Consider the following 576,716-nt stretch of genomic DNA (forward strand, 5'->3'; position numbering starts at 1 on the left):
CATGTAGCCTGACAGCACGGAGGTATGACACAGCAGTATTTGGTCTACTCACAGAGATTCCACCAAGTCTAAAGTCAAGGCCCCATCCCCACCCGCCCCCAAATTGTAAATAACTCTGTGTACCTTCATCAACATAGGTAGGGGCTAATGAGGGTTAAATTATTCTAATTTAGACGTACATATGCCAACTTGGTGTTTGGGCCTTGTGACAGGTGTCAGGCACGCAGGCTTCACCCAAAAGGCCCGCACAATGGCCTCCCCATCCCTGGCATCATTTTTGTATCAGCTAATGCCATATGGTAGAAAAGCCTTTCACCTGATGGAAGAGACCAGACCTTCTTTCTTTTTCTACCTTTTTTTTTTTTTTCCTGTCACTTTTCCTCTAGTCAGGAAAACAATGGGATATGATGGTTCTGAGGTTATCAGTAGTAGTGTGATAATCAGACATTACATCTTTGCCCCCCAAAGTTTAGTGCTTTGATTTTCTAGGAAAAACATTTTGATACATCCATTTCCCCTTGGAAACCATTCCATCTTTTCCTTGATTTGTGGAGTGATTATGGCTCCCTTGTTAGTTCATTAACTTTTCTTTTCCATAAGCGGTCTGTCTTTTTTGACATTACCTTCTGGCAGCTCAAATGCTAAATGCAAAATAATTTGGGATTAAGAGGAGTCTTGTGCAGTAGTGAACAACAATAGCAAAGTAAACGTCTCTCTTTAGGATGGAATTTGAAAAGTATTTCCATATTGTTATTACATTTTTGAGAAAGTTCCTCAAATGTATTAGGGCTCATAATTTTCTAGAGAGATTATTCCAAGAAGGAAATAGAGAAAATAGTTGCCAGGGGAGAATTAGACATTGGTTACCCTTTTTCCAGTAAATGAAATTACTAATGTTTCTGTTATTTACTGTACCTCTAAGCTAGTTCTCAAATTCTCTTGCATGTGCCAAACATTTTTATAGCCCTGCCTTAGCCTCTGGGTACTTTTGATATGTTTATATAATAGGAAAACTGTTGAAAGTCGATATGATAGACAGCAGTATACCTGTATCCTACATCCATGTTGGGTGGATTTTACGTTCAATATTTTAAGGAGGTGCATAGTGTTTAGGGAAGAAAGGTTTTAATTTTGTTCTATTTTCAACACCTGTTGGACAAGCATGAGTCTTTCAAGTTGGATATTGCCTTGCAGTATATGTAGATCAGCAAATTGAAACCAAAAATACACCATTTTATTCTATTTTTGTAACTCTGTTCATATACTAGTGCCTGGGGGCTCCATCATTTCTGACCATTTCCTCCTAAGCTGCAAATCGCAGATTCAATTGAGTGGCATTTTTAAATTTAATGGGTATTTACAGCAATCTTCATCTTCAGTGTGCGGTGTAAACTTGTTCACTCCTGTGGACACCATTGTAATACTGAAGCTTTTGTTTTTGATTTTGGGGTTTCTGAATATTTGGGAAAAATACTTTATTTATATAATTTATTTGAGAGAGAGTGAGCATGAGCAAGAGGAGCAGCAGAGGGTGAGAGAGAAGCAGACCCCCCTCTCCCCCACTGAACAGGGAGCCTGACTCAGGGCTCGATCAGGACCCTGAGATCATGACCTGCGCCGAAGGCAGATGCTTAACTGATTGAGCCATCCAGGCACCCCAATATATTCATATTTTTACAGTTATATGAACCCATACGAGTAAAGCTACTTGAACCTGGATATGTATGTATATGTGTGTGTGTGTGTGTGTGTGTATTTCACACATCAAAGTATATATCAATAAAATATACTACTAGGAATATTTCCTAACAATATTTAAAATAATGTATTCTAAACATATTCAGCTGATGGAAAGTTAGTCGCCCTCAGTTCCCATTTGTCACATTTGGAAGCTGTTATGGTCCCCTCAGGACCCTTACCACATATCTGTTCCATTCTGGAACTTAAAGATCTCTGGACTTCCTAACAAAAGGACCTGCTTTTAGATGCAATCAGTTGCCTTGTGTTAGAGAGGTGTCCCTTCCTGGCTCTTCTATGAGAACCTGAGGGATTCTGCAGAGGAAAGTCTTCCATTGGGTTATGTGGAGTATCTGTGTTAGTGCGCTGGCACTGCCATAGTAAAATGCCACGGACTGAGTAGCTTAATCACCCACAACTTATTTTCTCACAGTTCTGGAGACTAGAAGCCCAAGATTGGGGTATCAGCAAGTTTGGTTTCTTCTACAGCGTCTTTCTTGGGCTTGTAAGTGGGTTCCTTCTTCCTGTGTCGCCACATGGTCCTTCCTCCATGCATGCAACCCTGGTGTCTGTGTGTTCAAATTTCTTCTTTTAAGGAAACCAGCCAGTTTGGGTTACAACTCTCTGCAAGAGCCTCATTTTCACATCATGACCTCTTTAAAGACTGTCTCCAATGACAGCCACATTCTAAGGTATGGAGGGGAGGGCTTCAGCATACGAATTTGGATCTGGGGGCACAGTTCAGCCCATGACAATCTCTAAGTCCACTTCTCATCTCCTAGCGTTCTTCTTGAGGAGAAAAGGAGAAATTCAGACTATATAAACACCTGCTCCTTGGAAGAGGGAAAGAACCTCAACCAGATGAAGGATTGAGTAACTCTGTAAGCACCCTTCTCTAAATTAATTCTTACCACCAGAGAGGTTTCTTGTCATCTGTGCACAAATGTAGGTTTAGCCATAAACTGTGCTCTTTGGCTTCTGGTTGAATGTGGAGAAGATTAAATTCATTATAATATTAAAGAGATCAGGTGGAATTAGTTCTCAGCGGAGAGCAGCTGCCGGCTCCAGCAGTGTTGTGACAGGCTCCGCCAATTATGCAATGCAAATATAACCGTCTGACTTCCACCAGGCCCTGACAAGTCCCACAAGTTTCTTGGGCAATTTCTTCTGATGGGGTCCCACACATGTTTGCTCGGCAGTGACCCTCTTCAAGCACTATGTCTTTGATGGTCATTCAAGACTAAAGCTAAAATTAGAGAGCTTTGGACATGGAGTGATTGAAAGAGAAATATCCAGGGACATGTGTTCATTTTGCTCTTATTAATAGAGTTGATATTGATTTAGCCACTAGTGCTGTTGCCTGCTTTTTACTGAGAGCAGCAAAATGAAGTTGGGCCGGAGATACCTTAGCATCCACTCTATTATGAAGGGGGTATAATTTTGCTGAGTGGGTGCATGTATGCTTTCATAACAATATATTCGTTTAAGAGACTGTGCTGCATTGTTATATGGCAGAAAGTACTGGAAAAATGAATCTTTGGTTTTATTGGATTAGATAGATCTAGTTGGGTTGAAATGACTTAATTGGGAGCTAAAATGAAGCCGGACCAAAGTGAGCCGCTGAAAGTGGACCCTCACCTAAGGTTTTAGAACAAATTGGGATGTTAATGAGTATATGAGAGGAATTCTTTCATCTGGAGAAGAAAGTTTAGATGCTCGGTCTGCTTGTAAACTTGACCATTTAGAGAGATGAGGTACAAGACAGGAAGAAGATTGTGTTTACTGACATTACCAGTAAATGCAACTAAAAGAACCTGTTATCCACATTCCTTTGTCACTGAATCCCTAGGCTGCAGAGATTACATACTTCTGTAATAAGGGATGCATTCAGTGGAAATTGATCGTAATATCAGTCCAAAGTAATACCATTAGAGAACCTTTCTTCTTAGATGAAAATGAGTTTGTTTCTTTTCGTGTGTGTGCATATGCCTGTATGCGCTTTTCCTAGGGTTAGATTTCTTCCAGGAAGGTTATCTTCTACTATCATATTAGTATCTCAGGAGACAATTAGAAAAATAAAAATAAAGCCAGATGGTGTGTGCAAAGTTTGAATCTTCGATTCAAAGTAAGTTTGTAGGCAGCCTCGGAAGTGGGAGGCAACATGTTCTCTAGTACCCTCATGTTGAAAAGAATCTGGTCTACTCTAACCACCTGACAAGTTAGCATTCCGATGAAGATAAAGATGGTACACTCCGCTAATGTATTAATGAGAAAAATGTATTGCTTCAATATTTACATTCTCCCAAGTAAAATATGTACATTTTGTAAAAGACCTTTTGATGACACAGTTTTCTCCTCCCTCCAAGCCACTGTACACACACACACACACACACACACACACACACACACACACACTCAAAACGTTGTTTCAAATGCGGAACAATTGTGATCAGCACTTCCAAGAGGGAAGAACTTGCTAGAGCTAGTCATCTAGGTTTAGGATCCTCCAGCCTACCCCATGGAGGTGAACGTTTGTTTGTGCTTGAAAGCCCTCTGTACTGATGGATATTTGACCATGAGCAGTGCGGGTTGCATTCTAAAGCTCCTCTTGTAAACTTGTCACTTGGAATTTGAAATAAATTCTCACATAAACACTGTTTTTCTTTCACTCGGCGTTTCACTTAACCGTAGTAACACAAATTCAAAATTCATCCAAGTCTTCGTACTAGACCAGTTCTTGAGCCTCACTGGGTTTTTTTTTTTTTTTTGCCCCACTCTCGCCAAGAATTGTGTTTCCTTCACAATCCATAGTAGTGCTTATAAAGGAATTTCTTTGTATCCATTCTTTTATTTGTGCTAGAATGTATTTACGGAGCATCTCTTATATACCAGATACTTAAGGAGGGGCTAGGAATATAGAGATGAACATGACTTGATTCCATTTTGAGGGGAGATCCAGGCAAACCAACACTTATGCTAGAATGTGACATGTATTTTGATGGGGCATTGGCAGGTTCTAGAGACTCAGAAAACACAGATCTTTCTGTACAACAGTCTGTTCATTTCATAGGAATAGGACATATTTACAAATATGTTCTCTTTTGTTGTAACAATTTCCAAAAAGCAAACCTGCTTTCTTTCCCTCTGTAGTGGTTGTCACCTGGCACTACCCCTTCAGGATTATGTAAAAACCCCTTACAACAATCCCCATTTGTCACCCCTGGCTTCAGAGGGGGATGAATTCTCCTTAGCACCACTTCCTTGCCTGGCCCTTGGAAGGATTTCACCGCCAATATCTGTCAGAAAACAGACAAAATCCTGGAGGTGATAACGAGTCCCATAAACTCGTGAAAGTTGTCATAGGTAAATGGAGATAAAGGAGTCCCAGGAAGGTGATGTCCTAGGCAGAGGAAAGAGAGAAGGGACATGGAAGGGTAGAGATGAGAGAGAAGATAGTGTTTTTTCTGGACTATAGGACCATTAAGAGCATAGAGTGCACCTCTTCAACAAGAAGGCTGTGCTTCTGAGATTTCCAGTTTACCAGCACATTTGCAAGTATATGTTCCTCTTATTTGAAGATGTTCTGTTGATATCCTGGAAGTAAATTTAGAACTTGGCACTTTCCCCTCTCCCTTTAAAAAAATTAAAACAAGTAAAAAAAAAAAAAAAGTCTTCCTATATATTATCTCCTATATAACCCTTTCTCCCCCAACCCCCACCTTTCTCTCAAGTCAGTCTTAAACACTCAATCTCAAAACTTTCAGGGGAAGATAATTGGGAACCAGAAGCCAATGGCATATTTTTACTAGTCTGTGTTGAAGATAAATTTGACCTACATTTTAATGAAAGACCTAAGCTGAAGAATCTTTTAGAACGTCATCCATGGAACTAGGGTAAAGGACATAGGTTGAGCAGAGAGAAGCATATGGGAGGAGAAGAAACACACAAATGGCCGAGAGGCTTGGAGGTAGTTTGTCTATCAAGTTTTGGGGTGCAGGTTGGTCCTGTCATGCCAGCCTTATAGGCACGATGCCCACAAAGGACTCATCTTGGAGTGAGACTCAAAGCAGGAGCAATGTGATAGTGATGGGACAGGTATCTTATTCAGGCATTCAGCTGGCATTTGTTTATGGCCTATGCTGGGAAGGCAGTGTGAAAAAAATATACCTAGCTCTCTAAATGGCTTTATTATATTTCCATCTTTAATAAAATAAAAGCCATTGCAAAGAAGCTTCCAAGGCAATAGTATATACAAATGGTGGCAAAGTACAGGCATTGGAGCAAACCAGATCCATATTTAAACCCCATCTGTATCTTTGGCAGATTACTTAATATCTCTGAGTCTCAGACTTTGGTGATTAAATGGTGCTCGTAATACTTACTTCATAGCATCTGTGTAAGGATTAGCTACTGCTTGATAGAAAGAGGCATCCAAAATGGTACAGGTCATTTTGTGTGCTGTACAACATTGTGGCATAACAGCGCAAAGTTTCTTGAGGTATGATGTTATGACATGTTGTTATGACACGTGTGCACGCACGTATAGTTTCTGTCCTTGGCGGAATCGCAGTTTTGATCTAAGTATACTATTTTGCAATCCATATATCATCTTCATTCTTACTTAACAGACATAAAGCCATTCAGGCCTGGTGGTGGGTTTTGTGAGTAAATATGAACACACTGTGTGCATATATGTGTACATAGGTCATGACCTCAAACTCAAGAGACTGTCCTATTATGACAGAAAGAAGACGTATGGGGCTTTGTTGCACCATAAGCCTACAAGGTTTTATGACTGTTTCAATGAAAGCGTCCCCTTTCATTAGGATTTATCTTGAAGAACTCCTAGATATTACATGGTTTATCAAATCTGGGTGCATTTTATTATTTTCTTCATGGTGAACTGCCATCAGGATTGAACAAACTCGTGATATGCTGCAAAACAAACCTATAAAATTGTACCTTATGAAAATCATAAGAAAAAAGATGGAGGCGGAGAAAAGAAACAAAAAAAAAATTAGAGCTATGAATTGCCAGGGAGAGTATGACAGTGAAAACCAGAGCTGCAATTTTATTGTTTTTTTTCCCCTTTTCCTTGACCCCTAGAGAATACACAAATAAAATCAATTAATGGGCCTTGAAGAAGAATCACTTTAAACTGTTCAATTAAACCCCGCAATGCAGAGAACAGAGGGAGGAAAAAAAAAAAAAAACAATAAATACGTCTTAAAAAATGGACTTGTCAGAGGCGCCAGGGTCCCGACATGCACCATTACTGACGGATCGAATCGCACTTCCATTAACACCATAATCTCATAGACTCCACAGGCTGTAAAAAAGGGATTTACTTTAATCAGGTTTGGTTAGGACTGAATTTGAAAAGGGCTACAAGTGAAATAAAACATGACCTCCACCTCTTTGATTTTTCTCCAGCATTGGTTCCCCAGTATGTAATTTGCTGTCCACTGATGGGTCATTTTTAATGACTGTGATCTGCTGGCACGTTTCTCTCTCTTTTAGTGGCGGAAATCATTAATTCAAACCTGCAGTGTTCCTTCTTAACTATTTTTCTTCATCTAATCATTTGGTTTAATGATCATTACCAAGTTTCAAATTCCAAAATAGTTCTCCTGGATGAGATCTTCTCCTAGGGCAGTGCCTAGACTATGCTTTCTAAAGTTTTCAAAGAATGATCATCAGTTTTACTTAAAGTAAGACTGCCATGGACTCTGGTGAAATGCTGAGTGAGACAAAGCTGAACAGCTTGCTTTCTGGTAGGACTCTCAGCGCTTTTACTATGCTCGTGGGCTCTGCAGCGATGTTAGGGCATGTAGCATTGACCACGCTTAGGGTCTGCAGGACATTTTTAGAGCTTCTCCTGAGACTTATGTTCCAGAGAAAGCACTGCGAGAAACACTGACTGAGGCAGCTTTTATTTATCTCACTCTGTAAATTCCCTACAATAATTTCATTGCTGCCTTGTAGGTAATAAGCACTCACCCAGACGGTGGCTGGAGTGACTCTGGCAGGCCAGGTGAGATGAATGGCCATTAACAGTCTGGGAAGTCTATAAATCTGAAAGGTGTCAGAGTAATCTTTTCTCACTGCTTTTTGCTTCTTACTTCGGCCTTCCCAATTTATCAAAAGATACCAGCTCAGTATTGAGTTGGATTTCTCCTCCCTTTCTTCATACAGCAGAGGCTCTAAGAAGAGATGCCATACTAGTGTCGGTTGTTACTTGAGCGTGTATGGTTTTCAATAATAAGATGAACTGTGTCTTATTCAGTACAGATTTCTAATTTGTAAGACTGATAAAGGCCATGGAGCCATACTGTGTTATCGGGCCACATCATGCTGCAGGCACTTGCTCGAGTCGTTCTGAGTACTGATGACACAAGGGTGAGGCTGTGATTTTGGATCACTTATTCTTATTGTAAACCCTGACCCTTCATTATAATGCTATGCTTTCTATGTTTATATTTCCCATGTCTTCCCTTCGGGATTTGATTAAGGTTCTTTACCAAATGAAGTCAAATTTCTTCGTCATCTTATGTTCTTTTCTTATCAACTAGAAAGAGCCACAGCCATAAGAGAGGAGGAGGCTTATAAGAAAGGGATGGATGGGGTTCTGTTGTGCCTTGAAAAATTCTGCTAAGGAGGAGGATTGTGGCTCCATCCCACCAACTGGAACGGTCTGAGTCATCTGCATGGTTGTCTAGTTAGGATTATCTGTGTCCGAGTTACAAAGAGACCAAAGGGTATCTTAGAAGAGAGGGAACTAAAAGTATATTTGATAAAGAAAAAAAGAAAAGGAAGAAAGAAAGACCAAAGAGGAAATACTGGCAGAAAGATAAAGAGGTTGGGGCAGGAAACACATTGAGTATGGAAAGCACTGAGGAAACAAGTTGAGCAAATATGACAATACTTGCATAACAAAGACCTAAATTAATGGATCTAATGGAAGATTTGGCCATAGAATTTCAAGGTTGATTCTAGAAACACTTTTAAAAGCCCCAAAAAGCATAAAATTCACTTTAAAAAAAAGCCCCAATTTTAAAAGCTCCCTAGAGGCACTGTAATAGAAAAAGGCTTTTAAATGCTATTTCTATTTTTTCCCTGTTTTCCTTAGGGGCTGTCTCAGAGGGATGATTTATTGTCTATTATATTTAAAGTGACAGGGCCAATTTTGAAGGCCTGCTGCAGTGGTGCTAGCATCAAAGTACATGGGGTTGCAGAATGTACCTCGTACAACGGCCAATCAGTACCTGACTTCTGTTTGGTTTTGGGCAGTGTGACTGACGGAAATGGAATGAGAGGCACACGGGCCTCTGTTATTGTGAACAGAAGTATATCCTGTTGTTCACATGCTAGTGAGGTAATTATTAGAGAACAATAAAATTTTTTTTAATGAAGGAAAGTTTTGACTGGATTTTTTTTTCCTGAAAAGGTAAATGAACACAGCTTTTTCGTAAAGGAAACCCAGAGTCCTGTTTTTTCAAGCCAATATGAAAAGTCTCACTTTTATTAATTAACAAATACAGTATGTACTGTGGATTCCAGGCACTAATCTAACTGCTTTGTGGAGAAGTAAATAGTATCACACTGTGCGGAAGAGAGAGGGTTGGGGATAGGGGTGGAGAGGGAAAGAGAAAAAGACAAAAGACGTCAGAAGACAGTGAATCTCCCGTTCCATGATTTTCCTAGTGTTTCAATCTGAAGACATGAGTTCGTGTGAGTTAGAGTCCAGATTCCACACATGACAGCTCTAAGTGAGCTTACGTGAGTCATGCAACCTCTTTGAGTAAGAAAAGCATTAATATACAATCCGCTTACCATGGAGAGTGCCGCAGAAATCAATTCAAATCAAGACAATTTGTGCCAACACATTGAAACCTCCATAGTGATTGTCAAATTTGCTGTCAGCTATTTTTCCATAATTTTTAGTGATTTGTGGAAATGGGGTGTTTAGGATAACATGCATTATATCAGAACTCAGAATCATCTGAAATACACTGATCTCAGGTTGTGATAAAGTGGAGTGGTGAATTCCATTGCCTACACATGTTCTCTAATAGGACTTTCTTAATTGGACTAATATCAATGTTAACTTATGTTTTCTCCCTTCATCTCTGATTTTCCCCCCATATTTTCGTTTTTTTCTGACTAATGTGATATTCATTATACAAAATTAGTAAACAAAGAACAATCAAAAGCAAAAGAAGGGCCACTGGTAATCCTATTGCCATGATTTCAGTAATATTTAACATTATGGGGGCACCTGGCACAGTAGGTTAAGCGTCTGAGTCTTGGTTTGGGCTCAGGTTGTGATCTCACAGTCATGAGATCAAATCCCAGGTTGGGCTCTGCACTCAGCATGGAGTCTGCTTGAGTTTCTCTCTCTGCTCCTCCGCCTTCCTCTCTCTGTCTCTCTTTAAAATGAATAGATAAATATTTAAAATAAATATTAACATTATGATGTATTTCTTCCAGTCTTTTAAAATGTTATATCTGTATGTCTAAGTCTGATTTTTCAGTGTAATTTTAAGTAGAATTTACTTCTTGTTGCTTTTTTCCACAGTGCATTATTCTTTTAAGTAAAATACTACTTCCCTTAAATATATGACAAGTCAGAGTTCTATGCATTGCCTTAGTTCATGATTTCCTTTGGTTGGAGATACTTCCATAAAATATCTTTACAATTTTATGCTGCAGTGATTATATTTATATACAAATTTTTATCTTTATTTATGTTTGTTTCCTTAGAAATAATAGCTTTCTACAAACAAAATTGCTTTTTCAATTAGCTTTACCTATTTATGGGCACTTATAAAGATTTGCCAAATTCTTTAGTGGATCTTTTCACCAACACCAGGCCGCATTCTGGACTGCTTTTTTTCCACACCAGTAACAACAGTGAGCGTCCTTTGTTTATCGTCTTTGAAAGTATATCAGTATAAATAATTTTAGTGTATATTTAACATAAGATATACAATATTTTTAATTTTTGTGACGTAGGATAAATTAGAATCACATTGTACTTTTGAAAATAATCTGTTCTTTGGATCAGATATTTCAATCAGCTTATTAACATGCTATTTATGCAATAATTATAGAAAAAGGTATTCAAAAAAGTATGGAGCAAAGATAAATAAATATAATCTGAGTTTCCTAGCAGCCAAAAAAAAACCAAAAAAAACAAAAACAAAAAAACGAAGTCTATTTTTTCATTAACTGATAGAAGAAAAAAAAAATACCAGTTCTCCAAGAAAGACAAACATTTTTTTTGGGTTAACACATCCTAAAATATATTTATTTTATGGAATCTTTTTTTTTTTTTTAAGATTTTATTTATTTATTTGACAAAGAGAGACAGCCAGCGGGAGAGGGAACACAAGCAGGGGGAGTAGGAGAGGAAGAAACAGGCTCCCAGCCGAAGAGCCTGATGTGGGGCTTGATCCCAGGATGCTGGGATCACGCCCTGAGCCAAAGGCAGATGCTTAACGACTGAGCCACCCAGGCGCCCCTATTTTATGGAATCTTAAAAGAAGTTACTTAATATCATATTGGACAATGTCTCTAACCATGTTATAGCAAATCTCCAAAACATGCTTTGTTGTGAAGTTTCTTATTTCTATCCTCAGTAAATTCTTTTTTATTATATATTTTTAATTTAAATTCAATTAATTAACATACAGTGTATTATTAGTTTCAGAGGTAGATATCAGTGATCCACCAGTCTTATATAACACCCAGTGCTCATTATATCATGTGCCCTCCTTAATGTCCATCACCCAGTTACCCCATCCCCTTGCCCCCAATCCTCAGTAAATTATTAAATGATAGACCATGAAGTTAGTTCTGTGGAAGATTATGCTATGTTTGTCCAACATTAGTAACTTTCCATTGACTGACCTGTTTTGATATAAAGACAATTTAGAATACTTGTGTGGTTATGGTAAGCCCTTAATGTGTACGTGTATTCTTCATAACTTGATGAGGTACGGGTGCCTGGGTGGCCCAGTTGGTTGGGTGTCTGCCTTTGGCTCAGGTCATGATCCTGGAGTCCCAGGACTGAGTCCAGCATCAGGCTCCCTGCTTCTCCCTCTGCCCTTCATCCCACTCTTTCTTGCTCTCTTTCAAATAAAGAAACAAAATCTTAAAAACAAAAACAAAAAACAACTTGATGGGGTATGTGCTAATGTCTCCCATTTTACAGATGAGAATACTGAGGTGTAGAGCAGATAAGAAATTTTCTCAAGGCCATTCAGCTAGATTATATTTGAACTAGAACATTAACCAAAGGTCACATTCTCAATGTCAATAGGCAATACTACTTCCTAATTTCCAGAAGCAGAATTGTTTACTGAAATGATATTATTAGCATTTCCATTAAAGGTAATGAGAAAAAAAAGGAGAAATCAATGAGTGACTTTGCTTTTTTTTTTTTTTTTTTAAATCAGGCCTTTTTTTTAATCAGACAGTTTTTTCTGAAGGGCAAAAGAAAAATAAAATCTTTGATCTGTTGTCTGAAGAAAGTGCAGGATTTTTTTCCTGTGAAATTTATGTAAGTGTGTCATCTTTTCTCATATCTCTTATTTGCTATTGACTATACTTCAGTTTGGACCGAAAAAAAAGGACATCTTGGTTTCGAATCAAGAAAATATTTGTTAGAATTCCCTTATTGTGGACAACTGTGAGATACTCTTGTCAATTTCTGCCATATTACCTAGTAATTTAATGAATTGATGCTGCATGTTTCATAATGTGCGTTGTTGATGTTGTTCATTTAAATATTTTGACTTTCACAGCTTATTTTCATCTCATCAAATCACTCAGTTTGAATGTTGTTATTTTAAAAATACACTTATCCATTTTTAGTTAACCTGTAATTTATACATATAATCAACTCCCATTTATGCAGGAGTCAATTATACAATTTAATAATTAGATGAGCTGCCTTGTGACTCTCCATCTTTTGGCCATTCATTGACACCACTACCTTAGGGTACAGTTAAGGGGAGAAAAAGAGGCATGAATGAATCCTACTGCAAGTTGTTAGATTTCAGCTTCTGCAAAAGTTAGGTAATAGCTAAAATTAGTGAACTTAAATTTTCTGTGCTATAACTTCCTTCAACAGTAATGACAATGACAACAACAGGTCGAAAATCACTTTTTAGCACATGCCCATCCCAGAAGGCTAATACCAAATACATACATTCAATAGTGAAATCAAATATTGATCTGTATTGTTTGTTTAATGCACAGCAATTTTGAAAGCATATCCACCTTCACTTTAAATACCTCTTGGTTTTCTGAAAAATTTTTAAACAGTTGTTATAATAGCTAACACTCATATAGCCCTTACCGTGTTTCAGAAACTATTCTAAAATCTCTGTATACATCAACTCATTTAATTCTGCAGTAACCCTTTGAGGTCAGTATATTAATCTTCTTATTTTGCAGATGAAGAATCTGTGGAGAAATGACATGCTCAAGGTTATGTACACAGCGAGTGACAGAACCGGATTTGAATGAGAGCACCCAATCTGGAACTTGTTCTCTTGAACATCACTCTCTGCAACTCTTATCACATAAAATACGTTCATAGTAGTCAGGATTTATTCTTCTTTTATAGATGGTTCATTCTCTCAAGAAAGACTCTACAGTGGGCTATTCTTCGATTTTATTCCTGCGACCATGTACTCATCAAATCTATTTCCATTTAATTCTATTCTATTTCCCATCATTATTGTTAACTGAGGGATTTATGTATCTCAGGACTTAGCATGTTTCCTCTAGATATGCAATAAATAGTTGTAGAATTCTCCTATTGTGATAGAATCAAGGAGTTGTACAGTTGGAAGTAATCTCATAAGTCATGAAGTCCAGATGCTTAATTGACTCATGAATCTCTTTTACAGTGTGGTTTTTTTGTGTAGTTTCTTTTGAGCCCCTTCTGTCAGAAGACTCACTATTTATTAGGAAAATTCTACTTCTAAAAAGATCTCTTCATTGGAGTCAGAGTCTATGTCTTTGAAATGTCTATCCATTGATTTTACCTGTGGACCCATTGAGAATAAGTCTAAATCTTTTCCCCATAAAAAACCTTTTCCCCATATAAAAGCCCCATTATCTCGTCATTGTTTCCCTCAAACACACTCTCCTTTGAATCACTTCAATTTTTCTTTGACAGGGTTCCAACTCTTCTCTCCCATCCTAGGTACTCTTGACTTACCTAAATGTGTCAACATTTTTAAGTGTGGTGACCAGAAGTACAGTAAATGTTTGATCTATACAATGACAGTCATGGAATACAGCAGATCTGTGCCCATCCTTGCTCAAACCACTGTACTTACGTTAAGCCTAAGAACTCATGGGCATTCTTGGCAGCATCAACACATTGTTGAATCATAAATGAGACATGTAGTCAGTTACAGTGACTAAGGTGTAATACTGTCTAATTGTACTCACTGGTTGGTGGTTGTGGTGAAGTGGTGGGCCAACGTGAAGAAGTTTATACTTGTCCATGTTGGATTTTTCTTTTGTTGACTCATTCACAATAACCTAGAGTTCATTTTGTACCTTGCTTCTATTATGCCTTAGCTTTACTTCTTAAATTTTGGGAACTGAATTCATAATCTTGCCAAAGACAAGACATAGATAAAGCTTTATTTTAGCCAAGTCGTAATAAACATGTTGAATAGGATAGCAACTACAGTACAGTCTTTGCTAGGCTCAGTCTTTCCGTCGGAGTGCTAGAAATCTCTGTATTAGTACTCTTAGATGGTTATTCCAACAATTAAGAGCGTTCCTAACTAGTTTGGATCCAGTCTATGTTTTTTCATTATTTTTAACAACTGAAACGTTTGCTGTGTTACTCTTTCAATCATAAGCATTTGTTGTTCAAATATCAGTTCTTTCCCTTTCAGGGTTTAGGTAAATTACTAGCAACTAATGCTAAATCAGATCTTTTCATAGTGGAAAACAGAAGGATTAATATTCTATGGCATTGTAAGTCTGTGACCACATCCTGGAAATCATAGCCACTTCTTGACATAATGTTACTTTAAAATGAGCTTGTTGTCTGCTATGATGATTATTATGCATTGATATAGATCTTTCTTTTCCAAGATGGTATGCAATCATTTTTATTAGCTCTTCTTTTCAATAGTTATATGAGGGACTTCAGTATTCATAAAAGATTTGGGGTTGTCATCACTTCAGTCAAAACATTCACTTGAGGTGTTAGGTCAAGTTTGATTTTGTATTTGTCAGACTACAAGGTGTCCCACTGCCTCCATCAGCATCCTTGAAAATGGGGAAGTGACAGGCAAGGAAAGAAGCATCTTGCAGCAAAGTAACCCACAAACCATTAGCAGAGGTAGCTAGAACTCAGAGTTCCTATGTATTTTCTTTACTGCATGGTAATGTGGGCGCTATACTGCTGCTACGTTGTCTTCCTCTAACATACGTGTTTTTCTGTCCCATTTGTTTATTTTAAACAATCTCTTCAAATGTATAAATTGTACTCTCCAAATTAAATACCACTTGATTTCCTGTGTTTAATTTTATGACATGTCATCAAAAGTGGTTTATTAATTGGACAGTCTGGAAGATAAGATCGGAATTGGTTGATAGTGGACTTAATTTCGTGCCAGCCTGATATCCCCTACATAACTCTCCAGAACTTATTTATTGCTCATGGGAAGCTGAGTCTGATGTCCAGTTTGTTTGATTAGTGCTTTGAGAGCTGAGGTTCAGCAGCTCTCCCTTGACTGTCCTGGCGGTCTCGGGCACCACCCTTGCTCAGCCTGGCTCCATTGAAGCCAAACTCAATGGGCTGCTTTGTATGTTCTGAACGCTGTGTGATACTTCCTCCTGTAATCAGGCCGAGCATCAGTGCTTCCCCCAGTCACCCTCTGCACTTAATTGACCAATAGAGCTAGACATATGGAGGATCGAATCACAAACCCAAATCAGCAGTTGTCAGAAGAAATTAATTCAAACAGGAGGCAGCAAAACACTTGTTTTTTTTTCCTCTCACTCTGTGCTCATTTTCGGCGGTCTGATGAGAGAAATGATTATTAATATCTCCAGCTGTGCCCTCAGGCAGATGCCAGAAACTTCAGTGAACTGCTTTCCACTTCCCTAGATCCCTGAAGTCTTTCTTCTGGAGATGCTTTCTGGTCGTTTGGTTAACCAGGTGGCCCAGGGGTGAGTCTGGCAAGACTGGCTTACATCTATGCCTCAAGTTCAATCTGTACAATACTGTTGGGAGAGTCTCCCCTGTGAGCCTTGCTGAGAGCACTTTCCTTTCTCTGGATCCTACTCGAGGCAGAACTGGAAAAGATGAGTGGGGCATTCTTACTGTCTAATTTCCCCTACGTGTAGTTCTCAACCTGTCAAGTTGTTCTGTTAATATGTATTCAATATTTTTAAATGTTTTCAGCCCTTTTCTAGGCACTATGAAAAATAGGGAAATAATATATAATCATTGCTCTTGAAAAATCATATAGGGAAAAATGAAAACTCATATTGATTCAATATCTAATATGTGCAAAATATTGGGTTAAGCACTGGAAACTTAGAGCTTTGTCAGCTGCTGAGTGGCTCACTCATTACATTCTTATATTTTATCAAGTGATAGTAGAGAATTAAAGTTGGCTCACAGTTGCAGGCACAGCTGAATCCAGGGGATCATCAGATGCAGGACCTCTCCATCTCTGACTCACCACCTGGGGAGTCACAGTGGTTGCAAAGTTTCAGCTACATCCTATTCTTTCAGCAGCCCTTGTGGGGAAAAGAAAGAGCTACTCTTTCTTAGTAGTTTCTAGAAGAGTCCTGGACCTAACTATTACTAGCCTGAAAGTGTAGCCTTAGGGTCTGGAAGATACAGATTACTGTCAGTCATAATCTTCCCTAGTAGTTCACCTGAGTCCAAATACAGTTCATAACTTCAGTTTGTAGCCTTGGGCAAGTTACGTAATTTCTCTGTTTCTGTTTTATCACCTGTAAAGAGAGGGAGGGATCTATTAATACCTATACTGAGGATTTCATGGGTTAATTCATGGAAAATTCTAGATATAATGTCTGGAACTTTGTTATTGTTTACATTCAGAATGTGTGACATCCAGTTGGGATGCTATTTTACATGGGAGATTGGACTAAATTGGACCTCAAATACAATCCTATTCAACAACTGTAGGTCTCGTTACCAGTATTAGAGTAGCAAATTTTAGATTTGGGGTGATAACCTAAACTGTTAACTTAAGTCTGAAAATATGCTCCCAGCTGTTTCCATCCGACCCTTTTCTGGACCAGGAACTTCTTTCTCATCACTGAGAACGGCATGCAGTGTACTTCGTATCTCACTGTGACGGCACACTGCCCTCAGTGGGAGAGGTGCTTACTCTGCTGGCTTGTACAGCAAAATGAAGATGAAATCTGGTTGCAGAAATCCCCAGCCAGTGTCATAGCTTTGTCCTCCAGGAGAGTGATAGTTTTGAAAGGCAATCCTGAAACAGATGCCCTGTTGGGCTTGGTCAGTCACCATCCAGTCAGCAGGACTTTATCAGTTTTGTGTTTCATGTGGGCTGGATAGGGCAAGGCAGCAGAACACACAATAGCATAATACAGCAAACTGTGAGGAAGGAGTAGTTGAGGCAAAGACTTTATGTTGGTAGGAAGGAAATAAAAGGGCATTAGTAGTAGAAGAATCTCAAAGAAGGGCATGACCACAATGGAGGATGAGTTGGGTTTGTTGAATGAGTTGTTTCCCACTTAGAATCTCTCCTTTATATTTGAAGGATTTTCCCCCCTGTGGTAGCCAAGAAAGAGCCTTAAATGCTAGACATGGGCAGGAAAGGCTCTGTGTTCCTGCAGTGACTAGTAGTTAATGATTGTGATTCTGTTACCGGGTGCCCGGAATGTAATTAGTACGTGGACAGTGACTAAGGTATACCATTAGAAAAGTGGGATGCAGGGGCTCTGGGGAAGAGTTCTCTTCTTAAAAATTTGATCTATACCATCTATATATGTCACCACCAGCCAATTTGCAGTATTAGAGAAAAGGTAGTGTTAGCAAAGAGGGATTTTATTAGTTACCACTGAAGAAATCATTTCTGACATCACTTTTATTTACCATAGTCTCGTAAAACTGACCTTCAAATTTTACAGTTTAATGGTCAGAGGTTCTTACAGTGCAGGCTTTTCTTGTTTCCTCCCCACACGTGGTAGAATATGGGAAAGGGGGACAGACTTATCTTCACTATTTATCACTGAAAAGATCCTTAAAGCAGGTACATGGACGGCTTCTACCATTGTGCTTCTCTCCCTTCTTTTCTGCCCTCGTATTAGCCTATTTATTGTCCATAAATATCTCCCTAGCGCTCCCTGTGTTTCTTAGCATCGTGTCTCAACTTAGGGTATATCTAAAGTAGTGTTTCTCAAAGCATGCTCCAGTGACCATTTGCCTCAGAAATATCCAGTTTCTTGTTGAAAATGCAAACTCCTTGGCCCTTGGAATCAGAATCACTGAGACCCCAGGCATGTGAATTTTTTTCAAGCTCCTTGGGTGACATGTATAAGCATGGTGTAAGTGTATGCCTAAGAACTATTAAGAACCATTGCTTTAGAGCACACTGCTCAAAAGAAATACAGTAGGAGTCACGTAAAACTTTTTAATTTTCTAGAAGGCGAGTTAGAGCAAGTAAAAAGAAATAAGTGAAATTAATTTCAATAATATGCTTTCTCCAATAGATCCAATATATTACAATTTCAACCTGTGATCAATATAAAATTATTGCTAAGATATTTTACACTCTTTCTTACATATTAAGCCTTCAAAAATTCAGTGTGTGTTATGTACTTATAAAACATTTCAATTTCGAGCAGCTACGTTTCAGTTGTTCAGTAGACACGTGTGGGATAGGGCTACCATATTAGACAGTAGGGATCTAGACATGGGCTATTTTTAGCACAAACATCTGATATAGTCCGAGTTTTATCATGCCACATGGCTTTTATTTATCATAGAACATATAATTCTTCTTGTTTGTGAACTGACTAAAATGAATGATCAAAAAATCTCACATTCTGTTGGCCATATAGCTATGAAATTTCAGCTAGTAGCTTTTTTGGTTACATAACAAATGTGTTATTTGAAGGTTTTTTTTTTTTTTTTTTTCATTCCATTTAGGAGGTATTTCACTTCTGTTATGTCACCGAGAGGATGATTTATTCTGAGAAAATATGTAGCAAGAGCAAATGTTCTTTCAATGACTGTAGTAAAGCCATGAGAAATGGGTTTTCTATGGCAGTAACAACAATACCAATGTTTATCAAGCACTTGATTTGTGCCATGTATTATATGATACTCTTCATGTAATGTATATAATTTGTTTCTTATGACCTCACCAAATCCATATAATTATCCTCATTTAACAAACTAGGAAATGGAAATTCAGAAAAGTTAAATAACTTGCCAAAGGTCACGCGGTTCTTAAGGTTCTTTCTGCCGCGCATCGTATTAAAATTGTGCACTTCTAATGTAATCGGAATTCCCAGAATTATTAAAGAACATTTTATTAAGAGATACTAGATTTTCTGTTTAGTTTTTAGCTCTTCCACTAGCCGCCTATCTTAATCAGAAAATGTTTTGACAAATGATTCCATACATACATAAACTGTGAAGTGTCTCCGTGGCTTTGTGAATTACCATATTCATATCTGAGAGTTGGCAGCAAGGAAAGGGAAGCACCTCTTCTCATTTTCTCCTTTCTGGTCTCTGTATCTCTTAGACCATGGACTCTTCTGATTGACTCTCAGTCTCCAACATTCACCCTTTTGCACAGTAAATGGTGAAGCTTGAGCAATCTGAACGGCACTACGCCTTTTATCTCCTCTGCATTTAAGGGTCATGTAAATGGAGATAAATGAAATCCTAACAAAAGCACGGAACCAGTATGAGAGTCTGACTTTATCCTACCGGGAAGATGGGGCAGTGAGCACACGTAAGGGGAGGATCGAGAAAAGAGGTTGAGGAGATGGAAACAGCTGTCTGGTAAAGCCGCACAGGTGTAGGGGGTACTCGTTAGGTTCCCATAGGCTCTGTCATTAAGGCTGCGGCAGATGTTCTCGAATGTGACTGGCATAGTCACAGGGGAGGCAGTAAACTCGGCTTAATGTTCAGAGCATTGGTGTGGCACCACTGGGCAGAAGGTTGGCACGTTTCCCCTCCTTGCCACAGTGGCAGCTGTTCTTGTCTCCTTAGCTGTGGAGTCTCTGTCGAATTCCTGTTTGGCATTCTTACCATATCTCACAGGCTCAATTCTGCTCCCTTATAACTGGACTTGAGTGATTAGCAGAAGAAAGTCCCACATATATAGGGGCAACATAAACAAAATCCTTGATACTTAGAGGCTATAAAATAGTCCTAGCCCCAGAATTCTGTGAGAGCGTCCCCAGTATCAACCCAGCTTCCAGAATTCTTAAAAAAATTTTGCAGCAGAGAGATAGTTGCATGGGCTGGAGCATAAGGCCCAGAACAATCTTAAAAATTACATTTGAGGCCCTGGAATGTTTTCAACTATACTACATAGGGAATGGTATATCAAAAGTCATTCGTTTTTCCTGAAAGTGGAAAATGGCTATTTAATCCTAAATCTGCACTAGAAATACATCATTTTTGTCTTCGTCTAAAACAACAACAACAACAACAAAAAATTACCTCCTGCATTTCTGAGACCACATTCCAGGAATAGAGATTGTTGCATTCTCTGTTCATAGACAAAGATAAGGGGAAATATTGGTTACTGGACATGCAGCACTGTGGCCCTTTAACAGTGCAAGGTGGGTACTAATTTAGCGGATTGATGGGTTTATTTGAAGCAGGAATTTGGCATGGTTGAGCTAAAAATCACCGACCCCTTTGTGTGTTGTTTTGTGTACATTCATTCAAGTGTTAAGCTCCAGGCATTGCTAAAATCTTTAAGCATTAGACAAGGCAGAGCAAATCTTAGTGATTGATATAGCTTGTTTAAAAGCAACCTTTCTGCTATCTAACTATCTCTGAGATAGGCTTTTCCTTTTTTTTTTTTTTTCCCCTTTCTTCCCATTGGGACATTCCAAACCACTTGGCATCTGGGAAAATCTTGGTTGTCAGTTACTGACATTTTGAAAGAAGATAGATAGAAGTTTTCAGGAGATGACTTTTTAGTCATTTGCCAAAAGACCTTATAGTTAGTATACATTTAGTGAATTTATCAAGCTTCTGGGTCTAGCTTTCAGCCTCAGTGGTCTAAATGTCAATCTTATCAGTGTCTAGAGTTGATTGGATTTAGAGAGCTGACTAATAATATTAACACTCAGAAAACACTGAACTATGAGCGAAAATGCCAAGTTATGAATTTAAAGTGATACAAGGATCAGAATAGTAAAATCAGTCTGCCTAGTGCACACCTTCTTATAGACCAGTTCATGTGGGGCGATGAGTAGCTTAGTTCCCATGAACCTAAAACAGGGATAATTAGTTGCCTGAGTCACACATACATTGACATAAATCCTGTATCTGTTGCCAAGGTGATCATTATAAACATTTTTTGAGGACTAACTATGGACCAGGCACTCTGCCACATGCTTGATCTATATTAACTCAGCTATTTTCGCAACAACCTGGACAGTGGATCCTATCATTATACTCATTTACAGAGGATGAAACTGGGTTACAAAGATGCAAATATATTCCCCGAGGTTAAAAAATGTGAATGAATCAGAACCCAGGCAATCTGGTGTCTGACTCCAGTTTTTCAACACTCTGCTATCATGCACATAAGTGTCATGGAAATTGGGCAAGTTGCAGGCACAGGGTCTCATTCTTTGGCAGTGTTAGATACTCTAGCAACTTTGGGCCTTTTGGTTTCCCTTTTCTACAGCCCAAGCTAATCTTTCTCACTTTGTTCAGCTTTTCTCTGGACAAGATGCACAATAATTGCTTGGAGTCCAACTTATTAAATTTCAATCAAACTGCTGTATTGCGTTCCCTAGTTCACCGTGATGGAAGTTATAGAGAAAGCTCAAACCTCTTTGTTCACATGTTTATAAATATCATGACCTGTTTTTTTTTTTTTTCTTTCTTTCTTTCCTTTTTTTTTTTTTTTTTTTTTTTTGTTGGAAGTGGCCAGTGTACACGCATTATCCCTGGATCCAACTGGTTTTGTTCTCAGAGGTCAACCTCATGTCTTAGTCTTCAGTGGATGCTGTAGGACTTATACCTTGGTACCACCCACGTGGGCGACACCCAAAATTCTTGGAATTTCCTCAAACTCTACTCCTGTTCAACCTGTTAAATAATAACTTCTCCCAAGACTGCTCAAACCCTAGGGCTGACTGTGATCCAGGTAAAACTTTATACTTCCCAGGGAGTTCCTGAAAAGGATCCAATTGAGGGAATCTCTAGCCTAGAGTTCAGGGATGCAAAGTCAAATTTTTTGAATACTGATTATTTATTTATTTATTTATTTGTTTATTTTGCAAACAAAAAAGAGGTGCTGAAACCCTTATTGATGTCTTCTACGATAGTCAGCTGCTTGCTAGGACTATCAAGGAAAGAGCAAATTCTTAACTCAATTTGATTGGTTATACTTCAGGGCAAGTGTCCTTTTAAATGCCCTAGATTTAATTTCCAAAGCAGATAGTTTATCCTTGTCCATTCATCTCTATTCTGGGCATATCACAAATTGCTTATTGTATCTGGAGCGGGTTCTCCTTTTAAGTCAATACAAATGTCATATAATCAAGGGCTTCTTGGAGTAGAGAGGGAATCAGATGCAACCAAATTATTACTAAAAGGACAGTTGTTTTGCTGGGTTTTCCTTTTGGCTAAGAAATCTAAAATTAATATATTTTTTTCAGAGTTTTATGTTCATGTTGTTTTTAAGATTAAATGAACCTGTAAGAAGAGTTGCAACACACAGGCATCTCATGACCCACTTTACAAAAACATTCCCTGTTTTAATTTCTTCTGTCATGAAGAAAATGAAGAAACAGCCCCATTTTCGAGGGACTAGCAGAGTTTTCTTTTCAGTGCCTTAAATCTGATCTGCAAGCATCAGCTCAAATCTGGAGCATGACTTCTCAAAAAGCTCTAAGAGTCAGTGAGGTCAGCAGTCTCTGTGGGAGAATTGGAAGAAACCTATTTGTCATCAGAAAGGTATAAAAACCAAAACCCAAAGCTGGAAGCAAGGTTGTCCATAGTCTCAAAACTGATGTACTTTTAATATACTGAGTCTGTATTTGCCACTTTTCATAGATTCCAGATCACTTTTTCGTATTTAGGATGCATGATGAATTTTTTTTTTTAAGATTTTATTTATTTATTTGACAGAGATAGAGACAGCCAGCGAGAGAGGGAACACAAGCAGGGGGAGTGGGAGAGGAAGAAGCAGGCTCATAGCGGAGGAGCCTGATGTGGGGCTTGATCCCACAACTCCGGGATCACTCCCTGAGCCGAAGGCAGACGCTTAACCGCTGTACCACCCAGGTGCCCCTGCATGATGAATTATGATAACATACGTATCATATCAGATAATCAGCATATTGGTTGCTATAGATCCGTGCAGTCTAGCATATAAATCATAGATTGTGATTGGGCATATGTGGTCATTTAAATTTAAATTTATGCTAATTAGCACCTAATAATTCAGTTCCTCAGTCACACTAGTCACATTTCAAGTGCTTGATAGCCACATGTGACTAATAACTACAAAGTTGGACTCAGCACAGGTTTGGATGTTTTCTCTACTCTTCACCCACTGCTGGAAACTTTTTCATCAGAACTCTTACAGATCTTTTTTCAGATAGTTCTTGAATACAGCCTGATGAGAAATATACTAGTCCTACTAGTCCGTAAGATAGCAATTCCTCAGCTGCAAGCCTTTAAAAAGGGAAAAAAAAAAAAATTCTCCTTTAAATAAAAGAAAAAAAATGTAACTCCCTTTAAAATTTTACCCATTAATCCTAACTAACAGAAAAGAGTCTGATATAATCCGTGGAGTCAAATTATTGGCCTGTTACTGAACCATGACATTAACATCCCTTTACCTGTGCAAACCTGTTTATAGAAGCAAAGGAGAAAAATCAAGCACATTAACAGTCCTTTGACCCTGCATACAACTGTTAAAACAAAATACAACCCAAACTCTCCTCTTTGGTGAAGCTCACAGTTCATACTGATATTGTAATTTGCAAAGAACCATTTTACTGCTGACAACTCTCATGCATGCCTTGAAGGATGCATTTCACAAGCATCTGTGTCAGATTTCCTCATCTCTCCAAACAAGCAAATGGACTATGGAACACTTATGTACTTACGCAGTGCTGGATCCGTAACACAGTGTTTTCCAAATAATGGGTCATAAACCATCCACACGCTGTGAATGGCATTATTATTTAAGTAAAGTAGAACATCACAGGTAGGATAGCATAGAAAATGTAAGACTGTACTGCACATAGAAAAAATATTTTTTGGTTTATTTGTGTGTGAGCACTGGGTCATGATGCTATATATTTCTTGCTGAGGGTTGCAATCAAAGTTTGAAGGCTGCTATAGGAGTATGTCTTTTGGGGGTATTGTCCATAAGATACGACTTCTCCCAGACATGTTTGGTAATGGTTTTGAGGGAAAAAAAACTTAGAAATCTCATCTGAATTCATGTGCTTATTTCCCAGTTTATTCTTGGCCCTGACACTTTGTGAAAGTTAAATCCATTAGGTCATTTTATTTACTAGATAACAGATGGTCATAGTCCATTACATTGCAATTTGGTCGGTATTTGGAAGGATGTTCAGACAAGGGTAGTGATGGGATTTCCGTTTCATCCTGACACCTACAGGATATTCTGCTCTGTGTAAGTCTGTATGGTTAAGAACTATGATGTGCAGGGTAGGGAGCAGTGTTACTAGTTGAATTGCACTTTTGATTGGTCTTAAAATGTGGTTAATATTTTGACAGACTCAAACTCCATGTAGGAAACGATGCCAAGAATAGGAATGTATCTTCTGTTTTTTAGAGAGGAAAAAGGTATTACTAAGATGAATACCTTTATTTGTATAAGTTTTGAAGACACTTAAAATCATTTACTACACACCTTAACCTCATGACTAGTGTTAACCTTTATTAGTGAAGAGAACTGAAACTCTTAAGTGACTTGTCCAGGACCACACATTTAGTTAGTAGACCTAGAACATAGATCTTTTCTGTGGATGCCTTTCTCCAAGCATTCATGGGCATGTGAAGATGGGCCTTGGACAAGGAAAACAAATAGGTTAATAAATAATTCTTAAAAATCATTGCTAAAAATGAACTTTTTAAATTAGTCTTCCGGAGTTTTTACCACCTCCTGTAATTTTACTAATTTAGCCAAAATTCACTAAGAATTATATTCTTATTCCATTCTTGTTACAGTCACCGTATTTTTTTTTCCTTATTACAGAGAAACATTACTGCAGAGAGGCACGGCTTACTGAATTTCTCTTAGCCCTGCCATCTGATATGTTTTAGGCCTTGGGCATATGAGCTCATAGTAATTTGCATGGTAATTAAACTCATTTAGACAATACACTGCTTAATAGGGGATGGGACAGCTTCTCACCTAACACTTCATTAAGCTACCTGTGCTAAGGCCTTCCTAGATGACAGGGTCAAGTCCACATTGCAATATTAAATATGTTGTACATTTGTTAAAAAAAAAAAAAAAGCCAACTAGGTAACACCGATGTTGGATTCAGAAATAAATGTTCTTCAAATATGCCTTTTCTTCTGCATACTTAATTGTGTTTCCCTGATTTTTCACTTGTACCTAGTATCCATTTTTCAAATTAACATATTTGTATTAGAAACCAGTTATGTCCAGTTACTTTCACTGGGACAACTAAAAAGATGAGTAAGACAGCCCTTGCCTTCATGAGCTCACAACCTAGAGTTTAGGACAGTGAAGAGAGGACACAATTTGCAAAAAGCTGCAGACAGTAGAAGACGCAATGTCATCAGGGAATAGCAGAGGTTAGCTTAATTTGCGGGGGGATTTGCCAAAGAGGAAACAATTAGAAGTTATCAGAGAAGGCTTTTTTGGACGTCTGTTTTCTTTTTATCTCATTTGTGTTAAGTACTATTTAATTCTAATCAAGCATCAAATATTCTTCAAACATTAATTGTTACAACAATCTTATAAGGTTGGAATTCTCGTTATTTTCATTTTACGTATGGGGAAACTGCAACACAGAGAGTTAACAATCTTATCCAAGGTTATTCAACTTGATGTGATGCGGCCTGGATTTGAACCCAGTCTGGCTTGGACCCCACATTCTTAACCACTGTGCAATATAGCTCTGCTGACCTGGAAAGATCAAAACTGTTTTGACAGGTGATGAGTGAGGTCCAGGGTAACCGATGGTGGAGAACCACGAATAAGGGCCCAGGCATGGAGTACCTGTGTCTATGTTGCTGAGAGCCACCCAGTTTGTAATCGCTGGTGCATAGGGCTAGTGATAAAATGTTCAGGGAATGAGGCTGCTAGAAGAGGCCTGGGGAGAAGTTGTAGCTTCCTGGGTAAGGATGCAAACAAGAAGGGGCTGAAGACAAAGCCCAGGGGATTGCTGACATTTACCGATCAGATGGCAGATGGTGAAAGTGGTAGATAGAAAAGTGTCTCTTCTATATCTTTCATAGAAAATTAATGGGAAATAATTAGAGAAACAAATACGAACCGTGAAGGATCATGCCTGTCAAATATTTATAGAAGAGCTTCCCTTGACCTAGTGCTCTGCTGTCGCTCTGCAGAACTCATTCACAGCAGATTGATATAGGAGGGAGGTTAAAAAATCTTCTGGAGAAGTATTCCAATAGATCATACCATACCCACTCAGTTTGAGCTTCTAAGATTTTAACACATAATCTGCCCCCCAAACATACACTAGAAATCACGACCATGGTGATATGTGGAAATGTCAGGAATTAAATAAACAAATAGTACTAAAGAGCAATACCAGTATGCATTCACCCCAAAAAGGGAAAAAAAAAATCAAAATTAAAGTAAATTGTTCTTTGGCTATTGTAGAGAAGGAGTGGGAAAGAGTTACTTTGTTTTCACTTACAAGACTTCGAAGTCTTTCATATGCTGATGGACACAATGATACACAAGAAGGAAGTGGCTTATAGTGCACTTGCCAGTGTAGTGGCCCTGGGACCCTTTCTAACGGAGCCCCTTGCAGGATCACTAATGGAACACACTCTGGGAAATGCTGCTCAGTCAACTGGTTTACTAAGCCTTTTGTCCCCTGTGTGGGGTCAATATTTGTCCTAGGAGAGCGAAAGGGACAGGCACCCCTAATGAAAGTACACCCTTGAAAGTAGCATTCCTAAATCGTTTCTCAGTTCGAATGTCATAGTCTTTCTTTCTTCTCAATTTCTGCAGCACTTTGTACCAGTCCTGCAACTTTCATCTCATATTTTCTCCTGTTTTACTAAAACCTCCTTGATCACAAAGATTGCCTCTTCAGCTTTTGAGCAAATCTATTTGCTAAATGAAGTTAAAGAAACTCCTGGATATATGACAGCACTAAAATAGCGTATGGAAAAAGAAACAATGTTTCCGAGAAACCTACTTTCTTGCTAGTTGTGTGTAACTAAACAGAAGGAGGGGCAGGTAAATCACAGAGTCCAAGAAAGGAAGCTGAGTATTGCTGTGTATAAATTCACTTCATTTGCTCATCTGTTACTGTTACATCTTAGAGGTGAGTCAGAGGTTCAAGATGCTTATCTTGGCGTGTTGGCCTGCACTGGGTGAGACTGGGGGCCCCGTCACTGAGAAGGGGAGGGTCGGGATGCACGGCAGGCAGGAGAAACTTTGGTTTACTGATAAAAGCTGAGGAACGTAAGAAATAGGAAGATCGGTAGGAGAAGAAAGGGAAGAAGGAAGGGCAGGGTAAACAGAAGGGGGAATGAACCATGAAAGACTGTGGACTCTGGGAAACAAACTGAGGGCTTCAGAGGGAAGGGGGGTGGGGAATTGGGATAGGCCGGTGATGGGTATTAAGGAGGGCACATATTGCATGGTGCACTGGGTGTTATATGCAAGTAATGAATCATGGAACATTGCATCAAGAACTGGGGATGTACTGTATGGTGACTAATATAGCAAAATAAATATTATTAAAAAAATTAAAAAGAGAAGAAAAAAAAAAGCTGAGGAACTCTGAAAACTGTTTCTGGAGATTGATTAGATGATGAAGAGGACAATGTACCTTGTTCTCTGGGAGTACACTCTAGCAGTGGTCAGCAGCAGTGGCAGGTGCAGATTGGAGCACAGTTCCTAGCCATAGCCACGTGTGAGCCCCTCCTGGGGAGAAAGGCACATAGCGGCTTGCCTGTAGAAGCGATGGTGGCCATCTGTCAGAGGCGCACGTATTAAGAGGCCTAACAAATTGATTTTATTTTTACTTTAAATTGATATTTTATCTTTAGAAGCATTTGGAAGTATGTGTTCATTTACATGCATGCTTTTGTATTGTTTCTTTGACTTACTATTACTTAGGGGGGAGGTGTGTACTGACTGCCTGATGGTTTCTGGAGCTACAAAGAGGAATCTTAGCTGTTATATTGTGGCGTTTAATTAGTCGACAGCGGCATGCAGAATCCTGACCCCCAGACCCTACTTGCTTTAATCAGGCTGTCAAGATTGCTTTGGCAGATATAGTTATATAAAGTGACCCAAGCCACACACTAGAACAAGGTATATTTTTTATACTTCCTATTCACTTGACACGAAAATAGACCAAGGAAGTTACGACAGAGAATGTCTCTAAGCTACCTATGGGACTAGCAGATGTGGGTGAATGTGAGTAGAACCCTACTGGTCCTTCAATCTGAACATCCGTGGATGGCAGTTCACTTACAGAGAGCTTCAGTTTGTACCTTTCCATTTAAACTTCTATCAAACCTCCTCTGGTTACCAAGGGATATGGGGCCCCGCTCTTAGTTCAGAACAGAAATTGCCTTTGAAAGCCATCCAATCTGGAGTGAGGAATACTTCACTGCATCCCACTCATGGAAATTCCTTAGTACAGGAACATCATCCAAGACAGAGTTATTTGTGTCCCCTTCTGTGTTGTTTCTCATTTCTTCCAACTGGCAAGACTCAGTCTTTCTCATTTTCTCTACAAATCTTCTACTTTTGTGTTTTTATTTGCCTTTTTATCCGCCTTTTCTGCCCAAAGCCATTATTGAAGACTTGCTTTTCCTCTTATATTCCCCATTTAGAAGATAATAAACTCAGTTGGTTTTTCTTAGATGATTTTCCTTCATAAAAAAACAAACAAACAAACAAACAAACACCAGAAAAAGAATGACTGTATTTTTTAACATTATTCTGCAACTTCATTAGTCTAGTCTCAACCAGATGGTGAGGACTCTAATTTGTAGAGAAGGTATCCCACAAAACAGTGAGTCTGTACATGGCTGGCAATTTATGAGATTTCTAGTAGAAATGTCTCTGATCTGTTCCTATCCCCTGGGTTGGTGATTTGCTAATTGTAATATGTAAAGTGTAACATTTTCCTTTAATTCGGGAAACCTCTAGGAAATGAATGTAGTTTCTAAGCAATGGGAGAAGCGTGAGGAAAAGATCATTGTAGAGAACATTGTCTGGGTGGCTGGGGAGGATTCTGGTGGACTCTAAGTATAAAATAATCTGGTAGTCTGTCCTTTATCCGAATTAAATCCATTCTGTCTCCCACTGAAGAAGAATATAGGGAGGAGCTTGGTGGGGGAGGGGCGGAGAAAAGAGAACAGGAAGGAAGAGAAGAAGAGGATGAGGGGAAGAAGGGGTAGAGGAAAAGAAAAAGGAGAAAGAACATAGGAAGACTGACTAATGTACTGCGGGAAAATGAGAGAGAATGAGAGAGGGAGACTACGGAACTGTGATTACACTTCCTGAGGCTTCCCTGAACCTTGAAGATTTACATTCAGCTTCAGAGACTATGTGTCTAGGCTCATGGGCCCAGCTCCAGTCACCATCAGCATCCTCACTACTGTCTCATCTCATTCCATAGCAGCCCCCAGGGACTTCCTGTGGCCCAACATTCAGGCACATTCCCATGGAAGAGGAGAAGGAATGTAAAAAGTAAAATTAGAGAAACCTAGTGAGAACTGCTGGGGTTGAGTGTGAGGAAGAGGAGGCCAGCTCTCCTTTGAGGGCCTAACAAGCACCCCCCACCTCTGCAGTTTCTTTCTCAGTCCCTGTGGCAGCTCACTCTCTGACTCGGTGTTGCTGTGTTCTACTCCGGCCCTGATGCCTTGTACCAAGATCTCAAGGGAAAAAGGAAAGGAAGCTACTTAGCGCCTATTATATGCCAGATGCTTCCTAATACATTGTCATTTAATCCTCACGACAATGTGCCATAAGCATTCTTTATCTTTAAATTAGGCTTGTAGAAAATAAGACTCTAATTGCTATAAGCTTTCCAAGTTTGCACACAAGTAAGGGGCAGGTCAGAGACTGGTCCCAGGTCATTATGGCTCTGAAGGGCATGCTCTTTATAAGATGTCCAACCGGCAACCATGCTGTGCTTCCATGGTGGGGTTTTTTTCATTCTAATTAGGACTGCTAAAGGGGGGTGTCTGGGTGGCTCAATCAGTTGAAAGTCTGCCTTCAGCTCAGGTCATGATCTCAGGGTCCCCTGAACAGGGAGCCTGCTTCTCCCTCTCCCTCTGCCTGCTGCTCCCCCTGCTTGTGCTTCTGTTCTCTCTCTCTCTGTCTAATAAATAAATAAAATCTTTAAAAAAAAAATTTAGAACTGCTAAATGAAGGTAGACTTTTGCTTTGGGTATTTCCCTCTCCAGCTATGTAAAACTTTATGCTTCTGTAGAGCCAGGTACTTCAGCAGGGAGAACGAAACTTCTGTTGTGGCTTCTTTCTAGACTAAATTCTAAAGAATTTTGTTTTTAGCATATATTTTTTTCATAAATAATATATACTTATCATAGAAATATTAGAAAATGCAAGAGGAACCAACAAAGAGTCTGATTCTACTACCCAGAGATAACTAGTATGAGAACTATGGTGTGTATTCTTTTATGTTTTGTGGTTATTCATAAATTATGATAAATTACCATGTACATAATTTTGCAAATGACATTTCCTATTTAATATTATATCATCAAAATAGCATAATTGTATGTGAATGGATATACTTCTGTTGTACTATTCTGAGTGGCTGCCAAGTACCCCATTGTAAGGATTTCTGTAACATTTATTTCATAAACCCCCTATTGTTTGATATTTAGGTTGGCTTTTTCTCCCCACATTATAAACAAAAATCAAATGAACATTTCTACCACGAATTATTTGTGAACAATCTGAGTTGCTTCTTTAGTTATTCATAATTAAATAATTTAACTAATTATAAATTCTTAAAAAAATAGAAATTGCTCTTTCAAATTATTACACCTATATTTTAAAAAAGATTTGTTAAATATTGCCGTATTTGCCCCAGCAAGTTTGTACCAGTTAAAAATTCCAGCAACACCCTCACCAACATCAGGGAAACCATTTGCTTTTATTTTTTATTAATTTAATGGGCAAATGGTCGTTTTATTCTAATTTATATTTCTTGACAATTTCCTTTGGTAATATATATTTTTCTTAAAAATAGTCTATCCATGCAACTGTTTTTTCAACTGTATTTTACTTTTATGAGAGCTTACATATTTTGTATTTAAATCTATTACTATTTCCCATTTTTCCTTCATGTTTTATGACCTTGGTATGATTCTCAGGAAAGTCATGCTCATATTAGAATTATGCAAGTGCATAACTATGTATTCTTACTAGTAGATCCCTCTGAAGACATCCTGGCCGAGTCAAGTTGCAAACCATAGACTACAGATTGAGTCTCTGTGACTCTCTTAAATAGGCTGCTATCAGAAAGGACATAGAGGAAACCATTCCATCACCCATTTAAAACTACACAGAGCATGGCAGAGGGTACATGCCTTCCTCTGGTGATGGTTAGCTTCACAGCTTCATGGGAATAACAGAAAAGAGCGGCAGGGCCTATTGCTTTCCACCTAAGGTACTGGACCAAAAAATGAAACTCCCTTTTAGCCCATGGAACTTTGAGTCCTGGGCTTGCTTTCTCATAGGCCCTGGGGTGTGGCTTGCACATCATTGCATCAAGCTTCCTAAGGTCCTGCCCAGGCTGACCTCTAGCGGTTCTGCAGGACCCAGAAATTGTGGTCAGCCCGGAGAATTCCTCTACCACAGCCTGGCGAAGCCAAGCGGGGCTTGGACTCCTTGTAGGTGGATGTCAGAATAGTTCCAGTAGAAGGAAAATTTGCATTCATCCTGGGTTCTAGATGATGATGAATCACCTTCATGTGTGCACTAGGCTGAAAGAAAGTTCCCTTAAAAAAAAATCCCAATGCTCCATTTTCATATTTTATGAGGCCTGTTCAAATTGTTTATTTTCCTTCAACAAGAACAACTTTTTGTCACTCTTGACTTATTACTGCATACATCAGCAAATATTGAACCCCTAATGTTGACATGATGTTCTGCCTTAGGGGGAAAAAAAAAAAACCCACCAAACCTGGTCACGTCTCTGATGATAGTTCCCACTTCAGGCTAACTCACTAGTAACAGTCATGACCTCATCATACCAGAGAAAATGTGAGTCAACTGGGCAGTGCCTAGATTTTTCACACATCTACTGAATATGTTGAATACCTGGCTAATGTTTTAGGATACCATGCAGTGGCTTCCAAGCCACGAAAATAGGAAAAGAGAGTAGATTTTGGAAATGAATGGAGATGAATCCGGAATAACTGATTTCCAAGATTAACCTCAATTTCCCCATTTGTAAAAGTGGAAATAATATCATTTCTGTCATATAGCCTTTGAAAGGATTAAGTGATATAACACAAATGAGAGCATCTGGCATCACAGAGCCTCAACTATACTAGGAGTTGTATAATGAATTTAATTAATCATTTTTGTTTATTTCTAGAAGTTGTGCTTGGCAGGTGTCCTTTTCATGAGCGGGTGTCTCAGTCAGAGACCACATTTTTCCCCAAGGCAGCTCTCCTGTACTCTCTCTTTGTTGTAGAATCCTCAGTATTTAATCCTTTCTACACCCAACCCTCTTTAACCCAACCCTCTTTCTAAACTCTCAAAGCTCCTTAAGAAAAAGAATTTTTTTTTCTAACTTGTTCCAGTCCTGCCATTTGTCAAACAGCTGTTCTTGCTAGTCCCCACACAAAAACAGACAAAGCTTGGCAAAAGCAGGGGAGGGGTTGCAATATCTCAAAGAAATGTAGGATAGTGTGGTTTTTTGTTGTTTTTTGTTGTTCGTTTTCTTAATGATTTGGTTGGAACTGTCCCTCTCTTTTGAAAAGGTGAATTGGGCCACAACTTCCTCTTTCATGGTTTTGTCCTTCCTGAACTCCTATTCTTGGATTAGACCTTGGAGCGCCTGGAACTCATTCTAAGAATTCAATGACGTTTTATGAAATGTGAGCTCTTTGAAAGCAAGAAATTGTCTTGTCATCTTTGGTCCCTAGTGACTAGCACAAGGCCAGGCATATCGGCCCTAGTAATGCTGTCGAGTGTAGAAGAGAAATGTGGGTTGCTCCACTTATTTAAAGAAAATGAGATCTTTGTGTGTGAACCAGGACATGAAAGCGTGGTAGTTTTTTGTAGAAACAAAATACAAAGGAAAGCTATCTTATCCTCATAGAACACATGTGTATTAAATCCACACATTTTTCTGTAAATATCGTATGTAAGTAGAAGGAATGAGTTTTAGACTCATACCAAATAATAATGTCATAGGCAGGAGCATGTGGGAACCAATGATGAAGGAACCCAGTATGTAGACAAATACTGAAGATTTTAGGATTTCCCCCTGGACCTTAACACCAGTGACTATGGTGTAAATAGAGTCAGATAGCTTGAGTAAAGACTAGGGAAAAAATGTGATTCATAACAGCAGGGTAACTCTTAACCGTTGATTGATCTAAAGCAGTATTAGTCAGAGTTAAAATAAGTGTGAGACATAGCTCCTGCTTCTACTCTTAAAAAAACAAATTATTTTTTATTATTTTTTTAATTTATAAAAGCTACTTGAGTTTTAAGCAAGGATACCAGGCGTCTGGCCTAGTGGAACACCTGAATCCTCTCCTCTCTCTCTCTCTTTTTTTTTTTTTTTTTAAGATTTTATTTATTTATTTGACAGAGAGAGTACAAGCAGGGGGAGCAGCAGGGAGAGGGAGAAGCAGGCTCCTGCTGAGCAGGGAGCCTGATGCAGGTCTCAATCCTGGGACCCCAGGATCATGACCTGAGCCGAAGGCAGATGCCTAACCTGCCAAACCACCCAGGTGCCCCTGAATCCTCTCTTTTGCCATTCATTCTCCTCTGCTTATCAGTTGACAGAAATCCTTACATAGAATCAGGGACATGTATGTAGACAAACCTGGTCTAGTACATTAGTAAGACTCCCACTGAGAAATGTAGAACCTCGGACCTTTAGGTCATAAAGTATTAAATTGCATCTTTACTTGCTCTTTATTCCAGAAATTTTATGACTAATTAGGAACCATGAAACTTAGCATTTTCTGGTATCAATTACAATAGTCATCACCATATATTTCACATTAGAAAATCAGCCCTTTATTACTATTCACTATGCATTAATTGCTTTGTGATTCATCACTGCTTTTCCTCTGTCTTCTTTAGTCCTTGTATCCATGGTCTGCAGATAGAAGTTGGTTTGAGGAGAGAGGGAGGTAAAGAGAGAACCACATGGATACAATCCTACTAGTCAGCTTGGTCTTGTTGGGAAAATTTGTCAGTAACTATCTTGAAAGAATGAATGTGTTTCTCTATGTTCATCTTAAAAATGAAAATCGTCCTAGAACTTGAACAAAGTGCTTTATTTTACCTCTAAATGAAAGCCAAGGAAAGCTCAGGACCAGTCTTTGCCGAAGTTATTTGACCAGGCAGAGGGAGAAAATGAGCAATGGCTTCCTTGAGCTAAGAGTCTCATTGGACCCAGCATGGCCACTCATTCCTCACGTTTGGTACTGAAAGTCTCATCAGGTAAAGGTGCTCACTATATTCTCATCATGTACGTGGACCTCTCTGCAAAGAATCTATTACTATGTGGTGATTCAAAATAAACAATTCAGGCGTACAAATATTATGTATATACCATATTTGAGAAACTATGGTAGGTTCTAGAATTGGCTTTTTGAAAAAGATATAATCTCTGCTGTCAAGGACCTGAAAATGAGAGTGACAGATGGATGTTTATAGAGAAATCTATACCAAGGAGCAAAGTGTGTTAATCAAGGAGATATACATATATGAAATAAAATGGTTGTATCAAAGTGAACAGAAATTCAGATCTCATCAGTGCCTTTCTCAAGCTTACATGCCAATGGGAAAAGATACAAATCAAAAGATGGAAATAAAGAGATACGTCATTAAAAAAAAAAAAAGAAGAAAGAAAGGAAACTTCTATTGACCTTGATGGACACACACATGTTTGCATGAGGTGTGCAATACGTGTGCATGTGTGTGTGCGTGCTATGATATATTAAGAGTGTCTCAATACTAAGCTGCATCTGTGGAAGAGTGGGGCCAATAAAACAAGCTGTTACTTATACCTAAAGGTAGTTGAAACCTTTAGCAGATTTATAAAGGTATGGCCACTGCTTTCCGTTTGAGAATGGGAAGCAGCAGCTATGCTGTTTCCCATTGTATTCCCTTACCCAACGAAGAGGTTATCATGGCAGCTTAATAGCTGTGAGCTGAAGCGATGTTATGGCAGCCTTCTTGGTGTCTAGCCTGCTCCTTCACAGCTATGGAGTGGCTAGTTAGGGGAAAAGGGGTATGATGGGTACACCATTCTCTCATGTAATCACTAGGTCATAATAGGGTACCTTTGTGATTAATTAAAAAAAAACCACATTATTTTAAATACCTTAAAATTTTGTGTAGAGAATGGGAAACATCACTATATAAAAATAAGTACGCATTAACAAACTGCTTCTCAGGGCAACAGTTGAACAGATATATTATTACTATCCAAGTTTAACGAATATGAAAACTGAGACCAATGTGAGTATGGGTGTCTATCCGGGTTACACAAAAAATTAATATATAAAGCTTAACTTTGCTTTCCTTCTATGCCATATTCCCGTCATTCTTGGACTAACTCCGAAAATTTATTTTCCTTTTATGAATAACTTACTATTCTAATGCAGATTTTCCCTGTATGATCCCAGTGACCGTATTTGGCCCTTTTTCCTGTCCATGGAAAGAGACATTTCTGTTAGTAAAAAAATTCTAGGGAAAGTTCATAATTCTATGAACTAAACACAATGTCTCACTTTTATAGAAATGACCTAAAAGTAATTACACAGAAATGTTTTCTTCCTGATATTAAATGTACTAGTACGGCACGCTCAGTGACACTGCGTATCCCCTAAGTGCACCCCGGATCTTAGGAGCAAACAGACCTTGTTCTGCCTGATTGTCCTTCATAACAGCTCTATGTGCGGTAGGGCCCAGCTCCTTTTTGGACCAGGAGAAGTCATCAGTATGCAAGCAGCATTTTACCTCCTAGCTGGGAGCCTTCTTAGATGGGACCTTGAGATGTGACTACCCGAAATTCTTGCTCTTTTTACCGTCAGCAAGGAACTCCTGTGCCACAGGATCTCATTGTCCTTCAGATATAGATGTATTTTAATTCATCATATCTCTGTAACCTGATGTTGGCTCCAGCTCTGAAATGCAAATCTCCTTCCCTGCGCCCCTGTTGCCTCCTCAGAGGTGACTTAAAGGAGCACAGAGACAATACCTTTGACAAGCTCTGCTTTCAAGAGATCTGAAAGGTGAGGGTTTTTGTAACGTATGCTTTCAGTGCTGTTGCCATAGACCGCTCTGACTTTCACAAGACACATATAGGCCAGAGTACATTAAATTTGATTAAAACTGTGGATTTTGTTTACACATAGGAGAGAATTTTGAGCTCACTTAACAGATGCCTTCACAACCCTGATACCAATCAGTGGAAAGTGCAGGGTATGCTGCAAAAAATCAATACACCATTCGCTTTGGACATTTCAAAAGAAAGATAGAGTTTCTGAAGTTAGAAATATGTTTGTCCCCAAATAATTCATTTTAACTCTACTTCCAGAGCTCTCTAACTTTTTCTGTTATTTTTTCTTTGTTTGTTTGTTTTTCCCACCATGTTGATTAAAGCAAGCATTGGCAAAATGAAATCCCTAGATAGTGCACCACGCCTGGACCAGAATATTAAATGAATGAGCTCACCATATTCATCTTCTTCTGTGATATGGGTCATATAACCCAGCAGCGAAGAGAAACACTAATTGCGGATATTTTTTCAGCAACTACTACATTATTTCTATCTAGGAAAGTACGTTTTTTCAGTAACTGTGTCTTCTGATCCATATGCATAAAAATATTTCGGTTGTAAATGGTGTGATCACTGAAGTGTGGAAAGAAGTCTGCTTCAGTATTGAGAACACAAATAAACAGAAAAAACGGTTAGGTAAAAAGCAATAAGATCAAAACAATTGAGTAATACAAGTAACACCTTTTTTGTTAGTGCAAGGTAAATGCATTTTAATATTCAGTAACTCACTGCCATCCATATGTATGTATATATGCCTGTTTTTGTTGTTTCTTAGCTTATACTCCTGTAAAAGCTTTGAAACACAATTGTTTCTACCTTTGGAAAGATTTTATCTTCCAGTTTATTGCAATACCTCCCAAACGAAAATTACTCTGAATTTTTTTCCAGGCACTATGAGTCAGAAATAAACTAAACTCCAAAAACATTTTCATTTAAAAACCACTTCTCAGGGAAAGTTTAATCCATTGCTTTGAGTTGTCCAGATCACCGTACTAATCATAGCTGTTCCGCATTCAGCTCCTGTCCTTTAGCGAAGCACGAGTATCATTTTTGTAAGAACTAAGTACCATTCCACAGTAATTAAAAAATACCTACACATAAAAAGATCCTGAGAATATATTTTAAATAGCATAGAATACATATATGTATTTATAATACCATCTTTTATTTTTGTGAAGAATGCTTGCAGAACCACTTTCAGAATAGAAGCAATTATTACAATGACCGTATCAGCAGTTAATTTGAATAGTAGGACAGCTGCGTGTCTTCAGACTCGTTCTTCCAGTCATATAATATGTGAAATTGCTGATAATTTTAGGCAAAATAAAGACTATTGTGCAAGAGGGAATTTTCAGGCCATAATATTCTGATGGGCTATTTGGTTTGATTTCACCATATGTAATTTGTCAAATCTCCATTTATCTTGCTTGCTTAGATAAATCCAAATGACACGGGTGCCTCCTAGTAGAAATAGGTGTAGATTTAAAAAAAAAAAAAAATCCATCCCCAATCCTCTGGTTGATTAGACAGGGCAAATATTTTCAGTCTTAAATAGGCTTGCGGTGGAAATCCTACTATGACATGAATCCCTCCTTACAGAAATCCCATTCAGCAAGCACTTCGCTGCCTCTGTGTGCACAGTGTGTTGCGTGCTCTGCATGAGACACCCTACAAAGAAATCCAGGACATGAGCACTCTCATTAAACTTCTGAGAATTCGATGGCTGGCAAATATTTCAATTTCTATATTCTAGGTGGGAAAATACAATTTAACTTGTCAAAAATTTTATGTAGTTCAGCAGATGAAATTGCAAGGGGAATGTGCTGTAGATCCAATCGTGCTATTAAAAATAACATTTTGAGGTGCCACCAGCTTTTGATAAATAAGTCCCATGAAAACCTAGTGCCTGAGAAAAATGTTTCCTTGATGTTTCTGTCAGGACCTGTAAATGGGCTAGCATTCGATTAGGCTTACCCAACTTTTAATTAATACATAAGTAAATGCATAAATAAATAAAATAGTCTTCACAGTGATTTTTATTATGTTGTCTATTTCCAGACAAAGACTGACCTAGATATTATTGGGAGGGGTGGGTGATAAATTAAATCTCCTTTTGTACATACTGTATCATAGTCAGCATTGATCCTCGCTACTAGCTGCAAGAAAAGATAAATTTCTTCTTCTACCTAATAGTTAATGTGTATCTATGTCACTGCTGCTTTGCAGGTCCCCCTCAAAGAGCCATTCGTTGGTATTACACATTTATAGAGTAGATTGGACGAGACTCTAGATTATATGAGAAATATATATGTGAATAAATATAAGTTAAAGTGAATTCATAATTCTCATACAAATGAGAATTAAATACACATGTGAGTAAATGAATAAATATATATTTGTGTTTCGGAGAGAATGGAAGAATACGAAGAAAGATGTCCTTTTTTGCTATTTTTTTCTAATGATTATTGACATCTAGAGGCAGGTAAATATGAATGATATATATAATTAGATGATGTTAACACTGACTTTTAATAAGCCGTAGATAGCTGTGGCTAAAAGAATGAGCTTTGGTATCAATCACATAGGCTTGAGTTCAAATTCTATCCCATCACTTATTAATAGCTGATATGGACAAATTCATTAACTTCACTAACTCTTTGTGTCCTTACATGTAAAGTAGGCTAATAAAAGTACTTCATGACAGGTCTGTTGTATTAAATAAATGAATGCAGGTAAAGCGTAGAAAAGTCACCTCTCAACAGTTTAACTTATTAGCAGTAGTCCTGGGTGAACATATTCCAAGTGTTGATGGAAGTGAAGAATTTTATGTTTCCTTTAATAAGAACCCAGTGAAATGCAATGGCTGAAGGGATTCAGAGGAACACAGTGGGGAAAGAAGAGGTGTTCACTACCTCGACAACTCAGGCATCCTGCACCCCTGCATCACTGAGAGTGAATGCTAGTGGTGCATCTCCAGTGTGCCAGGCCGGGCTCATTGCTAGCACGAGGGATGAAAGCGTGAACGTGAGAGTCATGATTCCTGATTTGAGTTTATAGTCTAATTGTGAAGACAGACACATTTTCAACCAACGAATAAATAAAATAGTTAGAAGCCGTGGTAAAAACTGTAAAGAACAAACAGAATTCTGAGGTAGAGAAAAATGTGCTTATGCAGGGGATTCAGGGAAGGCCTCCCTGAGGAGGAGGCCTCAAGCTGAGACCCAGAGGAGGAGGAAGAACCCACCGTTCTCAGGGTAGAGGCACTGAGAATGTGTGTGAGGGCCCCGAGGGGGAACGCATGCGTTTCATCGCCATCCCTAGCCGGAGTAGCAAATTGTCCTGCTGCAAATCACGGGTTGTAATTTTGGTAAGTTCAGGCTTGTTTAGATTTATTTTTACTACCAAACTAATTGGTATTTCAAGAAATTATAAGCCAAATGTTTGCAACAGTTTTGAAAACAGATGCCATTTGTTTACTTTAAAAACAAACAAAATAAGAACAACAAAACTTTTAGGTTTCTTATTTTGAGAGTTCATGTAATAAAGCCAAATGTGTCTCCCACCCTGTGGTCATTACTCCTTGTAAAGGGAGAAGCAGGACCTAAAAATAATAATACTCTAAGTAGATACTAGGTTAGGAAGCTGCAAATAGACATTATGGGCCCCACTGTAATATATTTTCTCCATTTTATGTTATACCATATCTGGGTCATCATAAAATACCTAGAATAAAATTTTTTGTCTTTGGAGAGCCACATGTAGGTCGGCCTCTTTCCACTGGGATGCGAGATTGCTCCTGGGAGCGGACGCACGACGGCAAGATAAAGACCAGAGTGCGTTTGGAAATAGAAGGAGACAAAAGAATTGGTCAGAGATAATACCCTCATCCTCACTTAAAATATGAAAAGTTCAATAACTCCACAGAAACCTCCTCAAACCTAATAGCACTTCTAATAGCTCTTCTGAAATATCCACCCTCCCCTCAGGACCTAGCAATCTTCCCAGAGTTATGTGAAATACGTTTTCAAAAAGCACTGTCTAGACCATTGCTTTTTCTACCTTTTCATTTCCGCACCACACCTGTAAAATTGTTTCAGTTTTATAGCCCGGTCCTCGTAAATACATTCAACTCTCAATTACCTTCACCAATGAAGGGGAGCGTTAGTGCAGATAATTGAAATTGGTGAATAATCTGCTCCATTGGGCTGTAACCAGCTCCTCCTACCCAGGCTGGAAAGCGCGCGCTCCTGCGCGCATGCGTGAGTGTGTGTGCGTGCGTGTGTGTGTGTGTGTGTGTGTGTGTGTGTGTGTGTGATGGGAGAGGGCAGGGCCTGTGCTCTGAGAAAGAGCCTCCACTGAAAAGGAATCCTGACTCCCACCACTCTGACTAGATTATGATCAGGTCTACAGACTTGTGAAGAATAGCTGTGTATCTTTACTGCAAAGACCTTCATCTAGGTTGGAAGCTGGGCATCGAAGGATCTAAAACGTGCTGTGGAAGACCCAGAGATGACTGAGCGAGGGCGTCTACTTGACGCACCCACATCTACATAACGCTTAATAAACCCATGCCTTGGTTGTACTTGCTCAGAGATGGGGGCACAGTCCAGTGTGTCTCCTCATGCCTACCTTTATTATTTCTCTCCCATGGGGTACCACAGGGCAGCTGTTGGTATGTAGGACATTTCTGTCCTTGAGGAATGTTAACAGAGGATGTCCAAGGTTTAATATAGTCTTTAAAAAACTAATTAGCATCACAAAAGTTCTCAAGAGAGAATGGCCTCTTTTGTATGTGGTGATGACTCGTCAGAGTGAACATGGATGTTGGGAGGGATCAGCTCGAGAATCAGGGTTCAGGCACGTGACTTTGCCAGAGTCCTAGTCCTGGAGACCAGAGTTGAGCCCATTGCAAAGATCATCAGGACGCTGAGACGGAGCAGGTGCCCACTATGTGATGGATCCATGCGAGATGTTCTCCTTCCTCCTGTCTGCTCTGTCTCCGCCTCTGGGCGGTCTCTCTCCTTTCCCATCTCCATGCAGCTTCGTCTTGCTACTACATATCATTCCCTGCCCTCCTTCCTTGCTCCTCCTCCTGAGATTTCTCTTCCAGCCACCTCCCTGATTTTCACTCCCTATGCCTACTCTTTCTTTTGAAAAAGTTCTCACCTCCTTAATTCACTTCCCAAATATTTTTAACACCTCCCTTAGCTTCCCACCCCAATATTTTCACTTTTCTCACTCCCCTCTGGCCTAGCCTCCTGCCTTCTGATTAGATGCCATATGTATAACAAGGTAGACAGATGCTTTGCTGTTAAACTAAAGGGCTTTTTAATCTGCCAGAACAGAAACCACAAGCTTTCTTTTTGTTTGGGGACATGAGCAATTCACGGCAAAGGGTTTAGGAATACAAATGAGGGTGTTTTCTTCAAGCAGCATGGAGTCTCAGCATGTCTCTCTTACTCTCTTCTTATTGTACTTGATCTGCAAAGTAAAAACCTGCACATGTGATGGATTCATAAATACCACTAATGACACGGAGTTCTCTGTATGCACAGTGCTTTTCGCCAGTGGGGGCAGCTGGCGTATGCCCGTGACTGTCAATGTATTTTACCTATTTAGTTTCTACATATTTTTAAAAAATCAATTACCATTGACAGTGTTTATTTTGATGGGTTTCTCAAGTTACAATTACTCAAATCTTTATCCAAATTGAAAGTGTTTTTGTTTCTTTCTGGCACTCTCTTTGTAATCGGCATGTCTTTTGAGTAGACAGGGAAGTCACACAGACAGCCTGTCAGACCACATAGCTAGGTAGGTCATGCCCATGGTGCTGTTTCTGACAGCCATGACCCTGTAGGGATCACCCAGTGCCAGCCTTGCCCCAAAAGACAAAAATGCGAGGACAGGAGGCAGCAGTGTGGGGACAAGGTCACCCAGATAAAGAGTGCTCTGAGCCCTGCGTGTGTTTGGAGTAGAACCCTTGCAGTAAGAGTCGGCTTCCATCTCTCTCCGGGGTGGGATGGTTTGTCTGCCCCAGCGTCAGGGCCCTACGCTGCTTGGCTGGCAGTCAACAGCATGGGGTTAAGGATGAGCCTGCTATGGAGGCCAGGTGCTCATGCCACACCCAGAGCCCTTCACAGGCGTATTCATCCCCAGGGCACCAGGAGCTCTCAGGGGGATTCAACTAAGGTAACATTTCAGGGTTTCACACACCTTTCTCTACATACAGTTTCAGTAAAGGTTCTTGATGATTTCATCTTCTCTGACCTACCCTCTCATGATCTTGTCTTCATGGCAAGTTTCTGGTAGGCCCATACTCCCCTCTTTTTTTTTTTTTTTCTCTGCCATGTTAGTGCCTCCTTAGTCTACTAATTCAGAAGTCTCCACTCACTAGCAGTGCCGGAACATCAACTCTCCACCCACTCTGGTTAAGAAGCTGGCATTGAAGACCTTGCCTGCTGGAACGTTACTGACCACAGTGGCTTCTCTTTGCAGATTCCAGTGCTGAGTGTAAGGAAGGCAAGTGTTGTCCACGGTGGTGCTGAGTTTTTCTAACGCATGCAAGATTGCCATCCCATCCAAATACACAGCACTCCAGTACTTCTGACTGCCCGGCAAAACAAGTTATTACCAGATAATTCACAGCCATGGATTTCTTTAAACCTCGTGACATTTTCCTCAATTGTACTTTAGTCTCTGCAGACACTTTGAACCTGACCTTGCAACTTTGTACTTCACATTCACAACGTGAATTTTTGATTTGGGTTTTTGCTACTGCATGGCTTTCCCTAGAAACCCCATGAAGGGAAATAAAACAGTTACCGGTTTCCGTATTTTACAGATGTGGAAACTGAGGATTAGATAACAAAGTAGCCTTTCCCACAGAGAGACTCAAATAGATGATTACAATGGAGCAGTCATAACACCTTTTTTTGTCATTACAGGGAGAAAAGTTTATCTTTTCTGCATGAGTGAGATTTGACACTCTCTCCAGCCACGTGCTGTGGGACTGAGACAGAAAGGGCTTACCTGTTATGGAGGTTACACAGGTCAGGAGATAATTCTCCGCTGTTCAAACAAATAAACTTCAACACCACGGGTCACTTCTTCTCCCTGCTCTTTGTGTTCATAGCACCCTGTCGTGTTGCCAAGCCATTTACCCCGTTTTAATTGAGCAGACCTGGCCTTTTTCTGCCTCTGCCTTTTTTGGCTTGTTCCTGCTACAGTTAATTATTAACACTGTGATAAAAATTAAAATGCCTAATGCAGAAGCCAAAGTCCACCACCAGCAAGGGGGCTTCTGCTTGAACTAACAGGTACCATGGGAAGCCAACACGTGGGGACAAGACCGGCCGGCACTGTACAGAGATGGCAGGGACCGGTGCCCTCACGTAAGTTAGCGGAACGCAGCGCACAGCAGAATTCATAGCCATTGCGTCTCTTACACAGAATCCTGGTCTGTGAGGAGGCCCAGAAAATCACTCCCTCAGTTTTCTTAGAACAGGGGCGTGTGTGACGTGGAAATCCCCAGCTGTCTGGGTCTGGTCCTCTGTGCACAGCAAGAAGTCCAGTAAAGTCCACAAGTAGGACCTGTCTCTGAGCACAGTAAGATGCATTCTCCCTCCTCGGGGAGCCAGCTGTCTCCCCGTGGAGCAGAACCACCAAGTGACAGAACCCTCAGCTCACGAAGCTATTCTGGTCACTTTGAGTTAGCTCGCTCTTCCCTGTTCCTCTCGGAGGAAGCTTTTTCCACCCCCACGCTCTTCAGAACTTCTGTTCACTTTCAAGTTTCTTTTTTGTTCTTTTGTTAAGATCATTTCTCTTCAAGTCATTCAAAGCTTCTTTGAGGATTCTCAGAGACACAAAGCATGTCTTTTGGATTGTATTCCTGGTTATTTCAAGGAGGGGGCTGAGAACAGGATCCACGTGTGTCTGTGTGCACACGGCCCCCTGCATCAGGAGCATGGGAGCGCTGGCCCGCAAGGGTGCAGGGCTGGGGAACTGCACAGCTGATTGAGCGAGGGCGCATAACCTGTGGGGTCTAAGGGAAGGTAGGTTTTCATTCCTACACTGTGCTTGTCTTTCTCCGTAACCTTGTGGGTGCTATACCGCTAATCTTCTCTGTAAGGTCAAGATCATATATTGCTCACCTAGCTTCATTTTTTTCACAGGTGAATGGGTGACATGACTTATTATTTAGATCATTATATTGCCTGATGTTTAAATACTCCACGTGTGGATACAGAGTGTCTAAACACACACTTCTTGGGATCCTCAACACACCCACTTCAGTGTAGAGTTCTGCTACATAGGAAGGCAGCAAGTGCAGTGTTCAGAGCCTGGCTTCTGGAATCCCAGTTCTCTCGCTTCCTAGCTGTGCTCCCTCTTTCCTCCGAGAAAATGGATGACATGGGACTACTCGCTGCATAGGGCTGTTAGGAGATTTAATGAGCAGATGTAGAAATAACCTTTCAAACAGTGTTTGGCCTCTTAGTGCAGAAATGTGAGCGGCGATGTTCCTCTCTACAGACAACATAGATCCAGCCTCATAAGGCTCTTCAGTTCTCATACACCGAGAATTTTCCTGCCTCAAGATACCAACATCCTTTTACTTGCTGTTCCCTCACTCCCCCCTGCCCAAAAGCCACTGCCTGTTTAGCTTTATCTCAATTTCAAGTTCACCCACAGGAAAGCCTTTTGTGACCTTTGACTCTAATGACCTCTCTCCTTGTATGCTCTATCTCATTATCTCATCTGTCACTTATAGTGTTATCAGAGTCTATAATGACTGCTTATTTATCTCCCAGTAGGTTGTGATACTCTTGTGGGTAATAACCATGCCTACCTTACTGACCGTTGAATTCCCTGTGCTATTGCATTCATTCACCTGGTATTTATTAAGGGTTTGCTTTATGCTAGGCACTTTTCTAAACGTTCTAGATATAGCAGTGAAACAAATAAACAAATCCCTGCCTTCATGCAGCTTACAGTTTGGTTGGAAACCTAAAAAGTAAATCGCTGAAATATGTAGTATGGTAGATGTTGATAAGTATTAAGGAAAATAATAAAGCAAGAAAAGGGGATACGGAGTGTTGGGGGGAAGGGTTGCAATTTTCCACAGGATGGCCAGGGCAGGTATCGCTGGGGATGGGTGCAGGGAGAGTTCCTATCTTGGGGCAAGTGAGGGGAGACTAAAAGGAAGTGGGTCCAAGGGTAAAAAACTTGTGCTTTTACTCTGAGTGGACTGAGGAACCTTGGAGGAGAAGAGGAGTTCATGACTTAGATTTTACAAGGATCGTTGTGAATGCTGAGTTCAGAATAGATTGAGGGAGAGCTGGAGCAGAAGCAGAGAGACCAATTAGGAGACTCTTCCATGAATCCAGGGATAATGGAAACTCAATAAGTACTTGCAAATAAATGAATAAATAAAGATGTTTGCGCACACTTTTGGAAGACTGAGTGTCTAGGTGGTTAGTTTCGGTGTTGGCGCACTGAGCTTCTGAGATCGGGCTTCTTGTACACCCCTGTGTTTCTTTGCGTTCAGTTAATGATATCTGCCCCATCCCTATCCACCTCAAAGCTGCAAAAGACGAAATGATGATGACGATGGATAAAGCCAGTGAGATTTATGATGCAGGCTACTAAGCCAGTGTTGCTCTAAAGCAATGCCTTGCTTTTGATCTGTGAAGCAGGCCTTTCTTTCTCCTTCATCACCTACCAGCAAAATGAACATTGTTTTTAATACAGAGGGAAAAATAGGAAGACAAAAACAAGTGGGCATAAAAGAATGAGAAAGTGCTGTCAGCATATGGAGGGCCAGCAAGTTGGTCAGCAGGGTTCTGACTCAGATGAACTTGTCTTTGTACTTTCTTATCCTTGAAACAAAGGAGAAACCTCCTAGGGTTTTCACCCCTTCTGAATGCCATTGTCTACTGTTTTTGCTTTATAATAATTTGCTAAATATTTAACTAACAGCCTAATGACTTTAATCAATAACTGCAGTAGCTTCCAGAATAAATAGGTCTTTGAGATTTCTAGACCATAATCCACTTAAAAATCAGTGTTAGTAAATGGAGAAAAAGACCTGAGACTCTGTTTAGACAAGAATATTTCTGATCATTTGACGTCATGAAAAATGCTCTTTAGAGTTTCATAAAATCCAAGCACTTGATTAGTATAAAATTACTCTCAAAGGAAAAAAATAATAATAAATGATGGGGAAAAGATAACTGAGTGCTATTTTTTAATTTATGACAACAGGTCTGTGGTTACATTAATAAAACATGCCCAGATCATTGTATATAGACTTCATCAGCTTGAGTTTTTCTCCAGATTTAGGAGAAGAATATTCCAGGGAAGTATGTTGGGGAGGTGAGGAAAAAAAGGAGGGGGTGTGCAAAGTTGCTTTCTGCATTGATTGCCAAAGAGCGAGTTGAATCTAATCATGACTCCTGTTTTTCATAGCACAGACATTTCACCTTTGGTTTGGAGTGAGTCTTTCAGAGTCGAGGATCATATTTTTTAAATAAAGAATGAGACCTAAAACAGTTGTTCCTGACAACATTGGGAGGGGAAAAAAAATCAGAAAGGCAAAGTTGAGCTTTTAAGACCTGAATATCAGAAAAGGTTTCCTTCTCTGCGGTACGTTCATATAGTTACAGAATGAGCATTACAAAGGTGATGGTTTGGTGGCATATTGTGACACAAAAATAGCCAATCCTCTCCCAATAATTTTACCATTTTTATTAATTGAGTTCTGACTTGGAAGACTTCTGACAGAAGACTTGGAAAAATTTAGGAAATTTCCTGAGGCTTTCCTTTTCCCATTTGTTTTCCATCAGAGTCACTGCCCGTTTTCTAGAGGACACTGATAGGTTGTAAGAATGTTCTCTGTGAGGATGATTGAGCGCTACTCTGAAGTTGATGATATTTCTGCCAAACCCCCCATATGTCTTAAGTTTCCCAAATGGACATATAAAACATAATATATTGTTGTTTCTTTCAAAAGCCTGAACTTGCAGAATATTTCTGGTAGTAAGCATCACAGGCCGGTATTCAGTCACATCGTGACTACTGTAAGATGTTTAAAGATCTGAAATAGCAGGTAAGTGGAGGGAAATAATGCTTCAGAGGAGGAAGCATAGTGAAGAAGAGAGGAGACTGAAACAGACAGGAATAAAATAGATGAGAATGAGCAGCCAGCGAGAAATAAGAGGAAAGTAATAGAGGTTTTTTTTTTTTTTTTTTTTAAATTTGCTTTTTCATCACTCAGTATCTCTGAAAGCATTAGAATCCAATGCTCATGTCTGAGCTCCTTCTGCCAAAAATCAAAGAGAAAAAATACCAATAAACTATAAAATAAAGGTGAAGGAAAGAAAGGCAGAGACAGAACAAAGTATCAGTTTGTAAGGTAGTAAAATTGAAAGATGCAGGTGATTTAAGGGAGAGAGGGATATATGGTGAGAGGCTGGAAATAAGGAGAAAGAGGGGCTCAGAATGAAGTAACCCACAGAAGAATAAAAGAAGGACAGAGGTACTTCAGACAACTGGCTGCAGCTTGAGAAAGGTCACATACGCCCTCTGGGCTCCCAGCTATCTAAGAGCTGCACCGGACTGTCAGGGCAGATAGACAAGGGAGAATGGGATTGAATACAGTTTACAACTCGCTTGTCATCTGGGAAGGGAGTGGAGATGAATTGCACATCCCTCAGATTGTCAGGACTTCGGGGGGGACACACACACCTTGGCCCATTAACAAACAACAGGTAGAAAAGGACACCCTCATATTCAGCCTTCTGGGAGACTGAGGCACTCGATGTATTGGCTACATTCTGACATGAGGGCATTTCTTCACAGTGGAGTCTGTATGCAGGGTTCTGGTCAACTGTAGTTATGTGGTAATGATATCCTTTGAAAAGTGGGAAGTTTGGGAGCTGAAATGCCTGGTGCTTTGGATTCTGAAAGACAAAACAAAACATTGTTTGACTGCTTGGGGACTTTCTGCAGAGTTAACTCCCTTCAAATGGATTCCTAGGCTATGAAAATATAAATGCAGTGAGCAAGAGAACTTTGATGATGGATTTTCCTCATCAGAAACTAGCACATTTAAATGAAGCCTTGGATAAGGAAAGAACGCACAGATGTGTGGAAATCAACAACAGAGGGTGACATTCAACATAGCTCAATTGTTTTCATTTTATTTCAAATACTCAATGCCTTTCTGATTCCCACACTTTGAAAAAAAAAATAACACAAAACAAAACATAATTCTCATCTTGGGAGTAAACCGTGAATTTCCCAGATAGGAGGGCTGGGTGTGGAAGTAGGAATGCTTCTCCCAGCCTAGACTGTTCTTAAGAGAAATATAATTTAGCACTGTACATTTTAAACTTGGTCCCATTTTTGGCAACATGCCTGGTGCCATAGCTTTAGTTCAGACCACCAGTATTTGATGGGATATCCATATCCTGTTTAAAAGCCTGTGAAATACTGCCCATTGTCCTGAAAAGGGATAATGGACTGGAAATAGACGTTAATTGTTTGTCAAAGCTAATGCTCTTGAATTTCTCAGAATCAGAGTAACAGAATGGCCATCCAACTGTGAGGAAAGATGACAAAATTCTTTTCCACGTTGGTTCTTTGCTTTGTGGAAGGGGGGAGTGGGAGGGGCTGGGGGAGCTGATCTGATTGTGAGACTCAGGATAGACATCAGGGGAAATCTGGAGTCGTGTATTTTATTCCAGTGATGATTTATAGATTTCAGAATCCGTGTGCTATCTACTTTACGCCAAGAAGCAGGAAACTATGTCCACCGGGGCTGCCCTTTTCATCCCTGTGCTCTAGGGACCTCATGAATGCCTGATGTTTCTGGTTTCCCACTCTCCAGACCTCCCTGTTGAGCAGTGGGGGCGACGGGGCAACCAGCACTGTCCGTCTTGTGGAGCTCTGCCATTGTGCTGCTTGTTTGTCATGTTCGCTACTATCTCTGTGCGCTCTTGGTTCATTGATACCACAGTACGCTGGACTCAGAAAAATCAGATCGGTCCCACTTTACACCTTTGGAGTGTGCCAGTGATTCACTAGCACTCTTGTGCTTGGTAACATGTGTAACTCTGCACACGCAGACACACATGCGGATATTCTCTTTTAAGCGTTGGTCATATAAGAGAAAGGAAAAGAAAAACAGCCCCCCTCAAAAAAAAAAAAAAAACACAAAAATAATGTGAGTCCGTTACTTGATTATATGCAGACTGGAAAAAACAAAAAACTAAAAGTATCACACAAGATAGTGCTTATATCAACAGAGCATCTAATATCTTAAGGAAATTGGTTTAAAAAATCTGAAAATGACTCAAACACATGATGCATAGGGTAAGCAATGATCTAAATATGCACTCACTGGATATCTGATTAGCTTCCAGATTTTATCAATAGTGTGTCATTCTTGTGTGTGTGTGTGTGTAAGTATGTATGTGTATGTATGTCATGCACAACTAAAATTGCCCCTTTGTTATTGTTGTTTAGATGTTATTTGTTAATAGTCAAATGGACCTTGTAGGATCCTCTAATTTTCAGTACTGTGAATGAACTGGATAGAATTGGAATGATAATGCTGGAACAACTGCCCACCTATCTGCTGGGGTGAGACAGACTTACCACTAAACTTCATTTCAGAGAGGATGGAAACTGCCTAATTTCCTTATCAAAGGTGTATCTAAGATCACTCCTCACGGGAACACCTCATCCACCATTCAACTCTCTCCTTTAAATGATATACAACCAGGCACCTGGGTGGCTCAGTCGGTTAAGCATCTGCTTTGGGCTCAGATCATGAATGGGATCGAGCCCTGCTTTGGGCTCCTTGCTCAGTGGGGAGTCTGCTTCTCCCTCTACCTCTGCTGCACGTGCTCTCTCTCTCTGTCAAATAAATAATAAAATCACAAAAAAAATAAATCATACAAGAACCAGCACAGCTTTCCTTATAACCTTGCACTTTTTGAACAAGTTCCTTATAATTCCGCAAATATGGAGACACGGTCTCTGCTGAGGCAAGCTTGAGATTTCTGTTTTCCTCTGACTTTGAAACGTGCAAGTTTCATGTTCTTTTTGCTTTTCTAAAAATTTCAAGTTAATGGGAATGGGAAGGATAAACGCAGGAGGCAAAAAAAAAAAAAATTGTAGACAGAGGGAAAGACAAGGGTTTGGTGACAAGAGAAAGCAGCAGCATAGAGAAAATGGGAAACAGCTACAGATTCAAGAAGAAAGAAGAGGAACAAGCCAACAAGACTGCTATAAAAATAGAAATGGATTGAGAGGAGCACAGAGGTGGGAAGACAATGGAGAAATAAAACACAAATTGAGGCAAGTACATGATCCCGGAAGAGAAACACGTTGAGGGGACAGAGGTGAGTGCAGGAGATAAAAGCTGCTCTAAGCAGGGCCCCTAAATAAGGTCCCTTGGAGTTTGCAAATACATCAAAATAGCTACAGATGAAGAGCTGCAGTGTCACAGGAGTGACCTTCTATTGTTCATCCCCGCTCCTTCTGTCTCCCAGGCCCTTCCCACACGTGGAAGGTATCTTCTGGTTTCTTTCTTTTCTTTTGTTTCTTTTTTTTTTTTTTTGTACATTTAAATTTCATTTTTTTTGTGGAAAAGAAAGAAATAGCAATATTTAAAACATCCATCTACCATAGGGAAACACCGATTTCAGCTTCTATTTAAAATACCACAAGTGTAAGCTCTCTTGACAGTTGTTTAACCTATGATGACAGGTTACAAACTTCAAAAAAGAAACAATGGCTGCAGGTTTATTTATGCTACATGCCACATATTCTTCATAAATAAATAAGTATTTATGGAAACTCATTCCTTTGCTATTGTTTACCCGTCACTCAAGCTGGTCTTTCTGTAATAGACTGTAATGGTAAGACGCCATAGCTTTATTAATCTGGCGCTAGTTGATTTCATGGAGGAAGGCTGGAAAGGGAGGAAGTTGTTCTGTACAGCGTCGGGTCTGGAAAGCCTATCCTTCTTACCCTGAGACGTCTTTGGCTCTGTCGGCAGCACCCCTGGCTTTTCTGGGTCTCAGGAGTACACTCTCTGGTTTCTGGTCAGCCCCAGATGGACACTCAGAGGTGACTGGCTTCTTCGCTACTCTGGGGACTGGTAGTTCCAGCTCACTAACCGGACTGAGACATCAGACAGGGAAGAGAGTCCAGCCCTGGATTAGGAACTGTTGCATGGAATAGTGTCTTGCTTCCATTGGTCCTCCAAGCCAGGGTAATGGTAGCTGGGCTCTCTGGAGCTACTCCAATCTTTCTCTTTTTCCTTGAGATGTAACTTAGAGTCTTTGAGGTGAGGTTGGAGGAAGCATGCTTACCCCTGCATGGCTCATTTGCACGTATGGCCACAATTGAATTATAATGAACTATTACAAGCACTGTTGTCTCCAGGAAACATTTTTCTTTGTAACTGAACTATCTCACTAAGAAAATACACAATAATCTGTTGCTGCTCAGAAATACATAGACAAAAGTGTTCTGTGTAGTGTTTTATCTACTCGTGTAGTAGCCATACCCATCCCACCAGAGTATTGCTCTCTGCTGGGAGGTCAAGGGTATGTATGAGTATGTGTGCGTAAATGACAAGAATTGGCTTGTGTATATAATCCTGGATGGAACTGTGACATGTGGACGGTTATGGCTTCTCCAGTTAAATGTGTAAATTTTGCTAGAAGAAAACAGAGCTCTCATCTGTAAATGGGCAGATAATACTTCTTTTGCTATTATAACTCAGAAAAGGGTCTCGCCTTGCTCATGTGATGGCAGCTCTTGATGTTGTTAATAGCTGCACTTGCCTTGTGGAAGAGCTCTGTTTCCCGACCAGATTGAGTATTCTGCCTGAGTCTCACAAATAGTCTAGGGCCCTGGCCTTTTCCAGATCACCCCTGGCTGGTTCTTTCCCTGCTCCACCCCTGCTCAAGCAGCTCCCTCCCATGTAATGTTTTCAGCTTGTCAATGATAGTAAGAGAAGAACACAGGGACCCTGAAACAAGATGCATAGATCCCGCCATCCTCACTGCATTTAAACCTGGCATACATCCAAGAAATAACTTCGGGCATGGGAGGTAAAAGAGGAGGAGAGAAATCATTAGCAAAATTTTAAAAACTGGTGTGCTTTTTTTAGGGATACAGGAATGGGGGTCTATTACCAAATGAAACTTTTGAAGGATATTATGAAACGGAAGAAAGAATGAACAAACAGTAGTGGGAGGGGAAAAGCTTAGATCGGCTGAGGCAAAAATAGGGAAGAAACTTCTGAAGATACTCAAGAAAGGAAACTTGAAGTCACAGAAGGCTATACGGATGCAACAGGCTTGGGTCAGGACTCAAGCCAAAATTTAATGCAAATACACAGGCAGTTCTTAATAGAATTGGATCCAGAATTTTCCTATAACTGAAATTTTATGTGTGTGCATACATATTGTGTACTAACTTTATAAATTGAAAGGTTGGTTTGGGGAGAATATTGGCATATCATGTGTTGTAATAACCCATGGTGTCCCCTACCCACCTACCCAAAGTCACCCAGGGCTCATCCTGAAGGCCACACTGAATGGCTCCTGTGGGATTTGCATAGTCGTCTTTAGCCATTGTACTCACTGTGCGACCTTGTGGAAACCTCAGTTTGTCTCAGCTTCCTTGCTGATAAGAATGTGATTGATGGCAATGTCTGTCATCACACAGTGATAACTTGCGAACTAAATGCATAATAAAGTGGGCTAAATTTGAAGATGTGAAGTGATAATGCAAAGCATATACAGCCTTCAGAGATAGGCATCCTATCAACCTCACATAGGCATGGAAGCTTGTCTTCTCCCTTGTTCCTTGTAATTTATTCTTTACACTCTCCTATATTATAGAAGTCTATAAAGTGTTCGGAGGATATACAATTTGTATGAAAGAGGCCATAGAAAAGAAAGATGATTCATTCTAAACATATATAACCTGGAAACGCTTTTCTCCCCCAGTATGTTGCAAAGGAGGAATGTGCGCTTTACCTGATATACAGTATTGGACTTAAAAGTCAATGGAAATGGTTCATAGGGACGAGCAGTCAATTTATGGTTCATAGTTTGTGTATTAATTTGAAAAATATTTTCGAATGGTTTATGGTGAGCAGTCTCAAATCAATTGCAATACCATTATTATTGGAAAAAAACAAAAGACTTGAACTCTGTCTCTTGTGAAGGTTAAATTGAAGAGATGCCTGCCTGTTTCTTTTTGTAGCCGGGCCTTTTCTAGAATGTTAAAGGGTGAACCTAAAAGGCAGACAGTGGAGAGGAGGCAGTGAGCCGATCTTGCTTCCTCCCCATGGTCACATTCCAGCGTAATGACTCTCGCCTTTAGGTTCCAGTTTGGAGTGCTGGTGTGAAATGGTCTCAGTGTGGTCTGAACTTGGAACTTTTTCTAATTAAATTTCGAAGTGTTTAGTGTGTTTTCATTTTGGTTTTCTAATTTGATAGGTCTCATTTGTGTCATTACTATGGATTTCTTAAACCCTTGCTTTGGTTATTAATTTCTCAATTGTCCCAGGCCAAGTCGTTATGCTTTGATCTACACATAACAGAGCGGAGAACTGGAGAAATTATCCAGAGGATTGAGGTCCAACTAGAATGATTGTCTGAAAAAGCCTCCTTTTGAGATAAAATGTATGGTTTACATAAATTACTTGAGTGATGCCTTGACCCTCCACCTCTCTGAAGGCAGTCATGCCCTTAAGCTTTGGAGAATTGACTCTCATTCTAATGATTTAGGGGAAATCTGGGAGTGGGGGATTTACAACTTCAAGATTGTGACTCATTATTTCAATCTGAAAAAAAGCCTGTCATGTCAGGAAGGTCAGTCATATCTATTGAGCAGTTCCCTAGATAATCCAAAAGAAACTGTCATTAGCCCAGTTCTCATTTAGTAATATCTCAGGATACTACTTTGTGAGGGGAAAGGGGGCAGATGAGTTTCCCTGCTGATGTAAATCTTCAGAGGGCTCCTCTTCATAACTTAGGACAAACAGGATCCTAAATCTATGGGACAGAAAGTTGGACTATTGTTTAAGGAATTCTGTCTGATATGGTAAGTCTTAAATTCATTTTTTTAAATCTAACATTGATTTTATTTTATTTTTTCATTTAATTTTTTTATTATGTTCAATTAGCCAACATATAGTTTGAATTAAATTTCCTGGATAGTTCAAAAAGGTCAGTTGAACAGACATTATAGCAGAGTTTTAACAGAAACCTCGAAAACTGGACCATTCTTTATCTCATGGTGTCTCTGGGTCAGTGTGTTCTTGGTTCCAGTTGAGGGCACCAGGAACAGTCCTTACTGTAGAATCTTTGATAAGGAAACAATATTCCATCTTTCTTTGAGGAAGATCTGGGAATGAGTTCCCCATGCCCACCAATTTGCCCTGCCCCCCATGACCTCTTTTGTAGAATGGATGCTCTGTGAGTTTTTGGAAGAAGGAGTGATAACGGGTCTGGGATAATGAGGCTTCTGGAAGAGTAGTTTTCCTGATTGAGCTGCGTATCTTAAGGAGCTTGAGGAGCTAGGAAAGAGGTCTTTGGAAAGAGCATCTTAAAGTAGCCAGAGGATAGGAGCAAGGATAAGAACTTATGGCTAACAGCCAATGTACGATTGTGTTATTTGATAGAAGATAGTTATCACTGGAGAATCTTGGAATACAGACATGTTAAACATGTCAATTACAGAATACATGTACATTAACTCAATAATGCTCAAGCTGTAGAAGGATCAAAAAATTGTTCATATATTATAAAGAAGGATTCTATAGTAAGAAATATTAAACATATCATTCAGGTTCACCCAGAGAGTTAGAAGAAAATTTCGTATTAAAATATTTTGGAGTACTGATTTCAATAGTGAAGTCATACTCCCTGTAGTTTATTAACTTACATAATTTTTTGAAAGGGGTCAGATCTCCTTTATATAATTTGTATGTTATATAACGTTAATACTTTAAACTGCTACATTACCAATAATCCCCCTACACTCAATGCAGCTGGCATGGGTCAAAAAACAATTAAAATTTGTTGATGGTAAGTTGGCAGAACCCATAACACTCTCTCCTGAGTACTAGAAAGTTAATTGGATTACACCACTGCATTTATCAGAGACTTTCAGCACAAAATACACAGTGCATTTTCAAATGGGGAGCTTTCCTATTTCTCTTCCTCCATTCTGGCTGTAGAAATTTGATCCATAAAGTTGGAGGCTAATAATAGGCAGTAAGTCCCTACAGTTGCCCCCAGGCACTGTGCTGGATATTGGGGATACAAAAATAATGAAAACATGGCATCTAACTTTTGTAGAGAAACAGTCATGAAAAACACTAGGATATGAGTGGTAAATTCCATAATAGAGGAGGGTTCAAGTTACAGTTGGAACCCAGTGTGGGGGGTACACTTCCAAACCTAATATGAGAGGTGGAGGAAGTAGGAGAAATGAGGGAAGTCTTCATAACAGGACAGTCTTTTGAGAGAGGAGTAACAGCTCAACCTACTGTCATGGGTGCAGTAGCAAATGGGAGGCGAAGAAGTGAAATGGGAATAAAAGATATTCAAGTAGCTTTTTCATGAAAGGAAGGAAAGAGAAAGGACAGGAGAAGGTGGAAGCGAGGGTGGGTTCTTTTTCAAGATAGAAGATGTTAAGCATATTTCTAGCCTGAAATGATGAAACCAACAGAGAGGGAGAGTTTGAAGATACAGGAGAGGGAGAAAAGAGGTGGTGCTCATAGACCAACAGGGTGTCAGAGAGGGAAGAGTCAGAGTGTAGGAGGGAAGATCAGCTTTTGACATGACTGACAGCCCCAGCTCCCAAGACCAAACAAGGAAAAATAAGCTACACGCCCGTGTTCATACATACCTGCCAAATACAGTATAGACTGAAAATCCCTTTTGTGATAGTGATTTCATACCACTGTTATTAATGTAACCTAGAAACCAGAGTCTGTAGTGAGGTACCTCCAGTTGTTTCTTGCTCTACAACTGTGTCTAAATTATGTCACTATCTCTGCCAGAATAAAGAAAGTAATCACTGTTAAGCTATGGATTTAGATTTATTGATATTCTTGGATAATATTCATGGTGACACCACAGGCTGCAAGGTTTCACACTGAGGGCTTAAAAATAGGTTACGGGGGGAAATAAAGACTCCCATGTGATATCCATTCCAGCAATCAGAGGCAATTACTATAGACACATATAGAAAAAAGGAAGTTTAACATGAGAAGACAGATATGCACCTTTTAAGGAAGGATCCTGCCACAGTGTTCAGAATGTTATGCCCTAGCTGTGAAATGCATTCTCAGGAAAATATCTGAATTTATTCAAACTCAGAGTGCACAGCTTATTTTATGAAATGCCAGTTTGCTGGATGAGGAGAGGAGATATAATTTCCTTTAAAACAGCAGGTACCATTTGAAAGCTAGATTATATAAGCTGTGTGTTGAAAGCTGTCACTTTTAGGTTTGGAAAATTAACCCTGTGTGGGTGAGTCACAGTGTTAACTCTTGGAAATACAAGGACAGGCACATCCTGCGTCCTCAAGAAACTTCCAGTCTGGGGCAAAGTTTCTCAAACTATATTACATGGAATCATGAAGCATTTCTCTGCTTTAAAATGTTGACAGTCATTTGATCAGAAAAGATATTTTATGGTCCAACACAACAGTCCCTAAGAAATTTATTTAAACAAATTCTTTAATTTGCTATAAGATTTCCTGAAGCCTTTATTACGAAATCTGGTCATAGGGAATCATCAAGAGGAGGATCTCCTTTACAACAACCTCTAAATTTATCAAACCTGGAATTTTATCTCAAAACTACAGGCAATATCTTATAAAACATAGAGATCCTTGCCAATGTGATCCTAGCCCCATATTAGCTACTTCACTATACAGGGGCACGGGCTTAACAATTTTTGTTCTACAAATATGATAATATCTGGTTAAACTGAATAATTCACAAAATGGCCATTGTTCTTTCAACTAAAGGAGATCGATATAATAAAATGGAATACATCACTGCCTAGTGAATTTTTCTAAAATATCTAATCCAAATGATCCAAGCCATTGTTAAGAATTTTATTTCCATGACTGATTTTAAACTGAATCATGCAAATTATAGTCCTAATTTTCAATGACACAGAAAGAGATGATATTTTTCCTTGCCTTTTTGATCAGGGACCACAGATACAAGAGGAATAGTGAAAGTAAATATAGCCAAAAGGAATAGCAAACAAGTGGAATCTCAGGTTGTCAGGCAACTGGTCTACCAGTGTTTGTTCATTCCTTCCTTGTACTGATGTCCTGAAGAGACTGCTACCCTTTATAGAGTCTTGTTCTAACTCAATTCCTCCCTACTCCCCCAGGAAACCCCACTTGACAATGTGGAAATCTGTCTTTAAGTGGGTAAGTGAATTGCTTAAAGGAAAATATTCAGGACCTGGCCTTTTTTTTTTTTTTTTTAATATTCCTGAACATCAAGTTTTCTCATTTAGCAATTAATTTAAAAAATGAAATGGTAAATTCAACACACAATCAGTTAAGTGCTACTCAAAATATTAAAAATTTGTCTCCAATAGTTTTTTTTTTTTTTCTTTTTCCTTCCAAGCAGTGTATGCCTATTAAAACTCAGGAACTGTTCTACCAAAACAAACCAATGACCCACTTATTCTAGAATCTAGCTTCCAACAGCAGTTAATAGCCAGTGCTTCAAAGGAAGATGGGAACATTTGATAATGATCTCTATCTAGTGGAAAAACCTCTTCCTCTTACAGAATGAATACTTACAGATGGCATTGAAATGTGGAATGAATCTGATTTTAAGCAGGTAGCCTCAAGTCTTTAGGCAATGCCCTATTTTATTTTGAAATGTATTTTTGTTCAAGTCAATACAGAACCAGTGGTGCAAACCTGACCCTAAAAAGAACCAAGCTATCTACGCAAAGCTAAGAGATGTGAATTTACTGATTATTTTGCATAAAATTTGTTTCCCTTCAGGACTTAGAGTGACAGTTCTTCTCTCTTACTTGTCTTTGCATTTTTATCTCCTAACACGGTTAGGAGAGCCAAGATGTATTTATAGAATTACATCAAATATGATTTACCTTTAAAAATGAAACTATCCACTGATGTAGGCTTTCATGTCATATATGCATGTGTGAATGTGCGTGTATAAAGTCAGTATATGTATGTAAACATATAGATTTTACATATACATATAAATGCATATACACATTCACGCCCATAGTGTTTTAGTAGTTTCCAAATCAACCTGAAGCTTAAACATAAATTTATTCACATCTTCTATGACCTCATATGAGTTGAGAGGTTCACAGATGGAGGAAAAGAAAAAGAAAAGTTGTTTCTATTCATAAGTGTAGCATTCAGGACATTATAGTTCAGGGCTGTTGTGATACATAGCTCTTTGATTTCCACCATGAAATGTGTTCACATTATTGTACATCGCTGGGACCAGACAGTCCAATTAATTCAAAACCCATGCATTGGGTCTGACAGACCCAATGGTCTTATTTGGGGATAAATGTTGAAAATGCCAACTTCATAATATGGCAAAACCTGATTTCTCTCTCTTAAAGGCGCCACAAACCATTTATTGATTTTTTTTAAAAAAGAGAAATAAGAAGAATCATGTACCAATTGAATAGGAAGTCAGACAATCCAATTACAGTTATGAGACTGAGGCATTGGGTCTGACAGGACCACTGATTGCAAACGACTGCCAGAAAATGCAAGGGAATAGTTGCCCACCTGAATTGCACGTACCCAACGATGTGTCTCCCGGAGCAATGAAGTAGCTAAAACGAATAGTCATGGAAGGCCAAAGGCCACAATTTTATTACCTATTTATGGTAGTCATATTGAACTGTATTATACATTTGAAAGTTCACCAGTGGTCAGTGGCTGCCGAGGGAATTTTGTTTCGATTATGCTCTGCTGTTGAATGATCTTGACCATCTGAAATCTGTACATAAAATGAAATTATTATTTATTGTGCCAGATAAAAACTGACCTCTTTCAGCTCAGCAGCACAGTCTTTACTCTGGCTTAAACTTTGTCCATCATCATCCAATATTTATTGATTGTCCATTTGATTCATAACATTATATAAAGGTGCTGCCAGAAAAGCTTGTTGAAATAAATCACAGAAAGATCTGGTCCCTGGACTCGGAGAGGGGTGGGAGCTTTGTTAAGCAGATAACCTAGAAGTGATCATCTATGAGAGAAAACAGCTTATTTCTGAAATATATATGTGACAAAATTTAACCATTCCCTGTATCTCTATCGCATCCAGCTCAGTTGAATACTAGCCAGTAACCCGCCCCCCACCCCCATTGCAATGGGAACTCTCAGAATGATGCTTTTTCTCTGGATGGTAGGAGAACATGAAGGGTTGGCATCCTCTGGAGCCGTCCTTAGAGGAGGCGAGCTTTGCTTTCTTAAAGCAGCCCACTCCCTCTCCTTGTAAGTCACTGTTGTAGGAGCAGAAGAACCTCCCTTAGATTGCTTATATTTGGGTCGTTTGGGCTCCATTTACACAGTAACAAGTCAAGCCTGTCTCATATCTCTTGTCTCTCTGTGGTGGCAGAAAGTTTGTAAGGACCTCTGATGAGAAACAAATAAATGGAAGTTCAGTTTCTAACCCCATCTGTGTTCAGGTCTCTGTTTTCCCATTAATGCGGAGAAGCTGCTGCTGCCATGGGATGTAGACAGGGAAGAGGACCCGTTCAGAGTTCAGCAAGGTCCTTTAGATCCGGGGCCCAATGTCTCTACATAAAATTAAATGCAATCCCCTGCCACTCCTGGGGTCACTGTAATCATGAGCTATTTCCACATTCCCTATCTGTAGTGTCCAAGGAACTGTGAAGCATTAACTCTTTGACCCTCGTTCCTAACGCTGCCTTGTAGACATCTCAGATACTGTGGGAACCCAGAAAGTAAAAACCATGCTTCCTCAATCTTGTAACCTGGGTTCAGAGATACATTATCCGATTATTCTACCATAGCGTTTCTTTGACCTCTTGTCACCCACGCCAGCTGCCTAGCAGAATTCTACCCTTGGTTGATGCACTGCACTAATCACTGTTAGCTCCATTCCTCCAGTGTGCAATGACGGAAGTCCAAGACACATTTTCTTCCAGAATAGAAAGGCTAAAACTGATCAGTGCCAGAGATTGTCTCCACTGCAAGGAATTCATCCCAAAGGGCTTAGATAATAGAACAGTACATCTACAATTTAGGTATCACTCAAAATACAAAAGAATCAGATATTAGAAATATATATATATATATATATATATATATATATATATATATATATATGCCATAAAGGATTTTTATTAACCCCTGCAATTGCCTAAAGATATGAGTGTGTTCTTCAACTCAAAATTGGGAAATAGGGAGAAGGTATTGAGGAGAGATCTCATTCAACTCCTTATCCAACTCCTTATTCTGGGAGAATCGGTTTCCATAACAACTGGCTCTATTTCTTTATTCATGTTCCCGTGTTCTCTTTTCTTGTCACTCTTACAACATTCCCCGCCATAACAACAAATAACATGCAAAAGGCAGCCAGATCTTGTTGGTAAGTCACAGCATCTTTTGCTTTGCAAGGAAATGTGTTATTCTTTCAAAAGATTTTTTAAAAAGTGAATGACATTTGGCTAGGTAAGATTTCATTAAATATCTGTGGAGATGCTCATTTCTTCATTCATTTAAAATTGATACTTTTAATTGCTTACTCGGAAGTGGTACAAGTAAATAGTACTGCATAAAGTTAGAGATTCATCAGGGAGAAGAGCTCAGTTTATGGTGTTTATGGTCCAGTGCTACATGGCAGCATCTATTATTCTAATGATTGTTGACCCTGCACAGTTTTATCAATCTGTCTCTCATCTTAGTTGAGGCAGGGAGAAAAGAAGCTAGCATGATGATGGGTGATTTACAAAGTCTCCCACCATTCCTTCAAAAATGTGATAATGTCGCCATTTTGCAAAAGAGAATTAACATGCAGAGAGAGTAAGCCACAGCAAAATGCCATTAAAGGGTGGAATCAGATTTTGAATCGAGTTGTTTAGGTTCCAAAGCCTGATTGTTTCTAGACCACCTTGCTGAAAACCGTGTAATTCCCCTTCTCTTGTAACTAACATCCTCCCAGATGTATTGCTTTTTACCACTGGCTTAATTAAGTCATTGAAGTTTATGGTATTTTCACTTGTGAGTATTTGGAAACTATAATTTCTAAGGTGAAAGTTGGTACACAAATATCTCTGTCATCGGTTTCTTTGCTTTGCCACTGAGTCAGGAGAGCTGATGAATCAACAGACAGAGATCAAAGTTACTGTGTAAAGTGACCCCATTTAAGAATGTTACCACATAGATGAAAAAGCTTAGGTTGCAGAAGTAAACACAAAGTGAAAATATTCAGACATGAAAAAGATTTGTTCAGATCGTATGTATTTTGAAGACCAGTTTAACTTATTAGATCATAAACTTCTAAAGGAAATGTGGTATCAAAGTTGATTCCTTAAGCACCGCAAACATGCCTGCCTCTTATTCCGTCTCGCTTAGCATATCACAAAAGAGGACACATGGCCAGGCACAAAGAAATGGGAGACTTCACTCATGGTCATAGGCAATTCATGTACTTGTAAGGCACTTCTGGTTCTGTTTAAGCCATTCATTTAGTTGGCAGTCAGCCATCCAGTCTGTTTGTTGAAACTGGGGAAATGAAATGAAAAGATTTGTTTTTGGTCCTCGAGGAGAATACCCTCTTGTGTGAAGACAGACATATGAACAGCCACAGTATGACTTCATATATACAAATTGCGCGTGCAAACATGCTTAGGTACTCCTAAGGGTTTCACAAAAGAAGTAATCCCTGTACATGGAATGTGCTTAGTATGTGTGTGTAGAATGAATGACTCTAGGAATATGTGGTTTAATCCATATTTTGTCTTTACTCTAATTTACACATGTGTCTAGAATTATCTGAAAGTCTGAAGATGATTGCTGAGTAGAATGCTGTGGTGACAGTAAGGCCCCAGGTGATAATGGCCAGAATTCCAGGTATAAGCATCATGTCATGCTTCTGTTTTGAGGTTTATTTATTTTTTTAACCCAGCCTCTGGAATGATAAACTCTTTAACTGTGGCAAATCTCAAAAGTGGAGTTGTTTTGCTTTTTTTTTTCCTAAGTGGAAATTTTGATAGTATAACTCCTTTCTTTTCTTCATCAGGCCAGTTATACTTTGTATTTTCAGCTGAATATCCTGCTGCAATGTTTTCACAACTTTCCCTGCTCATTTCTTAATTTTACTGCATTTTGTTATGAAATTTTCATTCCTTGCTGGCAAAAATTACCTTGAATTCATGGGGAAAAGAAAAATTTTAATTTTTCTATTTTTTATTGCTTGAAGATTTACCTTATCTTTAGGATACAGACAATCACACTTATACTTTTGGTAAAACAATCCTTATAGTTAAGACCAGATAGTAGATGGTGACTCAGTGGCCAAATCAGTCCTGATATTGATTGGCTTATTGTTGGTTGCTTTCAGAAAGAAGTTGGAGATTGACAAACTATAAAAAAACAACAATAATAACAACTTCATATCTAGGGTTATTCCTCCTTATTTGTATCTGCAGAATTACACAATGGAATGTCAGGAGTTCAGATGAAGCTGTAATAGGAAGGCACATGGATCCGAATTTCATCTTTGTTTTGTTTCAAGCCACAGAATATTTAGAATGTAGATAGCTGCTGAGGAACATGATTTAGAAAAGCAGGAGAGGAATCAGGAAGGATGGTAAAAAGTGGAAATGTTTCCCTGAAAAAGAGAAGCCTAGATCACTTAAACAAGGAAGAGCTATGGAGAGTATGCAGACCAATTGTCCTATGTGTCTGCTGAGAACGTGGTCTGTTAGGCCTATCGCCTCATTGATATAGAAGTGATTATAATAGCAAACAGGCTATCAAGAGAGATATTTGAATCATTATCTTAAAACTTCTTAAAATAAGATGGAAGCTGTAGTCAGCTCAGAACCCCATATTTTTAATCACAAGAAGACGGTTTTCTTTCTTTTTTTTTTAGTTATTGAAGTATAGTTGACGTACAGTGTTACATTAGTTTCAAATGTACAATATAATGATTAGACAAATATACATTATGCTATGCTAACCACAAGTATAGCTACCATCTGTCACCATACAAGACTACTAGAATACCACTGACTATATTCCCTATGCTGGACCTTTTACCCCCATGACTTATTCATTCCGTAACTGGAAGCCTGTATCTCCCATGCCCCTGCACCCATTTTGCCCATCCTCCCATCCCTTTCCTCCTCTGGCCGCCATCAATTTATTCTCTGTATTTATGGATCTGTTTCTGCTTTTTGTCTATTCATTTTTTGGCTTTTTAGATTCCACATGTAAGTAAAATCATATGATTTTTGTCTTTATCTGACTTATTTCATTTAGTGTAATACCTTCTAGGTCCATCCATGTTGTTGCAAATGCCAAGATTTCATTCTTTTTTATGGCTCAGTAATACTCCTTTGTATGTAGATGTATACACACACACACACACACACACATACACCCCTTCTGTATCCATTCATCTATTGATGTGTACTTGGGTTGCTTCCATATCTTGTCTTTGGTAAATAATGCTACATTAAACATATGGATGCATATATTTTTCAAATTAATGTTTTTATTTTCTCTGGGTAATGCTCAGTAGTGGAAATGATCATATGGTCTTTCTATTTTTAATTTTTTGATGAACGTCCCTACTGGTTTCCACAGTGGCTGCACTTGCTTGCATTCCCACCCACAGTACATGAAGGTTCCTTTTCTTCCACATCTCACCAACACTTGTTATTTCTTATCTTTCTGATTCTAGACAATCTGAAATGTGTACAGTGATAGCTCTTTGTGTTTTTGATTTGCATTTCCCTGAGATTAGCGATGTTGACCATCTTATCATATGTCTGTTGGCCATCTGTAGGTCGTCTTTAGAAAACTGTCTATTCAGGTTCTTTGCCCATTTTTAATCGGATTATTTGGTTTCTGGCATTGAGTTATATGAATTCTTTATATTTTCTGGGTATTAACCCTGTATTGGAGATATCATTTGCACATATCTTCTCCCATTCCATAGGTTGCTTTTTTTGTTTTATTGATGGTTTCCTTTGTTGTACAAAAACTTTTTTATTTTGGTGTAGTCCCAATAGTTTATTTTTGCTTTTCTTTCCTTCGCAAAGAAGACATATCTAGGAAAACATTGCCAAGGCTGATGTCAAATTACTACCTATGTTTTCTTCCAGGAATTTTATGGTTTCAGGTCTCACATTTAGATCTTTAATCCATTTGAGTTTGTTTTTGTGTATGGTATAAGAAAGTGGTCCAGTTTCACTCTTTTGCATGTAGCTGTCCAGTTTTCCCAGCACCATTTTTTGAAGAGACTGTCTTTTCCCCATTGTGTATTCTTGCCTCTGTGGTCATTGATCAGTTAACCATAACATTGTGGGATTATTTCTGGGCTCCCTAACCAATTCCATTGTCTATGTGTCTATTTTTATTCCAGTACCACATTGTTTTGATTCCTACAGCTTTGTAGTATAAAATGGTGCTTTCCTTTAAACATTGAGATTTCTAGGTATGGAGTTACCTATTTTATTCTCTGTAGCAAAGATCCTAAAAGAAGTCAGAAAGTGCTGCCACTCCTGCACTTGTGTCCCCAACCCTCAGAAATGCCAGCAGTCTCCCTTGAGTTGAGAAAATTGTGGCAACTAGCTTGAACATTACTAGTATATTCCCACCTACTACTTTCAGCTGTTATTAATCAATATGTACCTGAGTCCCTTGATGCCTCTTCCAGTTGTATATTTCTTCAGTACTGTAACAAAGAAGCATCTGTTTTTTCTCCATTTGAGATAGAAAACTAACATGCTTTTTAAAGAAATTATTTCCAATTGTGGTAGATGTAATAATAAAAACATGAGAGATAATAGGGATATACGAGGATAAGTAGAAAATAAGGAAAAAATGAATTACAAGGTAAATATTTGAAACAGAACTCTGGAAATAAAGAGTAGTCCAGAATTGCCTACAAAAGAAAATAAAATGGCTTTTTAGGAGATATGTTCTGAATAACCTGCCATGAAAATGTCTTGTGCAATCTACATAAATAGTGTTAGAAAAATAGGCAAAGCTATGCTATAAATGTGTCAAGAAGTAGTCATTGTATGGGTAGATTAAATTATGGTACAAAAATAACAATTCTTCCTTCAAGATCCCTAAACTCTGAGTTCCTGAATGAGTTCAGGAATAGGTTGATCTCTGGGAGGAGAGTAGAGGCCCGTGCACAGATGAGGATGTAACAGTCTGAATTGAAGAATTTTGTCCCATATTATTCCAAAATGTGGTCCCAGAAGAAGATAAGGTATGTTGGGAGTGTACCCTGATCCCAGGGCTGTAGTACACCCCAGTAATAGCTTGATGCGTACCATGGGAGTCAGCAGTCATAGGAAAATAGGAAGAGTTAGAGATTTTTTTCAAGAAACCATAGGTTCATTTTGTGACATATTGAATTTTAATATGACAGTGACAAATCTTTATCAATGAACAATTAGGAGACAATAAATGTGTGTGTGTGTGTGTGTGTGTGTGTGTGTGTGTGTGTGGTGTGTTTAGACAGAGGGAAAGAGGAAAGAAAGTATAGGATGAGAGTAATAGAAAGAGACGGGAAAAAAACCAAATTGAAACTGTGGTCATTTGAATATTTTTATGATTAACTTTTATATGAGATTTATTCCTTTGTCCTTTATGTAATGGTAAATGTAAGAGGAAAAGTAACTATTCAAAAAATGATGATTAAATCATAGCTGTTTGATTTGACACGTTAAATGAGAGAATTAAAAATGAGTCTACTTTTCCAGGAATAAAACCTTGAATATTTGAATTTATATTGGGCTTCATCCATCTAATGCCCTTTTCATTTATCTCCAGAGCAACCCCACAGGATAAGATCCTTAGCACAGGACCTGACACACTGTCTAAGCTTTGATACTTCAGATGGCAGCAATGATGGTGTTGGGGAAGCCAGACTGGAAAGGGTCTCATCAATGAAAGAGCTAAAAAAGTGGTACTTTATAGACCCATGGGAGTCACTGAAGCCTATTAAATTAATATCATCAACAAGAAACCTAAATGTAGCTTGTGGAGAGAAGCCAAGGGTAAGATTATTCAGAGATGAAGTATAAGGTACTCTTACCTCCAGAAGTTGAGAATGGAAACTGTTCTCTCCTAGCAGGAATGCCAGTTTCATGGCTAGAACCTGCAGAGTGAAAAGGGGAGATTGATTAAATGTGTTGCTTCCCACCCCAGCCATCCACAATTTATCATTTCTAGCTACTGTGATTATTTTGCATTCAGCACAAAGATGGCAATCTGGCAGGTTTGTGAGCCTTGAGACTCCAACAGATTGAGGCTGAATTCTTACTTGTTTGTCAAGGCAACAGAGCACGCTCCTGTCAGTCAATATGCCTTTTCTTGCCTTGTCGAAACCATTTCTACTCTATGCCAGTGTCTGTTGCATTTTGCGATATGGTTTCAAAATACCGTAACAAAAGTTACTATTTAATTTGAAGTTGTTTTGGCAGGTGAGCTCTGCTGTTGTAAATTGTGATTCTAAATCAATAATTTACAGAGGAACAAGCCCTTGTTGAAATGTGAATGCTATTTAACTTCTAAAAAACATAAAAAGCTCTTCAGTCAGTCATTTAATTAGTCTAATGACATTATTTCTTGAGTACCTACTAGACACTGAAACCATAACTAGTGATTGGGGGAAATACAGAAGAAAAATGTTGGTTCATCCCTCCAAGAAATTTCTCCACTTCAGAATGCAGGATGTATCCAAATAATTAAGGACATTTTCAACATTAACTGATTTTTATAAGACAAGACAAGACAAGACAAGACAGTGAATACAAAATACCAGAATGTGGTGCATCCTTGAATAAAAATAAAACTTAGTGAGTTAAGGCCAAGGACATTGTATGATGACAAGGGTTTCAGTACTAAGTTTCCATGTTATATGACACAACTTACGGGTTTTCCAAATACTAAGATAGAATGAGTATAAATAAATACATCTTCCTCTTACAATTGAATAAAATGGTATGTATTCCAAGTAGTTACTTTCCTTAAGCACCTAAAATTTTCTTTGGATCAGTAAGCATGTGTCAGCTTACCAGTCAGAATACATCAGTCAGCATAGTGAGAAATCAGAGATATGAAAGTTCCCAGCAAAGTAAAGATTCTCTTACTTGGTGGTGCCACTGTGAAGACGTGACAGTTTTCCGCCATGTTTCACATCCCTCCAGAGCACTGACCACCATGGTTGTTGAGGAGAATGTGGGCAGAGTAGATAACAGAGCACCATGTACAGGTTGCTCCCATCAGCCGCCATTGTCCTATGGTAAAGATTAGAGTTAGGGTTCTAGAAAGCAGCCCATATCTGGCGTGAGTATTTCTGTAATGAAGCTTTAGAGTTGGGGAGGCATGAAGACAAGAGAAATAAAAGAACAAAACAGGAAATGGCAGTGTTGTAGCCCCTCTCAGAGTTATGACCAGTAATCTTGACGTCTTGGAATGAATCCTTCCAGTGTGATAGATGTTTCTCAGGCCTGTTCACCATTCTTATTTGTTTTCCAAAAGCGCCTTTCTAACTTGTCCACTTAGATCTTTTTTTCCCAATCTTTCCTGCTTTTCGATACAACTCTTCCTTCTTCCTTTTTTATTCAGTCATTCCCTTTGGTGGAAAGACAGTGAGTTTTTTCAATTTTTTGAGTCTTTTCTGAAGTCAGGATCGAAAATGGATGGTTACTGGAATCAGGTTATCTCAAATGTCAACTGGAGCCAACAGATGGGGACTGTTGGCTGAGAGGGAGCAGATATCTGGGATCCCCTTCCCCCAGGCAAATCAGTCTTACTTGGTCCTGTTTGAAATCGCCAGGGCTTTGGAGAATATTTAACTGTAATGTGATTAGAAGCATTAACCTGATTCACTGATGTTGGGGCCATGAGAGGATGGTATGTGTTGGAGTGCTGTCAAAATTCTAGCGCTTTGTCTTCAGTATTTTCTTTTTGATGCTATGTGATAGGTGATATGTATATTAACATAAGACATTAAACTTACTTCCATTTAGAAAATACCATCAGATATACAATCTGTTTATTTTCATTCCTATCACACTCCAGTATGACAGGCAAGGTAGGCATTAGTATCCTTATATTTTAATCTAGGGTACTAGCTTGAGAGAAGTGAAGTGGCTAGGTGGGTTATATTCAGAATCATATTCAACTGTTATTCACTGAGAATACAATACGTACTAGGACATTTGCTACATGCTGGCGGCTGTATCAGCTTCCTGTTATTGTTCACAACAATCCAGTGGAATTGATGGCATTACTTGCATTGAGCTGATAAGTTTGAGAGCATGGAAGCCACTGTTGGGGATCGCACAGCTTTTAAGGAATAGAGCTGAGATTTAAACTCAGGTAGAGTGAATCCAAGTCCACTACACTTTATACTTATGATGTTAAATGCAACACTCTAAGCTGTCATCGTGGTATAATATTTGGGTCACACTATCAGTCTTTCAAATTATGTCCTATTCATCCTGATTTCCTTTTAGATCCATGTCCTAAAATTATTTTCTCATCATGCCAGCCAGGCAGCAGGAAGCACAGACATGGGCATGATAATTGTGTCAAGAACAAAAGCTAGCACTTACCGGACATCTACCAGGTGCACTATGCTAAATTCTTTATATGCTTCAATAGTCTGCCTGCATTTTTGATGTTTGATTGCCAACAGCTTTCAAGCCCCACCACTCCCCTATACCTCTGTCTCACATCTTGACACGCTGTGATGAAAGCCTTAGGTGCTCCCTCCTTTGACACCAGCAGGATATTCAAACCACGCAAGGCTGAGCCTGTACTAGGGAAGGGAACCCTCACCTCAGCCCCTCTCCCCAACGCTCAGAAAACCCTCTGTTCTCTGAAGCCATTTTTGAACCTGCTTAGGAGCCTGTTCTGTTCTCTCGAGAACGCCACATTATGTGAGGAATAAACATTCCTTGCTGTGTGTGTGGCATCATCTGTCTTACCATCCGCACCAGATTTAGAGTGGGAAGTCCATCCTACTTGCTGGAGCTCCCCACACATACATTACCACTAATCCTGTAACCATATAGTTATTATTATTTACATTTTACAGATGAAGAACTTGGAACACAGATGAAGAACTCTGTGTGTGTGTGTGTGTGTGTGTGTGTGTGTGTGTGTGTGTGTACAAGGTGATAGAAATTGGCTAGATGGCTAAAGAAAGAATGTGGAAAGGAATTTATAAGCTTAATAAAATCCTTATTAGCCTTCTCTGAGAAACGTTGACTTAAAGATTAAAATACCAATTGACTAATAGTTCAGTTAGATAAGGTTTTGTAAAGTTTTATAAGATCCTTGGTAGGTGTTCCAGAGACAGGTGTAATGAAAATTGATATTCCACAAGTTCCTGCATGTTCATAATCAAATTGTGTCCTTAGATATATAAAAGCTCACCCTCAAAAGTTTTTAGGTATGTTCCCTGAAGAAATAGACTGGAAAAATCAAATACTGGCTGAATCTTCTCCCCTTGTTGATATGTAGAAAGCTTAATTAAAATGTGTTAGCTTCTAGAATCCCTCATAAGAGTTTTAATGAAACTAGAATGGGGTTTCCAGAGCCTTTCTTCTCCTCATCTTTTCTGCCCTTCCCTAAACCCAAAACTTTTAACTTTTCCGAACACTATACTGAGCTCCTGTTGTCGCTAGTAGCTCTGATCCCATTGTCTATCTGGAAGAAATATGCATCGACAGTGAGAGCTCCAGGCCTAAGAAAGAGACATGAGTTCCACTTTCTGCCAAGATGAGGACATTCTCTGAGTTTTTTGGCCCCACCAAGTCAGAGGGATCTGCCATGCAGAGCATGGAAGACATCATTTGCAAAATATATTTATGAGAACTCAAGCCAGAGTTCATGAAATGCTACCTACTCTTCAAATTTTTCCACTAAAAATTATTCCACAGGTGTTTTATTAAGATCATGAAACCCCTTTTTAGTGTAAGTTATTCTATTTTATACTGTTTGCAATTGGTATTCTTAAAACGCAGCTTCATTTTCTAGACACCAATTCTACTTCAAAGTATTAAATTCCTTTATTGGTACACATTTCTTTGTAATTGTTTTCTTATACAAACATCATTTGCTACAGTCATAGATATCTTCTCTTGACCTTAACTATAGACAACTTATCTCCTCTAGTTTTTGCATTTGTCTGCACATTTTTATTCTACAATCTCATTTCCAATCTATCTTTTCTTTTTCACATACTCTTAACATGTCAAGTACAAGGGAATCACTCTTGGGCATTGGCCCTTTGTCAGGAAAGAGAAGCTCTTTACAGGAGATTGTTATGATTTAAGGGGAACTCAAAAAACAGGCTGGAGTGGTATACAGTGGATGTTCGACTATTGCTGATAACAGAAGATGGAAGACAAATAGGGCCAGAAAAGCTTCCAAGAAATTTGAAAATAATAGCTTCAGCTTCAAATGAAGTGAAAATGGTGATGTCTGTTAAAAGCTACATTATGCCATTAAATAATGCAGAGAAAACCATTGCACTGTACTTGGGGTTGCCTATCTGTAGTGTCTGCTGGGTAATTCAAGATCTCCATGCACTCCCGGCAGGAAGACAAGCATCGTGACCTGCTTGTATGTGCAGTAAACTAAAGAGGATGTCATGTAGGAAAAGGAATGCAGAGGAGGTAAAAGAAAGAGCACGGTCTTCCAACAGTTTAGGAAGCACTTACTGCGAACTTACTTTTGGAGATCCCTGGGGACTTTAGAGAATCATAACTGATGCTCTGCTAGTGATTCCAGAAAGTTCCTTAAAAAGACTACGAAGCACTGGGTGTTATATGAAAACAATGAATCATGGAACACTGCATCAAAAACTAATGATGTACTGTATGGTGACTAACATAACATAATAATAATAATAATAATAATAATAATAATAATAATAATAATAAAAGAAAAAAAAGACCATGGAACATTGACTGGAGGACAGTCCTAGGTCTTTATATTAAAGCATTTTACATTTTTTTTCTTTTGTTCAAATACAGGTCAGGTAATTTCCAATAATGTACTCTCTAGCTCATTTTGTGTTGGTGGGGGGGAGGGCTGTATCCATTTTCAGAGTTGAAATCAGGGTATTTAGGTTCATATTTTACCTCTTTATTTAGTCTTTGAATAGTTAGGCAAGTCATTTAAAATTCCTCTGAACCACAAATTTCTCAACTTTAAAATGGGTATATTATACTCATAAAAGCACTGTAAAATTTGAGTGAGATAGTGCTTGGAGACTTTGAACTTAACACAAATGTTAATTGTTATTTTTGCCTACCTCCCCAACCGCAGTGTAGACTATTAGAAATGGAATCAACTTTCTATGACTTGGGTGGTCATTTTCTTGCATGCCTGTTTTTATTTCATTTGATGGTGAGGGTGTTGGAAATGATGGTGTTTTGAAGTATGCTTCTTATGAAATTCAGCTAAGCAACTAATTTTTCCATTTTTCAGTTCATTTTCTGAGCTATATTATATTGTGAACTAGAATGGGTCCCAGAGACAAATGCTGTGGACCAGGAAAAAAAACAAAACAAAACAAAACAAAAACCCCACAAATAAATCCTAGGCTGGATGCTTTAATGTAAACCAGAGGGCACCTTCTTTATAATGTTGTGCCAAGATTAATTAAAGCAAAATATAATGAGCTGGAAAAGACTTTGTACCCTGTGGACATAAACACTAAACATCTAGCCTCAAGCTATTAGTATTTAGAATTCCCTCATGATTTCAAAATTGTTATCAAAATTTTGTGAAATTCCAAATGTGCCATAGAGGTACATAGCTTTACAAAATGAGAGCAGAGGGAATGGATTGGATAAAAGAGCTCTCATAGCACAATAAAACCTGAAACACCTCACAAATCAATTTTTGTTTGACATTTGGAATCAAAGTGTTATAGATTCAAATCAGCTTTGCTTTGCAGGAACCAGGCAACCAAAGCAAAATAATAAATTAATTGATCAATTAATTAACTCAAGGGAGTGAGTTGGTATAAATTCACGGAGTGTGCTATAGGAAGGGTCAAAAAGCACACTTCCTACGTGTTAGGTAGGTCACCCTGCAGATGAAGCAACAATGTCTGGAGACGTAAAGTGGTTTTTCCAAGGAGACATAGCTACCAAGTTCTAGAACTAAGTTCTGGAATTCAAGTTTTCCTACTCCTCTCCACATTGGCAGATTTTTAAATAACAGAGACATAGCTGCTTTTATTGACCGATTTCAGCCATGGCTTTTTCAGAAAAATAGGGACACATCCTCTTGGGAGATTCAGGTTAACGTACTCAGGGGATAATGAGACATTTGTCGGTTGATCTGTATCTGTGACCTGACCAGGAATAAATGCGGCTCTCTCGAAGTGAAGGACTTGCCCTCTGCCTGGTGATTTGGCGTTCATGAAATCCACCATGGACTGTCAGGCCCTGCTTTCACAATGCCTGTGACTCAAAGCCCAGCTCATGACCCGCTGTAACAACCAACAGTCCCCGGGGTAAACCAGAGGCACTTTCATGGGTTTATAATCTTTACATAATCTCAGAAGAAACGTCAGAGACATAATTTTAGTACTGTTGTTTCCATGGTTAAACATACTATGCATGCCATAAATGTTTTGAATAAAGGTATTTTTAAACAACTGTGCAACTACGCTTTTTACTGCACCTCAGTCGATCCCACACAAGTATGTATATGTAGGCACTTATGTTAGGTTTTTTCCTCTATTAAAATATATGAGATTTATTTTTCTAATACCCTGTTTTGAGAAACCAAGTGGATCACTCTGAAAGTGAACTGGTATCTTTATTGAAACAGAAAAAAAAAAAGGAGTTATTACTAAAAATCCTATCATAAAAGAGTGTGAAAATCAACAAGAAAAATGACATATAAAATGTTAGGAAAAACAAAAAAGATGTGTGATCTTTAATTAACTGATTGATCAGGCGAGTGGACATAGCCCTGTCCCATATTTGAATCCAATAATAGACTTCTAGACCCAATTTTAGAAGTTCTAAGTTGTTATCTTCTCCTTTGCTCCTCTTCTTTTTTCAGAGTTTGTACTGACCTTCTAGAGAAAGCTGTGGATGATGAATAAGACTAACTGCCCAGTGTTGGGTAAAAATGCACCCTTCACATTTTTTCTCAAGAGGCTGTTAACACAGGGTATGGAAATTAAGGACACAACCACTCACAGTGTAGGCTCTACAGTGCTCTGAGTCTCCGTCATCTATAAGGGAGATAAGCTTAGTGAGGAGTTATTATTATTATTTTTTTTTTTTGTAATTCCAACATCCTGAGCCAGTTTCGTGTGTTGGTTAGGAAGCATTACACAACTAGAAGCCGATAGAAATCGACGCAAAGGCAGATAAGGCCGATGGGGTAGGTGGCATGACAGTGTAGCAGAAGGACAAGCTTCGGGCTTGGATGAACTGTCAAATGGTGACTGCCCCCCTTTCTTGCTGAATAATCTTGAGCTCATGGTACTTAACCTCTCAGAGGCTTAGTCTCCTTCCCTATAAATAGGGCCAATAATGTTATTTTTCTGTGTAATTATGATAGCTAAGTGGTGCTTGACTTATTCATTCAGTACCTATTTCAGTATTACTATTCATGAGTCTGGGACATGGTCTTCCTTACAAAACTGTAACATTGCAAATCAGCTCCAACAGTGACCACAGGAGAGGAAAACACCCATCCATCACTCTTTTGGAATGCAAAAGGACGACTGACAATCTCCTCAAAGTATGAATTTTTCGAGTAAATTGTTCAAATCAAAGTGATGGATACGCTGACATGGTTATTATTTTCTTTTTTCTCATGAAAACAACACCACCCAGTTTTAATTTTTTTCAAACTGCTGTTCTAAAAGCCATTAATTCGCCATCAGGGAAATTCAAATCAAAACCACCTTGAGATACCACCTTACGCCAGTTAGAATGGCAAAAATTGACAAGGCAGGAAACAACAAATGTTGGAGAGGAGGTGGAGAAAGGGGATCCCTCTTACATTTTTGATGGTAATGCAAGTTGGTACAGCCACTTTGGAAAATAGTGTGGAAGTCCCTTAAAAAGTTAAAAATAGAGCTATCCTATGATCCAGCAATTGCACTACTGGGTATTTACCCCAAAGATACAGACGTAGTGAAGAGAAGGGCCATATGCTCCCCAATGTTCATAGCAGCATTATCCACCATTGCTAAATCGTGGAAGGAGCCGAGATGCCCTTCAACAGATGATTGGATTAAGAAGATGTGGTCCCTATGGACAATGGAATATTACTCAGCCATCAAAAAGAATGATTTCACAACATTTGCAGCAACATGGACGGGACTGGAGGAGATAATGCTAAGTGAAATAAGTCAAGCAGAGAAAGACAATTATCACATGGTTTCACTCATCTATGGAACATAAGAACTAGGAAGATCGGTAGGAGAAGAAAGGAATAAAGAAAGGGGGGGTAATCAGAACGGGGAATAAAGCATGAGAGACTATGGACTCTGGGAAACAAACTGAGGGCTTCAGAGGGGTGGGGGTGGAGGAATGGGATAGGCTGGTGATGGGTATTAAGGAGGGCACGTATTGCATGGTGCACTGAGTGTTATACGCAAGTAATGAATCATGGAACTTTACATCAAAAACTAGGGATGTACTGTATGGTGACTAACATAATAAAAAAATATTAAAAAAATAAAAAATAAAAGCCATTAATTCACATGCCAGGTAAACCATGATCAAGTGTTAGTTCCCTCTTGATGTCCTGCGGCACATTGAGCCAAATGCTACAATGTCAAGTTTCAAACACAAAACCCTCATATTTTGAGTTCCCTCTTCCAACTGTCCTAGGAAACATAATCCCAAACCAGAAGCTCCTTTTTCCATTCGAAAATGGCCTGGACAAACCTTCTGTAATAGAGGTCGGACCCCGGCCTCCTGAGAAGGAGCAGACCTGCTTTCTATCCTCCCTCACCTCTCTCTCCCCCTCCTCCCCCTCCCTCACCTCCTTCTCCCTCCTCCCTCTCTCCCACTTCCCTCTCTCCATCACACAGGTACCTCACCAAAACATCCCGCCACTTGGAATTCAGAGCAAAAGTGGTGGCTGCGTAAAGAGGGCAATAAACATAAATGATACCTGTGGGTAATAGGTTTGAAATTGCTGTGTTCCTTGGTAACTGGATATAATTACAAGTACCCTGGATTCCACGGGGCTACGGTGCAATTATCACTCTCATTTCCAGAATAAAAGGGAAGGATTACAACAGTGTTGCCACAATTCAGTAATGTGAGAAAAGGGATCTTACCAGGAAGATATCAGTAGTTCTGCATATTTTTCTCTGTGCTCATTTCACATTGGGAACCTGTGTATTTATAAGTCAAAAAGCACACAAATCTATGTGATTAAACCCATATAAGTTATAATACATCACCATTATAGTAAGGCTACTGCAGGGGTCCTTAGTAAGTTAAAAAAAAAAAAAAGAAGAAGAAGAAGAAGAAGAAGAAGAAGAAGAAGAAGAAGAAGAAGAAGAAGAAGAAGAAGAAGAAGAAGAAGAAGAAGAAGAAGAAGAAGAAGAAGAAGAAGAAGAAGAAGAAGAAGAAGAAGAAGAAGAGTGGGAAAGTAATGAGCGATATGACTGCACTGTAGGCAGTGGGCAGGTTACCATGTATTTTGGAAGTAATTAAAGGCGATTGAGTGATACTTCCCAGCCTAATGAGTGATTCTGCCACAGCCTCGCAGCAGGGAGGCCCCTGTGTGTTACTGCACATTCCCACAGTATTTACTGGGGTAATGAGTGTTATTGCTGTGGTGTGACAGCAGGGTGCACTGCTCGCCGTGTGTCCCTGAGAGCTCTGTCATAATTACAAGGCAGAATGTGATTGCTGTTTTGCTAGACACTACTCATGATCTATTCCTATATTGTTGCATAGTGCTATTTACCAGGGTGTTCACTTTGGACAAACAAGGGAGATGTTTATTTATTTATTTATTTATTTATTTATTTATTTATTTTTTGCTATTGTGGCTTAACACCATTGTTTCTAAATAGGTTATCACATATATGATAGTGAAATTGTTACAGACTTGTAAACACTGATTTGTACACCATGTTTGCCTTCGTTTCTCCTGAGCCTCAGGAGTGGGGTTTCCATTGTAGCTGTGGCGTTGTTCAATCTTACAGGGCAGGCAGCGGGGAGGGTCTGGCAGGAAGGAGAAGGTAGGCCTGTCATGAGGGGTTGTCCTTTACAGTTTAACAGTTAGATTTTTAATCTTCTGCATCCTCATTCCCTTCTTATATTCTAAGAATAGTACCAGTGTATCAATCAAGAGGACATAGAGTCAGCAGAACAAAGACTCCAATCAGTCAATATTTTGATTTGACTTTATATGATGTAGGTACAGAGAACTGTCTTCGCTTCGAGCATTTTGACTTACTGTCCACATCATTGACTAAAATATTCCACTGATTCTTACGTTTTCATTTTGGAATCTGTCACTGTCTCCCCCTTTAATTTTCATTTGAAAAATGTGACCATGTGTAAGACTAGGAAAAGTGCTCTGGGTAGCAGGGTCAGAGTATGCCTTCTGGTCCGGCTCTACCCTTATAGAGATCTCACCTGACCGTCACGCGTGATGGTAAAGGATATGTGTCTTGGTGTTGGACTGCCTGAGGTTATGTCTCAGCTTTACCTCAGGTAAATGTCATAATGTCTCTGAGCCTGTTTCCTCACTTGTGAGAGGGGGGGAATAATAATACCTGCTCATAGGTTTATTACAAGATTTAATGAAAGAAATTATGTCAGATGTTTCCCAAAATGCCTGTACAGAGTACATTGTTATTAAATGTTAGTTTTGATTATTTAACTTGTGGAGTCAATATTATTCGCTCCCTAAGTTTCCTTCTATCTCCCTGAAACTTGGATTCCGTAATGTTTTATATTTGTGGCTATGTCAAAAAAAAAAAAAAAAAAAAAAAAAAAAGGCAGAGAATAGACACGTGCATAGTTAGGCCCACTTCATGACCTACAATATCTTGTTTAGTCAGTTTTCCAGTTTACATATGGGGCTATCAATAAATCTGAATTCTAGCTGGTGGAAATAAGAGAAGAAAGAACCTCAGACTGATCAAATAGGAAGAAAAATCCATCTACCATTACCACTGGCATTTACAGCACTCCATATGGAATTAAAATCAGAAGTATCAGCCAGATGAGAGAAAGCTGTTACGAGGTAAAATCAGTGAGGTTTACAGACTGCTCTTTCTCAGAGTCTGTGTGAAGAGTGTCAAGATTTTAGGTCTCCTCTCAAGAAAGGACTTAAAGGTGAACGACGCCCACCTATCCATCTTTGCCCATGTACTATTTAGTTTCCCTGTAAATTTCTTCAGCTTGAAATTGCTTTATACCATCAGAGATCCTGAGGCTAAAAGTATTTCTCCTGTTGTGACATAACACAGAGAGACTTGGAAGTGAATCTCTCAATAGATAGGCTAGAACTGGAGTCAGTTCCTGGGAATACACTGCAGTAGTTACTGTAGTTGGAAGAGAGAACAGGAGAGTGGAACTTCGGAGTTAGTGCTTTTGTGCAACGCCAGACATTAGGCATTTGATGGAAACTTCACACTTCCATTGAACTAGAACACTTATAGAATGCCTCGGATTTCCCTGCCATTAGTGCCAGAGCTCCCCAAACATGGAAGCCCATGGTGACAGCACATAGCATGAGAACTGAATGTCAGGGGATCCGCCAAAGACACAAATGGGGTAGGGGCGCCTGGGTGGCACAGTGGTTGAGCCTCTGCCTTCGGCTCAGGGCGTGATCCCAGCGTTCTGGGATCGAGCCCCACATCAGGCTCTTCCGCTATGAGCCTGCTTCTTCCTCTCCCACTCCCCCTGCTTGTGTTCCCTCTCTCGCTGGCTGTCTCTATCTCTGTCGAATAAATAAATAAAATCTTAAAAAAAAAAAAAGACACAAATGGGGTAGATCAGAAAGTTAGTAAGACCCAGACATTCTATCCTCAAGCCATGTAGCTATGGGTTTCAGCAGCCCATACTGTATAGTATCACAGTGTGACATATATAATAGCATGTCTATTAATTGTTCAGGAAATCCAATGCATTTATCATTTTAGCTCGTGGATTCTTAACCCTTTTATTGTCTTCATTAGATCCTGGGTAGAGAAGTCAATGGAACACATCAAGATGATAATTGCAGACCAGGTTTCTTAGACGCCAAGATGCCAGGCTTGGTGGCTGTTCTCCCACACATCGTACTTCTGGCGCTCCGCGGCCCCCATGGCCCTGCAAATCTGTTCCCTGCTAATGCTGTGTCCTCCATCATTTCACCGCGGCATGTCCGTCCATCTTTGTGAGCACAGTTTTTTATTCATCAGCGAAACGTTTGGGCCTTTGAAATTGAAATGGATTTCAGTCTTCTTTATATATAAATTATTGATAAATGGAGCCTGGGAGACAAGGAAGAAGCCTGGCATGATTATAGACAGATAGTTTTTAATTTTATGTCTCTTGCAGTGACAGAGAAATTTAGTTTAATAGGAGTAATTTTTCAAAGGAGATGCAATCATGAGGGAGGGGGTGTAGGAAATGGGCTAAGCATACTAAAAAAGAAAGAACTTGTAGGAGACATAGCATGCTTCCATACCGAAAAATTTCCTAGAAGGCCTTCTGTTAAGAAGTACAGGTAGAAATCTTTTGAAAATTGTTTTTATACTTTTGCAGGTATGAACTACAACCCTAAAACCAGATCCTATTATTTTCAAAAAGGCCCACATTACGAACTAAGACAATTTTGTGTCTTTCACATTATTTCAGACTGTCCTAAATTATACAAAGTCTCAAACAGCCTTAATTATGTAGTGTCCCAGACATCATGTAAAAAGGCCATGGGGTGTAGTGGGAAGGTGTCAGGCACGTAGACTGCTGAGTTCCAGCCTAACTGCATCATTTATTAGCTTGCCTTGGGGTGGTCACGTAACCTTCTAGGGTCTCAGTTTCTCCATATGGAAAATGGTGACACTCTTTCTTGCACCAGGCCCATCAGTAGTTTCTGAGGATCAAATGAAGACATTACCATGAATAGTTTCTGATGCTTTTCTTAGCTTAAAAAATCTAAGATTTTCTGAAAAAGAGAAATAATTCTTTCTATAGGTCCATCAGTTACTAATTACTCCATGAGAGCATAGTTAGTTATTATTTTCCCCATATGTGACAAATCCGCTTCGACACCACAAAAATACTTGAGCCCTAGGATGCTTTTCCAGAGTCTATCCTGGGATCTGGAGACTTATGGAGAAAAAAAAGAAAAGAAAAGAAAAAGACCAAGGCTGCATCCCTAAGGACACCTCATTCCTCAGATCTCATTTCTTGTTGAAGGATCTGCATTTTTTATGGGCTCCTATAAAGTTGATAGGACCTCTCTGCCTTGTTGCTGGTTTAGCACGGTGAGCTCTCCCCTGTGTTACTTAGAAGAGTCAAGGATGAAGGGAAGAGCATGCCATTAGGATGGCCAACACAGAAGAAGGAAGGAGAGAGAGGAATGGATTTGCTTTTGTTTAGAAGTGTGAGCACAGCCCTGGGGGGAAGCTCAGCCTGCAGTCCACACGCTTCAGACTTGGCTGTTCGATTGATGGGAAAAAAGTCCCTGCCGATTTTAGTGATCATCACTTAACTGGCGTTCCATATGAATCTTCCTAACACCTTTCATTATGTTCTTACCCTGCTCAAAGCCTTCAATGGCTCTCGCTGGCCTGGCACTAAATCCATCTTTCTGCACTTCTTTCCTCCTTCCGATCTCTTTCCCTCTTCAGTCCATTTTAAGTTTGGATGTGTCTCCTATCAGCTCAATAATATTGCTGGCTTCCGTAGAATGTGAAGCCTGTAACGGAGATAGAGGAGGAAATCCCTGTGTTTCTGGATTGACTGTAACCCTGTAATGTAACACTTGCTTTTGCAATTTTATGCTCTCTTCCGATTTTTGTGAGCATAACTGTGTTCACCATGGATTGTCATTGTTTTTAAATAATAATGTTGTCTTGAACTTCTTGTATACCTGAAGGATCTATCAGCATTAGATTTTGAAGAGGTCTTTGTTGATTGAAACTAAGATGGAAGTTTGGTTGGCAGTGAAGCCATTTTTCTTTCTTTTTTTTTTTTTTAATTTTTTTTATTATATTATGTTAGGCACCATACAGTATATCCCTGGTTTTTGATGTAAAGTTCGATGATTCATTAGTTGCGTATAACACCCAGTGCACCATGCAATACGTGCCCTCCTTACTACCCATCACCAGCCTATCCCATTCTCATTTTTCTGAGTGAAGTTCGCGGAAAGAATTGTCATAGGACATCTTTTCCTGGTCTGCCTACGCCTTCCTTTCCTCTGGCAGCTCAGCATGCATGTGCCCACACGAGGATGCACAAACCTGTGAGGAATGGTTAGTATGAAAGTTCCATTCTGCAGGAGCTGCTACAGCCCATTCCTCTGCTCTGGGCTCCGAGAATCCCTACTGTGATTGACAGAGCCCCACCCAGCACAGGTGTCTGTCTCTAACACCTGACGGCATGCTCTAAGGACTGTAGGACACAACCTAACAACAGTTGAGAAAGACTGAACTTCTGTATGTGACGAGGAGTGCATGGGTTTATCACAAATCACTTAAACATGCTACTAATTACAGACATTGCTTAACACGCATAAAACTGGGCAAAAGATTAATTGCCCCTTGTGTCCATTCTCTATTCTTTTTGTTATTTAGTTTCTGCATATTTTCCTTGGTATAGTCCATTTCTTCTTTTCCCCCTGCTATGTGTGCTGGGATTGGTCAGGACTTTGTGTCGAGGTCTTATTACTATTTTCAGAAAATTCTAATTCTTTATCACAGTTTTACCGAGGAGGCTTTGTTTCCCTCCAATGAGCTCTGTATAATGCTGGCTGTCAGCCTTACTTATTAGGCCAGAAATGACTGTGCTGTGCCCCCGCTCACCCTTTTCCTAATCTGAGGATTCTGGGTTCTAGCCAACAGCATGTAGGCTCTGCTTCCTTTTTTTTTTTTTTTTTTTTTTTTTTTTTCTTATACTAGGTTGGGGTTAGTTGGAATGTGAGCCAAAAACACATGCCTACCACTACATAGATACACACTTCCCCTGTCAAGGTATTAAACAACCCCTCTGCCTCAACTGTGTGGTGGGGGGTGGGCAGGGGTATGGTAGGAATAGGAGGATGCTGTGTAATTACCCCTTGTGGCATTAGATGCACATGTATTGAAAGTAAGTTCCTTGTGAATTGCCAAGGTAAGTTGATTTCCAAGGACTCTCAGACTTTGAATATAGACAAAGCACTTCTCATTACACTGAATACTACTCCTGAGGCTGAATAAAGAAACAGAGACCCAAAGATACTCAAATTTACAAAGAGGAATGTAGGACATTTGGCTCATTGGTAGTTTCAGGTTTAGTTTTAAAATGCAGATGAAAGATACCCCAGGTCCAAATGACACTTTGTAAGCTAAACCAGAGTATAAATTGTGAGCTGTGTCATTTGCTAGCACAGTAACCTATATATAATGCAGCATGTGTATGGAGCCCAGTGAAAGATTGGATCTGACTCAGTAATTTCAAACACAATTGGCCTCTTTCGTTCTTTAATTATCCTCACCAATTTCCAGAACTAACCTTAACTTTAAATTATATAGGCTTCCTCCTTTGGATTTGTGTTACAATTGTAGGCTTATCTAAATGTTAGATGGTGGGGGTTTTTTGTTTTGCTTTGTTTTGTTTTTCTCTTTTTGCTGAATAGAGACATTTGTTCCTGGTTATTATCATCATAATGACCCTGCCAAAAAATAATAATATTAGAGGCCGAGAGGGTCTCCAACCAGGCTATTGTGGGACCCCTGATGCCAGAGCTAGATTGCCTGGCCAAAAATCATATCTCAACATAATTGGCTGCAGTGACAAAAAGAGAGAGTGAGAAATAAAGAAAGAAAAAGTCAGCAGGTCTGATAGGAAGGTTGCAGGCATTTATGTCTAAATGGTCTCCCAATGTACCATTTTGCTCCTAATGACACAGGATTAGGAAGGGAATATAATGAGGTTTTAGAGCCCCCTCTTCTCAGTACCCCCTTTTCTCCCTTATATAGATTTAAGGGTAATAGAGTAAGGATTAAGAAAGGCAAGTTTAAGCAGAAGGCTGAATGTCTTTTTTTTTCCTTTTTTCTTTTTTTTTTTTGGCTTTTTTTTTTTTTTTTTTTTTTTTTACCTTCTCCACTCATATCATAATTAACGTTTTGAATTGTCTCCCTTGAGATGCTGGTTACACCACTCTTCTTCTTCCCATTGCTTACTGCTCCGATATCAGAGCTTGAGGGAGCATCTTGACAAAGAATGAGAGATTTCTAGAAATCGTATGAATTTATCTGGGAATGTCAGTATCCTTTGGAGGCGGGATAGCAATATTTGAGTGTAGCACAAAAGGACACACGGATACTTGCAAAAGGAGATTCAAGGGCTAGGATCTGCGCTCACATGCTTTTCCCCTGCCCTGCTCTTTGCCAGCCAGACTGCTTCTCCCCTTCCTGTATAGCCTTGCTTCCAGCCAAATAATCCATCTGCTGTTCTTCAGCTTACCTTCTCTTTGCTGCGTTTTCCTTTCTCTGCACCCCTCTGGCCCTCTAGGCCTACACTGGTTTTCCCACTCACAGGGCAACAGGACCTGGGCTCACAAGCCCTTCGGGAGGTAGAAGGGCAATTTCTGGGCATTTATTTTAGCATTTGAGGTTAACAAATACTCAATGCCTAAACATAGTATTCTGATTCTTTGGCAACTGAAATACTCTCTTCCTTCATTTTCTCTGTGCACTCTGAACACATGCACACACCCATTATGTATGATATATTCTGTTGGATACCATGGGAATTCGGAAGATGAATTAGATATGTCCCCTTTCCTCACAATTATACTTTAGTAGTTTCTTGCACCATCTGCATAAAAGTGACTGTGAGAGCCATGAAGTGGCTAATGTCCTAGTGAGAGAGTAATATGAAAAAAGCGGAAGGCGGAGGTTGGAGCCACAGGGGTCAGTCCATGCTTAAAATGCAAAATAAGAAGGCAAAGCCAGTGAGAGAGACAGATAAAAACTGGCTAAAATGACAGAAAGGAGATCACAATTATGTACTGCCGGAAAGATCTGAGAACATTGCCAGAAGATGGTGGGCATAACAAAGTGCTGGAGAGGCCAAAGAAAATCACCACCGAGCAAAGGCTGTTGCATTTGGCAATTAGGAAGATCTTTGAAGAAAGGGGTTTTTATAGATAGTGGGAATGCAGCTGTGTTGCACAGGGTTGGAGAGTGTTGAGTGGGGAAATAGACCTGGCCAGTAGATTCTTTGGAGAAGTTTGATGCTGGGGGGAAATAGAGAAGAGGGAATTAATGACAGAGTGAAGCAGTATGCATGCTTTGCTCTGCAGTGTGCTGTGGGTGGGCAGTATGGGAGCTGTGTAAATATGGTCTGGAGGCAGCAGTATAGTGTTACTGTGTGTGTGTAAACAAGGAGGGATGGAGCAGGGAGGGAGGCAGGGAGGGAAAGGAAGAAACAGAATACAAAGGAAGTTGGAGTGGTTGATGGAGCCAGATCCTGGCAGAACTGGAGGGATATGGACTGAAGTAGAAGATATTTATATATTTTGACTATTAGATTTGGAATGAAAAAAATTTTTTTTTCCTTTGAGGAAGAAAAGATCATGAAAGGGCAGTGACGTTTGGAGGGATGGCAAGGCAGCCAGCTAGTGCAAGGCTTTTCCAGACTCCTCAGCTGACAGGTGTGAATCATGCCCTGATCCCCAGGCTTGAGGAGTGCACACTAGGTTTAAAATGCCCATGGTATGGATGCAACAGGCAGTCAGCATGGAAGAATGCCAGGTTAAGGAATGGCTGGAAGGGTCTGTTGAAGTTCTGGAGTACGAATCTTCGAGCAGTTCAGCACAGGGTTAGGCCTCCTTCTCTCATAATAAGTGACCAATAGTTGTGTGTACATGGCCAAGGGATGAGCAAACTCAGAGTCCTGGAGTATTATTCAATAAATGGGTATTCTAAGTACCTGCAGTGTATTCCAGACACTGCAATGGGCTCTGTGATTTTCTTATGCCAGCCACATCAGATAACATTAATCCTGTTTAATCGACAGGAAATTTGACCTGGAGAGTTATAGTAACTTGCCTCAGATTAGACATCTGGTAGATAACTGAGGCAGGGTAGCACAGAATCTTAGACCATGGAGCGTAATTACCGAGGTTTGAATCCCAGTTCTGTTATGTCAACTTGGTCAAATTCCTTAACCTCCCAGAATACTAGTTTCTCTATCTGTAGTATGGAGCTAATAATATTACTTCTTTGCTTTATACAAGATTAAATGTGTCAACACATGTACATCACAGCAGTACTCGACTTATTTTAATATTGGCTTTTAATATTTTAATATTAGCTATTACTATCATCATCATAATTCTGATTTTCCAAAGTTAAAATTCAGTTTTATTGTTTTTTACTTTACCGTAATTCCCAAGCTGTGTCTACAAACCATAAATTAACTAAGGTGTTATCAGGTAAACAAGAACACGATAGCTATAAAAACTCGCAAAATAGATGTAAGATCAAATTTATCAAACTTCTTTACTACAAATGACTTAGAACCTCTAATAGGTTAATACCTACTAGGGACTTCTAATATGGAATATCACAAAACCACTACTTAGCTAAAATCTATACAGAAATTGTTTTTCCTTTCAAAACACCAACATTTTGAGAATTATTATTTTCCTATGGAACATACTGCAAATACATATTTGCAGTATGTTCCATAGGAAAATAATAATTCTCAAAAATATATTATTCTGCACTTCGACCACTAAAGAGAACAGTTTTGAAAGAGCAATCTGTGCTTGGCCCAAGTGGGGCTTACAGGAGAAGCAAAGGGAGAAGGCAAAATCAGAGAAGGACTGGTGACCTTCTGAGGATTGTCAGGGTTTGGGGGAGTCAGGCTCACAATAGGGCAAGGAGTGGATTCAAGGGATAGTAAACAGTAGGAGAGGGAGGTGAGAAGGCGGGAAATGATAAAACAACAATATCAACCTTGGAGGCAGACCCATTGTCCATAATGACAAGTTCCTTATGTGAGTTATTGTATGTCTCTCAATTTTAAAGGAGGTAGAATTCACTGGAGTTGAAAAGGCCAAGAAAGTATGAGATCAGAGTTCCAGATGGTTCATCATATGGATATTGGTGCATTATGTACAGCTATTATTTTATACTTTTATAAAAATAGAAGGAGGGAAAGAGGGGTTTGGCTGTATAAACCTAACTAAAAAAACAGCATTTGAATGTTATTGATTATTATAATGAAGATAAAATAAAACATATTCCTTTTTTTTTTTTGCGACTTTTCCTTTTCTTTAAGCAGTTCTTTCTTTCTTTCTTTCTTTCTTTCTTTCTTTCTTTCTTTTTTTTTTTTTTGATTCTAGGGTAATTTTTTTTTTTAATTGAAGGGCCATATTTGAGAGCATTTGAAATTATATTATTATTTGTATGACACTGTATGATACAAAACAAAGATGTTGGTAGTTATGTGGAGAGTTTGGGATGCAGATATTAGACTATTCTCAATTATCTGAGATTATTTTAATGAATAGAGTAAGGGATGAAACTGAAAGGAGTTACCTTATTTTTAGGTTAATCTCTTATAAACATAAAAAGGGTTTGCGAGCCGGAGACAAACAGGACAACTTTATGTTTTAACCCCTGAAACTAACAATCACCCTAGAAACCTGAAGGAATGTTTGAGAAATTCCAGCTTTGCGTTATTTTGGTAGATGTGCCTATTGACCAGATTTGCTATCAATACATTTAGTAGAAAAGCAAATAAACAAGCATGGGCATAATCTCCAAAAGCTATAGAATTTAGAATTGCCAGGTATTTATTGAAGTATACCAAAAGTGAAAGTTCCATTAGCCATAATGACCGTTCCTTTCCTATCTTCCAATGCTTTACTCATCGTATGCCAACTTTGGGCCAAATCCTGGGCTGGACACTGAAGATTGAAAGATGCATACAATATACCTTCGATGCAAAGATGCATACAATTTTTAAGGAACTCAAAATTCAATGGGGATTTAAGTCTGCCTTAATCCTCTCTCCATTTATCGAATGCTTTCTATGTATCAGGAAAAGTTCTAGGAATCTGAAATGCTCGTTAGTGGTACTTATAAAATATTGTAAAGGTTAAAACTCAGGTGTAAAACACTTAAGGGACAAGAGAACGAATGCCTAAATTAACCTTGGAAAACCAAAAAACTTGACTTTTAGAGTTGCAGAAAGAGTTTAAGTAAAAATACAGAGAGGTCAAAGAGCGAGATATATTTAGGGAACTTCCTGCTGTTGTGTGAACCTGGAGCAAAGGCAGACAGGATAGGAAGTGACGAGAGATGGTGGCGGGTGTGGGGCTAAATGTATTGGGAATTGGCCAAAGCGTGCTATCTTTAGAGAAGAACGGTAAGTAAGAATTGAATTCAAAATAAGTCAAAGGGACGCGGAAAGGCTGAGGGGAAAAGGAAGCACACTGAGAACTACATGAAAAAAGAGGGGCTGCAGAATGGGAGGGTTATATAAGTGTGTACATTAACTGTATATGGAAGGTCGAGAGCAGACACACAGGAGAGACAGATGCATTTCAGGGTCGTAGACAAGGGCAGAGACAGGCCTTGAAATCCAGAGTAGAGGTTTTGCTTCATGAAGTGGGTGGCAAGGAACCATTAGTGTCATGAGAAGAGGTACAGTGGCCCTGAAGTGTGTTCTCAGTGAACTACTAAGATCCTTTCCTTTTGTCCTATGAGTATTTCACGGGAGCACCTAACTGGGCCTGAGGAATTTGACAGATCAGATATCATTCAAGCCATCCCTCGGGAGAATCCAAACAAACCCCAGGGACTGACGCTATTCTTTAAATAACATTAAAATCGGTTTGTGTCAACTAGGGAATTAATGAGCAATTAAGGTGTCCATTCCGACACAATTGCCCTTGTGTAATGGTTAGTATGTTACGCACTGTGATGTACCACAGTATTGAATTTTCAGCACGAAAATGTTCAGGACAGCAGTAGCCAATGAAAGAGATTTTCCTCCATAAAATTATCGGGGGGGGGGAAGTATCCATTTCTCTAATTATTCTTAACAAATGTTTTAACCCAGGCTTGAAAATAAGCCTTTCCTCTACTGGCGTAAGATGAATAGTTATTTATTTACCCTGCATGGAAACGAACTGCTGATATTTTGTTTTTTTGGGTTTTTTTTTTTTTTTGAAAGATTTATTTATTTATTTTAAAGTTTTAGAGAGAGAGAGCACACAGGTGAGAGAAGGGTCAGAGGGAGAGGGAGAGAAAGAATCTCAAGCCGACTCCCCTGCTCAGCATAGAGCCCAATGCAGGACTTGATCTCAGGGTCCTGAGATCATAACCTGAGCCAAAATCAAGAGTTGGACACTCAACCAACTGAGCCACCCAGGTGGTGCTTTTTAAATAATAGATAAGGGAAGAATGATCCTCATCCTCTGCCCCCCCCCAAATAAATATGTGGATCCCCCTCTCTCTATGTGTGTGTGTGTGTGTGTGTGTGTGTGTGTGTGTGTGTATACACATATATGCATGTATTTCAAGGCTAAGATAACATTCAAATAACCATTGCTTTTCAGCTTCAGGCTTATGGAGACACACAGTAAATAAAGTAATTTATTTCTGTGGATGAAAAAGGAAATAGCTACCCATGGTTCTGAGTTAGGCTTCTCCTTATGATCTAGCCATTTCTCAGCAGGTGAGGCCCTTGCTAACCAACAGAAAAACCACATGATGTTGTCAGTAATACAATGGGCTTTCAGTATTTTAGATGAAAGCAAGAGTCATTGGTTAATGGTCTCATAGAGAGAGAATTATGGTAATAGATGTAGAGTAGTGCACCTCCCAGGTACTAACCTGAAGTACTGATACCTAGCACTGGATAAGGTCTATTTCATGAACCAACACAGATTTCTGCAGCCAATCCTTAGAAGGTGGTAAGGGTACCTGAAGGCATGCTGTACGGATTTATCGTAGAACAAGTCAAATGTGACTCACTTTGACCTAAAAAAAACATATCTGTTAAAATGTATGTAGTGGATCAAAAAATTAATGCTGAAATACTTCAGAAAACATTCTTCAAAATTAACATCATAAAAACTACATAAGATTAAAAGAAAGGTACTATGTGCATGTGTGTTCAATCATTAGACGATTAGATATCCAAAGTCCCAGATGCTATCGTAGCCCTGCCTTGCATTGGTTTACACAGTGTATTTTGCTGGGTTCTAAGCTTTTATTATTAATTAGCCATACACATCTTTCTTAAAATTGAAAAAAAAAGGGGGGGGATTTAGTCTTTATGTAGAACTTGCTAGAAGCTAGTTCAGGTAAAAAGGCTCTGTGGGGGAGGGGGGTGGGGAGAAGAATGTGTTAGTAATTTGTTCCAGTTACTATGTTAAATACAAAATGATTTGAGAGGCGAGCATCTCTATGTGTCCTCAGTGCCTAGAAATTTAGGCCAGTTTAAAGAAACAAGGAAAAAGTAGCCTGTAACTATTCTGTCTGCCATTCTAAATCTTCTCTTACCTCTTTGCCCAGTAGAAGAGGGAATAAAGACAAGATAAGTCTCTCTAAAAAGACGGAATGGAAGAGAACATAGAAATTTAATATCTGCCTAGTATTTTGCTAGGCTGCCTCAGTCTCCCTGAAAAAAGATTCGACAAAGTTAGCAACAACTGTGTAATTGGCTAGGAAATTGCGCAAATGCTTTTATTAGTAACACTTGCATAAACTGGCCTTGCATCATATATCTTAAGAGCTAAAAGTTCTTTGTTCTTCTTGCTCCTTCCCTTCACTCTGTAGAAATAAGGTCTGCTCTGAGCAGGTTGGCAGGTGCACGCTTGTCTCCCCTATTTCAGTGGTAGAAGACTGGAGGGACTTGATTTCAGATGCAATAGGAACTCCTACAGTAACTACTCCAAGCTTGCATGGAGCTGATTTCTTTCACTGTCATCTGTATATTGGCTGACTTTTAAAAGCGATTGATAATATTTATGGCTAATGCCCTCTCCATCAGTATTTTTAGGATTTATGAACATATGAGGTCATTTACTTTTTCGATTTCTAGGAGACTAAAGGGTAGCCTTAAAATTAAACTATTAACATTACAAACTCCATGTCTTGCTAAACCTGTTTTGTGCCCACTCTGAAAATCAGTAAAGGGGGTCCCTGGGTTGTTCAGTCGGTTAAGCATCTGCCTTCGGCTTAGGTCATGATCTCAGTGTCCTGGAATCGAGTCCCACATCAAGCTCCCTGCTCAATGGGGCCTCTGCTTTTCCCTCTCATACCCTGCTTGTGTGCACACACACTCTCTCTCTCAAATAAATAAATAAAATCTTTTTAGAAAAGAAAATAGATAATGGGGCAAAACCTATTTTAAATATCAACAAAATGGAAAAGTGCGACAATGCGGAATCCCGATAAGGCCTTCTGAGGGCCATAAATAATCCAGGTCATTTGAACACAGAAAATTCTTTAAGAAAACTGAGTCTGTGCAGGATTCTCTTGCTGAGTCCATTGAAGATACTTAGTTTCTATCACTGTGAATTACGTCTTCCTCTCTTTTCAGTTTCACTGAGGATTGTGCTAATATGGAGACTCTTATACGTATTACATAAAATAAACACCTTATTTCTGTACATTTTCCTCTTGCATTGGATAAAGACACTAACAGCTAAAAGAAATTTATTTTCTCCTTCTCTTCTTTCCTGACTTGTCATCTTGGAGTGTATTAAAAATATGTCTTCACTATTACCCTTTCTTATTTATTGTTTTAATCTCTCTTTTTCTTTTTCTTTCCTCCAGGTAAGTCTGCTGCTTTTTAAATCTTACCAGAATGTCCTTTAGAAGAATGGTGAGTACGTCTCTCCGATAATATGGTTCCATTTTCCAGGGTACAAAGAGATTATCTTTTTTTAAATTTTTTTCTTAAAGCGGCATTTGGTATCAGCCCATTTCTTGGCTTTTATCCGTTAACACTAAAAAACACTTGGTCATGAGTGAGGCGGCAATCGTCTATTTTGATGCTTTGATGGATCCTTGTTACTTTGGGTTTTCAGAGTGTTGTTTTTAAGACTTCCTAGAAAATTGGGAGTGTGCTCGCGTGTGTCATATGTTAGAGAGAGGCTGCCCCACTTCTAGTGGACATTGAATTTTGGGTGGTCAGAGATCACAGATGGTCTGTGTCTGGTTTGGAGAATTAAAGAGAATCAGATTTTAGAACCCAGCAGGTAAATATTGGTCCAGTGGCGTTAAACGACAGAACCTTTTCATGCAACATTCCACACCAAAGGAACGGAAGGAACTGTGACAGTGAAAATGAGAAGCAAGAGTTCACAAAACCTGACTAATTGGTTTAGTGCTTCCGAAGGAAGAATATTGGCACTGCAGTCTTCAGTGCTGGAATTAGCTTCATGGTCCATTAAAAGAAGCACAAATTTAGCTTTGTATATTGCAGCCCTTCGTATTCAGAGATGATGCAAGTAGCAAGGAATTTTGATTCATCTTCCTTAAGATGAGAGTGTGCATAGTATAAGAGACTGAAATTATGACTTCTTACTGTTGTCAGCTATTTTATTTCGTGTCCTTGGTTTCACTGTTGTATTGTACATAATTACACTTATACTAGACTCATATTCTGTGCTTTTCCAGGAGACCATTTCAAAACCTTTTTTCATAAGATTGAACACTTGTTTGATGGCACTAAAATGAAATAACAAGCACATGAAAGGAGATTTAGTCAAGACCATGAGAAACAGAATAAGAGAGTTTCAATTCTCAAGCTTTTAGCCAGAAGTCTCTTTAAAAAAACAAATTAAAAAAAAAAACAAAAACGAAAACCTTAACATTTAAGTGCTAGGACATGGTCTTTATATTACATGTTATTATGCTATCAAGTCACATATATTTGATAATAACTCCTTCCAGTAACTCAATTAAAGAAAAGTCACCAAACAGTGTATAGACTTCTCTGCATGTAACTCTTTAAAATAACTTTGAATAGGAAATGCAAGAATTAACTGGAATATGTGCTCTATTATTTCGGTCTCTTGAATTCTTAAACAATTATTTTGCTGACACCCACCACAAGATCATCTCTTTCACTTAAATTTTTCTTTCAGTATGATTTAGGCCTTTTTCTGTGGCAAGGAATAGAAAATTCAATGCAACTGGTTCAGGCAAAAAGGAAATTTGTGGGATTATGTCACTAAAAAAAAAAAAAAAAAAAAAAAAAAAAAAAAATCTAGGGATAGATCTTGTCAGGCACAGCTCTTAGCAAATGTTTAAAGAACCTCCCCAGGACCTGGTTACTTTGTTTCAGTATCTCAAATGCATTACTTCTGTTGGCTTCTTGGTTTCCATAAACTCAGTTTGAAATCCCATGGAGAAAACAAAGAGAGTAACTCTGTGGGTAGTCACAGCCAGAGACCCACTGCATCTCATTGACTCTGATTTTGGTCTTGAACATGTCTCTGATAGGAATGCAGTGAACAAACTGACATAGGTCTAAGTTATATGCTTTATCCCTGGTTCCCAGGGGTTAGGTGGAACCTCGCCAATCTCAGGGGCAAAATGAAAAAGGGATAGATTCCCAAACTGCTGGTATCATCACTAAGGTGAACAGATGCTGAGAAGCCAGGAAACAAATTAATAAATACCCACTCCATCTTCTTTATTACTGTATTTTTTTTCCTTTGGAAAAAGATTCTCTCTCCTTCTTGAGATGATGTAGTGAACTTGACTAGTCCTGCTCCAGTAAAACTGGCTGCCAGTGAACAGGTATCCATGAGGTAGTGAGATGGGGCTGTGGCAGCTTCTGGGATTTCTTCTGTTTGATCCAAAGTTGAGGGAACAAGCCTGGGACAAGAAATGCTAGGTAAAAGCATTATATTTTAATCAAGTTTACTTCCCTCCTCTACCCTTCTTTGTACGTTTTATTTGTTCACTAAGCACAGTGAGAAAACAGTGTTGAGACTTGGTTGTACTACTGATGTCTTTCTTGTTTTAAAGATAAAGTCATTACATACAAGAGCATTGTGCATGGGATAGAGCATCCAAAGGTTTAATTTATTTCACATATGAAAGCTCACTTAAAAGAATAGCTTTCTTCTGAACACACAGCACTTATTAACTCCTGAATTGTCCACTTTAACGTCCTTAAATAATTATCAGTTTCCTTTCCCTGCTTATATTAACAGTTTAATATGGGTTGATGGAAATAGTTTTTTCAAATGAAGGAGAAATTGAATATCTTAAATTTCTTTGGAATCCTATGGAGGTCACAGATTGTGGCCAGAGACCCTGGAGTTGTACAGCACCAAAATCTTGGAGGCAATGATCCAGACTGCAGATTTTAATCCCAAAGTGCTCAGGATGCCACTAGGAAGAAAGATTGTTTTGTTTAAAATATAAACTATTGCTGCTTAGAGAATTAAGCTGTGAACCAATTCCTGAAAATATTGTAGACCTTAGCGGAGAGCATCTGTCTAGATTTGGGCAGTCTAGTTGATGAAATTAGACATTTTTATATCATTTCTGAACATTGTTCATCTGAATGAAGCCAAACTACTCAGTACAAGGCCTTCGTCAAGTACTTTCTGAAAGACCATTTACTTGCTCAGATGTAGATTATTCAAGTTTTGTTAAATCTTTTTTTCTTTTTTAAAATTTAACATTTATTTTGAATATAGGAAAATAATACCAAGAGTCATAATGTAATTGTTATGTTAATAGGTTTAAACTCATTTACTGCATTAGTATTTCTTCCACTTAAGGTGCTATACAGTGTATTTTCCAAAAGAAAGATAACTTTGTGAAACAAAAGACACATGCTCTACAATTTCTTATTAGCTGTAAGATTATTAAAATACATCAGCAGTAATGATTCTTTTTGAGAACTATTCATCTTTCCATCCCCCAAAGCACCTTAAACCAAGTTTTACACATAGAAGATACTCTGTATTCTTAATTGTTGAGTAAAGTACCAAAAAAATGAATGAATAAATAACTAACTTTTTGCAAGACTTATTTTTCGTACATAAATCTAATATAAAATTTGAGAAAACTTGAAAATATAAAAATAAAATTTTGTGTGTATGTGTGGATTTTCTCATCATAAAATTATGTATTCAAATGATAAGATTCAGTAGCAACTCTTCTTGAAAAAATATAACTTAGGCTATAAGGAGAACAAAGTAATTAGAACAGCTATAAAAATAGCTGATGAAATTAAAAGCAGGCAAGAAAAATCAGAGGTCTGTCTGAACCATTTTAAATGCATATTTTCTGCCTTTTACAGCTCGTATTGGTCATAAGCACCCACCGTTCTCTTGTTTCAAGGGCTCATTTTTCCCTTGCTCACTTCACATTCAATTTCTAAATACATGTGAAAGAGTTGGTAGGAGTGCCACAGTGTTTATAATATGCTTAGAAAGTAACAAAATTTCCTGAGACACAGACTTGAATTTTACATGAATCTCATCTAGTAGCCTTTCAAGGTTACTGGCACATGTTTATTGTTATCTTTTTTCTTTAAGAATAAATGTTTAAGGGGCTTATCAGTAGTCTGTACAGTATATGAATTTACAGAAGTTTTAATAGACATATATCATGATTTTATTTGTCATTTGTGTTGCAAATTCTTTTGCTTGACAGAAGCCCAGCATAGCTCAAGTTCCTGGAGAGTTTAACAGTCCATTTTTGCCTGTGTTCCAGCCTATACAAGGGTTTAGTGTTTAGATGTCGGAGTAAGAATTGATCATACTCAGAAGATGTGGAGAAATATGTCACTAAGTTGATAAATTTTAATGTAATGTCCCTTATTTAAAATGTTAAAAGAAAAAAAATTCTATATCCAGGGAGTTCTATATCTAGTGGAACCTAGAATTCTATATCCAATAAAAATATCCATTAAAAGTGAAGGAGAAATATTTTTCTTTTTCAGACAAACAAAAACTGAGGGAGTTCATCACCAGTGCATCTTTTTGCAAGAACTATTAAAGAACTTTCTTTAGGTAGAAGGAGAATGATGCAGGTCAGAAACTTAGATCTACGTAAAGAAAGGGAGACTATTAGAGAAGGAAGAAATGAAAGGAAAATATAATCTTTTATTTTTCTTACTTATAATTGATCTAAAAAACTATGTGTTTAAAGTCATAATAGTAACAATGCATTGAGTAATTACGGCATATGGATAAGTAAAAAGTCTGATAGCAGTATCACAAACGATAAGAGAGAGGAAATAGGTGTGCAGGTGGAATAGTATTGTTTCAGAGTAGAGTTAGTTAAAAATATGTGTGTCTAGGACACCTGGGTGGCTCAGTCAGTTAATCGTCTGCTTTGGTTCCCGTCATGATCCTGGGATCTAGCCCTGCATTGGGCTCTCTGCTCTGTGGGGAGTCTGCTTCTCTTCCTTGCTCTCTCACTCTTTTAAATAAATAAATAAATAAATAAATAAATAAATAAATAAATAAATAAATCTTAAAAATATATATGTGTAAACTATAGAGAAACCACTAAAATTTTTAGTTTTAAGTATAATTGAAATTAAAACTAGAGAAGGCAGAGGAGAAGGATCCTCTGACAATAAAGAGAAAACCATTAAAATCATGGTTGATATTAATCCAAATACGTCAATAATCACTTTAAATGTGGATGGCCTACATATATCAATTAAAAGACAAAGATTTCCAAAATGGATAAATAAACAAAAGACAACTGCATGTTGTCTGCAAGAAACTCATTATAAAAATAAGGACTCTGATAAGTTAAAAGCAAAGAAAGATACCATGTTAGCACTAATTAAAAAAAAGCCAGACTAGTTACATTAATTTCAGACAAAGTAGACTTCAGATCAAGGAATCTATCAAGGGTAAAGAGAAGCATTAGGAATGATAAAGGGGTCAATTCTCAAAGAAGACATTAACCTTAAATATGTATGCATCCAAAAACTGCACTAAAATATGTGAGGCATAAACTGATAGAACTGAGAAGAAAAATAGACAAATCCACTACACTATTTGGAGAGTTTAGTATCTCCCTGTCAGTAATTGATAAATCAAGCAGTCAGTCAATACAAATATAGTTGACCTACAAGAATATAGTTGATCTGAACAGCATTATAATCAACTTGATCTAAATGATATTTATAGTATATTTCATCCAACAACAGTAGAATTCTTATCTTCCTCATGCTTGCATCCTTATTCCAATCTTACATGAAACATTCACCAAGATAGACCACATTCTGGGTCATAAAAAATACCTTAAATTAAAAAAAAATCATACAAAGTGCATTCTCAGACTATAATGAATTAAACTAAAATTAATTGATTATCTTCGAATATGTGGATATCAAACATTATTCATATAGATAACATGTAGACCAAATAAGAAGTCTCAAGAAAAATTAAATATATTTTTTGAACTAAATTAAAATTAAAATACAAATTGTAGAAATTTATGAGATGCAGCAAGAGAGAAATTTAGAGCTTTAAATGCATATATTAGAAAAGAAGAAAGACATAAAATCAGTAGTCTAAGCTTCCAACATAGGAAAGTAGAAAAAAGAAGAAAAATTTAAGCCTCAAGCAAGCAGAAGAAAACAAAACAAAACAGAAATGATAATTACATTGAAAACAGGAAAATAATAGAGAAAATCAGTAAAACTGAAAGCTGTTTGTTTTAAAAAATATATCGAATGTGAGAAACTACTAACTAAGCTAACCAAGGAGAAAATGTATATTGGTAATCTCAAGATTCAGAGAGGAATCATCACTACTGATCCGATGGTCATCAGAAGGAAAATAAAGGAATACTATGGACAATTCTACGTCCATGAATTTGGTAAGTTAGTTGAATTTGGTAAGTTAGATGAGTGGACCAATTCCTTGGAACAGATAAACTACCAAAAATCATACAAGGAGAAATAAATAACCTGAATAAGTCCCTATTAAATAAATTGAATTAATAAGTAATGACCTTCCAAAAATGAAATCACCAAGGCCAGATGGTTTCACTAGGGAATTTTGCCAGACATTTAAGAAGGAAAAAAATATTTTTTTTAAGATTTTATTTATTTAGTTGAGAGAGAGAGAGAGAGAGAAAGCACCCAGAGGGAGAAGCAGACTCCCCGCTGAACAGAGAGCCTGATGCGGGGCTGGATCCCAGGACCCTGATATCATGACCTGAGCCGAAGGCAGACGCTTAACCAACTAAGCCACCCGGATGCCCCTAAGGAGGAAATTTTACCAATTCTCTACTATCTCTTCCAAAAAATAGAATAAGGAACACTTCTGAACTTTCTATAAGGCCAGCATTACTTTAATACTTAAAATACTTATAAAGACATTACAAGAAAGGTAAACTATAGACCAATTATCTGTCAGTAACAGAGACACAAAATCCTCAATGAAATATTAGCAAATTGAATCCAACAATGTGTAAAAGGAATTGTATACCCTAACTGAATTAGTTTCTTAGGGCTACCATAATAAATTATCACACAGTGGGTGGCTTGAAACAAAAAAAAAAATTGATTCTATTACAGTTCTGGAGTCTAGAAGCCCAAATCATGGTGTAGACAGGGCCATCGATCAATCAACTAATATGTATAATTTATATGTAAAACTTACTGTAGAAAACATAGGGGGAAATATATAAATTACTTTTGGCCTTGTGATAGGTTTTTAAATAGAGCACCACTGATACAATCCAGGAAAGAAAAATGTGATAAATTGAACTTTATTTAAGTTCAAAAAAACATAGGCTCTGAGAAAGACACTGTTAAGAGAATTAAGATGCAAGCCACTCACCAAGGTAAAATATTTGTAAAACATGTTATCTGATAAAGGAATTGTATTCCAAATTAGAAGAAAATTCTTAGCTTTAATGATAAAAAGACAACCCAGTTTTAAAAATGGGCCAAAGATCAGCACAGATACCTAACCAAATATGATGTACAGATGGAAATAATATGAAAAGATGCTCAGTGTCATTTGTCATAAGAGAATTGCAAATTAAAATGACAATGAGATGCCACTATATACCTACAGAATGGCTAAAATCCAAAAATATATAATACCACCTGCTGTCACTATGTGGAGCTACAGGAACTCTTGGTCATTGTTGGTAGAAATTCAAAATGGCACAGCCACTTCGAAAGATAGTTTGGCAGTGTCTTATGAAATGAAAGATGGCCTTATAGTATGATGCAGCAGTCTCTGTTGAGTATTTACTTGAGAAACTTGCGGCCACACAAAACCTACATGTGAATATTTGTGGCAGCTTCATTCACAATTACCAAAAACTGGAAGCAACTGGAATGCATTTTAAAGGTGAATGGAACAACAAACTGTGATACATTCATAGAATGGAATATTATCCAGCTACTAAAAGAAATGAGCTGTCAAGCCACAAAGAGCATGGAAAAATTTTAATGCGAATTGCTAAGTAAAATAAACCAATCTGAAAGGCGCCATACTATATGATCTCGACTTTATGACATTCTGGAAATGGCAAAGCTACTGAGATGGTAAACAGATCAGTGGTTGCTAGGGGCTAGGGTGGTAGGGGAGAGGATGACTGAAGAGGTGAAGCACAAGACTTTTTTTAGAATGAAGCTGTTCCAAATGGTGAATAGAAGACATTAAGCATTTATCAAAACCTATAGAACTTTACAACACAAAAAGTGAAACTTACTTTTTTTTTTAGGGCATAGTGAAATCATTTAGGGGGTTGGGAAATCCCAGGATGGAATTCAGAATGTGATAAAATAATCTAAATATATTATAAATGTATGAAATACCTTGCCGAAGGGGCTGAGAGAATAAGGGGGAGGAGGCTGTAATGATCCATGTAATAATGAATCAGAGGTGGAGACATAGTATGAACTTATGTTTAGCTCAATATAGCTACAGATGGTCTACAAATAAATGAGCAGATGGATTTCAGGGTGGGCAAGAGCATGGCAAAGCAGTAATGTAAGAGGAAAAAAAAAACCCAATCAGAGTTATTCTCCTATCATGGATCTTATTATTATGCAAAACAAATAATAAAAACAGTAACAAACCCAGGTGGGTACCCACACTATCTTTAATGCAAATCCTCTTCAGCAAGAACTCCAACTGAAAGGAATTACATTTATAAATGAGCTTTCATTCAGATGAAATTTCATACGAGGAAATGCTTTAAAACTCGGTACTATTTCTTCTATAAAGATGAATATATTTGAACTGTGTAAAATTTATTAATAATGCTAAATTTGACAGAGAGATATTTATCAAATTCCAGAGTAACATTATTCTTCATGTTTGAGAATAGAATGTTGGGGTCTCAAAACACATGAAATTAATTAGTGGAAATTATGGTAGACAGATGCTAAAAATTCATCGAATGACAGAATTTTAACAGATTAAAGGGTGAAGTTATTTTGAGTGTTTTGTTGTGGAGAAAAATGGTGCTTGTTTTTAAAGATCTTTTTATTTATTTTAGAGAGAGTGAGAGAGTGTGCGCATGTAGGGAGTGGGACAAAGGGAGAGAATCTATAACAGACTCCCTGCTGAGCACTGGGCTCTGTTCAGGGCTGGACACTGGGCTCTCCACATGGACCTTGATTGCACAGCCCTGAGATCATGACCCGAGCCAAAATCAAGACTGGAATGCCTAACCACTTGAGCACCCAGGTACCCCGATGGTGCTCTTGTAGGAAACACCACTTAGCCCTCCTGGAAAAAACAAGCATGACTTACTACACAGTTCCCTATTTCTCAACAGTTTGTTACAGTTGGGGGCTCCATCAGATCAGAGTAAAACAGCTCATCAGCAAAGCTTTGCCTACATATCTGCAGTAGTATAAGTTCCAGTACACCCTTCCATTCTGTCTAGGATTGACTTCTCATATTTAAGGAAGGATAGAGATAGAAGAGGATGGGATAGAAATGAGATAGCTCTGAGAACAGCTAAGTTTTCAGAGGGAGAGATTGTTTAAAGAGATATAAAGACTTGATATGCAACAGTTTCTTGTAATTTCTAAGAAGAAAAGTATACAGAAACCTTTGTATCAAAAAGTAATATTAGTGCCCTAACAATGACATATATTTTTGTTTAGCTTTCCAGCAGTATTCATGGATGTTTACCTCTGGGCACCATTCCACTTAGTTTTTAGGGATTAATCAGCCACATTTACAGGCAGCTAACCATGTAAACTCCGTAATGGAGTAGTCCACAGAAGAGCTTATAACGTGATCTTTGCCTCATTAGTGTGACATTTTAATCCTTTGTAATATGTGCAAAACTTTGCACCTTTTTATCATGCTTACAGCTAATGATCTGCACTTTAATGCATTCCTTAAAAGTGGAGTTAGAGTTGTATCAGTATCTTTAAAGACGTATCTTTGAAATTTCAAGCAGAAAATATTTCTGTTTTATTCTCAAGCCAGTTATGAAATCTTATAGATCTTTTTACAGTGTAGTTTACTCCCCAAAGAGAAGACAAAATCTATACTTTAAAATCCATTAAAAATACACCTTGAAATTTTAAAAGAGTGGGGATAAGTAAATATGCAATTAACCTTGGCTAACTTAGTTACTGTGACTGGATAATGTATTTACCCTAAAATCTCTACAAATAGAGGCCATAAAAGCAAATGCAATGAATTATAAAGTTCATGTTATTAACAAAAGGTAACATGACAGTTCTTCAGGAGAAGCAACAGTTTCTTTTATGCATGCTAAGTATTTGGAAAGAGATTTTTCGTGTTGGTTATTAGAAAACACAGAGACTATTGCCTTTATCAGTGGTTTTGTAGGAAGTGGGGAAATGACTGTTTCGTGCATTGACCCTCGATTAGGCAAAATCCGTAGAAGTAACTCACAAGTGGTATTCTGCATGGGTGTAAGCTACGGAGCTCTGGTTATATCGCTTTATAACTTGTTACAAATTTGAAGAAGATGATGGCTAGCCTACCCTTTAGACCATCTTTGTGGCACAAGGTTTTAAGGTAACTGAGGAGAGTTGGGTCAAGATGCCTCTCTGTTAGCAGAAGGAGGGATGCTTTTCTGTGATGCTGATTATTTTTGGTAGGTTAAGGAATTGTTTAGAAAGCCCAGGAAGCGCAGAGTCCTCTCTCGGAAATAGAGGCTATGTCCTCTCCTTGTGTTCAGTTACTTTTTTTAAAAAAAATCTTTTATAACATATTCATTTTAAACACAATACATATTTTAAGATTCCTGTTTTTTCTTTTGAGAAGGAAGGAATCAATGACAAAAAGAGTTGGTGAGTTTTTTTGCGAAGTTCATTTTTAGGGAATTGCGGCATGTGGTAAGGGTCATTTGACTGGCAGCTCATTAACTTCCGGATTCTTCCATGCTCCTGATGATGAGTACTAACGTGGAACAATAAGTACGACCTCTGACCTCAATTATCTTCACCTATGTGTTCTCTGTCCCCGTATTATTTTTTTAGGAGCTGATTGCTGTCTGAAATGAGTTTGAGTCAGAGGAGTTCCCATTTCAAATGTAAAGTCCTACGTCTTTTGATACAAAGGGGTTTTTTGGGACTTTAAACAATGAGGAGCAGGAAATGGATTTAGTTGTGGCTCCTCTTGTGTCATAGTCTATCTTTCCCAGACTCTCTCATTTCTCTTTTATAGCCCTAATGTCTTTTTGTTAAAATAATTATTTTTTTTTTTCTCTGTGTGAGATTCTGTCATTAGATGAAAGGTCATGGTTATAATATGAATCCTGGATAATAAATACAGTGCAAAATTGATTGAAATGCATAGAACAAAAAGACTTTCCAATTAAAAAACACTTTGCCAAGCCTGCACCAAACAACCATATAGACTCTGCTTTCTCTTCACTTATAATTAGCTGCCACTGAAAGTTAATTACTTTCAGGATCAAAGGAAAGAAAACTAGAAATAAAATGGAAGAATTCCTTTTAGATTTAAAGTTTAAATAAATGTTTGCCTTAGGAGCAGACCATATGCTGAATCCATCCCAGAGGGAAAATGTACTTAAGAATCTTCAATACATATAGACCGACTTTAAAGTTCATTGAAGGTGGGCAAAGAAATAAGGCAGATTTTATTTCCTTTGGGAGTATCAACTGGCAGATTTTATAAGGGAGTAGCAAAGACTCTTTACATATCCTCATTTTTGTTTTATCAGCAGAACAGAAAAAAAGATTGTACCATTTGGAAGATTTATTCTTGAAATGCTTTCTTCGAAGAAGTCTACTGCAAACTCTGATTTGATTTCTGATCTCTCTGAATGACAGGCCTGCCTTATTAAAAAGGCTAATTGATGGGGAGGGTATGAGTGGCTCTAATCATGTGCTTACCTACTTAAAACCAGTATTCGTTGAGTCATGGCAAACATTTTTATTGTTTTACTCTCCTAAACTTAGATCACTGTTTTTCTTCCCCCAGAAATGTTTTAAAAAAGAAAACAAAATGTAGGACACAAATGGGAATTCTGTAATTGTATTTTTGTCCGGTTTGTTTCTAAAAATAGGTTATGATCTTTTGCAAAACACATTTTGGAATAGAATGATCAGGTTCTATGCTGTTGACGGAAAAGTTAAGAGAGTGTATGCCTCCGGGAGTTCAGGATTGTGTATAGAAAAGGGTAGATGAGTTGGGAACAACAATAATGTGGCTATAACTGGTCTTCAAACATTCGCCTACCAATCTCCACCAACATCAGAATTTCCAGGAAACCACCAGTCTCACCCCTAATCCTACAGTGATACTTCCTCTTCCTGACCTGCTGATCATACAGTTATACCACTGTTGATTCAGTGCTGACCCATGACCTAACACTGAGCTCAATATTTCACACTTATCTCAATGTTTCTTATAGTACGTATATGAGGTAGGAATAGTTATTATCCTGAATTTACCTTAGGAAGCCTGCCTGAGAGTTTAAGTAACTTGCTGGGCCCACATGGCGAGTATGAGACTACAGCCAGGCTTAAGCCCAGCTTAGTTGAAATCCAATGCCCGTGCTTGTTAACACTATGTTAATGTTCCCTTTCTATAACATTTTTTTTATCGTGGTAAAAAAATAACATAAAAATTTGCCATTTTAGCTATTTTTGAATATGCCGAATGGTACTGTTAACTGTATGCACATTGTGATGCAGCCGATTTTTAGAACTTTTATCTCACAAAACTGAAAATCTGTACCCATTGAACAACAACACTAGAATTCTCCCTTCTCCCCAGCCTTGCTAACCTCATCCTACTCTCCTTCTCTGTGGATTCAACTACTTAAGATACCTCATATAAGTAGAATAGTGCCGTATTTGTCTTTTTGTGACTAGCATAATGTCCTTAAGATTCATCCATGTTGTAGCATATAACAGGATTTCCTAGTTTTATAAGTTTGAATGATATCCCATTGTATGAATATGCCACACTTTCTTTATCCATTCATCTGTCTATGAGCATTAAGGTTATTTCCATCTCTTGGTTTTTGTGAATAATGCTGCAATGAACATGGGATGCAAATATCCCTTGGAGATCCTACTCTCAATTCTTTTGGATATATACCAAGCAGCGATATTCTTGGATCAAATGATGAATCTATTTTGATTCTTTTGGAAATTTTCCATACAATCCTTTGCCTGTTATTTAATTGGGTTATGTGTTCTTTTGTTGTTCGGTTGTAGGAATTCTTTATATATTCTGGATATTAACCCCTTACCAGACACGTGTTTTGCATATATTTTCTTCCATTTTGTAAGTTGTCTTTTCAGTCTTTTGATTGTTTCTTTTGTTATGCAGAAGATTTAATTTTGCTGTAATCGCATTTATCTCTACTTTTGTTATTTGTGTTTTTAGTGTCCTATCCAAGAAATCATTACCAAATCCATTGTCTTGAAGCTTTTTCCCTGTTTTCTTCCAGGAATTTTATAGTTTCAAGTATTACATTTAGGTTTTTAATACATTTTGAATTAATTTTTGTATACTGTGTAAGGTAAGGATCCAACTTCATTCTTCAAACACCACATGTTGAAAAGACTATCCTTTTCCCCACCGTGTAGCCTTGGTGCCCTTGTTGATGATCATTCGACCATAGAACATGAGGGTTTATTTCTGGGCTCTCTATCCTGTTCCATTGATCTATATGTCTGTCATTATGCTAGTATTGTACTGTTTTGATTGCTGTCTCTTTATAATATGTTTTGTTATCAGGAATTGTAAAGCCACCACCTTTGTTTGTCTTTCTCATAGGATTGTGTGGTCCTTTGTGAATTCATGGAATTTTTAGAATTTTTTTCTATTTTTATAAAAAATTCAATCAGAATTTTGATAGGGATTGCATGGAATCTATAGATTACTTTGGATAGTTTGAGCAGTTTAACAGTATTACGTCTTCCTTTGTATGAGCACAGGTTATCTTTTCATTTATTTGTGTTGTTTCAGTTTCTTTCATCACTTTTATAGTTTTGGTGTCCAAGTCTTTTGCTTCCTTGGTTATGTTTATTCCTAAGTATTTTATTCTTTCTGATGCTATGGTGATTGAGAATGTTTTCTTAATTTTCTTTTTAGCTAGTTCATTGTTATTGTAGAAAAACATACTGATTTTTATGTGATGGTTTTGTGTCTTGCAATTTTGCTGAATTTGTGTATTGGTTCTGAGAGGGCTTACTTTTTTTTTTTTTTAAGAACTTTTCAAGCGTTCTATATTAACATCATGCCATTTGCAAATTTAATTTTATTCCTTCCTTTTGAATTTGGATGCCTTTTATTTATTTTTGTTTGACTTCCAGTACTATGATGAATAGAAGTGGTAAGAATAGTCTTCTTTGCCTTGTTCCTGATCTTAATGGAGAAGATTTCAGTTTTTCCATCAAGTATAATATTAGCCATGGTCTTTCCATGTCCTTTATTTTGTTGAGGTAATTTTCTTCTATTCCTAATTTGTTGAGTGTTTTCTCATAAAAGGTGTTGAATTTTGTCCAGTGCTTTTTCGGAATCAATTGAGATGATAATTTGATTTTTTTTTGGTTTTGTTCTGTTAATGTGATATATCATATTGATTTTTATATGTTAGACCATCCTTGCATTGTAGGGATAAATCACACTTGATCCTGGTACATCAGCCTTTTAATATGCTATTAAATTTGGTTTGCTAGAATTTTGTTGAGGATTTTGCATAAATATTTATCAGAGACACTGGTCTATAGTTTTCTCATAGTATTTTTGTCCAGCTTTTGTGTCAGGTAATATTGGCATAAAATACGTCTGAAAGTGTTTCTTCCTCTTCAGTATTTTGGAACAGTTTGTGAAGGATTGGTGTTATTTATTTTAAAAAAATACTTGGTAGAATATGCCTGTAAAGCCCTCTGGTTCTGGACTTTTCTTTACAGAGAGGCTTTTGATTATTGGTTCAATCTTGGTTACTGATTACCATATGTTCAGATTTTTTATTTCTTCCCGATTCAAGGTTGTATATTTATAGTAGTGCTTCATAATCCTTTTTTATTTTTGTATTATTAGCTGTAATGTTTCCTCTTTCATTTATGACTTTTGTTGAGTCTTCTCTTTTAATTCTTAGTGTAGTTAAATGTTGATTTTAGTCATTATGACAGGTGGGAGGTGATATTTTATTATACTTTTGATTTGCATTTCCCTGATGATGAGTAATGTTGAGCATTTTCATGAGTCTGTTGGCCATCTGTATGTCTTCTTTGGAGAAATGTCTGTTCATGTCTTCTGCCCATTTTTAATTGGATTTTTTTGGGGGGGCAGGGTATTGAGTTGTATCAGTTCTTTATATATTTTAGGTACTAACCCTTATTGGATATGTCATTTGCAAATATCCTTTCCCATTCTGTAGGTTACATTTTAGTTTTGTTGATTGTTTTGTTGATTGTTTACTGTGCATATGGGGCATTTTGGTCTTTATATTGTTGTGAAGTTGGGTTTGTATGAAGGGAACCCGAACAAGAGTTTCCTATTCTGCCATGTTGCTAACATTATACTCCCCTCCCATAGTATTTTTGGTATCACAGCAGGATAGTCTTGTTTTAAAACACAAAATCAGTCTGATATAAATATAGTCCCTTGGGCTCATGGATACATTAAACATGTTACTGAGGTTTTGCCTTAATCCTAGGAGTTTAAAGGCAAAGATAGAGAAGCTTGAGGTTTTTCAGTGACCAAGCAAAGAGTTAGCAAAACATCAGGAGCTCTTGATACAGTAAACAATTAATGTTTTTAAATTCCTTAATGTAATCAAGAAAAACCTAGCATAACTTAATAAGAAATTCATTATTGACAAATATTTAGGTCTGTGAGAGAACATAATCCTTTTGAAATCTCCCAGGTGACTTCTGAATGGCTTATAAGAGAGCTATGAGTTTTACCAACATTTTTTTAATTAAATGTAGTCTATTTCAGTCTTGTTCTGTTCTCAGTTATTCATGAGGATGAAGATGTTATGGGTGTATTATAAAGATAGCAAATGCTTAGTAGATACGGATCCAGGTGTAGCCATAGTGACAACAGCCATGAGGGTATGGTGACCAACACTGCTAAAAATAAGAAGATACAGTAATAGGAATAGGAAAGTTAGCACAGTGAGAAGAGATCATAGTAGTAGTTCATATTTAAATTCTAGACTCAACATTACATTCCAATTTGTCTTCCCTTTGTGTCTCTTCAACTCCTTGGGTACACCTTGACTCAGATAATATTTTTATCTCAGTTTATGAAAAACAAGCTTTGACTCCTCTTGCCCTGACTATGGTGTAACCCAGGGTTATACTGGGTTTGAGGAATTATTTTCAATAGATTTAGCAGTTTCATCTGAGAATAGATTAATGGTCCCCTAGATACCCGGTCACCTTTTATATTCTGCTTACCCTTAATTTGGTCTTTATTGTGTTTTAATCAGGAGCCATCATGGGATTAATCTGAGACAAGGTTAGAATTTTATGTAAAATAATGAGAAAGGGCATGAGAAGAATAGAGACTGATGAAAATAAAGAATTGAAAATAGTAAAATTCAATTTAATAACATTACAATTAAAGTACCTGGATATTCATTCTCCTAAAAATCCACTGGCTTTTTCATACCCAGTCATGTGAGCCAAATGCTAGGTTAATGATAGCCTTACTAATCTGTCATCAGACTATTAAAAGACCATATGGGGCAATGACCTTTGTAATTATGCTAATAGAAGATCTTTCTTTATTTCAAAAAAATACTTGAGGTCTGTGAGAAAAAGCTTCCTTCCTTAGACTGGCTCCATATAAACTCTTCATTTTAAATTAAGTACATGCACAGGAAGAGTTGGATTTCTCCCCACCCATTCCACCTACCAATTTATTATCATCCTATGATATTTCTTTATGCCCACACAGATAGTTATCACTGTTAGGCAGGGAGAGGTCATTTTTCTACCATTACAAAGGTTAACACTTGACCAGAAAGGACATGGATATTAACATTCCTGCAACAGGACCCCAGTGAATTGAGTAAAAAATAATAAAAACTAAGAGTTTGGTAATCTGGGGATGTTTGGGTTCTAGGCTTAACTCTGCCACTTATTGTCTATGTGCTTTGAGGTAGATTATCTAAGATTGCTGTGACGTTCTTTGTTAAGTAATCTCTGCACCCAGTGTGGAGCTCAAACTCATGACCCCGAGATTAAGTGTCACATGCTCTACCAACTGAGCCAGCTAGGCAGCCCAATCACCGTGGCTTTCTATATCTAAAGTATGGACATAGTTTAATGGTATAATGATGAATTTCAGTATATAGCAATAAGAAAAATAGGTAAACAAAAACCAAAAAAAAATATAAGTCATTCTAAATCCCTCCCCCCCAGAGGCAAGAACTATTAATAACATGGTGTATTTCCTTCTGCTTTTGGTATATAGGTACGTACACATGTGTACAGACACATACACACAATAGAATTAAGATATATTTATATTTTTATGAACATCTCTTTTCTCTTAATATCAGATTGTGACTATCTTTCTCTGATTCCATATACATAATCACCATCATTCCTTAATGCATATAAATCATTCCTTTTTAACATTTATCTTCATAATTTATTTAGACAGTCTCCATTTATTGGATGTTTAATTTATTTACCACATTTTTGTTACAAATAGCTTTAATTAATGCCTTTAGGCATAGTATGAAAATTTGTCTCCATATGATAAGTTCTTAGAATTAAAAATGCTGTGCCAAAAGGTATTCATATTTTTAGACATTTGCCATGAATTGCAAACAATCAAAAAGAAAACTGGGTAAAAATACATGAACCAGCATTTCACAAAAGAGGAAACACTATGGCCAATAAATATGTAAAAAAAAAAAAAAGTAATGATTGAAAAAATTCAAATGAAGAAACGGATGATATACCACTTTATACCTATTCAGTTGGTGAACCTTTAAAAGTATTATAGTATCAGGTTCTGAGTATGTTACACTGGATCCTTTTAGATATTGCCATTTGGAGCTTAAAGTCATGTAGCCACTTTGGAAAACAGCTCAATTTCATATTCTAAGATAGAACATTTATATATCTGATAAATCAACAACTCCCCTCCCAAGTACCTATGAGAATTCTTGTACATGTACAACAGGATACCTATACAAAAATGTTCATGTTAGTAGAAATTTGGAAACATCTAAGTACCAATTATCTGGTGAGTTGAAAAAGAAACCATGTTATATCCTCCTGATGAAATATTATACAGCAGGGGCGCCTGGTGGCTCAGATGGTTGGGCGTCTGCCTTCGGCTCAGGTTATGATTTCCAGGTCTTGGGATCAAGCCCCACATCGGGCTCCCAGCTCAGTGGGGAGTCTGCTTCTCCCTCTCTCTCTGCCTCTCCCCCTGCTCCTGCTCCCTCTGTCTCTCTTTCAAATGAATAAATAAAATCTTAAAAATTGTATTACATAGCAGTCAATATGAATGAACAGTATTGATGATTATTAGCAGTAAAATAGTATGTAAACTCCACATCTGTAGAGAACAAAATAACGAAAATTAATGTGTCTTCTCTCTCATGTGTGCTGTTTATACTCTGTATGTATGCATATATGTGTATATGTGTGTATGTACATGTATGTGTGTATGCATACATATGTACACTTGCATGTATGTATAAGCAGTGAGATGATATTTTAAAGGAAACCAATGAATGATTAATATGGAATTCAGATGTGGGAAAAAAGGAGTATGAGATGCAAAACACACACACACACACACACACACACCCCAAATGAAAAACAAACAAAAAACAATCCGTGCCAAAAGAATCCCATCAGCAAGAGTATAAGAATATCTGTTTCACTGAACTATAGAACTCCATAGGGATTATAATTATTTTCCTCATATTTTCCAATCTGATAATTGCAAGGAAATAGTTCCCCGGTATCTTTGTTTGCCCTTGTTTATCACTAGCTAGCTTGTCCATTTTTTCAAGTGTTCATGTGAGTAAGCAAGGGACAGTGACCTGAGCGTTAATATGGGGCAAGGACTGTGCTTGTGCTTTGTGTATATTATTGTTCCAAAAATTGTAGGAGTTGAAGTTGTTCTCATTTTACAAATGCTGCGACTCTGAGAGTGAACTCGCTAAAGGCTGCACCAGGAGTCTTTGTGACTCCAGAATGTGAACGCTAACAAGGGGCTGTGCCACCTCGACATTGCTACAGTTTTATCTCACTTTTGTTATATGAGAGTAATGGAAATTGTTGAATTTGAAATTATTATCATAGGGTTATCATGTCATGAAAGCCTTGGAGGCTAATAGCAGTGTTTCATAAATAAAATAAAGGGAATTAAGGTAGTTAGGAGGGACAGGAGTGGCAGAGAGCAATTTAAGTCAGCATAATTTATTTTCAGTAGGCCGTTATGTACTTTGAAGGATTTAATAGCATGGAATCACAAGGAAATATAAAAGTATGTGAAAACAAGCGTACAATAAGGAGGTAGTGACTTCTATGACAAATGAAAGCATCTGAAAAATGATCTGCAGATACAGAAAAAAAAGCTTTTGGAAATAGCTGCCTGGTAAAATAGTTCAAAAGACACACTGACCTTCTGAGCCACAGCCTTATGGTAAGATTTTTTCCAAGTTGGGGGTTAGGACCCAATAATGATCCATGGATCTGAAAAGTTAGTGGTGCCTGCAAGATAGATTGTGGGTTTTATTGTGTGAGAGAAAGAACCAAAAAAGAACCAGGAGAGGCCGGGAGAATGCTGGGGGTGGTGAGTGGGAGTTATGGGGAAAGTCATGCTCTAACATGTCTCTCAGAGCCTCCATTTCTCCATCTATGAGGAAAAGTTTCTACACAGTCCCCTGCTGGACTTCAAATTCTGTGATCTGCGTGCTTTCTTCTGTCCGGTAGGAAATAACATTTTCTTTTCTTTTCTTCCTTCCTTCCTTCCTTTCTTTCTTTCTTTCTTTCTTTCTTTCTTTCTTTCTTTCTTTCTTTCTTTCTTTCTTTCTTTCTTTCTTTTCTTTTCTTTTCTTTTCTTTTCTTTTCTTTTCTTTCTTTTTTTTTTGCCATTAATAGAAGCAGGGTCCTCTAGCCATTAAAAATAAGCAATTGCCGTAACCACAATTTCAAATAGAAAACTGGGGTTACTTAAGTAGCTACAGCAATGGTCTGAACCTTTGCAGATTTCTTACAAAACAAACACCTTCTTTCACTGATGTGACTCTGCGTGGCAGCACAGATGACCATCGACACTTACCTGTAACCGCCCTGGAATCTATAGCTCCAGAGCAATCATCCATGTCAGTCTTTGTCACCCTCCTCTCTCTATTCCTGACCAACGTGCAATTTAAAACAACTCAGAAAAGCTTGTAGATATGCAGGGAGAGATGAGCATCCATGGACTTGTTTTTTTGTTTGTTTGTTTTTGTTTTTGTTTCGTTGTTGTTTTATGAACAGTTTCAGAAGAAATAATCATGAAGGGGAAAATTCAGCAATTGAGAAGAAAAAAAAAACACACAACAAAACATCAACAAGGATTAAAGTGTCCGCACACCCTACTCTGGTTGCCCAAGTAGCAGCTCTATGGTCAAATCAGGTCTGTAAATGTGCAATTTAAAGGACATTCACTATTCTGAGAAGATAGTGTGCATTTGAGGGCAGAGGGAAAGGGACGGGGAGCAGCTACTGGTTGTGGGGAGGGGAGGAGGTGTATATTAACTCTGTAAGCTATCTTTGGACTTGAGTCTGAGAGGCTGAGGGAATGTAAGGGTGAAGATGAAATGATCCCCGTGCCCTAAAAGGGCTTTCATGCCTTTCATTGGAAGAGGGGCTATCCCAGGTAGTTATAGTCACCCTGATGGCACTGGGGTCATTGGCTGCTTACCATTTAAGCAGTGTTTAGAGAGAAGGAATTTAGCCGTTTGTGTTTGGGGATCTAGATTCTGGAACATATTGGGTATCACTTCACTTGTTTTTCCCCCCAATTGGTGGAAGTAACTCACAGGATCAAAGAGAGGAACCCCTTAGTCACAGTGGAGGGAAGTCTTTGTGTTTCTCCCTTTGTCAAGCTGAGTAGAACCTAGACTGTGTCAGGCATTCATCTTCATATCACAGACGTGACTAGAGCTGTCTGTATCTGGCTGGGTGGTATGAGAGAGACACCCCATCTGTCAGTTCTGAGTGCTTTCCAGTTCAAATTTCTGCTCATCTACCTGGCCTGTTTCTCCCGACCTTTTCTCCCAAAAAGACCCTTAAAAACTAACGATACAGAGAATTATTGACTGGATCCCAGGAGAGATTTTTTGTGTTAGCTGAAGGTCTAATGATAGCAGAGTGAGGTAATGGAAAATCTAATTACTTGGAGGGAAAGCCTTATGACTTCTGTGATTCTGAACCTCAGATGGACCCTGTCATGTCTGGATTCATAGAAAAAGGAAAAAAAAATATCAGCAACAGTAGAGAGATGACTGAAGGATTCATCAACAAGGTATGAACAGATATATTCCATTCGTAGGCAACTAGAACTATGATAGGAGAGGATTCTAAGTTCCTAGACCATGGTAGAGAGCAGTAGTGCGGTGGCGTTATTTCACTGTATGAGATATTGAGTATCCATGCACTTGCAGAACACATGGATGGTATAAAAGGAGGACTCCAAGTGTGTTCAACAAAAGAAATAAATAAAAACTTAAGTGTACACAAAATCCCATACATGTTTGTGTTTTACCAAGGGAGGTAAGATGTGTTGAAAAGGTAAAAGTAGGGAGCAGCTGGAGAGGCAGATGAATTAGATAGGGCAAGATTCCCTTGTTGACCTAAACTTAAATCTCTGTTCTGAACAGGAAGAGGGGCACCGAGCAGCAGAATGGAGAAAACCCTACAAGGGGGTAGAGATGAGCAAGTGCAGAAGCAGAGTGGTGGAGACAAGCAAATAGAAGGAGGCAAAATTAATAATTTTGGGTGTTCCAGAGAAATTATGTTGAATCGTAATGGGAAGTGTGATTGGTAAATAGTATGCATGCGGTTGAGGTTTTAAAAGCTGAGGTAGAGAGTTCTGGAGTCAATATGCAATAGGATATATATATCTGTCCTTTTCTGTCTGATGAGTGTCTTGATTATACAGAGCTGAAGAAGTTTGCTCCAGAAGTTACTTGTTGAAGGAGACTGTAAGATTATAACTGTAGTATGAGGTAGGTTCTAGGAAAAAACACAAAAATGTCTGCAAAAAGTACTGTGTCAAGGAGCTACTCATTGAGGTTTATATTGGCTTTCGCCTATCTGAGCAGTTGACAGAAATTTGTAATAATTTTTATGTTTTGTAGGTAATTTTTGAAAACCTGTATGTTATTACCATACTAAGATCAATAAAACAAAGAAGGGAGACCCAATAACCCTTAAGCCACAATCTGCACTATGATAAGCAGTGACATCATCGAAAATGATTTTGTGAATCTGGCTCCAATCCAGACATCTCAGATAGGAATGTAGGCTTTAACATTTCAACTTTCAAGAAAGTTTCTTTTAAAAGAGACCCTTAAAAAATACCCCGTTTGTCATTATATCCATAATACCTTTCCTATTTGCAGTCTTCCTTTTTCTTTGCATTTCTAACAGTATATAATCCTAGATTGGTCTCAGTAAAATAAATAAAATGAAATTTATCATGACTTATTATTTTCATTTGGCTTTTATTTGTCTTATATATGAGTCTTGAGTATCAAAATTGAATTATATCCCAAGCTGGGTTTACTAAAACTTTACTAAATTAATATCAATTATAATTTCCTTGTCTGACAGCCTGCAAAAGGGATATAAAATGGTAGGCCTAACCTTATGATAAGGATCTTCCCATCTCACTACAGAAGATTTTGTTTGTTTATTTAATTGTGTTCCATTATCATTATTTTTATTTATGGAAAACGATTTCTCAAAGGCTGAGCTTATGTCAGAATATCCCCAAAGAGTCAAACTTCACACACCACTTGCTCTTGTTTTTTTCAATGAGTTCTCTTAAAAATTATTCTTTCGAGCTGAAGTCTCTGGCTACTTTTATAAGGAAAAGAATGTCTGTTTAAACCAACATGTACCAGGGTGTACTCTGCCATTTCTGAAACAGAAATAGCTTTCTTTGTGTCGGGCCTCATATTACATATTTTAACTTGTGACTTATTATCTTAGTCATGTCAGAATGAAAAATAGATCTCTCTAGGGACTTCCATTATGTCAGATTGAAAAATCATCTCTCTTGACTGCTTGGGGCAACTTCATGTTCAAAGCCCTTTTGCCTCATTTCTCATAGTGCTCTGTGTGGCTATGCCATCTTCCTCTTTTCAGACCCATTTCCATTGCTGATGATGAATCTCACACTCAGGGATCGGGCCAGTTCCACATGTACACAATAATTCCCAAACAATTGGCAATGATTTATTCATAAGTTTGCTTTATTTAAAATATTTCCATTACCTAAAGCTGTCCACTCCCTGAAATGTGATATGTGTTTGTATACATATATAGCAGTGAAGTAGAATTATTTCCGACACACACACACACACACACACACACACACACATGCACACACACACACCAAGGTCAGTTGGGGCAAAGGTCATATTGGGAACAATTTTCTTAAAAAAAAAAAAAAAAAAAAAGACGGGCGCCTGGGTGGCACAGCAGTTAAGCGTCTGCCTTCGGCTCAGGGCGTGATCCCAGCATTATGGGATCGAGCCCCACATCAGGCTCCTCTGCTATGAGCCTGCTTCTTCCTCTCCCACTCCCCCTGCTTGTGTTCCCTCTCTCGCTGGCTGTCTCTATCTCTGTCGAATAAATAAATAAAATCTTTAAAAAAAAAAAAAAAGAAAGAAAGAAAAATGATTGCCAGTTTAAAGAAACACTGAGCTTTCTAATCCGTGTGTTACTTAATCTTGACATTAGGAGACCATAAGTCTAAGTGGAGGAGGACTGTAAGTGTTCTTCCTAGTTCAGTCCCTAGGGTCTAGTTCAGATCCTCTTAAAACCATGGGAAGAAGATTTTATGACCTTACTCCCTGGGCCAGTGATCTTACTTCCTCTGCCCCCATCACCTTCTCAACACTCTTCCTTTGACTGCTCATGGTAGACATGAGAGGCAGGAAGACAGGATGTATGGGGGCATCTTTCTCATCTGCTTTTCCATCCCTCCCGTCATACCATCCAAGGCACCATCAACAGAGTGTGTGCTGTAGGTGGCCTCACCTATAGTTATACCTCTTGATATCCTTTCCCTTCCATAGAGGCTTGCCTCACATTTTCCTCTTCTTTCATACCGTTCTTATCAGTCCAGCCAGAAGGGATCTCTTCTCCCCAGCCCTGTAATAGCACTGCCTTTGCATCACTCATGTGGCACTGGAACCATTCTAGGTTGTACGGTAGCTGTTTGCCTGCAGATCCTGTTGGTTTTTCTAGGCCATCACCTCCTTGAGATCTTGTGCATCCACAGTCCCTGGATAATATCTACATTAGAGCTCTGTTGCTGTTTGTTTTCACGTAGCTCTTCACTGAATGAATACATCAGGGGAGGTCAGGAAAGCAGAGATAAATTAATGAGACTCTTAAACAGGAAAATTTAACTACAACGTCCGGTGTGGTAGAATGCTCATCAAAGTGTAATGATTCATTCTTGAATTTGAAATAAAGGAGGCGTATATATTTAAAGGGCATTTTAGCTGGTAAAAAGTCACTGAAGCATTAAACATTATTATAGTGACCATTATTACTGAAAATTGGCATTTCTGTTTAAATGGCACTCTATAAAATTAGATTTTTCAATAACATATTAGGTGAACACACTATTCTGTAAGTTAAATTTGAGATTCTTTAGAAAGGAAAATAGTAGAACAAAGTCTAAAATTCCAAACTAAAAATATAACTATTGATTTGACATTAATGACAAATGAGAAACTGAGTGTTGTGAACAAGGAAATAATAAAATAATTCTGTTTTCTTCTTGAGTTGCTCCTATAGATTTAATTTCATTTTTGATTAATCCTTAGAGTTCATCTAATCTGAATATCTTATTTTATGTTTGGAAAAATATACTTGAGGCTAAGAGCTGTTGAATGGCTAAGATGCTAAGACATGAGAGGCAGGAGCATGGGAAGACGTGTGAGAGGGAGGTTTCCTCTGACATGAATAAAGAACAGAAGATGCAAACCATAAATTTTTTCCGCCTACACTTTTTCCACTTTACTTTTTGTAAAAAATTTATTTATTTATTTGCGGGGGAGAGAGAGAGAGCGTGACTGGGGGGTGGGTGGGGTGGGGAGAGAGAAGCAGGCTCCCCACTGAGCAAGGAGCCCTCAAAGGGCTCAATCCCAGGATCATGACCAGAGCCAAAGTCAGACATTTAGCTGACTGAGCCACCCTAGCGCCCCTCCACCTACACTTTTGACTGAATAAATTTATATTGTGTTCTACATGGCTATTTTATGGGCAAAAGCAAATAAGCAATCAGCAAAGCAAAATAAAATTATACTTCTAAGCACCCTTTTATTAGGACACCACATTTTTATTTATTTTTAATATTTATTTGTTTATTTATTTAGTGCTAGCAGGGGGAAAGGTAGAGGGAGAAGGAGAGAGAAAGAATCTCACGCAGACTCTGTGCCAGCCATGGAGCCTGACATGGAGCTCAATCTCACGACCCTGAGATCATGACCTGAGCTGAAATCAAGAGTCAGGCACTCCACCAACTGAGCCACTGAGGCACCTAGGATGCCTTGTTTTTTAATATAAAACTATGTTGAGGTTTCATTTGCATCAGGATCAGCTGGCCGTGTACAACGAAGCCACCTGTAGAGCACAGGAGAGTGAGGGAACATTGGCCAAAGCATTGAAGATCCGCCTGGGGTATCATGGTGAGTTTGTTTGCTTGGACACAGAAGATGTTCATTGCTGAAGTTTATGTTAGTAATTAGGAGAATTTTTTAATGATGTCCTTATACTTCTCATTTATTTATTTAAAAAAAACCAACATGTTTTTGAGTGGCATTGACCAAAGTAGAGAAAATCCCTGTTCTCATTAAGGTTGCATTCATGGTGGAAAAGGCACAGGAAGCAAGAGGCAATAAACAAAGTATCATGTATGTCAGGAGGGGGAGGTACAGCAACAGGGTCAGGGTGTGCTATTTGAGAAAAGGTGATCAGGGAAGACTTACCTGGTAAGATGAAAGCCACAGTAGTATTTATAGGCATGTTGTTCTACGTCATTCTTGATTAGGAGACATTATTTCTCTTTGGGAAGGAAGGCTCAACTGAAGTGGAAAATTAGGAAATGTAAACCATTAATGATTTGACCAAGGGACCTCAAGGGTAGAGGAGATAGGGCTCCAGGTTCATGGGTTCACTCCCGTCACCAACCCTGCCCTAGGACACCATGTGTCATGCAGCAGATCTTGGAATGGCAGACAAGGTGCATTTGTAGGGTGATATCTCAGTAACCTGTGCAGCTAGTTTCTAGCCAATTTTATCCTTTCCAAGATATGAAGAATCTTATCTATCCAAAGAAAGCAGATTCTAGAATGATACATTGTCTAGAGTTTAAACCTTTTACGATCTTAATTTAGAAACATATTTGGAATGAAAAACAAAACATAATCAGTGGCCTCAACATGTTTATGGCACCAGTGGGGTGAAAAAAACACGCCAAATTTACCCTTTCTCCTTCTCCTCTCTTCTCCTGTATGTTCTTTTCTGAACCATGGCACAGAGCACGTTCTTATATACTTTTTTTAAATTTAATAAAACTCAGAGACAAGCTTTTATGCATATTCATGGACACTTGATTAATAATTGATGAGAAGGCCTGGGGCAGGTGGTTGAGAATAAAAAACATTTAACAGGGAGCAGCGTGAAAGAAGGAGCTCTCACACTAGCCTCAGTTCCAAGGGGAATAGAAGCAGGGAGAAGGACGAGGAGGAGGTAGGGGCAGACCCAGTGTTGAATGTCATCAGTGCAGTGTAATTTCCTTGATTTACATATTTAATTGCTTCCTGTCTTTAGCAGTTGGGCTCTAGGATTCTGACACACTTTCTGAGAAATTCATCTGAGGGCTGGATGTGTTGTGTGGGAGGGGAACCAGTAGTCCTCGGGAACTGGAAAAGGGGCGTTGCCATTCGTTCTTACATTATCAAGGGCTCTACCAACAGACTTCTTCCCAAAATGTGGTTCTCACAGAAAAGCTGTTGTTGGGATAGTAAAGGATAGGCCTGCATTGTGGAGACCATGAATTTCATAACTGACTAAAAAGATATTTACCCTAATGTCTTATTAAGTCATAATTCCTTGCATTTATATGGCCATTTATGGTTTACAGAACGTTTTCACTTAATCCTCCTAACAAGTCTCTGATGCAGACATTATCGTTTCTATTTTTCACATGAGGGAACTCAAATTATAAAGAGGCTAAGTGACTTGTCCAAATCTCCTGTAAGATACAAAACAGGTTTGAGCACAGTCCCTTCGGATTCCTGTCCAGGATAGTTTCTACCATATATAAGGCACACAGTGTCAGGACTCAGGCTGCACTAGACACCTTCACCTCTGTTTGGAAAAATCTAAAGATCTTGGCTTGAATTCCCAGTGACATCACATCACAATTTGAAGTGTTGTGCTTTTATTAAGTCAGGTGAAATATAAAACTCAAAAGTGCTCCAGGAATAGTCACAATTAACAGTGGCCATTATATTAAGACCCCAAATCAAAACCTATGAACTCTTACAGATTAAACAAACAATATAGGGAAGGTAAGCACCTTAGATCTCTGACACCATGAAAAAAATCCAGATTTTCACAAAGTTGTTCAGTAATTCTCTTTCTTCTTCAGAGATGTGTTTGAACAACTGCTAGCGTGGTCAAATTATTGACCAGAACACAGTAAGATAGGGGAGGTATAAATTGACCCTTGTAAAATGTCTGTGCATGAGAAGTGGCAGAAGAATTTGAGGGATCAGGGCATTTATTTTCATTTTTATGATCTTCTCTCAGTCCCAAAGGAACACGCTGCGCTCTGTGTTTTTCCTAAATATGGAAGCTGATTTTTGAAGCTTAGTTCATGTGGAGTGCACAAGTAGGCCAGGCCCGTGTTAATTTATCATCGTGATTTTTCCAACACAGAAGATAATTGTTTATTTATGATTTGGGCAGTCAAAATCAAAGTAATATTTAAAAAACAATGGCAATTCTGGCCACTTGGTCTCATTTTCTGGTATGGAGGCAATGATAAATAATAAACGATCAGTTGATGCATATTTCAACAGGCATGAATCACTGCATAAATGTTAACTACTTATTTATTAATACTTAACTACTGTATATAGTACTTAATGACAAGTACTAAAACAAGTGACTTTTTTTCTTTCTCCCTTTACATGCTCAAAGAAGCAAAGAAAGTTGACCCACATTTCCCAGTTGTTACTACTCTTCATCACTCTTTCAGGCACCATTTCATGAAGCTTTTATTTGACCGTTTTCCATTGGGTAATTAGTTGGATATATTTTTATAATCTGAAGGATGTGTATGGATGTCAAGGTAGCAAAGTCCTGATTTTATATAATCCCTTCCCATTACAAGTTTCATTTTTAAAGTAATTTCATCAAACCCATAGTTTCAGATTTGCTCGATACCCAGGTGTTAGTGGCTCCTCTCAGTGCAGAGGAACTTTGTCCCATTTCAAATGTCTTTTAAACACATTTGTTTCCATACTGCCCTAATCCCACTGTTAAACTGTTTTTTTCAGTAATGGTTTCATTACTGACTTTCTGTTCTTTCCTCATAGCTGTGGAATTTGTTCATATTTGCCATTCTGGTTGGAGCTGGCTCTTCTACTAGTCCTTCTTTTTATTAGGATCTTCAAGGTCTTGGGATTCTTTCTTTTTTCTTTCTTTTTTTATTATGTTCAGTTAGCCAACATATAGTACATCATTAGGTTTTGATGAAGCGTCCTGGGGTTATTTCTTATTTGCTGATACATTATAATTGTGGAATGTGAATGGCGGCTTTGCTTCAAAATCGACAATTTTATCAATGAGGAAATTCCAGTAGGAAACAAATTTTCCTTTGAGGTCAGGCTGTTTCAAGAAGAGTTGCCTGGCCCCAGGGATCTGGTTTGGAGTTATGCTGCAAAGTGTCACTCTAAGCCTTTGGAAAGCATTTCCTCAAGCTTCTGCTACCCAGTGGCTTATGAGTTGATGACAGCAAAGCTCACCATAGCAGCCCTTCTTCCTTCATCCATACTTACTCAGCTTTTCCGGGTATAGCACATGAAGCTCTAATCAGTTATTAATATCTTCAGTTGGAATTTAAGTCTCTATGAGTATCTCCTAACTTTGGTAATATACTCTTAATGTAAGTTGCAAGTTTTCATTGTAAGAAAAAAAAAAATTTCCCCAGGTAAACTGAGCATAACTTTGCTCTCTTCTTGGCCATACCTCTCTTCTCCTTAGACATCAGTTGTTGACAGGTAACCTCCAGCTTTCTGGAGTTTGGCCCTTCCATCAGGGCTGCTGACAAATTACAGAGTCACAAGAATTCTATAAATTAGTGGTTGCTAAACATGAGAATGCATTAGAAGAATGACATTAAATGCCTTAAAAAAGGAAGATTACTTATGAAGTCCCTCTGAATTTCAGATTCAGTGTATCTAAAAGTGAGGTCTCAGCATCTCTAATTTTATATAGCTCCTTAGGTGACTATGAGATAAAAATAAATTTCAGAACCACTGTCCTAAATGGCTATTTTTGTTTTTACACATAATGACTTAGATTCTATTACAAACTTCAATCCTTTGTGATTTAGTTCACAAAATATTTTCAGTTCCCTCCAATTATTAATATATTTTTTTTAATCTATGTTGTGTTGAACAATGGATTTATAGGATTCGGGGCTAACAAATACAAACATTATTGGACCAACCTATGCCTTCAGACCTATACAGAATTTTTACCATCGCTGACAAGGAAGGGAAATCTTTATGTTTTAATTTAATTTAGTTAACAAATATAAACTACCAGGACCAATGTTAATGAAACAGTGGAATAAAAGGAGCCAGTGAAAGACTCCAAGGCCAGGAAGAAAAAGACCTGATTGTCCCTATAACCGTGGCAGGAAAGACATTTGGAAAGGTAATGAAATGGTCAAAGGCACTGGTATGAAAATAATCGTCATGCCCTGGTAGACTTCCCCAAACGAACAGGGGAAATTCTAGTTACGCATTGAAGGTGGGGGTCGGACATGCATCTTCACATAAGCAATAGACCTTCATCTTTCACTTGCTCTGCAACTGTGCCTTCATGCTCTGGTATTAGGACAAAAAATGAATTTCCACGTATACTACAGAAACTGCTAATTTATAAAGTGAAATGAGGAGTGTATCCATTTCATCATAATTATCCTACAAAAAGAAGTTCAGCTTTCCACAATCAATACATGCTAACCAAAGTTTCTAAAGAGAGGGTGTCTTTTTTTGTCTCTGAGTAGGATTGAAGATAAGATTGGAAGCAAACTGTATTGAGCTTACAGAGAGAACAAAACAGGGATACTTATTTGGATATAAGATACATGAGGTGGGGCTAAGTAACGTACTAACATTTCTGAATATGCTGGGTTTGGTATAAAAAAGACCCTCAAGCAGGTCATCTAAGCAGCCAGATAGCAACGTCCCAGAACTGTACGGCACTACGTGTAGTGATTAAACTTGGGCATCACCTACATCTCGGTCTAACTAGTTGAACAGACAGAATATGCACTCTATCAACTGCACGACAGTCTTGCGAATCCTGCGTGGCGTACAGGCTACAGGGTTCCTAACAAATGCTTTCTTGAAATGTCTGTTAGGGGGTCACTGAGTTTGGGGTTAGGAGAGAATAGCAAATGAAAATGCAGTGCAGTGGGGCTAATCCAGGATTGGGGAGTGGACAGGTCATCTAGGATCAGTAGGCCAATACTAGTTGTCTTACACAAGTACTATTTTGCCCTGCTCTGCTTTGGTTTACCCTACATCCTTGCTGTCCTCTCACCTTACCCTTTTGGTGGGGGGTCTACAAATTTCGCCCAGTATTCCATGCTTCTACCATGATACCATTCCCATTTGCCTTATTTCATAAAGTCCTATTATACAGTGAGATGGTGTTTCTTTGGCATTCCCACCTTTGTAAGATGACAAAATATGCCTTTAGCGTGTAAATGTAAACTCGGTAGGTCTCCTTCGTGCCTTAATTTGTTTAAATCTAGTAGTGGTGATATGTTTAACCAAGCTAGCCATACTTTCTTGCCCCAATCCTCTTTTTATTCATTTAACAAACATTTTTTTTTGATTTTCCAAGCTGTTGCACTTGTGAGCAAGAGGCATGTCCAATAACTAGTCTAGTGTGGTCACACATCTGTTTCAGAAGGGAACACCTGAGGACAGTATCTCTTATATTAATAGAAAACAAATGAGTTCTCAGATATTACAAACATGGGGGCAAAAGCAGATCTTTCTGTGGGAGCACTGACAAGCAAAGGAGACATCTAGAATACCACAGCTCATCCCAAAAGGCAGATGCCGACTCCACTTTAGCAAAGATCTACCAGTGGGATAATGAGCCAGGGACAGTGGAACTTATGTAACATATCGATTTCTATTTGTCTTAATTAGCACTCTGTTCTTACTGAGCTAACTAAATTAGCCCACTTTATGAGACCTATAACACAGCATCCCTAGGAACCCTGAACATGTTAATCGGTAATAATATGTGCTCTGGAGCCCTCCTCCCTGGGTCTGCATCCTGTCTCCCAATACTGGCTATATAGGCAACCTTCCTGTATACAGGTTGATTCCTGTCCTGTACCTGTCTACTTCCTCATGGATAGAATTGGAATAATAACAGTACATACCTCATTAAGATTTTGTGAGAATTAAATTCAAGTAAAACATCTTGAACGGTACACGTAAACTAGGGTCATCTTTAATCTGAACTCGGTATGAACTAGACCACTTACTTCATATGAACAACAAGCATGTTTTACTTCTTCATAGTCCCCACAGGTGGTGGTTGCTCCAAAGATGTTAGAGAACTTAGTGGATCCCGGTTCACAGATTTGAAAGACACTGGGTTGTGCCTCCTTCCTTGAAAATCTGTCATATGGTTGAAGCTTTTCATTTCTAACATGACTTAGGACCTTTTCTTCCTGCTCTGCATGCTGAGTAACAAGGCCTATCAGAAGCTATGAGAAAATAAAGTGAAAAGCAAGCATTGCGTGGGTCATGCATGCCACTTCTCCCATTCTTTAATAATGAAGACAATAAATAATACTTGCTTGAGGTTAGGCTTGACGGAGTTCTCTAACTAGTTGTGTATTTGTTATATTGTGTCAAATTAAATATATGAAAGTGTGCCCGTAGCGATGTGTGACATAAAAAGAGTTGTGACCTTTTATAAAAAAGGATAATGAAGGGAGATTAGCATTGGTGGAAGGTGCTAGTTTGACTGCCCTCGAGGCTGAAATTCTTTATCTGGAAAGTAAAAATAGTATGGCAGCCACAGCAGCTGCGGAAACTTTCCCGACAAATTGCCTCCCCGGGAGAGAGGAGTAAGAGATAAATGAATTTTCTGAAAGTTGAAGATTCTGTTCAGATAAACACTCACATATTTCAGACTTATAAATATGTTTGGTATGGATTAGATTTAAGAGAATTTGACTTGACTGTGTCATTTTATGTTTTTAACAAATTACTTGTTATTTTACTATCATCGGAGACATTAAGTGATACTATTTATTGGATACTCATGTTGTCAGAGCTGCACATTAGGAATCACAGATAATTGTCCTCTCCCTATTATAGGAATGCATGAACTAAAGGAAAGACTTATACATATTTTGTTTCACTTATACTGGTGGGGCAGGGGGTTTTATGTTTGTGTTTATATGTACCTTTTATCACAGAGGAGTGTGATTTGTTGTATGTTTGGGATGATAAGGAATCTACAGTTTATTTCTTAACAAGGGAGGTTCAGTGGAGGAGGTAGAATTGGGTACACACTTGGATGAAAAATAATAAAAGCTTAATAGGTTTGACATGTGGCGGGAAATGGCCTCAAAAAGTAACATGCAAAGAGCAGATTATTACTGCTAAAGAAAAAAAAATCAGATGATACAAGTAGGCTTAAGATAGCAGGAGGCTCAGAGAGGGAGGGAGGGAGGGAGGGAGGGAGGGAGGGAGGGAGGGAGGAAAGAACCCGCAAGTATTTTCTGATAGCTCCAGGTACAGCAGTGTAAACTATAATTTCTACCCTTAAGAGACTTAAAGGGTAACGTACATGAGCTATGATAACAATATAGAGCCGCATGTGATAAGTAGATTAAGAATATGACTCTGCAGTGGGTATTCAAGCTGCTGCGGATGGGAGGTATGAGGGTGAATAAACCTGTGATGGCAGATGGAGAGTGGACTTTCGAACTGGTTTTGATAGCACACATTTAAATCGTTTAATCTCATTGTAAGAAGGGACAGTCAGGGTCATGCACTGAAACTTCATTCTATTCGTGAAGTATTATTGGTTCTCATACTCTGACCTGGAGGTGAAGAAGAGGGTAAAATGGCAGGAATATTTGTTATGTTCCCTGTATGCATAATCTGATAGAAAAGGGTGGGACAAGAAGAAGAGGCATGAGGACTGTGAGGAAGATTGAGTCATCTGTGTCTACAAACAAAATGGATAGATATAGGGGACAATCGATGGAGAGAAAGAAAGAAAGGAGACCTGCGGTTTAGACTAGGGAAACTCTTCAGACCAAGAGAGAAAGAGAAGAGGGGTATATTCCATACTGGAACTGAAGCAAATGCCTAAAAAATCAGAAAACTAAAAGGAAGAGACTCATAAGCCTTCATCAACTCCAGCATGATATACCAAGCGAGACCTTAGGGTTTAATTAGTCCAGCTGTATATTGAATGCTACAGTTGCACACTCTGATACATCTTCAGCCTCCTTGAAATACCTTTTGTTCCAAATCACATTCTTATATTGTGCTCAAAATCCTCTTTCCTTTAGCTTCTACATAACTTACTTGGAGCTTTGGGATCAGATGGGGTGTGTCTGTATCAATGTTTAGATCTGGTAAAAACACTAGGAATTACTCTAAAATGTAGGACAGTAACAGCCATTTACAACTATTCTTGAAAATAAGTAAAGAACAAATTAAAGATAGAAAACTTCTTGATATTTAATAGGGTGATTAAGTAATTCTAACTATACACAAATAGCATTATAAATTATTTCATTGGTTGAAAGCCAGCTCACTGAAACACTGAAGACTATCAATATCTAGAGGGGACTCTTCGGTGAGACTGCTGGGAAAGAGATGAGAAAATGTTGGGAAGGAAACTATGATAAAAATTTGGCAAAAACTATGTCAGGTTCATGTATGCCAAGCCCAATATTCTGATTTCAATGTAATATATTGGCATGATTTACAATACATGACAATTACCCTTTGTCTACAAATATTAGGTATTTACCAAGTCTTCCAACTTAATCTTGAAGCAACATAGTTTAGATCTATTATCTATATAGTCCATGTACTTATTTGAGACATTTATATACCTACTTTTATTTTCATCTTTTTACGATATCTTTGGGATTAAGACAGGCAGTGTGAAGAATTAGAAAATCACAGCACTAGGAATCAGAATATTTAAGTTCAGGTCACATTATGGCTACTCACAGCATTTTTTGGTCACCACATATCACTCTTATCTGTAAATGAGAGCACTTGGACTAGATAATACTTAATTTTTTTCTTAGGTCTGAAAGGCTATGATTTTTACATTTATCGTTTATTCTATAAATGATAAGGTTAAAAATATATTCTAAAGCAACAATTCTTATGATACCTAAAGCTAAAGTATAGTAACTATTTCTGTGTTCTTCTTAGTTAGTATCCTCTTTTTCTAAATGGTCCCCCGTACAGGTGCTTAAGCGCCAAGGTATGAGGGCCATATGCCTGCAATAGATCACTGCCAGTGATTGCCTAAGTGTTTTATCAAGGGTGGTCTTTTATTTTTTTAAGATTTTATTTATTTGACACAGAATAGAGAGAGGGAGAGAGCAAGCACAAGCAGGGGGAGCCACAGGCAGGGGAGAAGCAGACTCCCTGCTGAGCAGGGAGCCCGATGTGGGGACTCGATCCCAGGACTCTGGGATTGTTACCTGAGCCAAAGGCAGATGCTTAACCGACTAAGACACCCAGGCACCCCTAGTCTTCTTACACTTAGCTCTGTTCTCTCAAGTGAAAGCCCTTTGCAGAGAAGCCATGACTGCTGTTTGGTATGCAAGCCCCTCTGCCTGTCCGTGTTTGGGAACATTTATGTTATCTCATCTCCTATCTGTTCCTTTCCTTTGTCTGATTTGTGTTCTGGTGATCAAAGTTGTGGATGGCTCCATCGATATAAAAACCAAAATGGATTGAATAGCAAGTACAAATAATGATTTTATTGGCTTTTCTTACTTTAGTCAAAATCACATTGGGCTGATGACTTTAGAAAATAATCTGCAACGTTATTTTTGCCTTTTTCCCTGAGTTATAACCTGGCTTTAGTCCATGCAGTGAACTACTTTTTCTAGATGTGTTACTTACTATGTGCATAAACCACGTTTGACCCTGCATTGTGAGTTCTTCCTACAGTTTGCTGATTTCCCCGTCCAAGGACATACTGAGAGCAGATTGTGCATCAACTATCAAGGCTTATGTATATAGAGAAGTGACTGGAGACCTCCAGAAAGTGTTCAGTGAAGTGATTATATAAAGTCAGATCAGGGGCAAAGAATTCATCTCTCCCTCGGAAGAGCTGGAGATGCATGCTTGTCGCCATTTTAGTTTTATGTGGTCTTACTAATGATTAGTTGCCACCACTACCAAGTTGTTTTTTTTTTCTGTCAATTTCTCTTTTTACAGAGAAATAGATTAACTCCACCAATTACTTTCCTACCGTTAAACTACAGACATTGCTGTCTGTGAAAAGATCCTCAACCGAGTATCAGTTTTCACTATTTCAATACCTTGTGAGAAGAGTAACGTTGATATGCTAGTGTACCATCAGGACCTATTCCTGTACCATCAGGAGCTAATTGTCCAATAGTATGTCCTACTTCAGATTCTCTGTAGACGAGCCCATCTTTACCATTACAAAAGGAGTGTGTGCCCTGTGTGCCCAGGAAGAGCTACTCGTTATTCGAATTTATTAGCAATCATTTATTTTTGTTCCCAACGCTGTTGCATTTTTGATGGGTGACGGTTAACTTGGAATTTTATGCAATTATGTAATTTTGAACTATACAGTGAACAACTCCTATAGTATAGTGCAGCCATTCAAAAAGAACTCTCCCGAAAACCTGAAATTCATTTCTCTTATATTTTTTTTCCAGGACAATTGTTTTTCTTACTCCTCCTATTTTATTCTGACCACATCATATGTCTCCTGGATATTCTCTAAGCCTATAGATGGAAGGAATCTTTAGAGTATGTATTCATAGAGATTTTGTAAATTGCGTTTTGATTTTCCATTGTCAGAATTTTATGCCATCTAGATTTCTTGTTAAATTTCCAGTTTGAGCTCTCACAAAACCTCAGTGTAACACTCAACTTATATCTCTAAGTTTTACCTGGCTTTTATATTAAACCCAAGACAAACTAATTTCCTTTGAAATTGGCAGAAACTTTTATTTTCCAGAAAGTTTTGTGACATTTGAAAGTATTCTACAAAAATGTCAGAGTTTGCCTGGTTATGGTTTTATAAAGAAATTCTGGTCTATTCTAATACGGCCTGACCCCAGGTAGAGAGTATTTCCTAAATGAGTTAGTGTAACATGTAGCATACCCAGACAGAAATAAGGCTTGTTAAAATAGAATTCTGGAAAGGGAGCCACTTTCTTCTTATTGCCTATTCAGGACACTTGAATCTTGACCAGAAAAGGGCAGTCTGTACTCACCCAAGAAGTCTGTGGGTGCGGGTGTAGGCGCATATGAGAAATACTCTGGAAAAATGTATGAAGGCCTTATAAAGATAGCAAAAGAATTTGTTAAAAATGGCTGAGTCCATCCACACTGTCTTTTAAGAATGGTGTGCACTTTATTATATATATTTATACATGTTGAACAACTATTAAAGATATAACTTCTAGTTATTTTTAACCAAAGAATCAGTGATAACCCTTACTTGTAGCTGAGTAGAGTTCTCGTCTTTGGTTCTGAGTTATTGACTCTTTCTGAGTTTTCATTCATAAATGTCTGTAAATGTCTATACTCAGTTTGTGCATATTGTATATAGACACACACACTCTTTATTTTACAAAAAGCAAGTGGTAAAATTTTCTCTTAGTTATACTCTTAAACAACAGTGAAATGAAGCTACCCATATAGTCCATGAACTCTTAAAACCCCCCATCCCTCCCTCCCCATCCTGTCAATTATCATCCCTCAATAGGAGAAAGATTTTGCTAACTTTGTTTTCCAAACTCCCAAGTTTGCGTAGTGGCTTCCTGCTCTATTTTTGAAAGTCATTATTCTTTTAAAGTATAAGCATGAAAAGAAAAAGAAAAAGTGACATCCGATCCAAGACATTTCCTGGTCAAGTTAAACAAGATATAATTAGGATGATCTTGCCACATCTGATTCTTAATTCAGAGCCTCGTCTGTGGGTTTATGAACCTCTAGGGGAGAATGGAGACCAACTGATCTCTAATTGTGCTTTGTTAATGTCATCATTTAAATGTTTCTTTTTCTAACACATTATTTTCAATAGCTATTATATCTTTTTATGATCTGGTATAAATTGTTCTTTTTTTTTTTTCTTTCTGCCTTTGAAAGGGATGTTGAAACTTCGGCATGGCTCATGTAAATGTATTGGTTTAAAGAAATTCTGAATAATGTGGTACATTGTCCACCAAGCTTTAAACCACACATTTGACAGGACCAGTGCTGGACATTTGGGTGGACCACAAATGATGCTGAAGACTGACAGGAAGCCACCTCAGTGACACTGAATGCCACTGCTTGTCTGGAGCTCTTATGGGAAAAAAGGGGGTGGGTAAGAAAGAGATCAAGTATGTCCATTGGGGCAGAGACCCTTTCCTGATTGAATTGGCTTTTCTACTATTCATTTGGATTCAGAAACATGCTCTAGAAAGTGACCTTTAAGTAAATGAAAGGGAAAGTTTCTGCCTTAATATTGTCTCATATTCTCTTCCTCTTCTCTCTCCTTCCTCCTCCATTCCTTTTTTTTGTCCCTTTCCTTGTTCTTCCTTCCTGCCCATTTCTATCTTTCTTAGTCTTCAGTCTCCCCATCACCCCTTTTCTCTTTTTGACCTCCTTTTCTCATCTTCCAGTAAACTCTTCTTTTATATTTGATGGGGGAAGGGAGATACCACTAATAGCAACAAGATTTAGTGACAAATTGGCAAACTGACCAGATATCATCCGGAGCAGCTTACTTTTAAACAACAGTAATGAATTCTACCTGAGCCCTTAGTAGTCATTACGGAATTTTCCCAGACAAGGCAGCTGAAAGAATGCTTTCTGTATATATGGGTATTATATATTTATACATATAATACACTTGCTTCATTTTGATGGGCAGAAGCTCATGAGGCACTTGTTGAGATGTTATCATGACTAATTTGTAACAGTATTAATTATAATGTTTTTAGAAACAAGCTAGTTATCTCTAAAGGAGATACTAATTATCGAGGAATAGATTGACCAGGAGTGGCTCTCCACTCTAGCTGTATATTAGAAAAACTTAGGGAGCTTTTAAAATACTGATGATTGCATCCCAACTCAGGACAATTAAATTAGAATATATGGTGGGGGCTGGCATTATATTTTTAGATAATTCTCAGGTGATTGTAATGTTTAACCAGGGTTTGAATCTCTGGTTTGGAGGAATTCCTTAAGTGGGAAAAGATAAATTCCATTAATTACACAATTTTGAATTAATCCAAATTTATACAGCTTCTATTTCAATAGGGATGAATTTTGTGTAAATGAAATTAAAGGTGCTATCTGGTTCCTGCCATGTGGCCCCCCCTACTGTTCCTTTTGGAGACCTTTGAGTATAGCTTAGAAACTAGAGTATAAATACAGTGAATGAATAAGGTGTTCATCCTCTTTTCACTTTTGGTTGTTTTTGCCTCCCAGTTGGAGGCACACTGACGGAGCCTCAGACAGCAGATTTCTGTGCCAAATATAAGCAGATCCAGGCTTGCCAAAGAAAATCTGCAGAGATAATGACTGTAGCTCCTCAGTTTTACTAAAAAAAAAAAAAAAAAAATAGGGCTTAAAATGAGAGAAGAGGAGGCAGTGTTAGTGTATGCCAGATAAAATAGAGGATGCCCAGTCAATTTCAACGTTAGTTGAACAATAAATAGTTTTTAGTGTAAGTATATCCCATGCATTCTTTGAGATATACTAAAATTGTGTGTGTGTGTATCTGAAATTCACATTTAACTGGTTATCGTGTTTTCATATTTGCTCAATTTGACAACTCGAGGCAGAGTACTGAAAACAAGACGACATGGATTACAAATGCTCAGACTGTGACAGTAATAAAGAATACAAACTGAAAGGCGGAATAAATGCAAGTATTAGACAAGACTGGAAAAGAGGGAATTATGCATTAGTTTGACTTCTTTCTTTGCTAACTCAGTACCTATATTTCCCTGATGGAAAGAGGGGCAGGCTTACATTTTATCTTCTTATTTCAGGGTTATGCTTAACTCAATGAGAGAGATTGTCATCCCTGTGCCTTTCCTCTAGTAATGAAAATTCACAGAGGAAAGTTTCCCAGGAAGGCTATCGTTTTACCGGATTTTGGCCCAGAGGCGATTCCTGCAAGGATGGGTGCTTTTTGTTCAACCTGCCGTAGCAGTCCCCACAAAGTGCTCCATGCTGGGGTCTGTGCTGATATGTACAGCAGATGCAACAAGTAGGAAGAGTCTTTGCCCACAGCAGACCCCTACTATAAGATAACATAAACAATCTCACTACCTTTAGGTCAGAGAAGTATACAGTAATTGAAAACCAGTGTTGGATTTTAAACAGGAAGAATGGGCTGGAATTGTGCTTTTTTATCCACTTTTCCTGTGACTAAGATTGAGCAATTCCCAACATCTTGTTTCTAAATTAGTTAACTAACTGTTTTAATCTATTTTCTGATAGCCCCTAGTGATTTCTAGTCAAATACAGTCCTTGGATGAAATCCATAATGTCAATCACTTGAACATATTTAAGCAGAAATCTATATTATTGTGGTTGCTGCAAGAATCGTGGTAAGGCCAGGACTCTTTCTGAGCACGTTCAAGAAAACTGTTTTCTGTCCCCTTCATGGCATCCTACTATACTGTTTTCCCTTTTAAAGTAATCATTTGCTCTCAAGCCAGAGATAGACCCTGAACGTTTTAGATGGTTTTAGTATTCTATTCTCTAGAATGGACATGTGACTGCAGACTAGGAAAAGTAAGTGTATGAAGAGAATAGGCATTTCCCTTCCCTCTCAGTGTCTCAGGCAATAGATACTTGATACGTGTGTTTGCTAACTTGTATTGATTGCTTTCAGCTACCATTAGGGGCAAATGATCAGAAGTATGGCCATCGGCCACAGGCTGTCTTAGCTAAATCCTGCTTGAGGTGGATTCTAAGAGGAGGTTAGAGCCCTGGCTTGGGTGATCATAGGCAAATCCTCATCTGGGAAATGGGGATGAGAATGTCTCTTCCACAAACTCGGTGAGGGCCCATTGCTGAAAATGATAAATGATAAATTCAAGTGGAAGTTCTTGGTGAATGATGAATTGCTTTCTAATGTAATATATTGATATCAGCTCAGTGGTGAAAAGGAAGGAAAGGAAACAAGGAAATGTGACATCCATACATATTAACGATGACAAAGGCAAAGGCCTAAGTGACATGTCATGGTTTTAGTTCAAGTCTCTAGTTAAATTCCTGATACAGCCAGATGATATATCTTATCTTATACTGCTAGCTGTGATTAATCAGGATCTATGGGTTGTTACAGTCTAACTTTTGCAAAAGCTTATATTCAACATTCAGACCAGAAATTTTGGCAAGCGCAGGAAAGTATTTAGAAATTAAAAATCCCAAAAACACCACCATGACATGATATTAATATTTTTCTACACTTTGATTCAGTCTCTTTATCCTATCATATATGAACACATAAATATATATTTTTATTTAGTTGATATCTATGTCATATCATTCAGTGTGCGTATCCTTTGTTTTTTTAATGGGCAAATGTGTGTGTGTCTGTGTTTATGTTGTCTGGGTTTTATTTCACATTATCAGAAGTTTTATTTTCAAGGTTAGACATTTAATAACATGTTCTTCTATTTCTTTGTTATTCTAATGTTTTACTTTTATGAGTCCATTACAATAGAGTTGATACCTTTTTGACACTTCAGAAAACTAATTTAAATCAAACTTATTTAGAAATTTCTCTATGTTTACACAATACAATATACAAAATGTGACAAGTATTTACTCAGATGTCCCTATTGGAGTCCTTATAAAGCATTGCGTAACTATGTGCTGACTTATTGAATGTTACTTTCACCATCTAAGATGGGACAGGGTTAGTAATAAATAGGCCTTCTTAATATTCTAACAGAGTGTGAAGGACATATATCCATGAAATGTATTGAGTTTCTACTATACCTCCAGGTCACTGAGCCAGAAGAGATCATCAAAGGGAAAGGACACAGTTTGAGTTTGCTACATTCAATGAGATGATTCCTTACAAATAGCTCCTTGGGAAGAGTCATTTGAAATAGGACCCCCCCCCAAAAAAAAAAGATGATGTTAGGAGAGGAAATATCCCTTATTTGATGGGAAACAATCTCTCTGTCTCTTTATGCAATCTAATTCAAAATGCTATCTGAATTTAAAGGAGAATCACTAGATGAAATAGTTAATTATTTCCACTTTTTCACAATATAGATGGGTAACATGAGAGCATAGGATTTTATAATTTAAAAGGGATGTACATTTTGAGCTAAAAACAGGCCTGTCAAGCTACTCAAATGGTGATTGCCAATCTTAAAATACAGAAACAAAATAGAAACCCATATATGTGTGTGTGTGTGTGTGTGTGTGTGTGTATATATATATCCCAAACCTTAAATGATATATTTATTTTTAAACTACCTGCGATATGAGCCAAAAGATACATTTTAAACTAATACCTGTGCTCTATTATAACTGACGTTTCAGCTATTCCATCTGACAACTTTCTCTAAATTTTTGGTCACTGAAAATAAACCCATATAGAATCTGATTACTGAGACAGAAAGTAAAAAAGAATGAGTAATTCAGGGTATAAAAAAAGCTGAGATATAAATTCAAGTTGATTTTAGCTTAACAGAACACACGCGCGCGTGCGCACACACACAGACACGCACGCGCGCTCACACACAGACACGCACGCGCGCACACACATACGCACACCCTGGTCCATGGTTTATTTAAAAATTTTGTAGAAAGACTGACACTTTTAGTATCTGCAGTGAAGAGTAAAACTGACTTACCAGGAAGATAAAATTAGAAAGCAACGATGAGGGTGAGATTCATCCACGCAGTAATAACTAAAATCGAGGTTCTCCTGTGTGCTAAGACAATAGTAATGGACCTTGTTTACGAAAGGCTCCTCACAGCAGTCTTCCTTGAGGAGATAACTTTTATTGAGTGTCAAAGGATGAGAAGAATCAAAGCACTCTCCCATTCTTTACCTGAGTTGCTTGTTTGTTTTCTTTATAGCATTTAACCACAGATTGTGAATATTGTGATTATTTATCTCCACTTTCTCTCTCTCTCTCTCTCTCTCTCTCTCTCTCTCTCTCTCTCTCCACGTAAGAATGTAAGCTCTTGGCAGGTAGGGACCATTGGCCTGAGTATGGTGAGGATAGTAAATGTGTAGGCGATCGAGTGACCCAAGACAAGATAGAAAAGAAAACTCATGCAGGGGCTGGTGACTCTAGGGAGCTAGGTGAGATCATGGTTTTCCAGACTAAGTAGGCAGCACTGGGAACTGAGAGATGTAGACAGATCCAGTATGATATTTTGGAGCTAAAAACCAAAAGAAATTATTGATAAACTGGATGTGACAGATGAGAGAGAAAGGAAGACAAAAGTATCTCCAAGTGTTTTACCTTAAAGAACTCGGTGGGTGATGATGCCTTCTCCTGAGTGTGTAAATTCAGAGGGAGAGACTGGTTTGGCAGTGGAATCAAGAGTTCCGTTTTTGGCATTTTAATTAAATGTATCAGTGAGTCAACCAAATGAAGATGTCAAAAATGCAGTTAGAAATGTTAGCCTTGAGTGCTGAGTTAGAGAGACTTGACCTTGCAGTTCATTTCCACAGATGTTTATTAAGCACCTACTATGTTTCAAAAAAACAATAATTCACCTCGAACATTAAGGACTATAAACAGCAGAGGGGCAAAAGAACATTAGAGACCTGAAGAAAAAGACAAACGATGTGGAATGGATGTTCTGTGGTCCTGGGAATAGATTATAGAGGGGGGATGGCGGTTTTTGGAGGTAAATAAAAGAAATACATGTCTTTTGTGAACTGGTAGACTACTTTTACAGAGATGATGTTGAAGTCGAGCATCACTCCCAGCTGGGTGTCAGTGTAGGATTGGAGAAAAGGAAACAGCATATAAGGATGTTATACGCTGGGGATCTGCCTGCTGGATGATTCCTGTTCTCATCTAGACTTAAAACTGGCCATTATCCCTCCCCGACCTTCCCTCTGATTCTTCAGCCAAATGAAACATGCCCTTTCTGGGCTACCTCACACTTTATAGGGCAGGTAGCACCCAGGACAGACTGTTCTTTCTGTAAAGAGTAGAGGTATCCAAATAAAACTGGTGATCTTTCTGTCCCTCCCTTTTCTCTCTCCAACCAGAGAGCCATCTTGTGTCTATGGGTATGAAGAGCTGGTGTAAACACATTGCTCCATGAGTACGGGGTACTGTTTTTAGACAGATGGTCAGTGACTCCTCACCTTACTCTGTTTCATTGAACCAGAGGAGGAAAGTTAAACGACAAGGCAACAAATTTTTTTTTAATGATTTTTTATTATATTATGTTAGTCACCATACAGTACATCCCCGGTTTCCGATGTAAGACTCGATGATTCATTAGTTGCGTATAACACCCAGAAGGCAACAAATTTTGACTGGACAAAGCTCATGCTATTTTATGTGGGGAATAATTAACCTATGAAAATCACTGATGCTGGGCAATACTAAGCAGGTAATTTAGGAAGACTCTAAAAGGGGATTGAACATTTATATGCATATAATTAACAAAGGCAGTTTTAGAATCTAGAATAACAGCCTGTACATTCCTAAGTCTTGATTTAGAGAGTAAGCACCTTAACTCCCAGAGAAGAGCCAAACCATGTTGCCCATACTCACTGTAGAAAGTAAGCATCTTATATATTAAGCCTTATATATGAAGCCTTCATGAGGAATGACCAGAGATGAGATGTTCTGCTTATAAGAGTATTCCTCCTAACCAGTGAATCGATATTACCATTTATTCACATATTGCCCTCTCTCAAAAATGTGAAGTTGTTATCACATAAACATCTATTAGCCTTTAACAGGATGATGAAGGAAAGACTTAGTAAAATGGGGGATTACAAAATTCTAGATTGATAAACATTATTATAACATGCAGCATGTTGCTAGTGCTGATCACAAACTAGAATGCTCAGCATCCTGAATAAAACATTTTTTTTTTTCTGGAAAGGCAGTTTATGCAGATATCTCTAAAAGAAACTAAAACTCTTACACAGGGATATCATTAAAAGCACAGACACATTGATCTGAAAAAGAAAAAAAATTAACAGCTACGAAATTTATTAAAAGCACATTTTCTTGGAAGATATTTTGCTGTGTGGGGGCAGGACGTATAGTTGAGCTCTCCCTGCCTGACCATATTTAAGCTGAGTCATTAAAGATGCTATTGCCTCATCCAGCTGTTTTAGGACAATTAGCCATGTGACAGCCAGACGGGAGAGTAAGATGGCAACAGCCATTTCAGCTCAGACATATGTCTCTTCTTCGTTACAAAAAAGAAGGGGGAAGAAAAGGCCGAGTGAGTAATGCTGGTAGAATTTATTAAGTTATCTCCCTTCAGAGTGGTTTGTCAGTTTGGCTGGAAACTGAATCATCTTCCATCAGACAAAAGTGTGCAGGCCTTGACTGTTTTAATATTGTTTAAAGGTTGATTAATTGAGTAGCCCAGGTAATTTGAATTTAAATTTAGCAAAAGTAATGATCCTTAATTTTTAAAGTTCCTAATGAATCACAAACTCCCATTAGCTTTAAAATTAGGGCTGAAGGTTAAAGTATTTTAAAAACTGCTAGATAAATATTATTTCCTAAAAAGGAAAGCTAGCATTCAAATGTTATTTATTCTACTTGAAGACATCACAGGGGCAGATATGTGTATTTGTACCTGTTCAGTTTGGGTAAAGATTCAAAGACAGGCACCGCGCGGAGCAAGAGTGTGGTGGGTTTCTTTCTCCTTGCCATTGTTCCAGCTCGTAGAGCTCCACGCTGGTCCTGGATTATGACTCCTTATCCTCTGAGTTTTAGGAACTGTAGGCTACCAAAGCCAAAGCTCTTTTAAAGTTCTCTCTCTAGCCCCACGAGCACTTTATAATGGATGTGGAGAGGCAGCAGCCCATCTCACTACACATCGACAAGGCAGTAAATAAATTTTCCACTCTGGGCCTCTGCCAAAAGCAGTCATCCTTCTGCAGTCCCTGCTCTCCTGGCCAAGAAAGTCACACAGAGCATTAGTCTCAGTCGCCAGATGATTGTACAGGGAGGGTGAAGAAAGTGGAATAAGAAGGGAGTAACCTTGAGCCTGAGACTCATCCCTGCAGGGTGTGGAAGAGAGGTTAAAGAAAAGATAGAAACGATTCTCTACATCTAGCGTCTGTTTGAGAGCCTGTGCGCTTTAGTACCCTCAACACATTATCCCATAACCCCTTTGGATTGTTTTTCAGTCTTGTAAAAACCATACATTTTACTATTTGTCTTTATATGTTTCAGTTTACTCTGCATTTTAAATCTTCACCATGACTTCCATATCTCACTTCTAAATTGTTTCTCAAGCCTTCTGTGAAGGTCTGATTTCCTCTTCCAGCCTGGACCTCTGGTTCTTTTCTTAATTTTTTTCCCCCTGTGTATTTCCCTCGCTATGTAAAGAATCCAGTCCTGCTGGGAGGAGCAGGCTTGTAAAACGTTCGGTCTCAGTGTGTGAAGTGAATGGCATTTTTATCCTCTATTCAAAGTAGCTTCAGTGATCCTGCAATATATAATATGGCGATAGTACGTCTGATGCATGGAGACATTAATGTCACTGATGGCCTCATCAGGCACAGAACAGTCAAAATCCTCTGCCCTGGATGTTGCCTTGCACGCCATGGGTGAAGGGCTTCTCTTGCCTCTGCCGGAGCCAAGTTTTATAGAGGATGGATATGGATCATCAAATGAGATTTTTACAGTACAGTAAAGTGTGAATCTAATTGCAGCCAGAGCCAAAGAACTGTAGCAGAGAGGCAGTTTGAAGCAAGAAATAAAAGAGCCAACCTGGATCTGTTCATGTGAAGTGCTAGCCATGAGACCATTAGGATCAGGGAGCCCCAGGGCATCACAGTTGTACAGAAACACTCAGGTGATGCCACAGGGCATTTAATTACGTTATTCTAATTTGTATTATTAATGACAGTATTAAAGCACAAGCAGACAGTTGGGCGGAAATTTTAGAAGAATCAAAGATGGCATAAATATTCATTTCCCCATCTTATTATTTTACAAAAACACATAGAACCAGCCATTCACTGAGACACAGGCCCATAGCCCAATCTTCATTAAACACAGATAGAGCAGTATGCCCTCAGGAGCAGCGCTCTGTAGATATTTGCATTTTGGCATCACCACTTTCTTCCCCACAGAGCAGTTATTCTACCAAATTGAGAATATTGCCCCTGATGTTTGGTGTCTCTTAAAATCAGGCCTATCCGTGTAAGCTGGGTGAAGGAGAAAGGAGAAGCGTACACCTGTTTTTTGCTGTATCTTCCTTAGTGATCAGGGAGGATCTTGGTATATACTGGAATGAATGAATTTTGAATAAATGCATAAGTGATCTATAAAGTCCTTTGTTGGAGGAATTTTTTTTCTTACCAATCTGCATAACTCTCAGATGGATAAATGTCAGCCAGGATACTCACCAAAAAGTAGAGCTCGGTAGAGCTCGTCCTTTTGAAATGGAATCACTGAATTGGACCAGTAGTCATTAAACCAAAGGTCCAGAGAAATATCAAGTCAAAAAAATTAATTTCTGAGGTGTGATTGGTCAACAGCATATTTTTTTTAATGAGTTATGGATAGAGAGCCTGAAGTTAAAACAAGTATTTTATACTTTCATTTAAAAAAGGATATTTTGGACACCTGGCTGGCTCAGTTGTTTAAGCATCTGGGCTCACATGATGATCCCAGGGTCCTGGGATCCAGCCCTGTGCATAGGGCTTCCTGCTCAGCAGGGAGTCTGCTTCTCCCTTTGCACCCGCCCCCCCCCGCCACTAGCTCGCGCTCACTCTCTCTCACAAAAATTAATAAAATCTTTAAAAAAATAAAAATAAAAAAAGGATATTTCTTGCAAAATTGAAGCAGGGGAGGAGGAAAGATGGGAGATAAGCCTATGGAGGGAGGGAAAGAGTTCTCATCTCTCTGGCTGATTTTCATAATGAGACTGCTCCGTGGTGCCACAACTGGAAAACAGTCTCCGCTTTATTTGAGGATAGAATACTTAATGTTTTCTAATGATCCAAATAAGAATTTGGTATTTATACTTTCCAAAAAAAGAACTGCCATTACAAGACACCATGAAAATTAAAGTCACTATAGTAGTTTAGCTCATTCTTGATTTTTTGCCTAGAAACAAGCTTTAAAGTGACAAAAAGAGGCAGAAAAGAGGAATATTAGAGAGTTAAAAGAACATAAGGGTGTACAAGAAGGGTAAAGATGAAAAGGAAAGTAGCAGAAGGATTAAGAGCAAACCAGAGGGACTGTCTACTATTGCTGTTTAAAAGGGTAAGGCTGGAAAGGTACGGAGGGATGATGTGGAAGAGATAAAGGCTATTATTGTTACAGAACCTGTAAGAGAAGTGAAGACGAATGTGGAAAAGAATGAGCAGATTAATGTGTGGGGGCAGACCGAAGGGGGAAAATAACAACAAAGCAATAATTCTGTCATGCTTATCATGGACCAGGTACCATAGTCTCCATGGATACTTACTCACTGAATACTCAAAGCAAGCAATTCTAATGGTGAGAGGGGTTAGGTGGTCGATCATCCCAATTTTTTTAGATACGGAAACTGAGATAAGCAAAGTTAACCAACTTGCCATCGTCACAAATTGGAGGAAAGGCTAGGTTCAGAGACTTTGGTTTCACAGCTCTGGTTTAGAGCATATGATGTGTACTACAAGGACTCTCACTATATATGGAAGAAGGGGACCCAGAAAAAAGGACAAAACAAGGACAGTCTGAGGACATGATGGTGCTCAATGTTTGGTTTGGGTGGAAAAGTGTTTAAGGCCTGAAATGTGTGCCATCAGCCCTCAGCAGCCTTGCAGCAGAGAGCGGAGGCTGGGTCTGTTATGGGAGTGAGGGGAATGGATAAATAATTGATTAGGCACAGCACGCTTTGTGTGCGCAGATCTATAGGGAGGAGAGCGGTCCAAGAGGCAGAGCCAGATGGCGAGCTGTAATGTGCCCATATTAATAGATGTCTTCATTAGATGACATACTCACAGGAGGCCAGGGCAAGTGCCTTCCAGCCATTGCCAGGGACAGACAAGGTCTGCAGATGAAGGTGACACTTACCTAGAAGACATTGGAAGTGGGGCAGTTTGGTGGCAAGTGGAGCTAGAGAGGCTTCCTCCTTCAGTGCAAGAGAAATAACTTATATTTCGGAAATACTCATTATTCTCTTTGCCAGTCCATCTCCAAATATGTGAAATAACAGGCTGTCCTCTCCACCACTTCCATCAGCATCCCTGATACAATTCTCTTTCTTTACTACATTTCTGTGAACGCTGCTGGCACTGTTTTCCCCAGTTACAGCCTCTCCCTTCTCCCTCCTCTCCTTGATTTCCATCAAACGCCCTTCCCGGGTCTCTTCCTGGACATTTACTCCCTGGCCACAACCTCTTGCACTTTCTTTGCTAATATTATCGCACTCTGTCACAACTGCCAGTAGACTGGTCCTGTACTCATGGACAGTTAATGGTCAACTCAAAACTATTAAGCAAATGTTGAGGCTGAAACTTTTATATTATATGCGAATTAATATTGGTGACATTAAGCTTAAATACCCTTGAAATGTTGGCTGAGCAGATGTTGAATGTTTCAAGGACTTTGGCTGTCTGGACTTTTATATATGCAGAGACACATACACACATATTACTCCTCCAGAGATTAAATATTTTGTCGTAATTGGAATTCTGTATAGGCCAAACCAGAGCTAAATTGTAGTAGAATGATGTCTGATTTGCACAGCTATTATCAGTGACAAATGTACAAATTTGTACATCAGTGACTGATGTACTCAACTACGGCTCTAGATTACCCCACTCCCCCCACCCCACCCACCCAGAAAAAAAAAAAAAAAACGTCATTCAGAGCCGTGTCAAAGTTTTACTATGTTGTTGATGTCACATCATTTACTGAGCACCTACAAAGTAGAGTGTTGGTGCTGGGTGTCATGGAAGTTAGAAAATTAAGTCAAGGAGCCTAAGTTATAGAAGAAAATGTGTTGTATCATAAAAACTACATCATCAAAACGTTGGATCAGCAGCCTACATCTCCCCATAGGGGGATATTTCTGTCACAGGGGAAGTGTAAAAATACTTGCCTAAACTGCAGTGAGTTTCTGATTCTTTTTCCAGCTCAGCCAGAGTTCCCTAGACTCAGATCATAGCCAACATATCCAGAGCTTTCTATTCGGAGGTGGCAGGGAGGTGAGCAGGAACGACACTTAGCTTCTTCAAAGGGGGAGGCCTTAGGTTTGGGTTCAGGATTGTTTGCTCCATGACAGGCCTAGCATTTTCCCTGCCTTTAGGGCAGAGCTCATCACACTCTTGGGTTAGAGGGGAGAGACATTTGTCAACAGAGAGGAGCCTAATATTATTCAACCAAAGTTTTAAATGCATATGAGATTGTGCTTGATTTCTCCTAATTATTCAGAACATAGTTTGGTAAAATCCTTTATCTGGCTGATAATAGATCTCGACATTCTCTAACAAGCTTGACCTAAATAGAAGCAACTGGGAAGAGATTTATGTCTATATTTTATACCTTGCTCAGCCTAAATTTTCAGTGAGTCTCAGAGTGCTAGTTTATTTTATTTGCAGAGTGGTTTGTAAAATATATCTAGATAAGTTTTACAGCCATCAATAATTTTCTAAATTAGGGATGATTTTTGACTATGCGTACAATTTTCATTCTGAATAACTGCTTTCAACATGTCATCTATAAACTGCATTTTCCCCTCAATTTCTCTTTTGAGCCCCCTAAACTATTTATATGCAACCTGTGGCAGTTACTGCCAGGCTCTGCTACTCCTCTCTTCCCTTGAGGGTGTTCATTTCTACTTTTGGATTAAGATACAAGATGCATTTCCTATTCAGAAACCAGTTCTGGCCTGAAAAAAAAGCAAAAAACTAAAAACTAAAAAACAACAACAACAAAAGTTTGAGACATTGATTGGTAAATACCAAGCTTCTGTCTTTCTACAAATTTTGTGCCTATTACTAGACCCTGTGCCCAGATCCTTCCCTCCCCTTCCTCCATTTGCTGGATAGAAGGTGTGGTGGTCATGAGAGGAAGCAAACAGTGTTTGAGAGTGATGCTTTTAGAGTCTAAGAAGCCTAGGTTAAAATATCAGCTCTGCCGCTTTCTAGCTCTGTGACTTAACTAAGTTGGGTGAGCCTCAGTTTCCTTATCTGTAAAGTGGGTTGAATGATACCTCCTCCTCTTATAGTCACTGTGAGGATTAAATATAATATTGCATATAAAATACTTACCTGGTACCCAGAGAGAATTCAGCAAATATTACTTATTATTAGTATTACCGTTTCATCCCAGGCCTTTTCCCCCTGTTGTCTGAATCCCTGTATTCTGACATCCATTGAACAAATGTTTCTTGAATACCTACTATGTGTCTAGCCCACAACCAGCTCCCCACTTGTCTCCTCGATGTGGATATATTTTCATTTTGAATAACTTAAGAATAATAATTGCAGTATTTTCAGTTTCTATTTGATAAAGTTTGGTGTAGAATTACTTTCTTCGCATTCCTGAAAGGTTTCACGGAAGACCTCAACAAATACTTGCGCTAACCTCCTTAGAAATTTATTCTGAGATGCTCTTCGCCAAGGTCATTGTCTTGGTATTTTATAAGAGAACAAGATATTTAGACTAAAAGCTGGTTTCTTTCCTGTTTATTCTAATTAAAAGAGAGTCAAAGAAGGGGCTAATCACTGGACGCTAATGCGCCTCAGAGCAATGAACATGGCTCTGTAGTTATGTTAAGTGAATAAGAAATGATTTCTGTAAACATGCTAATTGGCTGAAATTTTGAGGTCAAAGCCAATTCTCTAAGAAATCGTTGAACTGTGAAATCATTGCCAGGCAAATATTTTAGTGGGATATAAAAAATTCATCTTCAGTAAATATTTTATCAATATGCTATAGTTTGTGTGTGACAATATTATATACAAATATTTACCTGTCAAAATACCTGACAGATAAATATTAACATGTGTGAATATCTGTAAGTGAGAATTGACAAAAAAAGAGAGAGGGAAGAAGAAGAAAAAACAGAAGGAACAGCGTCTTAAAATATCAACATGTAGAATATTTAAAGAAGTTATGAGAAATGGGACAATAATGTAACCCACCTAATAAGTCATTTGAAGACTATGGGGAGTGCTTAAATTAAAAAATGGCAAGTAGGCAAAGGGAGCTATAATAATAAATCCAGGAGACTGGAGAATAAGAAACATGATACCAATTATTAATATCTGGTGAATAAATACTTCTATAGTAGACTCTAATATGAAGAAAGGGGTGATAAAACCATGTATACATTTCTTCTGGATGTGATAAAAATATTGTTAATAAAGCAGAATTCAACTAAGTAAATTTTAAAGATCTTATTGGCTTATTCAACGATTCACGAATCGGACAGCATCCCATCTAGCATACAAAAGAACTCCAAAGGGCTGTACAAAATGAAAGACTTTTATAGGCAGAAGGGAGCAGGACCAGGAAATTACTAGCAGAGAGTAGAGCAAGGTTTACCTTCCTTTAGTGGCTGACAGGGGCCTATCAGGCAGACTACCTCACTAGTGCCGGCCAGGTAATTCCAGGTTCACTTGTTTAAGATTCCACTCCTGGGAGAGGTTGAAACTATAATTAAGTTAGGCATTAAATCTTAGGTCTCAGTTTGATGATGTGGGCTTAACACAAGTGACTCCATTTTGGGCCTGTTGTCTTTTTTTTTTTTTTTTTTTTAAGATTTTTACTTATTTATTTGAGAGAGAGAGAGAGAACAAGTTGGAGAGAGAGGCAGAGAGAGGGGAAGAAACAGACTCACTGCTGAGCAGGGAGCCCAGTATGGGGCTGGATGCGGGGCTCCATCCCAGGACCCTGGGATCATGCCCTGAGCAGAAGGCAGACGCTTAACCATCTGAGCTACCCAGGCGCCCCTCTGTTGTCTCTTTTTTTAACAATATGGATGACATAGGAAACATTTTATGAAAACAATCTAAACATGTATAATTTATTTGTCAAGAAGTTCTTATAGAAATAAAGGCAATATTATGCTTCTCGTCTAGAATTAAATAGTCTATGTCACAATTTTTTAATTTAATTCATTTTTCTTTAAATATTAAGATGGGATTCGAAGCCAATTGAGCCAGAATGGACACAGTTTGAAAGGAGGGCCTGGCAGTGTGACACAGGGTTAGTTGGCAGTGTCGTTAAGATGATTTATCTGTCGATGATTTATGTGATGCAGAAAAAGCAATGCAAGACAGCACAATCCCTGATTTAGAGGTTTTCAATCTAGGTTGGAGAAAAACAACTGCAGCATAAAATTTATCAGCTGATAAGATGTCAGCTCGGAAATGCAAAGCTCATTGGCATTTATGCCTCTGGGTTTTGGGGTTAGAAGTGAAAAACTGGTGCAGGAGAGAAGCCCTTGGGCAGTGGGTCAATGGACCAAGGTGGTGAGGCAGAGGAGGTCAGAGAAGGAGCAGGAAGCAGGGTGAGTGGAGGAAACAAGGTCGGCTCCTAGCACCAAAGCAGCACCTCTTCACCTCCTGCTCGCTGTTTTTCCTGGCTCCGGGGAAAGACGCTGAGAACTTCACACTCAGGAAACAAGGTAACTGAGGACCTGAAAACCATAACAGGAAGTTGGCCCGCCATGGTGAATGATAGGTACACATTAATAAACCTTATGAGAAAGACAAGGAAGGAAGGTTTGTTTACTTTTCAGGAGTGCCACTATGATGTTAGCAAATCAACCTGAAATAATCACCAAAGAGTCAGCCCCGCACAGTAGTAACAGACGATATTTATGGAACATTTGATGCGGGCCAGGAAGGGAATGAAGGAATGCTTTACCACACCTTTCATCTTTGCAACAAACTCTGACAGGGACAAGATTATTGTCACCACTTTGCACATGAAGAAACCGAGGCACAGAAAGGTGGAGTGATTTTCCCTTTTGTGCTGTATTTGAATGCTGGTGGTTTCAGGGCACAGACAAGATTCATCAAAATCATGCTCTGATGTAAAGGTGTGCTAGGACCCGGATGAAAGTCCAAGTTTCTCCTCTTATAATATTTTCTTTCTTTTCCTTTTTTTTTTCTTTTCCTATCAAGCTGCCTTCCAGTTTGAAACTTTTCTTATTCAATGAGAGTAAAATTTTAAATTTAAATGTAAAACAAACAAAGCTGAAACATAAAATGGGCAAATTGAAGCAAATCATCCATGATAGGAATTGCGTCCAATGCCCATTGGTATTTCTAGAGGAAGGTTTTGTTTCTACAGGGCATTCTGGAAACAGCGTTGTTTACCAAAGCCCACTGCAGAGGGATGTTTTTCCACCTAGCAAGGCTGACCCAGGATGTAGGCTGTACCACCCACACCCGATGAAACACTCCTGCTCCTTGTCCTTGGGGTCTATTTGCTTGTTTTCAGTCACAGAGGCAAAGACACATTAACTGAGTCATTCAGAGACATTCATTAAACCAGCATGGAAACAATACAGGTAGAAATAAATGGTGCTTTTAGGGCATAAGCAAACTAAAGGAGGAATTGTACTTGGATGCTCACAAAGGAATTAAGTGATATTCATATTACATTTATGTGGCTTTCTCTCCTAAAGGAATTATCTCTTCTTCACTGCTATATTCCCAGTGTTTAATACCGTGCATGGCGGTGGAGAAATTTGATAGATATTTATTGAGCTAAACCGAAAAGGGTCAGAGAAGAAAGTTGTATACTTAGCGAAAGACATAAGCAATGGAGATACTAAGAAATAGTTGTGGTCTGCAAAAGCCCCCTGGGAATTTTCTGGGGTGGATGTATACATGTGTACCAGAAAATCACAAATAGCCTAAGGACTATGGGGGAGGAAACTTTTTCCTTCTTTTCTTCTAGTTTCTTTGGCTGGCTTAATAATTAAATCGACATAAGACAGATTAATGAGAGAAAAACAAATTTAATTACATATGTACAGAAGCCCCCCAAAGACATGAGAGTCTCCCCAGCAGTCAGGCAACTGAGCTTTTATGCCATCCTGAGTAAGGGATAAGGAGGGAGGGAACTTCAAAGGGGAGGAAGACAATTCTCAGGAAGATGAGAAGAGCTAATTGGTAAGCAATATTTTGCATTGTCGAAGTCCTTACATAAGAGGAAAAAAAAAAAAGGTAGCTTTGGTAATAGCTCTCTTCCTGTTACAGGCTTCCTATCTAAATTCTTTTAGGCTGTTAAGGTGGAGGCAGAAAGCTCCTCCTGAATCCATTGGGCCTAGATCATCTTTAGCTTGAAATAATCCACATGCCAAGGTGGCACAGTCTGGGGCAGCTTACCCTGAACCCTGTCAGGAATTGTATAAAAGAAAACAAGATTTAAAATTAAAAGGACAAATTGGGAATATTGACAAGGAACATTGAAAAATAACCTCTCTTAAGGATCTTTGAACTGATGAGGACTTATCCTGAGATACTGGGGAGACATCTGGAGATATAAGGCTGAAAAAAGGAAAAGATGGCACATTTTTAGTGTGATGTGGTACCCAAAAGGCTAGTGTTATTTTTGGGTGCACTCTATTTAGAGCATTTCATCATGGAATAGAGAGTGACAGTTCCACTCTCAATGACATTCATGAGACCTATTCCAGAAAGCTCCATTCGGTTTGGTTTGTCTGACTACCAAAAATAAGTAGACACATTGGAAGGGATCCAAAGAAGAGTCTCACAATTGATTAGGGGAAAGAAGCTGACTTATGGGAAAAGTTTGAAAGAATTATGTCTGTACAGCTTGGCCAAGGAAGGTATGTATGTACGTGTTTGAAAGCCATAAACACTTAATGGAGGGAGAAATAATTTACTCTGATAAAAAGGATACAGATAGAACTGTATAGTGAAATGGGTTGTGAAAAAAGAGAATCTAGCTAACTTACTGAGTGGAAATTGGGTGGTGGTTAATGACATTTAGTCTGCAGATAGAATAATTTGGAGGTGACATTGACTCGGAAGTGGTGGGTGTCTAGAAGTCAAATGCTGAAACATCCCTTCCAAACGCATTCAAGAGAGCAATGGGAGATAAGGTAAGAGATAGAAGGATTTGATATCCCTCTAGGTGCTTTCAACCTCAAATCACTCATGAGCCACATTGTAGTTGTGTGTATCATAAGCATGTATTGCATTTAATTCAAATTTAGTCTGTTTTAATCCCAGATGTATTAAAATACCTTGCGTTCCCCCCCTCTTTTGAAAAACTTTTGGGAAAAACTAAAGTGATTATAAAACTGTTTACTGTACAGATATTTTTAAATGCTGTGCAAAAATAGTCATTATTGTTAAAATGCATGTGGAAATACTCAGGTAATATATTCAAAGTCATATTGGCTGAGAAGTCAGTAATGTTAAGACATGCATTTGTAGTAAATTCATGTGCAAGTGTTACATAGGTATTTTGCAAGAAAAACTTTGCATGTATTTCTTAGTTATGAATTTGGGGCACCCTATTCCTTTTGTTAGATTGTCCTCTTCAGTGGCTTATATTGGGCCTCCATTTCTCAATACTGAGATCTCTAAGAGAAGTAAATTCAGAATCAGCAAGGGAGGCAAATGACTTAGGGTGTAGGTAAAGGAAGAAACGAAAAGATCAACAAAATGGCAGTAAAACAGGAGCATATGTGCTTGGTTTGTGTGATGAAGTTCACAATAACTTTTATACATTAAAGACAGCAGTGTTCTGGGGCACCTGGGTGGCGCATCTGCCTTCAGCTCAGGTCATGATCCTGGGATCCTGGGATCAAGTCCCACATCAGGCTCCCTGCTCAGTGGAGAGTCTGCTTCTCCCTGTCTCTCTGCTTCTCTCTCCCTCTCTCTCTCTGTCAAAATAATACATAAAATATTTAAAAAAATAGTAGTGTTCTTATAGTCCTTTACACACCCACCTTTGACAGTTATAGACCACATGGAAATCATACTTTATATTCTAGAAAAGTTTCTTGGTATCTTTCTTTAAATTATCTAATGAAAAAAACTCTTAATCTTCTCTGAGAATTGACAGTTGGAATAAAAATGTTTCATTGCTTTGATTCCTCTTTTTGACCATCTTTCTTCCATATTTCCCATTGCCCTTTGCTAACATATGCTTTCTGTGTTTATTAATATTACTAACTTCCATAGGAAAATTAAGAATCCAGAAAAGGTATAAGGTTCTACCAGCAAAGCCTCAGAATGTTCATACTGAGTAAGAAAGGGACATGAGCGGTGAGTATTCAGTTCTGTTGTGGACCCCTGTGGAAATCACAGTAGCTTGGCGGTAGGCTGGAGTGGAGACAGGAGTAACTCTGACTTTACAAGCTATGGTCTGACCTTGAACTTCACATAAAGGTACAAAAATATATCATATTTCAAAGTATTAACCCTAAAAGAATTCTGGGCTGATGTTAGTTTTGTCTACCTCTGTTCAATTATCACTTATTTATCCATTTTTAAATTTCTCTTATGTACTCAGCACTGACTTAGGTGTTATAGAGATACTTTAAGGTAAACTTGCTTTCTGTCTTTCATTAATTACATTTGGGAAGAAAAGTTGGATCAATTAGGGAAGAATGTCAAAGCTTTTTTATTGCAGCAGAAATTGCTAATGAAAGATGGAATATTCAGGAGCATTCCAGTGTCTTCCTGAAAGTCTCTGGGAAAGTATTGTTTATTGGCATCCTTTAAGATGGGAAAGTAGGAATAAAGACAAATACTTGGGGGAATGTAAGAGACAGTGCTGGCCAGAGGAAGGTCCATCTTGGGAAGCAACAACATAGCATCTGACTCTGTAGGAGGACCTCATTATTCTGGATTCTTCACTAAATAGCTCTTGTCTCTTTCTGGACAACAAATATTCTCATCAACTCCCATTGCTTACTTCCCACCTCTAACTTCTTAGTGGAGAAAATGGAAATAGGAAAAAAATTCCCACTGGAACGAAAGCCAATTCATACACCCAAGGCTCAAAATCGTCCGAATGGAGGCGTCAAATGCATCCAGTGGATTGGATAGAGTACTGTAGTCTTATGTTATCTCGTATTCTTACCCTTAGGGATAGTGTCTCCCCATAAAAGCTAGTAACACTAAACTCCTTTCCGCATTGATTTAGGGAGCCACTTGTTTGGTATTGCCATTTAACTGATTTTTTAGTTTCTCTTCTTGATTCAATTGAAAGTTTTGAGGTCTGGAATAAGTCTGACATAAAGCTAAGTACAGAGTAGATACTAGAAAATATGTTGAATTTAATGGAATTAAGGGACTGTAGTTTGTTTTCCTTTTTCCCCTTTTTGGGGGAGGGGGCAAAATTCTCACCTCCAGAGGTAATATGGGTAGGACAGACTTCATCCCATTTCACACATATGCAGTTCATTCAATCAGGCATTGATCTACTTCATGTACCTTTTTGTTAGGATGCCTTTGACTTGGCCCTGACACCCTATTAAACCTGGTCTGTGGAAGCTGGGGATGAGGTTTCTTATGTCCTCTGTAGAAAGTACTAAAAAGTGTTAGCTAGCACACTGCTTTGCATATAAGGGGTGTTCAATAAATGGCAAGAATGATGATAATAATCTCTTCCTATCTCAGGGAAGAAATCAAAGAAAATAAGCCTTTGTTGATTGTGCTATCTTTAATGCTTTTATAGATTTTACTCCTTTCAATCCCTCTGTCATCTTCTGATGCGTTGTTTAGATATACCCTTTGAAGCAGCTTGTTCATGGACATATGGGAAATTACCTTGTGCCTTCAATATTGTTATGATAAATATTTCATTTTTCCCTAGCTTCAAATTCCTTTTGGCATATAAAGGTTTTCCTTTTCCTGAGTCATAATATTGTTATAGATTCAAAAAGCGTTGGTACATACTCTTCTTCATCTCTTCACGTATCTGTAATAAAACCCAGCTTTTATCTCAGCTGCCAGGAGCCCCAGTGACCCTGGATCAGCTTTATACAATATAAAGTTCATCGGGTTTAAAATTGAAGCTTCTCTTCTTTCTCTCCCTACGTATATTCCTTCTGCCACATCTCCCAGAGATTAGGTTAAAATCTTCCTGCCCCTCACAAGAAACAATATTACTTTTGCAACTGGGTATAGAGAGGCCATGTTATACCTCTTGGGTACTGGGAAAATACAATCTCAAGCCTATGAGAGGAATAGAAAACCCTGATAATGCTGATCCCTTGTTTTATTATTACGTGTCCCCGTGTTTCAGGACAGAGCATTCCAGCACTTGTTTCTGTTCCACTGTTGATCCTCTATAATCATACTCAGAAAAGCTAAACAGTCATCTAAAGCAATTCCATATCTAGCTACGACCTCAGGGGCAAACGGTTGTTACATTTGCCCACTGCAATGTAATGACAATGCCAACTTTGACTTCAGTGCTCTTGAACTCAGATAATTTGTGTCAATGAACCATGAGAAGATTTGAATATTTATTACAAAGTACGGTCAACTTAAGAATACACTATGCTACATATAGGAATAGATCAATAAAAGAAAATAATTTGAAAGAAAAGAAAGAAATATCTTTGCACTTGAAGAAAAAGTATATAATTTCAGTGACATTGTTGCTATTCCACCGTTCACCTCATGCCTTGACTGACAGATAAAACAGTCTTGTGTCAATTTGAAGTGACTTCTCATCTCGGAAACTTTCCCTTTGCAGTGAAATTTCTGGCAGGTTCCTTCAGCTCCCTTAGTGGGAAAGAAGCAAGCAAGATTACAGAGAGACAGGAATACCTCCTTTTCCTTCAGCTCTTCGCTTTGGTTGTTTTCCTTTTATTTTCTTTTGTTCTCTTTGGTAGTGTGGATACTTTATTGTTTGTTTGTTTGTTTTTTTTTTTTTTTTTGACTGCTAAGTTTTATTCAGTTTCTGAAAAACAGTTAAAATGAGCCCATTACACAAATATGTTTATATAAATGGAATAATGCTGAAGAGAGGGTTACACACTGAGGGGATATTTTTCTTTAACGTAAATGATGCCCTTCTCATAAATGGAACTTATTTTGAGTATTTGTCTTTATTTTTATGACCATAAAGTGTTGCCATTCTGAATGGTTACTTAGTCAAATGGTGTCCTACAAAATTTTTACATGAGGAACACTTAGGAGTGGTAATGTCATGAAGAGAAAGAAGTGGAGCGTGAAGGGACTGGGCTTAAAGCTGAAATGTGCATGGGACATGAAGGATTTTTTACTTAGATTCCTTTTATAGAGAAATGATTTGGATGTAGGTCTGATAGAGTCATTGTGAAGAGCTTAGAATGACCAGATTCCTTCCATGCTGTTACACGTATATCAAAAATACAAGGGACAGGCAACACTGGCAACTTAAAATAATGAAACTTAGGCTGAACTCACATTTAGGGTAAGTTAGTTACTTTTCAGTTAACAATTTGGCATAGATTAAAAATCCAATGGGAGCTACATGGTCTTATTATACCTACCTGGTTAGAAATAAATGAAAGAAATATAGAATTGTCCTGAACTGATCCAACAGCCTCTGGCATTTGATAGATGCCCCAAACCAGCCAGATAGCTCTTTGTAGCATTGACTGCAAAAATATAGAAATATAGAAATGGCCCAAACTCTTTTTCTAACCAGGAAAATGGTATGAAAAAAAATGTGGGTCTTTTCTAGAATGTCATTAACAGATATTGGTAAATAACAGAGTGCCAGTAAAAGTGCACCTGGTGAGCTTAATTCAATATTGGGAAACTGAATGTGCTCTTTTTGATTCCTTTATCATCATCACAGTACACTCAGCTCATATTTTTCTCCTGAGAACTGCTTGCCGGGCTCATTTGCTCGTACTGCTATGCTGCTTTTTTGATCCCTAACATAGGAACCACTTAATGTACATAATAAAACTTATAGCATCTTCCTGACTATATCTCATTAATCTTCTTAACTAAACAAAGCCAATTTGCCTTCTTGCTTCACCTTTATCCTCCAATTAAGAGCTTGTCTTCTTACCTTCAGCTCTTTTCCCTTAGTCAGCTCCGGTTGAGTCAACTGTCACTTCTCATTTCCCTACACTTTCTTTCTGTCCCTGCCACCCATCCTATTGTTGAAGAACAGACTTCCTACCTTTTCACTGACAAATAAAAGGCTAGCCTCCTGTGTTTTTAATTTGGCAGATGTTGGATTAGAAACATGTCATCAGGGGCACCCGAGTGGCTCAGTCGGTTAAGCATCTGCCTTCAGCTCAGGTCAGGATCCCAGGGTCCAGGGATCACAGTGTTGGACTGCACGCTCCGTGGGGAGTCAGTCTGCTTCTCCCTCTCCCTCTGACCCTCCCCCTGCACATGTGCACTCCAGCTCGCTCTCTTTCTCTCTCTGTCTCTCTCACACACACACTCTCTCTCTCTCTCTCTCAAATAAATAAAATCTTAAAAAAAAGAAGAAAAATGTCATCAGTGCCATGCTAGATTATTAACATTAATGTTAACCCTTATTTAAAAATGCTGGCATTGCTTAATTCTATGCTAGAGAAAGGAATATTACCAAGCAGGACTCCAAAATTCCTGTCATGAGCTGTCCTTGCTTTCAGGCAGTATCGGATTCTGAAGGCAAAAAGATGAAATTGTGAAAATGTCAGAAATCTGGGAGGCAGATATTTGAGAAAAGTCCTGAGAGTGAATAAAGATGAACATTGCTGGTCCCCATTTCAATTCTTCACACCATGCCAGTGGAAAAGCAAAGCACTATGATTTTTCTTGATGATGGCTCATGTTCCATGGTCACATTCGTTTTCAAGGGAAGAGCAGAGAACCACCTCAATTGTTGAAGCCTTCATTTTATCTATTTCATTCCTTCTAACGTTTATTCTCTCCTACCCAACTAAATCATTTTAACCCTTAAAGGATTGTTAGAACAAAATTGAAGACATCCTTAGGAAAATCACAATCATTATATTCCCTATCCACTTGTCTTTTCTCTCCATGTCCTACTCTGGCCATAACTGGTAGAGTGTGACATTTACTTAGAAAATAAAGAAATGAAAAATCATGCTAGAGAGGAAGCTATACCCCATGAAGTGACAAATAAAACTTTGTTAAAAACAAAATAAAGGCAAATGAACCAAGGGTCTGTGGAAAAGACAAAGAGAAGTGGGACTAAAACTTGGGGAAGTCTACCCAAGGAAAATACATTAAGTATGTATGGATTCTTCCTGCATTTCAGCAATAGTGTCCATTCTATTCTCTTTTTTCCCTTCTATTTTTGACTTGTATTTATGTATGTATGTATTTAACTTTTTAAGTTCTTATTTTAATTAGTTAGTTAATGTACAATGTTATATTAGTTTCAGGTGTACAATATAGCGATTCAACAATTCTATATCATCCAGTGCTCATCACAACCAGTGCACTCCTTAATCCCCATGACCTATTTCATGCACCCCCTCCTCACCCACTCACCCCTGGTAACCATCAGTTTGTTCTCTATTGATGAGAGTCTGTTTCTTCATTTGTATCTCTCTTTTTTTCCACTTGTTCATTTGTTTTGTTTCTTAAATTCCACATATGAATGAAATCATATGGTATTTGTCTTTCTCTGAGTGATTCGTTTTGCTTAACATTATACTTTCTAGCTCCATCTATGTCATTGCAAGTGGCAAGATTTTATTCTTTTTTATGGCTGAATACCACAACTTCTTTATCCATTCATCAATTGATGGATGCTTGAGCTGCTTCCATATCTTGGCTGTTTTCTATAATTCTGCTATAAATATAGGGGTGCATGTATCCCTTTGAATTAGTGTTCTTGTGTTCTTTGAGTAAATACCCCGTACTGCAATTGCTGGATCATAGGGTAGTTTTATTGTTAACTTCTTGAGGAACCTCCATACTGTTTTCCGCAGTGACTGCACCAGTTTGCATTCCCAAAAACAGTGCAAGAGGGTTCCTTTTTTTTCCACATCCTCACCAATATCTATTGTTTCTTGTATTGTTGATTTTAGGCATTCTGACAGGTGTGAGGTGATATCTCATTGTAGTTCTGATTTGCATTTACCTGATGGTGAGTCATGATGAACATATTTTCATGTGTCTGTTGAGCAACTGTTTGTCTCCTTTGGAGAAATGTCTGCTTATGTCTTCTGCCCATTTTTTAATTGAATTATTTGGTTTTTGGGTGTTGAGTTGTATCCTTTCTTTATATATTTTGAATACTAACCTTTTATTGGATATATCATTTGCAAATATATTTTCCTATTCCCTGGGTTTCCTTTTAGTTTGGTTGACTGTTTCCTTCGCTGTGCAGAAACTTTTTATTTTGATGTAGTCCCAAGAGTTTATTTTTGCTTTTGTTTCCCTTGCCTTAGGAGACATAGCTAGAAAAAAGTTGCTACAGCCAATATCAAAGAGGTTACTGCAAGTTATTTTCTAGGATTTTTATAGTTTCAGGTCTCAGATTTAGGTCTGTAATCTATTTTGAATGTATTTTTGTGTATGGTGTAAGAAAGTGGTCTAGTTTCATTCTTTTGCATATTGCTGTCCACTTTTCCCAAGACCATTTGTTGAAGAGACTGTCTTTTTTTTTGCATTGGATATTCTTTCCTGCTTTGTTGAAGATGAATTGACCATATAATTGTGGGTTTATTTCTGGGTTTTCTGTTCTGTGTCGTTGATCTATGTGTCTGTTTTTGTGCCAATACCGTACTGTCTTGATCACTACAGCTTTGTCCTATAACTTGAAGTCTGGGATTGTTATACCTCCAGCTTTGCTTTTCTTTTTCAAGATTGCTTTGGCTATTTGGTCTTTTGTGTTTCCATACAAGTTTAAGAATTGTTTGTTCTAATTCTGTGAAAAATCCTGCTGGTATTTTGATAGGGATCGCATTAAATGTGTAGATTGTTTTGGGTAGTATAGACGTTTTAATAATATTTGTTCTTCCAATGCATGAGTATGGAATGTCTTTCCATTTCATAGTGTCATCTTGAATTTCTTTCATCCGTGTTTCAGAGTTTTCAGAGTACAGGTCTTTCACCACCTTAATGGTGTCCATTTTATTCGGAGCACATTTAAAATCTGGAATGCAATGAAAACAGGACAAACATTCCTTTTCTCCATTGTTAGAATTTTTGTGTTCCTTCCATTGGCCTACTGAACTTAATATTTCATTTGTGGTATTTTTCCTTATCCTATGTTTCTAAATTCTTTGCTACACAGAGGTAACACTTATTTGTGATTCTCATTTTTGTTTCCTAATTAGTCCTGCTCAAGTCACTGGTTATCACAACATAAAGTAAACCTCTTTGGGACCTCTACCCGTAGTTAATCACTATTATATCTGCCCTGTTTTGTTACTTTGATAATACTGAAAACAGTTTGAAATTATCATTTTCCCCCTTGAATTAATATTCTCTATTTCCAAATAGAAAATAAGCTTCATAAGGGCATGGAGTTTGATGTTCTGTTTACCCAGTCCCACACTCTGCCACACCAGTGCCAGCATCTAATAGGCATTCTGTGATGGAATGATGAATGAATCCATCATTTAATTAATTAATTAGTATACAGTTAGATCTCCCTGGTCTTTCAGAAAAATGATAATTTGTATAATATTCTGGGAAATTTGCAAGTATAACTGTTGTGTTTCCCAGTCTATTTTCTTTTTATAACTTAAGTAATTTTTTTCAGTTAAGACATAATTGGGTTTTGGGTGGGTTTGGTTTATTTACATAATTACAAGTTATGAATATATGAACTATTAGTCTTGCCCTATTTGCCCAGATGTCCATCTTTACTTATCCCTGCACCATAATGGTATATAGGTTTTGTTTTTTTGTTTTCTTGTGTTTTTTTTTTTTTGGTGTTTTGTTTTTTGTTTGTTTTTGTTTTTGTTTTTTTCTTTTTTACATTTTACCACTCACTGGCTTGGCTTCATTTTGCCTTGATGCTTATATAAGTTTCAGCACTCAATATCATAAAAGCTTTATCTCATTTTATTATCTTTCACTGGAAAACAGTATTTGAAAGATGCTATGTATAAGTGAATTAAATTTAAAACCTTTGATCAAATGTTCCATGACTGTATGGACATCATTTCCCTAACTATAATGCTAAAAAGACATTAATTTGAAAGAACATTTCCTTTGCCCTCAATTTTAAAAAATCTGTGAACTTTTCCTGTTTTAAAAATATTATAGACTACTTAAGAATTCCAATGCTATCTTGATGTGTATTGGCTTTCAAACAGTAAATATTTACTTTTAAAGCTGTTCCTATTGGTCTATGTGCAATTTAACTGAACCAGTTCACCTCGGTTTTGTTAAGTCTTGACGTATGCAGAGACCTTATTTCTATCACTCTATTCTGCTCTTAAGCAATCACATTTTATATCTATATCCATTATTGACAATGGCTGTAGGTATGCACTCCTTTCCCTAACCCCATGGAAAAGTCTTAACACAAAATTTGTCATTTATCCTTAAACCAATTTCATTTCCATATTGTCACAGTGAATGGAGATAGCTTGGGTAAATTTAGTTTACAGAAAGTAAAACAGAAAGGTCATGCTGGCCAATGGTGCACTGTCCTTATTTTTCATACTTTTTCTTTTTTTTAAACCAGAGTAAAAATATCAGTTTTATTTATTTATTTATTTATTTATTTATTTATTTATTTATTTATTCATTTATTCATTCATTCATTCTCCTATATAAACCATGTGGAGAATTTAATAAATAATAAAATACACTTAAATCAAAAAAATTGGAAAAAAATCAGGGAGTGGTAAAGAAAATCAAATGGCCAAGAAAATAAATACACTAAAACCAATCAGTTCATAATTGAAAGTTGTTTGTCTTTTAAATAAGACAGGGATAAACATGCATTGCTTAAAAGGCACTGAATTGTACATGATTCATTGTTGAGAACTTTATGTAAATTTGAAACTGCCTATGAGGAACCTACCATTTAAAGCACTCACATTAAAAAGATAAAATCATTGCCAAGTATTGTATTTAACAGGAGGATGTCACCTAGTCAGAACTCCCCCAACCCCTCAATTTAAAAATATTGGTGCTGGTGTCTACCACTCTACCAGAGATATATTCTACCATGTACCCAGGATATGAAACACATATACATGGCTGGAATGGAAGTCAGGGCCATCTCAACCTCTAAATAATTCAAGAAAATTTGGAGTAGAGAAAACTTGTTACAAGGTCTTCAATAAGTTGTTTTACCTCTTTGCGTATAACTTTCCTCAAATATAAAAAGAAGTGGGTAGACCAGAAGACCTCTAAATTTCTTTCCTGTTCTTATATCCTACATAGGAAGTGGAATGAGCTCATATAGGAGTAACTTGAAGGCAGTGTTGCCAGGCAGTTTGCTTAAGTAATCATTTTTCTTTACTATTTCTAAAAATGGTTGTGAATCAAATAAGGTAAAATGTGGCTTACTTAGCATTCTACTAACCAGACGTTTCTATTAGCTATCATGGAGGGCAAGACCTCTTAGTTGCATATTTTGAACTCGATGTAGAAGAAACAAGTACTGAATAAAGATACTAAATATTGACAATATTAACAAGCAACTTGCAGGCTGTGACCAAAAAAAAAAAAAAAAAAAAAAGATTCAACTTGATTTATTACTCCTTCTATTGACATAATATGGAGATACTGCAAAGTCCTAAAAGGCATTCTAAGTCAAATAAATATTAAAATATTTTTAGTGTACTTGTAATGGTAAACATTTCGAATTCTATTTTCTTGAAATATTTATAAACAGTATATGCAATGTTATAGATACTAATCTAACTATTTGTATGATCTGCCCCTACGAGATAAATCTCTTATTTTTATTTTGGGTTTTAAGATATAGAATCTAAAGCAATAGATACGGAAGTCATGAGATAGAACTCCTGGATCTGGAATTCTTCTCATGTGTACGGTGATCCCTGAAGCCCAAAAACACAATAAGAACTGAACCAGATTTTTTTTTTCTTTTTCAGAGACAGATTTTTACTCCTAGCTCTCTTATCTATTGCTCTACATGTGATTTGATGGGCAAATAATAAAGTTTCTCTAGGCATTAGCTTGCCCATCCAAAAAAATGGAGGTAAACACTGATTGCTTCACAGGGAGGTCAAAATGATTAAATGAAAATAAATGAATTTTAAAAAATTATGTTAAGTGAATAAACGATTAAGTGTCTGTCATTGAAAATGTAAGGAGGCGTTATTTCTAAATGGGCTCATTATACTTAAGGCCCAATTACTGAAGTCACATGTTGACAATTCCTTCCTTTTAAAGACTAATTAAACTTCTTCTTCATCAAAAAATATAAAATGAATTTATGCATCAATACTCAATCCCATATTTGTAGAGAGGAAGCTTTCTGTATAAAGCATTGTGAATATAAAGGTAACTTTAGTGAAAAGCAAGTGCTTTGTTGTTGTTGTTATTGTTTTTGTACTCGAGGATGTGTTTCTAATAGATTGCATGGTTTAGGTCGGAAGGATATCATTCTCATTCCTTTTTGTCTTTTTTTTTTTTTTTTTTTTTTGAGAGAGAGAGCACGCATGTGCTCAGGGGGGAGGAGCAGAGGGAAAGGAAGAGAGAGAATCTTAAACAGACTCCGTGTCTGGCACAAAGCCCGACACATGGCTCAGTCTCACAACCTTGAAATTATGACCTGAGCCAAAATCAAGAATCAGTGGCTTAACCAGCTGAGCCACCCAGGCGCCCCTTATCTGCAGTTCTGAACACAGAGCCAGGTACTCAATAAATGTTTGTTGGTATGGGATTTGGGGGTGAACCGGAGGCAAAAGAAACTGAAAACCCTCACAGCTCAATCAGCACATTTTATATGATGACAGACAAGTCAGTCACATCATCTTGCTATTTTTCAAAATGAGAGAACCATGATTATTTATATCTAACTTCGTGCCACATTCCAGGGTATTACAGTTTTCTGAGAGGTATCTTATTACACTGACACCTTCACTGAAAACAATTCTCAGAAATTTATTTATTTATTTTTATAATAATTTTTATTATATTATATTAGTCACCATACAGTACATCCCTAGTTTTTGATGTAAAGTTCCATGATTCATTACTTGTGTATAACACCCAGTGCACCATGCAATACGTGCCCTCCTTAATACCCATCACCGGCCTATCCCAATCCTCACCCCCCTCCCCTCTGAAGCCCTCAGTTTGTTTCCCAGAGTCCATAGTCTGTCATGGTTCATTCCCCCTTCTGTTTATCTCCCCTTTCTTCTCCCACTGATCTTCCTACTTCTTATGTTCCATAAATGAGTGAAACCATATGATAATTGTCTTTCTCTGCTTGACTTATATTGCTTAGCATAATTTCCTCCAGTCCCGTCCATGTTGCAGCAAATGTTGAGAAATCGTTCTTTTGGATGGCTGAGTAATATTCCATTGTATATATGGACCACATCTTCTTAATCCAGTCATCTGTTGAAGGGCATCTCGGTTCCTTCCACAATTTAGCTATTGTGGACAATGCTGCTATGAACATTGGGGTGCATATGGCCCTTCTCTTCACTACGTCTGTATCTTTGGGGTAAATACCCAGTAGTGCAATTGCTGGATCAGAGGGTAGCTCAATTTTTAACTTTTTAAAGGGACCTCCACACTGTTTTCCAAAGTGGCTGTACCAACTTGCATTCCCACTAACAATGTAAGAGGGATCCCCTTTCTCCACATCCTCTCCGACATTTTTTGTTTCCTGCCTTGTCAATTTTTGCCATTCTAACTGGCGTAAGGTGGTATCTTAGTGTGGTTTTGATTTGAATTTCCCTGATGGCTAATGATTTTGAACATTTTTTCATGTGTTTGTTACCCATTTGTATGTCTTCATTGGAAAAGTGTCTGTTCATATCTTCTGCCCATTTTTTGATTTGATTATTTGTTTCCCATTTATTGAGTTTGAGAAGTTCTTTGTAGATTTTGGATACTAATCTTTTATCTGTAGTGTCATTTGCAAATATCTTCTCCCATTCCGTGGACTGCCTCTTAGTTTTTTTGACTGTTTCCTTGGCTGTGCAGAAGGTTTTTATCTTGATGAAGTCCCACAAGTTCATTTTTTCTTTTGTTTCTCTTGCCTTTGGAGATGTGTCATGAAAAAAGTTGTTGTGGCCGATGTCAAAGAGGTTGCTGCCTATGTTCTCTCCTAGGATTTTGATGGATTCCTGTCTCACATCAAGGTCTTTCCTCTATTTGGAGTTTATCTTTGTGTATGGTGTGAGAGAGTGTTCAAGTTTCATTCTTTTGCATGTAGCTGTCCAATTTTCCCAGCACCATTTATTGAAGAGACTGTCTTTTTTCCACTGGATGTTTTTTCCTGCTTTGACAAAAATTAGTTGCCCATAGAGTCGAGGGTCCATTTCTGGGGTCTCTGTTCTGTTCCATTGGTCTATGTGTCTGGTCTATGTGTCTGTTTTTGTGCCAGTACCATGCTGTCTTTGTGATCACAGCTTTGTAGTATAGCTTGAAATCTGGCAATGTGATGCCCCCAGCTTTGTTTTTCCTTTTCAACAATTCCTTGGCGATTTGGGGCCTTTTCTGGCTCCACACAAATTTAAGGGCTGTTTGTTCCAGTTCTTTGAAAGATGTCATTGGTATTTTGATTAGGATGGCATTGAAAGTGTAGATTGCTCTGGGTAGCATAGACATATTAACTATGTTAATTCTTCCGATCCATGAGCATGGAATATTTTTCCATCTTTTTGTGTCTTCCTCAATGTCTTTCAAGAGTGATTTGTAGTTTCTAGAATATAGATCCTTTATGTCTCTGGTTAAGTTAATTCCGAGATAACGTATGATTTTTGGTGCTATTGTAAATGGAATGGATTCCCTAATTTCTTTTTCTTCAGTCTCATCGTTCATGTATAGAAATGCAACTGATTTCTGAGCATTGATTTTGTATCCTGCTACATTACTGAATTGCTCTATAACTTCTAGTAATTTGGGGGTGGAGTCTTTTGGGTTTTCCATATAGAGTACCATGTCATCTGCGAAGAGAGACAGTTTGACTTCTTCTTTGCCAATTTGAATACCTTTTATCCGTTTTTATTGTCTGATTGCTGTTGCAAGGACTTTTAGTACTATGTTGAATAATAATGGCGAGAGTGGGCATCCTTGTTGTGTTCCCTGATCTTAAGGGAAAGGCTTCCAGCTTTTCCCCATTGAGAATGATATTTTCCGTAGGCTTTTCATAGATGGTTTTTATGAAATTGAGGAATGTACCCTCTATCCCTACACTCTGAAGTGTTTTAATCAGGAAAGGATGCTATATTTTGTCAAATGCTTTTTCTGCATCAATTGAGAGGATCGTATGGTTTGTGACTCTTTTCTTGTTGATGTCATCTATCACACTGATTGATTTGCGAATGTTGAACCACCCTTGCATCCCAGAGATGAATCCCACTTGGTCATGAGGCACAGTAGAGCAGAGCAACAGAACTAGAAGCCGGTTCTTTGAAGGAATAAATAAGATCGATTCTTATTCAAAAGAATAGAGAAAGGACCCAAATTAATAAAATTATGAATGAAAGGGGAGAGGTCACAACCAACACCTATGAAATAGGAAAGATTATTAGAAACTTTTATCAACAGCTTTATGCCAATAAATTAAACAACCTGGAAGAAATGGATGCCTTCCTGGAAACCTATAAACTACCAAGACTGAAACAGGAAGAAATTGATTTTTTAAACAGACCGATTAATTATGAAGAGATTGAAGCAGTGATCAAAAACCTCCCAAAAAACAAGAGTCCAGGGCCTGATGGATTCCCCGGGGAAGTCTACCAAACAAAGAAGAAATAATACCTATTCTCCTGAAGCTGTTTCAAAAAATAGAAACAGAAGGAAAACTACCAAATTCCTTCTATGAGGCCAGTATTACCTTGATCCCCAAACCAGGCAAAGACCCCTTAAAAAGGGAGAATTACAGACCAATATCCCTGATGAATATGGATGCCAAAATTCTCAACAAGATCCTAGCTAATAGGATCCAACAGTACATTAAAGGGATTATCCAGAAATTTATTTTTTATGGTCAATTTGTTTTTCTACATATCAAAATGAAAACAAAGAAACTAACCAAAGGAAGTAAATTTTTAAAAGCTATGCACATACTTTACTATTTAGTCAAAAATAGGAATCGAGTTTTCTACCTCTAGGAAAGTGCCATTAACTGACAGCTGTCCAATATCTGCCTTCACTGTTTGATGCTGATTTTGATGATGCCTTTGGAAAATTCCTTACTGGTAAGGGTATCATTTTCTCTGCTTATGAGTAAGCTTTGTCACCAAATGCACAAAATATGAGTAATTGGTATTTCCCATTAGGAATGTATAATGGGACTGCTTCTATCTGTGACTCTTAACCTCCCTAAAAAATAAAGCAACAAAGGCACTAGGGTGAGCATGTTAAATAGTTCTATAAGGCCAGCAAGATGAATAAGAAAGATAAAAGTGGTTTTACTTCAAAAGTCTATTTTTAATACTTGTGTGTATTTTCATTTATTTCTTCTCTTTGCCTCTTGACTACCTAGACGTGAATTCATTGTTTCATATGCATTAGAATTTCTAGTCTACCTTGGCATGTAGAGTTGATGAATTGGCTTTACTTTAAAATGTTTAGGTCAAACCAACACCTGATGAACTAAAATCATATGCTTCAAGTCATTATACTTTTGTAATGAAGATGTATTCAAAATGTCAAGGCCTCCGAGGCTCACGGACATTAGCATGATTATTCTCGGACAAAATGTGTATGTGTCTATACTAGTTATTCAATAAATGGCAAGTACTATTATTCTGTCATGACTTTTGTAAAGCACTTACACATTATTTTACAGTAAGTCCTTCAAGTATTATTATCCTCCAGTATTAGGTTGACCACTGTGCCCAAGGTCACAAAATTGGTAAGTGACAATTCTAGGATTTGAACTCAGGTCAGGCCCCAAAGTCCATGTTCTTAACCTCTGCACATTTTTTTTTTTACCCTTATACTCCGGAGATTGCTCATGTGGTATGATAATATGGACACTGCAATATCTTCCCACAGCTTTAATATTTTCCTCATCTTTATTAAAAGGTGAATGTTTACCTCAGGAAGACTCTTATTGAATCTAAAGTATCAATCCCATCTACATGCCTACAGTTCCATTTGGGAAGGAATTTGACCTCCATTAAAATGTACATTCATCATATTCTGTTGCATTCAGTTTTTGTGTAGTGGCTTTCACATAAACGTGCTTTTTCTAATTAATTAGCTGGGCATTCATTTACTATTCAATGAGAATATTAGATGGCAAACATTGTAGATATTCTGAGAAGAATAAGATAGGAACCTTATTCCAAAGAACTTGAAATTAGTTACATTGATTCACCTACAATAACCAGTACTAATACAGTGACGAATGGAAAAGTGCAGCAACCCAGAAGCAAGCAGGGAGCCCTGGATTCATGAGCACGGAAGTACTGAAGGCTTCAGAGGTATAAGAGGCGTGGAGGGATGCCCTGGGCTACTTGATGAGAAAGGGAATTCCTAAATGAAGAATTGGGTTATCGTAGCACAGCGTCCTCAATGTGCATAGCCCATATTTGGAGAATGGCAAATGACCCAGTGGACTTGAAGCAGAGTGCTCATGGTCAGTTGTGAGACAAGGCAGGCCAGAGAGAGAGCAGGTCATGGGGGTCTCGACTGCAGCAGGGGGGCATTTGCACTTGTTTCTATGAAATAGAGAGGGGTTTGATGGTGGTAGCAAACATCTAATCTATATTTTAGGAAAATGAAATTCTTTGGAAGGGGATTAGGAGAATGAAAAATGGGAGGTTTTTGCTATGTTCTGAAAAGAACAGCAAGAAAGCTTACAGTGGCAGAAGGAATGAAAAGGAAGGGACAGAAGGGAAATGGTCGAATTAAAACTGTGAATGTGCTTTGATCGTTGTGCCTTCAGAGGAGTGGCCATAGTTAGCGTGTGAAGTGAGTCAAATTAGTCTTTCTACATCTCCCTACTGTGTGTCTCTCACCCCAACACTTGCACATTCTTTTGCACCCTGCCCTCTCTAGTGCCCGTTGGGCAGCCTAGCCTCGCTTGGGCTTTCAAACTGTCAGTGGCAGGTGCTCTAACAAGTAGCGCCATTTGATGGCAGTTGGAATGTATACCCTTCCCAGGGGGAGTGTATAATGGTGAGACTGTACAAAAGGTTTTCTGGATAGGGTGGGATTTGATTGGTTCTTAGATCGGGTTTTCTTCCCTGTTTCCCCTACTTCACATGATTACTGTACTCTTAGTTCAGCATATTTTCTCCTCAGATCAGAGACAAAAAGGAACACAAGGGGCAACAGTCTGGAACCCCTGGTCATATCCATGCGCTCTCCTTGGCTCTTGATAGAAAGAATTTGAAAAACATACTGGGGAGTCTCTTTATCTCTAGAGTTTCTGTGTCACACAACTGCAGGGTCATTGTCCACAAAATGGCCCAACAACGTAATGTAGAGCTTCCCCTCCTGTCTCCTGCTTTTTCCTGGCCTTGATCTTTTCACCAACTCAGGCTCATCCCACTATTTCTGCTCCTCTCCCTCAAGTGTTCATCTTACTCTCCCTTTTCCACACTGCAAACCCTAGTAAAACATGAAATCACTTATAAGTCAAACAAAAATAGTGGTTGTTTTTGATTAAGCATTAGGCATAGTATGATCTCCTTTAAAAGTCCTGACTCTGTTTACCTCCTCAATCTTTGTTTGTTTGTTGTGATCAAAGCATCTGTTTGTCCAGGACTAATTGTAACAGTAATCTTAGTAATGAATGGTTCAGAATAGCCTGTCCCCACCAAAGAGAGAATGGAGCGTGAAATCTTCCAAAAGAAGAAAGATTTAAGTGTAAGGAAAGCAAAGATTGACCATTTTAAGAGCGAATATATGTTTCCACATTGCTTCAATTACCATAAACACATCTTTCCAGAACAGTTGGTTAACATCATGGGCTTCCCCACTAGGATTCAGCTTCACAATTGTAAGCAACAGTCGCAAGGGTGGGGTGGGGTGGGCACTAAACTAGAAGAGAATCCTCAATTTATTGTTAAACAAATGCAATTTTTTTTTCTTTCTCTTCCTTGTACCTCTCTTCCATATTCCAAGACTAGGAAGATAAATAACAGCAGTTTTAATACTATTGACAGAAGCCTTTCTGCTATGTAAACCTGCTTTCTCTGCAAATGCATCATGGCCATAGGGGACAGTGAGAGCAAGATTGAAGATTCATTAATATATCCCCATAAGCAAAGAGCAAATGAATCTCATTCTTGTCTCTCAGAATATGTGGAATGACTCACTCAACCAGCTGTCTAGATCCCTTCTGGCTGGAAATATCAGAACTACAATTGAATAATCTCATATTAAAAGATGAAGAAAAAATACAAATCTACTGTATGTGTTTATATTGTAGACTGTCATTGTATCTAATTGCAGATGTACTGTAAAATATTCACTTTATTTAGATTATTATAGGATTAGGCATAAGTTCTTTGTGGAAATATTTTATTTTGTTTTCCAACTGGATTTTATGGTTATGAAAGTTACAGAAGATTTTGATAAGGGGTGACACTTCTATTGCTTCTTTATTTCTAAATGCAATATTAGTGAAAGAAGGCAGCCATAGAAATGGACTGACTTATTGTTCCCCCAGCTCCTTGCACTTAGACTAAACCCACGTACATTTTTGTGCTGCTTCTCTGTTTCAGTGAGGAAAATCCTCCATATGAAAGGACATAAGAACTGCCATCTGGTCCTGGTGATTTTTCTGCATCTTGTTTATCTATTAGGTGTAGAACGTCTTGTACGTTAGCCACTATTTGATCTAATAATTCTCATCTGTTTCTCTTGCCTATTTCCAAAGACATTTAGCAAATGAGACTCCCCCAAACATTTGTCTTAAAAAAAGAGAAACAAAGAATTCATTGAATGTCTTGGCTTACCATCTTCCCTCCTAAAAGCCGAAGAAGGAATGCATGTTCTTCTGCTCATTCTTTTCACAGCACCTTTTATCCTGTCAGCTGGGTCCCCAATCCTACCCTCTTAGTCCTTCCATTTTTCGCTTGTTTTATTTCTGAGTAAAGAAGTAACCTATATTTTTGTGGTGCAGAATTGTATTTTATTAAATGTAAACAAAAACTGAATAGATGTTTGATGACATTGAGAATAATATTCTTTTCTATTCCTTTTTGTAGTTTTCTAAAACTATCATGTATAATTTTTAATTTTAATACCTTTTATTTATTCTTTTTTTCGTATTAGAAATGGCACTCATTTTGAAATACTTATTTGATTGTTCAACAAATCCTGTGGGATACCAGGCTCTGTGCTGTGCAGTGAGAACACAATGTGAAGGAACTGGCAAAGTTTATCTCACATGCAGAAAATATAATCTAGAGGAAAACTAGAAATAAAAAGCTCACACTTAATCATATAATTGCACCTATGGCAAGTGTTGTGAGGGGGAAGTATCAAATGCTATGGGAAGAGAGTAGAGATAGCATTCTATTGAGAGGAGCAAGAATTCCATTAATGTAAACAAAGTGGTCTATTTGGAATGAATGTGTATGTTGAAAATATTTCTGCCATAAATAAAGTCTGTGCGACCATTGATTAATAGCATGAACTTCCAATTAGGATTCAACTTCAAATTAGGAATAACAGCTAAAAAGAAAAAGAAAATCATAAAAGACCCCTGTTTTTTTTGTTTGTTTTTGTCTTTTTGCTAAGTAATATAAGATCTATAAAAGGGTAGCCACACTAGTCTGGAAGATCAGGAAGAGCTTCCCTGGAGAAGTGACTTCTGATGTTAGATCAAAAGACTGAGTGGAAGAGAATGTTCCAGCATAGGGAAGACCAGTTTGAAGACCCTGAGGCAGAAAAAAAGATCTTGCATTTGTGAAAAATAAAGGAAGGACGATTAGCTGAAACAGAGTGAACAGTGGTGCAAAGCGAATCTAGAAGAGGCAGGAACCAGGTCATGCTGGGCTTTGCATCCCATGGCGAATGTTTTGGTATTTATCTTGAGTGATGTGGTGCCCCAGAAAGGTTTTAAACTGGGCAGTTTCATGCAAACAATGATACCAAACATGCTGGGACAGCATTTTGGGGGTTTAACCCCAAATTTAACTCATGAAGACAGGCTCAGTAGCAGGTGCACTTGTATTCTAGAATAAAGAGGTGTAGCAAGTCCGGATACCAAACTTCAGGAGGAATCCTACCCTTGATCTATGGCACTTTGAAGGTACATGATTAGGGAAGCACTGCGTGACCAAGGGCAGAAGAAGGACAGCAATAGAAGGAGGCAGAAACTTGGTCCCAGCCCTATTCTCCTTCAGTTTGCGGGTGTGGTTTGATCAGGGCACTAGCGTTCCCAGGTAGATAATGTAGCAAGTAAGTAGTAGAATTCTCCACATTACTGTCCACATTTGGGGAAGCACAGACCCTTCCCTTGGTATTAGAGGGGCCTAGAGTTCAAGCCTTGTAATTGGTCACCATTGATTGTCTTTTTTTTAAATATTTTATTTATTTGTCAAAGAGACAGAGAGAGAGAGAGAGCACAAGCAGAGGGAGCAGGAGGCAGAGGGAGAAGCAGTCTCCCCGCTGAGCAAGAAGCCTGATGCGGGACTCAATCCTAGGACCCTGGGATCATGATCTGATCCAAAGGGAGATGCTTAACTGACTGAGCCACTCAGGCATCCCACCGTTGATTGTCCTAAGCTCAAGGTCTTATCCAGTTCCCATGGATCTTTGCAGAAGGCCCAGGGAATCTCTCTGGGACAAGTTAACCCTTGCCTCTCAGCAAATACTCGCTTAATGTTGTATTTTAAAATAATTACTCAGGGTATAGTTTGAAACCAGATTGGAGATGGCAAGAGTGAACAAGGAACACGTGACCATTGTAATAATCAGGCAGGAGATTGGAGCAGTTTAAATTAGTGGTAATGTGAATATATAGGTAAATGAGATTTAGGAGATTGATTTAAAAGTAAAATTGGCTTAATTTTGTGACACATTCATTGTTGGGTATTAGGAAAAGAGAAGCAACGAGATTGACCCCCAGCTTTCTAGCTTGAACTGGATATATAGGGCCTTCTTTCCCTGGCATAGAGAACTACTTTGTGTTCACAGTATCTTTTCAGTGTCTTAGAATTGACTAAAGTAATTGCCTTCAAGGCTGACATTTATCCTCTAAGTTTCAGCCTTGAAGTGTATCAGTATAGAAAGCATCCTATAAATCCATTAGGTTACTCCTGTGTTATGCAAGTGTAGATTTAAAGTAAGACCAGGTGTCACAGTTAGTAGTTTCACTAAAGATGTCATTTTTGTCCAAGCTACTGATCACTTTTCTCTGCCCATCAGCAGGACCCCAGTGAATTTGAGAGCCACAGAAGCGTAGAAGCTGTCATTTGCATCATTCATCCCTGATCTCTCTACTCTTTTCCTGCCACACCCTCCATCACTGCCCACTTACCCCAGGCCTGGAAGTTTAATTGCCTACAAAGAATGAGTGATCGAGTGCAGTGTGTCCCCAACCATGCCTTTGTGGTACTGTCCTATAGTTATAATCTGTTCCCTGGATGAACTGTGTGTGTACAAAACTGTGGTGAATGTATATTAATATAATTTGCTTTCTAAGTGGAAAGATTACTCTTCTGTAATGCAATTCTCAAAATTTTAATATATTGTTTCATTCTTTGATGATAATCCCATCTAAGGCTCTTTAAACCTTAAGAACACTTGAATAGACAGTTTGAGATATTTATTTTCTCTGTACGCTGTTGAAAGACTTGATTGATTGTAGTAAGATGGTTTTTGAAATGGATATTTCAGTAACTCAGTGGTAGATGTCAAAGCACTTATGTATATGTGTATTGTGCAGGTGTCTCCTGAATTTAATGAGAGTTAAAGTTTTTAGTGGAAAATATTTAAATTATCTTGTAATACTGAGTATAGGCTTATAGGCTTATTCTTTTTTAAAAAGTGGTATATGTAATTGTTTAAGCAGTGTTTGAATTAGTTATCTATTTAAAAATATAATGCGGTTTAGTTGTTATCTTTATTAAAAAAAGAGGTCATCAATTCAAAACTTAAATTCATCTTTAAATTATTACTTGTTCCTACATTTAAAAATAAGCTAAACAGACTGTAGCCAAAAAACAAGCAAACAAACAAAAAAACCCAAAAACTTAAATATTATATCTCCTCTATTTCTAGTTTCTTTCCCTTCTGCAGCATAGATTAGTGCCAGAATAAGTTGACAGTCAGACATCATTTTCTCCTCATCTTAACTAATGCATGAAAAGATAAGACTGGGAAGAAAACATTCATTCTTAAATGGTGTGTGGCCACTTGCTTGGTTCAGGTGAACAGGTCTTAATTAGCAGAAATCCTTAAGTACTATCAATAAAGATGCTCTTGCCTCTTCCCCAGTTCAGCAGGAGGCATGTGAAGTTCAAAGGAAAGACAGTTTTAAAACCTCAATTCTTCAATTTTGAAAGAAGATTCAGAGAGAACTCTTAAGCTGACTGATGAAACCCAGCCTTTAAGAAACAAAATAAGGCAGTAAGAAAGTGCAGGTGTCTTCTGCATATAAGATGTTTTTATTTTCTTTTCTATGATTACTCCGAAAGAGAATTAATTTTATTCTTGATATTGGGAATTGTGTAAGTATGTCTTGATGATTAAGACGGCATATATAAAGCCTGGTAATGATTTGCTGTGCAGAAGGTAACTAGGTGCCTATGCATCCTGGATACGTGGAACTTAGACTGGCCTACATGTCCGGGGCTCTCTAATGGCCCACTACACAGACCTTAGACTCTAGGTCCCTGGGGGTGAGAAAACGTATTTGGAGATGTGTCAATGCTCTTAAATCCGCAAAATTGTAGCAGAATAGTGGAGTGGCATTATCTACATTCTCCGAAAAGAAACAAGCTAGCAATTTTCTAATATCACTGAATGTGAAAGAACACTTTAGACTATGGATGGTGAATCTTCTTGAAATTCACAAACCACTTTGATGTATCAAGCATTTAGTTTTCAGGCAGGTCAAATCATATTCCATATATGCATCTTATCACATGGGGTGTCTTTGTCATTATAATGTAGGGGTCATCCTTATTCTAATTAAACCAGCACTAAAATAGGAACCTCTGATCTACATTATGAAGTTGTATGGTCTTTTCATAGGCTTTAAAAAGGTAATAATTACGTTACTTAATTTATGTAGATTTTGTGATCAGGGTCAGATTAAGACCACTGAGGACTGTATATATTTAAAGTGCGATGGTACTCCCTTCCCCATCCCAACTCTAGATAGTAACAGTAGTCAAACTGTTATAAGTACGTTAGGAAGTACAAACAATGTCTTTTTTTATGATATCTGCATTGACACTTTTATATTGAAATTCCAGATACTCTTAAAATGATTATTATTAATAATCAGCATCATTATTTGCTATCTTGTGCTTTGCTGATATTCTAAATAGTCGCTTATGTTATTTTTGAGTTACTCTGGCAGAAGATTTGCCTATTACACTATATGTTTTATTTTGTATCTTTTCCTATCAATTAAGAAAGGAAATCTCTGCAAGTGTGGGGACGAGCCAGCTGCACAGCTGCAGCATCGACGAATCTCCCCGAATCTGCTTCCTTTATTCCCACCCTTATTATTGCTTCAAAGTTAAACCTTAATATTATCTTTTTGCACATGTCTTCCCATAAGTCGTTTTCATACTGATTACTTTTTATTCCATCTTGATTTTTAACTTTCTGTCTTATCAGCATTAATACACCTAGTTGTTCTATAAACGGTCCAAATTGTAAGTGTAGTGTCAATTAATCAAAGTCACAACAGTTTATGCAAAGTTAATTATTGGACCAGAAAGAAATGACAAATTGAAAAAAATCAGTGCCACGGGGAACTTATCCCAAATGATGCTTTGCAGTTTTTTGAACATGAAGTCATCATAATTTCTATTCCTGGGATAAGAATTTGGGATGATCTAAGACACTTCTACATCATTCCAGGACTAAAAATAGAATTAAAAAAAAAAGATATTTTAAAAAATATATTCTTCATTCCTCTCCAGGACTTGAGATTTGGTCAATTCTCTAGATCTAGTGTGTATGGTGTGGCGCAAATGCTACAGTGGAAGTCTGCTCTAAGATTTGAGAAAACTAAGGAAGAATAGGAGTGAAAGGCTGGTTTCTTTGGCCACATGGGTCTAATACTCTTCTCCCCACTGCTGCCCAGTGTCTTCTCCTGCCTTCCCTGTCTTCTTTCCTGGCTGCCCTACCCTCCTCCTCTTTTCCTTCCTTCTTCTTTTCCTCCTCCTCATCTTCCTTCTCCTGCTTCTTCTCTTCCCACCACCCTCCATCTTCTCACGTATACTTTCTCTTACTTTCTTCTTTCTCGTCCCACCCCATTTCCTCTGCTTTCACCACTCACCTAGGTCTGCAGCTCCTCTTTGACAGCTCTGGTCCAAGTATGGATGCCATTCCCTTTTCTTGATTACGGTTGACACAAGATAGTTCATTGTTTTCCAGTACATTTCACTAAACACCAAGGAAACACAGGAGCAAGGAATACTGAGACTTCAAAAATGTTCTGCTTATAAAGTACAAGCTTTGGTTCCTTATAATAGAAAACTTACTCATGGATCCTGTTTTATTTTAAATGTTATTCTAGATGCTACAAGATGCCCAAACTTGATTCCCATGGGGATGACAGAGGTCAACAGGCAGATTGTCTGAATGATTTTCTTCTGAAGTACCCATCTCCACATGAAGGACTTCCTATTGACCAAGAGTTCTCTTTTGTACATTTGGTACTTTTATGGTTTTGTTCTCCAGATATTAACTGAAGTAGTTCTGTTCATTTAAACATAGTTAATTGTCTAGAAACCTCTTTCCAGTGGACATTCCAAAGCCTTCCCCTAATATTCATAAATTCCCGAGAGCTTGTGATTTTAGCCACATCTCACTCCAGCCTTCAGCCTCTACTGAACTAATCCAATGTGTGCTCATCCCATCCTCCAGCATCACTTCTTTTCATCCCACATGTTGAGCTCAGAAATAGAATTTACTCTGAATTCACCCCAAATTTAAAAACACACATGAGAATAAGCAAACAAACAAAAACAACTCACACAAGATATCTGTGCCCTACCTTGTGGAAACAGTGGGATTTAACTCTTAATATGAAAAAACAAAACTTTAAATAGAATAATAACATCTTTGCCTCTAAACATTTCTTCGATTATTTATGCAAATATGATATCTAGTCTCCCAATTTGTACCTCAAAGTTTCTACCTTTATCTCTTTTCACTTCTTTTCCCTTCTATTTAATTCTCTATTCACCCTCTTTCAGATTGAAAACCAAATTAATACCATTTTTAATACAGAAAGCATTCCATTTCTCTAGCCCCTGCCTCCAAACACTCTTCTGGGATGCTCTTGCATACCATTTTTCTTTCTTTGTTTGTTTTCCCCAAAGTGTTGAAATTACCTCTTAGAAAGACCTTCCATAACCTATTACAGGTTTTGTTGTTTTCTTCTGTTGCTTTCTATCTACCCCTTCCCACACAGAATAGTAAAGGTTATTTAAGATCTTTCTAGTGAGATGAGTTCCTTAAACTCCTAGTGTTTCATTTTATCCCTACAGATCTAATATTTTTAACATATCTTAATAGAGCATAATAGCAGTTAATTAATAATTATACATGCACAGTAATTGAGGGCTAACTTGATTTAAGTCCCATTAGTAAGGTCATATACTGACCGCACTTTTGGCATTTGTGAATAAAAAGTTCCTTACCGAGCTTTTTCCCCAGTTTTTATTTCCATAAAATGGAGCCCCAGCCAGACCGTGTGGGCTATCTTTGTTGGATACTTGAAATGAAAGTAATGACTCAAACCACTTCTCCTTCAAAAGAGAACACGGGATTTATCTAATGTTTACAAAATTATAAACAACTGATCTAGCAATCCTGTAGTGATGTTCCCAAATATCCCAGTCTGTACTGTAGTATGGCATGTAGCAAGATTTACTCCGCCATCAGCCCTGAGGAACTGCCCCGGAGTTCTCTCCAATTCTCTCAAAATGTTCTTCTAAGGTCTGGCAACTAACAATCCTTCATCCCAGTGAGAAAACCTGAATTTTCTTTATATGGTTCAGTTTTTATTATTGTTTGAGGAACAGACCATGACAACATTTATTGGTTCCAAGTGCTGCCTCGGACAACAACACAGATTAGGACCATCAAACAAAAGTGGATGGAGGCAGATCTTTAGAGCAAATTCTGATTGGCTGAGTCAGTCAAAGGAAAATGATAAAAGCAAAATCATGAAGGACATTTCTAGACGAAAACATCCCAGGTTAAGCTTTGCCATGGAAATCTTTCTTTATATTTTTGGTACAAAGCCCTGGAGTAAATTTCCTTGGATATGAAGAGGTTCTTCTATTACCAGTATCAACAGTAAATTCAAGTGCAGCAAGCCATATGTGGAGAAAAAAGATGCTTCTTCCAGAAAGGATTAATACAAAATACATTCAAATACACATGTCATTATTTCCCTTAGCATATATCCCATTGGAAAAAGTTTTCTAGCAAATATAAGAGATCATAATAATCCATAGTAATGACCTTATATAATAGTATCCCTATAAGGATGCTCTGACCATCCTCATTTTGCAAATGAGGAAACAAATTCTAAGAGGTATTTGTTTATCTAAAATTATCTATACTATGTGGCAGAACTGGTATTTGAACTAAAATCTGAATAAATTTTTGGCTTTCTCCTCAAAATCACATGTAGACAGATCTAGAGATCAGGTCAAGGAGAGTATAGAAAAAAAAAATTTTTTTTTTTGCACTAACTCACAATAGTTTCTAGTTCCCTTGCAATAATACCTACTTCTAAATGCATAGTTGATTCTAAATCTTTGTTGATTATTTTTCCATGTATTTAGAAAAATCCATCAGTTTCTACCAAATATAAAACCATCTAGTGTTTTATTCGGAGAGGGGGGGGGGAAGGAGAGGAATAAAAAAGATCATGAAAAGTACCCATTTGAGTTTTTAGGGCTTTTGGGGGGGGTTGGATTCACTTTTCTGTTCGGTAATATGGATAATGAGAGAAGGTAGGAGTAGAAAATAAAGAAATAAGGAATGTGAAAAGGAAGAGAAGTGCTCAGGATCAAGACCCTTGGCTGGAACTGAGTGGAAAAAAAAAATACACACAAAAAAACTTAGTTTGTGCTTCATTCTCTCCCTCTCTGTGGTCCGCACCTCTCTGCTAATGAAGAAACCCACAGTTCCAGAACTAATACTCTTGCTCTCCTCCCATGAATCCTAATTGACTCCATGAGGACTCCCACTGCCGTCCTATCTCCAGTGTGGCATTACCATCTGCCCCCTGGGGGACTTGAGGCAATTCTCAGTCTCTGCCTTCGATGCTGGCCATGCATAGAGAGGACAGGGAAGACATTGAGGGGGAGAACTGAGGTAATGATGGAAAAAAATGAAGAATCTGAGCGAGAATCATTTGTGGAGAAACCTGTGCCCTGGAAAGAAAGGTAATATGGGAGAAATTAAGGTAGTCGGGGCGTTACATTTGGTCAGGCAGTGAGGGCTTAGGGTTCTGTGGAAATATTATGGAAGCTTCATTTCCATGGTATTTGTTTAGCAGCTTTCTGTGTGTATTTTCTAGAAGTATGCTTAACGTGTCCCTGGCAAAGCAAGCTGATGTCAGTGACAATCTCAACATTATCACTAAGATATGTATAAAGCCTGGATCAGGGATGAAATTGAGGGCTTACTAATGCAGATGAAGAGCAAGGGACAGATGTGTGCTCCCTGCTAAGAGTGGGTCACCATTCTTGATTTAAGCAGAGAAAGCTAATGAAGAAGGACTTCAAAGTCAGTTCCCAAGTGAAAGAGTGAGATCATTCACATCAACAGTGATAGGGGATTTGTTTGTATGAAGCGACTACCCAGATAGGTTGTGGAGGATGGGCTCCCTAGAGCAGGGAGGGCCAGATCAGAGGACTCATTTGAGACACCTTGAGGCCTGCCCTTGTCTAGAATTCAGCTGCTGTCCTCCTCATCTCTTTCTCCCTTCTTCTTTCTCTAGAGTCATTTATTTCAATAATAGTCTTCTACCTTACATCTTTTCATTGCTTTCCCTTTTGCTGTCAACCATTTGTTGTCCACCCATGACTCTAAGCCAGTCTCACATTTCTGGGTTTGGATTTATCAGTGCTATGATCTGAATGTTTATGTCACCTCAAAATTCCCATTTGAAATCCTCATGCCTAAAGTGATCATACCAACACACATGGGGCCTTTGGGAGGTTCTCGGTCATGAGGGTGGAGTCTTCATGAATTAGATTAGTGCTCTTATAAAAGAGACCCCACAGAGCTCCCTAGCCCCTTCCACCGTGTAAGGATACAGTGAGGTCTGCAACCTTCACCGTACTGGCACCCTGATCTCAGACTTCCCAGTCCCCAGAACTGCAAGACATGCATTTCTATTGTTCACAAGCCATCCAGTGTACATTTGGGTATAGCAGCCTGAATGGACTAAGAATATCAGTGTAGCTCCCACAGCATCCTTTGTAGGATTGTCTCCGAGCCACTGAAAACAGACCCTACAGCATCACAGACACTGGTTTTCCCAGTCAAATCTGCAAGACATGACTCTTTTTCTGCTAATATAGAGTTTGACAACAGACTTGACATGAAAGAGTTAAGAATTGGGTCAACTTTAGTTCATCAATATAAGCTCTTTCACAATTTGCTGGAAAACCGACTTCAGAGCCTTGAGTTGATAATGCATTAGGTGACAGACAAAAGGGAAGGAGAGGAGAGGAGAGGAGAGGAGGGGAGAGGAGAGGAGCGGGGAGGGGAGGGGAGGGGAGGGGAGGGGAGGGGAGGGGAGGGGAGGGAGAAAGGGAAAGGGAAAGGGAAAGGGAAGGGAAGGAAAGAAAAGAAAAAAGAAAAGAAAAGAAAAGAAAAGAAAAGAAAAGAAAAGAAAAGAAAAGAAAATTAAAGAAAAGAAAAGAAAAGAGAAAAAAGAAAAGAAAAGATAAGGGGCAGACAGAATGGCCGTGACAGAGACAGGGAAAGCAGGAGAAAGGCAAATCAAGTGAACATGTTTAGAGTGATCTGAATGATCAGTGTTCCTCTTCTCAGCTTCTCAATGATAGTGAAATTCAGAACAATACTAAAGGGTAAATATGACTCTTACAAAGAAAAGACTGCCTTCCATACCTATCCTTTAACCCTCTCCCCCTGCCCAGCTCTCTCTTATGAGGATGAATCACATAGCATACAGGGAAACCATGAGGTCACTTCACTCCCACTGTCATTAGCAGGACACCACAATGGAAGCAGTTGGGGATAAGTATTATTCCGATGAATAACATTAACTTCTGTATCACGAACCTCACAAGCATGGGGTGGGAGGAGGTGTGGAGAGGGCCAGCACAATTGAGACTTTTATTGGATTGGCAGGCTTTTAGCCAGGCCCTGCTGCTTTGAAAGCAAACAGCATCTCCCTACTTGCAGAGGTAATGGAGCTGTTAGGGCACTATTCAGGACAAAGAAAAGACCAGAACTCATCATACACACAACAATGGGCTACCTCTTAACCTAGTTACAAGGTAAGATAGAGCCCCCTCCCCACCTGCCCTGGTTCCTAATACTGTTTTCCTGTGATGGAGCAGTGAGCCAATGAAGTCAAGCTGCATAAATCTCCAGGGAAGCAGACAAAGAAGAGGCAGACATCAGGGGAAGCAATGGAACTGCAACAAAATAGAAAGAAGAATGACAGGAGTAAATTTAAGAAAATAAAGAAGAGGAAATGCCAAAAGAAAGAAAAAGGACCCAACAGGCAACATTCTTGTGTGAGAGGAATAAGAACAGAAAGGGGTTTTAAAGGAAAGGAGAGGGAAGTCAAGTTGCTCTGAGATCATCACTGCTGAGGACAATGGCCCTGCTTCAGCCTCACTGTTGACTGGCTGTCATGCTTTCCATCTTTGCTCATTGGAACATGGACAGACAGTGGAATCGCCTGTTTCTCAACAAAGCTGACTGTCACACACAGGAATACCTCATAGACCTGGGCTCAATGTATCCCTTTGGAAAGGGTTGAGGGGAGAAAGATGTTGCCTTTTAATGAACAATGATTTAAAAGTATTGGAAACAAAAATGACATCCTTTCTTGGGGTTGGGGACGAAGGGGCTTAACAAGGTTTCAGAGATTCTTTAATAACTCAGGGTGTATTTCGTTACTCTTTTCACCACCCTTTAGGAGCCCTTCGCGAAAAGCAAAATATAAGAACAGAGAGGCGTATTAGGTCAGCCACAGGTGGAGATGGGTGGCTTTGGCCTGGGTTTGGCCTTCAGTATTGTGCAGGATTGCTGACACGTCCCTGCTGGTCATTAGAAGAGCCCAGTGCCGTCCCGACTTCTCCTGCCACACCCGTAATCTACAGTGTGGCCACCCTGTTGAGTTATCGTCCACTGTTGTGCTGTCTTTTGGGGCTAGACATAGAGAAAGGGCAGAGGCCAGGTGGAGGATAGGGAGCAACAAGGAAGAAGAATTGAAGGGGAACATCTCTAAATATTATTCTACACTGGGCACCAGCCACAACTCTGCCATGTCTGTGCAAGCCCCAAATTGACTTTCTCTATCTTGTGGTGCACCCTTTCCTTTGTCTCCAGTTTCTTGTATCTTTCTCATGTTTCTTTCTTTCTTTCTTTCTTTCTTTCTTTCTTTCTTTCTTTCTTTCTTTCTTTCTTTCTTTCTTTCTTTCTCTAGTGTTCCATTTCTGTGGAACTTCAGTGTTTTAGTAGCTTCTGCACAACACACTGTGAAGGATACACAGAAATATCTGGTGGGGCCTCTGACTTCTCGGCACTCATAGGCAGGCTGGTGAAACAAAACTAATAAACATGACCCATTTAACAAACAATAGTCTGATGCTAAGATGGGTGAGGGAAATATGAAGCAAAAAGTGCAATTGTATTGTTCTTCATGCTTCTGGCTATGAATGCAACTGCCAGTGTTCCCAAACTGCTAAGCGGCTCTGGGCCAAGGCTTAAATCCATTTCACTCAGCCTGTGAAGGACCACTCAGAGTTTAATATGTCAGCAGAAAAGAGAAAGCTTGGCACATACCCTCTTGAACATAGCGTCAGGGCCAGGCAGAGCTTTAGAACTCACTTTGAGCCTATAGGCTTGACTAATGGATGATCTAATATTATGAGAAAGGAAAGCGTTTCCATTTCTTATGTATTCCCCCCCCTCTTCTTTTCTATAAATTAAGAAAGGAAAGAGAGAGAAGAGAGGAGGGACACGTTGCAATGAGCAGATGAAGAGGAAGCATTAACACACATGCACACTCACATTCACTCTTGGATGCCCCTTTCTCCCACCTCCTTGTTTAGCAGGTGGATTAGCAAGGGTATTTGTTCTGACACCCTACACCCAGTGTTGTGCTGCCTTCGGAGTCACTGACCAAAGCTAAGACAGGAAATCCATATTCTCCGTAGGTGGCAAGGAAATCAGTTCTATAGTTAAGCCAGAAGAGAAATGAGATCAAGCTGATTCCCATCTTCTTCTTTGGCCATGGTTCTCAAGTATGCCAGAGGGGAGCAAGAGATGCATCTTAGGTCTCTAATGTCTACACTATCCCAGCCTGACTTTTGCCTCATCCCTTTTCCAAACATACCTTGAACCTTGAACAAGAATACCAAATCTGAACAGATGAAAAGGACAAGAGACAGAACGGATCTTGCTGGTGACTACATGCTGGGGTGGAAGGGTGCTAAATCCTAAATCCCTGTGGCAGTCTTAAGGATCCCCTAAAACTGCTACTACTTTTAATGATAAAAATATCATTAGATTAATGACTTTTAGCAAACAGGCTCAAATTGTGGGCATTAAGTATAATCTAGATGTAAAAAGCATAAAACCTAAATATTCTGCCACCCCAACTTTATGAACTCGGATGGTTATTTTCTGGTACAAGTTCATGAGCATTTCACTCGACTGGATATTCATCAGCTGGTGACCTAATTTTGTCATGCTGTGTATTGTACATGTATACCGCAGAATTAGAAGTGGGTTGAAATGGCTCAAAGAAATTCAGTTTTCCCTAATCTTAAAACAGAACTCAACATTATTTTTGGAAGTTGAAAACACTTGAGCAACTGTCTGTCCCCCACTTAATTACGCATAGGTCCTTACACAATTCCTAAATTGGACTCTTCCAAAGAGGGGGGCTCATAAACCCTCTTAAATCAGAACCAGTGTTTTCTTTCTAATACATTTTAAACCAAGACTATCCCTAGGAGGTTTGCTTTCCATAAACCTACAGGATTTTTCCAAATCCGGGGGAGAGCTTTGATAAGAGACTAGAAGTTTGTTCTCAGGAGCTGTACTTACCCATGCATTTTGCAGTTCACCTATCAAATCCAGTAGAGCAATCCTAGCCTAGGAAACTAAGCATCTGCACTGCTCCTCTAAGAAGGGGCCTCACTATGTTCTCTAGAAGGTCCTCGGGTCAAGCAGCTAAGCGAGATCAGAATCAACATAATTGGACCCAAAAGGATGTGAGAAAACAAACGCTTTGCTTTCCCAAGAGTAAGACCAGAAAAAGAGAAAAAGAGAGGTTAAGAGAACTCTAGCAAAAATATGTCAGGAAAAATCACTCTTTTCTCCTTGTCCAAAATATCCACCTTTATCAAAGCCCAGGAGGGAGATTTCACCTCTAGATAATATTGTTAGCCTCCGAGCTAATCTCCCTGCCTCTTATCCAAATGACAGATTGATTTTAAGATGTTAGATAGGACCATATGAAATTACCATTTGGGTAAGTCAAAAACTGACAAATACCGGCAATTTCATGTGGTTCAATTGGATTCCTCACTTATTTCAGTAATCTGCCTTGTACAAAACTGTAATGTCTCACTAGTATCTTACGGATTAAAACTGAAAGTCTGAAATGTGGAGCCCCATGAGTGCCCCTTACCTAGCGGAAGTTATGCCTCCCGCCCCTTTGGCCAGTCAGGACTTCTCCACAGCACCTTCGATGTGCTGCATATTCTGCCTCTGAAATGTTCATTTTCTTTCTCTTGTAATTCTTCCTCCCTTCTAAGTACTCAACAAATTCCAAGCTTCAGCCAAGTACTTGTGCACAGTCCTCATTAAGCAAGAAGATTCCCTGAAAAAATTCAAGCTTCCTTTCCTAGAATATTCCCTGGAAAATAGGATTATACTTGGCTCACCCATACCATATGCATAAGATTTATACTGTTTTACTAGACATTAGTATTTCAATTGTGAGTGCCTTTCGCATGCCTGGCTAAACCTTAAGCAACTAGGATAAACATCCGAGCCATTTATTTATTTATTTATTTGTTTATTTATTTATTTATTTACCCTATCTACCCCAAGTACCTGGAATAGTTCTGAGACACCAAAAGCAGACCACACTAGTTAAAGTGACCTGTCTCCAACAGTTTATTTCTGTGTAGTAACCACAAAACGCCGATCTAGACACTGTGAGCAGCCTTTAAATAGCTGCTTCCCTCCCAACTCTCTGGGATGGCAATTTGTGAATACATATTGCTCCAGTAACTACTGGTTATGGGTCATAAAAGAAAGAAAAATAACATAACAGCAATCAGCCAGACTCTCCTTCCCAAACCTGCCTCTAGTGCTGATTGTTCCAAATCATTACTTACCCAATCCGTCTGTTAGTAAAGTGGCTAGCTAAAGACACACGCCAGGCACACAGGAAATTACTACTACTGGAGATGATGAAGCATCATCATCATCATCATAATGGCCAAAAGTAATTGAATGCTTTACTGTATGCCAGGCACCGCTGTAAGCCCTTCAGAAGTCTTCTCTCAGTGAATCCCCACCAACCCCTGAGAGGTCTATGCACTCCTACAGTTGAAGAAATTAAGGCAGAGGGAGCTAAGCAACTTGCCCAGGCACATTCACTAGGAGGTGGTAGAACCTAGGCTGGGTACCAGAGCTGCCTCCTGGTATAGTATGCTCTTTTGGAGACTGGAGGATCTTTATGTGTCAGAGTCCCACTCCCCGCTAAATGACTGACCGAAGATCACAGAGCTACTTACTGGCTGAGACTGGATCAAAATACAGCTGCTTCACTTCTGGTTGACTTTTAACCCAGCGCTGTTCTCACTAAGCCCCACTGTGGTTAATGGACAGGATAAGAGTGAGGTTCAGGAGGAAGAGAAAGAGTTCTATTTGGCCTCTTACAGAAACCTTTCATTAATTTTAAAACTACTGCTGAGCCTTTTAAAAAAAAAAAATTTAGATTGTAAGTGTTTATTTGTATTAAGAGTGCAATGGTGCAAAAATACAAAGAAACAGGTATTTGGATCCTTGTTTCCCTACTATTCACATTGGTTTAGTAAAAGGAGATTAAGTACCATTAAAGGGAGTGGAAGAAATGAGTATAAATATATCCAGGGTAGCCCAATCCTCTAATTCACTAAAGGATGAACTGAAATTGTTGGCCCAATTCACATTTATGTGAGTCTACAGAAATTATATTCCCTTTAACTGCTCTAGACCTGTGTGAAAAGGGAAGTGGACAACATTTCTATTACAAGATAGCAATATTTTACTGAAACATTTTTTTTGTCTAAAACTATGCATAGAGATTAATCTCTTATTCATAAATTAGGATAAGCCTAACATCACTATTCCAAACAGGTAGTATTTACAGAAATGAACCTTTTCTTTGCTTTAGAGCCATTGCTTTGTTTAGATGATAGGAGAAATCTTGCTTTAAACTAGGAAAAATAGAAAAGTGGGAAACGTGAGGCTTTATTCTATACCAGCCCCTGCCTTTCTTTTGGAGCCATTGTAGGTTATAACTATGCACTGTTTAAATGTAATTTTTCCATTGGGTGTGGGTGAAACTGCCCCAAATTAGAATTTCTTCAAGTGTAATGGCAATTCAGCCTTCAAGTGATTTGTGTTTCCAGAGAGCTAGAAACAGTAGAATTGCTTTTAAGACAGATGCTAGTGAACAGACAACAAAGTTGAGTAGTCCCATTATGAGGCTTAGGGAGATTTTACTAGTCAGGAAAAAAAAAAAAAAGAAGAATAAAAAGAGTACAAAAATCCTTAAAAGAAAGAACAGATGACCATCGTCATTCTGTCTTTGGTTGCTGTTTTGGGTACTGATTGCTTGTGAATTACTCTAATGTGGACTCTTTTCTGCTTCTGGGCCTCAAAAATTGAACTGACCCTGCTGACTTTGAGAGAAGGGTTGAAGCTCCTATAAAGAAAACCACTCTTCTCCTGTGTGTCTCCTTTCTTCTCATGTCTGCAACAACACAGCTTCATGTCTGACGCCAGATGCGTAGCTTTTCCACACATCAGACCATTCTGTGACACCAGCTGGATGTCCTATAATTTAACTCAATTCTGACACTATCTACCAGAGTTAGCATTGGATCGCACAGGTTAAGGGCTCACTCCCGCAAGTCCCTCAATCTCCCTCAACCTTAGACCACCTCAGACCCCAATCAACAGTCAGGCTGTCACCTGTGTTTATGACCCACCCCCTATAGATCCAAGGTTCCTATGGCCCCCTCCTCAGGTTTGATTAATTGGTAGAGCAGCGCACAGGACTTAGGAAAACTGTTTACTCACTGGATTACTGATGTATAATAAAAGGGTATAACTCAGGAATAGCCAAATAGAAGAGATCTATAGGGCAAGGTATGTGGAAAGGGGCATGGAGCTTTCATGCCCTCTCTCCAAATTCCCATGAGTTTATCAGCCCAGAAGCTCCCTGATCCCTGGCCTTTTGGGTTTTTTCTGGAAGCTTCCTTACATTAGTATGATCAATACATTTGTTGGTCATTGGTGATTAAACTCAATCTCCAGGCCCTTTCCCTTCCCCAGAGTGGGGGCAGGGCTGAGAGTCCCTACCTTCTAATCACCTGGTTGATTCTCTGGCAACCAGCACAGATCCTTAGGGGTTCTCCAAAAGTTATATTAGCATAAGCTCAGGGGTGGCTGAAAGAGGCTTGTTATGAAAGATAAGACACCTTTGTCTCTCTGGCTTGCTCTCTATCCCTTTTTTCTCATTTAATCTTCTCTTCTGTTCTCTATTTGCCAATCTGAGTTCAAACGCCCCTAGCGAAAAATCACAAAAATGCAAGCACAGAGTTTCCAAGAATTTCAGGGAGCTAACATGGTTTCCTGAACTGTATGTTCTATTCCTCGTTTGTACAATAGATCCTATGGAAAGCCAGTTGATATACTTCATTTTCTTCGTCTTAAAAGCGGGGTCACAGTGCTGGCCTTTGTCTTAAAAGATCACTGTGATACGTTCCACCGTAGAGAACAAAGCTCCTGCTAGTGGAGAGCTGCATTCCTTACAGCCGGTGCCCGAGCCGCGCTGGTGGCGGTGGGCTGAAGTAGGAGCACAAGGTAATGAGGCCGTGCCTGGCCGTGATGACCAGTGCCCTAATGAGATTTCCTGCGATGAACACACATCCAGCATTTTGTTTTATTTCATTTTAATTGAAAGCTTAGGAAACGCTTCATGCTTCATAAACGTTCTGTTATTTTCAGATCAATCTACTATCCCGGAAAACTTAATAAACAAATAGATAATGGTCCTGCTGAGTCGTTCAGCATTTCTTATGCGCATCTCACAGCTTCATGCTTTGCCCACAGAATCTTGTCTCCTGTTTTTTGTTGTTGTTCTTGATTTTTTCAGACATTAATAATTTTAGAAGAAATGCTCTGCTGCAGGAAAGGGTGGCGGAGACTACAACTCCCTTTGAACTGCTTTCTATTTCTCTGGTTTCTGAGTCATAGGTCACGTGCCCTGATTAACACCTTTTCTCCCCCCCCCCCCAAAATAAATAACCAGGACAGGACTGTTTTCTCCATTCAGTTGTGGGTTTTTTTTTCTCTATTGTTTTTTGTTTTTAATGGAAGCAATGCACATATTCTTGGAAATCTCTGCCTCCAGGTATGCGTGTGATATGTCTTTCTGGTTGATTATATTCAGCTGGCCCAGTGTGGGTGGCATGAGAGCTGTGACTAACAGAAGGCCAGCTACTAGGTATGTTAGGGTCCTGCGGTTGTGTGTGCCCCACCTTGCTACCTCTATGCTTACAAACTTGAAAGTTTGAAAGTAAAAGGAAATGGATCAAATGCCCAATAATTGTTTACCAGGGATAAGGTCGACTCTTCAGTAGATGATCCCAAATAATTATGCTTTCATTCCAATCAGAGAGAATTAGTGGTGAAACCTGGCTGTTTTTTTCCATCTCAAAGTCCTGGGAAGGGAAATTCCTAGGCGTGGGAGAGGGAATAACGATCCCTTGCATGTAGGAAGTATCTTTTATTTAGTATTTATTAAAAGTAAAGAACTTAGAAGAGCCTCTGGTACATAGTGAATACTCACAAAATACAATAACGACGATGAAGATGCAATCCCTAGCATCCCTCCACAGGTGGCATGTAGCAGCTACTTGTTAAAAAATCGTTACATAGTTGAAAATGAGTGAGTAATGTTTTTCTCTGTAAGTCTTATAAAAGTGGTAAGCAGTTTTCAGTGTTGCACCCACTCCTCTAGGTAAACCTTCTTGAGCCCCATGCGTCAGAGCTTCACCAATGTGATGCTGGTCCGTTAGAAGCCCATTCAAGACACTGAAAGATGCTAAGGACTCAGGACAAGGAGATCTTTTCCTCAGTGGTGTCCTTTAAATCCATCGGGCCTGACTCTTATAGGTGATAAACCAAAACCAGACACAGTCCTCAGAGCTCCTTGTCTGAAGTCCTAAGGCCATGCTTAAATGGCCTAGAATTTGACATTTTCAACATTTTCAACGTGACATGAGCAAGAAAATTCTCAAGGGCAGGAAAAGGAGAAATAAATGGGAAAAACAGAGAACAGTAGAGAATGCTCATCATCTCTTGCATTTGGAGGGGATCAAAATCATCTTATACCCAGTGTTTGTCTAGTGGTTGCTTGCTTAAGCCATGAGGTCTTGGAGAACTGAGACCATAGATGATTTAGTAGAGTCCAGGATATGTAGTAGGCTGTCTGGATTGATAGGTGAGAAAACTCGGGAGAGGATCCTAAATATAAAAAGAAAAAGTGAATTAAATTTTTAAAAGTAAAATTAGAAGTGGCTAGAGCTGAAAACACTACTGACAAAGCAGAAGGCCTTGGTCTCCCTTTGTAGTTATCAGTGAATGACAGTCCCAATTTTATTATGGATACTAAGCTACTATGCTAACTTGGTTGGGAAGATCTTGCATACCACTCTGAGTCTGTGACCATGTGCATCATCACCACCTCCAAAGCTACTACTTGCCTTGCTGTCAGACTCTTTCTTTAGATTAACATGGCAAATGCTATGTAATGAGATTATGCCCTTGTTTTCTACGATTACTAGGGCTCTTATGCAGAAGGATCAAAGTTAAGGAAGTATTGGTTAGGCTAGGACATAGGCACATAGACAATGCTATGATTCATGATTTACATGTGTTACCTATTTCCATGTGAAAAGATGAAATTAAAGAAAGATATATTACACTTGCCATGCTGTCACTCCCTTTTCTCTTTTTAAGAATACATAAATAGAGAAGAGATGAACAAGAGGAACAGATGAGATTGTATCTTTATTTTTATGTGTTCCTAATAAGTGACTTTGGTTTTTCCTCCATTAATAAAACACCATTGGTCCACCTGAGATGTATTTGGAAACAGGGTGCTAGATACATTATTTTTGCTTAGTGTTGAAGCTATAGTATCTACAGAAAAGGAAACAGAAATTTTTGCTAGAGCCATGAGTAAATGCACCCACCTCTCTGCGAAACATCGCTCCAGCAAGTGCAATCAAGGAGAAGGAATAGGGAAAGAGAAGTACAAAACGGAGGAATGGACAAGTTGTAGAATCTCTAAATGTGTTTGACCTTAAATGAAAGCTTGAAGTGAGCAGACATGAATGTTGATGTTCAAGGTATGCCTGAGGAGAGAAGGAAGATTGCCTGGGCCTTGAGCTGGTGTGCTTGTTGAGACATGTGGCTATGTATAGGTGTGACGTCATGGTAACTGATCAGAAAGGAAATGGATGAGAGAGGTGAATGAGGTTCTTTCTTTACTTATATTTCTGCACTAATTAAATACCAAAATGCTCTCGACCATGTATCAACAGTCATGGTATGGATCTCACCAGGGAAAGATGCTTTGCAATTTTCTTGAAAGCCAAGTAAGGAAGGTAGGCGGGGAGAAACTTAGAGTAAATCTTCTCATTAATGAAAATCTGTTTTTAAGGCGATTTGCTTTGGTTCACAGCTTATTTTCAAGATCAGGATTAATATTAATTGTAAATTTATGGAAAGTGGATATACTTAAGAGACAGCAGGTTTTCACTGCATAACTGTGTATGTCCTCCGGGAATACATGACTTGGAAGGATGTGGCTTGCATGGCAGGTTACGTAACTGGCATGATTATGGGCTGTGCATGCATTCTTGATGTCCGGAACAGCTGCATGCTTGTAAAGGTTTGCGTCTTGAAGTTGCGATGAAGTCCCCTGGGCACTGTGAAGATTTGCATAGGGAGTTCAATGTGCCTCACATCTTCATGTACTCTGTAATCATAATAACAGCTATATTAACAGTAAATACATTTTAGGCCCTTAATATGTGCGAGGCTCATTTTCATGTATTTAATCCTCACAATAACACTGTGAGTTTTTATTATTATCTGTGCTTCAGAGAGGAATATGATCCAACAAAAAGTTAAAAACAAAAACAAAAACAAAACCTTTCCAAAGGATGTATAGGTAGTAAATGGTAGAGATGCATCTCCAACCCAGACAGGGTGATTCCGGAGTCTGTGTGATCAACCACAGGGCCAGTCTGTCTGTGCCCAAACACTAGGACTAGAATTGTGTGAAAAGCAGATCAGTCGTGAGTTGTGTGTGTAAACTACATCCATGTAAAAAATACTTAGTCGATATAGCATTTTAGGAGAGCTACATAACTCATACCATATTTCATCAATTCTAAGACACACATCTTATTCACAAAGTAGTATTTCCAAAATCGAATTACATTTTTGAGTTGATTATAAGAAGGCATTATGTTATAATTTAATTGGCCATATATGTTCCTTTCTTGGTGACTCATAAAATAACAGTATGCCTTATAATCAGTACTGTCTTATTACCAATGAAAGACAGAAGGTAGTTTTTAATGCCTGAGTACAGTAAGTTAAGAGGTGATATATAAATGCAGATAAAGGAATATTGGTAGATGTGTGTATGTTTGCTTTATGGCTGAAATTTGACACATCTGCCCTGACTAAAAAAACACAGGTCATCAGATTCAGAAAATACAATGAACTAAAGATCATGCTGTTCTATTTTTCAGGACTTAAACTAGAATAAAGAATTGATGCCTCAGCTTTATTATTTTTATTGGTCTTTAGAGTCAAACAAGATCTTAGAGATATAATATCTAGCATTCATCTGCATAGTTTTGCTGGCAGATAATTGGACCTGAGTGCTTGAACCATTTAAGGCTGAATGACCACCATGACCACTGCCAGAGATATTATAGACAGATTATGTCTTGGTTATAGTTGTAAATCAACTAGCACTTTACCAGCCATGCAAAGGACACTTACAAAATATGTATTTAATGACTTAATAATTTTCTCAGTTGGGTTAAATGTTGTGTCCTATTACACCTGAAATTTATCCAAAGTCTGGTGTTCTATATTAGATCTAAATCTAATCTCTATATAAATACGTTCTGTATAAAAATGTAGAACTATATATTTTTTTCAAATTATCTTCTCATCTCTTGGTGTTAGAGAAATAAGTTGTGATTTAAAGCTATCACACCTGGTTTCCAACCCCAACTACACTACCTTTGTGTTGCGTAACTTTGGGCAGGTGATTAAGTTGACTGAGCTTTAGAATCTAGGTCTATAATGTGGAAATGATAATACCTACTTCCTAAAGCTGTTATGAAGATTAGATATACTCATATGGCATGCAATAGGAACTCAACAAATGCTGCTTCCTATAGTCTTTCTGTAATTCAACCAGAAAATCTTAGTTATCTGCCTCCTACTTATGTATAATCTGGACACAGCTAGATAGTAAAGAATATTAAAAAAAAAAAGAAGAAGAAGAAGAAAGCAAAAGTGTTAAACCACCATTTGATTAAACCCTGCTGGGGCACCTGGCTGACTCAGTCAGTTAAGTGTCTGCCTTCAGCTCAGGTCATGATCCCAGGGTCCTGGAATCAGGTCCCGCATTGGGCTCCCAGCTCCGCAGCAAGCTTGCCTCTCCCTCTGCCTGTCTCTCAGTCTCTCATGAATAAACAAATAAAAACTTTTAAAAAATAATTAAACCCTGCTATATTATAGTCTGCAGTTGGTTCCTAAATCCTGTGCTACAGGTCTAGTTTATGAAATGCATCCTGGTAGTGTGGGATAAGCATTGTATGGTGCTGTTCATGTTTACAGCACTTTGACAGAAATTATCTCTTGTTGTCCTGAGTGCAAAAGGTCAGGCATACAACCAATCAGCAGGGGTGTCAACTGATGATCCCAAGTCAAACAGTTGATTACAAACTTATTTCATTCCATGAAATTCTGTGGCTATAACAGAATACCACAGACTGGGTACCTTATAAAGAACAGAAATTTATTTCTGTGGAGACTGGGGAAGTCTAAAATCAAGGCATAGGCAGATTCGGTGTCTGGTGAGAACCCACTTCCTGGCTCATACACAGCCAACTTCTCACTGCGTCCTCACGTGGTGAAAGAAACAAAGGAGCTCTCTGGGTTCTCTTTGGTGAGGGTGCTAATCCCATTTATGAGGGTTCCACCATCATGACCTAGTCCCCTCGCAAAGGCCCCACATCCTGATACCATCATATTGGGTGTTAAGATTTAACACAGGAATGGGGGGGGCAGGTGGTGCAAACGTTCAGTCTACAGCACAGAAAGACCTTTAAAAAGTTAGTCTTGTTTAAAAAAAAAAATCTTTTGCTGGGAATTACAGAGGCAAATAAAAGTGTGATTTTTGCTAGAAAGCAGAGATAGTTAATTAAATCCTTTCAATGTTAATGAAATATTCATTAGAAAGTAGGGGTTAGAAGCCTGCCTTGTAACAAAGACAAATATTCCTGATCGGGGAGAGTATCAGGGGATAAAACCACCTACTATCTTCAGACAGAATAGTTTTGAAGGAAAATACTGAATAGAAAGAACAAAGTCCAGAAAAAGTCTGCTCTTCTCCTTCAGGTTCCTGGGCAAATGTGCTTTAGGGCTCAAAAGGAGTGCAGATATTCCCAAAGATACTCGTTGACATATTAATGGCAGTGCACAGTTTTCAAGGAGTTACTTGCTACCCCCACTTCACAAAAAAAAAGAAAACGGGACCTAGTGTGCAGCAAGAAATTGCCAGGAGTTGGCATTCAACCACAGGTCCATGGCAATTCACTCTATAACTCAGACCCAATAATCGCTTGCATGATAAAATAAAAAATTTAAGAAAGAAAAACAAAAGCCAACACTCCTTCATTCAGCCAATCCTTCAACAAATATTTAAGGAGTGCCTGTTATGTACTCTGTGAAGGTTGGGCAGCTTATTAAAAATCTCTTCTAGAGGATCTCGTCATGAAGGCCAGATGCATTATCGATCAATATTGATCACTCACTGGCAAGGTCATTGACTTGAAAAGATCCTGAGTAAATTAGAAACACAAAATTCCGTTAGGAAGTGATTGATAACAAGCAAAATTAAAATTGAAAAAAATGTACTGTTGCCTTTCGTTCACTTTAAATCTTGATATGTATTAAATCTTTATGTTTGTTTCTGATAAATAATCCAACCATTCATATATAGAGATCTATGTAGAGAGATAGGTAGACATAGGTATATAGATACATATGATATGTACATACCTATGAAATTTCACCTATATACATATATACACATGTGGATTATCTAGATTTGAAATATCATTCAGAGTCAAAACTGAATTTAAACTTTCAAAATATAGGTGGGACAAGTAGTCCCTAGGGTCTGTGAAAATATAAGTCGCTAAATGTTTGGAGAGGACCCATATGTGACCGGATACGCAGAAAAAAATTGGATCCTTGACATTCTGCCATGGACCTGTGAGGTTGCCGATGGGATGTTGGGAGCGTGTGGAAGGCTGGACATGATGTTCATCTCCGCAGGCATCTTTGCAGCCCGAGTATCTTTTTCTGTCCTAAGGGTAATATTTTCTTTGACAAAAGGGTCACTGCTTATTAGAAGGTTTGAAAACGGCAGTTGTAGGGATATCCTAAGGAATCAAATCCAAGTGTCAGAAGTGTCACCATTGAAAACTAACAAGCGTTTCCCTGACTTGTGTATATGAATAATCATCCTGCGTGCACAAGGCCCGAGGCAAGTTTTATTTTAGGAGCCCTTCGTATCTCATCTCTTTTCTTCCTGCCCACTCTATTCTGGACATAGAATATTGCACAGATATGCCCTTAATTGTCACATGGGTCGTAGAAATGTTATTTTTGTTCTGTAAACGATTACAAGCCTGTTTTCAAATCTTAAAGTATTTAAGCAATTAAATGCCTCCTAAATCCATCCTGTCAGCAGTCTCGTGATTTCCAGTGCAATGATTCTTTGCTTCTACAAGGATTTGGCAAGACATTTTATTCCAGCTTCTGTTCACCTCTATGTTTCCTCTGTTCCCACTGAAGGTTTTCATCTGCCCAGTGTGTTACAGTATTTCATCTAAGTACCCAGAGAAACCACAATGACGTCCATATCCTTTTGTCTTCTCCACTCTTCTTCACCGTCCCTTTGCAAATTCCTCATTTCTGTTTTCCCTTCCCAATTCTATCTGCCCAGTCTGGATGCTTCATGATCTCTGGCCTCCTCTTTTAGAAAAATATTCTCTGGTTGCCCAAACCCCATTAAGTTACCCCAGTCAACACTTTCTGCTCTTTCTGGACAATGCCTTACATCAGCCCTCTCTCTCTCCCCCACCCAAGAATTACAACTGTTACCCACTTGTTTATTTATTCAATCCTAATTAAACTGTTTGCTTAAAGAGGGTCAAGCCAGGAAAACTGGATAAAATAGCTAAGAAGACATGGTTTTAACCCTCAAGGAGATTTGAGTAGAGTGGGAAAGTCTTTCAGGTAAACCGACCTTGGCCATACGGGTGTTACAGTAGGATAGGATGAAGGTGCTGTGGGGTTGGTCCTATAGCAGAGGCTCTTAGACTTTGGGCATTGAGGAAGACTTCCCTGGAGAGATACATGGAAATATAGTAAGTGAAGAAGAGAATTGGCACAGGGGAAGAGAAAGTGTTTTAGGAAGAGGCAACATAGAAGAGAGAGAAAACATGTTGCTTGAAGGACAGATAGATATTTGGTGTGATTAGAGCTTAGACGATGAGGAAGACAGTGACAAAGCATGAGGCTATGGCCAGATCCAGGAGAACCATGTAAACTGTTTCAACAGTTTGTACATTGTACAGCCACAGGGGCTACCAAAAGATTTGTTAAAAGGGAGTGAAGTGATGGTATGAAGCCTTAGAAAGATGGCTGTGGCTCCAATGTGGATGATGGGTAGTGCAGGCAGGACTGGGGGCAGGTCTGAAATACACACACACACACACACACACACACACACACACATTTTTTGTAGCACCAGAACAGGTTGGCTTTGAGCTACAAATTCTTAATCAAAGTCTCATTACTTTGATCTGGGGTAGTTAATGTTTACATCTCTAGATAGAAATAGATCAACTATAGCCTTGATTCCCCTAAGTAATAGAGTTCTGTTGCTCTATTTCTTGTCTCAACCCTGAGTACTTAAAATGTGGTCCATGGACCAGAATAATTAGCATCTCCTGGGAGAATTTGAGAAATGTGAGTGGCAGTTCCCACCTCAGATCTACTGAATCCAAATTTGCATTTTAGAAAGTTCCCTAATTGATTCATATGCACATTGTATTTTGAGAAGCCTGTTCTGGAAATCTACCTCAGACTCCCCAACCCTTAGTTCTAGGTCTGTGTCTTAGAGATGGAAATACATTTATTAGTAAGATTAAACATAGGCACACGAGTAAACATTAAACTCACTTTTCACTTTATATCTTTAAATACAAGCAACACCCTCAAATGATATTTCCACACCAGTCTCCATCTCAAGGTAGAGTGACTGCAAGTTTTGTGAGGTGGATTGATTATAAGTTGTATGAGTTGTAAAGGTGGGGGCCTTTAGCAAATGAGGGTTTTCCCCAAAATTATCTCCTGGATATTATTGAACTTCTGCCTTCCAGTATGTTAACTGTCAGGCCGCCCCGCACTGTGGATAGCCTCACATTGCCTTCAGTAATATGCAACAGGCCTTCTTTTCATCATACTGTTTTTAAAATGTTTTCTTAGGCATCCATTTCATTTCTAAATTTCCATCTAAAATTTCTGCAACACCCACGAAGTCTAATCACTTTCTTTTCCGTATTTTACACAATGATAGTTTATGAAACAAATGATAAATAAACAAGTGACGATCAATAGTGTTTACAACAGGAAGTTGTGGGGTTGCGTTAAGCGGGCAGAGATTCAGCCCTATCTCCTGGGTTTATAATTTCTATCCTTCAGCCTAGTGCAGAGAAAACAGCAATAATGATACTTCCGCGGCACTTAAGATTCTCAACTATCAAAACATATTCAAGAATGGTGAGAGTTCTGTAACCACCTGGGTAGGGAAAATAAACATTGACCTGAAAGTGAGGAGATCTCGGTTCTGATCGTGGCCACGTTACTAATTAGCTGTGACTTCACACATATTTTTCCTAACTGGCCCTAAATGTCCTCATCTATAACATGGAAGCAGTAGACCAGACAATCTGAATATTTTAAGATTCTACATGCATTTCATTTATCTGAAAATTGGTAATCCATATGTGCTGCATAATGATGGAAACACTTGGGAAAGCGTAATGTCCAATTAACCAGCACACTGCTATCTCCCAGACATCCTGAATTAGTGGCCATGCACACTGCGGCATGCAAGCTGCCTCTCTCAATCACGCTCCTCCGAGTGGCAATTTTTCGCCCAGTCTAACCAGCAGTTCCTTTGACTTGTTGCTGTTTACTTTTCCCTCCAAGCTAACTAAAAGATTATACCTTTCCTGACGCTTATGCCAGATGCTTTCCTCCCTGTCATAAAATCATGAAGAAAATGTCTCTTGGAGTCAAAGGCATTGACTCTATCAGCATCATTTCCACAATCTCAGCCCCACGCAGCCACTCGCTGATGTCTTTCCCCTTTAACGGTAGTCCTGAAAATGAAGCAAACTCAAAATGGTTCATTGGCCTTGTCGTCCTCTCCTTCGAGATCCCAAGGAGGCTCTCTCTCCCTTCTCCTTAAAGGCTTATTCTTACCGCTCCCCAACTCTGGGCCCCCAGAGAAAGGCATAAGGAGCACAAGGGTATCAAAGGCTGCCTTAGCCTTTCCCTCCCTGTCATTACGTTTCTTAAGTATTTCTTTTTGTTTACAATAACCCTACTTTAAATAATGCTATTAAGATATAACCAAAGCCAGATTTGTTTCAAGCTTGATGTTGAGTAATGTAACACTGTGATCAACAAAGAGAAATCCATTTTGACTGACTGATTCCTTTGCCCCATCTGAAACAAGAGCAATGCTGTTGTCTCCTAACATTTATCACAACAATGGCATTGATATTTTTTGTCAACGCAAATTTACATTATACCACGCACTTTATATGTGTCATCTCATTTTATCCTTAGAATTCCACAGGAGAGTACTTTTATCCTTGTAGTACAGTAAGGAAACTGAGGCTATCAAGAGCGTATGATTTGCTTACAGTTACCCGGCTGGTGGTGGCTGAGCAGGGATTAGCACCTAGATTATTCTGACTTCAAGCTCCTGGTCTTCCACCATATTAGCTGTTGCCACTTCTCTCTCAACATTGGTTGGTTTCTGGGGAGAAAACCCCAATTGGACCCACCTAAAGGAGACCGTCCAAGGAGGCTCAGTGTTTATGCTTGAATCACTGTCCCTGATGTCTCTTTTTGGGTTACTCTCTTCCTCTGTTCCTATCTGTGGGCTTTAGGAGTCGAGGACGTTTTATGACCTCACTCATCTGCTAGGGCACTGGTTCCCAAATGTTGGTGTACTTATGCATCTTCTGGGGAAACTAGAGGTTGAGTAGCCAAGGTAGGGCCCAGTAATCTGCATTTTTTTAGTTATCTACATTTTAGAAACACCCTTTCCCTCAATAGAGAAACATGAAAAACACAAGAATATCCTGTCTGTCTTTTCTGTCCTAAGTGAAGGGTAGAAAAATCCCAGGTATTGGAAAATAAACCATGGGTGAATTTTTGTCCCTCTTTCATGTAACCTCTAAATCAGGATATTTTATTAGAGATATGGATTAACATTACCTGTGAGATCAGTGTTTTCCTAGTCTGTCTCTTGCTCTAGAATGTTTAGGTTATCCCCTGTGACCCTGAACTGTTCATTTCCCTATAGGCTTTTCTGAAGTTAATGATAAATCCTTTCTAGTCCAAGGTGGTTTCTTTTAGATTTCCATATGCTACCCTGCCCAAAGTAAATATTTTGTTTTCCCCATTCTGAGCTTTTCTTTAGCTTAACCAACACTTGCTAACTATGTGACTTGGGCAAATTATTAATTCTCTAATAATCTCTGTGGCCAATATACATCAAAGTACAAGTGAAAGGCTCCTTCTAAAGTTGTGCAGTGCACACCCTGTCCAACTGTCTGATGGGGATCTAAAATGAACTAGTATTTTTAAATGGTTTAGCACAACACCTGACATTTCCATCCCAAACAGTGCCTGTTCTTTAATATTCATCCTCCCCTTTGACTTTTTCTGCCTGATTTGTACTTAAATTCTTGAAATATATTTACTAGCCATTTGTTAAGGTTAATTCTACTTGCTGACCAAGCTTGACTCCTTCATTATGGCTCTAAGATAATGAAGCTAGTTATGAGAGTGACCCTAATATTACCTAAATTGTGGATTTGCCTGAATTCATTCCATTTCTCTTGCCACAGTCTGCTTATAACCAGTGACATAACTTTATAATATGGCTGGTTGAGGTTAAGGGTGCAGTCTATAACTATGAAACCACATTTTTCCTCTGCAAAATACTAACTAGCCTGCCCAGAAATGGAACTGACTACCTTGACCTCATTAGCACGGCACTCCAAGCAGCTGAGCATTTTGCTTTCATTATTTTAATAATGTGATGATGATTATAAGATACAGCATGAACAGTACTGATTCTAGAAATTTCATTATTCCCATTAGTCATGCAAATCAATAGAAGTACATAGAAGAGAGGGTGAATTCTAGTACTCACATGGAAATCATAGATTGGGCAAATAGATTTGAGCTGGGATATGGTGTAAGAAAGCTCTGCTTTCTTTAGGCAAGAGTAAGATGTACTAAAGCAGATCATTGCAGGTGTGGAAAGATAATGGGGTAAACTACATTAATTCACTTCCCTTACTTTTTTGCATTTTTATATCTTTTAAATACCACTAGAGTGAATGATTTAGGAACAACTTGACAAGAGAAGAAGAAATATTTAATCTATTACATATTATATCAACTTTATTTTTTATCTTTTTGCACTGAACATTTATCAGAAAATATTGCACAGATAATTAGATATGTACACACTACTGGTATTGGAGATGGGTGTGTTTGTGTGTGTGTGTGTGTGTGTGTGTGTGTGTGTGTGTGTGGTGTACGTGAGAGAGACAGAGACAGAGAGAGAGGGAGAGATCCGACTTATATTGGGAAGGCACAAATCAGGGAACTGGGAACATAAAATGGAACAAACTGCACAAGGTTCCTGCCCTTGTGAAGATTCATTCTAAAGGAAGGAGTTAGACATAAAATACCTAAATGAGTGAATGAGTGAATAAATTAAAATCATATATTAATAAAACCTATGAAGCAAATTAAAAATGTAAATGCTTAGAAATGGTCAGGGGAGGAAAAATGCCATCACGTAGGTTATTGTGCATTTAAACCAGGGGGCAAACCTTTTTTGGATTTCATAATTAGAGCCATTACCCCAGTTTTGGGGCATGTCACCAGGCTGGCTCTAGGACTGTGGAGGCGAAGTTATCTCTGCCATTGTGTATTTAAAAGGGATTTAAGGCTTATAACACAAAACCATGTGCCTCTAAAGCCACCGCCTCACCCACAGCCTCTAGCGTACAAGGCAAGTTTCGGTGACCCTTTCCACACCTCCCACCTGGCTGGCAGCTTGCAGACCTGTCTCTGGCCAGGATGGCCCTGTTAGCACTGTTTACAAATGGTGGTGAGCAGAACACTCAGCCCCAGAGATCGCTCACCCCCAGGGATGATTCTGGCCTCTTTTATCTCACTCCAGGTCTCTTACCAGTAGGATTGGGGCTGGGCTGTCTGTGTGATTTTAAGACTTCACAGTTGCAAGTTCAAGACTCTTCAAAAACCTGGACTTTTTAGTGCCTCAGTCCCCTCCACTCCAGTGACATTTCCCTTTCCACTTTAGTCACCCAGAAACGCAGCCACACTTCAAGAAACATCAGACATATTTCCTCTGGGACTCATTCCCTCTGACTTTTACTTCCTAGCTCCCGTTCCATCTACTCTGATTTTCCCCGTGATCTTGACTCCCATGACCATTTCCCGTTCTCATAGTTCATGAGCTGCTCTTGTCTCTTTACTTAACAGGGACCCTATTGTCGGGCACTTCAGTTTTGAAACTTGCGTTCCCATGTTTTCCAGCTTTGTACCTTTGGGATCCTACACTTTATCCTTCTCTGTTCTGATTGAGGACTACAGATAGGGTAGGATATCATTTGTCTTTTCATTAGATTTGCTGACACTTATGTCTTAGCTCAGGCTTCTGTAACAAAATACCATAAACCGGATGGCTTATAAACAATAGAAATTTACTTCTCACGGTTTTGGAGTCTGGGGGGCCCAAGATCAAGGCACCAGTGGATTCAGTGTCTAGCAAAGATCTTTTTCCTGATTCATAGATGGCTGTCTTCTTGCCATGGCCTCATGTGGTGAGAGGGGCAAGAGAGCTCTCTGGGGTCTGTTTTATAAGGGCCCTAATCCCACTCATGAGGACTCTGCCCTCATGACTTCATTACCTCCTGAAGGCCCCACCTCCTAGTACCATCACACTGGGGAGTAGGTTTCAGCATATACATTTTGGCAGGACACAAACATTCGGTCTATAACAACTCACATTCTATCTTTAAAGATCGTTGTAATCCATTTTTATATCATTCCTTTCCCTTTGGTGACAGTGGCAGGGCAGTTTTTTCTTCTCCTTCTTCTTCTCCTTCTTCTTCTTCTCCTTCTTCTTCTTCTTCTTCTTCTTCTTCTTCTTCTTCTTCTTCTTCTTCTTCTTCTTCTTCTTCTTTTATTTGAGAGCACAAAGCCATTGGATTCTGAACCATTCAGTGGCCTTCCACTCCCTCCCTCCAAATTCTTTATATCTTCACAGATCTTTTCTTTTTCTCCCACTTTGGGGGCACATTTTTTTTTCCCATTTCCAAAGTAAAATTCCACCTGTGCTCTTGTTCTAACCCTCCTGCATCCCCAACACACACACACACACACACACACACACACACACACACAGTGCTATATTAATTATCATAATTCTCATAAGCCCAGAAGTATGATATATTTTCCCTTTATGTATAAAAACAGATGCCATCCAAAAAGTAGTCTATATTAACAAGATTACAGCCCTCCCTCTCCTTCCTCTCGTGGACGGAATTTGTGAGATATTAGTTATACTCTCTTATTTCTTTTCTTCTCCAAGGTGGCATTCAGCAACCTCTTGAAATCTGTGGTTCATCTTATCAAATCTCACCAAGCTATTGAAAGCATCCTATTTATGTAGCAAATGTTTGATCACTCACCATGGTCCAGGTACCATTTTAGGTGCTAAGTTTATATGATACTGAGCAGTCATGATACTTCTATCCATGGTGATTGGTCCAAAGAGTCCAAATCCCAAGAAACTGAACCAGATGGGAGAGGAAGAGGGTGAGATTAAGAGAAATGATATCAGATGGGACCCTGAATTCAGCTGTGCCTGAAGATCCATTCAGACTTTTTAGTTAACTGAACCAATAATTTCCTTCCTGTGTGCGTGACTTTGTGTTTGGATTCTGTCATTTGCAACTGAAAGAGTCCTGAATAAAATAACATAGTTATATATATATATATTTTTTTTTCATTCCTCCCCTATGCAATCACAAGCTATTTGAGGAAAAAGACTATTATTCATTTGCATCCTCCAGAATGCTTTGCACATTATAAGTGTCCAATAAATATTTATTGAATGAATAAATCAATTTATAAAAGAGCTTAAATTTAGATTGATGCAATCTTCAGACTTTTTTAGAGTGATCTGGGTAATGAACAGCATCCCGTGGTGGAATTCTTAAAGACATTCCCCACCTCTAAATAGGCATACCTCGCTCTCATCCAGCCTCCATTCTTCCCCCATTGTCACTTTATCTTAGCTTTTAGTCCTGTTTTAGTCCTGTTCAGCTAGAGTCTGACACTTTATCCCATTCCTCACTCCATCCCCATTCAGCTTTTGCTCAGAGAAGAGAATAAACATAACTGGATGACGATATCTCTGTTGTCAGCTGTGAGAATCCCAGAATCTGGATATAACATAACTGAAGGGAAAAGAATATTGGCCCTTTGGTTTTCGTTCTTTCTTGATCCAGGTATAAGCTTCTCTGTGTGGGGAAAGTACCAAGACACTCCATTTTAGACACATCCTAATAAGCTGTAATAAGAAAAAGACAGTGGGGGAGATGATGATTTTCAATCCATAGCACCCCCCCCCCCATACACACACCAAAGGCATACCTCAAAGATGAAGGATCAAAAAGAAACACAACAGATTCCCAGGACACACATCTGCCAAGGAAGCTCCCCCTGACTCAGATAGTTCTAGCTCTTTCTTTCTATAACTGTGAAGACAAGTTTACACAGAGACAAATCTTTTCATTTAGGAAAAAGTTCCCCTGTGCACATCTGGAGTCAGGGAAGTCAAAAGGACCAAGAACTCTTCCCTGAAGCAGACGGAATGTGGGTGGAGGCAAATAGAATGATATATTTAAACACTTAGCAGGATGGAAATCTTAGACAGTCAAGGCAACATCCTTATTAATTGCCAATTTTCGAGGCACTCTAGCATGCAACCACTCCCTCCTGTCTTGTTACTTGTTGAAAATACAAGAGGATTAGGACAGGGCTGGAGTGGGGGGCGGGGGGGAGGCAAGAAAGTCATCTATTGTTCTCCGAATGTGCATGTGTGTTTTAATTATCCCTCTTGAGATACTTCTTTGCACGGTTGTGCCTTCAGTCTGTTGTTGGCAGTTTTGTTTTTGACAGCAAGGTTTATATTATCAGTGGTCTCCAGATTTGTTTTGTGTTTTGTTTTTTTGTTGTTGTGTTTTGAGGGAGTGGGGACAATTAGCTTGGCCATCAGACTGTCCATATATTGCTCACCGTTTGGAAAAGGCCAGACTGCTTGCCATTTAAAGGAGCCTAAAGTGCATGTGTTTTTTCTCCCTCCAGCTTCCTGGGGGCAGAGCTGATGCTGCTGAGGCTAGATTGCAGGGCTTCTCTCCGAAGACCACGCAGCAGTTTGATATTCATAGATTTCTGTTTTGAAAAAGTAACCAGGTTACTGCCAACACAACCTCAACAGTCACTAAGTCAGTTGAGTGGCAGAGTGCACTCTTAACAAGCGTTCAGCTACCTACATCACAAATACAAGTAGCAATTCTCTCTCTAATCACAAAATGCTAAATATTCAACTTTCTACATCTGCCTGTGGAGATGAAGATCTTTTTAAAATTTTGAGGCACAGAAATTCCCCCAAACTCCTGCTGTGTTAAGAATTTAAATCATCCTTGATTCAAAACAGGGTGTGTTCTTAAAAAAAAAAAAAAAATGAAACAATGCTTTCATTCTAACATATTTCCTTGGTAATGTGATGGAAGCATGAAAAGAGAGTTCCGTGAAATAATGCACAATATTAAATGAAAATACATAGAAGCTTATTCAAAGGTAGTTTGCTTCACTGGTAATCACTCAAGAGTTCTTGGAATGCCAGACACATGAGCTTTACAATGCCACAGAATTGCAATGCTACAGGCAAGTAGATAAACTCATAGAAGAAGAAGAATTAGGTTTTAAAGATATTAGCCTATAATGTTAGTGTATACAAGTTGTGTTTTTGTTTTTCTTTTGTTAGTGTATACAAGTTGTGTTTTTGTTTTTCTTTTGTTCTGATTATGAAATGAGAGAAAAACACCTTAGAACAAAGCAGCTAGAAAACAACCCTTCAGCCACCCAGCCACCAGTTACCCTTCTCGGTGTGTCAGAGGATTTCCTTCTAGTCTTTTTTTCTTGCATTTTTACATTCAAAGTGCATCAAATACTTGAGACTGAACTAAATGCTAGTTCTGTAATTATATGACTCATGGTCTTCCCATGTCTTCATTAAACTCTTAGCTTTTAGTCCTGCTCAGCTAGAGTCTGACACTTTATCCCATTCCTCATCTCCATCTCTAAATTGAAATGTAGGAAATAGCATGTAAGGAATAGCAGAACTTCACCATATTGAGGCAAGGTGGGCAGACATTTTCAGGGGAGTGAAAACAGCCATCTCTGATCCATGCCCACGGCTGGTCTTTAGTCACTTGAGTCCAAGCGGAGTCTTTCCCAGATGGTCATAGAAAACAGATGGACAACAGCTGGGCTGTCTTAGTATTTATACCGTTTGGTGTCACTTCCCATCAGGCTGGGGTCTTCAAGCCTTCCCTTTCATCTTCCTCTGCTCATGGTCTGGTTTAGACACTTTCTCCACAGGACCTCCATATGCCTGTATTTGTCTGCTCAGGCTGTCATAACCAAATACCATAGACTGGGAGGCTTAAACAACAGAAATTCATTTTTTTTCAGTTTTGGAGGCTAGAAACCTAGACTAAAGTGCCAGCTGATTTGGTTCCTGACGAGAGCTCTTTCCCTGGCTTATAGACGGATACCTTCTTGCTATGTCCTCACATGGACTTTCTTTGGTGCGTATGTATAGGGAGAAAGAGAGAACACTCCATTATCTCTTCTCATATGGTGTATTCGGGTTCTCCAAAGAAACGGAACCAACGGCAGATATATCCATATCTATATCTATGTTCTCTATTCAATATTTATATTTATGTCCAGATCTGTATATTTATATTCAGTCCATAGCAATACCCTTCTCATAGTATTATTCTGCCCTGATTTAAGGAGATGGATTTGGGAAAAGTATATGAGAGCATTGGGCAAGTGGGCAGGAAAATATAGTAAGAGAGCAAGTTAGAGCTAATTTCATAAATGACGGAAGGTGAATTAGCAATGACTAAGAAGATAAGAGGCAATAAATTGAAGAAAGTTGACTTGCTCACTGTATGGTGTGCACTGTGGAATCAGTAAGATGAATGATTAGCACAGTCAAATAACCACAAAGGCAGAACTGACATTTTGAAACAAATCAATTTCTAGTGTTCTCGACTTCATTCAGCAATGGTCTGTGGCTTGGGTGTAAAATAGTTGATGATACTATTAGATGGGACACATTTAATGATTAGACAGTGGAGACCAACTGTTAGAGAAAGTATTCCTGTGGTACTAATAATGCAAAATTTGTCTTGATGAAGTTGAGGGTATTTGCTAGAGAGATATTGTAGGGATTAATTAAAGATAAATGGCCACATGAACAAAGGAAAGTCTAGTGGTTTAAACTGCTTTTTCTCAGGAAGACAGTTTGATATATAAATTATATGACTTAAACTTGCTGAATGGAGACTATCAGGTGGAACTATAGGCACAGAGGTGAGAAAAGATTAAGCATCTAGGGGCCATTTCCAGTGCCCATGATCACACCTCACCTGTAATCCCTTCTTGCACTTACAGCTTCTTATAGCTGTGTTTGACTGGACCACTTGAAAATGTCAACCAAAACAGGGCATGGCTATATTAACCAGTTTGAAGGATTGTAGTAGACACAATAAACACTCTCTCAGAAGGATAAAAGAGAGAGAGAGAGAGAGAAATTTCTCTTCAGAAATCGCAAGTACTTTTCCTATGGGCAAGTCAGGATCTCAAAAATAAGTTACATTAGAAACTTTCCTAATTAAAATATGTAATTGTGAAGTTGTATGAACATATTCTAACGCAAGGCTATTAAAAGATAAAATGAAATTGTTTGACATACTGAAGGATTAAAATAAGTTTCTGTGTTGGTTTAGAATGGGGTCTGGTTATCAGACTCTGGCATGATGGAATGACCTCAATGCTGAAATCATAACTGTGGCAGAGCCTGCTAGCAGTCCTCAATCTCTCTTCTCCCCATCCTTAGTATTAGAACCTTTGCTTTTAGGTGGGTGCATTGTTCTTCACAACATTGCTCTATTTCCCAGCCACACCTTGTCCTCAAGGCTGTCATGACCCTGCAACTAAATTCTGGACAGTAAAAAGTAAGCCGGAAAGTCATGGCAACTTGTTGGAGCATCCCTTAAAAGGCATTTTAAATGCTCATGCATTTTCCTTTGGCCTATTGCTCTTTCTTTATATCTCTTTCCTCCTTCCTGTGGATTAGAATGTGAGATCATTGAGTGACAGTGACCATATTGGACTATGATGGGACCTGGAGAATGGAGGCCACACACAACAGAGCAGTAAGAAAGAAGGACCTTGGACACAGGGTCTTGGGGATCCAAGTTTCCTTACCAGCCTAATGTACCTCCACACTCTTATATTACAGCAAAATAAGCTTGTATTCTGTTTACATCTCTTCGACTCAACACAGAGAGCAGTACTAACTGAAACACCAGGCTCCATCAAAAAGCTGGACTATCAATTTCTCCATCTTCTAAAACCAGGAGACTGATAGGGTTGTGAACCTGTCATCTATCAATGATGAGATAGAAATCAGAAGGCTACTGCCCACCTGAATCCAGGTAGAAAAAAAAACAAAACTCACTTTTGTTATCTGCCCCCTGGATCAGAAACTGTTTGTATCAGACAACTAAGTAGTTCCTGGAACTAAACAGATGATGGTTCTGGCAGCTAAATGTTCTCCTTTGCTCTTATTACTTTATATTTGTCCCTCCTTTTGCATCCAGTTTGAGACTCTCTCTTCCAGGAAATAAACATATGAGATGCGTTGAAAGACAAGCTGTGACACCTTGTATTTTAGGTTGTGTAGTTACTACAAGTAAAGAGCTAGGTTAGGGAGTGGTGCAGAGGCAAGGGAAAAAAAAAGAAACTATCAGCAGATACTAGGGACTCGAGTTTTGCCATGTACTTCACCTGTTCTTTGTGTTAGACAATCAGGCACTTGAGATAAGATACTATCCTGTTTCACTCCAGTAGAGCTACACAGAAAAAGGGTTAAAAGACATCAGAATGAGACTATTGGTTGTGGATATCAACTTACGACCTGTCAATGAATCTAAAAATATGTGACCAGCACCCAAGTGAACAGAGAGTAAGGACAAAGGCAATCTACACACCATGTTTGTTAATAAACACTAAGGCTGAATCAATTTGCCCCCAATCTGAGCTTGACTAAATAGAAATACAAAGAGATTAAAGAAAAGAAGATGCAGTCTAGGGAATAATAAAAACCTGGGGAGAAAATATCCGCTTGAGACAGAAGGAGAGCAGAACTCTAATAGCCATTAATGTTAGGCACAGAGTCAACTTGAGAAAATTCCTTGTTTTTTTCAATAATATACAAGAGCATGTTGTCTTTATGGGAGGGGCAATTAGAAGAGAATAGGTTGAGAGGAAAAGACATAGGCTATTTGACAAAAACTGATGGAGAACTTGAGGATTGATTGCAGAGAAACTTACAAAAGGTGGAATTAAAATCTGCACTGGGTAATTTGAAATAAGTTGGTAAAAAGTCAAGTTAATAATATAGTAATTTAACTTGAGAAACTCTCACATAATGTACTTAACAAAGTAGAAGAAAGATAATTTGGGGTGGGGAAGGGAGTGTGTTAAGGAGTCCTAAAGATAAAGACAGCAGAGAGTGCTATCTCTTACCTAGGCAAATAATTAAGTGTGTTCATTAGAAAAAAAAAAAATTAAAAAAGTTTGAACAGAGGCAATAATGAAAGATATAATTGGAATAAACATTTGGTCTTATTTGAAATAAATAAGACATACAAAATAAACTTTCCTTTGAAATAAACCTTTAAAATGATCAGAGAAAACAGATCAAAATTGATTGTCAGAATACATCAAAATCAGTCAAAAGATATTCTTGTATAGAACTATATTGAAAAGATTTGTGAGTTACAAAACTAAGAAAAAATAAATTTTATGAATGGCCAGATAGCAGGAGTGCTGATTGCTAACTGCCTACTGTACAACACCAAAGTCCAATGGACAATGGAACAATGTGCACAATAGATCCAGTGAGGAATATCATTTTGGGATATATTTATTCCTTCACAGGTTTTTTTTTTTCCTTGTGAAGAGTTTTAAAAAGTATTCTTAAATATTCAATGGCTTATAAAATGTAATATCTATATATAAATTTAAACTGAAATATACAACAACTGATCAAGAGATAAAATAAAATTAAGAAATCCATTATGGGGAAGTCACATGTAAAACAGACTGGTAGGGAACATTAAAAACATTTCAAAACAGAGCTAAATAATTATAATAAATTATGTTACAAAACTGAAGTGAAACATCTAAAATAATTATTGAATTAAAAGGAGTGTGATATAAAATCATAGTTTAATAAAACATAGTATTCTATATCTAAAACTTGGAGTTATAGAAAGAACAAGAAATAGAACAGCACAGGGCAAAAATGTGAAATGTGTTATTTTACAATACAGTGACCCCAGAAAACTATTTAATTATTAACTAAGATAATTTGAGAAATATAGATTCCTATAGCGAAAGTTTAAAAACATGCATGGGACTAAGGCAACTTCAAGATGGTAGGATAGTAGTACTCTCTGGAGTGTGGACTTGGGCTTTGGTTTTATCTATAATGGTTTATTTCTTTAAGACAGAGAAAGCTCTGAAACAAGTAGAACAAACTGTTAACATCTATTAAATCTATAACATTGGTGTCTATTGTTGGTTATCTTATTTTCTGTAGTTTTCCATGTTTGCAGTATTGTACATTTTAAAAGATTACTTTGGGATGCTTAACGATAACCACTAGTAGAATTTAAAGTAAAATATCTACTGGTACATAAACCATGGAAGAGAAGAGCAAACTATGAACCATGTAAGAATGTATAATATGGGAAAATACAGAAAATGTGGAAAGAATCAGAAAAATACTGAAAACGAGAAAATTAGGACTATGGATCCATTGTGAGGATCGCTGTAAATTGTTTCAACCCTTCTATTAAATAACCAATAATGATAATGGTATGGAATATGTATTCTTAGTATGTGCCTGGCACTATGCTGTATGCTATTCTACATTCCTTAAATATTTTATGTCCATTGATCCTCATGACAACTTTATGAATCAAGTATTGTTATCTGAAAGTCTTACAGATTGGATTGGTAAAAATAGTTCAACCAAGAGATATATCTTTTTAAAAAGACAAAGAAGTTAAAGATGTCCAATGTTTTTGTCTTACAAAACACAAGAAAAAGAAAACCCAGATCATTATATGTTAACATTAGACAAGATATAATTAAAAATCAGTAAGTGCTGTTTAGAGATTAATTTTATATTCAAAAGGGGTTTCCGTAATAAATATATAAGAACTTTAAGGTTTTATATAAGCAAATACACTAACATTTACATAATTGACTGAAATTATTAGAAATGCAGGGAAAATTATTTGCAGATGCAGTATCTTATTCCTCCTGTTTCCACCACCCACAGGTCAGTCCTGGCGAATACACACCTGTGCCTGATCTGCTGAGTGCCATCCCAGTCTTCCTTTTTTTGTGCCAAATGACTAGTGTAGATGGTTTACACCCGGATAGCTCACCTTCTCCCCTCAAGCTTTCCCTCCTTGCCTTCTACCATCCAGCTTCCAGCTTCTGCCCTTTGGTTAGCCTTTTGAACACATCTCCATGTGGATGTCTTGGAGTTCCATGAAATTCATGTAATCTTACCTGGTATCCCATCTTTGCTAAGGCCATGTTATCCTGCTGTCTCAAATTTGTTTTCCTCTCTCTCTTTCTCCTTACGTCATGCCCTCCTTAATACCCATCACCCCGCTACCCCATTCCCCCACCCCCACCCCTTAAACCCTCAGTTTGTTTCCGGGAGTCCATAGTCGCATCGACATGGATGGAACTGGAAGAGATTATGCTAAGTGAAATAAGTCAAGCAGAGAAAGACAATTATCATGTGACTCTTGATTTTAGTTTAGGTCATGATCTCATGGTTATGGGATTGAGCCCTGCATGGGGCTCTGTGCTCAGTGGGGACTCTGCTTGAGAGTCTCTCTCTCTCCCTCTCCCTCTGTCCCTTCCCCCACTCATGCTCTCTCTCTCTCTCTTTCTCTCTCTCAAATTAAATAAATCTTTTTAAAAATTCTAGATCAGGGCAAGATGAAAGCTTAGTTTCATATAACAGTTCTGCAACAAAGCTGTAATAATGAGCCTTATGCACTAAATATCAAAAGCTGCAAGAAGTCAACAAGTTACCAGATACAAAAATGAATAGACAAAAATTAATAGATTTTTTATAAACCTGTCAAAGATTGTAAGAGGGAATAGATCCAATGAAGAATAAAAATATATAAACTATCTAGATTAAGAAATCTGTGAGACAGGACTGAAGATGAATAGAAATTGAGAATGTAAATTTCCTCCCATATTATTTTGTAGGCTTGATATAATTTCAAGTAAATGGGCAGTTACATTTGAATGTGATGCTCTTTAAACCTCTCATTCTTTTTGAGAAATGTATTCTAATAAAATAATCAGAACTATAGTAGAAGATTTAGAAAACAGGTTACTTACATTTATTCACTTTTTACAGAGTTATAAACAACCAAATTCCCCACAATAGCAATATAGTTAGAGAAATTGTGGCACAATCATATGGCAAAATATAATACAGAATCATGTTTACAAAGAACAGACAGCAAGAAAGTGCTCAAGAGCTATTTAAAATAAAAAGCAGTGTATCGACCTTTATATTCTAACTCTACAAATTTTTAAAACATAGGTTTTTTTTAAGATTTTATTTTTATGTAAACCCAACATGGGGCCTAGACTCAGAATCCTGAGATCAAGTCTCATTGTCCATTTACTGAGCCAGCCAGGCACCCCTAAAAAATACTGGTTTTTAAAAATTTATGTAGCTGTGCAAAAAATAAGCCAAGATTAATCACTATATGAGAGATGCATATCTAAGAGGTTAAATAATACATTAATTTTACTTTCTTTCTTTTTTTTTTTTAAAGATTTTATTTATTTATTCGACAGAGATAGAGACAGCCAGCGAGAGAGGGAACACAAGCAGGGGGAGTGGGAGAGGAAGAAGCAGGCTCATAGCGGAGGAGCCTGATGTGGGGCTCGATCCCAGAACGCCAGGATCACACCCTGAGCCGAAGGCAGACGCTTAACCGCCGTGCCACCCAGGCGCCCCTAATTTTACTTTCTGTATACATAGTTTTGAGGGGTTTTTTGTTTGTTTTTAAAAAGTGGACATACATTTTACAGTTGGGAAAAGGATAATGGATTCATATATCGTAGTTATAATTTATTTGGTACCTTTGCCATGTGTTTTGTTTTGTTTCGTTTTGTTTTGCTATGGGCCAGGTTTAAATAGAGATCTATAATATATTTTTAAAAGATTTTTGGAAGCCAGACTGGAAATTGAAGATTTTGAAGATGGGTTTAGGAGTGTTTCTTAGAAGAGGGACAAATTGACATGGTCTTTTTATCAACAAAGAATAAGAACCAGAAACAAAAATGAAGACTAGCTCCAACAAAAGAAAAGAACAGTCAGTGTCTTATTTAAAAACCTGAAAAATTTGAAAGCATGATTGTCTCCATAAGAGTTCAAATGCTGATATTATACATTAAAGCAATTTAGGAATGTTTACACCAATATTCGCCAGGCTTAAAAACCAATTTAGCATTGTCTTATATTCAGATTGCATGGAAAATAAGTTTTCCATCTTTAAGAATATAAAAACTAGGGCGAGTAATAGATTGAGAGTTTTATGCTTATGAGCATAAACTGTGATTGTTTACTGTGCTTTAACAATGATGAAATCACTAAAGGCTTCATAGCAAGACCCAAAACCCTGGGGAAGCCATTAAGAATTCAATATTAACAGTTCATGGAGGAAAATGGATTCCACTTACTAAAATGGTTTTAAAATGTTTTCTATAAAATGCAAATATTGCAGCTCTGTGAAGTTGGACATTTTAAATAGATTTTATTTGAATCTTTGTTCTTACATAAGGGCTCAGTGGAATCCAAAAATTATAATGTCTAGTTAATGGTGGGCATGTAATAAACTTTGGATAAGTATAGAAAGGAGTTTCTTAAGGTTGAAAGGAGGCGAGCCATCAAAGCCACTTCCAGATATCCTAGAGTAACTAATAGTTTCTGGCACTGAGAAGTATGCAACAGATAGTGCTTTGGTCCAAATTGGAACATCTTTGATTCTCCACCCAGCACCATATATCCTTCAATGTCTTAATCTGTCCAGATATTGTAATGCCTCCAGGCAAACAGAAGTTAGTATAACCCTGACTGAGCCCAACGTCTGCCATTATCCTCCAGAATTCTATACTTGTACCCTCGGGGGGGCGGGGGGAGAGAAGAAAAGTGAAAACTAACAATAAATGAAAGGCAAGCACTTTCATCTTGGGATAATTAATCCATGCTTAGAAAAGACCAGCAAATGTTGCTTTGCCTCGCTTGAGTTTTATTCACTTCATAATGACAGTTAAGCGAGGAAATGCCAGGTCCTGAAGTTGCTCTTGGTGTAGGTTTTGGGGAGCATTCTTTTTGGCAAACAGCTTGTCAGAACATAACAGAAATGGGGAGTTTGGTTTTCTGGGATGAGAAAAAAGCAGCATTCAGACACAGACTAGTGATTTCTGTGCTGGGGTTCATTGCCATCTTTGTAATTGTATTAGTTCTTAATTAAACCTAAATGGAAGTCTTTCTTGAAAATGTTACTCTTTTTTCCTTTGGTTTTGAATTTTGTCCATTATACCAAATTTTCTAGTTCTTACTTAGAGTAAACATAATGTCGAACAAACTGAAGAAGTCTCTACTGGACAGTGATTTACTGTGGGTTCAGGAAAAGAGAATAAATAGGAAAGAAATCAGGAATCATTTTGTTTTCTCTCTGGTTGTGCCTCTCTCAGTTTGCCTGTGTGTGTGTCTTTCTGCTTAGTTCAGTGTGCTAGTTTGCACGTGTGAATCTGTCTTTGTCTTTCATCTCGGTGTCTTTTTCTCCAGAAGCTCCCATCTCCATCACTGCTCTCCTCATAATAAAAGTAGAATGGTGGATTTGCATCAGATTCCAGATTCACTGCTGAGGACGCTGCAGTGCGTCTGGCTTGCAGAGCTTATCTGCTCTGGAAGCCTCCCTCATAGTTGGCGAATTAGACCCCACACAGGCCTGTCGTAACCTGACATGCTGACCCCATAGATTCCCTCAGGTACCTTGCACCCTGCTGCAGAGCCTAGTGTTCCAGAACACTCCATTCCACGGGACAGGCCAAGGACATGAGCATTGATTTCAATGGTAACATGCCAGTGCAGTCACCTCTGTGTTGTCCTGTGTCCTGTTCTGTCCCAGGGCCAGAAAAGGAAAAGAAAAAGTTTTGGACTTGATGGGGGGGAGCGGGTGTGAAAAGACTCTTTTCTTTTAATTTAACCCCTGAGAAGGGAAAATAAATCATGTAGAATTATGGCACATCAAGGAAAAGCATGATTAAAATAACCTGGTATGAATATTCATCCATGGCTTGACAGAAGGACAGGACCAAGAGGAGTGATTGCTGTGTATTGCTAGCAGAGATCTCTTTCAGAGAATTGCATTTTAAAAGTATTTGTGATTAGGTCTGTTGGCCAAAACCATGGGAGACTTTTTTTTGTTGTTTGTTTCTCTTTTTCTTTAATCTTGGCATTTTGGATGCCCAGCCTCCTGCTGACATGCATTTCTCTCTAATCACAACAATCCCAGGTGGTTTGCCTCACTCACACCAGGCCCTCAGAGGCTGACTCAATGCAGAGGGGAAGAGACACATCGTCCTGACAACTGATTAGCTCGCGTACAGCAATTTCTCTGTCCGCACACTGAAAATGATGCTTAACGCGTTAATTATTCCTCCATCTCCAGTGTTTAAAGAACAATCATAGCATTCTGTTTGGCCACATCATTTTTCCCGTTGCAAGAATGTTTTCTTCCCTCAAACTCTCCTGCTTTTGCCTTCTGAAAGCACTGTCCAATTGAATTCTGTGTGTTGATAAAATGGTCCATGTCTGCACTGTCCAATATAAGAGCCACTAGCCATAAATACATACGGCTAAGCGGCTGCTAGATCAGAAAGCCCAGCATGACCCCCAGTGAGGTTAGCAGAGAGTTCCAAAGTACACAACTGTTCCAGAACCCAACTGTCAAGCAACTTAAATGTGTAAGTCTGTACACATAGACACACATGCTTTTATTCTGTAAGAACACTTTCTTTTTTCTTTTCTAACCATTCCAAATCATTCATCATCATTCATCATCAAATCTCAGCCTCACTCGTCAGCTATTACAGTTGCAGAGGACTCAAGAAGATAAAATGTGACATGATTTTTAACTTCAGTCTACTGTTCTCCAAATAACTAACATACAGGTACTGGGAAACACCTCATATTGAAATGATGTGCACTGAACAGGAGCAATAACTTCTGTTGTGAATTTTTCATGAGGATTTTTAATAAATCTGAGCCAACCACCTTTCTATTCTTTAACTACTATTACCAATGTTAAAATGAAGTAAAGTCAATATAATTGCAATTGTTGTTTATATATCAGTCAGTCTATGCCTAATGAAAAGGTTTAGAGTATTCTTAGGCTGTATAACATGGAAAGAAATCATTCAAGTCAACCTGATGAGTGAAATGAAACTAATTTCCTTCTTCAAAGTTAATGTTTATATTAATAAAATAATAGCAGTTATTATCATTACTGCTACTAGTACTTATTGAGTATCTATCATGACAAGGAGATGTTTTAAATATTTCACTTTATATATGTTATGTAATTGTACCTCCCAATAAGCCTAGAAGAGAAGTATAATTGTTATACCCACTGTACATACAAAGGAGACAAAGAGAAGCTTCCCCAAAGTTGGCCCAAGTTGGCATTCAACTGTAGGCAGTCTAACCACAGAGCCTGAGTTCATTATTAGCATCTAGTCCAACCTATGCATGGGAAAAGCAACAAACCAGCTGAATAAAATGTTCAGTTTCAACACCAGATAAACAGCAATCTCAGCAGAAAAATCTTGATGACACAATCATTAGTTGTTACTGTATTAATGGCTTTAAACAATTAAGACTTACGCGTGTAGCTAAAATAGTACACTTATTGACCAGAGTAACGAGTTGCTGAAAGGGGGTGTCAAAGAAATATCGTAAAGTAAACCAGTCTTCTCTTGGCAATAATTACATTAGCATTCATCCAAGATTTTTAAAGTATGTGTTGAGAAAAAGTTACATTGTATTTCTACATTTTGCTCAACATCCTATTACAAGTAAGGATACACCTCCAATTTCCCACTCCTCTGGATACATTTTCCGGCATTGGTATTCCATTGACTTGGAATGTCTGTTTGTTTATCGTGATAAGAACATTTAACATGACATCCACCTTTGTAATAGATTTTTTAAGTACACAATGCTGTATTGTTAACTACACAATGTTATACAGTGCATCTCTAGAACTTAATTATCTTGCAGAGTTGAAACTTTATACCCTTTGAACAACAACTCTCCATTTCCCTCTCCCAATATCCCCTGGCAACATGGCAGGGTTTCTTTCTTTTTTAAAGCTGAATAATATTCTATCGTATGTTTGTACCACATTTTCTTTATCTATTCATCTCTCAATGGACATTTAGATTGTTTCCGTATCTTAGCTATTGCAAGTAGCACAATGGTCGCACAAAGTCTTTATGACTAAATAATTTTTTCCCTCTTTTTTTGACTAGTCCCTCATTTTCCTTGTAGTTGGACCTTCTTTCCTATAACATTTCCTACAACTACCTAACAGTTTGTATTACCTGGTGAAAATGGTCACTTCTGACTCCAAGCTCAGAGGTTGCCTTTTTTCAGCTAACATGATGGGTACTCTTTCAACTCTGGTTTATATCTTCTCTACCCCAATACATGCCACCTATTCTGCGTAGGCCTTGGAAAAGAGGCTGCCAGAATGAGCTTGTTATTGGGAAACTTAGATTGTATGCAGTTAAAGATATAGCACTGGGAGTAATTAAGGATAACAATCGCAATTCTTCCTCTCTCGGCCTAGAACAGGGAAATATCAGAGTTGAAATGACCTCCAAGATCATCCTGAGTCTCTTTTGCTGGGATTCCTCAGTGGTTTAAACCCCTTAAAAGACAGAGAAAACTTGGTACTGCATCAAGAAGAAGATGACTTTGTATTTCATCAGCTCTAATCATTAGAATGCTCTTTCTTAAATAAAATATTTTCTAACTATTCCAAGTTGAATCTAATTCTGATCTTTAAAGTTAAAAGTAAGTCTAATACGTTTCTTACATGACAGCTTATCAAATATTTGCAAACCGTTCTGATGCATCCCTTAACTCTTCTCTTCTCCAAGTATGCTTACTTTTTTTTTCCTTATTAGGTGTTCCTCATCTTCAGAATGTCCATTCACTTCACTTTCCTGAATTCTCTCCCCTGCATTAACTCAGTTGATCAATGTCTCATTTGTTGCCTAGAAATAAATGTATGATGTAGCAACATTTGATCAGTCAGAGAGGGAAGACTTTTTCTTCTGTCCTGAATGTGATCTCTCTAATAATGAGTATTCAGGTCAACTGAATGAGAATTCACGTGACTTTCTGAAATTTTCCTGAGTGTCTTTATCAGTTCCCCAATCCTTAAAATTCTGACAGCCATCTAGATGTCATAAAACTAAAAATACTATTAATGGTGGTGTTTCTTTTGTTCTCATCAATGTTCCTAAAGTTTCTCAGTCTTTAACCATTAGTTCCCTATTGAGGTCTAAATATTTTATTGACATGGGTCATGGTCCTTTTGTGTACTGGTTAAAAGGAGAAGTCCTAGAACCAGCTCTACCATTAACTAGTTATGTGAATAAGCACATCGCTTAAGCTCTCTAAGTTTCTGTTTTTTCATCTGCAAAGTGGGATAATGACTACATATACTTTATAATGTTGTTAGAGTCAAATGAAACAGTATATGGAGTACCTAGTGCAGTTAGCCCTATGTTAGCAATCATTAAGCTGTGAACTCATTTGAGTTCTCATTTGAGTCCTCAAAAGAAGCACACAATCGAGTCAGACTTCTAATCACTGCAGTTTGGCTTATGACCTCACTTTTTGCACAAAATGAGATCCAAAGAATGAAAAAAAAAAAAAAAAACAAAGTTGAGAAATTCTTTGAGGCTCATGATATAGCCGATAGCTTATCATAGTGTATGCACTCCAAAAAAGGTCTTCCCCAAGATCAGTATAGGGACTATCAGAACACAATATCCTTGTCCTTGAATTGACTTCATGGCCATCTGTCTCATACCTCAGTCATTCACTTTCCCTGTTCTAGTTTTCCAAGAAAGGAAATTAGCCACACACACCAAATTCCAGCTACAGTAATCAGGTCCCACCTGGGTGCAGTCATCTATGGCTGGGAGTGAGCCTAGGCCAGGTCCCTCAATATAGAAGATGGCTACACAAAGTAAGAGCTGTGCATGGAACAGCTGGGTGGGGGAGGAGGGAGTTAGGTAGTGATTGATTTGTCTAGTACTGTGGTTTCCTTTCCTACCTCTGGAAGATGATTCTAAAGCTTAAATCTTTTCAGTAATTTCAACAATGATTACTGGTGTGATGGTAAAAGTTCAACAACCAGCTCTCTTGGGGAAAGGGGATAACTCTGGTTTCTAGGATTTGCTGACTTCTGTAGTATGAATATCTCCACCATGGCTGATTTCAGCCTATCAAGGTGAAGTCATTGAATGTGAAGTCGTTGAACACAAAGTTCTGAAAAGATGCATAGTCTCACACCATTATATCATTGTCAACATAGAAATATATCAGATTTCAATAACCTTAAGACCACAAATAATAGTAAAATATAGTGAAGTAATAATTAAGGGGTGATGGGTTCTGAATAATTATTACCTTTACTTTTAATGTAATTTATGTAATGGTAAGTCTATATATTTTCATTTTTTATAATGGCTGACAGAATTTTCTGAAAATTTAAAAATTGGCTCTTATAAGCGTGTACAATCTAGTTCTAGCACATCCCTGCTGCCAAGATGAGACCATTCAAAACTTGACCTCTTCTCTCACAAACTAATTGGCAAAATTATGTTTTTACATGTAAACTAACTAGAGGATAATTCAAGACATTGCATACTTAAATATGAAATAGGTAAATGTAAATGAGACAAATTTTATGTATTTCAGACAAGGTAGATCTCAGGTACACCAAAAACCAAGAATGCTTTTTATATTTTTAGTATCATTGCTCTGTTTATCCTGAATTTCCCAAGATATCCTCTAGAGTGCTCAAACATAAATCCAGACAAATCAGATTCTCACAGGGTAAAATGAAATAATGCTCTTCATTGTAGTCTTCTGGGGATCTCTAATTGTGAGTTGTAACAAATGATTAGAAGATTATTTGGGGAAGCTGAACTGAGAATTACCAGATCCCATAGATCAGGTTAATAATTTTAAAGTCTGCACTTGAAGAGAATTATTTGCAGACTGGATTGATAGACTATTAGAAATGGTCGATGACTGTTCTTGGGAGACCTTGAGAAAAGTGATCAGGAAAAGTGGCCCTTGAGTTTAATAAACTTGAGGCTGTTCGGATACATCTCTTAACTAATGGATTGTGACATATGTAACCCGGGCTTTGACCAGCAGTGATGCCCAGTGCTGTAATTGTCTTGCATATAGAGTGTCTGTTTCCAAAGAAAGTTGTTGCTGTGTTGAGAGAGTAATTACAAAGCTGCCAGAAGGAAGAGTAGTCCCCCCACCAAGCTCACCATGATTTATTGGGTGTATTTGTACTCTTAAACAGATCTGTCTTTTTCTTCCTGGAATGTTTTCACACTTCAATATGAATCTCTCTTCCCCTGAGCTCACCTCTTTTGTGTCTGAAATATTGATCCAGTTGACAAAGGACAGAGCAGTATAAATGTGTGTGTGTCTGTGTGTGTGTGCACGCGTGTGAAAGAGAGAGAAAAATCATGTGTACATGTATACAGTATTCAATAACATGATTCTATCTTTCCTATTATTTTTATGATCTAGGGACATCTGGCACAGAGACTGCCCTTTTGCCTTGAAAATTCTGCTGATCGTTTCTGCCTTTCAGAAACAAACTCCATTGTGAGACTGAAAAAGACCTTCAGTCTTCTCTGTGGCATTTGCCCATGGAGTCTGCAATAGAAATGATTTATTAAAGCCCACCAATGCAAGAAAATCATAATCTTTTTGACAAATTCCTTTACTTCCATTGCATATCAGCAGTTTTAGGAAGGCGGTCTCCATGGTATCCTAAATGCTTAAAGTCTTTCATCACACAAATGCATGTCGCTAAAGTTGAGAAGAACCTTGGAAGGTTTTAGTTACCCCCTCCCCCTTGGAGGAGTAATCAAAAGTTGCTTTTAGTTCACTTAAGCATTTTATCTCCCTGGAAAAATGCCTTCACTTTTCTGGACTTGTAGTCATCAAGGAACAGTGGAAGGTGTTGGTTCACACCAAGCCTTCGCTAGAAGCATCCACTTTGCATCTGCCTCTGATGTTTTTCCCTCTTCTCACAAAGGAGAGCAGTTGTGTTCCTCTTCACTTTTTGTCCAAATTTTCAACTGCAGCCTTAGGAAATTAAGTTCTCTTGGTGGAAAAAAGATGCTTGCACTCTATTTGCTAAAAGGCCAAGTGGATCAAATTATCAAAAAATGTCATGCCAAACTCAAGGTTATAGCTCAGACAGTTGGGTTCAGCATACTTCTTCTGTCAGAAGGAGCTTGTTGACAAATCTTTCTTATTGTTAATAAAATAAAAACATGAAAATAGAATCTGTGGAAAAAATGAAGTTATGGTATATACTGTAGGTGCCTTGTTTTCTAAGGAATACAGAAGAGAACCATTATTTCAGAAAAAGTTAGTGGTATTCCTATCCCTAGGACAAGAAATTAAATAAGTGACCTCTCCTGGTCCTTTCTACCCTCTACAGTAGCAGATACTGTGTGATTATGACTCAATTTTGAAATTCTTTTTCTTTTTATAAACCCTGCGTAAGGCTCAATCATTCATGTCAAACTAACCTAACTTCCAGCATAGGCTGCGGGTATAGTACACAAAAATCTTGATGGTGACTTGGAAGTCAAGAGACATAGCTTTTCATTCTGCAAAACCTGTGCCATAAGACGGTGAACATAGCTTCTTCAAGGGGAAAAAAAATTCTATTCAACCAACCCACTATTTTTCTTGAGGCATTTTATAAGTACCAGAACATTAGATATACTATAATTAAGACATTTCCCTAAGATTTGTCACTCTCGCCCATCAGAGGATTGAGAGAAAAATGGAATTAGCTGAGAAATAGAAAACTAAGTTTAGAGAGAAATTTTCTTGCCCTTGAATGGAGAAAGGGTAATAGTGCTATCCCCAGGGGAAAAGTTCTGAGATTAGTTGGACTTAGTACTTGAATAAATGATTTCGGAGTAGTGTTATATAGGAAAATCGCCAGGTTTGCAGAGGGATGTTTCAAACCAATAAGTAAACTTAACAAAGAGCATTAAAAAAGTCTGTTTATTCAATATTTTTTTGAATACCAACTGTGTGTCAGGAATTGTGGGGGGGTACAAATAAATAGTTCATACTTTTAAGTGGCTTACAGTCTAGTATCTGATTAAAATGTTACTTTGAAACTAGAAGATTAAGCAGAAAGTATTACCTGTCCCACCAGAGGAGTAGGGAGGTAAAAAAGTACTTTCAGAGGGCAAAGCATTTACTTCGAGCTTGAGAGGAGAGTCAAATTTTCACGAAGGTGATAACACTTAACACCTGACCTTTAGACTTCTAGTCTGCATAATGAAGTACCAGGGCTTTCTGAGCACAGGGAACAATGTGGCAAAGGTGGGGTGGAAAAGGCGGGCACAAATTAGGTAAGTGAGCAGTAAGGAATTTAGGTTTTTGTGGTTATTGCTGTTTTCTTGTTAGCACGGAGTATGTGGTAATGAGAAGTAGAAAACAGAATTGGGGCCAAATTGGGAAGAGCTATGAAATGCCAAGTTAGAGATTTTGGCCATGATCCTAGAGACTAAGAGTTCTCTACATTTTTCTTCTTCAGCACGTGTGACAGAGGACATTATATCATGCAGTGTGTGGTCATAGCAAAAGTTGTATACAAATAAGCACGACTTCTCAAGAAATCATATCATCATATAAGTGAATAAGGGTGATTCTTTTTTTTTTTTTTTAAAGATTTTATTTATTTATTTGACAGAGAGAGAGACAGCCAGCGAGAGAGGGAACACAAGCAGGGGGAGTGGGAGAGGAAGAAGCAGGCTCATAGCGGAGGAGCCTGATGTGGGGCTCGATCCCACAACGCCAGGATCACGCCCTGAGCCGAAGGCAGACGCTTAACCGCTGTGCCACCCAGGCGCCCCGAATAAGGGTGATTCTTAAAGATAAGAACAGTCCTGAATCTGTTCTAGTTTTTTAATATAAGTCATTTTCAAACATTAGTATTTTAATTATCAAATGATAGCAAATTACTTTTGACAGATGTCAAAATAGATGACAACACTCCGGTATGTTGAGGTAACTGGCTTAAGGTCCACTGCTACAGGCCATGGAAATATTCTCTTTTAAGCATGAAAATGTCATAATTAGAACACATCTTCAGAAACACTGTGCAATTATTAGAAGGCAAATGAATTGGCCTGTGGTAGAAACACCGAGTATAGGAAAACAATGAGATACTATTAAAATATCTAGTAGAGGAATAATGGGGGCCTGAACTTGGGAAGCAGCAGTGAAAATGGAGAGGAGTCTGGAGTTGTGAGTTATTATGGGACTATGCCTCTTGTGACCTAATTGGATGAGGCACAACATGGGAGTTGTGGTAGGTGGCAGAAGTCGCAAGAACAGTCACAACTTCAGTAAAGATTCAAGTGGGAATTTGAGTGGGAAGATGGTGTCATTAAAAGCAATTATAAATTCAAGAGGAAGAATAAGTTTAAGAAGTAAGAAATCGAGTTCAGTTTGATATAAAATGAGTTTGTAGAACTTAATATACAACAGAAATTCAACAGGCAAATTGAAGTAGAGAACTAGCAATCCAGAGATAACACAAACCAGAAATTTTGATTTGGTAGTCATACACGATGGGTGACAATTAAAGCCTTGAGCCCGAATAAGATTACCTTTTTTTTTTTAACCTCTTAAATTACCTCCCTTGGTAATTAGTTTCTTGGTGTATCACTTACATTTAGAGTTCCAGAGAGGAAATGAATTCACAGCAAGTTCAGTCATAGAGTTGTAGGAAACCAAACAAACAAACAACAACAACAACAACAACAAAACAAACAAAAACAAACAAATAAAAAACCCAGGCAGGAATTCTACAAAAGCCAGGAGAGCAGAGGAATTCAAGCTGGGAGTGATCCACTATATCAAAGGCTGTGTGAAACTTGAAGAAAATAAGAATAGAGAAAATATCTATTGAATTGGGAGAGATCATTGCTTCAAGAAAGTAGTGACTACAGAAGCTAGATAAGAATGGTTTGTTAATGGGCAGGTGAATAGCAGGTATAGGCTTCTAGTTGAAGAAGTTCAGTAATGATTGGAAGTAGTGAGAGAATGCTCCTGAACATACATCAGCATGATTTTGGGTTTGAAAACATTTGGAGTGAAGAGAACAGAAAGTCAATAGTAGAATAATGACGGTGGAAGGAGTATAAAGAACATGCATGAGTCTGGTATGAGAGCCATCAAAGAATGTGGCGTGCTCAGAGAAAAGAAGGGATTTGGGGGGTTGTATTAGTTTGGGTCCTCCAAGAAGCAGATAAATGGATATAGAAGTATAGGAGATCGATTGTGGAGATATCTTCAAGAGATAAAGGGAAGAGACCTGAACAGATTAAAAAAAAAAAAAAAAAAAACCTTCAAACCAGAGTGTAGATCTGACATCTGTGAAAGCAAAGAAGAGAGACAGGTTGGCTAAGAAGAGTCTCAGACTATGGTACAGTTCTAAATAAGTTTTGGCCAAACTGATCTGTATTCTTTGGTCTATAGCCATTCATCTGAGGAGTCCCACATCCCTCAAAAAGGCAGTTGACTTAGTGTCATCATCATGTTTAGTCTTTGGCTGAAAGCAACCAAGAGGAAGGGCAGCCTTGGTATAAATGTGGTGATGGATTCAGCAGTCAGCATCTAGGACTACCAGTCAACTCTGCTTTCTGCAGCAGTAGATCTAAGCAGCTCATTTTCATGGTTGTCATGGTCTCACCAGTGCATGCAATTAATTTCAGAAGGATTGCTCAGGCCAGTGATTGGTTATGGTGGTAAATAGCAAGGAATAAGCTTTCTAACCAACATGTCCTTCTGATCCTCTGAGTTTGAGGGGAAAGGAACAGATGCTACTATAGAGGGTTTTATTAAGCAAATGGTCTTGGAGCATCACATCTCAGTTTAAGAAGCTAGTCTTAGGGGGGCACCTGGGTAACTCGGTTAATTGTCTGCCTTTGGCTCAGGTCATGATCCCCGGGTCCTGGGATCAAGCCCTGTGTCCCTGGGATCAAGGCTGGTGTTGGGTTCCCTGCTCAGCAGGGAGCCTGCTTCTCCCTCTCCCTCTGCCTGCTGCTCCCCCTGCTTGTGCTCTCTCTCTCTCTCTCTCTCTCTGTCAAATAAATAAATAAAATCTTTTTTTTTTTTTTTTTAAGAAGCTAGTCTTAGAAATAGAAAAATATCTTTGAGGTATGGTAGAATGGAGGACTGCCATTTATGCCTCAAATATCTCAAAGACAATTAAGATGGATAGGGCTGTCTCTGGGATTTTCTAGAGACTACTGATTCTTTCTGGGATGGCTAATACTCTTAGAGTTCACTTTGCAGCTTGGACACTTGCTGTTTGTATCATGTTAGGTGTGTTGCTTAGTTTTCCTGCTCTCCATTTTCTTCATCTACAAAGTGGGAGTACCCTGGCTTAGAGAATTATTGTGAGAATTACTTTAGTAATTTACTTTTAGTTATAAAAGGGTCATTTCCCTTGGGGTGCCTGAGTGCTCCAGTCGGTTAAGCAACTGACTCTTTTTTTTTTTTTTGAAATCTGTATCTTTATTTCTTTTTTTTAATTTTTTTTATTATATTATATTAGTCACCATACAGTACATCCCTGGTTTCTGATGTAAAGTTCGATGATTCATTAGTTGAAGCAACTGACTCTTGGTTTAGGCTCAAGTTGTGATCTCGGGGTCTTGAGATCAAGCCTCACGTTGAGCTCCACACTCAGTACAGAGTCTTAAGACCCCCTCTCCCTCTCTCTCTGCCCCTCCCCCGCTCTCTCTCTCTCAAATAAATAAGTCTTTAAAAAAATGTCTTTCCTTTTGTCCATCAAAACTTTAGTCTTGAGCTTTGGATTCTTTCTCCTTCAGTAGCTGAACTATGCATATTTGATTTCCAACTCAGTCCCTCACTGTCCTCTCCCATCTACCTATGCTATTACCACCACCAAATCTACCACCTCTTTCTTCTGCTCTACTACCATCATCTGTTTTCTACCTGCTTTCATTAGCTTATGGATCCTCTTGGGGCAAATTTTTATGCAGAACAACCCCGATGCTAAATTTCATTTATGCCAAACCTAGTTCTCCTATAGAAGGACTGTTTCAGGAAAAAGTTGAAGAAAAAGGTATTTGTTCCCAATAGATAAGAGATTCCACAATGCACAATGGAAAGGGGGGGGGGGGAGGAACAGTTAAGTACAATTTATACTAAGGAGTAAAGAATTAGAGCCCAAGAAAAAAAGAGTAAAGTTTAGATTTGTCAATATGGTAATAAATTTAAGTAATAGGGATTGAAGCAGAAAGCTAGAAAGTACCTAGAAGACTGATTTCTTTAACTTCTATTAAATGTGGAGATTATATCTTAAATTTACCATATAGTTCCTGTCTCTACTCTGCAAGAAATATATATATATATATATATATATATATATATATATATATATAGTATAGAAAAGAAAAGTACAGACAAAGAGAATTATTTGAGGAATCCAATAAAAATGTTCAACAAAAATAAGGAATATTCCTCTGAGCATAATTGAAGATATTACTCTTTAGTTTGGAAATATAAGGATTTAAAGATAAGACAAATTAAAATCATAAAACTTTATTTATGTATTTGCTATTTCCATTATACTAAAATTAGAACTTTTTAAAAAATATTTATTTATTTGTGAGAGAGAATGAGTGGAAGGAGAGGCAGAGAAAGAGGGAGGAGACTCCCTGCTGAGCAGGGAGCCCACTTGGGGCTTGATCCCAGGACCCTGGGATCTCAACGTGAGCTGAAGGCAGATGCTTAACCGACTGAGCCATCCAGGCGCCCAAATTAAAAGCTATTTTTAATATATTAATGTCTTCTTAATACAAACAAAAATTAGTCCTACTTAGGAAGAAGAAAGGTTACAAAGTAATCAGTCAGTGATATAATACTTCCTAAAGGAAGACATGGAGACAGGGAAGAAAACTAATATTTAATCGTTGATCAAATTTCAGTCACTGTTTCTGGCAGTATACTGTGGTCTCTCATTTCCACCCATAAACAGATGAGGGAGGTATTCACAAACCCATATTATACATGAGGAATGTATGGTCTAACCAAGGTCAGTTAGCTAGTAGTATGTGGTGGACTTAGAACTGAAATTCAGTTCTGACTGATTTGAACATTATGTTTTCCTATGCCAAACTACTAGGTTTTTTTTTTTTTTTCATTATTCAGAACTATAACTTCTTAGATAAGCTAAGTGTGTTTGCAGTTTTGGTCAGTTTTAAATCATGGGGCTTGGAAGGCCTGTGAACAGGCCTTTTGGTATCTGGTTTAGGGACAAGTTGCAGCACTGAATGGACCAGGGAACTAATAAAGTATCACATTTTTTTGCTGTAAAATTCACTGTCTGGAACTGGACGCTTTGACCAGGTTCGTTCAAAAACCATACAACTATACAATGTTCACTCTGTAAATATTCGTTATCGATGCTGAAGATGACACAGGAGAAACTGAGCTGGAAATTAGGCAGAACTACAGAGCGTATCAGAGCATGTAGCACGTCTTTGGAGGGCAATAAGGACAGACGACTTACAGTATTGATGCTTACGTGTGCATACATCCAACACCGTTTACCCCCTGGGTGAGACCGGTATCATTTGATTCCAAACACATGTGAAGTTATCTGGACATCTCAAAAACATTCTTGACAAAAGTGTCCATATTTATTTGTATGTTAAGCATTTTCCCATCTGTACCAACCAACTTCTCACTACAGATGATTTCAAGAAAAGGAACAAATTTGGACGAAAAAATGAGCGAAGCTATTTTAAAAGATATTCAATGAGGAACAAGACTTCTCTCTTCCTCTTAGGCAAGGCCAGTCTCTATAAGTCCTTTTTAGCCCAGTTTATAAATTGCTGGTGACTCCAGAAATGGAATTTCATAAATTAAAAAATAGATGACAGAAATTACCTTACTACTATAAGATGAATCAATACGTTCTGAATTCTGACTTTCAAGAATGTTGTTCAGGGACACGTTATTTACTCTATGGAAGGCTACAGGCATTCCTGATGAAACAGATATCCTGTAATTCGAATTACTTCTGTTATTGAGTTTTTCTGGTGTAAAGAAATGAGCTTTTTTTTTTTTTAATTCATTGCTGGAGAAATGTTCTTTTATCAACACTCCAAAAATTTGCTGAGAATATACCAATTACTAGTAAATATGCTATACAGCTGAAGATTTTAAAAATATAATCTGAGGACTGTGTCACCATTTATGACATGTAATAATTTTTTTAAGTTATTTATTTAGCAAACATAAGGTGGAGGGGACAAGGACAAAGGGAGAGTGAGAATCTCAAGTAGACTCCCTGCTAAGTGCAGAGCCCGATGCAGGGCTCGATCTCACAACCCTGAGGTCATGACCTGGGCTGAAATCAAGAGTTGGATGCTTAACAGACTGAACCACCCAGGTGGCCCTGTAAAAATATCTGTATCATATGGACTTTCACCTCTCATCTCTAGTACATCCTTTCCTTGCAGTGTTTTCTTTCATTAAGTAACATTAAATTTTAAATCATTGATGGGATCTCTAATCAAACAGTTCAGCTTTGTCATAGCACAGATCTTGTATTTCCTAGACTCTGCACAAAATGTGCCTGGGATCGGGTACTGCTAAATACCTGGGATCAGGGCTTTGCTAAAAGGCAGTTTATTTTCATATTGAAAAATTGCCTGAAATACGGTCAGAATATTTGTGCTATGGTATGGAATTTGATGTGTCTGTCTCTGTTTACAGAAGTGTTACGGACTTCTCTGCTGGGGCTGGTAGTTCGAAGATAGTGCTTGATGCGTGATTAAGAGGAATAGATTTGTGATAGAAATTCTGTCTTGGATTTAGTTATTCTTGCTGCCTGGCCTTCATCCAAAGTTCCTCTGAGTCTAGTCCAGACCAGAATTAGCTCAAGAAAGTTGCTTCACTTAGGTATATCCTTGTGAGATCTCATCTGGTCCCAAATTAGCTCTTGCTTGTAAGACCTCCCTAAAGTACTGTAAGGACTTGCATATGTCTGCCTCCACTATTCCGCCTTGCTGAATGTTGTGGATTTCTCAGGTGCACCACAGGACTAACCACTCTCCAGAACAATTTTACATTTCAAATGAATTTAAACCAGATTGTATCTGCCGTGGTAAACTAGTTGGGCTTGGCCTACTAGAGCAGAAAACGGTATAATCTTGAACAGCCGTGTAACATCATGGGAATTCCATATGACTAGAAAGTCATTTTATAGTAGTAGGGTAATTTATGTCCTCTTTTTTTATTCAAAGATTTTGTTCTATCACATTTATTCAAATATGACACCAATGTTTTGATGACTTAAATGGATTCTGGATCAAAAAGATGTAAATTTCTAACTATGAATTCTGTTAAGTAAATGTCCCTTTTGTGTGTTTTTTTCTAACAATCCTTGATGTTACTTAGTAAAAACAGGAAGTACATGTATTAATAAATTTGCAAAACCCCCTCCTTTTTTTTTTCTTTCTTTTAACTGAAATATAAAGACCTAGGTCTTAGGAAGTGATGCAAGAGCCCTCTCTTTGACTAAGCAAATGTATTCTTTTTCTATTACTCCTCTAACAAGGTATCACTAACTTAGGGGCTTGAGACAAGAAATATTTAGTATCCTACAGTACATCAGATGTCTGATGCAAGTCACACTGGGCTAAAATCAAGATGCTGGCTGGGCTGCATTTCTTCCTGGAAGCTCTAAGGGAGATTCCATTTCTTTGCCTTTCCTGGTTTAGGGCCTCATTTCTCCATCTTCAAAGCCAGCAATAGGGTGTTGAAGCCTCTTCACATTCCATCACTCAGACCTTCCCTGCTGTAGTCAGATATTCTGTTTCTCTCTTCTAAGTCCCCTTATGCTTATATTAGACCCACCTCCGTAATTCAGAACAATCTCCCCATCTCAAGATCTTTTTTTTTTTTTAATATTTACTTATTTATTTGAGAGAGAGAGCATGGCAAGAGGGGCAGAGAGAGAGAGAGAAAATTTAGCAGACTCCTCGCTGAACTCAGAGCCCCATTGCAGGGCTCAATCTCACAACCCTGAGATCATGACCTGAGCCAAAACCAAGAGTCAGACGCTTAACTGACTGCACCACCCAGGATCCCCTTCCCATCTCAAGATCTTTAACTTAATCACATGCAGGGTCCCTTTTGCAAGGTAAAGTAACATATTCACAGGTCCTAGTGATTAAGCCCTGGACGCCCATGGGAGACCATTATTCTGCCTAGCACAGCAAGGAAGAGTTCAGGTAGAGTTAACAGCAATCCCAAAGAGCACTTCCCTAAATAATCTCTCTCTCCACGTGTTCACTCTGTTTCTCTGTCAAGAGTGAGGTGTTATTTCCTGAGCACACTATCACTGTACCTTTAAATATGCTATTGTATAACTGTTGTTATCTAACTTTAGGACTGATTTTTTTCCTCCCTCATCCATCTATGGAAGCACAAGTCCACAAGTGAAATAATTTTTGTATTAATGAACTTAATTACAAATGGGGGTTGTCTCCTTAATCTCTTTTGTTCTCAGGCTGAAAGTACATTACTTGCTGAGTCTGGGATGAAGAACTAGAATGGGTTTGAAAGACATAGAGGGGGATTTATGGAAAAATTAATAGAGGGTTCATTTAAACATGAGTTGTGTTTGAATTTTCTACTGCTCTTTATTTGTGCTTCTCTTAATACCTAGTGTGCTTTCCATGTATAATATTGTTTTAAATTTAATATTAAGTTCCTTGAAAGCAGAATCACTTAACCAAACTTGTCTAACATATTTTTTATTGTTAGAGTTTCCATAATAGCCTGCTGTTATCCATTTAAATTTTCGGAACACTGTGATATATTTTCCAGGCCACTTGTCTTTTCCAGAGTTTTGAGAGATAACAGACTCGTGCTCATCCTCTTCCTTGAAGTGTAAAATGCTCAGGCCAGGCGACTCTTAATCTATTCGATAAACGTGCATTTTAGGGTATCTCACTGACTACCTGGTCAAGCTCAATTGCTAAGTTTACTCTTCTTGTTAAAAAAATGAATACTTACAGGGGTGCCTGGGTGGCTCAGTTGTTGAGTGTCTGCCTTTGGTTCAGGTCATGATCCCTGGACCCTGAGATCGAGCCCCGCATCGGGCTCCCTGCTCTGGCGAGCCTGCTTCTCCCCCTCCCTCTGCCTGCTGCTCCCCCTACATGTGCTCGTTCGCTCTCTGTCAAGTAAATAGATAAAATCTTTAAAAAAAAAAAAAAAAGATGAATACTTACAAAGTTTGCTCTCCTTGCTGGGGGTAGATGATAGGGAATCAGTACCAGTGTGCCCTTTCTCTTAACCTTCCCTTTCAAGACCTCTACTGCTGGGGAAACCTCAGAGAAAGGAATGCAATGGAGAATCAGAGGGAGTACCACTGGCCCAGACATCTCAGAGCATCAGTAGGAAAATTCTGTTGAGGAGCTGAGGTAGGTCAGACCCAATGGCTGCTGTTGACATACCTTTCAACATCTCAAAGAAAACTTCAAAATTTATATTTTTACTCCTCTGCCTGGTGTCAGCGTGAGTAAAAATAAGTTAAAATGGGGAAACATGAATTGAGATGCTTTGATTGGTACAACCAAAGGAAGACTCGCTGTGAGTGATTTAGAACATAGAAAACACTTGAGAATCTTGCCAAAGCACTGATTCTGATTCAGTAGGTCTGGGGTGGGATCTAAGATTCTACATTTCTAAGAAGCCTCAGACAATGTGAATTCTGCTGTTTCTAAGATCATACCAGCAAAGATTTAGAGCAATACGTACTTCATCTTGTGGTAAGAACAGGACCACCAGGATGCAAGAAAATATGGTGAACAGGCACCTCTAAACTTTGCTGTGACCTCAATATTACAGGAAGGAAAAACATGGATGCGGTTGCATGTGGGGAGTGTAGTTGAGTTTCCCCCATGACTATTCAGAAGTAGTGTGTCTTAATTGCTATGGTACAGGATCGAGAGCCAGTGCCAGCTGAGCCCCTGACTCATTAGAGAAGCCCGATACGAGTCATTTCATCATCCTATTTTTTTTATTCATTTGCTCGTCCCAGGCTTCTCTCACAGATGCTGTTAGTATGAACAAAGGACTACTTTTAAGAAAGAGTAGATACAAATAGAAGACATTATTACTACTTGCTGTCATCTCTTTTCTACTTACCATCTAATTCCCTTCTTACCACTTATACATGATTTATCTTTAGCTCATGTTCTCTCTATTTTCTTGGTATTCTTCTCATGTGACCATGTGATGTATTATTGAAATGCCCCAACTTCTTTTATTGCTAATTATATATTAACCAGGTTCTGACTTCATTGTTCTCCGTATTGAATCCTGGTCTAGGCATGACACTGACAAAAAGGATTCCTAGAGCTCAGAGGAAATTTTGGCAAATGACAGTTCTCTTTTAGGGCTGTTAGTCTTAATGGAATATTTGATAAGATGGTAATAACCCCTGAGTTCCTTTTATAGCAAACCCAGAGGCGAAATATATATATATTTTAACAGTCTCAGTGACTTTTATTTATTCATTTAAGTTTTTAGTGAGGTCAGGTCTTGAAGGCATTTCACAATGACCATTTCTTCAAACATGCTAAACATGTATGGTCCAAACTGTCTTCCTCTATTGATATGTATAGACCATTTTTCTCCACATGTATGATGCAGTGGCTGTTTAAAGCTCATTTCCTCAGTTCCCATTTAGAAGTGAAAAACTACTCACCATCCTCTAGGATATCGTCTCTGATAGTTTGTAGAATCAGCAGTTTGCTTCCTCAAACACATTCTTACCCATGTGTCATCTATTTATGGTCTCCATTTTGATCTCCCATCCCAAAGACTGCTTGTGCCTCCATTCCAATATCTGATGGTTAAATGTGACTATTTCCCCTTGGGGGGCAGGGAAACATTTATTGTCCTTGTCAGTTATGTACAAAGTAATACAATTCTTCATCTATTTCAAACGTAAGTCCAGTGTTTAACAATATGAATGGACAGGCAATTAAACATTTTGGGGATCCTAATAGTAACAATGATAAGTGTTAACATTTGTTGAGCCCTTTGCTGTTCTAGACACCATGCAAAATGCTTGACATAGAAGTTCTAATTTAACTCTCTCAACAATCGTATAAGGGAACTAATATCCTCATTTTTCAGATGTTGACACTAAGGTTTGGAAGTGCTGAGTAATACTGCTTATGGTCATAAAGAAATAAGTAACAGAACCTCTGAAAAAAAAAAACAAACATTTTAAAGCCTGTGTACTCTTAATCATCGTACTAAATTATTTTGGCAAAAGTTTACTAACTCTGGGTCTGGACATTGTCCCTCTTCAAGCAGAAAATACATTTCTGTCTCAGGTGCAGTGCCCTTTAATGTGCAATGTGTCATTTTGAGACCTTTATTTGAGCTAAATTGTTCCAGGTTCCACCTATGTAACATGTGAAATTAACAGTAAACCTGTTTCATTACACCATCAACTTTAATTAATGTGTTTATAATAATACCTTGAAATTTATTTAACCAAAATAATAATTTCATTTAACATAACGACTTGAAACACAGGCAGCACCGAGTTGCAGCCTTCCTGCTGCTGTTTCCAGGACATTTACTGTGTAGCTAATGGCAAATCACCTTTCTGACTCTGCAACACCTGCTAATGCCTAGTTTCACCTCTGAAGCCTGATCTCTTTATGTGAAGTTAGGCAGCTATGGTGAGTCAAATAGGGACAAAGTGAATTATTAATTATTTTAATAGTGTTGTTATGGTTGCTTTGTTATTAAAAATTTTGCAGTGCTGCAGTGAGAGTTTCATAAAGCACATCCTTCATAACCTCTCTAAAGACGTTTAAAGAGCCAGAAGATCAGTGGCGAGTCTGACATAGGCCAGGCGGACTTTTGATGTGATTATACTAAGGGATATCCTTTTTTAATTCAAGGCTTCTCCTCTCTGGAGCCATTATGAGTTATAGGGAGATAGTAGAAAAATAAATAATCCTATAACTTTATCCCTTACTTTCATTTTCCATGCTTTATAAGTAAAATAAGGACTATTCAGATTCTTAACAAGTCAGTAAGGAAACTGAAGGACTGTCTTTAAACATCCCTAAGGAAAAAAATAAACATCCCTCAGCAGAGTACTTTTGTGGGGAAACCAGAGAGGATCAAATGCAACTATGAATCATGGATAGTTAAGAAGCAATCTCATGGCCTTACTTGAGGTGAACCAGCTGAACTAGGTCAACTGATTGGTAGATGGCAGATGTTGCAGAGACTGCTCCTTGTCCAGTAAAACTCATGCTCTCCTTCCTCCCTCATGATAGGGCTGGGGACATGGTTGCTCACTTAGAGTCTGTTATTTCCCATCCTCATTTCCACAGTTAAGTCCTTGGCCAGTAGAATAGGAGTGCAGGTGATAAGTGCCCTCCCTTAGTCTAGCTGTGAGACATCAGCTGTGTTTTCCTTCATGTTCTCTCCACTCTCTTCTCACAAGCCAAACATGGAAGAGTCCATGACCTCATGCCAACTAAGTAGATGAATATAGGATACTAAGGGCAAAATAACAAAAAGGAAGGAACTCGAATCTTTGTTTTGTTTTTTCCTAATAGTTATTTATTTGAGAGAGAGAGAGAGAGCGTGTGCAAATGTGTGGGAAAGGGGCAGAGGGAGAGAAAGAGAGAAACCCAAGCAGACTCTGTGCTGAACACAGAGCCCCACTGGGGCTTGATCTCAACACCCTAAGATCATGACCTCAGCCAAAACCAAGTAACTGACTGTACCATCCACGCGCCACAGGAACTTGAATCTTTGAATGATCACAGAGAGCAAAGCCGCCCACCACCCTGGACCACTTACCTCACTGTTCTGTGAGCAATTAACAAACCTTTTTTTTTTTTTTAAGCCACTATTTAAGTTTTCTTTTAAAATTTTTAACAGCACCTTAGCCTTCACCTTAACTAATCGAAGCTTGACTAAAATAACCCACACCATTCATTAAAATGAATTGAATCTGATAGAGGTTTATAGCGTTAAGTCTTATGGGAAACAAATCTACTTAAAGAAATCTCATGAAAATATCAAGAGATTTTAAGGGAAACTGCAGCTGGCATGAAAGAAGGTGTTTATCTAATGGATTCCATAAGCTGCTTTCAAGGAGTGAGGCATTACAGCATATCTCATAATGTTCAATTAGCAATAAAAAAATTCTGTTATAGAAATGCACAAAACTTATTTTCGATGTATGGACAATAGTCTCATCTGGTTAAAAAGAAAGTATTTAACATGACCTTGCCTTTGCAATTACAAAGCTCAATAGTTATTTAAATAATATTTAATGAGCAATTATTACATGTTAAATTCATGTTAATGCTGCTAATCCCTAAAGTTATGTTTTATATTCCATGAAATGACCTTGCCAAGCTTAACATTGCCCAAATAACTTATGGCAAAACAAAATATCAACGTGGGGCAGATATCCAAGGTTCCAATTATTGTTCAAAATGGTATTTTTATGAAGTAGAATAAGAAAACCTCTCATCTTCTGTGTTCATTTTTGCTGGTAATAAGTGCTACTAGAGAACATGTATAAACATGTTGGAATGGTTTGTAAAAGCAGAACAAAACTCCATAGGAAATATAATTGCCAAAAAAAAAATTTTTTTCCTTCTGGAGAAATGGGTTGTTTAACATTTTATGTTTCCTTAAGTCCAAAAATGCTGTGACATCAAACACTAGGTTGATTCTTGTGCCAGTTATTGACGACCAGAATAAAAAATGTCAGCACTCCATTGGTATGGGGAAAGAGGAAGTCATTTCAAAAGTCACTGAATAATATGTTTAAAAGGGTAGAAATCTCAGGATGGTGATCTTTTCTTCCCCTTTTCCACAAATGCTATGCTAAGCTTAAATGGGTGGATTGAATGCATGAAACCATATATGAGCATAACCCTGAAGAAAAATTGCAGCAGAGAGTTCCAGAAATATTAAATGAATTGGAAAAGTGTGAATAGCAGTTGAAATTATTGAGAATCTGCCTTAAATGTACTAAAGCCATTGATTCTCTAGCGCTTGATATATGGGTGCTAGATTCTCTATCAATCTCTTGAGACAAGCTAATAATCTATAATATTCTTGTTTAAATTCACCATCAGCCATTTTAGAAGATCAACATCTATGAATAATCCTGCTCGGTATATGATATTATTTTCCCAGTAATGAATATAAGCAGAGGTCAACTGAATTAGCCTTATTAGGTTTCTGAAATTCCAAAAATAGAGATAACAGTAATAATTATCAGCTTGGTATGTATGTTGCCACATTGAATCTGTACCAGAATGAGTACATTACAATTCTCTAAAAATCAAAAAGTTTGCCCAAGAAGAGAGATGGAGTCCGAACACAGTATTGCAGGAAATGCTATCTTATTTACATAAATATCTTCAAAGACATTTGAGAAGATAGAATGTCCCTCCTTATCTGGTTAGATAGAGAAAAATGAGCTATATATTGTGATCAGTACTCTTATTTACATACAGAAGAATCCAGTCTACCTTTTTTTTTAAGCATGGAAGAATTTATTAGAAGATTAAGCTAAGATAGCTCAGAATTGTTGAGAACCCTAAAGAAACAAATTCCATTCTGAACTCCCAAGAATGACTTCTACAATCATACCATAGAACTGGGTCATCAAGTGAACGGCTGTGTTTGCTATGATCTAGATTCTGGAAAGCTGCTGAATCAGGAAGCTACCTACCCAGTTAGGAAGCTGTTATCACAGCTGCTAGCACCAGAACTGCCCCCAGTCTGCTTTGATCAGGAAGTAGTGACTTCAGGAAGCTGCCACTAAAATTATTAGATCTAATCCACACTTTTTTTTTTTTTAAGATCTGCAGCTTTTATCTGCCAGAATGATATAGGCATCGATGTTTAGCAAGTCATTTATTGTATGTGCTACAAAACTTTAGGACAGGGATGTTAGCATAGAACTCCTTATTTCCTGTTCAAGTTTCCCAGTGGGCTCTATCATGGAAGTGGCAGATCCCAGAAGGAGGGATGGGAAGAAGGTTTGGGGTAGGAGTGAGTGTCCCAGAAACTGAATGCTGGGATCAAGAATATCATTCTTGATGGTGCTGGTTGGAAATTTAATACTAGAGTATATATTGAGTTCTTCTATTATCTTGATAACTTAAAAAACTTGCCCAGTGTTTGGCTTATTCAGTCTTAGCAGAGACTGAAATGTTCATAGATTCCCATGAAACACACATTAAAAAAAAATTATGGAAAATGGTATGATTTAGGACTGTGAATTGTGATGTGTATCTTTCCCCAAATGAACTGAGGACCATGTTAACTGTCAGGTGCTGTGGAAGCAATAGCAGGAAAGATATTGTGCCTTTAATGAAGGAAATCACAACCTTAGTTGGGCAGATTCCAGTTATAGGACCTCATAGTAAAGTAGAAACAAGATGAAGAATAGTCGTTCCTGAAATCCTAGTAAAACTGCAAATATCCTCTGGCACCAAGCTTCTACTGAGGGGGCCCCCTGTGTCCCTAGGTGAAGTGAAATGTTTTCACTCCTGCAGTCTCCACTCTGTGATCTAAGAGATTATAATTTAGTCCTGGCTCCAAAAATGGGCAGCAGGGTACTGATTATTTTAGTTTTTAAAAATGGGCCATAATACAATATCTCAAACTTAGTAGAATGTTAGTTTCATACTTCAGCTATTTAAAGATTCCATTCTGGATGCATGACTAATCAGAAAACATGGTGTAAGTAGATATCCACATTGTCCCTTCACTCATCTGCAAGGTTTAAGGTAATGCTGTTTTGCTTCAGTTGTTTTTAAGAAATTTTATGAATTGTGTTCAGCCAAACATGGTGAGTTGTCCTCAATTCTCAATTAATATTTGAGGAATGTGATGTTTGCTATACCTATCGTAACTACTTTCTCTGATTCCTTTTTTTCCAGTGCTGCTATCCTGACATATTGTCATTAGCTTTCAGCTCATTACTTTGCATATAGTAGTTCAGTAAAAACATATTTCAGTAGTATTTTTAAAACAATTATTTCTTTCTACTGAGTGGTATGCAGGGTTGGTTTGACCTCAGGTGGTTGGGCGTGAGGGTCAGGAGTAACAGAGCCCCCGGTGACTTTTAATGAGATAAGTACAAACACTTTCCTGGTAATCGCACCTATGGTGTCCTGATATATATCATCCTCATATGTCATCTTTTCTGTAACTGTCCCTAACTGCGATGCTCCGTTTCCTTTCTGGCCCATAGGCGTTGTGTCTCAATATCCATTTGATGCATTGTGACTGTAATTATTATTTCTTTTTGACTCAGCTAATTGTGTTTGCAGCCTTTTCCTCTTTTTTGTTCTGCAAAAAGTCCCTCAGATGGTGTTTAACAAGAGTGCACGTAACAAGAAACAGATTGTTCTGGGGAGTGCTATTTACCTTTTTTATTTTCTGCTTTGTTAGCAACGACGCAGAGGTTTCATTAGCAAGAAACAAATGAATTTCAGAGACAGCTAATCCTACACACACACACACACACACACACACACACACATGCACGCACACACGCACGTGCATACACGAGAAGATAACCAAACCATCCTCTCATGAGAAAGAATAAACGAACGAGAGGTACCTTTGAGGTAACGGGGCTTATTGTTGTGTCATTATTTGAATAGACTGTATTCCAAGTAGGTGGTGGTCCAATCACATAATGGAGTTCTATATTTTTCCCTGTGAAGAAATGGAGCCGGGCGCCTGGGTGGCACAGCGGTTAAGCGTCTGCCTTCGGCTCAGGGCATGATCCCGGCATTGTGGGATTGAGCCCCACATCAGGCTCCTTCGATATGAGCCTGCTTCTTCCTCTCCCACTGCCCCTGCTTGTGTTCCCTCTCTCGCTGGCTGTCTCTATCTCTGTCAAATAAATAAATAAAATCTTTAAAAAAAAAAAAAAAAAAGAAAAGAAATGGAGCCAAACTTGCAGTACCTCACAAATGTGATGAGACCAAGCCTCACAGTATTGTTACTGTCTCAAAAAACCAGTACGTTCCCATCAGAGGAATATCTTGGATTTTGAATAGCAGATGAGTACAAACAAATCTTGGATCAAGAAAATTAATCTCTGGGGCACCTGGGTGGCTCAGTTAGTTAAGCATCTGCCTTCAGCTCAGGCCATGATACCAGGGTCCTGAGATCAAGCCCCATGTCAGGCTTCCTGCTCAGCTGCTTCTCCCTCTCCCTCTGCACCTATACCCTGCTCATGCTCTCTCTCTCTCACTCTCTGTCTCTCAAATAAATAAATAAAATCTTTAAAAAAAAAAAAGAGGGAGAGAGAGAATTAATCTCTGCAAAAGTTCAAAGACAAAGGCAGAAAAACTCAGAAATTTATATGCAAAGATTAGGTCTCTCTCAGAGAGATTGTTCAGTGTTGAAATGCACACCCACCAGTCAATGCTGAATTGAATTCCCAGAGAACGTTAAGATAAAAATGTAGTACATCCCAAAAATCTCAGCTGAAGGGGGAGGGAAAAAATGTAGTATCACGTAAGTGAAAAACAAAAAATACAAGATTTCTAATATTAGGTTATCTGGAGAGTCCCTCTCTTGCACCCATTCCAGTCACTAGGAATAAGACCTTGGATTACTCTCCTAGTATTTCTCCCAGACATTTGAAGGGTGCATCCCATGAAGGGTAGAGAGAAAGAACTTTAAATGTAGTAGGTAATTCCATAGTAAGAAATCCAATAAGCTGGTGTACAGAAGAGATAATAAAATCAAAACCATTGACTCCTAGCCATGATGATGTCTAATAGAAGTTGCAACAAAGAAGATTGTAGTTCTTTATAAGGAGAAAATATGCTAAAAATTAAAACACTCTTCAATAATGAGGTGACTTTTCTATGAAGTGAGGAGCTCTTCATCATTATAAAATAAAGCAAAGACTAGATGACTGTTAAGTGTCCATTCATTGATTTATCCAGTCATGCATTTATTTAACAAATACTTATTGGGTTCTTGCTAATGTGTCAGGGATATTAAGCTAGATATATCAAAGATATAGTCAACTCAAAAATTTTATAGAAGTTCTGAGTTTAGGGCAAGAATTGGAGAGTCAGGAATTAATCAATAAAGTTTGAAGCAATTCTAAATGTATGTGTCTTAAATACCTGAATTGTTTACATTTGTAAAACTCAGATGATTTTCAAGCAGTCCATGTATTAGAGTGAAGATCTGTACAATGTCCCCAGTCTCCTCTCTTGTGGCTTCTTCTTTGTCTTTAGCGTATTGTTTAGTAGTTACTTTTTTAGACAAATTGAGTCAGGAACATTGCTTTGGTGTTCTCGTTTACATGGGAAGTTGTCAGGCCTGATCTGACCTGCCTTTCCATCAGGATTATAAAGGTGACGGATAGTCAATTTCAAGGATTCATGATCCATTTTACCACGGCGCTTCACCTTGCAGCTAAGTAATACAGCTGTGATAAAATCAGCCATAATCACTGCATCTTACTCAGCCCTGCCTTGGCTATAAATACTAGTTTCATAACAACAAAAAAAAAAGGCAAATGAAACGAGAAGGGAGATTGAAGAAAGATGGAGGCAAATGTGAAGGCTTATTCATAGTGACTAATGGGAGAATGTGTTTATGGTTTTTGCCCTATTTGTTTTTTTGGAAAAGAGAAAATGGGAACATACATCAAACAATGAAGAAGTTTGCTTGTAGTTGATTCATCCAAATCAATTATAAGCATTTTATTAAGCATTTATATGCATTTAGAAAAATTATTCTTCGCATGATACACTTTGGACAGACAGTTAAACAAATCCCAGCTAGGAAGACCTTTACATATATGCATATGTGCATATATGCATATGTACCTATACATATAACAAACAGGGGGAGACAGATATAGAGACAATGGCATAGATACAAAATATGGGGAGAACTGAAGAGAGTGATAAAGAAGTTTTGGAGCCAAAATTATGTACTCATTCATTGTTGGGCCACACACTGTTCTAGATGTGAAGGGAATAGCAGTGTCAGAAGCAGAGAAAAAGCCAGCCCTCCAAGAGCTTACAGGCTAGGGAAGCCACAACAAAATAAACTAGATAGTATGTTAGGAGTGATAAAAGAAAAAAAAAAAATGAAAACGTGCAGAAGGGAAGGACATAGAAATAATCAGGTGTGGAAAATTTTTCAGATTTCCTGGCTGATATTTTAGACACCTCTCTGATAGGATGACAGTTGAGTAATAGACTTGAAATAAGCTTAGGAGAAGTCATCTAGGTGCTTGGGGGGTGAAATATCAAGTATGTGTGAAGACCTTAAGGAGGCTGGTGTGACCTGAGTAAGGGGGAGACAGGGCCAGAGAGGCAGCAATAGTCAGAGTGGGAAAGGAGCCCTAAGACAGTTCATGGGGCCTTGAGCTTTTGCTCTCAGTGTGATGGTAAGCCTCTAGAGTCGCTTGAGCCTATCAAAGGAGAGATGTCATATAAGGAATTCGATCTATGGGGTTGGAGGGAAGGGTCTAGGTGGAGGGTTCAAATTTAGGAGTCATCAGCATATTAAAGCCACAAGGCTGGATGAAATAATCTACTCAAGGCTGAGCACAAAGAACACCAACACTCAGAGAGGCTCTTCTGGAATTTGTAATTGGCCAGCTTTGTATCACCAGCCCCTGTGATTCTCAATTGCTTCTTTCCTTGGATGAGTTCTAACATGTAAGCATATTGGAGAAAAAAAAAAAAAAAAGTGTGGGGGTGGCACAGATCACTAGGTGTGGTAGCATTAATAGTAGTAGTAGCATGATTGGTGCCAAGAAAAAAATTGTATTGAAAATTTACTCCCTGTCAGGCACTGAGCTCAGCATTCTATGTGTGCGTTCTTTCACAACCGTTCCAACCCTGCAGATGTGGCAGAACCGTCCCTGTTATTATAATTATTCCCATCCAGCAGGTGTGGAAGTGGAGGTTTTGAAGGTCGAAGACTTCCTGGAGATGATTCATTGAGCAAGGTGTATCTGCTTTCAAAGCCGGGTCTCTTGAATCAGTGATAACATTGCTCTGATGATGTTCCTTTCCATGAGGTAACATGCATAGTCCTTCCAGTGATTCTCTTGTTTTTGTTAGCAAGAATGATTTCTGCACTTCCATTTTGTCTGCACCCACACCCAGTTAGAACTGTGGAAGAGCTGCACACTGAAATTGCGTGATGTGCGTTGTTAAGTGGGGAGGGAGAAGGGATTTTAATGCGCGGGCAGAACTGGATTTAAATCTACCTACTAGCTGTGTTTTGGTGGGGAACTTACTCAACCAACCTCTCTAGTGCCTCTGATCCCTTGTCTGTGAAATGGGAATTATGTCACCTACCTAAGTGGTACTTAACCACAGAATGATGGGAGGATTAAAGAAGAGCACGCATGTAATGTACCTGGTATAGTGCCGGGGACAGGTTAGGCACACAATAAAAATTGCCAGTGTGCTGTGACCCTCATCACTATGACTTGCACCACCTTCTACCTATTCACCATTGTCTCCAAATACTGTGCACCACGTGGTTGTACTTTATCTGTTATGTAAAGCTGGGTTTGCACCTTCCTCTGCCTTCTAGAAATCTGCCATGCACACCCCCCACCTCAGGCAGTTTCCAGATCCTGGTCTTTATGAAACTCACACTTTTGTTTCCCGTTATGCCTTATATTATGGCATCCTTCATCTTGCAAGGAATTCTAAGTGTATTATAAATCCTTGTAACAAAACCATGAGGCAGATTGACTTGGTTATAGAACACATTACAGGGAGAAGCAAGGTCTTTATCATTACTTTTTTCAATATTGAATATTTACTGAATATATGTTATGTATTGGGTACTCCAAGAGCATAACACATAGCGCCAACATTACCACTGCCCTCTATAAGCATTTATTTTAAACACAAGCCTCCTAAGTCTCACATCACTGAGCTGAGTGTCCCTTTCTTGTCACTATACCTACACACCCAATAAAACAAATTCATAAAAGATCCGAATTGGGTAAATAATTTCCAGAAAATTTACTTTATAACTATTTATTTATCCCTGGTTCATGTTGAATTATTTTTATTAGACAGAATATATATGAAATTAATGCAACTGTTGCTGAATTGTGAAATTAGACTTCCCAGACTGCATTTCCCTTTCTTCTTTCTGTGTTCCCAAGGCTGCTAGAGTTCATTTCACTCTTCTGCTCTTTGCTAACTTTGAGGTTAACTATCAGTTCCCCTAGGCTTCTCTCTATTCCATTTGCTTCCACTATGATTTTTTTTTTCATATACTCTCTGATAGTCTATTTGTTTTGAAATGTATCATTGCCCTCTGCCCTCTTTCTCCCCATTTCCTTCAGGTTTCCATTTCATGTTCCAGTGACAGGAAATAAAGGGTAAAGAGGAAGAGGTACATCTTTGGGACAGGCAAAAGGATTACTACTGGATTCAGTAATTTGGTAGGAGCAATGCAACCTCTCCAAATACATTGTTCTACAGCGGGAACACAATTTCCAAATTGTTGGACATAGATTTCAGGAAGGCTTCAAAAGTATTTGTGTATGGACTTAAAAATAGCTGTTAGGCACCAAAATGGTCTAGTAAAGATAATTGATGGAAAGAAAAATATAAATGTAAAACACCAGTAAACAAAATGAGTTCGAAACCTCTACTGTTGAAGTAGGAGGAATTGGAAAGTAATTGTAAATCAGTAGTGTGAATCCAGTGTGTTTTCATAGCTAAAAGAGACAAATGATGGGCATTATTAGAAAAGTTATAAGAAACAAAATTGAAATGCCTCTATGCAGATCTTGTTGCCAAAAAACAAAATATGCAGGAATGAGTGAGATTTAGCGTTCCTGAATTTAACCAAGGAGTGAAGAAGCAGCCAAATGAAAACAGATCTTTTTTTCAGTTTAAAAAGGCAAATACTGAGACTGATTGCAATATAAGGATATGAGATCGATAAGTGTGTGTTTTCTACGTAGTGTTTTTCATGGAGCAGTAGTTACACTAGTGGTTATAACTAATTTGTGGCTTGAGACTTGTTTGGATTCCAACAGGACTTCTCAGAGATCTTGATATTCTAGTATTTATTTTTAATCTACAAGAAACATGTGGTGTTCTTGGTTGCCCAACTTTATTAGATCATGGAGTCCTTTTCTTGTGTGTGGAACATCTTAACAGACTGGAATTCAACTGACAGTCTGTAAGAATTTTTTTTTCCCCATGGTGGAGATACCCCTTAATGTAGGAAGAACAGGTGTCTATACTTACACCCAAAAGTGATGAAAGCTTGTGATGAAAATAAATATAGGTAAGTTCAAGCAGGGATTTATTAAATGTTTGTTCGTATGACCCATACATAAGGAAATCTAAAATGCTGAGGTATAGTTTAACCTTTGTTTGAAACTTCAAGACTAACTAACCGTTCAAGTAATACTTTTGGCAATTCAGGAAAACTAGTAAAGTGAGTTTATTATGACCCACTAAGTAAATATTTATTTTCTATTATTTTTACTTAAATCAGTTATCCAACTGGGCCTCTCAAACTGGAGATTGACATAATTCAAGGACAAACAGTGCACAATTTTTTTCTTTGATAGGAAATAATTTAAAATGTTATTCTTGGTATAAGAACAAACTCAAGAGGTGCCTGGGTGGCTCAGTTGGTTAAGTGTCTGCCTTCAGCTCAGGTCATGATCTTGGGGTCCTGGGATGGAGCCCTGCCTCTGGGTCTCTGCTCAGTGGTGAGTCTGTTTCTCCCTTTCCCTCTCCCTCTGTGATCTCTCTCGCTCTCGCTCAAATAAATAAATAAATATTTTAAGATAAAATAAAATTAGAGTAAATTTTGTATTTCTTCCAGAATACATTTGCCTTTGTCCTTTTTTTTTTTTTTTTTAAGATTTTCCTTGTTTATTTGAGAGAGAGAGCATGAGCAGGGCAGTGGGGGGGGGGGGGGAGAAGCAGTCTCCCTGTGAGCAGGGAGCCCTATGCAGGACGCTGGGATCATGACCTGAGCCTAAGGCAGACGCTTAACTGACTGAGCCACCCAGGTGCCCCAATTTACATTAATTTTAAAGATAAAATAGCAGATGTTAGAGGGAAGTTAAAGTTCTAGTAGATTGTGCACCCAGATCCCTGAGGTGTCATAGGTATTCTTTGGTGCTGAAATTTGAGATGCCTTGAGCTTAGAATAGCAAAATAACACCTGGGGATGCTAAAAGCTGTTTTAATGTATTTTGAATAAAAGGTATAGAAAAAATCCATTACTTTAATAAATTCCAAAGACGTATCTCTGCCTTCTTTGGTAAGCTCCATGTGTCAAGGTTGGTGGAGATACACTACCCGTGGTCTCCAGTCGAAAACTGCTTCTTCAGTGAACTTGAACTGAACTTCATTGATTCACAGGATCACAGGATCTGTTCTAAATATTAAAAAAAAGAATGAGATGCTATGCTTGATATTATCATGTCTCCAGTGTGAACTTAATTCAGATTTAATGCAATTACTCTGTGTTGATTAAATCTCAAACTGTTATTAAAAAACTGAATTATTGAGGTTTACCACTTATATAACAAGTTTGGCCTTCTACATTGCACCATAAACCTTAATCATTATGTTGGCAATAATCACTTTGTGGTTATTTAACATAAATAATTATTCAGCTACTAAAATGAGATGACGCAGCATTACGTTGTCCCTACAACTTGTAGGATAGCATTGCTATTTCTGCTTGAATTATTTAACTCTTAGCATGCAGTCCTTTTCATTGTCCCTGTCTACTGAATACTAAGTAGAATAATACTATGGCCCTGGCCATGGAGTTTCTAACTCTCTGCCACATCTTGATGTTACTAGGCCATATTTAAAGACTGTCATCCAGCTCTTAAGGCTTTTCTCTTTCTCATGGGATAGGAGCTTCTCACCACAAATGGACTCTTTAATAGTAAAACATCAGAATCTGGAAACCAGCTCTTTTCTTTGTCATCTTAATTATAAATTATCTGCTCTATTCCCCATGTTTTAACTAAGGATTGAGAAAAATAAGTATCCTGTCACCATATTACTTTTGTCCCTTTTTGTTGTTGTTGTTTTGCGGTAGCTGAATGTATACTTAGGTAACAAGCATTTATGCAGGGATTTTTAAGGAATGGTGCTTGGTCTTAACCGTGATAAGGAGGGGAAAAAAATTGAGAATACACTTTCTTGGTCTCATGGAGTATACCATCTAGTTGGGAAGGTTGTACGCACCAGTTTTCCTATCTCCTGAAATCATACTATAAAAGTAGAAGGAAACAATGTCTATTTTTATTTATCTCATCCTGTATTTGGGATCTGAAGGTCATATTTTGTACCTGAACTCAGGTCTCTCCACCCGACTCCTCCTTGTCCCTTACCAAATAGATAGTCTCCTTCATATATGCAGTAGGGTCCCCAGATGCTTAGTTCTTGCTATTGTTACATTTCGGCCCAGGATGAGCCAGAGTTTAAGTTGTGCCTCTGCCGTTCATTTATTTATGTGGCTTTGGAAATTCATTCAAGTGTGTTGAGTCCCATTTTCTCATCTGTAAAATGTGTATAGCAATGCCTACTTTATAGAGTTGATGAAAAGAGTTGAGACAATGCATGGAAACCACCAAGCACATGGCTGGCGTATTGTTCTTGTTCAGTAAATGGCAGCTGTATTATCTATTATTGATGGTGGATTTACTATACAGGCCACCTATGGGGATAAAACGATTCCTGTACATAAACAACTTGTCAGGATATGCATTTGGTATCCATTTGTCTCAGAATATTGCATGAGAAATTATTGAAAAGTGGCCCACATGCTACCACCTCACCATCGTGTACCCGCCACAGGCATTTCCAATCAATCATAGTAAGCCCAAACACAGCCTTCTAATTTTTCTCAAAACTGTGTTCCAGGCAGCTACGACTGATCAATCACTATTGGCATGAGAGATAATTCCTATTGCCATCTAATAGCTAAACAGTGCGGTTAGGTAGATAAGACACAGTGGTTTTAAGAAATTAGGAACAATGAGAAGACATTTTGTTTAGAGGTACTGAAAACTGTGATGTAAGAACCTTCTCAGGGCATAGTGAAACAATAGCTGGAAGAGTCTGGAGCTCAGCACGACAGAACATGAGGATAAGTGGGTAGACGTTTGACAAGTTTGCCAGGATGTAAGTGATTTTTCACTCTGGGTATTGTGCAAATGCCAGCCACAGCCAGCTCACTTCAAAGGACAGTGATGTACATAGCAATTTGTCTGTCACTGACTTACCTCTGTTGGACAACCTATCTCAGAGCAAAACAAAAACAAAAAAAAAAAGGAGCTTAATTTCTTCAAAGGCATTGTTCAGATGGACCTTACATTGATTTTAAGTGTGGGTCTGTGCTGATTCATTGTCTCTAATTCCCGGATTCTAGCATACCCAGACCCTAGGTTGTGCCCCTGGCATGGCTCTCACAGAGTTGGGCAAAGTTAACATGAGATAATCCGCCTACAGGGGACTGGGGAGATTTATGGCACCTTTTTAGGTTTGATAAAGTCACACTCTTTTCTCTAAGGAGACGTCCTCTTGTCTTAACTATGAACTCACACACGATGAATTGTGAGCCCAAACACATAGCCACTTAAAAGATGCTGCAGGAGATCAAAGGAGCAATGTTTCACAAAGGAATGGAAAGCCCTTGCTGCTCTGGTGGTCTCTAAGCCTCTCAGACCCAATCAAATATTCATTTCCTTGCATTCGGTCAGATACCAGGAGTTAAGGATCACAGGGATGTCACGCAGAATATCAAAACAGAATACTGCACTGGCTGCTCCAAAAACCAGTGAGCTTCTACTGTGGAATTTGCAGGCTGACTCTACACTGTGTCCCTCAATCCTGTAATGGATCAGCTGGGGTATAGCCTCACCCTAACATGTCTGATGACCCAAGACTATGAGGACCAAGCACCCTGAGGGGGCTTGATTGGGCTGTCAAGACTCAAGGGACTTGTGGCATGATGGCTATAATGAGTCAGACCTAGGTTCTCGACCAGTGTAAAATAAGGATCCTGACTGTTCCATCAGGACTCAGTTGTTTATTTCAGATGAAATGGTAAACATACCATCATACATTCTAATAGATACCGGTTGTATAAAGGAGGGAGTGGTAGGTATCGCTCTGATTAGCTTTAAAATATTAAGACTTTTATAGATGCTTAAATTTTAAAGAAAAAAGATTTTATTCTCTTGATTTTGGTGGTCTCCAACTTAGGCCAACTTGAGATCATGAGTTATACAAAATATGCTAGTGGGTTTTATTTCTTTTTAATTTGTTTTATAAATAAGCACTGAATTCATTTATGACTTAGACCACATCTGGAGTCAGGAATGGACAAATGCGAGTGGTCCAAATTGTGCAACATCTTCCTTATGATGAATATTGAAGAGAATGGAAATATTTAGCTTAGGGAAGACTCAGGGCAGATACCTACTTAAAAATAGTAGAAGGTATACCAAATGAGAAAGGATGTATTTTATATGGAAGGACTTCTGTCTATAGGTGACAGTTATTGGAAAATGATATGTGTCTAAGATCAAGGAAGAATATTTTGGTTAGTCAAACTAAGAATGCAATGAAGCTTGCTACCTTGCAAGGTAGTGAATTTGTTTTAAATTGAAGTGATCAAGTAGAGATTGCCTGACCACCCATCAGAGAGACACTCCAAAATGCTAGTTTCCTAATAATAAGAGGTGCCTTAGAATATACAAATACAATTTAAAATTTCAATAAATGTAAGTAAATTGCTATCCTATCTTTGATCCAAAAACAGGATAATGTGAAGGAGGCTTAAATTTAATATGGTGAAGTACACAGGGAACTTGGTGCTGGTGAATTGACCCTAGAGAATTAAAGTTGAACTGAAGGTACGACCAGAGGGAAAGAAAGAATTAAAACAAAATACACTCTTGACTGTTTTCCAAAGTTGGTGGCGAGTGAGGGAGCACCCTGCCAGTCAGCAGGAGTTGCTGGTAGAATGGTCCAACAGAAAAAGGAATCTGAAGGTTCTTTCTGGGTTCTGGGAGAGAGAGAGAGAGAGAGAGAGAGAGAGAGAGAGAGAGAGAGAGAGAGTGTGTGTGTGTGTGTGTGTGTATAAGAGAGTGAAATTAATTTCTAAGAAAGAAGAAGAAAAGGTACTAGCCTAACAAGATAATTTAAAACTAAGAATGGGAGGATCAACAGTGGAAATGGAGGCCAAAAAAGATAAGAACATGAATCTAAAAGAAATGAACAGAATACACGTGGAAAAGCAAAGTGATGAGGAAGCCAAATCTACCCTGGCTCAAGTGGCAAAGGAAAAATTCAGTTTGTGAGTGGAGTCAGTAACGCCACCTCTTCCAGCCAATGGGCTCATTTGAGAACCAGCTGTGATGGGACGCAGCTGCAAATGTTAACTCAGCAGATTCACCCTGGGCCTTTTTATCATCCTGGTCTTTTTTTTTTTTTTTTTTTTTTTTTAAGATTTTATTTATTTATTTTAGAGACAGAGAGCGAGCAAGAGAGAGAGCACGAGAGGGAGAAGAGGCAGGGGGAGAGGGAAAAAACAGACTCCCCCCTAAGGAGGGAGCACAATGTGGGGCTTGATCCCAGGACCCTGGGGTCACCTGAGCTGAAGGCAGACGCTTAACTGACTGAGCCACCCAGGCGCCCCTATCATCCTAGTCTTAACAGAACTAGGAAGTGAGGTGCTTGAAAGGCCCCTCTGTTTGTCTTTTGGATCAGTCATTTGCAGCTAGAAACAGGCTACAAGAGCCCTTTGCCCGGGGCCTGCCCTTTCTGAGACCAGGCAAACCACCCTTCCCTTCAGATGGTGCCCCTTCCTGTATGGTCATTCTTGCCTTGGGCTCCAGAACAGAATAGTACCAGAGAAATGTCTTATTCTTAATAAGCAGACACGGGATCTTCTAAATGCTACTATGGTAAGTCATCCATGTTCCGTGCTGATGAGCCTAGGTTACGTGAGTCTTCAGGTTGCTTCTTTCCCAGTCAGGCAATATGCAATTGCTTAGGGATTTTCCTTATAAATATGCCCTGTCTTTTGTTGTCCAAGCCACAGTGTCTGTTCCAACCATGGACGTCAAACCCTGTCAAAGTGAATTCTAGTAGAGTTTGGAAGGGATGAGTGTGAGTTTCTGTCGCAATAGGATGTAATAAATTGACATCTTTCTTCCTAAATACACTTCATCTAGTTTGAGTAATATGAGCTACCTAAGCATCGGATTATGCACCTAAGTGTTTTGGTTTTTTTTGCAACAACAGAGAATTATGAAAAGGCCATTAGAGGTCTAACACTGAGTTTTCAGGTCTCCTCTGTGTCATGTACATTCTGGAGCATGGCTTAATTTTAAAATGGGAGAAAAAGGAAAAAATATTGCTGGCATTATGATGTTGAATAAGGTTTATAATAGCAATAATCCCCCATGAAAACAGTTGTTATCATAGTTAATGCCCATTTTGTCAGTGTGTTAACCTTCCCTGGCTCTGCCTCGGGCCATTAAACGGCCAACCATTTGTTAAGCACCCTGGAGCAAGCAATTTCAGGGGGAATATTGCTGAGCTCATTTGCTAAGTAAAGCACCTGAGAAGACAGTGATAAACTCTACACAGGGACAGGTACACAACACATCTCTGTGCATACCTTTCCTACGTCCTACCTTGAAGAATATCATGCTGTAGTGTTAGTTCCAGAATAGTCTGAGCAGTTCCACGGCCCCACAGTGTCCCTTATTAAGCCAGCCTATCTCAAACTTGGGCTTTTGGGCACCTGCCCTAGCTGTCTCCTGCCATTCTTCCCATGTCCAACTGGTATCACAGTTTAGGGTGTTTGATAATTTTAACTCTGACTTTCAAGAGTAGGCCATACCTTTAAAATGCTCAAAGGATATAACTAAAAACAGAGTAAAAGTGATGTTACTTGCACACAGGAGCAAAACAGGAAAAGGAAGGGATAAGATGCTTCTGCTATCTGGGACCATCTGTCCCTTCAAGAGACACACCTTTGCAATAAATTACATCTTTTTTTTTTCAATAAATTACTTCTATTGCTGATTTATTCAGTTATTAGATACTTTCAATGTTATCTCTTTTAATCATAATGACATCTTTACGAGGCTTGTAACTGGTGGGTGCAGAAACAGAATTTGAACCCAGGCTCTTTGACTTCAGTTCCAAGCTCTTCATCACCATGATAGAATGCATCAGATTCCTAGAAAGTGGCTGCCTCCTATCTCATTTACATTGCATGCCAATTCCGTTCCAGACCAGACAGCAGTTATCACAGTGGTTACTAGTGTTTGTTAAGGCCAGCTATTAGTTATTGTCCAGGGAGGCTGTGTTCAATACATCTTGCCCAAGTGTGAGCTGGTTTTCAAAGTCACAAGAATGCAGAGTTCTATAACCCAAATCCTGGTCAGGAACATTATAATGGACTTTGTTAAAATTTGCTTATTCTTGGGGCGCCTGGGTGGCTCAGTTGTTAAGTGTCTGCCTTTGGCTCAGGGTGTGATCCCGGCGTTCTGGGATCGAGTCCCACATCAGGCTCCTTCACTGGAAGCCTGCTTCTTCCTCTCCCACTCCCCCTGCTTGTGTTCCCTCTCTCGCTAGCTGTCTCTATCTCTGTCAAATAAATAAATAAAATTTTTTTTAAAAATTGCTTATTCTTTTACTCTGCAAATGATTTCATACTCTGTTACTATAGACACTCATTTGGTCCAGAATTATCAAACTCCAATTCTGAAAAGGATTTACCTAATTAGTTAAAGGTAGCTGCAACTATTCTCAACTACTTTGCTTCAGGGGAGAGCTATTTCAACCCAATGTCATTTCGGAGAAGAATAATACAGGTATATTATGTAAGTTTTGACATAATTAGTCATTTCGTTAATGAAATAATTGGACCTCCTTAATCAAAGGTGGAACTTCTTCCTTAAAGCTTAGTTTGAGGAATCAAATGGGCGTAACAGTAGGAGGTACAAAGATAGATTCAGAAGAGACAGAAAAAAATTTAATGAGAGAGAAATCTTTTCTCATTAAATTTCTAATTTGGAAAGGCTATATTCTATTTTTAATTTTTACTTCCCATCATCATTTTCACCATAGTTAACATTGTTAACTGCTAATATCGGATGAGTACCATAGAAAATGCACGCGGAACAATCCCAAAGGACAAACAGGAGGACCATAGGTTGTTTACCAGGGTTATGGTTAGTCCTTGATGCAGATCGTTTACCAGGGTTATGGTTAGTCCTTGATGCCTTGTATTGACAGAGTGAAGCCTGGGAGCAAATTCTGTAAATTCAGAGATGATCCTAGACTCTCCATTAGTCATTGCCTTTAATTGTTTCAGCAACCTAATACTTGCAGATTAGGAGAGCCCAGTTAGGATTTAAAAACAAGGAATCCCCCCCCCCCCAGCATCTAGAATTTACAGGAGAACTGGCTTAAAGTTATAAGCATATCTCAAACTCATACTTTTCCAAGCACTTGAAATGTCATTATATTCTATTGGAAGAAGTAGGAAGCTGGTTCATTAGCATATGCATATCAATTATCTGCATAAGTGGTCTTTTTATCATCACTTTGCTGTCCAGGGTTTTTCTCACTTGGTGTTCTGCCTGGCAGAAAGCCTTGGAAATCTTGGTGTTTCTCAGATTAAGTAAAGTTTCCTACCTCTTCATCCCTTGGTGTTCTATAGAATTGAGCTATTAAAAAGCAATAAAAACACAGACAGGTGTCCAGTATGAGGATGAGTAAAACTGGGATGTGGGATTTCTGCAAATTTAGTAACATAAACACACACTGTAGCCTTGTAGACAAGTGTGATGCTGTAAGTTGTTCGTTCATGCTAATTTTTAAAGAATGGGTCAAGATCAGTTGTAAGATGTCTCTAAATGATGTGGTGTGAGGCTAAGATATAAAAGCTTGCAAATAAAGTTTTCAATAATTGAGAACAGATTAGAGATAATCCCTCTAACAATGTCATTCTCGTTCATTTATGTTATGATCCATTTTCTTCAGCGGGAAAGTGGTAAAAAAGCCAAAAATGAAAAAATGTGTCAAATTCTTGGTATGGTCTTCAAGATGTGTCCCGTGTATTGATGTCACACCATCTGCCTTGTATAGCCAGACTGAAAAATGTTAACAACATTTGCTTGAAGGAGGAGCAAGGAGAGGGATTCTCATACAATGTCAGGACCAGTGGAACCCTGGGATTAGAAGCAACCGTACCCAGAGTTAGGGCTTTCAGCAGGAGGAAGAGCAGAGTAGGTTCCCCAATTTGCCTCTCTCCTGCTGCTCTTTAATAGCTGCTCTGAGATAATAATTTTGGATGAAATGCCGTCATTGTGGCCGTGCAAATATGAAGTGGCAAAGTCTGATTTAAAACTGAACTCTGCGCCTGTGTACTCAAAAGAGACGTTACCTAAAGTAATCATACATTGGAAGGAAGGCGGCCAGTTGCCCCAGGGAGAGGAGATCATTAATACTTTTTGGAGTCTCAGGGGCCTGTGGCCTTGAGAAAGACAGAGTCTGAGCACAAGTAAAACATCTGCAGGGTGTCAGGGCACCAGACTGAATACGGGCAGGCCCCGAGCCGCAGGTGAATGTGTTTGTGTGACCCGAGTCTGCCTTTCTGAACAGGAAGAGAGGCTACGGGGGCTGTGGCTCTTCATCTTTGTGCTGGGAGTCAGCCAAGTGGGCTGTATTGAAAACTGTTTTTGATTTGAGCATATGGGCATATTTCTCTTGTTCCCACTTCCCTTTTGTAACTCTCCCAGCCGCCTGGAGCTTTTCCGCACAGCCTTCTTACGTTCTGAGTTTTAGAGACACGGGTTTTTTTAAAGTATAATTTAATAAAAGCCCGGAACAGTAACAGCTGTTGCTCATCCCCTTTGTCCTGTTTCTTATCAAATTCTCAGTTAGTTAGAGTAGCACTGGCATGGAGGACTAGGAACCTTGAATGGTACCAATGGGATCTAGCCTCAGTTTTCCCCCAATCGTAGTAGAGCTGTATGGACAGGACCCATCTCTTATTGCAAGCTCCTTTATATACATATACACGCAGGAACTTATATTATCATTTTTACTAGTGGCCTGAATCAGGGTAAGGATACTGTGATTTGAACCTAGGTATTGCTGACTCCAAAGACCAAGCTCTTTCTTTCAGTGTACTGCCTTCTCAGGGGGAGAAAAGGCACCCCCTCCACCACTCCCTGCACCCTAGGTATTAGATCTCAATATTTGGGAAAATATTAGTGCTCCAGAAAAAATAATAATTAAAAAATATTTTAAAGCCACCTGTGCATGAATGAGCAAGCGTTTGGTTTGGGGCAGCAAAACCCTAGAACCCTGCGGGCTCTGAGCTACTCTCCTCCAAGGTCAGTTGCAAACTAAGAAGCAAGAACTGGTCTATCCACCTGAGAGGAGATTTGTTGTGCAATCTAAAATCTATACACTTGTTAAAAGACTATTATCTATTTTTCATTATCCTTTTGATCTTTCTAGATTGCAGATTTAGAAAGGAAGGAATATGCATTTCTCTTTTCCATACAAAGCCCTCCAGCATGGATGCACTCTATATTAGAAAAGAATCAGGCATCTTAACTGTTGTTACTCTGTGTTCCACGAAGGATAAGAATTTGTAAACTCTAACTCCCCTGCTTTAAAAAGAAAAAAAAAAAAAAAGGAAAGAAAAAGAAAGGAAGAACAAGAAAGAAAGAAAGATTGCTACTGGCTGATGCAAGTTTGACACATTAAAGAAAAAAACAAAACTGTGTATACGTTTTGTTTTTAAAGTCAGAAACGTTGTAAAGCATTACAGCCAAGGCTGCCTCAACATTTGAAGAGTTTTTTCTAAAGGAGGTCTTTATGAAGGTGCATTAGCATGTGCAAATTAAGATTCCCCATATACCATGGAATAAAAGGAAGCATTTAGAGACAGCCCAAAGGCTAATTAAATATATATCTTCATGTGGGCTTCAGTAGATAGCGATGCATTTAACAGCACTCCCTTGCTTATTGCTTCTCTGTTTGGGAAGGGTTCTTGTCTTTCATTTTGACACTGCCAAATCTTGGGTAAAGCAACTATTACGTAAGACCGCTCCTTAGAAGATGGTTTTCTTCCACGTATAAACAGTCAGTGTCATTCTAATTAATGCATTTGTGAGATATTTTCCTTATCCTGTAGATTATTCTTTAATAAATCAATAACATGGTGTTTTAATGACTCAACACCCCAAACAAAGTAAAAATAGGGCACGCCAGTCTTTAGTCATGGTGTTTTAGATGTGGCTAAAGCAAGGGTATGTCCATGGACTTAGGAAGCCTGTCCTCCTGGCACAATATAAGCACAATACAAGCCGGAGCTGGGGTACGATTCCCCTGCCCCCGGCACCAATACCACATGCTCTTACACTAGCTATCTCTATTTACGTGGCTGAATAAAGAACCTTTGGGTTTACATGACTCTGTATCAGCATCCTCCTTCATAGCCCAACAACCTCACCCCCAAAGAAGCCTGAGGAAAATAAATGTAAATTGATTCAATAAAACCTCTTTCTTCACTAATATGCAAATTAAGAGAGCCATTTGAGAGTGAAGATTGATACACAAAGATAATAGACATATAGTCACAGACACTTCTCAGAAGACAGAATTTGATGTATTGTGATTCTTCAGCTTTTTTCTCTCCAGGAGGTCATTCCCTCCCGATTGTATAGTCCTTTTCATTAATGTAGCCAAGAAAACAAATGCATTGCTCTTTTTTTCCCAGATTGGTCTAGACTTTCCGTATCAGACTGGTTAGTGGCACCAATAGTACTCATTTGCCATCATATCTTCAGGTTACATATAAATACATTGATCATATTTACAGTACCAGTATAAGGCAGTGGTGCTTTGTATTAATACTTATATAATAATAAATATGTGTGTGTGTGTGTGTGTGTGTGTGTGTGTATGTGTGTGTATACACCAAAGAATGTATACATCATCAATATGGGACAGACTGTTTGCTGAATTTGTCTCAGGTCCCTGTTCTACACAGGAAGAGTTAAAGAGAAATAAGGCTGCATTGTGGCTGAGGCTATACAAACATTATGACTAAAATAAGGAATGATTACTGGACCACAGAATTCTTTAACAACCTTCATTCTCCCTTCAAACCTCAGCTCAGCCATTTCTTTTTCTTTCTCTTAGCAGCCTGCGCAGGATGAACAGTTTGTTCCTTCTTTGTTCTCTCACGTTACCCTATGTGTGCACTCAGCATCTGATATTGACATTTGGTATTAATGCATCTCTCCCTTACACTAAACTAAGATTTGGGATGACAGGAACCAAGTCATATTAATCTGTACAACCCCATCTAGTTCAACGCCTGCAATGAAATCAATTCTTAGCAAAAGTTGTTGAATTAGATGGAACCATTTTAAATAGCCAATTCTCAGTGCATTTGTATGTGATTGATATACCCCCAAAATATTTACTCATAACTTTCGGGAATATATTATGGAAAGTGGCGTATAGCATTAATGACTTTTTTTTAGAGGCTAAATCTTGGCAAGCTTGAGGTGTAAGACATTAATTCATTTTGTGCAAAATAAGCACTTTTAATACTATGGCGTATTTTCAACAGCGTTATAGGAATTAATATAATGACTGAGCATCAGTGAGGAGCCTCCCTAAAACCAGGCAAGAATATAAGTGATAACTAATCCATACCAGGACATCCTGAAGATTGCCAAGAGTTATGAAAAGTCATTTACCTTCTGGTTTTCTTTAGAATACCTCCCATCTTATGCCAAGAATAGTTTGTTCTCAACACTAGTTGATTAAGGGTGCATCTACTGAGATGGTGTCTGTAACTAACCCAGAAAATTGTCACAGATCCCTAATTTTCTCTTATGTGGTCATCACTGATATTTAACTCCCATCTTCAGAAAGGGAGCAGCCTTTCCCCTGTAAGAGCATCAACACACTTCAGAGAAGATAGAATTCCATCTCCACTCTGTATCTTATTTTCTATGAAAATCCATCCAGGGTCATCTGACAAAGCCACCCTTCATGCTGACATAGACCAGTTCCCCTCAAGTCAGTGCCATATGGACAACTGAAAGTTAATTTCTGGCACCTTCTGAGCATCAGTCCATGTAAATATGTCTGGACTTGTTTCAGGAAGGACAACTCACATCAATTATCTTTTCTTATCTTTTAATATTTATAGTGAAAAAACCCGCACATTTGATACTGGTCATGGCCAAAACAGCATGAATTATATCCCATCTAAAGCAAAAACATCTGAGGAGTCTAAGATAAAGTGAAAGTAGCTTTTTTACATTTCAGTGGACCAGAGACAAGAATGCTTCATTAAACTAGAATCATAAGCTGATTGAGGGTAGGGGACATTTCATTATTTGTCTCTACCTTTCATAGCTCCTTACATGATAGTGAGGATATCCATTGTTCAAAGTAAATATTTGCTCACTTATTAAGTATCAGATTGGTTATTACGGACAGTGTGAGGTTCTTCCACACGCAGTTCTTACTTATTTATTGTTCTTTCTTCATTTCTAGAATTGCTCCTGGGACATATGCATGATCACACTTCCTTGTGTTCCTAGGTGGCCTCAAGCTGCCTGCCACACTGCTGATCACACATTCTGCATGAAATCACACAGCCTCTTAATGTGACAGCTCCAGGGGCTGAGATGAAGCCAGGGAGAAGGCATGGTTCTGTCAGTCAAAGAGCTTTGAAATCTCTGATTTCTCTGAAGCTTGTGATTTTTCTGAGATCCTCAGATTTCTCTGCTGTGATTTCTCTCGAATTCTTCTATTTTGGAAACAGTGGAATCTACGGAAAACATTGATCTGAGACTTAGGAGCTCAGGGTTTAGTTTTTGTTTCTTCTTTTGTGTTCTCACCACAACGCAATTAAGGACCTTGAAGAAGACCTTGAGCATTCCACTTTGTGATTTGGAGGATAAATAAAACTATGTATCTTAAGATACATAAGAGCTAGAACCATATGATGATATGGACCCTAGGCACCCGGATTTAAAGCGCTGCCCCCATAAAACTTCATCTTGTCGAGAAGCGGAAAAAATGGTGAGCATCGTTAGTCCTTCAGAACCTGAGACACAAGACCATTTTGCAGTTTTAGGTATTCTAACTGTGACTCTGACATCATTCATGACTTGGTAAATATTTCTCCATCCCCAAGTCAACACTTAAAGAAACAGACAATATCTGTCATTGATGTCTTTTTTTTTTTTTTTTGACATCTTACTGAGCATTAAAATGGAGTAGTGTTTTACCTTGATTCTTCCTGTATAATCGCAAAGCAAAATTACTCCTTCTGCGTAATGACTTCACAAAGTGCCCAGCTGGAACACATATGCTAGTAGCTACAGGTATTGAACTAGTAGTTGGCATCTGAATAGGACTTTTGTAGAAATTTGTCATCCTTATACCCAGGAACACCTGTGGCCTCAGAAATTTCAGGCTAGGGGTGCCTGGGTGGCTCAGTCGTTAAGCGTCTGCCTTCGGCCCAGGGCGTGATCCCAGAATCCTGGGATCGAGTCCCACATCAGGCTCCTCCACTGGGAGCCTGCTTCTTCCTCTCCCACTCCCCCTGCTTGTGTTCCTTCTCTCACTGGCTGCCTCTCTCTCTGTCAAATAAATAAATAAATAAAATCTTAAAAAAAAAAGAAAGAAATCTCAGGCTAGTGGGACACCCTTTAGGATTTGGAAAGATGCAGAGCCCCTTAATTTATTACTCATTAGAAAAAAGCATCGGTCAACTATTAAAATCTGTCTCTTCTCCCTCACCCCTAGGCTCCAGCAATCTGACTCTGACCTCTAGTAGAAGCAAAATAAATAAATCAAGCAATGACAACATTTGGGAAACAATGATATTATTTAAAAAGTCATTGATTAGATTTTAATGTACACATTACTTGAAGGAAAAATACGGTATTCGCTCTTTCATGTGTGACTTCCAGCTGATTCCTGCATGTGGCTATGAGTCTTAGTCTGAATCTAGTGTAAATCACTCAAGACAGAAATATTTTCTTTGTTCGTCCATTTATTCACACCTGGTTGTGAAATATTTCCCAGTTGCATTTCCATTCATCTTCACCCCAGCAGGGTGTCTGTGCTTTAGTGGTCCTGCTAGGTTCGTTCCACTTTGCCAAAAGCTTCGGGACAAAACTTGCCATGCTCCTGATGGCTTATGGGCCGGGGGGGGGGGGGTGGACCTTGTATACAAGGAGATGCACCCTATAGGATTCATAATAAAACTGTCTCTGAAGAGATAAGGTAAGCAAGACCATTTTGGAGTGAAATCTGCAATATCTAAGAGACACAGTCCTGTCCCAGTGCTTCATCCCACCCCTACCCTGTTCTGTTTCACTGTTTCTTCCTTAGAGGGCCCATTCTTCCCTGACTTGCTCACCATGGCCTTACTCTTTCGTGTTCCCAGACCAGCTCTGCTATTCCTGGCTCTTTCTTCATCCCTTGGTTTCCAGGTGACTTATTTGCTCTTCATATCCTTGCCGTCTTCTGGGGCTATCACCTGTGAAAGGATGAAGGTGTTTTCTTTGCCATAGGGAGGTCACATGTTGGTAGCAAAAGAACCAGGATATTGGTTATTTGCCTTTTAGGCCCAGCTCAAATGAATCCTCTTTAGGTTAAATGGCCCCTCCTCTGTCTTTCCCTAACTCTGGTCCATCCTTCTGATGTGGGACTTGTATTATGGTTATATCATGTTGATTCCCTCCCCTTTCTTTCTCTATTGTCCCCTATCTTCCTCAGGTAAGGCCTTGACCTTTGAATATTTAGTGCTTAGAATGATGCAAAGTATGTGGTAGGTGTTCAAGAAGTTATTTCAAAGTGCATTAGCCTTCCTGGTCATATCATTAAATGGTGATTATCCAGGTTTGTGGCTTTTTCTCTTTCCATAACTGTAAACCAAGGGCTTTAAAGGATTGGGGTAACTTGATAGTCTGCTGGAATGGTGGGGACCAGGTCAGGCTTTTTTCATCTCTGTAGGTTTGTAATGGAAAACATTAGCAGGGCTGAAATGTTTTAAAAAAGGACAAGCGGGCTGAATCAGATAAAATAGAAAATATCACATGTTACAAAATTCCACATGGCAAGTGATGTATTTTTTCTGGTTTAAAAAATTATAAAAACAAAGAAGCAAACAAACAAAAAACCTGATCTTTCTAGCCTATGCTTTAGTCACTGTGCCTGCCTTTGCTGGCTCTGACTAGAAGTGTGCTCTGTCAATGGGTATTTCTGGGCCCGCTTAGTTTTTCCCAGCACATAAAAGTCTCTGTGGGGTCCTGTATGTGGAGTTTATCCTCACTTACGGTCAGGGTAACCGGAAGGGAAAAATGAGACCTACCAACTATTTCCATCTGAAGGACAGAGAAAATGTACATTGAAAGATGAATTATATCCTGGACCTTGTTTTATTACCACCTCCTGCCAATTATGTGGTGGGAGAAAGGATGATGTTTCATAGAATTTAATAGATTTCTGAGCTAGAAGGCACCTCAGAAATCATCCAACACAATTCCCTTATTTTATAAATGAGGAAACTGAGGTTAGGAGAGGTTAAGTGACACGGGCAGGAAGGTAGGAAATGGCAGAATCCAATTTCCCTAACTACCAGTCAGCCCTCCTTCTCACCGCCTCCGTGTGCCCCTGAGAAGCAAAGAGTTCAGTGGGGATCCTCTCCCCTTCACAGTGCTTTCCTTTGCTCCCCTAGGTGCCTTCTCACTTTTCAGGGACTTATTAACCCCCACGGGTCTCTCTTCATCTTTCAAAATTCATTTTTAGGAAAGTGACTCATACCATATTTTTATATAACCATTAAGCCTTAATATTATGGCATTTTAAAACAAGACATAAAGGTTTTGAAATATAGAGATAAATAAAGAAGAGGGATTCTCCATAATATCAGAATCCAGCTCACCTTAGTGGACATGACATCTTTCAAAAATAAAAGCAGTGTCCGCACAAAGTTAGAAATTCAAAAAACCCAGGAAGGTAAACTCTAACATCTAAGATTCCTTTTCCCATAGTCACTCTCTCTAGTGGAAGTTGCTATTAACAGATTTTATCTCCAACTCAGCAAAATATAAAATGCTTATGCATAAACCAGCATAGCTAGTTGGATAGCTGGATGGATGGACTGTCTGTCTGACAGACAGATAAGTAGATAGGTAGTAGATAAAATTTTTGACAAAAGAGTTTAGCTTATACAAGTATGTTTTCCATTTATTTTTTTAAAGATTTTATTTACTTGAAAGAGAGAGCAAGAGAGAGCAGGAGCAGTGGGAGGGATAGAGGGAGAGGGAAAAGCAGAATCCCCGCTGAGGAGGGGGCTTGATCTCACGACCCAGGGATTATGACCTGAGCTAAAGGCAGATGCTTAATTGACTGAGTCACCCAGGTGCCCTTCCATTTAATAATATAATGGATTTTTTTCAAAATCATTACACACACACACACACACACACACACACACACACACACGTGCGCGCACACACACACACACATATATAGCCATCTCACTTTTTAAATAGCTGGATATTGTTCAACTCTATGGATGACCAATAACTTACTTAAGTAGTCCCTAAGTTTTGTCCAGGTTTTGCAGTTATAGGTAGAATAATCATGTCTGTGTGTCTGTCTACGCACCCGCACCTGCACCCACTACACACACTTTTGCAAACAGAACTCTTAATAGTGGAGTTGTTGATTAAAGTGTATGAGCACTTAAAAATGCGATATTTTGAAATAGGGCATTTAAATGTCTAAAGAGGAAAGTAACTTTAAGATAAAGAAGCCTTTTATTAGAGCTTTGTCTGTCATCTCTCTAGGGCTCCAGAAAAGATGCCAAAGAGTGAGCAGCAGGAGCCTTCAGTATCCAGAGAAGGGTGTAGGTTCAGAGTCTAGAGACCCCAACCATAGATCGGGGGCAAAAATTAAGTAGGATTATAAAGAATCCAGTTCAAAATGGCTCCATAGGATTTATATGGAATGTTGAACCAAGAAGCTCACCCACTCATGCAGTGTGGAACAAAGAACGGGCCTCCATCTATGCAAATTTTTTCCTTCTTCCAAGCAAGTCTTCGCTGCCAGATGGGTGAACCACAGACCTCTGTGCAGTGACTGTGTTTGACCAGACAAACCGAAGTTCCTAGCAGGAAACCAGGTAGCATTTCTTAACGGTTCCAAGATGGAGACTGGGGGTTGTTACCTACTTGCTTTTTAAAAGGAGACAGGCTCTCCTCACTCTTCTTCTCTTACTAGCTTATTAGTTACTAGTGCAGCACCAGCAAGCTAAGAGCAGCAGCCAAACCCTGATCAATAATGTATCCGTCTGTATCCGAATCAAAGGCACCGTGGTAAGGAAAGCATAGAGTGCGTTCAATCACAATGCGCAGCAGCGGGAGCCAGACAGCTGAGAGGGACCCGAGTTAGAACACAGAGAAGAGAGACACTGAGCAGGGGGTAGAAAGCTGGGGAGAGAGACCCAATTGTTAAAAACAATACAATCCTTATTTTGAAAGGTTGACGCTTCAAAGGACAAAGGAGGCTCAGAGCTTTGGGAAATCAGAATCACAAATACATACACGCGTGCGTGCGTGTGTGTGTGTGTGTGTGTGTGTGTGTGTTCTGCTTCAGAAGTATGGGGGTCAAATGAAGCAAAAGTCCTGGGCAGTTTTTTGGAAAATTCAAACAGAATCTCTGCATTCACCTGAAAGTTTCCAATGTCTCGTTGGCTTCTGCTTTCTAGGTAAGGCATCAGGCCTCTAACCAAAAGTCAAGGATTCAGAGTTCACATACTGAGTCCCATCATTTGAACTTGTAAACCATGCGGCATGTCTCCCAAGCACTGCATCTGAGCCATACTTCTACCGTTTTCTGTGGGGGGGGGGGGGGAAGTTTGAGTTCAGACGTTGGAAATAGAAATGTGAGAGCTGGGACAAATCTTACAGGTCATTTAGCTCAAACCTCTAATTTTGTAGATATGGAAACTAAGCCTTCAAAAGTAGCTACTTTAACTAACATCACATAATTAGGACTAGATCTCAGACCTCTTTGATTACCACCTCAGTTATCCTTCTGTGTCTCTACCACTAGGCACGTATTCAGCATTTCTATTTTTGTTCGTGAGAAAAAATTAACAGGCAACCAATGTTTCATTATTGCCTTGGGAAAAAAAAAGATGCACTTATATCTTTCTACAAGTGGATTAGCATTCAGTAAAGAAAACAGTGAACTGAAATCTCTAAGATGATATGATTTTTTCTTATTCTATGATACTTTGGAGTCCATCACTCTTTCAGCAAATAGACCTGACTTGGGAAAAACAAACAAACAAATAAAACCCGCCAAAAAACAAACAAGCAAGCAAGCAAACAAACAAACAAAAAAACTATGCATGTGTGTATGTTGGGAAGGGGGCAGGATGAAGAAAGACATACTTTATTCTCTGGTCAAATGTAAATTATTGGTATCACCACCAGTTTTAATCTTTTATCGTGAACCTGAGCTGTGTGGGGTTCTTCTAGATCTAGGCTGACCATTTTCATATGTGCCCAAATGTCTCTGGGGTTTGTTTATTTTCTATATCCATTTGCATGTAAGACCAAAAGCCTGCAGAGCAAATCTGTTCTTTATACTTACGTTACTTAAGGTCACACCAGCTGCTACAATGTATGAAGTTTATTTCTAGCTCACCTCAGGTCTAAAACCAGTGTTCTTATTGCTTTCCTCTAAGTGAGAATTCTGTATCTTTCTTCAGGTGGTTTCTCCATGTTCACTGCAACTTCCAAGGTCACTGTGATAAATGTGAAATTATGGAGAGTCACACATGGCAGGAGCAGGGCTAATGCTTTCTCTTATAGTCCATTGGCTGGTACGGAGTCATACTTCCAAACCTAACCACAAAGAAGCCTAGGAAATGTAGGCGAGTTGTGTTCTCTAGAAGAAGACATGGGTTCAGGGATCAACCAGCAGCCCCTGCCACACTACTCTATACGCAGAGCCTAGAAGAGTGTTAAGCTCATAATAGGTGCTTAAAAAATAACTGTTGAAGGAATCTTCAAATGAAGGAGTAGAGTCTGTCCTTCCAATACTCTTACAATCTTATAGGGTAAGTCATTAAGTGTGAACTACTTATCCAAATAGGACTGAGAATTCATTATGATTCCATTTTTAAAGAAGGTCTTACTACTTTGCAGCTCCTTTGATTTTTCTTTCCTCTCTGCAAGGATCCTTACCTGAAAATAACTTGCTTTTCATGAAAATCTGTTTTCATGAACGTAAGGCTAATTGGAGCTGTCTGCTGTCCCTTTTCTCTTTCTCTAAGTTCTCATAAAAGAGTTGACAGGATGGGAAGAGTGTGGTGAAAAATCTTCTCACCACCATGACATAAGCAGATCACTTTACAATCTATGGCCAGAGAATGTAGATTATCTGCATTCCACATGTACAGTTTTGAGTTTGCTTGTTATTTTATATTTTAAAATATACGCAAGGAAACATACATAGCTTGTATAAATTGGATACGAATCTATCCTAGTGTATGAATATCCAGAGCAGGCCATTGGACAAGCTCCTCTGATTCTTAACCAACCTCGGGTGCAAGAGTTTCTTCAGTTCTTCTACTCAAGCTCTCTGACTACCTGTCAAACCTGATCCTTTGCTTTTTATCTTGAGCTGTGCCAAGAGAACAGCAGGTACATGTCCCTAGAATAACAACTGTGTAGCGGAACAACTGCCTGGGGCCTGGCTCCCTGCCTTCAACACCTTAAAGGCTTAGGGTTGTAGCTACAGCCTTTGAAACACAGTTCTTTGCAAGCTTTGTATCCTCCTCCCACCTTGCCCTTTGCAAATCCCCTCTGTCTGCCTCATGTCAACAATGTAGACTCAGGTCGGCTGGCTGATTATTCTTTCTTTTACTATAGTCTGTGAGAATAAGATAGATACAAACTATTGATTTAGGGTGTCACAGATTCACGAAGCAGTAAAAAGTAGAAACCTGAGCAAGTGACCGTCTCTAAACTTTAGTGTTCTCCTCAGTAGAATGGGTTGAGGGTAACTTTCTGTTGAGTTAGGGTTGGAAAATGAATATTAAGTGCCTTCTCTCCACACATTTATTTTTCTTCTCATTTCATTCCACACCATCGCCTAGACTCCTTATGGGAGCTCCTAGCTTGTGGAAGTTCTATCCTTCTCTAATTATTCATATATAAATGTCTAGACCTTAAGCACCCCATTCTGAAACTAATTCATTTAAACGCAGAATTCATTTGACCACCTTCTCTGCTCAAGCCTTCTTAGGCTACTAGAGCCCCACTGTCCAGTGTGGTAACCTTTAGCCACGTGTTGCTACTGAGAATGGAAAATGTGGCTCTTCTAAGTAAATAAGTGCTTTAAATATAAAATACACACCAGACTTCATTAAGACTTCACATACAAAAAGAGTGTGAATATCTCATTGGTGTTTTGTGTTGCTATGACTTGAAATGGTAATCCTTCAGATACGTTGGATTACATATAAAAGATTGTTAAAACAGGTATCACCTGTTTATTTTTGCTTTTTATACCTGGCTATTAAGAGATTTAAAATTAAGCATGGGCTTGCATGCGTGGCTTGAACTGTATTTCTATCAGACAGCATTGGAGTGGAACTTTTCTCTGACTCAAATTCCATATTCCAAATTTCTGCTGCAACAAAATTCTCTCTCCTCATCCCAGCAGTCTTCCTTGGAGCTCCACCATTTTCAGACAGATTTGTTCTTCCTTCTTTTCCAGCATGGATAATATTAAGATCTCTTAAAGCAAGAGGATTGAAATAGCATTTTAATGTTTCCAAAAAATGTGTCTATCATATATGATTTAAAAAAAAAGAGCAACCTGACCCCATAGCCACTTAGTTGGAAGAAAGAGCTGGACTCTGAGTTCTTCTGACCTCTAATAGTCTTGTGAATAGGACTTTGGCAGAAGGGTGTAACATTTGGTTCTGGATTCGGGTTGCATAGATTCAAATCCTTGCACTGCATTAAGTTGAATCTGTAACCCTAGGCAAGTCTCTTGAGCTCTCGGAGTTGGTTTTTGCAATGAAAAATATGTCTTTGTGAAAGTTAGACTTAAATTATGTAAAACATCTGACATATAACTGGTCTTTAATGAGTGGTCCAAGTATTATTTCACATGATAAATCATACTGCTTAATAATTCACTGGGACCACTGGGACTGGGACCACGGGCTGAGGTGGACACTGGGGACATGTAAATTCCACCAGTCTGTTACAAAGCATCCTCTACATCTTTTGTGCTTCAATCCCATCAGTTCTATTTCCATTAGATTTTTATCGTGGGTCTGGTTTTCAACAGATGCATATTAAAAATATCCATAAAACTTTGAGGGTGATACCAAGATGTAAAGAACATTAAAGATATAATTCTAAAGGTTAAAAGAATACTTTTAGTACATACTTTATTTCAAACATTATGTTTAATCACAGAAGGCAACTAGCTCCATGGTCTTATGAAAAAAATAAGAGACAAAAACTTTCAGCGAACATGGGGATGCTTCACATTCTCAGTACTCAGGGATACGTATGAATAGGTTGAGCTTCTCCAAAATTAATGTGGCTATAGTTGAAGAAACACAGAATAACTTCCAAAAAATAGAAAAGAAATTCTTTGTTAATTTTCTTAACTCCAGAGATAGAGAGGTGAGAAAGGTTCTATTCTTCAAAGTGCCTTCAGAGTCATTTTTAGTAGCCTAAGGAATTTTTTATTTTAAATATAATATTCTACTTTTCAAGATTTCTGTATATATTGTTATTTGAGCAGACTCTTGGAAGGCCAAAGTAGACAGGATAGAAACTAAGGCAGGACTCTTCAGTGGCTCAAATAAGCCAAAGAAACCCAAGATCTGCCTCTTAGATCTTGGATTCATGGTTGCTAATTGAGTTTTGGGACCAGGGCCTCCATGAGAGGCCTCCATTGACTGGTGTTTTCTGAGCTCAGGAAGTCCAGGTTCCCTTAGGTTCTTTCTGTTCAACATGTATATTCGAACATTCAGTGCTTCTCTGTCATGATTATCTGAGGCAACATAGGCTATGATAAAAGATGGTGAGACCAAGTCGATAATGTCAAATCTCCTAATTTAGGCCCGATGTGATCCTGCTGAGATAAAATAGACTTGTGGCCCGAAGAAGCCAAATTCAATTGTGTGTGAACCATGAGAGTCCCTAGAGCTGGCACTGCAATTTGAAACCATATGTATGTGTGTGTGTGTGTGTGTGTGTGTATTGTATATATATATATATATATATATATATATATATATATATATATATATATATATATATATATATATATATATATATATATATATATACAAATTACTACCCAAACCATCTGTGGGCTGGTAACATTATCTTAGTCAAGTAGTAACTTGAGACAGTCAATAAACAGGTTGTAGGACAAACAGCGCCTCCTGACTACTTAATGAATCTTGCTTACAGCAGCTTGTACAGACCCTTCTGATGTCTGAACTCCTTTCCTTCCTTTCACCACAAAGCAAGCTCCTGGGATTCCTCAAGACCCAGTTGAAATGGGACCTATTTGTGAAGTTTGGTGCTTTCCTGTCACACACTTCATTGCTACCTCTCTCCCCCAAAAGCTACCACAGCACTCTGCATGTGATTGTTTTTGCAAATGAAGCATGAGGGCTTCGGGATCAAGATTTGGTCATTTGTCTTTGTACCCCATGTGCCACCACAGTGCCTGGAGTGGGACAGGCAATCACATGGGTTTTGAAAGGGTGTGTGCTTTTTCTGAAAGCCAAGGCCAATATGACTGGGTCAATCACTTGATAGACCGATTTAATCCTGCCCACAGAATGGTCTAATAAAATGTATTCACAGAAAAGTAGAGACAACCTTAAGAAATCTCAAGTTGTCTTTAGTTGTCTTGGCAGAAAGGTACTTGGTGGGAGAGAAACATGTTGACCAGTGAATTAGTTTTCTCCTTCAGTTTGTAGTAAGCAGACCAGTGATTCTGACTTCATTTTAGCGGAAGTGAAGATGAGCTGTCTTGCAGTGGCCCCTATTAGGATTATTGGAGAAAACGGATACCCTTTTCAACTGCAGAATACAGAGTAAACACTTTTTAAAGGATTCATCAGTGTGGCTATTTCCATGCATGGTTATTTTTAAAATTTTCTTTACTACTGCTGCTTTCTGTTACCTTTAAACTATTTAATTAATTTTAATGTTTCTTTGAATATACTTTTTCTTTCTAAATCTTTATCATTTTATCCCCTTAAGTGCCTGCAATACAGGGCTCATCTATGTGATGTATTTTCAGGAGAATAGGGAAGGACTCTGTAATCCTCCTTTTATTTTCTCAAATATCTCACTGATGCTTGAAATTGTAAAACTAGAGAGATTCATTCCTTTGGCTTAAGACTTGGGCCCCTTGTTAGCGAGGATGTGGAGAAAAGGGAACCTTCTTACACTGTTGGTGGGAATGCGAACTGCTGGAAAACAGTATGGAGTTTCCTCAAAAAGTTAAAAACAGAACTACCTTATGTTCCAGCAATCACACTACTGGGTATTTGCCCAAAGGATACAAAAAACCCACTAATTCAAAGGGATACGTGCATCCTTATGTTTATAGCAACATTATTTACAATAGCCAAGATAGGGAAGCAGCGCAAGTATCCATCAATTGATGAATGGATAAAGAAGATATATATCTACAATGGACTATTATTCAGCTATAAAAAATAATGAGATCTTGCTATTTGCAATGACACAGATGGAGCTAAAGAGTATCATGCTAAGTGAAATAAGTCAGTTAAAGACAAATACCATATGATTTCACTCATAGGTGAAATTTAATAGACACAACAAATTAGCAAAGGGAAAGTGAGATGAGAGATAGAGAGACAAACTTACCTATAGAGAACAAACTGATGGCTACCAAAGGGAAGGTGGGTGGGGTGATGGGTGAAATAGGTGATGGGGATTAAGGAGGACACTTGTCATGATGAGCCCCAGATGTGGTATGAAATTGTTGAATCACTATATTGTACACCTAAAACTAATATTACACTGTATGTTAACTAACTGGAATTAAAAAATAATAATAATAAAAACCTTGGGCCCTTATTAAAAGATAATCTTTTATAATAGATAAAACATTTTCCTTCCTTAAACTTAGGTGATCCAACGTACCATTTTATAGCATTTATCCTATTCATTTTCTGTTACATTTATTTATATGTTTATCTTATGTCCCCTACTAGATTATGAACTTCTTGAAATCAAAGGTTAATTCTTCATCTTTCTATGTCTCCCTTTTCCCAGACAAATCTTTTCAGGTGGATGAAATGTTGGTTGTAAGAGATGACATGTGTAAACCCACTGTAAAGTCAGAATGAGTTACCAGTCAATTGGCCAGAAATCAGAATTCCACAAAGCGGGAGAAATTGCAGCCTATTGGACATATTTGCACCTGAACAGGTGACACACAGCTGCCGGTGTCTCACAGCTGCTGGTGTCACCTGTCTTCACGAGGGCTTACATAGTAATCAGGTAGAACTGATACAAATAATCTTTTTTTACTAAGACTTCCATTGTTCAAAATTGGACGTTCCCATTCCTTATGCCAGACAAGTGGGAGCAGCAGCATAGCTTCATGGGGAGCAAAGTTGTATGGAGGCCCAGGCAGCCCAAGCTCTTATTCATCTTTGTCCCCAGCTCTGCAACCTCTCAGAAAGCCCATTTGCCTACACCAGCACAATTTCTCAGTTGTTGTTCCATAGTTGCCATTCCATAAAAAATTGTTGATAGACACACACTCACATACACGGAGTGAAAAAGAGGAAGGGAAATTAGTCCATAGAATCAGTGTTCTTATTCACACAAAGAAGACAGCAGAGAAATCTCAGTGAGGTCAAATAACATGCTTAGGATCGCACAGCTAGTAAATGAAAGAACTAGTTTCCTTAACCTTATGTGGTCTAACTGCAAAGCCTGGGAATTTTCCAGCACATTATGCTTTTCATCAGTCATATAGTCTAACAATGGAAATAATCTACTTGGTGCTTTTCATATTAAAAAAAAAAAGATTGTCAACATATTTTCCTTTCTACTTTCCATTTACACTTAGTCTGACTTTTTCTTTCCCATTTGGTTGATTTTTTTTTTTTTCTTTCATCCTGGCCTTTTGTTTTCCTTTTCTCCCTCCTCCTCCTGCTCACTCATCTCTTCCTTCTTCCTCATTCTTTATTTCTTTTCCACTCTCTCTTTTCCAGTTCCATTAATGAAAGTAGATAATAACTTGTGAATTCAAGTGGAACTTCATTTCTGAAACTGCACACTCATGCTGGAACCCATTAAGCTCAATAGCGAGAAATGAGAGAAATCATAATTATCAGGCCACTAAAATACATGAAACATAAAATTTGTCAGAGAAAGTAATTGAAATTATTGGAGCAGTTGGGCCTGGTGCTGAGCAGACCCTCAGTGATAATGGAAAGGTTACGGGTGATGTTTAGCAATGCTGATGAGGTCCAAGGTGACTCCACACTACCACAGTCAGCAAATTTATGCTCAGTTGGTATTATTTTGCTAATCCATCTCTGGGAATTTGGAGAACAGTGGGGTTTGGGGAGCCCCTTCAGCTGTCCAGCGAAACAGTTAGGGGACTTGTTCTTTTCTTCACCTCGTGAGTGGGCTTTTCCTTCCTTTTCTCATTCTGTTGTCTTTTCTCTCCTTGAACTTCATCTTCTCATTTCACTTCTTCCATTATTCTTTCTTAGTTTGGCTTTTTTTCCCCCTCTGTCCTTTCCCATTCTCAGTGCTACTCTTTTCTTTAATCCCATCTAAAATTACTTGATGATTTGTCTGATTGGTGTGTGAAGGGTGCTTCTCACCCATGGCAACTCTGTAACCTGGGATCAGAATTTTTCTTCCCTCGACCCAGGTGCCTACCGCTGAGATTAAACCCCAGTCCCAGTCTGCACCTACAGCCGCTCCTGCTGCTCTCACGACTGAGCACATGCTGTCACTGCGCGTGTTCTGCTGATGTCATCTGAGACATCTGAATATGCAGGAAAGAAAGAGAGTGATTCTCCTACTACCAACCTTAAAATTCTGAATGAGTCTCTGATGTCAGCAATGTAAGAATTTTAAGTAGTCAAAGCTACTTATATACCGCGATTATGGCGTACGGGCTGAGACACAGAAAACACCATCCAGGAGGGGGGACTAGTTCATATAAGGTAAACCAATGTATTCAGACCACGAGAGTAAGACATTTTTGACAAAGGTGTCTGAATCATGCCAGAAAGTCTTGAAGAGAGTCACCACAGCTGATAATACTTATAGGCTGGATAAGCATGCACGTATATAAATATGCATGACATTAATTGATGGCTGCCTCATAACTTTTATCTCTTTCCTATCTCCTTCGTGGCAGGAGATGAATGTATCTCTGCGCCCAAAGTGGGACTCAAACTCACAGCCCCAAGATCAAGAGTCACAAGCCCCACCAACCGAGCCAGCCAGGCACGTGGCAATTTATATTTACAACACATTTTAACATTTTCCAAAGTTTTGTTAGATCCCCACCTATTAAAACTATGGAAGCTATTATTATCCCCATCCTGTAGCTGAAGAAACTAAGCCTCTCTGAAAGATTAAATGATTCAGACACTGTCACTCGATTAGTGAGTGACGGACGTTATGTCTCCTACCCTTTTGGTCTATGTGCTTTCCACAGTGCCTTATATCCCTACTATTAGAAAATTTTTGATTTGGGCTCGAATTTGAAAGAGTTCAGTGGCTTCATTTGGACAACTCCTGTATTGTAGTCACTGTATCGCAGTATGTGGCTGAGCAAAGCATAACTACCCTGGTATCAATGCTGACAACTCACCAGTACCTAACCTCTCTCAGAGGTGTGCATTCTAGTTCCAAATCTCCCTCCAGCGGTAGCTCGGTCTCTGCTTAAACAGTTTTATGAACGAGTGACTTCAGAGCTAGCCCATTCCATTGTTGGAAAACTCTAATTGTTTTTTTTTTTTTTTTCTCTATTGAGACAGAAGCCATTGGCAATTCAATGGGATTCCAGTCTTTAGAACACTCCAAACAAATCACAGAGACAGGTACTGAGCTTGTAATATATGCCAGCTTTAGGCTCAGATGCTGGAGATAATCTCTTCTTCTACAGTTGTGGTCTAGTCAGATTCTCTGTATTTGTAGTTGAGAATATGGTTTTTGGGGTCAAACGATCTGGTTTGAAACCTAAATACATCCTGTATTGTTCAAGGTTATGCAGGTTACCTAATTTCTGTGCGCCTCAGATTTTCCATGTGCAAAATGAGGGTGGTAACAATACCAGCAGATTGGGTCTTGGCCAGGAATAAATTACTTGACAGAGATGAAGAACTTGGAAGATAGCATGGCACTTATTAAGCAATAAATAAAAATCAGCTATTATTACAGTAATGATAGTAGTTTGGGATCTCTAGACCCCTCTCATCTGCCTCTCAGAGTCCTCGTCTCTAGATTAAAACCCTAGGTTCAGTATGTGGGTCATTCATTTATTCACTCATCCCAAATAGACTGGCTGACCGCTAAGGGCCAGGCATGTGGCGAGCTCTAGAGACGAGCCAGGAACAAACAACCCCAAATCTACAGGAGATCCCTGTCTGTCTATTCGGATTTTCAAAAGTACAAAATGAGAACCCAGTGCAAGACACACACACACATCTTCCCCCCCCCCCCCCCCCCCCCGCTGAGCTGGTGGTGGACAATAGGGGAAGACTTAGACTTTCCCTGGAGGAAGCCCTGAATCAAGGCTTGGAGGACAAGTTAGAGGTAGCTGAGAGAAAAGGAGAGGGAGAGGAGAATGGCATTTTAAATCGGACATGTGCATGAAACAAGAGGCATTTGATGGGCAGTATAAGTGGTTTTGTACGGGTGGAGGATAAGCTGCCTGTCAGAGAGAGGAGGCCGCAGAGGAGGCTGGAGAGAGAGCCAGGCTCTTACAGGCTCTGTTAAAAAAAAAAAAAAAAAAAAAAAGGAAGGTTGACTTTTACCTTGATCTCTTCTTGGCAGCCTCATTACACTGGAATAAATTAAATTCTAAAGTCTTCTTTTACATGTGCTGCTATTAAAGAGAGTTTGTTTGAACAATAAACAAAAAGCAGGGCTTTCAAGGCCCAGCATACAGGCTCAATCAGTAAAGATGCTGGAAGAAACCAGGGCCCATGGGAGGGCGCAGACCCCCTGAGGGGAAAATCGGGGCATTGTTTCAAATTCTCTTGTACCACAGATTCTTAGGGAGTTCTGGAAAATCATCATATAAAATGGAAAGTTTTAAAAATGTTCTAATGACAATAAGAGAGATTCTGCAAAGCCAGCTAATTCATGCCTTAGAGATTCTTAGAAAGAAATGGTCAATTATGAAGGAGTCCACTGAAATTCTTGTACTGCTCTCTGAATTCCTGATGGCTGTGAGAAAACTTTGGGGATGAAGATCTCCCGGGTGTCACATAAGGGCAATCTGTGATTGCTTTCCTGGCATTTTCTCTAATGTCATGTCCGTCCATCATTGTACTCAGAGAAGTGTTTTTACTATTCCATTGAAAAAAGAAAATTACTGCATATGTAGCATTAATGATCAAAAACTAAATAATAAGGTCCAGAAAATAAATAAGTTTTACTTTATCATGGGTCTTAGGAATAAGAATAGACTAGCCTATTTAAATCTTTTAGATTCTCCACAGCATGTATGTACAAACACCACATACCACAGGGGAAAAACAAAAACAAAAACAAAAACATTAATTCTAAGCTCCAGGCATTGACTTGTCATCCAGTGTTCCCAAACTGCCAAGTTGATGGTATTATTTCAAACCCCAAATCATCTAATGAAAGTACCTGCTAGGCTGTTTTTTAATAGGGGTTTGTCATGCTATTTTACCGTTCCTGTAGTAAACTTCATTCTGTCAGTGCAGTGCGGACACTTGTCCTAAATTACCTCAGTGTAGCTAATGGGTACCACACTCAGTATTGCCAGAGTATTTACGACAAGACATTGACATTTATGCATATATAAAGACATATTTGTGTAAATAACTTCTAGTGCAGAGTACCGAATCGTAGAATTACCTTACTCTGGAAACATTGGTAAGAAGAGGCACTCATTGTTCTAAGTAATACAAGAAGAAAACTTATGGTTTTAAACAGTGGTATAAATAAAAGGAACCTACAATTAAGGACAGTTTGACTTTTTTCCTTGTCCTACCTTATGCCACAAGGAAGGAACTGATCTTTAGTGGAAAGCTGGAAAATATCTTCGGAACATCTGTTATAACCCTTTATTCAGTTGGTAAGGAATCCATGTCTCAGTGAGGATTGCTCCTTTGCCAAAGTTTTACAGTTAATTAATACAAAGTTAGGATTCAAACTCAGCTCTTCAGACCCCTGATTCATGCACTTTCCACTTCAACATTGCCTTTTCTGGACTTCGCTATTTCTTCATAAATTGTCTTCGTTTTAGAGGTTTCATGAGAGTTAACATCTTCGAGTATGCTACTGTGTTCCATCCAGCAGAATAGGAATGATAGTAAAAACCCAGCCTCGTGCATTAATTTATTTTTTTTAAAGATTTTATTTATTTATTCGACAGAGATAGAGACAGCCAGCGAGAGAGGGAACACAAGCAGGGGGAGTGGGAGAGGAAGAAGCAGGCTCATAGCAGAGGAGCCCAATGTGGGGCTCGATCCCGTAACGCCGGGATCACGCCCTGAGCTGAAGGCAGACGCTTAACCGCTGTGCCACCCAGGCGCCCCTCGTGCATTAATTTAAAGTTGCTTTATTAAAAGGATTCATTTCATTTAAAAACATGCCACAAATAATACGAATAAAAATATGTTCTGAGTTTAATAATGCAAAATTTCTATCTTGTTAGTGCTCCCACACTGAGAACACCATCTAAATGTGGAAAACAGGCACTTTCCACAGAATTTCTAAAACGGATGACGCTCAGTAACTATGTCAATTAGGAAGAAAACGCATCTCGGAGTCATCCCTTTGAGCACTAGAGCTCTTTTATGTTTGGATGCTACTGGCAAAAATATTCCTGGACACAGCAGCTGTAAAGCGTTTGAGCAACAATGAAATTTCACAGGAAGAAAGGTTAGAGCTGGGAGCACACCAGAGAACTAATTGCTAAGAGAGCCACCTTTATGTATACACTGCAGTAATTCCTAGAGACACTATTTAGAACAAGAGAATCAACAGTTCTGTTCTGTAGACACTGTGTCCCCAGAATAGGAACAACAAAAAAAAGAGGGGTTCTGCTGGCTCTGGGGCTTTGCTGAAAGGCACAACTGTGGAACCATCAGAGGACATCATGGGAGCAGTCTGTCATGGGGCAGGAGACTGCTCAAGTTTTATAATTCACAAAAAGTATCATTTTCCCCCCAGTGGTCTTCCCAGTTTCGGCAAAGGAAGCTTAGTTTTCTTTCTTTCTTTTTTTTTTTTCCTTTTTCAATAAAGTCGATTGAAGTATAATTGATATACAAGAAACTGCACTTATTTAAAGTCTATAATTTGATAAATTTTGACATGTTTACACACCTGTGAAACCAATGCACAATCAAGTTAATGAACACAGATATCACCCCTCCCCAATGTTTCCTCAATGCCTCTTTATAATTCACCCCTATCCCCACCTTCTCTGCTTTCTCCTATCTCCGAGCAAGCACTCATCTACTTTCTTTTCCTATAGACGAGTCTGAATTTTCTAGAATTTTATATAAATTAAATCTTACAGTGTGTATTCTCTTGGTCTGGCTTCTTTTACTCAGTATGATTATGTTGAGATGCATCCATGTTATTGCACATTTCCAGAGTCCATTCTTTTCACTGTCGAGTCGTGTTCTACTGTATGGATCTATGCCACGTATTGTTGATCCAGTCATCCATCTACTGATAGACGTTTGCATTGGCTCCAGTTTGGAACTATTACCAAGAAAAGTGGATATGCATATTCACAAGTGTTTATGTAGGCCAATGCTTTTTTTATTTTATTTTTTCCCTCTTAGGTAAATACCTAGGAGAAAAATAACTGGATCATATAGTAGGTTTATGTGTAATTTTAAATTCTTTACCATGGGGGAAAGGGGCAGTGTGGCTGGTTCAGCTGAAATAACACCTTTCAGCAAGTTTTTGGCTTGGAGTTGGAGCACTCAGAGCTGTTTGTTCCCAGTTTCGGGTTCTATTTGATTACAACTCCCATAAAATGGGGGGGGGGGATCACAGGGTCCCTTACCATCTGGGAAGCACACAGATGAGCAAAGAATTAAAAATACAATTGCAGAAGGACCCTGGGCACCCTGAGACTTGTCTGTGGACTCCCTAGTGCTCGAGAGACCTCTTTTTCTGTGCAAATCATGCAGCATGGAGGCAAGACTACAACTCATCCTCACCGAGGAAATGTGGAGCTTCCAAAATGAGTGACTTATAACTGGATAGTTTTTCAAAAGTAGAATAACAGTCACCAGGTTTAAAACCAGGTATCTGTGTTAGGCTAATTAATTCACATACTTTCACACACTTTTTTCACATACTTCATATACTAATGGGAAATATTTGTGTTTTTCACATACTAATTCACATAAAATCTTTTATATACTTTTTCTCATTTTAGTCATAGTATCTCTGTCAGGGAGTCAGAAAAAAAAATAATTTTCCCATTTTACAAGTGGCAGAAAGTGGAGCTCCACAAAGCTTAGAAAGACAGCATGGGGTAGCAGACAGAATACCAAAACTGGGGGTCAGGAACACAGGGTTGTACTCGTGTCTTCATAAGCCAAGTACTAGAGGACCTTGGACAAATCATTTTATTTAATCCTCTTAGGCTTCAGTTTCCATCTCGGTAAGGTAAAAAGTTTGGGTGGGATCAGGCATGTCAAATTGTATTAGAAATACAGTCTTTCCAGGGTCCTTAAAAAATATATATGTAATATATAGATATAATATGATATTATATATAATATATCTTATATATATGGTTGTGGAAAATGAAGTATTTCATTCCCTCCTGGAGAATCACTTGTAAGTATCATATTAAAAGCTCTAAGAGCCCTGTCACCTAACATTTCCCAAAGTTGTTTGCTTCAGAATCCTTTTGCTTATTAATCTTCTCGTAACTAACACCTTATGAAATTCTTATGCTAAAAAAACCAATGAGAAACCCTGAAATAAATAATCTCTTAAATTCCTAGCTGCTCTAACATTCTCTCTGCTTTGAAAGATGTTACCCTTGCAAATTCACAAAGAAAAGCATGGAGGACGGGAAATGAGAGGCGAGGTTTCTTAACTCCTGTCCATTGCTTTTCCATGCTACCAAGACTAATCCGATCTTGTCTTGTGCTGCTTTGTGGTGACAAGTCTAAAGCTCCCACCATAGGCTGCCAGGCAAGCGTTTCTAGGACAACAAAGTTCCTTGGCCTCATTCTGACCAGGAAAGAATTTGCCAGAATTCCTTGTTTCTTCTTCTAGATAGATTTCCTTCACAGACTTTGCTTACATGACTGAAGGTTCTATATAAGGCGCCAAGTATCAGCGGAGGTCGTTAGAGGAATCCATTTTACACTTCCTGCTGAGCTGTATGTAAACTAAAAACGTTATTTTGAAATAGCAGGGCTTGTCCCACTCAGGCAAAATAAAGCATGGGAATATTGAATTGCCAGACAATTTCTTTTTTCAGTCTTTGTTTCAGGACAAGACTATTCTGCTCCCCAAATCAGCAGGTGGAGACAGTTTCTGTGAAGTCTGTCTCAGACTCCCTCATTTAGAAATTTTCATGGCACCAGAAAACAGTGTCTAGAGAATCCCAAGGAACAAATGAGAGGAAATGATCCCCTTATTTCTCACCCCCTATCCTGTCACTAAGACAGCAGGGTCCTTGTCTCACACTGAGATAGTCACACAACTGTATTTTCAAGGAAAAGCAAAGTCAGTAATTTTCTCACTAGTGCTTCCAATTTTACCTTTAATTTCTCCAGGACAATGAAAATAATGACATTCCGAACAATATAAAGATTGAGCTTTTTTCTAAATATCTGTATTACATGACTAAACAATAAAACTCTTTCAACATCAATATTTCAAGAAATGTGCTGGCAAGTGCATTAAATACATTTAAGCATGTACGTATGTTAGAAATTTTAAAGGAGAAAAATAGGTGAAAGATGCAAGCTATGAAATATGCAACTTGGACTGGTTTAAAAACAAGTTTAAAGTGGTTGAAATCCAGCCATTAAGGTGTTCAAACTTAATGCTTTCTAACCTCTGAAATGTGCTCTCAAAGACAGCTCTGCTGCAAATGCAAATCCCTTTCTCCACCCTGGAATGAGGTTACTAAGATCCACATATTGACTGATAATCTATATAAGACTCAGAACTGGATTTTTAAGAACTCCGCTGACAGTCTCATGTTCTTATTATCCGTTTCTCTTTTCTGAAAATGTAGGGCATGTGCCCATTTATTTTCCAAATGAACTTTGTAAGATTTTTAATAATAAATGGCTTGAAATAATGGGTATCATTTGGAATTCCTTATCAAAGGAAGCGGAATTCTTCCACAGGATCATTCTTATTTTGTTCATGATAATGGAAAGCAGGTAAAGTGTGAGGGTCGGGTTGAGGGAGGCTGGTCTATTATCTCTTTGTGATATTCTAGGCTGTTTTCAACTATTAAACTTGCATGCATCTTATTTAACGTAAAATAAATAATAACACCTCTCCTTCCCCCATTCACTTTTTTTTTCCACGTTAAAAAGCTCGTGTTTCTAGTTGCCATGGTGATGGCGCCACTCTGATATTTGTTTAAGTGAAACACTTTCATCTCACTGACTTGAAGACAGGTACTAGAAGGACCAGAAAAAATAATTGATAGTCTAGCCTGCTAGCTGGAATAGAGGACCCTGTTTTATGGCCAAAGGGACAACAGCTTTGATCAGAGAAATTATCCTCATAAGAGTAATGAAGGGACAACTTAGGTCACTGCGGGGTTTATTTTATTTTCTCTTTTAATTGTATCTTATTGTGTTTTGTTTGGAAATGAGTAAAACCTCATGTTAGGAGTAAATAGTCACTGTTTAAGACTGAAGTCATTTGTAGACAAATTGCTATTGGGATCCAAGGGGATCTTCGGAGATGAAGACAGACAGGAAACCTTTAAGAGAAAGCCCCTTTATTTTCATAAGAAATGAAGCAAAGAAGGGGCACCGATTATAATCAAGAAGGCAGTCCCTAAAATGGTACCTAGGTTTATAAATACGGTCAGTCCACTGAAATGAGTTTTGCATTTGTGGCTGCAGCAAATAACCATGAAGTCATTCAGAAAAATCGATGCATTTCCAGTTGCCACACAAGTTAAAGGTTGTCTGTTGCGCACAACTCAAACGTGGACTCTAGCATGTAAAATCCATAATGAGAATCACATTCAATGAATGTCAGTTCACCAAGATACTCTCTCTTGTTACAGGCACATCTAACTATGAAACTGAAGTTTTAGGAGATAGATTATGCTTGTATCTGTATTTTATTCTTCAGCTGTGCTATTGCTGATGTCACCTTTGTGGAATAGCACAGAGGTTAAAGAATAGCCTTTGGAATCAAATATACTGTAGTCCCAAACTCCACCCCTTACTTTCAGTGTGAACTTGGGCAAATGAGTGAACATTGTTGACGAGAGTGAGAAAGCAAATGGTTTTAATGTGCAACCCTGGGCCTGACTGGGCATTACAATGAATGTCTCTTTTGTAAAATGTCCTTTCAGTTTTAATGATAGTGGGGAACAAAATCTAAGGTTTTGGTTAATTCAAAACATGAGCTTTTCCTTTAAAATTTGTAGGTGCACTATCAGAGTTAAAATGTTTATCCAAACAAGTCTGGGGTGCTGTGCTTCTGTAGAACTGGCCGAGGGGTAGTTAGGGTTGGCATTGCCACTGAAACTGGTGTAAATTTGGACCGGTGCTTCCACTTCTCTAAGCCACAGGGTCCTTACTGACCAAATAAGGGAGTTAGATAGATGACGTCTGAGGTCGGCTACTCTGGGCTTATGACTCTTCCTCTATGTTGGGCTGGGTGGTAGAATAACACAAGGATCCCCCTTCTGAAGGAAGTTTAAGAATCAGCTCAGCCTCAACTTCACAGACTCAGAGTGGAATTGCCAGGAGGTGGGAGGAGCGGGGGATGGGGAGCTTCTAAATCAAGGGGCATAAAGTCTCAGCTGAGCCACCCGAACAAGCCCTGGAGATCTGGTGCCCAGCATTGAGCTGAGAGTCAACGATAATGGACTGCCCTTTAAACATTTGTTATGAGGTTAGATCTCATGTTGCATGTTCTTACCCAATAACATAAAATAAAAAGAAAACTAAGATTAAAAAGTACTTTTTAAAAAGATTAAGAATTGTAGTTTGAGAGCCTATGACACCTAGAGAGAGCTGAACTGGGGGGCATGGGTTTGAGTTTCTCGTTTGGTGGGATGTGTGCTCCAGCATCTATCTGGGCTTCATCCATTTTCTGGTTCATGAAGTTTTGTTGTAACAAGCAGTGAAAAAGAAATCTGTCTCTCAAACTTAAACAAAAAAATGCAATAAAACAAGTGGAGGAGGACATGTCCCAAGCCATTCTTGGTCTGGTGCCAGATGTAGCTGTAATGATTCATAAATCACACTGAGTGTGATGGAAGTGACTGGATTTACAAGCATCTCCTTCTCTCGGACTTTTAATTATATCTGCATTCCTCTTTATTGCTAGTCTTCCAAAAAAGGTCATTCCTGTTTACTCTATCTCTATATTTTGTGTGTCTGTTATTCCTCTAAATATGAGAAAACAAAACATCAGAAACTTTACAAATACTCTAGATGACTGGAAGATACTCTGTTTTCTGATTTTTAAATCCGCAGTCTCAGAACATTCTTTATTCTTCTCCTCTTCCTCCTTCACTAATGTACCTTTCAGATGCATAAAGGATTTACACAGCAGTTTTCTCTTCATCTCTTTTGCTCACACCCACCTGAAAGTAGATAAGAGTATCTCAAGCACACATCCACAGTCATTATATGCTCCAGGTGTACTAGTCAAACAGTTTCAGGTTTTAATGTAGTAAAAGGGTAGCAAACAATATGCGAAGAAGAAAAGCACCAAAGAGATCTAGGAATTGACTTATCTGCAGGTGTTAACTGAAGCAGGCTAGCAAGTACCATGCACCTTCTCTATACGGTACCTGGTGTTCTGGAAAATTGCATATAAATTATATCTTTAAAAATTGATTTAGATGTTTGGTTCAATGGAATAGCATTAGAAATTTGACCATACATTTTCTGTGCATCTGAAAGCTAGAGTAGGGATTGTGACTCCTACTTTACTCCTCCTGTTTCTGTAAATATACTTGATTTTAAGACTGGAGTATAAACATCACTGAAGTTTTTCTTTTTCTTTTTTTCCAAGTGTCATTTTCTTTCTTTCTTTCTTTAAATTACAGAATAATTTTTAAGAAAAAAATGGCATGCCTATAATACTTTAGTCTGTCATTAGAAGTAAAGTAAATACATTCTAGGTTCAGTGGCTTTCAAGTGTTTTTGACCATGACCTGTAATTTAAAAAACAACAACAGCAGCAACAACAAAAATACTACGTAGTAGCCAGATACACAGAAACACACACACACACACACACACACACACACACACTTTAAAGTTTCAAAAAGCACTGTTGACCCTTCTATGAATGACATATTCTATTCTTCCCTTCCTTTCTACTCCATTTCTTTAAAAAAATTATTGAAACCTGCTAAATTGATTTTATAACCTACTAGTATGTCACAATACATGGTTTAAAATACAGAGAGATACGTGGGGCGCCTGGGTGGCACAGCGGTTAAGCGCCTGCCTTCGGCTCAGGGCGTGATCCCTGTGTTGTGGGATCGAGCCCCACGTCAGGCTCCTCCGCTATGAGCCTGCTTCTTCCTCTCCCACTCCCCCTGCTTGTGTTCCCTCTCTCGCTGGCTGTCTCTATCTCTGTCGAATAAATAAATAAAATCTTTAAAAAAAAAATACAGAGAGATACGTAAATAGTAGTAGGTCAAGATAAAGCATGGAGAAATTGCATAAATAAATGACAGAAGTTGAGATTTGGAGTATTAAAGCCCCAAACCAGGCAAGTCATTCAAGTAAATGTAAAAAGTCAGAGAGCGATAAGAGAGTATATGTTCCCATGAGAATTCTCTTTAGCTAAATTAAGTCAGAGCTGTGTCTATGACAAGCATTCAAATATTTGTCAGAAGACGGCATCTCTTACTTATACACTGGTTTCTCATTTACCTGAGATCTGGGGGTGAGAGGGGTGTGTAAGTACCAAGTCTTTGAAAGACTATCTAGTAAGGAAAGAAGAGAACAGACCCAGCTATTGAGAAAAAGCAGAAGAGTGGGGTTATACGCAAGTCCTACTTGGCCTGGAACGTGATAGGAAGTCCCTCGGGACTTGCCATGTTAGCCAGGTGAGGAAGGTGGGGTCTACAGTCTGGGATTCATATGGACAGAGTAACCAGGTCTCCATGGTACAGTGGGGAAGGATTACACATGGAGACAAGGGATTTTGTTCTAGCTCTTTCCCTGGCACTGGTTTCAGAGTTACTGTACAATAAGTCCCTAGATTCCTCTAGTCCATGTTTCTCTTAAGTTTGACTCTTAAATTCTTATCCACAGTAACCATTGTGTGGTCTTCCAATCTGAGATATAAGTTAAGATGTAGACCCCGCAGAATTCAGGCTGTTTCTCTGGGAATCCAGAAACCAGAAATATGGGACCAGGATGTAGACCTGGAGAAGGAAGGCAACAGGAGAGATAAACAGACCTTGAGTGTCCAGGTAGAAGGAGTCTGGATAAGGGCAGTGATTCTGGACTAAGACCAAGGAAACTGAGTTCAAACTGAATCTGTTCTTGAGCCATCACTTCTGAGAGTGGAGTCTTTGTGAATACCTATCCAGGACTGGGTCCATGTCACATTGCTGGTGAGACTGAGCCATCAGTCAGAGCCCTGCAAATGGAGTATGCATCTAGGGTTAGAGGAGTAAATTCATGTTGTTTCCATCTGAGCTAGCCCAAGAACAGAAGGATATTTTCTATGAATGACATCGCCAGTTTTCCACAAAAACTTTCAAACACCAAAATTTGGACTACCAAACAATCTATTCAAACAATCTGTGACCTGACTCCTTTTAAGCACTCTTTTGTAGGATATTGTAAATTTACTGCTGAAGTTACAGATGTAGATTTTTTATAGGCTTGCTTAAAATATATATGGTGTGGACCATCTATAATGACAATTAAGCCCACAGTATGATTGAAGAGTTCATTTATTTGTTTATTCACCAAACATTAATTGAGCACCTGTGATTTTTCTGGGGGTACTGTATTAGCCTTGAGGCCAGAAAGATGAATAATACTGAGACTCTGTCTTCAAGGATTTCATGGTTTAGTAGGAGAAATTGACGTATAAATAGATAAATTGCAATACAATGTGATAAGTGCTTTAATAAAGATAAGAAATGATTAATATAAATGAAAACCAAATTAAGCACATTAAGCTCTTCTCAAAAGAAGGGAAATTTGTTCATGTAAAATATTATTATTAAACTGTATTATTCTTCAATTCCCTAAATGATATTTGAAGATAATGTCTTGCTCTTTTCTCTTCTAGCCCCATTAGTTTTAATTTTTACTCCACTGGAGTGGTTGTGTGCAAGCAGGCACGTGCATAGGTGGGCTTTGCATTGTTATTTTGCCTCTATTTCCCATAAAAGTGTCAACAATTTTTACAGTTAAAATAAGAACTGTAATTAAGAGACACAAATCTTAAGACATCAGAGTATTCCCCCCCCCCTCCCCGGCCCTAGTCCTCTTTTGGGCAATTAGAAGATACTAATGGGAGAAACAAACAAACAAAATGAAACAAAACAACCCTCCCTCCCCCAAAACAGAGCAGGGAATAGAAACGTGGAAGGAATGAAAGAATGACAGCAACGATGACAATTAATACTTCCTGAGTTTTTACTCTGTGCTAGAGACCGCTCTACATCCTTACGTGTCTTAATGCCTTAAGTCCTAACAACAACCCCATGAGGTAGACCTATTATTATTTCTGTCGTATTAATCAGGAAGCTGAGGCATAGGGAGGTTAATTAACATGCCTAATGCCACACAACCAGGAAATTCAGAGCCACAAGTTGAACCTAGTGGACTCCAGAATTCATGATTTAACAACTGTACTAGGCTGTGTTGAAAAATGTTGCTTTTCACATTTTTTCTTAAAATTTCCTGAATTGATATTCATGTGAAATATATATTAATAGAATGGAGTACCGCTAGCAGAAAAAGGAAATGAAAGGATGTGCAGTCTGTAACATCTCACTTCCTCCTCTGTATTTTTCGTTTGTTGCTTTATCTTGTAGGTGGCATAAATCAGGACTGTAGAAAGGATTAGAATTTTCAAGAACAGTTAAGTGTCTACTTGGTATCTATGCATCAGATTTTTTTTTTTTTTTTTTGGTAGAAATCTTCCTATCCACCACAAAAGCCAAGTGTACTAGGAAAACAGCTTTCTACTTTTATATTTGTGAGAACAATACAGTTAATTGAGAATAGGGTCACCTTAAAAAGGGTTTCCATAATGCTAATTGTATTTCATTTGTTCCAGTCCACCTTCTCCATAATTACAACTATTAATTAAAGGACTCCTTTATTCCCACTTTCTTCATAAAGAAGACTGAGGCTCGAAGCAGGTAAATGAATTACACACACACACACACACACACACACACACACACACACACACACCCTTTCCCTGGTTGTCAATTTCAGGTGAAAGGGGAGTGAAATAGATAGGCCCTTACTAATATCTTACTGCTCTAGTTCAGGAAACTGTTCTTCCCTTTAACTAGTAGTCAGGGAGTTCAGAAAATGGATACATATGTACCCATCTGAGATCCTTGTGTATCCTTGTGGATACATTCCTTCTTACTTGTGGATACATTCCTTCTTACTGTGTTACCAGCTTTTTCTGCTAACAATATGTGACTCAATTCTGCCCTGATTCTTCTGCTCTTGACCTCTTATCTGGATGTGCAAATAGTTGTGCCTTGACTCCCACGCACTGATGCTCCCTTGATTGTTAGTTTCTAGTGGTTTCCTGATGTGCATGATGCTACATTGTCCTGTGCCCTGAGCCTGACAAATCTTGTATTTTGGAACTGAGAAAAAGCCTTGATATCATCCAATCACCTTTTCCCCCATTTTATCAATAAAGAAGCTGAAGTTGGAGATTCTGACTCCTCAAGTAGATCTCTCTTCTCTGATCCCTTCAAGTGCTAGCAGTAATTACACAAAGACTTTCAGGCTGTCAGGAAGCCTTTGGGGTCTCCCTTTTCCCGTGCATATTCTTCTCTCTAATACCAGTGGCATGACGACGTTCCTTACCCAAAGATCCTGCTAATGAAAAAACCCTGCCAGCTCATGGCAATGATTTCCCAATGGAAGAGCACTGGGCTTAAGCAAAACAAAACAAAAAACCTAGGATCCAAAACCTGCCCATGACATCGTGCTGTGTGACATTGGGCATTTGGTTTAATCTCTGTGATTTTCAGCGCTCTCATCTGTAGAGTCACATGCATGCGGGGTTGTTGTGAGGACTTAATGAAATGATGATCACAAAGACTATGCTATTTTTCTCTGCTCAAAATCTTCATTTACTTTTCATTGCCCTTGTGATAAAGATCCAAGTCCTTAATTTGGCACCAATGCCCTTACATGATTTCTCTTGCCTGTCTTTTCCTTGCTCTGTTTGCTCCAGTGTTCTAAAATTCTTTCAGTTCTTAAAGTCCAGAGGTCCATATTCTCTCTTGTCAGGGAGAGTCTGTTGTTTTCTCTGCCTGAAACTCTCTCCCTGACCTAGCTAACTCAGCTATTGGGACTCAGCAAACATGTCATTTCCTTAGATGTCCAGGCTTGGTGAGGTTACCTGCTGTGTGTTCCCAAGGTCTCATTCTGCTTTTTGTTATGTCCATTATGCTCATGGGCATTTGTTTAATACCCCTCTTCTCTAAATTGTAGGTGTCATGCAATTAGGCATCTTGTAAACATCTATATCCCCAGCACCAAGTATCTGACACCAAGTATTAGGATATCTGTTGGCTCTTTGATTATCTGTGTATACCTATAGCATATAAATGCAGTACCGATTGCATGAGAATACCTGTAGAGAAGGACTGAATAACTAGGATTTGCCTGCTTAGCTCTTGGTAGCTCTGTAGCAGCTCTTGGTAACCGCTGTCCTGGCTGTAGCAACAATAAAGCATACAAGGCATTGTTACGTTAACTCCAAGCAAATAAAGTATAGTTAGACTTCTCAGACATTCCCTCTGGCCTGTGTGCTAATGAGCTGGACTCATTCTGCTGTAACTCCTAAGTCTGCAGAAAATCTCATCTGGCTCCATTGTCAGCCAACCAAGAGGATCAACCCAGCTCTTACCTTCTATAAACTGGTGGCTTCCTAGTGAGAGAATGTGCATCAGGGTAAGCTCCAGTCATAGTTGCAAGTAACTTTCCAGCAACTCTGTCTTTTCACCAGTTAAGTCTGGCATAAGTTTGACATTATTGCTAGCAACAACACTGTGGTTATGTCATTGTCACATTATCATTCAGTAAGACTAATTTTATTTTTTTAAGATTAATTTATTTATTTTAAAGAGAGAGAAAAAGAGAGCATGAGCAGGAGAGCCAGAGGGAGAGGGAGAAACTCAAGCAGACTCCACACTGAGCACAGAGCCCAATGTGGGGCTTGATCTCATGACCCGGAGATCTCCATCCAAGCCAAAACCAAGAGTAGGATGCTTAACCGACTGCACCACCTAGGCTAGGCCCAAGAATAATCATCCCATTCCTTTGCTACCCCTACTTAATTATCTGCATAGCTTTTATTTATTTTAGAATTGAATTTCATCTTAAGGGATAAAAAAAAACCCTAATAGTAAATAGTAGATATTTATGTAAATATTTTACTTCCCCCAAACTATTTACTTGGGCTTAATATGATCCTGGTTTACTTATGTTTTACACAAATTTAGCAGGTGTTAGTGCTTCAGAGTCCATTTCCCAGTCACACACGTGAATTGCAGTTAAGCAAATGAAGTAAAATTTATTTAAACAGACTGCATTGTTTGCATCCAAAGAGGCTCACTTGGACTAATTTGGTTTACACGAGAATAGGTCAGTCTCTTCAAATAACTCATTGCTCTGTGCCAGATTGCCATAACATCCCTAACTTCCTCCCCATTTTGCCTGGACTGTAGATTGATCCTAAACTTACCTGTTACTACTGCAGTCAACTGTTATGTTACCTTGGCAACTTGGGCTACTCTACTTTCAAAGAAAAAGCAGAAAGCTTTCAAAGAAAAAAATGAGACAGTTAAAAAATAAGTATGAAGACTCTTTTCATCTGAATAGCCGTATCTTTGAGAGCTCTTCCTGAAAAGCAGCCTGTTGTTAGCTGATGTGACCAGATTACTGAGTACTGAATCCATGTTTCTAGAGGAGTGTGTGTGCGTGTATGTCTATACTTGGATTTCTTAAATTGATCATTCAGGTACTATGATTGATCTGTCTCTCTATAATTTTAGATCATCTTCCCTAGTTGTTTGAAACTCAGTTTTGTTTTGTTTTTTTTTTAACTTAGTGAAAAGCAAAATATATTTTTCCTTTAATTCTGAGACTTTTTATTTACTGCAAAATTTTATAAATAAACTTATTTTTGGAAGGAATGTTTCCTTCCCCTAATGAGGGTTGTGTTCACATAAGATAAAAAACCCAAATGGGAGATGTTAGAAAAAAGGGAGGAAATATTTAAAGGCAAAACAAAACAAACAAACAAATAAAACCCCCAACTTTTAGATTTGTTTTATTGTTTAGGCATTTCTACACGACCTGTTTAATAGAAAATATTTTTGTGGATGAGCGTTTACGACAAAATCACTGCATTCTTTTTTGGTGACACCACGAAGGTGAGAAGGTGCATTCAGCCCTGTGAGATTTTCTCTTTGTTGGAAGGTGTAAACTGTGCTATAATCACATTGCTGCCCGTAGCTATTTTCTATGGAGAACTAGGGTCTGAAGGGGTCAGAAAGCATATCAAGGGCTTCCCTTTATTCTCTCCCTAATGCAGGCACGGTATTTTGTTAATTTTGAGATTGTTAGGAGTCTTTGCAAAGTTTCAGACAAAGTAAACTTTTGGTCACTTTTGAGACCATCTCAACATTGACCACTGGGTTTTTTCCATGTAAGCTTTCCTCATGCCAACTTTCATTTCCTGTTTTGTGTTTTGTTTTGTTTTGTTAACACTGTCTGTCTGGATACTTCCTTCCGTACTGATGCCATTGCAGTCATTTGCTCTTTCCATCCCAAGCAGAGAGGGCACTTCCTCCTCTGGGCTCCCACAGCACCTGTTATACCACTTTGTCACTTGGGTTGTGAATCTCTTTTCATGCTCATTTTTCTCTCAACTTTGAGCATCTTGAGTGCTGGAACTCAATTTTTTAGCTTTGTATTCATGTGCTTATAGCAGTGAGTGGTGTCTATTGGGCTTTCAAATTGAGAGTCCTGATACGTATACAAATAAGTGAAAAAAAATTAATGATTTCATATTTTAGGATCACTTTGAATTCTGATTCAGCCATACCAGTTTGTGTTACCTACAAATTTCCTAAGATTCTATCTCGGTTTACATCCAAGTTATTGATAGATAGACATAGAGTAGATGATACAGGGGTAGGTATAGATGGAGACTTGCTCGCCCTGTGGCCCATCTTGGGAAATACACCTGCAGTCTACATTTTACAATTGATCAATATAACATTTGGGGAAGAGAAGGCCATTAAATATTTCAAATAATTTGACATCTATGAGTTGATCAATTGGAGTAGTATCCAGACTATAATTTGTTTATATTTTCCATATGCTTTTTGATATGCTTGGCTGAAAATAGGCAAAAAGGATCAAAAGACTTCTCCTGTTTGCTGCTGTATGGAAAACAGAAATAAATTTAGTTCCATATAACTAATAATAAGTGCTCATAACTGTCGCCCAATTCATTTTAGAATTTTGCTAGAAATCAACGCCCAATTCATTTTAGAATTTTGCTAGAAATCAACGTTAAGTTCACCAATCCATAATTTTCCCATTTCTTAAAATTGGGATTTTTGTCCTACTTTAATCTCTATGATTTAGTGCCCGTTCTTTTACATTCTTGCAATAAAATCTTTCTAGGCCTGGAAATTTGAAGACATTTAAATTGCCCAGGTAATAATTTACTGCCACCTCATCTGCCAGAACTTTAATTCGTTTTTACAATGTTTATCCTACCTCTTCTACAGAGAAGATTTAGTTCCTTGCTAGAGAAGACGGATGAAACAAAGGAGTTGAAAATCCTGCTTCCCTCTTACATTTGTTGCTAGGTCGCTATCTTCCTTAAGCCGTAAGCTTTTCTGAATAAACCTCACAAATATAGACACTCTTCTTTTGATTTCAGGCTGTTTCACGAACCTGAAGCTCTTTCTGGCCAGAAGGCTTCTTGACACTGTGTACATGTTCACAGCACGTGTAATATCTATCTTTTATGCCTCTCTTTTCACTTTTTTATTGCATGGCTTTTAAAGTATAAACAAAAGATTCTTCTGCAGTTATATTAACTTAGTCACGTCCTTTTCAGAAAATGGTGATGCAAACCAATTCTACAATTTATCATCTTCTTAGTTGCAGTTATTTTAAGCAATTTTGATTTTGGATGGAGGGGGGAACTCGATGGTAAATCTCTGTACAAAATTACTCCCTTGGAACACCTGACTTTTCTGTGAGGCTGGCTTTATGTACCACTGATAGAGACATGGCAGGAGTTATTTGAGACCCTGCCTTGTTAGGTTCTTGAGGTTTTATGGAATGTCAAGCCTACTCCCCACTGTCCTGCTTGTGACATCCTATGCAACCACATACATATGTGGGAACAGACACACACTTCCCTCCAGGAATTTTTATGGAGTATAAATTCAAACTTATTGTCCCTGGATGGTTTTAAAGACCGAGTGGAGAGAAACAATCATTTCGCAATGGATTGAACTTCAAAATATGTCTTTAACTGAATCTCATTTTGATATAATATCACGTCCTATAAGGTATATCACAAAGCAAGAAACATCCCTGTGGAATTCATTGCTTTGCTTACAGGATATTGCTGAGGCTGTCGTATTTCTATGTGCCCATGACAAGGTACTTCTCTATTATGTACTAGAAGAGTTACAATTCTACTGCTATTCTTTTAACTGATTCTGCTTTCCTCTTCGAGAAAGTTAAGATCCAAATTTGTGACTCTCGTTGAAAGTGTGCAGTATAGGAGTGCCTTGCACTTGAGTATTCAGTTCATTTTGAGCTTGTACCTACTGTTATTTGCTGTGTTGAATCTTTGTGAATCCCCACAAATTCTTTTTGTAATGAGGTAAGAGAAAAATTAAATAAACTGTCCCTTCTTCCTTCTTCCCCCATTACAAAGTCACAGTGACACTTTCTCCTAAGGGTCCCACTACTTCCTTCAGTGCAATGCAGTTTCTTATTGGTCATCATTCAAACCAACCACCATACATATTTTATGTGAGTTCAGTGAGTAGATTGAATATTCTCATGTCTGTCCTAAACTTACACATAAAGATATCCAGTCGGCATTAGGATCAAATGCAATCAGGGTACTTTCCACACTTTTCCTTCTTCTAGCCTTGTCAAGAATTTATCAGATGCTCCACTTTTATTACCATATTTTCTGCAGAAGTACAAGTAATTGAAATTTTTCATCATTACTGTGTTATACGTCTGTACTAGTCCTATAATATGTATTAGGGAAACATCAACCTTACCTCCCTATTTGTGGAGCTCCCATAAGAATATCACTTGTTTGTTTTTTGTTTTTTCCCTGCAGTTAATTATATCATGTGGATTAATGCAAAACGAGAAAGACAAAACTATTTATTTACTTACTCAAAATGCACATTTTGTGGAGTTTTTTGATGTTGGCTTCAGGGGACAGCCTGAAAATCGTACTCAGGAAGCATATTCTTTGAGACCTGTTACTGAAGATGCACCAGGTTTACATTCTTTTTTTTCCCTCCAATCATCCAAATGGTCTGTCAGTTTTGATACAGTCAGATATTAGATTTAGTCTGACCTCATTTCTCTCATTAAAATGAGGCAACTTTTGTCATAGATAGTCCAAACTCTCTCCTGTTTTTGAGGAATTTAATCGTGATCTTTGATTTTGATGATTTCTATCAGATGCAAATCCAGTTCCCAGTTAATTTCTGCTTTACAGGCAGCCTCTTGTCAGCACTTCCTTGAAAATGCACAACTTCCCTCAGTTTTGGCAGGAGAAAGAAGAAAGAGCCCGAAAGAAGCCCAGGAAGAGAAAAGGGAGCAAATCAAGGGAGTGCATCTTGCTGCATCACCTCACATTGATATCCTTACCTGTTCAGAAGCCACCTCTGAAGACAGTTCCCAATAGGAAGCTCAAAAATGCCTTGTACTCTGAGGAAACATTGTTGAGCCACCCAAGGAGACTAAGAGTCAACGATCATTAGGGTGAAAGTGTCTCATAAACATATTGTTTGAATGTATAAGAGTATAAAGTGCATCTGCGTCTTTACTTTTATAAACCTAAAAAAATTGGCTAGAAAAGTATAAAGCTATTTCTACTAATTGCCACTTCTGTTGTTGTAAGACAACAGGCAAAATGTGTGACTGAAATGGGAAGGTTTTTGATTTTGTGGTTTCAGGACCAAACTTGGCACTGGGTACCTTGGAGTTTGGACATTCAAGCCAAACCTTTCAAGGTTTTGGACATTGTAAAGTAACAATCTTATGAGAAATCAAAGGGTGAAAAATTCTGTGCAAGCAAAGGTTGGCTCACGCATTTTAAAGGCAGGTTTGACTGAATCTATTAGGGTGCAGGGTGAAGCTGCTGGTGCAGAGAACATGGCTACTCAAGAAAGAAAAAAAAGAGAGAGACATTCTGTTTTCAAACCCAGGAGGAAGACAAGAACTTGATCTCTAATATCTATTCCTGCTGCAGGGAAATTTACAGTGAGAAAGAGGGCAATGGAATCTCTCTCTGAATTATTTTATCCAAATTACATCAAATGATCCAAATTCTTCTTAAAAATGGCATTCAAAATCCCCCAGACGTTTTTCTGAATGCTAATAATTTGATAGAGATGGATTTAAATACCTTTATTTCCTAATTTGTTGACAGAGAAGAGCAGAAATCATAAGAAAAGTTAGTATGTATCCCCCGTATCATTCTAACTACCTTTGTTTATGATTTATTAAAGTGATAACCTGTATAATTCAAATATGAAAAACAATTTTATGGAGACTTTATTCAACTTTTCTAAAATAGGCATTTTGGTATAACATATACATTACAAGGTAAGCTTGCTTTGATCAGTCTTGGAATTTTCCTCATCAGATTTCATTAATTCTTCTTGCCTAAGGAAAAGTTTTAACTTTGTTGTTGAGATATTATTTCTAGGATGACTGCTGCTGCTGTTTAAAGAAATTATTATTATTTTTTATCTAGTGCATTCATGGTAGTTAATAAAGCATGATTGGATCCATGGTGATGAAGAGGATATATTATAAAAGTGCAATATATTATTAAATTCAACATCTCATGTTGATGCAAGGTCAAAGTTGAGAAATTCAGCACTCATAAGCCAAAAAAAAAAAAAAAAAAAAAAACCCACAAAAAAACCTTTAGTATTATAAGCTCTGAAACAAAATGCATTATGCATTTAAAAAATAAATGCCATATATTATGATAAGCATTTACCAGGAAAGGGAAAGAGTATGCAAAATATAAATTTATATATGTAGGAGTCTGCAAGAATAGAAAATCACCATATTAATAACATTGGAAAAAAGTGGTTTGGCATGCTAAATGCTCAGTTTTAATGCTGCTTGAATCCTGTATTCACTATTTTTTTTATTCTACTTAGATAAAGTCAGTGTGCTATTGAAAAGGAAACATAAAAAGGAAAGTATACAAGGCCACATAATAGAAAACACAATTTTATATACCCTCCCCCAGATTAATTCAGGATTTACTTCCCACCACCCATCATGATTTTGGGACTGCCTTCAATTAATTGCAATCATCACACTGTATTATAATTTTATATATCTCTATATAGATATATATATATATCTCCATGCTTTACTCCTTATATCCAATGAGCCGCTACATGAAGGCTATGCCTACCTCTACATCCCAGCGCCTCATGTCTACACTATTCAGTGTCTGACACATAATCAGTAGTCATGATAGGGTTGCTTGATCAAGGAACAAATATATGGATATGTGGATATAGGATGACGCATGGACTAGGCAGGACGTATGGTGCTCTGGGCAGAACTATAACTTTGAAATACTTTTAGATGCTGTAGAATTCAGGTACTCAAAATATTCACTTCCAGATGTGGTCTAACTATAATTGAAGGGAAGAGTACACCTCTATCATCCCTCAGTGCAGAGGCCATTCTATCAAATGGAAAATTTCTTAATTTTATCATCTTCACGGGAGACCCTTCCATCCCGACCGTGCTAATTCGTCTGGATCTTGTCCAGTTCCTTTCTGTATCTTGGAGAGTGATGTGCACCCACGTGTTGTTACACTAGGTTTTGTTTTGTTTTGCTTTGTTTCCCGTGCAAGGGTGGGTAATGCTTTTGGTTCTGTTTCTACAAAACTGCGGAGGAAGCACAGCGTTTCATGGCTCTCTTGGCCCAGGCAGCGTTTTCAGCCAGTGTTCGGTGAATAATGCACTCGTAGGTTTCCGGATTGTCAGTGATAGCTTGGAGCCCATAATCTTGTAGTTTGGATTATTTCCCCCAAAACTGATTACCTTACATCTACTCTCGCTAAATGAAGCTCATATGCTGATACGCCACTTTCACGCCCACTTACCCAGACTCGCGGGAGTCCTCCTGAGCGCTGTCCTTGTCACCTCAGCGTTTCCTTACCCGCTAGAGCTTGCTGTCACATGAGCATGTGGAGGTTTCACTACATATAACCTCTTTAACTTCATTTAAAAAATACGATAAGTAATATTGCCTTTCAGAGCAGATGCCTTGGATGGTGGGGTGTGAGGGTACAGTAGAGAGAATTTGTGGCATAATTTTGATCCTTTCTGTTACAGAGAAGTTGGTCTTTTCTCTTTCATTTTTTCCCCTTCCCCATCTGTCAAAACCAACAGGCGTTTCTTCACGGACATCGGTCTACTTTTGTGTCTGTGGGCTTTAGGCTGCCTCCATTCTTGGGTTAGCTTGCTTCTGTCCGAGGATGGATATGTGCTTGTAAATGCAGGGACCTTGACCTTGCTAATCTTTTTGAGTGGCTTTTTTTCTTTCACCAGCTTTATTGATATATGATTGACAAATAAAAACTATATATCTAGGGTGTGCTGTGCGATGTTCTGATATACATACACATCGTGAAACAATTGCTTTTGAGCTGTTTGCTTGAAGTGTGATTTCAGGAAAAGGGGCCTGACTGTAGAATTAACTAGTTCCATAGACTCTGCCTGTCACCTTCTATTTGCACATGCGTGAGTGATTTGATTGGGGTTTCTTCCCCCATCTGAGGAGATTCTGCTGTCTAAATACAGATTGCATAAGAGGGCATATTGTATTGTATCATTGTGTATCACAGTCTTCAGGATGCTTTATTTCCTTCTTTTCCTCCTGTTTTATAGCTGCCTCTCCTTTAATCTGGACCTTACTGTTTCCCCTCTCCATGCCCTGATGAAGGCCCGCTCTCTTATATTATGGCCATCTGACCTCTTGTCCCTGTTTTCCTGATACTGTCATCTACCAGGTGACTTCTGTCCAGGGAGGCTCATCTCTGACTAAACATCTCCCTCATTAGGCAGCTTTGAAAAGAAGACAACCTCACAAGTAGGTTTTAGAAATTCTTGGCTTCTCGATAAATCACGCTTGCCTACTTATTTTTTCCAGAGCATGTGTATCAATTACTTGGGCGTAATTTCCCCTTACATTGTCACCGGCATATGTTGAACAAAACATTCCTGTCCAGATGCGGGGGTATTGGGAATACAACACAACAGTGATCTTTGGAGTATTATCTGCATGGAGAATTGGGGGCTGTTCTGGTTTGGGCTGGAATGTTCTCCATAAAGGCCAGCGTTGGAAATGATCTGAAGGGCAAATTGCTATTTTGGTGGAGGAGAGGAACTATACACCAAAATTCTCTGCCTGAAGAACAATCTATAATTAGAAGAGTCTAGTGAAAGGCAAGGTGACAAAGATACCATGTCCAGGCCAAACGCAAAGTAAGATAAGGTGATAAGGTTAAACTGAGCCATTCTAGGGTATTAGCGAGATCCCTTTTAGTGAATGCCCAATCCGGTGGCACAGAGGACATAATCGGGGTTAAAGGAGCAGGATGAACTGAAACACAGAGCTCCATGCCTGGTTCCAGAATGTATACAGTATACATGAGGACATTTGGAAACACGAAAAATATAGAACAGTAAGTTACTGAGCATCTGAAGGCTTTATATACATTGGCTTCAATTCTCAAGGCAAAAATTATTCTTAAGATACTAAAGATGGCTTAGCTTGGGTTGTTCCCAAATGAGGCTGAGAAATATATTTGGGTGCAGGTCACTAAAGAGCCCGTTAATAAACCTGTGACCACTGTGAGCAGTCCTACTGGAGACCCTCTGGGTGACTGTGTAGAATATACCTCAGAACTGTCCCTCAAGAGGTAAGGACAATGAAGGATTTATCCACAGATTCCCAGCTTTCCTTGGTTGAGGATTACTCCTGGAAGCACTAACTTCCCTGCACTACCATCCTGTTCTCCATGTAAGAAAGACCTTGGCTACAGAGACAGAGAAACATAGGTGCTAGAGATTAGGGAATTGTCCACGGCAGCTCCTGATGACTTCCAAGGTGGACTAAGGAGCTTGTGGGTGAGGCAATGACAGTGCCTGCTACAAAGGGAAAGTATCATTCTTTCCATGTAACCAATTGGATAGAAGGAGGGGCTCTGTTCAGAAACACTTCTATCAAAATAAGATTTTGTCTCATTTCAGTCACTCAGATCCAGGACCTGTAGTTAAGTTGTGTGCATTTCTGCATTGCTGTCTTTTCCACTAAAATAAATATGATATCAGGACCAAGAACTAGCATTTACTTTATTTGCCTCCTTATCACCCAGCACAGTGCTTTTGTGAAACGAACTGCATTTGATTCTAGTGAAATTAGAAAACAGATGCTCCATAAGTTCTCCTTTCCCTCAAAAATCAGAGCATTTGCTAATGGTAACCTGCTTCCCTATGTCTATTTTCGTAATGGTGCCAACCCCAAAGGATCCAAAGACACAGAATTAGCAATTACCATACAGGCCATTTAGCGTACTTAGAAGCTCTTTGCCCACCACTGGAATGCGGCCACTGGGACAGAGCACAGCGGCCGTGCAGCAGCTACAATAACACAGCCTAAAAATGGGAGATGAATAACCTCACTGGTGTGTGTCTCTCCTATAACAGGTCACGTATTTGCGATCTCAGAGTCTCCTCTATGTCACATTTGAACTTCAGCTATCAAGAGGACATAATAATATTCTTAAAGTAATTATTTTTAGGGACATAAAAGCAATTCATTCTATCCTTTATAAAATCTTGCCCATTAGAATGGAAAGTGAGAGCGACCGTCCACAAAGGGCCTGTGTCTTTGTTACAAAACTGAATGCCCAATAAGCAGAAGCCTGTGTCTTGGGAGGTGCATACACCATGCCATGTAGGGTGATAATGATGACATCACAGACACCTAGGTGGTTATTCATAGCTTACAGACCCCTGGGACATAGGGTACTTAAAGCAGTCCTCATAAAATACCCACTTTGCAGCTGAGGATGTGAAGACCCAAAGAAAGATGTATTTCACACAGGGTCACAAAACAGTAGCAAGAAAAGTGTAACCTTCAAATAAGTTCAGAGTTTTCTGGATTCAAAAATTCATTCAACCAGGTATCGAGATATCATTCTTCTAGTCCTGGCACTTACGCTTACTGCTGTATGATCTTGGGTTAGTCACTCTATATACTTGAGTCTCAGGTTTCTCTCTTTAAAACTGTGAACTTTGATTGCTTCCATGATATTTTTCCATACCTTTATAACAATGATTGTAGAAGTTTAAAGTGCTATATAAAAGGCAGGTAACCATTACACATTGAGGACCAGACACTACTCAGAGTTCTTTGTACATTTTGGTTTTCATTGACTTTTCATACAGTTAAGTATAGGTAATGAAGTTGAGTTGTAGTTTCTCATTAGAGATGGCAAAGCTTCTAAGGGGAACAGAATTTAAACTCTAGTCTCTCTGATTTTGAGTCCTATGCTGTTTTCAGTACATCTGAGACAAATCCCAGGGCCTCCCCAGTCATGTTATGGAAGAGGAATGTTTAACAGAATCTGTATTACTGAGGAGCATCAGTGAAAGTGGGATGTCTGAAAGTGTTCTAACAGTCAGGAGTCCTAGCACTCATGCTAAGGTTAGCCAGCGAGTTTGAGATACCAACAGGCCTGCTACTTCCCCCTGACCTTGGTCTTTCCTCCTTTGTCCTCCCCATTCTCTTGCCCTCATGTTAATGCTTTATCTCATTGTCACCGCTGATTAGAATCTGCATTAGACACTAGGGCAGAAACAGTTCTTGCCCTCCGGAAGAGACAACAAGCAAACAGGCATGTAAAAAACAGCATGCTTGTTATGCACCTCAAGAGAGGTAAGCTTGGGAAAGTGCTGACGGAGACAGCCTGGAGACTCAGAGAGCAGCTCCCCTCCCTACCAATGAAAAGAATCCACTAACTCTTATTTATAATAAGACCGCAAACATATGAATGATAGGGTTGGAAATGTTACCTTTCATCAGGAGTATTTCCAAACTTGTATTAAAAACATTTAACAACCTGAGTGGCTTGAGGACCAACCAATCAGAGTAGATAGTTACATTTCAGAACCCCAAGACCCCTTGCTATGCCTACGTTAATAGATTAGCTGCTGAAACACTGGGAGGTCCAGGAGGTCCCAGGAGGGCGGCTGTGGTGGCCACAGCTGAGGAGTGGGGATGGGTGAGAGGCAATAGAGGGATAAGACAATGGCTTGATTTTTGCAATTGATATTGATATATACTATATTTTCACAACTAATAAACTCCTCCAGTAGCAGTTAGATACCAGTTCTGCTGTTTATAGAGGGTACTCCTCCATCTGCCTGATGCCTTCCTGAGATTTGCCTTAAGCCCCCCTGTAATATTTCAGACATCTCTAGGACACAGAAAGAGGTGCCCAGTAATCACTCCAGGCACACAGCTACCTGCTTTCTTAGTGGGTAATACCACATACCTACAGATTATAAGAAAAACCTTAGAAAATTGTTCCAAGTTAAGATTTGATCAAAGGAGAACGGGTTGATATCTTGTAAACACTCCCTATTTAGCTTCAGTGAAATAATAATACACGTAACAGTATTAAAATGCTTTTACGCTCTACCATTGGCAAACCACTTTCATACATGATGTTGTTTCCTTTTCCCTGCAATTTTGTGGACTGAGCAGGGCTGTTATCGTAATTATCTCCAATTAACGGATGAAGAAATGGAGACTCAGGAAGTATGACTAACAGAGTCAAGCAGTAAGTGTGAGCAGATGACAAGATTTGGTGATCACTGAGAAGGTGAAAGTGTGTTTTTGGGTCTGACAGCCTGGAATTGTGATCTGGCCTCAACTCTATTCCTGGATGACCTTAAACAAGGTCTCCTAGAATCACTGAGTTAGCCTCCACTCCTCTTTGGTAAATTAGGGAGGAATCAGTTACCTGCTCTTTGAGTTGTCTTGAGGTTTCAGTGACACAATATTGGGAAGCTACACGGCGCTTGGCACACAGAAAGCACTTGAAGCTGCTCATCAGACTCCTAATCCAGTGTCCTCGTCACTACACACCACCTCTTTTACACCTACTCATGATACACTCACAAACTCAACCTCATAGTATAAAATCTAAACAGAATCCTGAGTAATTTCAAATACAAACTGTTGTCAGTGTATTCTTTTAGTACCAAGTGCTGTGTGATAATATTTACATATTTTAGTGCCAATGACAAAAATACTAAGAAAAACACATAAGCAAATATAAATGTTTCCTGTTTTGATTTCTAATATGTGACTCTCTCCATTCTACAGCATATTAGAATTCTCCAAACACAGAACTTGAAGCTCCTTATCATAGTAGGATATTGACTAATTTTATAGCCAAAATACTGGGGCTACTGAAGATCTAGAGGATAGCAGTGCCCATAATACATCCAGAGAGGTTTGTTTTCTTCAATCTGTCTTGTGCAATAAACCATTCTCCACGATTTTTCTATTGGGTTTTCCAAACCGTCAAGCTGTGGACTTCAACTCCCCACCTTTTGTTTTGGGAGTGGGGAGCGGAGTGTACATTGGGCAAAAAGATGAGTTTTTCATAGTCTCTTGAACCTAATAAGATTTGTGTGTATCTTTAGAAAGTGCAAATTTCACAGTCTAGAAAAGAAAATATTTCATTTGAAAGCCTTTTCTGAGATGATTGAAAAAATTGCCAAAACAATTCAAAACTGGTTTAGAAGACAGAGTGTGGGTTAAAATAGGGATGTAATTCTTATCTTTGTATTTATTTGAGGCAATCTGTTCCTTGCTCTATGAGTCAGTAAGCAGTTTTCTTTACTGTGAATTTGAAAATGCATACATATCCCTAGACAATGAATTCTTCCTAAGTGTCTTGGACACACAACTACTGGTCACTGCTACTAAAAATTCACTGCCATTTTGGGGTTCAGCACTAGTCATTGAATAAGAACTGTTTTAAAGGACGATTTACCGCACCTCTGCTCTCGGGAGCCCTGCAAATCTGGATTTCTCAGCCCACCACAACCACACATGTCACTCTTTAGCTCTCTTAAGCTTATCATAATCATAGGGTCAGATGCATAACCTAATTGTTCCCTGGTGTATAAAAATACAGGACTGCTGCAAATCTCAGTGAGTGGCATTATATGAATTACTTCCCAAAGCCCTCTCTGAAATATTTCTGGACTTCCAAAAATGAAAAATGCTCCCCTCTTTTTCAGAGGGAAGGTTTAGGGGCCAAATAAAATTTGCACAAGTATTGCCATCTCTACCATTGTTAGAGCTGGTCCTCCTTTGTAATAAAAGTGTTGATCTCTACAGTTAGCGCCTTCCAACATGCAAGTAGTCCCGAGAGAGGGCATCTTTGAACCTCTCGCCTTCATTTTTGTCTTTCAGCCTTGGCTTATGTTCTTGCCTGTATTGGAGAATGCATTGTTCCTTTTTAGTTATTTAGGCCCTGGCATTCTTCCAAACCCAGACCAAGCTTTCCTTACCTGCTACAGTCCCAGCTTCCCCTTTCCCTTCTCCGAACAATTAACGCATTCACCTATCAGCTTCACCATAAAGCATTTGAATGTATAGCCACAAAGGGTAGAATTAAAGATGGAGAGGTAGGTGCTACTGAGAAAGTTAAAATAAGGAAAATTTTCATTCAGAGTAGCCAAAAGGGGGAAATAGGTTGACTTATGACGTATTAACATCCCTGTCACAGGGGGTAGCTAAAAGTTGGCTGAACAGTGGGTTGGGGATTCCATTCTAGAGGGGACTCATAGTAGATGTGACCTCTAAACAGCTGTAAGGTCCAGAGTGGCTCAGTCAGTTAAGCATCTGCCTTTGGCTTAGGTCATGATCCCAGCGTCCTGCATTGGACTCCCTGTTCATTAGGGAGCCTGCTTCTCACCCTCCCACTCCTCCCTCGGCTCATGCTCTCTCTCTCTCTGTCTTTCAAATAAATAAATAAAGTCTTTAAAAGTAAGTAAATAAATAAATAGCTGTAAGGTCCCTGAGATTATATCTTTTTATAACAATAATAGCATGTAGACTCATTGAGAATAGACCCCTTACCTGCTTCTGTATCTTAAAAAGCAAGGCGTGTAGCAAGAACCACTTAATTCAAAAGTGATTGATTGTATTTGTTTTGCTAGTTAGTTTCCTCTTATAGCAAGAGGTATAGGGCAATAAGGAAAAGACTTAGAGGGAGAAGAAGCTTACAAGAAATGTGACAGAAAACTTGCCACATATGTAAAATATACTTCATTTATGGCTCTTTCCTTCATGTGATAGCTTTCATTACTTTTAATCAGGCCTCCTGATTAAGGTGATGCCAGGTCTGGTCACGGGCAAAAAATAAAAATCTGAAAAATACGTTTATGACTTGACACTACTCAGAAGAAATGTTTCTCTTCTCTTTTGAATTTGTAATTCAATCTCATTGGTTTCTTGCCTTTTCTTAAGGATGATATGATAGAAAAGAATCCTGCCTTATGGTACTTTTCAGTTGTTGCTTCAGAGAGCTCACACCCTTTCTGAGTTAATCCTCGATAGAGTCCTATATAGAAGTTATTGGTAAAAGTAATACCTTGTCAATTTTCCAGAGGAAACTAAGGCTCAAAGAGGTTAAGTGACTCTTGCAAGAACATGCAACCATTGATGAGACATAATCCCAATCTTTACTCTTAAACCCACTGGTTTAAAACTATAATAACACTGGCAGCATAATGAAATGTTATTTATACACTGCAACTTGCAGGGGTTGATAAATGAGCTTAATCTAGGCAAAAGAAACTTAAAATTAAAAAAAAAACTTTAATATGTAACATAAGATTGTTTTCTGTAGTTAAATGTTGTTAGAGTGTGGTATGTACATGTTTATGCATCTGAAAGTCAGCTTTGTTGCATACACTATGTTCAAGGATTACAGAGAAAATAAAAAGAGCCATGCTAATGTTTCAAAAATCTCAGAGCTGGGGCGCCTGAGTGGCTCAGTTGGTTAAGCATCCGACTCTTTATTTCAGTTCAGGTCATGATCTCAGGTTTGTGAGATGGAGCCCTGCATCAGTCTCTGCACTGGGTGTCAGCGTGGAACCTGCTTATGATTCTCCCTCTCCCTCTATCCCTGCCCTCCTCCCTCTCTCAAAACAAAAACAAAAACATACAGGTATATCACAGGGAAAGATGCAGAGAAGAATGCACTTTTGTCAAGAATGTCAATATGTTGAAACTCAATCATTTAAAAAAAATAGTAGAGGAAATGAAGAACAAAGGATTCATCATAGAATGAAGCAAAATTATGAATTAGATTGAATGAATGGATGGTTGGATGGAAGGAATGGACGAATATGAACATACGGCGATTTCAAACTGTAGTCTCTAATACAGAAGCTTGAAAGTCATACTCTCTTATTCGTCGTGTCCAGGGATAGGATTTCACACGCTTGACAGAGAGTACCCACGGGGTGGAAGGGACCCGCTACTTAGTGCTTGACCACTCTTTACCCTCAACCACCCACATGTCGTAAGAAACAGGCAGCAGTGCTCCCAAGAGCAGGTATATAACCTCACTGGTGCTTCTTAAGTGGCCATAAAGAAGTTGGCTGAGCATGAAATGTCATCATTAAGGTTTATGCTTTTAGTTGGGAGGAGGGGAGAAGAAACAAAAATCAAGACTAGGAAAAAGAGGAGGAGGAGAAATTGTTAACAGCTCATACAAGAACATGATGTGGTTCCTAGGAGATAGTTAAATTTAGGAGGGGAGAAAGACTCTTGTGATTCTGAATCCAATGTGTGCTGGTAGCTCTGACCCTTCCCGTCATCCAGAATGGAAGAGGGAGACTGTAAAGAGGCTCCGCTCATTGATACTTGAACATGATGTGACAGCTGGTGCTTTGCTCCGTTGTGAGGAGGGAATGGGGCAGCCGTCTCTAATCATGAGGGGAACGGGGTTCTGTTCAGGGAACTCAAGGATAAAAGTGCTGGCTTTTGGAGCCACCATTCTGTTGAATTGGTTTGGAAATGTACACACTGTTACTCAGATGACAAGACATGCAATTGCCCCAATATTTCTCCCAGTCTTCTTTGTGCTCAGCACACAGGGGTGGGGCAGGGGTAATGGGGAGGATATGTTTCACCATTAATGGTTTCTTTATCTCCTCAGATTTAAATAGTCAATTTTGAATATCAGGTGTCTTTTAGATGAATACAAGTCTTCTTCAACTTATGGTGGGGTTATGTCCAGATAAACCCATCAAAGTTGAAAATATCCTAAGTCAACCATGCATTTATTACACCTAACCTACTGAACATTGTAGCTTAGCTAGCCTAGCCCACCGTAAATGTGCTCAGGACACTTCCATTAGCGTATGGTTGGGCAAATTCTCTCGCACAAATATTATAATAAAGGGTGGAATATCTCATGTAATTTATTGAATACTGACATGAACAACAGGATGGTTGTAAGTGTGTTGGTTGTTCACCCTTGTAATCGTGGGGCTGCCCCTGCCAGCATCATGACAAAGTATCATACCACATATCTCTAGCCCAGGAAAAGATCACAATTCAAAATCCTGAGTACGGTTTCTGCTGAATGTGTATTGCTTTCACACCATTGTCAACTGTTAAACTGAATCTTTGTTAAGTCAGAGACCATCTGTAGTGCCATTCACATTCACACTACTTTCTCCTGTGGTGGCCTAATGTGGCATCTGGCTGCTAGGTGAGAGGCACAAGATATGATTTTGGAATGGGTCCTGAATGTCAACAGTGGGTCTCATTTCTGCAGTGGGGTGGCTGCTCTGGCCTGGGCTTTGGACTGATGACCAAAGTATGAGTCTATTATAGAGATAACCGTCTGGTCCTGCACGGCCTTTGGGTGTGATGTGATGACAGGGACTGCTGGACCTGATTCTAAACCTCTGCTTCTTCATTCCAACCCTGGGCCTCTGGTGATTGGTCTGTCCTCTCTGTACCTCATGTTAATGCAACAGAGCTTACACAAATGTGTGGACCCCTTGCGTGCCACAGATAAGAGACAAGGATCCAGGAGCACTGCCTCAGAATTATCTCTCTGGTCAGTTTTCTCCAAAAGACCATTACCACCCTTCCTGAATTGGACTGAAGCCATCTAGCACAACTCTCTTTTTCCAGGCTAAAGAACAAAGAAAAGGGGTAACCAATCTACTGATTCTAGATTTCTCCTCAATCTTTCCATTATATCAAAGTGGCGAAAGCCACTTCTCTAACTTGCCTGATTTACCTTCTCCTTCCATGGTCCACTAACCAAAAGAGATCCTTCCTCCTTTTCCTTTTCTCCCCTGGAAGGAACTTCCCAATTTTATCTTCCAGTTTCCTGAGGACATTAAATATCAGGGCTTAGCTGTAATGGTAAATGGGGAGCAAGGAGAGAAATCTATTTACCAACAAAAGAGCGTGTAGCAAGGGGTATTTACAGATTATTACCCTCGTTATATTTACACCTTATCATAAATTTGAATCTATTACAGTGGTATAAAATTCAAGGATTCCTTGCCACTATTGGAAGCCTGGAATAGAATGGAGTGTTTAGCAAAAACAATCTATGTTTATTCTATGAGGAAATTTTTTGACATATAATGCCAAGGAAACTCAGATGGCTTTCTATGGGGCAAAACATTTTTGCTAAATGGAAGTAAAAGAAAGAATCAAATACTTGATTAAACACACGCACACGCACACACACACACACGCACGTGCACGCACCCTCTTGTGCTTTAAACAATGATGATAGTAAATGTTTAGCATCTGAATAGGAGAGTCCTATTTCAACCCCAGAGGAGGCATTTTCACTCATGTATCACTCCTACTGCCACTCAGGCATTTACACACACATACACACACACACACACAGAAATTTTAAATCACCATTCTTCAGGACTGTAAAGCTTTATGGCCTCCTTTTATTTAGTTCAGAAGCAGCTGCAAGATTTACCTAGTTCTGTCTTTGGGAATTGTTAAGAATGGGTAGAGAATTCTTTGTACTGTTTAGTTGAAACGTTTTCCTGAAATAATTGACTAACCTGATACCAAGAAGTTGATCTTAATGATTCCACTACTGGATATCCCTTAAGTTTGAGAAAGACTTTATAAGAATAGAAAAAAAAATAATTGTTATCTGCTGAAGCTTCTACCAAAGATGTCCGGCTTTGCTGCTTTCATTAAAATATTTATTGAATGTTCACAGTAGTTCAGGCACCTTGATTGGCCCTAGGTATACAAAATAGAAAGATGCTGTTCTGATCTTCAGGGAGCTCACATTCAATTCTACTTAGCAAGTTGTTTGAGTTCATGATTCTTTTTATCTTTTTCATTCTGCTCCTAAAAAAATAAGAAATTAAAATTAATACACAATATTTAATTATCAGTTCTTTTTCACCTTGGATATCTCACAGTTGTGTGCTCTGTGTTCATAAATGTGTCACATGCACATACAGATCGTTCTGAGTATGATCTCCCAGTGATTTTATTTCTTTCTTACTTGTTCGTTGTCCAGGAATAAATTATGAAGAATTTAAGATAATAGACATAGTCGTGATTCCTTGATATCATTATGTGGTGTTTGTTTTTTTTTTTTTTAAAGAGAAAGGCTGATGTTTCAGGATCTCATTTTTAAACATAATCTGAATAAACATGTCCTTGAACTCTTTTCTCCTCGAACTTTTTCTGTCTTTGTTAGGGCAGAACTTCATTAAGACTGGACATGCCAGTATCATTAAAATGCTGCTTTTGTATATATCATTTTAAATCCAAAGTGAGCATGAATAAACACACCCAACATCAGTATGCAGTTCTTTTATAACGTTTAAGAGAGAACCAGAAATGCTTTCTCCCTCACCTGAGATTTTAATTGCAATAATCCCTTAATGGGTTTACATTGCATGCCCAAGATCCTGTAAACCCTTGTCTCCATTTTATATTCTACTGGCCTCCTCCTTGTGCATTTCAAAATCAGAACAAAGAGCCCACCCAGGAAAGAAAATCCTTACAAAGTGCTGTTCTAATACACCTGCCTCCTACTCTTCTTCCACCTCATGTTTATTAGCTTTTTGGTTTTGTAATGAATTGATAAGAAGTTTATAGAGATTAAAAATCCTCACAAGAGTCCTCGTCCACCAAAGCCAATTCCACTGGCTTTGTCGGTGAGATGTGGTAATAAATGGAAGATGGATAAAAGGTGTGGAACAATGATGCAGCCACATGATCCTATTGCAGAGCAAGTGAAAAAAAAAGTGGTATTTAATTCCTTCAATGTCTTGAGAATCTATCACTCAGACAGAACCCTTAACAGAAATCTAATTCTCCAGTTGCTGGACAAAGTTAATTAATTTGCAAATATATTTCATCTTCTAAGTGACAGCCTTGTCTACTGTAGGCAGTGAGGAAATAGGAGGCTGAAACTAGAGCGTGAAGTGCTGGCGGGCTCACATGACACGACTCTAACCCTGGAGAATCGAGGTGACACCAGCTCGTTACATCTTCTCTAAATGAGCTGCTCGTAAAAGGGAAATATTTTGATTAAGGTAGCGAGGGGGGCACTTGCGATGCTCTCCATGTGCCGCTTCTAATTGCTTTGCCATACACTTAAGTTTCTTCAAAGGAATGATGCCTGCAGGGACAGGAGCCGTCCTGATTTTTGTCATCAGCCCCAAGGTGGGTGGGGAGATGTTTACTTTTGTTTCCTGATTTCTCTAGTCACTGCCTTAATCTCTAGGGCCTTCATTTTGGATCCACGCACCCTGTATGGGAGTCTTTCTAATTACTTTAGAGACTTGCACTGCCAACTTTCTAACACAAGGTTCAGTAAGGACCCTGGCATTCTAGCTTGGGACGTTTCTCCGTATAGATTTCCGACTATGAGAATCCTTTCCCCATGTCCAAATTACTTCGTAGGCTCGTATGCTTCTATGGCATTGGCAAAATAATTACAAAGTCAAAACTGACAGGGGAGGGGGAATTAACACGTACATTCAGACTGGAGTCAGACTCTGCCTCATTCCCACCCTAGGAGGTTCTTTTATTTGTAAGCCTGGACGTCTTGGCTCCATCTGCTGATTCTGCAACATCATCCCAGATGCTAGTACACAAAGCAGGAAAGCAGCATAGTGAGCAAGGAGAAAGTGGTTAAGGACAGAGTTGGAGATGCATACCTGGAAAGGATCAAGCAGGGCTTTGTGTCACATGATGGACTATGGCTTGTATTGTAAGTGCAGTGAGAAGCCAATGAAGATATTTAAATAGAGAGATTAAATGACTTGAATTTATGTTTCTTTTTTTTTTTTTTAAAGATTTTATTTATTTATTTGACAGAGATAGAGACAGCCAGCGAGAGACGGAACACAAGCAGGGGGAGCGGGAGAGGAAGAAGCAGGCCCATAGCTGAAGAGCCTGATGTGGGGCTCGATCCCATAACGCCGGGATCACGCCCTGAGCCGAAGGCAGGCGCTTAACCGCTGTGCCACCCAGGCGCCCCTGAATTTATGTTTCTAAAAGAATACTTGGGATATTGTATGGAGGATGGATGAGCAAGGAGTGAAAGTAGAATCAGGGTTGCTGCTCAGAAGCCTAGTCGGTGAAGTTAGTGGGTTGGAAATGTTGATAGACTGAACATTGATACTGGAGGTAGAGCAGATAGGCCTTGCTAAAGGGCTGAAGGTAGAAGATGAGGGAATTGAAGGGCAAATAGGGGAATCAAAGATAGCTACTGCATTTTTGGTTTTGAGCAACCGAGTAGACATAAGCACCAGAGAGTTTGGTCTTTTTAGAACACGGGCCTTGACCTGCTCTTGTTAGTTCCTGTCCAAAGGATGGAGCATAGCCCCTAAAACTCAATTTGGTGATCAGACTCTTAAAACAAACTTTTCCGGTACTGTGTTTCTTTCTGTATTTTTGCCCTTGAAATACTGTTGCTCTCTCTTTTCCACAACTGCATTGACTAGGACTGCCCCTGTTACTCCCTTCTGGATATCCCCATCCCTACACCCCCAAATCCCTACTGGAAAAACTCTGTTCATTTCGCACAGACACTCCCTTCCATCCTCTGCTGTTGGATGTTCCAGTCCCACGCCCAGCACTTGTACTGCTTTTGTGGTGGGTATAGTTTTAGATTCTAGCTCCTTTCATCTTGAGTCTATTTCACTCTGATTTACTGAGCCTTTTCCTGCTTAGTTTTGAAATAAGAAAGGTAAATACAGTGATACCAAAATCTGTAGGAAGTTTTTACAAAAAATTTTACCCTCACTTTGAGTCCAGTGTCCCCAGAAATACTCCAAAAAGTACCCCTCCCCTTTGGCTGTACCTAGGCACCACTAGCATTATAGAAATACCAATTGGTTTATCTAAAGCACTCGGTTCATTATGTCCTCACAATGGTCAAACATAATAACCCAAGGCAACACTCTAGAAATAATTACACAATTATGAGGAACTGTAATTGAAGGAGTTCCTGAGAAAAAGAAGAAATAAAATTTTATTAAAAAGAGAAAAGGGGAATAAAGAGAGAGAACTGTGTGTGTTCCTTTCCGAAGATCAGAGCTATTCCATGTCTTGTTAGTGGGCATCCATTTGGAAATTTTAAGATATACATCTCATTTACTGTCTTACAAAGTAGAAAAACAAAAGTACTCTTTCTCTTCATTTAACAGCCATAGATTTATTTCTAGGATAGCTTTGCAATATACCAATCAAATGAGTTGTAGCTAAATGTTCATTTTATTCAGATGCTATAGGTCTGGTGAACTAATGAACAAGAGAACTATTTGCCTCATTCACAAATGTACAATTTTGCTATCAAAAAAAGGGGGGCGGGGGCAGGGGGAAGAAAAGAAGGAAAAAAAAAAGCACCACTTTTTCAAAAACGGTGTTAAGAGAATCCGTAAGCCAGTTTTTAAAAAATGATCAATCACCTCCTGCAATCCAAAAATGGGGATATAAAGCAATTTTTATAATTCCAGATAGCACTAAAAAGCTTGAAATTGCTTCATTCTTTTCAAAGAAAACATTATTCTAGCTAAACTTTCCACCCAGTTGTCATGACAACCTTGCCTGTTTTCTACCATGTAGAGACAATTAGATATTAACCTGGGCATTTAAAGGAAGACACTTCTAACTTAGAGAAAGACTTGTTGATTTGTGTTTGGCTGAGTGGACCAAGGAATGACTGTTATAATTTTTCCTGGAGCTGATATTCTTTGAGCCTTCCAGGCCATTGTCTTAGAAAGGAGTAGCTCCGATTTTTACAGATAAAGTAAACACAATCAAAAGGAAAAGGATATAAATGGGGTGTGTTAACTAGTATGCTACCAACTGGAAAACTAAGAGAAAATCATATTTTTTGTTTCTTTTACATCCATCTTTAATATAGGGACTGTCATCACTGTAGATCTATACAAAATGGAAGAGTAATTTGCCCGAGATTTAATTGGAGAAGCTTGGGGCAGGGAACTGTATCTCTATGCTTTAACAAACAATAGTTATTAAATCTGTCACCCTAACTCTTTCATTTACTTTATATATCTTATGAGAGACAGCAAGGAAAGCAATGAGATGGAAACCACCTGAGAATGCAGAAATTAATCCTTCCTTTATTAGGGTTTTTGTCTAACTGGAACTCTTCCTTTTTCAATTCAGATAATAAAATTCTTTTTTTTTTTTTTCATTATCTTCCTTGCTGTTGAATCCTTTTTTTTTTCTTTTCTTTTTTTTTTTTTTTCCTACTTACCAAATACTGCCAGAGTGGGAGAAGGCTCAAGGCATATGGTTGGGAAGGAAGAGCTGTTTTAGATTAAATGGACTCCTAGAATGGATCAGAAGCATTGTTGTCCTAGAGCATTTGTATAACTCCAATACCGTGCTATTTCCCTGGTTCATGTAAATGTTTGCATAGACTAGAGCTATCCCCAAAACATGCACCATACAGATGGGGAAAAGGTAAGATGCTTTAAAAAATGTGACTCTAAAAGAATAATTATTTTTTGAAAAAAAAATTAGGGCTTTTCTCTTCAATGTACTAACCCGAGGAAGCAATATATTTTCTAATTATGCTATCATTGTTCAAAATATTTAGGGAGCTCTTCTCCTGGAAATTGCTTCTAGATTCTCCTGCATGTTGTTTCAATTGTCCTAAGAAAAGCAAATCTGTATTCTTTGAGAGTAAGCCAAGTCTGTTAAAAAGGTGGATATTTGAGTTTGGCAAGACCATTTTTATTTTTGTTTTTTGTTTTTTGTTTTTTCATTTTTTTAAGAAACAATGAAGATTGTACTTGTGTGTGCATGAGGGAGGGGACGTGGGTGGCTGTATCAGTTTTCTAGGGCTGCCATAACAGAGTAACACAGACTGGGTGGCTTAAACTACAAAAAAAAAAAAAAAAAAAAAAAATATTTCCTCACTGTTTTGAAGGCTAGAAGTCCTAGGTCAAGGAGCTCACTGGCAGGATTGGTTTCTTCTGAGGGCCATGAGAAAAAGATCTGTTCCAGGCCTCTGTCCTTGGCTTGTTGATGGCTGTTTTCTCCGTGTGTCTTCACAGATACATGCCTGCCTCTAAATTTCCCCTTCTTATCAGGACATCAAGCACTTTGGATTAGCGCTTACTTTAATGACATCATTTTAACTTACTTACCTATTTAAAGACCGTAGGTCCAAACACAGTCGCCTTTTGAGACACTGGGGTTAGAACTTCGATCTATGAATTTGGGGTGGGAGGGACACAGTTCATTTCATAACAGTGCGTATGGCTTCTTAATGGGATCTGATGGCAATTCCTACAGAGAAGTTTCTGGAAAGTACTCCTTGGAAATTACATCAGTTGTGTTTTGCTGCATAACGCCCCATCCCAAGATTTAGTGGCTTTAGAAAAAATCAGTTTATTATTCTGTCTCACAGTTCTGTGGAATGGTTAGATTATTCTTTTGCTAGCTCACCCAGGCTCACTTAAGTGGTTGAATTCAGAAGGAAAGTCTTGTGGACTGGAAGTTACACAGTGGACTCATTGACCTGTGTGGCAGGTAGTTCTAGGGGAAGGATATTAAGTTCTCTTCACAGGCACTCTCGTTCTCCTGCAGGTGAGGCCCGCTTTCTGACATGCTAGTCCCAGAGCAGTGCTCCAAGAGGGCACAGGAAAAATCTATAAGGTATCTTGAGGCCCAAACTCTGGAACTCATGTATTTTCATGCTACTGAAACAAATAAGTCATGGAGATATAACGTACAGCATGGTGACTATGGTTAATAATACTATATTACATATTTGAAAGTTGCTTAAGAAAGTAGATCTTAAAAGTTCTCATGTCAAGAAAAAAGAAACTGTAACTATGTATGGTGATACACATTAACTAGATTTATTATGGTGATGAGTTCACAATATATACAAATATTGGGTCATGATGTTATACACCTGAAACTAATAGAATGTTATACGTCAGTGAAGCCTCAATTTTTGAAAAATGTATTTTCCTTTGGTCAGAGCAAGTCATAGGCTAGCCCAAATTAAAAGGATTGGGAATAGATTTCACCTCTTAATGGAAGAAAATACAAATATATTATGTCCGTATTTAATCTACCACACATGTATAAATTCTGGCATATTTGTTAAAAAAAAACTAGTCCTTCATTTTGTTCCATTATTTTTTTAATGTTTTTTTATTTATATTATGTTAGTCATCATATAGTACATCCCTGGTTTCCGATGTAAAGTTTGATGATTCATTAGTTGCGTATAACACCCAGTGCACCATGTAATACGTGCCCTCCTTACTACCCATCACCAGCCTATCCCATTCCCCCACTCCCCTCCCCTCTGAGGCCCTCAGTTTGTTTCTCAGAGTCCATAGTCTCTCATGCTTCATTCCCCCTTCTGATTACCCCCCGTTCCATTATTTTTAATTCTATATTTACCTTTTGGAGGGAAATAGCGGCACACATAAATTGAAACAGAATTTTTAAAAATTCCCATTATTTAGCTTTTTAAAACATTTTATTCCTGCTTTATTTTTAAATCTTACTCATTTTGATTAAGTATTGCATAAATTTTTAATAAAAGCAGTTTGCATTCTTCAAGCAAACACTGGCCAAATGATGAAAGAGACAACCTAAGAAGTTGCTAAGAATAGAAAACAAAAGCTTATGGACAGGGTGTCCTAGATCATTTCATGTTCCAAGGAACAGAGAAGTATCATTACTCAGGTGATAAAGTGTAGGAAATATGAACAAGTAAAGGGACACTGAAAACTCTCCACTGAGGTCCAGCCAGGCTACCTAGAGGATCATTAGCCCATCATAATAGGTGCATGATATGGGGCATGGCAACTGTATTCATTTCCAGAGACTTCTGTAAGAAATAACTACAAATTCTGTGGCTTAACGCAACAGATGTTTATTCTGTCAGGGTTCTGGAGGCCAGAAGGCCAAAGTCCAGTAAGGCTCTACTTCCTTGGGGAAGTCTAGGAGAGAATCTTCCCTTCCCTCTTCCCGTGTCTGGTGGCTGTCCCAGAATTCCTGGATTCTGGTTGTATCGCTACTGTGTCTGCCTCCATTTTTGCACTGCCTTCGCCTCCGTGTGTCTGCATACCTTCCTCTCACAAGGGCCTTTATGATGACATTTAGGGCCTACCTGGATAATCCAGGGTAATCCGCTCATGGCAAAATCCTTAATTTATCTGCAAAGGTTTTTTTTTTTTTTTTTCTTTTTTCCCCAAATAAGATAATTTACAAATTGTAGGGATTAGGGCTTGAGATCTTTGGGTGACCATTATTCAATCTACCACAGCATTCACCAACATCAGGCTTTCTCCAGCCTCTCAAACTGAACTGTTGTGAAAGACAAATAAAATATAAGAAGGCAAGAAATGTGTGGATATTCAGCGGTGCCAGATGGACAATGTTTGCCCTCATCACTGGCCCCAGAACAGCAGCCCTCCACTCAACCATATTCTGTATAAGTATGTGCAGCTCACTGTCATTTAGGTTGCCTGTCATTTAGGATTCAGAGGCTCTTCTCAGTTGCAGTGAGTAGAAGATAGGAGGATATGATCCTAATTTGTATGTGTGTATAAATCACCTTGTGTTAGCATACCTACATTAATTCTCTTGAACCCTGGTTTAGAAAAGGCAGCAAAACTCAGCAGAAAGGATATCTCAACCTTTATCTTTGAAGGAGACTCAGAAATGTCCCCTGATGCCTTCCTAGATGACAGCCAGACCAGAGAACTCTAACTCTGGACTCTTACATCCCAGAGACAATTTAGAACTGCTGGAATGGCTCTATGGATTCTGGAAGCCACCTGATCCCATTTTTGATCTGTTGAAGTCTCTGGCCCAGCTCTTAACTCTCATAAAAGCACATATGCATAATATTCCACATATAATTTGGGGAGGGATGGTAACTGCAAAAGTAACATAAGATAGATTGTATGTTTTACAAGACCAGGAATCTTAGAATGTTTGTATTTCAAGTGCCTGGAACAGAACCAGGGGTATCTGAAGCCTTGTAAAAACCTTGCTTTAAAAGGCTTTAGCAGAGACAAGAGATTTAATAACAACGTTTCCATGCAGCACATTCCCTGAAATGCGGTTAATGATTTTAGGTTTATGGCTACCAGTTACCATATATAAGCATGCTTACTAAAGCCTGAGTCCATTCTGGTACTTTCTTTCAAACATGTTAACTAACTTATTTGTAACAGAGTCATCATATATAAGTCAGGGGAGGTTTGATAAGACAATCTGTAAAGTCTATGTAATTTCCATATACCCAAGAATCATCTGGGTGATTTGTTTAAAATACAGCTTCCTGAGCCTACCACGCCCAAAATTGCAGTTCAGTAGAGATGTGCTACACAGGTGATTCAGACAGAGGTAGTAGAAGGGTGCATTTTGAGAAACACCGTCATTGGCAACATTGCAGAACTTCCAACTTTTGATATGCCATGTTCTAACAAAGTCAACATAGGAGTACTACTCAACAGGTGGCATGGGTGAGATGGGGAAAGACAATAGTGTCCCAAACAGGGCATTTCTAATTTGTTTCCATGATGTTTTGAAGAAATGTGCCCTCTAAGCTGTAAGCACCTCTTCTGGCCATAATAAGAAGATATTGTTTATTACAACAAAGTACCTAGATTTGAGCCTTCATCAAAGGAGAAAATGTCTTTGTCTTACAAGAAAAAGAAATGGAGCTCTATCTTCCTTGATGTTTGGTTCACTCCTAGACATCTGTCATTTCAGGATCCATGTCATATTTTTCAGCTCCACTTTGTAATCCTTTATCAAAGAACCTGCTGGCAGTTTTTGAAAAGATTTGAGACACATATCCGCACAAAAGGACCCGAGAGAAAGCTGTGCTTTTATTGATGGAAATGAGCTGTCTGTGTGATCTTCATGTTTCCATCTCTACATCTGGAGAGCAGTTCTCCATTACAGACAGTTATGATACCTTAATGAAAGTCCATGTTCACATCTCGCTTATATCATCTATCTTTATCCAAGTTAACTATGACAAAAAATAAAGTAAAATAAATATCAGGGCAAAGTGTTGACCCTATATTTGAACTAGTTTTTTTTTTTTTTTCCTTCTTCTTCATAGGGATTTCAGAGGCAAGGTCATGCTTTTAAAGTTTAGAGTAATGGGTTATTTGGTAAGATTGTAATGATCAGATTCTCCTCAGGCAAACCAGTAGAAGAAGGGCCATGCTTAGCAAACCCTGCCTCTAGCAGAGAGCATCAAGAGCCATAGGGAAAGTGGCTGGCCTGACTTTTTCTTCTTTGTACTGAAGATTATTGGTTACCAACCTGTAGATGCTTCCCGAGATGACTATTTCTGGGTTTGTCTTTGCAAAAGTATCCAGAAACCTGGGGGGGGGGGGGAACTAATTAAAAATGTGCCACTGTGTTCTGTCAGTATACACGCATAAGTGACAGACCTTTAGAAAGTTCATATTTCAGACACATAATTTGAATACATATGTAAGTTGTCCCCTTTAAAAAAAAATGTAGCTCTACATGCCATGTTTTTTTTAGTCACATTCCTCTTAATTATGCCTTTGATCAGATTAAGTTATTTGCTTCTAATAAATCATAATTATAATAAAGTCCTAGAGAATTTGAATAATATAATTAATACAATTGCTCTAATAGGTATATATCAAACTGTAATCCCCGGAAACAGAGAACAGAAGTTATTTTTAATCAGTTATACAATATTTACAAAAATTAACCCTATGTTAGCTTCAAAGAAAATCCTCAATGAATTTGAAACCAAAAAGAAATAACACAGATTTTTTTTTTTTAACCAAACTATAATTACGTTACAAACCATTGGCAAAAAAGAATCTGGGATACCCAATGACATGTGAATTAAACAAAATAAGCAAAATATATATTTTAAACATCTCCTGTATAAATAGAAGTATAGAATGCCTAGAAAATAGTGATTGTATTAAAATGTTTGTAATTTATATTAAAGATGTGTTTGGAGGAAAATGCATAGCCTAACAGTACTACGTTACTAAACAACAATACTTAAGAAGTATTCAACTGAAAAGATAGAAAAGGGGGCAACAGAAAAATCTAAGGAAATTAAACTTTTAAAACAACTAATTAAAACCGAATGACAGATCTAGGTGCTGACTTTTTTAAAAAAAGAAGAAAAGGTATCATTATAACAAAGAAGAAGGCGCAAAATCAGAAATAAGAACAGAGGAAATAGACTCGGAAAAAAAGAAATTAGAAGAATAATAAATATTTTTCTAAACTTCTTTCAAAAATACTTTGAAAACATGATTGAAAGGAAACACTTTTTTAGGAAATTGGAAATTATCTAAATTTGAATTAGAATATGCATTATATCTAATCAGATAAATTATGAAGAAGAAACATTGAGAAAATTATCAAATAGGCAAATATCAAGAAAAAGGCAGGCCCAGAAACTTGCTTATTTGCTTTCTTTCAAGTCTTGATTAGAGATACTTTTAATACTATGCACCAGAAGGAAACCATTTCTTTCCTTTTTAAAAACAAGTCTGAAAACAGTCATTCAAAAGAGAAAGAAAAAAGCATTATGTCATATGAATATTGATACTACCATCATAAAGAAAATATTACCAAAATGAATTCAAGAGTAAATAAATATAATGTTATACTATGATCAAGTGGGGTCAATTTCAGAAATGCAAGAATGGTTCAATAACAAGAAATCTGCTAAAATATTTCAAGTTTATGAGAAAATTAACTAGAGAAAATATGTTTATCTCAATAAAGGCCAAAAAATAATTGGTGAGTAAATTCAACCCCCATTTGAAACTTTAAAGGAACTTATAACACCTTTGCATAAATTGAAAATGTGGAGACGTTCCTTACATGACATGAGTACATTCTGTATACTCAAAACCAGGTTCTTGATTAATAGTAAGACACTCAAGGCACGCTTATTATTGCTTTGAAAGAAAACATAAGATTTGAAAGAAAACAAGATTACCACTATTACTCTTATTAAACATTATTCTGGATGTCATAGATATTAAAGTTTCACAAAAGAATGAGATACAATTAAAAATTGGAAAGGGAAAGATATTTATAAATTATATGACTATATGTCTAGTAATCCATGTAAGTCAACAAAAAACAATTAGAAATAATAAGTATATCTAAAAAGGTGATTGATTAAAATAATAATATAAATAACAATTAGAAACAAATTGAAAATTAATGGAAGAAAATTTCAATTCACTGAACCAGTCATAAAAGATATAATATTTTAGAGCAAGTTTAATAAGCAATGTGTGGGTCTAATATGAAGAACATGTTACAACTCCACTGAGGAACAAAAATGTCTTGGAGGAATGGAAATGCACACTGTTTTAAAATAAGACTCACTTTTATAAAAATCAAATTATAAGATAGGGAACAACAAATGTTGGTGAGGATGCGGAGAAAGGGGAACCCTCCTACACTGTTGATGGGAATGCAAGCTGGTACAGCCACTCTAGAAAGCAATATGGAGCAACAAAATAGAGCTACCCTATGACCCAGCAATTGCACTACCAGGTATTTACCCCGAAGATACAGATGTAGTGAAAAGAAGGGGGCACATGCACCCCAATGTTCATAGCAGCAATGTTCACAATAGCCAAATTGTGGAAGGAGCTGAGATGCCCTTCAACAGATGACTGGATAAAGAAGATGTGGTCCATATATACAATGGAATATTACTCAGCTGTCAGGAAAGATGAATATCTACCATTTACATCGACATGGATGGAACTGGAGGGGATTATGTGAAATGAAATAAGTCAGTCAGAGAAAGACAAGTATCATATGGTTTCACTCATATGTGCAACATAAAGAATAGTGCAAAGGACAAGGGGGAAGGGAGAGAAAACTGAAGGGGAAGAAATAAGAGAGGGAGGCAAACCATATGAGACTCGACTCTGGGAAACAAACTAAGGGTTGCAGAAAGGGAGGTGGGTGGGGAGATGGGGTAATATCATCAGAGATGGGTAATAAGGAGGGCACGTGATGTGATGAGCACTGGGTGTTATACACAACTAATGAGTCATTGAACATTATATCAAAGACTAATGATGTACTACACATTGGCTAATTGATTTTAAATTAAAAGATATATAGTAAAGTTAAAAAAAAATCAAATTATACCTAAAATAATATATAATTTTAATCTCAGAAAATCAAGATTTTCAGGAAACTTGAAAGAACACAACTAAAGTTTTTCCTAAAAAAATCTAAAATAATTTTAGAAGGTGAAAGCATATTTTTAAACCAAAGTATTAAAAATTAGTTTGATATTGACATAAAAATAGGAAGGCAAAGTAAGGCAAGGGAATAGAGGACATGAATAGACTAACATTTATATGAGAACTTAAATTTTAAAGGTGAGGGGCAAACTGGATTCAGTAAATACTGTAGAGAAACTGGCTAGCAACTGGGAAAAAAAGTCTGGATTCATATTCCTATATCATATAATATATATAATATATATCCTATATTATATCCTGTATATCATAATATATCATATGACTCCTATATTTTAATAAATTCCAGATAAATCAAAGGTTTAGATATTAAATGAAACCATAAAAAGCCAGAAAAATTTAAGAATGCAATTTTCTTTAGTTTGAAAATGAGAAATCTCTATCTAAAGAGGAAAAAACATATAAAAGCAGTTATACATAAAAAAGAAAATTATTTTGGGCATCTGGGTGGATCAGTCAGCTAAGTGTCTGCGTTAGGCTCAGGTCATGATCTCAAGGTCCTGGGATGGACCCCCATGTTGTCTGGCTCCGTGCTCAGTGGGGAGTCTGCTTCTCTTCCCTCTGCCTCTCCTCCCTCTGGTGCTCTCTCTCTCTTCTGCTCCCTCTTCCTCTCTCTCTCAAATAAATAAATAAAATCTTAAAAAAAAAAAGAAAAGATTATTTGAAACATAAGAATATTAAATAACTGGCTAAAAAATCCCACAAAACAGTCAAAAGACAAGATAAGTGATAGACTTGAGTATAGTTTATCATAAAGAAAATAAGACAAAGAGCTAATATCTATAAAACAAAGAAGCTCTTAAAATTTAAAAAAAAAGGACAGTAAATAGATAACAGGCATGAATAGGAGTCACACTAAAAGAGGATGTATAAATAAACATTTGGTCATTCTCAACTTATAATCAAAGAAATGCAAATTTAGACAGCAATTATACATCAGTAAGATTGGCAAGATTAAATTTTTCTGTAATATCCCAAATTGGTGGGGGAATTGGGAAGTGTGCACTAACATATTCTTGTGATGAGAATATAAATTGGCACATATCTTGAAGAAAAATTTGGCAATATCTAGCAAAATAGAAAGCCTACATACGCATTGAGCCAGCAGTTCCACCTCTAAGATTTTTCTTCCATACATTTACTTGTACCTGTGAACAAAGTTACAAGTCAAAATGATTGTCATTGCAAAATTGTTTTTAATAGCAAGAAAACTGGAAACCTACATATGTATAGAAGTTGGCTACACTATTACATTCATGTCCTGGAATGAAGGAATGCTATATAGACTAATATAAAAAGGTGGTCATAGTATATTGATAAGTAAATGAAGTAACTAGGAGTCCACTTGTATAAAAATTACTAGAAGAAAATATACCAACAAAGCAAAACATTAAGAATAACACTGAAGCAGGGGTTTTATTTTGGAAATACAAATGGTGGTCAGAGTATGAGGAGGGCAAATTTTTATTCTTCTTTTTTATAGCCTCTGGCTTGTTGTTTGATCAACATGTATTAATTTAGTAGTAGCTATGGTAAGAAGAATAATAAGAAGAAGAATAAGAAGAAGAATAAACAAACAAATACATGTTTTTAAGCTGTGAATAAGGAGGGAGAGATGAGCCAGCAGCAAAAGTGGCATGTCTTACTCCTTTTGGACTTGATGATGGTATCAAGAAGTATCTCACATATATTAGCATAAAAAGCAGTGCTTTCAGTGACTACGAATCCAGAATACTCAATATCAAATCTCAACCACGGAGTACTCTACATCAAATAAGGAAGTATATTCTCTGCTTTTATTACAGAGGCATTTGGGGAAAGGAAACTAATTTGGGGCCTTGTTGTAGAATATAATGGACACAGCGAGGGTATCTAAACAGAGATTCTGGTTTTTACATTCACAGGTGTGCTTAATACAGGTATTTAATCCTTCAGTTTTCCCATCTGTAAAAGGAGGCTAATATCTTTAACAAATCAAAGAGAGTTATAAAATGAGACTTTACATATGGACAGTATGCTACACAACAAACAAAAGTTTAGTTTGGTCTGGTTTTAGAGGAGATACATCATACTTTATTTTCAGATTTTCTGTATCTCGGTCAGAGCAGATAGTGTTAATCAACATGGGTTCTTAGGTAGGGTAAAAGGATGTACTCCAGAATTTGTACAGCCCTAGATCTGGGATAGATTTGTATGTGCTGGGGAGAGAGAGAAAAAGAGAGAGATCGATCTGCATGGTTAGGTTCTCGTTTCACTGGAATCATGAGTCAAATGTTAACCATGCACATCTTCTCTTTTCCTGTTCTTTTTGGCATTTGTCATTTCCTATTATTCACTATTTTACCTGGCTAAAACATTTTCTTTATCTCTGTTTATTGGAATTCCAGAACATCAGTTGTAGGTGTGATCTATTCATTCTCTGAGCAATGATGTATCAAATTCATTAAAACCAGAGACTAACTTGGAAATTGAAAGATGAACATAAAATCAACTCTAGAAAATCACTGTTAAATTTTGGTAACTGTAATGCTTTCTGCTTTTATTTCATTGATGACTTAACTTGTTTTGACAGAAAATATCCAACTTACCTTGCTTATGGGAATGCAAACTTCCCTACATGAAGAAAAAAAAAAAAATCTTCCAACATCTGGCAGGATTATTCCTTCTGAACCTGATTTTTGATTTCCCATAATGAACGTTCCTGTATAATCTGGTCATCTAATGTGCCTTCTTAATTTGCCCTCTTAATTTCTCTCCCAGCATCTTTGTTCATGAAAGGCTTCCTACCACACTCAGACTGTACTGATCTCTTTCTTCTTCATGTGTCCATGGAATCACTCATTGTAAGTCTATTTACCTTCAACTCAATGACATTTCATGTCACTAAATTACTGACCTTGAAGCAACTTAATCTCTATGGATTTCACTTTCCTTATCTATAAAATTAAGCCACTGAAGGAATTCAACTGTTTATTCAACAAGTATTTTTTTACTAATGCCCAATTTATTCAAGTCCCTTTTGTATGTGCTAGGGACCTAACAATTAAAAACAAGGGCAATTGGCTACTCACTTGCAGTTTCATTCCTGTGGGGAGAGAACACAGTATTAGCATAGTAATTACACATATGTTACATAGCGAGTTAAATGATAAGTGCTATGCAGACAATAGGTGAGGGGAAGGGGGATTGGAGTCCTGGGGGAAGGTCAGCAGTTGGGTTCCAACTTTAAATGAGGATGAACTTCCAACTCTAATACTCTGAGTTTCCATGTATGTATTTATATATTTCTCTCAGGAAGATTATAAATTCCAAGAGAGTAGGAAATGCATCATTAGGGTCTCTTGTTTTATGCTATGAAGAATATGATAGAATGAGAGTTTAGGTTTTGAAGTCAGAAAGTGTTGGACATCATTCCAGGTCTGTAACTCATTTCCTCTGTGAGCAAATAAGTTTCCGAATCTCTCTGAGCCTGGTTTTTTCCTCTATAAAATAATATCTGGTTTATAATACCATTGTGAGCATGAAATTAGAACATTATATGAATATATCAGCAGAGTGCCTGACTCACTGTAAGCACCCAACAAATGGGAGCTATATCCTATATAAATAGTTGATACCCAATAACTTGTTATTGAATTAAAAGGTATTAAATGTATTATATACTAAAATGAAATGTATTCTCATAAGCAAACTCTCTGGGGCCTTTCACTTTCTCAGAACTCCTTTATTCTTATAGGGCTGCGTCCAACAGGATCTTAGGTATTCAAAAACAGGTTCTTGGGACAATAGGCAAAATCTAAGTCTGTAAGTTATATGATATTATTGTATTAATGTTACTTTCCTAACTTTGATCATTATATTGTAGCTGTGGAGAAGGATGTCCTTGGGCATTCACACTGAACTATTTATGGGTAAAGGGGCATAATATCTGCAACTTACTTTCAAAGGTTCAAGATGTGGGACCTCAGGTGTGTGGGTATGTGTTTCTGTACCTAGTTGGAAATCTGAGTAAAGGTAGTATGAGAAATCTCACAACTTGTTTGTAAGTCTGGTATTATGTCACAATAAAAAGTTACAATTAAAAAAATATACTGTTGGATAAATAAGTGGCTAAATGAGGGAATGTGAACATGGATGAATCCAAGTATCATCAGGAATCAGAATAAAATCACTTAGACATCTGGTATACTTGGTTCCCTCTGCAGCTCATATAAGAATTCTTAAAGACATGAGATATTTGTAAGCTAATAATACAGGGGAAGAAATGAGTTTTCAGGTGTCTCCTGTTTAGGTGTCATGTCATTGAAATGGAAATCTTGTGCATATGACGAGGATTTTAGCAGATTTTAAAGAAAGCAGTCTTGATGATGAGTGTTGGAAACTACCCTTATGTAAAACGGCATTCACATTATGAGATTTTATAGGAAAAATAGAAGTCATGCTACAAATGATAAAGCAATGTCCTCATATTTCTATGCCTTCAACAGAGGGCAAGTGCATGTGTAAACCCTGTGCATGCTTCCCCTAGTTCAGCTTTCTATGTAGTTTGATGTGACTTACCAGAATTTCACAAATTCAGCCATCAAACTACACCAGGTGTTTCATTATCAAATTCTGTTACAATCTTTAAGAAAAAATAAAAATAAAAAATTGAAGGCTTTCAGCCTCCTAGCTGCTTTCTTTGGACATTACCAACTCATTAAAACTTTATACTCTATTCTAATTAAATGCAGAACTCCTCAATGTGGCATGTAGTCTAAGAAACTGTAGAGATGGAGTAATTAAATTAAAAAAATCATCCAAGGAAATACCTATGCTTTTTTATGTTTTAAGATGTTCTATGCAATGCATTCTCAGTCTACACATGTGTCTATTTTGATATGTCAAGAGCTCTTGTTTTTCTCTTTTCCTGTATTTTGTCTTAAAACAGCTAGTCATCTAATCAGAATTATATATATATATATGTATATTTATGCATTATTATACATTATTATACATTATAATTATATATATATGTATGTATAAACACACACACATACACATGCATACAAACTTTTCTCTCTATCTAGAAAGACCCCTTTTCAAAGAAAGAAAAAAAAAAAAAGATATGCCTAAATAGAAGCCCCTTTAATCAGTTACAAGAGTGCTGTACCAATTACTTCCCTACAGGGTGACCTTTTCATCTTTTAATGGCATTTTGGAATAAAATCGCCCTAACACGTTGGGAGTGTTATGTGTGTCACATTTCCAATTCTATTTTTTCTCTTGTTGGCACTGAATAAGGCCTAATGTATTCATGACCTAATTAGAGTAATTTTTGAATAATAATGACCTCCTGGGGGAGACTTTTTTCTTAGTACTATTCAGACACATTAACTAGAACAAGTGTTTCTTAATTTTTAAGTGTTTCTCTGGTTATTGGAAGTATTTTTGCTTCATTTAAAATGGAAATTATGTAACAGGAGTCCCTAGAGGAAATGAGAAGCACTTCGTTTTAGTTTTCTTGATGCTCTATCTCTTGAAAATGCAGTATTCCTGTTTTGTTGTTGTTGCTGTGTTAGTCCTTTCATTCTCATGGATGGGACTGCATCTGAGAAAGACATATCATAACACTTGGGGGAAAAGCGTAACCAATTTAGACAGCCCTCTTTGCAGCTGTATCTCTGGTTTTCAGAGTTAGTTGAACAGTGACTTTCATTCCAACCATCTCCTCTTTCACTATCTTATCCTTTTCTTAGATGGAAATAAATTATAACAGACACAAAAACAAACATGTGATACATTTTGGAAATGTATGGATTTTTCCCAATTCATGAACTACTAAGTAGTTTTATTTTGAGTGAAACTCACACTTAGCATATGTGTGTCTGTGTACCCACCTTCTTCAAAGACCAAAAGAAATGACAACATCATGTCTGTCTTCCCCATCACTACTGGAAGGTCCTGCTGTCCACTCATCCATCTCCATATATGGATCTGCCCATTCCCTAATCGGACTTGATTTAGCACTCACTCCCACAAGGTCCTGTTACACCCCTCTAACAGTCTGTCATCGTTAAAATACCCTGTATCACTGAACTTCCCTTCTATTTCTTCACTTTACCGGAAACCTGACCATTGCTTGAGGATACTCCCCATACTGCCATATCCGTCTTAAATGGTGACTTTTTCCTCTATACTTCCCATCTAACACAGGCTAATTAAGGTACTTGCTTTTCTTCCCTCCTCTTTTAAAACCCTTACCTCCTCTGCAGCTTGTCATCAGACTATATCATCCAATACCACTCTTCATTTCAATCATATAACAACCTTCTATTTTCCAGATCCCAGGAACTGGCTCACTTTTTTTTATTAGATAGCAGTGCAAAGCCTATGATAGCACATAAAATTGCTTTATATAAATTAGAAAAGATGTCACCTCTGGGTAAACCTTAAAATATTTCCTCTCAATAAATTACACAGACTGCGTCCTGTGCATGGACAAAGGGGACATTTTCATAATGCAGTTGTGACTCTTTCCCACCTGTGTTCCCAAGGATGAGCAAATTGGCAAGCAGGGGCACATAGAGAATTTCAGCTCACAGTGGTCCCCCTTGCCTGGGTGTTCTTGTGTAGGGCAACAGCACATACATCCATAAGCAAGACCCTAGCAGCATGAGCCCGGTATTTATGGATATGTTAAGATAAGATAGGATTATTCAAGGTAAATCCTAACCTATTTAAGCAGATACCTCAAAGGGTCTTCCACTGCATCCTCAGTGCCTTGTGTAAATATCAGAGATGGAATAGTATCTGCCTAGAACAATTTCATTTAGAGGGGCATTTTTCATACTGTTAAAAGCACTGGGGCTAATTTTCCAATTAAAAACAATAGTTATCTGTGAAAAAAAGGAAATTCTGTTCCATGAAATGACACTGGATCAAGTGGATATCTGTATGTGAAAAAAAAAAAAAATGAAATTCAACCCATACCTTGAAATATAGAAACATTCATTCAGGAAGGATCATAGACCTAAGTATAAAAGCCAACACCATAAAGTTTCTCAGAAGAAAGCACAGGAGAATATAGTGAGATCTTGGGATATGCAAAGATTTCTTACAAAGCACAGAGAAAGCACTAATATAAAGAAAATGGATATTTGGGCTTCATCACAATTTACAACTTTTACTCATCAAGTGACACCATTAAGAAAATAAATAGGCAGGATGCCTGGGTAGCTCAGTTGGTTAAGCGTCAGCCTTTGGCTCAGGTCATGATCCCAGGTTTCTGGGATCAAGTCCCCCATCGGGCTCCTTGCCCAGTGGGGACCCTGCTTCTCCCTCTGCCTGCTGCTCCCCTTGCTTGTGTGCTTTCTCTCTCTCTCTCTGATAAATAAATAAAATCTTAAGTAAAAAAGAAAATAAATAGGCAAGCCACAGACTGAAAATGTATACATATAAAATATAAAAAAATATGAAATATATAAAATAAAAATATAAAATACGTATATATATAAACAAAAGGCTAGTATCCAAAATATTTAAAGAATTCCTGCAATTGAATTCTATAGAAGTAAGCAACCAAACAAAACTAATGAGTCAAAGCCTTGAACAGCACTTCACAAAGAAAGGTATGGATATCATATGTTCATAAGAAAGTAGTTGCCATCAGTCATCAGAAAAATTAAAACTAAATTCATGAGATACCATTTCCCACTTAATAGAATGGAAAAAAATGTTAAAGATGAAAAATGTGGAGCAACCAGAATTCCATTGTTGCTGGTGGGAATTTGTAAAATGGTATTATCATTTAAGAACACCTTTTGGCGGGGCGCCTGGGTAGCGCAGTCGTTAATCGGCTGCCTTCGGCTCAGGGCGTGATCCCAGTGCGATCGAGTCCCACATTGGGCTCCTCGGCTGGGAGCCTGCTTCTTCCTCTCCCTCTCCCCTGCTGTGTTCTCTCTCTCGCTGGCTATCTCTCTGTCACATAAATAAAATCTCTAAAAAAGAAAAAACACCTTTTGGCAGTTCCTTATAAGACGATTAAACATTTACATACATACCCAATGACCTCTTTCTAAAGAAATGAAAATATACCAAAATACATTAATTATAATAATATATTAACTCTGATCAAGAATGTTCACAGCAACTTTATTCATAATTGGCCCAAACTGGAAAAGCCCAAGTGTCCATCAAGAAGAGTAATAAATAAATTTTGATATATTCCTCCAATGGAAAACTATACAGCAAAAGAAAGAACAAACTGCAACAATATAGAGAAATTTCAGAAACATTTGAACAAAAGAAGCCAGACACCAAAGAGTATATACTATTGGATTCTATGTAAATGAGGTCCTAGAACAAGGAAACAACCCTTCAGTGATGGAAAGACAGAGCAGTGATTGTCTCTGGGTTAGAAGAGGGATTGACAGGAAACAAGCACTAGGAAACATTTTTGGTAATAGAAATATTCTACATCTCAATGAGGTGTGATTTATACAAGTGTCTGCCTGTATAAAACTCATCAAATTGTCCACTTAAGATCTATAGACTCTACTATATATTCATTATACCTCCACTAAAATGAATGAATGAATGAATGAATGAATGAATGAATGAAATTATAGCAAATGCATCTTCACCCAGATACTTAAAAGCCATTTTGTCTCCTGTCACAGGGTTCTAATCTTTATATCTAGATGCTCATGCACTTTAAGTTACATTAGACCAGTTGACTAATAAGGTTTTCACGCCTTCCATCTTACTGGCAAACTATCTGAAAGATCTAGGTTTGAGTCCTAAGCAAATTCCAGCCCCAAGAACTTCCGGCAGACTCATGATTTTTGCTTTGAGAAACTATTTCTTTTATACCCTAAAAACTCCCAACACAAAATCACTTTGGCCATGAAGAACCTGGAGAGGAAAGTGGACGTTGCAGTTCTGGCCTGGAAGCATCCTATGTTCACATGTAAGTAGCAGGCAGGCTTTTGAAAGTTCAAGAAAGTTCTGTGTGGCCCTTAGTTCTGAGTTTCTAGTTTATTTCTGCTTGCCAGATACAGATCTAGGCTGATCTTCATGCCAGGCTTGATCCTGTCTTGAATTCAGAGGTCCCTCCTTGATGGCTCAGAAGAGAATTTAAAATAAGGCTTTATAAATAAATTCAGTATCATTCGATAAGTATTTGAGTTTCTGGTCTGTGAAAGACACTGTACCAAGCCCTGTAAAAATGCTGTGTCTTCTCCTGCCATGGTATTTTCTATCCACCTTGACCTTTTGTGTAAGTACTAAGGCTGTGGCATAGAAGTCTTAGGAAGAGATAAAGGAACCCTATGACCATTTGAGGTGTTTTAATTGCTATTGAACAATACAACTCAGTGCTCTTTTCTGTGTGAAATCCAGGTTTTATTAAACTGATTTAATCAATAGCAGACCACTTTCAGAGGGGCTCTAATACAGTCCTGGGGGAGGGAAAAATAAGCTCCACTGTATCCTTCACAGTGATGTCTGACGAATGAGTGGTCAGGGCCGTCTGGCTGTAGTGATCATAAAAAATTTACCAAGAGATCTTGCAGCACTGGTTATGAATGCACAGAGTAACTTACTCATTAGGGTCATGGATACCCTACGACCTCACTACTTCTCCACAGAACTTGGCAATTACTTCCTACTATGAATCTTATAAAACAAAAGTGATTCTTACTACCTTACTCCCATAATGTTGGTTCATTTTAAAAGGTGACAATGTCAGAGTTTCCAAATGTATCTTTCACTAACCAAATCTATGCAGTTCTTCAATCTAGATAATAAGAATTTCAATAGCATATTCAGGTAGCAAGGGATTTAATTGCTTCCTCATCTATTGAGTTTGTTTGTGTGTTTTATGTAGGAGGCTCAGAGAACAAGGGATATTTTATAGATATATCAAACTCTTCTCTATCCTGACTTTGGCTGGCGAGAGTTTGTGTAACTAGAGGGGAAAGGGTTTGTGGCTTTATGCTATACTTTCAGTTTTACTTTAAGGCATTTCAAAATACAAACCAGCCCCAATTTCTCACCAGGTGTATAGCTATAAGGGCCTGAGTATTTATGATAGAGTCTGAAATTGCAATCATCTCTTTAGCTCATAGTTTAATTGCACTGGAAAATTCATTGTCTTAATAGAGTTATAAGCAGTGCACATGGATTATGAATTTATGTATATGGATTATGGTTTTATGCATTTGAGAAAGAAAAAGGCACAGATGGTTAGGCTCCATAAAATACTTCATTGGTGAATCAAATAAGCACAGGTACAATTCAGGCAGGTGGGAGTGAAAGAAAAGAAAGGAAGAAGAAAAGATGGGCAGATAAATTCATTGGATTCTGACATGACAGTAGGAAATTAGCTTTTGAACGTTTATTCCCCCTTGTTATGTTGTTGAAATAAAAGTATATCTTTCCTTGTTCCAATTCTTTCCCAGATGAATTACACTCAAGCCAGGGGTCAGTGAATAAGAACCCCAGGGAAAGTATTTGTAAGCACACCTTGTGAACACAGATATTCTTGAAGTTCACTGCAAATGTGTACTATTTCAAGTACATGAGGCACTCGTATGTACTCAGAATTTTCTCTGGGCTTAAATGTGTATGCTATTGACCTCATGAACTAGGAAAAGCCACCTATTAGGAGGAGAGTTAGAAAGGAATTTCAACTTTCATAGCCCAGAAGATTAGGGCAAAAGAAGCTCAGAATGGTATAAAGGAAACTCACAAAACTGTTTGGTAGAGTCCAACTGTCAATGAACTTGACCATACCCTTGGATGAAGAGAACTCTAAGGAGTGAATCAATACAGGTTCTACAGTTGCCTGGGGTTGCTCTTCATCTCCAGAAGGAGCCTGGTCAGAGACGTAGAGATTCCTACTCTTAAATATCACTCAAAGTAAAAGGTTCATTAACCCTGAATTACTAAGAAAGGTAGTGTCTTTGTTGCTTGGTTTCCCCTGTGGCAATCTGCATGTTTGTAATTTGGGAATGAAAGGATCGTGTGGTTTTAGGTAAAGGGAACTATCAGGGAAACAGTGGCAGAGTGTTAAGCCTAGGCTGACTTCCTGAGAACTCACAGGTCAAACTGAAGCCAAAAATCTCACTGGGGTGCTGGGCTGCTGTTGTGAGGGTCTTAGTGCCTCTTGAAGTCTTAAAACTAAAGCAGGGAAGATTCACAGAGAAAGCCCATTTTCAAAGCACCTAGTTCCTACCTTCACAAGCACATACACGTCAATTTTATGTGAAAGCACATAGCAGAGTCTGGCATTCATTTATCATCTACACATGTGCCTTTTGTGTTCACTATCTATCGACTCTAGGCTTGCTATATAGGTCCGGGAGATTTAATAGCAAAAGATGGCCCTTGGGGAACTTACCTCGTAGCTCGGGAAACAGAAAATTAACCAGCAAAATAATATAGGTAGAATATAATTTTAAGTAGTAATCAGTGCTAGAAACAAAAATGAAGCGGGAGAAAGAGTTCTGACAGGTGAAAGGCAGGGAATGTATCTTAATGAGTTGACACAGGTGGAGGGAAGTAAAGGGAGGGGCCATGTAAAGGTCTGGGAGAAGAACGTTCTAGACAGGAGATGCAACATGTGCAAATGCCTTAAGATGAGAATAAGCCTGGTGTATTTGAGGACAGTAACAGGCCATTTTTATAGGTGTAGATAAATGAGAGGTACATTTGCAGCAAATGAGTTTAGAGAAGTAGAAGACAGACCACACGGGGTCTTGATCATGATATAGATTCCAATTATTTTTTAAAATGAGAAAAAATACCGTTAATCGAATGAACAAGGGAGTAACAACAAGTGACTTCGGGAATCACAACAAGTGACTTCGGGAATCACTTGAGTTGGATTCTTCGTGGGCAAAAACAGAAAAAAAAAAAAAAACAAGAAGGGTTAGTGGGTTCCTAAGTAGTTTGAGTAAAAGGCTCCATGGTCGCTTTTGAGCTGAGAGCTGTGTGGATGGTGAGATGTGATAAAAATGCCATGTCATTTGAAAGGTAAACCAACAATGCTTGTTGCCAGATGGGCTGTAATCTGTGAGAGAATAAAGATGAATTTGTAATGGCTTGTAAATTTGGGACCTACATCAATGAGGTATTGTTAGGATTGAGGACACAAGGGTGGGGTAAGTTTAACACAAAGGGATATTAAGAGTTCTCTTTTGGGCATGTTAATTGTTATGACTCTTAGAAACCCAAGTGAAAATGTTGACTAACAAATTGAATATATGTATCTATAACTTGGAAGGTTATAGATGGGACTAGAAAAGAAAATTCAAGATGATTTAAAAATATATTTTTTATGGAAAATCTAAAAATATGTGATACAGAAGAGTATAGTGAATCCAGATTTCCCATTAGTTAGCTTTAATAATTATCAACTCATGGCCAAGATTGTTTTATCCATACCCCCACCACTTTTGTCTCTTTTGTATTATTCAGAGTGAACTATGGAGAGTGTATCATTTTATCAGTAAATATATACATATTTCTGTATGTATACAGTTGGCATTTAAAACTATGAGTCTGGGCAAGATTATCTAAGGGGAGTAAATAGAAATGAGAAGAATCGTTAAGTTCTGGTCTCTCAACAAGTTTGGTGATTATAATACAATACTATTGCCTATATTCACTGTACTATGCACCCCTCACTGCTACTCACTGCAAATTTATACCTTATTACAACACCTGTCCTGTTCCCCGACCCAATTCTCTGGTGACCATTTTACTTTCCATTTTTACAAGTTTGTATTTTTTTTTTTTTTTTTTAGATTCCACATATAAGTGATAAACTGTACTTATCTTTTGCTCTCTGGTGTATCTCACTTAACATAATATGCTAAAAAATTTAATGATAGCAACCACTAAAACAAATCATTATATAATAAGATAGAGGTGCTAATCTTCTCGACAATGGCAATCATATTATACTATACAAGCGTATCAAATTAATATATTGTACCCATTAAATTTGCAAAATGTTGTATGTCAAATATATTTTAATCAATCGATCAATACTGGAGGAAAAACATAAATGAGAAGATGGATGAGGTTTGAGTCTTACAATATTCCAAACTTTAGAGGTCAGGGAAAGAATCCAGCAAAGAAGACCAAGAAGGAGCTGCCAGTGAAGTAGGAAGGAAACCGGGAAACATGGGAGCCAAGTAAAAATCATATTTCAGTTGTGTCCAATGCTGCCAAAAAGTAGATAAGATAGGCACAAATAATTGTCTATTGGATTTAGCAAAGTGGAAATCATCATTAATTTGACAAAAAATGGTTTCCCTGAAAATGTTCAGGACCAAGTCTTGATTGGAATAGGTTGAAGAGAGAATGGCAGAGGAAGTTTAGACAGCAAACATACGTAACTCTTTTGAGGTGATTTGTTGAGAGGAGGAGCAGGGAAAAGGGGCCGAAGCTAGAAGGGAGTATTTGGTCAAAGGGGAATTTTATTTTTATATCATGGAAGATATTACTACATGTTAATATGCTGATAGAAATGATCAGCTATAGAGGAGAAAGTTGATGATGTAGGAGAGAGAGAGGACAAGTGCAAAGTAAAATCCATTAGTAGGTGAAAGGAAACGGCCTCCAGAGCACAAGTGCAGGGGTTGGCCTTAGATAGAGTGGCGACAGTTCATCAATTTTAACAGGAGGAAAGGCAGAGTATATTGATCAAATGCAAGCAGGTTGGAAGATTTGATGGAAGACAAGTGAGGATAATTTTATTCAGAATTCTTCTATTTTCTCAAATAAATATTGAGGTCATTGGTTGATAATGAAGTAGGGTTGGGTCTTACTGGATATTTCAGGAGAGAGGCAAAGGTATGAAATAGTCCTCCTAAAAAATGAAATTGTAAACTGACTTTGGAGAAAGTGTAGACTTGTTGGCAGTACTAAAGTCCCATTTTAAATACATGGTCGAAAGGGGAGGTCCAGTCATCAGAGGTTGGTGTTTTTCTCACCTATTTACACTGCTCACGTACAGTAATGGAAGAAGAGAAGATCCAGATTTTACCAACTAGGGTTTTGACATGAAGGAAACCCAGGTTTGAGTTGATGGTGTTTGCAAGGGATTACTGTAGTGATGAATCATTCCATCTAAGCTTTGTAGAAAAATAAATGAAAACAGGATGAGAAGGAAGAGAGAAACTGAAGACATGGTGATTAATGGATCAGCAATTTCACTAGGGCCAAAGAATTAGAGCAACTGAGGGGTTAGAATGAGGGGCTTTCAAGAAAAGGAAGTAGAACAGAGACTGGATGGATTAAAATGAAGATTTTAGAGTTGGTGATAACAATGTGTAGTGAACCACCACCAGAGTGGTTAGCTGAGTTTGGGGAAAAGATCACCGAAGTGAAAAGAACAAGAAACCGGTAGCCCAAGCTGTTGGATTATCTACCTATATGGTGAAAAAAGTGATAATTCAAGTCTTTTCAAAGACACTAAGAGACACTAAGCAGGTAATGAAAGAAGGGATAGCCAGTGGGTCAGTGGATGATTCATTGAGAAACAATAGATGTTGTGCAATGGTGACATATTTCAACGCTGAGTTGTTGAGAGAGGAGGAAGGAGAAATGGTCCAGCGTGGCAATGAAGATCATGAAGGAAGGTGACCCCTACCTCCAGGACATTTTCAGGGTTGAGGTTAAGCCATGGGAGAGCCTTCCACTGAGAGAACTACAAGGGCATCTGTGATCTCAAGGAATATTTACATTACAGTTAAGTCAAGTACAAGAAGAGCATGTTGAGGGTAAAGGAGATTTTGCTGATGAGAGACTGACTACTTTAGAAGGCAATTGAAAGGTTTGAGGAGAGAGCAAAAAGGGGCAGAAGCTTAGGTCAGATTATGGGTGGCATAGAGCTCCATGAGATTGAGTCCATGCCCTGGTAGATGACTGGGAGGATTATACTGCCAGTGGTGACTACTGTAAGCAGGGATGAGAGCATGGTGGGTTCATTCCTATTGAATGTCTACTGTGTTCTATTATTATGGGTAGTTAGCTGATCATTGTCTCCTTTCTTCCCAGGATCAGTCTCTTCAGGAGTTTGTCGGGGTAAAATGCTGGCTGGTAAAATAGCTAGGGTAGTGTGGTTTTACCATAATCACATGGGGTTCACTCAATTTCAAGAGCAGACCTGTAAAACTATTTTATAGACAACACCAGACACTGTCCTGCCAAGGAGAGGGAAAGCTTTAGCATAAGTAGATTGTCAATAAATAGTCCCTTCCCTCCTCTTCCCTTTTTCTTTCTTCCCCATCACAAAGAAATAGAAGTAGAAGTATGACATAAAACTCAGTAAATGGAAATATGGTATATAATTCACAGAGTCCCTGAATTAATTAAATTTTGTTAAGCACAATTTAAGACAGATTTTCTCAAACTTAACACTGCAAAAGAATCATCTTGGAAGCATAGAAATGCAAATTTCTGAGACCCAATCCCCAAAATGCTACAGATCTGGGATGTGTAAGGGCACCCTGTGTTCTGTGTTGCCCAGGGCAGTACAGTTTATGCTTGTTAGCTGGCATGATTATTTATTGCAATCCCTTTCACTCTCAAAAATGTCCAGATTTGAACAATGAAGTATATAGTCACCTTAGGAATAGGCTCTTGAAATCTTCATTTTAAACACATGTTTCAGGTCATCCTGATGCAAGAGGCCTAAATTCCATGCTCTGAGACACATCATGGAAGGAATGGTACTGTGTGTTTTGTTAATTCTGGGCATCATATCTTTTCTGAATTAAGTATGATTGCCCCTGCCCCAGCCTCGGCCCCTGTTTAGAATTATCTGCAAGAGCCATGGGCTTTATGAGAAAGGCAAACTGATTTATTCAGAAATGACCAGTCCCTACTTTGAAGTGGCAACTATTTGTATTGTATTAGACCATCTTAAGCATGCACACAGTCTAACACTGTCGAATGGTGTTTGCCACATCTCGAGAACTCATCTAAGCATTTTGTGTATATTAACACAGGTAACCCTAAAAACCATACCTCAAATTTCCATTCCTATTATTTCCATTTTGTAGTGGGGAGCAAAGAGGTAAAACAACTTATTCAAGATAATATAGCTAATAAGTGGTAGAACTTGTGTTCAGGCTCCCTAGCCTGTGCTCTTAACCCTTATACAATAGAACCTCACAAACTCCTTTTCTGGAGAAATACTAATCTCTGTTTCCTCCTGCCAAAGATCCTGGTGAAAATCTTTAACCGGATTACGCACTTGTCATCACTTTGACTATCTTACTTCTACCCATCTTTCTATGTGTCCCACTGAGTTCTAACTCCTGTTTTATTATGAGTGACATTCAGGATCTTTATTATTTATAGATGGCCCTTGTCTTTTTATTCATCAAAGTCTACCAAAATTACAGGTTTTTGTCACTTTCAAATGTGACCAGAGTAAGGGAAAGGGATTGACATTCCTTGAGCACTAACTACCTTGTTAGATTTTACGTGATTTTCTTATTCAATCTTCATAATTCTGAGAGGTGATTTTTTTATCCCTTTTTTTTTTTTTAAATAAAGGAAAATGGAGTTTAAAGCTATAAGTATTTCCCCCAGGGAAATAGTAGAACCATGATTTGAACTCTGGGCTATACCCTGCAGAGCAAGACTGTACACTGTGCTTTATCTTAATACCGGGAATGAGTTTATTTTTCTATTTGGTTGGTCCTGCTGATCCTTCCTTGACTTGCGTTAATAATAGCAAAAGGAAGGATCTTATTCTATTCTCTTTGGTGAAGAGAGCCACTGCTTTGATGACATCTAAGGTGAAAGTAACAACATTAAAGATACCCTTTTCAGCAATCTGGGTGGTGTTGCTATTTAACCATTTCACAGCCAGTGTTGTTAGAAATTCTAGGTCCTCCTCCTCAAACAAAAAATTATTTTCTAACATTTACCCATCTATATATGGGTCTATCCATTAGTAAAGGGAAATTATGACAATAGCCAGATGGCTGAGAATTATATGGAAAAAAAAAATGAAACCTCCCCCACTCCTTGGTGCATATGTGTTGGGGCTCATGGGAAATGACAATACTGAAAGCAATGCTCTGCCTAGAATTCTTGTTTATCCATCTGGTTATAAAATACTTATTCAAATGAGGACATATTTATCAGCACCTTCAAAAACAATCTCAATACTGAGTCATAATAAGAAATATTGTCACAATCAAGGTATATAGTATACTAAGAAAAAAAAAAGATGAAGGAAAAAAGCTGAACAAAATGACTATAGCAGCCAAGGACACAAAACAAGTCCCCTGACAGTGATTGACCCTGACACAGCCTGAGTCTCTATAAGATTTTTAGGAAGGCTGAGTAACTGGGTATAACTCCTCAAAGCAATGTGACAACCTATACCATCTTGTGTCTATAAAATACCTATCTTTTCATTCCCTAACTCCATGTAGAGTCATATTTTCCTCATTGGGGAAGCCCAGCTTCAAAACAGCAGTGTTTTTTATTCTCAAAAGGAACAAAAAGATTGAGTAGACAGAATATTCTTGTTGTTTGCCAAAAAATGGGACGGTCATTGAGTTTTACTGTTGGGCAAGACCCCAAAGTCCCTCCCGAGAGTATGCAGTTTGTCAGCATTTCCTCAGACATTTCACCTAACAGCTGATGCTGCTCTAGTCTGAGGTGAAGACTTCAGAATGCAGAGTAGCCATGTCTGTTTCCTGTTAGCGCCCGTCACAGCACTAGGCACGCAGCTCATACCCACTCCTGATTTTGATTAATTCTGTGTCTGACAGATATATTACTTACGTGTTGGAAGTCCAAGGTCTAAATGATGTGTCCATGATTATAAAACATGAAGGACTTGTGTCAGTCTCTCTATTTTATAGTTGCCTGTTTACAGTGGGAAATCTACTTGGTAGAGGGATGGAGAGAGAGATTGATGGACATACCTAAGTAGGTGTGTGTGTATACATACAAATGTGTATGTGTGTATGTATACAGTTACAAAAACTATTAGTACATAATGAAATTAGGTAGGTCCTAACAAATAAAATTTAATTAAAATGTGAACTCTGTGTGTGTGTAGTAACTAGAGATTATATGACCTGATGCAGAAATTCCCTCTCCATCTTCTTGGACAAACTGGGATTAATTTCCTCAGATTTATCCCATGAAAAATTGATCTGTTTACTGATCCTGAAATAATTTTCTTATCCAACATCCATTTTTTGGATCTTAAAAATAGATGGATGCGGTTATACATGAATTCAAAAATATGTTTGTGTATACACATATAAATTCTGATACATGTACATGTAAATTTTATATATATATGTGTATATATATATATACACACACACATATATATATATATATATTTATAACCTTCAGTTTTAGTTTAGACAAGTTAAAATCCTTCCCTCCCTATTTTTATTTTCACAAACACTAACTACATGTGTTGTTCCCTCTACATGCTACTAGGATTTTAAGATAAGCTGACTAGAGTTCTCCATTCAGCATTCAGTCCACACTTGATGTCTCAGTAAAGTTTTGTTGATTGAAGCAAGAGCAGGGGTTAATGGAGTTTTAGTACCGTTATATTATATATCCAATGATGATTTCAAAACCCTACAGAGATTTTTCTCAGGTTTCAACGGCAGTTCCCACTTATTTATATTTGGCACAAGGGAGAAAATAATCATTTCATGACAATTCATGTCACAGTTCTATTTTAAGCACCAGGATGCAATCTAAAGTGATCGTCCTTTTATTGTTGTTTTCAGAATGAGACCAAGGCTGCTTCCCGTTAATCTGTCTATAAAATTTGCAACGATAAGTATGCTCTGAGTTAGATTCCCAGCTTTGCCATTTACTAGCGGTGTGACCTTGGACGTGTTCTGTAACCATTATACACCTCAGATTTCCTATTTAAAAGAGGTGGGGGTGGAAATAATATGTAATTTGTAGGGAGGATTCAGGGATTAAGTGACTTGAAGCCTGTGAAATAGTTTCATGCAATCTGTGGCCCCCCTGCTCTTTCTCAAACTTCCCATGGCAGATAGAGAAGAGGATTTTTTAGGTGTAAGGGTCTCAGGAATCCATTTAGTCCATTCACTCATCTCATAGGCAAGAAGTGAAGGCCACGGGACTGGAGTGGCTCACCCAGCTGGCAGGCTGTGGGGCCATGATAGGCTGCATGGGGGCTCCTGATTTCCCTGATCGCAGAGATTCCCAAGCACCAGTTTATCCACAAGATCAAAGTGGTAACCTCAAATTTATTGCTGCTCTTTCTGGATTCCTGAGTTTCTGAAAGTGGTGAAGCAGGCATGCCTTGGCAGTAATGTGGTTTAAGGGAGCAAAAAGTGGGTTCTGAGTTTGTGCCTAAGTAGTTCTGCAGCCTTCACTTCCCCTGGGCACCACAGCTGGCTCCATTCTTAGCCTGTAGCATAGGTCTCTGCCCTTTATTGCTTCCCTGCTTTGGGACCACCACGTGGCCATACTCAATTCCTCGGGCAGTGACTGAGCACCTTCCACATGTATATACAACACCAGGTTGAGCCTGCCATGGGTCTCTGAAAAAACTAGGTCTTTTTTTTTCCCTCCTGGTTCCCAGTTGCATCTTCTTAGCCCTACAGGTCTCAGCAAACCAACATATTGTTCTCTCAGACTCTTGCAGGATAAATTATTCAAAACCTTCCTTCTCTGGTCTTGGGAACAGAACATCCTTCTTGTGACTGTGAGTGATAACGTATCTTGGAGGAAAACTAGTTTTCAATGATCTTATCCTATAAAAACTCTGAACAGTCTCTTGGCAGGTGGAGATATAGGGTAAATGGGAAGATGGGGAAAAATACTACTAAATAATAATTCTGTGTCTCACTCCAGTTTGCATGAGAGCCTGGCTGTTTTCTCTCCTGCTTCCCAGAAATCACCAAAGTAGAGAATCTAGGGATTGTGCTTCTGACTAATTGGAATAAGCTAGAGTAGAGACCATGACCCAGGGACCAAGTCGATGTCACTTTTAGTCAGAGGACGGGAAAAGTACATCCCAGAGACGTGCTGTTATGTGCTGCTGAGATGAAGGAAGACTCAGGTTCGAAAATTTCATGATGAAAGATTATTTTTAATGAGGGTTTTTTGTTTATTTCCATTAGTGATTGCTTACTGACCCAGTTAATGAGAAGCTGGAACTTCAGTTGCAGAGGAAAATGTAAAAGTAAAAGCATAACACTATAAAATGTTACCTAAAATCACCCTATGGGAACATATTTTTTAATCATGGAATCAAAATTGTATTACTTGTGTATATTTTTAATTAAAATCAAATATTTGATAATGTCTTATAACCTGTGCCCATATGGGTACCTGCATACGCGTGCTTGTTTTCGTCAGTTTCTTATCGACACATAGAGGAAGAACGAATGGCGTGGGAAGCAAGAATCATAGTACCACTGTCTCTGCTCTTCCACTGTCCAACCCTGGGAACCTCCACAGTACCTCACCGGTACTCCACATCTCTCAAATAAACACATTGTCCTGGAAACCCACTGACATTCAGTGTATTTCAACTCCACATGAGTATCGATGTGCTTATATTTCTATAGATGCCTTTTGTCTATGATCAGACTTTTCCTACTTGCCCAGGTGTAGCTGGAAATTGAAGGATAGAAATTTATTTAGAGTTTCTTCTCTTCTCCCCTCCAGACCACTTTCTAAAACAGAAAGAAACTTTTTTTTTAAGATTTTATTTATTTATTTGACAGAGTGAGAGAGAGAGCACAAGCAGGGGGAGAGGCAGGCAGAGGGAGAAGTAGAAGCAGGCTGCCCGCTGAGCAGGGAGCCTGACATGGGGGTTGATCCCAGGACCCTGAGATCATGGCCTGAGCTGAAGGTAGATACTTAGCTAACTGAGCCACCCAGGCGCCCCAGAAAGAAACTTTGTTGCTGGGGAACAACCTACGAGTGTCTAAAGTTGGTGGTGTTTGGTTTTGTTTTTGTTTTTGATGTCTGGGGAGTGGATTTAGCATCAGAATTAAAAAGAGCTAGAAAAGAATAGATTGGTATAAAAGTTAGAGCTTGTAGCGCTCCGGAAGAGGAACTAGAGTATTAAGATGAGCAGGGATGGATCAGTAATACCTATTGGCCGGAGCTAGAGGTTGGAGTATGGAGGAAGAAACAGGGGCTTGTTTGCTGGTCTGATTATTTTGAGAAGGTCTTTGGAAGACTGGGAAATTGGATGGGACTTCTTACCCGAGAAAGGATTTTGTGGTGATCTTTTGGATTTGCTCTTGTCAGTGCTTGAGATATTTTAATGATAACTGAAATGTCTTTTTAATGTTTCTTAGATACTATCTGACTCTAGCCTCCTGCTGAAAGGGGCCCGAGGCAGCGCAGGTTATCAGGGTGTGTCAGGATCCTATGCATAATGACTAAGTTCTTATGCCCATAGAAATCCTGTTCAGTTCCCTAATGGCTGGCTGCCCTGGCACTGGAAAATTTGTGGCAGGACTTTATCGTTTCTTTAATGGCAGTGCACCACACTTCCAGGGACAAATGTGCCCTTTAGCCTCTCCTCCTTCTCAGTTCAGTTTCTTCCATGCCTTTACCATGTGGGACATTGTGTGGGTCTCAGCCATGCACTAAAGCTGGAGGAGGACGGTCCGGGATAGAGAATACCACAAACCTGAATGCATTTTGCTTCACAATAGAGTCTAGTAAATCTGCTGAGGAAGCTATGCCGGGATCTTGCAGCAATAGCTGCAGTCATCTTTCCCAGGCATGCCCATGTTCCTGGCGCAGGTTTTGTTCTATTCAGCCTTTCCTTAAATAAAAGAATCTCAGATGTCACCATGGAGAAGGTGACTTGTACAGAGATAGAATGGGGTCAGCTATCCTATAGACTACGTGCTCTATCTGTCTGTTTCTGTAGCATTTTACACTTTCCAATACTCTCATATATTGTTGTATTTGATCATCTTTGCAACCCTGTGAAGCAAGCAAGTCCAGAGCGATGGCTGCAGATGAAGAGTCAGCTTAGAAAGGTGAAGTTAGTTGCCAAAGCCAAATAACCTCTGTGAAAGAGTCCATAGTAGGACTCTGGACTTTGGATTTGAGTCCATTTCTCTATCAACTGCAAGATGTTCTCTCTGGGTAAGGCTGGCAGAGGTCAGAACCACGGCTTTGTGTTTCACGGGGCTTTGTAGTCAATGGTCACATAGGGTCATTTGATCTCTTTACTGGGTTTGGTTGTTCTCAAGTTCATAGCCCTTTTATCAAGGGACAATTCTAGAACACTCAGAAACAAGGAAAAACCAGAAGCTTCTTTAAGAACCTCCTTACCTGAAATAGATACCACTTAATTAAAACATATTAGAAGGCTTTGTTTAAATAGGTTGTAACTCATTAACGAATAAGAATAATGAGCCCTAGATTGCCCTACGTTACAAATGGGGAAAGTGAGGCATAGAATATTGCTTGACTCTTCTAATAATCATTTCTTCCTTTCCTATTCTTTTTTTTTTTAAAGATTTTATTTATTTATTTGACAGAGATAGAGACAGCCAGCGAGAGAGGGAACACAAGCAGGGGGAGTGGGAGAGGAAGAAGCAGGCTCACAGCTGAGGAGCCTGATGTGGGGCTTGATCCCGTAACGCCGGGATCACACCCTGAGCCGAAGGCAGGCGCCCAACCGCTGTGCCACCCAGGCGCCCCCTTCGTTTCCTATTCTAATCACCTCCCTCACATTCTTGTTATGTGACTTTTGGAGAGAGAGAATGCACTGATTCACCAGAAAATATAGTTTAGCCAATTAAGGCTGTGATGAAATTAATTGCTGTCAAAATGTAAGCCTCAGACCTATGGTTTGGTTATAAACTTTGAAGATGTATTAATTTCTTATTTTGAAAAGATACTAAATACGCTGTTACTTCAGTGACTTCTTAAAAATGATTTATTTGGGAATAAAACCTCAGTTTGGGAAAACTCAGTTTTGGAATTTTCTTGTCTCTTGGTTGAACTTATTAATAACTATGAAACAGTAAATTTAATATATGTTTGGTTGGGGGTAATTCTTCTGTAGTTTGTCAAGAAGTTCCTTACCCAGCTATGGCTGATTATTTATCCTTTTTCTGTACTCTTTCCCTCTAATTATTTTTGATCCATTAGAAAACCTACGCTTGCTGAGATTCGTGTTATTCTCTACCCAGAAGCCAGAGAGCTAGAACACTCAGGTTGTAGAGTAGCATGGCATAGGTTAAGAAACAAGAGAATTGAGGTGTTTGCCTTAGAATCCTGGGCAACCGCTAGGTTGTTAAGGGTTCTCTAGCCACTTATTTGACAACGCATCATTTTCCTTTCTATGCAATGAGATTCTTTTTGAACAAAAGTCATAAAGATAAACAATTCAGCCTGCTTTAGGACTGTAAGTTCATGGCAAGGAAGTGATTGAAAAAGACATCAGTTTTGCAAACTTTACATGGCTAAATATCATAAAAATTCCTGTTTAGGGGCACTTGGGTGGCTCCGTTGTTAAGCGTCTGCCTTCGGCTCAGGTCATGATCCCAGAGTCCTGGGATAGAGCTCATCCTCAGGCTCCCGGCTGGGCAGAAAGCCTGCTTCTCCCTCTCCCCTGCCTGCTGCTCCCCCTACCTGTGCTCTCTCTCTGTCAAATAAATAAAATCTTAAAAAAAAAAAAAAAAATCCTGTTTAAAGAATAAACTTCTCAAGAGGGAATATATGTTATTTATTTCTTCCTCCTTTCTTAGAATATGATGTGTATAGACTCACTGGGAGTAATTCCAGGAAAACTTTTCCCCAAGAACCCCCTTGAGTGTTTGAACCGTTAAGTATTACAGGGCTGTGCCGCCTTCCCCATCATATTATTTGTGAATGGTAGTTCTTGTTCCCTTCTGAGAGGCCCAGGGACATTGTCCCCTGAGAAATGCTATTGCATCCAGAGAAACCCACGTCAAGGTAAAAGTGTGACTTTGGTGGTAGTAAAAGGCTGGGTGGCAAAGTAGACAGCACTGGAGAGTCAGAATACTAATTTATAATTTTAGCTTTACTCCTTAATTTTGTCACATTGGTCAAATCATGTAATCCCTCGGAACTCAATTCCTTCACCCGTAGTATGAGATAATGAGTTCTATCTCCCCATTCTCTTACGACAGTTAAGCAAGGAAGGTTATGTTTGAAAGAATTTTTCACATGGGAGGTACTTAGTAAGGATGTATTGAATTAGCTGGAATAGTAGTTGCGTGATAAGTTTTGTCTAAAGACTATCAGGGAATTTTCAAAATCATAAAGGTGAATTTTGCAAACTCTATTCTGTGGAATGTGACCATGCCTTTAGTTGTTAATAGGCTTTACATAAAAATAAAGCATTTCAGAGTCAAATAAGCTTGATGGGATCCTATGGTGAGTCACAAAATGCACATTAGTGTGCTAAATCATTAAAAGTCCTATGATTTAAAAAAAAAATCCTTTTTTATCCCAGTTTTTAAGGAACTTCTTTTTTCATAAATACATTCTCACAGAACATTTACTTCCAGAACATATTTTGGATGATGCTATCACAGAGTCTTAGAACTTTAAGAGGTGATAGAAATTACCTAGTTGAAACACCACTCCATTTTCTTTTATGGATGAGGATGTTGGACTTCACAAAGGTTGAGGAAATTATGTAAGATTTTACCACTAATTGATGGCAGGCTCAGGATCATAATAGATCAAGGCTCTTTTCACTTTACTACCTGCTGTGGATCTAGATTCTCTCTCTCTTGGCTCACTATAAACCACTCATCCAAAACTGAGAAAGATCTAGTCCTTAAGAGATCTTAACCAGAAAGCTGTGTTCAGAGGCTTCAGGCAGTTTTAGGAGCTCTTAGTGATCTGTAGCAAAACTGTTAGGCTTAGAAATGAACATTCCTTATATATATGTGGAAGGAGATTGAGATCTCCAAGTAATACCAGAAAATATGCCCTGTAGCAAAATACACAAAAATACTACAATTTTTAGACTAAATATCTTTGCTCACAGTAATTATCACATTCTGCCTCCTTGCTCTGATTTTTTGTGCTCTGTCTTCTCAAATAGAATTTAGAAACTTTTTGAGATTAGGGGTTTTGTCTAAACACACCTTCACGTAAAGAGGTTTAAGATATACTTGCTTTTTATATTATGTAGAGTTCAAGTGCATTGTTAAAGTCATATTTGCATGGGTAGAAGAGGAAGGGAAGTCTTCAAGCTGAAAACTGGCACCATTCATGAGAAAAATGGATTAATTAAAACCAATGTAGGTGTCTCCTCTTCAAAACACACTTCGTGACCCTTTGAATGACAGCTCTGAGCACATTTGTTGTTTGGATTAACAATATAAACCTTTAGATCTGAATAAATACCTTGCTGTTACCCAAATGACTTTTTTTTTTTTACTATTTTATTCCATTTTTTTATACAAAAATAATTTCTGAAGTAGCATGCTTTTCTGATACAGAAGTTAAAGCTACTGTATTGCATATGATAAATGCATTTACCTTTGCTAAGATGTTGAGTCCCTCACTTATGGGCACAGATGGCTGTCTTAAAGTTACTTTTCATTTCCACATTGCCACACGCTGGAACAATGATTCATTGTTTACTGAAAGGAGGTTTTCTAGCACTCAGATCCTGATACAAGCATGGAATAATATACCTAGAGCAGGGTATGCAATCAACCGTTCTGCTAAACATATAAGCAAACAATTTCATGGGTAATAATCTCATCATTGCCTATTGCAGAAGCCTATAATGGCTCCCAATGCTCATCTATCCAATTCCTCAAGTCCACTCTCCTTAGCCTGTCCATCCATTTGCCAAAAAGCATTTATTTAAAAATAGTCTTTGGGAAGTACATTGAAAAAAATTATTATTTTTAACTTAAAACTGTTGTGTTACACACTGAAGATTAAATATATATTTTGTATTTCAGTAATTATTGGGACCATCAAAAATGTCTGGTTATTGGGTCATATTGAGGCAATTATCTGGATAAGAAGTAGGGAAGGTAATTAAAAACAGTAGAAGAAGTCAATTAACAGAAGGAAGGGAACAAAGAGAGATCTGCTTCAGAAAACATTAGAATTAAGAGAAGATTGCTCTGAAAGATAAGAAAGAATCCTACCAGCGAACATGAAAAAGGTTGGTAAGAGATTGTGCCTCTTAGGAACTAGAGCGTTTGTTAAGTATTCAAACTTGTGTCTGTCAGTGCCTCTCTACCTCTTGAATTTTTGCTCTCAACTCATCTTCTCTGACTTCAAAGATCATAGATAGCTAAATTACTTAACATGAGTATGTGTTTCTTAAAAACATTTTTTCTCATTCTATGATTCACCCTTTAAATTCAAACATAAGCTTTATTCTCTTTCGTATTTATGGCAACATTCACTCTATTACTGGTATCCAGCAGATCCTTAAGAAGTTTTTGTCTTGTTCTTCAACTCTGCTATTGAAATAAAACTAAATAAACATTTGACTTAATTTGCTATGGATTGAATTGTTATATCTCCCCCTACCCCAAATTCATGTCAAAGTCCGAATCTCCAGTGCGGTATTTAGAGGTGGGACCTGTGGGAGGTAATTAATTTAGGTGAGGTCATGAGAATGGAGCCCGATTTATGGGATTACTGTCCTTATAAAAAGAGCAAGTGATGCTAGATTTCCCCCTCTCCACCAGGTAAGAATACACCTGGAAGGAAACCACGCACTAATCAGGAAGCTTTCCTCACCAGACGGAATCTGCCAGCACCTCAATCTTATTCTTAGCCTTTAGATTGGTGAGAAATAAGCATTTGTTGTTTAAGCCAACCAGTCTATGATATTATAGCAACCAGAACTGACTGAAACAGTAATACCGTTCTTAAGTCTTGGATTTCCTATATTAAAGAGCTAGACATCCTAGCAGCTGGGCTCACTGAAACAACTTGCATTCCTTTCTTAGTTATAGTGTTCCTGAAACATCATCATTTTGTGTTTTCTGCTCTGTTCTATAGAATTCTGGAATTCTAAGATAGTGTGGCTTATGCCATTAAATGATATCTATGTTAAATAGTCAAAAAACCCTTCATTATAGCCCCAAAATATTATACCCAACATATCGAGGGTGATTATGAATTGTCAAGCTTATGAGTTTTCAAGAGGTGCCCTTATGAGATAAGTTTAATTAAGCAAGGCATTCTATTAATCATTTCTAATTACTCATGCAAATCACAGACACTCTGGCCCGTGGTTTAATAGCCTGATTTGATCCCAAATGCAGCCGATGTCTGTGGCCCATTGGGTATTTCAATGAACGTGTCTTCACTGATCTTGTTACTCTATCTAGATATGATAATTGTCGGAAAACTACAGCTTGATTTGTTAGGCATTAGAAGTGTTTTAATTGCTGAATTAAAGGGACAAAGGTAAAAGAATGCAAGAAAAGGTTGTGTTGTTCTGTTCCATGTAGCAGTAGAGCTCAACAATGCGCACACCTGTCCATCTGGCTGTGTGTGCACTGCCCAGGGTACTGATCCAGAGACCTGATGCAATTTCTTATCTGCTCACTCCAAGTATGATACTGATGAAAAGATGTTATCCTGAGCTTAGTAGCATCATTTACTGAAGTAAGACACATAGAAGAATACCAAATTTATTTAATTTGATTCTAGATGTCTTCTTTATAACAGTGGTTCATAATTCAAATATGATGTTCAAAGATGGAACTCTTCACCCATCTCCACTCCAAATTGCTGGAGAAAATCCATAATGGAAAAAAACAAACAAACAAACAAAACAAAACAAAAACCTATGAATTTATTTCAAAATAAATTTAAAATTTATAATCTACACATTTTGAGAACTAGGGAGTGGGATTTACTATTTTCTCACTTTAAAGATGATGCTTGAGGGGTGCCTGGGTGGCTCTCCGTGGAGTGTCTGGCTCTTGGTTTGGGCTCAGGTGTGATCTCCTGGTCAGGAGATCAAGCCCTGCTCAGCGGGGAGTCTGCTTCTCCCTCATAGCAAACCTCTACCCCCCTCACCCCACTCACAGTCTCTCTCTCTCTCTCTCTCAAATAAATAAATCTTTTCTTTTCTTTTCTTTCCTTTTTTTTTTTTTTTTTAAGGTGATGCTTGGTGAACATACAGATTCAATGGTTTACTGTAATGACTCCACAATGTCCTAGGGTGTTTATCCCATAGGTTGAAATCTTTGTACCATCAGATCTATGGCAAATTTAGGTCTTTTTTTTTTTTTTAACATTCTTACTTATATAGAAATATTGAAACCTCCAGTACACCAAAGAAAAATGAAATGTCTCTGTCCCTCCTCTTCCCACACAAAGTGAAACTTCCCCCAAATCTATGTAGCCAGTCCAGACAAGCCTGAGATGCCAGTCACAACCTCAATCTCCCTTCCCCCACCTCTTCTCTCTTCTGAGTGCTTCTACTTTATAATCTCAGTCTCAGTGTCTCCTCTGGATACCCTCATCATCAAAATCTGTTGTCACAAAAGTCTTGCTAAATCAATTTGTACTAAAGTATAAAGGACAGATAAGGTTATATTTGCATTTGAATAGAGATCATTGTGTTTCACTAAAGGGATTAAGCTCTGACCTGGAATTTTAGGCATCAGCAAATATATGATAAGAGTGCCCATTCAAGGAAATTGAGCCTTCCTAGTCCCCATGAAATCACACTAACTGTGTAATCACTTATTCACCCATCAGAGAAACAGTGTGACCTAGCGGTAAAGGGCCTAGGTTCTGGGGCCAGACTGCATGAGTTTAAATTTGTTCTTAGGCACTTTCTTCCCTATGTGACTTTTTGCATGTTTTTTCCTGTGCTTCAGTTACTCCATCTATGAAAAGGGGATGGAGATAATAGAATCTACCTTGAACACTGTAGGTTGTAAAAATCCATGTGCATGGGGAGTGCTTAGAAAATGCCACATACGTTGTTAGTGCTTCGTATGTATTTGATTTAAAAAAAAAATACTAGAGAGGTTGGCCTCGAATCTTTGTGGTGTTTCTAACAGCAACAAGGTGTAACTCCCTAAAGATGTCTTAGTTATTGCTGGGGACAAGATTGTGCGGTAGTATAAGCGATTAGGGTAGATTAGGCAAATGAGTTAGAATGATACTCTTTAAAGTATGCCCCAATCAGAGAAACATCCAAAAAGGAAGGGCATATGTCAATGTAAGGGGACAGAGTTTTCCTGAAATAGGACTTAAAACATTATCTTAAACCATAGTTTTTTCTGACCATGAATAAATACTGCAAAACAGTTCAGTGAATGTTAATATTGTGCTCTCTAAACTCACAGTTTCTGCCTTCTTGTCTTTTTATTTTCCCATCCCCCCCTTTTATTTCCCTCTTATTCCACAAATATTATTTGGACAAGAGTAGGAACAAGTTGGATGGGTGGTAAATAAAGAGCTCAGTTTTAGACACTTGGGTTTGAGTTGCCAGTTGAACAGCAACTTGAGTATCCAGCCAGAGAGGAATTCAGGGATCTGAGCCCAAGAGCAGATATATGTTTGAGATAGAAAAGATACTCATCAGTGTGTAAATGGGAGTTAGAGATAGGCTGCACCATTAGAAAACATGTAGATTAAAGGAATGATCAAGAGAAGATCATAGAAAAATGCTAGGGAAAGAAGAGGAGGAAACAGTGAAAAGTAATGTAAGATTTTTAAAAGTAGGCTAGGACAGGAGCCCAACATGTCTGTTTCACGGAAAGAAAAGAGCTGTATTTCTGAAAGAAATTTAAAGGTTGAAGCTTTTTCTGGTAAGACGACTAAACCGTCTATGGGATTTTCATTGAAGTTGTCTTATGACTTTTGCCAAAATGGTTTCAAGAAGTGGTGGAAATGGGATTTCAGTGAGCTAAGGAGTGAATCTCAGGTTAGAAAGTAGAGAGGGCTGGCTCTGCTGAGAAAGAGAAAAGCAGATAGCTTGAAAGCCTTAATAATGTGGATGAATGTGCATTTAACATGGCATTATTCTCTCAAAGGTCGTCTTCTCTTTTCTTCTTTTAAAGATTTTATTTATTTATTTGAGAGAGAGAGAGAGAGAGAGAGAGAGAGAGAATGAGCAGGGAGAGCAGAACAGGTAAAGGGAGAAGCAGGCTCCTCTAGGATCTGGGAGCCTGATATGGGGCTCCATCCCAGGACCCTGGGATCATGACCTGAGCCGAAGGTAGATGCTTAACCGATGGAGCCACCCAGGTGCCCCTGCTTCTTCTCTTTTCTAAGGCTGAAATTCCAGCAGTCTGACTCCACCCTCCCAAATCTTAGTTCCACAAATGTCTTCCCCCAGTAGAGACTTAAAGAGAGACAAGTAATATGAAACAATTTCCTACTATGTGGAGGCCAAATTTACCTTTGTTCAGGCAAAGACAGCCAGCAATGTCAAGTCTCAATCTTAGAAGTAGATAACGATAGGACATATGTAAATAGATGTCATCAAAAGAGAATAAATAATTAAATGGAAAGAGGAAATGGGTAGCTTAGAGAGTACACAGAAGAGGAAACATACACAGATCTTTGTAGAAGGCTCCACATTTGGTAGGGATAAGAGGGAAGAGCCAGGTATAGTGATGGGGTGGGAGCAATTTGAAAGACAGGAGGACTAGAATAAAAGCACAACAGAAGCCTACAGAAGAGAGTGACTCAAACACACAAGAGATGAAGGACTCACAGAATACAGAAGCCAGCTCGAGGACAGATGCGTGAGAAAATCCATTTGTTTTCATGTTTTTTATCTCTCTCATGTCCCCTTTCTCTGTGCTCTGTGTATGTATATATGCATATATGTATTATATGTGTGTATGTATATATATATATGTATCAGCTTTATTCAGATATAAATCAATAGCATAGATCATAAAATTCTCCCATTTAAGCTGCATGATTCAGTGGTTTTGAGTATATTCAGAGGTTGTGCAACCATCACCAGTCTGTATGTGAGATTGTTGCTGCTGACCCTGGGAAAAGCAGTTTCAGGAGAATAAATAGGGGTGGGGCAGTTATCAAAGAACTAAGAAATAATAAGGACACAGACTGGGAAAAAGTATTTGCAAAAGATGCATTTGATAAAAAACTGTTACCCAAAGTAAACAGAGAACACTTAGAACTCAACAATAAGAAAACAACCTGAGTAAAAAATGGGCAAAATATCTGAACAGACACTTCACCAAAGAAGATATACAGATGACAAATAAGCCTAATGATATGAAAAGATGCTCAATATCGTATGTGATTAGGGAATTGCAGATTAAAGCAACAATGAGATACCACTACATACCTATTAGAATGGCACAAATCCAAAACACTGACAGCACAAAATACTGGTGAGGACGTGGAGCAACAGTAACTCTGATTCATTGGTGGTGGGAATGTGAAATGGTACAGCCACTTTGGAAGACAGTTTGGTAATTTTTTATAAAACTGTTATGGTAAACATACTCTTACCATACAACCTAACAATTACGTCCCTTGGTATTTATTCAATTGAGTTGAACACTTACATCCACACAAAGACCTGCACCTGGATATTTATAGCAGCTTTATTCGTAATTGCCAGCACTTTGGAAGCAATCAAGATGCCCTGCAGTGTGTGATGGATAAATAAACTTCGTACATCCAGATGATGGAATATTATTTAGCACTAAAAAGAAGCGAGGTGTCAAGCCATAGAAAGACATGCAGATGCATGTGAGTAAGTAAAAGAAGCCAGTCTGAAAAGGCTACATACTGTGATTCCAACTATATCACATAGAAAAAGCGAAGCTATGGAGATATTAAAGAGATTGGTGGTTTCCAGGGGCTTAAAGAGGTGGGAGGGATGAATAGGTAGAGCATAGAGGGTTTTAAGGGCAGTGAAATGATTCTGTGTCATACTATAATGGTGGTTACATGTCATTATACATTTGCCAAACCCAGTGTGACACATCAGGAGGGAACCCTATTTAAACTGTAGACTTGAGGTGATAATGACATGTCAGTGTAGGTTCATCAGTTGTAACCAATGTACCACTTTGGTGTGGGATGTTGATGGTGTTGATAGCTGTGCATTTGAGAGGCAGGGAGTATATAAGAAATCTCTTCCATTTAATTTTTCTGTGAATCTAAAACAGCTTTGGGATTGTCTGAGCTCCTGTTTGTTTAAAAAAGCAAGGAAGTCAGATGTACTTCCCATTGTAGAAGGTGAATCTGAAGTTGTACAAGACAGTATTTGATGGAATGAGGCAAGGAGAAAAGTAGGCAGGAGAGTTAAAGAAAACACTTTTCCTTGGAGACAGAAGTGAGGAAAGAGAGAATTAGAAGTAAACAAACAAACAAAACCCAAACACTTGGCTACTGAGAAGTTATGAGGAGGATATGGCTGCAGAGACATTTTGAGGAAAAGAGGAAGAAAGTAAGGAAGATCATACTTTGTGACTTTGATTTCTCAGTAAAGCCAAGCCACAAAATGCCCCAGGCTAGAGTAAATATTTGATGAAGGAGAGGTTTTTTTTTTTTTTTAAGATTTTATTTATTTATTCGACAGAGATAGAGACAGCCAGCGAGAGAGGGAACACAAGCAGGGGGAGTGGGAGAGGAAGAAGCAGGCTCATAGCGGAAGAGCCTGATGTGGGGCTCGATCCCAGATCGCCGGGATCACGCCCTGAGCCGAAGGCAGACACTCAACCGCTGTGCCACCCAGGCGCCCCAAAGGAGAGGTTTTTTAAGTTCAGAGAGTTTGCTTCTCTTGGTAGGTTACTTGGGGGAAAAAATAAGTGTAGGGTCGACAGTGGTTTCTTTTATTATTGCTCTCCTTAAATTCTTTGTATCTCCACTGACACATGTGGCTCCTGAGCCCTGGAAATGGGTCTAGTCCAAACTAAGATGTTCTGTAAATGCTTCGAAATCTAGTATGGGCTACTGATGGGCCAGCTTGGTGTTTGCAGACCAAATTCTTTATGTTCCAACAAAGAGTAGATTTTCACAGCAACGCTTTCGTAGTTCTCATCAGACATAGCCAAGGTGACTTCTGAATGGTGAGAAGAGACAGACAGTCAAGCCTGGAGCAAAGTGTGGGATAAGGGTGACAGCAGCTGTTCAGTGAGAATCTACAGTAGGCTAGGATTGTGCTGTTTTACACACATTTAAATACATACACAATGAGTAATTTTCTAAGTTGGAACCCTTGAACCTCTCTGAAAGCCAGTGTTTAATTTGTAAAGTGAAGCCTAAATTATCACTAACAAAATGCCTATTAATCCAAAAGACATAAAGCATATTAGATATTGCTACATATGCTAGCTTGTATAGCTTAAGGCTCAAAACTTCCCAGTTTACCTTTGAAGTGACTTCTCTGAGATTAATTGCCAAAGTCAGGCAATTTATAAGTGCTCAGTGTGACTCAGTGTCCATCTTCTTTTCCCAAGGCTACACCATAAAGGTCAATGATTCCTCTTCTACATAATTGTCTGGAGGACTAAATAAGCTCAAGGGATATGGCATCTAGAATTTCACCTTGTTCTTTCCTTGCTCATTTCCCATCTCTGGAGCATGAACGGCACTCTTCTGTTCTCTCTTCCTCTCTTTGTGTCTCTTTTAAATGTTTGGTCTTCCTTTTCTCCCTTAACTCCCTCACTGTTCACTTTCTCTCTCATTCAAGTTCCCCTTTTATGCCTCTCTCTGTTTCTGCTCTCTCCCCTGGGTACTCCCATTCTGCTCTAATATGACCTTGTGTCCGGGCCCAGTTCTTTCCAGCTGTCCTCATATTTTACTTAGTAGTAGGTCTGAGAGGGGTCTGCAGTATTTCTTATAAACATTTTTGAGCAAAACCAAATGCCAGTTGGAAGCAGGAGAGAAACTTGAATTAAACAAAAGACTTGGCAAACATTTTTCAGAGTTAATTTAAATTATTTAGAATGTCTTCCAGGGAAAGTGGCATTTTGTCAACATGTTTAAAAATATATATTCAAGGATGTTCTTGTGTATTGGGACTAATATATTTTCTGTATCATGCATTTTTGTAGTATTTATTTGAACATTTCCATAGATAATGTTTCCATCCCTTCTTTCTTTCACTTAACAAATTGGTAAAATATTATTTTAAAAATAGTCACCGTTAGATTTAATGATACTCCAGACACATTGTGGTTGTCTTGATGGGATTGTGACATCGCATATTACAAAACCAATCACTTTGTAAATTATCTTCATTTATATTTTACAGTTCTATGAACTTGATTATTAGTGTAAAGAGTTTATTCCTTTAAAAGCAGAAGTTTCCTGGGTCTACACTCAGACAAAGAAGTGAGATTTTTGCAAATACCTTTTTTTAAAGAAAAGTATCTTACAGTCTCTGAGCTGTGAAATATGGGGCTCTCATTAGCTGCACAGAGAGTGTCTTGTTACCACTCCAGCTGTTGACTATTTACTACGGAAGCTGGTGCTAGTGGTAGGCAAAGAAAAATGCTCATTTAGTTAGAGCTTTCCAGGTGAAGATTTCTTTGAGGTTGATTTGAACATTTGCCTATTATGAGAAAAAGCTATGCATTATTCAGATCATAAAAAAAAACTACAAGAATTCCCCCAAATTGTTCAGTGCTTTCGCAAATAAAATGAGTGCTAGTATTTAGAGGAAAATTTCATTACACTAATTAACTTTTAAACATTCATTAGCTAACACATTTTTTTCCTTTAAATGATAGATCCTGGGAAATCCTAAACCTAATTGTTTACAGATACATTTTAGTACATTACTTTGTGAATATTTCACTTGTGACCAAAGGAAGTTGTTGCTTCCAGTTGTTATTACACAGTCTAATTTTTAAAATCTCCGGATCTTAAATTATCATAAAAATAGTTGTCTATATTCCAGTGGGCTCTGGGGACTTTTTTTTTTTTTTGAATGGTAATATTTTCATAATGAGAGGTGGTATGCTGTCGTGGTGAAAGCCCCAGCTGTCAGCTCTAAATAAAGCAAACCTAGATTCAAATCCTCGCTTGAGCACTTAAGAGCTAAACAACCTTAGCAAGTGGTCCAGCCTCTCTTAGTCTGTTTTTTTTTCGCTTATTATCCAAGTGCAAAGATCCCAGTAGATGGGTTGATTGAGTACTACTAAGCACCTGGGTCATTAAATTACAACTTTATTCAGAAGTAGCACATCCAAGTAAACTGTGGGGGGTTTTCCTTCTTTGAATTTACTATTTTTTTTTTTTTAATATTGGGAAGACATTGCTTTCTTAATCAATAAAACTAAAGATTATACAATACACTGACAAAGAGGCAATAGACCCTAAGGGATTCTTTTGGAAAGTGAGATAAAGTAGTTAAAGGAAATCAAGGGAAAGAATTATCTAGTCTGTGCCTATTCACCGCCATCCTCCTCGCCTTCCAGACTGAAGCCTCTGGAAACAAATTCTGCTCTCCTCTGGCAAACTCCTGGGTTTTCCACTTGCATAGCCAAGAAGTGCAAGAGCCATGTTGTGAGATTTTCAATTTGATCATCTCACACGAGGGTACCAGTGTTTTCAGACTGGAAACAGCATGTTACTACACTTTGGCAATAATGCATTAAATACAGATGGGTTTGTTTTTAGCCAAATATGTATCATACAGCCAACAGCTGTTTAGCTATTGCCAACGGTCTGTTTAGTACACAGAGAATCTGTGACTTTCTTTTTTGCTTAAGAAAGTCTGGTGGATCGATGTAAAAGCCCCACAGAGGTGTCCAGCCTGCCACAAAACAGGAGACAGAAATTGCCAGCACACTGACAAAGGCCTGCCGTATTTTTTTCTCCCAAATTGTAATACCTAATTTGTTATAATGAGTAAGATTAGCATGATTTTTAATATATCCAAGTTTTAATATAATTCTAGATCTTTCAACGGATAAAGAATATATTATAATCTCAGCAATGATGCAATCAATAAGAATATATGGTATTTAAGGAGTGCCTGGGTGGCACAGTCAGTTGAGCATCTGACTCTTGGTTTTGGCTCAGGTCATGTTCTCATGGTTGTGAGATCGAGCCCCACAGTGGGCTCCATGCTCACCGTGGAGCCTGCTTGAGATTCTCTCTCCATCTGCCCCCCACATCCTGCTCATGTTCTCTCTCTCTCTCAAATTAAAAAAAAAAAAAAAAGTGGTATTTTTCACATTTTCTTTAAAAGCGTGAAGCACTGGGGCACCTGGGTGGCTCAGTCGGTTAAGCCTCCCACTCCTGGTTTCAGCTCAGGTCATGATCTCAAGGTCATGAGATGGAGCCCCATGCCAGGTTCTTTGCACAGCAGGGAGTCTCCTTGAGAGTCTCCTTCCCTCTACCCCTCCCCACCCAGGCACACACATGTGCTCTTTCTCTCTCTCTCAAATACATAAATAAATCTTAAAAAAATAAAAATAAAAATAAAAGCATGAAGCACTGAAGAGTGTGCACAGCCTAAGCAACACAGATCCTCCCTGCCCCCTCCCTCAAGTTATGGAGAATTCATGGGCATCAAGTATACTATTTCTCATTACCTAGAACTTATTTTAATCTCTGTTAAAGGCATCCAGATACTTAATAAAAAGGCCAAATCCATTACCTGAAGAGCAGCACTAAACAACAGGATTCTTATCTATCAAATTCATGATTGTTATAATAGAGAACTGTCACCATATAAACAAGTAAAACGTTTATCATTATTATATGTACAATCTATATACATGTGTGTACATATGTATGTATGTGTATATATATGTATATGTGTGTATATATATATATATATGAATTTTATATATACCTGTCCCTTTGTAAGCATTGCTTTGACACCCAAAGCAAATAAAACTATTTACATTTGATATTTTAGGGATACTGCCACCAGGTGGTAGTAAGGAAACATCACATTATAAACTTCGAACCTTTCTTTTTTAACCCATGTAACCATGTATTTCTACATCTTCACGCATATAGTTCTTTCACAGAAATGGATAAACCTAAAAAATTTTAAGCAGTTATCAAAAGTGAACCATATTAAATCAGTTTAAACTCATAAGGGAGAATTCACTTGTATAATACATGAAGGAGTGATCCAGATTTTGTGGCTCCTGAAGTTTATAACTGGGGGGAGCTCTTAAGAATACAAATTTTTACATACAAAATTATTTATGAAATGGAATATTTATCTAAAATTAGAAATCAAATAACCATAGTTTTCTTAAGGCTTGGATATCCATGTCTCTTTTTTCTGAAAGCTCTGTAGGTATTTTCCCCAAAAAGCTCCTTGAGAAATAACCTCCTGTTTGCAATTTGGCCTCTCTACTCCTCTCCACTCATTTGAAAGCACTGTGAGATTGGGGTCTGTGCAAGGGAGAAATTAGAAGCTGATGTTTTCTTAGCTTGGTGATACATCCATCAAAAGATGAGATTTGGGTGTTTCTCAGCACCTGCTGGAAGCTGTGAGGCTGATGTGTAAAATGAGAAGAGGCAACCCCACAGTTCCTATCAACTCCAAAATTCTATTGTTACTTTCTAGCTAACCCTTAAGTGTTGTTGTAATTATGTATAGTTGTCCCATATTCTCATGGTGTCAAATGTCCTGTGGTAATTATTCCTTTGTTCCTGAGATCTAGACATTTCAGTACTTCTTGCTGGACAGTGTCCTTTATAGACTCCTTCCTTTTGCTTTCTTTCCAGAAAGGATGCCTTCTCTTTTCAAAACAATGGTTTATCAACTAATTGCCTGGTTCTTGACTAAGTACTAAGGAAAGTTTCTGAAAGGACATGGAGTGGGATAAGGAGTATTGAAGAGGGAGCAAGTGTTAGAAACCACAACCCAGAATTTTCTGGAAAATCTAAGTCTGCACCTGTTTCTGATTAATGGTATTTTCTCCTCCTGTTGAAAATCTTAAATGAATGCTGTATTTTGTTGGTTAGGCAACTTACATGAACTTGGCAAATGTTCTCAACTCTAGTCTAGGTTATGGTACTCCTTATATAAGCATGGACATTTAAAAATGCACCAGTGGAAGAAAAACTGGAAATAAACTACTTATTTAAACATGGGGTTTTAAAATCATTGCTTTTGTTATTAGACCGTTTCTCTCTCCTGTTTTCCTTTCTTTGGCTTTTTCCTGTCCCAGTTTACCCTTTGGATAGGTGCTGCTGTCTTGGGATTATTTAGTGGTACCCCTCCTAAGATATTTGGACGAGGTGCTTATCTTTTCAGGACCCCATTGTAAACAGATAGTAGATGGTGAAAACCCATCTTGTTGATGTCAATCAGCACAGATTTCTGGAAAGCACAGAGAGGGCCAAAAGTGCCAAACAAAAACCCAACATACTCTTTTCTATATATAATCGATATTGAATATTTTAATTTTTTGAAGTAGGAATTGATAAGGAAAATAATTAATTTCCAAATTTTTTTTTCTGCTTAAAGGCAAGGTTAGCAAATACAATTTGCATGTAAATCAACATTTACCTGACACATGCACTTCTCATGGCTTGCATAAACTGTGACATGAAAAAGATGAAAGACATAGGATGCATATAAAAATCTTTAAAAGGTAATTGGCAGACACTTGCAATAAATATTTATTAAGCAAAGAAATGTCCCTTTCTAGTTTTGTGCCCCGTGATTCCTGCTTCATCTCTGTCTTCTTCCTACTTTCTCATTAAATATGACTCTTCCTTTAGGATAATATTCAGACCACATTCTGATGGAGAGGAGGGAGGATGAAGGAGCCTTAGGAAAGAGGCTGGGCTTTCGTTGCTACTGTTGTTTTTATAGTATGTATGTATATGTGTATTCATTTTGGTAAGCTGCTTTTTGAAGCTGTAGAAAAAGTCTGGGATAAAGCTGAATGCCTGAGAAATTGAAAAGGGAAGAACATGAATTAGGAGATGAGCTAACATCAGATTGGCTTTGCTGTTCCTCACTTCCTACCACCTTTTAAATTATCCCCATGTTGTTTGTTTTTCTACTGTTCCTTAAATTCTAACAGCCCCTCTCTTCAAATGTTGTGCAAAGACTATTACATCAAGGGCCTTAAGGTTCACTGGTCTCTACAACATATTTGAGGTGAAGGAGAAAACCAAGTTTAAGGGTACCTTTTTGTTCCATGCCTTTTTGTGAATGGGTGCTATCTGGTTGGCCTGATGGACGTTGTCCAACCATAACATTTCAGTGACTCACTGAAAAGTAAGCTCCACCAAAAACCTACAAGCTCTTTGCAAAGTTGCCTTGAAAAAAAGCCCCCCCCTTTTTTTTGTCTCTAACTCATTACCTTTATACATTCTTTTTTTTTTCATCTCCTGTTCCATTAGCTGTCTTTTACCATGACATTCCTTGTCATGACTAACACATGCCACAGATGAAAAAATGCTCTCTTATTTTTAATAATGACTTTTGATAGAGTCTTTTAAACAGAGTTATTCTAAAATTAAAATCTCTTCTCACCTCATTCATGAAGTCTCTTTCAACTATTAAGTTGGGAAAGAAGTTCCTAACAACCAAAATTTCATCTCGCCAAATACAGATATCACATCTCTCTTTCTCTTCTCATAAAATGCAATGTAAATGAAATATAATTTCTATGTGTAATTAATAGCCCACTGTCAATATAGACAGCACTGCTGCTTATCAACTAAGTTTATATCCTATTCTAAATCCTTTGTTGTCATTTCAACATTCGTCACAGCATCTGCGGCAGTGGTAGATTCCATCTCAAGAAACTACTTTTATTGCTCATCCATAAGAAGCAACTCCTCATCCATTGAAGTTTTATCACGGGATAGTAGTAATTCAGTCCAATATTCAGGCTCCACTTATGATTCGAGTTCTCTTTTTCTGTCCACAACTTCTGTACTTATTTCCTCCACTTGAATCTTGAACCCTCAAAGTCCTCCATGAGGGTTGGAATCAACTTCTTCCAAACGTCTGTTAATATTGATATTTTGACCTCTTTCTACAAATCACCAATGTTTTTAATGGCATCTAGAATGGTGAATCCTCTCCAGAAAGTTTACAATTGAATTTGACCAGATCATCAGAGAAATCACTGTCCATGGCACTTACAGACTTAGGAAATATATTTCTTAAATAGTAAGACTTGAAAGTTGCAATTATTCCCATCCATGGGCTGCAGAAAGGATGTTACACTGGCAGACATGAAAACATTAATCTCATTTTATGTGTCCATCAGAGCTCTTGGATGATCAGGTTCATTGTCAATGAACAGTAATATTTTGAAAGGAATCTTGTTTTCTGAGCAGTAGGTGTCTACAGTAGGCTTAAAATATTCAGTAAACCATATTGTAAACAGATGTGTTGGCCTCTGGGTTTTATTGTTCCATTTATAAAGCATACATAGAATAGATTTATCATGATTCTTAAGGTACCGGTAGGATTGTCAGAATGGTCAAGGAGCACTGGCTTCAGCTTCAAGTCATCAGCTGCCTTAGCCCCTAACAAGAGAGTCAGCCTGTCCTTTGACGTTTTAAAGCCAGGCATTGACTTCTCTAGCTGTGATGCCATCTTTTTTGCAATAGAAGGCTATTTTGTCTATATTGAAAACCTCTTGTTTAGTGTAGCCGCCATCATGAATGATCTGAGCCAGGTCTTCTGGGTAACTTGCAGCAGCTTCTACATCAGCACCTGCTCCTTCAGCTTATACTTTTATGTTATGGAGATGATTATTTCCTTAAACCTCGTGAACCCACCTCTTCTAGCTTCCAACTTTTCTTCTGCAGCTTTCTCACCTTCCTCAGCTTTCATAGAACTAAAGAGAATTAGGGCCCTGCTCTGGCTTTGGCTTAAGGGAATGTTGTAGTGGGTTTGATCTATCCAGACCACTGAAATTTTCTCCATATCAGCAATGAGGCTGTTTCACTTTCTTATCATTTATGTGTTCACTGGAGTAGCACTTTTAATTTCCTTCAAGAACTTTTCCTTTGCATTCACAACTGGGCTCTTTGGCTCGAGGCCTACCTTTCAACCTATCTCAGCTTTCAGCATGCCTTCCTCATGAAGCTTAATCATTTCTAGCTTTTTATCAACAGTGAGAGACATGCAACTCTTTCTTTCACTTGAACACTTAGAGGCTATTGTAGGGTTATTAAGTGACCTAATTTCAGTATTGTCGTGTCTCAGGAAATAGGGTGGCCTGACGAGAGAGAGACAGATGGAGTCATGCCCATCAGTGGAACAGTCAGAACACATACGCATCTGTTGATTAAGTTCACTATCTTATAATGATCTGATTCCTGGCACTACAAAACAATTAAAATAGTAACATCGAAGATCACTGATCACGGGTCACCATAACAATTGTAATAATAATGAAAAAAGTTTGAAATATAGTGAGAACTACTAAAATATGACACAGAGAAATGAAGTGAGTAAATGCTTTTGGAAAAGTGCCAATAGACTTGCTCAATGCAGGATTACCACAAACCTTCATTTTAAAAAAATGCAGTATCTGCAAAGTGCAATAAAGCAAAGTGCAAGAAAATGAGGTATGCCTGTATCTAACAAGGCATCGATGCAACGAAGAGCAGAGTTTTAAAAGATGCACTACTTTATCATTTCATATTCCATATCAATTTTTTAAAAGCCATATGGTACATTTTAAATGAATCAAAATACATTATGAATTGAAACCATTCGGGCTTCTCTGGAGATCCATGGAAATGCACTGAAATATCATAGAAACAAGGCTGTAAGTCCCTAGTCTACATGTGTAGAAGAAGACTGTTTTAAATGGATCAGGGTACACTGTCCACTTAGCACCTGGTATTTTGAAGTGCCAGTTATGTAAAGAATCTTAACTGTGCTGATTTGATCCAACACAATGGTTTCAGTACTTCAAAAAATGACTTCAGTGCTTCTTGGAAGTGGTCAGCTGCCATGTAAGTAATTAAATTCCACTCTTCATGTCAAACTGGCCTGCTGTAGACCTATACAAATCCCAAAAGGTCTGTGTTGATCTCGTTTGGAAGTACCACCTACTGAGTCTCAGTGTGCTTTAATGAGGTATTTACAGGGGACCCCTACCCCTTCCCAGTCTTAAAGTACACACTTCTTACAAATAGAGTCCTTTTCAATTGCCATTGGAATGTTTACCTTTAATATCTCTATAAGGATTAAAACAAACATTCCTGATTAATGTTAACTTACTTTAGGCATTTACTTGCAGGCATAGCAGACATCCCCATTATGGTTTGTATGTGAACAGTACTTAATGTGGAAATTACTTTTTAAAAAATTGACAAGGAGATGGAATAACTCATTTCAACATTTCCACAGGTCTCACCTTTTGGAAAGCTTATTACTGAATCAGGGAATGTGAAATTATATGTTCAAAACTCTAAGCTGCCAAAAATACAGTGTTGCACTTTAGAATACTAAAAGATTTCACTCACTTTATAAAATATTGCATAATTTACAAAATGTAAATTAAAGTCCTATTGAAAATGGCATTGTAAAAGGATGCTATCAAGTAATTCTTAATAGATTTCCCACCATTCCACAGTATCACTGGACACTTGAACAATCGTAAGTGTCACCAGCGGCTGAATCTTCACATTTCCAGCAAACTTTAATTTGTTTCTTTTGTATTTCTTTTAAACCCATGGCTTGCAGTACATTGGCTTTATTTAGCTTGGGTGTAGATTCATTAACTCAGGTGATGTGAAAGAGGGCAAGTTAAGAAGCCCTATTCTTCCAAAAGCCAGTCACGTTTGCCAAGTCTTTTGCTTCGGTATCTTGTAAGAGCTTCTCCATCCATGTGTCTACTTCCATCTGTCCCACCGCCACTACCAACCTCAGGCCACCTTCCTCTCTGAAATGTGGTACTCTAACTGAAACCCAACTGGATTCTCTGTACTTAGTCTTTTCTCTCTCCATCTGTTTTCCACACGTTAGGCAGAGTGATCATTTAAAAGCAAATATGATCATCCTGTTATTCCCCTCTCAAAGCCTGTCAGAGGTAGCTCCTCTTTACTCGAAGATCCCACCTCCCTAATATTACTGGAGTGTGTGTGTGTGTGTGTGTGTGTGTGTGTGTGTGTGTTTTAAAGCTCATTCCTTTCATTGTATATGTATGTCCTTTAGTCATGTGACTATTACTCTTCTCATCAGTAAGTGGGTTCTATTTCTGTATCTCTTGAATCAGCAGAATGTGTGAGAACCTTTGAGCCAAAGGATATGGTAGGATGGTGTTGTGGGCCCTCTGAGCCCAGGCATTGAGAGGCCTTGAAGCTTTTGTTTTTACCCGCAGAATCTTGGGCTTCTGCCCAGAAACCACCATGTGAAGAAACCTAGTCTAGCCTGATGAAGGATGGGAGGCCATAGGAAGCAGAGACAAGCCTTCCCAGCTGAAGCTTCCTAAACCAATCAGCCAACAGTCAGCAACGACTATTTTGTTAAGAGTAGTGTACATAGGGGCACCTGGGTGGCTTAGTTGTTAAGCGTCTGCCTTTGGCTCAGGTCATGATCCCAGGGTCCTGGGTTTGAGCCCCACATCAGGCTCCCTGCTCTGTGAGCCTGCTTCTCCCTCTCCCTCTGCCTGCTGCTCCCCTTGCTTGTGCTCTTTCTCCCTGTCAAATAAATAAATAAAATCTTTTTAAAAAAAGAATAGTTTATGTAATATGCATTTTGCCATAATTTTAAAGATGAGGAAACCAAGGGAAGTTACAAACAACCAGCCCAAGATCAGACATCGGGCGTTAGAGCCAAGATTTTAAATCCAGACACCTTACCCACATCACCAATTCTTACCCTATGCTACAAATTCATTTGAAATCTCTACATACCACATTGCAGACTGTTTTCCTCTACTTAATTATGTCTGTGTGACTTTTGTATTGATATTTAACCCAACTATATCGAAGTGATCTTATAGCCTAAGACATATACTGGATCATACACCACTTACCACCACGGTTTCCAGACATTTAAGTACTGAATAATAGTATCTATTAATCCTATGTAAAGAGTGAATCTGCATACTTAGAGAATGAATTTTATTTTTCCAAATAATCAAAAGTCATCTCAGAAGTATGAAGAGTGACCTTTAATTCCGTTTGACCTCAGTAACAAAATATACAGGTAAAATAAGAAAACCGCCTTTTTCATGTGGCTCAGGACCTGGTTTTGAAAGTCATTCCCTGCAGGTTTCGAAAGCAGTATCACCAACAAAGCACAAGTGAATACCTACAAACTGCAACACTCACATGAAAGTATAAGTTCTGGCATAGCTGTGAAAATATCAGTCTTTTTTTTTTTATAGTCAAACCTCACATACATAAAGTCATATGAACTTTGTATAATAAACTAACAAAAATATGGATGATAACTATGTTTTTGGTATTTTGTATATTGATAAGTACATAGGGTGTGTTTGGGTTGGCTGAGTTGAACTGTCATACTGCTCAGGAGTCATTCAAAGGTGAAGCAGTTTGAAGGTCAAATGATTTTTACGTCTTCAGACTCTAGCATTTCCTTTAGAACTTTCGCCAGGCCCAGACTCCTCCAGGAAGGGTGGATGTAATTTGCTATCTGTGAGGTGATGATCAGTAAAGAGTATTTTTTTCTTTGTTTATTTTATATATGAGGGGAGAAATCTATTTCTGAAATGATCTGTTTCTTTACAGAACAAAGCCCAAAGTCCTTGATAGGGCATTCAAAGCCTTTGTGATTGATTTCCAGGCTAGTGTCTGGATATCTTCCTAACACACTTTGCATTTTCTTACTTTGATGCTTTCTCTGTACCTGGAATGTGAATTTCACATTCCCATTATCCTCACCTTGTTTATTCTCTTCTTTTTTTTTTTTTTAAGACGTATTTATTTATTAGAAAAAGAGCCTGAGAGTGCAAGTGGGTGGAGGGGCAAAGGGAGAGAAAGAATCTCAAGCAGACTCCCTGCTGAGCACAGAGCCATCCTGGGGCTTAATCTCAGGATGCTGAGATCATGACCTGAGCTGAAGCCAAGAGGCAGACCCTTAACAGACTGAGCCACCCAGGCGCCCTTATTCTCTTCTTTTTGGAAATTGTTCACATCCTTCAAATCATATGATATCATTCCCAGGAAGCCTATACAACATCCTTAGTAAAAAACCAAACCTTCTCTTAGGTTTTCCAAGAAAACTGTTTATGTGAGGATCTATGGGTCAAAATATAACAGTCTGTCCTAATAGCATTTGGAGAAAATAGTAGGGACTACATCATAGGCTTGTCTAAGGGATTAAGTGAGTTATCCTACATAAAGCACTTTGAAGACTTGCAGATATATAATAAATATAACCACTATATAAATGTTGACCATTGTATTTACAATTGCTAAGAACTAAGATATAAGTAATTGTAGGGATGGTTGGACAATTTTATAAGTAGAGTATGACAACGGCATGAGCTATCAGTACGTAGATAAAAAGTAAAAAGAGAAAGTGGTAAAGAGTGATTGCACACGGGATTTGCATGTGTATTAGTCTGCCTAAAACCGAAGTCTAAGACAACAGGAGCAATGAAGTATATCTAACCAAGAATAAAATGGAGCCACCAAAACTCAGCTGACCTTATAGGGTTGTCACCTCAGGTTAAAAAAAAAAAAAAAAATTACACTGAAGGATGAGGGAAGTTAGCTTACCTCCTAGGCCTTTGTCTTATCGGCTCATCAGTTAAATTATCAGATCAACTGTTTAAAATCTCGGTTCTCAAATCAAAGTCAATCCAGAAATCAACTTTGTTAAGTAAGAACTGATGATCAAAAAAAGAATAAAGAACCCCCACCCCCACCCCGCGCGCGCGCGCCCCGGCCCCCACGTGCTACTCCTATTGCTCAGATTCACGTTGAGAGCAGTGTCCGGGTGTGCTCCGCGTGCCAGCATCACCTCACCACCCCACTGTGTCCCTCTGCGCCACCATCCACAGTGGCGCTGTCAGGTCCTGACACGGCGAGAGAGGACATGCGTACTCCCACCACGCCACACAGCATCCATAGAACAGCAAGGAAGGGAATTAAATATGCAGAGTTTACCCTTACAAAGAAGAACTTGGAGAGTCTGACCTGGCTAGACAACCTTTCATTATCAGTCCAGGATAGGCTCGTATGCCCTTGAACTTCTAGACTGAAGAAGCCTGGGGCCAAGAGCCCAGACCAGGCTTGCCTGGGTGAACATAAAGGCATTCTCCTACCAGGTTACATTACAGTGGGGATCTGCCTGGGTGTCATTTACTGAGGCAAAAGGGTTTAAAGACACTCAGAGCTGATGGTTATCTCAGGCGCTGCTGCAGAACAGCAGGTCCTCCCTGCTCGCTGCTCTGCGCATGCGCACAGTACCTGCATGGGTTGGTTGACTTTTGCTCCTGAAGACAACGGTAATGGAACAACATCCAAGTAACCACCGTGGGCAGCCAGGAAGAGTGCGGTGGCTCCATCCTTGAGAGATGTCAAATTCAAAGTGTTAAAGTCATCTTTCACGCTTATTTTTTAAGGAAATTAGATGAAAATACATACACTTAATGCAGTTTTCCATTTCTACCCCCCCCCCTTTGTTTTTATATTCGTGGTTAGTATTTTATTCTTTGCAGAATAGTTCTAAAATATCACAGTAAGTCAGGTTGAAAGGTAAAGCTTCAAATAGTCTTGTAAGGGTAAAAAATGTAATGACTGTTCACTGTACAAAATCTTCATCATAGAGCTTATGATCTGCCCACTTGGCAGCAGCACCCACGCTGTCTAAATAGTCCGTCATCATTTTTCTCTTGTCTGCACAGACTTCTCATTAGCTGCCTTTTGCTTTTGTTGTGTGATCTCAGGGTTTAGCCCCTTTTTAATTAGTTTGCAAAATACATACGTTTAACACAATTTTCCACTTCAATTTTTTTCAAGTAAGAGGTAAATGATAGTTTAAAAATAAACACAAAATAAAGTCTATTAAAAAAAAGGAAGAAAGAAAGAAAAAAGATCTGGGATAGTCAGAGAGGCTAGAATTGCTGAGGATCTGAAACTTGCAACTAGAATTTCTTTGGGAATTTTTATCCATAATGATACCAAGGTGAAAGAGCCCCCATCTTCACTTTGGCTGAGGTAAACCCTCTAAATATTTAACTATGAATTCTCTGTATAGGAATGTATGTGTGTATGAGCATATGATTAATTTATCCTCTGAATATTGTATTTCCCTGAACAATTGTGCTTTGTAATAAACCTTAAACCTCAAAATTTAAGAAAAAATATCTCCCCATCCTATGATCTGTAATAAATTACAGACTCTAAACAGTGGCTGTGTTTTATCTTTTGCCACCCCATAAACATCACCATGCCTTATCCATAGTAGGACCTCAATAATTATATGAAGGGTACAGTAGGACCATTCTATCTCTTGATCATGTAGACCTTAAGCCCTCCCACACAGACTTTTCAGTTTCTCACAGAGATTGTCACAGTGCTATGCACATTACATATAGTACATTTGGTGGATTTAGGGAGTTATTATATCAATGTATTCCAAGAAGAGAACAGGTTTTTTGTTTTGTTTTATTTTTTTTTTCCAGCAGTACTGAAATACAGTATAGAGTACAATAGGTACTATTACTTGCTTTTTGTTATGTAGTCCACAAAATTAGGGTTTTTTTCCCTAAGGATATATATTTTATATTAAATTTTACTTTTAACTCCAGTATAGCTAACATACAGTGTTATATTAGTTTCAGGTGTACAACAGAGCGATTGAACATTTCCATACATCCCCCAGTGCTCATCACAAGTGCACACCTTAATCCCCATCACCTATTTCCCCCATCCTCCCACCCACTCCCCTCTGGTAAACATCAGTTGTTCTCTACAGTTAAGAGTCTGTTTCTTGGTTTGTCTCTCTCTCTCTCTCTTTTTTTTTTTCCTTTGCTCCTTGGTTTTGTTTCTTAAATTCCACATGAGTGAAATCATATTGTATTTGTCTTTCTCTGACTTATTTCGCTTAGCAGTATACTCTGTACTTCTATCAATGTTGTTAGAAATGGTAAGATTTCATTCTTTTTTCTGGCGGAATAATAATCTATGTGCATACACACCACATCTTCTTTATCCATTCATCTGTCGATGAACACTTGGACTGCTTCTATAACTTGGGTATTATTTATAATGTTGCCATAGGAGTGCAAATATCCCTTTGAAATAGCATTTTTGTATTTTTTGGATAATTACCTAGTAGTGAGATTATTGGATCATATGGTACTTCTATTTTTAATTTTTTTTATTATGTTATGTTAGTCACCATATAGTACTTCATTAGTTTTTGATGTAGTGTTCCATGATTCATTATCTGCGCACAACAGCCAGCGCTCATTGCAATATGTGCCCTCCCCAATACCCATCACCAAGTTAACCCCCCACCTCTGAAACCCTCAGTTTGTTTCCCAGAGTCCACAGTCCCTCATGGTTCATCTCCCCCTCTGATTCCCCCCTTTCAGTTTTCCGTTTCTTTTCCTAAAGTCCTCCATGCTATTCCATATGTTTCACACATGAGTGAAACCATATGATAATTATCTTTCTCTGCTTGACTTATTTCACTAAGCATAATCCCCTCCGGTTCCATCCCTGTCACTGCAAATGGTGGGTATTCATCCTTTCTGATGGCTGAGTAATATTCCATCATATATATGAACCACATCTTCTTTACCCATTCATCTGATGAAGGGCATCTCAGCTCCTTCCACAGTTTGGCTATTGGGGACATTGCTGCTATGAACATTGGGGTGCATGTGCCCCTTCTTTTCACATCTGTGTCGTTGGGGTAAATGCCCAGTAGTGCAATTGCTAGGCTGTAGTGTAGCTCTATTTTTAACTTTTTGAGGAACCTCCATATTGTGTTCCAAAGTGGCTACAGTGACTTGCATTCCTACCAATGTAAGAGGGTTCTCCTTTCTCCACGTCCTCTCCAACATTTATTGTTTCCTGCCTTGTTAATTTTTGCCATTCTAACTGCTATAAGGTGGTATCTCAAGAGGTTTTGATTTGAATTTCCCTGATGGCTAATGATGTTGAACATTTTTTCATGTGTCTGTTAGCCATTTGTATGTCTTCTTTGGAGAAGTGTCTGTTCATGTCTTCTGCCCATTTTTTGACTTGATTATTTGTTTTTTGGATGTTGAGTTTGAGAAGTTCTTTATAGATCTTGGATACCAGCCCTTTATCTCTAATGTCATTTGTAAATATCTTCTCCCATTCCATGGGTTGCCTCTTCATTTTGTTCACTATTTCCTTTGTTATGCAGAAGCTTTTTATCTTGATGAAGTCCCAAAAGTTCATTTTTGCTTTTGTTTCCCTTGCCTTTGGGGACATGTCATGAAAGAAGTTGCTGTGGCCAATGTTGAAGAGTTACTGCCTATGTTCTCCTCTATGATTTTGATGGATTCCTATCTCACATTGAGCTCTGTCATCCATTTAGAGTTTATGTTTGTGGATGGTGTAAGAGAATGGTCAAGTTTCATTCTTTTGTACATAGCTGTCCAATTTTCCCAGCACCATTTATTGAAGAGACTATCTTTTTTCCAGTGGATATTTTTTCTGCTTTGTCGAAGATTAGTTGACCATGGAGTTGAGGGTCCATACCTGGGCTTTCTATTCTGTTCCATTGATCTATGTGTCTGTTTTTGTGCCAATACCATGCTGTCTTGGTGATCAAAGCTTTGTAATATAGCTTGAAATCAGGCAACATGATGCCCCCAGCTTTGTTTTTCTCTTTCAACATTCCCTTGGAAATTCAGGATGTTTTCTGGTTCCATACAAATTTTAGGACTGTTCCAGTTTTTTGAAAAATGGCATTGGTATTCCGATCAGGATGGCGTTGAAAGTATAGATTGCTCTGGGCAGCGTAGACATTTTAACAATGTTTATTCTTCCAATCCATGAGCATGGAATGTTTTCCCATCTTTTTGTGTCTTCTTCCATTTCTTTCATAAATGTTCTGTAGTTTCTAGAGTATAGATCCTTTACCTCTTTGGTTAAGTTTACTCCCAGGTATCTTATGGTTTTTGGTGCTATTGTAAATGGAATCAATCCCCAATTTCTCTTTCTACAGTCGCATTGTTAGTGTATAGAAAAGCCACTGCTTTCTGTGCATTGATTTTTGTATCCTGCTATATTACTGAATTGCTGTATGAGTTCTAGTAATTTGGGTGTGGAGTCTTTTGGGTTTTCCACATCAAGTATCATGTCATCTGTGAAGAGAGAGAATTTGACTTCTTTTTTGCCCATTTGAATACCTTTTATTTCTTCTTGTTGTCTGATTGCTGATGATAGGACTTCTAGTACTCTGTTGAACAGTAGTGGTGAGAGCGGGCATCCTTGTCGTGTTCCTGATCTTAAGGGAAAAGCTCTCAGCTTTTCCCCATTGAGAATGATATTTGCTGCAGGCTTTTCATAGATGGGTTTTATGAAATTGAGGAATGTTCCCTTTATCCTTACACTCTGAAGAGTTTTAATCAGGAAAGGATGCTGTATTTTGTCAAATGCTTTTTCTGCATCAATTGAGAAGATCTTATGGCTCTTGTCATTTCTTTTATTAATGTGTCCTATCACATTGATTGATTTGCGAATGTTGAACCACACTTGCATCCCAGGAATAAATCCCACCTGGTGGTGATAGATAATCCTTTCAATGTACTGTTGGATTCTATTAGCTAGGATCTTGTTGAGAACTTTGGCATCCATGTTCATCAGGGATATTGGTCTGTAATTCTCCTTTTTGAGGGAGATTCTCCTTTTGCCTGGTTTTGGGATCAAGGTAATGCTGACCTCATAGAACAAGTTTGGAAGTTTTCCTTCTGTTTCTATTTTTTGAAACAGCTTCGGGAAAATAGGTATTATTTCTTCTTTATTTGTTTTTAAAGATTTTATTTATTTATTTGACAGATATAGAGACAGCCAGCAAGAGAGGGAACACAAGCAGGGGGAGTGGGAGAGGAAGAAGCAGGCTCATAGCGGAGGAGACTGATGTGGGGCTCGATCCCATAACGCCGGGATCACGCCCTGAGCCAAAGGCAGACGCTTAACCGCTGTGCCACCCAGGCGCCCCAATTTCTTCTTTAAATGCTTGGTAGAATTACCCTGGGAATCCATCAGGCCCTGGACTCTCGTTTATTGGGAGGTTTTTGATCACTGCTTCAATTTTGTTACTGGTTATTGGTCTATTCAGATTGTCAATTTCTTCCTGTTTCAGTCTTGGTAGTTTATAGGTTTCCAGGAAGGCATTCATGTCTTCCACGTTGCTTAATTTATTTGCATATAGTTGCTGATAATAATTTTTAATAATTGTTTCTATTTCCTTGGTGTTAGTCATGATCTCTCCCCTTTCATTCATAAGTTTATTAATTTGGGTCCTTACTCTTTTCTTTTGGATAAGTCTGGCCAGAGGTTTATCAATCTTATTAATTCTTTCAAAGGACCAGCTTCTAATTTTGTTGATCTGCTCTACTGTTTTTCTGGTTTCTATTTCATCTCTGCTCTAATCTTTATTATTTTTCTTCTCCTGCTTGGTTTAGGTTTTATTCATTGTTCTTTCTCCAGTTCCTTTAGGTGTAAGGTTAGCTTGTGTATTCAGGATTTTTCTACTTTTTTGAGTGAGGCTTGGATGGCTATGAATTTCTCCCTTAGGACTGCCTTTGCAGTATCCCATAGGTTTTGGACCAATGTGTTTTTGTTCTCCTTGGTTTCCATGAATTGTTTAAGTTCTTCTTTAATTTCTTGGTTGACCCAGACATTATTTAGCAGGATGGTCTTTGGCTTCCAAGTATCTGAATTCCTTCCAATTTTTTTTCTTGTGATTGAGTTCAAGTTTCAAAGCATTGTGGTCTAAAAACATGCAGGGAATAATCTCAGTCTTTTTGTATCGATTGAGACCTGATTTGTGGCTCAGTATGTGGTCTATTCTGGAGAAAGTTCTGTGTGCATTCAAGAAGAATGAGTATTCTGTTGTTTTATGGTGGAATGTTATGTATATATCTATGAAGTCCATATGGTCCAGTGTCACTTAAAGCTCTTGTTTCTTTGTTGATCTTCTGCTTAGATGATCTGTCTATTGCTGAGAGTGGAGTTTTGAGGTCTCCTACTATTAAAGTATTATCACTAATATGTTTCTTTATTTTGGTTAACAGCTGGCTTATGTAGTTGGCTGATCCCATGTTGGGGGCATAGATATTTACAACTGTTAGATCTTCTTGTTGGATAGACCCTTTAAGAATGATGTATTGTCCCTCTGTATCTCTTACTACAGTCTTTAGCTTAAAATCCAATTTGTCTGACATGAGAATTGCTACCCCAGCTTTCTTTTGAGGTCTATTGGCATGAAAAATGTTTCTCCATCCCCTCACTTTCAGTCTGGATGTATCTTTAGGTTCAAAATGGGTCTCTTGTAGACAGGATATGGATGGGTCATATCTTTTTCTCCAATCTGCGACTCTGTGCTATTTAATGAGAGCATTTAGACCATTCACATTGAGAGTGATTATTGAAAGATATGATTTTAGTGCCATCATGTTGTCTGTGAAGTCTCTGTTTCTATAGATTGTCTCTGTAAAATTCTGGTCTATACTACTCTTGGGGTCTTTCTTCTTTTATAGAGCTGCCCCACCCCTAATATTTCTTTTAGGGACAGCTTGGTGGTGACATTCTTTCAGTTTCTGCCAGTGTTAGAAGCTCCTTGTCTCTCCATCCATTCTGAGTGACAGCCTTGCTGGATAAAGTATCCCTGGCTGCATGTTCTTCTCATTTAGTACCCTGAATATGTCTTGCCAGCCCTTTCTGGCTTGCCAGGTCTCTGTGGACAGGTCTGATGTTATTCTGATGTTCCTCCCTTTGTACATAAGAAATCTCTTCCCCATAGCTGCTTTCAGGATTGTTTCCTTGCATCTAAGATTTGCAAGTTGTACTATTATATAGAAGGGGGTGGGTGTGTTCTCATTGATCTTGGGAGGGGCCCTCTCTGCGTCTTGGACATGAATGCTTGTTTCCTTTCCCAGATTAGGGAAGTTCTCAGCTATGATTTGCTCAAATATATCTTCTAGACCTCTCTCTCTCTCCACCTCCTCAGGGATCCCAATAATTCTGACATTGGAACATTTCATGGCATCATTAATCTCTGTCAGTCTGATCTCTTGGGCTTTACATTGTTTTTTCCAGGCCTCCTCAGTTTCCTTCTTTTCTATCATCTTATCTTCTAGCTCACTAATCTGTTCTTCTGCTTTGTTTACCCTGGCAGTCAGAATATACAGTTTAGACTTCATTTCATTCATAGCGTTTTTAAATTTGGCCTGATTAGACCTCATTTCTGCCCTTAGAGATTATATATTGTTGGTAATATTTTCCCCAAACCTAGATATTGACTTTATAATTGTTACTCTGAAGTCTATCTCTGACATCTTGCTTATATCCATATCCATTAGGTCTGTGGCAGAGGCCACTCTGATTATTTTCTTTGTTGGGGGTTTCTCCTCTTAGTCATTCTGTTGAAGGGTGGTTGAGGGAATGTCCAGAGTCCAAAATATTAACTATGACACAAGCACAAGGCACCTGTTTTATAAGGACCCTAGGGTTGTCATCTTCTTGTTCTCCCATCCTCTCTTCTGGGGGAAGGGCCTGCCACGCTATTACTCAGGCAACCCTGCTTGGGCAGTGTTGCCCTGCCCCCTGTCAGGGGCGGGGGGTGGTGGACTCAGTGAAAACCATTTTTGGGGGCTTTTGTTCTCTGGCGACTTTCCCTGGTAGCTCTCCGCATCTCTTCTAGAGTGAGAGCAGAAGTGACCGCAACCAAACCTCTGTCTCAGAACAGAGAGATCACAGTTTGCTCTTCACTGAGCTCTCCAGGCCACACTGTCTCCATTTCTGTCTGCATTGCTAAAAACTGCAGCCTCCCCAGTTGTGCACCCCACAGCAACACTCCCAAAGATCGAACCCAGGGCCGGGTATGTCTCTGCCCTTTGTGCTTCTAAACCCACGAGCTGCCCCCAGTTTGCTCCTGTACCTGCAGCTCCTGGATCCTGTCAGGGGGCTGGCCTAAAGTCCTTTCCCTGCTGCTACCAGTCTGCGAGTCTGTGCCTGGTCCCCAGCGCAGGATGCTTTTGCACACTCCGGTGTTAGTTCACCTTCCTGGTGCCAGCTTATGGTGGCTCCCTCCCCGTTCTGTTTATCTTCCAATATCTGCATGCAGAATCATGCATCCACACTTCATACCTCCAGACAGGTGGTGTTTTTCTACATGTAGAGATTCAGATATATATTCTTACATCTCAGGCTGATTTTGTGGGTGTTCAGAATGATTTGGTAGATATCCAGCTAAATTCAGGGAACCAGATGAAATAGGGTCCCCTATTCCTCCACCATCTTCCTCCTCCTCCTCTATTTTTAATTTTTTGATGAACCTCCATACTGTCTTCCACATTGGCTGCAGCAATTCGCATTCCCACCAATAATGCACGAGAGTTCCGTTTCTCCACATCCTTGCCAACATTTGTTTCTTATGTTGTTGATTTTAGCCATTCTGACAGGTGTGAGGTCAGTTATCTCATTGTAGTTTTGATTTGCATTTCCCTGATGATGAGTGATGTTGAGCTTCTATTCATGTGTCTGTTGGCCATCTGTATGTCTTCTTTTGAGAAATGTCTGTTCATGTCTTCTGCCCATTTTTGATTGTTTGTTTTTGGGTGATGAATTATATCAGTTCTTTATATATTTTGGATACTAACCGTTTATTGAATATGTCATTTGCAAATATCTTCTCCCATTCAGTAGTTTGTCTTTCAGTTTTTTTGATTATTTCCTTCACTGTGCAGAGCTTTTTATTTTTATGTAGTCCCAATAGTTTATTTTTGCTTTTATATCCCTTGCCTCAGGAGACATATCTAGAAAAATGTTGCTATGGCTGATGTCAGAGAAATATTTGCCTTTGATCTCTTCTAGGATTTTTATGGATTCAGGTCTTACATTTAAGTCTTCAATACATTTTGAGTTCGTTCTTGTGCATGTGTAAGAAAGTGGTCCAGTTTCATTCTTTTGCGTATAGCTGTCCACTTTTACCAACACCATTTGTTGAAGAGACTGTCTTTTTGTCATTGCATAGTCTTTCCTGTTTTGTCAAAGATTTATTAACCATATAATTGTGGGTATTTTTCTGGGTTTTCTATTCTGTTCTATTGATCTATGGGTCTATTTTTGTGCCAGTATCATACTGTTTTGATTACTGCAGTTTTGTAGTGTAACTTGAAGTCCAAAATTGTGATACTTCCAGTTTTATTTTTCTTTTTCAAGTTGGTTTTGGCTATTTTGGATCATTTGTGAATACATACAAATTTTAAGATTGTTTGTTCCTGTTCTGTGAAAAATGCTGCTGGTATTTTGAAAATGATAGCATTAAATCTGTAGATGCTTTGGGTAGTATAGACATTTTAACAATATGTGTTCTTCCAATCCATAAGTAGGAAATGTCTTCCCATTTCTCTATGTCATCTTTAATTTCTTTCATCAATGTTTTATAGTTTTCAGAGTATAGGTCTTTCACCTCTTTGGTTAAGTTTTTCCTAGGTACTTTATTATTTTTGGTGCAATTGTAAATGGAATTGTCTTCTTAATTTCTCTTCCTGTTCTTTCATTATTAGTATATAGAAATGTAATAGATTTATCTATGTTGATTTTCTATCCTGTGGCTTAACTGAATTCATTTATCAGTTCTAGTAGCTTTTTGGTGGAGTCCTTAGGACACACACACACACACACTCACGCACGCACATATGGTATATATGTCACATAGTACCATATCACCTAGGAAAATATAATAAATCAAGTTTGCCAACCACACAAGTCTTAAACTTTAAGGCAGGATTGTACATTAATCTGTGAGTCACATCTCATTATTTTCCCTCGTTTTTCAGCCTGTCAAAATCTTTTTGAATCCTCTATGAAGGTTTTTGTCTCCTATCTTATGTCATCTGTAAATGTGATTAGCCCTTTTTCTGTACTTTGGGCTAAAATATTAATTAAATGTAAAAAGTGTGAACAATATATGAATCCAGGATGCACATTCCTGGAGCTCTTACTCTATGCTGACATAGGAAGGCAATAAAAAGAATGCATGGCTTATTCTTTTTGGAAAACTGGCAAAGCATGCACCACTAATTATTTCAGGGACCTATTCTTCCTATTTGAAACCCTGTATATCACTTTCCTATCTTATCAATTTCGTACACAGCCTGAAGTTTGCAAATAAATAGCTTTACTTTAAACTTAAATTGTCTTTAGTAAACAAGTTTTCTAGAATACATATTTGTCATGAAAATAAACAAAAAGGTCTGGTGTGGAAATAAAAAGATAATTGGATTTAATTGGACATAAATGAATGATATTAGTATATTAAACTTGTATGGCACTTGTAAACACAAATCACTTCTTAAAACATATCTGGAAGGTTCATGAGTACTTAAAATTCAGATTTATGAATTTTAGAGCCATCTTTTCTTATAAGTAATGGTGCATTTGTGTATTCATTACTAGTCCTATATCTTTCTTTTTCTTTCTTTATTTTTTATGCTATGCTTTTAAATGTTGATAAACCTTTTATTCTTAGAGACAAATTACTTATCTTTTTAAAAGTTTATTTTTATCTGTCCTGGACACAAGTAATAAGAGCAGCTTTCCTTTGTTTAGGATTTATTACGTATTAAGCACTTTACATCACTTTTTCTCAGTTAATCCACCAACAAACTTAGCCTCTGAAGTAAGTATTGAGGGTAAGAGAAGTTAGCAAGTTTTCCCAGGATAAGAACCATGTAAATAATAAAGCTGATTTTCAATTCAGGCTCAGCTCAACCCATATAGCAGGCTCTTACTATAACTTTCCCATATCCATGGATGTATTTATCTTCACATACAATTTTTTCCAGAATTTTGGAAAAATTACATTAAATAAACAAATGTCATCCTGTTTATCACTTGACCCAGTAACCTACCAAACTAAATTTTCCTTTTCAAGTACTGTGCTCTGTGCTCATCATCAACCCCCTGTATTTCTCTTCTGGTAAATCTTACGCCATAATATCTGCAGCAGCCAGCTACTCTGTAAAATAAACACATGGCCCAAATACATCTACTAATTTCTATTCTCAGTGCCAATATTCAATTCCAAGCTACTCTGTCTCTTACCTGCTCCACCCGCCTCAAACCTTGGATCATTGAAATCTGTAGTAGGCAAAGAGATTATCAAAACTGAAAATCTGATCTGACTATCCTGTTAAAATTCTTCCATTGCTCCCATTGACCTTAAAAATTTAAGATATGATATTAACCACTTAATGAGTAGTATAGGGAGATCCCTTTGGGATTTGAACCATGTTTATCTTTGACTTTCCTATCTGACCACACCTATCCTGCAGAGCAAGCACCAGGCCTGGTTAGTCTGCCACCCTCCACCTTAAACCACACTCAAATTACTCATACTCCCACATCTTTTGCCTTGCCAATGTCAGAAATAGGGGTCCAGGATTTGTTTAGAGGCTTAACAATTACATCAAGAACTTAAGTTCTATGGTAAGTAGGGTGAAAGGTCACCCTAGGGCACACATTCCACAAACAGCTTCTAGCTACCCTTCAGGGTCAACTTTAGCTGCAGAGAGCCACTTTATCCCTGACACATTCTTCCCAGGAAAGCTTGCCTCTAGAGACTGGGCAAGACTGAGGCTGGAAGTTAAAGTTATGGCACATAGGCCCTCACATATGACATTCTGATTGGAAATCCTTTCTTTAAAGCTCACTGCATTTTAACTGAGACTTTGCTGGGCCTGCATTTGAGTTTGGCTTCTTCCTCTTCCCAATTTGGCTTCTTCCAACTTCCTTTTACAAATGTTGATCCCTACACAGTCTTAGTTCTGCTTCTGCAGAGCACACTTCCACCTTTTTCTGTCATCCTTAGATGGTGTCTCTCCCCTTTTCACAGGATGGCTGCAGCAGTTTCTAGAATCATGTCTTTGTGTCACATTATACAAAAGTCGTGTGGACAGGGTTGTGGCAATAGGGCATCAAGGAAGAACTTTATCTCATTTTATAATGAATAAATATTTCCCATAATTTCCCAGCAAAGTTAGCTCTTCATCTTAAAGATCAATATATTGGTCACGTGACTAACCCCAGCAGTAAGAAAGGCTAAGAGAGTAAATGGATTTGTTCTTAAATCTCTATCTTGACTCAGACATTAGGGAAGAAGGGTCATGTATCTGGAAAATAATTTCTCTATGGCAAGTTTTCAAACTTTACCCTCAGGTACCCCTAATAGGAATTTGAAAAATGACCTATTTTTTTGAACATTATTAATTTCTCATCAAAACCTGTTTGGTTGTAAATTTAAATGATTTTATAAAAGGTGTGGTATCCAAAATTTGTAAATTTTTAAATTAAAGATGTATTACTCTTTAAATGCCTCCAGCAGAATCTGCAACAGTTTATTTATTTGGTTTTTTAATGGGAATTTTCAAACATGCACAACATCAGAATGGTATAATGAACCTCTTGTACCTATCTTCTAACTTAAAATAAACATTTTACCATTCTTGCTGTTTACATGCACTCCTGATAGATTTTTCCCCCTATTTGTTGGAGTATTTCAAAGTATATCACAGACATATCATTTCATTCACAAATATTTAAAAATTGTATCTACACAAAATCCAAAATACCATTATGTCATGACCAGCACATTTTATAGTAATCACTTCACAATGTCTAATACTTAGTATGTGCATAATTTTCCCTGCTAGCTGGTGAAGTATTAGTCTTCTCTTTGTTTGAATCAGTTCACACATTGCCTTTGGTTTATTGCTTTTGAGTCTCTTTCAAAATCCATAACATTTCCTTTAAAAAATTTTTAATATTCATTTCATATTTATTAATTTTATTTTTAAATTTTCTATGCCATTTGTTTATTGAGGAAGCAGTATCTTTTGTCTTACAGAAGTTTCCATATTCTGGGTACAATCGATGTGCTTTCATAATGGTGTCTTCATGGTATTGCTTAATGTGTTCTTCTTTCCTCCCACATTTCTGAGAAACTGAGAGCTAAATCCAGTGGGTTGATGAGATTAAGGATTATTAATTTCATGAGGCTCATCATAGTAGGTTGTGATATTAAGATTCATCAGTGGGTTCTGGTATTGTCAGCCTGATCCAACTATTTAAAATTCACTATAACTCAGTAAAATAGTTTTTAGCAGCTATGCTCATGGTGTCCAGATTTCATTAAGGTTACAAAATTGGGACTTTCTAGTCTACCATTCTTCTTATGTTTGTCATCTGTGGTTTCCTATAAAGAAGACTTTTTCCCTATCAACTATCTGGTTAGTCTGAAAAATAGCAAGTCTTGATCTTTTCCCTTAATCAGTTTTCAGAATAATGAGACACTGCCCTAGCAACCTTCAAGGGTTATGAATGAGGATTAAAAAAAAAAAATCATTATGAACTTGTAGACTTTTACATGTGTTTTAATCTATTGCAGTCATTACTATTGCTACTATTACTATTGCTCAGAAGTTCTTATTTTTTTGGCATGGAAGCCTCTGTAAGCTTGTTCCTATGTCATTTTGATATGACCCCAGTAGTCTTTGACATTGTCTTTCTGTTAGTCATGGCAAGGCTCATATCATAAGTGTCCTGCTCCATCTGTGGAATCAGCCATTGTTCTGAAAGATCATTTTTTGGTTGTTGTTATTTTGTTTTGTTTTGTTTTTAGTCAAACCGCAAATGATAATTTACAAATGACAATCTGGATACACTCTAGAGTTTTGATAATCACCGTTACTCTAAAAAGGGTAAAAACCCCTAAACAAAAAGTTAGTAAAAATATTTGTCATAAAGATCTACATAAATGTTTAATACATATAATACACCTCTCATATATTTTTTCTTAACTTAAAGATGTATGATTAATCCGTGAGAAATAAAGATGGAAGTTTTTTCATTCCTTTAGTTGAAATCATGCAAAATATGAAGCTGAGACAGAGAACTACACAGGATGAATGAAAGCATTTCCCTAGGCCTTTCTCATAACAGAATAATAAAAAGGCAGAGGGGGAGGCTTTCATAACAGATTAATATTGTACTGCATGCTTCTTAGATATTTTGAATTTTATAATTCTAAAACAGGTAGATAAGGCACAGAGTCTTTCTTTTAGTGCGATATTTACCTGGATGAAATAATGCACCATCTCAGTAGGCCTTCACTAGCTTCCTTCTACCTTAGGACTTTTCCTCAGGCCCCAGGCTTTCTTTGACAGTAGTCCAGGGTGGTAAATATGATGTACTAAGAAGAACCATGTCTTCACTCCTCTGCTACTCCCTTTGATATATTTGAATTAAAAAAATCCCAGCACTGACCAAAATATCCTCCTAATTTAACAACAGCTTTCTGCCAATTTTATGTTGTCCCTTTGTTTGAACCAAGGATTCAGAGTTTTGAATCCTGGGCCAATGTCACATAGTAAGACTCTGGATGAGTAGGAGGTAGGGCATTCTTCTTAAAGTAGGGAAAAAAATAATCAAAGAAGTAGTGCGAAGAATATCAGCATATCAATTAAATAATACAAGAAATTTGAAGATCAGAAAAATGAATTACTTAAAATCATTTGTGCTTGCATACCTCCGTGTATAGTTTCTGTGTACCCCCAGTGGTGCCGCACTGGGAAGACGGCTATGCTAAAGGATATATCCAGTAGTGGGACTGAAGTTTCCTTGGTTCAAAGAGCATAATTGTACTAAAGCCCACAAGACTGCTCTTCAGTTTGGCTTAACCATTTTACACATTCCCATCAATAAAATCCTACTTCCTTTTAATCTTGGCAACACTTGTGATTAACCAACTTTTATGATTTTTGCCAATCAGGAAAGTGTAAAATGGTATCTCAAGGCAGTTTTAATTTGTATTTTTCTAATTATTTGTATTCATGTTATGCATATGGCTTTTTCCTTCTGGTAATTTTATTTTTTTTTAATCCCCGGCTTTTTTCTACTGAGCTCTTTGCCTTGGTCTTGTTGATTTAGAATTTCTTGTAAGTATTTGATAATAATCTTTTTAGGGTTTAAAATATACTCTCAAATATTGCCTAAAAGTATATTACCTTTCAATTTTTATCAATAGTAACCCACAGTAAACATAAATACTTCATTTCAAGTATACTTAAAGCCAATGATTATTATATTTGTCTTTGGGTCTTGTTTAAAACTTATGTTCCTTAAATAAATAAATAAATAAATAAATAAATAAATAAATAAATAAATAAATAAATAAAATAAAACTAATGTTCCTACCCCCAAGGTAACACACATATTCCCTTAATTTCTTTTATTAGCATTATTGTTTAACTTTTCACATGTAGATTGTAAATCTATTTGGATTTCATCTTTGTGTGTAAGTAGAAGGTAAACATTCAACTTTATTGTTTTCCATTTAATGAACCTATTTTCTCCAAGTATCTTTTACACAATTATTCCTTTATACTTTTGTATTACCATTTGATCATGTATATAGTTCCTGTATATGCATAGATCTGTTTATGTGCCCTTTATTCTGTCTCATTTGGCCTATTTGTTTATTTCTGTGGCAATTTAATGTTTTTATTACTATGGCTTTATAATGTGTCTTAATGCTTCTCAGATTTTCTGCGATCTACTGTTTGAAAGTGGATTTAGAGATCTAAACTTTTATTTTTTCGTATGTATTTTAGAGTAAATTTGTCAAATTTCTTTAAAATACTTCTGCCAACATGCTGATATTTTTATTGGAAATTACATTTTAATTTATAGATTAACCTACAGATAATACACATCTTTACAAAGTTATCTCATCTATGAATGAGGTGTCAGTCATTGTTTATTTGAATCTATTCTTATAACTTAATTTTTTTCTCTGTAAAGATTTTATATACTTTTGAACAAGATAATTTCTAGATACTTTCTATCTTTTGTAGTTATTATGAATGGCACTTAATTTCTATTGTATCTTCAAGTTGGCTCTTTCTGGTGTTAGATGAATGTATTGGTTTGCGCAAAATAGATGAATGCTTTCTGTTTGTGCAAGTTGATCTTGTAAGTATGTCAGAAGTTTATTCTGAGTTCTAATGGTTTATATGAAAAGCCTGTTGATTTTTTTAATGTAAATGATCATACCATCTGCAAATAGTTACAGTTTTGCCATTGTTTTTTTCAATCCTTGTAGCTCTTTCCTCTTTTTCATGTGCTTTTGCATCAGCCAGAGCCTCTAGTACTACGCTGAAGGGCAAAAGTAATAATACACATTTTTGTTCTTTTGCCAGATTTGTAAGGGATGCCTTTTTGTAGGATGCCTATGGTAGATTTGGTATAGAATCTTGATATAAAGTTCCGGAAGTGACTTACTGTTTCAAGTATTCTGAGATTTCTTTTTTATCTGTTTGCTTGGTTTTGTGAATACTCATAAATATATATATTGAAATTTATCAAAAGTTTATTTTTCTACATTTAGAAAAATAGATGACTCTTTTTCCTCTTTAGGTCACTAATGGGTTCCATTATGTTGACAGATTTTTCTGATGTTAAATAATGCTTTGGCTTGGTAATTTTTTTTTTTTTTTAGTAGTCTCTTGGATTTGGTTAGATAATTTTTATTAGGATTGTCTCATGTATGTTCGTAAATGAAATTGTCAATGTTTTTGTACTGTCCTTATCTCATTATCTTTAGAATGGGAGGGTTTGTTTTCATTTTTTTTCTTATTAAACAGTTTGTGTAAGATATGAATTATCTTTTCTTTAAAATTTTGATTTTCCTATAAAAGTCTCTGGCCCCGGGACTTGTAGCAAGATGCTTTAAATTGCCATTTTAAGTTTTTGAGTGGTCATTGATCGGTTTTCTAATTTTTGTGCCAAGTTTGGCAGTTGATTCAATTACTTTGGCTGTGTAACAGATTATCTCAAGACTTAGTGGTAAAAATAAGATGTTTTATCCTCCCAGATTCTCAGGGTCAGGAACTCAGACAGAACTATCGTGGGATGGCTTGTTGCCCAGTGGTGCTGTCCCTCCCCTGGAAGAATTGTAGATTAAGGGCAGAAATCACTTAGAGGCTCCTTTATTCATATACTTGACTTTGATGCCAGCTTTCAGCTAAGACCTCCGTTCCTTTCCCTGTGGGCCTCTCAATCTGGCCTCACTGTGTTGTCTTCCTATGTCAGCTAATTTGGGCTTTGAGCTTGGTAGCTAGCTTTCCCAGAGCAAGAGAAACAAATAGCATGGAGAATCATGTAGCTATTCAGATAGTCACACTGTACTGGTCAGAGCTGGCCAGATTCAAGGACAGAGAAATGGACTTCATCTCTGATGAAGGAGTGGGAAGATTCTAGAAGCACATGTAGACATTTATGAAAAATAAAATCTCCCACAGTCATTTGTGTATTTTTTCAGATGGATTTCTCATCTGTTTCCATACGCATGAGTGGGTAGTTGGTTGTGGTATTCTTTTTGTGAGTTGCTGTTTTATCTTTGGATATGCCCAACTTTATATTCTGTATTTTATTTGATTGAAAATATTTCCTTTTCTTTTAATAAATCTTATCAGAGGGTTGTCTGGTTTTAACAGAACTGGCTTTATTTTTTAATTTAATTTAATTTAATTTAATTTTTTAAACCTGGCTTTAGATTTGAGCAGTATTTGTTATTGTATTTTGTTCTGTATTTCTTGATGTTTGCCTTTTTCTTCAGTAATGATCTCCTTATTTCCATTTGGTTGTTCCTCTTTTCCAGTGACTCAAGGAGAATCATGGCTCATTTTATTTCAATCTTTATTTTTCTTCTTTTCTGATGTTTTTAAAGTAGATTTTTTAAAAAGATTTTATTTATTTATTTATTTATTTATTTATTTATTTATTTATTTATTTATCAGAGAGAGAGAGCACAAGCAGGGAGAGCAGCAGGCAGAGGGAGAGGGAGAAGCAGGCTCCCCCTGAGCAAAGCCCGATGTGAGACTCGATCCCAGGACCCTGGGATCATGACTGGAGCTGAAGGCAGATGCTTAACCAACTGAGCCTCCGAGGCCTCCCCTTTTCTGATGTTTTTAAAAGTATACATTTTCCTCAAGTTCCGCATTAGCTGTGCCCTGCCACCTCTCATATGCAGTGATATCACTGTAGCTCAATTCTAAGTATTTCATACTGATGATTTCTGTGTTAGCGTGAGGGTAATTTAAGAGCAAGCATTTTAGTCCCAAGACATAGGGGTTATCTTTGACTTGTTTCTATTATAACTTTTCTAAATTTTATTTGCAATATGGTTAGAGATCATAGGTAGATGTTGATTCTGTGGAATTGATTAAGCCTTGATCTCTGGACTGGTGCAAATTTACCTTTTATGAGTATTCCCTGTAAGTTGAAAGAGAATCTGCTTTTGTTATGGGTTTTTTACCCTAATGAGGCTTTAGCAGCTGCCAGCTCTGACCAGTGATCCTGGGGCCAACGAACAGTGGGCAGGTAAGGATCTGCCCTTCACGGAGGAAGAGAGGTCACAGCAGAGCAGGCCCCCTTGGTGTTCCAGCATGTCCCCAGTCCAGGGCACTCGTTCACCCACTGGCAAGAAAATGTGTGTGTGTGTGTGTGTGTGTGTGTGTGTGTGTGTGTGTGTGTGTCTCTCTCTCTCTCTCAGAGGTTTCCTTCATCCATAAGCCTCTTTCTCATTTCCAGGGCATCTTCAGTGCTGTCTTTTGGGAATAGAACAAGTACCCTCTCAGTGTCCATACCTGTGTAAATTAAACTGAGCAGTTTTCCTTAGAGTGAAGGATCTTAAGCTATATAGTACACACACATTAGGACTGCCAAATGCTTCCTCAAAAAAGGAAGGAAGGGGGATATGTGTGTTTGATACTATGAGCTTTGCAAATAAGAAGGGAAGGAAAGGGTGGGGTTAATGGTTTGAGAAAGTCCTGAAAGTAGGAATGAGGCCGGCCTAATGGTTTATGTGTGACTTAGTCTGGGAGCTGGATTGGTAACTGCTATCTGCCTTTAATTCTGAGCTGAAGAATACAACCTTCATTTCATAAAAATAAAGAAATTTAAGGGTTTTTGATCAGTGATTAAACACTAAAACAATGATATAAGAAAATCAAGCTGAAGTTTAGGGTAGGGGAGAGCTGAGGACCATTTACCGGGCGCTTTCCGAATTTAGCTAGGTGTTAATAGGGACTTGAAGTGGCAGCCCAAGAAGAAGGTAAGGACTATGATGAACTTTCTCACAGAACATGCCCTGGAAACTGACTAGGCAGAGGGACAGGAGAGTGAAATCATAGGAGTCGAACAAAGATGACTAAAATTTCAGTCAGTGTGTAAGGCAAGGAGATTATACGTTCATATCCAGAAACGCGTTTGAACTGTGATCACAAAACCACAGGCAAATGTTCAGAAGGAGCCCAGAGAAGCAGAGGGTGGGACCACACTGACAACTCTTCGTGTCCTTCTGCTACCTTCCGCTATTCTGCTAGAGCAAAGCAAGTTTCCCTGGGGGTCCTTGTCCTCTAGCCCATATTTCCAAACCTAATGGTCTTCTCAGATATGCATTTTCATGTAAATAAAGTCCAATGATACTGAGTTGACTTTGTCATTCTAGTTTTCCGTTCTCCACTGGATTCCTGGGCGGAGGATTGCCTGCTTCGTGTTTGGAGGACTACTGCAATCTCGTTTTCTCTGCATTCCCACTACTGTGTGCTGCCAAGTTGCAATTCAGTTGGTTGGAAATAGTGGCTAATTAATTCTCTGTAGACCGAAATGTAATTCTTTCACCCCAAATGAGAGTGGATGGCTAAATCAAGGGCCTAGACCCGAGTGGTCCCTACAGCGTACATTCTTCTTCCTTCGTGTCTCCTAAATGCTGAATCTAATCTCCCTTCCCTTGCCTGAATTTCCAAAAAAATGTTTTGGGTTCTTCCAATGTAGAAGGTAAATAACATGGATGTGCTCTGTACCCCCCACTTCTGCTTAGTGTGCAGGACCCTAACCTATTTCAGATGCAGGATCTCTGTGCATTTAAACCCCAAGGAGAGGAGGGCAGCGTCCCTCTCTCTGCGCCCCTCCCCTGGGCTGTCTCTCAGCTTTCTCCAGAAGAACCTGTCTCCAGCGGCCCATTTCCTCTGTGACAGCTTTCAGGCCTCCCAGCTGTGTCTGTCCTTGGCTGTCTTCCTCTGCCTGCAGCCGCAGGATGCTTCAGCAACTGCAGCCCAAGGGCTTACATTTCTGCGCAGACAGTGGGTTAGAAGGGTTTGGGTATTTTTCTTCTTCTTCCTTCTTATTTTGTTTTGCTTGTGTTTTTGTTGTTGTTAATCAATTTACACATTCTAGAACTGTCATGCTGGACCACCCCTCCCCTCCAGCCGCTGTCAGACCCCCCCATATGAAGACAGAGCAAACAAGAAACAAACAATGTACGAAGAGAAATTTCAAAGTGTATTCAGAGAAACGTGTTACTTCAAAGGCAGTAGCGAGGTCCCCCCGGAGCTCATTACTGTAGTTGGTGAGATAAGGCAGGGAGGGAGCTGCTCAGTTGGTTCCCAGGGGATGGAGAAAACGGAAAAGGAAAAGAAAAAAGCCCACAAGAAGTGCAGTTTAACTGTTTTTTAAACTATCGACTCTATATATCCATCAGAGATGATGAAATAAACTTTGCCCCTTCTGTGGTCCCCAGAAGCTGTTCATTCACCTGATAGCCCACCGACACCTTGAAAACCATGAGCTCTTTGGCAAGGGATGTCTTTTCTCCTGTACAGTGGTGGGAAAAAGGGGAGAACGGCAGGCTAGAGTCAGCTGGGAACTGCAGTTGAGGTGCTGGGGCGGAAGAGCAGGGAGGGGCCACAGCGCCCTTCACCTTGCCCTGGACTTCAGAATGGAAAGCTACCACCAGCAGCCATGGAAACCCTAGGGTGAGCCTCTTCTACTTTTGGGGAGCTGGATTTGTTTTTAATCACAAAAGTTATGCCTGTGAGGTTACATTTCCAGCAAAAGTAACCGGGAAGGGGAATTCTGCTCCAGTACTGATAGATTTCTTTTCTCATATTGTAGATTGTGCATACACCTCTCCTATAAGCTACTGAGCCTTTTCTGTTTGTCCCAACAAGCTTGTTTTGCTCATTAGATCATGACATTTAAGGTCAAGGAAAAGGATTTTTGTATTTCGGTTACGTTTTGTTTGCTTTTCCATCTCTGAACTCCTTATGGAGTCCAAAAAATAAAAGATATCAAATAAAATTGCTTTTGAACTTGGAATATCTTATAGCCATCTTTTTTCTCAGGTTTATTTTTCAATATATATGCAGTGAAATCCACTCCTTTCAGTGTTCAGTTCTATGTGTTTTGACAAATGCAGAGTTGTATACCACCACCACAATCGAAATACAGAATGTTCCCTTTCCTTCACCCCATCCCCACCCCCAGCACCCACAGGTACTTGTACTAATGCTTTGTAGTTAAGGCTTCCCTACTCTTCACCCCTGGCAATGACTAACCTGTTCCCTGTCCCTATATAGCTTGCCTTTGCCAGAATGTCACATAAATGGAATCTTTTAGTATGTGGACTTTGAGTCTGGCTTCTTTAATTTTGCACAGTGCAACTGAGATCCATCCATGTTGTAGCATGTAGCAGGACTGTGTTAATTTTTATTACTGAGTAGTATTCCATTATATGGATATCTACAGTTTGTTTCTGCATTCTCCAATAGAAGGACATTTGGGAATGTTTTCTGTTTGGGGGGTTACAGATCAGGTGCTCTAAACATCAGAGTAAAGGTTTTTGTGTGAACATAAGTTTTCGTCTCACTTGGATACATATCTTGGAGAGAGCCATATACATTTTTGTTGACTGAATTAATGAATGCACTAGTCAATATGATTTTCTTTTCTATGAGCTACTCTCGGTTTCTTATTTTCAGTATGCCATCAATGTAGGGAAGCTGGTATTTCCAGTGCCTTTTTTCCATATAAATCTAGTTTCTAGGGTCATTAACATAGTATTTCTACCTGAAACCTCACTTCAGATATGAGCATGACTTGATGAGGGTTTAATTTTTATTTACAGAACTTCAAGGACATAGAGTTCTTAATCCCCTTTCTTGCTCATTTGGGCAGAGCAGGTCTGATCTTGTTATGGTCAAAGGGTGGGGAACTGGCAAACTCACATGTGTTTCACCTCCAGAGTTTCTTTCTAGGATGTGGGTAGGTAATGCTAAGAATTTATAAATCCTGGAGTCATCTTCTACTCTGCTGCATTCATTAACAAGGCAAGAATAGCCTGTAAATCTCTTGCCCCTACGTATACAGAGAGAGTAAAGGATTCTTTGGGCATATTATACAAAAAGGTATCATTGAGCTATTACTGTGGATGTATCAACTCTAAGTCAGATAACATTGTGAATGAGTCTAAGTCCCCTCTGAACCATGTTCATAGGGCCACACTAAGCAAAGCTGACTAATAATAATTACGAATTTTTATTCTTTTGAAACAGTTTTTTTTTTCCACCAAGCAGTCCCATAAAGATGCATTTTATTGCTCTGTGAGTGCATCAAAACACTTTATGTTGAATATAATTTAGAATATATTAATTGAAGTAGAGCATACACTATAAATTAAACCTTACAATGGTCTCTTCTTCTGAGTAATCTCAATTCTTTTTGTATCGTGTTCAGACAAGCCAAATTTTAAAATGTACCATCAAATTATCCTCAGTGATAACAGTCTTCATTTGTGTCCATCATGATTGCGATCATCATGAAATCAAATGAGGTATGAGAAGCAGCCTAATGTTAACACCCATACAGAGAACAAGTTTTAGAAATTTTATCACCATTACCTTCAGTTGCTATTTTCTATTTTTAGGTTATATACCCCTTTGAAAATCTGATGAAAATTATTTTCAGAAAACAAAATACATTTACATACATGCAAACAAAATTTTATTTATAGTTTCAGGAAGGCAACAGAATAAATGAAATCCATCTATAAATTTCTTAATGATCCATATTCAGGTTAAGAACTTAAAAAAAAAAAAAACTTTTCTTGCATACACATACCTGTTTGACTTGTAGTGAGAACTTATATTTAAAAGTAGATGGATGGGCCTAGGAGAGAGAGTCTCATTCTAGCATTTGGCCAGAAGGATTTATTTAAAAATCATGTGTAAAAAATTATTATTATTATTTTAATATTAATTGTTGTTATTATTATTATTATTATTCAGGAGAACAGTAGAAATGCAAGCCCCATGGGAACTATAGGTCTAGTACAACATTTTTTCCTGTGCCTACCACAGCGCCCATAGAAGAGGCTCAATAAACATTTGAGAAAAAAAGAAAACAAAGAAGGAAGGAGAGAAGGAGGGATGGGAGGGAAGGAGGGAAGGAGGAAGGGAGAGAAAAAGGAAGACGATGCGATCAGGGCATGTATGGTAGAAGGGAAAGAGGTGACTACAATAGCATACTCCTAAAGTGACCAGGGCATGGATTATGTTTCTTGATATAAATATGGAAAGAACATTCCAGTGAATGCTGAAAAGATAACAAGGTTTCCTGAATACAGCAAGCTGATGTTGAATACAGATCTAGCCTTGCGGTCAGTGTCACCATATGGGCAAATGGCATGCCTGCTGCTGCTGTCAATAGTGGTTTGGGAGGTAGAGGGCAGCTCATTTTTTTTTCACCCTGGTTCTAGTTGCAGATCAGGCTTGGTCTAGTCAGAAGCACACTTTTGATCTTAGCTCCTTCTTCCACAGAACAACTCTCATCAGTTTCTCAATAGCATTGCCTATTGGTTTAGTGAGTTATTTTGCCAGGTTGCCATTTTCCTTGTACTTACCTAAGCTCACATCAGTTAACATGGAGGAAGACAATTAATGTGGAGAACACTGCCTCAGTTGTCCCCTTCATGTCTTCCTGCCCCACATCAAACTCCACATGCCTAGAACTCTCCTTTTCAGCTCTTTGGGAGAGAGTAGGTAGTCACTGCAGCCAGTCTGAACATCAATCTTGGTTCTGTCACTAGCAGGGCCACTTTAAATAAAGCTCTTAACTTCCTTGAGACTTTTAGGATTTTTAGGATTGTGGAAGTGACTGCACATGAGTCAAATAGGTATATTAGTCTACAAATTATAGGGCCTCTTTCATGTGAGTGTACCTGTCATAAGCTTTTACCCTTTGCAAAGGCAGCAGAAAGAGCTAGAGCCAAAAGGAAGGGAGATGCAAAAGGGCAGACGTGGAGAGGAGACAAGAGATGGTAGCAGGTTACAGGAAGGTGAGGGTACATGGCAGAGTTGGGAGTCCAGGAGCTCTACTAGAAGAAGGACATTCAGACTCAAATACCAGGGTCTCTAGTCCATATCAAACATCGTCCATGCTGCCCACTCCAGTTTCGTCTCTAAGAAATGTATTAATATAACTATATGGCTTCATAACCTGCATTATTGGTAACATTTTCTTTACATTCTCTTTTATTTTATTTTTTTTTATTTTTCCCCTCTGATTTTAAATATCCATAAGCCCTTGCTTGTTCTTTGAGTGGAAGGAGGAACTATTTCATATTTTTCTAACATATATAATCCATGTTCTTATTTGCTCCATAAGGCCCTATTTACTTGGAATACTTTTATGTTCTCATCTTTGGAATATGAATTTAGGCGTTTGTATGCTACAAAGAAATCCCCCTGGTGGCTTAATGCCTTTAAACTGTATGTATTTACACTCCTGCACCCATTTACGTTCCAGCAAAACATGCACTTATGAAGTGCTTTGCTGTTTATACAGTATTTTCATATGAATTTTCACATCACGGCATCATAGAAACAGGTTCAGAAAGGGTTAGTGGCTTGACCAAGGTCACAAGGCAGTGAGATGTCAAACAAAAATGTGTGTTAGGTAGTCCCATTGCCATGTACAAACTAATTTTGTACCCCTGATAAGTTAAACAAACAATGTTACCTATATATGTGAAATAATTATATATGTGTATATGTATGTATATTAAATTACATATATAATCACACATATATACCTATGTAAGCATTTTCCTAGTGTCAAAATTTCATTAGTTCCCTCTTTATGAGTTTGAATAGCAGTTTTAATTTTATTTTTTTTATTTTTATTTTTTTTAAAGATTTTATTTATTTATTTGAAAGAGATAGAGACAGCCAGCGAGAGAGGGAACACAAGCAGGGGGAGTGGGAGAGGAAGAAGCAGGCTCACAGCGGAGGAGCCTGATGTGGGGCTCTGTCACGCCCTGAGCCAGACGCTTAACCGCTGTGCCACCCAGGCGCCCCAGCAGTTTTAATTTTATAAACAGAAAAACTTGGACGTGGTGAAGTGTTCAGTGAATTGAATATTTCTGTATCTTGGAAAAATTTTTTGAAATACCAAGGGCCACATTACTTAAGCATGCAATTCTGGAGCTGGTAATCTCCCTCAGAAAAAACTCAGATATCAATAATTTTCTTTCAAATCATAAACAGTAAAAGTGTTTATATAATTTATTTGCTGCTGTTTTGTTTCAAGATGGCAAATTGAGCCATCATATAGAAAGCATACATACCCATTGCCTCCTTCAAGCAGGTACTGTTCTAGGCACTAGTGCATACATTATCTTTATGAAAACACAAAATGTCACCGAGTCAAAATGAAACAGCCTTTACTTAGTTATGAATATATATGAACTAGATCCAGAAATCTTCTTTGTGTTCAGCAAGGAATGTCCAGTCATCTGCTGTAATGTTATGTACAAAAGAGCTAGTAGCACGTTTCTACATTTTCTATTAAGGTATTAGACTGACAATTAAGCCGCTCAGAAATACAAACTCTTACTAAGAAATCTTCACCGCTCAAATATCTCTACTTAGGGGAGGACTTCGCGTCTATAGGACGTGGGTCCAGCGACAGGTTCTTCCTGCCTTTGTCACAGAAGCTGACACTGGGGACCACCAATGCTGGAATCCAGTTTCTACTCTAGGGAAATATGCATCTGGAAGAAAACAAGAAGGGGAAAAAGACTCTAGGGAAGACTAATCACAGGATTGAGGGAGAATATGAGTGTCTAAAGTGAAAGCAAACCTTGTCCTTAGACGCTTCGATGGGAACAGCCGCTGGTGTGAAGGAAGACTCCCCTTGCATCTCTGGGAGCCAGGCCAGAAACATTAGGTCTGATCTTCAATGCCCAAAAGATGGAGCAAGTTGTGTGGGTGAAGGTGGGCCAATTGCGAAAGGAATTTTCCTTCAGTTGGTGCCTGAGTCCTCTGTCTTCCTAAACTATGTTGGTGGTGCCGTCCTCCCACAGGACTCTACTGTGTTTGTTCTGCAGAGTGGTATAGCCTGCCCCCAGCTTTGTCCCTGACCTGGCGTCTTTTTAACTTCCCCTGCCTGATTAGGTGTCACTGAGTCCCCTTATCCCCTCAGGGGCTAAGACTTATTGGAGATTAGTAATGTAATTGCCCCACCTGAACCACCTGTGCAAACATGGCCTGACCCTAGTTTCTGCCTTACCGTTCATCCTGCTTGTGAAATTGAACAGGTCCTTGGCCTAACCACGTAGAGATTTTCTTCTTCTGTTCCTTTTTCTTACCCTTTGCCTGCTACGTTGACATATCACATACCCTTGCTGCCCCCATCCCAACTAGTATATCCTTCTTTTAACCCCCATATCATTAGTCCTTCCCTGTGTTCCCAGAACTCTCGGCTTTTTCATTATAACACGTAGGATTTTCTCCCTGCTACACCTATTCTTTTCTTTCCCCCAAAGTCCTTCATGCTGCTGTTTCTTCCCTCGTAAGACGTCTATCCCTATATCCCTAATCTGAGCTTCTTTCTTTTCTCTATAATTTTGGGGACTCCAAACTAGGATTTATGTTTCTTATTCTACCCTGAACCAGAACTACTGGCCCTCCTCCCCGAAAAGGATACTCATCCCTCTCATTTCCACCCACAGCCCTCATCCTTACTGGGTCTTGAAGCTGCCTAAATGGAGTAGAGTTGGAGAGGTCCTCATTGCTAGTCAAGGAGTAAGGAAGGGAAGGAAATCTGCCACCCAAGTTAGCAAAAGAACAGGGGAATGAGAGGACATAGGAAAATGTGGTACTGGGTCTTTTCCATGAATTATGGAAATGTTTTTTGAGTACATGTTTTACACCAAGCCTTATATTAGGTCCTAGATTCAGAACATGAGGCATTTACGTGTGTCAAGCAATGTACTACTTTACAACCATGTTCTCATGTAAGCCTCAAAATAACCCAAAGAAGTAGGTATGATTGTTATCTTCACTTTAAGGAGCTATGATCCCTGAACTTAAATAGCTTGCTGAAGTTTACACAGTTAATAAAGTAACACCGCTATATTCTTTTTCTTCTCAATTAGGGTTCGTATATTGTACATTAAGGATTGAGCATAGTGTGTATTATGGCAATTATTAAACGCCATAAGGAAATTCTTATTTCTAGGGGAGAGTGGGTAGACTTCCACACAACCAATATGCAAACTGCCGTTTGGTAAATTAGAAATCCATTCTAGCCTACTTGTCTTAGGGTTATTGTTATTAATTTACATGTTATAGACTCATTTTTATTTAAATATTGTATTTGAAATCCAAAAGTGTGTGTACACCCATACAATTTTTTATATACGAGCAATTATACTCCCAAATTGAAAAAGATTTCTTAAAGGGGCTATCATGGAAAGCGTCAACTTAAAAATAGAACAAGTGGGTTAGGTAGAGAAAAGAATCCAGTTGCAAAATATCTCCATCTTAAATTTTCTAATTTGTCTAGCCCAGGAGTGAACTTTTCAGTTTTTCTTGCTATGGCAATGTACAACTGTGGGAAACAGTCGCATCCCACAGACAGGCACAAACACCATAAAAATCCCTCGAATGCGTCTGGGGGTTTCTGCCATGTCTCCTTTTACATCCTCCAGTCAGCGACACCTGGCTGCTTCTTTGGACAAATGAAAGAGGATACTTTGAAAGACACTCTCAAGATGCAGGACAGAAAATTTACATGAATTCAGGTTACTGGAGAGCATTCAACTGTATTCTGGCTCCCCCTAGCCGCATGGAAGCGGCTTCTCATCGCCTAAGCAGTTCAGCTGAACACTTAACTCCCAACACTGTGGGGAAGAGCAAAGATTTTATCTCCTCTCAGTCTCTCTTGTTTACTCTTCTGAATCCACTGTTGTTATTGCATTCAGCTGCGGAGACGGGTGAAAATAAAGCAGCCATGGTCAGAAGAGGGTACTCAAGGTAGAGAATGAAAAGGCAAATGTTACTGTGGGGATTGTTTTTTGAGATGCTTTATGAATGTCTTACAAAGATAACATCAGTTCCCCTTGTCAATATCTTTATTGGTTTTTACCCCAAAGGGACTGGGCTGAATGTGCTTACTTATTAAAGCACCTGGGTCTCACATCTAACCTCTGTTATTTTTACATGTAATGTCAATTCATCCTTATGTAACCCGCAGGCAGAAGGGATGGGGGGAGTCTGCTGGGAGGCACAGTGGATACAGCAAAAGCAGCTACCTGGCAGCCATGGAAAGACATGTCCCCGAAGCCTTCCCATACATCGAGACTTCTGCCAAGCAAGAGAAGCTTTAGGAGTGGGAAGATTAGAGCTGCTTTTGCTTTCTTTCCCTTACCAAAGCCTACTGTTTCTGTTTCTGTTGAAAGACAACAGAAGACATCCCCAAGTGGCTTCGAGTGCCGTCAGAGCTCTGCCTTTGGGGCACTGACATTTCAGTGTGTTTCTTTCTCTTGTATTCTACCATTGCACGGAGGGAATTATAAGGTGCTGAACAGATGTAGTATAATGTATTGGTTAAAGTGATCCATACTCTTATCTGTGTTGTGCTGCTGAGTAGGTAGAATGAAGTCACTGAGTGATTCTTGGAATGGAATTCAATGAAGTCTTTGTGTCTACAGATATTAATTCAGCACCCGGTAAGTGTATGGCAGTATTCTGGGGATCTGAACATCCAAAGTCAGTCAGTTGACTTCTTTGCCCTTAAGGACCTCACTGTCTGTTGGAGGAAGATAGGCTCCTATGCACTAAGGGGATAGCAAGGTAGAGTGGGACACGGCAGGTAATGTAAACAAGGTGCTATGGGAGTATTGGGTGGAAAGCAAACCTTCTGCCTGTGATGAAGACTGGGTCAGGAGAGAGGTTCCAGGGACATCTTCATAGGCTGAAGAACATCTAAACAGGAACTGGCAGAAAGGATGAGGTTTTGACAGGCTAAAAAAAATGACCTTAGAGCATCATGAGCAAAAAAAAAAAAAAAAACGCTGTGGAGGGAAGTAAAGGTGGGAAAGTTCATGGAGCCTTGAGTGGTCTTCCATGGCTGCAGTGAGAGCTGCATGGATGGGGAGCTCCTTGTCTGGTGGGAGATAGGGGCGGAGGTGTGTGATCTCATTATGAAAGGCGTGAATGCCATGTGAAGGAGTTTCCGTTTATTGTGAAGTCATTGAACTCCACACAAGCATGTCTGAGTGAAGAGCAGGCATTACCAGATTGATGTTGTAGGGACAAGTACGAAGCCTCTGGAGACTGGAGGAAAGGGAGGTAGACTGGATACAGCTAGGGAGGATGGGTGATACAGCAGTCCCTCCCTGAAAGAGAGGAAGAGGGTCTGAATTAAGGCAGTGGTGCTAGGACCCCGAAGGGAGCCACAGTGCTGGTCAGGCTGGCAGTGCTCCAGCAGCCGGGATTATCCCTGGGCTGCCCCAGAGGTGGGTTTTACCCATACTGCACTGCACTGTATTTAATAGTTGATACTTGCCCCACTCTCTGGTTTTATGCTAGCTTTCTTTTCAGCAGAGCTCCACAAAAATCCAGCTTTCTATTAGTTTCTACTCCTAGCACACTCATAATCCTCTTTCCTACTCAACGTAACTCTATTTTATACCAAATGATATAGTTCAGCAAACAGGCTCATTTTCTAGATTCGGCAATGTTAAATAAATGAACCAAAAAACAAAAAAAACAAAAGAAAAAACACAGAATACAGTTCCCCAAGTGACCAATGTTATAACAAAAATAGACACAGGTGTTCTGAGACTCAGCACTTAACCCTCAGCTACTTTCGCCTCCCACGACTCTTAACCTACTAATGTCACACATGAGTTAACAATATGCAAAACCTCTCTGTCCTTCCATGTTGTATAAAGTACTTTAGTGCTATAGTGCAAGCAACATTTAGATAATTAATGCATGTCTGCTGTCATAATGCAGCGATTTTGCCAGAATATATGTGGGAGAATGTAGATGGATTAAACACATTTATATCTCCAGAAAAATTGAGAGGCTATGTCAAAATAAAACATCGCTGTGAATAGTTTACCTTTTTTTTCTCTAATTATTAGACACATTTCAAACTAAGCTATATGTCTGAATTTGAGACAGATTAGGGTTATTTATTTTTACCTAATTCCAATTAGAATACATGAGATTGTCATTTCTAAAATAAATATGATTCTGTACCAACATTACCATAGATTCGAAATTATACAAAATACTTTCTTCTGGGGCCCACTGAAATAGTGCAGTAAGTGATAACAAACTTAAGAGTCCAAAGAGTATTTTTGGAAGTCAGTGTTTGATTGTAGCCCTTCTCTCATAAGCAGCAAGGTCACTCCACCTCCAGAGAGACTGGGAAGCTGCTTTTCATGGCCAGGGCTCCCTTCTTTCATTTTGGAACATGCAGAAAGTGAGAGCAGTTCTCATGGGAAAGACCTAATGCTTTCTAAGGTCTCTTTCTGCTCTCTGACTCCTGGTGGCTCCTGGAGGATCCTGGACCGAGACCAGTGATGCCACCTGGGGCAATGAAAGCTCTGCCCCGACATGTTAACAAAAGCACACACAGGGAAGTTCAGTAGCAGCGTGGTGAGAGGAGTCAAATGGCAGCATCATTACTCCGCTTTTTGTGGGCATTGTTGTATGAACCTTCCACCACCCTAAAGATGGCTCCTGTGGCTTAGAGAAATGTTGCCTCTTTGCCTGCTTTGCAAAGTATGGTTGCAGTAATTGCTCTCAGATCATCTGATGAGCACCCCTCCCAGAGAGGCACCCAGTCTCCGTAAGAGTTCTCTTTCTTCTGTGGTCTGGGCAGAGTTCAGAAGATCTAGTCCAACCCACCAATTACTTCTTAAGGTGAAAGAGGTGCAGGTCCTGCATAGATATAAGGTCAAAGTCCCCAATCAGAAAGAAAGTTCAGCTGAAGTGGCGAACAGGTACGCCATGCTTTCTTTCCAGAGATTTCCCCAGTCTAATAACTACTTTTTGATTTCTACAGATTAGCAGCATATGTATGTATTAGTCTGTAGAGAATGTAGTGGATTAAGAAAAGAGAGGGAAAATTACTATATTTAATACTGTTTTCACTGAAATCGACATAGTTTATGGATCAGAGGAATATAATGTAATTTACTCCTCTATCCCTGCTGGGAAGAACGGGGGGGGGGGGGCGGTAGAGGGAACCAGGGGATGCGGATGATGAAGTCTAGTAGTTATGGAGATGATGCAGCTGCGAAGGGGCAACTCCCGCAGTACCTCCGGGTCTCAGGAGTGGCAGTGAACGAAGCCAGGTTAGTTACCTATAAAATCTGACTGTGATCAGAATAACATTTCAGCGAAATGAAACCTGGGCTGGCTCCTAGATAATAGATACATGGATGTGTGAGAAAAGACCTTCATCGTAGGGCCTGATCTGTGGCATGTGCAAAATCCGAATCGCTGGTGGAGAACACCAGGGACAGGCACGTGCATTGCCTTCAGTCTGTTACACACATACCAATTGCTAGAATATTGAAGAAAATATTCATAAATCCCATTTCCTTTCAGTGCTTTATGCTTCATCGCCTTTTCCCCATTTGTGGTTTATAGATGGAGTGAAGAAAAAAATGTAGAAGGCAAATGGCATGGAGTGAGGATGTTTCCTAGAGGCAGAGTGGTCAAGAGGCAGGTCTTCCACGTGGGGCAACTGAGTTCACTCCTGGCTCAGCCTTTTGCTAGCTGTGCGACCCCAGTAAAGTTTAATTCCTTTTCGCTTCATCTATAAAATAGTAGTGTTTTAAATGATGATGGGAAAAGAATAGAAACAAGTTTGGGGATGCCTGGGTGGCTCAGTCCATTAAGTGTCTGCCTTTGGCTGGGGTCATGATCCCAGGGTCCTGGGATTAAGTCCCCCATTGGGCTCCCAGCTCAGCGGGGAGCCTGCTTCTCCCTCTGCCTGCCACTCCCCCTTCTTGTGCTTGTTCTCTCTCTCTCTCTGACAAATAAATAAATAAAATCTGTAAAAAAAAAAAAAATCAGTTGCTATGAAGGGGGTGGGAGTCAAAACATACTAAAGAGTTTGGTGTGAGCTTGCTGAGGAGAGGATGATGAAATTTAGAATAATCAGAATTGAATAAATCTTTACTTAAATCATGTTAGTAGATATACAGGCAAAAACATGACAGAAGTTTTAGTAAATTTCATTGTTGTTATAATTTAAGTCCTTGACACTAACTTTCATGCTTATTTTTGGTTTGTCCCAGAATACTGAAGAGCCAAAAATAGAAATATCTATAATGCAGCAAAAGATTAGGAGTTTGTCGTATGATCCTTTGGGGAACCTAGTGAAAAAAAAATACACATACAAATAATATAAGGGAATTAGAAAAAAAAGGAATAATCCCATTAAGTCAATTAGAGGAAGTTGAGAAAGAAGATGAATATGAAGAAAACACAGCAGGGGGAATAAAGTGGGGGGAGGGATGTTTCCTGAGACTACTTTATTTTCATAACTGGTCAAGCAAATGCTTTTTCCCTGTGGTCTCATCCTTTAATTTTTGGAGAAAAAGGTATGAAGACGTTTCTAGGTGAAGACATGTAATTTAGCACATGCATGATGTTTATGGGTAAATTCCATAGGTTGCCAGTTGAGAAAGTGAAGGTCAGTGACAAGAACAATGGTCGAGTTCCGGCTTTGTCTATGCCCTGCTTCATCAGTAGAGGTGATTCTCCACTTGTGGTCTGGAAATAGACCAGAAAACTGTAAAAGTCAGATAAGGGATGAGAATGTTTCCTAGACACAGTACATTGCACATGGTTGACTTGTGGATCAAATGAGATTCGTTGTAAAAAAAAAAAAAATTTTTTTGGTAAATTATAAAGTGTCATTTAAGCATGAGCCCATCCTTATTATAGTTATAGTTTCTTATAGTATTTAAATGTATTAATCTTATTTATTTATTTGTTCCCATATTTTCATCTACACACATGCCCCATCGGCCGATGTGGACGCCGGCTGAGAGCAGAGTTACTGTAGTTACGTTGTCACTAAGGCTAGCGATACTCACGCAGGCAAGATAGTCCATTTCTGTAAATATAATAGGCCGAATTCTGCCTGTCACAGCATTTCTGCAGACTTCCTTTGATAAAAATTTGTAATTATATCTCAACAGCCTCAACAGATAAAAATCTTCATTGTTGGTTGTTTCTTTTGTTTACTTCCAGGTCGAAGAATTACATCTACTTATAAGCAATGGACTTTTTGGATAAATAATTAACGGTTATTTAACAGGAGTTTAGAACTTCCCTGCCATTGTTTTGATTACATTAAGTTCACAAGGTGACTTTTTCAGGAAATCTGAATGGCATTTACCCGAGGTAGCAGTGATTGATTTTTGTCTGTTTTTAGAAAAGCTTTTGTTTCATTATCATGAAGTAAAAAATGGAGCCTGAAGAAAATCAAAACAAATCTAATTTCAGAATACCTGAAGCTTTGATTAAACTGTCTTAGGGATACTAGGTCCATTTAGTACTTACATAATATTATTTATTTATGATTTTGATTTATGTGGAACTTCCAGTGGAGGCTCTCCTGTGAAAACCATCTTTACAGGGATGGTGTTCATAAGCCAGCAATGAACTGCCTGCTGTTTATGCTGTAGTCTTGGATTCCTATACCTACGTGCTTCAGAGGAGACTTCATTTTTTTTTTAATTTTTTTTTAAAGATTTTATTTATTTATTCGACAGAGATAGAGACAGCCAGCGAGAGAGGGAACACAGGCAGGGGGAGTGGGAGAGGAAGAAGCAGGCTCACAGCGGAGGAGCCCGATGTGGGGCTCGACCCCACAACGCCGGGATCACGCCCTGAGCCGAAGGCAGACGCCCAACCGCTGTGCCACCCAGGCGCCCCTCAGAGGAGACTTAAAACCAAAGTCTTGATCATGGGCAGTGGTTGAGGATCCGATGACCCATCTATGCAAGTGGCAGGGTTGTCTCAGTGCCTGGCCAAATGGCAGTTTGGGTACATTCCTCTTCATATTCCCGAGGTTCCCGGAGAAGACTTTCTGAGTGAGATCGTCTTATTCTTGTAGAGCTGCAACTGTTAAGCAGCCGCCTCATTATGCTCTCCATGTGGTAAAATTTCTGTTGAAAACAGAGAGAATTACAACGTCAGAAGGGGGCAAAGAACAAAACAATAACAACAATGAGAGAGAGGCAGTAGGGATGCAATTAGAATGTGTGGTAGTGAGCCTTTGAAAGCTGATGTTGAAAATACACTTGGAAGGCAATAATGACCCTGGTTATTCTTAGAAAATCTTATTTTCTTCTCCCTTGTGGATGTTATCCAGGACTGCGTGGAGCAGTGTGACTCTTAGCCGTGGGTAAGGGAGATCCCTCTGTGAGTCTCATACTTTACAGCACACCCCCGCCACCCTGACAAACTACATCTCTGCTCATGGGGTGAGGATTCTTTAGGGTACAAAGAATTAAACCCACCCAGGGCCTGCACCACCCCTTTTAGTCTATGAGAAAGGTTCAGGGGGCTCCAAAATTCCCTGCCCAGGTAGCCCTGAGTCTGCTTCTAGGGTCTGTAAGGAACTCTTTTCTGGATCTCTTCTTCCAAGGGCACATTATACTGCAAGTGTGCACATGTCTAGGGTAGGAAGATGGCCCAGGTTGCTGCATGTGCCTGGATGGGTAGCCTGGGGGCGTCAATAAGGATGTGAATCTCCTTATGATGCTGATTGAGCCAGAGTGGGAAGAAATGGGAAGAAGCTCATGGGTCAGGTGTCAAGATTGGGGCCAAGACTCCTTGTGACACCATGATCCGGTTAAAATTTTAAATTTTAACCTGACCTTACAAGTCATTCTGAAGAGATATTGTCAGGGCAGAAGGATAAACTCTCTTTTAGTATCAGTTTGTTATCTGGATTTATGATGGTCACATATTTAGATACATGGCATGCAGACCCTCTATTTTTATTTTTGCCCCAGGCTCTAGAAACAAAGGCCAACTTGCCTTGTGGTCACATTTTCTCCTAACACTTTCTTCTCTTTTTGTTGAAAATAATGTAGGCATTGCAACATTATTAAAATTTCATCATTTTATTCTAGTGACAACCTGAAGGGAAAGAAAAAAAAATGTTGTTCAGTTTACTTCCTGGCCAAAGTACTGTGTTCCAAGTTTTACTAACCTCCCCCAACAATATGAAAACCCGGAACGCTGTCCCTGACTTGTGAGCTTATGCAGACATAAGCTTCTACCCGTACTTTCCTCCACACCCTCACTATGTCCCTGTTCTGAGCTTAGCATAGGAACCCAGTGAGAGCATGCCTGTGAAACAGTCAGGAAGCAGTAAAAACCACACAGTTGTAATGTGTCCTTGTTATTCTCATCTCTCGTATCACCTCCCTTCCTCAAAACTTCCCTAAGCCATCACCAAAGAGACTATCCGTCAGCCCATTGTCTACCCTACCATAAAGTAAAACTTTTGTATATGTAGTCCCATCTTCCTTTTGTACCTCAAATCTACCTTCCCCATAGCAAAGCAAAGAAGGTGCGGCTGAGATTATCCAAGAGAAAATAAGACAAATAGCTACCATGTAGTGTGCTCTTCTAAGCAGACATAGGTTACACACTACCATGATGTAGGTCCAGGGATTGTTTCTGTATTACAGATGAAGAAATTGAGGTTTATATTGATTTATATAACTTATTAATTTATTATTATATTTATTATTATTATATATTATTAATTTATATTAAATTGAGGTTTAAGTAAGCTATCAATGCTGATAAGATGTGGAGTGGGTTTCAAACCCATGAGTTCTGACTCTGGGTATACTCATTTAATCACTTCACAATACTTCCTCTGGAATATCGGATTGCTTCTCCTTCTGATCACCAAAATCACCTTCAGCAGCCTCTTCCTGCCATTTTTAAAAGCTTTTATTGGCCCCAGGAGAACCTGAAGCCTTGAAAATGCAAAAGCAGTCATCGAGCTTCATTACTATTATTTTCCAGTTTCATTATGACTCCTTTGCAGACTAAATTAAAACATACTGGCCTCTAGTTCACTGTGCATCAACTGGTCAGTGTTTTGGCCAAGAAAACAACTATGGTGGATTATGTTTGGGTATCACAGAGTATGTCTGATTGCTTTACTTAATCTCCAGATTCTAGCCTAAGAAAAACCAATATTCGAAGACATGAGTAGCCACATAGGCATTCGGCAGCTCATTTTTCTTCCTCACAAGTCTGGAAGTTTATAATATAATGTAATCCTGTTTTAATACTAGTACAGAGGTTTAGAAATGCGCACCTTTTTTATATAGGGGTTTGTTGAATTTCATCCATTGACTTTTGGGACCATGAGGACAAGTGTAGTAGGGAGTGTAGTAATGTGTGGAAAAGCACTTTATATTTTCATAGCATTTTAAAGCTTTCTTAAGACATACCCATATTCATTTAATAACTTGGGATATTATACAGGAATCTTACTATTTGACGCCTTTCAGGACTTGCTTTTTTAAAACTCTTTATTCCACTTCCAAATCAAATGAATCAATAAACACCTTGAAATGCCTAATTGAAGAAGATGCATCTCTTCCACCCAAATCAAGTAGACCCTAAGGGTGCCAAAAAGTTGTCCTTGTTGTCCTAGCTGACTTCCTACATGCAGTCACCCCAGCTGTCACCTCATTCACCAGCTCCCCTCCCACCATGTTCATTTACTACAGCACATTGGCTCAGCCTCCCAGGAAACAACAGCTACGTGCAGCACTACGAGGCAGAAGCTCATCTCGCAACCTTCTGTGATAGCTCTAGTAACTTCTATTATATGTCGATAACAGCTTCATTTGTCACATGCCCACTGAAAGGAACTCATTCCTTGTTCTCAGATTGGGTGGGATGAAAGCCAAGAGCTTCCAATGCTCCTCGTGGAAGTTAAGATAGACTGTAAATCGGCAGCACCCAATGGCAGATAGGAAATGCTAGAGCGTAAATCCCCAAGGGGACCAATACAGCTTTCATCTAAAGCAGGAAATGATTTTTTTGTCTGGGGACTGGAACTACTCTGTTTGGCTCTTCTCATTTATAGCATAAAAGGCATGGGAACTGGCTGGTAATTGGAAGTCAGCAATGGAGAGCAATAAACATTCTCATGCTGAGGAAAGGGGAGTCAAAGTTCAGTTAAGCCTAGGACCTTTAAAATATCTCAGGACACCACGAGAGGTGTCAGAAAGAAATGCCATCTTCAGGGGCACTGACGCTGGGGGACTGCTAGGAGATGGGTATGGGCTTCTATTATGTAGCAGTGCAAGTTCTCCCTGGTGATTTGTCAGTCTGCTAAGATGCTGTTTACTACTATATCCCTGAGTTTCCGCATTCTGTCCTGGACCGTGTTTCCTCAGGGTAGGAAACATGTCTTTGCACTAATGTTGCAGACTAAGCATCAAATGGAGGGAAGAAAGATAAAGCTTTTCTGTGTTAGACTTCTGAGTATGCCCAGAGACCAAAGGGTAGGTTACCTCTGAGTCTAGTCCTGATTGACAAATACACAGTTTACCCGTAAGAGTGACTAGATGCAGAATCGGATCCTTAAGGTGATGATGAGTGTCTTGATCACCCCCAGGCCCAGCAAAATGGCTGGCACATAGTAAGGTCAAGGTATGTTTGTTGAATAAATAGAGGAATGTGAAACTGATTAAATGATTAAATACACAAAGAGACCCTGTGCCACCCACCTTCTTCTGCATTAGATTGAGACTCTGCTTTCTTGTAGCAGAAGAAAATCTGGTCTTGGGCAAGACATTGAAATGCTTTTATCAGGGATGATGATTAACCAACTACCAAATTTTCAAAAATAATCTAAATCTGTAATGTCAGGACAAGGGGAAAGCAGGATTTGATTTACAAAACTTCAATGCATATACAACATTTTAGAAACATATCTATTATATAACTCAAGCTTTTAAAATTAAGATTGCAAAAACAGGTTCACCATGAAATGATGTTTAAATGCTTTCTTTTTTGTTGTTGTTTTTTCTTTCAGGTAAGTGAAAAATACCTTCTGAAGTGTTCTGCAGAAACTGTGCAGGTGGCAGCGCTATCTTAGAAGAAAAGGAAGGCAGGGATCCTTGAAATGGTAATATTTCAGCTGTTCTATACACACAGGGAAGTGTCTCACATGGCCAATAAGGCTGTTGTTTTCTCTTGTGTGGTTACACCTGTTTATTTCACTATAACTTGATATGGCTTAAACCTCAAGGTCTAGGAGAATTGTGTGTTTTTATGTATTTGTATTTCAGAGCCATTCATATCCTAATCTAAAGCTTCTACAGCCTCACCCTCAGCAGAAAGCTCATCATAAATGAAGTGCTTCAAATTGAAATGTCATTCTAAATGGATCTGACAATAACAGATAAACAATTTAGTCTAAATAGTATATGAAATATATATATATGTAAATATGCATTTGTGGCTGTTTTTATAAGTCTCTTCCTCTTAATATGAAGTACCTTATTGTTTATGGCAACATTATCTGTTTAAAATATACTGTGGCCTCTTAAATTTCCAGTCTAATTGAGATGACAGTTGAAATGTACTACAGATTTTAGCAGTGATACAATCTAGGTTACCAAACTAGTTCCTTGAGAACTGGAGACTGACAAGAAATTTGATTTATAAAATTTCAATGCATATACAACTCCAATTTATAGTATACGGTCTGGAAACACTTCACATTGAGAAAAGAAGCAAGGGAAGTAGATAAATCTAAATATTAAGTGAAAGGTTTATGAGATTATGTTATTACAGAAGATTTTAGAAGCATAATTTGCTAAATGTGCCCAATTGGTTCAAAGAGTCAATTTATATTGCCAAACTAAGGCATTCTTTCTATTTTCAATCGTGAAATCCACTTTGATGAGTTGTTGGTATTTAAGAATTCCCTCCAGAATTTTATTTTTAAATTACCTTTCTTTTTCTATCTAAAATAAATCACTCATTTGCTGAGTATTTACGTCTGGCTTCTTAGGAAACATTAAAATATTTCTTAAAGCTTCCTGCAGAGTTAGCAATACAGACCTTAGTTATTTTTAATATTCTAATACATGGCCAAGTTTCTACATGCTGATGAGAACATAAATATGTATAATGAAATGTAAGTCGCCTACTATCAAAAGCGTATTTACCAAGTGTTGATAATAAGATAAAGATAATTCAGAGCTAATAAGAAATGGACCCTGCTCTCAAGAGTTCAGTATTTTAGCAGGAGGCAAGACATAATAGCTTCAAAATGGAAGAATTTTTGAATTATTATTTTTTTATATGGAAAATATATGCAGAAAATTGAAGACCTAAACCATTATTCAAATTTGAGGAACTACTTTTTTTAAATTACAATCCATAGTGCAGAATATATAATTTAGTAAATTATTTTGTTAATTTATGGCAAATTAGGTAACATGAGCCATAGCTAAAAGCGGTACTCCTCTCCTCTGGTGTGGTGTGAGCGGAGCCCAGCAGCGTGAAACCACGCCCCTCTCCACCTGTCTGCTTCCTTCCGGCTTAAGGAGTGCCTGGTAACTTTTATGGAAGTAAGCTGAGGAAAACATCAGCAAATGAGTCCCAGGGATTTTTCTTCCTCGTGATTGTTCCTAGAGCCTGGCCCAGGTTAGTTGGAGGAAGGAAGGGAAAATGATGGCGACCATCCATGGATGCTGAAGAGAGAGGAGAGCTCATCAAGAGCTTTTTTTCTTTATTTGAAATTTCTTTGACTTCCCAACCCTGATTCATAGTCCAAAGATGCCTCAAGATCTGTGTTTCATTTTCTCAGTCCATGAGCATCACCTACTGTCTGTGTTTCTCTCTGTGACATAGGGGCAAAGGAGTATCTTTTGATGACCTAGAATTCTGGTGAGAAAGTAGCTAATAATATGAGAAGCACATTTAAGCTCCTAAGTTAATTTAATTAAGCATTCATTTATACGCTGTCTCATTTTCCAAAGTATTCAAGGGGTGCAAATGGTGTACTAAACAGCGATGCTGCCTTTTCCCATTATGATTGAAAGATTTAGCGTAATGACAAATACGGTAGCTTTAGTTGATTTGAAGAACCTCTGCTCTGAGCAGGGTGACCAGTTACATAATCCAGTAAATTAACTGGATGCAAAAAATGTTTTCAAACACTTGCACAACCATGTGCATGATGATATGTTGAAAAGAAAGATAAGGTAGTAAAATATAGCTCCTACGTTCAAGGACTTTATAGCTTAGGACTCCTTACTGGCTTCTTTTGCTTGATGTCTGGAGGTTCCAACTTTAGTCACTTAACTGATAGCCACAGTTGTCACTTAGTCACATAACTGATAACCACATTTCATGCCTCTTTCACAGAACAAGAAATAAAGGTCACTTCTTTAGCACAGGAGTTCTTCCTCTGAAGGTCGGGTGGAACTGGGTTTGATTGAACTGGGTCAGAAGAGACTTAGGTTATCACTGTAGTTGTATACAATATTTTGGCCTCTTCACTAGCTTGGATAATCAGGATGTAACAATTACAGTACTTGTTTCATGAGGTATGATTATCATGTCATGACATTTTTATGCCTCATTCACTGTTATGATTTGAACAGCTCTATGCCAAATACTAGTTTATAGAGTTTTAATACTATGTCATGGTATTTTGAAAACAAGGTAGAGTGACACAATTGTGTACAGACTTTGAAATGTTGCAGTCATATATTGATTATTACCATGATATCTAAAAAAAAGAGTAATTATAACATAAGATTACAAAATCACAATATTAGATGACAGTTGACACAGATTAGTTTAAACATTGAGTTTTCATTGAGTTTGTCAATGGAGAAAAATTTTTTAAAAAGAAAAAGTTTCTTGAATTGAATATGTGCGCTAAAGAACTGCATGATCTTGCTTTTCTTTTGTTGCCAAAATCCCTGATTTCCCAGTGTACTCCTTCATTTATTTTCTCTTTAAGGTTTGTCTGATAGTCTTATTTCAGGCACTTCTTGCATTGCAAACAGGATTGCCATTAAAGCTCACCACATGTAGTCACGATTCTAAAATTAGTAAAGCATTACTTCAAGACTGCATGGAATTCCATAGAAGTTGGGGCAATATTCCTCATGTATCTGAAACTGGCCACTTTAAATTTGACACATACTAATTTAGGAATTCACAGTACCAATATATGAGCATTTTCTACTCTTCAACTTATGCCTCTGAAAACAATAGTCTCCTCAAAGAAAAAAAAAATAACCTCTCAGGGAAGTGAAGGGAAGGCAAAACCAAGTTGATAGAGTTTGGAGGCTGTGTGCAGCACCCACTTCAGATACAATTTTCAAAGAATGAATTTTAATGCACACAGCCCTATTAGCACAGGATCAGATTCCTAACAAATTGATTGGACATGCAAAAAGAGTCTGTGTCCTAGATTTAAAGTCATTACACAGTCTTAAACACAGCTGTGCAGCAAGCTTTTCATTCTAGATGGACATGAACAAATTGAATGATTCTGAAGCTGATTGGCTGGTGGATTTCCTACAGTACAATTTTCAATAATGACAAATTTAATGAAATCACTATTGTATTATTTAGCAAGAAAATGTGTGTCCTATTTTGTATGACCATCAATGACTACTTAAGTGTGCACAAGAGTATGAATGCACAGATATTTAAATAGATCCAGAAGCACCCACCATTCTTTGCTTGAAGGGAGGTATATGCACCCAGTTCTGCCATTATCCTTACCCAACCAAGGGTGAAAATAATCCTGTACTTTACATTGTAACCTTACCCAATTTTCTTCCTATCATTCCGGCATTCTGGCTTGCTGTTTCTAATCTTTTGCTTTCCTAGAAATGCCCGTTTCAGTTGAGTGTATGATACATTTCTATTTTAAGTTTAAATGTTTTCCTTCCTGACTCCAGGAATATATGCTCACATAAACATCACATGTTCAAGAATATTGCATATGTGAAATACTAAACATGTGTCATTGCTTCACATGGGCTATGCAAATGTCAAGGAGGAAAACATAGCACTTCAATTCATGTGAGGGCTGGGACAGAAAAATATGCACACATTTTGTCAAATGAAAATCTAAGCAGTAATAGAATATTAGGGGAAAAAACAACAATGGCCACAGAAGTTAAGAAAAATGATTTCCTGTGAAATTCGGTCCAGGTACTTGTGTCTCTTTATAGGAAAAATGCATTATAAACAATTCAATTTTGTTGTATAGCTTTATATTTTTTACTTATGATTTATGTGGAATATAAATAAGAATTATGTGTGGGATAAATATATAAAATCTGTGTGGTTAGAAGTGATCAAATTGCCAATCATCTTGTGAAATTAGCCAACCAGTCGGTGTTCTTAGGGAAATCTGCACAAATCCCTGGGTAAAAGAGTTTAGGAGGTAAAGATTTTCCCTGCAATAGTAGAAAGTTTTCTTGACTGAACCAAAGAGTTAGGTAAACAAAGTGGAAAAACAGAAACACCTGTTTTACAGTGCACTCTAATTGTACCAGGGGAGTATACATCCTTTCCCTTTTTAGTAAGAAGATTTTATTCTGAGTAATGAATACTATTAGTTAAGAAATAACTCCAGCTTTATCTCTTAAGGAACAGACTCAGAGCAATTGTAAAAGCAGGCAGTTAGAAAAGACTTGAGCATTCTATCAGAGGGCCATACTGAGGGCTTACCAGCAGAAGCAGACCCTTTTAAGTTGTGTTAGAAATCTAAGTCAACACCAGATAGCTTGTTTAAAAAATATGGTACAAAGTTAAGAGCTTTTGTAGAGTATTGTGTAGAATGAATCTGGAGATTAGCAGATGATTATTTGTTTTATGTCATTAGAAATTACCTATAAATGTTATGGGTAATAGAAATGTAGTCAAGAATATTACAGACTAGGTGTTGAACTTCTTGAAAAGTGAATTAAAATTTAAGATGTATTAACATGAGCAAGAAGAAAAATAATTTAGTCTACTTCAATAAACGTTTATTGAGTTCCTAATATAGGCCAACTACTCTCTCAGGGATGTAAAGATGAGTATGGTCCTTGTCTTTGAGGAAACTATGTTCTGGAAAGTTTTCGCAAACAGGTAAACAAAATAATTTTAGTGTTCGATAAAGTGCAGCCACAGCGGGGGATGGAGACTCAATGTGAGCACAGTGGAGGAGGGGCCTTGGACCAGCCTATATGGCTGGGAGGGCCTCTTGGATGTTGGAAGCAGTTCTGAGGTTCATCAGGCAGGGAAAGGAGGAAAAGATGTTTTCAGCAGAGAAAAGAACATTATCCGCATGAGTTTAATTGTCCAATTATGTTATATGTCATAAGTAAAATCCAAAAAAATGACTGGGATAGCCTACCCTGTTTTGTTTTGTTTTTTTTAACCCTCCTGCTTCTCCTACTGTCTTTGACTTTCAGTATTCCTTTTGAGTTTTAGAAAAAGAGAACAATGGAAAGGAGGTAGAAAATTAAGAAAAGTGACTTGCTATGTTCTTGGATGTAGTATTCACCCTTGTAGTATTCAGTTTCCTTATCCTTTTAGAAATAATAGAGATAGTACAAAAGCTGTTGGTTCAAACTATCTGTGTGCATGTAAATGAACCACCCCCCGCCACACACAAGCTTTCAAAAGACAGGAGATTCTATGCCTAAATCTCCTAAATCTCTCCCTCCCTTTTATTGGTTTCATTTTAACCTCAGAGGAAAACATAACATTAATAATTTTTGTTATTTAATAACATACGTGGTGAGTACAATGCCATGTACCTTCCATGAAATGTGTTCTTTAATCCTTACAACAGCCCAAGAAGCATATACTGCTTTCCTTATTTACTTGGGAAGAGAGAGGCACAGAGAAGTTATGCAATCTATCCAAATTTCTTGCCTAATAAGTTGTATGGTCAGTGTTTGAACCCAAGCAGTAAGACTCAGGGGCCATACTCGAACTTACTCTATACTGACTCCTTGTCTGCTATCCATTCTATAAATATTTAATATGTCTACAGTGTATAAGACATTCATGTGGATTTTTTGTGGCTTATAGAATTTTATAGAATTTAGTGTGTATCATTATTTCATGTTGGTCTTCAATACAGTTCTAGTAGATGGGCGAGGCAGATAGCAGAACCCCATGGTGAGAAAACAAAAATGCCAAGGTTTTGAGTTGATCAGTGTTTTACATTTAAGAAACAACAAGGCTCAAACCTTAGTCTTTAAAAAAAAAAAAAAGATTTTATTTATTTATTTGACGGAGAGAGAGACAGCCAGTGAGAGAGGGAACAAGCAGGGGGAGTGGGAGAGGAAGAAGCAGGCTCCCAGCAGAGGAGCCTGATGCGGGACTTGATGCCAGAACACCAGGATCACACCCTAAGCCAAAGGCAGACACTTAATGACTGAGCCACCCAGGCACCCCTCAAACCTTAGTCTTTTAATCCTAGTCTATACTTCTTTTTAGACCAGTAAAATGGATAATGCTGGGACTATCACTGTAAGGGGGTGGGGGGAACGAACAAACAAACAACTAATGATGTGAGTGACTCCTACTAAGCCAAGTGCTATATGAGTGAAACACCAACACTAGAGCCAGGTCTCTAAATAACTATTCTAGCCTTTTCTTCAGTCACATCATTTGAAAAAGGTGAGCAGACTTTGTGGTAGTTCATTGTTTTGATTGCTAGTATCTTGAATAGGTTGTAAACTGTTCCAATATCTCATTTTGTCAGGGTAAAGTAGGAAGATGGCTGATCCAGGTAATTATATATATTAAAATAATAGAAGTTTGTGTACAGTAGAGAGTTAAAGTTACCACCTTCTTCTTCTTCTTTTTTTTTTTTTTTAAGATTGTATTTATTTGTTTGAGAGAGTGAGTAACAGAGAGCAGAAGTGGGAGGGGGGCGCAGGGAGAGGCAGAGGCTGATGGAGAAGCAGGCTCCCGGCTGAGCAGGGTCTCCAAAGAGACCCTGGGATCATGACCTGAGCCCAAGGCAGATGCTTAACTGACTGAACCATGCAGTCGCCCAAGCTACTGCCTTCTTAAAGCTAATTATTTAGTGTGGAACAACATGAAGCGTATGGTGCTTCTAGTTGCAATGATAGATGTATACATGTACAGCTTTTTATATGTAGTGATGAGAAATCTATTGTTTCCTGCTAACATTATTAAGCACTCATTTCCTAGTCTCCTACGACTTCCCATTTCCTTTTACTAATCTTCATTTTTGGGGGGCTTTTAGAGCGATACCATACCAAGTGGGGGGAGCACAGACTAGCTACTCTAGCTCTGCCACTTATAATTATGCCATGGTTGGAAATTTATTTAAAATCTCTTAGCCACAGTTTTCTCAATTTTAATATAAGAATAGTCATCCTGAACTACCAAGGTATGTAAAATATGTTTTCTACCATCTAACAGATGTCTAATTAATGGTATGTCATTATTATTATCACGGGACATAATTTGTGCTCAATATTTATTGGTTTGTAATACTCCATTCAGGAATTCAAAGCACTATTATTTTACAGTAGTTAATTTACAGTTTGTTGTTAGAAGCCATAGTTCACTTTTGCGTACTCCTTTTCCTTTTGCACGAACCCTTATCCCGAGCTAGTAATATAGTGTGATAAAAAGACACACAGATATGGCGCCAGACATATCTGAGTATGCAATTTGGTCTTGCCTCTGAATTACCCCATGTCTTTGACTAAGACCTTTAACTTCTTGGAATCTCGGTATTCTCACATGAGATGAGAATAACAACACTGGTGGTGGTTTTTGACTCTTGGGAAACTTGGATGAAATGAGATGACAAAATATGCAGCACAGTACATGGCTTCTGGTAGACTTTCAGCATAGATTGGTGATTTTTTTCTTTTCACCTTTTTGCATATGTAGTCATACCATACTCCATTCCTTTATCCTCCTAACCAAACCATAACACAGGCCCTGTAATCACAGCAGTGGACAAATGAGTAACACCCCAAGGTAGAGCCATATAGTCTGTAGGGCAAGAGGAGACTTTCACAGTAATGAAATACTTAAAGAGATGGAGCCAGTCTTCTGGTTACCCTCTGCTTAGACTCAGTATTCCATGTACAGCAGATGACTAATCTTTCACCCCTCTTTCAAGTCCCCAAAATACTGGATTATGGTGTTCCCTCTTCTCAAGATAAATGCCTCATTTTTATCTTCCTAGTGATTTCCCTCTTCTTTATTAAGCGTCTTCTTAAATGTTATCTACTTTGAGAAAATCTCGCCAGATACACAATCACACGCATCACTCAATTTTACAGGTACCTGAACTTAACCACATTTGAGGGCAATCATTCTAAAATGCATGACTTACCCGGAAAATTCCAAGCATAATTAACGTCATTTAGCTCTTTATTCGTGATCCGGGACAATTGTTATGGCCCAGGGTTTTGGACAGTGTGGTAAAACGTTGTCAGCCATCACCTCTGTTCATACTTTACCTGTTTCAGACAGCTTCTGACCTTTTCTGGTTTGCTTCTACTAATCTATCAGAGGCGGAGAAGCCAGATAACTGAGCTTTAAACGAATTGCATATTTAAAAAGTCAATAAAGTTCCACATGAATCCCTAAGAGCCTTAATGCAGGGCTTTGGGGTAGATATTTCTGGCTTCTCTGAAGCCTTTATCAGAGACTTCTGACAAGCTGGACCTTCTGGATAAGTGGGGAGTTACTGTATTTTAATTCCTTAATGTCTACTTTATGGAAACACAGAATAAAAAATGTAGATATAAACAGAATTTAAATTAGAAAATAAGTGCAAACTCACATAGGCTATTTAAAATATAATTTAGTATAAAGACATTCAGTTTATATCCAGCTTTGCCATTATGAAGGTAAGAGGTAAAGGGTCCAGCAGATAAGGATAATAAACAAATTGCTAGATTATCCTCTGCTTACACTTCAAATAAACTGGCTAATTGTTTATTTATTTACCTAGTAGTTGCTGCCTTGATTGTAGGCCATTAGTGACCATTAATAAATGAAATTGTGTTTTCATTTCCCAAAGCAATTTTGAATTCCATAAATCTTGCATTTCTCATTAAAGATGTTCAGTTTCACACATGCTTGATCAACAAAGATGATCAAGACCCACAGTGCAACTTTAAAAATAATGTGGAAGTTTTAAAACAAAAACAACAAAAGAATGAATTTTTTTAAAAAGATTTTATTTGTTTATTTATTTGAAGAGAGAGAGAGTGTGGCAGGAGGGACAGAGGAAGAGGACGGAGAGAATCCCAAGCAGACTCACTGCTGAGTGCAGAGTCAGTGTGGGGCTTGATCCCTGGACCCTGAGGTCATGACCTGAGCCAAAACCAAGAGTCGATCATCCAACCGACTAAGCCACCCAGGCGTCCCAGAACTTCTTTCATTGTTTTTCCCTGATGGCAATATTTGTCATTAGGTATATATTAACTGGAAAACTTGAAAAATAAGAAATATTTAGATATATTTGCTCTTTACTGGGAAGAGTAATAGTAATTTGTATGCATATAAAAACATTTTGGTACATAAATGTTTTAATATTTATCATAGTTGATGCATGTAGATATTGTCCCCATTTCCTAAAAAGGAAAACAAAAGCTTACAGAATGAAATAATTTTCCAGACATAACTGCACTGAAATCTTGACTCCTCTACTAACTGGCGATGTGATAGAATATCTTAATTAACATATTGAGTCTTATTTCCATCTCCTATTAAAAACAGAGCTAGCAATATATTGTTTTAGTTATCTTGAGAACTAACTAAAGACATTGTAGTCAAAGTACTGAGCACAGTATAGGTACTCATTTGTATGATTTCTTCTACTTTCCCCATTTAAACATATCTTCTTATTTGATAAAAATTCAAACATCCGTAAAAGAAGACAGGGCATTAAACTATTTTGTAAAGTCCAATGCCCTGATGAATTCAGAAAATCCACATTTTAAAAATATGTTGAGCTTATGGTAAAACATACTGGAGTAAATGAATATCTTAGATTTGGAGAGATACTTTACTATAAATTACTTGGATCCATGCTAATTGACTGTGCCAAATATGTGTCCGGCGGTAAACCGTTTTAATTGTTCATATTAATTTACAGACATACAGCATGTGAAATGAAAAGAGCACTCTAGTGGGAGTCAGAAGGCCTTGGTTCTAGCCATAGGCCATATCAATAACTGTGGGACTTTAAGCATGTTACTCGGTTCTTCATTTCATGCGTAAATTGTGGAAGTTGAAATAAACAATGTCTAAGACCTTTTTTAGATGTAAGAAGGTGAAATTCCCAAGCTGTACTCTACAGAACTTAGGTTAGATGAGATATTAGGTTTTGCTTTAAAAAAAGTTAATGCTCTAACAAATCCAATGAATACTGTATATTATCACCTTCCTTAGATAATTCACAATGCATAGCAACATATTAAAGGCTCTGAAATGTCCTGTACTAAGACAATCTTATTAACAACTTTAGCATTAATTAGGGTTAGCATTAATTAATTAAGGTCCCATGCCCTGATTTTTTTGAACTGTGGAATCTCTTTCGGGGCATGGCAGGGTTATGGTTAATAACCTTTCAGAAAGTAGGTATTAGGTAGAACAGGTAGCCTAGTGTTTTAAAATTTTTGATTTTTGTAATTTTCCTGATTTTTGTAAAATCTAAATCACACTTTGAAATATAATGAAAATATGAACTTGTCTAAGTAGAAAATTTTACCCAGATGGGCTTAACTACATGCATATGAGTAGATTTGGACTCCCATCTCTCCTAGTCCCCTACTCATAGTCAAGATAATTCTGAAATCATTTTGGAAGGATGAATACTTCTTAGGTCCAGTGCAATCTCCTTCAAAGAAGCTTGTCATTTACAGTGGTGGATAACGTGGACAATCGAGTGGCCTTTGGGTAAGGACATTCAGCCTTAAGTACCATTTGTCCTTTGATCCTTTGTAATCTCGGGCAAGTTGCTTCTTGGAGTGTACATCCCCTCATTTATAAAATGGGGATATAATAATTATCCACCTCACAGTTTCACTGTGGGTGTTAATTGAGTAAGGAATAAAAAACCCTTATAAAATTATAAATGTAAATGGAATTATTAATACAGTCTGTTTTCAGTAAATATTTCTAAAATTACTAAATATATCTTCTAAAACATAAAAATAAATAAATAAATATACCTTCTGAAGTATCAAACCTGGAAAAAAAGAATTGCCATAGAATTATAGGACTGCAAGTCAACTAAATTAAGTTTCCTCATGCCACCCCACTGACAGAAATAAAGCCGGTGTTCTGGCTGATTCCTCTGAGTTCATTTCTTCCCAACACAGTCTTACTGGGTTAATGGCAGAGTATACCTTCCTCTTCATCATGCTTATGAGTCAGGTACTTCAACCCTTAAAAAAAAAAAAATCCATATTCTAAGAAAGTCAAACTGATCCTTGCTCTTGAAATATTTCTGCTTTATTTTCTTCATTTTAAAATTTAGTTTTCTTGTTTTTGCTATTAAACAAAATTCTGTTTTTCTCATTTATGTCACTTCTTTTTTAAAAAAAATCTTGGCCAACTCTTTCTTTCATTTTCTGCTTATTCTTCTACTCTGTTTGGTGCTAAACTATGATTTTATACTCTGCACATGTTTATGTATTACATTTTTCTTTCAATTTATGATAAAGCCAGAATATGATGGCCTCTGGAAGTGGATTCTACCTGGACTATTTATCAGCTATGCATATTGCATTTCCCTAATCTAGTTAGCTCTTTGGAATATAAAGATGTACAACTTGTAGTCAGTAGATAATTTGGTTATAAATAAGTCATATAGAATTTCCATTTCGTAACTATAATTCAAAGAATGTACTGATAGCATCTCAAGTTTATTTTTTATCACTGCGAAGAATAGAAGATGTTGCAATGAGCATAAACTGAATCTCAAATGACTTGGGTTGATTTTAGGATATTTACCTGATGGTGAGGCAGCCACTATTGAAATATGTTAGAATCAGAAATTCTTTCTTTCGGAATCTAAATAAAAAGTCTTGGGGTGCCTGAGTGGCTCAGTCAGTTAAGCATCTGCCTTTGATTTAGGGCATGATTTTGGAGTCCTGGGACAGAGCCCCAAGTCAGCTCCCTGCTCAGCAAGGAGCCTGCTTCTCCCTCTGCCTTTGCTCCCCGCCCCCGCCCCCACTTGTGCTCACTTTCTGTCTCTTTAAAATAAATAAATAGATGATAGATAGATAGATAGATAGATAGATAGATTAGATAGATAGATAGATAGATAGATAGATAGATAGATAGATATAGATAGATACATAGACAGTCTTCTTGACTCTTTGAAATATTTTTGTTTTCTGTGGAAATGTGGGTTCTCCCACCTTTTTTCCTTCTTTGATCTATTTAAGGTGGGCTTGAAGACGAATCCTTCCATTTCTCTCACCCAACAAAAGTTAACCAAATTACAGCTCTCGGTTTCCCATGTGGAAATATGAGCATCATATAATGATATTCTGAGAAACACACACAGTATTTTAGCAAATAGCTTTTTAGAAATAGGTGGAATATGCCCATTAAAGTGATTTATTTTATTTAGACTTTAATAGGTTTCAAAGACTTGGAAGGGTAGCATATTAATAGAAAGAAACACTGTAGTAAATATTGCTAGATCCATTTTCTGATTTCTCCTTCAGCACTAACCTAGCTATATAGTTTAGGCAAGACAACTAATCTCTTTCAACTTCACATTTATAATGTACAAAATGAAGCATTATCACTTGCTTGAAGCAATCTAGTAGACTACATGTGTACATGGGGTCCATACTAAGACCTACTTCTATGACTTTCTAGGTCATGACTGAGACAATGAGTCACTTCAATAGAATGTAAATAAAATCATTTCTTTCTCCATATTCTTGCTAACTCACCCTTGAGCAAAAAGAAAATTCTTATTTCAAATAAGAAGTAATACTATTTTACTGAATTTTCAGATGTGGAAAAATAACCACTGATATTAATTCATGTTCTTTTCTGAAGGTAATCACTTTCATCAATGAGCAAGTCCTGGACCTTACCATCTGTCTTAGATTGAATTCCCTGGGAAACAGACTATGAGACAGTAAATTGTTTGCAGGAGTTTTATTGGACAGCATCATCTCTGAGGGATAAGGAAAGCAGCATTGGGCAGAGGGAAAAGCTAAACCATGGTGTAGTTCAGCCCATTCTTTAGGGAGCTCAGGAGCTGAGAGGGCGGTTCAAGCTTATCCCAACTGAGGCAAAAGGCATAAGGGGCCCACTGTAACCAAATTCTACCAAGTGACTTGTTGCTGTCTTTGAGGCATGGTACCATATCACCAACTCAGTGTTGGTCTCTGTGGCTGGTAGTTTGGACATTTGGTAGTAGCAATATCTGGATCCAACTTGATGTGTGGGAGCCAGTGGTGTTTGGACTTATACACCAACCTCCCTTCCTGTCACCATGGTAACTCCATTCATGTATGCATTGTGATGATAACAGAGGATGGCAAATGTCAAATGGCAGGCTCAGTCTCTCTGTTTGATTTTATTAGTGCCTCTTCCTTGGTAATTGCCCTTCAGTAAGTGTTAATATGTGATTCAAAGCTCTTACAATTTGTAAACTTCCAGAAGCCCATCCTGAAGCTTCTTTTCCACATACCCTTTAACACAGTCTTTCATTCATTGACCTTGTGGGTGCTTGGACAACCAGCTAAGGCATTCACTAGTGCCTTTGTATCCCAGTATATTTTCATCTCAAGATAGATATATTTTGCAAAAAAAACAAAAACAAAAACGTATAATCAAGTGTACCACTCAAATCTCTGCCCATTGAGAGAATTTTCCCTCAGCCCCATCATAAGACTGTGATGGAACAGCAGTCCCTCTTTAGCTTGTATACACGTATTGCAATGTCCCTTCCATGAGCCAACCTCACTTTTTCCTTCTCTGCCAGCTGGTCAGAAGAGACTCTCTTTCTACCCCATCCCCCACAGATCGGATTTATCCATAGTTATAAGCTGAGAAAGAAATGCGGATGCAACATAGTAGATGGCATGAGGTCCGAACCACCTGTTCATGCAGCCTCTTTGTACTCCTGGCCTTGTTTATGTCTGATCCTAGATTTCTCACATCCATCTTATGTTGAAGTACCTCTGGGCCCACGCTGCCTTATGACTTAGTGGTTCATACAGACCTCAACTCATGATGGGCAGCTCTGGCCTCATGGTCACTTGATATTCTATGAGATCAGAAGTTCTTTTTCAAATGGTGTATAATTCTTTGCAGTAGATATCATGGACTTGTTTTAAAACCCTAGGTGTCTGTTTTCTTCTCCTATTCGGCTTGTCATAACTGCAGAAGTGCTTTTCTCATGACCGATACTTGTAATACCATAGAGTCTGTGAGTCATATGGTCCAAGGGGCAGAATTACAAGCACTATAGCCTAGATCTGCTACAGAGCTCTTTCCTACTCCAGGCCCCTCTCATAGCTGTCAGCTTTCCATATCATTCAGTAAATGGGTCAGAACAGACTTTTCAAGTGTAAAATATTCTTCTGCCTGAAACCAAAGAGGCTTAGCGGGCATTATGCCTCATGGCAAGAGGTGTAAGATGCTAAAATGTATCTTTTCCTTTGGAAGGCATGTCCTGGCATGGTCAACATGATAGGACCCCTAAAAAGTCACTGATATGGCACACCCCTGAATTGTTGTAGCTCACACGTTTTGCCAAGTCCTCTAATAATTTTTGTTTATCAAGTCCCTTTTAAATAATGTTCTGAAAATAGTGGACAGGTGATCTATGGAAAGTCTCAATGATCCAAATCCTTCTGGAGTATATTATGATGAAGGGCATAAGATTTAACCAGCCCTCTGGCAAAATTATAATACTCTTTGTTTTTTTCCTAAATGAATGTGAAGTAATTCTGGTTCTCTTTCCTGGTACAGATGAAAAAGAACACCTATACTAGGCCAAAGTCTAGATACCACGTACCTGAGACTATGTTAATGTGTTCTAACAAACTGGCATGATAGCTACAATTGGGTATCACTTGGTTGTTTTGATGGTTCACTGTCATACTTCAGAATCTTTCAGGTTGGGGGGAGTCTGGTAAATAAATGAAGATATGACCATCACCTCTCTATACTTTAGGGGTGGCCCTAATTCTGCCATTATTCCCATGAAGCAGTAGCATTTATAATTTTTAATTTTGACTGGAGTAAGAACAGTTTCAGAGACTTCCATATGGCATGACCTAACTATAATAGCTCCTATCTTTATGTCGAGGAACCTATGTGGAGATTTTGTCAGCTACCAAGTATGTACATTTCAAGCATACAGTGAACTCAACATGAGTTGACCTGGGTCAGGACTCTCTTTGATACCTAGTTCACTTGTGGCCTCCATTCTACCATGAGGGTCATTATGAAATATTAGGTCAATGGGTGTATCGACAACTTGAATCTTTGCCCAAGAGTCCTTAAAATTTCTGGGTATTCCCATTTCCTTAGGCTATGATTTTTTTTAAATAAATGACTACAGGCCATAGGTAAGATCTAGGTTGCAGGATCCATTCAGCCTCTTCTTTAGTCAGTGGGTTCCAGGTCTGAGAACGAGCTCAACTCTGAAATTTGGGCATGAGATAGGGACTTTTATTTAAGCATTTGCTCTCAGACTCCTGATCACAGATCCTTGGTTTGTTTTTTGGGTTTTGATTTTTGGTTGTAAATTTAATGGCTATCCATTTATGTTGATCCTGGGAACATTGTGTTCTATTAACCATTTTTATAACTTTATGTGGGTCAGACCCACTTGCCTCCCATACCACCATCTCCTGGCCTGGCTGCTACTTTGACAATGGCATTCATTACAATAATTGCACATACTACTTTGGTCCTAACAGTTAAGTAATCCTACATGACCTCTATTATTTTGGGATCCAACCATCTTTATTGCTATTGGAATGCTCAGTTCTTTAATATCATCTCTTGCTGTCAGCCCTGGCTTTGAGAAAATGACTGCCACTGTGATTATTGATTCTAGTGCCTTTCTTACCAAAAAACTCCATATTACTTTGGTAAAGAAACTATCTTCCATGGAATAAAGTCATCTGGTAGGCTTATGACCTCTGGTAGTATATCCAGCGTAGTACTATGCCCACTTCTCTGAGCCTTTCCATCATTTACTGTGAAAGATTTAGCACTGTTACTCAATTGGTATGGGCCATCACTTAATTCAAGCTTCCAGGGTTATCCTGAGAGCATTATCTCCCAGTGTCCTTGCTAGAGTGTTAAGTCTTGTATTGTGGGAGAGTATTGCCATATTACTAAACTCTTTCTTAATCGACTTCATATTTCTTTGTTTTTGATCAGCTTCTTTAGAATCCAGTTCCATATATATTATCTCATAGGATCGAATCCCATATATACAAGCCTAGCTCTTGCCAGTACATGTTAGTTAGATCCTGAAGCTCCTTCATAGTATTATCCCTTTGTTTCCCTAATAGGCTCAGTACTTCTCTGGCCAGGTTATATTAAAATGTGATCCTAGTTACTTGCCTGATTTCTAGAAGGAGAAGTGATGGTGGCTTTCAGAAGGTTTGTTGTCTTGCAATACAGAATACTCTGTGTGATCTTCAAGGGATGAGTACTAGCTTTTAGCAAGTAAGAGCAGGATTCTTCTGGAGGCTGAGGGTGTTTAGGGGATCCTGCAGGTTCGCAGTATTTGAGACCTCAGCCCAGATGTCCCCATTCTCGGTTTCTGAGTCCCATTTCTGATCTTGGTAATCAACTTGCTAGGGTTGGAAATTCAACTCTCCGTGAAGCTCTACTCTAAGTCCTGGGTCTGATCTTCAGCTTTTCTTGCCCTCTGCCTATTAGAGAAGAGAGTCTACATGTTGCCAAGAAGGACTTCTGGCACTTATACTTTGCCTTATGCTGGTGATTAATCACCTTTAGCCTTTTTTATTTCTTTACCCAAGGCATTAAGGTTTCCCAGCAATAGTTATCAGATTCTGCAGTCATTATTATTTCCCCAGACTTCTTGAACACTTGAGATATTGTGTCTGCAGTGATTAAAGTTTTAATAGTTGCACTACAACCAAATTTCTGGGGCTATCAGTGCTCCACCTGGCACTAGAGATGAGGGATACATTGCCAGCCAGCTAGTAAGTAAGTTCAATATACAATTGAGTAAGTAAGTAGCTTCAATATACAATTCTAAAGTCATCCCTACGTTCATTTCTGGTATCAACACTCTGAGGTCAGGCTTCTTGAGAAAGAGACTCTGAGACAGAGAATTACTTACAGAGCTTTTGGGGAGCACTCTTAGAAACATCGCCTATGAGGGGTAGAGACACAGGATTGGACAGAGGGTAAAGCTGAATAGCAGTGCAGTTATAACAAAGACCTCAGGCAATATTATAGGGAGCTCTGGGGCCAGGAGAACTCCCTTATCCCAAGTGAAGCAAGAGGACCAGACCTTCGTATTACCACATTGATCAGTTATTGGAAGCAGGTTGTCACCAGGAAAAGAATGTAACCTTGGATGAAGCACTTTAGCTAAATGCAGTTACTGGTGAGGAACCCAGCTATGAGCTATGGGCAGCCAAAACTCCAGACACCTGGGATAGTGGGTGATGGAAGGGTCATCTAGAAAGCGTACTTCAGTGGCCCTTAAAGCATGTCCTATGTGTTACTTTATGTATTTTTATCTGCTATTGCATGCATTTTTGTATATTTTTCATAACACCTTATTAGTAAACAAGTCAAGGAACTACTAAAAATAGACACACTTCTAAATAAAACTACCCATTCTGTCCTGCCCAGCACATATATGTATACTTTTTTTTTAACCTATTACAGCTTTTCAGTCATTTCCCTAGCCTTTTGACATTACCCAAATAACAGTCTCCAGGAATTAAACAGTGTGACTCAAAGGGAATGGATGTAGTTGTGCACTGTAGGAATTTTGCTGGCTTGCAGCTCCCTGATGGTTCAAAAGTGCTTTAGTGTACTGTACTACTGTACTACAAAATATTGACTCTAAAACACCTCTGTCCTGCAACAGATCCACCCAGGAAAAAGCTTTTGAATCTGTTCTTCCTTAGCAATGGAACAGCTGTTATATTATCAAGAGTTTTTGTTGTATTGGTTGTGGTTGTTGGGGTGTGTTCAAAAGGGTAGTACATAGGAGTAATATTTATTTAAGGAGATAAGAAAATACTTTCAGATTGAAGGGAAGTTCAATTAAAAAGCCATTTTTCTAATGTTCAGTTGGTAAAAGTATGAAACTATTGTAAGAAATATTGGTAGGAATCCTGGGGCACCTGCATGGCTCAGTTGGTTAAGCAGCTCTTGTTTTCAATTCGGGTCATGATCTCAGGGTCCTGGGATCGAGCCACATGTTGGGCTCTAAGTGGAGCCTGCTTGAGGATTCTCTTTCTCCTGCCTTTGTCCCTCCACCCCACTCACACTCTCTCTTTCCCTCTCTCAAATAAATAAATCAATCTTAAACATATATATATATATATATATATATATATATATATATATATATATATATATATATATAGGAATCCTGCTTTATAGCATGACATTATGGAGAAATGGAATGGTATCACATTAATCATTGATTTCTAGCTTCTAGTTCAAAAGTTCTTCTTTTCATAAAGACCAGGTAACACAAACAAATCTGCACATACTCAATTCCAAATATTTAGTCTGAAATGGACAGTAAGTTATCTTTTCTCATGTCTCTACATTTTTGTGCATAATTTATTAAAGTGATTGACAGAAAATATGGGTCATACTTTTCTAATTGGAGTCCCCTTGCTCTAATCTCCCTTACCACTCAACAATTAATTGAACAAACCAGGTCCAAGCCTTCGGTATTTTTTCATTTGCTATAGATTACTATCTAACTCCCCAGAGCTAAAATGTAAGAGCCTAAAAGTCATATTCAGAAGTCGGTGTTTGCTTCTGGTCCATGTTCTCTCTAGGCTTTTTCTTCCTTCACTATGCTAGATGATTATTCCTCATAAACAGTATGTCATGACTCTTGAATGTAAAGAATGTAAATTATATATATATATATATATATATATATTACTATAACATACATAATATGAAATTTTCAAATATATTGAGTTATTGTTCAAATTATTTTTTTACACTTTTTGTCTGTCATTCTGAAGTTAACATCAGTGTGAAAATTATCCAATGCCATGTGTGATTTATCATATATACATTAAATGACCAAGAAACTGAAAGATATTCTAAATATTTAGGGTTTGCAGACCTTCCCCTCTCTTCTCCTCTCCATGTTATGCTGTTATGGCTGAAGTCCACTCTCCTCCTTGATGTCTCTTCACATCCTATTTTTTTTAATCCCTTGTCTCTCTGCTCTTCCCTCAGTCATGCTGACACATCTAAGAGCGAGGTCCTTAACAGTGACTTCTTGTTCTGTTCTCCATGATGAGGTATCCTGGATTCCAGAGGCTTGAACTAATTCAGTCTTCCAGTTCACCAGCTGTGAATAAGAGCCTAGAGATCCTATCATTCCTTGCTCCTAGCAGGGCAGGAGGAGAAAGGGTAGTGTGAGGTAGAGTGGTGCAGAGAAAGGGTGGGTGTGATGGGAATGATTCCCAAATTAAAAATAGTAAGGTCATGTTTTTATGTGCCCTTTTACTCCAAAAACATAACATTATCAGACAGATATGATACAAATAACATACCTAAAATTTTGATAAATATTTCTGGAGAGAAAACTCAGAAAGTAAAGCAGTGTAACAGATTGCAGTTCCTGAGCTCCAGGTAGAGTGTGTCTATGAGAGCCTCACCTGAGGTTAGGCAGTCATACTCTGACACAGGGTTGGGTTCCTGGGCTTGCCAAAGAAGGCTGAAAGAAGTAGGAGCCAACTATTGCATGAAGCCATGGTTCATCTAAAAGTGCTTGCTCACGGGGGCAAGAGGAGACACCAGCAGCCTCAATACCCAAAGGAGGGTCTTTACCAAAGACATGCAAAAATCATACTGAAACTTGAGAAACATTTCCTTTAAAACCATGAAGAGAATGAAGGTGCACACTATTTGTCACTTTTATTCAACATTGTTTCAGAGGTGCTAGTTAGATAGTAAGGCAAGAAAAGAAAGAGAAGCTCTAAAAATGGCAAGGTTAATTTAAAACAAAACAAAAAACTCTGATGTTTTGCATGCACCTACGTGGAAAAAAATAGAGTCAGTAAGAGAGTTCAGTCCTTTTGCTAGATAGAAAAATCAATATACAAAAATCAACATTCCTATACAGATAGAAAAATGCAATTATTTTTAAGACATTATTTATAATAACAGTAGAAAATATAAATTACCTGGGGGGGGGGATCAGACACAGGTTGTGTAAAACTGTGATGGGAAAAAAAAATCCTAAATATCTGTTGAAAGGCAAGAAGGAAGCATAAATAAATGGAGCTGTATAGTGTATCCATTAATAGAGAGACTGAATAATACAATGGCAAACTAAGTTCACCATAATCCCTATCAAATCCCAAGAAGGCTTTTACAGTATTTAAAAATATATATTTCTAAAATATATTTTAAAGTTCCAAAGGTCCGAGAATCACTGATATTTTTGGGGAGAGAGCTTTTCCAAATGTCAAGATTTATTATAAAGTTGTAGTTATTAAGACAGAGCGGCAATGTCTCAGTAATAGATAAATAGATGACTGGATTAGTATTTTTAAGACATACTCAACTGTATATAGAAATTTAGTAGATCCGAGGTGATATTTAGTAGATGAGGTGGTAATTAGAGAAGTAATGATGGATTTTAATAAATGCTGTGGAAACAATTGGCTACATAGAAAATGGTAAAATTAGATCATTTCTTGTATCATACAGTAAAATAAATCCCAGATAGGACAAGATCTGAAAGGCTATATTTAAAAGCTTTTAGAAAAGAGAGTATTTTTTTCTGATATAGGAAAAGATTTCCGAAACAAGACCCTACAATTCCAACCATAAAGATAATTTTTATTATGTTTTACTACCCTCAATTTAGAAATACTATTCACAAAGTTAAATTACAAGTCACGACCTTTGAGATTTTTGCAGTTGTTCATGATCTACAAAAGGCTGACTGCCAGAGTACATAAACAAATCATACAAATTAGTAAACAAAAAAAATGCTATATAAATCCAACAAAAATTAGGCAATTTTGGGAACTAGAGACTGGAATGTTTAATAAACATGGGAAGATGGTCAAACTTAAACATAATCAGAGATATCCAAGGTGAATATTGAGATATTGACCATTTCTTATCCATCAGATTAGAAAAATCACTTAAAAGTCTAACACTACCAAGTCTTGATGAGAACGTAAAGAAGCAAAAACAATATATGGCGGAGACGAGGGGTTTTGGTTACAGTCACACTGGATCGCGATGTGACAAGATCTTAAACCAGTGAAATTCACTTCTGTTATGAAACAGAAGACTTTATTCTAGATACAGCTATGCAGATAGAGCCATACTCCCAAGTGTGCACAAGGAAACACGTGGCTCATGATCATTTCAACATTGCTTCCTTAAGCGGACACTCAAGACAATCGGAATGTTCACCAGAGAGGGAGTGGATAAATCAGGAGTGGCGCAGAATTGCAATGGGATCCTAAGCATCTGTTAAAATAAGCGAATTAGATAGAGAAACATTGACCCGCATAGGGAAAAAAAGAAAAACAAAAGGAAAAAAAAAATGAAGGTGGTTGTATTAGTGTGAAAGGATGGTCATAGCAAAAGACCAGAGACAAGGTGGCTTAACAACATTTATCTTCTCGCAGTTGTGGAGGCTAGAAGTCCGGGATTCAAGTGTTGGAAGGTTTGGCTTCTTCTGAGGCCTCGCTCCTTGGCTTTCTCCCAATGTCCGAATCTGTTTTTTTTTCCTCTGTGAACCTCCCTGGTATGTCTTCCTTTTCTTAAAGGGTCACCTGTCAGATTGGATAAAGGCACACCATCGTAGTCTCTTGATTTTAATCACCTCTAAAGTGCCCTGTCTTCAATTATAGTCACATTCTAAAGTACTGGAAATTCAAGCTTCCACATATGACTTGGGGTAGGGCTGGAGGGCACAATGTATCCCATAGCAGGAGTAATATCACTGATAAACTTAAAAATATAAAGAACTCATCTACAAGCTACTACTAGGAAAAGCACTTACCTAAAACTTTCCTGCCTTGGGATGGAGGAAAAGAAATGTCATCTGTATCTGTAACATTTTATTTCTTCGAAGAAAAAAGATCAGGAGCTAAATGTTGCCAAATATTAAGATAAGTAAAACCACATGAAAGTAGATGTGTTTATAATGTTATTATCTGTGTTTTTGTCTCTTTAAATTTTTCATTAAGAAACTGAAAGTGAGGGGCGCCTGGGTGCTTAGTCGTTAAGCGTCTGCCTTCGGCTCAGGGCGTGATCCCTGTGTTCTGGGATCGAGCCCCAGAGCCCCACATCAGGCTGCTCCGCTGGGAGCCTGCTTCTCCGTCTCCCACTCTCCCTGCTTGTGTTCCCTCTCTCGCTGGCTGTCTCTTTCTCTCTCTGTCAAATAAATAAAGTCTTAAGAAAGAAAGAAGAAAAAGAAAGAAAGAAAGAAAGAAAGAAAAAAAGAAAGAAAGAAAGAAAGAAAGAAAGAAAGAAAGAAAGAAAGGGAAAGAAAGAAAGAAAGAAAGAAAGAAAGAAAGAAAGAAAGAAAGAAAGAAAGAAAGAAAGAGAAACTGAAAGTGACCAGTGAGATCCCCATATTGAAACAGTGGAGTTAGGTTGAAAGGAGAAAGAGAAAAAACAAAACCAAAAAACCCCATACATTTAGACCCCTCGCTGACTTCCTGATCCTATTCTCTAGTTCCTGTGTGCGGTTCCAGAAATCAGTAAAGCAATTTTGCTGTGAGGGTCTGTGGGCAGCCTCCCAGGGACAAGTGGCAACATTTCTTCACTTTCTCAGGTCTTGAATTCCCATCTTCCAATGACAGTGGGATGGATGCAATCATATTTGATAGTGATTTGACAAGATTTTAAACTAATGAACTGCTGTGTATCCTGTACCTTATAAAACAGAAAAAAAATATTTAAAATTTCTTATTTTTAATGAGCAATAAAAACATTTCCTTTTTTTTTTTTTAAAGCAGATCTAAAAATGCAAACACGAAAGATTTAAACTTTGATGGAACATTGCTCAAAGTTGAATGGTTGAAATCTGTGTTTTGTGTTATGGTCAGGTGAGGAAGGACATTGCCAGGCAGGAAGGCATGTTGTACCTGTAGAAAAACAAGGTCGAGAGCGTTGTGTGTAGAAAGAGGGACAGAAAGGAAAGACGGGAGATGTCGAAGGAAATTATCCACTTCGCAGCTATTGCCAATGTCTCTGCTTATATGCACCTGTACCTGGGAAAATAGAAACCGTGTGTAAATGCTTTTTATGTCCAGCACAGTTACATAAACAAATATCTTCTGGGGGAACCTACTCAGGGCTGACCCAAACCCTTGACGCACCGTGCCCTCTGGCAGCGTACCACAGAGAGTACTCTTCAAGGTCATCTCATGCCCATACTAAGCTCTAGGGAGATCCACAGGCCTGCACAGTTAATTACACTAACAGCCAAGGAAATTATATTGGCCCACTGTGGCCTAGTAAGATGAATATTTCTCTTCTTTAGTCACAGGGGGACGTTAATGGTATTTTTATTAACTTGTGACCTGTTGAGTGCTATTAGAATATAGATTGTGTGCATAAACCAGGTCAGCTATTACAGATATGATTATGGAACAATTACGTGGCAGCCACTGGGCTTCTAATCAGTGGTGGCAAAGAGAATTTGTAAGACTTGAAACTGCTTTTTGGAGTTCCACAAGAAGAAACACTTGGGGTCAGAGTTTATACTGTCTCTTTGTGTCTTCTTGAAATTGCAGTTTGTGATTTTGATGATTAGACTGCAAACAACAGCAGATTTTAAAAGAAGAAAACTAGAAAGGATAGACAATAATTAGAGTAATCTTAGATTTTGGAAGCTCAATGTTGCAGACTTTCTTTGCTGAAACCATTTTAGTTAAAAAACGTGCAGTTTGCTAGCAATTACGTTTGTGCAGGTATCCCTAATAATCGGTGACCAGATTGTATTCCGATCTATTATTTTAACAATGTGAAAACTCACTTCTGTAGCTGTGTGCCACGTGATGAAATACAGCATGAAGTTCCCTAGTCATCCTCTTGAGAGTCACATATTAATGGTGGTGCCATCAAGGTTGCCAAAATGTCTTCAGAGTCGATATCTAAGGACGCTGATTTATTTTCTGCAAAGTGCATTATTTATTCTGCAAAGTGCATTATTTATAATCACAAACCTTCTCCCCCTTCATTGGAGCAGAGTTTATGCAACCCCTTTTAAACTGCTGCCTTTGCATGTGGACTGAGATCAGAAGGGACAAATGGTACCATTAACATGGTAAATTACAGTATTAACTGACTTGACTGGAAGCAGAAAATACTATATCTAAAATCTCACCATCGTAATTTAGAAGTCATAAGTGGTTTAGATAAAAAAGGAAAATAATAATAATAATCTGCCCTTCCACGTTCTTAGCGCAACTAAATGTTTGAACTCTCTGAGCTAGAGTCAGTTCTGCGTGAACTTTAGACAGTCTACTTTCAACAGGACTATTCAGGAGCAGAGAGAAAGGAGGCATTGAAAACAGAATGGGATTGCAGTCGAGTCCCTGGGGTTCTGGGCAAGGAGAACTCACAATGCATACAATTGATCTTCTGTCCCAGGACTGACACTTTCACTGATCTCTCCATGATCACCATTGTAACCTTTCCTCTTCTGCTCACTGCATTAGAAACAGCATCATCTCAGAGAGAAGGCCACTTATCTGGAGTAGTTTGCATTAGAAATGAAGCAATATTCTTGTCGTAGTATCTTGCTGGGATAACTTTTTCAAGTTTTTCAAATAAAATATTGATCTTATTTTAAGGTAAGTTTATTTTCATGACAGCGTAAGAGACAACACAAATGAAAACTTGAATGGTAATGTAGAGTAATGCACATAGACTTTTCAGTTAAGTGTATTGGCAACATCATGGGCTGTTGAATCAGACAGAAAGGTTACAGTTCTAACTTTGCTACTTGTTCACAACATTAGGCGCATGATTTAACTTTTCTGAGCCTCAGTAAAAAGTATCCTTTTCTTATAAAATTATCCTGAACATTAAATAAACAATACCTGACATAGAACCCACATGACATAGTTCCAGGACACAGGATATCCTCAACTGTATAAATATTCTTTCCCTTTCCTCTTGCTAAACTTTAAAGCTTTAAGTGCATAGGATAGCACATTTTAAGTGAATGGCTGCAGGTTAGAAAGAGGTCCAATGGATTTCAGCAGGATTTTTAAGATGTAGTAGAAAAACACATTTGCAGGCTGTAAGGAAAACAGAATAATTCAGGTTTAACACCATCTTTTTTCTGTCTGATTACTTTCCCCTTGCTGTAACTTCACCATGCAAAGTTTTTCCCATCTCTTGAACTTTACTTATAATAAGGACAGAAATAGTACAGGTGTCTGACAGTTAAAGAAAAAAAAAAGTCCAAATATTTAAATAAATATTTCCTTGACTGGTCTGGTTTCACTCCTTTGCTTCATTTTGGTGCCTACTCCCAAATAAAATACATAGTCAAAAAGAAAAAGCTAGACTGGATGGCTCAGTCAATTAAACATCTGACTCTTGATTTCATCTCGGGTCATGATCTCAGGGTCGTGAGATCGAGCCCTGTGTTGGGCTCCGCTCTGAGTCTGGAGTCTGCTTGGAATTCTCTTTCTGGCCTTCACTTCCCAATTGCTCTCTCTCTCTCTCAAAACAAAACAAAACAAAACAAAACAAAACAAAACAAAACAAAACAAGCAAACAAACAAAAAATCGAAGCCAGAGAAAATAGAGCCCTCTAATACATAGATTCCGTGAAGCCCTAGATGAGGGAAGTAAATTTTATATCAAAAGAGTGGCATAAATAGGAACAGTCATCTCATAATTATTTCAGAGTCTCTATTAACATAATTAAGTAGGATATGATATCATTTACAGACACAGTTTACTCTCTCATGCTTATTTTTATTTACCCAGCTTGTCTACAGCCCTGCAGGAAGCCTCTTAAAACAAAACAGTCAATTAATTCCCTCAGTATTGGGAAGGTGAAAATGAGGAGGGCTAGCACATCTCGGGTAGGTTTTCTGCATCAAACTGGGAAGGGATACAAATGAGATTAAAGAGTTAGCAAGAATGTGATTGGGCAAAGAATCCTATTTGTTTCAGCTTTCATAGGCCAGATCTTTCTTCATGGCTTATGTTTCGTGTGTGTTATGTTTATATTATGAGTGAGCAAAATATCAAACATACCAACATTCTAACTATTTCAATACGTTCTATGAATTTGGGTTTGTCTATGCCATTACTCCTCTCTATTAGTATGGAGATCTGCATTGAAATGAACATTGTATTGAATTGAAAATATCATGAGCTGGCTAGTGATACATAGTAAGGGACCCTTCTGATTCAGCAGAAATTGCCTTCTCATTCTAGAAAAAATAGATTAGTGCCATAGCACTTTAATCATACCCGGGATGTCAAGCCCATTGTATTAATGGTTTTTGCATTTAAATAGTGAAAGTGGATTCAATATAGGGAAAATGAGTAGCAGCTAACCCAGAAGAAAGGTGTCTTCTATCCACAATGAAGGCATGACATTCCCTGGAGTGAAAACTTGCTTCAAGTCTGTCCTTTACATGGTCAAGGACCTGCCTTTGAGGAAGTTATCCATTGTAACGAGAGGTTGCTTAATTCTTTTTTTGTGACTGTTAGTCTTTGGTTTCTGCTGAAAATTCAGATACACTGGTGCACGTAAAGGGCAATCTGTTTGGACTCATCTCTCAGCCCCTGTCCACCAAAATCCAGCTCAAGGGTGACAGTTCATTAGCATTGATTCCAAATTGCCAGAAAATAACAAATCAGAGCCAGGGCTAAAGAAAAAAAAAAAATGAACCTCGATTTCAATTTAAAGCTCTAATATTTTGTATTTTCATTGTGATTCAATCTGCCCCTGTGCCTGTCGAGTTTTAATAAAATTATTAATTTCATTCCTTTTACCTTTACTTACTTAGTGAAAGTACCCATTGATCATTATCATGTGAAGGCAGTTATACTTGATATATAAAATAAGGCCTGACTGGACTTTAGGTCTTATAGCTTTGACTCACCAACCATCAAGCAAGGCTTATGTGGTGTTTTAATAATGAGTGGACACATATTAATAACCACTATGTTTATCTGTACTGAAAATGACAATGCCAGACATGACAGCACATAGTTTCACAAAGCAAATATTTAGAATGTTTACCATCAGACTATCAGTTTCTTTGTCCCTCTTTTGAGCCTCCCCACCTCAGAGAAAGACATAACATAAACAAAAACTTGCTACAATAGCTAGGAAAACTATTCAGTGCATGGTGTTCATGCTGGGTTACAAATTACCCCATAAGTAAATGTGTGTGTGAGAGAGCAGAAGGCTAATCTACATTTCTTATTCATCCTATCCATCTTCTGGAGTGATTTCTGGTTCTCAGAAGGTTGAAGTACCAGATGGTTGGCCATACCGCACTGTCTTGAATGAGATAGAGAACCTTGAAATGGCTAAACATCTTGAAGACTTCACTTCCAGTTCCCATCGGCACCATCTTTACCTGTAACAGTTCTCATCTCCCAGTGACTTTTTTTTTTAACTTGACAAACTTTTTTATTGAAGTATAAGAATAGAAACGTGTATAAATCGAGAGTGGACACCGTGATGAATTTTCACTAGGGCACCCTCAAGTGACAGCCACTCAGACCAAGACAGAGAACTCTCCCAGCACTTCAGGAACCTCTTCCTGACCCTCTAATTATCACCACTCCTCCTCTCCACAGACTCCTACTATCCTGATTCCTGACACACCAGATTAGTTTGACATGTTTTTGATCTTTGTGTGAACAGAACAATACTCAGTGTGTTCTTTTGTGTCTAGCTTCTTTTGGTTAATGTTGTTGTGGCTAGTGGCAGTTCATTCACGTTCCTGGCTCTATAGTGTCCTATTGTGGAATATACCACAACCTGTGCATCCATTCTCCTATTTGGGGGCAATTATGTTGCATGAAAGCAACAAAACAAAAGTGCTGTGAACATTCTTATGTTTTCATCTTAGATACACATTTATTTGGGGCATACCAAGGAGGGTCATTGTTGGGTATAAGGTATAAATATATTCAGATTTATTAGATAATGCTAAACAGGTTTTCAAAATGGTGCTACCAACGTACCCTACCACAGTCAATGCTTGAGAATTCTAGTTTCTCACCCACAATCGGCACAAGTCATATGCAGATCATTTTTTTCCTTTCTTCTTAATAAATAAAAGTAAATGCAGGTTCACCTGGGTGGCTCATCTGTTAAGTGTCCAACTCTTGATTTTGGCTCAGGTCATGATCTCAGGGTTGTGGGATTGAGTCCCACATCCGGCTCTGGGCTCAATGTGAAGTCTGCTTGGAATTCTCTTTCTTCCCCCATATCCCCCTGCTCGCACGTTCACTCGCTCTCTCCCTCACTCTCTAAAATAAGTAAGTCCATGAATCAATCATTCTTTTAAAAAAATAAATGCAGATTTTTTCAGTTTCTACTATAACATACTAGTGCTACAGATTATTATACTATATAGAAACATGGTCCTTTCATTCATCCTGTCGATATTTAGTAACTCCGACTTTTTCTCCTCACTGTCTTTTACCCTCTAATCCACATAACTCTACACATGTTCACCCAATTTATATTTCTAATGTGTGTTCCTCAACATACTAATCTCTTCTTCCAAACCCTTACGGTTTCCAATTACCTTTGAATAATAATGCCATGGTATTACCAACTCCTTCCCACACAACTCAGCCGCTCTATTTCAGTCAGATGCAACCACTGCACAAATGTGCCCAAAATTTTCCCATAGCCAGTTGTTTATATGTACCGTTAATCTCTTTGTGGAGTCCCTTCCTTTCCCCAACTCCCGTTTTACCTCAAATGCTGCTTCTTTCAGAAACTAGGTGTGCTTTCTTTCCTTCATGTAATCCTTCTAGCACTGTGTTCTGATGTCACTTAAAGCACCCTCTTTTAAGTTATTTTCTTTAGTTATTAAGCTCTGGTGCTGTCCTATTAGATAGTAGGCTGCTTCATTCCTGGAGGAACGAGGCACAGTGCTTTGCATTTAGAAGAAACTTGCTAACATTCGTGTAACTGAAGTGAATATGCAAAATGTGTGTGTATATATATATATATATATATATATATATATATTTTTTTTTTTTTTTTTTTTTTTTTTTTTACTGAAATCCCTGGATTGTTGGAACGTGCATTTATCTGGTTGAAGAGTGCCAGATTTTCCTGAGCCAAATAATGACGGCAGTCTCTAGGTGTGAGAGATGAAACAAAGTTGGCCAAAGAATCTGTTCAAAATCTGTTTGAGCAACACAATCCACCCTGTCCCAGATTGCTACTGCTTATTGCACCTAAGGGATCCATATTTTCTATGTAAGTTGATTTCTGCAAGGAAAAAGAAAGACTTGGATCAATTAACCAATTCATACTCATCTAAAATAATACTGATTTGTGTTGGATTATCTTGAAAATTCCCTTGGCACAAATAGTCTTCAGGAGACAGGGTTAACCAAATGACTACTAACATACTTAGGAGCCCTGTAGTTCTAGGAAGTAAGTGCAGTGTGATCGGGCAGACGCTGAGCCATTGTTAGGGACAGTGTGGTGTGGTAGGAGTAGGAGCTTAAAACTCCCATAGACAGGGACTGAAATATTCATTATACTTCATGTGAGCAGTTTGGACTTAAACACATTACTTAATCTAAGTCTCAGTTTTTTCATCTACAAAATGGGGTAATAGTATGTAGTTGTCAAAACTGATGTGAGAATAAAATAAGATCATGTGCCCAAAGTAGTTAGTAAGTCTGTGACTGTACCTCAGCTTAATTCTTCTATGTTTTTGGTTTTGGTTTTTTGTTTTTCAGAGACTCTTCCCTAACCCTCCAACTGTGTTAGGTCCCCCTATATTCTGCTTTCGTAGCACACTGTATTTTTATTTCAAAACCTTTATTGTAGTTTGCTTGTACAGTCATTGCTGTAATTGTTTGTTCTCCATAAGTGTGAGAGTGCTCTTGTGGTAAACAACTATCCGTTATATATTCATATTTACCATAATGCCTGACACACAGCTCATGATCCAAAAATATTTATTAAAACATGAATTCATTAGCAAACGAATGACAATTTCCTTTCTTTCACCTGTAAACACTGAGAATATACAGTAGAATGGCTGAGTCCTTTTTTTAAATTATTTTTTTATTTACTTATTTTTTTTCTATTTATTTATTTATTTATTTGGGAGAGAGAGAGAGAGAGAGAGAGAGAGAGAGAGACAGCAACAGAGCAACAGAGTGGTGAAGGGCAGAGCCAGAAGCAGACTTCCCACTGAGCAGGGAGCCTGACACGGGACTCGATTCTGGGACTCCAGGATCATAACTTGAGCTGAGCAGACTCTTAATGGACTGAGCCACCCAGGCATCCCCCCCTTTTTTTTAACCACAAAACAGAATTTATGTATTCTAATGAGTTCTACCCTTTCAAAGCACTCCGTTTGGAAGGTATATACACATTTCTGTGGTTCTGGTATAGTTCAAACAATAGGTGAAGCGTCTCTTAGGGTCATACCGTAACACCACAATCCCCATTGTGCCCATGTTGTCAAAGTGATAAATCTTTCTTCTAGACTGGGTTTCATATTTGAGAACAGCTAAGAATCATTTGAAATCAACTGTGGCAAAATACGCAGTTTGTTTTCTTTTTCATCTGAAACAAGATTTGATGAAGCATTAATAAAACTGCTTTCTTCTGTGACCATAAATTTAAAGACTCATTCCAAAAAAACACAAAAAAACAAAAAAACACTTCCATAAATGAGGAAGGAAGTTCTATGATCTCTCAAAATGTGTAGCGTGAAGGAAAATGTTCTTTAAAATGAGTATTCAGTTTGTAAAATACGCACACACACACACATAGTCAAGCGCACACACACACACACACACACACAGTCAAGCACACACATACACAGTCAAGCACACACACAGACACGCACACATAGTCAAGCACACACACACAGACACACACACACAACAACAACAACAGTCCCTCTCCTGCCTCCTCTGAAAATTACATTTCTTTAAAGTCATGCCTGATATAAATTCCATTTAAAACTCATTTCCCACAGGTTCTTCTAAGGAGTATGACGAGAATAGTAAATATCTCTCACTGAATAAGGTGTACAATACACACTTAATAGCATTATAGTTAGCATCTCCCACCCTCCCGCTGGTCCTATGCAGCTTCCCAAAGAAGTGGATTCTCCATGATATTGTTGTTATAGGAATTTTATGTTAGAAATGATCTAAACAGACTTTGGCCTTAAATTAATTCTGTTTAAGCATATAATAGAGAAAAGGAAATTCTAGGGAAAATCATCTAACCAATACCAATATAAATATAATTTTTTATAGTCTGTCACAGTGAATTCCTGTGATACTGTGTTATTAGGATTATAATTTATATTTCGAAGATGGCTGCCATAAATTGAAAGTCAAAGAAATGTCAACAGTATGTCTGGAGCCTCTTGAGTATTTTTGCTTTGTATGTCGATTGGGAACATTTCTATGGTACAAATGCACTATGTTCTCGGTTCAATTACTTCACCAACTCCAAAGGTACCAAATCTCAACAAAACAAAGGGTGTTAAAAGGGTGAGATCAAAGACGAAGAAAGTGGAAGAAAGAAGCTGGAAATTGGGGGCTAATGGGAGAATTGTGTGCAGCCTGAGATGAAGTTCTTCTTCACTCTCCTCAAATAAGCTTATTTCCTTGATAAAGACATTGTCGACACTTGGGATTATTGAGTTTTATTAGAAAAGTGACTTCTAAGTAATTGGGTGGTGCCCCACCCAGTTGAATGGCTCTCTTGGCAACTGGAGTTAGGGTGAGAGCTGAGCTATTACTTGTGGTGATCAATCCTCAAAAGAAGAAATCACTGAAAAAGGGGATTTGTGGGTTTGAGCAGTTAACCAAGATCCTTGAAAGAACGCTAAGACAAGTTTTGCCTATGCTTCCTCTACCAGGTGAAGTCCGGAGAAAACTTGCATTCTACCTGGTTTCCTTTCTTTTTTGTTTACCTGAACTTACTTATTTTCCCTTTTTTTTTTTTTTTTTAAGAGACCGCATTGGCTGAGACATTTAAAATACAAAATGGTAATTAGGAGTGTTTGAGGCAGCTCCAGCTGGCTTTGGAATAGCTCCCAATAGGTAGGCTGACATTTCCACCCTCTAAGAATCCCTGCTTGGAGGCAGTTGAGAGCAGGCAACCTTGATTCCACCCACCGTTTGATTAAACAACAGAGGAACTGCAAATAGGAAAAGTCACTTCTCTGGGGCCAGCTTAAACTGACAGCAAATGCAAGAAAAGAGAGTGATGGAAAAGGAGATTATGAGTTAGTTTCAAATGTCACTCTTCAGAGCAAGCATCTAATTGGTCAATGAGCTTTCTAAATGTAGAAGTAGCATCAGCAACTCCATAGCAGAGTATCTTTGGGGCTATTTGAAACAAAGCTTAATTTTCATTTAGGATCACTAAGGATTGAGATAAACAGCTACCTGTCTGTCAGGCTTTAGGCAGGTACAGTTTACATGGTGACTGCACACCTGCGAGATTGCTGGGGCAAGATGACACAAATCTATGTAAGACATGGTTCTGTTCCCAGAGAGCTTCTATGGTAATTAAGAAGACAAAAGTTGTTCACCTGGAACAGCCAAGTAAAAATGTCAGGTAGTGTATGATTCAATATCAAAATATATAATATGTATCAAAATGAGTACACATACGCAAACACACATGCCATCACATATCGGCTTTGGGAAATAAATGAGAGCAATCAGATCATAATCCAGAGGGGAAATGTTTTGTTAATCTTGTCATTAGTCAGCAAAGTGTAGGTAAATAGCAACTTCCAGGATCTCGGGGGTTTTCCTGTGTCATGAAGGGTGGCTTGTTCATGAGTCCTCAGGTCCTTTTCAAGTCTTCTACTTTAGGTTAGTAGGCATGTGAGCCATTAAATTTGGGGCTGAGAGGTTGTTAGTGAATTTGAAGAGGTCACTGGGAAAGTGTGTAGATTGCATGGGGGTAAAGGAGAGTGATCTCTACTGGATCTTCACTGTGGATTAGGCATCAAGAGTCTTAAGGTTTATCTACAGTTTTCCCACGAGATGGTTTAATGATAATAGAAAATCATTTTCCCTTTCTGGACTTCAGTTTCCCATTTGAAAAGTGAGGGTGTTGGACTAGGCAATCTCTAGCACGTGTTCCATTTTCGAGGAGGCTTCAAATATACATCAGTTCCCATTTAGTGTACCTGCACCCACCTCCAGTACAGTGGAAGACTAGCAGTGACTGCTCTTCACTAGATATGAACAAGCTAACACCAGTTTCGGGGCCCTTTATAGCACAGTAAGTTTTCCAGGCATCAAGAGCGTGTCTTGTCCATTCCTCATTACCTAGTGATTTATTACATGTTCTCTGTTTCCCATTGCCAAAACTTATCTTTCCTTCTTGTTACTTCTCTATAATTAATCTCATCTCCATTAGACCTATTTTTCTTACATACTATTTTTTCCTCTAAAATATTCCCAAAGGACTAAAGGATATACAAAAATATTTTAAAAGATTAATTAGAAAGCTCTATAATGATAGTAACTCCTTTTTCATCTTTTTTCATTTTGGTAAATATCTTAATGTGCATTGATGAATACTGTACATTAGATGTAAACTATTAGAAAGATATTCCCCCACACCCACGAATAACCTTTCTAACTGTGCTAACCAAAGGTCGCTATTTATAAATACTACATGGTATTTAATTAACTTGTATTTGAAATCGGCACATTCCGTAACCAACTTGGCTGCATCAGTACAGATGCTTAAGGAGTTTTGTGCTAATTATATTGCATGCCTATGAGGGCTAAAGCAACTGAAGTCTTGCCTTTACATTTAATATCCTTCTTTTGTTATATGATAATTATACTCTAATTATGTAGAAAATAAAGTTTGGTCATATGGTTCTCTCCATTGTGGAAAGGAACTTTTCCATTCTAGGTTAAAACTATAATTTGTATGTTGAGAGTTCCCAAACCCTCACTTTAACCTGTATCTTCCTGTCTCCAGAAGATATAATCACTGAGAAGCTTTTCTAATTTTTAAATCTTAACATGCCTTAAACCATTTCTTTTGCATTTTAAGAAATTAATCAGATACTGATTGCACAATATTTTTTAAAAAGGATTTGAGATAGTTTACAGAAGCATATGCAATACCATTGTATTTGCCTTTGGGTGCATAAATTGGTCAACCTGAAAGGAGAGTAATTTGGCAATGTCTATCAAAACAGCAAGTGCACGTGTCTGTCAGCCATAAATACCACTTCTAGGAATCCGTTCTATGGATATATTTACACACGCTAAATGATGTAGGGACAAGTGTACTCATGGTATTATTTATAATTGACATTGTTTGTTTGTAATTACAAACATTGAAAACAAACATGCATCAGTAGGGGATTGGTTAAACATTTTTTTTTCATTAAAAATGAAGTATCATTCAGCCATAGAAGATATTGAAGACGCCATGTGCTGATATGGAATAGCCTTCTATATAGATTAAGTAACTATACAATCATATGTAGATAACAGTTTGGGGGAAGGAGAAAATGGCTACCTTGTTAGGTAGGTATACCATAAATAATTTTATTGAGATATATGAGTTTACCTTTATGTATTCTGAGATATCATGTATCTCTGTAAGCATATACAGGAAACTTACTATATTGGTTGATTCCAGAGAGGAGGCCTAGATGGTTACAGGGCAGAGATGAGAGGGAGACTGTTTACTTTATATCCTCTGAACCTGTTGGATTTTGAACCATGCAGATATAGCGTCACTTCAAAACTAACATTAAAAATAAATGAATTACCTATGATACCATGGAAATAAGAAAAAGAATTGAAACAATAGGAAATAAGTCTATAAAATATAAGATATTAAAATAAAAGCAGTGGAAAGTCTGATACAAAAAATTTCTACCTTATTCTTATTTCTGCCTTATTCTCTCTTAGGAAGACTAGATATTTTTATTTTGATGCCTTGTGTAATCCATAGTTTCTGGTAAAAAGAAAGCATGAGTAAGGTTTAGACATGCAAGTACTCCTGTGAATGAGCCCTCAAAAAATCCCTCAACCCTTCAAAAAAATGCCTACTGTTCTAAATTTCAGAAGGCTGATTTTTATAAAGCCTCTCAAAATAGTCCAAAAGCATAATGCCTAAGTTCAATTCAATAAAAACAAATCTTTGCGATGCTTGACAATAGGATACAGATTCACAACTCTGTAATAGTCTTGATTAGCCCAAGGAGAAATCTGGAAATGTTTTTGAAACTGTGGATTGACACCCATTAGTGAGTCATAAAGTCAATTTAGTGAGTCACAACCAGCATTTAAAAAAATAAACAGAAGAGAGTGTAAGAGAATAGAATATCAGTTTTTATGGCATTTAATAAGGGTATTTTCAGGAAATGTATGTATACATGTACACACACATGATCATTTTATAAGGTTATTTCTTATTGTGAATTATAAAATCATTTCGAAGTGACTGAATTCCCAGAAGGAAGCATAGATGGCATATTTTCCAGGTTTTTATATACATGAAGAATAGAGACTTTGAGGTTATAGTATGCCAATAATAGCTGACATTTATTAAACACACATTATCTTAATCAGGCCTTATGTTATGTATTTTACACGCAAGATCTAATTTAATGTTTACAACAGTACCATGGGAAAAGGAACTATTCATGGTAACAACTATTTCGCAGTTAGAAAACTCAGGATAAGACAAACTCAGTAACCTGCTAAAGATCTCCCAGTTTCCACTTGCAAGAGTAAAAACTCAAGCCTAGGTAAACTGACTTCTGAGCCTGTGTTTTTATCTTTCATGCTACAAAATTTTTAGCTCAAACGTATTCTGTATGGTGGGTTAAGGGCCAGTTTACAAGCTTTAACCGTTGCCTAGACCAGTGGTTGGACAGCTCTACTGATTTTTGCTCGGCGATACTCAGATCTCCCCTTCCGACCCAGTTCAGAACACTCACGTGAAGCTTAAACTACCAGAACATTCTTTCCTCAAGCCTCTCTCTTTTTAATCTAGTCCAGTTTGACAACAGAGTGTCTTCCTCTAGAGTCATTGTAAAGTCATTCTGTGGTAATAGCATTGGACTGCCTCCGTTATCAAATCAAAGTGCCATGGGAAAGTTAATTAATTTCCCTAAATGTAGTTCGCCCCTCTATAAATAAGGATACCACTATTTCACAGTGTTGAAATGGTCAAAAGAGATAATATATGCAAAACAACACATTGCCTGGGAGGTGGTATACACCCAGTAAATAAGAACTGGTTTTATATAGAATCGGATAAAATGTATATTTAGTAATAATTTATTCAACGATTATTTTGAGTACCTATTATTAGTGACTTATTAGCATAATTGAGCTTCAAGGAAGCCCTCTACTAATTTCTCCTTCTTCTTCCCTCTTTTGGTTTTCATCTCCAAAACTATTAGCTGACCTCCGAATCTATCATTCTTGACTTTGACCTTTTAAAATGTCTAATTATTCTAGTTTGGCATGTTCTTTTAACTGTGGGCCATGGTTCTTTTCATTCAAAACTCTATCCAGAACTCAAAGCCTTCACAAAAACTTCCCAGTTAATAACAATTTCTCCAATAATGTTAGTAATTCCACTACATCTGTCTGTGTAGTTGGACTTGAGTCTAATTATATCCCCATATGCATGAAAATGTTTTATATGGTATGTAATTACCCCAAAGTGTATCCAGGTCTTATGTTAGATTTGAAGTTCCCTGATAGTTATGTTAGTTTCTTTTACTTTTCATGGGGTCCTATCCAGTGTTATGAACAGCAGAGCTATCACTCATCATTCTTAAGCCCTTTGGTGTTTTTGTGGTGTTCCTTCTTGAGAAGGATGTAATGGTATCATAATATCCCATATACCTTATTGACTACCAACAAAGACTCCAATTTCATTTTCAGATAGCATATTCTTACATTCTTCCTTGAACTCCTTTGCCACTTTGCCATCCTAAAAATCATGCTTATGTCCCCTTCTTCAGCAAGGGAGTGACATATAAAATGCCAAGGGATTTTCATTGATTGGATTGATATATAGTCTCATTTTCATTATTAGGTATTTTGTGATTATTTTAAGAAGCTGTGTCAATAGGTTGTATGGTCAGCATGAATCTCAGGTGTTTTAGTATATTATATTGGCTCAGAAAGAATATCATGTTTATTGACTATCTCTCTAAGCAATAGAAAGTCTTTATTGAATACGAAATACTTTCAATGTTGCATTTCATATTTATAGGATTAAAAAGGTTATATGCAAAATAAATCTGGCAATATAAGCTTGGTTCAGTCCCATTCCATAAACCTCAGCTCATGTAAAGCTACAAGATTGATTTCTCAATATTCAATTTCTTAGTGGAACAAATAGTCAAGACATACATTAGACTCTGCTCTTTGAAAAAAAAAAGCATCATCATTTACTCCTTCATGCATAATGATATGGTAAGATCCTCAATTTGCTTTGGATTTTCCCCATCTTTTCTATACCCTGCATTATCTCCAAAGTCAATGAGAGTTTAGTGCATGGAAGAGTCACAGTGGTCTAGAATAGAACATGAATCTATTTGATTAAAAAAAAAAGTCCAAGGTACTTTATAAAGTATGAGGCTTAATTTTGCTACCTTCTCTCAGGCAACACTCCCATTGAGATCAGTGGGAGGTTGGCTCGATTGAAAAGAGTAAAATCCAATCCAACCAGCATGTAGAAATAACTTTACCTGTAATCCCTGCACTAACGCCGACATCTAGCTACTTCTGACTTGGATGGAGACACATACCAACACAGCACAACAGGTTAAAAGAAAATACTATTTTCAGTGGTTTTCCAGTATGTTTTGTATTTTGGACTATAAAGTGCCCAGGGAGGTTTGTTCTTCTCCACACAATATAAAATCAGAAATAAATATGTCAGAATGCAATTTGCTAAAGGCAAAATGCACCGTTAGAACACATTATTCTAGCATTATCATTTATATGTACTCTATGTGTAATATCTTTGACTATTTTATTTTATTTTATTTTTTTGGGGCTTTAAACAAGTTTTAATTTTAGTATAGTTAACATACGGTGTTATATTGGTTTCAAGTGTACAATATAGTGATTCAACAGCTGCATATATTATCATTGCTCATCAAGTAAGTATACTCTTAATCCCCTTCACTTATTTCACCCATCCCCCCACCCACCTCCCCTCTGGTTTGTTTCCCATCTGTTTGTTTTCTATAGTTAAGAGTTGGTTTTTTGCTTTGTCTCTTTTGTTTTTTTTGTTTTTTTGTTTTTTTTTTTTATTAATAATGATTTTTTATTATATTATGTTAGTCACCATACAGTACATCCCCGGTTTTCGTTGTAAGGCTCGATGATTCATTAGTTGTGTATAACACCCAGTGCACCATACAATATGTGCCCTCCTTACTACCCATCACCGGTCTATCCCATTCCCCCACCCCCCTCCCCTCTGTAGCCCTCAGTTTGTTTCTCATAGTCCATAGTCTCTCATGTTTCATTCCCCCTTCTGATTACCCCCCCTTTCTTTATCCCTTTCTTCCCCTACTGATCATTCTAGTTCTTATGTTCCATAGATGAGAGAAATCATATGATAGTTGTCTTTCTCTGCTTGACTTATTTCACTAAGCATTATCTCCTCCAGTGCCGTCCATGTTGTAGCAAATGTTGAGAACTCATTCTTTCTGATTGCTGAGTAATATTCCATTGTATATATGGACCACAACTTCTTAATCCAGTCATCTGTTGCAGGGCATCTCGGCTCCTTCCACGATTTAGCTATTGTGGACATTGCTGCTATGAACATTGGGGTGCATATGGCCCTTCTCTTCACTACGTCTGTATCTTTGGAGTAAACACCCAGTAGTGCAATGGCTGGATCATAGGGTAGCTCAATTTTTAACTTTTTAAGGGACCTCCACACGGTTTTCCAGAGTGGCTGTACCAACTTGCATTCCCACCAACAATGTAGGAGGGATCCCCTTTCTCCACATCCTCTCCAACAATTGTTGTTTCTTGCCTTGTCTATTTTTGCCATTCTAACTGGCGTAAGGTGGTATCTCAGTGTGGTTTTGATTTGAATTTCCTTGATGGCTAATGATTTTGAACATTTTTTCATGTGTCTGTTAGCCATTTGTATGTCTTCATTGGAAAAGTGTCTGTTCATATCTTCTGCCCATTTTTTGATTTATTTGTTTCTCGTGTATTGAGTTTGAGAAGTTCTTTGTAGATCTTGGATACCAGTCCTTTATCTGTAGTGTCATTTGCAAATATATTCTCCCATTCCGTGGGCTGCCTCTTAGTTTTTCTGACTGTTTCCTTGGATGTGCAGAAACTTTTAATCTTGATGAAGTCCCATAAATTCATTTTATCTTTTGTTTCTCTTGCCTTTGGGGATGTGTCATGAAAAAGGTTGCTTTGGCTGATGTCGTAGAGGTTGCTGCCTATGTTCTCCTCTAGAATTTTGATGGATTCCTGTCTCACATCGAGGTCTTTCATCCATTTGGAGTTTATTTTTGTGTATGGTGTGAGATAGTGGTCAAGTTTCATTCTTTTGCATGTAGCTGTCCAATTTTCCCAGCACCATTTATTGAAGAGACTGTCTTTTTCCCACCGGATGTTTTTTCCTGCTTATCAAATATTAGTTGCCCAAAGAGCTGAGGGTCCATTTCTGGGCTCTCTATTCTGTTCCATTGGTCTATGTGTCTGTTTTTGTGCCAGTACCATGCTGTCTTTGTGATCACAGCTTTGTAGTACAGCTCGAAATCCGGCATTGTGATGCCCCCAGCTTTGTTTTTCCTTTTCAACAGTTCCTTGGAGATTCGGGGTCTTTTCTGGTTCCATACAAATTTAAGGACTATTTGTTCCAGTTCTTTGAAAAACGTTCTCGGTATTTTGATCGGGATAGCATTGAAAGTGTAGATTGCTCTGGGTAGCATGGACATTTTAACTATGTTAATTCTTCCGATCCATGAGCATGGAATATCTTTCCATCTTTTTATGTCTTCCTCAATGTCTTTTAAGAGTGATTTATAGTTTCTAGAATAAAGGTCCTTTACGTCTCTGGTTAAGTTAATTCCAAGGTAACGTATGGTTTTTGGTGCTATTGTAAATGGGATGGATTCCCTGATTTCTCTTTCTTCGTTCTCGTTATTCGTGTACAGAAATGCAACTGATTTCTGAGCATTGATTTTGTATCCCGCCACGTTACTGAATTGCTCTATAACTTCTAATAGTTTGGGAGTGGCTTCTTTTGGGTTTTCCATATAGAGTATCATGTCGTCTGCGAAGAGAGACATTTTGACTTCTTCTTTGCCGATTTGAATACCTTTGATCCCTTTTTGTTGTCTGCTGTTGCAAGGACTTCTAGTACTATGTTGAATAATAGTGGCGAGAGTGGGCATCCTTGTCGTGTTCCTGATCTTAAGGGAAAGGCTTCCAGCTTTTCCCCATTGAGAATAATATTTGCAGTAGGCTTTTCATAGATGGCTTTTATGAGATTGAGAAATGTACCTTCTATTCCTACACTCTGAAGGGTTTTAATCAGGAAAGGATGCTGTATTTTGTCAAATGCTTTTTCGGCATCGATTGAGAGGATCATATGGTTCTTGAGTCTTTTCTTGTTGATATGATGTATCACGCTGATTGATTTGCGAATATTGAACCACGCTTGCATCCCAGGTATGAATCCCACTTGATCGTGGTGGATAATCCTTTTAATGAACTGTTGGATTCTATTAGCAAGTATCTTGTTGAGGATTTTGGCGTCCATATTCATTAGGGAAATCGGTCTGTAATTCTCCTTTTTGAGGGGGTCTTTGCCTGGTTTGGGGATCAAGGTAATATTGGCCTCATAGAATGAGTTTGGTAGCTTTCCTTCTGTTTCTATTTTTTGAAATAGCTTTAGGAGAATAGGTATTATTTCTTCTTTGAATGTTTGGTAGAATTCCCCAGGAAAACCGTCCGGGCCTGGAGTTTTGACTCAATTTCTTCATAATTAATTGGCCTGTTTAAGAAATCAATTTCTTCCTTTTTCAATCTTGGTAGTTTATAGGTTTCCAGGAAGGATTCCATCTCTTCCAGATTGCTTAATTTATTGGCATATAGCTGTTGATAAAAATTTCTAATAATCCTTCCAATTTCAATGGTGTTCGTCGTGACCTCTCCTTTTTCATTCATAATTTTAATAATCTGGGTCCTTTCTCTTTTCTTTTGGATAAGTCTTGCCAGTGGTCTGTCAATTTTATTGATTCTCTCCAAGAACCAGCTTCTAGTCCTGTTGATCTGCTCTACTGTACTTCTGGTTTCTGCTTGATTGATTTCAGCTTTAATTTTGGTCAACTGCTTCCTTGTGCGTGGATTAGGCCTGTCCCTCTGTTGCTGTTCCAGCTTCTTGAGGTGAGAATATAAAAACTGCATTTTAAATTTTTCTATTCTTTTGAGTGAGGCTTGGATGGCTATGTATTTCCCCCTTAGGACTGCCTTTGCAGTATCCCATAGGTTTTGGACTGTTGTATTTTCATTCTCATTGGTCTCCATAAATTGTTTAATTTGATTTTTGATTTCCTGGTTTATCGAGTCATTCCTGAGCAGGATGGTTCTTAGTCTCCAAGTGTTTGAGTTTCTTCCAAATTTTTCCTTGTGGTTGAGTTCCAATTTCAGAGCGTTGTGGTCTGAGAATATGCAGGGGATAATTTCAATCTTTTGGTATCGGCTGAGACCTGTTTTGTGTCCCAGAACATGGTCTATTCTTGAAAATGTTCCATGGGCATTAGAATAGAATGAGTATTCTTTGGTTCTGGGGTGTAGTGTTCTATATATATCTAAGAGGTCCAACTCGTCGAGTATGGCATTCAAAGCCTTTGATTCTTTGCTTAGTTTTTGCCAGGGTGTTCTGTCTATTTCTGAGAGTGGAGTGTTGAGGTCCCCTACTATTAATGTATTTTTATCTATATGTCTCTTTATTCTGGTTAAGAGTTGGCTTGTGTATCTTGCTGCTCCCCTGTTGGGGGCATATATATTTATAATTGTCATATCCACTTGTTGAATACTTCCTTTAAGAATAATATAGTGCCCTTCTGCATCTCTAACTATAGTCTGTAGTTTAAAATCCAATTTATCTGATATGAGAATTGCTACCCCAGCTTTCTTTTGAGGTCCATTTGCGTGAAAGATGGTACTCCATCCCCTTACTCTCAGTCTGAATGCATCTTTGGGTTCGAAATGAGTCTCTTGTAGACAGCAAATGGATGGGTCATTTCTTTTTATCCAATCTGCAACCCTGTGGCGTTTGAAGCCAGAATTTAAACCATTAATGTTCAGGCTGAGTACTGAGAGATATGCTTTTAATTCTGCCATGTTGTCAGTAAAGTCTTTGTTTGTATTGGCTGTGACTTTCTGTTTTGTATCACTCTTGGGGCCTTTTTACTTTTATAGAACCCCCCGTAATACCTCCTGTAGGGCTGGTTTCGTGGTTACGAAATTGGCTAGTGACTGTCGATTCTGAAATGTCTTTATTTCTCCATCAATTCTGAATGACAGCCTTGCTGGATAAAGGATCCTTGGCTGCATGTTTTTCTCTGAAAGAGCTTTAAAAATGCTCCCCCAACCCTTTCTCTCATTCCGGGTCTGTGTAGACAGGTCTGATGTAATTCTGATGCCTTTGCCTTGGTACGTGAGAAATTTCTTTGCCCTGGCCACTTTCAATACTGTTTCCTTGGATCTCATATTTGCGAATTGCACTATGACGTGACATGGTGTAGGTCTGTCATGGTTGAGCTTGGGAGGGGTCCTCTCTGCCTCTTGGACACGAATTTTTGTTTCCCTTGCTAGATTAGGGAAGTTTTCAGCTACAATTTGTTCAAATATCTCTTCTAGACCTCTGTTTTTCTCCACCCCCTCGGGGATGCCGATGATTCTAACATTGGATCGTTTCGTTGAGTCAGTAATCTCCCGTAGCCAACATTCGTGGGCGTGGATTTTTTTAAGACCATCTTCTATTTTTATTTTTTCCTCTATTAACCCATCCTCCAATTCACTAACCCTTTCCTCCGCTTCCGTGACCCTGGCCGTCAGAGCCTCTAGTTTTGCCTGCATTTGGCTCATAGAATTTTTAATTTCTGTCAAATTCGCTCTCATTTCCGCCCTTAGGGATTGTATATTCTCAGTAATATTTTCCTGAATACTTTTTTCAAGTCTACTCATTATCTTGACCATTGTTACTCTGAATTCCATTTCTGATAATTTGGTTACATCCATATCCGTTACTTCTGTGGCAGAGGCCACTGACTCACTGTCTTTTCTTTGCTGGGGGGGGCTTCTCCTTCTTGTCATTCTGATGAAGAGAGGTTGCGGGGTTTCCAGAGCCCAAAATTATTGACTGGGTCCCAGGCCGTGCCCCTTGTTTTATAGGGATCTTAGAGATGTGGGCTTCTTCTTTAAAGATTTTATTTATTTACTTATCTGAGAGAGGGAGACAGACAGTCAGCAAGAACGAAACAGAAGCAGGGGAGTGGGAGAGGAAGAAGCAGGCTCCCAGCGGAGGAGCCCGATGAGGGACTCCTTTCCGGAACGCCGGGATCACGCCCTAAGCCAGAGACAGGCGCTCAATGACGGCGCCACCCAGGCGCCTCCGGTTGTGGGCTTCTTGATTTTTCAGCCTGCCTTCTGTGTTCTGGGGGAGGGGCCTGCCGCGCCGATACTCAGGCAACCCTGTTTGGTTAGAGTCTCCGCGTCCCCTGCGAGGGAGGATGGGGATGGGCACTCTCTGAGCCGGTATTTCCAGGCTTTTGTTCTCTGGCGGCTTTCCCTGGCGGCCGGCTATGCCTCTTCTGAGGGTCAGAGCAGCAGAGGCTGCATTGTTGCAGAACAGAGGGATTGCGGCCCATTCTCTACTAATGTTCTGGCCACTTTAACTCTGTTTCTGTTGGTGCTGCTCAACCCTGCAGCGTCCCGGGATGTGCGCCCCACACCCGGCGTCCCTGCCCTCACTTCCAGGGCCGCCCCGTCTCTGTCCTTTGTGTTTCTAATGCCGCCAGCCACCGGCCGCCCCGCGCACTCCCGGGTCTCCCGGTCTCAGTCTATGCCCGGTGAGCACACCTCGATTCCGGAGTTTCGTGAGAAGCCTGGTGGCGCGCGTACCCGGTTCAGGGTCTCAGTCTGCTGTTTCGCGGGTGCCGACCGCGAGTCCGCCCGCTCCCCCGTGCAGGTGGCCCGCCAGCCGCCAGCCGCCCCGCGCGCGCTCCGGGAGCTCCTGGTCTCAGTCTGGATCCCGTGAGCACACGGGGATTCCGGTGTTCCGGGAGATGCCTGGTGGCGCGCGCTCACGGCTCACCGGTCTCAGTCCGCTCTCTCGCGGGTGCCCTCTGTGTGTCCGCCCGCTCCCCCGTGCAGGTGGCCCGCCAGCCGCCAGCCGCCCCGCGCGCGCTCCGGGAGTTCCCGGTCTCAGTCTGGATCCCCTGAGCACACGGGGATTCCGGTGTTCCGGGAGATGCCTGGTGGCGCGCGCGTTCACGGCTCACCGGTCTCAGTCCGCTCTCTCGCGGGTGCCCTCTGTGAGTCCGCCCGCTCCCCGTGCAGGTGGCTGCCGCTTCCCGGAGCCCAAACGCGGCGGCTCCCTCCCCCTTCCTTTTATCTTCCGATATCCGTGCACGGTTTACAGCTCCCCTCTTCGTACTTCAATACTCAGCGCTGGAGATGTTCATTTGTAGAGTTCCAGATGCATCATCCTGCGTCTCAGGCTGATTCCGTGGTTATTTAGGCTGGTCTCATCTTTGACTATTTTAGGTACAGCTTATTGGTACACTTAAGTTCAAAAGCAATCATTGTGTTCTGTTAAAGATTAAGACATTGTGCAGTAACCACTAATGACTTTACTATTTTTTTGCATATCTGTGTGTGTGTGTATATATATACACACACACACTTATATACACTTACATTTTCAAAAGGTGCTATAGCCTTACAGTGAGAGAAGACCCCAGCAGGCAGCAAGGAACCAGTGATCACAGCTGTCTTGTCTCTCCTCTAGGGGTTTCACCTCTCTGTCTGTTTCTGCCTCTGCTTCATCAGCTGCCACGGAAGGAGAAGAAGGGGAGGGGATGTTATCCAGCTGAGATGGCAGCTGCCACCACCTCGCCTATGCCCTCCAGCTTTCTCATCACAAGGTGGAAAATTTTCAAGGGGAAGTTTACTAGAAAAGTAGAAGGAAAACAAAACAAAGCCCCAAGTGAAAGAAATAAACATAATGAAACAGATAGCATTTCCAGAGAAGAGCTCTTTTAAGTCTTAAAGTCTGTCCACAGACCTGCACTGCTGGCAGGAATTTGGCAATGGCAAGCCACACTTCCTTAGGCACCCAAGCTTCTATCTGACCAAGCTACATGCTTTAAGTCCATTTGTTTTGGCCTCAGTATTCGGTCTACAATGATTTTTAGCACTTTCTTTATTTTATGCTCCCTGCCCCCCACTCCACCACAAGAAGTTTGACTGTTCTCCCTTAACGCAGAGAATTATTGCTGTACTTAAATTCGTTTTCACTTTCTGTTCACACTTGCAGCAGCTCCTGTGGGTCCTGGCCCTGAACGAGGAGGGAGAGGCCCCTTCTAGCCTACAGTGTATTCTCTCTAGGCTTTTGGAAATGCCTGTGGCACCAGCCTTTATTCTGCCAGATAATCTCACAGTGTCTACAATCTCTGCTTTGTTTTTTGACCCCTTTAGGACTTCCTGTTCAGTTCTTCTGAAGCAAGTTAATAATCCAATAGGTAAACTGGGTTAAACCATAGCTTCCATTTGCTTTCTTTATCTGGACTTGTTAGCAGTCACCTGGACTTGTCAGGAATCACATTCCCAGCTTCTGCAACAGCTTCTTCTTGGATCAGATCTTGCACAGACTGTTGGATCACCCATGAAGGTCTTTGTCTTGCCTGAGAAAGGCTTCTAACTGCGACCACTTTTGCAGGTTCTCTCAGGTGACCCATTTACGGCCTCTCTCCTGGATTTGACTTACTATAATTCATAGCTTTGAAAAAATATAGTAAAAAAAGTCAAAATCATTTTCTCCTTTCTGATTAAATTGTAACTTGTTGAAACATGAGATTTAGAAAGTGGAAAACTCAATGCAAGTGTAAACTAGTAAAGATTTCATAAGGCAATTAATTACAGACATAGACAAATTTTAACGCAGGATGGAATTTCACCTTAAGTATGTAGACTCTTAATCTGTAAAATTGGACTCACTGTTTTACTTCTAGAAAGACTCCTTGTCTTAACTCCTTATTTTTGTCCACATATAAAGTTGGACAAATTTAGACTTGACCTGGGAATGGTATTTGAGTCAATCCAGTTCTTCATAATCTGTATCCAATCACTCACGAACTTTTTTTTTATTATCACCTTCAACATCATCATCGTCATTCCTCCTAAAGTCTTCCTTTATCAGATCTTTTAACTTTAGTCCACCTACATGACATTAGTGCCAGTGCTTCTTGATGCCACCTGGCCATTTTCCCTGACCTCACTTTATCCCTTATTTTATTCCTTATAATCTCTAGTTTAATCTTTAAAATCATTGTTTTTATATTATTCCTTTAGTTATCCCCATACCATAATGGATTATTTCCCAATTATTTTTACTGAATTTTGCTTTCTGTTCTTTGCTTTTATTATGTTTCTCAATATACATTATAATGTCCAAGTTATAGTGTCTGTGACTATACACAACCTCTAAACGAACACCTTTCCAGTTTTATCTCCTAGGTTTCTTTCATCAGGTACCTTCTATATTTCTTTCCACACTCACCGTTCCTCATTCATATTGTGAGCTTTCCTACTTTTGCTACCATTATTGCTCCTAAGATGAATGGTGTCCCCATTCTCAATATACATAAATCCTACCCCAGCTAAAAGTAAACTCTTTACCTTCAGATGATAAGGATAAAGATCTTGTTGTATTCTTCTTTGTATTCCAAGTGCTTAACAGAGTGTAGCACATGACAAATTATCAGAATGAGACTAAAAGAATGCATGAACAAACAAATTCATATGAGTAGTATGCTGGCTCTGTAACTGTTCCCTGAAAATACCACTTTTGTCCCTCAATCTTTTCTCTGTTTCTAATTTTACCCCCTAAAAGTGACCTCTTTTTTTTCCTCTCTTAACCTTGAGGGCTAACACCCATTACTTCATAAGGACTTTTCTTACTGTGCTTGATCATATTCCTTCCCTGATTTCTCATAACTGGCTGCTGTAGCACACAATCTGGCCCTTGATTACGCACGGTCTCTTATGGTTCTTTAACTGTTCAAAGTACATAACTCTTATCTGCCCAAATTGACAACTGTACCCCTTCTCAAGGGCAAAGACTGTGTGTTCTGTATGCCACACAAATCTATCACAGTATTAGGACTGCAGAGGCAAACAGTTGTTGAGATGACCCTCCAGCTGAATGAAGTCAACCTTCACAACTTTTAAAAATAGAATGTTGACCTTGCCAACTGAGAGTGTGGTAGCCAAAGCATATGGCTCCCCTCTCCTCAGCAACAGAGAAGAGCAGCACTCCAGGCTCTAGTGAGAGTGTGTCCTTCAAGTGACTGCTATTTGCCACCTTTCAAAACTCTAGTTGAGTGATACCATATGCACAGAAGAAAGTCTAAGGCAACTCTTCCCAATATTGGACTTTGCTCCAGCAATATCATAGTATTTGGAGAACTTTTTTAAGTGCAAATTCCAAGCCTGTATTGGCTCATGAGAAGATTTCTCACCTTGACCTCTGTTTCCTCGAAACCAGACTTTCCTGAATTACCTCTTAAATGACTACTGTAGGTTTTTATTGCCGAGCCAGTAGTGGCCCTGGTGTATGATGGTCAGGTGCGTTGCCTCTGGATTCCCACTGTCAATTCAGCTTTCATCTCCTTCATTTAAGAGCTGTGTACCCTTGGCCAAATTACCAAACTATTAAGCTTCGGTTTCTTCATTTGTGTAAAGGGGATATAAATTGCCTTGTTGTTGTACAGATGCAATTTAGGAAAAACATGTAACACTGCCTGGCTTGTAGTGAGACTTAAATATTAGCTATTTTGATTACCTAAAATGGGCATAAGGCTATTGTAGGTAATCAAAATAGCTTAATATTTATTTAATATGGACTGTGCTTCTGCATATTCTGTAAAATGATTGCTGAAATTACTACAGGATCATTTTTCAAAAACAAAGAAGTGCCTTCTTAAAATTTTATAAAAATAATGTTTCCATCTCTAGAAAATCTAGTGGGCTATAAAAATTATAGTAGAGTATGAAAAATATGATAGGCTATGCTTTACCAGATGGAAAGAATTGTATAACTTGATTTTTTTCACTTTTTCTTTGATTACCTGAAAATTCAGAATTAAATTTAATGATTGCTCACTTTATCCACATTTACTGGACAGGTTGATATATTTATCTTCTCTTCCACCTACATGGATTTATGGTTTTATTATTTTTGATATAACAATCTTACTGTTTTTAAGCTTTTTTTTAAAGAAATAGGCTACGTTAGAAAAAAGGAAATAGTTGTTGAGTTGAATCTTTTCAGTTTATCAGAAACTGCTCATTTAATTAATTTTTTACCTTTATTTTTGAAAAGGTGATTAGAGATTAGAGATTCATGTAACTAGAAAAGTAAAACAATAGAATAACTTCCTCTCCATCCCTGTCCCACCTGCCCAGTTGTCTTTACCAAATCACGTACAATTTCTATTAGTTTGCGTATGTATGTATAATTTTAAATTTTCTTGATTTACACAAAAATAAACATGAATACATATTATTTGATACATTTTGCATAAAAAATGGAATATTCTGCTATTCTGCACAATGAGTTACATTTTGCTTTTTTATCTGAAAGATTTTCTAGAGATCTCACATCAATGCGTATAAAGCTACAGCCTTCATCTTTATAGCTATGTATTATTTATTATTTCATATAGCTATATGGATTTCCATAGTTTACTTAGCCAGTCCATTTAGGCTGTTAACTATTTTGTGTTATTTTAAACTACAGTGTATTGAATAACCTCATACATAAGTATTTTTGCATATGCACGGATATCTATAGGATAAATCCTCTCCATTAGGATTGCTGTGTCAAAGAGTATATTCTTTTATAATTTTGTAAGTATGATCAAGTAGACCTCAATGGAAGAACATACAAGAATGTAGGAGAATGTCTATTTCCATAGCCTCACCAAGGTACCCTTATCAAACTTTTGGATTTTGCCAGTTTGGTAGGCTTTTTAAACAGTGAGGTTTGGCAACTTTTTATATTTAAATATGATTTATACTTCCTTTTTAATTCTGTGTATGTGGCCTTTGCTCATTTTTCTGTTGGCTTGTGAGCCTTTTTCTTATCAATGTCTTGGGGCCCTTTATTATTGGAGAGATTAACCTTTTGCGATGAATTGCAATTATTCCCCCCCCCCCCCCGGTTTGTCACTCATCTTTTGAGAAATTTTTATTTTAAAAACTTTCAAAAGTTGGTTTTCTTGGCTACCATGCACATAGGAATTGTTCAAATAAATTTAATTAAAGCAGTATATTCAGTAGCAGCGAATGTTTATGTAAGTTGCATGAAGCCTCAGGGTTCCACAAGACATGTCTATGGAGTTTCTTGAAATAAGTATGATAATGGTTTAAATGTCAAAAATGTATGTGTTTCATCTCCATCAGGTCATGCCACAAAGCTATACCTTAGTGGTGAAATATCAAGACATGAAGATGTATAGATATTTACATAAATTGAAAAACTATCAGTCTTATAAATAAGCCTCTGAACTACAGGAAGAAGGAGTTTAGATTTGTTTCATTTCAAATCTTCTACTTCTGCTTTTGAATATTCCTCTAGACCAGTAGTTTCTTTTTCTTTCTTTCTTTCTTTCTTTCTTTCTTTCTTTCTTTCTTTCTTTCTTTCTTTCTTTCTTTCTTTCTTTCTTTCTTTCTTCTTTCTTTTTTTGTTTTATTTGAGCTTTTTAAATTCCATAATGGAAACACTATGCAGAGCCCTAATGCGAGCTTCTCTGGTTCAAAGCAGGATGTGGGCAACAGTAGGCTCTAACTCCTCTGTTTTCCCCTTATGCACACTCTTTTTCTTCATCTTCCCATCCCTAGCAGCAGCTGACTCATTCAGGAGGACCCTAGGATCCCACTGATGCAGTTTCAAAGTCAAGGCTCTGGTCTACCTCTTAATCCTAAGAATAATGCAATGACGACTCTTTTTTTAAAGTATCAGGAACTTTTTTGCTTGCATATCTATAAATCCATCTATTCTTCCTTAATGGAAATTCTTCTTTGGGTGTAACATTAATCACACATTCTCTATAATTGTCTTTTGTTTTAAAACCAGGAAATGTAAATTCTATCTCTATGGTAATCAGATTCATAACATTTCTAGAGGTTTAATGGTTGGGAGACTCTCTAAGACCACCAAATGAAGGAACTGCCTCTCCAGTATCTCTAGCTCACAGTCACATAGTCTAATCACACAGAATTGCCCCACGAGTAGCTGCGTCCACTTTGCTCAAGTTCTTACTGCCGGAAAGTTTCTTCTCATATTAAATTCCTGTACCTTCCACTCATTAATCTACCCTTGGTTCTCTGGAGCTACACCTAATAAGATTCACTTTTATTCAATAAGGACAGATAGTTAAAGACAGCTATCGTATCCCCTTCCCTATCCCATTCTCTAATTTTCTGTTCCCTAAAGTAAATTTTTGTTGTTCCTTCAACTATATTTCAAATTGGGAAGATTCTCATATTCCTAATTACTGTTCTCTAGACTCACTTCAAGGTGTTAATCACTCCTTTAAAAAGCAGCAGTTGCCTGGGGTGCCTGGGTGGCTCAGTCAGTTAAGCCTCCAACTTTTGGGTTTGGCTCAGGTCATGATCTTGGTTCATGCAGTCGAGCCCCCTGTTGGGCTTTGCACTCAGCATGAAGTCTACTTGAAATTCTCTCCCTCTTCCTCTGCCCCCCACCCCCCACCTCACTCCTGTGATCTCTTTCTCTGTCTCTCTTTCTAAAATAATTTTGAAAAAATTAAAAAGCAGCAGTGACTATGGAAGACAATTCTTCATGTGGGGCTGGCCAGGGCAGATATCATGTAATTAGGCAATCAATCCATGTGGTCTAGATAGTACCTTTTTTGTTCTTTTTCTGTTTCATCCTTTCTGAATCTTTAATTTGCCTTGAAATCTGAATCCTCCAAATTTATCAAAGAACAGTACATAAAGTTTAGCCCATGTGGCCTTAAGGCTTCCCAGCCTTTAAAACTAGAAGGGCACCTGTAATCATTTAGTCCAACTGGTTCACTTTACAGATGGAGGGAAAGTTTAAGAGGACATATAGAGTAGGAGAGCTTTCTGAAAAGTTCAGATCTTCCTTAATGGCTGCATAATGGAGCGTTCAGAAGACCTGCAGACATGTGTTTTAACAGTATCTGTAATAGGCCACTCACCCAATGCCATGTGTGGTAGGCAGAATAATGACCTCCTAAAGAGGTCTATTTCCTAAACTTTAGAATTTGTGAATATGTTACTTTAAATGGCAAAAGGGACTTTACAGATGTAACTAAATTTCAAAATCTTGAGATGGAATGATTATCCTAGGTTATCCGGTGGGCCCGTGTAACCACATGAATCCCTAAAAGGGGAGCATCTTTCCTGGCTACAGACAGAAGAGGGTGAACAAAAGGAGAAGCATCAGAGTTATATAACATTGCTGGTTTGGAGGTGCAGCAAGGGGACCAGGAGCCAAGGAATGAGGACAACATCTAGAGGTTGAAAAAGGCAAGGACAAAGATTTTCCCTAGAGTTCCCATTAAGGACTGCAGCCCTACCAACAACTTCATTTGAACCCAGTCAGACCTATGTTAAACTTCTGACTTATAGAATCCCAAGATAATAAATGTGCGTTGTATTAAGCCACCAAGTTTGTAATAATTTGTTATAGCAATAATAGAAAACTAATATACCAGAAAAGCCCAAATACTAAGCCAAATGCATTCACAGCTTTTTAAGCCTCAAGCATTAAAGATATACAGTATGTGCAAAGTATTCTGAAGCCAAATTTGCTTTGTTTGATAGCCGTATTCTCATAATGAGCTAGGCCTTTTTAGAAATTGCATTAATAACTCAGGGTGCCATTTAGTCATTATTGCCTCACTGTGTTAGCTGTTATCCTGTTTGATGATAGCCTAAATCTCCTGAGTCACTCCCAGGGAATGGCTCCTGTACTGGGAAAAGTATCAGTGTAGATTAATCTTTCATATTATCATTTTTAGAAAGCACGTTTGTGGGGTATTTGGGAGCTCTCTCCTGTTTTACACCTGGGTTCACATGGCATTCACTTCCATAATAAAAGGCCAATTTACACTAAGTAAATATGTTTCTAAACCAAGTTAGAATTCTGTTAATTTAGTAAATGCTTGGAGAGAGCACAATGTTTTCTGAGAAGTTGAAAACAACGGAGATTGGTTGGGGCCTTTTGCCAAACATGTGGCTTCACAAATGCACTGCCACCTGAGTACTCCTCCAGGAGCAGAGATGTGGTTATATTGCATGACCTTGAGGTACTTTCAAAGAAGAAAATACTTCTTTTTTTTTTTTTAAGATTTTATTTATTTATTCGACACAGACAGAGACAGCCAGCGAGAGAGGGAACACAAACAGGGGGAGTGGGAGAGGAAGAAGCAGGCTCATAGCGGAAGAGCCTGACGTGGGGCTCGATCCCACAACTCCGGGATCACGCCCTGAGCCGAAGGCAGACGCTTAACCGCTGTGCCACCCAGGCGCCCCAAAAGAAAATACTTCTTTCCACATATTGAGTAATTATTTTCTGCTAGGGAATGGGCTAGTTTCTTAACATGTATTTCTATGCCTAATAATCAGAACTATATGAGGAGGAAACTGTGAAGCCCCGTTTCACAGTTGAGGAAACAGAGACTCAGTGAGACTGAATCAGTTACTCAAGTTCACAGGATTTGTAACCACTGAAATGGGACACATCCCACAGCCCTTCTGATCCCAAAGCCCATTGATTCTACCCACTGCCTCCTCCGTGCAAATCTGTACTGAGCGTATCTGTTTGGATTATCACAGCTCTATTATTTTCATCCTTCCACATTCTCTAGAACATGGTGGGAATTCAACAAAGTTTACTGAATGGATGGATGAATGAGTTAGTAAATTCTTGAAGCACAGAAAGAAGTAATCAAAAAGAACCTGTGCTTGGATCCTCACAAAAGTGTCTGGGAAAGTTGGAATTTAAAAGGAGTCGTTATGAAGATCAAATCAAGCTAAAAGAAAATTAAAGGGAAAAAAAACTTTATGTGATATATATAATTTTTTACATGTAATTTTTAATACCTAAATTTTACCCTCTTTCCTCCAATCCTGCAAACACAGGTGCATGCCCACGTACACAGAATCAGCAGTCTGTTTTCAAGTATAGCGTAGGCCTCTGTAAGATGGCCAATTCTTTGCCCCCATCCAGAATACACAAATAAGAAGTTTCCTACAGCAGAAGGAGAGAAAATCTATGCTATAGACTGGGTAGGATTTAGCATTAACTTTGGAGTCGTCCTTGACACAATGTTAAAACATTAAGCTGCTGTAAATTTTGTGTGACAGGTAAGCTTTGGAAATTTTAAAGAAGAAAGTCACTGGACTGAACTTTCTTAATGCTGTGGTTTTCAAAATGTTTATTTATTTGACTGATTTTTATTAGCAGAAAGCTCCTTTTTTAGACAGTTTAATCAGAACCTACTTACAGAAAACAGATACAAGAGGAGGAGGTACTTTGAATGAAGTGGAAATGAGGCACACATGCCTCCCAGGCTCAATCCCAATGGCCAAGTCAGCCCTACCGAAATCTGAGTACTATGGAAAGCCTAATGTGGAAACTGCTCTACTAATAATTTTATTCTTTTGCGAAGTTCTTCAAACTACAGTGAACATTCAAAAAGTATTGGGCAGAATTTGCGATAGCATGGCTCTTAAAATTTGAATTGTATAAATGTATGTATATTGCACTAGCATAAATATTTGATATTTCTAATATTGTTTAGTTTGTGAAAATATATACACTGTTTTTCTGGACATCCCAGGAATCGAAGTAAGGTAGCTGCTCCCAGGTACCTGCATTCGGGTACAGATGAAGAGTTTCAGAATGTGGGTCCTAGTCTTTATGTAATATGTCTAATGCTTCGAACAAGTGAGCACATAGGAGAAGGGATCCTATCAGTTTGTCTTGTAAGCAGGAAGTTCTCAGTACAGGGTTGTTGGATGGATGGTTGAGGTTAGACTCATTGTTCTACAGAGAAAAATGTCAAGAGTCAAGTTCCATAGTGAGTAAACGTCTTTATAAGAAATTATATTTTCCACCCCTTCATTATTTGTTAAATATTGAAATAAAATGATAGGGTTTATGGCAGATTTTTAGCTATAGCTTTTAGGGATGTTGGCTGAATACTAAAAATATGAGACATCTTTCAGCTAATTTCAGCTACTATTTATTGAACAGTTCCTAAATGTGAAAGAACCATGCAGTGCCTTATTAGGCATTATATCACTTGGTCCTCACAATAACCTTCACAGGAATGATAACTGTCATTCCCATTTATAGAAGAGAAAACAGACTAAGAAGTTAAGTAACATGTCCAAAGTCACCAAGTTTGTAAATGTCAAGGCTAGGATTTGAGGTCAGTTCTTCTTGGCTCTGGAACCTTATGTTCTATAGCTTCCCTGCTGAGTTAATGCATAATTTGTGAAAAATTCAGTGTTCTATTTTGACTTGAGCCATGCTTGGAATTACAATTATGCCAAACAATAGTGAAAGCAAACTCCAGTCAGCTCAAAGAGTTCATCTAGTCCTTTGTTACGATGAAAACTTACTCTGAATTATCCCAACCCTGGGCAAAGACCTAGATCTTGGTAAGCCAATTACTCTTACCTTTGCTCTATCGGACATTACACACTGTTTATAGAACCCAGAACTGTTTCCACTGGATCTTAATGCAAATTCTGATAATTTCCTTATGAACCTCAAAATTAGACTGCTTGACAAAGGACACAGTGCCCATATTTTGAAAACCTAGGTCTATCACTGGGGTTTACTGTAATCCCATCACAGGGAGGAAATCTACAACATGTTTTTGCCAGTCTTCCTGCTGTTTCCATGATGAAACTGCCCCCGCATTGCACAGAAGCACAGAAAACTCTTTAGCAACTCTTGCAGCAGGACTATGATGGTAGTGGAGTGCACCTTCGGGAGACGGAGGGGAAGACGGTGTGTGCGGAAGAGGAATGGCAGCACTACTGAAGAGGTCCCTGAAGTGGCGACTGCCTGTTGTGCTCTTTGATGCCTGCATGGAAGGTCAAGGGAACATTATTTAAACAAGTGAACTCAGAAGACCTGTACATTCCCACAGCCTTACATCATTGTGGAAGTAAACTGTGCCCACTGGAGCCAAACAAAGCTAGATACGGCCTTTCAGATTTCATGTTGATACTTAATACCGTGAAATCAGGGCAAAGTTTATCAAGCTAATCGAATAGTGAGAACGGTCTGTTCACATTATTTAAAACCATCACACTCACAAAGCCATCAAACAAAGGAAAGAGAAACTGTACATGTGTACAAGCTAATCCCAGTAAGCATGGCCTTGTTATTTTTCCCTCCTCTTCACCTCTGCAAGAGTCACCCACATTTCTCTCCTCTGCCTGCCCATACTGAAGAGCGTGTGGGAGGTGAGCAATCTGTCGCAGTGCCAGAGGACCGAAGCTGCGTCAGATGGGGCCATGAGAGTGGTGGAAAGAGGCCAGCATCGGGGATGTGGCAGGAGCATTTCACAGGGTGTTTGAAGTCTGCAGCTTTTATTGTCCTTTGCAAAAAGAATAAAAGGTTTCATCTCTGCAGGCATATTGAGCTGTCCTCACATAAAATCTAAATCCAAGTTTGAACGCAAGCTCTCCTTGTCTCTCTCCCGCCCCAGCCCGTCCTCCATTTTGTTTTGCCGTGCTTTATAAAATCTCTTGTCCATCTTTTTTATAGACTTCCTCCTAACCAGGGACATCTCCTTGCCCCTTTGAACCAAACAAATATTTCCAGTGCTTCACGGAATCAGCCTCCTTGTCTGACTTTGGGCAGCACAAACATTGCCTGTGGCTATTGTAAGCTTCCTGGATCCCTGGCTTCTCACGCACGACAGGATGAACAGACAGGGTAGAAAGAGCTCCTTTTTTTTTTTTTTTTTTTAAGATTTATTTATTTATTTGAGAGAGAGCAAGAGCCCACATGAGCAGGGGGGAGGGGCAGAGGGAGAGAAATCCCCAAGCTGACCCCATGTAGAGTGTGGAGCCTGATATGAGGCTCAATCCCAGGAGCCTGAGATCATGACCTGAGCTGAAGTCAGGAGTCAGATGGTTGACGGACTAAGCCACCTAGGTACCCCAGAAAGAGTTCGTTTAACTGAGAAACCCACCATGCTAAAAATAAAGCAACTAACATGTAATGACATTCTCCACAACAGGGTGATGACGGACAGCCTGTTTTCATTCTGTTATGGTGGTGTTTTGTGTTTTTTTAACTTTTTATTTTTCAGTCTCTGAAATTGTTGCAACTTATGAAAATTTAGTCCGTACTCTGTCCTTGTTAGCGCCTAGCAGACAAGTTGCTTAAGACCCTGGAGTTATATGGAATCACATTTTCAATATGTTTTAAAAAAGAAAATGAAACAGAAGACAAAAGAGAGAGAGAGACTCTTTCAAGACACAATGCATGCTTTGGTCCTTTAGAAAAATCACTTTAGCAATGATTAGGACAGAAATTACTAGAATAACATGAATAGTAAGCAAGAGGCACTTACCTATTTTAGGATTCATGAAAACAAAACAAAAAACATCGTGGAAACACCTGTCCTGACATATCCTTTTTAAGAAGAAGCCTCATTTTAAATGGAGCTTTATAAGTAACTATGAAATTTCTCACAGAATCAATTCTTTAATAATTATTTGAATATGGACATTGGCATAGAGTTTCTATAGAAAACGGCTGTGTTTCTGAAGTAGACCATCTTAAATCATGAAAAGAAGTGGCCAAGAAAATAGAACCATGGCCAAAATTGAAAAGAGGCCACTTTTTGTTCTTTACCAGAGATAGCCAAATAGTAAAAAACAAAACAAAACAATAACAAAGCAAAGCAAAACAATGACAAAAAATAGAGTAGAACAAACAAAAACACTAGGAGAGACAAAGGAAAGGATGGAAAATAACCTTTTTTCTGCTACTATTATTTGTTCCAACACTAAAATAGTGGTAGCTGGTAGAAGATAGCTGGTAGAAGGAGACACCTCTAGTAAGATAGGGTGTTAAAGTAAAGGTAGTTTTATTTTGTTGACTGGATGGACTTATAGTGTTGAATTTGTGAAGTGTCTGTTTTAATTATTTCAATTTAATAATAATTTGTTTTAATTTATAATTAGTTAAGATCATTCTTATACTCTCTCCAAGTTCCTGAATCTTTGAAATTTGGGGACCTGCTTGTTTTTGAAGGAAAAAAAAAAAGATTAATATGAAGAGAATAATGATGAGCCGGTCTTTCTCTCTGATGAGAACTGAAGATCTAGGGTCCCTACAACATAAGAACATGAAGAGACAGATTCTTGACAAAAAGAAGACGACCCTGGTGTGGGTGACTAATGAAGGGGATCATGGGACCTTTCTCCATGGAGTTCTCTACCAATAAGAACAAGAAGGAAATTGCTAGGAGACCTGATGATGTCAGCTCCCTGCTGACTAGAGCACCTTTCACTCTCAGACCCGGTGCTGGTCAGGTGTTATCTTGGTAGGGGTGGGGAGACTGGCCAGAGGTCTTTACCCTTGTGTACCAGTTGAAGATCGGATTGAAGATCCTCAAAGAGAAAATATTCTGGAACTACCCTGTGCCCTTTATAGTTCTATTTTTGTTTTTCTTCAGTAAGGAGGGAAAGTGAATTTCTGGGCCACCATTATTTACCTGGTAACTTTGCATTTCTTTGCTAAGGGGAAGGTGGGAAAGGCTGGCTTTTTGAAGGACTTTCAATCAGCAATTGAATGGATGCATTCTGCTACTGCGCATACCCTCTAGCACTTGGCTTTTAATTTTTACATCTGAATTATGAAATGCTACCTCTACCAGCTACTGCCAGGAGCTGGGAACATTAATACTGATGTCCAGAAAGGTTGGAAGCACAGCCACAGGATGATTTAAAGATGAGAATGATCAGAGATAGCATCGGAGTGAATAAATCCACTATCCAATGCACTTACCTTTTCACCCCAAATTTTGAAGGGATTTTTTTTAAAAGAAGGAGAAAGATCAACATATGATCCGAGCCCACTAAGTCTAGCATAGAAATGTTTCCCTCTTCTCTTCCCACCCACACTCATCTCTCATTATAAACATGTATGACGGCATGGGCTGACTGCAGCAAGGTGTGTCTTGCAGCAGAAAATGATATAAGTAGAAAATATGGAGGAACAGGAGAGGGAGGGAAGGCCAGATGTGGACAGGGTATGCGTTCCCTTGCAGTTTTATACTCCCTTAGAACCACATCAGTGTGCAGAAGGCAAACTGATGCCTGTGATGTTTGGGAACCATCTGCTGAGCCTAAGGCAAATTTCACATTAAAACCCAATTTCAGTTGTGACCTAAAAATGAGGAGAAATGCTGTGGTTCTGAGTGAATTCCACTTTGAATGTCTTATCTCTACTCCTGGCATCGAGAAGTGAAACTCATAAGGTGGGTACCTAAATGAAACAGAAGCCATGGGAAGCAAACTCTGAGCTCCGAACCACCCCCCCTCGCCACTCCAGGATTTACACAGCTGTGGTCATGTCCACAAACCAGGCTCAAGCACTGATGTGAGGAGTGATTGCAAATCTGCTTGACCACCTCCCACTCGGTGGAACAGAGCGTTGCTTCTTTTCCATTTTCAACCATGACTCCACTTCACACGTTTTTTTTTTTTTTGTTTTTTTTTCCATCAGGAGCAAAAGTTAGGAATCCTCATGTAAGTATTGGAAATCCAAGAATACTTTTTTTTTTTCCTCAGGAAAACCAAAAACAAACACCAAGAAATGAGGGCCAATGTAGACTCGGTTCTAAATACTCTTTTAATACATATTTTTCTTCAGGTCACTTCCCTTCCCCTTTTGGGACTAAATAAGGGTAGATTTCAATGCTCCTGACATTGAAGGGTTCTATCATGTTGAGGAGATAAATACAGAGCAATAGAAACTATATAAACAAACTGTAACACTATAGCTTGAAAAAAATGGTGCTTAGATATAGACATGCAAAAGTCTTTAGAATGGAGATTGAATTAGAAATATCTTCCTAGAGAAGGTGAGCATCCTTTTTGTTGTTAGATTTTTTAGAGGGGGGAGAGGCATGGGGAGAGAGAGAATCTTAAGCAGGCTCCACTTCCAGTGCAAAGCCCAAAGCAGGGCTCCATTTCACAACCCTGAGATCATGACCTGAGCCGAAATCAAGTCTGACACTTAACTGACTGAGCCACCCAGGCACCCCAAGAAGGTGAGCATTTTAAAGAATGCAGTGGGGGCACCTGGGTGGCTCAGTTGGTTAAGCGTCTGCCTTCAGCCCAGGTCATGATCTTGGGGTCCCAGGATCGAGCCCCATGTTGGGCTCTCTGCTCAGTGGGGAGTCTGCTTCTACCTTTCTCTCTGCCCCTCCACCCTGTTTGTGCTTACTCTCTTTCTCTCTTTGTCTCAAATGGATAAATAAAATCTTAAAAACAAACAAAAAGAATGCAATGAACACGATTTAATGACCCAAAATGGGAGACTTGAGCTCCATGTATGAAGCCACCATCACTACCAAAATTTCTTGGCATTTGCATCACCACAGTGCATGAAAGCAAGTTGCAGAGCCCTAGCTCAGTCTCTTATTCACCCAGACTGCAGAGCAGCGGCAAAATCAAGTGGTTGAAATGATTGTAGATCTTGCTATTAGTAGTTCATCACAATCTGCTTTAGTACCTGCAGAAAGAACCTTGCCAGATCCCCCTATAAACCACTGCTTTCCAAAGTTGACTGACTATACGAGTTACTGGGGAAACCTGTTAAAAAGCAGATTCGGATGCACTAGATTTGGGTTAGGAACTGAGGGTCTGCATTTCTAATAAGCTGCCAGGTGATGCTGATACTGCTGGTCTGGAGATCACACTTTGGAAAGCAATGAATCCCTTTATGCAGCTCTGGAAATTTCCACATCAAAGTGAGGGTATGTATGTGTATGTGAGTGTGTGCATGCACACGGGTGCGTGTGTGCATGTGTTATGCTGGTTATGGTGATGGGAGTACTAAAATTGTTGAGCCAGATGTCTTCTGAAAGCGTGCTCTGGCTTGGGAGCACTGTACGTGGAGTCTATACATTTGGCATTCCAGCCCCCTTATTAAATAATGTCATTTCATTTTGGTCAAAGCCTGGAAGTCTTGGACAGGGCTATCTGTGACACTTTCATTATTCTTTTTTCTCCCCTAAAATCTCAGTAGAGAAAAACTGGGATTGCATTATTCGGTGAATTATGACTAAGAATTCTATTTCCTCTTTTGTAGAAATAAAAATGGGTTCAAAACCCCTTCAGAATTCACTGCTGTGTGTTTGGTGCTGTTTCTGCAAAGCTGGCTCAGGGTCTTTCACAAATCTATATAGACTTGATCGCAAGGGATTCTGTTTTAACAGCTCTTTCGGTCTAGCTGCTAAGCTTTTATAGGAGTTTATTTCACAGTAGAGCATTTTTGTTGCCTTTCCACCAGTTCAGCATTGCGTGGTTAAACAGAACTTTTTGAACACCTATTTTGTGCAAAAAACCTCCCAGGGACTAGAAAGATGCATAAAACCTGGTCAGACAGACCTGGGTTCGAATTCCAGTTCTAGCATGTACAAACCACGTGACTTTGGGCACGTGTATATAGCCAAGCCCTCAACTGCCTCATCTGTAAAGTGGGGATAATTATGCCTCTGTAGAGTTGGGGGGATACATTAAATAGGTAATGGGAATTAAGTAGCACACTTGTGATGATCACAAGATGATGTATGGAACTGTTGACTTATAATATTGTACACTTGAAACTAATATAACACTGTATGTTAGTTAACTAACTGGAGTTAAAATAAAAACATAAAAAAAATAATAAATAATAATATTATTATTATAATATATATAATAATAATGCCTATTTATATGTAAGGATTATTTGAGATAAATTATATGAAGTCCTTAGCATGGAATCTGTAAGGACTAAATATATATATGTATATATATATATGTGTATGTATATATATGTGTGTATATATATGCCTATTTATATGTAAGGATTATTTGAGATAAATTATATGAAGTCCTTAGCATGGAATCTGTAAGGACTAAATATATATGTGTATATATATATATGTGTGTATGTATATATATGTGTGTGTATACACACACATATATATACATACACACATATATATACACATATATATGTATATGTGTATATATATATATATATACACACACATATATACACACACATATATATACATATACAAACACACACACATATATATTAGTGATGGTGACAATCATATTATGTACCGACACTGAAGAATGTCAAAAACCTAGCACTAGATCCTGAATTCTCTAAGTGTTACTATATCTCATTGTATAGAACATATTCTTAGATATAAATAATCCACTTTATAGAGTGTATGCACGAGTGTGTGATATGCGTGTGTTTTCTGTAGTCTATAGAGACTGACACACAGTGTTACAACTTTGGTTGATATTCAGTGCAAGAATTTTATTTGAGAAGAAAAAGGATGGGGAAGGGGAAGGCTTAGATTTATGAAATAATGTGCTAAAAGGAGCTCCTAGAAACTTGGGACACTTATATTACTGAAGTCTTAACCTCATTCTTTATTTCTTTCTATAATTGGACAAAAAATATGTTGATTTTCAAGTAGTAAATGTTTATTTTGCTCTTATTAACCTAATCTAATTAAAAAGAAAAGAGACTCCCCAAGGTGAGGTGTAAAACCTGGTGAACTAGCCTAAGAGAACAGGGACCATGTTGTTTGTTCAGCCTTATCATCTCCAACATCTAGCGTATGGTGCCAGAGCCATATTTATTGAAATGAGCTAAACTAGATTTTTCACTCATGGTTAAAACATTTATTTTGGGTGGGGGGGGGGTGGGGGGAGACCTGTATTTCTCCATATAACCTTCAAAATGATTTAAAGCTAGAATAAATCTTAAGACCCAGCTGAGAAAGCTTAGTTGGGCTTTATGACATACCAGCATTTTTGCCAAAGGGAGGGATGGATTAAAATGGGGCAAATGAGTGGACCAGGGCTGTTTGAAACCTTTTTGTGATTAAAGCATGGAAGAATATTTGTGGACTAAATGAGTTAACATGGTCAGAAACTGCTTATGAAACAGAAGCAGTAACATACTCTTCTTAGAAAAGTTCCTCCACTGGATGTGTGCACTTGGCCAAACTAGTTCACCTTTTTCAGGCTTCAGTTTTCTGTGTGTTAAATGAGAGGATTGTACTAAAATATACACCATTTGGGGCGCCTGGGTGACTCAGTTAAGCATCTGACTCTTGATTTCGTCTCAGGTCCTGATCTCAGGGTCATGAAATCAAGCCCCACACTGGGCTCCACACTCAGCAGGGGTCTGCTTGAGATTCTGTCTTTCCCTCTCCCCCTCCCCCCACAAAAAATAATGAAATAAAGTATACACTATTTAATTCTGTCTCTACTATTAGGTATCATTTTTTTACCTTCTATTGAACAAGGCAATTTGACTTTTAAAACTTCTGTTCTTGAACTATTTTTTTGAATCGTAAATGCAATAACAAAAGATAGCTAGTAACTCTTGTGGATACTATTATTATTTTTCCATTTTACAGAGGAGGAAACACAAATAGGTAAGGTAGGTTGTCCAAGGTCATATATGTATAAAGGGGTGAAGTCAGAATTTGAATGTGAAGCGGTTTGCTTCAGACACTACACTTTGAATCTGTGCGCAGGGCTGACACCTTCAAAGTTTATCATGGTGATGGGTGGACAAGCCAAGACATGAAAACAGGCTTTAGCCCAATGTGTTCCAGAGATGCCAAGTAGGTCAATTGGATCTGCGTAGCATAGAGGTGTTAGGATATAAGGAGAAACGGTAGAGCGATGCTTAAGAGAATGATGACAACTAGTGGAGCGAGAACATGGTGGGAAGAGTTGAAGTTTATCATGAGGCAGAACTGATCTCTAAATACTAGTTTTGCTGCTTTCCAGATGTAGGTTCTTGCAATGGTCATTTAACTGCATCTCAGTTCTTCATCTGTAAAATAATCCTAATATTATAAACTTCTCAGGATTCTTGCTAGGGTTTGGTGAGATTTTAGACATATAGTGTCTAGTGCCTCTACACGGGGGGCAAGGGGAGGTCATGGGAGAATCATGAAGATTCACAAGGGTAGAAATTAGATGTTCAAAATAGTTGTTAATGCAGTGTCTTAGAACACATTTGTTGTTATTCTTTGGGTGCATGATCTAAGAGAGCTTCCTCTCCCCATCTGTATTATAACCCCCTTGAAGACAAAGGCAGGTCTTTCATGGTCTATGTCCCCACAAAAGCCAGATGATACCAGGTGTGTGGTGGCAAGAGCTTAATGAATGCCTGGTGAGTGCTATTTGGAGGGTACCCCATAGCTCTGTGTATCAGAATAGATTAGAGAGAGAGTAGGAGAAGGGAGATTAGCTGGGAGGCTGCTGGGAACGGGAGAAACATTTCCATTTTAAACCTACCAAGTCAGCAGTTCAGAGTGTGTATTGATTTGCTTTTTAAAAAGAATATTAATTTCCCTTTTAAAATGTGAGTGAAAGACTAAACAAATTGGGCCTTGGATTTATTTACTAAGGTGCAGTCCCTGATTATACTCCCCTTTAAATCATCCCACTGCCATACTGCAGGCCCTTCCAAACATTAATATTAATGTTGCCTTGCTTCTGGTAGAGGCTGGTGAATGTGGCATTTCACAATTCAAATGTAGACATGAAAAGGGTCTCACAACTTCAACTCCAATGTCTGCACTGTGCCACACGAAAAAAAGGAAAATTGGAGTATACAAAATGTATTTGAAAATTAATATGTTTTTAAGATGATTAATGTTCTAGATTTCTACTTGTCAAAAGGATGCTTAATGCCCAGTTTCAGTTCTGATCACACTTGTGTTATGTGTAGACTTAACCGGTTTTGGTTGAATGTATCCTTTTGTTCATTCATCCAACAAATATTTATTGAGTACCTGGTATTCACCAAACTGAAGATAGTCATGACCCCAGCAAAGCCCCTGTCCTCAGGCACAATTTGGAATCTATTTCTCTCAGTCCCATAGAAACCAGCACTACAAGGTCAAATTGTAATTAATTCACCCAACTGATGATTATTGAGCACCGACATCAATCAGGTGCTGTGCTGAGTGCTGGAGTTATCTGCCAACGAATGACACTGGGTCTCTCTGAGGGAGCTATCAGTCTCAGGGAGGCAGTGGGTACACAGAAAGAACACAGAGGGTGATAAAGAGTATACTGGAGAGTATATATAGCAGTTAGCTAGGGTGAGGAAGGGAAGGGATAATGGGAGGGGAAAGAGACTGTGGAGAGTGACAACAGAATGAAAATAGAAATGAGTGTATGAGCCTGAGAGTGGAATATGGAAGCCAAGGACAGTGATGCAGGAGCTTGGAAAGATGAGCAAGATTCTGGAATGTGCAAACCTCATATTCCACATCAAGAAACTGTGTCTTGATCCCTGAATGCAGGATGAGATCCTCCTCAGGGAATCAAGCTCATCGTACTTTCTTTCTGTACCCTCGGTGCCTAGTGGAGGCTAAATAAGTATTCAGGGAAGGAATGGATAAGCTGGTGTGTGAGGAGTGGGTTGGTGATGGCCTGAGCTGGGTTTTCATTCAGAAAAAGTACTCTGGCTCGTAGGGAACAAGGCTGGGGCCAGTGAGCTTGTTCGTGGACCAGTGCCTCAATCCTAGCAAGAAGATATGGTGGTGTAAGCCAGGGTGGTGACAGTGAGAACGGGGTTTTCTGCCAGTCAGGAATAGGAACACTTTGTTGCAATCTTCTGTGTAGTTTCCACATGTTCAGATTTTTTGTTTTTGATTTTTGCTTGCTTGTTGGTTGGTTGGTCTTTTGCAGATTCTCAAATTTGCATTTCTTCTTTTCTCCTTTCTCCATAAAGAGTTCCCTCACCTCCAAAATGCACTTGCTGAGTCCCAATATCAATGTCAGGCACCCAGCGGACATGCTAAAGCCGAGTTGTGTTTTAGTAATTGAACATCATCTTGAAGTATTTACTCTTCAATTCCACAAAACTTCCCCTCTTCATGTATCTCGTTTAATCACTGTTAGTTTAATATTGAGCGTGTTTCAGAAGTACTTGCTAACACTACGATCTTTAAGTCCCAAATCTATATGAGCAAAACTCTTCATTAGGCCCTGCTTTTCTCCAATACAGTCTGCTTCCTAACTGCAGAACCAACTGAGTGGCAGGACACATCCCTACACTCCGAAAGTCTTGCCTCTGTCTTCTCTTTGTTGACATATTTCCCATCGATAAAACCAGCATTCTTAGTACTCTCTAGTCATGACAGGGGAATTTCAAACCCCTTGCAATGGGAAGTTACTTCCAAGCTGCCAAAGATTTCTACGTTTCAGATTGCCATGAAGTTTCCTGTGTAAACCTATTATAAAATGTTCCTGGGGCACCTGGGTGGCTCAGTCGGTTAATACTCTGCCTTTGGCTCAGGTCATGATCCCAGGGTGCTGGGAATGAGTCCTGCTTCTGGCTCCCCACTCAGTGGGGAGTCTGCTTCTCCCTCTCCCTCTGCCCCCCCCCCGCCACATTTGTGCTCTTTCTCTCTCAAATAAAAAAATAAAATCTTATTTTTTTTTTTTTCCGGAGGCAGTTGAAGCAAACTGTTAATGCCATGAAGGGGGAAAAAAGTTCTATGGGGGATTAGGAGAAAGTCTTGAAAGTATCTCCCTCAAATAATTTTTAATCTTCTCCAAAATTAAATAGTTATGCAGATGTATCTATAATGAGGCCATGCTAATTCGCACTCTGAGCTTATGAGCTTTTTTTAAGCATGGAAAGAGGTCATAAGACACCACAAAAAAAGCGTTTCTTTCTCCCCTCAGTGGCTGCTCTAGAGGTCTGACCAGTTCCCTCTCCCATTGTCATTGGATAGCTTCCCCAAGAGGAGAGGCCAGGTCTGTGTCTGGGTTACAGGCAGGAGGAAGGCAGGAGAGAGGAAAAAGGCTGAGGACGGGAGTAGGACCTTTGGGCAGTGCCACTCAGCCTAGTGAGATGGCATCTGCCTTGTCACTGAGTGGTGGAGGCCAACAATTTGCACGACATGATTGGTACAGGAAAGCAAATTAAATAGTTATTAAAGGGAGGCAATGAATTGGTACCTGGCAGTAGGCTGTGAGAAGATCTGTCAGTCTTCTTTATTAATTGAAAAAAAAAAAAATGCCTTCAGGGGAGCCCTTTCTAAGCATGTTTACTTAGTTATACTGAGGGCCCAGTGTCTTAGAAAGTAACCTATCACCATTATTAGTGGTAACTTAATAATAATAATAGTAATATTAATAACAAATATTATTTTCTCTGGAATGATAAATCTTGGAGGGTATATTACTATTATTATTGTTATTAGTGTGAGAAATGTGTCTCTCTCAGGCTGGGCTCTAATTACCATTTTTATGAGTACTATATATTCTTATACTTAGGCAAACAGATTTGCTTATGAAGGGCCTTTCCCCCTCCTTGCATCACTACTCTGAAGCTTAACTGTTTATGAGGCAAACATGCCAGACTGAGAAGAGGGTGATCCATGTCATTAGTGGAATTTTACATTCTCAAATAATGAGCGAGGTAGCTGCAATGTCACCGAACGTTCAATGGCATATAAGCTTGGATTTTGAGTTTTCTTTCATTTATTTCATGCAAGCATAAGGTGGGCAATGATTAGTTATATTATGGCAGGTATGTCAGTGTCAGATAAGGAAAAGGACTGTCGTTTATGGTTCCTTCTAACCCTGAAAATCAACAATTCTGTGTTTGATGATGCCATATGAAGAATGCCCAAATAATCAAGAGAAACCTGTGCCACTTCTGGAAAAATAATGCTGCTGGATTCCTGCTTCAAATAATTATAAGGGGAGGGGTGCCTGGGTGGCTCAGTCGTTAAGTGTCTGCCTTTGGCTCAGGGCGTGATCCCGGCTTTCTGGGATTGAGCCCCACATCAGGCTCCTCTGCTGGGAGCCTGCTTCTTCCTCTCCCACTCCCCCTGTTTGTGTTCCCTCTCTCGCTGGCTGTCTCTCTCTCTGTCAAATAAATAAATAAAGTCTTAAAAAAAAAAACCAAACAAACAAATAATGATAAGGGGAACTTCTTTTACTGAGCTTCCAGACCTTGGCCAGTGAGGGCAATGTCAGGAGCACTTCAACGAGCCTAACGTTTGGGTCAAGGAAGAAAGTTAAGGATTATATTCTTGTTACTTAGGATGTTCTGTGAACATCTCAGGTAGAGTACAGACATGAGATATGCCCACTAGTTACCGAAGAGTAACTCCTAGCAGCTGAGATCCAGAGTGGACTGAAAAGGCCAGGGGTGTTTGTGTCTGTCTGTCTTTCCTTTCATCTCATCTCCTCTTTGCGTGCGCGCGCAAACACACACACAAGTGCACACACACACACACACACACACACACACACGTCTTTGTTTTCTACTCTTTTCTCCCTGTTTGTTCCCAAGGGAGACTTTCTTTACCCGAATTTGTATACCACTTCCTTTCTTGTCCTTTGTCAATGAAAGGAAGCAGCTACTAGGCCAGCGCTTCTGTTTTATTTCAACATTAGTGTGTCTATGAATCACTGGAGATTTTATTAAAATGAAGGTTCCAGTGCAATACATCTTGAGTGGGACTTGATATTGTGAATTTCTAGCAAACCCTTAGGTGATGGAGATGCTGTATCGGTGGAGAACATTTGGAGTAGGAAGGCTCTAAACCAGCCTACTTGTATTGTTTACTTTGTCCTTTCTAAAAAGTGACCAAGGAATAACATAATCTTCTTCCTCTCTCTCCTGGCCTCCACCAGAAGTGGAGTAAGCGGAGCAGATAGATATGTAGATACTTACTTTATATAATGAAAGAGAATTTAATCTATGCCCTGATTTGATAAGAGTGGGAGTGAGTAGGAGAATAAGGTAGAGATGATATGGTTTAAAGAAAAACAGATACTCATATTAAATGTTTTTACCATACACAAACAACAAAAGCAACAAAAATGACAAAAAACAGTCAGCAGGAAGCTTTTGGAGGTGATGGGTATTTTGTTACTTTGATTGTGGTAACGGTTTTACAGGAATATGCATGTCTCCAAACTCATCAAATTATATACATTAAATATGCATGATCTTTTTTTTTTGCTTTTTTGTGTATCAACTATACTTCAATAAAGGTTTTAAGAAAAAAAAAGATGATAATAAGGTGAGACGTGTGAAGAATTCAAACCAAGAAAATAAAAAGTACTTGTCTTCCCCTCCCCCCCCACCAAACCAAACCAACCAACCCTGATACTAATCCCTTTAATACCAGTGCTTTATTAATGACCACAATCATCGAGGAAGTAGAAAAGAGGATTCTTACATTCCTGTGGAAATAACAAAGAAGCGGGCAACATTTGGCCCTCTACTTCTCCATTTTCAAAGAAGATAAAACTGTGTCTACTACGCATCCCTTCAGAGACTTTTTGACATTCTAAAATCCTGGCATAAGACCGTGGGATAGGGAAATTTCATGAACATTGTTTGAATTAAGGTGGAGAAATCAGTCCAGAAAAAAAGATTCTTTCTGTGTCTCCCCTGCCCATCTTCCCATCCCAAATACGAACAAGGAAGCAGCAAAGGCATCACAGCTCAGTGTATCCCTATTTACTGGGACCCTCAGCTCCCCCTTTCATTTCAGCCACAAAAATACAATGCATTTCAGCATAAACCTTGTAACAGAGATCAATCATTATCAACCTAATGACAGCTGTGAGAGGGACGGAGGGAAGGGCCTCTGGGAAGATAGTCCAGGTTCCCCTGAGACATCAGATTTGGGTTTATATCCTGAAAGAAGATGCAAGGACTTTTATGGCCAAAATAATCTTTGTAATATTCCACATGCTATTATCTTTTTCCAAGTTTCTGGTTTTTTCATATTCCTTTGCATCTCATACTAAGAAAACTTATTGAATACCATTTCAGTGGTCCCTCCAACAGCCTTGTTTTCCTAATCTGTCCAATTAGTAATATACATAAAGATATTTTTGAGAAGAAAGTCCACGTCTTCCTGACTGCCTCCCTTCATACTTCAACGTTAGGCCAGTATAGGTCGTCAGCACAGTGCCCCCTCTGAGGTGGCTTTGAGTGAGGCCCCAGCAAGCCCATTTGATTTCTTAAGATAACAGGGTTAATTGCCAGACTCAATGCATACACACAGAGACAGGCAAGCGTGCCTTGCCAGCTTACAAACACATGAAAATCAGATTACCCAGCTAACAGGCTAGATGTGGTTTGGGTTTGTATCCTCCTTTTTCGAATGCACACCCACAGATGGAAGGGTTAAAGATGTGACAGTTGGCTCACACTGAACATATCTTTTTTGATTCTAGACTGTTTTTAGCTTCATCTTTAAAATTTGTTGTTTATTTCATTTTCTTTGTTTGCTGGCTTGGGAAATTAGTCATTTTCTCAGAGAAAATCAGATAGTGAACATAAATCATTTGATCTCTAGGTCATTCATTTTAAACCATCTCAAAGTCCTCACTTCCCAAAGTTCTTATCATCTACTGACTGAGGATGGAATAGATGGCTACACTCTTCTTGCAGATAGATGGTCGTTCACATAATCTAAAACCCCACCAGACAAGTAATTATATGTCATCTTCCCCTGATGCCTTCTACCAAGAAGGGAGAGACAGAGGATGTTTCAGATGACATGGTGAAAGGGTCCAGAGTCCTACACTGAGAGCTATGTCCTGTTCTCTTTACTTACAATGGAAAAAAGTGCTTTCATCAGAGGCTTTACTTAGCAAGTGGGCACTATATATGAACAGAAGGCATAGATAATATATTCATTTCTCCTTAAAGTACAGTTCTAAAACAAAGTGGCAAAAAGTATAAAATAGTAGGAATGTACCTCAACTAGTTGAAAAATTAGAATAATTTAGATTACCATGGCATCCACTCAAGTCACATAACCTCTTTAGGCCAAATATTAAGTCTTTTTCATTACTAGGGTGGAGAAAATAATTCTGTTCTCCAAGTTTTTTCTTTCTTTCTTTCTTTCTTTCTTTCTTTCTTTCTTTCTTTCTTTCTTTCTTTCTTTCTTTCTTTCTTTCTTCCTTCCTTCCTTCCTTCCTTCCTTCCTTCCTTCCTTTCTTTCTTTTTCTTTCTTTCTTTCTTTCTTTCTTTCTTTCTTTCTTTCTTTCTTTCTTTCTTCTTTTTTTAATTTTTTGAGGCAGGGGAACTAAATGATATCAGCTCAGTGACTTGACTATAGCAAATACTTAACATTAATCATTGTTATTTTATTTTTGTAAAGTTTTGAACTAGAATATGGATTCAACCTTTCATTACGGAGTATTTGTAAGTTTTTTTTTTTTTTTAAGGTTTTATTTACTTATTTGAGGCTGGGGGAGAGCACAGAGGGAGAGTGAGAGGGAGAAGCAGACTCCCTGCTGAGCAGAGAGCCCAATGTGGGACTCCATCCCAGGACCCTGAGGTCATGACCTGAGCTGAAGGCAGACACTTATCCAACTGAACCACCCATGCGCCTGTGGTTTTTTTGTTTGTTTGTTTTTGATTTTGATTTTGTTTTTAATTAAGGCCTTATGTTTGGGAATATTTTCATACGACACATACTTTATTAATCAGGTAATAATTAAATTGCCTCCTATTTTTAACTGTTTGAAGACAGAGCTATCAATTATAGCTTCAGATGTTTGTGATAAGTGCTAACACAGAGTTCATACTCCAATTCAAAGTAAAGAAGATGATATTTTAAGCAAAACATGTTAAATTATGTAGTCTTATCTTAGATGAATATGAGCTGATTATACATCTCAAGGACCTAGGTATTCAGAGTACCCGGTCAAGAATACATGCCTGCGAAGCCCTTTTTGAACTAAAGCTCTATGATCCTGTGGTTGAAGATTCTTGGTTGCTATGTAGAACCAAGCTAAAGATATATGATGTAATTTCAGGGACACTGGAGGTTAGTTATACCCCTTCCCAAATTGCATGAATTGAATGACACCTGGAGTTTAGTTATATCTTCACAAACAGGATCACAATTAATGCAAGAATGATAGGAGAAGCACTATTTTAATCAGCTTTTCAGTTAACATTTATTGTAGGTCAACTATATGCAGCCATTAACATATATTATAAATGAAATATTTGAGCTAGGGCAGAAAAAATGTGAGGGAAAAGATCTTGAAGCAGTGTATGCCTGAGTGATAAAGGACAATGAAGGAAAACACAAAATAAGGATGGCACATTGTGCCAATTTCCTTGCAAGTGACCAAGTTTCAAGACCTAGGGATTGAGTAATAAAGGATTTGTTTGATGAGTAGAAATTTGTACTTGGGGCTTATTTTGTGAAAATGATCTTTTTCTAATCTGTGTGTATAGGACATTTTAAGAAGGGTCCTCATCTGCTTTTCAAAAACACTACATACCACTTCAACATACCAGGCCACATAGGGATGGCAGAGTTCTTGTCCGTACTCCAGTGGATGGGGCAGGGCAACATGACTGACTCCAGCATTTTCTCTACTTCAAAAACCCAAAAGGCCCTGGAGACAATGCGGCTCTGCAGCACTGGGAGTATGAGAAAACAGGGAGGAAGTGGCCCCTAGTTCCTGTCTCTGTTCACAGTAGGAGCTATGGATAGAATGGTGGTACAGGGAGTTCATTCCCTGACTGTCACTGGTGGCAGGGACAGCTCTTCTTGGGACTGGTGCACTCTTAGGTGCCTGTCATGGGAGGAAGAGGCGAGCCTCAAACCCCACTCCTATGTGGTAGAGCCATCAGCAGGGCTGGTGCACAAGATGATGGATTAAGGGTGTAAGTCAAATCAAAATATGTTCTTGAAAGAGCCCAGACACATAGATTACCTGCATTTGAGAGAAAAAGCTTCCACATATCTATCTATCTATTCATGCGTTTTGTAGGTTCTCAAGGACAGGTTTGTGGGGTTTTTTTGTTTTTTGTTTTGGCTTTTTAAAAATTTGTTTTTTCTTTCCTTCCTCCCTTCTTTCCTTCTTTCCTTCCTTCCCTCCCTTCCTCCCTCCCTCCCCCCTCCCATCCTTCCAGCTTTTAAGTGTTTTATTTCCAAGCATCCAGAAAGCATTTCAAAGCTCTGTGCACGGAGTTAAATATGGTGATAGAAGCACGATTAAGAATGCAGGCCTGCCTTTCACCACTTTTTCTGCTTTCACCATTTCCTAGGAGAAATACACTCCCATCAGTATACTACTAGACTGATGTGAAGCACTCCAATAAGCTATGTCCAAAGTACAGAGGAGGAGAGGATTATTAACTCTCCCAGAGGGAGAGTAGTCAGGAAATATGTCAGAGAGGAGGTGTTCCCTGGAAAAAGGCTGAGCACAAGTTTCCAAGGAAGATGGAGAGAGGTGGCAAAGGTAGAGCCTCTAGGCCTGGAGTATTTGCAGAATTTGTAGTAATCTGGAGTGTTTCTACTGTGTGCTGCTTATAGCGATACTTCGGAAGGCCAGTTCTGTGAAAGAGGGGCAGATCTGGTTAGGAAAGACTTTGTATACAGTGTTGTCTAATTGTGTTACCCAAATGATAAAGTAGGACTGGTGTGGGCTGAATTATGTCCCCCTTAAATCCTACATTGAAGCTTTAACCCCAGGTACTTCAGAATGTGACTGTAATGGGAGGAGGGCCTTTAAAGAAGTAAGTGGAAACGAGGCTGTTAGGGTGGGTCCTAATCCAATCTGACTGGTATCCTTACAAGAAAAGGAAGTTAGGACCCACAAGGAGACACCAGGAATGTGTGCACAAAGGGAAGACCATGTGAAGACGCAGGAAGAAGGCAACGGGCTGCAAGTACAGGAGAGAGGCCCCAGAAGTGACCAGACTTTTGTCCTAGACTTGTGTCCTCTGGGACTGTGAGGAAATCACTCCGTCTGTAATTTTGTTATTACAGCCCTAGAAAATTAATACGAGGGCCTTTATCAGCAAAAGAGGCATTTTCAAACAGAGGATCCGTATGTCGAAATAGGGCCTTTGAAGTCTAAATATGTTGATCTTGCAATCCTTTAATTATCTTAATAATCTGAAGTTGTTTTGCTTAACAATCTCTTTTTTGGACTGTCACAAAAGATAACTTATTTTGCTACTTTAACCAGGAAATCAAGGGGTCTAGAAAGAAAAGCCCAGCATACTCAAACCAGTTAGAGCCACATTTATTCAGTAGACCATGCAATATTCCCAAAGGGGGAGAGATGTGATTTTCCTCTGGCAAGAGGAATAGAACTATCAAATCTGTAATAAATAGAAATCCTTTTACCTTTCACACATTTTCATAATTTCCCCTGCTGCTTCAGCTAATTAATTATCAATGCTATTTGTGTTTAGACAAGGGGGTTTGTCTCCTTCACAGCCCATCTGCTTCTTGGTAACCTTGCTGTGAAGTCATTGCAAAGCAGAGTTGCTGATAAAGCTATCATCTCCATGGCAACCTGCTGCTATGTCACAAACACAGGAGTGTGACCTCACTGAAGTTAAAAGGAGAAATCAAACTGGTGTCTGTTGTGTGAAATGATAAGAGTTTTTAATCAGACACACAGTTTAGTTATTTATTTATTTTTCAGAAATGCAGGAGAGAAGGATCCTTCAAGAGGAATGTTACTTCAATAACCTTGCGGCTAATTACTAAGTATTAAATGGATGCTTTCATAGTAGGAGCACAATTTAAATGTGCAGCTGCTTATACTTCGGTGAAGTGTTCTATGCAAATATGATATGGATTCAGAGAGGTCTTTTCTGGTCCCTAAAATATGGATTTCTCCTTTCTCCAGTTGCCTTTGCACTTAACTTCTCTTGGCTTCTTAATAATGGCAACAACTAGCGTTCACTACTTACAACTTGCCAGATGCAACAACCCATGAGATAGGGATCGTTGTCTCCATTTTACACATGGCAGAACTGAGTCTTAGCAAGGTGGAGGGACTTGTCCAAGGGCACACACCCAGCTGGAGTGGTGGAGCTTGGTATGGAGCCCTGAACTATGCCCACTAACTGTGCTAGATGCCGGGCTCTGTGCCTTTTACACCTCAACATAGGCTTTGCTGCAGATTCTTTTTGCTGGAAAGAATTTCCAGTATGAGAACTTAGTTCCATAAAATCTTACCAGTTGTTAGACACTGATGAAATTTTAGTAATAAAAGAATTGTAGGATATTAGAATTGATTTTGTCTAATTCAGCTTTATAGATGAGAAAACTTAGTTATATAGTATATAGTAAAGGACTTTTACCCAAAGCAACTCAAAGATTATCTCCTGCCGCTTTGACCATTTAGAGTAACAGTTATAAGCTTTTCATGTGAAAGTCTGTATCCATCCCACTTTCTCTAGCAGGTGGAAATGACAGTGGTAGTGGGCTCTCCATCAGAATGTTTCCCGACAGGTCACCCCAAATGCCCAAACAAGGTGCTTGTTCTCAGAAATCTGCAAGGTAAAAACTCAGTTCTAACCAGATGGCCTCTTGAGATCTCTTCCTATTGAGGCAATCTGGAGCCTGCAACAGGAAAAGCAACACAAAAAATCAGCAGCAGAAAAGTATAGATGTGGTTTTAAGTACCAGTTTTGTGATTCCATTTACTTCCTTGACATGGAAATTTACGAGGAGTCAGAGTTCCTTAAAAAATCAGCTTGAACTTTTTCCTTAAGGAAAAGTAGTACTTCCTCTATTTTATTAACTGGGATTAACTGAGTATAAATTAAATTAAGTATGGGCCTAATTCAGTGATTTTTCTTTTGTTTACCTCCACGGCTCTAAACAGGTTAGTTTCTTTAACATGCAACTAATGAGACCTTTATTTATCCTGCAAGTATCCTACGAATGTTTTGTTATACATTTCCTAGCAAAGATGACACTCCTTGTATGATATTTAGCAAGTTGAGAAAGTAAGCAGCTTCCTCCTTGCTTACTGCATCCATTTGTAGCGCAGCTGGTATACTGAGAGAGAATTATGACATGTAGCCACGGAGTGTATCTCCTAAGAGAAAGAGCTAACACACTAGTGAGAAGGTGAATCCTAAAATCGACCCACAAGAACTGTTACCATACGTTCTGATCAGCCTGTTATTTTCTTCCTTGGATGGCTGGTTAACTAGTTACTCAGTTGAATAACACAGGCAGTAAATATCGTAACCTGGAAGTACTGCATCTCTCCAGCTGTCAGAGAGCTAAAGCAACAACATTCATTGGGCGTTTGTTGTGTGTGCATGTACGAGACACTGGTAAGAGGAAACCAAGGAAGAGTGTGTACAGCCAATATCTGTAATTCTTTACAATATTATGGGAGACAAGCAGGAGCCAACAGAATCCTCACAGCAAAAGGGACACAGAGTCAAAGGTTATACCAATTGGCACGGTGTTGATATAAGTGCTAGGTGTGGTAGTAAAAGACATCAGACAAACCCTGTATTAGGTAGTGATTTTTAAACAGATGATTGGAGAGGGGTCTGGGTAGCTCAGTCGGTTAAGCTTCTGACTCTTGATTTCGGCTCAGGTCATGATCTTGGGGTCCTGGGACCAAGCCCTGCATCAGGCTCCACACTCTGTGGAGAGTCTGCTTGAGATTCTCTTCCTCTACCCCTCTCTCTTCCTTTTTCCCTCCCCCATGCTCTTGTGCTCTCTCTCTCAAATGAATAAATAAATCTTTTAAAAAATTAAACATGATTGGGAAGAACAAGTATTTTAAAAAGGCATATTCTGAGCATTTAGTATGTGCCAGACACCATGCTAAGCATCTTACATTCTTCCTATCATTTAATCCCTTCAACAAACCTAGGACATAGGCTTTACAGTTTACCCATGACAGGACTGAGGTTTGAGGGGTTAGGTGACTTGTGTAAACCCATAGGCAATAAATTGGTAAATTTCAGAACCTATGTATTTCAGAACCTACACATTTATGACAAATTTATGTCTCCTGGAAAGATCCAATAAGAAAATGGCAGAGATACAGCACAGAGATGAGACTAAGTAGCATCCTGTAAAGGACGGTTCAGATCCCCTTTATTCTATTTCCCTCATTTGGATTGACCTAGGCATAGCAGGATAGACTAACCCCTACAGCTTTACCATGATTCTTTTTTTTTTTTTTTTTTCTGTAACACTAGAGAAAGATGCCAGCGTGGGTTGCTTGAAAGTGTTCTCCCTCTTGGATTCTTTCACCTTTGACACATTTGCCTTTTAGGAATTAACTGAGTTATATAGAAAAACTCAGCAGGATTACTATATCGATAGAATTGATAGATTTTATTTTTTACCTACATACCTGGGTACTTAAAGCTGCAGTTATTTATAAGCTGTTGTTTAGACATCTTTTCCATTATAAGACATCTGTTCATCTATAATACTCAGATGTTTTCCAATATAAATAATTCACTTAGTCTACTTGCTTGTACTACTTAGTTCTCATTTATCCCTGGCAACATTAAAGAAAGAAAGAAAAAAAATGGACAGTTAGGAGACTTCAACCAGGTATCCTTGTAGCCAAAGAAGTTAGATTTAGAAAAATGGGAGTAGAAATTACTGGTTGGCCTTAAAGTTTAGATTATAAATTGGAGGCAACTGGAGGTTCCCAAACATTGGAGAGAGGGGAACCCTCTTGGGTGTATAAACATCGTAGTGCATGTGCCCCTTCAAATCAGTATTTTTGTGTCCTTTGGGTAATACGTAGTAGTGCAATTGCTTGATCCTAGGGAGTTCTATCTTTAATTTTGTGAGGACCCTCCATACTGTTTTCTAGAGTGGCTGCACTAGTTTGCATTCCCATCACCAATATCAAGGATATTGTATAAGCTAAAAGAAGTGGTGTTTAGCTTTCTTTTAACTATACAAGCTCATAAATAATTTCTATTTCTAAGAGAAAAAAGCAGAAATGGGATTGAACTATATATATGCAATATTGTGTAATTTGGTATTTTTCAAACAACACTGCAACTAAGACATTAAGTATACATTATAAATAAATTTATTTCATTCATTTCAATCACAGCATCGTGATTTATGCACTTTATTTTTATGGATGTAGATTATTTCCAGGTTTTGTTTTGCTGGTATGGTTTGTTCTGTTTTGTTTTGCTACTACAATGTTGCAGTGGACTTCTTACTACATGTATTTTGCCAAATTGGTGAATATCTCTGTAGAATAAATATTTAGAAGTCCAAATGTCAGGTCAAAAGATAGGTAGATTTACATTTTTATAGATATTGCCAAAGGCTATACAAATGCATCAATTTAAACCTCCACCAAGATGTATCTAGTGTTTCAATATAGTTCTCTTCAGCATTAGGAGATATCAATGTTTTAAATTTTTACCATTTAGATGTAAAATAAAAAAGCATTTAGGTTAAATTTCTTTAATTATGAGTGAGTTTGAACATTTTCTTATATTAATTGAGCACTGGTGTTTTGTGTTTCTGTGCATTACTTGTTCATGTCATTTTCTCATTTTCCTATCAAATAGTTTGAAGATTTTATCTATACAATTGTTTTAATATTGAAAGTATTAGTCCCTAGAAGATCATATGGGCTAGACATCATTTTCCCAGTTATCACTTGTCTTTTGACTTAGTTTAAGACAATTTGGGGAGTGGGTAGGAGTTTTAAATTTTTATAGAAATTTATCATTTTAAAAATAATTTTTTGGTTTTAATTCTCAACCCCGGGAATTTAAGGGGAAAAAATCATATATTTTCCTTTTGTCCTTATGTAATAGCATTCTTCTTCTGTTTATATATTTATTTATCCTTCTATATAGGACTTATTTTCATGTGAGATATAAGAAAGTGATCTATTTTTTTAAGCCACTAGCCAGCTGTCCCAACAATTTTGCATAAAATTTACCTTCCGTTCACCTTCATCATGTAGTAAATCCCCATAACCATTTATCTCTGTATATGATTTCTCTTTGCATTGTTCTTCCGATAATCTGGGCCACTACAAACTATTTTAAATATTATAGCTTAATATGTTTTAATATTTAGTAGTGTCAGTTTCCCTTCATTGTTATTTTTCATAGTTATCCTAACTTTTTTTTTTTTTTAAGATTTTATTTATTTATTTGACACAGAGAGAGAGAGCGAGAGAGCACAGCAGGGGGAGCAGCAGACAGAGTGAGAGGGAGAAGCAGGCTCACCTGAGCAGGGAGCCCAATGCGGGGCTCAATCCCAGCATCCTGGGATCATGACCTGAGTCGAAGGCAGCCGCTTAGCGACTGAGCCACCCGGGTGCCCCATCCTCACTTTTCTATGTGCATTCATTTTCCATATAAAATTTGAGATCTTCTTGGTACTTGGATTGAGATTGTGCTAATTTTATAGATTAATTTAGTGGGAAATGCTATCATTTCAATGTCGAATCGTTACGTAGGCATAAATGATGCATTTCCATTTATTCATTTTTAATTCTGTGAGGTAACTAAATAGAGTACCTTTTTAATATATCCCTTTCCTATTTTCTTCATAACCTCTATAATTCTTAGAGAAAACTCTGTTGTTCGCCTAATGTCTAATGTGCTTTGCTTTTCATTACTCATTCCATTTTCCTGATATCACTATTTTATCTTTTCATTTAACCTTGGAAATTTCAAGGTTTCCAGCAATGAATTCATTCTTCCTAATTCTGGAGAGCCTTTTAGCTGTGGAAGGTGAATGACACAGTATTTGAATAATGGCTAATATTATAAACAGGGTAGAGCAGCTGCCTCTCATTGCTTTTTACTAGTGTACAATCATTACTAGTGCAGGATTGAGTGATTTGGATGAAGTTTACTTAAGGATCACTGTCATTATATATTTATGAATAACTGCAAACACTATTTAGGATAAGCCATTCCCCGAGAATTGACATGCCACATCAGGGACTGGATGATAGAATTCCTAGGCCTGTGTTTATGGCACTAACAATCTGTTTCATAAGCCAGCTTGTGCAAGCTAATGATCACAGGCACTAACCATTCTATTCTCATTTTAATAAAAATTGCAAAGAGAGGAAAGAATAATAAGAGAAAAAAGATGATGGATATATTGTGTAGGCTATCTGTAAACAAGTAAAATCCATTTAGCCTTGTTTGAAGGAACAGAAAAACGTGCAAACCTCTAGTAGCAGCAGCAAGACATTGCCATTTATACTCATATGGTCCCCTGTATTCTATTCCTTTTTTTTTTCCCAAAAGAGGGTAAAAGGGTATTCCTGCACAGAGTAATCTAATGCTCTATTTTTGTTGGTGTTGGTGGTGTGTTTTAGCCTTCTGAAGCTATTAAATAGCCTGGTGTTTTTTTTCCATTATGAGACTGTTTATTTTGTCAGGTAACAATTTTAGTTACAGTGGAAGGTACTATGATTGTGTGGGGCTCACAGAGAAACAAAGGATTAACTTCAAACTATTGTCATTGACCAGGCTATACAGCTTTCTAAAGGTCAGAAACCAACGATCTCTGCTTGCCTGACCCCATCTTACTCTTCCTCAATCTTATTTTTTGTTCCTGTGCCTGTTCCCTACTATCAAGTTCAGCATTGCCAACCCTGACACGTTACAGTATTGTAATTTATAAGAAATATACACCTGGTCATTTAGATGACCAATTATGTATTTCTCTTACGTTAGGAATCTCTCCAACATTCCTAGCTCACAGCTCCTAAAACCTTTGGAAATTCCTGAGATTAGGGCAGTAAAGGTATCTTTTGGTATGTTAATGAAGGTGACTTTTGGACCCCACCCAAGTGCTAATACTGGTTGTCAGGACGACCAACCCTGTGATTAAAGGGTCTGAGAGGGGCTGGAGGTTGAATTAGCCAATCGCCAATGACTTGTCAACTTTGACTATACAATGAAACCTCCATAAAACCTCAAAGTACTGGGTGTGGAGAACTTCCAGGATGGTGAACCTGTGGAGACTGGAGAGTGGTTTGCCCTTTTCTGATACGGTATGTATCTCTTCTTCTGACTCTTCAATGTATATCCTTCGTCATGTGCTTTAATAAGCTGGTAAACCCAAGTGTTTTCATGAATTATATAAACCACTCTAGCAAATGAAAAGAATCTAAGGAGGAAGTTGTTGGAACCTCGAATCTATAGCCAGTTGATCAGAAGCGCAGGTAACAGCCTGGGGCTTGCAACAGGCATCTGTAGTGGGGGGAAGGGGGCAATCTTATAGGACTGAACACTTAACCTTTGGAATTTGATGCTATCTCCAGCTAGATAGTGTAAGATTTGAGTTGAATTCTGGGATACCAGAGGGGTATCCAAGAATTGCATGGTGTTGATGAGGGGGCCCCCACATGTTGGGATTGGGTCTGGGAACCCTTAAAAGACAGGCTAATAAGTGGGTTTAGTCATAGAACAAAGTGAATGGAAATCTTTTTGGATATTTATTGGGAGTCTGATGTGTCTTAAATCTTTATATTTCTACTAAACAAAGCCAGAGCTGGTAAAAGTCTGATGATTTTTATTATCTGAAACATTATGATGTAATATCATCTACTAAATGGTTCTGTTGGTATTGCCTTAGGAAACAGGGATTGGGAAGCCCGAAGAAATAAGTACCAATGGATATGTCCCCTCCAGCCCTTCCTTATTTTACTAATGTAGAATCACCACAGTGTCAGGGTGGGAGGAAGGTGGGGAGCCAGGGATACTGATAAGATGCCCTAATACTACACAAGAACAATCGCGTTTTAAGCCAGAATGTTTGTGGGCTTCCTGGTGCTCAATATGGTAAGGAATCATTTCTTGAATGATGGCTGCGTGGATGTCAGTTAGCAGGAATGGGAATCGCTCATGAAATTTTGTATAGTTCCTCAGGAATAAAGAAGAGGCATGCATTTAATTAAAAATGGGAGAAAATACAGATCTGTGATAAGGGCCCAGGATGAATTACCAGAATAATTTGGGAGTTTCCAGTTCTCTCTGTTGGACATAAGGGCAAGTATTAGGCTGTCTTATCAATGAATGCTCCTGGAGAACATACAGCTGTTTTTTCCTCTCACCTGGCAGAGCTGGCAGTCTGCTTTCTGGGACTCTTGTAGGACCTAAGACTATCCTTCAGATGTCTAAATCTATTTCAATACAGAAATAATGCAGAAATAAACAGTCAGAACAATAGCTTCTGATTGTCCCCCAGCACTGTATCAGCTAAGTCCCATGATAATATTCTATAGAAATGAGGCATTCAAGGAAAGTTAGGTTTAGCAGTCCACAGCAGAACCCAGAATAACAATAAAAGTTATTACATCACTTTTTAATTCTCTACACAGTCTGACTCTAGACAAATATGCCTCATATCTTTCCTTTCTCACATGAAAGATGATTGGTAAGTAAATCTAATCATTATACTAAGGTCCCATCCATGATTTTCTTAGCTCTTAGAATAATGGAATTAAAAAAAATTTTTTTAAAGATTTTATGTATTTATTTGTCAGAGAAAGAGAGAGAGAGAGAGAGAAAGGGGAGTGGCAGCCAAAGGGAGAAGTAAGCTCCCTGCCAAGCAAGGAGCAAGATGTGGGACTTGATGCCAGGACCCCAGGATCAGGACCAGAGCGGAAGGCAGACACTTAACCAACTGAGCCACGAGGCATCCCAGAATAATGGAACTTCTTTACCGGGCCAAAAGAGTCTTGCATGGTCATGTCTCTACCAATCTCATCTCCTATAGGCTCTTCTTTACTTTCCGGTATCCAGCCACACTTGCCTTCTTTAGCCTCACGTACTCATGTTACTTCGTGTCATTGCAACGCATTTTCATGTGACGTGTCCTCTACCTTTCCTTCTTTCGCTTTTTACACTGAGACACCATTTAGATCTTGGGCTAAGCACTGATTTTTTTGGGAAGGCCCTTGAATGTGGCTGAACAGATCAAATAACATTATAGATTTTCAGAACACCAAATACTTTTTTATGGTGGCACTTCTCACTGTTGCATTTTCACATTTATGTGTATGATTTGTCTACTTACCCCTGGACTCTAAACAAATTTGAAAAGAGAAAATGTATCTCTGTTGTTCACTATTGTATCCTTGGTGCCTGTGTTGGTGGTTAGAATGTGGTAGGTACCCCCAAAAAGGTGTCAAATGAACATTGACTTTTAACTCATGTCTATATCTCCATTGAAAATGCTTAGGGTCTTTGGGGAGCAAGAAAGAATGCCTGCAGAAATGTTTCACTGGCTTGGCTGCAGAGGTAATGTAGGATGTGGGTGTTCTCTGTTGCTCTTAATGTACACCATCCACAGGGCTGAATGAGAGCTGCTGTGTTCAAGAGTGGTGACTCGGCACAAAAAGCAGCAATCTAATCTAACAGTTGCTTAGATAACATTTGAAAATCATCAAGAAAAAAGCAACAAAATAAGCTTAATCAAAGAATCATAGTATGTTAAATCTGGAAGGAATGTTCAGTATTATATAAGAATAATCTGCCTCTTCTTAAAAATGAGAAAGCAGAAGCCTAGCAGTGGAGAATTAGGACAAGAATCAAAGATTCTTTCCATGTAATGCATACTTTCTTTGTCACTCCATTCTGTTTTTCTAAAAAAAAAGTCGCTCTCTGAGATACTTAATCTTTCAAAAAGAAATTGGGGGAAAAAAGTCAATTGAATTCATATTCTGTAAAAAGATAATCTGTAGCCCTGTTTTTTCTCTTGCCATAGAAATGCAAAAAAAAATAATAATAACTGAATATTATCTCTGAAACATATTATGTGGAGAATGGCAGTCACCCAAAAAAGCTTTTACTGTTTCTGGAGTATTTGTTTGGATACATTAAAACTTTTTTTTTTTTTTAATGTAAAATGCAGTTCCTCTCTCTGCTCCCTCTAAATGAGAGAGGATGAATGAGGGGAGCGGGATTTGTAAATCAGGACCCCATTCAGAAGCCAGTCAGTCACCTAGTCAGGGATTCCCTGGGCCTGATGGAAAGTTTCACTTTTGCAGCAAGCCAGTTTCAGAAGTTCTTTTCTGCCAAGGTTTTCAGCATACACATCTAAATATAGTTCTTGAAGCTATAGTAATCTGATGTCCCAAAGTCTAAAGCTGTATTGTTTCTATAATCAAATGAAAAACATTAACATTGAACTTTATTATAGAATGAAGTCCCTCCTAGGACACCAAAAATAAATTTAAAAACATGTGTAAACAATATAAAAAGAGAGAAAAGAAAAAGTCAAACACCTAAATCTATAAGAATAAGGCATCATCTGATAAAGTGACTGTGTTCTGTATATAATTTGGATGATTTGGGTTAAATGTACCTCTCCCCCACACACATACATACACACATCTTTGAAAAAGATTAGAAGGAAAAACTGTAGCATGATTCTTGTGGATGGTCTTTGTATCTCTGTAGTCTCCAAATTTATTTCTTACTAATTATTTTATAATTAAAATTACTTTTTTCAATATGTTATTTAACATGGCAAAATAAACTAGAATAAAATCCCCTTCCCATTTCAAACTTTCCATTGCAAATCTACTAATCCAGATTTGAAAGTTTTGTTCTAAGCTAAACCCCAATTCAACCAGGGAAGTTTGGGTAAGATATTGCAGGGATAGGGCCCAGAGAAAGCGTTCACAAAGCATGGCCTGTTTATCATAAATACTCTTAACCAGGGGTGGATTTATTATCTGACTAATGATGCATAAGCTCCTCATTTCCATGAGCTTCTTCCTAGCCCCTGGAAGGGATGTTGGTTACATTATATTCTTAATTTTGAATTAATTTTCTAAAAGATCCTCTTTCCCCAATGTATAAGTGTTACGTTCCACAGAATGTCATTCTGATCCTGCTTGGAATCAAGAAAAAAAAAAAGTATAGGAAACTCTTTCAGGTAATTCCTTTTGGCCATTAACATGAATCTCAGTGAATGAATGTCCTGTGTCTCATACTTTTGACGCTTTCAGTTTTGAGTATCCTGTCCACTCCAAGTCTGACTGTTCTCTTAGGTTATCTGTTAAGTACCATCTATACATGTTCCAGCCAGTGATGGATTGCTCTGTAGTGAATTGATTTAGCCCTGATATGTTTATGACCATTTTTTAAAAATTTTTAGGCAAAAGTGTATACATTCTTGCTTATGTTTACCTACAAAGGTATGTTCCCCTTCCATATCTACGACTTCTGGCTTTAGGCAACAATCTGCTCAATTTCCCAATGCTGCCCTCAGTGATAATAAATCTGAGGGCAATATCTCACTATGAAAGGGAGTTGGTAACCTGTCTACCCTCATGTTTCATAATGGCTTTCTAGAAGACAAAAAAAAAAAAAAAATCAATTTCTGACTCCTAATGGGAGGCCCTTTTATCTTTCCCATGTCCTCATTCTCTGTTTCTTTTGTCAAAGCTCAAGAGAGGTAGCAGCAGATGAGGAGAAGTTCTGTATTACATTGACTCTCTGGCTCTGTCTTGGGTCAACTTCAAAGGTGCCATATCTCTAGGGAAACATGAAAAGAATTCTCTATTTATAAAAAAAAAAAAAAAAGAAAAGAAAAAAAAAGAAAAAGAAAAAAAAAAAACTTTACAAAGGCAGTCTTTAGTGGAGATGGCAAATGGTCTCTGGAAGAGTCTCCAAAGGTTAATTCTTAAATTGAACTTGACATCTACTTGACACTGAAAGATGAAAATGGAGCTAGAGAGACACTTTCTTGCCAGAGAGATGCCACTGTCTTGGCACAGATTCTAATGAGAGGCCACATTTAAAGCAGAAATTTCTGTCTACACTAACTGGCAAGACAAAAAAAAAAATGTTTCATGTAGCAGTGTGGCCAATGGAAGCCATTCTCCCAGGGGGCCAGACCTCTCTGTCCAAGGAGCTAGAAATGAGTAGGACGATTATTTTGGATACATTCTTCTTTTTTTGTTATTCCCTAAATTCAAGGAGAAGGGGCTTGGGGTTCTTTATAATTTTGAATCTTCCTATAGCTTCCCACCAGGCATAGTAATTCTGCAATAATAGCTCAACATAAATGGATCTAACAACAAAGCTACTCTCTGATGAAAATATGTATTAGATCTTGAATACTTATTATGTGTCTCTGGTCCTGTTTCTGTGGAGATTATATATACTGAGACACTATATATATATATATATATATATATATATATATATATATATATAAATCTCCATGCAATTTCCATTTACTTTTCACACTAACTCCACGAGGCAAATATTGTCCTTTCTAATTTTTCCAGCTGAAGAAACTGAAGCTTAGGGAAGTTATACAACTTGTTTAAGATTCATCTAGTAAGTGGTAGATCTGGGATCAAAATGTGACTAAAGTACATGTCCCATAATGCAGGTGAGATTTGTTTTCTTTGCACCAGATAATAGCAATTTTCAGGGGATGCCTGTTGGTAGAGAAAGTACCAGTCATATTATGTCCATACCGCTCTTACAGAAACCAGTTAACAGAAGTAAACCATGACAGTCATACAAGATTATGCAAGAATCATGCTGGAGAACTGGACCCTACAAATATTAGTGTGGTATTAGGACACAGAGAGTTCAAGTTTCATAATTGGAACACTCCTATGCAAAGATTACATCTTCTCATTGCAACCAAAATCTACCTTTGCTATTGAGAATTTCTGTTATTGCCAATGGAAGTAGTTTATAGGGCTTCAGAAAGAAAAGGAGAAGGAAGGGGAGATGGGATATTCTATCCAGATTCAAAATCAGAGTGGACTGTGGCAGGAATTGACCTGAAGGTATGGTACCAGTTAGTGACAATAAATAAGAGTGACTGGGGGCTCAGTTAAAGCCCACTAGGTTACTTTTTACATGCTGTGTGGGGAATCTGGGAAAGACAGGTGTGAGCAAATTATGGCTGGCTCAGCAGGTTCTTCGAAGATGGTAGATTCAGAAAACTTTCAGGTGTGCAGTTATGCCTTGAGCTGTATCTAATGAACACTGCATTTGCAATCTTTGGGCTGAGCAGATAAAAAACTGTGGGTGTTAGAAATGGGTTCAGTATTTGTTTTCATGCCTCATTGCATAGCTCTCAACCTGTTGCAGATCATGTTTGAAAATGAAGGACAAAAGTGTAACAGTAGTTTCCTAACAGATGAGAATATTTGTTTCTGTATGCATTTTCAACTCCAAGTTCATTTCTATGACAAATTCCCCAAAATGCAGTAAATAATTTACAGTGTTAGTATCACAGCAACAGCAGGTCTGTGTGGGTTGGTTGTCGATTTATATCTAAAATAAATGGCATCTTTCAGAATGAAGGATGGGCGCAGCAAGATGTGTGGTTCCACGTGCTTGCTCACTGTTACCAGGCTGTGTTTGCGTGCTGGCGTGCCTGTGCAGGCACACTTGACTGTGCCTACAGCAAGCACAGTATCTGTCCATGCCTTGTCTGTTCATGAAATCATTTAGAAAGAGTGCATGCAGTGCAACCTTACACGCCACACACACCTACTCACACCTCTCAGAAAGGTAGGGGAGACATGCCAGGATAGCATTTCTAGAATGTAAGTCCTCTGTACTATCCCTTCCAGAGAATAAGCCATCTATTGGTTTTTTGTTTTGTTTTGTTCTTGGTTTGTTGTTGTTGTTGTTGTTTGCAGGGGATATAGAGGAGGGACAGGCATTCCCTAAACATAACTGGGGAGGGAATTGGAAGTTATAGCGACTTCTTAAACAGAAATTTTAAAAAATCCTCCTGTTTCAGTTCTCTATTTACCTCCCTTCCTGTGTTTCCGGTGCAAAATACTGAGCCCTTGAAGTGGGGGGAGTTGTTTCTACAGGGCAAATTTGGTGTCTCTTAGATTTCTGCTCTTTTAGTTAGAATCTGGCTTTCTCAGCTCCGTTTGTATCAATTACTGCTAGGCATTCTGCTTTGTAGTTTCTAAAGTTTTGCTAAACTCATTGCCTCTTTTTTTCTTTGTGACCTTTGTGCCTTTATGATTTTTTAAAAAGATTTTATTTATGTGAGCGAGAGAGAGTATCTGCGCATGTGCACGCAGGCGCAAAAGCGGGAGGAGACATTGCAGAGGGAGAAGCAGGGCTCCATCCCAAGACCCCAAGATCATGACCTGAGCCAAAGTTAGACGCTTAACCGGCTGAGCCACCCAGGCGCCCCACTTTTATGCCTTCAAAATATCTTTTTCTTTTTGTGTCATTTTAGTGAAGTTTTGGACATAAACAGAGGTAATTTTGTGTTCAAATTGCCATCTTCAATAATCAGGAGTGTGTTTTATTCCTCAGCTTGTATTTCTTAAATCTTAATTTAAATTTGGGGACTCTGCTATTATACTGTAATATAAATTTCCCTGAATTTTAGTGATACAGGAGAGAGATGGGTTAGATGAGTTTTTGAAAATGCATTTAATTCCTCCCTGGCCAGCTAGGTATAGTCACGGAGAAGCAGCCACTGAAATAGAATCTGCCGATTACCTCACCCTTCCATAGACCAAAATTTCTGGAGCTAGACCTGGGACTGGGAATTGTCTTTATTCTCAACAATATGTGCATCCCTTGTTACTAGGCTAGGAGATTAATAGATCATTTCAAAAATGATTGTTCTCATTGAGTTTGCTACCCATGTCCTCGGCTGTAAAGGAAGTATAAATGTCATTGCTTTGATCCTGAGGATAGTTTAGTTGTATAGTGTGCCGAGATCTTTTGCTTGTAATATAAAGAACACTAATTGGTAAATTTAAAGAAGTACAACTGACTCCCAAAAAATTAGAGTTGTAGAAGTAATGTAAACCAAATTACGCATAGTAAAATTCGTGATAGACACTGACTCAAGGTTAATATCTTATGGGAATACTAAAATCTGCAAAAATTGATCTGAAAAAAATTAGACATATGAGAAACAAATGGCACAAAATATAACTGAGAGCAGCTAAAACTGGATATAGTAATGTCTCTTATTGACTAAAAATTGATAGAAAAATAAAATATTCTTGACAAAATTTAAATCCGCAAAAATGACTGAAAAAAATTGGATTTGCTAGAATTAATAAACACACATCAAGCAGAAAAACCGTACATGTAAGACACAGAAGCTATAATTGATGAAATTCAATATGAACAAAAGACCTCGATCTTTCCATTATTCATTGGGCAATTTACACAGAAAAACATTGATCACAATAAACACAATTTTAACAAAATGAAAATGAGAATGAAAAAAGATGGAAAAGTTTTAAAAGCATCATATAGAATATTGATCAAAAAATGTAACTGGTAAATGGAGTTTTGTTCAGAAAATACTCTCTCTATAAAAAGTCAAGTGTTCATTGAATCTTGATTTAAAATGTTTTTGTGTATAACAAGGCTTTAAATGCCCTTGCTATCAAAATCTCACTTGTCCTTAACACATTCCTAAGCTAGCATTCATGGCTAGAATACTTTTTTCTCTAAAGAATGTAGTATGAAGGCACAGCAGAATGTGGTTAAATTCGGTGTCTGGCATCGAAGCTCACCATAAGCTAGAAATTGTGCCAAATCCAGCCAAGATCCTGGCTTGCTCAGCGATCTGACTCAATTTGAGAGAGACTTGGCTGGGATAATGGCATACAATATTTTGGCATACAATAGGACTTCAGTAGTGTTTGTTGAATTATGTTTTACTGGATTACCGCAATAGGGTAATGTTCAGTCCTTGAGCACAGTTTGTTTGTGGCCAAGGTCATTGTTCTCTGTTTCTTGACATGTTTGTATGTTCCCCAGTTCTGATTACTTCTACTTTCAGCCTGTGCTGAGGTTCCTCCCCCTGCGATCAGACCCACAGATATCTCCTGATTCCCAGCAGATTCTTGGGCCAGATGAAGTTTGTCCCCTTAAACTCCCAGTTTAACCTCTTTGTTTAACAAATCTGCCTCGAGACTTCTTTTACTTTTTATCTTTTTTCTGTCCATCATCCCTTGTATCCAACTTTGTGCTAGATACTAGACAGGCTACGAGTTACGTGCAAATATATGATAAGAAATAAATCCTAAATCTATCAGTAGCGATAAATAATAAAATAAAAGCAATTTCACGGTCATAAAGGGAAATTAGGAGGTGAATATTGTCAGAGAAAATCATAGTGAGATGTATTGCTTCTGCTCAAGAGTGAAATGCCCTGCACAAAGGCAGGCATTTTGGGCAGCAAAACCGTGTTTCTTGGGCCAGCTTTAATGTGGCTTCACTTTTTATTTGAGATGCAATCCCAGGACACAAAGGACACCTGTGTGCAAAAGCAAGTTATAAACATACCCTGTGCCAAATATCAGTTATTCGAATAGTGTCATTGTGGATTATACTCATTGCATTTTCCTTCCATTCATGTGAATCTTTGAAGATTGGCTCTTGTTAAAACTTCTTTATCTTGCAATAAATATGTACATATTAAGGAAACCTTATGGAAAAAGAAGGCATTCCTAATATGGATATTTATGACTGCTTTGTAAACAAGTATGGGTTTAAAGAAAGAAAAGTTGTTTGTGAGAATGTTTGCACTGTGTTGTTAGCAGAAGGAAATTAAAAAAAAAAACCTGTAATATTTTTAAACAGTCAATTCACAGTTCAAGAAAAATATAACACATAAAATAAATTAAAAAGCATCACATTCTACCAGAGAGCTTATGACTTAAAAGAGCATTAGAGATCATTTAAAATAATTTTCCTGTGTTAAAATGAACAAATTGAGACCCAAATAGGTTAAGAGGGCTTACCCAGTCCCAGAAGATAATGAATAATTGTCTATTTTCTAGGACAAACATATTGCTCATAATAATCACTTTCACTTAAAATAGATGTTATTGGTAATTCACCTTCTGTTACCTAAAGCAACCTCAAGTGTATAGTTGATGAGTCAGCTCAGAAGCTGGGAGACAGAGGAAGGCAGGTAATCAAACTGAGTGAACATATGATATATGGTAGTCATTGTGCTAAATTATTTATTGGAACTTGTGGAGACTTGTGCAACAATGTAACTATTCATATCGTCATACGTCTTACTGATGAGGGTTTTTCGTGTTGAGAAAGTTCATGTAAATTTGTCGAATGTCCTGAAATAAATGTTGGAGTTAGGATTTGAACCTAGATCTCTGCCTCCAAAGTGCATTCCACTAAATCACAGTGCTGGGAGATAATTCTCCATAATTCTGGCATTTCCAATGTCTTCTGAGCCACTGGAAGGACTATTGCTTTACAAACAACTTTGGAAGCTAAAGTTAATGTCTCTTTAAAGCTAGAGATCCTATAGACCTTCAAAGATAGTAAAGTCTCCCACTTTCCCCAGGGAATATTTGCTTACTTTCTAAGGGGAAACAAAACAAAACAAAACAAAACAAACAGACAAAAAAACCTAATCTTTCTCTCCAGAGGGGAAGATGGGCAGTTTTGTCAACATCCTTTTGTAAGATTAGCAATTTCCTGAACGCAGTGCTTCCAGGCTGTGAAACAGCCCTGTGTGTGCAACACCTGCCTGGGTTCATTCCGCATAGCCCCCAGGAAACTTGGGGGGCAAGGGATACTGATATGAACATACTGTATCATGAGTAACAAATTGTCCAATTTCATGTGGGTTCATTGTTTTCTTACCAAACAAAAGTATGGTGAGCAAATTTTAGGAGCTGCTTGACCACTTGACACACATTATTCTAAGCCATAAATCTGCCTACCAAATTTGAAGAAAGAGATCTCATTTATACTTGACAAAGTCTACTCACACAGACAAATCATTTAATTGTGAAAAAATATATGACATTTCTTAGGCCCATTGGTTATAGCTTAGATTCCATGAAACTCATTAAAAGCCAAGGGAGACAAAATAACAAGCATTAATGAGATACACTAACAAGAGAACAGCAGTTTTTTGCTAATTTAATTTAGTTAATTTGCAATTTAGTTAATTTCTAAAAAGCTCTAATTTTCTTTATGATTCGGTGTCATTTGTTATCATATAAGAAATTATTCCCTAAGCATTTCTCTCGTACTCCCAATCAGGAGGGTGGCTACAATTTCTAATCAAATGCCCATCTTTTTTATGCTACCCCTTCCCAGCATTCTTAACCCCCCTCCAAAATCCACTTCTATTTATACTTTCAATTATTGGTAAAGGGTAATCGTCTCTACCACATGACCCAGCTGACAGCTAGCTAAGATGAATATATTAAAAATTATTTAATCTTTCCTCATTAACAAAATAATTCTATACTCATATTTCTTGCAGTTGTCTTTTGGTAAATTCCTTTTTATTGAATAGAATCTGCCAGCATTATTGCCTCTAAATCTGAAAATATAAATGCATATATATGCTACTCAGTGTAAGCCTTGGCCCTTTTGGCTGCCAACTCATATAGTTCTATTGAGTATTGTCTATCCTTCTCCATGAATATGTGCCTACTCTGCCCAGACCTGTCACTCCCCCACTGCTACCCTGGATGTGATGAGTATGTGCCCCCTACCTGCCTGACCTGCCCTTGGTCAGCTATACCCTCTGAAGCCATGGTTTTTGAGCAGAATGGAGAGAAAAAACATATGTTTGAACAGCTGAGTGAAATGCAGTTCTCCAGTCTTTTCGATAACAACTGTGATAAAAGGAAGATGAATATGAGAGGCAGGGAGAACTGTTTATGTCTGAACAAGAGTTTGTAGTTAATTTCTTCTCACTGAAAAAGTCTCTGGCATGAATCAGGCCATGGCAAACTGAAGCACTCTATTTCTATTCCACGTCAAGATAATTAACTAGTTTTTCATTGTGGTGAAATTAAAAAAAAAAAAAAAGAAGTCAAGACTTGGGAAATGAAACAGCCAGTTATTCTTTCTTTGTACTCTGTTTAGACTTTTGTGCCAAGGGGTGAAGCAAATTAAAGATATGAGGTCATTGATTTCCACAGTATCCTTGCAAGGGAGCACAATGGAAACTGTTTGTTTGTTTGTTTATCATGAGAGAGAGAGCGCACCTATGAGCCCACATGTGAGGTGGGGGCAGAGGGAGTGGGAGAGAGAGAATCTTAAGCAGGCTCCATGCCCAGCACAGAGCCTGATGTGGGGCTCAGTCTCAAAACCCTGCGATCACGACCTGAGCTGAAATCAAGAGTTGAAGGCCTAACTGACTGAGCCACACAGGCACCCCAGAAACTAATTATTTTATAGGTGCTATTAGGGAGATAAATTTTTCTCCACTTTTCAAGGTTCTCTGACTGGTCTAAGAATTAAATTGACATAGGATAGACTAACTGGAAAAAAATCAAATTTAATTTCTTAGCCAAAATGAGGTATATGTCATCCTGAACTAATAAAAGAGTAGAGGTATGGGACTTCAGAGGAAAAGGAAGCCATTCACAGGAAGATAAAAATCAGTAAATGTTTGGTAAACAAATGTTTGCTGAGCCATACAGAAACAGTGGGGCATAAGGAAGGATTTTTTTTTAAAGATTTTATTTATTTGACAGAGAGAGAGACAGCCAGAGAGAGAGGGAACACAAGCAGGGGGAGTGGGAGAGGAAGAAGCAGGCTCCTAGCGGAGGAGCCTGATGTGGGGCTCGATCCCAGAACGCGGGATCACGCCCTGAGCCGAAGGCAGACGCTTAAGGACTGTGCCACCCAGGCGCCCCATAAGGAAGGATTTTTTAACACAGACTTTGCTAAAGTTCCTCCCTGTGTACCATACCTGGTTCATATTATACTATTGTGTTCTATTGTGTTAACTCCCTTCCTGGATAGAGCAGGTCCTCTATCTAAATTCTTTTAGGCAATTAAGAGGAAGGTCAAATTTCCTTCCTGAGTCTTCTGGGACTTGATAGTTTTTAGCTCAAAATAATCCAACATGCCAAAGGTGCACATCTTGGGACAACTTTTCTGAACCCCTACAATGTTGAGAGAAGTAAAGAGACTCTCTGTAGCCTGTGTGCTTCATTGGTGGAAGAACCCCAAAGCTCATTTTAAGTGTACAGTTGCTCATGGGTTTAATTCGAGTCCTACAGAAAACCCATTTCAGGAAGGGAGCATGTCATTGAGCACATTTTGATGCATTGCTGTTTTCTGGTGTTTTGTGATTCTTAGTTTCACCAAGATTTCCAAAGAGGCGTGGCAAGGTCTAAGCAAAACAAATACACAAACGAACGAACAAATAAAAAGGGATTCTCACTGGAATAAAGTGCTATATCAGTGCCTGATATTTTCAAGTTTTTTGAAATATCACAAAAAAAAAATCCTTTCCAAACCCATCAGTTTCTTGTTTGATAAAGTGGAAAAATGCCTTGCAGTGTCTGTTAGAACTATCATGCTCGTCATCACCTCACCAAATTCTCTCCATCCTCTCTTGAAATCTTCCTTGGAATGCAGTTCCCTGTCAGGATCAGGGGAGAGAGGAGACAAGAAAATTGGACATAAGGCTGTAAATAAAACTAAGAGTCATACTAGGTGATTTTAAAATTGTGGAAGTGAATTTTACTTCATAGAGCTCCAAAAAATAGAGAACCAGAAAAGGTACACAGTATAGCAGGATATGTCAAATAAATTCCAAAGAGCATATAAGTGGATACAACAGTTGATGAGGATAAGCAATATGCCAAAAATAAATAAATAAAAAACACCTCTCTCTTCCAAAGGTAAAATGGTCAGACGAATTGAAGAATTAAAGTAGGAAAAAAAAATGTTGAGGGGCTCCTGGGTGATTCAGTTGGTTAAGCGTCTGCCTTCAGCTCAGGTCATGATCCCAGGGTCCTGGGATCCAGCCCCGTGTTGGGCTCCTTGCTCAGTGGGGAATCTGCTTCTCCCTCTCCCTACTCTGCCTCCTTGTGCTCTCTCTCTGTCAAATAAATAAATAAAATCTTAAAAAAAAAAAAAAAAAAAAAAAAGTTGAGCCAAAAATACTAAAGGAACTTCCAGCTGTAGTATTGCTGTCTACTGTGCTTTGATGTAGTCTGGACATGTATACTAGAACTCCTTCTGGGTTAAACACCCCTCCCCCCCCGAAATGCGTATAAAATTCTTTCCCTGCCAAGTTCACCCAAAAAGCACACTGGAAAAACAGCTGGTTATGAGCACATGAAACCCTCTTAGGATGGAGCCTTGCATCGGGGCCAGCAGAGTAAGTCAGCAGCAAGACCCAGTAATGAGAACTGGAGAGTGGAAAACCGTTTGCACTGAGGACTCAATAATTAATCATAGCAAAAAATTCTAACGAAGGCAGCAGCCACAGCAGAACACAAAGGAAGCATTTATGGAAGTAGGCTAAATGTAAGAGAGAAAGGAAGGAAGAAAGAAATTCAAAAGCCATATTGCCTGCGAATGAGAATGTTAGATGGCTAAATATTTGACTTTTCAAGATTCCTGAGAGCTTGGTGGACCAGAAATTCATGCTACACATGACCTGTGTTAACCTTCTCTTTTCTTCAGTACACATGTATACAGAGCTTAGGAGTTTGATGTGGTGGGGATTTAATGCTTAATGCCCCCAAGGCCTGGATGCTTTAATGAGAGCTGGCATGACAGCCCAGCCAAGAGCCAGCCTAAGGTGGGCTTTTTATCACTTATCTCCTGTCACCTAGTGATTCTTGGTTTTCTATGTAACAATACAAGCAAAGCACACATGCATTTATATTGCGTTATATTCATTCATTTATTAATAATTATTGAGGAACTACTGTGTGTGAAACCAAGACCAGCATTGTATAGACAAGAGACAGAAGTGTACATCAGAGTCTCAGCTCCTAAAGAAGATATACAATATTAGATTGAGTTTAGTGCCATGAGAGAATTGGACATAAAGTGACATGAAAATTCAGAGGAAGGCAAAATCAAGTCTTGTTTGGGAGAAACCAGAAAAGGCTCAAGGGAGGATATGGCATTGAAGTTGAAACTCAAAGAACGTTTGGAATTCTCTAAGGAAGTTCTGATAACCTCAACAAAACTCAACAGAAGAAAGGAGAAGTAGGCATACTGTGTTGTCCTCAGTCTTGTGAGGCTGTTCTCTAATTTGTCTATTCCATGTAGCCACATTTATTCCCCACAGCACTGTAAAATAATCTGAAGCCGCTGAACAAGTAACGATGCGTGAATTGTATGTTTCAGCAGAGAATGACCACCAGGAAAAGCAAATGGGAAAACTGAGGAGCACTTTTATTTATTTTGTTAGACTAAATGTTTATTTTTTTTTAAGATGTTTTATTTATTTATTTGACAGAGAGAGAGACAGCCAGCGAGAGAGGGAACACCGGCAGGGGGAGTGGGAGAGGAAGAAGCAGGCTCCCAGTGGAGGAGCCTGATGTGGGGCTCGATCCCAGGACTCTGGGATCACGCCCTGAGCCGAAGGCAGACGCTTAACGACTGAGCCACCCAGGCGCCCCTAGACTAAATGTTTTTTTGACAAACTCTGAGTCTGTCACTGAGTATGTAAAGAAATGGAAGACCCTTTTTGATGGCCTCATAGTTACTTAAATGGCCATAAAAGCACTTGAAACCGCCTTTGGGGGCAGCTGGCCTGAATTACAGTTCTTCACAGATGACATAAAATGGCAATCTCTCCTCTAAGAACTTGCATTTTGAGGGAAGACATATATATATTTGTGTGTGTGTGTGTGTGTGTGTGTGTGTGTGTGTATACAGATGTAAATGAACATCAAGTATATTCAACTGGTGGGTATCACTTTACAGTTTGTAAAGGGTTTCCATAACGTCTTATTCAAGTCTCATAATAATTCTATGAAATAGGCTGGGCAAATATTATCATTATCTTTATTTTACATAAAGTCAAGGAGAGGAACCCGTCTAAAGTCAGGCAGCTAGAAATGTGACCGCTCCAAATATATTCATATTGGTTTGGGTTGTTTTTAGCAATAACCAGTAGGAGTTGTTCAGCTTTTATTTCATTTCCAGCCATGTCATCCATCCATCTCAAAGTGTCTGTTTTTGCCCAGATCTTGGCATGGCTGATGTATATAACAAAATCTACATTCTGATTGGACAATGGTTGCTTTTCAGGTTTTTGTCTCAAAAGTCTTAATAATACTTCACACCCAGATATGCTCTCTAGAGATGGCAAATTAAGAATTCTTCAGTGGTAACTTGGTCTACATAGCCCAGAGGCTACCTTTCCAATGGTTATTTCCCCCCCCAGTCAGGGCTGTAGTAGGAACAATTTGCGATGTCTGTAAGAGGGCTATGGAAGATATTGCACCCATACGTTAAAGTGTTGGCTGTTTTCTATATGTGTGCCCAGACCATACTTTAGCCTGCTTGTATGTATTGCAATTACCTTTAGCACAGAGCCTGGAAAAGGAATCTAACCTAGAATGTCCTCACCTCCAATTCCAGCCAAGTTCCCTTGAAGTTATTGGTGACAGTGCTGCATCCTTGATCTTGGATTCTCAAAACCCATGCAAAATGTGTCACTGCATGTACTTACAGGACATGCTGACTTGCAGTAGCCCCCCCACATGTTCAGCAGAACCTCTGGCTCTGTATTGTGAAAACCTACCCATTGGGGTATATCTAAATTGCCACAGGCATGTTATGATGGTCTCTGATGTGGCTTTTTTCTCTAGTTGTAAAGAAACAGCCAGATGTCCTTTTTTTTTCTTTTCTTTTCTTCTTTTTTTTTTCTTTTCTTCTTCTTCTTCTTCTTCTTTTTTTTTTTTTTTTTTTTTTGCTGCCTCCAGTTCTTCCAGAAGCCCAGGGAAGTTCTGAAGGCCTCTGAGTCCCTGCAGAGGCTCTGGGGTGAGACCTCTGTGAGAACTTTTCCTTTCCTGAACTAATCAGAGGGCAGAGGGCTAGCATGGGCCTTCCCCTCCCCCCCCCCCCCCAGCCCCGTGCTGGGTGACTGTAGGGATTTATTCTGGGAGTAAGACCACCTAATGGGCAGTCTGGCCAGTCATTTTTCTTGGACTGAATGGTTTGGTAACTGTAAAAGTGCAACCCATGGGAGTAACAATTTCTGAAAGAGGAAAAAAATGTGTTTCTCGGGAATCTTGAAAAAGATTCTGAATCCTATCCCAATCCTGGAAGAAAACCCTCCCACTTTCAGCACTTTGCAATATTGATCAACACATGCTGTGAAAATTTAACAGAAGTTAGGGTCCTTCAATTATTTGAAGGATTATGCAATTCTACTTCTCTAAAAAACCTTTAAAAGGCAGCAGAGAGGGGTTTCCCTCCTGCTAAGAATGATAAAGCTACTCTTCAATTATGAAAATCACACATCGTTCTCTACCTATCACAAAGGATTAGCATCAAACTGGAGAAAGATTAAAAAAAGAACAACAACAACAAAAACCATTTTTCTCTCTCTCCCCATTAGCCTCTTCCACATACTTACTTTTTTTTTTTAACTCAAGTTCATATTTTGAACCTGGGGCATACCTTGTGAGACAATGGAGCCTCCCTACAGGGTGCAGTTGGGGATAGATCTCACTGCCTTGCTGGCTTTCATTTTCCTTTCCTGGTAATCTCTAGACTATGGATTACACATCAGAGATCATTTTTGATAATAAAGCTTTCTGTAGGGGAGTTTATCTTTTACCCCTTTCCCTTAAAATTCTATGGTTGATTGTGCTCCTGATGGAAAATATTCAAGCTGTTAGCTTTTCAAAAGGTGAATTTAAGAGATTAAATTAGAGAGAGGAGGAAGGAAGATACAGTGTAATTGATAATTAGGTGAACTTCACTCTAGCCTCCTCAGGATAACTCTCTGGGCTTTGAGGTAGATTTTGGAGAGTAATGAGTTTTTATCCAAAACCCACTTTGTAGCCAGTTGGAGGCTTGTTCTCTCCTCTCAGTGTGAGTTGTCTTTGGTAAAAGGCTTATCAGTGGTAATGGGCCAGGCATTCACCCCTATTCCCCACACTGCTGCTGACTGCTGACCCAGGCCATGCACTGCCATTGAATAATGAGGCACGGATCAAATAGAATCTGGCCTCATCAACCCACATAAAGCCAAGAATGGGAACATTTTCACAAATTATTCAGGGACAGCGCCTGAACTGCTGTCAGCTAACTGGATAAATTAGGGAAAGGAGGATAATGTCCCCTCCCCTCAATTATTCAGGTGGTCTTTTCTGGTCTGAACTTCTTTTGTAGAGATACAGCCTAAAATCCTATATAACCTTAATTAAATTTAAGATCACATTTTGGTTTATTTTGAATGCTAGGCAGGGATTCTCCTGATTGTATCATTACACAATAGGGCCACATCTCCTGTGAGAGATGACAACCTGACAGCCCTTGGAGCTATGTAAGCAAAGATCTTAAGTGTATTTTACCATTTTGACCATGATTTTTCTTGAATCACAATGAAATCCATAACTACATAGATTTCAACAGTCACATGGCCTGCTGTTTAGCTAGTATTTAAAAAGCTAGTTTTAAAAGCTCTGTAGCTAGATCATTTGACTTCCAAACCTGCCCTGACCATTTTTGGCCATGTAGTCTCAAGCAAGTTACTTTACCTCTTGGAGCTTCAGTTCCCTCATTTGCAAAATGAGCATAATAATAATACTTCCTTAGGTTGGTTACTGTGAGGATGGACTGAGACAGGACTTAAGTGACCAGATCTGGTTCACTCACTAGATTTTTCTGTCGATCTGGTCTATAATGAAAGACTCATGCATGGTCTTATCTTCTATTCCCAAGTACTTGACTGAAAATTTCACAGCACAAACTTACTGATATTGAACGTTTCACTCCTAGTTAAGGCAGAGTGATCTGTGATTCCAGAGGTATATCATGGGAAGTGGGTATCATGTGGTTTTGCTATTAATATAGATATTAGTTATGTTTGTTTCAATTCAAGATTGAAGTGTGTCTCTAGGCAGCAGTTCTGGGAAAACTTTTAGCTAGGAAACACTAGAACCACAAAGCTCTTGAGATGTGGAAGATAGGGAACACTGCTCATGTCAATGCATTCTTTAGAAGCTCTCTTGTACTACATTAACAGTACCTTCTAGGTCCCAATACTCTTAGAATTCATAGTCATTAGTACTGAATCCCTTACTCTGAGCCATATTGAAATCTAATTCCCCACATACCACTGATCATCCTCATCTCTTGATCTGGTATTTACTCTCCCATCACCCCTTCCCCCACCCTTCAGACTTCGGAATTACTTCCATAGAAAGGAACAACTTTTCTTCCTCAAATGCTCTATAGAATCTCTTTGTAGAGTCACTGTCTTAGACACAATTCATAAACTAATTACTCAGCCCCTGGAACACTATACCTCAGTATTTCTCTATGTGAATATTATTTCCTTTGAGTTTGCTTTGACCCCTTTAAGGGCATAATACTTAATATACTTAATAGTCTATGAAGCCCTTTGTGTAAGTCTCTTAGTTCCATACTTACCTTAGGTCAACTGAATTGAGGTGCTTGCGTCTTGTTCATGTTCTGTAGGGTAACTTATTTGCTTGCTGGCTGGCTTGCTTTGTTTGTGGGAGAGTGGCTTCGCCTTCAGCTTGGTTCCTCTGAGTATCCCAACAACAATACTTGTCTCGATTATGAGAAACTAAATTATGTTACATTAACAAATGATTCCCCAGATTCTAATTTCTTAGAGTAATAAAGTATTACTTCAACTCACTCGGCATGTCTAACATGGATTTGTTGTGATTCTGTTCCATGTCACCCTCACCTCAGGACTCCAGCTGATGGAATAGCCTCTCTCTGGAACATTGCCAACATTCGGTTGACAAAACCAAATCATGTGGCCCCGTCTTACTTTAACAAGACAGGAGCGTGTAATCCTCCCACAAAGATGGGGCATTATAGGCAGGTTACCAAAGATGAATGAGCAGTAATGTGAGTTGCCACTGTACTGAAACAGGTTGTTCTAACTATAGGAAAGACTCTACTGCAGACTTGACATTCTTCAGATTCCTCACACAGGAAGCTCAAATTCTGGCTTTCCATATTTCCAAATGACACAAAGGATGGTAAAATCCAGTGATACATAAATTGTAGTTTTTAAGTTAATAGTGAGGTAAGCTTACACCTTATTTTTAAAAGAATCCTTATTTTAGAATTTCTTTGAAAAAGGATAGTGACTATTAGAGGAAAATTACACACAATTGTCCCTCATTTTACCTTCTGCTTCATCCAACTACAAAAGATCAGATAAAGCAAATCAAGGTCATTCTCTAAATTGTGGATCTTTTTGATATTATATAAAAAAACTGGTGTAAATACACCAGCAAAAGCTGAGCTTGGTTATAAAGAGAAAGCACAGATCCAATGAATTTATTCAGATCAAATGGGTATGGTGAAAGCTTTAAATAAATAACTGATAAGAAGGAAATACTTGTAATAAAGTAGCTAAAACAGAGTAAAATCTCATGTGAACCCATGGGAAATATAATGTTATAGTAGGAGAGCTGACAACAAAATTAAACTAATAAATGAGCAGTACATAGTATATCAATTCAGTAACTGCAGTGAATGTCCTATTTTACTTTCCCAATAAAGTGGCTTATGTACTATCATTTTTTTTTTTAGAAATAGAAATAAATGTTGAGATTTTTAAAAGCCAGAGCTTTTTCAAATTTTTTCAAAGAAATGAGAGCAATGTAATTGACTTTTCGGGAACCATAGAATATTTGTTTATTTTAGGTTTCATAGAAATGAAGGTGTTCCCAGCTCAGATACTGGCTTAGTTTCAGTGAACTGCAAGAACACTGAATCATTTGGGCCTTGGTGAGATAAGACAGTATTCCAGTGAGAACGAAAAATGATCAATTTCTATCTCTAAACCTCTTTAGTCATTCAAAGGCTTTGTTATTGTGTCATATTTGTAGTTTAGTATGCATGAGAGATTAGTACTTAGTGTATAATTTGCCATTGCAAATAAAATCAGATACAATAAATAGTTCACAAATTGTGGCAGTCAGTGGCAAATGGTTTACATAAGGAATAAAAAATCTCCAAGTTCAAATAGTAGACAAGGAGAGTAAGAAAATCATCAGAATAGATGATGGTATGTGTGAGTTCACCTGTATTTGTGTTTTACCCTTCCCCAGCAAGGTAGAATGCCCTCTTTAGCTAATTATCCATCAAATATTCCCAGGAGCAAGTTGCTATGACAGATGTTTCTAACTCTGTTTTGCATATGGGGAAAATGAAGAAGTGAGTTAGGAAGAAGTAGTGATATAAAAAGAAGTTGACCAACAAGGTCTAAAAAGCTCATCTCTTTAACTCTGGCATAATCTACCCAGTAGTCCAAATTCACCTCTATTAAACATAATCCAAGAGTGACTTGTAAAGTCTACCTTACTTATCTACAGTCTTCAAACTCAATCATCTGAATAATGCAGTTGCTGATGGAGGATTAGCAACCCTAAATCTCTTGAAGTTGGTGAGCTGTCATGTGGCAAAAGGCTAATTAGAAAGGCCTTGATAGACTTCAGAGGGAAGTGTGGCCACACTTGTAATACCTCTGTGGCAGATCTTGAGTTCCAAGCGCCTTAGAGATATTCTGAAATGTTTTGCCATTTGGGAAATTAAAATTTACAGTGACAAAATTGCATATGTTAAAAAAAAAAAGCAAAACAAAACCAAAAGAATGACTTCAATTAATGGGTCAGCCTAGGGAAATGGATTTTTTATTTGTTAAGAACCAAGGGACTGAATAACGATCCATCAATATACAGTACCAGGTAATTCTAATTAACTACTGTAAGCAAGGAGTTTGTCTCACTTAGTTTAGGAGCCACGTGGGAAAATAGCACTTCCTTCTTAATGCACAGGCATTATCTAACATTCTGCAAAGGAGAGAATCTTGTCTTACCTGGAAATCTTTGGTTCTTCTCCAGCTAATATTTTCATTAATCAGTATTTGATTAGGTATTTTCATGTTCAGAATGCTTTAAAATCTTAAATTTTATTTAAAAAAGAAACAAACTTTTTTTTGATCATTATCACTTTCTTCTTAACAAAGTATGAAAAACATAGGAGGAAGCCAGAACTTAGGAAGGTAAAGGAATTGGTATGAGATCAGTTTGGAACTTCACATTGTGTAAGAATGTAAAGAAAACTGTGTCACCTGATAAATAGTTTCGTCTACCTAATTTCTATCTTCTGCCAACTTTCAGTCTTTTTATTGAAATGGCAATTAATTGAAAACTAAGTTTTGAAAATTTAATAAATTAATCATTTCATTCCTCGACATATTGTACATACTCCAAAAGATGACTATTAGCATCTATTTTGTAAGTTTCACTTAACATATCAAATATTTTACCATTTGTCTAAATACTGATTAGGTTATTGGCTATGTCACATTTTGTTGTGTTAACACGCTATAATTTATTGACCTCTTCATTAATGTGAAATGCTCAGATAGTTAATAGTGTTTTTTTTCCCCCAGTATTATCAATAATACAACAATGGCCATCTTTATTTGCATGCTAAATTATTTCCTTAAAATAAATTCTAGGAGAGAAATTATTGAATCAAAAGATATGTCTGTCCCTGAAGCCTTTTTGCTACATATTTTTATTTTTATTTATACAAGAATCGACCAATTTATAATGCCAATGGCAATGAATTAGTGTATCATCTTCACTACAACCTTGCTAACAATGGGAGTTCCGTAAAAACTTGGTACTTCTTTAATGCAATATAATGTTTCAAGTTCACTTAAATTTCCATTTCTCTGGCAATTAAAGAGTGATAGTAAAGTTAATTAAAGCTACTGGAACCATTAATGTGCTATGGGTTATTATTGGGTTTTGATTCTTTAGGTTTAAAATTTAGTTACAGGTGGATGAGTGTAAAATTTAGTTTCAGGAAATCCATGAATAGAACTTGTTATACAGTGGCATATCACTAAATAAAATTATTTATAAGGTTGAACTGCCTTGGTCTCATATAAAAAGTATCAAAAGAATCTTGTTAAAAGAATGATCTCATTTTAAAAAGGCTTGAAATGAATCCATTATTACAAGGCATGGACCCCGAGGGCATGACTGCAGTATTTTAAATTTTATTTGTCTTTGATTGAAAACTTGATTTATTAATACCATTTCACTGATTATTTTATCCACGTACATGGGGTAATTCATTTTCATCTTTCTTTCCGAAAGGCCACAGGAATAAAAGCTTGTTTGTTTGTTTGTTTGATCTTTCCCTGGTTTCAGAATTTATTATTGATCTCTATATAAGAAATTAAAGAAAAAATTAAATACGAGGAGGTAAACTCTGTTATAGGCACTTTAGGCAGAGCTCAAAACTGAGAGTTAGGTCACTTATTTTGTAAGAGTGATATCTCACAGTTTTGAGGGGACTGTTAGATCACTAATGGGACCAAGGATTGAATGCCCTCTAAGTATTTTTGTTCAGTGATCACAGAACCCATGCAGAAACATCTCTGTGAAGTAGGGCTCATTGTCCTTTGGTGGTTTTTATCTCCTGATTCTTTGCATATTCAACTTCATTTCATCTATCCAGTCACCCTCATCTAAAACATAAATGATAGTCAGAAATGCTGCATAACCACTCCACAGGTATGTATTCTTATTAGTATGGTGTTTTTGGTCATATCTGACCCCTAATGCCTAATCAGTTGAATCTATGTCAGATTGCTTCTTGGCTTTGACAGCTTAGATTACAAACGAAAATGTGCTTTCTTGTGACAGATTCTCATATATTTGAAGGCACCCCTGCTGTCTCCCATGAACCTCAATATCTATAAGGTGAAATATCACCACAGTTTTCAACTCTGCCTCTTCTGACATTTTTTTGAATCTCTTTTCCACCCTGATTTCACATCAGTTTGCCAAATTATCCTCTTAAATAATATGTAATATAATAACAGATTCTTACTAATTGTAAACTATGTGGAGTGCTAAAGTGCTTGACTGTGATAAATATTTTATATCCGTGTTACAGATAAAGAAACTGGGGTATAGGGATTTTAAAACACACAGTATTACAGAACCAGGAACTGGCAGGCCTGGATTCTGGCCTAGGACTGTCTAACTCCAAAGCTCAAGTTTTCAACGACTGTCCGTTTTGAGAACTCTGGGTCTGGTGGTAGCAGTGCAGACTAAAGTGAGGCGATCAACCCCTCATTCTAGGTACTACTCTGCTATTGTGCCATCCAAGATTTCTTTCAGAATTTTTTACAGTTGCGTTATTTGTAGGTTCATGCGAGGCTTACTGTTGCCTGAATTTGCCAAATTCTCTTTGTTTAGTGTTATTTTCCGCATTTTTCCCCATTAAACTAAGTCCTCCATGCTTGGTATCTGTTACAAGTGAAAGATTTCTCCTTTATCTCACTTTATATTTGAAGGTATCTGGGGTTAATATAATTAGAGACACCGAGAGCCTTTCACTAAGCTTGAAATCAGATGCAAAAATCTCGGGACACTCCTGTCATGGAAAAGATGAACAGTTTTAAATATATTCTCCAATAAATTGAAATTCCTGACTGAAATCAAAGTGTAGATAAATAACATTTTCCCTTGTCAGCAATTGAAACTGATTAGTTGACTAGTTTCTTAGATACTGTGAGGATGGGTATTGAAAAATATAGTATTAAACAGAGGATTTTATAGTACAAAAGTAAAAATCAAAAATTTAAGATGATGCTTTATGTATATTAAGGAAGCTCTGGTGTTTACAAATGGCCTAAAATTTATTAATTGTTCAAAATTTTGCTTTGTGTACTTGGGTCTTTGCTTCACTTTACGTTTTTCTAAGTCTTTTGATGGCAATACTAATTAAATGTTTTTCACGTGTTACTGCTTCACAAGTTGAGAGAGCATATTTGAAGGAGTTTGTCACAGACCAGCATGACACTAGTGGCAGTGCTAGTTGGATAATACTACGGGAAGTAGTATCTTGTGACTCCGTCAGTAATTCACAGCACTTCCAGTTCACACCTTCAAGAATCCCAAAGCAGAAGATCTGGTCACTGCATCTGCCATCCTGTGATCTCTTGTGATCTCTCCCTTAACCTCTGGACCAAAGCATTTTTTCTCAAAACCACAGCACCTTAATTCTATATGCGGATGAGTTTATATTGCCTTGTTTTTTTGTTTGTTTGTGTTTGCTTTGTAGATTCTTTGCTGAGAGTGAGAAGAGTCGGAGTTGGATTTGAGCTAAACAAAAGCTATGAAAAAGTTATAAAATGCACTAGGGTGTGTCAACCAGGGTTATGTAATATAATTGGGAATTGACAATGGATTACAGCTTATACTGAAAACCAAAATGTATGCACAGTGGCACACAGCTGTATGGCTACATGGTCTTCTTTAGCAGGATTTAGCAGTCCTGGTGTAGAAAGAGAAAATGTTTTTGTGAAATAGATACATAGATAGGAATTTACATAGAGGTACAAACTGAGGGGCAAAGCATAAAAAATTCTCCAAGGAATGAATCCAGGTGGTAGAAGGGATTGAAATTGAGAGAGAGGCGACAGCAAGAAAATTAAGGCATCAAAAGATTAGAAATCTCAGTGAGTTCCAATAGCAGATCTAGGGAGGCTGAGGAAAAGCCTGAAGCCAGGGCTGGGGGGTGTGAAAGATAGAAGCTTCTAAAAAACAGAAGACAGTGAGATGTGTGACTTTGATGTGGAGTGAAAGAGTGGATGGAGATCATGAGAAAGCCCAGAGTGAAGCTCTGAGAGCATTTTGCTAAGATAGAGAGGATGGAAAGACACTCAGATACCCCAGAGGCCATACGGTTGAACAAGTAGAGATGGGAAGTAGAGTATTACCTGAGAAGGGAATGGCATAGTCTAAATTAGAAGGCAGGGAAATGCAAGGATTTGGGGATGGCCAGAAAATAGAAGACACATATGTTACTTTAATGGGAACAGAAAACTGTTATAAATAAATTATGTACAATCTTACCCTCCTCCTCATTCCTCCTCCTCCTCCTTCCTCTTTTCTTCTGAATCTTTTGATTGTAAGTTGTATGAGAAAATAGTAATTCTGATTTTAAGGCTAGATAAGGCTCATGAATTTACAACACAGCTTCCTAAACAAAGGCAAGGTAGGTTAAAATACAGGGCTGAGTATTGCTATTATTGTTTAAAAAATGGCATTGTGTGATTGGTTGTTCAATTGTATACATTCCTCAGAGTCACTTTGTACAGAGAATACTTAATGGAAAAATGTTTCACACTCTCAAAGAATAGCTTATCTATTACCTTTCTTCCCATTTGGACAATATAGTAGAGTTCAAGAATCATAATTTTAGTATATTACAAAGAAAAATAATTGTAATTTCTAATATGCTAATCAGATGCTCTCCGTAAGATGTTTTTAAATGAATATAAATTTATTAAGTGACAACTGATGTTTATTCTTCATGGCCATAGAAAAGAAGAAAATTTAGGTAATTCACCAGATACTCCATGTTTTATTCTCATATCTATACATCTATATATCTCTATATCTATACATCTATATATCTATGTCTATATAGCTACCTATGATTTATAAAATTTATAAAATACAATTTTATTTAATTATGTATAATTAAATATACGTAGAAATAATTTTATGGACTATAGATATATTTATATTATATAAAAATATATATAATGTATGTAACTGATGGAATTTTGACTGGATTTAGTCTACCAGCATTACTGTATCTTCCCAGAATCATAAAATCTGACAGTGTAACGTTAGATTTTATTTTAGATATTATTTTCTTGACGTTTCATATTACTAATCTTGTTCTGCCTTTTAGTTTTCTTCAGAAATAGCATAACTCATTTCTTCCCTTAGGAACAGGATAAGCTATAGAAATGTTCAAATCTGCCCCCTTCTACCCACAATGGTAACATACATGCATTCATACATACATACATACATACATGTGTATAAGCTTTGGGGTTCCAGTTCACCACTGAAGTCCACAAAAATGGCTCTCTGAAAAATGAATTGGCATTTCAATTTGGCCCAATTTCACCCTAAAGTTAACAATTCTGTGGTCACATTTCAAAAAGGTTTAAGGGACTGCTGAAGATGGAGTCTGATAAGCAAATTTTAGTATAGTTCTGCTTGCTGTCTCATTTTTCTTTTTCTCTTTTCATTTTAAATAATGAAGGAGATAAGGCTGGAAAGGTCAAATGCTTTCGGTTTTGTCAGGCAGTTTGGGATTTCTCCAGTGAAGAATATATCCCAATTCCCTGGAATGTCAAATCAGCAGCTTAGTCGGTCACTAGAACCAGGACAGATGGGATCCCCCAGGAGGGTTGGCCCACTTCCCTTCTTAGCTCACACAATTAAAACTTGAAACCACAGATTTCTTTGACCTCACATTTGTTTAAAAAAAAAAAAAACTATTCTTTTCACCTTCAAAAGAGTTCAAGGCAAAGATTTGAAAACTGTTCCTCTAGAGAAAGATCAAGAAGGGAAGCAGATGAAACAGATGTGGAATATGATATTTTTATACAAGTTATTTAATTCAGAAGTTGTAAGTAAATGTCCATTGTGTAGAAAATTGCATGTGGAAAAAAAAGGAAATTGTGTGTAGTTGATCAGTAATGTCGTTGCTAATATTGGTGTATAATGATTGGCCTGAAAAATGTGGCTTGGATGTCTTAGGCTATTACCCCAACTTGCTAGAGCATTTTTTTGTATTGAAAAACTTCATAAGCCTAAGTGTTTTTTCTTCTATAAAATGTGTAGATAAATGGGAGCATTACATGTTTTTAGAAATAGCTTATGAAGACAGGGTTCTTGTCTGATTAGCTCATGACAGTGTCCACTGTCTTACTCGATACATAATAGGGTCCCAATAAGTGCTTATTAAACAAAAGAGTGGATGAATAGTTGACTTTTGGTTAGAAGCCTCCAGTTTTGTCATAGACAAGCCTAATGGTTTTGTGCAAGTCATTTAATTCTTTTTGTGTAGCTGCTTCTTCTTAGAGTTTCTATGGATATTAGGAAGATTAATAAGGTAGTGACCCAAAGAATGTTATTAATTCACTTAAGAACACAGTATTTTAATCGTGTTAATACTGTTTGTGTGTATATTACAATTATTGATCATCTTTGGAGTCCTGACTGTGTCTATCACACTGCCATCTCCAATTTCAACCTAGACATCTCAACACAGAATTTTTCGAAAAATGTTCTAATAATAGTATCATTTGTATTACTGTTGCTGTTGTATCGTGGCATAAAGTCATGACATACATATATTTCTATCAGCACAAAAATTATTCAAGTTCCAAGTATGTACTGAATACCTATAGCATTTTAATTACTGTTTGAATCACTGTGGATATAACAATAAACCACAGACAAATCTCTGAATTTACATTCTAGTTGGGGATGGTGGTGTGTAAAAAGATAAGAGGAAGTGAAAAGAAGAAAAACATAAAAGTAAGTGCTTAGAAAAGATAAATAGGGTAAATGTGACAGAAAGTGATGGAGGGGTGAATTATTTCAGATTGGGTGTTGAGAAAGATGTCTCAGAAGAGAAGGCATTTGAGCTCAGCCTGGAGGTATGTAAAGGAACCAGGGCAAGCATCTTAATAGAGAATGATCCTGGAAGGTTCTAGGAACGGCAATGAATTTATTATCACTGGAACACAGACAACAGATGGATAATAATATATTTATGTCCGGATTTAATGCACAAAGGAAAAGGTAATGAATTTTTCCTGTGTCCCTTTGTAAAGCTTTTATTTCCTTTAGTACCTGAAGAAGGAAAAAAAACTAAAATAAGATCTGAGTTTCAGAATTTATTTCCAGTACAGTGTTCAGTCTCCTTCTTGGGTGCGCTGGGGCCTCAACAGGCCAGTCCCACTGGGCAGTGGGCAGTAGTCCGACAGCATATAAGCATGTGAACATATTCCGGCTTTATAATTAGAAAGTGTTCTGAGAGAGGATTGAGTTCTGCTTGTCTTCTGCACTTTTTCTCTCAAAGTAAAAGGAAGGGGAGGCTGTAGCAGGGGTTGTTAAGAATGGGAAAGTGGACTGTGAGTACCTTGTTATGTCTCTGAAGATGAAAACATGTTCTTAAATATGCTTGGTTGTCTTAAAATATTGTAAGGGGTAAAAATAAATGCATTTCCCATAAGAGAAAAGGAAATGCAGTTGGGATTCAAATATATCATTAAATGCTAGCTCAACTCTTAAGAAGAAAATATAAAATATAAATTTACATCTTTTATCATGGAAATTACAAAACATAAAGAAAAAATAGTGTAGTAAGCCTGTATGTGCCTATCAGTACTTCAGCATTCATCAGTCTTTCTCCTATGACCTTTCACCTAACACTCAACTCCAGTTTTTGTCAGAACACTGGAAGTCAAAATCCTAGATATGACATAATTTCACACATATACTTCATTATGTTTCAACCTGCTTTAATGCACAAGGTCATACTTTTAAAAAATATTACCACAATGACATTATTACACCTAGCAAAAGTAAAGACATTTCGTTCATGTCATTTAATAGCCACACCATATTCAACTCCTTAATCATCTTAGGTGTGTCTTTTTGTAGGTGGTGTGTTCAAACCAGGATTCAAAAAAACCAAAACAAAACAAAACAAAAAACAAGCAAAAAAACGCCGCAAGCACACATTGAATTTGGGTGTAGTCTCTCTTAAATCTCTAGTCTATAATAGCCCCTCTTCTCTAAATTTTCATTTGTTTGGGAAATCGGGCCGTTTGTCTTGTGCAATAGCCCATATTCTGGATTTGTTTGATTGTTTCTTTATGCTGGTATTTAAATTGTTTCTCTGTTCTACATATCTTCCCTAGTTAGAGCTTGATTAGACTCCGAATCAATGATTTTTTTTCAAGAATATTTTATAGCAGTGATTATCGTATCTGCATCACATGTGAAAGCAAACACCGAATAACTGGTCGTCACACTTTTAGTGATGCTAAGATGAATCAATGGGTTCATGTGCTGCTGGCCTGGCCCCATCTATTATCATGGTTCACATCAGTATTTTACCTAGTAGCCTTAGTATCCACTGATGAGCGTTGTCTAGGCCATTATTTCATTAGAGGGTTATAAAATAGTGGTTTTCAATTTTATGATTCTATTTTCCATCTAGAATTTTCCTATAAAGAGACATTTTGGGGGCATGTGGTGGCTAAGTTGGTGAAGCATCTGCCTTTGGCTCAGGTCATGATCTCAGGAACCTGAGATCAACACCCCCCCCACCCCCCACCCCCTGTGTTGGGCTTCCTGCTCAATGAGGAGTCTTCTTCTCCCTCTCCTTCTGCCTTCCCCCTGCCCCTCATACTCTTTCTCTCAAATAAATAAATAAAATCTTTAAAAAAAGAGGAAGCAGAAATTTTCCCCATCAACTATTTCGTTACTGTGAATTATGCTATGGTACTTTAAACTATCATTCATGGAGTAAAACAAGCCAGATGAGCAGTGTAGTGATACCGAATAGTCATCTATCTATCTGTCTGTCTATCTATAAGATGCTGCCTCTGGCTGAGAACTTAGGGAAGCTTTACAGAGAAGCTGGTGTTGAGTTGACTTTCTCCCTTTCTCTCTTTCTCTCTCTCTCTTTTTCTCTGTTTCTTTCTTTCTCTCTTTCCCTCCCTCCCTCTTTTCCTCTCTTCCTCCCTTCCTCTCTCACCAGTATTTAGAATGGCCAGATTTTTTTGTGATGGTGGTGGTTTTTAAATTTTGGCATTTCTTGTGTTTATCTAGGAGGCATCTTCTTGCGTTTTTTTGTTTCTCTGGTGGCTAATGGTGTTAAGCATCATTTCATGTGCCATTAGCCATTCATATCTTTTCAAATCTTTTACTCATTTTCTTATTTGCCTTCTTATAATTAACTTCAAAAAGTTCTTTTCATATTCTAGATGTAAGCTCTTTGATACATATGAATATATTCTACCAATCTGTGGCTTGCCTTTTGTTACTTAATGGTGTCTTTGCAGATCAGAAGCTTTTAAAGTTGATGAAATTTATTATTTTCTTGTATGGCTCATGCTATTATGTTCTGAGAAATTTTGCCTACCCCTCAATCACAGAGATTTTTTCCTAGGAGTTTTATAGCTTTAGGTTTTACCTTGAAAACTGTAATCCAATTAGAGATAATTTTTGTGTTTGGTGTGAAGTAAGGGTAGATGTTCACATTTTTTCTATACTGGTATTTGTCTATTGGAAAGTCTTATCTTTTCTCATTGAACTACCTTGGCATCTTTGCTCTTTTTTCTCTTTTCTCTTCCATGATCTATGTCTATCTTTTTTAAAATACCCAAACTATCTTGCTTACTATAGCTTTATCTTTTATAGTAAGTCTTAAATAAGGTGGAGTAAATCTTCCAACTTTGTTCTTTTTTAAAATGGCTTTGGTTATTCTAGATTATTTGCATTTCTGTACAGATTTTAAAATCAACTTATTAATTTATATAAAAAAAGAACAAGCCTGCTAGAATTCTGATCAGTATTATGTTGAATCTATACTTCAATTTGGGAAAAAACTGCTATATTTAATAGTAATACTGAATCTGATCAATTAGTTATTGGCAAAGACACTATGTTAATTAAATGGAAGAAAGAAAGTATTTTTAACCAATGGTCTGGAACAATTATATACTCACGTTGGGGGGAAAATGACTTCTATATCTACCTTATTCCATGCCCCAAAACTAATTTGAAATGATAATACTTTTAAACAAGAAACCAAGAACTGTTAAGCTCTTGAAGAAAATAAAAGCAAGTGAATTTGTTACCTTGTAGAAAGCAAATATTTTTTACATAAATCCAAAAAGTACAAACTATAATAGGGAATAAAAATCTTGATAAATTCGAGATCATCAAAATTAAAAGCATCTGCTTATCGAAAGACACTATTAAGAAAATGCATAAGCAAGCCACAGCCTAGAAGAAAATATTCAAAATGCATTTCACATAAATAATTATATCAAGAATATAGAAAGGACTCCTAAAAATCAATAATAAAAAGACAAACAATCTAATTAAAAATGAGCAAAAGTATTGAACAGACAATTTTACAAAGGAAGATATATGAATGACCAGTATGCATGTGAATAGGTGCTTAACATCATTAGTCATCTTGGAAATGCAAATTGAAAACTCAATGAAGAAGGCAAATTGAAACTCCAATGAGATACCATTTCACACCTGCTAGAATAGCTGAAATCATAGAAAAATAAGATAATATAAAATGACACTGAGGATGCAGAGAAACTTTACCATGTGCTGGGAATGTGTAAAATGGTACAAGCATTTCTCGAGAACTGTTTGGCTATTTCTAATAAAGTGAAATATACCTCTATCCTGGACTGCCATTTTAATTCTTATTTCTGCCTCCTATTGGTGAGAGAGGCAGCCCAGGGCCTTGCCATTGTTCAGGGCTACACATAAACCTGGCTGCATCTTTTATTACCAGGAGCTGATTAATGTACCTCTTTCTACACAGTTCCAGGGCCTCAGTTAAGATTGGGGAGTGGGAGACATTAGTACCCACCTACAGAACTATGCCAAAATATGCTCAGCTTCTACCTAATTGAGCCTCCTGGGACAAAGAAGATTCTCAACTGGTGAGGTAGACTGACTCCTGGGTCATTTTTTAGCTGTAGTTCAGAATGACTCCTGTTCTTTCTTTATTTACCACTTTTGCCATGAGGCTAAGGACTAACCAGGTGACTGCTGTAGGCAGCAGAAGGCCTGAAACAAGTTGAAGAAAACAGGGGATGAGGAAGGAGAATGATGAGAGAAAGGAATAAAAGGGGTAAGAAAGAAAGAGAGGGCCGTGTTGTCCTGGTAGGCATGCATTTTAAATATTTAAAGGATAAAATAGAAAGGAAAAAAAAAAAACAGGCTTAATTAGTACTTGGCCCAATTTATGGTTGGCGTGGGATCTGTTTAGTTGAATAGAGGGCATGTTCCTGTAGAATTCCCATTTCTGCAGTTGTGCCACTTACTTTTTTTTTCTTTTTTAATATCATGATTTCCACTGGTTCCTGTTAAGCTTCATTTTGTTGATTTCTGATTACTTCTTCAATTTAACAATGTCATTTTGAATTCCAGTACCATCCTCCGGAGTGCTGCCCTCCCTGAACCTTCCTAGGTTTCATTTGCAAGTTTGGGAATAAACTCTATTACCATTTCATGGTTGAAAATATTAAATATGCAGTTTGAAATGCATAATAAAATTCCCTAAACTATTTCAAGGCTTCACAAACATTAAGAATGATCAAATCCATTGTGTCCTCATGATTTAAGGCTTAGAATTTTTATTTTGCTCTGAAACGTCAGACCCTGATATTATATAAATTGTTATTTACACAACTAGAAGGAATTCTGGAATTCAGTGTCATTCCAGTCTAAAACTCACATTAGGAAGCCAGCATCACTTGCTAATTAGGAAATACGAGTAGAGCTATACCTCCAGATCAAATTTACACAGAGATGTTTGTTAAATAACAAATCAGAACTGCCAAGCTAAAGATTTTACCTTATTGCAACACGTAAACAGATTTTATGAATTATACCCTATTGGAAATATGTGAAACATTTTAATTCACATCTGATGTTTAAAATATTTTCTCAGGGAGGAACAGGTGTCCATTGCACTTAAGCTAGCAGCTCCATTTGTTAAATCTGACAACAGTTTTAAATAAAAAGGGAGATTGTCTCATTCACCTCAGATTTTATAGTGATATGCTGAAAGTCTTCTCCCAGTCTTGCTTCATGTGCTATTAAGACGCATAAAACTTTCCCACTCTTCCCTCCAGTGTAATTTGAAGTCTTTTCAGGGGCTGCTTTGCCACATGAGGCTCCAGTGTCTCCTGGTGGAAAAAGCGAGTCATGCGATGCCAGGATTCCTGATAATTTACAGCTGGCCCAAAGCTGAATGCGTAACTTGTTCAGGTTGAATCTCTGAACACCTTTTTAAAAAAATCAGCTGTGATAAACATTTTCTAAATTCTCTTCTCATGAACTGTGTTCCTTGATTCATTAATCATTATCCTGCTTTTCAAAAATGCAATGAGTTGTTATTCCTTAATCCACAAAGCACTACTAGAATATCACTCATTACCAATAAAGAAGATACATAGAGGGTTTGACACGCTTCCTGATGATGACGACGACGATGATAATGATGATATAATAGCTAAGATTTATTGAATGTTATGTGCTTGGCACTACTCTAAGTGACAGGCATAGTCCTGTATTCTCATGCTAAATCTCTTTCACAGTACAGTAAACTGAGCAGAGAGAGGTTACATATCTAAGTAAGTACGTGACAGAGTAGAGCGTTGAACGTCACCATCTGAAGCTGGAGTTCATTACCACTACACACCTTGCCTCTGGATGAGAAGGACTGTGGGTCCTCAATTGGGAAAGGTACTTTCTGGTATCTTAAAGTTGAGAGAACTAAGGGCCTAAATTAAGTAAAAACCTTTCATATCGCTTGAGTCTAAAAGTTGTAGACATCACGTTGGTATTTGTGAGGGAAGGTAGGTGGATTGGAGGAAGGACAGACTGGAAGTACCTAGGGAAGGCTATTTATACCTATTTCCTTATGAGGCATACAATTATCAAGTGACAAATGGAAGTAAGTATGAAGTTAGATTTCATGATTCCAGTAAGTTACATCTGGATTTTGTAAATACCTGTATGATCTCTTAGCTATAGTTGAAAAGTACATAAAATGAGAAAGTGAAAGAAAAGTAGAGGCTCTTTATAAAAATTTGGGAACATGTGCTCTTCTGTTATTTTTGTTAAATATAATTTTAATTACCTTATGATATTCCATTGAACAGATATACCATAACTATGCAATTGCCTTTCTGTAGGATGTTTAGGTCCTTCTAATTTTTCACTATTATAAATAACGGGGATAATGAACATCTTTGTGTATGTATCTTAATCCATAGGTCCTTCGTTTGGATTCATAGAAATGCATTTGCCTGATCAAAGTTTATAGAACTTCCTAAGACTCTTGATGCATTTTATAAGATGCACTTTGTTATTTTCCTGCTGGAAATAAAATAGTGGCAATGGGTAAAGCATTAGTTAGCGGGGGGGGGGGGGGGGGGCTAGGTTCAGGAGTCCTATGATGCCTTTCAAATGTTACTTGGCATAAGAAAGTTATCTCCCACTGTCCTTTCAAAGTGAGATTCAATGACCAGGCTCCTCATGTTTTTGCCAGGAAAGATTACCTGGGGAAATCCAATACAAAACTTTAAACAAACATCTGAGAAACCTATTATTCCTGTCTAGCCACTGACATTGTATCTTCTCATAGAGAGTTGGGTATAGTAATTACGTATGCTCTTTCTTCAGGTATCTATTTGAAATTTGTCCAAAAATTGCACAGCTTCTGGGTAAATATAAAAAGTAATTTGTGTCAATACTGCCCAAAATTCTTTTTGACCCTTATAGAAGCTTCAGCTATTGAAAATAATATTGTATCGTATGATGTCAGCTTTTACAATTGGATAAAGTTATACCATTTTATAGGTTAGAAATAAATGAGTTAGGTTAATACAAATGTCATTTTTTATATTTTACTATAAAGACAATAGATTTTGAAAGTATTTTATAAATTAAAAATAATATATCATCCCTGAAAGGTTTGGTTGTTTTATATCCCTTCTTTTCCCTGTATGTGGAACTGAGTTTTCTATGACAAGTGATTTGCCCAAAGGGCACCAAATTCTACAAGGCTTCAGCATTTGGTTTGGTTGATTTTTAAACCTCCTCATATAACCTCAGAATCTTCCTTATTTTATGACTACGTGTGAGTAGCTAAATTAAATTTCATGTTCCAAAGGGAAGTACAATGTTTTTTGAACCTAAGAAACCCTTTTAAGAGAGACGATAGTTTAGTTTCTTTGAGTCATCTTTATGTTGTTGCAAAGCAGGAAGTTAAACTTGCCCTGGAAGTCAAAACAACTCTTCCTTTCCAAATTTAAATACAGCACTGAGATAAAAATGAGTTCAGAGACCAAAGGGAAGTTGCATTATTAGATATAAACTTGAACTTTCTGGATGTATAAAGTAGGGCACATTGGTTTTATGGAATTTGAAAATAAACATATATGAAAAATTGAGATTGACAGATGTTGGTAAAATGATCTTTGCAAACTAGATCTGTTGGTTGTTTTAAATAGGGAAGGATGACTATGGACTCTGGGAAACAAACTGAGGGCTTCAGAGGGGTGAGGGGTGGGGGATTGGGATAGGCCGGTGATGGGTAGTAAGGAGGGCACATATCGCATGGAGCACTGGGTGTTATACGCAAACAATGAATCATGGAACTTTACATCAAAAACTAAGGATGTACTGTATGGTGACTAACATAATATAATAAAAAATTAAATAAATAAATAAATAAATAAATAAATAAATAAATAAATAAATAGGGAAGGATGCCCAGTTTCTAACACCATGCAAGTATATATTGGAGGCATTTATGTAGTGAATGTTTTTTCCCCAAAAAATTCCCATGCTGAAGCCCTAACCCCAGTGTGTATGTGTTTGGAGATGGTGTCCCTAAGGAAGTTATTAAGATTATATGAGGACATAAGGATGGGGTCCTGGGGTGCCTGGGTGGTTCAGTCGGTTAAGTGCTTGCCTTTGGCTCAGGTCATGATCCTGGGGTCTTGGGATGAAGCCCCTCATCAGTCTCCCTGCTCAGCAAGGAGCCTGCTTCTCCTTCTCCCTCTGCCGCTCCCCCTGCGTGTGCACTTGCTCGCTCTCCTCTCTGTCAAATAAATAAATAAATAAAATCTTAAAAAAAAAAAAATAAGGATATGGTCCTGATCTGATAAGATTAGTGTCCTAATAAGAGGAGATACCAGAAAGCTTGTACCCTCTCTCTTCTGTGCACACCAACGAAAGGACATGTGAGGACAAATCAAGAAGGTGGCCATCTACAAGCAGGGAAGAGATTTAGTTACCAAAAACCCAGTTGGCTGGGTCCTTGATCAGGAATCTCTAGTCGCCCGAACTGTCAGGAAACAAATCTCTGTTTTGTAAGCTACCATGTTTGTGGCATTTTGTTAGGGTAACACAGACTAATACAGGAGGTTCCAGAGCAGAGGGGAGCCTGTGGCTTGGGTTAGAGCTGGGGGCTTCTTAAAGTAGGTGAGTTATGTTCTATTAGAACATCCTTCTATCCTTACATATTGTTTATAGTTTTGTGTCATTGTCTAATTCTCTTAAGAACACCTTTGTTTTTTCTTCCTGAGTAGTTCATGAGAATAAAAGGAAAGAAATTAACATTTATTGGACACTTAACATGTGCCAGGCACCATCTCACATGTGTTTTCTTATTTAAACCTTAGAAACATCTTGCAACTTAAGTATTATTATTCCAATAATGATAGTTAAAGAAATGAAATGACTCTCCCCCACAGTCACTTATCTGGTTCATGGGCAGATTTGGGATCCAATCTCACCATTTTTTTTTCTCCGATGAAGTCATAGTCTTTCCATTACATAATATTCAAGATCCAGTGAGAAAATAGAAACCACTCTGGTATTTCTAATGGAAGGGATTGACTGTACTGGGAATAGAAGAATTGAAAGTCCAAATAGAAGATGGTGAAGCCGCCCAGAGAGTAACACAAGCAAGACATGGCTGCTACTACCCGTGAGCTGGAGGATCTGAGGGAGTGGTATCGCGGGAGCCCAGGAGCTGCCTAGTGGAAGCTGTTCTGTGACAGCTGGGACCATGGAGGAGAAGTTGCTGAATAGGGGCTACAGCTTCTGCCCTGGACACTACCCAAGCAGGCTGAGAGGGAGGAAGTTGTCCTGGCTTTTCTCCTCTCTGCCCCCTAGTCTTCTGCCAGTGCTTCTCAGTAGCCAAACCTCAAGGATTCCAGAAAACAAAGGGCTCAGGAAATATGATTTGGACAAGGGCAGAGAAGGAGCAGGTAGCAGATCTGAAAGCAAATTAGCAAATGGCCGAGACAGGCTATGTCACGTTGCCATCGAAGTGACAGAGAGTCTTAGATCCTATGTGTGTTTTGTATTCCTCACAAATCCCAGTGAAGTGCTATGCTTGTATTCATGTCTTTATACCCAAAAGGGTCTGACTACTTGTGTAGACTTTCATTTTACACATTGCAAAACCATAGTCCAAAGAAAGTAAATTTATTTAGTAAAAGCCAAATAGCAAGTAAATAGCAAAGACAGAACCAAATGCAATAATTCTAAAACCAAGTCCAGTTTCTTCCCATTTCACCATGAAGTGCTCAATAAGCACTTGTCAGGTGGATTGAACTGAATGGATTCAACTGAGGTATTTATGGTAAAAGAGAAATCGCAAACTTCCAAAAGCACAGCTATGTGTTGCCAGTACTGTACTATCAAGACACTGTGCAGATAAAGAATATTCCTGGTGAAGCCATCATTGAACCTTTCTTTCCTTAAATTATTGCTCATCTTTTTGGTATTTTTTTTCTCTATATAGTTTTAATCTTGTCTTTTAATCAATGGAAACACAATATTATCTTTATTTTTATTTTTGCTTAATCTGCTTAAACATACCTACTCTAAAGTTGGTGACCCTCAAAAGTATTAATATGAAATGGCCACACGTAGGCAACATTGATTTCTTGTTCTTTTTTCTTTTAAGATTTTATTATTCGAGAGAGAGCGAACATGAACCGAAGGCGGGAGAGGGAGAGGGAGAAGCAGACTCCCCACTGAGAAGGGACCTGACTCAGGACTCGATCCCAAGATCCTGGGTTCATGACCTGAGCCGAAGGCAGACACTTAACTGACTGAGCCACCCAGGCGCCCCTGTTCTTTTTTCTTAAATGAATATGATTTGAGCATTGTCCTTAGCTAATCATATCTGAGACTAATCTCCCCTTCTCCCCAGCCTCCCAAAATTTAGAGATAGTAACACCTGCCCAAAATGCCCCTTTAACCCAAAGGATAAATATGTTTATTTTACCTCATAAAAATTCATAGTGATTTCTTCTTGGCGTTCTTGCTATATTTCTCAGTAAATACAGAAGAGAGGGGGTTATATTTGTATTTTCTAAGAACTGGTCCTGGCAAAGGAAAGAAAAATGAAAGTTTATTTTGTATCCTTTGTGTTCTCCCAGCCCACCAGCCCACAATCTCCCAGATCACAGAACATCAGTTATCTCAGTGATTGAACTGTAAATAGTTTGTGAACTACAACTGGTGTATTAAAATAAACCCCAATCTAAGACTTCCTTCTCACTTCCTCTCTCTCTCTTTCTCTGCTGAGAGAGCACCCATATATTGCTATCAATTGTGTCCTGAAATTAGAGTTTGGAATACAGATAATCTTGATAAACAGTCATGCTGGGTCTGTGGTGTAGTCTACGGGAAGGAGCCAGTATCTTCTCCCGCCCTCAGACTCTCCCATAGCTCATGAGCTCTTCACCTCATTTCTTTGTGGCAGTACGGCATCGTGCCTGTTGTCCTTCACAGAGGATAGTACTCTTTCTCTTGTCCACAGATTTAGGAATAGCAGTCTTCTGACTCCTTCCTGATCATCATGGATATGCACATAATTCTTTACCCCTTTCTCATATTAAATAGTGGCTATGGTCCATTTACATGCAGAGACAGAAATATTTGACTAAAGAAAGTGAGTCCACTGGTTCTCCATATGGTACCTTCCAGGGGTTGCCAGTCATGGAGTGGTCTATGTGAACTGCACCCCCATAGAGTTGTGCAGTGCACAGCCATTTGCATAAACGACAATGAGAATGTCTACTCCCAGGATCTGTGCCGAAGGATATCAGTGTATGGTATAAATGGTCTTAGTTAAGTGGGATATAAACAAAATCAGTAAAGCTTTGTTTAGATTACAGGACAGGTTTAACTGAGATCTCTCAGTCTGTATGCCAACATCTAATTTCCAAGTTCTGCCTAAGGACCAGATCCTGTTTGCCAGGCATCTTGAAAGTCTATGTTTTTTCCTTTGTATCCAACTTCTCTCTCTTGTTTCATTCAAGATGTATTACCCTTTGGCAGCTAGTCTTGAGCTTGCTGACTCCTCTTTGTTCTCTAACTGTACTCTACCTCCCACTGAGCCACCTGAGTTCATCTTCCATCTATTATTCCCACCACATAGAAATATACATTATATCCAGAAAGAGACAAAGGCCTTTCTTGCTTCTCAGCTGTCTACTAACCATTGCTCATGTAAGTAATTACATGACAGTGTAGTGGTTATCCCAAATATATATACATATGAAAGTCAGTTGCTAGCATTCACCAAAGTTTATTTTTTCATGAGAACCTGTAGGAACAATTTTTATTAATCAAACTTACAAGTTACCTACCCTTTAAATTATTAATAGAGAACTTAGAAGGCATTAGCTGGTAAGGTCCCACCGGTACCTGCTTGTGTTGAAAACAATTATAATTATTCTCTTTGTAGAAAAAAAAAATAAAAGGAAAGAATTAACTAGCATTTATCTTTGCAATAGTTCATTCAGAACTATTCACAGTGGTATGCATTATCCTGCCCTTTCAATCTGCCTTTCCAAGAAATTAAGACTGAAGGGACTATCTGACTATATGGGCTTGCAGCGATTTAAGGGAAGTGCCTAGGTCTCAGGATCATAAGTTCAATCCCCACATTGGGCATGGAGCCTGCCAAAAAACAAACAGAAACAAAAAACAAACAAAAAATCCTTGGTCTGTTTAGTAAACCTACTCGCCTTTGGTATATAATCTGCCTGATGACGATGATCTGTTAAAGTGTCCTACCAGTGGCGTAACTTTTTAGTTCTTGAGCAACGCCTGCAGCATTCAGTATGCCTCTGCACACAAAATACTTGTTAGGGTCTATCCTATAAACATTTTACTTTGTGATTGGACACTAACACTATTTCAGATGTTTTCATCTTTTCTTCCAGCATCCTTATGAGAAGCTTTGTTTTTTTTTTGTTTTTGTTTTTGAAGAAATGGGGAAAGTGAGGCCATTTTCTTTCTTTCTTTCTTTCTTTCTTTCTTTCTTTCTTTCTTTCTTTCTTTCTTTCTTTCTTTCTTTCTTTCTTTTGAAGATTTTATTTATTAATTTGAGAGAGCACATAAGCAAGGGAAGAGGTGGAGGGAGAGGGAGAAACAGGCTCCCTGCCAAGCAGGGAACCCGATAGGGGGCTCAATCCCTAGACCTGAAGATCATGACCTGAGCCGAAGGCAAACATTTAGCCATCTGAGCCACCCAGGGGCCCTGAGACCATTTTCATAATGAAGTGATTTCTTTTTTTTTTAAGACTTCAGGGGGAACAACTAAGGTGGCTACAATAAAGATGCTGGGCGGTCAGCTAGGTTCACTCACTGACCACACAGTTTATTATTATTGATCAGTTTATGTCATAATTTTATAACTCAACAATATTAAAACATATTATACATCAGGGAATTTCAAGTTCATTTGTAAATTCCCAAAACTGCAAATGTTAAATTCATAAATGCTTCAAGTTTATTGGTTTTGAGCAGGTTTCAGATGTATCTGGTATTCACCCAAAATGACCACATGTAGCCTTTTCCCCCCTTACCTTCTTAGTGTCTCTAAGCAAGTGACTCCCAAGTCTCTGTTCTACTCATGCCATTTATGACCTAGAGCAACAGGAGGAAAATTCTCCCTTCCCAGCAATAGCTATTCTTCCTTGTTCTGGGGTTCTTAAAACAAAAACAAAAGCAAACAAAAAAACAGGAAGGAAAGGAAGGAAAGGAAGGAAAGGAAAGGAAAGGAAAGGAAAGGAAAGGAAAGGAAAGGAGGAAAGGAAAGGAAAGGAAAGGAAAGGAAAGGAAAGGAAAGGAAAGGAAAGGAAGGAAAAAGAAGAAAGAAAGAAAGAAAAGAAAGAAAGAAAGAAAGAAAGAAAGAAAGAAAGAAAGAAAGAAAGAAAGAGAAAAAGAAAGAAAGAAACCCACCGTGGGGAAGCCTGAAGCTGCAACACAAATAATGATTATTCCTGTCAAGGTTTAGCTGTGGTTGCTAAGTTACTGGCCTGTTCTGAAAAACCTTGAAGTATGGGACACATTAGGAGCTCGTTAGGTCCTGGTGACTTGCAGTAAATGTACAATTTGTCTCTGTGCTAAACACACTTCAAAAATAATAATAAAGAAACCCACATGGCTTAAAATTGGTGACCTTTCTTTTTCTTGTTTCATTTCTCCTCCCCCTCGCCCAACATCTCATAGTCTGGTGTTCTTACAAAAGCAGCATTATTGTAAAAATAAACAGAAGCATTTGCAATGGATGGGAGCAAGATATATTAGCTTAAAGCCTTTGGCATTTAATGAAGGTGTTCCCAGAGAGAATCTTATGAAGGGCTGAGAAAAACTAAACGTAGATTCCATAATAATTGTTTACAATACAAGCTGCAGGGCCATCAGCCTACTTTGGGAGAGTGCCTGTAGAATGTCTATACCAGGCTGCAAAACCTCTTGGGAATATAGAGCACTTTTACTGTATTATCTTATACTTGTATCCATTTTCTGTTTATCCCATTAACATTGTTTTTCCAATTTGTAGATCTTGGAGTAAACCTAGAGACTTCTATTTGCAATTCAAAATTATGGTATGTGGGGAATAGCACATTCTTGGCCGTCCAAACTTGATTATAGTTTTAGTTCACTAACCATTCCCATGGGTGGTCGGGCTTCCTTTTCTCCCTTTACTGTGTCCATGTTTCCACTCTCACTGTTCATGCCCTTTGCTGCAGGTCGCAATTTCCTCATGTTCTGACAAGATCGTGTTAGTGAGGACACCTAACAGAAGGAGTGCAGTTGGGGGAAGTGGGTAGGAGAGAACAGGGTAAGCAGGGATAAAATGTGGGGCCAGAAGAGAGGGGGAAGAGGAAGAAAAAAGGAGGACCAGAGGCTCTTTGGGCATTCTCTAGCTGTTGCAAAGCTGGCAAATTGCAAAGATAGGAAGTAACCGTTGTGGATTTTCCTGTGAATACCCAAATAATTTAAATAATGTCCTACTAGCATTTGGGAATTGGACTCTAAGAACTGAAAGTAAGACTTACAAAGAAGTGCTAATTTTATAAACCTATTTTAACCTTTAGTTGTGTTGGTCTGCAGTTAAGGCTACAATTTGGCTCTGAGAAAACATTTTAAGATGTTTAAATCTGAACTGCTTCAGAAGGAAAATCTTTTCATTCTTGTGCCAGTAATCAATGGAAAATCAAACAGCATTAAAAAAAACCCAGCTCAAATCAAAGATAACACCAGATGAAATTCTTGCCTCATCGCTTTCATACATATATACATATATGTATACACACACATTTGTGCATACATACATACATCTTTTCCTTGCTTAAAGTTATTTTTATAAGATACTTCCACACATAGCCATTAAAATCAGTTTGATTTTCTTTTGGGGGGGGGGCCCAAATAATGGTCTGGGTTGTCTCAAAGCATTGTGCTATTCTCTTCAGATAAGTCACATTCCAAAATAACTCTCCCATTGCTCTACAGTTCTTCAAAAATCAAGCCTTCATCTGTGACACATCCTTACATTAAAGTTTCCAGTGGGAAAAGAATTTCCACATCAACTCCCATTACCCTTAGTGAAAAAAAAAAAAAAAAAGAAAACCAAAAAACAGAATGCATGCTCTGGAAGGTGAAAGATTCCATGTACCATCAAGAACAGACCCTAATTTCTTTCTCAGTTTTCCCAGCTACATCTGTTAATACAACATAATATTTTCATAACTAGTGGGTTTTTTTTTGTTTGTTGATTGGTTTTAGAAATCATTCATGATTGTAATGGACTGGGTTAATTTATTTATTATACTTGTCTGTCTAGCACACCATGTATTCTGTTAATAGATTTCATTGCCTCGCCACAGGTATAGACATGGAACGTAGGTTTAATGGCTGCCATTCAAACAGAACCACATAGAATTCTTTCTGGAGTTAATATGCAAATGTTGAGAGAAGAAATCTCTCTTTGCACTGGATTTGCTAAATTGGGAGGATGTGACTCTGGTTAATAGTCACCATCTTGGAGAAAGTCTTCTACTCCAGCATAATGCCCCAACAGAGACAAGCAGTGGCAGGCAGTGTGACTCCTGGCAGCACAGGATCCAGATTCTGGTAGCTGAAGCTCTGATTCCACCAGCTCTCTATCCTGCTTCATCAGTTTCCCCACTCCACATTCCCACCAGCATAGAAATATGATGTCATACCTTACATCTTAAAATCAGGACCAAAAAAAAGAAAAAAAGGAGACTAATTTTATAGCACCTCCAACCACTAGCCCACTGTCCTACATACTCTTCAAAAAAGTTGTCTTTGACCACTGACTCCAATTCTATCCCCTTTCTTCTTTATATGTTTTAATTATGTTATCTTTGGTTCATTCAGAAGACTATATGCAACACATCTTACATGATGAAGGAGAATAACCCAACTTAAGAAATACAACATCACCACTTCTGTTTCATATGCCCCTGTGTTCCTTTATATATTCCATTGCCTTCCCTAGAGAAAAAGTTACCACATCTTTAATCTTGTGTATGTCATTCCTTTTTAATTATTAACAGCTTTATCCACATAGTTTCCATAAACAACATACCATCTCCCTTGACCTATTGGTCAGACTTTCATGTTTATCTCTTCACTGACACTGCTGTTGGCCTGGTCACCAGCCATCTTCATATTGCCAAATTCAAAAGAAAGGTCTCAGTCATCATTATCTTGACCTATCAAGAGCTCTTGACATGCTTTATTCTTCCCTCTCTTTTTAATATTTGTTTCGATTTCTCAGGAAGCACCCTGCATGGTTGTCTACTTTTTCATTGAGTGATCCTTCTCAGTCTCTTTTGCTGAATGCTCCCTACTGTTAGAGTCGCAGGGCTTAGACTTTTATTTTTCTGCACTCACTTCCTGGGTGATCTCATCCAGGCCGTAGCTGTAGAGTTGATGACTTCAAAATATATGTCTTCAGTTGTAAGCTCTTTCCTAAATTATAGGTTTGTTTATCCAACTGACAGCTCTGTCTCACTGGGAAGTTCAGTACCATATCAAACTTATTATGTGTAAAATCAAGCTCTTTATCTCCTCATTCTTCCTCTGTCATTCCATTTCAATAGATGGTAACTTCATTTTTTTAGTTGCTCAATAAAAGTCTCTGAATCAAATTTAACTCCTCTCTTTCCTTCACACTCACACCACACATTCTAACAATTAGCAAACCTATTTTCTTTGCCTCAAATGTTTCCAGAATCCAACCTCTTTCTACCACTCCATTGTTACCATTCTGGTGCAAATTACCATCTTCTCCTTATTACTCAGGGTTCTCTAGAAAGAAAACCAATAGAATGTAGATATAGATACATAAATAGAGACATAGACATAGATGTATATATGAGGAGATTTATTATAAGAAGTGATTCTTGCAGTTATAGAGGTTGAGAATTCCTGTGATCTGCTATCTGCATACTAAAGAAGCAGGAGAGCCAGTTTTGTAATTCAGTCTGAGTCCAAAGGCCTGGGGAGGGGGGCAGATGATGTAAGTCCCAGTGTGAGTCCAAAAGCCAAAGAACCAGAAACACTGATGTCCAGTGACCGAAGATGGGTATCTCAGCTCAAGCAGAGAGGAAGAATTCACCCTCCCTCTGCCTTTTGTTCCATTCAAGACCTCAAGGGGTTGGATGATACTCACCTGCATTGATGAGGGCAGTCTTCTTTCCTTAGACTACTGATTCAGATGCCACTGTCTTCTGGAGACTTAAACACACACACACACGCACACACACACACACACACACACACACACACACACACAGAAATAATGTTTACCAGCTAGCTGGGCATCATGTCTGCCTTGAACTATTGCAGTTACCAAACTCTTAATTTTCTCGTTGCCACTCTCTATAGTCTTTTTTCCATAGAGTAGACAGAGTGATCTTTTAAAAACATAAGTCACCCCATATCCCTTCTCTGCTCAAAACCCTTCACTGCTTGCCCTCTTACTCAGAAAAATAAATTAAAATCCTTAACACAATCTAGTGTTTGATTCCATTTCCATATCTGACTTCATGTCCTGCACTTCCCTTCATATCCTCTGTTCCAATTATTCAAACCTATGTGCTATTTCTCAAACATGGTGACCCTATTCCTGTCTCATGCTCTGGGACTTATTATTCCTCCTGCATGACAGGCTACTTGTGGACTGCCTCATGACTATGCCTCACTTCATATCTCTCTTATTATGTGGGAACTCTCTCTAAAGAGTCATTCTTTATTCTCTTTCTGTCCTGCATTATTTACATTATTTTGATACCAACTTTGAATATTTCTGTCTCTGTCTATCTATGTATAACTTATTTGTTTATTGTCTAACATGAGGTTCTCAGTCAAGGCACTATTGGCATATTGGCCCAAGTAGTTGTCATGGTGGCCTTGCTTGTACATTATGGATTTTAACAGTGTCCCCGCCTATATTCACTAGATGCCAGTAGGAACAGATGTGACAATCATCTGGACATTGCCAAATATCTTTTAGGGAATAAAATCACCCCAGTTGAGTACCACTGTTCAAAACCCAGGTGGATATAAGCTTCAAGAAAGCAAAGACTTTGCATCTGTATTATTGATTGCCGTCTGACCAATTCACAAGTGCTCAAAAAATTCATTAAGTGAATGAAAATATGGATTCTATGAGTTATTTCAATATTCTTTCCATTAATATGAGCCAACAAGGGGTGCCTGGGTGGCTCAGTTGTTAAGCGTCTGCCTTCGGCTCAGGGCGTGATCCCAGGGTCCTGGGATCAAGCCCCACATTGGGCTCCCTGCTCTGCTGGGAGCCCGCTTCTTCCTCTCCCACTCCCCCTACTTGTGTTCCCTTTCTCACCGGCTCTCTCTCCCCCAGTCAAATAAATAAATAGATAAATCTTAAAAAAGAAAAATGAGCCAACAAGTGCCTTTTTGCCCATTTTTAAAATTTTGTTTTATTTAAATTCAATTAATTAACATAGAGTGTATTATTAGTTTCAGAGGTAGAGTTCTGTGATTCATCAGTTGCATGTAACATCCAATGCTCATTACATCAAGTGCCCTCCTTAATGCCCATCACCCAGTTACCCCATCCCCTCCAACCTCCCCTCCAGCAACCCTCAGTTTGTTTCCTGGGGTTAAGAGTCTCTTATGGTTTGTCTCCCTCTCTGATTTCATCATATTTTATTTTTTCCCTCCCTTCCTCTGTGGTCCTCTGTTTTGCTTAATTTTATTTGAAATGGCTTTTGTCTTGTACAATAAAAAGATATGTCAGAATATTTGGAAAATATAGAAAGAAAATACATGGCAGTAAAAGGGAGTAAATTTTCAAGATGACAAAGATCAATTGTTTAAAATAGCCAGATTTGTATGTTAATGCACTGGGATAAAAGTGGTCTTGGGAAATAATCTTCAAAAGGGCAAATTTTCGACAGTTAAAATAGTTAGGTCTTCAATGTATACTGTGAGGAAACTCAGACATGTCACTCATTACACTTTTCTTAGTACATATCTTTTGTAACCTAATAATCAGATGCTTCTCTGGGCATCACCATGTTGGAAAACAGTCCATCTTCCACTCCTTCTCTAATCCTGTGTTTGAACACTGTTATAGTATTTTTTTTTTAAAGTATCCTTGGAATACATACGTGACTAAGCAACTTTGCTTTGAATGTTCATAGTTTAGTAATAGAGATGCAAGTACACAAATAGTTAAAATCAACTGTGGGAGGTGTTTTACTAAAGATGTGTATCTGTCTCCATATATGTGTATCTGTCTGTGTATCTATATTCCTATCTATAAATGCAAGCTCACAGGACAAAGCTGTTAACTGCACCTGGGAAGATGAGCAGGCATGTTCAGAGAGGAGACATTTGCCCTGGGGTTTTACACAATGAATAGGTAAATGATGAAAAGTGTTCACCTGGTGAATAAAGGAAGTAGACTATCTCTGACAGAGAGAACGGCATGTAAAAAGGATTGGAAGTGTGATAAAATTTGGTATGTAAAGGGAATTCTGAGTGATTATGTGTAGCTGGAATATACAACGTGTGAGCGGGAGGCCTGAGGAAAGAAGGAGGTGAGATAAAGGAGGACAGTTCATTAAGAGCCTTGTAAGTACCACTCACATGCATGGACTTTATCCTATAGATGATTTGTATCCACCCCACATCTGTGGGAAAGGGAGTCATACATTACGGTATGTATTTCTGGAAGACCACTCTTCATCTCTACAGTTAGCGTATGGTGGGGGAATACATAACAGGAAGGATGTCCAATTAAAATTTTCCTTCTAAGAAAGGAAGATAGATAACCAAACTAAACCAGGAGCAATGGGGATTGAGAGGTGAGGGTAGATTTGAGTAATATTTATATGTGTGAATCCACAAGTCTAGGCTGATTGAGAGAGAGAAGAGAAAGAGTAAAAGGTGTCCCTGAGGGTTCAATCTTGGGCAGTTGGAGACTGAAGGTATTGTGGTAGTGATCACATGGAGAAAAAGAAAGGCAACCTGCCCGTGATCCCTTCATGATTAGGGTGAGGCTTGGTGTTCAGATATTTCCTAGTTGCTATGAATACTGATCACTACCATTCAAATGGGAAATTCAGATGGAGCCGGAAAAAATATTAAACATCTGGGGTGTCTCTGTACCAGTGTCATATTTTAAAAGACAGTGTGGCTTTGAAATCTTGATGCTGAAATCACAAGGCAGACTCTTAAAATATCAACTGTCTTTGGCTGAACCCTTTTAAAGAAATGACTACCAGCTTTCCATGTTTATGAACTCCTTCATGGACAGTCAGGGCAACTTATTTTCTTGGCTTCAGACCGTCTCTTTGAGTTCACCACTTTTATGTGTGTCTCACTCAAACTACATTATACATGTGACTTGGCAAGTCTTAGGTTTGTGACTGTTTGTGAGTTAACACTGCCACCTAGCATCTGAAAGGAATCTTTGTCTTCTAACAAGAGAATCCCTGTCTCTCCTCCAGGCATCATTGCCAGGACTCCTACCTTGAAAAGCGCCTGTTTACGATTAATTAGCCTTGCAGGTGAAGAGCTTCTAGTTTTTACATCGACATTTAGGCATGCTGTGCTAAATGTCTGGAGTGTCCGTCACTGGAAAGTGCAGAGAGAAGTCAGGACGGCTGTGTGTTTGTGTGTACGTTGTGCCTGCACGTATGTTCCACTTCACGATGGAGACAAGAGGGAGAGAGGAAACCTGAAGAGGGAAAAAAAAAAAGTGCTGCTGGACATGTGCAGGAAGCAACAACAAATCACCAAACAATGGCATAGGTGTCAGGAACGGAACAGGGGATGGCGGGGCAGAGAGGGTGTAGGGAAATGGATGAAGGGGCAGGAGGGGAAATGGCTTAGGCAGGAAGAGGAAAGGAAAATGTAAATATTTTGAGTCCTAGAAGAAGGAAGAACATTTTCCAGATCTTTCCTTTTTCTCTCTTCTCTCCGCCTTCCTCCTCCTCCTTTTTCTACACCTCCTCTTTTTCTCACATTCTTTTTTGGTTGAATGCAAGGACTCATTGCAGACTTGCTGGTCATACTACTGAGAACCACCATTTCTTGGTCAAGACCTGGCCCTTTTTTTCCCGTTGATTATCTATTTCTCGGATTTGAATACAGTGTTTTGTGTGCTTTGTTAATTTCTATGTGTGTCACGCATGAATGGAAGATAGTTGTTCAGGTCAGTCATTATTAAACATGTCTAAATGTACCTGGAGGTTTTGAACTCCAAGCAGAAAGTACTTGTTGTTAGGATTTTACAGAGATCACAGAAATGTGCCCCTTATGCATCTAGGTGTCTTTGCAAAGACTTTTCTGAAAGCAGATTCTTCATGTACTCTGAGCTGGGCTTAAGAATATTATTTCTCCCTGCTGCCCTCTGCCGTGACAGTTTGATGTTCAAAGTCTTTAAAGGTTTGCTTTAGGAAAATGTTTATACCTCTGAAAGGAAGTATCCAGGTCCTGATTCCTATGGTGTTTTCTTACCAGCAACAAACCGGCACGAAAGTCCCAATTTGTCACTGTCTGGCTTACTTCCTGGGTGGCCGCCTTTTTCCTTTTCTTGCTTTTCTCCTTTTTACACTTTCTCCAGGGTAAACAACCTATTATTTTAATCACCTAACATTCATATTCCCTGTTTCTCATAATGTATATGTTTGTAAGTGTATGTCTGTGTGTCTCTTGGGTCACCATGCAGGAAGAACTGATTCTGTTCCAAAGACCAGGCAAACTCCCATAATAAGAGAAGAGTCAGGGACAGAATTCAGGTAAGTCTTGTGACCTGGCTGTTACTGCTTCCTACACTGACCATTTCTTCCTTTTTCCTTCTGTCACTATCTTGGGCCTTTCAACCTGTCTTCATGGCATACTGTGTTTCCATTTTCCCACCAAACTACCTCAGCACTTGACCCTCCTAATGCTTGAGAAAACCATTAACGAAATCAAATCCAAAACATTCCTTTGCATCAAGCCATCCCATATTATTCCACACACCATTTTCTTTCTTAAACAGTCTCCTATATGTATGTTACTTAAAAAAAAATAATAACAGCCAGTCTTCTGTTCTTGAGCTAGCATCAACCTCCTTATCCCCTTGTGGTCATAGAATACTTAGAAGTCAAACTGTATGTGTCATGCTATTGCCCTACAGTGTTACCTTAATCTTACTCCATGAGCAGCAAGCCTTTTTCCACACTGGCCTTCCCTCCTTCATCCCTGTAATCTCCATATGGAAATTTCACATGAACCCAAGATCCTATAACCAGGGCTGAAGCAAAACCAGCTGGCAGCAGAGTTGCATTGGGCCGCCTAGCAATAAGAATTATTATTTTTTATTTTTTTTATTTTAATGTTTTTTTTATTATATTATGCTAGTCACCATACAGTACATCCCTGGTTTCTGATGTAAAGTTCGATGATTCATTAGTTGCGTATAACACCCAGTGCACCATGCAATACGTGCCTTCCTTACCACCCATCACCAGTCTATCCCATTCCTGAGGGGAAGGGGGTGGGGGAATGGGATAGCAATAAGAATTAAAATCATTCATCTTCTTTCCTCCCATTGACAGCCCGAGGAGAGCTGGGGGGAAACATTATGAATTGCAGCATTTCCAAGGCAACCACAGAGAAAAGGTAGAAGCTTGAGGATTTAGGAAGGTAGTAACTCAGGTTAAGATAGGGGTCAGGGGTCTCCACCTATTTTGCATGGCAGTTCTGCACTTGAGTAATTTATGCTTCATTCAGATAAATGTATTACATGCTTTTGGTTTGGTGTTATAGTGACCTAGTTTGCATTATGATAGTACTGCACAGATTTAACCCTTTATGATACCACTTGGACTCCTCTGTTTTGATTGAATTTAGTGACATATTGATTAATTTAAGAAACATCTTTTTTTAATGGTTTGGGGAAATCCATTAATTTAAGTTACAGTTTCAAATTTTCAAATAGATTTTTAGCATTGTGGATTTGGGGTGGGGGGTGTGATAAGGACTAGTCCTCTTTCTTTTCTTCTCCCACCCCCTATTAATACTGTGAGAATTCTAAACACCATATGTCTCAGTGCCTACAAATCGCTCAGACAATAAAATGTTTATAGTTGAACTCCACTCAGTGAAGTGTGTCTTTTATGAAAAAAGATTGCTAGTTGGAGCTGGAAATTTATAACTGACACCCACAGGAAGGCATACCAGCGCAAATCACATGAGGGCATACAGCTCTTCAAACTGAATTGCTGCAATGAACCATTTAGAATGATCAGGACCTGAAGACAATACAGAATTCACAGAGAAAGGACTTCAAAGATTATTTTATACATGATACTAAAGCCAAAGGATAATTTTTCTCCTCAACCTCATCTAGACATGAGGGTCGATCCTGAAACATGAAAATGGAGAAGCTTTGCAGTGTTTATTTTATAATGTCTTTCTTTTTTCTTATTTATTCGTTATACACCCTTAAAGAAGAAAGCTATGAGTGTAGAACATAAAATTGGGTATAATTTAAACATCAGGGGTTAAGAGTGGGTTTCTTCTTTATTTAAGCTTCTTAATGCTCCTGAGATTTCTTTTCCTAATCTATGAAATGGTATGAGGGTGCTTTCAAATCTTTAGTTACAAATGAAATTATAGATAGTTATGCTCTTTTCTGCGGTTTAGTTATGTTTCTCACATCACCCTTATCCTCTATAGCATATGCATACATAGCATTTTTTAAATGCAGATGGCACAGTCTCTAGAGCTATAGAATGAAGGTAGTATTTATCTCAGAATTTCTATAGCTCTGATTACCTAAATATACTAATAGAAAAATTAGGCTAAGAAAAAACAGTAACTAAGCAAGATGTTCTCCTAGTCATAGAGGGTATTGAAACTTCAGAAAAACGTATCAACCAACCTACAATTACTTGGGGAAAGGCAAAAGGAAACTGGGTGTAGACGATTATATTTACATATTTTAGTCTTTTGCCATGACATTTGCAAATAGTGAATTTCTGAAAACAGGAAGATATACCAGACTCAGTTTCTAAGCCACCTCAGATATACATTTTCCCCGTTTTCAGGCTGAGGCAGGATTAGAGGACATTATCCATGGGTCTCTCACAATTCTGCAAGTCTTATAGGGAGAGGTGTCTGGGTTCCACAGATAGTGTCTCCCTTCAGAGCAAGAAGCAGTTTTGCTTAATGTCTGTTTGAATAAAGATCATGTCTCTCTCCAGGGCAAATGTCAGGCAGGCTTACTGTCCATTAGAGAAGATTTGAGTTCACTAAGCTTTGAGTTATGCCCTAAAATAGGACCTACTGTGTATTCTAGTGTAACCTGACCCCCTTACTGACCCTACAGGAATTGGGGCTCAGGGAAATGCTGGAATGCTGACACTCTGGCTAATGATATTGTTGCCAGTAATAAAGTCCTTCCTCTCTTGGCCCATGGTCTGCCAGCATTAGGAAATGAGGCAGGCTAACTTGCTACCTGGCAAGGAGAGTGAAATCTCAGGCCCGTCACAGCTCTCGATGAGCAGCAGCTTGTATGTTTCCTTAGTCCTGAGTCCAGGTCTCTACAGCTGCTGACCTCACCATCATGGACTATGAGGTCTATGTGGTGCTGGCTCAGAGCCCACGATTTGGCAGCTTACTGGCTAGACTGGACCTGCAGAAGCTCCTGCTTGGAGAGACCAAGTGACACAGTTCAGAAGTGCAGGATAGTTAATGCTCCTTGAGCTGAACTTTGCTGGAAGGGAGAGAGGGGACAGGGAGGGAGCCTACAGATAAATGTATCTCCCTATTTCCTTTTGCAGAGACTCTTCAGAGATGTATTTTTCTCTTATCACCTTTCTTTTTTTTTACCATTTTTTTTAAAGATTTTATTTATTTATTCAACAGAGATAGAGACAGCCAGCGAGAGAGGGAACACAAGCAGGGGGAGTGGGAGAGGAAGAAGCAGGCTCCTAGCGGAGGAGCCTGATGTGGGGCTCGATCCCATAACGCCGGGATCACGCCCTGAGCCGAAGGCAGACGCTTAACCGCTGTGCCACCCAGGCGCCCCTCTTATCACCTTTCTAAAGGTAGTTCATCTGACCACCTCACTAATGTCCCTCTTTATATTTGTCCTTCTTGCTTCTTTCCCTTAATCCTTTCCTCCTCATTTATGCTTCCCTGGGATTCGATTCTTTAACAAATAGTAGCATGTAAGTTTTCGCCACAGGCTTTATTTTCTAGAGAACCCTGGTTAAGAGAGAGATTTAGGATACTGGTACTCCAATGCCTAAATTTTTGCAATTTAGTTATGAAACAAAATTATATTAACAGAAGGCAGATATGTGTGGAAATTGGCTAGCTGTCCATGCAAGCTTTCTAAACATGAGAAATCTGGCGGAGGTCAGTCTACAAGGTGGCCTTCTCTTAGGCACAGCACCAGGGCCAGCCTTCTTAAAGACTGTATTGTTCATCTTCCTATGATTAAAAACACTGCCAAATAATATTCTTAGTTGACCATTCTCTGCAGCTTTAGAAATCAAGATTTGATGTGATTCATTATTATTGTGATCATTATCATTGTTTTTTACAATGACTCTGACCAATAAGACAGTATGAGCTTCTGACTTATTTAGGGGGAATCTTTGATTCTGGATTCCAAGAAGATCCAGATATCTTGGTTTTAGGACTGTATTCATATTGTCTTTGACGTGGATGAGATTTGAAAATTGATGCCCAAGATGTAGACCATCAGAAGGGGGAAGAGAGGACCTATACAGATCAGGGGTTAAAAGATGGGCTTGCTGTTTGATAGGCGTGAGTTCAAATGGTTCTTTCTCCACTTCTACCTGTCGATATTTATCAAACACCTTCATGCACTGTTATGTGTTTGATTAGATCCCCCTAAAATTTCATATATTGAAGTTCTAACTCCCAGTACCTTAGAATGTGACCTTACTTAGAAATAGGGTCATTGCAAATGTAATTAGTTAAATTAAGATGAGGTCATTAGGATGAGGCCTAATCTAATATGACTGGTATTCTTATAAAAAGAAGACACTCCGGGGCACCTGGGTGGTTCAGGCAGTTGAGTGTTGGACTCCTGATTTCAGCTCAGGTCATGACCTCAGGGTCCTGGGGTGTAGCCCCATGTCAGGCTCTGCACTCAGCAGGGAGTCTGCTTGAGGATTCCTCCTCTCCCTCTCCCTCTGCCCCTCCTCTGTTAGTTCTCTCTCTCTCTCTCTCTCTCTCTCTCTCTCTCTCTCTCTCCTGTCTCTCAAAAAAAAAAAAAAAAGAAGAAGAAGAAGAAAAAGAAAAGAAAAGAAAACACTCCAACAGAGATACGTACAGAGGGGGAGTGTCATATGAAGATGAAGGCAGGGATCAGGATGATGTTTCTATAAGCCAAGGAAATCCAAATTGCAGGAAAACTACCAGAAGCCAGGGGAGAGTGTAGAACAAATCCTTCCTCGCAGCTCTCAGAAGGAACCAACCCTGGCAATACCTTGATCTCAGACTTTTAGCCTCCAGAACTGTGAGACAATAAATGTCTGATGTTTAAGCCACTAACTTTGTGGTGCTTTGTTATTGCATCCCTAGTAAACTTACACATGGGCTTTCCACCATGCTCAAAGCAGGACATATAGAACAAAATATAGACATAGTACCTGCTCTCATGGGACTTCTAGTATGAAATAATAAACAGATAAACAAATACGATATAATTGTTATTATATAATTATAATTATACAATATAAGTATAAATTGTGATGTATTAGGAGAGAAAGAAAAGGGATACTGTGGGGGAAAATTGGTGTTGGGGACCAGTGGTTACTACCTTAGATGGAAAGTCAGTAAAGGTTTTTCTCAGGATGTAACCTCTGGGTGGAGAACTTCCATTTAAAGAGATCGGGGGTTAAAGAGGTTGAAGTGAGAGAGGTAACCACATGTGAAAGCCTGGAGACCAGTGAGAGCTTAGAATACACCAGAAACTAAAAAAGCAAAATACTTCTATTCTCTATCGTGTTGTATGAAGGAGGAAGGGCAAAAAATAAATTAGGAGTATACCAAGGTCGCATCACTTAGATCATCCAGTTGGAAACCATTTGAGGACTATTTATTTATTTACGCACCAGTATTTTATGGCGTGCTATATTATATCCCAAACGTACACTGATGTTATAGCGAAGCATGATTTATGCAAACAATCTCAAAGTATCACCGTGCTTTATTATTTGGCATTCCTTTTCTCCCTAAGCAACGTCAGCGTACAGAAAAGACTGGCAAAAACTTGTGATACCTGTTAAGTTTAACATGAAACATGACACTTAAAAACAAATTGGTGACAGATTCCTGGGGCTGTTTGTTCACTCCCACTTAAACCAAGTTACCTGCTCCATTTGAGGATGTTAAACAAGGAAGTGGCAGAATCTGTTGTACTTATAAAGCCTTATTCTGGCTTTTGTGTAGAGTACAGATGGGGAAGACAAGAAGGAAACAGCGTAAGTCAGTTGAAAATCCAGCCCAGCAGGCTAAATGAGAAATCAGGGTGGCCTTCATTAAGGTGAAGGTGTGGGAGATAGAGCCAAATGGGCAGTTGGCAGATTTTGTATGAAAGGAGAACCGAGAGAGCTTGGTAATTATTTGGGTTAGGGGAGTGGAAAAGAAGGAAAAATCAAGATGATGTCTAGGTGGCTGGCTTGAGCAGATGGTTGGACAAATGGCAGTGTTATTTGCTGAGAGAGAAAATGGAGGAAGAAACAAGTTTGTATTCTTGTGTCTAAAAGAAGTTGAGATAAGACAGAGGGGCAGACTCAGGAGTTTAGTATTATAAAGTTGAGGTGCCTTGAGATAAGTAGAAATGCCAAGTGGGCAGATGGTTTACAAGTTTTGCCTTCAACATAAAGGTCTGGCCTAGAGATAATAATTTTTCATCAGCCTGTAAATGCTGCTTAACATATGGGAATGGCTAGGAAGAAAGTGTGGAGGTAGAAGACAGAATGTGTGTACACTTGGGCCTTGAAGTAGATGTTAGGCAAATTATTTAACCCCTTTGAAACTTAATTCTGTCACCTATTAATGGGAATAACATTACATACTCTTAAAGATATGTGTGTGTTAAATGAAATCATAGCTATCTGAAAATACAATGCAAATCATAAGAACGGAATGTATGGTGGTTATTATTATTATTGCATTATTATTTCTGTTTGGTACTAAAAAGATAGAAAAGATGAAAGTAAGGACTAAAAAACAGAAAAACAATGTCTTTTGAGAAGCTTCAATAAGTGAGAGAAATTAACTCACTTAACTCTAAAATGCATATCAGAAGCAATTGAGGATGGGCCCTGAGATGTGACCCACTATAGCTGGCTATAAGGCCATTCCAGAGAACTACTTTGTCACCGTGGCAGAAAACAAACACGTACAAAGGAGAGAATTTGAGTAGTTCTTAGAGCAGAAAGCAGTTCAAGTGAAGACTATCTCAAGTGAAAGTCTTGTGTGTATTATGAAAGGGGGAAAAAAAGATAATTTAAAGGGGAAATTGAAGATGTTAAATGATGTTCTTGAAGTCCAATTTAATTGCTATGCAAGATATCATCAGCGTAAGAGCCAGACACCCTCCCCAGGGACTGAACTTGGACTCATATCCTGAGAGGTCGCTGGTCTTCAGCACTGATAGTTATAATGGCCACATTGAGGAGAGAGTAGTTTGAGAATGGGTAGCTGGGTTCCATGTGAGTGTAGGAAGGCAAGAACTTCAAGGATGCTAGAAAGGAAAGACTAAGACTAATCGTTGAAGTAGGTGGTAAAGAAGGAATACGTTGTGCCTAGGAAGGACTTGAAGGCCTGAGTACAATGGATGAGATTGACAATTGTAAAAAGGTTAAATTTTAGCAAGAGAAGAGGGAGGTAAGAAAGGAAACTAATTTTAGATCCCAAATTCTCACAATAATGATGTGTAAATTCCTGGGTGAATGAGGTCAGCAGAAATAAGTAAAAGCTTGAATAGTCATGAGATGACATTGCTACTTAGATCAATCACATTGGTATTGAAATTGGAAGTATAGTAGTAGGGACAAATGACTTTGTAGTTATTCAGATAAAATTAGTCCAGATGAAAGGTATACTTAACTAAGATAATGCATGGGAGAGCTTAAAGCATGGGTTTAAGCAGGTAGAAGGCAACTGTTCAGTGTAAGTGTGAGTACACACTGAATTAGAAGGAGGTAATAGGATCACTCATTCATGTGAACTTCAAATTACATGAAGTTGAAGGAAATTTTTGACTGAGTGGTTTTTAATTATTTACATGGCACAGAAGAAGCGAACTGACTCTGTTCAAAGACTATATCTTCTTTTTATTTTGTAATCCCTACAGTCTCCTGTTAATGTTAGGTACATGACAAATAATGATTCTGGTATGAATGAAAGAATACATGTCTGGCCCAGCGCCCTATCTGTGGATGAATTCAAGCCCAGACTAGGAAACCACTGGTCCCATACTGTAGAGGGAATTTAAATATCAGCTGAAAGATAGAACAGTGGGGCCTCTAAACAGCAAGCTAAAATTCTCAGATACTCTGAGTCTCAGAATTAGTAAATCAAGGCCAACCTGAGAGTATTTTTGACCTGTCACAAAGACCCTAGATATTAAAAACCATGTCCAGACTCAAATGGATGTGTCCCTTAGTTCTCTCCAAAACTTACCTAGGAAAGCAAGTTTCCCATCATAAACTAAAACATTTCCTTAAGAAAGTTTTGCTTTCTCAGGGAATATATTTTTTTAACTTAAAAGGATTATCTTTTTAGAGTTTTCCATGAGAGAACACTTTTTTTAGAAAAGGGTGTTTAGGGGCGCCTGGGTGGCACAGCGGTTAAGCGTCTGCCTTCGGCTCAGGGCGTGATCCCGGCGTTCTGGGATCGAGCCCCACATCAGGCTCCTCCGCTATGAGCCTGCTTCTTCCTCTCCCACTCCTCCTACTTGTGTTCCCTCTCTCACTGGCTGTCTCTATCTCTGTCAAATAAATAAATAAATAAAATCTTTAAAAAAAAAAAGAAAAAGAAAAGGGTGTTTAAAAAAATCTAAAATTCTATTTATATTGGAGGTATTTTCTTGAAACATGCTTTAAAGGATACATATCTCTTTGAAAGAAACAGAAAATTCAGGTATAAAAACACTAATAAAACTCTTCCCTGCTTTAAGAGCATTCCCTAAATAATATATTTTTTTCCAAGGGACCGTTGCAATGCTGAGCGTTCACGGTACTGTTTCAGACCCAAGAATTTAGTGATATTTTCCTGGTGAAATGTTAAATTTGAAACATCAATCTGTTTTATAGAAAAACAAATTAAGTGTATTATTTAAGTCTTAAGTGGAATGAGTTTGAATCTTATATTCTTCTCTAGCAGTGTTTTCTCTGCCAACTCCTACTTTCTGTGGTCTCCTAGCTATAAGACAAATGTTATATTAATACAATAAAAATGGTATTGAAATTAAAATAGCAGTAACTAACATTTGTATTGTACTTTATAGCTATCGCGTTATACTATTACATCTCTCTTATTAGCTATCTTGTGAGCCAGTATTATGATTTTCATTTTCATTTTACAATATGGAAGCTCAGAAAGTTTAGAGTTACCAGAAGTATATAGTAAGTAAAGAAACTGGGACTATGAACTTTTCTGGCTATATTTTTTTTTAATGTTTCCCCTGTAGCTGTTCATAATTATATCTCTAAATTGGATACCTTTGGTCTTTTCTTTAGACTGCCCAGGCAGAAAACAATTTCTCCTTATCTGAGCTATAAAGTGTCACCAGAAGAAAAAGTTAGAAGATAAGTCCTTGACTCTCTGGTAACACAGTAACATTTTATTTCAGGGCTATTTTGGGGCATATAGACGGCTGGACAGATTTTTATTCCTTCAAAACCTTTAAGCAGAAGTTTTGGGAAGAAATCATCATGGGGCATCAAACATACTCATTTGTCAATCCTACAGTGTCTTCTGTTTCCACGAAACAGAACTTGGCAATTCTGTCCATTCTGGAGTACTGTGAATAGTGAAATGAGTACAAACTTAGGAAACAGACAAAACCGAGTTCATATCCCATTTTCCATTTTTTAGCTGAATGATCTTGGAAAAATTCTATCATTGAACCTCAACTACTCATTTGTATAATGGATGGTGGAATTTCCTTGAATTAAAGATTTCCTTCCTCTTGGATTACAGGTAGTATAGGTAAAGAGATCATCACAGCGACTTCTTAGAAGTGATTGCCAACATTTCTGCCACAGGTCTTGGTAATCACCCTCTTGTTGTTACTGGCTTTTTAATAGCCAGCCCTAAAAATGGGTGGGTATTAGCATTAGAGACAGCATTCCATAGGCTCCAAGAAGTTTCCCTTCATTCCCCTAGTTGTCTACTCAATGCCTGTCCCCCCTCCTACCCCCACCACACTAACAGTGGCAAAGTAAGGGCCACTATCCTGTTTTGTAACTCTTACATGTGTCAGTATAAGTGCTTTTATGTGATCTGGTAATTCCTTATTACTGTAAGAGCATCCCCCAGAAATTTCAGGACCATCAGCGGACTCATGTGGTACCGTAAAGGCCTTTTTTCATGTCTGATGACTCCAGTGATCAGAAGATTTTTCTGATGTGCTGAAATCAAATGAATATAACTTGGAACTACCTGAACCAAAAAGTAAATAATTCTCTGTGTGTGTTGTTTGCAGCACCATGGCATCATAAAGCAGAAAGAAAAGAAATGAGGCTTGAGATAATTTGTACTGTTGCTGGCTGGGTCTTTTCCATTCATGAGGTACCTGTGATCATCAGCTGTGCCTGAGAGACACAGGTGTCCTCAGAGCACAGGGCACAGGTACCACACTGCATAATAAAAAGAGGATCCTAGCAACGGCATCAAAGCAGATGTGTTTTTGATTTACCTTAAAAAATGTTTTTATTATATATTTTTTTCTTTTTTTGTAAAGATGAAAGCTAATAGATTGGCTCCCCCAAATAACGTATATTAGGAACTAATCAGGCACCATGAATTCTAACGTGTATTTTATCCTGATTTTGTTAAAATATTGGATATCACAGAAACCAGTGTAAGGTGGACCCAGAGCTTCTCAGTAGCAGCTTTATTCATTGTAGGGAGGAATAGTTTAGTAGATCAGAGTCTGGGTTTGGGATCAGACTGCCTGCATTGTACTGGCTGTGTAACCGTGGGTAAGTCATAGCCCTCCCTCAGTCTCAGTTTCTACATGTGCAAAATGGGGATAATTATGGAGCTGTTGTCTGAATTCAATGAGATAATGTATGTAAATAAACTTAATATAAAGACAGGCATATTGTAGGGTCTCAGTTAGCAAATGTCAGCTGCTATTATTTCAGCCATTTATTTCCTCAAAAGATATTTATTGTATTCCATTTATGAATAAAATTTGAAAAAAAATAATACTGTAAGCGCTTGACCTCAAGGAGCTCACCTTCAAATCCTAAATGCTCAAATAGAGGAAGGCATGCCCAGAGTTGGGAGGCAGAATGAATAAGGGAAAGCTAGCAGGACCAAAGTGGCCGGGAAGGTGTCCAGTCATCCAATATTTTCTTAGTGAGGAGAGAGATAGGGAATCACCTATAGCAGGGGTTGGCAAACCTTTTCTTAAAGGGCCGAATAGCAAATATTTTCAGTTTTGTGGGTCATTTGATGTTTCTATTGCCACTACTCAACTCTGCCATCATAGTGAGAAAGCAGCCATAGATCATACATAAATGAATGGAAGTGGCTATATTCCAGTAAAATTCTATTTGCAAAACAGGTCTTTACTAGTTTCAGGTTTCTCCAGAGAAACAGAACCACTTTATTTTAAAGTATAGGTTCATGTAGTCATGGAGCCTGGCAAGTCCAGAGCCTATAGGGTAGATGGACAGGTTGAAGGTCCAGGAAATGTGGACAGGTTGAAGGTCCAGGAAATGCTGGGTTTGATACTACAATTCAAATCCAAGAGCTCACAGGCTGGAGACCCTAGGAAAAGAGCCCATGTGCAGTTCAAGCCCAAAGGCCATATGCTACAGAGTCTTCCTCTTACCTTTTGTTCTCTTCACATTAGGGAGGGCAATCTGCTTTACTCAGTTTACTAATTTAAATGCAAATCTCACCTAAAAATATCTTCCAAGTTGACACATAAAATTAACCATCACACGGCCTCTGCCAGATTTGACCCACTATAGTTTGCCTACCCCTGATCTAGAGAGAGAATTCTTTCTCCTCAGACTAAAGTGGGAGGAGACCTTTTCCCCAAAAGCAATGATATCTGATCCCCAGTTACTATTAATTAGTCATTGAATGCTTTGCCAAACCACAAGGCTTAACAACCAGAATAGGGTGACTAGAAGGGTCTGAAATGGGATTTGGTTATCCCCAGATAACCTTTTCTTCCCATCACTGAGAATGGAAGAGTCACGGCCTGAGCTTCATATCCAAAGAGGAGACAGTGGGGAGGAAGGAGAAACCAGAACTCATTATAGGGCACTGCTTTCTCCTCTGGTAAATGGGACTGTGGGCAGAGAAGGGAGGCTAGCAGAAGGAAAGGACGATGTAGCCACCTTCCCAAATGGAGTAAAGAAAGCTATGCGGGAAAAGGAGCTTCTCTCCTTAATTCCAACCTCACACTGATTTGTTTAGATTCATACGGAAAGACTTCCATCATGTTTGGGTGCGAATCTGAGATGGGAATGTTGGTGAGGTAAGAAAAAAAGAAGACAACAGAGAAAGTGGAAATGAGAGCAAGGGAGAAGAGAGGTGGGACACCACGGAAAATAAGGGAAAGGGGAGAAAAGGTGATTTTTGACTTCACTTTTTAAACTTAAAGCCGACTCTATATATTCCTTGGATTTTCTATTTCAAAAACAAGTCTTCTCTAGCTCAAAGGGTGTTATAAGGCTTGATTCATTTAAATTGCAAAGCATTTCAAGACTCTGAGATGAAAAGTATTATTGAAGTACAAAGCTCAGGTTCGTTATTAATGAAAGCAGTCCTTCATAGCACAGTCTGCTTCAGACTTACGGGCTCCCTGAGAATGCGTAAGGTTAGTGGTAGATGGCCCTCATCTAATAAAAGAATCAGACAAATGGACGTATGGGTCTATTATAACCCCTGTATGAGAGCTTTGTCAGAATTGTGTCCAACATCAGCTTGGAGAAAATGTCTTGGTACGGGGGTAGTTGCCATGCGTGAGAATTGTCCCGAAGAGTTGAATGAGTGGAATTGGTATAAACCAAATCACATATTCAGTACCCTGTAGAAGTTTATGTTATTCAGCCCTATGCCAATCAAAAAGCTGTGGAGATTGGGGTTTCTAATATTTTTCTAAGTAAATATAATGAGAAGGGAGAGAAGGGAAATTTCATGTCAGTTTGTTTTCGCAAATAAGGATGATTATCACTGCCCTTTCATTCATTTTTAACAAATTTACTGAAGAAATTAAGGAAAACCTATAGTAAATTTGAAGTTAAACTGTAACTTTTCTGTTGACTTATGGTTGAAGTATTTTTTTTTCTTTATACTGATTTTCCTTCTGTCCTGCCCGTCTATATTGTATAAGTATTACTTATACAAAAATATTTCTATGACTTATTTGCATGAAATTCTTTGTAGAATAACATGAGATGCAAATAAGCATAATATAAATAATATTTATGTCAGAAATAAGAAGAAACCCAGCAGCTGCCAATCTACAAGAGCAAGCCTTGGTGAATATTTGTGGCAGTATCAAAAAAAACCAAAACAACCAGAAACAACAAAACAAGAAACAAAAAGCAACAATTCATTGTCTTTAATGTTTCTGGGAAATTTCCTTCCTATTATCTATGAATGTTTAGTGTTCCTTTGTGATCTCTGGATCTCTGATTATCTTGATCTGACTTCATAGATTCAGTAGCCTAACTTACATCTGTGATGACACTACGCATTTTTTTCTTTATTGCCCTCTGTTCAATTTTCTGTTTTCTCTGTCTTTCCTTTTTGTTTTGTTTTGTTTCTTAGTTTTGGTCTATATCTTTCAGGTCAAAGTCTTCCTCAATATCTGCCAATCTATTTCTGTCCATTCATATTTAAGAACAAGTATCACAATTCTGATTGGAAACCATAGTCTTTACCTTAGAGTGGTAAGCTGAAGGAGACTCCTGCCGTTGAAATCCGTAGGTCTTTTCTCCCAGACAGTGTTGTCCCTAGGGGGAAGGTTATGATCTCCTGCCTGGAGAGTAGAAAGCAAATAGCAGGTTTCTCAGAGTTGAGCTGGGTGAGCAAAGGGAACCAGGGGATTCTCATAATTCAAAAGATGTAGATCTCACAGTTAAATGTGCAGGTACTCATTTAATTCTTCTGATTTAGTGTTCCATACCACCTTCAGCTTTTTCTGATATTCTACAGCAGGGCTTCTCAATTTCTGCCTTATTGATGCTTAGGGATCAGATAATTCTTTGTTGTTCAGACCATCCTATGAATTATAGGGTATTAGCAGCATCCCTGACCTCTACCCACTAGACATCAGTAGCACCATCCTCCCTGGCCCCCAATTTGGGACAAACAGAAATGTTCTCTGGGAGGCAAACTGAACCTGGTTGAGAACTACTAATCTGAAGGAAGCCTTCTTATTCAAACACTCTGGAAAATAAGTGCATTGTCTCTTTTTAGTATGTATCTATGTTTGGGTAGAAGACTGGGCAGAGGGTGTAATGGTCATACTATGAGGAGTGGATCTAGGGATCTAACCATATATAGGCTTTCAGTCAATCTTTATGTCTTTATCCAAATTAAATCTTTAGAGATATCTGCTGCCTATTACTCCAGAAACTTTACTGGGTTCTGTAGTAGGCATCCCCTCATTTCTTGGCTTCCACTTAAAGATTCTCACTCTTCCTTCATCTGCTATGTCAGTGAAGAATTGTCCATCTGCTTCTAGCTTCCAGTTTTTTAAATATGTCTTGATTGTGGTCATTTCCTCTCCTAATATTCTTTTTGTCTTTGATGGTTGAGAGCCCCCCCCCCTTAACCCTTTTCCTCTAATTCTTATAAGTTTGAAGAAGGAAAAATTATAAATGTGTGCTCACTGTCACGCTTCTGAACAGATTTTCAATATTCAAAGGTAGACTGTAAAATGTTTGTGTTTATAGCAGGCCACTTTGGGATATACCCAGAGAGTCTAGGAAGCGCATTTTGTTTTTCTCTGGGCATTATTACTAATACAGGGACAAGAATCCATCGTGTGTGCATGAGCAGGGGTGCTGTAGACTGAATGTTTGTATCTATCCCAAATTCACATGTTAAAACCTAATCCCCTATGAGATGGTATTTGGAAGCCTTTGGAGGTGATTGGATCATGAGGGCATAGCCCAGAGAAAAACAGCCCAGAGAAAACTCCAGAGAGATACCTCACCCCTTCCACCATGTGGGGACACAGGGTAAAGGAGGACATCTGTGAACTAGGAAGTAGGCTCTCATCAGACTCTGAATCTCCTGGACCTTGCTTGATTTTGGAGTTACCATCTTCTGGGAACTGGGAGAGATAAACTTGTTTGTAAGCCACCAGGTCTATGGTAGTCTGTTAGGCCCGAATGGACTAAAACAAAGGATACACCTTGTAAAGATGGGCCTGGCAGTACTTTATTTCTAATTTTTTAGAATAACCAGCACATTGCCAATGCCATAATTAGTGCTCAGTTTATCTGCTTGATTGATTAATTGCTTGATTAATTGATTGATCATTTGATCATTTCAATTGATCTGTGAAGCAGATCAAATAAGTATTAGAACCCATGGATAGTGAGGCATAGAGAGGGTTAAGTGACTTGTTAAAATTTACAAAGCTAGTTTGTAGCAGATCTAAGACTAGAAGCCTAGTTCACTTCTTTTTCGGCTATTCTAATTCTTTGAATAATTAGCATGACACAGGGAAGCTCTCAAAGCAAGGATGATACAAGAAAACTGTCCCTTTTAGAAAGTTAAAGAACCATAAGAAACACTTAATCATAGGAACTGCAGGTTGCTGGAGGGGAGGAGGATGGAAGGATGGGGTAACTGGGTGATGGATGATGTGGAGGGTAGGTGTTTAATGAGCACTGGGTATATAAGACTGATGAATCACCGGGGGCGCCTGGGTGGCACAGCAGTTAAGCGTCTGCCTTCGGCTCAGGGCGTGATCCCGGCGATCTGGGATCGAGCCCCACATCAGGCTCTCCTGCTGTGAGCCTGCTTCTTCCTCTCCCACTCCCCCTGCTTGTGTTCCCTCTCTCGCTGGCTGTCTCTATCTCTGTCGAATAAATAAATAAAATCTAAAAAAAAAAAAAAAAAAAAGACTGATGAATCACAGACCTGCACCCCTGAAACAAATAATACTGTATGTTAATTAAGTGAATTTAAATAAAATTAAAATAAAATTTTAAAAAAAGAGTCAAAGAAAGTAGTGCTATCTGGGATTATGCACAAGGCATAAGGCACTCCTAAAGCTTCCACAATAGGGAGTAGCCTGTGGCTTTCTGGGTGATGATGAGCTCTCAATTGTGAGCAAGCCCTGTGAAGAGATAATAATAACAGATAAGACTTACTGGGCATTTTACTTGGTGTCTGACTCTGTTATTAACGAAGTTCTTTATATGCTATATCTCACTGTATCCTCACAATAACTTCTCGAGGTAGGGCTCTGAGCTGGATTGCAGAAGCTGAAACTAGAATCTCTATTGTCAAAGAGTACATTCTTCTGGAAGTATTAGACTCACCCTTTCATGAGAGAGAAATTGTAATTAAGTCTTTAGGAGTAGGAGAATCTCAAAGTCCCGTGCTGTTCCCATTAGGTGGTGAGCATGGTGCTACTAATATGAACTCATATTTCAGAAATCGAATTCATGCATTTTGCTTATTAGGTTAAAATTCAATTAATTGATATTAAATGCCTGGCTCAAGTCAGGATCCATAATTTTAAATGCCAGTTTGGCTACCTGGATGACTCCACAATTTCCTCACACAGAAATTTAGAAAATTGATTTTTTTTTTTCGCCTGTATTGGTGAGCTTTTGCTGCATAACAAACCACTTCAAAACTTAGTAGCTTAAAACAGCAATCATTTTTTTTTTTTTAAGCTCAATATCCTACTGGTTGATAATTTAGCCTTGGCTAACTGTGCTGTTCTGATCTGGGATGGTGCAGCTGATTTCACTCTTGTGGCTAAAATTATCTGGGGGTGACCAGTTTAGAATGAACTTTGTTGGAGTGGTAGACTAAATAATGCCTCCTGTTTATAATAATGTGAAGATGTCCACCCCCTGGTTCCTGGAACCTGTGAATATATTATACAGCCTAAGGAACTTTGTGAATGCAGAGGGAGAGCCTACTACAGAAAAAGAGAAGGTGATATGATGGTAGAAGCTGAGATTTCAGTGATGAGCTTTGGAGACGGAGGAAAAAGCTATAAGCCATGGCATATAGGCAGAAATTACAAGCTGCAAAAAGTAATACAATAGATTCTCCCCTCAGAGATTCAAGAAGAAACCAGACCTGCTGATACCTTGATTTTAGCTCAGTGATTCTGATTTTAAACTTCTGAACTTCAGAATTGTAAGAGAAAAACCTTGTATTGTTCTAAGCTACTGCATTTGTTGTAATTTGTTATAAGCGCAAAAGGAAAATAATATAGCTGAGATGTCTGGAATGACCAGGACCTCTCTACAAATGCATTTCCTCTGTCCCTCCCTCCCACTCTCATTTCCTTCCTCCCCCTACCCCTTCCTTCCTTCCTTCCTTCCTTCCTTCCTTCCTTCCTTCCTTCCTTCCTTCCTTCCTTCCTCAGTTCTTCCCTCCCTCATTCTCTTCTCAGTATACATCCTATCCTCTAGCCCTAGTGAACTACTAACAGATCCTATAGCACGCTGGCTTGTTTTTTACAGGGTGTTAAATGTGATTTATTCAGTGAAAATCAGAGGTATAATTCATCTAAGGCAATGATCATAGATGCATATGCAAGGATTTATAGAAACATTTCATTAATGCAGCACATTTATTGCAATTTTGTACAGCCCATTTAACTGCACCATTAATAAGGTGTATCACATTGAACATTCCATGTGTTTTTTTTAATATGCATGTATTTTGATGTAATATCAAGAATCCATTTGTAAACATTTATATGTATATTCATTTATGTTTAAAGATATTATAAATACCATGTAAGATATGCGTGATGTTTCATGCCTCCACGCTTCCCTGTGTAAGATGTCGTCCTATCCCTTCTTGATAGCTTTTCTATATCTTAGTTATTCTTCAGGACTCAGATCAAATACTAATTTCTTTATGAAACATTTTCTTATCACTCAGTCTCAGTGACTACAGCATCATCATCTTCCCCTTATTCCCTTGACCTTTTGAATTTCAGCAAGTGGAAATTGAAACCTCTTCTAGAAGGATTAGTAGCTCATGATACATATATTAGAAGTTAACTGCAGCATCACAGATGCTAATGTCTCAGGGAAAGTAGAGTCTAATTGGGAGTATATAAGCAGGGAAGCTAGTCGTTTGAGAGTTAAATTGTCCACACCAGGCAGATAAGGTCCTCTCAGATAATAGAGAATTGAAGAAGTTAAATCATGTGCCTGAGGGAAGCGCTGTCAAGTCCATCACCTGGTTAAAAATAAGCCTAGGGATGCCATCATTATACATTTATTTTTTATCTAGGATCTTTCCTTTCCCATTTAAAATCATTCTCCAAGTCTTACAATTTCTATGAAGTCTTCACTTACTAAAATGCATCTCTGTTCAATGTTCACAATTATCTGTACTTTACCCATTTTTTCTTTTTATTCATAATCATTTGGGGGCAGAGATCTACTTTATGATATATTCAGATAGTGCAGGGTGCATCCACAAAGCTTCATATATAATCATAATAACAATAATCTGTATCACAGATGACAGACACAGAATTGCTGTTCCAGACCTCAAAGTTTCAAATCAGAATAAATAAAGCTCTATGCATTTCATTAAAGCATTTCTCTCAAATCTGGTTTGTGGAACATAGATAACAATCTGCCTATTTCTGCAGTGATTTTTTTCATTGAAAATATGTCTAGCAATTTCTAATACATGCTCACATAAACTTAGTTTACATTTAGTAAATAAAGTTAGAGGTTTTATAACAAAAGTGAATTAGTTTTATGGTACATGAGCTTGATGGAATATTACATAGCCATTAAAATTATGAATGTGCAGACTATCCAGATACATGGAAAACTGTATACTGTGAGAAAAGTAATACACAGAATGATGATATGATCCTCTCTACTGTGTACATTATTTGTTATATGTACAGCTTGGAAGAGGCCACAGAGCAATATAAATGGTTGTTTTCTTAGGAAGCTATTATATTTTTTACATCTTTGAATTGGTTTTTAAAGCAAGAGGTTTGGGGCAACTGGGTAACTCAGTTAAGCATCTGTCTTTGGCTCAGGTCATGATCCAGGGGTCCTGGGCTCAAGCCCTGCGTCGGACTAGACTCTGCTCGGCGGGGAGCCTGCTCCTGCCTCTCCCTCTGCCTGCCACTCTGGCTACTTGTGGTATCTCTCTTTCTCTCTCTTTTTCTGTCAAATAAATAAATAAAATCTTTTTAAAAAAATAAATAAAGCAAGAGGATTTAAGCAGTATTTATTGAAATAAGCTGTAATCTTCCTGGTCATATAGGTAGATTATTATAGTTTATGCTACGTCCATAGAAGAAAAAAGAGACGTTTTTTGGTTTGTTTGTTTATAAGCAGGCACCAATGCAGGGCTTGAACTCACGATCCTGAGATCAAGATCTAAGCTGAGATCAAGAGTCAGACGCTTTACGGGGCACCTGGGTGGCTCAGTCGGTTAAGTGTCTGCCTTCGGCTCCAGTCATGATCCCGTGATCCTGGGATCCAGCCCCACGTCGGGCTCTCTGCTCAGCTGGGAGCCTGTGTCTCCTTCTCCTTCTGCCTGCCTCTCTGCCTACTTGTGCTCTCTCTCTCTCTCTGTCAAATAAATTAAAAATAAAAAAGAGTCAGACACGTGACCAACTGAACCACCCAGTCACCCCTAAAAAGAGAAGTTTAAAGGCAATTCCTTACCTGTAAGATAACGACATTGGTCAAGATCATCTCTGAGGTTTCCTTGATCATTCAGTTTCAGCCATTCATTACGATGGGAAGGAAGTTTTCCCCTTTATTTTCTTGACTGCAAGGGGAAATTATAAGCCCTGTCTTTGGAGTCAGACCACTGGTTTCATATTATCCCTCTACTACCACACAGCCACTAAGTAACTGATCCAGGACAAGTTCCTTACACTTCTTAAATCTTGGTTTCCTCACCTAAAAGTGGAGGTAATAAAACTTTATAACATTGTTGAAAGGAATAAATGAAAAAAGCTTATAAAGTGAGGGTTTTGCACAGAACCTGGTACATACTAAGCTTTTAATAAAAGGTAGTTATACACACATATCTCATGGCTACAACTGATTTACCAATTTTTTTTTCCCCAAAGAGAAACTAAAGAAAGAATATTCCTAGGAATAATATTCTGCAACCTTTAGGCCATTCTAGGTGAAATCTCAACCAACGAGTTTCTTTTATTTCTTTAAAAGAGTTGTTTTCATGTATTCAAACTTAATTCAAAATGAAAGCAGATCTTCGCACCATGGCTGTAGTAGATAACTTTTCTGATGGTAGAGCTTCGTGATAAAGTGTCAGGCACCGTGAGAACGCGTTGAACATTTTGTGAATTGATTCCTTTTGTTTGTAAAAGGCACTGGAATTTGGGACCAAATGCCTTCAGATGGAATGTCAATCATAATGCATTCAATATTTAAATATTTGAATGGGTCATCCATTGGAGTTTGTCATTCTGTTCTCCATCCTCCTTCTATAGAGCATATCTAAAATACTGGGCCTGTATTTTGAGTATGTTTTATGCCCACATTCTGACTGCCTGATTTAGTAGGAGGGTACAGTAAAGGGAAACAAACAGGTAATCAAAAGACTACTTAAAATATGGTTATATTTCTACACAATTATATGCCTTACCGTCTGTCTTATTAGCCTCATTATCTATATGTTTAGAAAAATCCTCCAACATGCTAAAAGGATGCAATTAAGGGCCTTCTGAAACCATGTAAGGGAAAGACTGTTTTCTCTTTCTTATTGAAAAGGTTTCCAGGTCAATATTTTCTGGGGCAAGGTTTGATCTATCCTTATCTCTGTAAGGCCCAGTTAGAGAATAGGCACGCATTCCGAAAGGGAAGCTTGGCCTCTCCAGAGCTGGCATTCTCAGATATGTGAGGAATAATTAAAAAGCCTAGGAAAGTTGAATAGGAATAAATCATTTTGGCTTATTAAATAATGAGAGCTTTACCTAGGGAGAACATAGACAGGGCCAGACCAGCCAAAGCTGGAAATAGCTTCTCAAAGTTTGTAAGACGAAGGAGGTTCGGCAACTTTCCTAATCGGCCCCCTGTCTTCAGGCTAGATTACTGCCCTCTTCAACTCCCATCATTCACTGTATTATAAAAATCTGTCTCCAGACCACAGAATGAATTTCTTGAGCTGAAGGACCAAAGGCTTTTTATTCATCTTTGTTTACCTAGTATCTACTTCCTAGGAAGCTAACCATAAACACTTGACTACCTCAAGAAGTAAAGAAGTCAGAAATTTAATTAGGTTTAAAATATAATGATTTATCTGTAATGGCTTGAGAACATAGCTCTTTAGAGGTTAGTGGCAGTTTTGGACTATTACCATGATTTGCAAAAAAAAGAAAAAAATCCTTTATGCTTCTGTCAGAAACAGAACTGGGCTGAATGCCATTCTTTGGTGCCCCAGTACTCTTTTCTGATCTATGGCTTTAAGTAATTGTTCAGGTTGATTTCCAGTAGCTTGGGAATTTGTGTAATGTACAGCACCTAACTAGCCTGCACACTAACTAGCATATGCTCACTTTTTCTGGACCTCAGTTCAGTCACCTATAAATTGAGGCCCCAGGACCAGATTATCTTAAAGATAGGATTCCACTCTCTAAGTGTTTTTCCCTGGTGATCTAAGGGTTAGATTTTTAGGGCCATGTGCTGTTTTTTTTTTTTTTTTCTTTAATAATAGTAGGTTCCCCTGCCCCACTCACATCACAGCACCTTGACTTTAGAATCCAGCTCAAAACAAAAATAAAGAGTGAAGAAAGAAGCTGTTTTCTAACTCAGTAATAAAATAACAGAGGCAAGGCTGAAAATAAGTATCTAAGAAAATTGCTTTTTGTGTTTGTATATTTTTTTTCAAGCTTGCCTATTGTAACTCTTTTTCATTTTTAAGAAAATGTTATCAGATTAGAAGGCTTTCTATTTCCTGTTGGCTGCTTTTTTCCCCCCTCCCATCTCATGCCAGAAACTGTATTGAAAGCAATTTTAACAGACGTAACTAACGAAGGGCTAAATATGTGCACATGTTGTATTGTTATTTTATAACCAGGAGTGCTTTTGGATCTCTAGTCAGCTCTATCCTGGATTGCTGTAGAGTTTGGTCACTCTGTATTATATTAGTTTTCCCATTTGTGAAATGGACAAGCATGTATTTTATAAAATGTTGTGATATATACCATAAATATTCAATACTTGTCCAACATATTAATATCCCTTCGCAAAGGCACAGCAACATACAGTATTGTTGCATTGTCTATATGTGTCCCTGTGGCTGATTTGCCTTCAGCAGCTGGGGAAGTAGTCTTAATTCTGAATTGCCTTGCTGTGGACAGATGGACCTCATCTTTCTTACTTTACTTGAACTAGATTGCCCTCTTGAGAACTGTTTCTTTATCTTTGAAAATCCCCAAACATCAGATCTCACCACTGATAACAAAATAAGCAAGCAAACAAAAAAGGTTTAATTTAAAAGACGAAATCAATAATAGCTTATCAATGTGAACAGATTATAATATTTGGCAATATTACCTATCAGAACAACACATAAAGAGTAAACTACATATTTACTACCATGTCATTAACACTATCTACTCACCTTCTTTGAGATACAGGTAACAACTAATTGAATATTAACAGCACCACATTCCAACAGGGCGGACGTATGGAGCAAATCAGTTCTCCCAGTCATCTAATTCTGTCCACTGTTGTGGCCACTTACTGTGCAAGGTGTTTAATAGGCTTACTGAAGCAAATAAAAATGAATGACATGGATTTCTCATTCTTTAACTTTTACTAAATACTTCTTGAGTGTATGACATGCCAGGAACAGTCCCAATATAATATTGGGATCTTTAAGGAACTTTGGGAAAAAATGAAGACACAACTTGTTTTCTTCCTATCTTTATAAAGGTGGAAAATCTTGATGGGGTAGTTTGTAAAACATGAAACTTAAGATACAGAGGAGTTTAAGAGCATGGGATTTTTTAGTCAGACCAAGGTCTGAACTCTGCCAATGAATTCCCCTGATAACTTTGGATTAAGTTACATAATCTCTTGAAACTTCATTCTCTTCATTTGTGTATAAAATTCCATTTAGTAGTTCAAAATTAGTTGGATGTTGACAAGTTAATATATGAGTCAATTAATTAAAGGATGTTTATAGGATGATGTGGGAAAGACATGATCGAATGCCCGGTAGTGAGTACTTGCTGCTGCCGCTGTTGAAACTGTTATGCTTCAGATACTACTACCACCATCATCATTACTACCACCACCACTACTGCTGCTCTTAGTACCACCACCACTACTGCTATCACCACCACCACCTCCACCACCATTACTGCTACCGTTACTATCATCACTACTACCTCCATCACCACCACCACTGCTTCTACTATTACCACCACTACCACTACCTCCATCACCACCACCATTACTACTACTAACACCACCACCACTACGTCTATTACTACCACTACCATTACTACTATCACCACCAGCACCCTGACTACTGCTACTACTACTACTACCACTACTCCTACCACCCCTACTACTACTATTACTAGTTCTTGCTTATCTTTATGATTGTCATCATTACCAGTCACTGTTTTCATCATCATTGTCATGATCATCATTTTCTTTAAATGAGAAGAAATAATGAGTTCCCCAAATCTGGGAGAAAAGATGTCTCTTAGATTCTTCTGAATGCTTTGAAAGTTCTTGTTCCTATTCTTGGCAGCTTCAGCTTTATAGAATGATATCGGTGTCAGTCAGGAAAGAGGTTCAAGACAGAAGCTACCTATGTTAGACTTATAGTGCATCCAAAACTCATTTGTTTTAAAATTAGTATCAATAATGAAAATCAAATACAAATACAGACTGAAAACTAAAAGATAATTAAAGACATACAGATATTTAGGTCAAATAGAAATAAAGGGAACAGAGTCATCTAAGAAATAAGAAGTGAGTGTTTGGAAAGAACAGATTTTTAATTTTTTTTAAAATTCCAGTGTAATTAATGTATAGTGTTATATTAGTTTCAGGTGTACAATATAGTGACTCAACAATTCTACCTATTACTCAGTGCTTATTATGATAAGTGTGCTCTTAATCCCCTTTACCTACTTCATCCATCCCCCCACACAGTTCCCCTGTGGTAACCATCAGTTTGTTCTCTATATCTGAGAACCTGTTTTTTGTTTGTTTGTTTGTCTCTTTTTTTCCTTTGTTCATTTGTTTTGTTTCTTAAATTCCACATGTGAGTGAAATCATATGGTATTTGTCTTTCTCTGATTGACTTATTTCACTTAGCATTATACCCTTTTGATCCATCTATGTAACAACATGGAAAGATTTTATTCTTTTTTAATGGCTGAGTAATATTCCATATTACTCCAATATAATGGAATATATATAATGATATATAATGGAATATTACTCTCTCTATATATCATTATATATATAATGGAATATTACTCTCTCTATATATCATTATATATATAATGGAATATTACTCAATATATGTATTACATATGTATAGTTACATACATACATTTTGTTATATACATACATATATATATGTATGTACACATATATATGTAATGTGTGTGTGTGTATAATTTTCTGTCTTAGGCTATGAGAAAGCTTGCTGCTTCTGTTTTCCCATTGCTAGGATCAGTTTCAGCTTTCTCCCACCTGCTGAGTAACTTACCACTGTTCCCTTGGTTTCTAGTTTTAAAATATTATTTTCATTAATAATACATATTATTAATACTTATTTTATTATCTTTATGTTTACTTATGTATTAATGTTAATGTGTATTTGTATTGTATTATTTATGTATTAATATTAGCAATATGGCCTCTGTTTATAATATTAGTTCATTTATATAATTTATAATTAATATTATTGCATATTAATTTCTCAACATCATTGATGAACAACTGTTATTTTCTGTTTTCCTATACCATATTTTTTCCTTATATATTTTACTAAAAGAAATAATTTTTAGCTATTTTTTCTCTCCCTCTCTCTCTCTCTCTCTCTTTTTTTTTTAAGTAATCTCTATCCCCAACATGGGACTCAAACTGATGACCAAAGATCAAGAGTTGTGTGCTCTACTGACTGAGCTAGCCAGGTGCCCCTCTACTTACTCTTGTTGTCGTGTTTTTTTTAGAACAAAAATGGTTGACATGAATTTCATATCCCATGTTTAAACAGAAACTCTTGTGTTTTTCTATGTCACTTTTTCAGTCTTACATTTGGTGCTCCCTAGTTTACTGTGCTATGCTTTGGCTTCTGTTTACTCCCTTAAAAAAGGCAGAGTGAGTGCTCGGGGCGTGTTTGTATTCCTAGGTTAACTAAATACTATTAGTTTGTAAGATAATATAATGGTTGTTTTAGCTAATAAAAATAAATAGCCATACCTGTTGTTGCAAATGGCAAGATTTCATTCTTTTTTATGGCTGAATAATATTCGTGTGTGTGTGTGTGTGTGTGTGTGTGCGCGCCACATCTAATCCTTTATGTGAACTATACTGGAATTAAAATACTTAATAAAACAACAACAAAGAAAGAAAATGAAAAGCCATATAAAAAGTAGTTCTTGAATTAAGAGAAAAAGTATAATATATATCCTAATTTAAAAATTAGAGAAAAGAATGATAGTTTCTTTTTTTTTAGGTTTTTTATTTTGTTTTGCTAGTTTTTTGATGTAGTGTTCAGTGATTCCTTAGTTGCAAAAAACACCCAGTGCTCATCACAACACATGCCCTCCTTAATATCCATCACCCAGTTACCCCATACCACCAGCCCCTCCCTTCTGTAACCCTCAGTTTGTTTCCCGGAGTCCAGAGTCTCTCATGGTTTGTCTCCTGCTCTGATTTCTTTCCATTCAGTTTTCTCTCCCTTCCCCAATGGTCCTCTGCACTAGAATTATTGTTTCTATTTACTTGGCATTAACTACGTGACAGGTACTGTACTCAACAGTTTATATAATGATCTTACCTAATTCTTATAATAACTTTGCTATGTACCTTATTTTATAGATGAGAAAATTAAAATTTAAAGAACTTGCCCAATAGCAGAATTGGTTAAAGTCCAAACCTAGTACTCTTTCTGCTATACCCATGTTATAATAGGATGATAGCGGTCAAGCAGAGGAAAGGTTTTCTTGTACGTTACTAAAAAAAGTGTAAATTGATATAATTCCTATAGAAAATTTTGGCAATATTTATCAGTATTAAAAATCCATGTATTTGTTGACTCAGAAATTCCACTTTTGAAAATTTATGCTACAAATCTAGGTATACACGTATGACATGATGTAGTATCATTTGTAAATAACAGTTGACAAACATATGATGGCATATTATGCAGATGAAAAAAATAAAGACACTCTGTACTAATATGAGAAAATCTTTTCTTAACTTAGCAAGATGTTTAGAGCAATGGAAATGATGGGCATAGAATGCTATTTTTATAATTGTGTTAACAGGGGGATATGAATTTATTCAAATTCAATTATTTTTCCCTAGATGAGTTCTAGCAGGATACTTATGAAATTAGTAATAATGGACACACTTAGGTGCTAGGGCTGAGAAATGGTTGGATGTGTCACAGGTATAGAGAAATGTGGCCATATAAAATGTAGCTTTATAAACGTCAAAAAATTTAGCCAGGTGACTGTGTTTCATGTTCAAAATATATTAAAGACACTGTTCCAGTTTTTGATAACTTACGTTAGTGTATTCACATACAAAAAATATACCAAGAGTATAATAAGTACATGCCTGAGGTTGTATATATGTCATTTATTTTATAAAATTATTTCTGAATATCATTGATATTAAAGTATTTATTTTAGGAAGACTTAGTTAAATCCCAATAAGAGAAGGAAGAAGGGAAATAATCCGCATTGGGAAATGGATATTAGAAATAGTTATTTTTCCTGGGGCGCCTGGGTGGCACAGCGGTTAAGTGTCTGCCTTCAGCTCAGGGCGTGATCCCGGCGTTATGGGATCGAGCCCCACACCAGGCTCCTCCGCTGGGAGCCTGCTTCTTCCTCTCCCACTCCCCCTGCTTGTGTTCTCTCTCTCGCTGGCTGTCTCTATCTCTGTCAAATAAATAAATAAAATATTTAAAAAAAAACAAAAGAAAGAAATAGTTATTTTTCCTAACTTTGTCTCCATCTGTGCTGCTCTTACAGCGTGTTTAGATATACCCTGGTGAGCTTCAGTACTCCAGCAGAGAAAGGAGTTCTCTAAACTAGTGCCTACATAGCTAACATGGGACCAATTTAAAAGTGTTCAGCACCCCATCAGCTAAGATTTAAAGCTACCATTAATGAATTTACTGACCATAGTGTGTCCAAAGGTTGGGGCTCTTTGGACAAATGAGGTGCAACAGCAGACGCATCAAACTGAGAAGTGGTATGTCTACTGTTCTGACATTCCTACCCCTGCCTTGATCACCTCATCCACTGGCATCTCTTACCTTCATTTAGATGCATACTTCTGCAGTGTCAGACCTACTTGTGTGATCCACACATAGGTTTCTTATAAAATATGAAGATCAAGCTTGAAGAATCTATAAACATTCAAATAGATTTTTCATACTTCCTATCCTACAAAAGAACATACATACCAGAGGCAGTGTGCTATTATTATTATTATTTATTTAAAGATTTTATTTATTTGACAGAGGTAGAGACAGCCAGCGAGAGAGGGAACACAAGCAGGGGGAGTGGGAGAGGAAGAAGCAGGCTCATAGCGGGAGAGCCTGATGTGGGGCTCGAACCCAGATCGCCGGGATCACGCCCTGAGCTGAAGGCAGACGCTTAACCGCTGTGCCACCCAGGTGCCCCAGTGTGCTATTATTTTGACTGTGATTATTGATAAATGTAATATTGATTCCCAATTGTGCTTCGTATTAACTCTTCGAAATCTTTTAATTCTGTGTTGGAGTCTTGATTCTACAGCAAAATTCCCTGCCTATTGGACTTACTCATTTTTAGATCAACTTGATCAAAACTGCATTTATGAGTAAAAAGTGCAATGATATAAATCCTTTGGTGTTCTTATTCTTACACAAGCTACTTTCCCTTCCAGATAATCAAAGAGAAATACAGTGGAGCAGAATTATGTGTACAGTTTTTCTTAGGTTGTCCCTATTTTAGTGTCTGTCTTCTTATAAGGTGGAACTTCATGTTTCATTTATTCCTAATATCAACAAATATATCTATTAAAATGTGTTAAGGAGGCATACTATTTAAAAAAATATTCAGTAAACCTTCCAGGACTCTCTCTACTATTCGGTCCTAGAGATGTGATAGTATCTTACTGGCACAAATAGTTCAGATGTCTAGAGATCTGGCTAGACTTTCATAAGTAAGACCATGCTAGATTGTATTCTATTAACCATACATCTACTTTATGAATGGATTAATTTTACCTTTTCAAGAGTTTTCTGCCTACTTTAGAACATAATCCCCATGAAAGTGATCCTGTTGTATACAGTGTGGCATCTTGACAAATTCAGGCATGTTTATCAGAGACCATATGCTAGGATAACCTACCCATTATTAGAGGGCATCCATGTCCCCAACACAGCCATTTGCTGCCAGTGTCATAACTCAACAACTTTGTGTCATATGGTGTTTTAAGACTTGTATAAGCAATTAGAAGAAATAAAGTTTCTATTCAGCATTTTGTGGCCATATGTTCTTATATTGTTTAAAATGTTACACAAAGACATTGACTCAAAATATAAACTACATATTAAAATAGTCAAAACTTTCTATCAAAAGTGCTATATGGCATCTTTTAATGACCTGCAGATGCAATTCCATAGCGTATGAACTTTGTTACAACATAGTCAACATCACAGTCTGTGCCTATGGGGTGCCACAGTAAAGACCAAAACAAGGAAAGCTAAATGGTACACACATACATTTTTTATACTCTTAAGACATACAAATCATTAGCTAGTTTAGATGTTTAATTTTACTATACCTAGATTTTTGCCAAGCCATCTATAGTTGTGAGTCCCAGTTGATTGGTTTTCACAGAAACGTTCTTGTTCGAAGGCAGATACTGTTCAGTTTTGCCTACTTATTTGAACGAACAGCTCGCAGTACCATGTGATCTTCCCCTGAAAAGAGTCTTCACTATTACAGGATGATTATTGCTTCGTCAGCTATTCGGACTCTCCTGGAATCAGTTGTTATGGAAGAGGAGTGGGTGGAAGATGGATAGACTCTAAGGAACTCTTTCAGGAAAAGGTGGAAGCAATCTTCAGTGGGAAAAAGGAGAAATAATTACAAAGAAATTCTTTCTGGAAAAGATCAATAACCAGAAAATTACCCTTTGAACCTATTGTCATAGGAAATCTATCTGATAATACTTTCTCTCCAGAAGACTAATTTTTAAATTGACATATTATCTAATGCAACTTTCACACAAGTAAAAACAAGCCCACAAAACATCATGCCAAAGAAAAGAGGAAACAATGGTTTTCTTGATTTTAGGGAGAAAAAAAAATACACACACATGCACACACCTTATAGGAAAAATTGAAATCCCCTCTATTTATTATATTCAGAATTGTTAAGGTTTACTCTTATGTAGTATACTTATATTTACATAAATGGAAGATGAATTAAGGAAAAGATCATATGAAATAGAGGAAATTGTAAAGTGTAGCAAAAAGTTACTATACACTACTTACATTTAATAGCAACAGTTAAGAAATCTAGGAATACTCTAGTTACCAGGGAGTATATTTTTGGCAATTTCAAGCATCTAAATATATCTGTTTAAAAGACATATCTTTATTTCTCAGTGTCTTTAAACTCAGCCTTATTGAGATTTACTTTATACACAATAAAATTCACTAATTTTAACTGTACATTTTGGTTAGTTTTCAGAAATGTGTACAGTTGTGTATTCTCAACTGAAATCATGATATAGACCATTTCCATTAACCCAAGAATTGCCTTATACCCTTTTGTATACAAAACGCTTACCTCCCCCCTAGTTCCTGGCAACCACTGATCTTTCTGTCACTGTGGTTTTTGCCTTTTCTAGAATTTCATGTGAGTGGAATAATATAACATATTTTGTTCTTTGGCTATCATCTTGAACATAGCGTAATGCTTTACAGAGTCAACTGTGTTGCTCCATGTGTCAATAGTTAGAATATTTAATTCCTGAAAGACAGTCCACTGAATGGATATGCCACAAATTGTTTATCAGTTCATGAGTTGATGAACATTTTGGTTTTTTTCTAGTACTTCACCTGCTATAAATAAAGCACCTATGAACATTCAAGTACAAATATTTTTGAGATCATATGTTTTTATTTTTCTTATGTAAATGCTTCAAAGTGGAATTGCTGAATCATCTGGCTCGTATATGTGTATAAGAAAGTAGTTGTTGCCGAAGTGGCTACACCGTCTTACATTTCCACCAGCAGTGTCTGAGCATCCCTGCTGCCCCACATTCTCACCAGTGTGGTTCTTGATCAGTGCAGTCTTTTAACTGTGAACCACAGTAAGACATTATAAATGGTGATGCATACGCATACTTGAAACGTGTTTTAGGAAACAATATTTTGGTCTACTACAAAAAAGGCAATCTGAATTTTATTTTCTCTTCTATTATATGTTGCTAAAAAAATAAAAATGCATGTCTTAAAAACTAAACTAATCATACAACTTAACTAATAGTTTGACCAATAGTTTAACATAGCTCACAGTTTTGACGCACTAATACATATCCACACAATATCTAATTTTAGGTTGTTATCTTATTTTTATAATGAGACTATAGATAGTAAAAATAGTTTTTTCCACCAAGGATCTGTTGCTTGAGATTAGAAGGGAAAGCTGACTGAAGGATTAGTTTGGGTTTGGGGTTTTTCCAAATAGATGAGATTGACATAAAACAAGACAGGAGATTGACAGAAGGTGGTTGAACTTTACATTGACTCAGGGCTGGTATGTTAGTGGTAACAAGCCTGTACCATAAGATGGACCACATTGGCCACAGTTTAGAGCCATTATCCAGCCATCACCCTCAGCCACCAAAGTAACTATCTTTTTTTTTTTTTTTCACTTTTTCAAACTACATTGCTTCAGAACCTGTGTCAATAAAGGATGGGTTTAGGAAAAATGTTATTACAATGGTTACAATTTATTTAGAAAAAAACCCGAAATTACTATCTAAAACTATTAAGTTTAGCCATTTTAGTTATTCATACATTGCCCTTAATCTGTTTTTCATGTTTGTTCAGCAATTAGTTATAGTACGGTGGTCAGTGACTGAAACTCAAGAGGCTAATTAAATGAGGGTGTACTAGAATGATATTCAGTTTTAAGACAATGGATTCATAAAAGGAAAAAAAATATATTTTCCTGTGTAACTCATGAATTCTGTTTCATTTTTAAAAAGTTTTCACTGGCTTCTGCTTTTCCTCTTAAAATTTGCCAACATTATTTCTTCCACTAATGAGTATTCAGCTAAAAACTGAACTTTTTAAGGTCTTATATTAAAGGAAACTGTGTAAGTTGCAGAAATCGTTAGTACACTGATTCAACATTTCAGATTAGCAAAGGAACATGGTCCAAGGTCACTGAATAAATTACACTGTATCACAAAATGAAAATTACACCCTGACATAGTATGATTTTAATAAAAAATGAAAATGGGATTTATGACCCCCTTCTTTGGGCTACTAATGTTCATTGCCAAAAGATGAATCCCTTCTCTGACGTTAAATGTGAGATGGGCTACAGAAAATGTTGTGGACTAATTCACTTGCCAAGAAAAGAAGCAAAGTATATACGTGCATGTGTTTTTATACCCATCTGCTATCATGGTGGAGCCAAATATATTTGAGGCAAACAAATCAGGCCAAATAAGTTCATTTTTCTTCAGTACAAAATGGAAACCTAATGAATAAATGAGATGCAGGTCTAACAAAATTAACAGAAGGAGAGTAACAAAGCTGGTTAGGAAGAATTGACAGCCATGTGAACTGCATCACGGAAAAATAATTTAACATAGTCCTTCTAGGAATTAGTGGTAGGTCACGGTCAGTCTGGAGGGACACGTGTTGAGTCTCTAATAAGATACCTCCAAATATAATATTAATAAATACTGTCATTAACAACTCATAGAATCAAATAAAGGAATATGAAAAGCATAATTCAAAGATGGAACAAGTATAAGGGCACTGTAACATGATCTGAGTTTGAATCAGCATACATTAGACCCTGATTATATTGAGAAATTGGTTAAAACCAATATGATGAAATCCATTTAATGCAAATGTAAAGTAGCTTGGTGATGGCAGATATTAACAACAGATGCCCTCATTCAGAATGAGAAAAACTGAGACAGACTCTGTAGGATGGTTGGATGCATAGATTAATGAAGCTGTTAATGAGATAAATTTTACTAAATATGTCATTGAGGAATATGTCCTCTGGCAGTTATTATTTTTATGTTGTCCTAAAGAGAAAGTGTTAGTTTACAAACTCTAAAATGTCTAGATGCGGCTCGTCAGTTGTTTTATTAAAACCTTATTGACAAAATAAGATATTGCAAAGCACAATTAATAAAGAACATCCTCTACCAAAGCACCCTTTGCATTTTGTAGGATAACCTTTTCTTAATATAATGGTGTTTGCTTGGTACTGCTCCATCTTTATAACTCCTGTTTATAAAGACTGTCTTTTTTGCTGCAACCCGTTGAGCCTTGATCTATACCTCTGTCTCCGTTTCCAGCCTACTTACTTTCAGAAGCCCCTATATCCAATCTCCTATTTCTGCATTTTGCTCAAATATTTCACTTGCATGGTATTAAAAATGTCCCTTCTGTCTATGCAGTGTCTTTTCCCCAGACATTGTTTTTCCTTTGAACCTGTGGCATCAGTGACCCTCCACCTCTCCTTTAAAATGCTTTTCTCTTTTACTTCCGCATGCAGATCCTTTCTCTCTCTTTCCAACTCTGACCCTTCCTTCGTGGTCTTTTTTAAGAGCCTCTTCTTTTTCTCTACCTACTAACAATGATATTTCCCAAATCTGTGTCCTCGAATGTCTTCTTTCCTCTATACAGTCAATCTATTGATGCATTTGCTCTTAAGGAATACAATTAACATGCTGCCATTATCTAATGCTCCAATCTACATCTCCATCCTTGAACTTTTTACCATTTAGCAACTTATTCCACTAGCTTAAAGTATATATTTATTTGAATTTCCATATTTCAAATTTAATATTTTCCCTGGAAGCAGGATTCCATTTTGAAATCATTTTCTTACTTGCTTATATGAATAGAACCACTATGCTCCCTCTCTGTTAGATTTTGACTCTTTAATTTCCCTTTCCTCTCCTTTATTTCTGTCAAATCCCTCAGATTAGACCACGTGTCTCCACCTTCTGTGTGGTCCCTGTGCTCCATGCACGTCACACGCAGGAGCCAATTCCTGGAAGGCTTTCTACATGGTCTCAGTGCCTTAACTATGTCCAGCTCCCATCCAATTGGCACTCTGCTGCCCACACAAATCTCCTTAATATACAACTTCTACCACATCACTTTTCTGATTAAGAACACTCCATGGTTTCCCAAAACCCGGTGTATCAAATCAAAGCTGCTCTGACCATAGTTCAGTCTTCCACAGTCGGTCCCCTTGTCGCCAGAACAATGTAATTCCCCACTCATCTCCAGTGTAGAGTGTCTGCTTTAGTTATGCCGTCCTTCTGTTTAGCCCCACCTTATGCTCTAGTCATGATGCTTTTCTCATCTGACATAACAATAATTTCAGACCAAGGTTTACTTATAATTATCCGATAGCCTGTGACTTATCCCCAAAATGTAAGCCTTTTTTTTTTTAATGTCAAAAGAAAGGATAAATGATGCCCAGTTCTATAGACATTTTTTTTCCTTTACTTCTCAGCTTACTAAAGGAATCTTATTGAATTACTAGACTTTAAGTTATATACAGGTTGCAGTTAAAATATGAATCCATATACCCCTACTTCCAAGTGCATACAAAATTTAAAAATTGTACATTGGTACATCATTGTTTTCCCCCACAAAAGTGGTAACAGGCTGAGTAGGTCTTCTGCCCTGCCTAAAAATAATTTTAGAAGCATTGATTTAAAAGATCTAATCAGGTTTTCTTGTTTAATAGGTCCTCCTGCTCCAAAGCTTGTTCACAGCTCTCTTATAAAGTATATGTTTGGATCTAGGCTAAACTTGTTCTCCCTTTCATTTTAAATCTAGTTTTGCTTATTACTTAGTCTTTTGGATTTAATGAAGGCAATAGAGCATACTAGCAAAAAGCAATGGCTTTGTAACCTAACCTACTCTGATGTTAGGCTCTTCTGTTGTCTAGTGTAAAATTGAGAACATTACTTATGTTCCCTAAGCTTCAGTTTTCTCATATCTAATATGGGATATTACTTACACATGCGATCATTTGGGAGCACTAAATGAAGCAGCATGCGGCATAAAGTAAGTCCTCAATAAACATTGCTATCAATATGCGTTTCCTATTGAGCCCACCAGTGCCTGGGACTAAATATTCAGTTCACCTTTGTTCTCGCATAAGTCAACTTTGTTTGGTCTGTAGGTTCAGAAACTCAGTTAAACAAGGACAATGTATTAGAAGTATACAATAGTATTTCACACAGGTTGGAAAATATCCTGTGATGAGAAGGGAAAAAAATGGACCCAGGGATTTGATAGCTCTCAATTTTCTTTTCCTGTCTTTCATTTTTTGCTTTATTATTTGCATTCACTTCATTATTCTTCCTGTTTTCTTTGCTTCTGAGTGTACAGAGTGAAAAATATAGCTGACAGTAGCTTGTGAGTTTTCTGGTTCCCAGTCTGCTCAACCAGACAAAGAAAGATGACATACAAACCCAGCTCAGAATAGCCAGTTGGTCCAAATAGAAGAAGAGAGGATTGTCCTAGTTTGAATACTGGACCCACTCTGAATGTATCATTTATCGTAGGGGAGAATACTTTCACAAGGACATGGCTGCTTCTGCTGTAACCACATATATGGAACATTTCCCAGAAAATGGGGCCTTTTTCAGAAAGGAAATCTTGAAAGCTGGTTAGATGACTTAAAAGATGTCTTTATTGTTATCAGTACTTGCTCAATCTTCATTTCCAAGCCCAGATCATAGCTGCAAAGGCCTATCTTTTCCTGGGAGGAGAGGTTAGATATCAAATTATTTTCCGTTTTCTACCTATCCAAATTCTATTCATTCTTAAGATCTAGCTCACTTAACAGTCATCCTCCATTAACACTTTAAAATTATTTATTGTCTAATATCTTTTCAAAAACCTCTGAATATAGAAGTAGGTTAATAGAGTTCATAGAACATATAACACTAATTTACTCTCTTATAATTTCAAGTCTTTGGGCTATTTTCTTTCTATTGTATCATCTGTCTTTGCCAAAATGATATACAAGATACGTTTTGTGTATTCTGTATGAGTCTGGGGTAGTTTAAATGACCACAACATTCATTGACATTCCTCCTATCTTGAGGTAAGGTCTTTGTCTTCTATCCTTGATTCCGGGTGAGCCTGTAATTGCTTTGACCAGGACAATATGGTAAAAATAATACCACGTGACTTCTGATGCTAGGTTATAAATGACAATATAGCTTCTGCCTTGTCTCCTGGAACATTTGTGCTGAAGTCCTGAGGCACCATGTAGGAAGTTCTACTACCTGCATCATGTAAGCACAGAGAGGTCATATTTAAGCTTTATAGTCCCAATCCAGTCACCAGGCACATGAGTAAAGGAATCTCCAGATGATTCTAGCTCGGCCATCAAGTCAATCTCTGCTTTTGTGTCTGCTCCGCTGTGGGGCACTCGCTGAGCATCAGGGAGAAGCTATCCCCCCGGTGTTCCTTGCAGATTTCTAACAACCAAATGCATTAGTACACTAAAATGATTGTTCAATGCTGTTAATTACGGGATAGTTTCTCACGCAGCAATAGCAACTGCTGCGTGTACTTTATCAGTTACAGGAACTGCCCCACCTTGTAGCTTGCCTTTTTGTTTTCTTTTTTTTTTTTAAGTGTCTATATTTGACATACAATATTGTGTGAGTTTAAGGTGTACAACATATTGATTCAATACATTTGTATGGTGATATGATTGCCGTAGTAGCATTAGCTAACACCTCTAACGCCATTTTATTCTTTTAATGTTGGTTTTGATGAAGACAAGTCTAATTTTCAATATTATTATTATAAAGATTAATGTTATAGTGGTTCTGTTTGATAAATGCCTTCCTACCCCAAGGTCAAGAAGGTATTTTCTTATATTAACTGTTAGAAGCTTTATTGTTTTACTTCTATTTTTGATCTGCCATCCAACTGAAATTCATTTTTGTATGTTGTATAAGAGTGAAGATTGATTTCTTTTTTTTTTTTAAGATTTTACGTATTTGTCAGAGAAAGAGAGTGCATGAGTGCACACAAGCAGGGGGAGTGGCAGGCAGAGGGAGAAGCAGACTCCCTGCTGAGCAGGAAGCCCCATGTGGGACTCCATCCCAGGACCCTGGGATGATGACTTGAGCCAAAGGCAGGTGCTTAATTGACTGAGCCACCCAGGTGTCCCAAGGTTGATTTCTTTTTGCTTATGAACATCCAATTGACCCAGTATTGTTTATTAAAAAAATAATCTTTTTTCCTTTATGTTTGGGTTTATTTCTGAATTACCTATTTTCTTCCAATGATATATGTATCTTACCATCTTACTATATCTTCATGTCTTTATATACGATTGCATAGCTTCTTTGACTTTATTTTTTTCTGAGAAATTGTAGTTCTTGACTATTTGAGGCTTTATATTTCATATGAAATTTTAAATCAGCCTTTTGCTTTGCACAAATATACACATACACACACTTGTTAGGATTTTTATTGCAGTTGCATCAGACCCATGGATCAATTTTGGGAAAATTTATATCTTTACAGTATTGGCTTTTTCAATTCATAAACAAGACTTATTTCTCTATTGGGGTATTTTTAGTGTCACTCAATAATGATGTAGGATTTTCTGTGTAGAAGTATTACATAACTTTTGTAGCAGTATGCCTAGATATTTGACTTTTATTTTATCTTATTTTTTAAATTTTTATTTATTTTTTTAAACTCCAGTATAATTAACATACAGCATTATATTAATATATTCCATATCATGGATTGGGAGAAGAAATATCATTAAAATGTTCACATTACCCAAAGCAATCTATAGATGTACTGTAGTCCCTATCAAATTACCAACTGCATTTTTCACAGAACTAGAACAAATAATTCTAAAGTTTGTATGGAGCCACAAAAGACCCCAAATAGCCAAAGCAGTCTTGAACTAGAAGAACAAAACTGGAGATATTTTTCATGTTTAAAGTGTGTTTCATTTTCTGTTTTATTCTGATGCATTGCATTTTTGTTCTGTATATGTGTGCATATATTACTCTTGTACAGTAAGTTTGCTAAATTATTTAAAGCAATTTTATTCCAAGATGCTTTTAGATTTTCTTCCTATACAATTGCACTGTTTAAAACTCAATGCTGGGACGCCTGGGTGCCTCAGTCGGATAAGTGTCTGCCTTCGGCTCTGGTCATGATCCCAGGGTCCTGGGATCGAGTTCCGCATCAGGCTCCTTGCTCAGCAGGGAGCCTGCTTCTCCCTCTGCTGCTCCCCCTGCTTGGTTCTCTCTCTTTCTGACAAATAAATAAAATAAAATCTTTTAAAAAATTAAAAAAAATAAAAAAATAATTATAATGCTTTTATTTCTTTTTTTTAATTTTTTAAGTTTATTTTTCAGCCCTAACTAGGACTTTTGTTCCAATATTTAATGGAAATAGTGATAGCTAGTGTCCTTTCTTGTTCCCAAATTTGGGTTAAAGGGATTAATGTTTTATCATACAGAGCAATAACTATTTATGTTTTTTAGATACACTTTAATATATTAAGTCACTTCCCTTTATTTCCTAGTTTGGAATTATTTTTTCTTTTAATCATGAATGAAGTAGGGTTTTATTGCATGCTTTTGTTATCTTCCTATTGACAATTATATGCTTGACCTCTTTGTTTTGTTAAAATGATGAGTTATAATAATGATTCTCAAATGCTAAATGTTAAACTAACTTCACATTCTCAGAATAAGTAAAATTGGTTATGATGTATTATTCTCTTTATATATTGCTAGATTCCATTTGCTCTTTTTTTTTATTTGCATCTACGTGGATGAGAGAAATTGGCCCCATAATTTTCCTTTCTTGAAATTGCCTTGTCATGTGTATGTATTCAGTGGTCATTTCTCCTGAGGCTCCTCTTGGTTGTGGCAATTTCTTGGATCTTCCTTGTCTTTGATGACTTGGATGGTTTTGAGTATTATAGATTAGGTATTTCAGAGAATATCCCTTTTGTGGGAGTTTCTTGTTTGTTCCATGATTGGACCAAGATAATATGTTCAAGGGAAGAAGACCACAGAGATAAAGTGCCATTCTCATTACATCATGTGACAGGTACATTCTATCAATGTGATTTATCACTGTGGATGTTAACCTTGATCACCTGGCCTGAGACAGTGTTTTTCAGGTGTATTCTTGGTAAGCTTGCTCTTGTTTTCCTCCCTTGACATGTTGTACTTTCTGAAGAAAGTCACTAGGTGCAGCCCATACTTAAGAACTTCTGGATTTATACTCTGTAAAGGTGGAATATTTACGTAAGTTGGAGTTGTTCTGCACAGAAGATTTGTCTGTTCTCCCCATTTATTTATTTGTTTAATCATTTATTTATATCAGTCTCCGTGCATATTTATTTTATACTTTGGGTTATAATACAATATTTATTTGTTGCTCAAATTGTTCCATCTTTGATTCTTGGGAACTCTTTTAGTTGAATCCTGTATCATGTTGATACACTAACATCATTGTGAGGGTTTTTGTTGTTGTTGTTATTGTTGTTGATTTGTATTCTGAGCATTTTCTTATTTTTTGGCACTACAACATGGTCCAGGCTCATCTTGTATATTCCCTGCCCCTGTCCTGCTCCTAAAAAGATTTTCCAAGGAACCTTGCTTTCTTTTATTGGAGAATGGTGTTAGAAACCAAGATCAGGTTGTTAGGTGTGTTCTTTCAGGTAATTTTTGATAAATTATATTTTCTAGGTATTTTACATTTTGTTCATGTTATCAAATTATTGGAACAAACTTGATTGTAATATGTTCATATAATGTTATGTGATCTCTAGTGATGTCACTTTTATGATTTGATATTATTTGTGCAATTTTCTTTTCCTTGAGTTGCTTTCATAAGGTATATAAATGTTATTTGTGTCAAAGAATCAAATTTTGGCTTTGTTGAATATTTCAATTATATGTCTATTTTCTGTTTTTTTTTCTTAAACTTTTGGTTATTACCTTCTCCCTGTTTCTTTCAGTTTGATTTTCTGTTCCTTTTAAATAACTTTTTGAGACAGATAAGAATATAATTAGTATTAGTTTTTCTGTTTCTAATAAGTGGGCTTAATTTAAGATTATACATTTTCCTCAGAGCAGAATTTTAGCCGTATTTCACAAGTTTTGATATGTTATGCTTTCATTACTTGTTACTTTAAAATGTTCTCTAAATTTCACTGTAATTTTTTGATCCATAGATTATTTAGAAATGCATTGATAAATACCCAAATGTATGAAGATTTCTTTATTATCTTCTTGTTGATTTCTTAAGTTCACTATAATAACAGGCAACACTTTGTATGATTTTAATAATTTGATATTAGGTTTGTGTGGCCCATTTGTTTTATAGCCCAGGATATGGCCCATGGGTTAATATTCCATATATATATATATATATATATATATATATATATATATATATATATATACACACACACATATGTATTGTGCAGTTTGTTATAATATTATATATGTGTCAGTTAGATTAAGTTTATTAACTGAGGTAATATAGACAAAATGGTTTTAGAAAAATGGTAGGTATATGACATCAGAAATAAGCAATACCACCTGCTTTCTACATTTTTGTAACATATAACTTTAAACTCTTCAGGGAACTGTGAAGCATTTCTAGGCTTGCTATCATAATTTGGCTATTAAGGCAGTAACTTTAGTCATTGCATACAAATTAACGTAGACTCTAGGATGGCCAAGTAAAGTGGGGAAATTAGAAAGAATTCTTCTAAATTGACAATACTTTCTTTTCATGCATGGTTTTATAGATTTCACTGTTAAAATGTTGCTTACATGTTTATTGTGACTTCCGTTAAAAAATATTATTGCAACATAGAGACTAACTAACCACCTTCAAATAGGAATGAGAACTAATGTTAAGTAAGCAATTACAGATGTCACAAATTTCATCATATTATTCTATTTTAATCATTCTAGCAGTCACAGAGGTTTGTGCAATTATTTCCAAATATAGCTAAGGAAACTTAAGTATAGGGACTTTAATTTCTTGTCCAAGATAATAGAGCTAGTCAATGGCAGAGCTGAGATTTTTAACTTAGGGTTAACTTAGGGTTCTGTTTCCAGAACTTTTATTCTTTGGACTATATTACATCTGCAGTGAAAAAGGAATTAAGAAAATATACAACCCAATTAGTATGGACATAATTCAAACAGCAGGAAGCAGTCCTGAAAAGATGTGTTGTTCTCATCTACTTTACTTGTTTCTCTCATTTTTCCCTCCATTCTTTCAATCATAAAATTATAAAAATATGAAATCAGGGTTGAAGATAAACTTACCAAGGATTATTTTGTCAACACTTTAACACTTGGTGAGTTAAAAATATTAGTAATATAAGCACCACTTAAAATCTGTTGAGAAAGATACATGAATGCAACTTCAAATTTTTTGTTTTTAATTTCATGCTCTCTTTGCCAAAAAGGATATCAACTTAGTTATTCAGTTTTAAAAGTCCGATCTCTCTCTCCAAGAATGGGTATGTAATGGAAAGCCGTATTTTTAAATGCCCTTGGTCCTCCATCAAATGACAAGGGAACTTCATCATACAAATTCCTGAAACACAAGCCAATGAAGAGAACTGATTGAAAAGTGAGAGATTGTAAAAGCAAGTTCAAAACACAAGGATAGAGACATTAAGGAATGAAAAAAATATATATATTCAAATAACAAAAAAAAAAAAGGAAAGAAAAAATTAAGAAAGGGGAAAAGACAGAAGAAAAACAGAGAGCTAGGGTAAAAAGTTCCAGTCCTCAGTGAATCAACATCTTCCCTTCCCTTCACCCTGTTTCTTTTTGCCCACTCTCATAGTTATCAAAAACTATTTTTTATAAAGTATAGATATTGTGCTGACTGTTATATGGACTTACTATACTGGTCCTGTCCCTTGTCCTCTTGGGGTTTCCAAGCCAAATAGCAAGTTTAAATATTCTTGCATTTTATGTAGTTGACTGTTCAAATGCAATTCAGATATAAATCCAAAGTCTATTATGACCTACTGGTATCTGAAGTGCAATTAGTAGCCAAAAAAAAAAAAAAAAGAGGAAGAAATGTGAGAAGTGGAGTAAGGATGGACATGAAGTAACATTAATACCATGAGATGAAGTTTGGAGGTGAGAAAGGAGAGGACGCTGAATACATTTGCAGGAAATGAAATGAACTAAGGTAGTTTAAATTCCAGTTAGGAGTCTGGAGAGGCTAGGGTAACCCCAGTCATTGCGCACCTGTGGGGAGAGGAAAATGGGAGGGAACAATGTAATTCAATGGGAGGGTAAATGAGAGAGAGTGGTATGTGTAAGGTCCATGGGAGGGAGGTAGAGTTGTGAGTGAGGAAAAGAGGGGAAAGCGGAAAAAATTGTGAAAACACAAGTAACTCGTAAATTAAAAAAAAATAGTCCTTAAGCCTGTGATTTTCTGAATAATTGCTAAATTCAAGGAAAGTTATATGGGGAAGATCAGAAGAATTTGCCTTTCTCCTCAGGCTATTTCCTGTTTTGTTTTCAATTTACTGATCTTTCACTTGAAGAACTTAAAAAGCGAAAAGTTCCTTTTGAGCACAAAGCATGTGAAAATGTGCTACAGTCAGAAAGAAGGACGAGAATATACATGCTTTAAATGTGCCCCTAAGTGGTGTTCAGAGCAATTTCTTAACTACAAGACCAGAACAATTTCTGACTTTAAAAAGTCAAACATCTGGAAGAGACAGCATGAATGTGCTGACACGTCCTTAGCTTCTAATTAATAATGATTCACGTATTTCAAGAACAAAGATGGTGTTTCCAATGGTTGTTCTAAGGGAAATTATTTTTAATAGACACATGAAATTTCAGTAGTATTTAATCTTTTGACTCTTCAATTCCTTGTATTTATGATTGCACCCTCTATATCCATACACTGTAGTCGATACTTTGCGAGATGGGCTCTTTATCCTTTGAGATGAGTTTCTGTGTTGGAATTTTGAGGTATGTGTTGTGGGGGTGGGTGTATGTGTGTGCATTTGTGCACTTTCCCATCTAATTTGGGAGCTGAAGCTGTGACAGTTTTATTTTCTTGTTTTGCCAAGCTGTCCTTATGCAGGCAAAAGCCTAATGACTTTTATGCTATTATTGTTTTCAATTAATTAGAAATATCCCCCCCCTTTGTCCATTGCAATGTTTCTCACTCTTATTCCCTGGAGATTAATGGGGGCAGATCAGCAAACGCAGATGATTCTGCCGCAGGGATGCCAGATTCATTTTCAGGATTTAGTTTTGAGCCAGCATATTGGTTCTACCTGCTGCTTGGTGTTACAGTCGTTATAGAATTTAGCAGATGGAGGGGGAGAGTTTTAAACTTGAGAACACAGATGGAGAGCAGACTTCAGAGAGAGGATTATTCTAGAGTTTAGTGAAAGGTTGTCTCGCTCCAAAACAAATCCTTAGAACTGGAGTTATTAAGGTCCTATGCCTAGGCATGGAGACAATGTAACAATTAAAAACAGTCAACCATCCGAGAAACATGTTCCAGCTGATGGTTTCAGGTTATCCATCAAGAAGTAATCAAACCTAAAAAACTGAAGTCTAGCTTTTTTTTTTTTTTTAATTTTTGAAAATGTGTCTTTGAATCTTTTCCTAGTAGTAATATTACAAATAATTTTATTTTTTATAGCTAATGGAGATTGAGAGGAACAATGTAACATGGGAAAGGTATTGGCTGCTTCTTGTAGCAAGGTCTTGTACATTGCGGAGTTTGCAACTATTTGTAATATGGCTAAAAGTCCAGCAGACCCAGAAACCTCATCTCCCAGGAAATGATTCACATTAATTAAACTCATAAGAGAATAAGATATGAAGCCAAAATGACAGTTTACAAGTACAGGATTTTGTCCCTGGGAAAAATTTCTTGGAAGTTTGTGAAGTAAATTTCATAGTTATTTCCACAATAGGGATGACCTCCAGTTAAAATTTACTCCAAAATAGAACTGGACTGTTAAAATCCGTCTGAACTGTGGAGGAGAGCAGCCATGTAGCTAGTGGATTCTAGAGAGCCAGACCACCTGGATTTGAGTTCAGCTCTGCCATTTACTAGCTGCATGAACTTGGACGAGTTATTTACCCATCTGTGCCTCAGTATTAGTTATTTCATTTATTAAATGAAGAAAATAATAGTACATATTTGATAGGTTTATTATAAATATTGGATGGATTAATATTTTTCCTAAAAAGGCTAGAAGAGAGCCTGTTCGAACATTGTTTTATTTACATATTAAGTTACACTATATATGATATATATGTATATGTGAGATACACTCTAAGGATATATATATCCTATAGATTATAGGTGTAAAATATAGAGAGAGATTATAAAATATTATGTTATATAACTATATATAACTATATATATAGTATAACTGTATACTATATCATTATAGTTATATATATATATAACTACATATAAGTTATATATAACTATATCATCATTATAATTATGCATGTAATACATTATAATGTATTATAATTATACATGATATTATATATTATTATAATATTTTATAATCTCTATGTATTCTAAAGTTATTGCCCGCATTCAAGATTTAAAGCCTTGCTCTATCATTTTATTGGACAAGACCTTGGAAAAGATCTCTTTAGCCCACTTTTCACACTTCTAAGTAAGAATATGAGCAAGACTACTACCTCAGAGAGTTGTTTTGAAGGTTGGATGACTTATGCATGAAAAGCACTAGGACAGTGTCTGGCACGTAGTGGTTGTCCAAGAAATATGAATAATTATTATTGTTCTCCCTCTAGACTATACTTAGAAATACTGTATCCGTTTTTTTTCCTTTTCATAGTTCCAAGTTTTCAGAAGGCTCCCACCAATTCTATCTACTTCTTTTGCTCTTTCAGTAGATATCCTGTAGCCCTTAAAGACACTTAGGCTTCAGATTTTCCTCTCGCTTATTGCTTGCTCATATGCACTAGTTTCTAACATTCATAGAGCTTTTATCGGCATGTGTACATGCTGTTGTTTTAAAGTTTCTTCATCCATAGACTCATTTCATCAACGTGTATCTCTGCGATAGAAGTACTGCCTCATATTTACTTAATGGATAGGAATTTAAGGATTGAAGGAGATAAGTAATTTGACTAAAAACTTCCAGCTAGAATTCATGCCCATAACTTTCAGACCCAGACATCTTCGTTGATACCCACCCCCCTGGCAGGAAGGCTCACAGGACTTCCAGTGTACTGGTGATAGGAACGTGCAGTAAAAATTACTCCAAAATGTGGAAGAATTAAATGGTAATGCATACAAATCAAGAATTGCAGATAAACTTGACATAAAAGCAAGATGAGGTTCAAATAAGTATTAAGTCCAAATTCAAACAAAATTTTAAATTCCAGTTAAATCAATTTCTAGCATTGCAAGATTTCAATCTAAGGTAAAAACTTTAGCACGCATTATGAAAATGTGGCCCATTCATGAATAAAAGTATATCATTCCCAGCAGACCTACATAGCTTCATAAACAATAAACAGAAATTAAATTTTTTCACACAGGTAATTATATTTTAGTATTCAAGATAGTTTTAATTCATCACATAAAGTAAAAGTATCTTGCATTGTTATAGATTTTAAATTAGTCCAGTCTATTCATTTCAATTCAGTTCAATTAAATTTAATTCAATTTTATCTGATTCAATTCTATTTGATTCAATTGAAGTCAATATGTATTTATGGAATATTGTTACATACAGGTATTGTGCATGGGCTAAACATATGGGTTAAAGGAAGGCACATGCAAAAGAAAATAATAAAGCATTTTACTTCATTGGTTTTGTTTTATTAAAAATATTAAAAATTTTAATCACACTTTTTTTTTCCAATTTAAAATATCAAGCCTTCTGAAATAAAGTATCTTATAAATATGCTTCTGTTTTATATTATCACCTCCTCCAGGAGACAGCAGACAAGGATGAGGAAAGAAGGTGAAAACACATGGAGTTAGGCACACGTTACTGCTACCAGTGATGAGCTAGTAACCAGCTCTCCCTGATGAAAAAAAAATGTCCTGGGTTTGTAATGTTTGCTGATTTCCTTTTCACCACGGCCAATTGCAATCAACCCATGGTCTGACAACCAGCTTTCGAAGTACCCGAATATTTAACAAATGGCTTTCAGGAGCCATTTCAAGTAAGAGTAGGCTCCAGCACACCGCTACTGTACTTTGTGTTTCCTTGATGGAAGCAGATTTGGCCATTATCCTATGTCTTCTCCATTAGACTGTAAGATGCCAAGGACTGTATTTGAGTCTACCATGCATAGCTTGCAGTTCCCCATACCTGGCCCAATGCCTGGGATAGATTAGGCTCAGCAAATATTTTTTAAATGAATTGTGTCTACACCGTGTCCCCCTGCACCAGAGAATTCACGTCCCAATCCTCTTCAGGAAAGAAGCCTAACTAGATTAATCCTTCATTCTCTGGATATCTCGTATTAAAGAGAATCCTAATAATCATTGGCACTAAATTCCACCTACATTTATTTATTCAACACACTTTAATTTAGGCACTGCCCCAATGTGGCAAAAATAATGGTAAATTCTACATATAGAGATGAAAGCTACCAAGCTGTCATGCAGGAACTCACAGTCCAGCCAGAAGGAAGGACAAACAGTGACAGGTAGGACTCTGCCCATGAAAGAAGCATGCACACAGGGCTATGGAAACAGCTGGCTCTAGCCCAGCCTCTGCAGGAGGATCCCAGCTTGTTTCATTTAGTTCTTTTTATGCCCTCCCATGCCTAGTACTATGGTTTCCTATGATATGTGCTGGGTTAATATTCACAGATTAAATGACTGACTTTTCACCCACTTTATCTCAACAAGGATTCCTCTCTTTCAAAAATTTATTAAAAAACATAAACTCTCTAATGTCAGGGAGTCAAAAATATACTTCTTATACCTATGGATTCAGATCTTGTTGGGAAATTTATAAAGTCCTGGAAAAAAAAAATGGTTAGCCTAATCCCACCGTCTAGCTTTATCAAGTACTACAGCTGATCCCCAAACAGAATGATCGCCATTCTTGAAAGAACAAGGCACTGTTACCGTTATCAAATGAAAAGGACTTTATTAGCATCTAAATATGTGGCTATTAGCTCCACAATTTAGAACTAAAAGAAAAGCTTGGCACATTTTTCTTCTGTCTTACAAGCAAGTTGAGGGAAATGTCAAGCCCCTCCTAGAATACATTTTTATAAGCAGAGCATTTCTAATGCTCCCCGTATTTGCAGCAATATCAGTGCTCTTGTCTGCATCTCATTCCACAGTTACCACCTGCAAAACAAGGCTTACAGTTTAATTAATGCCCGTTTTTTTTTTTTTGTCTAGCTGGAGGCAAAATGACTTTTAACTTTCAACCAGAGATATATTAATTAGGCTCTCACCTGCTGGTGGAATTGTGCTAAGTGAGGTACCAGTTAGGCTGAGGCGGCTCTTACTCTTTACACTTTCCCCCACTGTTAGATCAGCATCCGCTGAGGCCCCTAGTTAAAGGTATGTGTGCTGTAGTCCAACCTCATCTCATTGACTTTCCCATTGGCTGCACGTGGCCAGACGCCAGAACAATGTCATTCCCACTTGCCTGAAAACAGGGTTTTGATTGTAGCTGCTACAGTCAGATATAATGTGTACTTTATCCCTATTCTGCTCTAAAATACTACTCACCCATCAAAGAATTTATAGAAGATGGGTAGAGGAAAAGGGGAACTTCACAGAAACCAAATCAGAGAAGCAAAAAGGCCTGAATCCCATAGCTACTATGGCTAGGGGATAACCAAAGATAGCACGTTCCTTTTAAACCAGGCATTGGGGCTGATAGCTTCCCACTACAAACTCTCAGCCCATGGAGGAGCATCAAGCTGACTCACAAAATGCATTCTGTTCAGTTTGCAGCCCTGTTGTTTCTCAAATGGCCTTCCCTGGCAAGAACAGAGCTGGGGAAGGGAAGCCACATGTGAACACTGGGTGGGGCCAACAGAATAAGCCTGCGTGTGAGCAGCTGCAAACAGTCCATTTTCATTCCAAGTCAGTGTTTAAGGACCCTGGGTGTTATGGTTAGAGAGGTGGAAGGGGGGGCACGGTTTGAAGTAAAAGTGGAATTGGATTTGGCAGGCCTGTATTTTCCTACGGACTGTGCTCAATTCTTCTAATCATAGTTATTATGAATGTTTCTCTCCAATTTATTCCTCATGTCACTTTATGCTTTCATGTTCTCCCCACCATCTGCTAGTCGAGGGTATGGAGAGTAGTTTTTGATCCTACAAATAATAAGTTGGAAAGGTGATTACTCTTAAGCCGTATAAACACACGCACTTGAATATCTCTGGCTTCTGCCCACAGGACTAAACAACTGGGGACATCTGACAGAGGTTAGAATTATCTGAAGTGCACAGTGACCTTGGTCATAATCACGTAATTTTCCAAATACAAATGTCTGAGTATATCGTGGAATTATCTACAGCTATGGTACCCGGGGCACTTGCCTCCGTTCTCTGGGCCTCAGTTTCTCCTTCAACAAACCAGGCATAATTCCTAAGGTCTTCTCCAGGTATGCCATTATCATCTGCATAGTTAACTTGTTAGCTGGCCCTTTTTACCATGGGGATGAAGTGCAGAAATACAGAAGGATATTTGATTAATTTCATTTGGGCCATTTTCCTACAACTTTTATTCTATGTGTTAATCCGCTAATTCTATCCACCTTTCCTTGCTTCATTCTTTGCTTCATTGCCCATAGTCTAGTCTTTCTGGTCCTTCCCATTCTCAACCTCTGGAAGCATGTGTGTTTTCGAATGGGGTATAGATTGCACCATGATTAAAATTGATGTGGTGACAGGGACCATTTCCATGTGTCTTTTATTCTCTGAAAACTCTGTTTTAGCTGAGATAATAAAGTGCAATTCTGATATGAATGAGTTTTTAAAGCTTTAGAAAGTTTCCCAACGCGAAGGATATTAGCTCTGGTGTCCTGGCCGAAATCCAAATGAATAA

The 576,716-nt window shown here is 38.2% G+C and overlaps 1 long non-coding RNA gene across 1 annotated transcript; it reads left to right on the plus strand.

The window, feature by feature from the left end:
* Positions 1 to 44,029: 44,029 nt before the first annotated feature.
* LOC148110239 (uncharacterized) lies at positions 44,030 to 397,792 on the plus strand. The gene is made up of 3 exons (XR_015724202.1): positions 44,030 to 44,123; positions 91,046 to 91,094; positions 397,420 to 397,792. It is a non-coding gene; the product is annotated as an uncharacterized LOC148110239 (long non-coding RNA).
* Positions 397,793 to 576,716: the final 178,924 nt, after the last annotated feature.

The sequence above is a fragment of the Ursus americanus genome, chromosome 4 (genome assembly GCF_024610735.1).
Source record: "Ursus americanus isolate L20-20 chromosome 4, mUrsAme1.1.p, whole genome shotgun sequence".
Lineage (NCBI taxonomy): Eukaryota > Metazoa > Chordata > Mammalia > Carnivora > Ursidae > Ursus > Ursus americanus.